The 576,716-nt window shown below is 41.4% G+C and overlaps 4 protein-coding genes and 1 pseudogene across 8 annotated transcripts; 1 reads left to right on the plus strand and 4 right to left on the minus strand.

Annotated features, from left to right (window-relative positions):
* Positions 1–78,102: 78,102 nt before the first annotated feature.
* Positions 78,103–345,702, minus strand: GLIS3 (GLIS family zinc finger 3). The gene is made up of 11 exons (XM_073345244.1): positions 345,176–345,702; positions 333,541–334,020; positions 287,988–288,195; positions 280,995–282,120; positions 168,256–168,417; positions 164,055–164,165; positions 139,425–139,566; positions 117,740–117,908; positions 94,237–94,418; positions 80,774–80,956; positions 78,103–79,016 (listed from the first exon to the last, which is right to left on the minus strand). The coding sequence occupies exons 2-11, from the start codon at positions 333,923–333,925 to the stop codon at positions 78,880–78,882; spliced, it is 2,805 nt and encodes a 934-aa protein (XP_073201345.1). The 5' UTR covers positions 333,926–334,020; positions 345,176–345,702; the 3' UTR covers positions 78,103–78,879.
* Positions 345,703–422,969: 77,267 nt separating this feature from the next.
* On the minus strand, positions 422,970–569,864 carry SPATA6L (spermatogenesis associated 6 like). Of its 4 annotated transcripts, XM_073345251.1 has the most exons (14): positions 569,637–569,864; positions 568,318–568,455; positions 565,936–565,984; positions 565,720–565,761; positions 561,473–561,597; positions 555,234–555,311; positions 553,825–554,100; positions 551,960–552,071; positions 549,193–549,236; positions 545,437–545,630; positions 539,050–539,143; positions 536,470–536,586; positions 496,285–496,389; positions 486,773–487,062 (listed from the first exon to the last, which is right to left on the minus strand). In XM_073345251.1, the coding sequence occupies exons 1-12, from the start codon at positions 569,826–569,828 to the stop codon at positions 536,488–536,490; spliced, it is 1,443 nt and encodes a 480-aa protein (XP_073201352.1). In that variant the 5' UTR covers positions 569,829–569,864; the 3' UTR covers positions 486,773–487,062; positions 496,285–496,389; positions 536,470–536,487. The 4 variants fall into 4 exon arrangements, with proteins under 4 accessions (XP_073201349.1, XP_073201352.1, XP_073201350.1 ...); XM_073345248.1 differs by lacking the exons at positions 486,773–487,062; positions 496,285–496,389 and adding an exon at positions 422,970–423,013 and having other exon boundaries at positions 569,637–569,853; XM_073345249.1 differs by lacking the exons at positions 486,773–487,062; positions 496,285–496,389 and adding an exon at positions 492,561–493,027 and having other exon boundaries at positions 569,637–569,853.
* On the plus strand, positions 433,843–508,762 carry SLC1A1 (solute carrier family 1 member 1). Of its 2 annotated transcripts, XM_073345246.1 has the most exons (12): positions 433,843–434,052; positions 464,355–464,495; positions 482,550–482,642; positions 484,359–484,473; positions 486,859–486,901; positions 488,384–488,491; positions 490,181–490,365; positions 491,632–491,739; positions 497,159–497,281; positions 497,868–498,062; positions 498,811–498,945; positions 506,669–508,762. In XM_073345246.1, exons 1-12 carry the CDS (start codon positions 433,962–433,964, stop codon positions 506,913–506,915), a joined length of 1,584 nt encoding a protein of 527 aa, XP_073201347.1. In that variant the 5' UTR covers positions 433,843–433,961; the 3' UTR covers positions 506,916–508,762. The 2 variants fall into 2 exon arrangements, with proteins under 2 accessions (XP_073201347.1, XP_073201348.1); XM_073345247.1 differs by lacking the exon at positions 482,550–482,642.
* LOC140912099 (uncharacterized) lies at positions 448,098–449,891 on the minus strand. Its single transcript, XM_073346254.1, has 2 exons — positions 449,244–449,891; positions 448,098–448,657 (listed from the first exon to the last, which is right to left on the minus strand). Exons 1-2 carry the CDS (start codon positions 449,824–449,826, stop codon positions 448,137–448,139), a joined length of 1,104 nt encoding a protein of 367 aa, XP_073202355.1. The 5' UTR covers positions 449,827–449,891; the 3' UTR covers positions 448,098–448,136.
* Positions 569,865–570,094: 230 nt separating the features above from the next.
* LOC140911953 (interferon beta-like) lies at positions 570,095–570,727 on the minus strand (annotated as a pseudogene).
* Positions 570,728–576,716: the final 5,989 nt, after the last annotated feature.

Raw genomic sequence — 576,716 nt, forward strand, 5'->3', positions numbered from 1 at the left:
AAATGGACAAAAATCGGACATCAGGAACGGTAACATACAAAAGCCAGTAGGAGAACAATCTTCCTGGACATTCTATAACAGATTTAAAAGTAGCTATACTTGAACAAAAAACCTTCAGAAACAGACTTCAAAGAGAAACAGCAGAACTAAAATTAATTTGCAAATTTAACACCATTAATTTGGGCTTGAATAGGGACTGGGAGTGGCTGGCTCATTACAAAAGCAGCTTTGCTTCTCTGGAATTGACACCTCCTCATCTACTATTGGGAGTGGACTACATCCACTTGATTGAATTGGCCCTGTGAACACTGGACTTCCACTCGTGAGGTAACGCCCTTCTCTTCACGTGTCATTATATAATGCCTGCATGGGTAATTTTCACTCCATGCATCTGAAGAAGTGGTTTTTAACCCATGAAAGCTTATGCACAAATAAATCTGTTAGTCTTTAAGGTGCCACCGGACTCCTTGTTGTTTTTGTGGATACAGACTAACATGGCTACCTCCTCATTCTTTTAACTGTATCTTTTAACTGTGTCTTTAGTGCATCTTACAGAGACTGATGGAATGCAGGCTGGCAGATCATCCCCTGTCAAAATGGTAGCTGTTAGAATAGTGCGGAGAACAGGGAAGTCAGCTCCTAACTATTCAATAAAGTCTTCATTGGGAGTTTTATCATCCTGTGAAGTCTGTACTTTAGGGATCTGAGTGGAGCTTTCAGAGATGAGAGAGTGTGATGGAGTTCCTTCCTTCATAAAGGCAAATCATACTAAATGTAAAACTCCCTAAGCTTTTAAAGTAGTCCCAGGACCTTTGCTCTAAAGAAATTCCATTGTTATAGATCTTCTTTGGAGGCACTGGTCAAGTTTATAATGAAAATATCTTACATATTCATTTCAACCTCAAGGATCCTAAAGTACTTTTATATGTATTCATACATGTGTTCAGTGCATAAAAATAACACACAAGAGTTAGGAAAGGAAGTAAAGAATACTGAACACAATTGAAACTGCAAGGGCAGAATAAGTAAACATTATGCAGTTATCAAGATTGGAATCTGGCCAAAACACCAACAGCAATTCTTGCAAGAAATGCCCACAGGATCTTTAATGAGATGTGATAAAGAATTATTTTACATCCTGGCCAAAAACATGCTGCCTCCAGCAGTACAGTGCCTCCCTAACATAAAGGTTTTTTCGTTTTGCATTACCAATTTAAAGTTTGCACACTAATTTGTAGCCTTGGGTGATGAGTCTTTAGATGAAAATTCTATTTGCATCGTTCATATCTTGACTCACACTCAGCATGCATATAACCAGTAAGGAATACCAATCTGCCATCTCTGCTTGTCATTACAGAAATCCCTTGCTAGCCTGGGGTGAAGAAGGTAGCACTTTCAAGAGTTATTGCAATTAACATTTCACTGCTGGAGAGAGTATTTAAATCATGTTTGATTACAAGCTTTCAGACCTTCTAGGTTCTAATGGAATATTTGCCTATGTAAGCTTTTTGGGGCAGGGACTGTGTCTTCTGTCAACCTAGCTGTGTCTACACAAGGAGTTAGGTCAGCATTGCTATGGAGCTCAGGGAAGTGGATTTTTCACACTCCTGAGCACCGTAAGTTATGTCGACATGAGTTTTAAATGTAGACCAGGCCTCAAACATTTATAACTTTAAGCATGGGAATAATTCCACTGAAGACAATTGAATGATTACTGTTCTTAAAATCAAATACATGCATGTTTGCAGGATCAAGGCCTGTAAGTCTTTTTATTGTTGATGACTCATTGTTTAATCCTTTATCTCTCTTGAAAGAATGGCAGCTAAAAAGCCCCCAGGTACATTGGCTTGCTGGCAAAAATGAGATCAGGCATTACATTCTCACCTCTGCTACAATTTCCCCACTAAAACCTTCATCAGCTCACCAGGTTGGTCCCTCATTTGTGTCAAACAAAAACAAACAACAAAAGAAAAATGCAAAAAGGGAAAAGTAAAATTAGATTTAAAAAATTCTTTCAATTTTAATGATAAATAGCATACCTGACAGTATTCCTCTAATTGCTAGGTATCTATAAAATAACCTGGGCTTGATCCTGCAAACACTTATTGGATTGCTAGGCATAGTGCTATACTTAGTAGAAGAGTTTGCAGAACTGGGCATTTGGACTGGTTAAAGTCATGCTTCAAATGGCTTCAAATGGAACCAACCCAAAATGAGCTTAAATATGAGAAAGATAATTTAATGTTTTAATAGTCCACTGCAATCGTGTGCGTGTCTATAAGATACTGAATATTGGGAAACACTCCTCTGAATGAAAATCCTTAGCAATGCCTCTGGAGAATTCATGCTTCAACCCCTCATGCATTCCTTTGGACTAAGGTTCATGCTTAAAGGACAGTTGTAATTGTTGTGTGCTTTGGTACAAATAGCCTACACATAGAAACCCTAAGCTGATTGTGCACTCTGTACATGTACTTTGTGCTTTGATTGGGACAGACCTATATTTTCCTTCCTAGAGTATAGCGAGGTCTAACCTAAATCATACCTGAGCCTCAGTAGGCACTGTCTGTTTAGATCAAATCTACTCTTATCTGCTTTCTCCCTCTTCCTAGTTATGCTCATTAACACCTGGGTGAGTTACTTTTGCCTCAGTTATAGCTCTCCTGAGCAGCATTGCCACTTACCCACACAGTACCCTTTTTATAAAAATGGATCAGATGTTTCTAACTCCTCAGATGCATCTGCAAGAGGAGGTGAAACCATATGGGACCCTGTCCCCCATAAGTAGTATGGCTTTCAGGAGTCTCCTCAGCATTTTGGAGGGATAAGGCCTAACATCATGGTCTAAAAATAAACAGATGGTCTCATTATTAGTACAGGTTATTTCTTAACCAGAAAAGAGTTTTATACGTTTGCTTAGCACTTTTGGAAAATAATTAGGGCTGTTGATTATTCGCAGTGAACTCACGCGATTAACTAAAAAATAATAATCGCAATTAAAAAAATTAATTGCAATTAATTGTAGTTTTAATCACACTGTTAAACAATAAAAGAATGCCAATTGAAATTTATTAAATATTTTTGGATGTTTTTGTACATTTTCAAATATATTGATTTCAATTACAACACAGAATAAAAAGTGTAAGTGCTCACTTTTTATTATTTTTATTGCAAATATTTGCACTGTAAAAATGATAAAGAAATTTACCACATACAAGTACTGTAGTGCAATCTCTTTATCATGAAAGTGCAACATACAAATGTAGATTTTTTTTATGTAACTGCACTCAAAAACAAAGTAAAACTTTAGAGCCTACAAGTCCACTCAGTCCTACTTTTTTGCTAAGACAAACAAGTTTGTTTACATTTAAAGGAGATAATGCTGCCCGCTTTTTATTTACAATGTCACCTGAAAGTGAGAACAAGCATTGCAAGATATTTACGTGCCAGATATGCTAAACATTTTTGTGCCCCTTCATACTTTCAGGTGTCTTAAAAAAGCAACACTCTGATGCGGAAACTACAGAACCCAAACTGCCAAAAAGGAAAATCAACCTTCTGCTTTTGGCATCTGACTCAGATGATGAAAATGAACATGTATCGGTCTGCACTGCTTTGGATTATTATTGATCAGAACCCATCATCAGTATGGATGCATGTCCTCTGGAATGGTGGTTGAAGCATGAAGGGACATATGCATCTTTTAGAGCATCTGGTATGTAAATATCTTGCAATGCTGGCTACAACAGTGCCATGTGAATGCCTGTTCTCACTTTCAGCTGACATTGTAAACAAGAAGCAGGCAGCATTATCTCCTGCAAATGTAAACAAATTGATTTGTCTGAGCGAATGGCTGAACAAGAAGTAGGACTGAGTGGACTTGTAAACTCTAAAGTTTTACATTGTTTTATTTTTGAATGCAGTTATTTTTATACATAATTCTACATTTGTAACTTCAACTTTCTTTTGTTTTTTACAGTGCAAATATTTGTAATCAAAATAAATGTAAAGTAAGAACTGTATACTTTGTATTCCATGTTGTAATTGAAATCAATATATTTGAAAATGTAGAAAACATTCAAAAATATTTTAAAAAATGATATTCTATTATTGTTTAATATCATGATTAATCACGATTAATTTTTTTAATCACTTGACATCCCTAAAAATAATTTCAAAGTTTAAACTTTTATTCTAGCTCCTCATGGGAATAATTTAGGCCTGATCTTCACTTAAAACTTTGGTTGACATAGCTACAGTACAGAGAGGTGTGGATTTTTCACACCTGAGTGCTGTAGCTATGCTGACCTAACCGCCAATGTAGACCTAGCTAAAACAAAGGAAGAACTCCTTCCGGAGCTGTAGCATGTGTCTACACTACAGGGTTATGTCACTATAATCCTCATAGTGTAAATGTGCCCTTAGTTCCTTTACTGTGGGCTAGATTTTGCCATGCTCACTCTCGCTGAGTAACACCATCCCCCTTCAAGTACTACCACTGAAATCACTGGAATTGCTTGCAGAGTGTGGTACTACTCATTGTAAGGAAGGGTGATACACTCCACCTTATATTAGCATGGGGCATTGAGATTTAACAAACATAGGGAAAACAGATAAAAACACAGTAAATTCATGGTGCAAATTAATGATTAGATATGAAACAAAACTGAAATCCACTGAAGAATTGCTGACATCTCATGGAATACACAGTACTAAAAACAAGAGTTTCCCCTTATTTTTTTATTTAAAGAAAGCAGAATTTTTGTTTCTGTCTGCTCAGTTACTTATTCCTTTATTTAATATTATAATTTTTCATTTGTGATATCACAAATAAAGGTGCTGCTGGGGAGGCAGCCATGATGTGACCAATGGATTTAAGGTGAAATACTGTTCCTAGCTTCTGTCTTGCAAGAATGATGTTCAATGAGAGTGTTCTCACTGACTTACACAGGAACAGTGTATGAACTTGGGAACTGTGACTTCAGGTGAATTATAAGCAGCAACAAGAGTGTATCAATTCATAAGAAACAAAGCTTCTGAATTCATGCAAATACCCTGAATAATTAAAAACTTTCTCCTCTTGAGTTTTGCTGAATGAGGCATTCTAAAAGGGCACAAACTATCACCGGACAACTTTAACTCTATGTCAACAAAGTTTTTTGCTATTCAATTATACTGATCTTGATCCTGCATTCCTTGCATACTCAAAACTCCCATGAAAGGAAGGCAAGTCAATAGCAGTTTGGGGTATGTAAAGAACACAGAACCAGGCCTTAGCATTTTAAATGAAATGTAACAGTTCCTTTATAACAATTTAAAAATGATTTTTGCCAAGAAACCAGTTCTTCAAGTGAAAGTTGGCTATTGAACAATTGTGAATGAAAAAACTCCAAACATTTTCCCATCTGCTTTTCTAGATGCTTAAATGACAATAACAAATCTAAATGGGAATGGAAATGTTATTTAATACAATGCTGAAGCGTACAACCAACATTTTAGGAATTGTTAGGTGAAAATTCTTTTTTTACCCCAAAATAATTTTCCTTGCTTTCCATCACAACTCTCTTCTGTCCCCCATTACATGATATATCTGGTGGAAGGACAGCCTGAATGAGTGGTCTTAATATTTCCACTGAGCCTGACTGTGCCTTAGTATTTATAACTAGGCTATTAAGGTTCCCCATCTAGTCTACTGTGTCCCATTCGTACCAAATGAACTTGCTGGGGCTGTGTATAGCAGAATTGGCATACACAAAATGGATTTTGTATGCTCTTGTGACAGGGTGAATGAACTCAATATTACTGTTTGTCTTTGACCTGAATAAGACTTCCCCAGCTCTGCTGTTTAACTTAGTCATTCCAGAGTGTCCGCCCTTCATATATCCTTTCCAACACTGGCTTCCAATCAATGTGGGAACTCCTATTTTTTAATCTTTCATAAGTATGCCTAAAATTGCTGAAAGCTCATTGTATATTGGGAATCCACAGATCAGAAGTGTTGATTCCTCCATCCACTACCTACAGCTTGTAATGTTTTTCCATCCTTAGCTATTCCCTCCTCCTATCTCATCCCATACGTTTGGTGACGCAACACATGATGCTTGCCCCCCATTCACGTGTACTACCTGACAGACTGTTTTAGAAACTATTCAGAAAGAGTGATACTTGCAGTTACCATAATATCAGCTGAAGTCAAGCACATTAAAACCATGTTTGCAAGTCATGGACTCCGAAGGCCTGCAATAATTGATTCTAGCTCCCTAAGCTACTATTTGCTCTCCCTGAGCCTTTTTCTAGTTGTCTGAATCACCCTCTCATCTTTTTCTATTATGTGTTTGAGTTTTTCAAATCAGCTGGCTGTTTGTTTCCTGTGTGTGACATGCAGAGCAATCAATGGGTATTGCTGGTGCATGAGTGGTTTAACTGTGCCTCCTGTCTGAACCAGGCACCAGGCATAACTAACTTAGGAGCACCTGGCAGAATGTTTGGGCTGCTGAATGCTTTTGAAAAGGTCATTTGAGTGCTCAGCTCCTCTCCAGGCCCTGACACTGCCATCTTGAAGGGCTTAGCATCCAGAGCACTCAGAGAACAGTACATCTGCAAACCAGTTCTGAAAAGCTGCAGAATGCCTACACATGTGCTGGGCTCCATTTGGAGTATGCAACAGGCTACTTGGGCTGTGCGAACATTTAGAAATTTCACCAATAGTGTGTGGAGCAGAAAAACCAAGCTCAAAGATTGGGCTCATTGTTTTCACAGTCATTTCCCATAAGATGTCTTTAGAATGTTTTTCGAATGAAAAGAAAAAAATGATTGAAATCAACCCAGAAGTCTTAACAAGAGAGTGGATCATATTAGCTGACAGTGCATCACGTTTGTTAAACATACATTATACTTGGCCTCGCCTGATGCTGAAAGCAACCAAAACAAATCCGCTCCAGAAAAGCTGCTTTTCTGACTTTTTGCCTTTGCTCTTTCTGCTTCTGAGCTGATTGTTGTTGATTGCTGCCAACCTCTACATTGTTTAATGGTAATTCTCATTAGTGTGCTGCCTTACACACTTTCTATCATCTTAATACCAAGAGCCAAAACTTGCTATGATCAGGGAGACAAGGAAATCTAGGGCTAATACTCCGTAGCTAGGACAATATATAGTACATTAGCACAAGTGCATTGCTCACCTGTCTTCCCCTGCTGTTGACTGCAGGGCTACTGCCATCTCCCCTGCAAAGTGGGGATCTTCTGATCTATACTACACCTTCTGGTTTTTCCTACACTAGATTTTTTTGAGTCTCTGTTCCTGCTCTGAACACATATGCTGCTTTTAGTTTTTGTCCACTAATTTGATGAATTCCAACGTTCTAGTGCGTGACTGGAGTCAGTCCCCCTCTGGGGCTAACATCATTAACCTTGCTTTGTGTGCTTTGCTGTGCAGCAGCCAGCAGTATGGACTGAGTGTTCCATGTCTTTTGTATGGCTCTCCACATTAACATGCATTATACCAAAATAAACTGAATTTTGTTTACCATGTTTCAGATGCCTGAGCAGATGAATGGTACTCTAAGAATATATGTTCAACCTTGCATATTCACAGTCTATTTAACATTGGCCATACTTCTCACAAAGGCTTTCAGATACCATCTGTTGTCACATGATTGTGTGTGCCAGGTCCTTATAAGAAATGTATTTGATCACCCAGCTTCTAATTGCTTCTTTAGAAATGGTAGAATAAATAAGGTACTAGCAGGTTTCAGATAAAAGGAATTACGTGTATATCCAGTATAGTAAATTAAAATGGCATTCTAAGCATATTTCCACTCATCCTGGCCATAATGGGCCACTCTGCACCCCTGATCATGGGAGTGACCAGATTTCTCATTTCTATGGACTTAATCCAGAGTTGTTCAGACTGTGACTAGCTGACTCAACTATGTTTTAATACAAAAAAATCTTACCTAACATTTTCCTACAGTTCTGCCAGTGCTAAACACCATCGGCCCCAGTGTCTGCCGTTGGGATATCATATTGTCTCTGAAATAAAGAACTCTGCTCAGTGCTGCATCAAGAAAGGCCGATTCAGGGAGCAGCTGTGAAGATGTAACAATGTTACCAGCTGTCATGATTTTATCATGAGTCTCATGATATTTGGGGTTCTCGGTGAAGTTCCAGCACATGGAGTCATGTGATTATCTCAGCTTTCATTTACAAAAACGTCTGGAATTTGTGGTTGCAGAGAAAAGCTTGAAAACATGACCCCTCAAAACTCAAGGGGAAAATAAAAAGAAACAAAAACGTAATATTTAAAAAAAATCTTTTTAAGCCAATCTCATGATTCTGGCGGCTTCACTCAAGCTGCTTGAACGCTTGGGGTTGGCACTACTACTAGAACAGCACCGAAAGAACAAACTGGTAATCTACCTTTCTGAGTTGCTGTTTTTTAAAGTAGTACTGGGGAAGGAGAAGAAACATTGTGGGGGAGAAGGGAAAAGGACATATAAAATATTCAGAATGAGACCAGCGTTACTTTCTACTTGCCTCACAAAAACCCAAGTGTACTTGTTCTGCTACAGTACACAGAAAATCAAGTCAGGGTTAATTATTTATTGATTTTAATTAAAATGGCCACTACACCTATAGCAAATCTAAACAACAGGGTGTTTTGCCTGTCACGTGAAAGCAACTGAATCATTATTACTTTGGCATGGATTGAGTACTAAAATGAAACATTTGCAAAGTAAGAGAAGCTTTCTTGGGATAAAAGAAAAGGAGTACTTGTGGCACCTTAGAGACTAACCAATTTATTTGAGCATGAGCTTTCGTGAGCTACAGCTCACTTCATCGGCATCCGATGCTTTCTTATGCTTTCCTTTTCTTTTTGCGAATACAGACTAACACGGCGGCTACTCTGAAACCTTTCTTGGGATAGTTAAACAAGGCAATAAAATAAAGAAAGGTTTGATAGTCACAAAGAAATGTATAGCAGTGTACCACTTGCACTTTGTAAATGTTTATCTTGTTTACTTCCTTTACCTTAGGTCAGTGGTCCTAAAAGTTTTCCATACCAGGACCCTCTTCCCATTTAGCCAGGAGCTAATTAGGACCCACACTCATTTCAAAAAATATGGGAAAGACAGCATAGTTGCTACCATGTGACACCTGGGGTCATGATCCCCTGATTTAACTAAATAGTAGTAGTATCTAGAGGGACTGCTGTTATATGTTATATGAAAAAAATAAATAGCACTTTATGAAGTCATTCACATCCATAAAGATGTACTTCACATATGTTAATGTTGAAGATGATGGAAAAATGTGTTTACATCAGTGTACCCTTTTTAGTCCATGCATGAGTAATATGGCACAGCCCTGCACTATGTAAGATGCCCTAGAATCATGTATATCACTTTAAAATAGTACCATTTGTCTCTAATTTAAAAAAAGTAAAAGCAGCTTGTGCGGACAAACACTGTCAATTCTGTGTTTTCTTCTTCTCCTGGCTTGTGCACTTACAACATGATGTAACAACTGCATTATTGAATGTTCATGTTTTATTATGACCTTCTGCTGGCTGGGGAGTTAGAATGGGCTGTCAGAGTGAGCACATGTAACTGAATGATCTTTCAGCATAGAAACTTATATCAGCCCTGCTGAGGGAATCGCAGCTCCACCTGCCGACTCTATGTCTGCCTGCTCTGAAAGAATGAAATGCATAAATAAGTCACATGGCAGTGGTTTCTAGTATTATTTCTCAGTGGAAGTGCAGTTTTCAAAATATTGATCAGAATCAGATCCGCACCAGCTTTAAAGCTGAAATTGCACTAGTTGGTTTAAACAGTGTGTATGTGTTTGTGGTGGCTAAAACATCTAAGTAATTAGTTCAGATTCATGAATTGTTAAAAACACAACTCTCTGGGAATAGTGCACTTTCTAAAAATAGCACCTTTATACCATACATTCCTATACTGTTACTGACCTAAGAGTTTGATTTTAAATAGTGCCTTGTTGTATCCAGAGTCAGAAAGTTGTGTCAAGTCACCCATTCACCTCTGAGGAAGCTAGTGAAGTTCAACTCTCCACAGAAGAATTCAAAGCAATCCTAGGAAGCTCCATTACTTCAGACATTTAAAACCAGATAAAGCAGTGGGAAATGTATAGCAGAGAAGAATCCTGCATTTTCAAGAGCATGGACCTTTCCATCTCTTAGTCTATAGTGTAGATTTTATTTAATTTCCTAATGCATGCAGATACAGAAGCAGTGTTGCACTAATACCACAAATGAGTCAGGTAAAGTGCTATTTCTTTAAATTTCTGACCCCTTTCTCTTCATCTTAGCTGCTTCTAAAGCACTCAATCTGTAGTCACAACTATTTCCTACTGTGTAACATTGTTATGTGTCAAGACTTATATGTCGTGGTGGCATGAATGCAGCATTTGCCCTTCTGTTTACTGTTCTGCGGTAAAGAATAGTGTATTAGGATAAAATGGTGTGCATTATTCTTATTTGTGCCTAATTCTTCATTGAGAGACTCACCTTCAATTCCTATTAACTTCATTGGGAGTTTTCTATATTTCTCTGAGGATGGAATTTGTTTACATTTTGCTTTCCATTTGACTAGACGTAGGCATAAAACTTTGGGTTTACTTTATAGCAGTCTACGTTGTAAATGCTCATATATTTTTCATTAGAAGCTAGTCATCACCCAGCATACTGTCTCTTACAAAGGAATTTTCCCAGAGGCTAAGGAGCTGTAGAATTTATTCTTAGTACAACACCACTGAATTTAGAGCTTCAGATTATATGCATACATTTCTCGAGAGGATACACAAAGACTGGGGCTGAATCCTAGTCACATTGAAATGAATGGCAAAATTTCCATTGACTTCAAGAGGATCAGAATCTGCCCCTGGTTTCTAGAAATAAATAAATAACTACCAGGTAAACTTTTAGTGCCATGTGTGCAAGACTTGAATTGGAGCAGCTCACAAAGGGGTGGGGGTGGGGCTACTGCTGTCTGCTTGAGGAACTGCAAGTGTGCAGCATGAGAGGCAGTACGTGAGAAGTGAAGGGAAGTTTGTTGTGGAGGTGAAGAATCTGTGAGTGGGTGTTGGTGCTGTGATGTTTGGGTGGGAAGATAAGTGGACTAAGTTGATCTGAATATTAATACAGCCGTAACTAGTGATGGCCTGATTTCTACTGATTGACTGGATAGGAAATGCACTTGAGCCAACAGTAACTAAGTTTTTGTAGATAAACATATATGGTTCTCACTTCCAGCTATTGGACCTACTTCTGTAACCCTTACTTACATAAAATTGCAATCAGTGGAACTCTTTTTGAATGGTCTACTTATAATATAACCCCTTCATTACTCCTTTCTCCTCCCATTGACTTGTTTCTCTGTCTTTTCTGTTCTTGAGGTCCAAGGAACCTATGTTTAACAGAAAGAGGGCAGGAATAAGAGTGAAATATTTGTACAGTTACGTGTTTTGTCCATTGGATCAAACAGATTTCTGCTTCCGAGAAACCAGAGGTTTTGTAATCTTAAAGATTTTAGAAAGACGTTCTCTGAAGTTCATAGGAGGAACCTCGCAGACTCAACAGGAAAGGTGAGAAAATATCTACTGAAAAGCCGACAAGGGCCACTTGACAGGTATGCAATGGTAACTACAGGCTTTGCTCTCAGACCAGGGACGGAGTTTTCAAGTACAAATAACTAAAGGAGAACACAATTTAAAAAGTATAAGTGGCAGATGTTATTAATAGACTGGTTTAGATTAGTTAATTAGCAAAACCCTGACACTCCGTTACTGTCAGTCCCTATTGATACTCTGCTGTACTTTAGAAAATTTGCAAAACTTTAGGCCAGATCTTTAGCTGTAGCGCAAAGCTGTCCTAACCCTAGCTGATCTAGCCATTGCTAGATTCCTAGTTTAAGAGCTAATCTTGGCTGAGACTCATTGGAAGAACACTTTCCTTGGCGCACACAGACCACCGTGAAATACCTATTACAGAAACCAATATGAATGAACAATCCTTGCATTCTTTCAGTTGTATATTACATTTGGTTTTGCATTCATTTCAGTATAGTTTTAAAAATTTTAAGTTAAAATACTGATAATTTAAAAACAAAAACAAAACAACTAGATGTGCCATATTGAGTTAAAAATACATATCTTTCTTTCCCAGAAACTCTTCAGGTGAAAATCCCATACTTTAATAAGGCTTTTATGAATGCATTCACCTCGGGTGAAATTCACTCCTGTTCAAAGGGCCAGCCAAGGCCTTTACGCCACTGGAATTTGCCCCTTGTGTGCCTCTTTCTGTAGATAGCAGCATTGATGGCAAAGCCTTGACTGGTCCCTCTAAGACATACTGCTTATTTACAGTAGATTGCTATTCTGCATTAACATGCAGTTTCTAATGACATACACTGTGTATGACAAACCAGAAATACTATCATTTTTCACTCACTACTGCTTTGATTGTAAAAGGATTAAACAGACTCTCTTAGCACCAACAACTGTGTTGTAAATATTATGTGGCATAAACAACAGATTTAGCATGTGAAGTTGTCTGTGTACTGCATGGGGCTTCTGGTGGAAAAAAGCAAAGCCCTAAAGTCCCTAACTTCTCAGAGAAAATGGTAGGAGACTATTAAGAGTCTCCCTTACACTCCCAATGCGGGTTGCCACACAGCATTACTTTTGTCCTCTGTCTAGGCCTCTTTACCTTTAATATTTGTTCCCTCTCTGTGATTAATTAGCAACCTGTTCCTCACCTCCTTGGACTCTCTTCTGATTGCTCTAATCCTGCACAGGCTTGCTTAGTCCCCTGCATCTAGCCTCTCTTTCAGTCTCTTTCCTTCCCCCAGCCTCGACTCTCTTCCCTGAAATCACCAGCCTCTGGGAACACAAGCACTGACTTCCAGGCTGCTGCAGTCCTGGATGCCTCTGTACAAGTAGTGATAAGCACACCCCAACCCCCAGATCTGCCAAGCATTCCCCATAGCATTCCCCATAGTCCAGCCCCTTAGCCACTGAACACTCACAGAATTACCAGGTCTGCTGTTCCGAAAGGAACAGTACTCCACAGCTTGCTAGTTATACCTCAGAACACACCTCTACTGAACACACAGCAATTAGATATATTTATAGTGATAGTGCAAACAAGAATAAGTTTATTATCAAAGAACAGAGATTCAAGCGATAGTGAGTAAGAATATTGGAAACAAATGGTTACATATAAAACAAAATCATAACTTGCTTTCTAGATACTAAACGTAACTAGCAAATTATCCTCCTGTCTAAAGAAGCTTATCTCACCAGAAGTTCTCTCCAGCATTTTCAACCAAGTCTGGCTGAGAACCTTTTGTTCATGAAGCAACTTGCTGTCCATTTACTTCCTAGGTAAAGCATGCCAGGATATGTCTTTGCACCTCAAAATATGCCAACACGTGCCTTTGATACGCACCCTGAGATAGGGCCCCCTGCTGTTTACCCCTTCCTGTTACTTTTCTCTCTTTCAAGATTTCACAATCCTTCGTTAGCATTTAGCTCAGACTGGTGAACGGAGGCCCACTGTGACCCATACAATCCTTAATTTACATGTAAACAGACAGATGGATCAATGTTTTTGGCCTGAAAGAAAACATTTTTCACCTTTGTTGATGACCAGTCCCTAGGCACAGACTTTAAGAATATAATTTTCAGTGTATATACATAACTCCTTACATAACCAGTGTGGCACAGGCTTGTATTAGAGACCTCACGTGACGCCTTTTGGTGAACACACGGGATCCCTGGTACCTCTGTGCCCTCTGTCAGCTGGCATCAAGGGGTCCTTGAGTCACAGCTACCCAATAAATAATTTCTCAAGGCAATGTAAGGTTAAGAAAATTTTGTACAGATTGCCTATAACTTAATGTAAAAGCTAATTATCCTGCGTTTCATTTTCAAAACTGTTGAAAGTAGCAACCCTAACCACAACATTCCTCTATTATCTTTTTGGACGATCTATATTATTTTTCTTGACTGTGCCTCTCACCTTATTTTGACTTCTACTTGGTCTACTTTTGCTCTCTACAGGTTCTGTAATTTCCTCTAACTTTAGCCTGTGCCAAACATTCACCTCCTTAGGAGATTTTTCTCCCTTTGGTGCTTTATTTTCTTAATTCCATTGTCCTTATTTAGACTTTTTGGCTCTAAAACCTCCCTTAGAATCCAGTGGTTTGCTGGTTTACTAGCTACCTATTCTTCAGTTACTGCCCTGGCTGTTGTGTATCCCCTTTCCTCAGTTTCTAGAACTTCTCTCAAGTGGTGTAAATGCTAGTCATTCCCCTCTGATGCTCAGACTTTTCTTAGATAGCTTCTGCTCTCTTTTTTCTTTGGGTTACTGCCTCAACTTTGCTGTACTTCCAGGGCCAGCTCCAGGCACCAGCGAAACAAGCAGGTGCCTGGGGCGGCAAATGTAAAGAGGCAGCAGGACATCGGGCTCTGGCAGCAATCCACCCTCGGTGGCGGCGGCAATTCAGCGGCCACTCCGTCACAGCGCGTTTTGCACTCGGCAGCAATTCGGCGGCGGGGACGCAACTCTTCTTCGGTCGCCAGCAGCAATTCAGCGGCCGCACCATCACTCTACCTCCGTGTTCGGTGGGCAGGATTCTGCCTCCCCGTTCGGCGGCAAGATTTTTTTGGGGGGGGGAGGGGGGGCTTGGGGCGGCAAAAACACTGGAGCCAGCCCTGTTTACTTCTATTTTCTCCAACTCTGCAGCAAGATTGTTTTTATGCTGCCGCTAAACCCAATGGGAAAACAGAGGTTTTCACCAACATAGAAATACTTATACCTTGGAACACCACCTTACAAGCCTCATAGCCTTCAGAGCACAAAATAAAAATGTTTTCTTTGGTGGAGGAATGTACTCCTACTCTATGTCTTACTTTGCCTTTTTGGAGAACTTCTGACAAGTTCTTGGTTAGCTGTGGATGAATCTTGAGCTTTCCTTGCAACTGGTGACCTACCCAGAAAACAGATGAATCACATCTCCCAGCTGTTAGTCTATCTAATTTTTATTATGAATATCTGTCATGCTCTTATGTTGAACAAAGTGATTTAGATGTGCAAAACATTGTCTGCAGTGGAGTTCAAAGTAGATTTAGCTCTTCATCTGCTCAGAACCCTGTATAGTCCGAAGCATTCGTCACCTAAATTGTACAAGAGAAGGTTCTGTTAGCCCAAGACTGTGCATTGTTCAAAAGACTAGCCAGAGATAACTGTTCAGAAAACAACGATGGGTATCTAGACTGCACTGAGAGGAGAAATTTATTTGAACCCAGATGACAGGAAAAACTACCTGTTTCATCTTTACAGAAAAAAATGGATTTTAATCATGAGCTTAGTATTTGTTAAAATTGGCAGCTTATTTAGGGAAATTTTTAATTGAATTTATTACAATTAGTCCCTTCTTGTTTTCTTCCCCACTCTAAGATTTATTATTGAGGTTTCAAGGATGAGCCACATGCAAGTAAAAAGGCCTAAACCGAGAAACATCTTTAATAAGACTAGGTTGAAGTAAAACTTTATTATATAATCAAACTACACTTGTATTGATTTAATTGAGTTTATTTTACTATCTTAAGTTTTAAACTGAATTGATAAACATTGAGTTATTCTTAATTCTTGAGTTAGATTTCACCACTGGTGGAATCCAAAAGAAAATAAATCAAGACTCTAAAGTGGGTTAATATTCTTTCTTCCGGGGAGCAGGAACTGGACTTGTACTGTGTGTGTAGTATTCTTGTAGGACGATAGTTCAAAGAATCAAGGTTTGTATTTTGCTTTGAAAGAACTGAGGTTCTTGATCATCCTGATCTTTCCTAGAGCAAGTTCCAGCATCTTGGACCGGTTTCTGAGAAACCTCCATACCCTACACATGGGTTTCACTCTTGAGGTTGACAGTTCCACTGGAACACAGATGTCATGGGAAGTGTAGCGGGGTGGATACCCGCTCGGGCCCAGAGGGGTTTAAGATAGCCTTGGGAGAGGGCTGGGGCAGGGGAAGAGCTGGGCTGATTGGCAGAGCAGCCACAGCTGGGGGACATGCCCCAAACAGACCCAGTGGGCCTTATAAAAGCCAGGGAAGCCAGGAGCAGAAGAGACACTCTCTCTAGTTTCTGAGAGGGAGGGACCTGGCTGCAGGGACCTAAGCAGAGTACCTAGATTGGAGCAGGGCTGGGGAAGGGCCTGAGGAGCTGGGGAGCTCCAGCCAGGAAAGTCCCAGGCTGCGGCCTAGCATTAGGCCCAACAGGTACTGGGGTTGCAGGGGGCAGCCCAAGGTTAGACAGAGGCAGCAGGTCCAAACCCAACCTTGCCTGTGATGAGTGGCTCATACTGCAGTCTGCCCCAGGGCGCAAGGGCTAGCTGGTGACTGGCAGGAGCCTACGACTGAGGTGAGGTACGGATAATGGGTGGGGGGTTCCCCTGGGAGGGGAAGACCCAGAGCTGTGGGGTACTTCCAGGGGGCAGCACCCAGTGAAAGGGGCACCGGGGTCCTGGAAGGGACACAGGAGCCAGCAGCAAGGCGAGACACCAGCCTGAAGAGGGTGCTCCAGAGGCTGGAAAGCTAATTCCCAAGGATGACCAGCAGGAGGCGCTGCCAGTGAGTCTGTGCCCGGTTACAGGAAGTCATGATCTCACAGGGCAACATAATCCTTCTGGTAACTTGGACTAGTCCCGTGGCAAGCTTCGAAGAGAGTACTGAAACCTTGGATTTGATCCAGGATTCAATGAATAGCCTGTGAAGAGAGGGAGGTACCAGTCTGACTTGCTCTTGGTGACCTGTATTGCTAAATAGACAGGCTGCCATGTTTTTAAAAAAATGGTGGTTTTACACTGATAATGGCAAATATCAAGCTTGGAAGTCACAAATACATACAATACCTGTTCTCCCATTGTCACAGCACAGCAATGCTGCTACTGCTCTTGAAAATGGACAACATTGCTGACATCTTTATAATAAAGGTGTGGCAGCACTTATAAGGTGAGCACGAAAGCCCCAAGATGAACAGTTTTGGGCTAGTCATTTCCTAGGTGTAAAATGCAGGGGCAAGGAGAAAGAGCTATGTGGTAAGCAGTCAGGTAGGCTTTATGATTCAGTGTAAGATCATGGAAAGAGACAGAGAGAGAAAGGCAAGACAGCTGCTTCTGGGGACAGAGTAATGGCATGTTGCCCAAGGTTTCTGAAGGAAGGAGTTGCCCATTACCTCCTCTATTGAAGGAAATAGAACTTGTGTACATTTTGTAAATACACAAACTATATTAAGAAAATACCTAATGCTGTGTCACCAATTTCTGTTCCAACTAGGAAACTGACCTTCAAGGCCCCAAAAATCTCTTACTGCATGACTGAAGGGCAATCGTATGAGCATGTGGGTGAGAAAATTCCATCTTCACAAACTTTGAACACAAGAGATTAATGTTATGCCTGTTACATGTGATGCAACATCTCACATTCCTCATCCATTCTATTTCTGCAGCAGAGCTCTCTTCCCATCCTTAATGCCCTCCTCTATTTGTTCATCCTTACCATTTTCTCTTCTCTCTTACTAAAGAGTATCATTTTAAGAACTTGAGCTTTGCTGGTGATTCTGCTTTTCTCTCATTCTGAAATCAGAGTATAAAATAGCTCCAGTTTCTGTAGGCTCACTGGCACATAGAAAGTAATGCCAAAAAGGAAAGAAGGAGACATTGCTGAAGATCACTGTAAAAATAAGGACCAAATTCTAATCTCAATCATACCAGTACAAATCCACAAACTTCAGCAGGGTTGAACAGAGAGCAGAATTTGACCTCTAATCATTTTGTTGAGTCACTGATATATAAAGCAGTGGTTCTCAAACTTATTTGATCACGCCCCCCTTCTTTGTGTCTATAGCAGTTTATGCGCCCCCCCACTCTCCTCACACAAGTACATATTACCAATAAAAATGCAACTCATTAAATATTAAAAACAGTAAGGCATTGATTCAAACAGAGCTATTCAAGTATATAGCAATGTAAATTTTATGTGAGATACTACTTACTGGCATCACGTTGTTAGTGTGATGGGTGCACCTGTTTTTTGGAGAAGAGAAATTCCACAAATTGCACAAATGAGCTAATTATCCATTGTAATAAGAGCAAAAGCAAAACCATGATTGTGGTCAATGCTTACAATTAAATGTACACGCTGTCGTAGCAAACTGATTAACCTACAGATGGCAACAACTTCGTATAATGCTATACAAGCTTAACAGAAATGCATCAAAATGTACAGTGCCATCTGAGGACCTGATATGTCTGGAGGAATCATGTTTTCTAGTTATTCATTGCTGTAGGTAAAATGTGTGCAGTAAGTTTTTCCCCTAAAGATTCTCAGCAACCTCTTCCCTCCTCCCCCACCGAATACATTCTGTGCCCTCCCAGTTTGAGAACCTCTGATATAAAGGGCAAACTCTGCATATCAAACTCCCATTGTAGCCAATGGGAGTTTGGAGTAGACAGGGAATGTAGACTCAAGCTCTACAGTATGTTAACATTCCATAGATTATTAAATTGACTCTCAAATTGTTGGTATAAAATATGGTATATACTTTTTCATAATTCAATTTTTCTGTGCTCTTATTTAAGGAGAAAACAACAAAACAAAAACAGAGACACAGTCACATAGATAGGATGGATTTAGGTTCATTTTATATTATGTTTCTACTTTGCCAGACCTCAGTTTCCTGAAAATCTTTTTAACCTTTTATACGCAGTTAAACTTTATCAATAATATTTTAGATTTCACCCATCATCAATAAGAATGAAAAACATTCGCCTCATCTGAAATTATATTTTAAATGAATGACAGACTCTCACATTCTTGAGATTCTGCTCCACCATGTTTATTTAAAATCCCATATTATTTCAATCATTTTCTATTTTGTTTCCTTGTTTTATTTTCTTTCCTTCTTGCATGTAAAATTGTTGGTTGTTGCCATGGTAATTCTAATTGATTTCTTTCTCCTGTTTTTGCAGGCTTTTACAAGACTTATACAATGAGTCCTTCATATGGTTATTTTTATCTCTGAAGATTTATAATAGTCTCTAAAAAAAAATGCTGTTTAGCAAAAGCATCAGATATTGCCATTCCCAAATTTAGGAGTTCCTCTCATTAAAAGTGAATGAGTCTGTCTAAATCTTTTCCCAGAATTGGGCTGGGATTTCATGAGGCTGTAGAATTGCCTTCTGTTGACCACTATACCATTTATGCACTTCACACTGTTTCAGGTATACTCTCTGTTGGCATTCATGCCTGGCCAGAAAATACATTCCTGGATCATCTCAAACATGCCTCCACCCAGGTGTGAAGAATGTATCCATCTCATGAGGTCAGCTCTAAAATTTCCTGGGATTACTGCTTGGTTCCCCATAAATAAAATAATTTCTTACACATCCAACTCATCCACAGGAGATTACCTCCTACTACCGGATGAGGGAACTTTCTCCTTTTGATCTGACCCAACCCTAGAAGTCTGAATCATTTTACTGCCTGCAGCACCCCATCCTGTTCGGTGTTTTGTTGGATTGCCTGGAGCCTCCCATGAGAGATGCACAGGTATTGTAACACGTTGACAGACTTTCTCGTGTTCCACAGAGCCATCTGTGTATATGCCTCCAGCTGTGACTTTGCTGGGCTGTACCTTATCCTCACCTCATGGCACTGGAGCCTCAATAGCATGTGTTGCACTCAGGTGCACCCAACAGTGACTTCTTCATGATACTTTCGAATGTCTTATGATCAGACTGCAGGTCTACCTTGTGCTCAAAGGTTAATTGATGGAATCATTCCAAAGAGCACAGCCAGTAGCTCCTTTTCTTTCTGAGAAAATCCCCTTTCTGTGTCTGTTGGAGGGTCTACTAGCAAATGCTATGGGCTGCTGGCTTTGCATCAATGCTGCTCCTAGGCTTCCTTCTGAAGCATCACAATATAGTTGTAGCTGCTCTGCAGGGTAGTAGTAATTTAGGACTGGTCTCATGTTTATGATTTCCTTTACTCTTTCAAATGCCTGCTCTTCTGACAATCTACACACTGCAACATTGTGTGTTAACTGTCTCAAAGATTTCTGATAGGCATACACAGGGTTCACAGGTTTCTCATAGGCATATGCAGAATCTGGAAAGATAGTCATCTGTCCCTATAAATCGCTGGACTCCCTTTGCAGCCTTTAGTCTGGGCATTTCCTTATTGTCTCTCAGTTTCTCAGGGTCTGGCTGTAGTCTTTCAGAAGTGAACAGATGTCCAGTTTGACCTCATCTTCAATGTGTCTGCATTTAGATGCATTTTCCACTCCTGGCAACTGTTTACAAGTTGTCACAGCTTGGTGTCATGGTCTTGGATTGCCTTTTCCTTGGTATCTTATCTCCTACAATAAGAACGTCATCAGCTACAATCTTGACACCTGGGAGTCGCTCTAGCGCCTAATTCAGTTTACACCGGAACAGCTCTGGGGCTGGGTTAATGCCCACAGGTACTCATACCCAGCAGTACCTGCCAAAAGGTATGGCAGGTGTTGTCAAGTGACTGGATGGCTCATTGAGCTCAATATGCTCCAACCCATCCTTGACATCACAAAGAACAAATACTTTTGCCCTGAATAGATGAGGTAGTATATCCTCAATCACTGGTAGAGGATAGAGACTTCTTTTCGATGCTCTGTTAAATGGTTTTGGCTCACTGGAGATCCTCAGTTAACTGAAGGTTCTCTTACCACTGCTGATCCACTCTGTGCAAGTTTCAACAGATGTAACGATGCCACCTCTTTGCAGGCTTGCCAGCTCCTTCTTCTATTGCTCAAAGAGGGCTAACGGAACTCTGTGTTTCAGAAGTCTCACAGGCTATACATGGGGGTTTATTTCTAACTTCAGCTTGGCCTCAAGGTGTCTATCTCCTTGAAATATATTCTTATATTCTGTTAGACTGCTGGACAGAGCCCATGGTGACTGTTCTCCGTCCTGTCTCGCATCAAGGATATTCTGGTTTTGTACTGCGATCATATCCATGGCTTGCACTGCTCTGCTGTCCAGCAGTAGGTGGTACTCTGGCATGTCAACTACTATAAACTCCAAACAATAATGTCTCTTGTTTCATGGGTTTCTTATCAACAGCCTGTATTTACCCACTGGCCACAGAATCGTTTATTGTACATCACCAGCATTTGGTCACATTTTTCCAGTCTAATATTGCTGTTTATCAGAGTTGCTGGGATTACATTGCAGATGGCTCTGAAATCCAGCTGGACTTGAATTGGTTGTTGATCCAAAAATATAACTGCAAATATGGCAGTTGAATAGCTGGTAACCTTCTTTGGAAGTGCATGTATATTAAGAGTCTTTGGTCCTGCTAAAGTCACCCCGCAGACATCTTCCTTTTCATTGGAAATCTGGACATTCTTAACCACTTAATGTACTACTGCTTTTTAATTCTTGAGGTACCTGTTGGTTTAGGTCATCAAGTGGCTCTGTTTCACACACCTTGTGTACTGCTGCCCATAGGCTGGGCATTTTTCTTTCTGGCTTCCCTGCTGCTTTCTACAGTATGTACATTGGACCATGATGCCTGCATTCTTCGTCAGTCTGTCTATGCTTCCTGGGTTTCTTTAATACTGTGTACTTTTGTGTCACTAATGGCTGTCACTGTTTTTATCCTTTTCCTGGACAGTTCAACTGCCCTTGCTATTTGGAGGCATTTCTCTAGGGTTAGAACTGTTTCTCTCAACACGTAAGCTTCAATCACTTGTCTCACAAACAATTCTGTCTCATAGAATCGTAGACTAAGGTCAGAAGCGACCATTATGATTGTCTAGTCTGACCTCCTGCACTACGCAGGCCACAGAATCTCACCCACCCACTCCTATAACAAACTCTAACCTTTGTCTGAGCTATTGAAGTCCTCAAATTGTGGTTTAAAGACTTTGAGGTGCAGAGAATCCTCCAGCAAGTGACCCATGCCCCATGCTGCAGAGGAAGGCGAAAAACCCCCAGGGCCTCTGCCAATCTGCCCTGGAGGAAAATTCCTTCCCGACCCCAAATATGGCAATCAGCTAAACTCTGAACATGTGGGCAAGACTCACCAGCCAGCCACCCAGGAAAGAATTCTCTGTAGTAACTCAGATCCCACCGCATCTAACATCCCATCTCAGGCCATTGGGCATATCTACCGCTAATAGTTGAAGATCAATTAATTGCCAAAATTAGGCTATCCCATCATATCATCCCTTCCATAAACTTATCAAGCTTAGTCTTGAAGCCAGATATGCCTTTTGCCCCCACTGCTTCCCTTGGAAGGCTGTTTCAGAACTTCACTCCTCTGATGGTTAGAAACCTTCATCTAATTTCAAGTCTAAACTTCCCGATGGCCAGTTTATATCCATGTGTTCTTGTGTCCACATTGGTACTGAACTTAAATAATTCTTCTCCTTCCGTGGTATTTATCCCTCTGATATATTTATAGAGAGCAATCATATCTCCCCTCAGCCTTCTTTTGGTTAGGCTAAACAAGCCAAGCTCTTTGAGTCTCCTTTCATAGGACAGGTTTTCCATTCCTCGGATTATCCCTAGTAGTCCTTCTCTGTACCTGTTCCAGTTTGAATTAATCTTTCTTAAACATGGGAGACCAGAACTGCACACAATATTTCAGATGAGGTCTCACCAGTGCCTTGTATAACAGTACTAACACCTCCTCATCTCTACTGGAAATACCTCGCCTGATGCATCCCAAGACCATATTAGCTTTTTTCATGGTTATATCACATTGGCGGCTCATAGTCATCCTGTGATCAACCAATACTCTGAGGTCCTTCTCCTCGTCTGTTACTTCCAAGTGATGCATCCCTGGTTTATAACTAAAATTCTTATTATTAACCCCTAAATGCATGACCTTGCACTTCTCACTATTAAATTTCATCCTATTACAATTACTCCAGTTTACAAGGTCATCTAGATCTTCCTGTATGATATCCCGGTCCTTCTCTGTATTGGCAATACCTCCCAGCTTCATGTCATCCGCAAACTTTATTAGCACATTCCCTCTTTTTGTGCCAAGGTCAGTAATAAAAAGATTAAATAAGATTGGTCCCAAAACTGTTCCCTGAGGAACTCCACTAGTAACCTCCTTCCAGCCTGACAGTTCACCTTTCAGTGTGACCCGTTGTAGTCTCCCCTTTAACCAATTCCTTATCCACCTTTCAATTTTCATATTGAACCCCATCTTTTCCAATTTAGCTAATTCCCTATGTGGAACTGTATCAAATGCCTTACTGAAATCAAGGTAAATTAGATCCACTGCATTTCCTTTGTCTAAAAAATCTGTTACCTTCTCAAAGAAGGAGATCAGGTTGGTTTGACACGATCTACCTTTTGTAAAACCATGTTGTATTTTGTCCCAATTACCATTGACCTCAATGTCCTTAAGTACTTTCTCCTTCAAAATTTTTTCCAAGACGTTGCATACTACAGATGTCAAACTAACATGCCTGTAGTTAACTGGATCACTTTTTTCCCCCTTCTTAAAAATAGGAACTATGTTAGCAATTTTCCAGTCATACGGGTCAACCCCTGAGTATACAGATTCATTAAAAATTCTTGCTAATGGGCTTGCAATTTCATGTGCCAGTTCCTTTAATATTCTTGAAGGAAGATTATCTGGGCCCCCCAATTTAGTCCCATTAAGCTGTTCAAGTTTGGCTTCTACCTCAGATGTGGTAATATCTACCTCCATATGCTCGTTCCCATTTGTCATCCTACCATTATCCCTAAGCTTCTCATTACCTTATTAAAGACTGAGGCAAAGTATTTGTTTAGATATTGGGCCATGCCTAGATTATCCTTAACCTCCACTCCATCCTCAGTGTTTAGCAGTCCCACTTCTTCTTTCTTTGTTTTCTTCTTATTTATATGGCTATAGAACCTTTTACTATTGGTTTTAAATCCCTTTGCAAGGTCCAACTCTACATGGGTTTTGGCCCCTCTCACTTTATTGCTACATGTTCTGACCTCAATAAGGTAGCTTTCCTTGCTAATCCCTCCCATCTTCCATTTCTTATAGGCTTTCTGCTTTTTCTTAATCACCTCTCTAAGGTGCTTGCTCATCCAGCTTGGTCTACAACTCTTGCATCTGAATTTTTCCTTCTTTCTTGGGATGCAGGCTTCTGATAGTTTCTGCGACTTTGACTTGAAGTAATTCCAGGCCTCCTCCGCCTTTAGATCCACAAGTTCTTCAGTCCAATCCACTTCCCTAACTAATTTCCTTAATTTTTTAAAGTTAGCTCTTTTGAAATCAAAAACCCTAGTCACAAATCTATTTTTGTTTATCCTTCCATCTAGTTTGAACTGAATTAGCTCATGATCGCTCAAACCAAGGTTGTCCCCTACTACCATTTCTTCTATGAGGTCCTCACTATTCACCAAAAGCAAATCTAAAATGGCATCCCCTCTTGTTGGATCATCAGCTACTTGGTGAAGGAATCCATCAGCTATCGCATCCAGGAAGATCTGAGCCCTATTATTATTACTAGCACTCGTCCTCCAGTCTATATCTGGGAAGTTAAAGTCTCCCACGATCACACAATTCCCATTAGTATATACTTATTTAAAAACATTAAAGAGGTCTATCCATATCCAAATCAGATCCTGGCAGTCTATAGCACACCCCAAGCACTAACCCAGGGGAGGTTCCTAGTAGCTTTCTTCCCCAATGTGATTTTTGCCCAGACAGACTGTCATATCCATTCCATTCCTTCTTGTTTCTTTACAGTCTACCTCATCATTGATATACAATGCTACTCCACCACCTTTGCCTTTATTTCTGTCTTTCCTAAACAGCACATACCCTTCAATAGCTGTAGTCCAGTCATGACGACTATTCCACCATGTTTCTGTTATCCCTATATCTGGTTTCACTTCCTGCACCAGTAGCTCTAGTTCCTCCATTTTATTACCTAGGCTCCTCACATTAGTGTACAAACATCTTAATTTTTGCTGTTTGGCCTCACTCACATTCTTTACCCGATTAGGCACGGTCATTCTACCGCCAGTATCACCTATTAGACTGGTATGTACATTACCGTTCCTCCTTATGTCCATTCTTCTACCCATGGCTGTATCCTTTCTTACTTCGTTTTCTTTCCTCTCAATGTTAAAATCCAGCATGGAGATTACCTGAACATCTCCCAACCATCTCCCCCAGATTCCTAGTTTAAAGCTCTCTTGATCAGTTGTGCCTTCCTCCATCCTAGAAGTCTATTTTCCTCCTTACTCAGATGAAGTCCATCCTGAGAGAACAGTCCTCTGTCCATGAATGCTTCCCAGTGGCCATACATCCCAAAGCCCTCCTTATAGCACCGCTGCCTTAGCCATCTGTTAAGCATCATAATCTTGTGACACCTTTGTTGCCCTTCTCTAGGAACGGGCTGAATCCCACTGAAGATCACCTGAGCCTCGATTTCCTTAAGCGTCTTCCCCAGCCTTGCATAGTTTCCCTTGATACATTCCAGCAAGAATCTAGCCGTATCATTTGTTCCACATGAAGGACAATCAGTGGATTCTTTCCTGCTCCTGGAAAAGAATGGTGTAGTCTCCATTAACTCTTGCCCTTTTCCTATAGGACTAGCTGCTCTTCTCTTCTTCCTTGCCCTCTCACTTTCAGTGACCACTCGCTGTGCCCCTTCTTCATTTTCCAACTCCGCAGACCTGTTCCTGAGCTCTGTTTCTCCTTCACTAGCCTGTCTTTTTCTCTGCGCCACATGCTTCCACTGTCCACTTTCCTCACCCAGCAGTATCCCCTCAGAGTTCTTTGGTCCTGCTTCCATCTGCAAGTCTGAGCTTTTCTCTTCAGCCTCCTAATATCTTTGCTTCATCATCTGCTTGAACTCCCTTCTAAACTCGACCAGAGTTTCCACCTGCATCTCCAATCCTCGGATCTTTTCTTCCATCAGCTTTATCAGGCGGTACTTCATGCAGACTAAACTCTTTTCAGGTACCCCCTCCAGGATCATGTACATGCCTCAGCTTCTACATCCCGTCATCTTCATTGTGTCTTCCACTACTTGGGTCACTACTTGCCTCTGTATCTGTCATTGCCTTCTCACCTAAGTCCTGTTAGTCAGGGAAACACAAACCAATCTACATATCAGAGTCATTGCAGTTATACTTCTGTGACCATAGCTCCTACCCCTAAATTACAGTTCTTTTCCTTTTCTGCACAACAGCAGAGTGATAATTTGACACCGGGTAAGAAGGGGGTCTGTTTGGCTCCCTTGTGAAACGATTCCTGATGCTTGTCAAATGATGCCTATTGTAAATTATTGAGAACACTGAAGAGCAACATGGCTTCCATCACCCTCCACATTCTTCACTGAAGGTGAGCCTCCCCCACCATGTGGCATTTGGGGGTTTGCTATCTGAAAGCCTGAGATACCATTTCCTTCAGAGAACACATCTCCCAGTTGTGCCACTGTTGCACTCCATGCCCCCAGTCACTGTAGGGGCTGTTTTACAAAATGAAATGATGAAATTTTGGCTCCGTCAGTCACATTACTGTTCAATATTTGAGGACAATTCATTTTAGCTTCACAAAAGTTAGCAATGGGCTTTTCTAAATAGAGCTTGAACATCTTAAAAATAAATCTGAGGATTTAATGCTCTGTAATTATCTTGTCTATTATCTCATCTGCTGCTTAATCTTTCATTCCTTCCCTTGATCTTTTAACTATATGGGGGGTTGCCATTTTTGCATATCTCCTGAAGCAAATTGAGTATTTTCAACGGTTTTTTCCCCTACTGAATCTACCAGTGCTTCATAATATTCACTTTAAGGAAATTAACTCTTGAAGTTTTATATAGAGGAGATGGCTGGATATTTTAATCTTGAAAAAGGTACTTAATTATGTTGTTTCATCACAGTATGTGAATACAAGGGGAAAATATTTTGTAATGTGCTTAGAGGATGAATGATAACACTACTGCTTTATTATATAATCTTATGGACCACGGTACAGCAGAACTAAAATTATTTCAGGAGATAATGACTTTATAAATATACCTGGGGAGAGAAGGGACTTAGGATACATCTACACTTTGAACTGGAGGCATAATTCCCAGCTCAAGGAGACATACCTGTGCTAGCTCTGATTGAGTTAGAGCACTAAAAATAGAGGGTTTTGGCAGTGGCAGGAGCAGCAGGGCTGGGAGAAGAAGCAGGGGCACTTGTCACCCTGAGTAGGTGCCTACTATCTTGGATGGGTATGTATACAGTGGCTAGTCTGTCCCGCAGCTTGTGTTCCCATGGCTACACTCTTATTTTTTGTTCTTCTTATCTTATACCTCTCTATTCCACACAGAGCATAAGGTCTTCACCACTGCCTTCTATTTTTGACAGTCTCCTGCTGCAGTCTTTGCTTCTTTCCATGTAATTTTAATAGCTTTCAAGTCTGCTTCTATTGTGAATTACCATAGTAGCCTTGGTCTACCTTGTTGCCTCTTGCCCTGGGTGTTCCAAGTCCTGTGCCTGTTTTGTTATGTTATTCAGGTCTTTCCTCCATATTGGTCATAGCCATCTCCATTTTAATTCCTTAATTTTCTGTCCTATCAGTTTCTGTTTTATCTTCCTCCAAAGTTCTTTTTCTGATTTTTTTTTCTGGTCATCTGAAATTGAGGATGTGTCTAAGGCAGCTGTTTATCAAAACTTGGAGTTAAGCTACTCAGGTCTTTAACTCTCCAAATTTCAGCACCCTTTTGTAAGACTAACTTTACAATGGTGTTAAATATTTAAAGTTTAATTTGAAGGGCAAGATTTCTGTTTCTCCAGATCAGCTTCAGAGTTACAAATGCATGTGTGGCTTTTGCTATTCTGCCTTTCATGTCTTCATCTGTTCCACCTGTTGTACTTATAATGCTACCATGATATGTGAAATATCAGATTTCTTGTGTGTCAGTCCCAGAAAGTATTATTGGTGTCTCTTTTTGTGTGTTGATTCTCATGGTTTTAGTTTTCTCAGTGTTGATTTTCAGCCCTACTAATTGTGCATAGGAGATAATTTGTTTTGGTTTGCATGTCTGTGTAGGTATGGGATAGCAAGTTGAAGTCATCTGTAAAGTAAAGGTCATCTGACTTCTGTGTAAGTCTATTGTATGCCCCTTGGTTGTTCTGTGGTCTCTCCCATTACCCAGTCCACTACCAGTAAAAGGATCATAGGCGAGAAGACATCCTTGTCTGATGTCCATAGTAACCTCAAATGGCTGAGTCAGTTTATTATATATTTCTTGGCATGTCATGTTTTCATAGAAGCTCTTAATTATGTTCACAAATTCTGGAGGGATTCCATAGTGGTGTAGCAACTTCCATAAAACTGTCCTAGCCACTGTATGAAAGACATTTTGGAAATCTATAAATTCATATAAAGCAGTGACTGCTGTTCAATTGACAGTTCTATGATGATACGTTGGGTTACTATTTGATATACACCTGATTTCTCCTGTCTGAATCCTGCCTGTTCTTAGCATAATCTTAAATCTACTACCTTCTCTATTCTGTCTAGAATAAAGCATTTAAATACCTTACTTGCAATAGAAAGCAATTGAATGCTCCTCCAGTTTTTACACTAGTTGAGGTCCCCTTTCTTTGGTTGCTTTACTATATGATCCTTTTCCACTTGTTTGGTATTTTTATTCTTCCCATATCTTTCATAAGAGGCCTAACAAAATGTCTACTGTGTTCTTCAAGTCTCCCTTAAGAATCTCCCTTGGAATGTTACCTGGACCTGGAGCCTTTCCACTTTTTAACCAATTGATTGCCCTCTCTTTCCAAAACTAGTGACCATTTTATCAGGCTTTTGGCTGCCCTCCTTGAAAGTATCAGACCCATATCTCTGTGAACATTTGGTAGTCCAGAATGTAGCAGGATGTGTTCAGTTGACAACGTAATTTGTCTTGCTTTCACTTAAGCCTAGAATATATCTGTCCATTTCTTTTGTTACTTGGATTATTTTACCAGGTTCATATAGCATCTTCACATTTCATGTAACAATTTTGTTAATGTACTTAGGAGAGAGCAAATTCCTCAGTAGCTTTCTTGTGGGTTTGCCCACGGCATCATCTCTCTTCTAGGTCTATTTGAATTGAGTTGAGTTGGATTGAGTTTGTTGAACTGAGCAGTAGCGTAGTGCCAAAGAGTGGCTGGCCCCTGTGATGAAAATAGGTCCAGCTCCCCAGTACCAGAGAACATGCTCCCAAATGAGCCAATTAAGGGGAAAGGGGCCTGGGAATGGCACCTGTGCTATAAGGGGCCTGGGAATGGCCTGCCAAAGCAGGAAGGTTTGGGAGGAAGAGAAACCATTATTTGTGTAGATTATGGATGGACTTTAAAATTTTATTTTGAATGTTTGATAATTTAATAAAGTGTAATCTCCGAGGGGTGGGTATGGATAAAAGTATTTTTTCAGTTTCTTGAATAGTCCAAAAGGGGAAAGTGAGGCAGGCTACTTGTAGCATGAAGCTAGGCCACAAGGGGGCATACAGGAAGCAGCCAACCCAGTTACATGTAGGTTTCCCTAACGACTTTGCTATTTTTTTTAAACAGGTGCAGGTCATCATTATCCCAATCCCCTACCAGAGAGGGCCTACCCTTCAACATATCTAGTGTAGGTGACCTTACCAGGAGTTATGCACCCACCAGCATAGCTCTTGGAGTTATGGGGGCACACTAGCCTTCCCACCACATCAAGGCATGTCTGTGGAGGATGAGTGCTAGTAATAATAATAGGGCTCAGATTTTCCTAGATGCGATAGCTGATGGATTCCTTCAACAAGTAGTTGCTGAACCGACTAGAGGGGATGCCATTTTAGATTTGGTCTTGGCGAGTAATGAGGATCTCATAGAGGAAATGGTTGTAGGGGATAATCTTGGCTCAAGTGATCATGAGCTAATTCAGTTCAAACTGAATGGAAGGATTAACAAAAATAAATCTGCAACTAGGGTTTTTGATTTCAAAAGGGCTGACTTTCAAAAATTAAGGAAATTAGTTAGGGAAGTGGATTGGACTGAAGAATTTATGGGTTTAAAGGTAGAGGAGGCCTGGGATTATTTTAAATTAAAGCTGCAGAAGCTATCGGAAGCCTGCATCCCAAGAAAGGGGAAAAAATTCATAGGAGTTGTAGACCAAGCTGGATGAGCAAGCATCTTAGAGAGGTAATTAAGAAAAAGCAGAAAGCATATAGGGAGTGGAAGAAGGGAGGGATCAGTAAGGAAAGCTACCTTATTGAGGTCAGAATATGTAGGGATAAAGTGAGACAGGCTAAAAGTCAAGTAGAGTTGGACCTTGCAAAGGGAATTAAAACCAATAGTAAAAGGTTCTATAGTCATATAAATAGGAAGAAAACAAAGAAAGAAGAAGTGGGACCGCTAAAAACTGAGGATGGAGTGGAGGTCAAGGATAATCTAGGCATGGCCCAATATCTAAACAAATACTTTGCCTCAGTCTTTAATAAGACTAAAGAGGATCTTAGGGATAATGGTAGCATGATAAATGGGAATGAGGATATGGAGGTAGACATCACCATATCTGAGGTAGAAGCGAAACTCAAACAGCTTAATGGGGCTAAATCGGGGGGCCCAGATAATCTTCATCCAAGAATATTAAAAGAATTGGCACAAGAAATTGCAAGCCCATTAGCAAGAATTTTTAATGAATCTGTAAATTCAGGGGTTGTACCATATGATTGGAGAATTGCTAACATAGTTCCTATTTTTAAGAAAGGGAAAAAAAGTGATCCAAGTAATTATAGGCCTGTTAGTTTGACATCTGTAGTATGCAAGGTCTTGGAAAAAATTTTGAAGGAGAAGGTAGTTAAGGACATTGAAGTCAATGGTAAATGGGACAAAATACAACATGGTTTTACAAAAGGTAGATCGTGCCAAACCAACCTGATTTCCTTCTTTGAGAGAGTAACAGATCTTTTAGATAAAGGAAACGCAGTGGATCTAATTTACTTAGATTTTAGTAAGGCGTTTGATACTGTGCCACATGGGGAATTATTAGTTAAATTGGATAAGATGGGCATCAATAGGAAAATTGAAAGGTGGATAGGGAATTGGTTAAAGGGGAGACTACAACGGGTCCTACTGAAAGGTGAACTGTCAAGTTGGAGGGAGGTTACCAGTGGAGTTCCTCAAGGATCAGTTTTGGGACCAATCTTATTTAATCTTTTTATTACTGACCTGGGCACAAAAAGTGGGAGTGTGCTAATAAAGTTTGCAGATGATACAAAGCTGGGAGGTATTGCTAATTTAGAGAAGGACAGGGATACCCTACAGGAGGATCTGGATGACCTTGTAAACTGGAGTAATAGGAATAGGATGAAATTTAATAGTGAGAAGTGTAAGGTCATGCATTTAGGGATTAATAACAAGAATTTTAGTTATAAGCTAGGGACGCATCAACTAGAAGTAACGGAGGAGGAAAAGGACCTTGGAGTATTGGTTGATCATAGGTTGACTATGAGCTGCCAATGTGATATGGCTGTGAAAAAAGCTAATGTCGTCTTGGGATGCATCAGGAGAGGTATTTCCAGTAGGGATAAGGAGGTTTTAGTACCGTTATATAAGGCACTGGTGAGACCTCACCTGGAATACTGTGTGCAGTTCTGGTCTCCCATGTTTAAGAAGGATGAATTCAAACTGGAACAGGTACAGAGAAGGGCTACTAGGATGATCCGAGGAATGGAAAACTTGTCTTATGAAAGGAGACTCAGGGAGCTTGGCTTGTTTAGCCTAACTAAAAGAAGGTTGAGGGGAGATATGATTGCTCTCTATAAATATATCAGAGGGATAAATACCAGAGAGGGAGAGGAATTATTTAAACTCAATACCAATGTGGACACAAGAACAAATGGATATAAACTGGCCACTAGGAAATTTAGATTAGAAATTAGACGAAGGTTTCTAACCATCAGAGGAGTGAAGTTTTGGAATAGCCTTCCGAGGGAAGTAGTGGGGGCAAAAGATCTATCTTGCTTTAAGATTAAACTCGATAAGTTTATGGAGGAGATGGTATGATGGGATAACATGGTTTTGGTAATTAAATATTCGTGGTAAATAGGCCCAATGGCCTGTGATGGGTTTTTAGATGGGGTAAGATCCAAGTTACCCGGGAAAGAATTTTCTGTAGTATCTGGCTGATGAATCTTGCCCATATGCTCAGGGTTTAGCTGATCGCCATATTTGGGGTCGGGAAGGAATTTTCCTCCAGGGCAGATTGGAAGGCCCTGGAGGTTTTTCGCCTTCCTCTGTAGCATGGGGCACGGGTCACTTGCTGGAGGATTCTCTGCTCCTTGAGGTCTTCAAACTACAATTTGAGGACTTCAATAGCACAGATATAGGTGTGAGGTCTTTTTTAGGAGTGGTGGGTGAAATTCTGTGGCCTGCATTGTGCAGGAGGTCGGACTAGATGATCATAATGGTCCCTTCTGACCTAAATATCTATGAATCTATGAATCTATGAAAGGCACAGTCCATGGGGAATGATTTTTTCTTTTCCTCTATAACTAATAGCCAAAATGGATTTCCTCGAACAAATCAGGTCTAATCAACATAATTCCCACCTTTGACAGGGTTACTGACCTACTGGATGAGGGGAAGCAGTAGATTTGATATCTTGATATTAGTAAGGCTTTTGACACAGTCCCACATGAGATTCTCCTAAGCAAACTAGGGAAATATGGTCTAGATTAAATCAGATTTGCACCCATATTATAGTAATTTTTAAGACCATATTCAGAGTGTAGTTATCAATGGTTTGCCATCGAAATCAGAGGATGTGTCTAGTGGGGTTCTACAGAGATCTGTCCTGGGTCCAATACTAGTCAATACTTTCATTAATGACTTAGATAATGAAGCATAGAGTATGCTTGTAGAATTTATGGATGACACCAATCTGGAAGTTGCTACCACTTTGGAGGACAGGATTAGAATTCAAAGGACCTTGATATATTGGAGAATTGGTCTGAAATCAGGAAGATGAAATTCAATAAAGACAAATACAAAGTACTCTGCTTAGAAAGAAAAAAAAATCAAATGCACAACTACAAAATGGGAAATAACTGGCTAGATGGTAGTACTGCTGAAAAGGATCTGGGGGTTATAGTGGGTCATAAAACTGAATGAAAGTCAACAATGTGATGCAGCTGCTAAAAAGGCTAATATCATTTTGAGGTGGATTAATAAGACTGTTGTATGTAAAACATGGGGGATAATTGTAATGTTCTACTTGGCACTGGTGAGGCCTCAGCTGAAATACTGGGTCCAGTTCTTGGCACCACACTTCAGAAAAGACACTAAAAAATTGGAGCGAGACCACAAGAGAACAACAAATTATAAAAGGTTTAGAAAACCTGACTTATGAGGAAAGGTTTTAAGAACTGGGCAAGTTTAATCTTAAGAAAAGAAGACTGGGGGGATGACCTAATAACACTCTTCAAATGTGTTATAGACTGTTATAAGGAGGACCATGATCAATTATTCTTCATGTCCACTGAAGGTAGGCAAGAAGTAATGGCCTTAATCTGTAGCAAAGGAGACTTAGGTTAGATATTCAGAAAATTTGTCCAGCTATAAGGATAGTAAGCCCTAGAAAAGGTTTCTAAGAGATATTGTGGAATCCCTGTCATTGGGCGGTATTTAAGAAGAGGCTAGACAAACACCAGTCAGAGATGGTCTAGGGTGACTTGGTCCTGCCTTAGCACAGGAGGATGGACTAGATGACTTCCAAAGGTCCCTAATTTCTATGATTCTGTTTTTAGCAAGCTAGCACGGGTTTTTCTCCTCAAGCTGTAAATCACCCCCGGCTCAACGTGTAGTCATACCTTAATAGTGCAGGTCATGCAGAGGACTGGGCATTATGATAGCCTTTGATCTCTGGGTCACTGGTTTGGAGTCAACTGAAAGTCTTCACCACTCAATGACAATGGTGCTGGAGCTTTATGTGCTGGGGGTGCTGCCATACCCCCTGGCTCTAAGTAGTAAAAACAAACGCCAAATACATGGGTTCCTTGATTTCCATCAGCAGCACCCCACTTATAAAAATTGTTGCAGCACCCCTGCTCAGTTGTTACCCAAGGACCAGCCCTGGTGGCTTCACTCCAGTTTTTAGTGGATGGTTTTCTACATCACCAAATCAATCAAATGCACAAAACACAGTTTGGAGAGATGTGCTTAACTCTTTGCATTCAGAATCTGTCCTATTCAGATACAGGGCCTGTGTGCATGGGGGTACTTAGATGAGGGAGTAGGGGTGAAAGGCCTCCCTTCTGCTGTCATCTTTTCTCCTCCTGGAAGCTAGAAGTGGGAGCACTGAAACAAGAGGAGATGATGATGATGATTAATTGTACAAACACATAACAGAGACAGGTTTTCCAAACTTCTAACAGTCCTTGCTCCAAAATGCTAACAGTCTAAAATGAGACAGTAAATGGATACAAACAGATGGGGGAGCATGAGCAAACCATGAGATGGCACAGATCAGCTTGTAAAGAGTAGATGAAGGGACAACAGGAAGATAGGCAATATTGAAAGAGATGAGATGGTGGTCAAAAATGGTCTTTCCCCACTCAGGAGCCCAGGGAACTAGACATTATATTCTCCTTTTCCCCACAGTCCAAAGGATGAAGAGCTGCGGGTGAAGATTGTGTGCCCCTGCTGAGTATCTGGATACTAAAGAATTAACCGTGTTTTACTACTCTCTTGTAACATGAGCCCTGACTCAGAGAAAGGCTTTATCTTCATCTAACCGAGCCTTGACTAGGATCAGGCAACAATAAATCAGTCACTGGACCCTCAGACTGCCCAGTCATTTCTGAGCTATAAGCACTGCACCCCTCCCCCACACCATTCGAAACAGAGGCTAGATGATTCCCCCCCCCCACTTTTCCTTTATAGTGGTTTAGAAGAAGGAGAGTGGCTGGCTGCAACACAAATGCCACTGGGTCTTTTGATATGGGGTGGGAGAAACTCACTGATCTGTGCTCCTATTCTAAGAAAAACTGTCACTAACCACAGCAGGCCTCATGCCAACTGCTTTTCCAAATCTAAATAGCAGGGATAGTATCTATTTGAACTCTAATATTTGTGATATACAGCACCTGACACCTGGCACTCTTGTTAGCAGTCTCAGTAAAGAAGACAGCAATTAAATTACCCTCCCGGCTCGATCAGGGCTGAGGCACATTGGCAGGGCAATGTGTGGGAAAGCTTTCACTGGTGCCTATTCTTGTGTATCTGATCTGCGTATAAACAGAATACAAGTTTCCAGAGCTGTCAGTCTAGTGGAGACAAATCATAGGTAATTTTTACCTCAGCTAATCAAAGTCAGCTCCAGGAGGGGGATATAGAGTTGACCTTGAGTATCTACACTGAAGTCAAAACTACCCATGACTTACTTACACTAGGGTTTTGCATCAAGACAGCTAACTTGAGTTAGCTTTCCTCTCACTCCCCTCCTCCAGTTAAGACATAGTCTGAGAGGATGCTGTGACTTCAGGCAGCACAGAACTGTAACAACTAGGACCAGTCAAAAAAATTTCCATTAAAACTTTTCAGGGGAAAATTAGGGTTTTGACAAAATATTAAAGAAAGCAGATACTTACCATACAACTTTCTTTTTTTACATCAGAAAACTGAAATCAATTTTTTTTGGCTGTAAGCTTTTTTTTTTTTTTTTTTTTAAGAAAAGTCAAGAATTTATTGCATGAAAAAAACCCATTTTCCTAACAGCTCTAGTAATGACCTACATGCTCAGCTTTGAGCCAGACACAGATGTGCACTCACAGTTTAGATTCCCCCAATCTACAGTGATGGCAGGCTTCCTCTACCTGCACCTTTTATGCAAAGTGTATCATTATTATACATCAGTGAGACAGGTGAAGTATATTTATGGGGTCTGAGTCATCCTACTGTGTGTGGACCTTGGAATGGGAGTGAATTACTGGCCAATTCTACCATACATTTGATAAGCTCACTATAAGTTTCATAAAAACATAATGCGAATGGCAGCAACTGGAGAAAAGTAAACACAATATGACTATTTTCCCAAGTATTGTTCCATTTGATGAATGAAGAATTTATGCTGCTTAAGGGTATGCCTAGATATTTGGTTAATTAATTTATTATTATTATTATTATTAAATAACAAACTTCCATCTGGAGATGTGGTCTCCAACCCTGGAACGTTTTAGCTAAAAGAAAGAGAGTCATATTTTGAGTTTAGGTTTTTTTTAAGGATTTATTTCATCTCTGGAGTCCTGGGTTAAAATTTGACATGTCATATGAAAATATGAATTTGGTGAACTTTTTCTGTGCTCATACGATAAAAACCCCAGAGTCCAACGCCATTGTTCTAGAGATGTTTCAGGTCCAGATAAAGATGTATCGGTAGAACTGTGGTTTCATTTCAGGAAAGCATTCCTCTTTAGGACAGCACTTAAGCATGCGCTCAACTCTTACTGAACTGAATCTGAGTCACAACCTGCTTTCCAGCCTGGTCCTGGGCAGAGTAGCAACATGACCACCCCAAAAAAAAAAAGTTTGACAATAGTTTGGCTGTGGATGTGCTGGGACTGCTGCCTATCATGCTGACCAGAACTGTCATTTTTTCTTGTACTCCCCCCGTCTCTCTGTCCGTATCAATCTGTTATCTCTTATCGTATACTTAGTTTGTAAATTCTTTGGGGTAGGGACTGTTTCTTTGTTCTATGGGGTCTGAGTCATCCTACAGCACCTAGCACAGGTTTCAGGGTCCATGACTAGGGTGCTAAGGTAATGCATACAACAGCAATGACTGAGCCCAAAGTGATCATTTTCCTATCATGGTGTCCTGAACTTTTAAAATTCCATTGATCATCTGTCACATTTAGGTTTTGTAAAAAAATTAATAATAATAATAATTAAGGGGTATATTAACTAGATATCTAGCCAATTTATTAATTTTTAAGAATGTAAAGTAACTTCAGGCTCTACAAGCTGCCCCTGAGTCCCCCAGCCACTTTTTGTGATTTTACAACCACAGTTTCCTATATTTTAAAGTTGTTCTTCTTTCCCCTCACAAGACCCACACAATGAAGGGGAAACTAACTGACTCACTGTACAGGGAAAAAACATGAAACTGACTATACACAAATGCTGAGTAGGCACACATGCTTCTGTGATGGGCTGTAGGCAGACAGAAATACACACAGGAAGCAAACTGAAAAGACAAAGAAAGATGGTTTGTTCTCTAACTCTCAGCGTAAGAATATTTAGCATAACTTGTAACAAAAATAGATAAACAATTTCAGAAAGAAGTGCCATTTTAAAATTGATAGTGTCCCTGTAATGAAAATATTTTAATGATTTTTTCAAACAATTCATTTACAACAAATGATTTTTTAAAAAAAAATTAAACATTTTTCTGTCAAGGGTTACAAGTCAAACTCCACAATGTTGTGCTAGTACATATGAAACAGATTGCGAAACTGAATACGAACAAAAGTGAAATTGCTTAGTCTATTTTCATTGTCCAAGATGAATGAAATACAAGAAGGAAATACTCAGCATAAATAATGCAAAACAATTTCATTTTTCATACTGCAAAATATTCTAAAGGATTTTTTAAAATCTGATTTCTAACCTGACCTTGTCCCTTTCAGTTTGTGAGTTGAGGCAATAACTTCACACGCCTACACATCCTTATAAATAGACATCAGCAAAAATTAACCTGCCCCTTCAGGGTGGTAATTGGTAAGATAAGTAGATATCATTTGCAAAAATAATGGTTTCCCAAATTTGATTCTATAGGAGATGCTGAGACAGAATGTCTGTAGCTCTGGAATATAATAAACTTTGCATTTCTTTACTACATAGGACACTTCTATGTAAAACAAGAAACAAAAGAAACATTTTTTGTATAGTGTGCTATAAAAAGTGTTAAACTGAAACCAGTCTACCTTTTTGGTGAAGAGGTACATATAAAGATGAATCTTGATTTACTTTATCCATAAGCCAACTGTCCAACTATATAAAAATGCTTCCTAGCTGTTTGCCAGATCCAATGCCCACAAAGGTTAATGGAAGTTGGATTGTGCCCTATCATACCAACATTCATAGCAACAAATTGTTTTAAAGTCTCATTGAAAACATGAAGTTCTCAGTGCGTACACGTGTACGGTTAAAATGTGTTTGTTGTATGAAATAATACTGGGCACTAATATGGGTGTTTATATTTTTCTATAGACATAAGTTTTAAAAACTTATCCATACTATATCATTTTACTTTATGGGGGTGGAGTGGTTCTGTGGTGCCTCAGTTCTCCACAGGAAAGTTGAGACAAGCTGTATTAACTCACCAGAGCATTCCTGGCAAGGTTGTAGATGGGACCCAGCTCAGATCCCTCAGCCTCAACAACTCTTGCCCTCTTCTTGCATGTGTGGATCTTGGAGGCCATGAAGAGCTTTCTATTGGGTTCTGGAAAAGGGGAGGACAGTGCTCTGGGAGGAGGATATTCTCTACATGCAGTGTTAGAGGAGTGACAAGGTCCTAGATCCTCAACAGTTAAAATGGCATTCTCAGATGAGACAAATTGCTCATTCATCACAGATTTATGTAAATCGAACAACTGGCCAACATTTTCTCATAGGGCAGCATGAGATGCACCTGCATCTGAAGTTATTAACCAGCTACGAAGACACTGGTGCCAAACTGATTTATACAGCATGCCACTGTCTCAGATATCTGAATTGTCTCTGTCAAGTCAATATAGTATAGCTAGATAAAATAGGCAGAGTAGCTGGAGAGAGATGAGCTGACTCCATATTTGAATTTGTCAAAAATTAGCATTAAATCCAAACATCAATAGCAGTTCAGATACAAATTTATATCCAGCACTTGTACCAATTTGGCAGAAATCTGGGATTTCTACATGCCCTAACATCCTCCTCCTTGAGTCCCCATTCATGTTTACTTTCCTCTGACAAGGTAGGCCCACAGGCATTCAACACATGCTTGGGCTCTTCAGGAAATGTGGTCTGACCACTCCCCCCACCTACCTTTTTAGAGTGAGGAACGGGATACTACTATGCAAGGACAACACCCCTTTTCATTCAGCATTGTCACTTGGAGGGGAGGGGATGGTAGCAGACCCAATCCCCCTCGAGTGCAGACATGGGAGATGGGAGTGACACAGCTCGCTCCCCACTGTTACTAGAACTACAAGCTGAACACAAAATCTGACTGTACGAATCCTGCTCTTCAAATTTCATAGCCTCTAAGCCACTAAACAACTTTCCTTCAAAATTGGTTTATTCCTTAGAACTCAATGAGATTTACAAAACGATCTAAGTTTGATGAAAATTTGTTCAGCCATTGCTGAATTGTGCACAAGATTTTAGATTTAAACCTATGGGAGTAAAAAGTTAAGAAAGAATATCACATAGAAAATGGCTACACAGACTTTGGCCAAAAATTAAAGATGGAAATTTTTAGCCAAGAGGATTTTGAGAAAATTATGTGCTATTGAAGAGCTATGTTCCTGCTATAAAATATTTGGCAATTAAAATGTGGCACTTACCTAAAATTCTCCCTGCTTTTCCAATGCGATAAGGTGTTCTTCACTTCCACTTTCACATTGTTCAGTAGTAATGCTGTGCGCTGTTATACAGGTGCCAGATTTCACTATAGAATGACTTTATTTCGGCAGTGGTTGAGGGATCTGAGACAGTCAGGGTCCAGACAATCCAAGGGCAAGACAGGGGGTCTGAATCCCAAAGAATAAGCAGTTGATTCAGCTGATTGTATGTAATGTTATTGTATATGAAAATATGCTGAATAAGGTCTTTTATGAAAGCTTGCAATGTTCTGAACTTGATGATTAGGACATGTGTATAAGGCTGTGGTTTGAATTTATGTATATAGAAAACTGTGCTCATAACCTGTACTACAATTTTACATACACCTCACAGTGGGGTGGGGTGGTGGTGGTTCTCAAACCAGGTGTTTACACAAAACCAGATGCATTGTACAACCCAGGAAAAGGCAACAATGGGCCATTAAAGTTAATGGGACGACACTGAGACAACTGGGGATTTCTCAACTTTGCATATCTATAGTGACTAAAGGAAAAAACAAACAAACCCTAAAAAACCCTTTAAAAAATGTAAGGGATTTGACATGAAAGGCATCCATATACTGAGGTACAGTTGCTTGGTGGGTGCCATCCATGAAATGCTGGATCTTTTCTATGGCAAGGGGTATGCTGGAAATCTGTTCAGAGCCAATAGGTTACTTTTATTAAAAAAGGGAGTCTATCTAATTTGAAAGTGTAAAGCCTGAGGTTGCATCTGTTTATTTTCTGTGTTGCTTGTGAATGTTTGCTGGTCCTTACTATTTTATCTTTGAATCTGCGATTTTTCTATTAAATAAACCTTTTTTCTATTTTTATCCCAAGCAGGTAACTGTTGCACAAACGGTGTGGAGTGTGTGTGCTTAAAATAAGCTGGTGTTGGGGGAATGGGTTTTATGCCTTCATGAGTGATGAACAAGAGGGGAAAAGTCCAAGTGTCTCATATTTAAGAATCCGGGGCAGATGGATGGGGAGGCTCAGGACTGGAAGTGCTGTTGGTGTCACCCTCCAAGGAGTAACTAGCATGTGGAAGCCAGGGTGAGACCTTGTGATTGTGGGCAGACTATTGGTGTCAAGCATCTGAACCAAAGCTACACAGCATAAAGGCACCCAAGGTTACAGGGTAGGCAGTGACAGAGCCCCTTACTGGTTTGGGTAATCCCCAAAACATCATGGGTCCCTGTACATAATCTGTATAGGATATTACTTTGCTAAGTTTGGGGTCTTTTTGGAATGAAAAGCACTACATAAATGGGAAAGATTATTTATCTTAAACATAGGACAGTACTAATTATTACATATATAAGTAAGGCCAAATCAGACCTCTTTGAATTTAGCACATAATTGTATTCTTATGATTAGTATGAGTAATACTCATGCATAGATAGATTCCTACCACCCTTGATCTCCTCTCCAAAAGTTAAAATAATTTATTTCTCATTCATAACCTGATAAAATCCACACTGATGAGGATAGCTTACTACTGCCATACACAGTGTAGTCTATGTACACATCAATGTACAAGATGCAACCTTTTAAAAAGGCTTTTTTATTTTATTTTATAGATAAGATACAGTAGGAGTCTGCACAAAAGGAATTTTGATTCACGAGGAGCCAAAGGCAAAATGATCAAGCCTGTAACTTTAAATTTTAGGTAAATAAGGTTAACTCTTCCATGAAACAGGACTTGAGACATAGATAATCTAACTGAGGCCACAGCATCAGGATTTACCATCTCTAATACTCCATGTAATTGCTGTATGGATTAAACTTTTTTGTTTGAGGGTCATAAGAGACATATGATATATTTGCACTGTAAACTAATTTTTCCCCCAACAAGCTTGCCCAGTTTGTATTACAAGGATATAGGAATGTAGAATTTCATTATCTGAAAATCTGCTTAGATTGCCTAAAAACTTGTACTGTAAGCTCTGATAGTACTCCAGCTGCAGAAAGCCTATTTTCTTTGGCACGCCAGCTATGTATTTTTTAAAAAAGAACAATATTTCTTTGTTATTTGACTATTGTGAGAATTGCGTGGACTGTGCTTCAAATACAATTTTTAGCTAGCATTTCAATGCAGTGCTTAGTTTATTCACCAGGGGTCATCAAAGGTCTGAATTTTCTTTGTCTACTTGTTGACTCTTAGATGTATTGAATGTTGAAATTGCACAGCTTTCTTTAGGATCTGGCTTTTGGAAATGTTTTTTTCCCCTCCACTGCTGAGATTGTGGTAACGGTACAATGCTCTTGGAAGACTTATTTCAGATATTTACACCACAAGGGTTATTTTGGCAGACAGTTGAATCTGAAAGTTTTTTTTTTTTTCCAAGAGAACTGTTCTTTTTCTGTTAGAGAATCTGGGTGTTTCTTTTTGTCTTGTTTAAAAGAGAATTAATGAATGCTGAGGCAATGGTGCCTGGTTGTTCCTTGTGTATGTTTGTAAAATAAAGATAGGACTCAACAGCAAAGTTTGCTTCTGAAGCTAGAGCCAATCTTCCTCAATATTCCAGAATGTTTTCATGACACAGAGGTAGATGCCAGACCCTTTCCACCCTACAGCTTCCAGCAATGGTTCAGAAAAACACTTGCAAACTTTCCTAGTGTAGCACCAGAGGTAACTAAATCTCAGTGCTGGATAGAATGGACCCTGTGTAAAATTTCCGTATCAGTTTGGGATTAAAGGTGCAATATAAATACGTTATTATCTTTAGGGATATGGCCACTCAGGTAGCATGTGAGGCAGGCATCACCCCACACACAACATATCATCATAAAGCTACCTCTACACTGGGAGCAGCTTGAGTAGACAGACATACTTGTGCTAGCTTTTATGGAGGTAGAATGCTAAAAATAGCAGCGTAGCTGCAGCAGCACAGTTAGCAGAGAGTGGCAGCACAGGGCCACCGTAAGTACAAGTCTGCCTAGACCCCATGGTTACATAGACAGCACAGCTATTCTGTGTCACTGCTGCCCACGGTACCATGACTATGCTACTGGTTTTAAGGGCCTTAGCTCAATGAGAGAGAGCATGAGTATGTCTTTGTGACAAAGGCGATGTGTCGGGTGGAGGGGGGAGGCAGGGTCAAGCTCCCTGCAGCAGCTGGCCTGGGTGGAGAAGAGAAGGGGCATGACCAGAGCCGGAGTAGAAGGGGCAGGGTCAGAGCCTCTTCCCACCACAGGGATGATGCTGCCTGCTTCAGCGTGGCAGCTGCCTTGGAAAGCACCTTGCTGTGGCCGCGGCGGTCTGTTCCTCTGCCCAGGCTCAGCTTCTGGGGACAGCAGCCGAGTGAGCCGGCATGCTCAGCCCCTATCACGGGAAGCAGAGCCTGGGCAGGGAGTCAGCCGCTGCAGCCCTTCCCCAGCCAGGCTCTCACTCAGGCAGCTGGCTACGCTGCATAGAGCAGCGACTGGGAGCGGCTTCGTTCCGCTCCCCGCTTGGGCTCAGCTGCGAGGGAGAGCGGCCTAATGTGTTGGGGGTGGGGGAGCCAGTGCAGTGGGAAAACAGAGCCTCTCCCCGCTGCAGCTAAGGTGGGGCGAGGAGAGCGCAGGGGCCCCAGGCGGGGAGCAGAGCATGGGGGGTGGGCACGGAGACACATGGGGTGGTCAAGTGTCTTCCCCTTTAGCTTGTGTCCCCCCAGTATGGGGAGGCACCAGTCATCTATTCCTAATATCTTTCACTCTTACCAACATTTAGATCGCAATTTGGGGGTAATAAAACTGATATAATGTACAGTGTCCATTAAGTGCACCAAATAGCCTCATCTTTAACATGGGAGAGGAAGGATTGTCCTGTGGTTAGGGCACTTAGGGGGGAGACAGGTTCAAGTCCCTGCTCTACCGCAGACTTCCTGTGTGAAGAAAAACATTTCCCCGACTGTCTTGGGCAAGTCACTTAGCCCATCTGTGAAGTGGGACTAATAGCACTTTCCTACTTTACAGGAGTAGTGTGAGAGTAAATATAAGCTGCATGTGAAGTACTATGGTGCACAGTTCTCTAAAAACATCCACTCAATGTGCAGCAGCAGTCAAACAAGCTAACAGAATGTTGGGAATAACCAAGAAAGGGAGAGATAATAAGAGAAAATATCATATTGCCTCTATATAAATCCATAGTATGCCCACATCTTGAACACTGTGTGCAGATGTGGTCGCCCCATCTCAAAAAAGATATATCAGAATTGGAAAATGTTCAAAAAAGGGCAACAAAAATTATTAGGGGTATGGAACAGCTTCCATCTGAGGAGAGATTAATAAGTCTGGGACTTTTCAGTTTGCCAAAGAGATGACTAAGGGAGGATCTGACTGGATAAAATCATGACTGGTGCGGAGAAAGTAAATAAGGAAGTGTTATTTACTCCTTCTCATAACACAAGAACCAGGTCACCAAATGAAATTAATATGTAGCAGGTTTAAAACAAAGAAAAGGAAGTATTTCTTCACACAACACACAGTCAACTCAACTTGTGGAAGTCTTTGCCAGGGGATGTTGTGAAGGCCAAGGGTTCAAAAAAAACCCCCAAACCTAGATAAATTCATGGAGGATAGATCCATCAATGACTATTAGCCAGGATGCACAGGGATGGTGTCCCTAGTCTCTGTTTGCCAGAAGCTGGGAATGGGTGACAGGGCATGGATCACCTGATGATTACCTGTTCTGTTCATTCTCTCTGAAGCACCTGGTATTGGCCACTGTCGAAAGACAGGATACTGAGGTAGATGGACCTTTGGTCTGACCCAGTATGTCCGCTCTTATGTTCTTATTGACAACCATATAAGAACCTCAGGTGCATAGATAGCATTTAATATGAAAAATTCCTGATATTGAGCTTAGGACCCTAATAAATCCCTTCATATTCCCCCACCATAGCCAGAGGTGGCATTACCTCATGGATACGCATTTCCACTGCTTCCCCTTATGAGAGAATTCAGCAGCAGTCTAACATATTTAGATGCAGCTTATGGATACTAGTTTTCTCAGTCTCTCTACCCCTACCAGAGCATTCCCAGCAATCCATCAGGGGACTCCAGCCCCTCTCACATCTTCCTCCCATTTAAAAAGATAATAAATCCCACTGTTTATTTTGTTACTGCCACTCCCAGTACCAGGACGTTGGTGTCAGGGAGATGCCTTAAGCAAGGGGCAGCCAGGGTGGCTGCAATGTTTGCACAGCTCTAGGATCAGCTTTGAAAAGATTCCAGCTATTTAAAAAATGCCATTTCACTGTTACAGGCATAAAACAGATTAGGCCTTAGATTTTTGCCTATTTTTTTTGTTCATTCCTGTGGGAGAACTTTTCTACACTTATCTTTCATCCTACAAGGAGGGCACTCTGAGACAGCACTACTCTCCATTTAATATAATAATGACAATTGTCCAAGGAATACTAGTCAGCTTTTCCTTATGTTTCTATTTTTATCTAGCTACTTATATACCCTCCCTCACCATCATATCGAAGTGTCTTTATAGTGAGAAGTCCAACACTGCAGCCAAGGAAAATCTAACGGAACACTTGACAGTATTATATTAAATAATGAGGTCAGATGGTCATATTTAAAGGAACACAAAGTCTGTTGAGAAATTTCCACCCCACAAAGGTCCTTATTTTATATCTAATTATGATATATTCTGTCCATTTCTTCAGTTTCAAAAATGTAAAGGTATCCCATATCTGCAGAACTGATTGCCATAACAGACCCATTATTGTTTGCAGTGTTTTTGTAGCCATGTTGGTCCCAGGATATCAGAGAAACAAGGTGAGTGAAGTAATATATTTTATTGGACTAGCTTCTGTTGTTGAAAGAGAGAAGCTTTCAAGCTCCGCAGAGCTCTTTTTCTGTTCTGGGGAGCTCGAAAGCATGTCTCTTTCACCAACAGAAACTGATTCAGTAAAAGTACCTCACTCACTTTGTCTCTCTCGTAACAGATCCAAGGCAGCCAAATAGAATTTGAGAAGGAAAAATAGAGCCCTGCAAATCCAAGGATGCCCCCTGCATATCTGCACATGCGGATATGTGCAGACCATTTTTGTGGATCAGATGCAAATACAACCACACAGAGCTCTACTCACGGGTGGTGCCTGGCCAGTGTCTGGCTTGGGCAGCCTGGAGGCCGCAGCATGCTCAGGACTGGTGGCAGCAGCCAGTGGCTGGGGGGGCAGGTCGGAGTTGGGGCTGTTCAGCACCTGCTTGCTACACTGCTTCCTGTCCAGCAGCTCAGGCCCCTCAGGCAGCGCCAGCGTCCCCGCCATGGCCTGACCCGGCAGCACTGGCTGTGCTCCCAGTCCCTACTGCCCAGGAGCCGGCAGGCTGGGCCACAGGGATTGGAGCAGGTGGGCCCACGGCGATGCAACACACACTGCCGCTGCCATGTGCTGTCGCTTGTGAGCCCCTCGGAGTAGCACATGATGCGACTCCCCTTCCTCCCAGACCCTCCTCCGTGCTGTCCCTTCTCCTTGAGACCCTGCACTACCTCTTACCCCCAGTCCCCACCCTTGCACTGCCTCTCCCCTGCAAGTCCCTGCCTCCCCCACGTTCCCCCTCCCCCCTTGCTAACCCTTGTGAGATGGCATGCGGGTGCAAATGCAGGTAAAAGACGGCTAGTGGATTGTGGGTCGATCCTGGCAGATGCAGATTGGATGTGGACCCACCTTTTTGTGTCTGCACAGGGCTCTAAGGATAACTGACTTAAAACTTTAAACAAGGAGCTAAATGACTGGCTCCTCAATCAACTAACTAGTCTTAGGCCTGCTTCATAATCATTATTTATTACTGGTTTCCAGTAACACCCACAATGTGCGAGGCACTTTTCAAACAGGCACAATTCCTGCTCAGAATCGGACATGAACATACAGAGAGCAAAAGAATGGATATACAATATAAGTAAAGTCCTTGTCATGGAACTGCTGTACCTTCCTATTGAGATTCACCACTGTGCCTCAGTTTCCAATCCTCTTCCAGCTGATGGGCCATCATCCCCCTCTGGCAGGCAATTCAAAGATTGAGTGATTAGCCCTCTGGCCAATCCTAAATTAAAACCCACCCTCTTTATATGAATTCTTAATACATTTTATATATACGTGTGTGTGTGCACGCATGTACATATTATAGGTGGTGCAGAGCTTGCAGTTTAGATGGCCCAACACTTTCTATTACGAAACTGGGGTTTCAGGTGCTTAAAACTTTTCCAAACTTTAGCTGTTTGGATGACATTTCCCATGTTGGGTGTCTACATGAAGCTGAATATTTTGAAAAGTTTCTGCTAAAACACTAAAGCTGTTTCAGAGAATTTGATTAGGGGAATATACATTGTTTTACCCATGTTAAAAAAAAAATCTTACAACTGTTTCATTGAGAAATTCTAGCACCTAATGCTTTGGAGGAGGGACTTGAAATTTGATAGTGATGTCACCTTGTGAGAGTTGTGCCTTTTACCATCCCTGTGAAAATTTGCCCATGTTATAAGCCTTTGAAAAAAATCTCAGTTTGTGCATGCTCAGTAGAGACTTGTTAAGAGTGTGGTAGCTAAATTCTTTGAAAACTCTATCTGCGCTGAGCATTTTCACTCCCCCCATGGTTCCTGGACTGCACATGGACCCCATCCTTACAGAGGGACTGAGCATGCTGCAGCTCAGGGTTGCAGGGGCTGAGCAGGACTTTCCTACTATTGCAGCTCCTGAGCTGCCTTAGTGCTTGGCTCAGAAACCGAGAGCAGGCAGATGGTTCCTCTTTTGCCCTTAGTGCTTCCTCTGCTTGTGCCTGTACCATGATCTGTGGTACTGGAGTCAAAGGGCTCATGTTTCCTGGAGGGACTGTGAGTGAAAGAACACTGGGGAAACAGAGAATATGGGTAGTTAGGGTGGAAGCAACTGAGCCAAGTGGACAGAGCAGTGCAGGGGGTTTAATAAAGTTCCACTTACTCAACTTAACAGGCATTCAGCTTCCCTCCTTGTGAATGAAACATGGTGGCAGCTGCTGAACTGTGAGTTTTCTGCAGTGCAAACCATGAAACTCACTCTGAATTCCCCTGGAGCCCTGGGTTTTGCACACACAAACCTAGCCCAGTGATGGCCCGATGAATGGAGTTCAAGCTGTACACAGAACTGGGCATGCAGCTGCATGATAACAACGGGGAAGTAAATCTATTATTTTACCTTATTGGGGAACAAGGCAAAGAGGTCTTCTGTACACCAAAGCTCACCATTGCTTGAAGCTTTCCAGCAGAGGAGCCAAGGGGGTCTATTGCTCCCAAAGCAGAACAAAATTGTGGAGTGACACTGGTTTTTCACTAGAGACCAATCTGAAGGGGTGGGGATGGACCCCCCCATTACAGCCTTGCACACACTGCCCGGGCTTTATCAATAACACAACATAAATCCCAGCCTATATTTTCTCAGGGAATTCAGCTGCTTTCCTAGCTTCTTCTAGCCCAGATTGAGACTCCCTCACCCATTATTTCCTGGCTGGAGCTACTGGTAATTAGACTCACCTGCCCTGAATTTTAATGTAAGTTTGCAGCATCACAGCCTAAGGGACAAGACAAATCCTGAATTTCTTTGTAGGATCCTTGGGTCTGCCACTCTAAAATTTCACCTCCCAGTTCAACCTTTTCGGGGCTAGGAATGGAGAAGCGAGTTGCAAATTGTAACTGATGTTAGCCAACACCCCAAAACATAACTTATTCCTCACAAAGTCTGCAGTAATTTAAACATTCAATTGTGTTCTGTTATGCTTTAGAAAGTAGCTAGATACTATGTATCTACCTAATTCCACCCCTTTCCCTGCAAACATGTCCCTTTGTTAATGTTCACTTAACCTGCATGTTCAAATCTGTATAGTATTGATTATAATCATTTATAGAGAGGTAGGGCATGCAGCAGAGGTAATGGTACTTTAAATGAATTTTGGAGTTTGGTATTCAGAGACTTCTGCCTGTTAAGTACTATAGCAAACGCACCATGAACAATTCTTTGAAAACTTTTTCCTAAAAAAACAGAAAAGGAAAATCAGTTAAAGAATTTGAAATACAGAGTATTAAATAAGGCTTTCACTTTAACACTATCCTTTGTTCCCTTTAGCTGTAGTGAGCTTTTATAAGGGGAAAAAAACCCTCTTTGACAGTCTTTTAGACTCTATTGAAGATGCTAATAAGTGTCCTTTTTGGGGAAAAGAGAAGTTAGTTAGTCTGGAGCTACTGTTGTTGCTCTTGTTAAAGCCCAATATGGCTTCCTGTAAGACAAAACAAGACAAACACACAAAAGCGGAAGAAAAAAGAACAGCAAAGATAGAAAATGTAGCTTCTGTCTCTGGTGTTGACCCACTTGCAGCCTCACTGTGAGAGAAACACAGGCACAACACAGGGTTTTAGCGGCTACTCTGAGATCTGGCAAATTTGTACTAGTGTTGGGCTGTTTTGGATTAGTCTACCACTTTGGTCACAGGCTTGTAACAATGTTACAACATACACAGTCTTGGCTGGCTAAGCCAGTCTTATTCAACAGAGGGCAAAATGGTATGTGAAGGGGTGGGGTGCTAAAAGCTGTTGAACAAAACTGTAAAACTTTTGGTTGCTATTATTACTTCAAGCCATGGGCTGCTGCTGCACCCCTACTTCCAGCACGCCTTCCTGTTCTGTCTTTCAGTCAGCCAGCATTTGCCCCAAAGTCTCTTTTTTAAGGACCCTGAAAGATGGATGATGGGAGAAACAATCCACCTTCTCATTATCTTGTTCACCAGTTAGGCCTATTGTCCAACACACCAGGTTTGTCCATGAACTTGTAGTCCCACTCTTTTTATTTTCCAGGTATGTTTGAATCATATCAGTAAGAATTTTTTTTGGAGCTAATTCAATCTCTCCCTTTTGCATCTATTATTATATGTTATGGGACGATTTTATAAACTTTTAACCACTTTCCCAAAGTTAGACTCACAACTGGGATAGGGCTACTAGGCCCCAATTATCACTACAGAATACAATCTGAATTAGATAAGTTTACATGAATAAGATTTAAGAACATTGCAGGGGGAAGGTAGAAGGGAGGAGTGCATTAATAAAATAAGAGAGAACATTTTTCATTTCTTTTCCTTTATCTAGGATTTGCTACTTATTGTCTTACTACTTAATTTTTTAGAACAAAAATATATTATGGAACAGGTGTTAATATCATGCACATTATGAGTCACTGAGGTAGAAGCACCCAGGATGAAACTCCTCATAGAAACAGTTGAAGTTAACCATGCAGTAGTCTCATCCAGACTGCTGTTGAAAGGGGCTGTATGGGTTAAAGAACTCTCTGATTGGCAGTTAAACCCTTTCTGGTATCCCTATGTGTTGCAAAGAAGCCAAAAGGAGCATTAATGTCATTTCCACACTATGTGGTCTTAAGCGAGCAACTTTGGGTAAGGTGGTTTCCCAAGTCAAGCCCAGCGGTTGAGGCAGGATCAGGAAACAACGATTAAGCTGTGGGTTTCCAGGAAAGACAGAGGCAGGGCTGGGTCCAGGCACCAGCTTTCCAAGCAGGTGCTTGGGGCGGCATTGAGAATGGGGCGGCAGTCCGTGTCCCGCAGTGGCAATTCGGTGGCAGCTCTGCCGCTCTTCCATCCAGACATGGCGGCAATTGGGCAGCGACTGCTTGGGGCGGCAAAATTGGTAGAGCCGCCCCTGGACAGAGGCCAAAGATAATGGCCTTTAGGATAAGGGCATGGTGCGTTAGCTGAGGTTTCTGAGTTTAAGGTCAGAAGGGATCATCAGAGCATATAGCCTGACCGCCTGTTCACACAGTGCACCAACACCAAGCAGCATCTGCACACTAAACTGAACCTCGATCAAAGTATTACAGTCCACATCATAAGTATTACAGTCCACATCCAGCACATTCCTGTTGCAGGAATCAGGACTTTTGTACAGTGTATGAATAAACAAACTACACTGAGAAAGTCCCTTGACTCTGCATCACACATTTATTTTCTAATGGAAAACTGAGCTGAAAGGTCCCAAAAGCTGCTATCGCTTGTTCAACAGGCAACAGTATTTTTCATGGTCAGAAGCAGGATAGGCAGTGGGGAGGCCCGAAACAGACAGAAAACAACCTAGAAAGGAAGATGGATCTGAAGAGAGGATTGATCTGAAGATGCATACCTGATGGAAGACAAAAGATTGATTGTAGAGTGTTAGATAAGTAATGAGGCCAACTGAAGCCTCACATATATGCTAACATAGTTGGTGTAGACAGGATGGCAGAATTTGGCTGCAGTTTTCAAGTCAGTATTTGTGTTTGTGCCCTTTAATAACCTACTGCAGCCTTTTTTGTCAGAGCCCAAGTTAGGCCCTAATTAAGGTATTGATTCTGAGTCTGCTGTTTTCCTTGATTGCTTTCAAAACACAGCTGGTTTAAAATCAATTGTGATTACAAGGCCATTGTTTTGATTTAGGGAACAGTAAGACCACTGGGTAACCCAAAGAATTAGGGCCAAAAACAGCCTCTAATTTTATTCTGCAATGCTGTACATATTAATAGGATAGATAAACACCTTCAGGTTTCTGCATGCGCAAAAATTGCAAACACAGATTCAGAAACCAAGTTATGGCCTCAGAATATTTTATCCTAAGCGTAAATAAATTATTTTAGAAAATAATGAATTTATCCTCATAAATTAATAAAATTCTACCAAATATACAGGCACAAAAATCAAGAACTTTTAGCAATCATTATCTTGTGGCATTGCGGTCAGAAGTACAATCCACAACTTTATTGCCTGTCTAGGGGAGATTAGCAATCCATAGCACAACTTCTAAATTAATAACATTATCTAACAAACATTCAAAAACTTGTACATTTGTTTTTATGTTACTTGCATGAAGACTATTAATACTTCATGAGGTTGTAGGAAGGATTTGTACTACACAGTTCATATTTACATTCAGAGTGAAAGATGTTGGTATTCTGTTATCTGTGTACCTCACCTTGAAATGTCAGTCTTTTTGCTATGTGGTCAAATACCATTTTATTGTGTGTTTTGCTTGAAATACAGAGAATTACAGAAGTAGTCACTGCGCTGGATCCTCTGGTCCAGCCAAACTGTACTTGGCAAGAGTCTGTGTACGCATGCACGTGCATGTGTGTGAGGAGGAGGGGAAACAAAACAAAGCAAAGTAGTGCCAATGGGCTGTTTGGTCAGTGATCTGAATCTGAGTCCTTTCTGAGCTATCAAACATCCCTTAGGGCACAAACAAGACTTTGTCATCCCTGTGTATACCGGGTCACTCTTGGAACATCCTCTATGTTAAGTTCCATTAGTTTTCCCCCTCTGAGCAGTTTTCAGAGGGATTCTTTCAGATGGCCCCTTTTATGTGTTCCTCCAGCTGCCCAATGGCACACCTGCAGTGGCAAATGCTCTGGCTCATTCTTAACACGTCTCAAATATTTCTATCTTCTTTTCTGGGTAACTTTAGAGATAAAGGCCTGTTGAACTCTCTGACAAATCTTGGCATTTGTTATAAATTAATTACATTTTATACCTAGTGTTTGCCCGAGGCATTTGTTTTTGAAGGTATTTAGACATCTGTCTGTACCTGTGGTGGATTTCCAGCTTTTACATTGATATGTTATAGTGGAAATAACATTTGAGTTAAGGTTTTATAGGTTGCTCTTCAAACTGTAGATGCTCAGTGACCAAATCTTGTTTAAGCTGGTGAATGCAGCCATTGCTTTGCCAATTCGTGATATTATTTCTTTTTGGATAATCCTATTGGTTTATACTTTACTGCCAAGGTATATAAACTGACTCACCCCTTGCATTCCTTTTCTTTTAATGTAATGTCTTCAGTTGGGAGTTGCTGGTGTTCTGCTTAATTTGTTTCTTGTAACTAATTATTAGCCTGCTCTTTTTTTTTGTAATGCTGGACAGTCTTTTGGGCTTTACTTGTTTGTTGGGGGTTGATTTTATTGTCCTTGAGTGCCTTCCACTTCACAAGCAGATGTACTCAGCCCTTTTCCTCCCACCCCCAGCACACTTAGAAGAGCTATGTTATCAGCAAAATCCAAATCTCCTAGTATACTGTCATTAAGCCATGTGATCCCTGTGTTGTATCTGTCTACACTTTTTCTCATAATAAGAAAAAGGCAGTGCCAAACAGGAGAGATGAGAGAATGCATCCTTGTTTGACACCAGTGTCTATACTGAACCATTCGCTTAACTCTGCCTTTATTTTACTGTGTAATCTGAATTTTGATAATGCTCATTTTTGCTGGCCTAACACTTCAAGATTTTCCAGACTGAATCACAATAGAGGCTGTTGAATGCTTTCTTAAAATCTATGAAGTTTATTATGAATGGTTATTGCCATTCAATGCGCTCTTTGATGATTATTCTCCGGTGAAAATCTGGTGAACACATGATCTTCTGGGTTGAAATCCAGCCTGCTCTTCCCTTAGCTTTGCCTCAACCACTTCCTTTATTTTGCTTAAAATGATATTTCAGAAGATTTTGCCTATTGCTGAAAGGAGGGTAACACATCACCAGTTATTGCAATCGGTGAGTTGCCTTTCTTTGGTTCTTTGACTATAAAGCCATTTTTTCCCATTGTTCTGGAGGCTTTTCCTGGTGCTATACTTTTTAGAAGAGTTTGTTAATTTTATTGGTGGTCTCGTCATCACAAGTTTTTAACATTTCTCCCCTGACTTGATCTTCACCTGCAGGTTTCCCAGATTTTAACTTTTTTATTGCATCTTTCACTTCTTTGTGTGTGATGTGAGTTGTTATGATGTCTAATCTGGGTGCTTAAATTCTGTATCAAAATCAATAGATCTTGTGGTATTGGTCTAACACCTCTTGAAATTGTTCTGTCCACAGCTCTCTTTGCTCTTTTTCTGTTGAGGTCTTTCTTTGTTTGTCCTCAACAGGCGGTATGGCTGGTGTAAACTTGCCAGTTACAACCTTGTTGAGTTGGTAAAGTGTTTTACTATCACCTTTTTCAGCAGTTGCTTCAGCTTCTTTGGCAGTGTTATCCACTGGTCAGTGATATGGGGAGGATGTGAATATCCCTCCAGGAGGGTGGTCAATGTGAGTTGCATAAGGAGGAGAGAAGGACTGGATTTAGAAAACATTTATCTAAAGACTCAAGAATCGGATGCTCCAGAGAACACTGAGGAAGGGAAGAATTCCCTAGGCATCTCTGAGTAGGGGAAGAAATTAAACTAAATTGGGCCTTCTGGAGGTTGAGATTGAAAACTGTGTCTCTTTACTTAGTTCCATCTGTCAGCAACCCAGAGACAAAGCTGGGAAAGGAATTCCCTGAAGGGAAACTTCAGAGGGAGCTGGAGCATTTTTAATTGTCTCAACATTGTCATCTGGTTTGGTCTCATGGAAGGACAGGGAAATCCACAGCATCAACTAACTATCTGGCAGCTCACACAGACTGCAATTGGCATCTACACCAGCGTGTGCTGCTTGCACTGTGCAAGGGAAATTGTGTTCATGAGAGCTGTCACAACTAACTCTTTTCAGTTTACCTGAGAATGATGGTCCTTTTTTAATAGCTGATGGGTCTGATTCTTATCTCACGTAGACCAGTTTTGAACTGGTTTAATCCAAGTGATTTCAACAGACTTATTTCTGATTTACAATGATAGGAGAGCAGAATCAAGCTCAATGAGTTTTTATTTCTTCTTTTTATTGAGCCTTTGTGCCATTCTTGGAAGATATAACTAGAAGTTTTCAGCTTGCAAACCATCTCCCCCTCCCCAAAAAACACCTCCAAACCAAAACAAAAACAAGGCCATTTTTGAGGCCGGTTACATTCTTTCTGGAGTTCTTTCCACAGTGAACAATGCGATCTGCATCAGTGGGTTTTGGAATCTTAACCACAGACCAAACTACAAGGCTTGGTTGCCCTGCAAGACATAAAGTCATGTTAAAATTACTGGAAAAACAGCAAATATGTATTATATGAAAGTTTTATTGCTTTTGCTTATTTTTCTCTTTCTGTGTGATGTCAGCAAATAACAAAAATGCCAGTATCTTTTTCATGGATTACTAACCAGCTTCTTGAGTAACCATTGTTGTGTTGTAACCTTCTGGCAAGAACTAAAAATTCCTTGGAAGTGATACTGAAGGGGAATTTTTTATATTTATATATCTTAATACTAAATAGTTTAGGAATCTAAAACCTCTGCATTAATCTTTTCTTCACTGCAGTTTTTCCTCAAAAGTGGTAGGACTCGGATTTTTATTTTAATCTCTTCCTTTTCCTTCCCTCACATAACTTTTGTCCTCTTTCTCAGAGGTAATCCGAGCAGTCTGGCAACATGAAATGACTCAGTGAGATCAGGCTGGTAAATGGTTTAGAAGAACTGCACAAAGGGGAGAGTAAAGACCTGATCCAAAGCCCATAAAAATCAATAGAAAGAATCCCACTTAGTCAATGGGTTCTGGATCTAACCCAAAATGAGGGACGATTTGGGGTTTTTTAACCAATAAGAACAGATCTACCATGGAGAAAAAAATGTACTTGATGAAATTATATAAAAATAATTTTATTGGCAAAGTGTACATACAACTAGAATAGCGTAACAAACATAATATAAAATGGTTATTAGTAGAGATAGTCCATAAAAGTGGTGTTGGGATCTAGATGTAGTTTAGGCTACGATTCATGCTTCAGGCCTAGACAGAACTAGGGTTTAGGTTCTGCGCCAACAGTGCCAAAGTCTTACAAGCAGTTCTCATGATATTTCTAGCACTGGATAAGGAGAGAGTCTCTCAACATTATCTGAAAGAATATGGTTGTTTTTTGTGTTTGGGAAAAAAACATGATAATGCTGGTTAGTTAGCCAGACAGATTTCACTATGAAAGTATGAATATGAACAGCTGAAATCTGACAGCATGTGCTCTGAATGAAATGAAAATTATCTAGGTTCTAGTAGGAAACCTACATGCTTCATTGTTCTGTACTAGTAAATAGAAGTAGGCTAAACTTCAAATTTAATGTGACCTTATAGTTCTTGGTTTTTGTCAGATTCCCAAATCTGGTAAAAGCCTGATTTCTGGCTCCTGTCTAGATGTGGTTGATTCTAGCCCATGACAGACACAAGAATAGATGATTTCATCACTATTCAGAATGATTGTCATCTTGGGAGATTTTTGCTTTATGCACATTCCTCTCCAATCATAGTCATAATACAATATCTGTAGACAGTTTAGGTGTTTTACAATGCAAACCATTTGGAGATGGATTTTCAAAGTATTGGTTGGAAGTTAGCCTTAGTATTTGTTGCTCAGGTTATATCTAAACAGCAACTAGACACCCGTGGCTAGCACATGCCAGCTGACTCAGGCTTGTGGGCTGTTTCATTCCTGTGTAGATTTCTGAGCTTGGTCTGGAGCCCAGGCTCTAGGACCCTGCTAGGTGGGAGGGTCCCAGAGGTTGGGCTTAAACCCAAGCCCGGAAGTCTACACTGCAATGACACAGTCCCACAGCCCAAGCCCTGCGAACCTGAGTTGGCTGGTTCTAAAGGGCTAAATTCTGTCCTCAAATACACCTCTAATGGAGAATTTGGCCCACACAGTCACTCAGATTCTCAAATAATTGAAAATAGCCCCTTTTCAAATTATCTGTAGAAAATTTTGCTTAAAATCTTTACAATAAGTGGAAGGTATTCAAGGATAAGATTCAAGAGGTTACTGTTGAACTGCACACTGCAGCCACATTACTATTGAATAAGTTCCTTATGAATAATGTTATTACCATACAATGAAAATCAAATAGCTTTAATGATTAGCCACTATTTGTAAAGTGCTGCCAAACTTTCTTCTGGTTGTTACTTTATAAAGCCATTTTCTATTCAGCGTGACATTATAGAACAGGAACAAATATAAAGTAAGGGAGCATGACTAATAAAAAAATAGCCAATAAGACAAATCTTGATTTGTGGGGAAAAATTATTGCCTGTAATTGTTTCTGCAGTATCTCTCAATTGAGTCTTAGAACCATATAATGACCTCAATCCAGCTTGCAGTTTCCATGGGCGTTTCTCTATGAAAGTCAATCTCCATTTATCTAGACTGTAAGCTCATTGGGACAGGGACTTTCTTATTATGTGTGTATAGTGGCCAGCAGAATGGGTCCCTAATTAAGTCTTCTGTGCCCTATCGTATTACAAATAACAATAATTGAGATGTAAGACTGTAAACTCCATTGTTTCCTTTGACTATAAAGGGTCAATGATTGGGACGCGGGCAGTCAAACCCAGTGGTTAAAACAGGTGTTGATAGCCAAGAGTTAGAGTCCCGAGTCAAACGTGGAGTTAGAGACCAGATGCCAGAGCCTAGGTTCAGAGTCAGAATCAGGAATCAGAGACCAGGGTCAGACCCAGGTTACCTGGCGTGAGCTGGGGCTGGAACAAGACTGGGAACAAACAGGCACAGGTGCTATCACAGCTGAGGACAAATGCTTTGAGCCACCACAGAACTGCACCCGCTGTGGGGCTCAGAGCAAGTCTGCTGACTCTTCCAGCCAATCAGGCGGTGTAGCCAGTTTGGCAGCCTACTATTGGCCATCTGCGCTCATTAAGTTGCCTGGAGACTGGCTTTGCCTCAGGCCCTGGTTCCTGACACAAAGTACCTAGTTCTCATTTATGCTAAGGCCCCTTAACACCACTCAGGCTGTTTGGAACAGGACGACATCAACAGGCACTATGGAACTTTTAGTGTGGTGTAGCAGTGTCCATGTGGGATGTAACTGTGTGGCAAGCTGGTGCGCTGTAGTGTCACACCTTGGCTTGCCATGCAGTAATGGCCCATGTAGACAAGCTCTTTGTTTCTACACCTTCGTGGAGGGCTCAGGGAAACAGAGAGCATCAAATCTCCAGTACCATGCATTTCTGGGTATCTGCCTGCAGCCAAATTGAGGAGGTACCATAGTATTCTCCCAGATGCTTCCATACCACCACTGAGAAAAATTCTCAGAAAAATAGACAAATATGGACAGCCATTTTAAAGGACCAGGGACATCCAAATATTTGTATAATGGAAGAATATTCTTTTCAGTCACATAGCTCAACAAGAGCTGATTTTGCTCAAATTTTCTCGGGTAATTTTCTATGTAGGCCCGATTCAAATCCTGCTAAGGCTGATTTTACACCCAACTAACTCAATTGACTTCAGTAGAATTTCTCCTGATTTACACTGGTGTGACATTTGAACGACGAACCAAGTTTGGAAAGTATGAGCCCAAAAGGTAATATATTCAGGAAGTGCTGAGCAAACACGAATAAGATTTTATAATGTCTTCTCATCCTTAACTATAGCATCATCAGCACTACTCTGAGCAGTTTCACTTTAAGGGAGGAAGTGAACAGATGTTTCAAACTAATATTACACATGGGCCTCTTAGATCTCCAGATCTTTTTGTTTGAACAACCTTTGGAATATCAATAAGGCACATTACACGTTTCCACACAAATGTAGCATTCTTTTTAAGAGAGTTAGTCTGAGTCTGTTCTCACTTTTACCACTGTATGTGTAGTCATCAGCTCAAGCTCAGTATGGCTACAACAGAGCTCCTAATCTTCCCCAACAAACCATCCTTGCTACCTCATTTCTCTGTCATTGTGGACACCACCATCCTCTTGCCTGTCACTCAGGCCCATAACCTAGCTATCAACTTTGACTTGGACTTCTTTCTAGAGCCTCATATCCTGTATACATCCAAATTTTGCCAATTCTTTGTGCATCTCAAAGATACAGCTTTTCCTATCCATCTATACAGCTACAGCTGTCATTCAAGCTCTTATTATCTCACATCTTCATTACTGCCACATCCGGTTTTCTGGCCTTGACAAATGCAATCTTCGTCGAATTGAAAAAATAATTTTCCTAGCCCGCTTCTTTGACCATGTCACCCCTTTCTTTGCATCCTTCCCTATCTCATCAAACAAATTTCTTGTCTTCACCTTCAAGGACCTTGATGGTCTAGTCCCACTCTACCTACCATCTCTCATTCACTACTGAGATGTTGCCTCTTGCCTATGATCGTCCCATGATGCCGGCCTCCATTGCCCACTTGTTACATTTTCCAACAAGCACATTTGTGCTGTCTCCTGTGCTGCGCCTCACACTTGGACGAAGGCCCCTTAAATATCTGCAGAACAAATGCATTATCCCCCTGCAAAACCCTCCTCAAGAAACTCTCCTTTTTTGTGCTTCTACAAAATTCTTGACAACTTTTTGGCTGGTGGCGTGCTGAGACCTCTGCCACTAAGGCTGATCAATATTGTCTCACTGTTTCCTTGTGCTCTGCCATCTGTTTATATCCACCTTTTGTCTCTTGTCTTTTCCTTAAGATTATATACTCTCTGGGGCAGGGGCTGTCTTTTTTTGTTCTGTGTTTGTACAGTACTTAGCACAGTGGAGTCCTGTTCCATTACTAGTACTGCACGATGCCATGATAATAAATAAATAATAATAATAATAATGTAAAAAGAGGAGTAACTCCATTGAAACCAGTGGAATTACACACAGATAAAATGAGTGTGAAATCAAAATCAGGACCGAAAAGCGTAAAGAGAGAGGAAGAGAGCAAACAAAATTAGCATTGTTGAGAAGTATTCAGGCTGTAGAAGTTCAGCCAATTTAGACAAAGATTACATACCAATTATGTGAGATGTATGAACAGTTTCAAGAATGATAGCTCAGTTTCTTGGAATCCTGTGACTCAGCAAGTTTATTTGGGTTTGTAGGGAATTTTGGTTTTTTTTGTATATCTTTTCATGCATTAGGCAACTACTGTATATGGTACTGGTGATGTCACTGTAAAATGTATAACTACCATGCACTGGACTTTGCTGATGCACACACCTTTTCTTTTCTTTTTCTTTCTCTCTCTCTTTCCGATAAGTAATAAAACTTCTTCAACAGAAGTAACAAATGGATGAAAGTTTGCAGTTCGTCTGCTGCTGGAGATGTGCCTGTTGCTAGTCTCATTGTTTGTTTACAGGATGCTCTTGATGTAACCTAGCAGCCAGTATCAGCTCTGAATTGGTTTTTCTGTTTTGTTTTAAAAAATGTAGTTTTCAAAACAAAGATTAAGACAGTTTGTGGATTTTAAAACCAATGGAGGGTACTTTCACAGCCTTTCCCAAACAGTATTATAAAAACATTACTCCTTGTGGACATGCAGTTAGTTCTACCAACTGCTGTAAAAATGAGGTTAACTCCAGTCCTCACTGTCACAGTTCAGGACAACTGCACCTGTATTTCCCCTTCCTAGTTCATCAAGGGCATCCACTGTAGGCTCTTGGCTCCTCAGCCATCACCTCTCTCTCTCCCCCACCCCTTACCAGGGTTTTTCCAGGCTGCAAATTTCCCTGCTTACATTGTGATATTCACAGCAAGCCAGACTGCCTGAACAAGCCAGCATCTGCATTTTGCTTCCTTTCCAGAGGCCCTGAACAGCATAAATTGCCATAGCCACAATTTACCACCCCGCTCTTTCTAAGCAAGCACATTTATTCTTAAATATATAAAACATATAAAAATAATAAAAGAACGTACATGCATGCTAACAAGTTTACCAGAGGTTACCCCAACTCTAATCTTGGACTCCGGTAGGTGTCAGTACTTCAAAACCCCCAACTCTGTTTTCTCCATGGTTACAAATTTTGAATCTGAAATAGTAATGAACCAGAACCACCAGGTTGGGCCTTTGATCTTGGCCTCATGTTCCAGGTGATTCAGCAGCGAAAAGGCCCTTTCTTTAGGATATAGCTTGAAAAGGCTGGGTTTCTGCAGAATCAGAGATGGGGAATTCACATACATCTCCACCTAGATATTTCCCAGGAAATCCACTGCACATGTATCGTCTCAAAAAGCCATTCTTGTCTGCCACATGGCTCAATAGTGTCCTTTGATCATCCAGGCCTTGCAATAATACACAAACTTTACACTCAATACAATGAACTCCAAAGATACTTGAAAAAATACCTTATCGAATTAAGTTTAAGGTCATTGCAGGAAATTGCCATATCTGTAACATTCACCACTGGCCCAGTCATGTTCACCTTACTCATGCAAGCAGTCCTATTGGCAGTAACAGGAGCCATATCTCATATTATTTGTGTAGTTCCCAAATGTGTACAAACACTTTACAAATCACAGAAGGAGTCAAATTCAGCATTGCTCCAACCGTGCATTGTCATTTACACCAATGCAACCTAAGGGTAAGATGCTACCATTCTAATCTGGTAGTGCTTTATATCCACTTTCTGTTGGGGCAAATGACTACACAAGGTGCAGTGTAACAGTGAATTGGGCCCAAGGGATTGTAGTTTCACACCAGCGTATTTGAGGAGTAACTTCACTGAGGTGAATGGAGTTACTCCAGTGTAGGATTGGTGTAAGTGAGATCAGAATCAGGCCTGAGGTCCCTGCCCTAAAGAACTTATAATCTATCAGAAATATATGATATACAAGAAAATAGTTAAAGTAAGGAATAATGAGGAGGTATTGGAAGGGACCAGCAAAAGAAAGGTTTGCCAAGGAAGTGGATTTTGGAGAGGGATTTGAAAGAAGGAGAAGCTGGGTGCCTGGCTTGTAGGAAGAAGCAGGTTATCCCAAGTGCAACTGAGGGTGGGAGGAGACATAAGAAACATGTATGAGATGGAATGTGAAAAGAGCAGGATGGAAATTTGGGGTGAAATAACAGGAGTTGTAGGGAGGGCAGAGTTCTGAGGAGAGGATGAGGAACTGAAGCATAAATGTGCTTTCTATTCTTAATACTCACGATAAGCTCAGTTTTTGCAAGTAGGCAAGGGGCCTCTGCACCCAGCTAGTTTTAAACTTGAAAAAGCCACTCAATAACTGCAAGATTAGGCCTTGTCCTTGAAAAATCTCTTTACAGCCCTGATTCTGTGGAGTGTTGAGGGCCACCACATCCTGTAGCTTTTACTAGAAATAGAGAGTGCTCAGCACTGCAGTATCACCCCCTAAGAAATTAAATGCACATACCTGTAGGCTCAAATCCTTGGCTGTAGCATTAAGCCACCTTTGTGCTTCCTCAGCTCCGGGCCAGGTGAACATTTCTAACTTTCACTAGGTGCCTGTGGCCACCAAGGGGCTTTTATGGCAGTTAGAAGTTGCCAGAGCTTCCCCCTCTCCAGCTACAGCTAAGAGTCTGGAGTGGAAGGTGTCACAGTTCAGGGGAACTGAAGCTATATTCCCCCTCCATGGTCTACCAAGGGCACCCACTTAAAGGTTTCTGGCTCTTGCCCTTATCTCTCTTGGGTAGAGACCTGCATCTTCCTCCTGACCGGAGTTTTTCAGGCTGCACAGCGCTATGCCGTACATTGTGATATTCCTATCAAGCCAGACTGCCTATATAGGCCAGCATCTGCTCTGCTTTCTCTTTGGAGGCTATGAACAGTGTAATTGTCCACAGTTACAAATCACCACCCAGCAGTTTCTAACCAAGCACATTTATACTTAAGGTGAGACTATTACAGAGAAAACATTAAAACAATAGACGTTCCTATACACATGCGAACAGTGTATGAGGTTCTTAGGGGGGTCTGGTAGGTCCTTCCAACCCTTCCACCAGGATTGGAGCCCTCTCTTGGACAGAAGGTCCCGTTCATTTGTTGAATCAGAAAGAAGGTCCAGAGTCAATTTACATTTAGGCTGTTTTTCCAAAAGTCTGTTCTTTGTCTGTTGATCTCTGGAGGTTCCAGTTTGAAGTAGTATCTATGAGCCTCTCCAGCCTCTCCACCTCTCTGGAGGTGTTACAACCTGAGTGAATTTACCTAATCACCCCCTACTGTTCTTAGGTGGGAGTACCCTTCCCCATGGAATTACATGCGATCCTTGGCCCACCATAATACATAAGTTTTGCATTTAATACAATGGACCCCAAAGATAGTTAAATTTAAATCAATAAGGTCTCCCAAGGATATGTAGGAAATTGCCATATCTGTCACAGAAGCCAGTATGCCAGCTCTAGGGCATGGAAGTTATGCTACTATATAATTCTGTTTATTTACAAAGAATATGTATATAAAGGCCTCTTTCCCTGAATACTGTAGGATTCAAACAACAGGAGATAGTTTCTTTGCTCACCATTCCAAACCTCTTTTTAGCACTTTACCCAAAAGTGCTCTCAGCTTTTTCGCAGAGACACACTACAAGTATGTCTCTACTTGTCTCTGGGGGTTCCTTGCTGCCTTCTGTGTTGTGTGGTGTTTCTCCCCTTTCTCTCACACGTACAGGGCTTGAATCTGATTCCAGCCTTGCATACGGCTTGTGTTTTGGGCAGTGACTCTAATTGTTTCAGCTATCTATTTAATAAAGGAGTGTAGTTGCTTTTTACAATCAAATCATGAATGAAGAGAAGCTGTTGCACCCAACCCCAGTATAACATGAGGATGATCCTCCCATGGCCAGCTCTGTTCTCTTTGGGGTTGCTTTTTGCTGGTGGTTTGGTGTAAAGCAGCCTGAACATAGTGGATAAAATTGGCTTTCATCTATTGTTTATTGGTTTATTTGCCCATGTGTGCTTACTTATTTAATGCAAACCCACAACGGGAAGACGTCTTCATTCTTAATCAGTTTTGGAGAACAAGCCTTTCTGCTTTACAAATCACTTCCCCTCCCATGGCATGCATATATATCCAGAGGCCATAACATTTAAATTATGCAAGGAGTTCAGTAAAGAATGTGACCTTTGGGGAGGTACAGTCCACTGTCATTTTTTTTAGTGGCCTTATACATAGATAAATTGTGTCACTGTTGAAAGCTGCATGCTTGGAATTCCTGGGCGCAATTTTCATGATTAATTATTGGAGGTACTAAGGCAACCCAGTGGAGCAAAGAGCCTGATGATCTTTTGCATGTAAAATACGCATCAGCAAGATACGTTTGCTCAGGATGAAAGGTGTGCAAACAGGAGACACACTTCTGACCTTGATTGCTTCCATTTTCATAGCATTTCCTCCACCACTAGGGGAAAACCTTTCTGAAAATGAAAGCTCATTCCAGGATCTCATGAAACTCTTGTGCATGGAGGGCTTATATTATCCAAGACAGCTGAGTGAATTATTAACATGGCATTGAGTCAGGTGTTCATTGTCCCCTTTCTCTCTCTCTCTCACTCCTGATAATTAGTTGGAACTTGGTATTCAATAACACAGTCTTTGTTAAATGCTTGCAGGATGAGGTAAGACTGTAGGACTAAGGCCAACATTTCTATAGTTACACACGCTCCACAGCTTTGGCAGGCAGACATTTGAGGCAAAGCAAAGTTTATTACACACTTTTTCTCTCCTGCCCACCCAAAAATAAGAATAGAAAGCTTAGATTAACTTTTGCTGCAGCATTTAACAGGCCTGATTTGGGTTTCACATTAGTTTTACACTGGTTTAACTCCTTTGATTTTAGTGGGGTTACTCCTGATTTACACCAGGACAGGTGAGATCAGAATTTGGACCAATCTCTTTATGCTTCAGAATGAATAGCAAGGCCAACACTCTTCTAGTATACTTTTCTTCGCTTCTTTTCTTTCATTAGTCAAAGCTCAGACAATGGGTCTAAAAACCAGAGGATTAAGGAAGAAAGTGCCAAAACTCTTGGCAAATATGTAAATAAAGTCTTTTCTAGATACAAAATATGTCTGTAAATAGGGAAGCAGAGGGCCTGCCTTTATTTTAAGATAGGGGGCTAATGACAGATTGGCAGGTTGTTGGGAAGGCAAATTCTTGTTTTCCAAAATGTGGGCTGACAGAGAGCATAAAGAGTGACAAGTAACGGGGATTTTGAAAGTTCTTCCAGTTTTAACTCTCTGGAGGGAAATTTTCAGAGGCACAAATGGGAGTTAGGTACCCAACTGCTATTCACGTTCAATGCCTTGAAAACCTCCCCACCAAGCTGTGTGGAAGTAACAGAGGGTCAGATCACTTTCCCCAGGGAAACCTACAGGAAATGGACTGTGGACATTTTCTCCTGATCATTACTTTAAGGGACCGAATCGGGTGAGGTTTGCCCTCTTTCCCTGCAGAATGAGTTTGGGGATTTGACACCTACCCTGAATTTGTGTGTATCTGGGGGTATCCATGGGTGGCCAGGGCCATATACAGAGACCTTTTGCCTCTGGGGCAGCTCTAGAGCTCCTTCATGAGTGGGAGACAAAGAAAAGGATGAGTCAAGTGAGAGGACAGAGTAGAACAAAGAGCATGAGAAGACTGGGGCCCAGATACTCCATTACTGTACATCTTGTGCAGTCATTTACACATTTACATGTGCAGGGCAAAGTAGCAGTACCCACTCAGAATGGCAAAGTGACTGCAATGACTTCATGGCATGCAGGGCAGTGGAGAATCAGGCCCAAGACGTTAGCATTTTTCCAGCCTCCATCTATCTGGAGCCAGGGAGGTCAAGTCAAGGAGACTGATCTATGTTCAGAAGCTGACAGATAACGAGGGGTCCTTTTTGTAATTTTGTACATATTCCGACAAGCAATAATTGCCGCCTTTGGTGACAATTGACAATCATTTGGCTTGAGCTAAGATGAAGGTGTACAGGCAACTCACTGATATTTTGTGAGTTGCTATACAGTAAACCAACTTCAGATTGTCAGTTAGTGGCTTCATTCATTAATGTTTGTAGTCTGCCTCGAGAGCCTTTAAATAAAGGAGCTAATCTCAGTTCCTGGTTTCCCTGCCCATACTTTATACTGTTGCTTTATTATTCTTCTGGCCACCTTCTTTCCCAGAAACAAGTCACTATCACGAATCTTTTGGACCAAGTTTTACAACTTGTTTCCAGGGCCAGCTCTACCGTTTTTACCACCCAAAGCAATGAAAAAAAACCCAGTCGCTGCCGAATCGCTGTTGCAGACAGCGGAACGGAGAAGCTGCCGCCGAATTGCTGCCGCCGCAGAAACTCCTGCTTGGAACGCTGGGGCCTGGAGCCGGCCCTGCTTGTTTCAAATGTCTTCCCCTGTAACATATTCCATTGATCAGTCTTTACCTCTTGCATTAAATACTTCCACCCGAGTTCCCAGTTTAAACCTAGTTTTTAAAATATGGCCCTTTACGAACTTCTTACAGCAAACTGAGCTCTGTTAGCTTTTTTCATCATCTCCCTTAATAACGTTGTCACCTTTACTGCCCTAGGCTGCCTCCTTTACAGAGCGGTAATATTCCTTCTAGCCTATACTATACACAGTATTCTAGATGGGAGACAAAACTGCCCTTTTCCCATCCCTGGGGCCAGATAAATGTTGATAGGGAGGATAAGAAGAGTATGAAGCGTGCTAGATCTAGCATGACATAAACATAACACCAGGAATTAATTTGCCCCAGTTGTGTTGTGGTTATTAAGAAAAACAACTCTTCAATTTCTTCCAAACACAACTGACCATAGAATATCAGGGTTGGAAGGGACCTCAGGAGGTCATCTAGTCCAACCCCCTGCTCAAAGCAGGACCAATGCCCAATTTTTGCCCAAATGGCCCCCTCAAGGCTTGAACTCACAACCCTGGGTTTAGCAGGCCAATGCTCAAACCACTGAGCTACTCCTCCTCCACAGAACTATGGCTCAGTTCATTGGCATGCCCCAGATGGTCTTTGCTGTTCCATAGCAGCCTAAATCCATCTTAACCAGCCATTTGAGGACCCCAAGTGTAGGGGAATCCTCAGGTAGCTCAGGACTGTCATAACAGCTCATACATCAACCCCACTTCCTCGTGGCTGGTGCTAGGGATGCAGCCAGGGAGAAACCAGGAGTGACTACTAGGCCATTCCTGTTCCACATTGATCTATGTCTGCCATAATAGCCATTTGGCCTTCAGGTTGCTCTAACTTGTGCTGGATATCAGACCAGTCCCAGGATCAGGGGAACAAAGATGGCTGAAAGCCACCTTTCCCTCTTGCCCCCATGTTTTTTGTGCTGCGAGCAGGTTGGGTGAATGAGAGAATCTGGCCCTATGTTTTAAATTGAACAATGACTCCACAAAACCATAATTCATACAAGAAAAGTACAGTGCTTCACTGCTTCATTCAGAAAAGGCAAGAAAGACTAAATGCGCCAATCAATTTGGTTTCAGCTTGTTCTCATCTGATAAATGTCCTGTTGGAGGTCACACAATCATGTGAAAATGAAATGAGGAACAATGGGATTGGAGCACACACTGCTTTTCTCTTTGAATCAGCGAGCATGGTGTCTGCTTCCTTGACTATAATGTATAGGTTAGGGATCAAAAGAAGGAACTAAATCATTTTTCTATAAATGCAGTAGAGCACCTATTAGCTAGATTTTTTTATCTTAAAAAATTCCTGTTATCAAAATGTGGGTTTTGCTCACCACTCTGTGTTTTTTACATGAAAAACTCTTCAAGAGCAAGACGGTTTATCAGCACAAATTACATATCCAACCATCTATTCTGATAAATAGGGCTCTCCTGTAATTGAGATCTTGCTATTTTTAGAGGGGGAAAAGGTTAGCAATAAGTAATTGGTTTCATAGTGGGCTAGTGCACTGACCTTTCTGTTCTGGAGATGTGGATCCAAACCCTAAACGATGTTTCATGTGAGTTTGGTAGTCTCAAACTAGTCATTGGTCCATAATGCAGCATGTCTGGCAATGTCTAATACAGATAGATCCAGGCCTTGATGAACAGAGATGTTGCTGGTCAAACCTGAGGAGTGTTGACAAGGCAGATTGATATGGGTGGCTTCAGGGCTTGCTAATGGAATAGAGAGTCTTTCATCTTTGCCTTGTCTTCAGTGGGGTGGGGGGGAAAGGTGTATTCTGACATAGTGTTAGCTAACCATAGATTCAACATGAGGTAAAATCCTAGATAAGACAAGGCAGTTTGTAGTTTTAACATGTTAACGGATTTTAACGTAAACCAGAGGCTCTTCACTTAGATTTGAACTCTACCTGCCAACTTGTGTGAAAACTACAAACTGCCTTGTCTTTACTAGGATTTTACTTCATATTAGTTACCATGTGCTAGCTAACACATGGTAAGAACACCTTTCTCCCAGTGAAGATGCACCAGGAGACAGTGATTCAGATTCAGCCAGGTTGGTAGTAATAGAAAGTAGTGGCATTTGTTAATAGCATTTTAGTGGGCCACCTGAAACAATTTTGGTCATTTCAATCCAGGTTCCATTCAATAGGTGTCCATATCACAGAGTAACTACCACATTTTGCACTGTTGTTGACAGTCTTGGCAGAGACACCAAGGAGAAAGTTGACATGGAGACAACTACTCTCACCCCTGGAGAAGGGCATGGATACAGGGTTGAGGCACATGAGCACAATAGCATGATGAAGCTTACTTTGTTGCTGCTACTGTTCTGCATCTAGAGGACTTTGTGGCTTAATATTCAAAGCACTCAGAGCTCCCACCGATGTCAATGGGTGGTGAGTACCTTTGAAAATCAGAACATCAATATCTAGGGGTTTCATTCCAGAATTAAGGTGTGGGGAGGGGATGACAAAGAGAACTACAAGGGAAATTGGCTACTTCACTCCCTTAGAGTCCTCTCAAAACCCCAGCATAAATTCATTTAAATAATTAGAACAAAATACTGTTGCTCCTAAGACTGTCACAAGGTTGCCACCCCACCCTGTCACCACCTGGCTGGTTTTGGTGCTGCAACAACTTTTGCCTCAGTTTCCCCTGCAGTCCTTCAGCCTACTCCAGGCATAGGAGTGACCTGGCCATTCAGCCAAACCACTTTATGAAGTCCAGCCCCTTCTGGGGCCAGCGTCCTTTACAAAAGTCCAACAAAAATACTCAAAACAACTGAATCTGCAGCCCAGCCAGGCTCTGCTGGCTGCCTCTTCCTCACAAAGGCACTTTGACCACTACAGTTTGTCCCCAAGCCTAGTCCCAGGCTCCTGTGCCTCAAAGAACCCCACAGTCCAGGGGCTAGCATGCTCCTCCCCCCGTGCAGGGGTTCAGAAAGGATGCTACTCTCAGGGTTCCTGCCTCCAATCAAACCTTCCAGCAAACCTTGGGAGTAGCCTGTCTGCTTTTCTCCTTCTCAACCTTCCTTCAGGCTGCTTCTCAGAGCCAGGAGACTTCCCACCTCCTCTCCTCTGGCTTTCCCCTTCCAACTGGCCTTACCCAGCTCTTTTTGAGAATCGTCAGCTCTTCCCAAGCTCTGTCTAATAACTGAGTTAAGCCATCTGATCTCTAGCCAATCAGGATAAACTGGGGAGTGGGAGGGCAGAGGGGGAGTTGATCCATCACAGGCTGAGCCCTTAAGGGCCAGCCAGCCTGTGACAAAGATGTATGTATTATTGCACCCACTATGCTTACAGCATTGTACTTCTTAGGCCTAGTCTATACACAACCCTGACCAAAACAATTACATGTGTACAAAAACTGATTTTTTTTACCACTACAATTAGATCGTTACAACTGCTGTAGCAATAATACCAGTATAAAGTTGCCTTTTGTCAGGATAGTTTATTCCCCATCCCATACAAGAATACGCTATAGCAGCGTAAGAGCTTTTATACTAGTGTAACTGTGTCCACACTACAGGGGTTGTGCCACTCGTCCCAGGATAGTTAAAGCAGTACATCTTGTGTGTTTAGACAAGACGATAGTGTGCAAAAATGGATTCTCACAGACTGGGAGGTTGGACTAGGTTGTGTGTCAAAAATATATACAATATTGAGGGTAAAAATATTTCCCTCTGCCTATCTGGGATGTACTTGTAGCACTTTATCCTGTGTACACAGTTGCAACCATGCATGAGGTTGGCATTTGCTAGTTATTTCAAAGGTATGCTGGAACTTTTAACAAGGAACACAGAAAGGAGTTCTTTGTTACAGTTCACTAAACCAGCCCATCTCCTTTGTGAATCATTAATGATACTGACTGCCAGGTAAATTTACTTTAGCTGTAAATCTATAAATGACATGGGAAGATGTGGTAGAATGATTTTCATATCTAACTTTGAAATAAGAACAGTTTCGTTTCCAGGGGGATAGAGGAGAGATATAAATTAAGAATCTGGGAGATTAGACAGTGGGGAATTTAAAAAGCAAGTATTTCTCTTAGTGTGGTGGTAACTTTACTCACACTATTTCCTGTTCTTACTGTATATATTGCAGTAAGGAGGACATACTTTGCTATGGAAAGTGTTTACTTTAAGGCTGCCTACTGAAGTAGAAACCTTTTTAGCTGATGTTGAGGAAGCTCAATAACAGTGTTTTCTAGAGAGAGTTTAAAATTCTGTTTGTGCCAAAGGTGATTCAAAGTGAGTTTGAAGTTGTTTGCAGTGATAAAAGTAAAGGGAGTCAAGTTAGAACATGGCAAGATCTCTGAACATGGTGGAGTATCAGGGGTATTTCCCTGATAATCCTAGCCCAGGAAAGTAGACGGTTGTGCTTTTGTACAGACCTAGTCCCTCTAAAAATCACATACAACATAGCATTTTAATAGGTGTCTCCTATGATGCCCCTGCAATCATGCGACTCCCATGATGCACCATGCCACTCAGTCGGAGGGGAGACTGCCCTGCATCATAGAAGGTGTAGACCAGCTAGGGAGCCCAGTCCATAGGAGAGCACTGGGGCTTCAGGAATCCAAACTACGATTTCCTTGAGACAACTAGAACTTCCATAGGAAAACGCAGTTGAATGCTGAACGGATTAAACAAAAAGTTTCAGGTCAGTTAAACAAACCAAGCTAAATAGATTTTGGAGCAATTCAGCCCAAAACAAAATATTTCATTTTGATTTTCCTGAAAGAAGTATCAAAAATTTCAGCAGAAGCAGAAGTTTTCCCACTGAACATTTTGATTTTGCAGAAACTACATTTTCTATTGAAAAATCATTTGGATGGAGCATTTCTGATCACACATAAGAATGGCCATACTGGGTCAGACCAAAGGTCCATCCAGCCCAGTATCCTGTTTACCGACAGTGGCCAATGCCAGGTGCCCCAGAGGGAGTGAACCTAACAGGTAATGATCAAGTGATCTCTCTCCTGCCATCCATCTCCACCCTCTGACATACAGAGGCTAGGGACACCATTTCATACCCATCCTGGCTAATAGCCATTAATGGACTTAACCTCCATGAATTTATCCAGTTCTCTTTTAATCCCTGTTAGAGTCCTAGCCTTCACAACCTCCTCAGGCAAGGAGTTCCACAGGTTGACTGTGCACTGAGTGAAGAAGAACTTCCTTTTCTTTGTTTTAAATCTGCTACCCATAATTTCATTTGGTGGCCCCTAGTTCTTATATTATGGGAACAAGTAAATGACTTTTCCTTATTCACTTTCTCCACACTATTCACGAGATTATATCTACACCTCTATCATATCCCCCCTTAGTCTCCTCTTTTCCAAACTGAAAAGTCCTAGCCTCTTTAATCTCTCCTCATATGTGACCTGTTCCAAACCCCTAATCATTTTAGTTGCCCTTTTCTGAACCTTTTCTAATGCTAGTATATCTTTTTTAAGATGAGGGGACCACATGTGTACGCAGTATTCAAGATGTGGGCATCTTGGATTTATATAAGGGCAATAAGATATTCTCCATCTTATTCACACACCCCAAGAACAGCCAGAAATCTAGAAACCACTGCCTGCTTATCCCCCAACTGGATGGCCCTCTGTGTAAACTCCCACCATATGTCCTCCAAAGGACTCACCCAAAACACAAGAGCCGTAGGTGGAGGACCAGCCAAAGGGACTTGGGGGGGAGGGGCAGGAGCAGCTAGGCACTCAGCAGACCCTTGGAAAGCTCTCTTGGAGATGGGGATGCACTCACCTAGGAGTCTGTCATATTTGAGTGGTGGCTGCAAAAACACACCAGCAGTGGGTCACAAAGCAAGGTGGGAAGGAGCTGTGGTCCTGAATGGGCATGTCGTCCAGAGCAATCCTTTCCAAGCATCTCACTAAGAAATCAAGATAGGTAGCGTAGAAACAATGTCTTCTACTTGTAAGAAAAATCCCTGGATGTTTGGGGCTTGAAAAGGATGAGGTGGCGGATGTACTAACCTTAGTGGCACCCAAGCTGCTTAGTAAAGCAGGGATGGGGAACACCACTGAGCCACTTACGAACTTCAAGGAAAGGAGGGGCGGCTGGACAGAAGGTGCAGCCGCCATTGAACATTCACTGATGAATGGAAGGGATGGAGGCTGCTATTTGCCTCACAGATGGCAGGGGAAAGCAGAGTGAGGTGAAGGTGTGCTGCCCTCACCAAAACGCTCCTTGCCTGCCTATGAGGTAAGATGTCTCTTATGAGTTCTTTTAACATGCAATATTTGCAATATTCTGCAAGACTACGAACTGCAGTAGTTGAAGTCTCAGCTGTTTCCCCTTGTTCCTGGCACCTCGTATTAAACTGGCCCTTTCATATATAATATTCGGTCTGCCTGTGAAATGAACATCAAGCCTCCTTCATTCTGGAGTATTCTTTCTTTTCCTTAGCGGAAAGGGGTAGGGTACATAGGATATCATCAGCAGTATCACCCATGGCAAATATCAGGGCATTTACCTGGTATTCTTGTGTTCTGTTGAGTCAGAAGCCATCTGGAATTGCTCAAATCTATGGATCCAGCAAGGCCAGTTGTCTGGGTTGCCAAAAATCAAACTTCTCAAACTGATCCATTTGTGCTATAGACTCCATTGCTGTGCTGAGACTGTGCACTGCCTCCTTCTTGCTGCAGCTTTCACAGGTCTTCTGCCTGCTTTTCCATTTTCCCCACTCACTCACCACTCTGGCAGGTCTCAGTTTTTTCTTTTGCTCCTTCTGTAACTCGCTTATGACACCATGTAGCGTGAGGACCAAAGAGCCATGCTTTAAGCAGCAACTAGAGAACTTCCTAACCAGGAAGATCCTATGTATATTACCCTGCTGCAACACATCCCATTCCTCTCTGTGGAGGGCCAGGAACTCTATAACCACTCCACAGCTTCTATTCAAGGCACAGTCCAATGACTCAGCCCTTTTCAGCCTCCTGCTACAAGTTCTCCAGCTCAGGAGAGTTGGCAAACTAGCCCCTTTGCTGGTCTCTTAGCCCTTTTCAGCTTCCTGGCACTGCCTGTCCAGCTCAGGAAGGTCAGCAGGCCAGCTCCTTTCCTGGCTGACTCTCAGGGAGATGTCACCTGCCCCTTTCATTACGTTTTCAGTCTGTCCTCTCCTGCCTCTTCCTACCAGCCCTTTACAAGGCCCAGGTGCCTTCTTTTAACCCCAACTGGGAAGCAGCTAATCAGTCACATGTGCACTAGACCCTGCTCCCTCTTAAAGGGACTGTTCTATGGCTGCAGACCATGAAGTTGTGCTGGGCAGAGATGGGAAGCAAATGGCCACCCACTTCCTCTGTGTGTTGGGTGAGGGGAGGGAATGCTGTGTCTGGCTGGCAGAAGCGTGTGTCCTTGTTATCCCCTTTTCTCATTCCTGGCAAGAGCAGCCTGGCTCCCCTGCCAAGGAACTAGAGCAAGAACTGCCATGCTGTACGTTCAAAATCTATTTGACATCTTTTTTCCAGAAGTCTCATCCCACGGTCTCCACTGGATGGTTACTGTACCTGCCTCGTAGTGCTGGGGCCATCAGACAGATGAGCATTAACTGCAAAAATCTTGCAGCTCAATCATGTTACATTACTTCAAAGTGGCTCACAGCAGTCAGACAGTATTTGATAAACCAACTGGTGAGTTTCCTTTAGTAATTGAAGGTCAAGCCCAACAAAGTATCGGGCAAATTTAATTCCTGGTGTAACTCCACTGAAGTTTGCAGTTATTTCAGGGGTGGGGGTGTGAATTTGACCCATTAATTTTGGTCCTGCTCCCACTGGACTCAATGGCAATTTTGCCATTGACTTTAATGGGAGTAGAATCAGGCCCATCATTTTAGGAGCTTTATGCACAAATATCTCAAAATGGCTTATTAATTATTTATAGCTTGAGCTCCTATCTGCCATTTCCCTGACAAGTTTAACTGGCATTAGAGACGATCAGGTTTTGAAGCATACTCCCTTTGTGATGTCTTTTCATACTGGATTCATTTCTTGGTTTAGAATTTCTGCTTGATTTAAAAACAATTATGGCATGTCTGCTGTTATAACATGAGGTTGGGTAAGAGATAACCAGCTGCTTTCCAAAGCACACTGGACTTTCCAGCACAAATGTTGTACAGGATGGACAGTGATAGAGGGTTAGATTGTGCTTCGGTCTTGGCCCGTATTTTCCCTCGCACAACATAGTGAAAAGAAGCAAGGATCTATTTTAGTGCGTTCAGAACTTATCTCAGAGAGCTGAACTCCATGGGCATATTAAAAATATGATGTATCAAACGTAACAACAAAAAATCCCAGTGCATATTTGCTCAGAGAAGGCCATGAATAGGAAAAACAATACAAATTAAAATGTGAGTGTTTTAATTAAACAAAACTTCATGTTTTATTTATGCATCATCCTAACAAGTAAAACACACGTTAAGACAACCATTTTTTTCTGCAGTTCCTCATCCCCTTATATATTATTAAATCCAGACTTAAACTCTGGTTCCAAAGCCGGAAGAATTTTTAGAACAAACTTCTGAGATTTATTTCCCTATATCTGTTTCTAATTTCATTAACTAGTCCAAAGTCTAAGTAGCCTGATGGTGAAAAACAATGACTAAAGCAATCTTGTTTTAAGGCATTCCACCAGTCATGTCAGTGTGTTATAAATTTCCAGTTTTATTTTGTATCATATGCACAAACCCTTCATTTTACCTTTTACATAAAAAAGACTTCTCGAAACAAGACAAAATAACTTATGATTATATGAAACATAACTGTAACAAATCACAAAACTGTACATATTAATTGAAAAAAAGGTAGAGCTAATTCTTGAAAAGATTCTGCCTTGCAATGTGCAGCAGATGTGCTAGTACAATAAAATCAGCCAGAGATACAGTGTGGAATATGGAGTCCCAATCTCTCTCTCTATGAGCACATATAAATATGTACAAGAGTCTGTAAGGCTTACAGAAAACATATTTTCACTCCCTCTCCTCTCCAAAGTGCTTTGTGTAAAAATATTACACAAGATACTCTGCTTTCTGTACACAGTAAAAAGTTAAAACACACAATTTTAAACGTGTGGTTTTTTGCTTTATCTGGTCCAAGAAAAAAACAAAACTAGAAAAATTCAAACAACAAAAAGTGCTGTTTACAAAAATGCTGCTATAAAATTACACAGCCAAAGCGGGTAATGAACACACTTAATGCCGGTTTATACAAAGTCATTCACAATGTTTCAAGAAAATCTGAAAGTACAATATCATGTGACAGACAGCATTAACATTGCAACACTTCAGCAACTGGTATTAGTAAACTAGGATGTCTTTATTTTTTGATACAAAAAGCTATTTGAAACTACATTTTAATTCCAGTGTAGACCCCTTTCTCCTGTAGATATAAATACACCATTTGAATATGAGGACAAAGAATAATATAAAAAGAATTATTGTAAATTATTTCATTATAATATTGTTTAATGTCCACTTTCTAAAATAAAAACATTTTAGATTTAATCCCTTTAGAAAGTTAATATTTTCCAGCAATCTAAAACAATAACAAAATCTTGAGGAACATGTATTGCATGTCATTCAGTAACTTGCGTTAAGCTGTGTATGTTTTTACAAGCACCAGTTTTTCTTTGTGATGGGACAAGCAATTCGCTATTTAAATATTCAAGAAAACAATCACATAAGAATTTTTTTTGTTAAGTATCCAGCTGATGCAAGATGATCTCCTGAAGTTTATGAGAATGAGAATGAAATAATTGTGAAGTCTCTCTCTCTCTCTCTCTCTCTCGATATATAAATAAACATGCATACCCTTTTTGCAGAATGGTAGCCCATCTCTATGTGCTTCTGGAGTCAGCATTTTAACTATTTTGCTTTAAGTTTAAAGCACTTTACAAGCTGTGCACAGTAAAAAATGTGATCGACTTACAGGACTATTTTTTTTCAAACTTATCTGACAAAAAGGAAAACTCTTGACATCCTTTTTTGTTTTGTCTTCTTTCTTCTACCACTTCTGCCATGTCTTTCTTTATAAGCCCTCCTCACTGGATAGTTTGTATGTTCAGAGATTAGAAAAAGTAGCTTCCAAGGCCAAAAAGGTATATATCTGAACTCTGCAGTTATTTTTCGCTTTTCATACACAGTGAGTGACAGACAAATCATGGACAACCATGTCAGGGTTGCAGTAAGGAGGAAAACGTAACTGATTTGATGGTCCAGAGTCACAAGGGGCCCAATCCTGCTCCCATTGACTTCAGTGGTGTAAAATAGAGCCCTGTGAGCCTGAAATTACAACTTTAAGCATGCCTACAACTCCTGCTGAAGCCAAAGGGAGTTATGTTTCTGCAATGACCATAGAGGTGGCCTTAATATAGGATAAAATGAAATCTCCAGCAAAGGCTAAAACTCAGGGTTAACTTGTTGGGCAAGATGTTCAGCTGATGAAAATAGGGCGTATCTCCAACTGTGCTGCACTTTAGCTCAGTGCAGATGCTTTAAATGAGTGTGCAACATCATTTACCATTGCAAACAGGATGATATGATGTCTAGGCACAATGATGTGAGTTAAGACAAAGGGCCAAATTCATCCCTGGTGTCAAAGTTCGAATACAAGAGGGATTAATTTTACACAGAATTTCCAGATTTAGGCCATACCCTTATTGTTATTTTTGTATAGTTTGTGTGTGTAAGTACTTAATTTTGTTTAAACATTGTATAGTTTTTATTGATAGACTAGAGGAAACTCTCCCAATTAAGTGTATATGTGCAGATGTGATAGAATATAGAGCAGGGGTGGGCAAACTGTGGCTTGGGGGCCGGATCCGGCCTGCCAGCTGTTTTAATCCAGCCCTTGAGCTTCCACTGAGGAGCAGGGTCTGGGCTTGCCCCACTCCGGAGCTCCAGCTGGGGAATAGGGATGGGGCCACTCCACGCGGCTCCCAGAAGCAGCGGTATGGCCCCCCCTCAGGCTCCTACACATAGGAGCAGCCAGGGGGCTCTGCTCTGCATGCTGCCCCTGCCCCAAGCACCGCCCCCGCAGCTCCCATTGGATGGATCCCCCTCCTGTCCTCCAAACCCCTCGATCCTAGCCCGGAGAACCCTCCTGCACCCCAAACCTCTCATCCCCAACCCCACCCCAGAGTCTGCACCCCCAGCCAGAGCCCTCACCCCCCCCACCCCAAAGCCCTGCCCCAGCCCTGATCCCCCTCCCGCCCTCCGAACCCCTCAGTCTCAGCCTGGAGAACCCTCCTGCACCCCAAACCTCTCATCCCGAGCCCCACCCCAGAGCCCACACCCCCAGCTGGAGCCCTCACCCCCCCACCCAACCCTTCCACCCCAGCCAGGAGCCCCCTCCCACACCCTGAACACCTCATTTCTGGTTCCACCCCCAACCAGAGCCCACACACACACCCCGCACCCCAACCCCAATTTTGTGAGTATTCGTGGCCTGCCATACAATTTCTATTTCCAGCTCTGGCCCTCCAGCCAAAAAGTTTGCCCACCCCTGATTTAGAAGGTCCTCTGAGGCCTGGTGTTTTGCCAAATTCATCCCTGGTGCAACTCCAGCAAAGTCAGTGCAGTTAAATGAGGAATGAATTTACTTGACGGATCATAACAGCATCTCATTATAAGCAGATATTTGGACAATTTTTTAAAATGTATCTTTCTAAACTAATGGAAAAGTTTTGGTCTATTCTGTGAATAATCCTTTGACATGCATGCAAACTTGCTGGTCTGCAAAAACTTCTTTGGACCTTAGTCCTTCATATTTTGTCAGGCCATAATATGAAGCCATCATGATATTAATAAGCAAATTAAGAAGTCCCAAAAGCTTTTATTCACAATATGGATGAATAATTTTAAAATAAAGTTTTAAATAAGTGATAAGAAAAGCTGCTCTCCAATTACACGGGTGCACAGCACTGACAAAATCCACATCTCTACTGCGTAACTTCATTCCCTGCCCTGCCTAAACACTTGTGGCTTTTAAGATGACCTAACTGATTTGCTTTCAGCCCAAGCTAAAACTTGCAGGCCAGCCAAAGGTTAAAAAACCCAAAACGTAACAACTCAGTTGTAGTCCCTGAATAACCTAGCACAAACATCAACAAACCCTTAAATATAGCAGCCCTTATGGAAAAGGCCCATAGACTTATATAAGGATGAAGCCAATAGGAATCAATATAAATTTAATAAGGTTTCATACAAATTGCTTAAAAAAGCTACAGAATTTAATGGAGAATGATATCTTTTCTACAGGTTATTTTTAACCTTCCTATAGCATTTTACAGCAGGAATATAATTCTCTTTTAAATTGCATAGTATGGTTAAAAATTCTATTGAAAGTTTATCATTATTTATTAAATTCTCCACAGCAGTACTAATAAGGGCTGCTCAGATATAAAGGAAATCCTAGTGCCTTTTTAGTTAAACTCTTTTTATTCATTGTATAAAATGTTAAAATGGAAGTAACAGTGAAAAAGATAGCAATAGCCATTCTGGAAGGCTTATATTCTAGTGGAATGGATCAGGAAACCAAAACAAGGATGGCAGGAAATCCAGTACCAGCTCTTTGGCTCCAAGAAGCCCCAATAATGCTTCTAGCTGGTGGTGCCATGATGCATCTCAGATTGTTTTCCCTTTTTTGTCTTTGTGTGTCTCTAGCTCTGTAAGCACCACAGACGAATACGTTGTGCAAGAAGCTGAGCCTTTTAAAATTTTTGTAGTGTTCTCTGGATTTAGTTCTTACAATCCCCCCCCCCCCCCGCAAAACTGCAGTCTTAAACGATGTCGCCGATTCGGCGTGAAAAGATGACAGCCAGCAGCAGGGTTCTTATTCAGTATTTGAATTCCCTTTGAAAAAAAAAAAGGAGTGCTGCCATGCCGCAGATCAAAAGAAAAGTAACACTTGCTAAAGTTTTGGCAAAGTTTTCTTGTTTTACCCACATTTTCCCCTTTGATTGGCTGTTTCTGTGAGGTTGAGTGTCTGATGGTTGCATTTCCTCCTCTTGCTGAAACCTACAGACAGACAGCAGTCTTACGGAGGAATGATATTTGTAACATTTGTTCCTGACCATCAAAAAGGAAAGATGATATGCACTAGAGTATTTGTGATTCTAATTAGATTATTTTAGCCTTCTGTATAGACCGAGGAAAGCTGGCTAGGACAACGATCCACTGCGTTTATCTGAAGGAAACTGGCGTCCTCAGACCCATTGCGCAACGAATCACCAAAGATACCTGTTGACCCTGATGGAAGATCATAAACTGGAAAAGAATACAGAAATCATGAATTAACACTGACCAACTGTCTGTAATAGTTACACAGAAAACAGCTGTAAATAGCTTTTTAAATAATACATGGGAACTTAAAGGTTCAGATAAATTGCTTACTATGAGGGAAAACCTATCCCCATTGAAATCAATGGTAAAACTCCAACTGACTTCAATAGGACTAGGATGTCACCCACTGTATGTATAAACACACATTATATACACACACACAAATAATTATATGCGCTGTGTGTGTGCGTGAATATAGGGATGGACAGATCCTGCAGCTGCTCTGTATAACTGTGCAGTATAGCTGAGTTCCTTTTATTTTATAAATCTGCCTTCTGCCCTTGGTTATAGGATTTCTACACATGCAATATAAGATAAAAAACAACAAACTATTGCAGGATTATTCTGCAGTGCAGAGGACCCTATCCTGCAAACACCAAATTTCAATGGGACTGTGTGCAGCATTAGGTGTGTATACTGGAGAATAACTGCAGAGCAGTGTCCTTATTTTGGATTTTTAAATGCTTGTGTAGATGGCTGCCATGAATCTTAAAATTGGCAGTTAGGTATATAATTGGGCTTTTAAGCACCTCACACCGGGATTTAGATGTGTAGCACATTTTAAGTGCAGAGGGATGGCACATAGCCTAGGCATTACTTATTAAGTCCCACTTAGGCCCTCAGGCGGTGTATCTACACTGCAATAAAACAACTGCGGCTGGCCCATGTGAGCTGACTCAGCCTTGCGGGACTTGGGCTGTGGGGCTATAAAATTGCAGTGTAGATGAGCCAAAGCCCAGGCAGGGCTGGCTCCAGGCACCAGCGAACCAAGCAGGTGCCTGGGGCAGCACATGTAAAGGGGCGGCAGGACATCGGGCTCTGGGGCGGCAATCCGCCCTTGGCAATTCGGCGGCCGCACCATCACTCCACCTCCCCGTTCGGCGGCAAGTTGTTCTTTTTTTTGCCGCTTGGGGCAGCAAAAACGCTGCAGCCAGCCCTGGCTCTGGGACCCTGTGAGTGGGGAGGGACCCAAAGCTCCAGCACGAGCCTGGATGTCTATACTGCAACTTTATAGCCCCATGAGCCCTAGTCAGCTGACACGGGGCAGGCGCAGGTGTTGTATTACAGTGTCCACATACCCAGAATAGACCATGGGCCTTTTGCAGGTCCTCTGCACAGGTGTAAATTTGACCTTTTCAGGGTAGCACGCAAATCTTTATAGGGAGCTGAGAGTAAATGAGCAAATTACATCTTGATAGAATTGGTGTGCACCACGGCCTATTATTGTCATGCACATCTAGACAAATGAATTCCTTGACTAAGAAAATTATCTTGGGCAAAAAGGTATAAAGCAAAACTAATGGGTTGAGTCATCCTGATTAGATGCGACAATGCTTCTAGGAGACTGCAGGAGCAGAAAGACTTCATAAGGCTCAGAGGACAGTATTTCAGCGTGAATACATGAGCTGGTGCATGACTGACCCTCTACAGGAATTCAGAATCTAGAGAAACATACAGCTAACACACAGTCTGTATGCATGCCAGATGTTATAGAGATATGCCCAAACCAGATCTCCATAGCTAACACCCTGCAAAGTTCTGATACACATCAGATTTTCGAGGGGGGGGGAGGAAATCAAGCCCATCATCTCTAGTTGTAACTGAGAAGTCAGCAAAGCCTGGTAACATTTACAACTGGAATGTAGGTGTATAGGTATTTCTAGTTCACAACAGTCACTTACCTGTAATACCAGAATGTGCTGAAAAAGCTCTGTGGAAAACATCAAACCCCGCCTGGCCCATTGATGTGGGAACTAGACAGTCTTCAAAAGGAGGGACCATATTACAAGAGCCACCATGTTGTATGTTCCTCTGAGCATCAGTATAATGTGGAGGACAGAAAGTCTGTAGCTGCCCATAAAAGCCTAAAACAAAGAGACGAGATAAGACATTAAGATACCTTGATATTTTGTCTGGATGGCTCAGATAGAGAGACAAAGAACAATAACAATGACAAGCACAGTGATGTGCTGTCCACACTGATGTCAATGGCAAAATATCCCATTTATTGCAATTGTTTTTCTGCCTTAATATCCGATTCACTATAATGTTCTCTGCAGTAATGCTTCCTTCATTAGATTTTGTCACCTTTGGCTCCTAACTACTTTAAATCCATCTTTGAACCATCCTGGTTCTAATGCCACCTTTGTGGAGGCAGCAGTTGATCAGGAGTCATTATAGGGAGACTGATGTTTTCATGAAAACACTCCCTTTCTTCTGCAGTCCTGTTCAAAGATCTGACATCCTGCATATGTCACTTAGCTTCAAGTTCAGGAAAAACTTTCATTAAAGGAAAGATTTGCCCGAATAAGGACTGCATAAATCCCTAGGATTTGGCTCTGGGTTTAAGGCGACAGATTAAATCCTATCCAAGTGCTTGAAATTGACTCAAACTGTTGGAGATGGTGGAGACTGATGTACAAGGCTTTGAATGATGGGGCTACACTCACAACATATATACACTCCCCCTTAACTATTCCCGCATGTAGACATCAGGTCAGATTCTCAGCTGGTGCAAATCAACACATCGCCATTGACTTCAACGAACCTATACTGATTTGCACCAGTTGAGAATCTGGTCCATTATGTCTAAATCACTTGAAAACTCCTCAGAGGTTATTTAAAAAGAAGCCTAGTTTTATGTTCTTTATTGACATTTTAAGACTATAACGGGCATACAAATATCTGGCGAGTTAATGTTCTACAAATATGGGTATCAAGTAACCGAGAGGAAACAATCTAGTACAGAGTGGGTGAGATGGCAGTTCTTAGCGGGCAACACACAGGGCAAACCTAAGGCCATACAATTTAGTAAGGTATACAACAGAACGAGCTATCCCATGGAATCATGCTCCTCCCACCCACTTACAGATTTGCACGTTAGGTCGAGGTAACAGGCTTATTTGCTGGAGATCTGAACAGCTAAGACATTTACTTCAGGTTTCTAAAATGTGCTCATCACAAGTTTTAAAGCATGTGGCAAACATAAAACCCCATTGGATCAAAAATATTTACAAATTGGCTCAATACCAACCAAAGGCTTTTTCCCACTGTTAGATGCAAGACCTCTCTTTCCACTCCCTCCCTCCCCTAGAAAAACAGATAGGGCTTATAGCATGCTCTGACGGTAATCAATTTAGGCTCTGGCAGACTCAGAGAGGAGAGGATGGAAGAAAATATCAAAGCTGAGACCCCTACATAAAAACACCCATTATCACCCCTCTCTCATTTGTACCAACACATTACTAGCTTGAGTGCTTTGCCTGATCTGAAATGCTGAAGAATCAAAAAGGAGAAGAGGAGTTTGAAAGGTAAACCCACTGAGGGCTTTATAGTCTAAATCCAGTATCTTTAAACTTCACCCAGAAAGTGTGCATGACTATCTCCTTTCCCATTAAAAGACAAGCCCAGGAGCAATACAACCTCAGAAGATTTTGTAAGCAAACAGTCCATTGTCTAGGGGTCGGTGTGCCATTTCTCATGCTGAAGAATATGTAACAGTAAGTCATACCAAAAAGCCACTGCAATGAAAAATCACCCCCATCTCAAAAAGCACCTTAAGGAATTTCCTGTATCTCAAGTTTCTTCCACAGATGTTGCTATCACCAGAAATGCTGACGTGCGAGGCTGACTCCTCTAACTAGTACAGTGAACTAACCGTCATATGATACAGCCCCCCTAGAGTAATTTTCTTTTAACTTTATAGAGCAAATTTTTTTTCCCCTACTGGCACTAAAATCAGAAAAAGCCCATCTCTTGACATAGCTGCAGTAAATAAAGTGATCGCTGCAGGTTTGGGGCTATGAATCAAACTTGGATGACAAATCTCTTCTCAAGCCAGAAGAAAAAAAATCAGTAGCAAACTAGTTAATTGTAGTGTGGATGAGATGTTAAAGTTAAGACAACTTTGCCAGCTTGTGGTCATTAAAAATCCCTGCAGCTTTTCCTTAGAATAGGATAGCAAAAGGTATTATAAGGGAGCGTTAAATCTGGTGTGATGGACAAATCTTAGTTTGGGTACTTACCAGGGACAGGCAAGTCAAATACATTAGCCCAATAGTGCAAACTTCAGTGCTGTTCAGCAGCCTAATATTGCACAAATATAATTCAGACACTGCTAGTCTCAGTCATAGCCAAACCGAATACTTATAAATGTGTATTCATGATAATAGAGAATATTCAGTACCCATCTCTGGCCTCTGCTGATGTCAAGGAACCATAGCAGACTCTGAATTTCCTGGAAGTTAGTTAGTCCTGGCAGGTCTATGGATTGTCTACCCCCTAAACAGTAGCCATCTTGATTGCTTGAGTGGTTAAGAGAAGATGCGAGGGCCTGTTGCTGACCCCCCAATAACTAAGAAATGAACAGCCAGCTACCTGATGACATGGAAGAAGGTAGAAGACCACCTAAAGACAGCTGAAAGTAAAGGGAGTAGCCCTTTATAGGATGGCATTGTCTCATGCAGGGTTGGATGGCTGATGTTCATTCTCATGATATTTATATTTGGGAGGGGTGTGTCTAAATATCATTCAAATTATAGGTCACTTGAATCTGAATATCAGTCAATTTGTCCATTATTAATGATTAAAGAGTTCCCAACCTGAGTCATCCAGCACTAACTCATTTATAAAGAATCATTTAAAAAAATAAATACTCAATGCATTTCTAAAGCTGCAGAGACTATTTAAAAATAAAACACTTCTGATCTAGGATTGCTTTACAGAAGGGATACTTTTCACTTTGATAGCACCCTACATGAGCTCAAAGCACTCTACAAAACTGTTGTAGTCTAACTACGATCCAAATATATTTTTATTACCTTTCCTAGGAAAATGTCTATAAAGGACATGTGCTAAGTGTTTATGCACAGATAATGTATTTCATAAATATTAGTGGGTAAAGCAGCAGAGAGGGTACACTGGAAAACGTGCTGTATCACTTTGTGTGATACAATTGATTTCCTGCCAAGCAGAAGAAAAGATTTGCAATTTAGGAACTTTATGATTCTAATTATTTTTCCTTTGAGACTACTATCCTGTGGGCTCATTGAGGAAATATACCAATCTTGGCATGTGTAGCGTGTACATGTTCAAAATGGAAAATTTAATACTTAAGTGGATGTATATGGGCCAGTATTAAGGATGGGGAAAGCAGTCTGACCCTTCACTTAGAATTCAGAAGAGGAGCTATTTGTCAGTTTGTAAAAGCAGCGAGGAGTTTGATAAGAAACTTAGGTTCGCCCACATTGAGATAACCAACCAATCTGTGTGCATGCATTATACACACACACACACACAATTTTGTCCATGTAAAAGGTTACATGGGAAAAAAGCCAGCAAATACAGTTTTATAAGTTGCTTTAAAGTTTTACTCTCAAATTATTTTCTTTGGGAGCAGAAGGGACACTGGCTCACCCTGAAAGAAGCAGAAAAACAATGCACAAATCTGACCCTTCCCTTAAAGCAGACAGCAAATGTGTGCTATAGGCAGTGGTAACATACTGTGGGCTCCATCCCAAGAGAGGCTGAACACTCCAAACTCCCACTGACTTTAGTAGGACTTGTGGGTTCTTAGCAACTCTTAGGTCTGGGCTCAGTGTTTTGAATACTTTTGTATTTAAAAAGTTTAATTGGAACAGAAATGAGTCAGCTTCCAAAGCATGTTAGCTATTTACAATACATCTCCCCATTGCACAGCGCTGACATTTAAGAAAAAAACTGTAGTAAAATAAAAAAGGAAAAACAATACTTTCCAAAACTCAATTTAGACCATTACTATTGACAAACCTAAAAAGTGCTCTTAAAAACAACTGCTGTCTCAATCAGCATTGGGCCACATTGTGAAAGTTTACTGTTGAGTCAGACCAGTTACCAGAAATACAATCATTTCAATCTACAGTAGTCAGAGCCAGCTGGCAGGGCCCAGTAAGACACATGCTGAAAATGTTCTTTCATTGCTCTGAACTCATTCTTTATTTGTGCCTTTTCACAGCATCCCAGTCTTAATGCAGAACAGTCTGGCAATAACATTGACTATTGCAAATTATAGCCTGGTGCAATCACTAACTGAGCCCCAAAGTAAGCACAACGAGCCAAGTCCTCCTGTCCCTCCTCACTCATTGCTGAGGCAAAATAATTTTGTCTGAGAAAGCATTGTACCTTTTGGCCCAATGTAAAGAGAACTGCTGTTTTCTGCAGACATAATGGATAAAAAAAATAGAGAAAGCACACAAAGCATTTAATTAATTAACAAATTCATCAATCATTTTTAAGCTGGAAAGAGAGAAAAATATGCTGTATTCTACTGGTTCAATGAATATGCATCCATTGCACATTCAGGTTATGAATACCAACTTATAGTATGGAGAATCAAACCGACAATAGCAGAACATTAGGGAATAATGTACACACACACTATTTAGAAGCATTCAAAATATCTTGGAATGCCTGTAGATAGTAAACACTGTAATGTTAAAAAAGACTTAATGAAATCTTCAAATACTCAAATGTATGTATTTATATGAACACTTTATGTCTCCAGCTTACACCCAGCTATTTTAGACCCAACCCAGCTCCATGGAAATCATTGGGTATACATCAGGGTTGAACTTGTCCAAACTGGTTTAGGTGGAAAAAAAAGAAAAATCATGTTATTACAGATAGGAGATATATTGTGGGAGAACAGCAAAGTGAAAAATGACAAAAAAGACTTTTTGGTTTGTTTTAGCAAATGTAGTGCTAGTAAGAAAAAAAAAGTGTGAGATGAACACAACCTTGCAGATTGTAGGTCCAGCAGCAATATACCTCAGACAAGAAGGCAATTCAATCCCTTACCATTCTTGGCCTCACAGCTGGACCTGCCCACAAGGGAGCTAAACTGTGGTAGTGGTTTCTGTGCTGTGATGCAACGTCTTTAACAGAATGTCTAAGAGACAGGTTTAATGACGTTCCAGTCGCAGAATCACTCTTTAGGTCTATGATTGTAGACGCTATTATTTAAACTGCAACAAAATTATTACACGCCTCAGTTTAGTGAGGGATACTGGTGATGAGGCATCAGACTGGAAGAAACCAGTTGGACTTTCCAAATCCAGCTGGAGTTTGCAGGATTGACAATTAGGAAAAACATCTTTTTATATACTGAGCAAGTTAATGTGTAAGTCACTGAAGAACAGTAAGCACAGAACCCACTATGCCTTTTTTATAACTAAACAGAATGAGAGTAGTAGTGCAATTTAAGTTGGAATCTGGAGCTAACAACTAATAGTTTATTTTTATTTCTAGCCATTCCTCCAAGTTCTCAAGACAAGCTGATAAAACAGCAAGCACAGAAACAAATAAGACTCATGTTAAAATAACTCTGTCTGATCTACATACAAATGAACATCTAATTCATATCCTATCACAGCACACAAAGGAACCATGTACTGTAAACGCTGATTAAGAATGGACCCAAAGCATTACCTTTGACGATACCAGGGAAAGCTGAAGAGACAGCTGATTTACTGCTCCCAGTAGACACTCAAGAATGTAATAAAATACATATGATAAGATAAAAAGCAAATGCAATTCCTGTCAAACCATTGTAACATTCCAAATGTTTATAGCAAAGGTTCAGACTGTGGCACTGTGCCCCAGATGGTGTGGTGGGTCCAGGCCAAGTCAGCCTCATTTTGTTTTGTTTTATTTGTTTAACACACCAACCTCGTTATCAGATGTTTCTGAGTTTTGTGTTTTATTTTAAATAACCACCACCTCCCTCTATTCCAATGTATTCAATACTATTAATTACCCATCCACTTGACATGGCAAATCCAAGCTGTAAACATTGGAATTATAGAACATAGTGTGTCATTAATACCTCCAGGCATGGCGGTTCAACATAAGGATTGAAAATATATATATATATATATATACACACACACACACCCAGGTATGGTTATTTCAATTGTTTTTCCTTTCTTTTAAGTGCTGTAGTCGAAGTTTGATAACTTTTGGACACAAAAACAGTTATTTTCTGGCATGATAATTTTCCTGAGGAAAATTTTCCTGAGGAAAATGAAATGCTTGTCAATAGAATAGAAGTAATAGCTGTATACTTTAAACAGGTCTTCTAACAAAACGTTAAAATCTTGTACCAAGCTGAGGGGCTGACCCTGAGAGGTGCTGAGCTCCTCCCACGTACTGAGCACATCTAAAGTTCCAGGGTGAAATGCTGACTCCATCGGCACCCATGGTGCAACTCCCATTGAATTCAATGCAGTTAGGATTTAACCCCATGCCTTGTAATAAGCAGTGATGGGGTGGTGTGCGGGGAGGGGTCCTGTGACCTCAGTATAAGTGGAGATCTCTGGGATTGCAGGGACCAGAGGAGCCCCGGAAGGCCAATGTCTCCTCATCGCAGACACTCCAGAGACCCGGATTTGGTCACTGTGAAAAGGAAATACATATGCGTGCCCTGTAGAAAATGGAGATATCTGATCTTTTTGCACACAAGCACAGTGAGGACTGTTTTCCTGAAAGTTTCAGAAGACAGTGGAGTTCCCTCTGTGAGAAACCCTATTTTGCAATGCAGATTTCATCAGCTCTCTGCAGAATCTCACAAAGCCTATCCCGATCACATTCTCTGAAGGACATCACTGTAACTGAGACACAGTGGGTGAAGTATTATCTTTTATTGGACCAACTTCTGTAGGTGAGAGAGACCATCTGTCAAGCTACACCGAGCTCTTCTTCAGGTCTGGGAAATGTATAGGTCAGATATAGCGATTGCTTTGTAAAACACGTTCACCCACAGGTGATGTGGTGTTTTTGTCTTTTATCATTTTCCTGTGTGAGTTGATTTGAGAGTGCTGGGTGAACACTTTTCACAATGCGATCACTCTATATCTGACCTATCAATCCTCATCCTCAAAGGAAACCTGCACCCCATCTTGTGGTGCTGTAAAATGGTGTTTCTTGGTGCATATTTCTACTATTTCCATTAGACCATGCAGGCTATCAGACTAAAGTGAAATGACAATTTAGTGATGTTTATGCTATTTAAAAAAAGAGAAGTGGGTCACATTCTGTATTGCCAGAAGGACTCCTAGTTGTGACAGATGTTTTAAGATGGTTACTTTACTAAATTAACTATTTAAATTACTTTTGTAGCAATTAAATTTATTTTCTTTAAAAATCTGATGGTTCCCAAGACAAATAAAGAATGCATAATTGTTACTTTGGTAGCTGATTGTATACTTCATGGCAGGCAATATTTGGGCTTGTCTACATGGTGCGGTAGTATGCATCAGTGGAGTGTGAATTCCAATGTGCATCAATGTGTCACACACTAACTGGCCCACATAGAACCTGCTGGCTTGCACTGAAAGTTTCCCAGTGAGCACTAACTTAGTCCCATTTCAAACAGTGCTACGCTGACATGCAAGAGGGACTGTTCAGTGCATGCCAGCAGGATCTACACAGATCAGTTAATGCACAACATGTTAGCATGAAACAATTCAGACACCACGGCTGCACACTGCCACACTGTGTAGACAAGCCCGTTGTTGCACTGTTGGCAATTTTCTCCACTGAATTATAATCACAAGTCATCTTCTTCTTTCATTATTCAGCCAGCTCTAGTTACCACCATAAACCACAAATAGGTAACAAGTATGGTCCAGACTTAAAGTGTAACCAGGTTCTTATTGCAGAAATGACCAAAATGATAGCAGCAGCAGCAGCAAATATCATTGTACAGCGTTAGCTAGCTCTCCTCCCCAGTGGACTTTGGCTAACTGGATATTGTAAGCACAACAAGATCCTTTTACTACAAAGACATGGCTTTTCATTATGGCTAGCTCCTGTCCCTCATTGCCCCCACCTCATTTGTTAGTTTCTTTAATCTATTATGTCTGGTCTTAAACTAAGACCCCTGTCCTGCAACTGCCCCTGGGCTAATGGAACTTTGTGGGTATGACTACACAGCAAAGAAAAACCCACAACTGACTCAGGCTCAGGCTATGGGGTTATTTCATTGCTGTGTAGACTTCCAGGCTCAGGCTAGAGCTTGAGCACTGTGACCATCCCACCCCACAGGGTCCTAGAGCTTGGGGTCCAGCCTGAGCCTGGAAGTCTAAACAGCCCCACAGCCCAAGCCCTGTGAGCCCAATTGGCTCGCGTGGGCTGACTGTGGGTGTCTAGTTGCTGTGTAGACATACCCTTTGTCTACAATAGCCCCATTGGCTTCAAGAGGGTTCCATTGGGTACAGAGATTCACAGAGCAGAACTAGCCACAGGATCAGGGCCTATAACTGCAGGTTCTCAAGTGTCAGGACTGTCTTTACAACACCTAGCACAATGGGGCCCTAACCAAGTTGTGGGGTATCTCGGTGCTATCAATAGTAAACAAATAATTTCTGTGTCACAAGCATTATGCTTCATGTGCACAGTTTTGCTGTATAGAGTAATCTTAAAAAAAGAGAGGTGATCAAAGGGAAAAATATACTTTCTCAGCTCAATACATTGCCTAAACACCATGTAGGCACTTCCAAACCCACATGCAGTACGCAATTCTACCCATTTTTTATTTCACAAGAGAAAGTCTTCATATACGACTATCTTTCCTGTGGAAGGAAAGGGAACATTTACTCCCTCGAAGAATATTCCTTGAAGAAAAGCTCTGTAGTGTTCTGATGTTGGATATCCCCAGAAACAAGGCATGAGATCTCAACAGCTGCCAATGTTCTTCCAAGAAACAGCAGTACCACAATGCAAGAAGTTGATAGAGTATATAAGATTAGTCAATCTTGGACCTGTCACATCATTTCTTTTTTAAGTGTTAGCACTCGGAGATTTCCATGAGCTTGTAAGATGTTCAAGTTTTCAGCAAAGGAAACCATTTACAACTTGTTTTGTTAAAGAGGCTTGTTGGCAATGAAGTCCTTTCTTCCTTGGTACAGGCAATTTAAACTGAGCTGACAAGTTTAAGACTACATATTAAGACAGAAAAATGTCACCATTGTTTGGTAGCAGATTGAGCTGAAAGTTCAGTGGCTATAGTTACCGCCATCTAAATCATGAAAAGGCAGGTTATGAACTGCAGAAAGCCGAGGCTAGCAGAGCTTCCCATAGCCACCTGATATATACCAAATAGCCCAGGCTGATGAAGTAGCTCCATGGTATTCTTCTAATACATTATAATGACGTGACTTAGGAAGATTGAAATCCTTGTGTTGCTACAGGGAAACTTAGCTATGAACTCCTGAAAATTTTTTTTTTAAGTGCCAAAGGGAAAATTTAGTCCAGTAGATCAGACTTACAGGATAAAGCTTTCAGTGTAGTGCTGGGAGTGTGATATAACTATGTATAACTCTTGCTGAAGTGAGAGGGAGCACCCAGCTAACAGCATCCCATGTCAAAAGACAGACTGTGACAAAAAGTTACTTAACATGTGAAATAAAAACAATTTACATTTGTAACGTTGTTACTGTAACTTACAGTTTCTCTTGAATATATAGCTTATGAAATCACACACACATCTCATTGATACCTGCTTTAAGTGCGAGGCTCAGCACGATCTCAAATATGAGTTGCTATTGATTCCTACATGAAACCCACTGACAAATTAAAATTTTCAACACACACAAACTTTACTGAGCAAGGCCAAAAGTATATAGTAAACAACAGAGGTGGGTCTGAAAAAGATCTGGAAACATGTCCTGGCCTCCAAAACTTGGGGGTGTCTAGATCAGGGGGTTTGGTCCAGCCCATGAGAAAGAGAGAGCTAGAGAGAGAAGAAAGCTGCACAGTGTGGATCCTGAGTTGGATTCAAACTCACAAACCCAAAGTTCCTCCATATGCTGGATGTTTCAAAAGTGGGATTTTGGCTCAGGCCCATCTCTAATAAACAATGCATGTAATGGACTAGGTCTCTGCTCTCTCTTAAATGCTCTTTGTGCTGTTGGAGAGGTGCAATGAGGATTTGATGCTATAAGGCAGCTGCTGAGGATTTCCCTACCACAGGAGAATGCTGAGCTGGTTTCAGGCCCCTAAAGCCATAAAGGGTATTCCAGGATGAGCTGGGAGTTTGCCAAAATCAGGGCCTCTTGGAGACCATTATCCACTAATGCCAGTTATTGTGGTGACAGCCTTGTTAGCCCCTGGAAGCTCCCAGAGTCCTGGGGGTTGGAGGAGTTAGAACAGGGGTGGGCAAACTACGGCCCCTGGGCTGGATCTGGCCTGCCAGCCATTTTAATCCGGCCTTCAAGCTCTGGCTGGGGAGCGGGGTCTGGGACTTGCCCCGCTCCGGCGCTCTGGCCAGGGTGCAGGGTTGGGGGCCACTCCACGCAGCTCCTGGAAACAGCAGCATGGTCCCGCTCCAGCTCCTACATGTAGGGGCAGCCAAAGGCTCTGCACTGCATGCTGCCCCTGCCCCAAGCACTGCCCCCACAGCTCCCATTGGCCGGGAACCGCAGCCAATGGGAGCTGCAGGGGTGGTGCCTGCAGACAGGGCAGAGCGCAGCAGAGCTGCCTGGCTGCGCGTCCACGTAGAAGCCAGAGCGGGGACATGCCACTGCTTCCGGGAGCCACTTTAGGTAAGCACTGCCGGGAGCCTGGACCCCTGAGCCTCCCCCTGCACCCAACCTCCTGCCCCAGCCCTGATCCCCCTCCCACCCGCCAAACCCTTCGATCCCACCCTAGAGCACCCTCCTGCACCGCAAACCCATCATCCCCAGCCCCACCCCAGAGCCCACACCCCCAGCCGGAGCCCTCATCCCCCGGTGCCCCAATCCCCTGCCCCAGCCCTGATCCCTCTCCCACCATCTGAACCCCTTGGTCCCAGCTCAGAGCCCCCTCCGACACTCCAAGCTCCTCATCCCCAGCCCCAACCCAGAGCCCTCACCCCCTCCCACACCCCAACCCCAATTTTGTGAGCATTCATGGCCCACCATACAATTTCTATACCTAGATGTGGCTCTCGGGCCAAAAAGTTTGCCCACCCCTGAGTTAGAAAAGTGGAGTAAAGCCATCTGTACACTCCAAGTCCACTGAGAGTCCCTTTTCTTGCAAGAGAAGTGCTAGACTCTCCATCTCTTGACATCTTCAAATCAAGACTGCAGATCTCTCTGGAAGATACACGTTATTGGGCCACATATACAGATAACTGGATGAAACATAATGGCCTGTCACATACAGAAGGTCAGACTAGATGATCTATTTATTCCTTAAATGCTATGAATTTATGACAGCTGCTTTGGCATACCTGGGTATCTAGTGGAATAACTAGTCCATTTCTCTTATAACAATGAATACATTTTGTACTGGATAGGCCATAAATGAAGCTAATTAATATTAGCTAATGAAGAACACCCAACAATAAGCTGATGACATCCACCTGTATACCTCATAGTCCACAGATGTAACCAGCACTATTACAATTATGTCACAACGCCTACAAGAGATTAGCTCCTGGGAGAAGAGAAAGCCAGCTCAGATTGAACCCATATAAGATCACGGTGATGCTGGTCAGAAAGGGTAAATGCTTCAAAGAACTAGACTGGACTTTGTCTTTCCTTTTCACTGAAGGCATCCGTCCATCAAATCAGTAAAATGCCTTGGGGTTTTGTCTGAGTCATCACCAAGCCCAGACAATCAGGTGCCATCAGTGGCAAATAAAATAAAAAAAAGGAAGAAGGAGAAGTAGCAGCCATTGCCCCCTTGTTCCTTCTGCAGCACGCTAAGAAGATTTTGTTATTTCTATTGTGATGATTTGCCAAGAGATCCTGATCGAGGAGCTGGGCCCCATTGTGTAAGGCGCTGTACGGCCTATAAAAAGGTACTTCCTTCCTCACCTTTTCCTCCCTGATAAGAATGTTGATGATGATCCATGCAGTGTTGTTGTAGCTGTGTCAGTCCCAGGATATTAGAGAGACAAGGTGGGTGAGGTACTATCTATTATTGGACCAATTTCAGAAGCTGATTCAATAAAAGATATTACTTCATGCACCTTGTCTCTCTCACGATGATCCGGGGGTTTATTTCCTCCAGACTGGATTACTTTAACTTGTTGTATCTGGCACCAGATATGAAAGCATTACAGAGGCGCTATATGCAGAACATGGTGGCCCACCTTCTCAACAGGATGGGCTGATATGAACTCTAGAGTGAGCACTGGCTCCCAGATTGCCTTATTGTTAGTTTAAAACCTTGGTTCTGATCTTCAAAAAGATCAGCTGTCCAGGCCCCAGCTGCATCAGTGACTTCATCTCCACTTAGAAACTGCCACAGTGCAGCTTTCAAAGCCCAGAATGAAGCTGGAGACAGAGTATTTCCAGTTAAAAGAAATCTGTCTGTGAAATGAGATTCCAGAGTAGATCAGGCTAATCCAGAGTCTGACCACCTTCTTGGCAAGCAACAAGGCCCTGCTCTTGGAGAGTAATGGTCAGGAGATTGTAAATACTGTACTCCTGTTCAAACAAAAGTCTTTGTTCATGTGCACATGCAGGCCATTTGCTAAACAGTCAGGTGAAGAGAGCATGAATGCTCATGAATGACAAAGGGCACGAAAGTGGGTGAATTATATGGATGTTCTGAACAGATGTTTGCAAATACTGTTCTACATCATGTGATTAGCTCTAGCAATGACAGACCACAGAACAGTTAGTGTGACATTTAAAAAAACCCAACCCAATATGCTCCCAATTTGTGCATGCAAAAATGAGAAATTGCATGTTTTACTTAGAGGAAATAGAGCTGTCCATATCAACATATTTTCAACATGTTAAGGTATTTACCATTCTGACTCAACATCAGTAAAAATTTATTTTCAGCTGCTATTGATTTTCTTCTTGGTTACAAAGGCTTATGTTTGAACAAAGAGGGAGAAAGAAGCTGTTAACATAGTGCAAATGAGAACACAAACTTGAAGGAACATGTATGTTAATAAGCAAGATGGCCTTCATCACTCCACAACTGCAAGGGAGAAAAAATGTCTGATTTCTTGAAAACCTGATGACAGGCTTGGTGTGCCGTTGGGAAGACAATCAGGAGCATAAAAATGGGTATGTACAACACAGAATTATTTTCAGCCATCCTTCATTTACAGCTTTATGAGTAAATAGTGACATGAAAACAGCTTCTAAATTCAAGATGACTTTCTTACCTTGGACGTGGATGCTGTTTGGTTGAAAAGAGGGGTTTGTTATTGGCTGGTATGTCTTTAGATGTGTTCCCATAGTCTGCTGGAGATGGGGAGTCTGGGGTGTCCGTCTCTGCATCATGGGAGGGGGAACTGGAATTCTCCTGGGGCTGATATGGTGGGGAGACGGAGCAGGAGCTGCAAACCTGAAAATCATGAAACAGATTGAAGTATGAAGCCCCCCAAAAATAAGAGCAAAAGATCGTTTTAAATTATTTAAATCACCAAAGTGCTTTAACAATGGGCACTGATACAGATTTCTAAAAGAATAGAGTGCAGTCCTAAACACTCCATCATGATCCAGTTTCTCAAATTAGATGGATAAATTACACCTGATAAACAACAATGAAAACCCAGTCTGAAGCTTCTACCAGGCAAACTCCTCAACTTCCAGGGAAGAACCTCAGGCAGAACATGTGTTCTGTTTGACAGTCCGGTGATGAGGGTCATATAGATACTTAGATGGGATACCTGACATCAGGGCCGCTGCTAAATTGCAGGACTGTATTGTGGGGAGGCAATGTGATGCCAGTTGACAAATGACAGTCCTTCCTTTTTAGAAGGGCTGTAACCAGTCAATTCCAGTGCTTCTAAGGGGCACAGAGAGTGGTTGATGGGGGGTGGGGCATTGCCTAAAGGAAGAAATGCTGGGCAGAAGCAGTGTAGGATGAGTCCCAAGTCCTTTTATTAAGTATTGTTTTCTGTTGCATATGATGCTCTAACAGCTCTTGGAAATTTTTCCACTTTATATTCAAGTATTTTGAAATAATTGATCTTAAACCAATATAAAATAGACAACATCAGTTTTCATGAAGATCTTGCAGTGTTAAATGATTTCAAATGGAGATGAGCCTGAGCTTATCAAAATTTGGATCTGGATCCAGTTTATGAACTTCCAAACCTTGGGCATTTCCTGAGCTAAGGCTTTGGTTCAGCTGGGAAAAGGACTGCAACACTCCAGAAGATAGGGCCTAAAACATATGATTACTTCTGCTACTATAAGGGGATGGGTTATTTACCTGGATGTATTTATGGGCTTCCTGGAAGGGTTTGAGCCATGTTAACAACAACCCCTTTGAATTGTACATCTTAAGCTCTTTACAAAGTAGGTAAGTAATATTCCCATTGAAGATGGGAAGCCGAGGTGTAGAGAGGTTACAAGGCTTGGCTTCCTTGACTCACATGACCACTCTCAATCCACATTGCCTACCCAGCAACAAATAGTATTTTCTAGGCAACAATGGAAGAAGGCTATAGTCTCACAAATAATACAGTAGGAGCTATAATTATAGTAATCTTACCACAGAATACGCCTGCATCACATGGGAAAGCATATTTAAATCCAAGACACCTGAGTTCTTCTGATTTAACAGAGAAGAGATTTCTATCAAACATCTTCTGCATGACTTGGACCTTATATGGAACCCATTTACTAATTTTTGGCTGATCCATAGCTCATGTTAACATTATAGCAAATTTCATAGTGAACCATGTATGCTTTACTGCTTGTTCTATTTGCTTTCATTGAGTAGTCCTTTTGTTTCTTATTAGTTACAGTTTAGTTTGTCTCTGTATTGCTTCTACATTTACATACAAACTCAAATTTATTCCTAAAAAGATGTGTCTGTACAGGAAAAACTATAGAAATACAACCAGTAATGGGATAAATTATGAAGTGCTTACTGAACCCTGGTCTACACTACGGGGTTAGGTTGAATTTAGCCGCGTTAGGTCGATTTTAAAATGAATGCGTCTACACAACCAACCCCGTTCTGTCGACCTAAAGGGCTCTTAAAATCAACTTCTGTGCTCCTCTCCGGCAAGGGGAGTAGTGCTAAAATTGACCTTGCTGGGTTGAATTTGGGGTAATGCGGATGCAATTCGATGGTATTGACCTCCGGGAGCTATCCCAGAATGCTCCAATGTGACCACTCTGGACAGCACTTTGAACTCCGATGCACTAGCCAGGTACACAGGAAAAGCCCTGGGAAATTTTGAATTTCATTTCCTGTTTGGTCAGTGTGGCGAGCTCAGCAGCACAGGTGACCATGCAGTCCTCCCAGAATCGCAAACGAGCTCCAGCATGGACCGAAATGGAGACACTGGATCTGATTGCTGAATGGGGAGAAGAATCTGTGCAGGCTGAATTCTGATCAAAAAGAAGAAATGCTAATTTGTATGCCAAAATCGCACAGGGCATGGTGGAGAAAAGCTACAACAGCGACACACAGCAGTGCCGCGTGAAAGTTAAGGAGCTCAGGCAAGCCTACCAAAACACAAAGGAGGCAAACAGTCGCTCCGGGTCAGAGCCCCATACATGCCGCTTCTATGATCAGCTGCATGGCATTCGGGGGTGGGGGGGGACCCTACCACTACTCCACCACTGTCCGTGGACACCTGCAAGGGGGGAGTCTCATGCAACAGAGAGGAGGATTTTGTGGATGAGGAAGAGGAGGAGGAGAATGCGCAGCAGGCAAGAGGTGAATCAGTTCTCCCCGGCAGCCAGAACCTTTTCATCACCCTGGAGCCAATACCCTCCCAAGGCGGGATCCCCTACCCTGAAGCCAGAGAAGGCAGCTCTGATGAGTGCACATTTTTAACTACAGTGCAGGGTTTAAAAGCAATAGTGTTTAATGTTTGATTTGTCCTGAAGAATTGGGATGCATTCGTGGCCAGTACAGCTCCTGGAAAAGTCATAGAATCATAGAATATCAGGGTTGGAAGGGACCTCAGGAGGTCATCTAGTCCAACCCCCTGCTCAAAGCAGGACGAATCCCCAACTAAATCATCCCAGCCAGGGCTCTGTCAAGCCTGACCTTAAAAACTTCTAAGGAAGGAGATTCTACCACCTCCCTAGGTAACGCATTCCAGTGTTTCACCACCCTCCTAGTGAAAAAGTTTTTCCTAATATCCAACCTAAACCTCCCCCACTGCAACTTGAGACCATTACTCCTTGTCCTGTCATCTTCTACCACTGAGAATAGTCTAGAACCATCCTCTTTGGAACCACCTCTGAGGTAGTTGAAAGCAGCTATCAAATCCCCCCTCATTCTTCTCTTTTGCAGACTAAACAATCCCAGTTCCCTCAGCCTCTCCTCATAAGTCATGTGTTCCAGACCCCTAATCATTTTTGTTGCCCTTCACTGGACTCTCTCCAATTTTTCCACATCCTTCTTGTAGTGTGGGGCCCAAAACTGGACACAGTACTCCAGATGAGGCCTCACCAATGTCGAATAGAGGGGAACGATCACGTCCCTCGATCTGCTGGCTATGCCCCTACTTATACATCCCAAAATGCCATTGGCCTTCTTGGCAACAAGGGCACACTGTTGACTCATATCCAGCTTCTCGTCCACTGTCACCCCTAGGTCCTTTTCCACAGAACTGCTGCCTAGCCATTCGGTCCCTAGTCTGTAGCGGTGCATTGGATTCTTCCGACCTAAGTGCAGGACCCTGCACTTATCCTTGTTGAACCTCATCAGATTTCTTTTGGCCCAATCCTCCAATTTGTCTAGGTCCCTCTGTATCCTATCCCTACCTGCCACCGTATCTACCACTCCTCCTAGTTTAGTATCATCCACAAATTTGCTGAGAGTGCAATCCACACCATCCTCCAGATCATTTATGAAGATATTGAACAAAACCGGCCTCAGGACCGACCCTTGGGGCACTCCACTTGATACCGGCTGCCATCTAGACATGGAGGCATTGATCACTACCCGTTGAGCCCGACAATCTAGCCAACTTTCTACCCACCTTATAATGCATTCATCCAGCCCATACTTCTTTAACTTGCTGACAAGAATACTGTGGGAGACCGTGTCAAAAGCTTTGCTAAAGTCAAGAAACAATACATCCACTGCTTTCCCTTCATCCACAGAACCAGTAATCTCATCATAGAAGGCGATTAGATTAGTCAGGCATGACCTTCCCTTGGTGAACCCATGCTGACTGTTCCTGATCACTTTCCTCTTGTGTAAGTGCTTCAGGATTGATTCCTTGAGGACCTGCTCCATGATTTTTCTGGGGACTGAGGTGAGGCTGACTGGCCTGTAGTTCCCAGGATCCTCCTTCTTCCCTTTTTTAAAGATGGGCACTACATTAGCCTTTTTCCAATCGTCCGGGACTTCCCCCGATCCCCATGAGTTTTCAAAGATAATGGCCAATGGCTATGCAATCACAGCCGCCAACTCTTTTAGCACTCTCGGATGCAACGCATCCGGCCCCACGGACTTGTGCACGTCCAGCTTTTCTAAATAGTCCCTAACCACGTCTTTCTCCACAGAGGGCTGGCCACCTACTCCCCATTCTGTGTTGCCCAGTGCAGCAGTCTGGGATCTGACCTTGTTTGTGAAGACAGAGGCAAAAAGAGCATTGAGTACATTAGCTTTTTCCACATCCTCTGTCACTAGGTTGCCTCCCTCATTCAGTAAGGGTCCCACACTTTCCTTGGCTTTCTTCTTGTTGCGAACATACCTGAAGAAACCCTTCTTGTTACTCTTAACATCTCTTGCTAGCTGCAGCTCCAGGTGCGATTTGGCCCTCCTGATTTCATTCCTACATGCCCGAGCAACATTTTTATACTCTTCCCTGGTCATTTGTCCAATCTTCCACTTCTTGTAAGCTTCTTTTTTATGTTTAAGGTCCGCAAGGATTTCACTGTTAAGCCAAGCTGGTCGCCTGCCATATTTACTATACTTTCGACACATCGGGATGGTTTGTCCCTGTAACCTCAATAAGGATTCTTTGAAATACAGCCAGCTCTCCTGGACTCCTTTCCCCTTCATGTTAGTCCACCAGGGGATCCTACCCATCAGTTCCCTGAGGGAGTCCAAGTCTGCTTTCCTGAAGTCCAGGGTCCGTATTCTGCTGCTTACCTTTCTTCCCTATGTCAGGATCCTGAACTCAACCAGCTCATGGTCACAGCCTCCCAGATTCCCATCCACTTTTGCTTCACCTACTAATTCTTCCCGGTTTGTGAGCAGCAGGTCAAGAAAAGCTCTCCCCCTAGTTGGCTCCTCCAGCACTTGCACCAGGAAATTGTTCCCTACATTTTCCAAAAACTTCCTAGATTGTCTGTGCACCGCTGTAGTGCTCTCCCAGCAGATATCAGGATGATTAAAGTCACCCATGAGAACCAGGGCATGCGATCTAGCAGCTTCTGCGAGTTGCTGGAAGGGAGCCTCATCCACCTCATCCCCCTGGTCCGGTGGTCTATAGCAGACTCCCACCACTACATCACTCTTGTTGCTCACACTTCTAAACTTAATCCAGAGACACTCAGGTTTTTCTGCAGTTTCATACCGGAGCTCTGAGCAGTCATACTGCTCCCTTACATACAGTGCTACTCCCCCACCTTTTCTGCCCTGCCTGTCCTTCCTGAACAGTTTATAACCATCCATGACAGTACTCCAGTCATGTGAGTTATCCCACCAAGTCTCTGTTATTCCAATCACGTCATAATTCCTTGACTTCACCAGGACCTCCAGTTCTCCCTGCTTGTTTCCAAGGCTTTGTGCATTTGTATATAGGCACTTGAGATAACCTGCTGATCGCCCCTCATTCTCAGTATGAGGTAGGAGCCCTCCCCTCACAGACGTTCCTGCCTGTGCTTCCTTCCGGTATCCTGCTTGCCCACTTACCTCAGGGCTTTGGTCTCCTTCCCCCGGTGAACCTAGTTTAAAGCCCTCCTCACTAGGTTAGCCAGCCTGCTCGCAAAGATGCTCTTCCCTCTCTTCATTAGGTGGAGCCCGTCTCTGCCCAGCACTCCTCCTTCATGGAACACCATCCCATGGTCAAAGAATCCAAAGCCTTCTCTCCGACACCACCTGCGTAGCCATTCGTTGACTTCCACGATTCGACGGTCCCTACCCCGGCCTTTTCCTTCCATGGGGACGATGGACGAGAACACCACTTGCATTTCAAACTCCTTTATCCTTCTTCCCAGAGCCACGTAGTCCGCAGTGATCCGCTCAAGTATCATTGGTGCCCACGTGGAGAAGCAGGAAGGGGTATTGATCCAAGCGCTTGATGAGTCTCGGCAGTCTCTCCATCACATCGCAAATCTTAGCCCCTGGCAAGCAGCAGACTTCTCTGTTTTCCTGGTCAGGGTGGCAGATAGATGACTCAGTCCCCCTGAGGAGAGAGTCCCCGACCACCACCACCTGCCTCCTTCTCTTGGGAGTGGTGGTCGTGGAACCCCCAACCTCAGGACATTGCATCTCATGCCTTCCAACCAGCGGAGTCTCCTGCTTTCCCCCCTCCCCCAGACGTATCATCTGGTCCACTCTCCGCAATGGTACCTGTGGAGAGAACATGAAAACGGTTACTTACCTGTGTCTGCGTTGCTGGTACCCGAACATTCCCCCTTCTTCTTCTGGAGGTCACATGTTGCAAAGCTTCTTCACTGGCCTCTTGGCTCCGCTGTCTGTTAACATGTCTCGGGATGGAGCGGGAATCCTCCAGAGACATCTCTATGAAGCTCTCCTGGAGGTACTCTGAAAGCCTTTGCAGAAGATTTCTGGAGAGGGCTGCCTTATTTCGTCCTCCACAGTAGGACACTTTACCACACCAAGCCAGTAGCAAGTAGTCTGGAATCATTGCAGCACAAAGCATGGCAGCACAAAGCACATGGCCCTGGGTTTTGGTCGCATTCAAGCAACATTTGGTCTTTATCTTTCTGTGTTAGCCTCAGGACAGTGATATCATTCATGGTCACCTGGTTGAAATAGGGGAATTTTTGTAAGGGAACAGTAAAAGGACCCCGTTCATGCTGCATTGTTTGTGCATGGCTAAAAGGGATCATCCCGGAGAATAGCCATGTGGTGGGGTGGGCGGAGGTGTGTGCTGCACATCCACCCGAAAACGACAGCCCCTCCTTTTAAATGTGAAACCCAGTCGGCATTGCTTGCTATGGGAAAGGATGGCGCTACAGTTTGAAACCATTCCCACATGTTATGAAGGCGTAAGAAGCCAACCCCACGTACCAAAAGGCTTACCATGGCTGCCTGGAAACCAAATTCTGTTGCCCAGCCGTGTGTGATGTGTCACCATACCAGCAGGCGCTCAATATAAAAGGCAAAATGCGACATTGTACCTAAAGCAAATATGCTGTCTGCTGTGAATTGCTTGATTCACTGTGAAAGAGTCTCCCTTTTGTTCTCAGAAATGTATCATCTTAAATTTTACTCTCCCTTTTTATCTCCCCTCAGGTGCAAATGTTTCTATGCTCCCCCTATCATCTCTGTCCCTGAGGTTATCGCAGATTAGAAGACGAAAAAAACCACACTCACGATGACATGTTTTCCGAGCTCATGCAGTCCTCCTGCATTGATAGGGCACAGCTTAATGCATGGAGGCTTTCAGTGGCGGAGGCCAGGAAAGCCTTAAGTGAGCGCAAAGAGCGGAGGCAGGAGGCGATGCTGAGGCTAATGGGGGAGCAAACGGACATGATGAAGCGTCTGTTAGAGCTGCAGGAAAGCCAACAAGAGCACAGCCCCCCGCTGCATCCATTGTATAACCGCCTGCCCTCCTCCCTAAGTTCCATATCCTCCTCACCCAGATGCCCAAGAAAGCGAGGGGGTGGGGGGGGGGGGAAGAGGATGGCCCAAGCAACAGAAGGCTGTCATTCAAACAGTTCTGATTTGTAGTGTGGCTACAACAAGCAATGTGGCCTTGTTCTTCCCTCCTCCCGCACCCCACCCCACCAGGGCTACCTTGTCAGTTATCTCACTTTTTTTTGAATTAATAAAGAAAGAATGCATGGTTTCAAAACAATAGTTACTTTATTTCCTTTGCCAGCTATGATCGAAGGGGGGAGGGTGGTTGGCCTACAGGGAATTAAAATCAACAAAGGGGGCGGGTTTGCAGCAAGGAGAAACACACACAACTGTCACACCGTAGCCTGCCCAGTCATGAAACTGCTTTTCAAAGCCTCTCTGATGCGCAGCACGCCTAGCTGTGCTTTTCTAATCGCCCTGGTGTCTGGTAGCTCAAAATTGGCCGCCAAGTGATTTGCCTCAACCTCCCACCCCGCCATAAATGTCTCCCCCTTACGTTCACAGATATTATGGAGCACACAGCAAGCAGCAATAACAATGGGAATCTTGGTTGCACTGAGGTCTAACCTAGTCAGCAAACAGCACCAGCGAGCTTTTAAATGTCCAAAGGCACATTCTACCATCATTCTGCACTTGCTCAGCATATAGTTGAACTGCTCCTTACTACTGTCCAGGCTGCCTGTGTATGGCTTCATGAGCCATGGGAGCAAGGGGTAGGCTGGGTCCCCAAGGATAACTACTGGCATTTCAACATCTCTAACGGTAATGGGGATTGGAAGTAAGTCCCTTCTTGCAACTGCTTGAACAGCCCGGAGTTCCTAAAGATGCGAGCATCATGCACCTTCCTGGCCATCCCACATTGATGTCGGTGAAATGTCCCTTGTGATCCACCAGTGCTTGAAGCACAGTTGAGAAGTACCCCGTGCAGTTTACGAACTGGTTGGCAAGATAGGGATATGCATTCCATTTATCGCCCCACCACAGTTAGGGAACCCCATTGCAGCAAAGCCATCCAGTATGACCTGCACATTTCCTAGAGTCACTACCCTTGATAGCAGAACGTCAGTGATTGCACTGGCTACTTGGATCACAGCAGTCCCCACAGTAGACTTGCCCACTCCAAATTGATTCCTGACTGACCAGTAGCAGTCAGGCATTGCAAGCTTCCACAGGGCTATCACCACTCACTTCTCAACTGTCAGGGCAGCTCTCATCTTGGTATTCCTGTGCTTCAGGGCGGGGGAAAACAACTCACAAAGTTCAAGGAAAGTGGCCTTACGCATGTGAAAGTTTCGCAGCCACTGTGAATCATCCCATACCTGCAACACTATGAGGTCCCACCAGTCTGTGCTTGTTTGCCAGGCCCAGAATTGGTGTTCCACTGTATCAACCAGCCCCACGGCCACCATGATGTCTCAATTGCCACAGCCCAGGCTTTCAGGAACGTCTGTGTCCATGACCTCATCACAATCATCCTGATGCTGGCGTCTCTTAGCCCAGTTCTGCACATACTGCAGCATAATGCGCGAGGTGTTTACAATGCTCCCAACAGCAGTGGTGAGTTGAGCGGGCTCCATGCTTGCCGTGCTATGGTGTCTGCACGGGTAACCCAGGAAAAAAGGCGCGAAGCGATTGTCTGTCATTGCTTTCACAGAGGGAAGGAGGGCAGGGCAACTGACAACATGTACCCAAAACCACCCGCAACAATGTTTTTCTTCCATCAGGCATTGAGAGCTTAACCCGGAATTCCAGTGGGCAGCGGAGACTGCAGGAACTGTGGGATAACTACCCACAGTGCACTGCTCCGTAAGTCGATGCTAGCCACAGTATTGAGGACACATTCCACTGACTTAATGCGCTTAGTGGAGACATACACAATCGACTGTATAAAATCGATTTCTAAAAATCGACTTCTATAAAATCAACCTAATTTTGTAGTGTAGACATGAGTAACTCAGTCTATAGCACGTCACATATTTTTGCTGCTGCAGGTAACTTCTGCACTATACATTTAAAATACATGCAAAGGAATGTGGGGATGAGGTATGTGTATTTTGCAGTAACAATTGAGGCTAACAAAAGAAGAAATATACAGTAAGTGTTTATAAAAGAAAATATAAGAGGGCTTTAAAAAAGTGCTACAACTGCAGGATTACAGATTTCCCAAGAAAGAGGAAAGACTGGGGTTAGTTTTCTGGATAGCACTCACATAGAAAGATTATTGATTTGCTGCCAGAGATCAGCAACAATGCACACATTGGTCTTTTTTTACATTATTATTTAAAGAATTGTGGGATATCATCCTCTGTGTTTTCAAAATTCATTTGTGAAAACTAATCAATGAAAAATGGCTTTAACCGTCAGCCAACAACAGGGAAAAAATCCTTTTCAAAGACTTAAAATGAAAAGCACAGTTTTAAAGATTTCACATTTGATTTCACATCTAAAAAACCTCCCAAAGATAATACACCACTTTGTATAGCTAGACAGGGATCCTTTTTAGTAGACTTTAGTAGTCTTTATAATGATTTATGAATCACTTCATGAATTCCTGGCTTACTCATATGAGTGACTATAGTATCTACTTATACTTCCCTTCTGCTTCACAAAAGAGAAACTTGGACCTGTTTCAATCCAGATTTGTCCCCGAATAAATCACAGTGTGTTACTGGGGGAACTGCAAATTTAATTTTCTTTCTAAAACAATCAGGACCAGCTTGTAACTGCTAGGAAACTGCCATCCTGAACTGTGGCCATGCCCTGCAGCCCATGCAAACAGGAGTAGCCAAATTTGTAGAGAGGTGCCTTCCTCCATGCTGTCTGGGGTCTTCAAAAATAGAACTAGCATATTCTAGGAACCATTACACAGTATGCCATTCCTCAGTGGGAGCTAGGAAAGGTGTCCTGTAAATGAATGATTAGATTTGAAATGGTTTCAAGATTTGATAGGGGGAACCAAGATGATTACGTTTTCAAAGCTTAACTGACCAGATTAATTTACACAATGTGACATGCATAGATGATTTCTAATTCGTCAATATGGATCACCGCTAAATGAAATAAATGTCATGGTAAGTGTTGGCTGGACCTGTACATAATGTAAATTAAGAGTACAGTATGAGCAAACTCCTAGCAAGCATCAATAGAAAAAACCAAACCAAACCAAACCACTACCACTATCACCAAGAAACCATGTTTGGTATTAGTAGTTTTTTGCTAAGTGACATGCAGGGCCCAGCACACTGAAAATGATTATTTGGAGGTGGTGGTGATGAGTGGGAAGTTTTTATATGTTTGGAAAAAGAATTCGTACAAGTGTTTTGAGATTCTTGGCCAGAGAATTGACTGTTGCTAAATTGTTTGTGCTTCACAGACTCTAAGAAGTGATTTGGAGGGGAAAATCCTCATTCTTGCAATTCCACACAAAACAGAACTTCCATTGTTAATCCAGGCTGCTGGATTCCCTTCACAGAACCCGATGTCAGTATTATGACTGCGGTATCAATTGACTGTCCTTATTCAAGCTGGTTAGAATCAAACAAAGCAGAAAGAAAATTACCATTCAGGGTAAACCTGACCTCTTAAAGGTTTTTTGATGGTGCTCCACTTCTTCATAGAAGTATTCGAAAGACTTTCAAAGAGTTGTCACCTTGGAATTCTCTTTGCTAGTGCTCTTTTTGGCCAGCATTCCTTTATCTGATTTCACACTGCCAGTCTCAATGGGGACATGGAAATACATGACTGGCCTAGTAATATTCGACAGTGTGCTTAAACTGAACTCTCTCACTGAGTTTGCCTCACCTTCACTGCCTGATCTTCTTGGAGTTGTCATGTCTACTGAACTCCCTTCCATGAATCCCCCTTCTTCTTCTGGTTCTGTTTTCTCTGTGTGAATCTTCTACAACAGTGAACTGGTTTCAGACCAATTAATCTCTGAGCTAGTGGCCATGCACTGACAAGCATCTGACTGCTTATGCATTCAAATAAGGTCACAGGCATTCCCTTTGTTTCAACCAGAAAAGGGAACAAAGCAAATAGCAGTTGTGCACTTTTACACAGTTTGTAGTCTAAGGGAGTCAACTGTATCCCCTGAAGTGTGCACAAAAGTTGCATGGATTCAGGGCAAATGGATGCCAGAACAGACTTCAAATATTGTTAGGCTGGAAGGTATTAATGGTTGCCATTGGCCATGTCTGATCTCTAGGCTACCACAGATCTGGTTAAAAGTGATGAGCGTGCTACCCACCCTTCATTCAGGCTACATGGCAGAAGCAATTAAGCTACTTTAATGGACTAAGATACCTGGAGACAATGGAAGCCTCTGTCCAAGGCACTAGCCATATGCAAGGCTGACGAGACACTAAACCCTGCTGGCTGAGAGTTTTTTTCCTGGGGACGGATTGCAAACACAGAGGCTGGGTCTTTGATTCGTTGCAGAGAGCTGAAAGCAACCAAAAAGAAAGAGAAAGGCAGCAAAAAGCCACAGAAGCAGTGGTGAGCATGGCCCTGCTCCATGAGGCACAGGACTGGCTGGAAAGGCAGGTTTGGAAATTGTGTTTGTTTCAACTGTGTTCGGGGAACCAGGACTTTGTGTACTTTGTAAATAAACAGGATTGCACCAAAGAATGACCTGATTCATAATCAATATTTCCTCCTAATGGAAACAACCCAGCAAGGCTCTGAATATTGGCTAACTATTCAGGCCAAGAGGTAACAAATGCTAGCTACTTACTGATCCTGGCACTACCACTTCTCACTCCCTACTATTTTTCTGAACTCTTCTCTTCTGGTGCTAGTTCAGAGCTGGGAGATAAAAATGGATTTTCAAGGCCAAGAAAATGATAATCAATCCTAACCAGCTCGTAAACTTCTGCCTTTCACCCTGCCCAGCAATTAGCTTCCCTCAAGAAGAGTTTACTGTTTGAAATACACAATTCCACTTATTCTGCACTGTGGAAATCTTGTGGGGGATTAAAAGAGATGACAAATCAAGAATAAATTCCTGTAAAATAATAGTAATAATATCTAGCTTTTATATATCATGTTTCATCAGTAAATCTCAAAGTGCTTTACAAAGGGGATAAGCATCACTACCCCTATTTCAAAGATGGGGAAACTGACACATGAGCTATTACCAGCAGGATACTGAGTTTGTGAGTGTGGTTTTTGGGAGGGGGGTGAGGGGGTGAGAGAACCTGGATTTGTGCAGGAAATGGCCTAACTTTATTATCATGCACATTGTGTAAAGAGTTGTCACTTTGGATGGGCTATCACCAGCAGGAGAGTGAATTTGTGTGGGAGGGTGGAGGGTGAGAAAACCTGGATTTGTGCTGGAAATGGCCCACCTGATGATCACTTTAGATAAGCTATTACCAGCTGGACAATGGGGTAGGAGGAGGTATGTTTTCATATTCTCTGTGTATATATAAAGTCTGCTGCAGTTTCCACGGCATACATCCGATGAAGTGAGCTGTAGCTCACGAAAGCTCATGCTCAAATAAATTGGTTAGTCTCTAAGGTGCCACAAGTACTCCTTTTCTTTTTGCGAATACAGACTAACACGGCTGTTACTCTGAAACAAAATAGTATGGTGACTTGCCCGGGGTCATCCAGCACGCCAGGGGCCAACTAGTGCTCTAGCCACTAGGGAACACTTTCATTGAGTGGCCACAAAAAAGTATTTTTGTTAAAACAAATTAGTTGAAAGGGAAGGCAAGCATGCCTATTTGTAACTATTAAATTGGAGGGGAAAAAATGGTTCAACAATGGTATATCCATGTGAAAGTATGACATGTCATGTTACCAGTGACCACTAGTGGAGATGTAGTCTATGTTGGAAGTCACTTTATCTTGACTGCCTACTTTTCTCAACATAGCAATAAAATTTAGGAGGTGTGTAGCTAGCTTGTGCACAGCCAAATATCTTTGTTTACTCTGAGAATAAGTGACCCAGCAACTGACACACTGGATGTGCAACAGCAACGGGTAAACCTCTATAAAGATTGAAGATTCAGCTGTACAACCAATATTTCCAATGCTTTTCTGAACATAACAAAATGTCTTTGAGCTGGTATGGTCATAAGATCAGGCTCTTATTAGATTTCCTGAACTTCCTTCTTTTTGACTGTGTTGGGGAAAAAATGTAAGCTGCATGGGGCAAGCTGTTGTCTACCTCAGTGCTCTGTGTAGTGCTCAGCACACAATAATCAGGAACAGACTTTTTCTACATATGTTAGTATTTCTAGTCAAAGCCAGGAAGTTTTGGGCGAAGTTCCAAGGCAGTTCTCATATAAAAATAAAAATCCCCATGACGCCTTACATTCTGGCTTTCACCAACTCTCCACATTTTGCCGTTGTGGACGAGTAAAAAGTCCTGTTAGCTCACAGTCTACTATACCCCAGTGAAATGCACCAGAATGCCAGGTGTCTACCAGATCTGTGACATAAAAAACCTTCTGTTTAAAAACATGTTTAAAGAACAATGTGATTTGTTGCAAAACAGAATTGTGTGAAACTCAATGTTTTCCTAACAACGTCATGAATACACATGGTTTGCCTAAGGTTTTACAAAGACAAAAATAGCACAATTTTGCAGCTGTGACACAAGACTCCTCACCCCCAGAAGATGGGCAAACCAAAGCTAGATTTTCCACTGAGCACACACACGTCTGTCATCCGAAGGTGGCTGAGCGTTTCCCTTACCTCCACGCCTGCTACTGTCACCAACTCCACTGGCAGCGTCGCTGAGCTGCTGCGGGAACATTGATTTGTTCTGCTAGCTGTTCCAACTTGGTTGGCTCAGCAGGCTGCATTTGCACCACTGGAGGGCAAACCCTCTTTCTTGTAACCTCCAGGGATGAGGAGACAAATTCCCCGGCAGTATCTTTTCTATCTGACTGGGGAGAGAAGACCCTTAGGGTAGTTTTGTCTCCCTGAAAGTGAGGCAAACGTGTTCCTGAAACCCAGGATTGACCCAGGTTCCTGAGCCCGTCCCAATGTCCCCGATGGTTAGACAAAAGGTCCCAGGATTTTGTCCCAGTTTTTGTGTGCACCACAGGCAGACTCTGGCCGCCTGAAGGAAATGTCAGTCAGCTGAGCTAGTGAAATTGCCATCAGAATGGATAAGCATGTGTGCACCTATAGCTGCAAATACCACAGCGATGAGCTTGGTATAAACACCTAGGTAGATTATCCCACCAGGCCCATCACTTGTTGACACCTTTTCCTCATAAGGTTTCCAGTTAAGCCAGTTTTCTGCATGAGTCCTTGTCACCCATCCTGATTTTCATGGTGCACTCCCATAAAACAGGGAGTGTCCCAATTCTGAGTGACAGGAGTCCTGCCAAGTTTCAGGGCCCTGCTGTGTACATAAGGGCTGGGGCAGGCTCAAGTGGCCATTGAGCAATTGAGGAAGGCTCCCTGATTTGTGTCAGCAGCAATGTTGTTGATCTGGCTGCAATATTCCCAAGCACAAAGGTTCAAAAGCCAGGGTCAGATCCCCCAAAACCATGAAGTTTTTTTTTTTTTTACAAAAAAAAAAGATTATACAGTGTTTTGGGCCTGACTTTTGATTTCCGAACTGCCCCACCCACACCCAGTGCATGTGTGAGACACTTAGTGTTGCCAACACGCCCAGATTTATTGAGGTGATTTTTGGCCCCTGCTGCAGGAACCCTGACCTCTACATCTGTTCATCCCCCCCCCACCCACCAATTAATTGTGCCTCCACATCAGTTCTGCCCCTTCCAGCCTCAACTGCATCCCTCCTGGGGCTCTTCACCCCCTCTCCCAGACCTGGGAGGCTGCAGCAGGGTCCCCTCTCCCACTTCTATCTGGGGGTACAGGGGAGGGAGTGGCTTCAGCCTTCAGTGGTTCTTCACTCTACCTTCTGCCCCTCCCAGGCCAGGTGGTACAGGGAGGGAGAGTGGAAGAGGGAGCAGCAGGGGAACTGTCCCTGTTGCTCATAGGAAAGGAGGGATAGAGGCCTGAGCTGCTGGGCTTTTAGCTGCTCCCTCTTTCCCCCTCCCCTCCTGTGAGGATGGTGTCGGCCCCTGAGGGGAGTGGGAAAAAGCTCTGCCTGCCTCCTGCAGCAGATCTGATTGGCTGCTCTTCCTCAGGAGGTGGGGCAGTGGGGAAGGCAGCCAGCTGGAAGGTGTTTCCTCCTCACCCACATGCAGGTCTGAAACTGGTGCTGGTGCTTCTCGTGACATGATCCGACGGGTTCCAGCCCTGGCTGAAATCCCATGACGCATGAAAAAATCAGGAGAGCTGGCAGTTGCCAAGCCACTAGGAAAGCTGCCTCCACTACCCCACAAGTGAGAGGGGTTGGGAGAAGTGTCTCCTCCCCAGCCTGTTCATCTGAGCCCCTGTGAGGGGCAGGGGCCAATGAGGGGACAGAGGCCAGAAGGGAACTCAGATTGGTCCAGTTCCAGCTCCAACATCACAAACTTACACACACACACTTTACACTTACTCAGCAGAAAGGCCATAAATTGCACTGGCTATGGAGATTGAACGAGCCTTGCTACACGTAAAGGAAATCCCCTTCCCCTCATATCAGGTGTGAAGCATGCCAGTGCATGAGAAGCTTGCCCTGATGCATGCTTTATTTGTAGTTACACAGAAAACTTCATTCAGCAGCATTGTCAAGCTCATGTCTTCACCAACACTAAATCCATGCATTTTTTTTTTTTGTTAAAGCTGCAGTTTACGGTTATGTGCAAATTATTTGACTTTTTGCTTACATGTAACAGCACGCAAGTGTTTCTACATTTTTCCTTCCAAAAAAAGCTGGCAGCCATAGTCTTTCCAAATATAGAAAGGAGACTGTTGCTTGGTTAAGAATTAGGAGGCATTGTTGCTAAGACCAACCTACCTTGGTATGAGGACGTGTGCCCAGAACAGTCAATGGCACACTTCTACTCCTGCCCCCAGGACTGGGGTCTCAGTTTGTCACAGAAAATGTAGTCACTCTAGACTCAGGAGTGAAGATTCACCCTTGACTGACTCTACTCATCAGCAGGTGAAGAGCCTTTTCTTACTGCCAGTGGCTACTCTGATATGATAACGGCCACCTTGACCAACACAGTGGGAATTGAACAGAGGATCTCCAGGACTAGAAGTATAATCTGCTACATCTTGAGCTAGAGCTCCTTAACTGTGGCTGTAACAACTCGTATCCTTTGTGGGTCAGCACAGAGGGGGACCTGTAACACAATGATTGGTGGGTTACATCTATGCTTGAGAATTAAGCTGTTGGTAAAGGCAAGTGAGGGCGGATAACCTCTCTAAAAAAGAGACAAAGCATGGAAACAGACTAGAGAAAAATATCAAGCTTTGCTAGCTTGGCTAAGGCAGGGCCCAAGGTTTGATCAGTTGCTCACCTCCATCCTTCAGAGTCTGTCATTGTTAACAGGCAGACATTTCCTCACTAGCAGAAAAGATACAGCCTCTTAGCAGACAAATCTCCAGCTGTCCAAACCATGGGAGGAAATTATGTACTGATTTCAGAACAACATTGTTATGTGCTTTAAGTGGAATCTTTCTTAGAGCCAGCCTGTTTCATACCACAGACAAGAAGCTTTGTAATATGTAAGCATTAGCTGCCCTGACTCTTCAGTTAGAACCACTTGGGGGCTTTTGCTTTTGGAGGTCTGGCTGGGAATTACTTGCTGTTTTATAGTGAAGCCATAAAAAGAATATAACCACATACTCAAATAAGCAAATAAAAGCACTGCTCCAACTCTTATTATAGCACTGCAGTAATAAAGTTGAATACTTCAATTCTAAATCCTTCTATTCAGCCATTAATAACAGCCTAAAAAATTCCTTTCAAGCTAAAATTTCTCATGCTTTAGGAATACAGGAATTGCTATACCAGGTCCATCTAGCTCAACATCTATCTGTCTCAGATAGTGGCTAGTATTAGAAGCTTCAGAGGAACATGAGAGATCCCTCACAGTGGAGAATTACAGAACAGCCTGCCCATAGGGGAAATGTCTTCCCAAACCCAGTCAGTTATTGGGTCATTTATGTCCAGAAACATGCCTTAAGAAGCAAAATGTAACTGCAGATATTATTATCTGTAAATACAACTAATCCCTTTAAACTGGGCATTTGGGCAACAATGATCTTGTGGCAGTGGGTTCCACAAGTTAATTAAGTATCATGTAAACAAGTATTCATTTTATTGTTTTTAAGTTTGCTGCTTTTTTGATTTAATTGAATGTTCCCTTGTTCTTGTATTCAAAAGTGGATGAACAGTAGGTCGCATTTACCTTCCCTCTACCATACAATATTTTGTATACCTTTATCATACCCTCTCTTAATTAAACAGTCAAAATCTTTTCAAATTTGGTGAGCATTAAAAAAAATAAAAACAAAACAATTAGAAAAAATGAATTTTATGGTAGAGATTAGATTTGAATTCCAGTTTTATCCTAACTTTGCTTCCACCACCTGAATTTTAGAGAATTTGGATATGAAAACCTGCCCCCAAACCAATCTTGGTGCTTTGACTTTTGGCATGGAACCAAACTTGCACAAGATGTGTGCATTATTTTTCAATTCCCCTTCCCACAACTGCGAGGCTCAGGTTCACAGGGCTTCGTCAGCTTCTCTACAGCCTCCTTCCCATTTTCCAAAGGAAGAGAAAGTTGAAGAGAAGCCTCTGATTCCTCCACGTTTTCTCCTTCTTATTGTCCATGGGAGTGAAAGGAATGAGAGTCACTATGGCTTCCCTAGAATCCTGAGCCTGCTGCCCAAATGTAAGGGTCGAAGAGGAGTCTCCTTGTCCAGGGAAACCATCACTCAGACAGAGGAGAAAAAAGTGTGTAGGAGGGGAGCTTAATGTTGAAACAACGCAGACTTGTGTGCATGTGAATGGGTCAGTAGATTCTACATTGAATGACATACCATTACCTATAATGGGACATTTCACCTTGGGAGATGATGGATGTGAGTATTTCTGCAGCTGGAAAACAAGCGACAGCCTTGTTCTGTTATAGCGGTAGAGAAATTTCTGCTGGTGGGTGTGGAATTAGGTAGTAGCAGCCTCCGTTTTTTGTTGTTTTTCCTTTAAAATTTTAATTTTTGTAATTGAATATTAAAAGCAAGAACTATGTTAATGCAACATTAAGGTTGAGAAGTTAATTATTCAAAATGCAGAGAATCCAGTAGTTAAGGTTCTCAGGGTAATACTGTAGAACCTCAGAGTTACGAACTGACCAGTCAACCAGACACCTCATTTGGATCCAGAAGTATGCAAGCAAGAAGCACCAGAAACAAAAACAAACAAACAAAAAAAGCAAATACAGTAGAGTACTGTGTTAAATGTGAACTACTAAAAAAATAAAAGGAAAGCTTAAAAAAAAAGATTTGACAAAGTAAAGAAACTGTTTCTGTGCTTGTTTCATTCAAATTAAGATGATTCAAAGCTGAATTTTTCTTCTGCATAGTAATGTTTTGAAGCTGTATTAAGTCAATTTTCAGTTGTAAACTTTTGAAAGAACCATAACGTTTTGTTCAGCGTTACGAACATTTCAGAGTTACGAACAATCTCCATTCCCAAGGTGTTCATAACTCTCAGGTTCCACTGTGTTAGCGGAGCCACATTGCTCATACAGAATATACAGCACCTCATGCACTACATGGCACAGTGGCCACAAAGCCTGCGGTAAGAACTCCTAAATTCTGTGGCAATATTAATTTCTTGTATCTCCGTGTATGAATTTATTGTATCTCCGGGAAATATCCTGCATTCTCACCCCTTCCACAACCAAACACACGACTATGACTCGTAATGGGCTGTACAATTTACCAATGATTATTCTCAACCATACTTTGTACACTACGCGCCCAGCTCCAAGGGCCTCAGCAGTTACAACATTGCCTAGGTGGTCCAGGACAGATTATCCTTCCCCTTCCTCATGTGTGCCATGAAAGAGGGGAGGCAGAGCTTGTGGTCTGCTTCCCGAGTTCATCATCTCAGCTCCCCAAGCCCCTTGGCAGCATAGTTGTCCAGCCTGCCCTTCTGCCTCCCCCTTCTCCCTACCTGCAACCTGGACTTGAGCATTGGCACCAGCCCTCCTCGCTCCTGCCTTGTTCTATAAAACAGTGATGTGAGCATGCACTGTAGTCCAATTAACTTCCCCTTGTGCAGAACGGTCCAGAGCAAGAGACAGCTGCAGGCAGGTCCCAGCAGGCCAGGGAGACAAAGCAAAATGCTGGGCTCTTGGCTGCAGCTAAATAATTAATTTTGTATGCAGAATTCTGTGTTCTCTTGGAAAAAATGGCACATTTCACGCTTGCATAATCACTAAGGCCATGTCTACACTATGGGTGCGACATTGGCAATGGTGCCATAGCTATGCCATTATAACCCTGTAGTGTAGATGCAGATAACAGCAAAGGAAGAGGTTTTTCCATTGCTGTGGGAACTCCACCTCCCTGAGTAACAGTAGCTAGGTTGACCGAAACATTCTTCCATTGACCTAGCTGTGTCTGCACTGGGAGTTATGTCAGCATAGCTGCAGCATGCAGATGTGACTGTTTTTCATACTCCTGAACAAGATAGTTATGTCAACCTAAATTTTAAGTTTAGACCAGGTTTAAGTCGGTGGGTCCCAGAGTGAGATGGCTGAGGCAGTTCACACTGCTCAGAACCATTATTTCAGGCTCTTTGCACACTCAAACAAGTTTATACTTAGTTCACATTTTCAAGATTATCGTCACAACCATGAAGGCTTGACATTTAATTTTTTTTAAATGGAAATAGAGATTCTGCAGCAAGGGGTGAATTCTGTGGAAAATTCCATGATGGCAGAATACACAGTGTCTTGGCTATATGTAGTGTTTTGTATTATTTCTCCTGTTAAATATTTGCCTAAATATATATAGGTGCCCTGTGACCAAGTTATCACTGCTGTGGTAATCTTCACTCTCCTGCATTTAAATGCTTCCTCTTAACATTGCATTAATGTAGTTATTGGCACTTCCTCAGTCTTGAATCCAAAGAAGCCCCAAACATAGACGGGGAGTAACTATGAAACAGTTTATGAAAATGTGTATATGGTTAGTGTAAGGGGGAAAAAAGGCTTGTAAGGAAGGAGTGTATCAGACCAGAACTTCATTATTATTCATTATTGTCAGTATCATCATAGTGTCCTGAGGTCCCAAACAGGATCAGGGCCCCAATGAGGTAGAAACTATTTATACACATCACTATTAAAGTGCTTCAACAGTGGTCTCCCAACAGTAATCTTCTCAGAAATGTGCTAATAAGAGGATCTGGACTTGTTTTTTAAACAGTGATTTCAATGCTTGTAATAAATACTGGACTGACCCTGCTAGTGGTCTAGCAACAAAAGGCAGCAGAAACTTCCCAATAGCATTTGCCAATATCCCTCAACTCCGACTGAAAGGAACCACTTCTACAGGGAAGAGGAGTCTATATATCATTCACTCCTTGGCCCTTCTCCTAACAAGGATACTAACAATTAGCAGCAATGATGATTGTATTTATGATGAGGCACCTCCACTAGAAGTGGACTGATACTGCCCCCATACAGCAGATGGTTCTAACCCCTTTCAGCCATGACTGAACTAATTGAACTCAAAGTAGCAACCTAGACATGAAAGACACCTTAGCCCAATCGTGCAAGCCATCCCATTCTTCCATCTTCAAGATAAAAGGCAGAGCTGTAGTACTGTTTTCATTATGGGGGAATTAGGTCCATTTATCAGCAACTGAAATCCAGGAATGTTCTTTTGAGGTTTATAATTGGATTTTTTGTGCTTTCCTAATTACTGATATTTCTATTCCTCAAGAAAATTAAACACCTTGCGATACATTAGTGAAATATAGAAGTGTGTATTTTAGTGTGTTGAAAATTATGTAAAATCAGCAAAACTATATTTAAAAATGTCCATAGATATATAGTAAGAATAGAATATTTATATTAAAATTAAAGTGTAATATGTGTACCATTGAATTTATATCAGAAATATGTTTCTACTGAAAAACTATTTACCTAGGTCTCATGCACTATAGTCAGAATTTTGATTTAATATACTAAGTGGAAACCATTAACATCATGCAATATCTGATCAATAATCATTTAGGTAATATTTAAAGATGAAAACTGGATCCCTTTCAGAGGATTTGCTTTTATATCACTGAAATATCTAAAGTAATAGAAACCATAAAGATGGGAGATCTTGTCCCTAACCAGCAATGAATGACTTCTGACTATGACTCATAGTCCTTTGCTACTAAATTAGAAGTCAAGTCCAGTCATTGCACACTAGTTTCACAATATAGAAGATATCAGCTTCCTGCAAAAATATGAGCTTATTTCGGTCGAGAAAGCAACTTTAGTTTTCACCAGAGTTTTCAAAGCGGCAAATGTCAATTAACATGCAAATCAGGGTCCCAGTCCTTCAAGGTGCTGATCTGCTCCTAAGAGGTGCAAAGTGACCTGAACTCTACAAATTCACTGTGTTTGAGGGGCATTTATAAGTTCACTGGAGGCATGCAGCATCTTGCAAGTTCAGCCTGCAAATTTTCATGATTAAATAACTTCCTCCTACTAAACATGCTGAAAACAAATACAAACACATGCAATAGGAGTTCAACCCATATGTATTACACTTCTCAAAAGCAAAGTCAGTCAGCAATAATCAAACTGACAACCTGCCCACTTCAACATGTTGGCAAGTAGGACAAGAATATAAATGCTAGTGAGGCTCTAATAATCATGGCTCCCAAGCCACTTACACAGAGTAACTCAATAATTAGCATTTTCATTCTTATTAAGAAAGCTTCTCCATCTCTCCTCCAACTTCTCTTTTCTCCTTCAATGCAATTTTAAATTGGAGAGACACTATCCTTATTCACAGGCTTGGCAAAATTCCATTATTTTTATTTTTTTGTAATTTCAATCAATAATAGCAATGTTTACTTTAAAACTTTTTTTTAAGATGATCAGTTTAACTTTTCATGGTTGTGCAGAAATTACAGGATTTAAGCATTTTAAAAATTGTATCTATTTAAATTTTTACAATTGCAGGTAATTATTGGGGGTCAGACAATAATTGTTGACAGTAGACATCGAGATTCAAAAGTTAAAGGTTTCTAATGGTCAAAACACAAATTGTCAGCATCAAATGTCGAAAAACACAAAGTAAATATCCCTAAATTAAACTCTAATAAGTTCTCACACAACATTGTGCATACTTTGCTTCTCTGTAAATTTTGATAATCATTGATGGAAATATATTTTTGTTGGTTTGTGTATGTAAAGTGAAATTGATGTTTATTGACTTTAACCAATGAAAATCTAATCCTTCCAAGCCTACTTATTGTTTATAGTTTTCATATAATGGACTTGTGGATAGGACACTTGACTAGCAGTCTGGAGACCTGAGGTTCTGTTACAGTTCTACCACTGATCTACTGAGTGACCTTGGGCAAGTCACTTCATCCCTGTTTCCCCTCCTACTATTTGTCTTGTTTATTTACAGTATAAGCTCTTCTAGGCAGGGACTGTGCCTTATGATGTGTTAGCACCTAACACAACAGGACTCCAGTCTTGGTTGGAGCCTCTGGGCACTACTATAGTACAAATAATACATTTTTAAAAAAGTAAGAATCTCTCTCAAACTACCAGTGAATATAGCAAGGTAAATCCCAGAGGCACAAGTATATACTCTGAGATTAACTTAGAATAGTGGTCACTTACTCTACATTTGTGCACTAACACAAAATATATGTTGAAGTATCATCATAATCCGGCTGTGCTGTTAACAACATTCTAAACAAACAAGAGTAACAATAAAACTACTACTAAACTTAGTAATGTTCAGAGTCAATTGCTTCTCATTTTTAAAATGAATAAAGATAGTCTTACCTCTCAGTGCTGGAGTCGACAGCTGAGAGAGGAGGTAACTGAGATGGTGGGTTGCAGGGACTACCCTGTACATTATGCCCTGGAGAAGGGTGACTGACAGGATGTGATGGTGGACCACCCCCAGCAGCTGTTCCACTCCGACTTGAATGAGTACTGGAGAACATTGTAGCTGAAATCAGAGGGAGAGCAATATTCAGTATCATGGTAGGCACAACATGATTTCAATGATCAGTCAGTACTACCAGATAAGTGATCACCCTTTCTATGAATCATAGAATCATAGAATATCAGGGTTGGAAGGGACCTCAGGAGGTCATCTAGTCCAACCCCCTGCTCAAAAGCAGGACCCATACCCAATTAAATCATCCCAGCCAGGGCTTTGTCAAGCCTGACCTTAAAAACTTCTAAGGAAGGAGATTCCACCACCTCCCTAGGCAACGCATTCCAGTGTTTCACCACCCTCCTAGTGAAAAAGTTTTTCCTAATATCCAACCTAAACCTCCCCCACTGCAACTTGAGACCATTACTCCTTGTCCTGTCCTCTTCCACCACTGAGAATAGTCTAGAACCATCCTCTCTGGAACTACCTCTCAGGTAGTTGAAAGCAGCTATCAAATCCCCCCTCATTCTTCTCTTCTGCAGGCTAAACAATCCCAGTTCCCTCAGCCTCTCCTCATAAGTCATGTGTTCCAGACCCCTAATCATTTTTGTTGCCCTTCACTGGACTCTCTCCAATTTATCCACATCCTTCTTGTAGTGTGGGGCCCAAAACTGGACACAGTACTCCAGATGAGGCCTCACCAATGTCGCATAGAGGGGGACGATCACGTCCCTCGATCTGCTGGCTATGCCCCTACTTATACATCCCAAAATGCCATTGGCCTTCTTGGTAACAAGGGCACACTGCTGGCTCATATCCAGCTTCTCGTCCACTGTCACCCCTAGGTCCTTTTCCGCAGAACTGCTGCCTAGCCATTCGGTCCCTAGTCTGTAGCTGTGCATTGGGTTCTTCCGTCCTAAGTGCAGGACCCTGCACTTATCCTTATTGAACCTCATCAGATTTCTTTTGGCCCAATCCTCCAATTTGTCTAGGTCCCTCTGTATCCTATCCCTGCCCTCCAGCATATCTAACACTCCTCCCAGTTTAGTATCATCAGCAAATTTGCTGAGAGTGGAATCCACACCATCCTCCAGATCATTTATGAAGATATTGAACAAAACCGGCCCCAGGACCGACCCCTGGGGCACTCCACTTGACACCGGCTGCCAACTAGACATGGAGCCATTGATCACTACCCGTTGAGCCCGACAATCTAGCCAACTTTCTACCCACCTTATAGTGCATTCATCCAGCCCATACTTTCTTAACTTGCTGACAAGAATACCTTGGGAGACCGTGTCAAAAGCTTTGCTAAAGTCAAGATACAATACATCCACTGCTTTCCCTTCATCCACAGAACCAGTAATCTCATCATAGAAGGCGATTAGATTAGTCAGGCATGACCTTCCCTTGGTGAATCCATGCTGACTGTTCCTGATCACTTTCCTCTCGTGTAAGAGCTTCAGGATTGATTCCTTGAGGACCTGCTCCATGATTTTTCTGGGGACTGAGGTGAGGCTAACTGGCCTGTAGTTCCCAGGATCCTCCTTCTTCCCTTTTTTAAAGATGGGCACTACATTAGCCTTTTTCCAATCATCCGGGACTTCCCCCGGTCCCCATGAGTTTTCAAAGATAATGGCCAATGGCTCTGCAATCACAGCTGCCAACTCTTTTAGCACTCTCGGATGCAATGCATCTGGCCCCATGGACTTGTGCATGTCCAGCTTTTCTAAATAGTCCCTAACCACGTCTTTCTCCACAGAGGGCTGGCCACCTACTCCCCATTCTGTGTTGCCCAGCACAGCAGTCTGGGATCTGACCTTGTTTGTGAAGACAGAGGCAAAAAGAGCATTGAGTACATTAGCTTTTTCCACATCCTCTGTCACTAGGTTGCCTCCCTCATTCAGTAAGGGTCCCACACTTTCCTTGGCTTTCTTCTTGTTGCGAACATACCTGAAGAAACCCTTCTTGTTACTCTTAACATCTCTTGCTAGCTGCAGCTCCAGGTGCGATTTGGCCCTCCTGATTTCATTCCTACATGCCCGAGCAACATTTTTATACTCTTCCCTGGTCATTTGTCCAATCTTCCACTTCTTGTAAGCTTCTTTTTTATGTTTAAGGTCCGCAAGGATTTCACTGTTAAGCCAAGCTGGTCGCCTGCCATATTTACTATTCTTTCGACACATCGGGATGGTTTGTCCCTGTACCCTCAATAAGGATTCTTTGAAATACAGCCAGCTCTCCTAGACTCCTTTCCCCCTCATGTTATTCCCCCAGGGGATCCTACTCATCAGTTCTCTGAGGGAGTCCAAGTCTGCTTTCCTGAAGTCCAGGGTCCGTATTCTGCTGCTTACCTTTCTTCCCTGTGTCAGGATCCTGCACTCAACCAACTCATGGTCACAGCCTCCCAGATTCCCATCCACTTTTGCTTCACCTACTAATTCTTCCCGGTTTGTGAGCAGCAGGTCAAGAAAAGCTCTCTCCCTAGTTGGCTCCTCCAGCACTTGCACCAGGAAATTGTTCCCTACATTTTCCAAAAACTTCCTAGATTGTCTGTGCACCGCTGTAGTGCACTCCCAGCAGATACCAGGATGATTAAAGTAACCCATGAGAACCAGGGCATGCGATCTAGCAGCTTCTGCGAGTTGCCGGAAGAAAGCCTCATCCACCTCATCCCCCTGGTCCGGTGGTCTATAGCAGACTCCCACCACTACATCACTCTTGTTGCTCACACTTCTAAACTTAATCCAGAGACACTCAGGTTTTTCTGCAGTTTCATACCGGAGCTCTGAGCAGTCATACTGCTCCCTTACATACAGTGCTACTCCCCCACCTTTTCTGCCCTGCCTGTCCTTCCTGAACAGTTTATAACCATCCATGACAGTACTCCAGTCATGTGAGTTATCCCACCAAGTTTCTGTTATTCCAATCACGTCATAATTCCTTGACGTCACCAGGACCTCCAGTTCTCCCTGCTTGTTTCCAAGGCTTTGTGCATTCGTATATAAGCACTTGAGATAACCTGCTGATCGCCCCTCATTCTCAGTATGAGGCAGGAGCCCTCCCCTCACAGACATTCCTGCCTGTGCTTCCTTCCGGTATCCCGCTTTCCCACTTATCTTAGGGCTTTGGTCTCCTTCCCCCGGTGAGCCTAGTTTAAAGCCCTCCTCACTAGGTTAGTCAGCCTGCTCGCAAAGATGCTCTTCCCTCTCTTCGTAAGGTGGAGCCCGTCTCTGCCCAGCACTCCTCCTTCATGGAACACCATCCCATGGTCAAAGAATCCAAAGCCTTCTCTCCGACACCACCTGCGTAGCCATTTGTTGACTTCCACTATTCGACGGTCCCTACCCAGGCCTTTTCCTTCCACGGGGAGGATGGACGAGAACACCACCTGCGCCTCAAACTCCTTTATCCTTCTTCCCAGAGCCACGTAGTCCGCAGTGATCCGCTCAAGGTCATTCTTGGCAGTATCATTGGTGCATACGTGGAGAAGCAGGAAGGGGTAGCGATCCGAGGGCTTGATGAGTCTCGGCAGTCTCTCTGTCACATCGCGAATCTTAGCCCCCGGCAAGCAGCAGACTTCTCGGTTTTCCCGGTCAGGGCGGCAGATAGATGACTCAGTCCCCCGGAGTAGAAAGTCCCTGACCACCACCACCCGCCTCCTTCTCTTGGGAGTGGTGGTCGTGGAACCCCCCATCTCAGGACAGTGCATCTCATGCCTTCCAACCAGCGGAGTCTCCTTCTGCTTTCTCCCCCCAGACATAGACATAGAATGATTTAATGCTAATTCTTAGAAACCAACTTTTTTTCAAATCTTGCTTTCCGTGTGAAAAAATGTCACTGGTCCATAAAAAACAACCCAAATTATGTTATAATGAAAGAAACACTGATTGAGTTTTGAAGATATGCATGTGATTGGACAGTTCACAATGGAGAATTGTCTAAAATCAAAAAGGACAACACTATGGACCCAGTCCTGGGAGTTTTGCTTGAAAAAATACTGCAAATCTGGAGTCTATCATTGTTTCATATTGCAGAACAAGTTGTAAAGCTATAAAGCATAGTTCTTAGAGCTGATCTAAAAACTGATATAAAATATCACAATTAAAAACAAATGTTTACTACTTTTTGAAAATTTGAATACTTTCATAATTTTTCAACAAATAAAAAAACTAGTCACATGCTGAATGATTAACTTAAAATCATTATAGAAATTCCTCCCTCCATGCTAATGAGATGACCTAAAGATCAGTAGCTTCATTTTCAGAGATGCTATAAATGAGGACGCCAGCATTTAGCAACTGTGTGAGGACTGTAGACAATCCTTGTTGTTTTGCAAATTGTCTCAGAGGCAAAGAGTTTCCTTTCAAATGTAAAGCACAGATGTTTTTACTTTTGGCAAAGCAAAGAAACAGTAAACAGGGAGAGGGACACATTAACTTGGTCCCTGACTAACTTAGGTGCTTTTTACCGACATCCGTGTCACGTCATGCAGATGATTTTGAGTGAAAACATAGATACTTAATCTTCATCAAAAAGATAAAGAACAAAAAGTGTATGGCTTAGCTAAACAAAAAGGAGAGGTAAGTCTTCCAAGTTTCTGAGCAGAGGAATTGTGTAGGATAACACAAGATATATGACAGAGAAATTAGATGAAATTAAGAATATTAAAATGTAGGCTGCATATTAAGAAAAATTACCTAAAGGTGAGATCAATTAAACTGGAGAATAGTTTCCAAGGGAACTGATAGAAGCCACATTGCTTGGGACAAAGCTAAATTGGAGAAAGTACTGTAGGGAACAAGCATGCACTGACAGGCATCATAGAGTGACCTAAGAGGTCTTTTCCATCTCCAACATCTATGTTTCTATTTAGAGACCTTAATCTGCTGACAAAGAAAAAAATCTGCTTGTTTTCATCTGAGTAATGTAGGGATGTATAATGTCCCCTTAGCACACATATAAAGAGCTCCCATAACTGTTAGTGTGCCAAATTCTGCTTTTGGATGTACACATACACAACTCTTATCAATTAACAATTAGCCATTGACATATAGATGGACCAAGTCCTGACCCACACACGTAGTGCAGATGTTGACAAGTAAGTTCTATGTTCCCTCCGGAGCTTTCCACAGATCTGGTCTTTCTCTCTCTCTCTCTGTCCTTCCCTATTTATTGCAATAGTGGTGTTTTCTTTGCCCTAAATGGGTTCTGCATTCCACCCCTGCTCTGTCTTCCCTGTTTCTTGATCGTCCAAAAGGAATCCACCCCTTCTTTCCCCACACAGAGTAAGGGAAGCCTGCTGAATACAGAGCCCTTCGCTAATCTCAGCTGTCAATGTCTGGGTGCAGTGGAGTTATGGACTCCAAAAGTGGGCAGAAGAAGGGCTTGGTTGGCTTTATGGATGCTATGGAGCACTGTTTCCATCAGCATCCATGGAAGACAGCAGCCTCCAAGTCATGCCATGTTATGTCACACAGCCTTGACAGCCTCAATGCTACAGGAAAGCTGGGGGCCAGCATTTGGAGCTATGATTTCAGATGCATATCAATAAGAAGATATTTACGTGCATTTCTAGAGCACTCATGGCTGTAGTATCTACACGTATGTCTACACAGCAGCTGGGTGGTGTATTCCCAGGTTGGGTAGACATACAGTACAACTCCGTCTGAGGTCCTAGGTATGTACTCGGATGGCTATTCCAAGCTAACACCCATGCCACCACAGCCATGCTGCTATTTTTAGCATGCTAGCTTGATCAGAGCTAGTGCAAGTATGTCTACATGAGCTATGAATTACACCTTTCAGCTCTTGTGTAGATGTACCCTTAGATCTGAATCTCTAATTTTTCAATATACTGTACAGTATGATAGTAACTTCCAAATTACTTGGAGGGTCCTTAGCATCATTATTTGAGAAAGCAAATCTTTCTGCTGTCAGTTTCTCTTAAGTAATTGCCTTTTGCTGCCTGATCTAAGTTAAGCACATAGTTTGAACAGCATAAAACCTAGTAAACATCTGTGACAACAAACATTCTTCTTATCTCCAATTTACCATAAGCTAGATCTGCATAGAAACATTATGAAAAAGGGCTTTTTTTAACAAAGCGTTCCTCGGTAAAAAAGTATTTTCCTGTTTCTTCAATAAATATGAAACTCAATAGTTTGTATAATACTCCAACATAAATAAAACCCATCAAAAGAAATTCCCAGGAATAAATGTCATGAAAAAGCTGTTGTTCCGCCATGATCCTTAAGAAGCTCAGGTTACGGCATAGTTTCAGATAGATAGTCTTTTGGACTTGAATGTGAACCTAAGATTGAGTTACACCTTTTTAGGTCATCTAATTTTGATAATTATATAGGAAAAATTCAAGCTGCCATTTTCGAGGTCTCATCACAGAAGGATTTACCAACACAAAGATTATCCAACAGGCATCTCTCTTCCTACAGATTTTCTCTGTGTGGAGCTGCATTCTTATGTATTCTATTGACATGCAATAAAAATGAAGTGGATGGAGGGAAAAAGAAACTTGATTCACAAGTAAGAAAAAAGAGAAATAGCATTTTAAAATATTAAAGAATTTATACTTTAAAAAATTCAATTTCTTCTCTTAATGGAGCAAGAACCCTGTAATTTAAAGAAACATGTTTAAAATGCAGAATTACCACCTTTCTTCTCGCAAACTACCAACTATGGTGTAATTTATTACCATGGATTTATTACTGTCAAATCAGTGTTCTGTCAATCTATTTCTGCCCCCAAAATGTCTCTCCTCCTACCCATGCCCACAAAGATTTTGAGGCAGGGTTGAAAATACTTTCCACCTAGAAAAGACAGCATAAGCCTTTTGTTTGTGGTTCAGCTTCAATTAAAGTTGCACATTTGCTAGCATGTTTTTTACTTTTAAATCACTGTATTTAACATTCGATTTGTATATGGAATAATTATATCATCCTTGTGAACAGGATATTTGGCATCAGAAGAGAAAAACAGACATGCCCACCTGGCTGCATTCAGGCCATGTTTCTCCCTTCCCCATGCCTATCTCCCTCCTTTCAGCTCCCCCTTTTGTGTTTCCATGTTCAAAGGCCCAAATCCTCCTCAAAGGTATTTAGATGCCTAATTCCCATTTTATTTCAGTGGGAATTAGGTGCCTAAATATGTTTGAAGACCTGGATCAAAGTCCTTTACAAACATTAATCTTCACAACCTGGGAGTTTGGAGATAATGATACTTACTAACCTTTTTACAGCTAGGGAAACTAGGCAGAGAAGCTTAAGTAACTTTTCCAAAGCCACAGAGGAAGTCATTGGCAGAAGTGGAGTGAGAACTCAGGGCTTCCAAAAACCACTAGACAATATCAAGGAAATCAAATAACAGCTAGCAACATGAACTGAGATTTACAAACCTAGCTTTCTGAGACTTTTTGGCTTTATTCTGACGCTTGTGCCTGGCATTTCTTCACTAAAGATCTTAACACTCACCAGAAATTTGCAGGTTTCAGAGTAACAGCCGTGTTAGTCTGTATTCGCAAAAAGAAAAGGAGTACTTGTGGCACCTTAGAGACTAACCAATTTATTTGAGCATGAGCTTTCGTGAGCTACAGCTCACTTCATCGGATGCATATCGTGGAAACTGCAGCAGACTTTATATATACACAGAGAATATGAAACAATACTTCCTCCCACCCCACTGTCCTGCTGGTAATAGCTTATCTAAAGTGATCATCAGGTTGGGCCATTTCCAGCACAAATCCAGGTTTTCGCACCCTCCACCCCCCCCCCACAAATTCACTCTCCTGCAGGTAATAGCCCATCCAAAGTGACAACTCTTTACACAATGTGCATGACAATCAAGTTGGGCCATTTCCTGCACAAATCCAGGTTTTCTCACATCCCCCCCACCCCCATACACACACAAACTCACTCTCCTGCTGGTAATAGCTCATCCAAACTGACCACTCTCCAAGTTTAAATCCAAGTTAAACCAGAACATCTGGGGGGAGGGGGGTAGGAAAAAACAAGAGGAAATAGGCTACTTTGCATAATGACTTAGCCACTCCCAGTCTCTATTTAAGCCTAAATTAATAGTATCCAATTTGCAAATGAATTCCAATTCAGCAGTTTCTCGCTGGAGTCTGGATTTGAAGTTTATTTGTTTTAAGATAGCGACCTTCATGTCTGTGATTGCGTGACCAGAGAGATTGAAGTGTTCTCCGACTGGTTTATGAATGTTATAATTCTTGACATCTGATTTGTGTCCATTTATTCTTTTACGTAGAGACTGTCCAGTTTGACCAATGTACATGGCAGAGGGGCATTGCTGGCACATGATGGCATATATCACATTGGTGGATGTGCAGGTGAACGAGCCTCTGATAGTGTGGCTGATGTTATTAGGCCCTGTGATGGTGTCCCCTGAATAGATATGTGGGCACAATTGGCAACGGGCTTCGTTGCAAGGATAAGTTCCTGGGTTAGTGGTTCTGTTGTGTGGTATGTGGTTGTTGGTGAGTATTTGCTTCAGGTTGCGGGGCTGTCTGTAGGCAAGGACTGGCCTGTCTCCCAAGATTTGTGAGAGTGTTGGGTCATCCTTTAGGATAGGTTGTAGATCCTTAATAATGCGTTGGAGGGGTTTTAGTTGGGGGCTGAAGGTGACGGCTAGTGGCGTTCTGTTATTTTCTTTGTTAGGCCTGTCCTGTAGTAGGTAACTTCTGGGAACTCTTCTGGCTCTATCAATCTGTTTCTTTACTTCTGCAGGTGGGTATTGTAGTTGTAAAAAAGCTTGACAGAGATCTTGTAGGTGTTTGTCTCTGTCTGAGGGGTTGCGGCAAATGCGGTTGTATCGCAGTCCACAAGCTGAAAATGAAGCCATACCTCCTTCTTTATTAATGATACTCCAGATCACCTGACCAGATGATCTAGCACATTTTAATATTTGGCTCTGAGGTAGCAGCCCGCTGCAGAGTGTTAACTCTATCTTCACTTTGGAGGTGTGGGAAGAGATAAAATGGCAGAAACTCTTCCCAACACCATAGAAAAGCCAACTTGATGTTTCAGTGTGTTACAGCAAGTTACTGGAGAAGGATGCTAGTTGCCAAAAAAGGTCCCCAGGGTTTGAAACCTAGGGCAGGAGGCAGCCTTCAGATTCTGAGCATCAGCCTGAGCCTGAAGTCTATACTGCTATTTGTAATGCCATACTGAGAGCCCAAGTCTGTAGACGTGGGCTCTGAGACTTGCTGCCATGGGTTTCTGCTTTCCGTGTACACATAATATGAGTAGCAAAATAAAATCTGTCCAGTACGTACTGCAATAACTATGAGCCTGCTGTGATACAATATGTAATATGTCAGGGACGTCTGAGGAGAGGTTAAAGTTCACTGTCTAGACCCTTCAGTGTTAGCAAAGGGTCACAGCTGGTTTGTTGGCTGGGAGGCATTTGTTAAGTCCACAGTACTTTCTGATATTGCCAGTGATTGGCAGCTGGAACAATTGATTAAGCACAGCAGTTGAACATATTGGAAATTCTTATTACTTTTGTGATTAAGAGATGGTGAAATCCCCAAAGCAATAAAGTTTGTGATCTGGATTAAAACCTGAGGTTCTTGCTTCAACTGAAGGTCATTATATCATATCCTTGCCTGACTCTTACTTGTTCAGTAGATTGTAGTTTCTTTTCACTTAGGTTTTCTCTTAGCATGAAGAAGGGAAATAGAAATAACACAGTTGTCACTTGTTACTTTGCAATGGTAATGCTAATTCACCAATACACATAAGCTTTCCTTCTCTCAGAAGCTGAATGAAAATCATTACCATAAAAAGAAAAGGAGGACTTGTGGCACCTTAGAGACTAACAAATTTATTTGAGCATAAGCTTTTGTGAGCTACAGCTCACTTCATCGGATGCATGCATGCAATTCACATAGCACCAGCAAACTGCATCCAAGTGGAAATAGCTACCTTAAAGCTACACTAAGAACTAAACTTCTAAAATTCAAAACTAAAGCTGGGGAAGTAAGGGACAAATCTGCACGAAATGTCTGCATTCTGCATAAAATATGTAAGATATTAAAGTTAGTGAGTCCTTGTAAAGTATATGTACAAAATGGGCCTGATCCTGACAATAAAGTTCATTTAATGAGAACCTTAGGTGTTTGACAAATTCAGAACTGGACCTCAAAAAATGTTATTCGACGCCAAGGATAAGGGTCAAATGTAGTATTAGGCCCAAATTTTCTGTAAACATTTAAGCACATGCCTAATTTTATACCCAGGAGTAGTGCACTGACTTTAAACGGAATACTCACCTGCTTAAATATAAGCACAATCATAAGTGTTTGCACGATCCTGGCCTTACCAGAATATTTCAGCTAGATCACACTAAATAGTAACAATAGTAAACAATCCTGATTTGTGAATATATAGCAATGAATAAACACAGCAAGTTTGGTTTTGCTACCATTAATGGCTCACATTATTCATAATTTGAAAGTATTTGGACAACTGCAGGGTATTCATGAAAATGTTTGTGAATATGAAATATTAGCAGGAATTCTTGACTATTGTAATCTCCTAATTCCCAACTTTGACAAATCCCATTTTGCCCCACGTTAAACCCATTCAAAATGCCGCCTATGAAAAGCTTCAGAACAGAAAAGAATGAAATGTCATATTTGAAGAGGTAAAGATGATGTTGAATTTGGCAGGCCCTGGATGTGACCCACCTTTTTGTTCTCTCCTGTAATGCCTCTAGGGTTGGTTAAGTGTGCTCCATTCCCTGCCTCTTCAATAGTAGGTCACAAAAGATAGCAGGTCCTACAAACACAGTGTTTCTTCTTGATTGTAATTAAAAGGTAACAACTGACTTGTTGCCCTGACTACATCATCCCTATCTTTTCATCCCTCTGCTGGCTCCCCCCTTTCCATTGCACAAACACAAACTACTTGTATTCACTTTGATAGCCCTTCACAGCTTAACCACACCACACTTGCCATCTTTTAATTGGCATTGAGCTATTGCTCCCACCTCTGCTATGCCAACATGTCAGCCTTTATCACTCAGAAGGCCAGTTTTCCTACCAACACCTTCATGCTTTCTCCCATATTGCCTTTTATCCACAAAGTCACTATATTGATTTCCTTCTAACTCCTCCTTTGTCATGATGATTAGGCCACTGATGTGCTGTGACAGCTGTGTATGCTTATAATAATAATTGTCTCAGAGTTACCTAGTGCTCCCCTTACCTGTGTGTTGTATCCACCAGTTGCCTCAGATGCCTATTAGCTGTTTGTGGCATCTGTTTGTTATATGTGTGTACAGCATCTAGCACAATGACCCCTGATTGGAGCACCCAGGCACTCTACATTTCAAATAATAATAATAAACCAACACTGAAGCACATGTGTAACATTACTCACATGTATAAGCTAAACAATGTTAGGAACCATTAAGAAAGGGATAGGTAAGAAGACAGAAAATATCATAATGCCATTATATAAATCCATGGTACACTCAGACCTTGAATACTGTGTACAGTTCTAGTCACCCCATTTCAAAAAAGATGTATTAGAATTGGAAAAGGTACAGAGAAGGGCAACAGAAATTATTAGAGATTGGAACCACTTCCATGTGAGGAGAGACTAAAAACACTGGGACTTTTCAGCTTAGAAAAGAGATGACTAATAGGCAGGGCCGTCCCTATGGAGGTGCGGGGCCTAGGGAGCAAATGACGAATCCATCACTTCCAGGACCGACTGTGCCTGAGGCCAGCCAGTTGCACCAGCAGCCCATGGGACCCCCCAAAGTGCAGGGCCCAGAGCAGTCACCCCAATTCACCATACTGAGGGGATGGCTCTGGTAATAGGGGATATGATAGAAATCTATAAAATCATGAATGGTGTGGAGAAAGTGAATAAGGAAGAGTTGTTTACTCCTTCACATAACACAAGAACCAGTGGTCACCCAATGAAATTAACAGGCAACAGGTTTAAAACAAACAAAAGGAAGTATTTCTTCACACAACACGCAGTCAACCTGTGGAACTCATTGCCAGGGATGTTGTGAAGGCCAAGACTATAACCGGGTTCAAAAAAGAACTAGATAAATTCATGGTGGATGGGTCCATCAATAGCTATTTGCCAGGATGGGCTGGGATTCAACCACAAGCTCAAGGTGTTCCTAAGCCTCTAACAGCCAGAAGCTGGGACTGGATGACAAGGGATGGATCACTCAATAATTGCTGTATTCTGTTCATTTCCTCTGAAGAATCTGGCATTGGTCACTGTTCAAAGACAGGATACTGGGCTAGATGGACCATTGGTCTGACCCAGTATGGCCATTCTTACGTTCCTAAGTTAAGCATGTATGAAAGTATTTGTAGGATTGGGCCCTATAATATTACTTAGAACAGTGGTTCACAACACTGTCTTCAGGGCAATGTTGCAAAAATATTCTGCAGAATCTAAAAACTCTTATTACAACAATTCTGTCTTTCCGGTGCAAAGAAAAACTTGCAAATGTGAACAGCTGCAGTAATTAGCTTGCTTCATTTTAGAGCATTGGAGAATGTGCAATTCATGACATTTTCAGAGAGAATTTATAAATTATACATTTTGGTTTATTTTAAAATGTGAAACTGTTGAATTTTTGCCACATATGGCACAATAAACTTAAAAACTAAAAAAAATTCTATATTACAGCATTTAGGATTTTTTAGCATAAGAAATTCTAGGAGATGGGGCACAAAATATTTTAAGATATAGGGATGTAGTAGAAAATACATCATTTATAAATTCTGACTGAAAATTTCATGATACTATAATACTGAATAAACCAGAATGACTAGGATTTTTTTAAATGACAACATAGGGCTAGATCCGTAAAGGGGTACTTACACTGAGCATTGCAACATCTAATATGTAGGCACTCTGCTGCCCACCTGATTCCATAGCTGCAATTTAGGCACCCAGGTTCCTTATACAATGTGTGGGGAGAGCTAGGAACCTAAGAATGGGATTCACAAAAGCCAGTAAGCTGAGTGGGGAGCTGGCTAAGCTAGCCAGTAGGAAATGCAGAAGAAAGTGGTGGAGCCTAAGCCCTGTTTCTCAAAGGGAATTAGGTGCCTAACTCTGATCCAGAAGGAGATGCCTCCCTCCACCTGTGATTCTCAATCATGAATACTCTCCTGGAGTTAGGTGCTTAAGCTGGGCCAGCCTTTTGTCACAAAAAAATTGTAAAAAAAAAAAAATGAGGAGGAGATAGTGATGGTGCCACCCTTATGCCCAAAAACCCAGTGTGCTCACCTAGTATGTGGGAAACCCAGGTTCAAATCCCTACTCTGCCTGATTCAGAGCAAGAATTTGAACCCAGGTCTCTAACCCCACAGGTGAGTGCCCGCACCACTAGGGTGGGTCTCTCTCAGTCTCTCCTGTTGAAGCTGTTCTACTTTGTATAAAATACTTACATACTCATTAGAGCAGGGACTGGAACCTGGGTCTCCCAGGTGCATACCCTAACCATGGGGTTATAGGCTGAGTCTCACTCTCACTCTGGTCCAAGGAATATTTAAGTAACACTCCTGCAAATACATATGCACATGCCTAAATTTACACCTATGAGTAGTCCCATCAACCTCAATGGAACTACTCACATGAGTAAAGTTTTGGACTTGCTTAAGTGTTTGCAGGCTCAGGCCCTCAATTATTCTGAGTCAAAGTCTACTCTGCCTTGCACCAGTGCAACACAGATCAGAATTTAGACCAAGAATTAAATATATACCTAGTGGTGAGGTTAGTCCTAACCATGCAATTCATATAGAAAACAGTAAAAATAACAAGTTTTTCTAAAATCTAGAAGGTTTATAAAAATACATTAAATCTTTACATTTTAATAATTTCTCAAATATTATAGCTTATGAAAAAACATTGTTATAATTATATATTTTATACTATTGTTATTATAACTGTTTTTCTAATCTATAATGCTCATTTTATTTTTTGGATCTGTTTTCACCTTTTTTTGGTAATAAAAGATCCATAAGTGTACTCCACTGTATTATTAGGATGATTATTCTATATTTAAACTTCTTATATCACAAGTCAGAATAGGTTTCATTTTAGGCCTTGATACTGCAAATTTTTATGCATGTGCCTAACTGTAAGTATGAGTAATTTCAGTGAAATCAAAGGGACCACACACACTTAAAGTTAAACACACATTTGTACATGTTTGCTGAATCAGGCTCTTCAAAGGAAAGGGCTTTTCTACACAAAAACATAGTGCACAGCAAGCTGAGGTGTGTGCTATGAAACTTTTAGTGCACGGTAGCAGGGTCCACATGGCCAGTAGTGCATGGAAAACTAGTGCACTGTAGATTCATACAATGGCTTCCCTTGCACTAAGTGTCTATAGAGACAAGCCCTAAGTCACTTTTATGCATGATTATACTTTAAGCCATAAAAATGTGTTAGTCTCAAAGTTTTTCATTTTTGCCATTTCTTAAAAGAAAGAAAAAAATAAAAGAAATGGTCTTGTACAGTTTTCTGAATTAAAAAAAAGACTAATGACTTTACTAGTGCACTACGATGAACCACAAAACTACAGTGGTTTTTTTAAATAAAAAATCCTTTTATCCCATTTTCTAAAGCTAATTAAATGTAGGGCTACTTAGGACCTTTAAATATGCAGGTTAGCTTTACAATTCACGTCTAAATTAATGTTTAGTGGACTAATGGCCTGATTTTCAGAGGTGCTAAGCACCTGAAATCACTGAGAGCTATGGATATCCAGCTCCTCTGAAAGCTAGCTCAGAGCTTTAAAGGGACACCCTCAACATGGAGTTTTTAAATTGACTTATTTGAAATGCTTCCAGTTTCTGACAAAAAACCCTTTAAATATTACATTCTGAATGTAAAATTAAAACATATAAGTGTTTTTTCTGCTCCTTCTGTTGATGGTTATAAATATCTTTTCAGAATGGAAGAAATTGTATATACAGGAGAAAAGTGAAAATGGCTACATACATCGTGCTTTCAAATGCACAAAGTAAACTGGGAAAAATAGAGAAAAAATATATTTCCACTCATTTCTTTCAGTTATAGTTTTCTAAGGCAATACTTGTAACTTGAGTGGGTACAACAGTTCCAAAGAGAGAAGTGTGATTTTTCAAGTTGACAGTATCCCTTCAAGTATATATTTTGTGCATCCCTTAGACGAAAAATAATTTAAAAAATTTCTTGCTTTTAAATATGTATAAACTATTAAAATATCTCCAATTGGTAAAAAGTTTGATGAAGGCCACTGGTAACAGAGACATCTGCTCATGTCTATAATCGGAAAACAGCACAGTCACAGTTCAGGTGATAGGTGATAAACTGTGTAACAGGTTTCAGAGTAACAGCCGTGTTGGGTTTTCTCACATCTGGATTTGTGCAGGAAATGGCCCAACTTGATTGTCATGCACATTGTGTAAAGAGTTGTCACTTTGGATGGGCTATCACCAGCAGGAGAGTGAATTTGTGGGGGGGGGGGGGGTGGAGGGTGAGAAAACCTGGATTTGTGCTGGAAATGGCCCACCTGATGATCACTTTAGATAAGCTATTACCAGCAGGACAGTGGGGTGGGAGGAGGTATTGTTTCATATTCTCTGTGTATATATAAAGTCTGCTGCAGTTTCCACGGTATGCATCCGATGAAGTGAGCTGTAGCTCACGAAAGCTTATGCTCAAATAAATTGGTTAGTCTCTAAACTGTGTAACAGTTTACAGTAAAAGTGAGTATCATCTATTTTCTGCTTCAGATTGTGTCGACCCTTTTTCTCCTCAACTTGAGTGTGGGATCATTTTTGCTGCTTCCATTTGTCAACTGGAACAGTCGCTTCTCTAGGACACCACAGCCAACTTTATATTGCTTTTCCATTCTCTGCAGCATGAATAATTTTAATATTGCCATTCCCTAAAAATCCAGTCTCTCCTTTATTATTTCACTTTTTCATTATCCAGTAGCCCAGATAAGTAGTTAATGAAATAATTTCTTCCAAATGGATTGGGAGGTTGTCAGAATGAAATGACATGGCTTTGTCTATCCCTGACATAAAATCCCCAGCTAATTGATGGGAAACAATACTACCTGTCTTCTGTGCACCAAGAAAAAAGCAAATAAATGTGTCAACTGATTGATAGATGCAGCAATAAATAAATAAATGCGTTAGAGAAACCAGTCTATTAACTAATGAGAAATTACAGCTCATAAAAGCATGATGATTAACTCTTAGTTTACAAGAATTGCTGTTCAGTAGGAAGCAGAGACAAATAGTGAGAAATGAAAAATTACCGATTTCCTCCAGGAATCCAAACAGTCATGCAATATTGCCAACCCCAAGCAAAAATCATGAATCAGACTGTAAAATATCAAGAAATAGGATTGGAAATCAAGCTATTAAAATACATTTATTTTCTTCACTACCCTTTATTTTTTTTTAAAGCCTTAAGGGAGAAGCTACCTGCCCCAAAAGATCTCAGGTTCAAAATTCAAACTTAAATGCACACACAGAAAAATTGCCAGCTTGCAGGGGACTCCACTTTACCGCTCAATCTGGTTTAGCATTGACTCATTACTTATCCTTTTACTTTCTCCCCTCCTGACTCCCTCCACAGTCCCAAGTCCCCTAACTGCTCTCCATTCCCCCCCTCATGTTCTTCTATCCCTCATACACATCTCTTCCTCTATTCCCCATCCACCTCGTCAGTCTCCTCTCATATTTCGCACATCCCTGTTCCTCTTGTGATTATTTCCTGCATCTAGATTCTCATCTCCCTCCTCTTCACTCTACATTACCATCCTGCACCTATGCTCTCCTCTCTTGCCTCCTCACAATCTCCCCAGTCTGCCCCTGGCTCCTCACATCCACACCCTCTCAGCCCACTCCCTGACCCTCAGATCCTCTACCACTTCTCTTCCCTGCCTCCCAAACAGAATCATAGGGTTGGAAGGGACCTCGAGAGGTCTTCTAGTCCAGTCCCCTGCACTCAAGGATAAATATTATCTAGACCATCGCTGACAGGTGTTTGTCTAACCTGCTCTTAAAAATCTCCAGTGATGGAGATTCCACAAACTCCCTAGGCAATTTATTTCAGTGCTTAACCACCCTGGCAGTTAGGAAGTTTTCCCTAATGTCCAACCTAAACCTCCCTTGCTGCAATTTAAGCCCTTTGCTTCTTGTCCTACCCTCAGAGGTTAGAGAGAACAATGTTTCTCCTTCCTCCTTGTAACAACTTTGTACATACTTGAAAACTGTTATCATGTCTCCTCTCAATCTTCTCTTCTCCAGACTAACCAACCCAATTTTTTCAAGCTTCCCACATAGGTCATGTTTTCCAGACCTTTAATCATTTTTGTTGCTCTTCTCTGGGACTTTCTCCAATTTGTCCACATCTTTCCTGAAATGTGGCACCCAGAACTGGACACAATACTACAGCTGAGGCCTAATCAGTGCAAAGTAGAGTGGAAGAATTACTTCTCAGGCCTTGCTTACCATACTTCTGCTAATACAACCTAGAATGATGTTTGCTTTTTTTGCAACAGTGTTATACTCTTGATTCATATTTAGCTTCTGATTTACTATGACTCCCAGGTACGTTTCTGTAATACTCCTTCTGAGGCAGTCGTTTCCCATTTTGTATTTTGTATGTGTGCAACTGATTGTTCCTTCCTAAGTGGAGTACTTTGCATTTGTCCTTACTGAATTTCATCCTATTTACTTCAGACCATTTCTCCAGTTTGTCCAGATTATTTTGAATTTTAATCCTATCCTCCAGAGCACTTGCAACCCTTCCCAGATTGGTATCATCTGCAAACTTTACAAGTGTACTCTCTATGCCATTATCTAAATCACTGATGAAGATATTGAACAGAGCTGGACCCAGGACTGATCCCTGCGGGACCCCACTTGATATGCCCTTCAAACTTGCCTGTGAACCACTGATAAGTACTCTCTGGGAATGGTTTTCCAACCAGTTATGCACGCACCTTATAGTAGCTCCATCAAGTTTATATTTCCTTAGCTTGTTTATGAGAAGGTCATGAGAAACAGTATCAAAAGCCTTACTGAAGTCAAGATCTCCCACATCTACCACTTCCCCCCATCCATAAGACTTATTACACTGTCAAAGATAGCTATTACGTTGGTTTTATACTATTGGTTCTTGACAAATCCGTGAAGACTGTTACTTATCTTATTATCTTCTAAGTGTCTGCAAATTGATTACTTAATTATTTGCGCCATAATTTTTCCACGCACTGAAGTTAAACTGACTGGTCTGTAGTTCCCAGGTTGTCCTTATTCCACTTTTTATAGATGGGAAGTATATTTTCCCTTTTCCAGTCCTCTGGAATCTCACCTGTCTTTCATGATTTTTCGAAGATAATTGCTAATGGCTCAGCTATCTCCTCAGTCAGCTCCTTGAGTATTCTAGGATGTATTTAATTGGCCCTGGTGACTTGAAGAAATAACTTGTCTAAGTAATTTTTAACTTGTTATTTTCCTATTTTAGCCTCTGATCCTACCTCATTTTCACTGGCATTCATTAAGTGATATGTCCAACTGCTACTAAACTTTTTGGTGAAAACTGGAACAAAAAAGTCATTTAGCACTTCTGCCATTTCCACATTTTTCTGTTATTGTTCCCCCCCCGGCCAAATTAAGTAATGGACATACCCTGTCCTTGGTCTTTCTCTTGCTTCTAATGTATCCCTCCATCCCCCTCACAGTTTCCCAGTGACAGAGTAGAGTGGGTGGCCATATTGCCTCCCCGCAGCCTGGATTCAATCATATTGGAAACACTGGGGCACTTTAACTTTCTTTTTTAACTTTTTGGCAGCCCTTCTTACACATGCAGATACTGTAGGGGAAAGGCAGTCATCTTGATTAAGAACAACCTGTGCCTTCAGTGCTATTGACAATAAAGGGAGATGGCAGCCACTGACAATAGGGGCAAAAATTTATGATGAGAAAGCAGCAGAGGATCATAAAAAGCTAAAACCCTCATCCTGAATAGCAAAAAAAACCCTTGATAAAAATCACAAGATTTGGCAACACTAAGTTTCTTGCCTAGCAGCTTTCCTCCTGAGCTTCCAGTTTCTGCACTGGGGCCTGATCTAAAGTCTGTTGATACCAGTGGCCTTTGGATCAGGCCTTAGTGGCCCAGTTGCATTTCAAACTTGTATTTCAGCATAAAACCAATGCATTACTGGAATTTAAATGAAAATAAACTGATTTGCATATAAAATGTCCTGAGCTGAAAACCTACTAAAGTTTATAACTAGTCAGTAATTTCTTGTGTCAAAGAGCTCAACTGGGGGATTTATTCAAATCACCACAGTTACTTTAAAGGTTTGAGATTCAATATGGATAAAAGTACAAAAGTTTGGATGCTTATGCAAACCTCATCCAAACTTCCTGAGTCTATAAAACTTAGCTAGAAATTAATGAGATTTCTAATATTTCTTGATTTGAATAAGTCTAGAAATATTAATTCTCACAGTATATGGTCACTTTTGCTCCCTATAGGACCATGCAGAAATGAAAAATAAACAAAAAATCTAGTGAAAGATGCTGGAGTCAGAGGCCATCTATTTATCCACTAGTAAAGCACGTGTAGGGGAACTACTAGCTCTATTCTGTGTCACTAGCATCCTAAAACACCAGTTGCAAGCGAGGGGGGAGTTCAGTTTTCCATGCTTATTTGGTCCTTGATCTCTCTGCTGAGACTGACAAAGAGAGTGCTAAATTGTATCATTTATAGAGTGGACAACTGTTGACTAAGAACTGGACTGAGCTCATTAATTCTTTTGGCCTAGAAACTTCTGGTCCTTCCCAGCCTGTGCTGGATTTGAATCAGCAACCTAGAACGGAAAAGTTCAACAGCACATATAAGCCAGATATGTAAAATATCTCAGCAGCTCCCACTGAGACATTTTTGTGAGAACATGCTGAGGTCTTCTGGAACTCTGGCCCTGTCTGTCCCCAAGTCAGTAAGTCACCAATGAAAGATATTTTTTTTTTTTGGGGTGGAGGGGGGGGAGGAGGGGGGAATAACCAACCTTTTTCTTTCCTGAAAAAAGTTTTAAGTTTTTGTTCAGATGAATGAAGGTCCAGCACATCAAGTATTTTATTCAAACTTCTTCAGTACCCATCCCCTCCTCAAAGGGCAATAAAAGAGAATCAGAAGTACACAAACCTATGTTAGTAAAGTAATTATGATAGTTACACAAATGTAACTTTGAATTTTGACATTTCCCTCAACACTCAGATTGAAAGAAATTGAATAGACTACGTGGATTAAGGCATTAAAAATTAACATAATATGCAGTAAGGCAAAACAGTTCTTATATGAAAAAGGCCTGAGTTGTAGTCACTGTGAGAACCACAACTTTCAATTTCCTGACTTTTCTTTGTGTAAATCTCAATCATAACATTACACATCAAACACAAATGAGAAAAACGACATTAAAAGTACTATATAGTTCAATGACAGCCTTGGGAAAAACAAATTGAGAACAGGCATGTCTTACAGCAAAATGAAACTACTATATAGTGTGTACACACACACACACACTCACACATATAACAACCTTCATTCTCACTTAGCTGAGAGTCTAATTGAAAACCTCACTAGCAAGTCAAAGAGTTAGCTGAATCTTACAATGAGGAGTAGAACATTATTTAAAATAGCCACTTTATATTGTTCTCCTCCTCATTGTAAGATTCAGCTAACTCTTTGACTTGCCAATGAGGTTTTCGATTAGACTCTCAGCTAAGAGAGAATGAAGACTGTTGGGAGATGCAACAATATTCTAGCAAATAATGAAAAATAGGTGTTTTTGCAGTTATCTAGATATTTCATACTAAATGCTGAAATGTCATCCACTGCATGTTACAGATGATCTTGAACTTTGGAAAATATTGTCACTTTTAGTTTCTTAATATTTCAATATTTTCTTAAATTTGAACAGCTATAACCACTGCAAACCAACATCAGTCATTATTTGAGAGTGAAATTCCCAAACACTTAATTGAAACTATAAAAAAGGCTTGTTATGTAAACAATATATAAATGTTTATTGGTGGATTTATATTTACCTATAGGACAAGGGTTTATTATACTTTCTAACAAAATGCCACATTTAACCTAATTTATATACCTTTATTAAAAAAATTATAGATGAATAGTAAAGAGGGAAACATTCCCTTTCAGTTCTAAATCGAATTTAATGAACTTAAGGAGCCTAGAAGGAATGGGTGAATTGAACCTCTGGCAAGAGTCCAATTCCCATAGAGCAAACATATTCCTTATTGTGGTATGTCTTTTCATGGGCAAAATGAGACCTGCTAAAAAAAGACTTAAATATCAGATAGAGACATACCTTTCTAATATACTGTACATTGTTCTGTCCTTCTCAGGAGTAGTTTAGGAAGAAAAAGAGTGGATTTTAGAGAGTTTTTCACACATTAAAAATCCCAGAAGTATACATCAATCATACCTAACTTTAAATGTTCTGGGATCATTTCCTGTCTTTTTACTATACCTGTGTAGATGTCATGAACAGGCCCTGGCGATCGTCCCATGGTATTGTCTGCAGCATCATGTGGTGAAGGGGCTGGTTGGAGAGGCTGAATAGTGAGGCAATCGTTGAGGATGTCCTGGTCAAGCTCTGAGCTTGATCGCAACTGAAGCACAAGAGATAAGAAGGAAAAACCATCATCACAGGAAAATGATCACCAAGATATTGGGCAGTGATAATGAAGAAAGACTGAAGGGTTAGAAGAGGAAACTGAGAGAGAAAGATTCTTCTATATACAATCCTGATAAATGACTGTTCTGTTACAGCTGTGGTTCTCAAAATATGGGCCACAAAACATCCTGATGTCCCACAGAAGGAAATATTTTGAGAACCAAGGGAGGGGGACGGAGTGCGGGAACGGTGAGCAAAAGAAATCCAAGAAAGATGCTCTCTTCTTTGCACAGTGCTCCACAGAATTGAAATATTGGCTTGACTGCTGCACATTAGAGAAACTATCAAATGGGACCAACATTTCCTTTATGAGCAGGGAAGTGATGTGTACAGTATAAACATTTGTAAGACGTCTTAAAATAGTGATCTCAGCCTGTAGCTCTAAAGACACATGTAAGGTTTTGTTATCCTCATATACAGCTCATCTGGAGTTTATGGGCCTCATTCTCATTTACACTAAGACCACTTTGGCAATATAAAGTAGACATAAAGAGTTATAGTTGCAGAGCTGTAGCTGTAAAATGGCCCTAATGTAAATGAGAATGAGGCCCTATTGATCTAATTGGAGCATCTTTCACTTTGCCTGGTCTCATGAGAGGCCATACAGAGAGTGCTAAGTAAGTGGGCTATAGAAATCCAGGATCTAACCCAATTCCTCCAACAATCCAGTGGAGGAAGATAGGGAGAGAATAAGCAAGAGAGGAAAAGAGAAACATCCCTATTCCCACATTCAGGAATGGGGAACCAGGGAAAGAGGCAACAATGTTGAATAGAATTATGGAAAGCCACAAAATAGTCAGGTGATTGATGCTGATATTAATTTGTGAATTCATCATGTTGCACTACTACGTGATGACAGTGAGTAACTGACATAACATGAAGGTCAGGCAACATCAGGATTTCGTGCTGGGATTGATCTGTTGGTGGCTTCATGCAATGAATCTAGGGTTTCCCCAGCTCTTCAAGGATAAGCTTCATTGTTTCAAAGCCTTAAAAACACATTGAATCATTCCCCACTCTGTTAGACCAGCTTTAAGCTGCATGACTCTTACTTTACATTGGTATGACTTATTGACTTCACTGGATTTACAATGGTGTAAAACTGGGGTAATGGAGTGGAGAATCAGGCCCATATATTCAAAGCAGTGTGACTACATTAACTATAACAGAGACAAATAACATTGAAATAATAAATGAGGACTGTGATTAGTTAAAATAATTTGCTCAGCCCATGTATACTGTACATTATTTTTCTCTTTGAAACAAAAAAATTATGCAACAGTTGTGCTTAATATTCCTAAGGGTAAAAGATGTTTGAAAGGTATATTTGTATGTATGTATGTTTGTTTTTCGGGAGTTTATCTAAAGCCCAAAGCATAGAAAAATTCAAAGAAAAAATCAAGTTTAATATGAGTTCTGGAAATCAGTTCTTATTTATCTCCCATATTTACAATCTGCTCAAGGGCCCAGATGTTTTTTCTACTGTAGCCAGGGACTCCTGTCTGCTTTCTATTACTTACTGGTTCTTATGCCTTTACTGATACCAGCAGTAATATGGCCTTTTATGAAATTAAGTGCATGTGTACTCCTGGGGCCAAACATATTCACATTCTTTTTATCTATATTTTTCTTAACATAAGAAGCAGAAGTGGTGCTAATTTCTATCAAACCTGATTCATCATCATCATAATATAAAATTAAATAATAATACAACAAAGACAACCATCCTTTTTGAAGAAAGATTTCAAATAAATGTTTACACAGAGTGAAGATTTCCAGAGGTTCCTGTGTAAAATTGCTTGTCTGAAATTAATTGGTCCTTTTTACTTCATAGCATGGAACTGATCACCTTTTTCTTTAGGAAGCACAGGCAGGTACAATTAAGGGAAAAGTATGTTAACAGAACCGAGAGAAAAGTAGTTTGGGTATTTGCACATTAGATATGCGTGTTAAACAGAAATGTCAACCAAATATACACAAAGTACATGACACACATTTCTCTCTATTTTGCTTTGTTTGTGACATGTGTTTTCTATCTGGCACTGGGAATGATTCCCTCAGGACAATCAGTGCTAACACAAAATTTTCTGACCTGCCCAGCCATCAGGGATAATTCTCATAAAAAACTCTGGAAGAAAGCTGTGCTCTGGTTGTCTGTCTGCAGAGGGTTCTGAACCCATGTAATTATCTCCCAGAAAGACCACACTGCAATTCAGTACATTCAGCTCACATTTGGAAGGGTTTCTTCACAACTATGAGGACTAAAAACATTTATTTTTAAAATGAAAGCTTAGATTCTGGAGAAAGAGGTGGATTCTGCAGTCAGTTGCACAACTGCAAAACAAAAACTATAAAAAGGTCAGTCATGAGACATACTACACACCCTTGCAAGGGAATAATGGTGTTAGGCGCACCCTTTCTTCTCCATATAGCCTACACTGTGAGGGGTGAGTGGGAAAAGAGAAACAGCTGCCCCTGGTCTGCTATTTCCCTTCCTGCAAAGATGGTGCTAGGAAACCACTAAGAATGTCTGGGCAGCCTAGTCTCCACCCCACTAATGCATCAGGCAGTGCACCGGAACCATTGCAGAGGGGGGAAGTTATCTGTGCCAGTGAAAGGGCAAGCACAAACTATATACTCCCTGGAGAAAAAGAGATGGTGACTCTCGGCATCATAGTTTCAGCTGGTTAAAAAGATGTATTTTATTTCTTGCAAACATTTTTAAAAAATTAATCAGAAATTTCCATAGAAATTTTCAGGTTTTCACTGAAAGCCTGAAAACTAATTTTTTGGTTTACATTGTCAAAAACTAAAATTGGTTTTTGGAGTTATTTTTTCCTGATTAAGCCCCCCCCCCCCCAATTGTTGATAAAAACAAATTCTCTCATGAAAATTTCTGTTTTTTGTCAACCAGCCTGTTTTCATAGAAAAAAGTTAAGAAAAAATGCTGACCCGCTCTATGTTGACAATCTAATTTCCGCTTTGCTTCTGTGAGAGCATAGTTACATGTGCCCCTTACTCAGGCTGGGTTATAGGGATATCATCTGTTCTTAAAGTACTTTCTGAAATAACCAGACTTTGATTTGACTATGCAATGTGGCTCACTTCAAACTTGCAAATCAAATATACTGTATTCCTGGCTGTGACATAGTCCATCTCATATGAGCATCCAGCTAGTCACCAGTGCAATTTCGTTGTGACTTAAAACATGCCAATCATTCTACCCTTGAGCAGAGAGGCAAAGGTACTATCTGTAGCAAGTTACCTTGCCGAGTGATGGAATCAATGACAGACATTCTGAACACACTGAGCACAGAGGTTTCTGGTGTGCCATTTCTTGGCCTGAATTCATGGCTGGCCCAGGTGCAAGTAAACAACCCAGCTCCTGAGCTGCTGCACAACCTTCCTTCATGAAATATTTGTTCCAAATGATAGATTTTCATCTTTAATAATTAAATCACCCATAAGGGGGAGGGATAGCTCAGTGGTCTGAGCATTGGACTGCTAAACCCAGGGTTGTGAGTTCAATCCTTGAGGGGGCCATTTAGGGATCTGGGGAAAAAATTGGGGATTGGTCCCGCTTTCAGCAGGGGTTGGACTAGATGACCTCCTGAGGTCCCTTCCAACCTTGATATTCTATGATTCTATTCTATGATTCTAAGCCTTGACAAGCTCTGTCCTTAGAAACTTGAGCTGCTTCCATCACAATATGGGGATTTCTTTTAATATATAAAAACAAGGCACTGTTAACAGCGATTTACATTTGTTTTTTTCCCCATGACAGATCTGCTAATGTTTATAAGCTCTCAGAACAAGAGATGGAAATTCTACTCCCATCATTTTCTCATTTCAGGTATGATTGAATAATCACCCAAGATTAAGTGAGTCAAGTGGAAGTAATTAGGAGGGAATAAGGGCCAGATTCCTCAATTTTCAATTTCATTATATTTGAGTCTAAAAGCAGAGGCATTACGTTAGTTTGATGCATGACATATTTCCAAAGAAAACGACTAAGAATCAAAGACCTTTTGTTTTGCATTTCTCTAACCAATGTGTTTTATCTGGGTTGTGCGTGTTTCTGCATAACATTGGTAGGTTCTTCTTCTTGTTCAACAGGAATCAGATGCTACAAAAATGTGTGTTTATGAAGAGTCTTGGCCAAGAGAAAAGTAGTTTAAGATTTTTCAAATAGCATTAGTTTTTACCAAACCATTTAAAATAAGATCATAGTAACTTCAAAACCCTGCCTGGTATTCAATATTACTGTAGCATTTTAACATCAGTGCTTCTTCACAAAGACTGGGCCTCTCTCACCACAAAAAATTACCAGCTATATAATTTATATCCAAGAATTTTCAATCTAATTATTCCGAAAGCAACTTGTATGGGCTGTATGTACACTTGTGTGCATAACAGAAGATCTCCATACATAGGGTCAAGTACCAATAACAAATGTGTCCACTTGTCTTTGGTACTTGTCAGATCTACTGTGGCTGCTGTGTCTTAAATGGCAAAATAAAACTGAATATCAATTTTTTAACGGGGGGAATTCTTTACACTAAAATGTCATAGCATTATAAAACTATTTTTCTATGTATAGATATAAAGTGAGTTGCATAATTTATGAATCAATAACAATAACAGCCGCAGCTGACGAGGACTGAATAAGGCTTAGTGGTGGTCAAGTATGCCTATCACTGTCTGCCTGGAAGATGGTAGTGATGGAAGTAAAGCACGATCCTCTGTCTTTGCCTCCACACATTTTCTGAATTTGTCTAGGAGAGTATCCAGAAGTTAATATTTGCCTGCACTATTGCAGAGCCAAATTTAATCCCTGCTAGCCTAATGGCACTGATAGAGTACACCAATCTGACCACTGGAAAAATAAAAATTAAACATGAAGCCAAAGCTATGTAAGAGTGTTTATTCATGCTATATGTTTGTATGGTAGATCACATGCTGCTTATACAGAACAACTTCATCAAGGTCTAATGCTCCCATGCACAGGACTAAATCATGCTGACAGTGGAAATTCTGCAAGTTTGTACTTCCCAAGTTTTCTCCTTATTCCTTCACCCAGAAGTAACAGAGAGCTGGGAAACAATATAGAAGGAAGGGGTCTCTGTCCTGATGCTCTTCGCCTCTATTTAATCACCTGAAATCTGTGCAGCTTTAACAGATAAATACATGCTCTGTTTTAAACAGCTTTCATCATCTGTTGTAATTAAAACACTTGACCAGTAAATAGAATGGAAGTTAACAAATAAGACTGGTCTATCATCCACTGAGATTAGCATTCATTTCAATATAAAAATAAAATAAAAAAACACATTATATTTGCTACTCTCGCCCCATAACTCATACTGAAGAGCACAACAGGTAGAATGCTATGATAAAATATAATTCATTTTTGTGATCTTTCCTAAATCAAGAAAAAACATCCTAGATACTTCTTAAAGATAAATCTAAAAATTAAAAAAACATCTGGTACCTGTGCACTAAGTTATCATTGGCTACTAGAAGATTTTTTTTTTAAGGTAACAAAATACTTTGGCTTTGGAATAGCGGTGCAAGATAAGAAACATGGCTTTCTCAAAACTAAAGAATGTTGTGAAGGAGAAAGACTGAACTGAATTCTACTATTACTGTGTATATAAAACACTGCTTTCTTATAGATCAATATATTCAAAAACTGCCATTGAGCAACTCACATTCTTTCTTGTCAGAAAATGATATAGACGCAAGAACGCCATTTGAAGGAAGAAATTTCAGCTGGAACAGACCCTGTGCAACTTTCCAAAAATCAGAAAGTAACACTAACACTTTGCTTTTTGAGAAGTCAATTAGAAATCCAGTGAAATCTGTCTTAATTAACCATTTACTGGCTCAACCAAAATTGCTTGCTTAACAGCGGTTGTCATCTAATAAAGGTTGATCAGAATTCTACTACAGAGACTTGGGGATCCTTTGGGGTAGTCTTTTAAGACAGGAGGTTATCTATTAAGGTGGTCTCTTGTGTAACTTTCACTATATTATTGAAGCTCACATTTTCATAAAGGAAGATTCCTTTCCTCTACAGTCTAGTCATAGGCATGAAAACTAAGAGAGAAACACACACAGCTTCTTACAGAGCTAATGTCTGATAGTTAAACCCATTCATATTGCCACCATCTTATGTAAAACACTGCCTACAATATGTACGATCCCTCCCATTCAAGCTGCTTTTCTTTGCGATTCAGAAAGGTTCCTGGTCTTTGTTCATAGTGACCAGCAATCTAGCAGTGGAGCCCATGCCATTTTAAAAAATCATCTTATACTATTCTGTGCCAGATTGACTTGGAAATATATATAGCTCCTGTATGTTATTGTCTAACAGCTAGTTCCTCTCGATGAATGCAACCTGACAAAGAGCCCAGTTATGCTGAATAATTGCTCTCCTCCTTTGAAAAGAGATGTGCTTGGCAGATCTCTCTTTTCATCTGAGTGGAGTATCTTCTAAGTAGAGTAATGAACAAATGCTACATCCATCTGGGGCTCCATTGAGAGTGAACCCATCTTTTTTCCTTTGTTATCTGTGAAAAGTTGGTATGAAAATCTGTATACAAAATAAAGAATGTTCTTAGTAACAGAAACACAGACGGGGTCAAACCAAAACCCAGATCTAATCACTTCTAAACTTTGGGAAATTTCATGGCCAGATCCAAATTTTACAGTGTCCCCTCTTTCTAGATTAATCTGAACCAAAACCCGTGTATCCGAATCCTCACTCCCCAACTTTGGGAGGTTTGCACTAGGATCTAAATTTGATGTTTGGGCCAATTTCTAATAGTAAACAGTTGGAGTTGGACAAAACCTGGCAGTTTTGTTTAGGAGAGGGATCCCCTAAACCTTTTATAAATTTTGGGTTCATGGGTTTGTAACCCTGTGAAACATGTGGGTAATATATGTATTCATGGTAAGAATGATATATGTGTGTGTGTGTGTGTGTGTTTGGTGGTTATTGTGTTGCTGGCTAATATGTAACAAAGGGTTAAATCACTCATAGGTTGCTGTGGCCTTGAGGAATCCAAAGACTAGGTCACAATGGCTGTAGACAGAGCCGGATTGCTAGTACTCAAATGGACAGTAGAGGTGTTAGAGGTCTTTGAAGCTCACCTCCATTAATGTGGAATCAGGATCTGGCTGAATCCCAGGATGTGAGTGGGGACAGGAGAGGGGAGGGTTTTAGCTGGAGGCTTTGGGGGGAAGCGGGAAGTCTTTAACAAAGGACTTGGAAACTGTATTAAAAAGCAGCCTGATGAAGGGAGGCAGTCTGCAGAGAAACAGACTGTAACATGGCCCCTGATGCTGGGGCACCACAGATAAGTGGAGGGCCACTTAAACTTTCAAAGAATGGTTTCAAAGCTTAGCTAAGACAATAAGAATATAGGCTGCTGTTGTTTTAAGACTTTCATCTCTGTTTCTATGGATAAATAATGCTTTGCTTTGAACAAGTTGTTCTCTGTTACTGCACTTTCATATTGGTGATAAGGCTACGATTTAGTCATGGGTATTTTTTGTAAAAGTCATGGACAGGTCACAGGCAACATAGGCGCCAAGTTCTCCTGCTGCCGGTGGGTGCTCGCACCCCCCCCGGCCCCGCCCTGACTCCACCCCTGATCCTGACCCTCCCCCATTCCAACCACTTCCCCAAAGTCTCCACCCCAACTCCGCCCCCTCCCTGCCCCTATTGGACTCCTTCCCCAAATCCCCACCCCAGCCCCGCCTCTTCCCCGCCTCCTCCCCTGAGCGCGCCATGTTCCCGCTCCTCCCCCCTCCCTCCCACAGTTTGTTACACCATGAAACAGCTGTTTCACGGCAGCAAGCCTGGGAGGAGAAGCAGAGACGCCGCGCGTTTAGGGGAGGAGGCGAAAGCGGAGATGAGCTGGGGAAGGGCGGGTGGAGTGGGGAGCTTGGCTGCAAGTGGGTGCAGAGCACTCACCAATTTTTCCCCATGGGTGCTCCAGCCATGGAGCACCCATGGAGTCAGCACCTATGATGGGCAATATACAAAAATTCATGGCCCATGACCTATCCATGACCTACACTAAAAACACCTGTGATTAAATCGGGGGGGGGGGACACTGGGGGAATGTGGGGGGGCTGTTACTGGGGAGGGGGGAGCCAGCAGCACCAGATGCTGGGGGCCAGAGGACTGTGGCTGTTCCAGCTGGCTGGCTGGCTGGGGACTGCGGCTGCTCTGGCTGCTGGCCCAGGGACCGCTTCCAGGACCAGTGGAGCAGTGGTGTGTGTGGCTGTCCCCAGGGCCGCTCCAGCAGCAGCTAGTGTGGCTGTCCTGGGGGCCTCCCAAGTAAAGCCCCCTCACACTTCCTCCTGCAGAAGTCATGGAGGTTGTGGAAAGTAATGGAATCCATGACTTCTGCAACCTCTGTGACAGACACGGAGCCCTAGTCATAAGATCCCAGAGGGAAGCCTAAGCATGGGCCAGAAGCCAGTTGGACTTGGGATACAGCTGGTGAACAGGGCGGGGGGAGTGGTTTTACTTGGGGATCCAGTGTAAAAATGGGGTGAATCACAGAAGGGACCTCAGGAGGTCATCTAGTCCAACCCCCTGCTCAAAGCAGGACCAATCCCCAGTTTTTGCCCCAGATCCCTAAATGGCCCCCTCAAGGATTGAACTCACAACCCTGGGTTTAGCAGTCCAATGCTCAAACCACTGAGCTATCACTCCTCCCCACCCCCATAAATCAGGAGATTCCATCCTGAGAGAAGCACAGATATGGGCCTGTTGCTTCAAAATGTGTCCATAGAGAGACAGAGTGAGGGGTCAAAGGTACAGTTCACCCTTTAACCATAACACCCCCACCCACCCACACACATTCTGCTATGAGTTTCAGGTTCTAACAAACTCACATCTCAACCTACAACACAGCCAAACCCCCTGAGTCTTACTGAAACTGTAAATCAGTCTGGGGACTCTCAAACAGGGCCAGCTTTTCCCAAAATTTCACAAGCCTCAGTGAAGCTGTCCAAGTTTTGGTTTTCTAAGAAAAAACATTAAGCCTCAATGCTCCCTTTACTCAAATTGCTCTTGAAAACTCACTACTTCCACAAAGCCTAAAGTGAGTCGATTATATTCTTTATCTATAATTATCTTAATCATCCTTACTTTACATGCATGAAAAAAACCAGAAACCCAAAGATGTGCACATGCCTTGAGAAGGCTCAAAGCAGGTGAAAGTCAGTCTGTTATCGAAAAGTGCAATTCTAGTCTGAAAAGTGATTAAGTAAAATAGTACCTTTGCCCTCAACAGAGCTGCTCGATGTGTGCATTCAGTCAGGTCTGCTTTCTTTAAGGACAAAAATATATTTCATTTTTAACTCATGTTAGCCTGTATAGCCAACCCAATTAAGAAAGTGAGAGCTGAATTCTATTCTTCAATAGAATTGTTGACTTAGTTCCAATCAGTTACACTTGTGTGAAACCACTGAAGGCAAAAGGACTGCACAGCTAACACCAAGGACCTAATGTGGCCTGCAGAACCTTTATCACACATAGTCTGTGAGACTGTATATGGCACTAATACAGCAGTGATCATCAGGTTCTATAGCTTAAGGATACAGGATTTCAGTGGGAAGAGTTTGATATCTGCTTATATATTTTATACACACAGTTGCTGAACTATTTACTGACAAGTCTTTGCGACAGTGTCACAGGAATATGCATAAAAGTAGAAGGAAACAATCTCATAAAAATCCTGAAGGGAGAGGTGAGAGGCATGAATGAAAAGGGGCATAGTTTGATAACAAAAGTAGAATACAGGCATAACAAACATTGCTTCACTTGTCAAATAAGGGATATTTTGGTTGTGTTTTGATTCAGTTTCTTTTTGGTTTGTTTTCTGGCCCTGTGACAATATATTTATTTCTTCAAGTGTGATGCTAGCTCTTCCTCCTTGAACATGTACCACTACTCCATATCGCCAAAGCCTATAGCAGCACAAAGAAAACCTCAGACTGAAAGCAGTGATGGACAAATGTAGTAGAAAGCAGACTATCTGTAAATATTAATGGCACAGTGCTTTGCTAATCTCCTGATTATAACAACTGCAGCAACCCCAGTAGCAAGATGAAAAATGCAGGTTGCTTTATTGTTTCTGTTTCCTAGAGATCAGAAGAGTCCTCTATACACCACCATTAAAATACCACCCCCATCTTGGAGCCTTCTCAGTGGGCACACCAAGTACATTCCATGGTTTCTTAAGTCACAGCAACTGCTGCAATGATGTAACAACAACAACAACAAATGGGGGTGTCAGCCAGAGCCAGCCCTCTAATCACTTTCAAAGTATGTTTTGTTGTTTTTCATTGGCCAGGCTCAAAAGAACTGGTCACTCGTAGTCTCAAAAGTTTTACAACAAATTGTGTGATTAAATTCCTTAAACACTTCTGCCCATTACTAATCCTTTTCTCGCCAACGTCCCTTTCAGGAAAAATTGCTGCACTCCATGGTGCCTGATTTATATTTCATTTTGAGAACAGGAAGTAAAGGGATTAAAGTTGAGGATTAAAACACTTACTCTTTACCACATTTTTTGTGCAGAATAGTTTCTTAGTTGCCATGGGCACTGCTCACTGACCCTTACCCTCTGAATGCACTTCTGTTTGCATTAATGACATATTTTAAATGGACTCCATAGAAAACAAGTGGGGGAAAAATATCCTTAAATTCATCTGCTCTCACAGCATGGAAATAGATTCCTCCCCCCTCACCCCTTTACTCAATTCTCTCCCTGTTGCAGTATTAACAGTGAAATCTGAACTAAGAGTTTGAACAAGAGCAACTTAAAACTGAAAGACAGACTCAGAATTATACAGGGCTGGTACTTTAGGAGCTGGAGAAAAGCTGTTTGCCCTGCTTCTGAACACCCGCCTTGTTGTGAACAGTTTCTCCAGATACATTTAGGCTAATAATCTACAACATTGCTGTTTGCTGTCACTAACACAACACACTAATAACTGCTGAATATCAATAGAATAAAGTTTCAGCCCTTCATGGCTCCTGCTTTTGTTGGCAATCATTCCGAGTGACAGAGAGAGGGAAAAAAAGAATGAGTTTATTTGCTGCATTTGTAAGGCATTCAGCAAAAAGGCACTAACATTGTTTCCACAGGCAAACAGATCCTTTTAAAATACTGGGGAAAGGATTAAAAAGACTAAGGCAAGAGAATGAAAAAACTAACTGAAGACAATTCTGTAGATTCCAAAGATTTCAGCAAAAGAAAAACCCTGGACACCGTGCTCTATCTGTGCTCTCCACTAAACCCAAACACTGGCATGAAACTCCATTTACTCAAAAAGAAAAGGAGTACTTGTGGCACCTTAGAGACTAACCAATTTATTAGAGCATAAGCTTTCGTGAGCTAGAGACAAACACCTACAAGATCTCTGTCAAGCTTTCTTACAACTACAATACCCACCTGCAGAAGTAAAGAAACAGATTGATAGAGCCAGAAGAGTTCCCAGAAGTTACCTACTACAGGACAGGCCTAACAAAGAAAATAACAGAACGCCACTAGCCGTCACCTTCAGCCCCCAACTAAAACCCCTCCAACGCATTATTAAGGATCTACAACCTATCCTAAAGGATGACCCAACACTCTCACAAATCTTGGGAGACAGGCCAGTCCTTGCCTACAGACAGCCCCGCAACCTGAAGCAAATACTCACCAACAACCACATACCACACAACAGAACCACTAACCCAGGAACTTATCCTTGCAACAAAGCCCGTTGCCAATTGTGCCCACATATCTATTCAGGGGACACCATCACAGGGCCTAATAACATCAGCCACACTATCAGAGGCTCGTTCACCTGCACATCCACCAATGTGATATATGCCATCATGTGCCAGCAATGCCCCTCTGCCATATACATTGGTCAAACTGGACAGTCTCTACGTAAAAGAATAAATGGACACAAATCAGATGTCAAGAATTATAACATTCATAAACCAGTCGGAGAACACTTCAATCTCTCTGGTCACGCAATCACAGACATGAAGGTCGCTATCTTAAAACAAAAAAACTTCAAATCCAGACTCCAGCGAGAAACTGCTGAATTGGAATTCATTTGCAAATTGGATACTATTAATTTAGGCTTAAATAGAGACTGGGAGTGGCTAAGTCATTATGCAAGGTAGCCTGTTTCCTCTTGTTTTTTCCTAACCCCTCCCCCAGATGTTCTGGTTTAACATGGATTTAAACTTGAAGAGTGGTCAGTTTGGATGAGCTATTACCAGCAGGAGAGTGAGTTTGTGTGTGTATGGGGGTGGGGGGGATGTGAGAAAACCTGGATTTGTGCAGGAAATAGCCCAACTTGATTGTCATGCACATTGTGTAAAGAGTTGTCACTTTGGATGGGCTATCACCAGCAGGAGAGTGAATTTGTGTGGGGGGGTGGAGGGTGAGAAAACCTGGATTTGTGCTGGAAATGGCCCACCTGATGATCACTTTAGATAAGCTATTACCAGCAGGACAGTGGGGTGGGAGGAGGTATTGGTTCATATTCTCTGTGTATATATAAAGCCTGCTGCAGTTTCCACGATATGCATCTGAGGAAGTGAGCTGTAGCTCACGAAAGCTTATGCTCTAATAAATTGGTTAGTCTCTAAGGTGCCACAAGTACTCCTTTTCTTTTTGCGAATACAGACTAACACGGCTGTTACTCTGAAACCTGTCATTTACTCAAAGTCTATGCAAACAAACAGGTAACTTCAGCCATACTGGGGTGAAATCAACATATACTCATAAAAGTTAAACAGAGAACTTGGTCCTATTGTAAAACAGTGTAAACAATGAACAATCAAGATGACATTACACAGCATTATATGCTGCCCATATTTATAAAACTGGATCTATATTATTTGTGGGAGAAGGATGTATTTGTCAAAGCATCCCATAGCAGACAATAAAAGTAAACTATCTGTCAAGCCTTTTTAGATGTTATTAATTACAGACTGGAACTCAGGCTGCAGGGGATGCTACAAACCCTTGGCGTGAAGCGGTTTCCATTATATACAGGGATTACAGCTTGGTTCAATGGCTCTCAGCATTCCCACTATAAAAATTGTTCCAGTGCTCCATTACAGGCTAATGTAGAACTATCATTGCCTGAGAAAATATTGCTCAGAAAAGGAGTGTCTTTTGGCTCCCCTTTTCCCTTTTTTTATTCTACCTATTTTGCTTGTTTTTTCATATTTTAGGACAGACAGCCTTATATATTTGAGTAAGTCAGACATAAAGGGGAAAAAAGGCAACCTGCTAGGGGATACAGAGCTTATCAGGATGGCCAAGGTCCAGAGGCATAACAGTGATCCAGATTCCTCCCTGACGGTGAAATTGACCTATGGTGCACAAATTAGGCACTGCATCACTTATATCATTTGTACTAGGAATGCATTGTGGGGGAAGAGGTTTGGCTGTGGGATGATGTAGCTGGGAAGTGCCTCTTTGCAAAATCTAGGGGCTACAGAAGGGGTCTCTTTACCCAATGCCAGCACAGACTAGCAAGGAGGGCAATGGTTGGAATAAGCCAGGGAGTGGCCACATAATTCTTGTTGATGCAACTCTTATGGCCCCAACACATAAGGATTGTGGAAGGGTTGTGGCTACTATTTCAGCCCACATGAATAGCAGACACAGGTAGGTTGCAATGCAGCCCCTGTGTCTTGATCTCAGGGTTGGAAGGGTGGATTTCACCTCTTCTGCCCTTCACCTGCATAGAGCCTAGATACTTGGAGTTTATACAGGGTTTTAGCCAAAGTGAATTGCCTCAAATCCTAGTGACAGTGGGCCAAATTCAGAAGTGATGTGAATGGCAGTATAAGTAAGAAATCGCCTTTCACTCACTGAGGCTATGTACACCTGCTTTACTGATCTGTAAGGAAGACTGAATTGGGGTAATTTATTCAACAAGGAACTGGAAGATCATGTAGAAAGGTGTGAGTCAGTAGCTCCTACCCCACTTTAACTTAAACATTCCTACCCCATGCAACCCAGGGGAATTACACATGTATAGAAACAGTGTAAGTGAGAGGGGAACAGGGCCCCAAACCTCTGTAGACTCAACATTTCCCTTCCAGATATTCTGCGTCACACAAGTCCACCTTTGCTACCTCTGTTCTTCATGGTCATCTGCAGTATTTATCTAAACATTCTAGGCTTCCTGCAGATCTGAAGGAAGTTGTCTTTTCTGATTATACAATTATCAGCCATATTGAAAAATGCTATTGATCCCTGAGCCACTACATTTCAGTCTTGTTTATCTTCTTCCTGTTTGTTCTCAGGCTCCCTTATAACAGTGTTTATATCTCAGAGCATTAGTTTCACGAAGAACACACTCTCAATAACCTGGAGATTTAAAAAAACCCACTTAATTCAGATTTACCAATGTCAGGCTAAGCTTGTTTACTCCTCAATAAAAATCAAGGTAGAAGCTTAGAGGAGACAAGGACACTATGTACACAACTAGAATAAATAAAAAAATGGAAAACATTTAATGAAAAACTTTGAAGTCATATTTATTCTGAAGATTTTGAAAAGGAACAGTTTTTCATGTTTGTGACATTTTTATCGTAGATTTTCATTGTAAATATTTGATTTTGAAAATTTTCATTTTCAAAGTTTTTAATTTTTCATTTCCCGCCATGTTTTTCAGTTTTCTTGTTCTTCCTCCCTTTGTTACAATTTGCCACTGAAAAAAACAGTAAACCAAGAAAGACTAAATTTTTCATTTCCCAGGTTTGTTAAAAATATTGAAAAAATTTAAAAGCTAAAATTTTAAGATGGAAATGCCTACTTTTGAAAAAGGCCATTCTTTCAATGACAAAAAATTTCATTTGAAAAATTTCCAACCAATGCTAGCCCGAGATACCATTCAAACAACTAAAATGCATCTTTGAGAGAGTCAGGACAGGAAACCCTGCATTGAGTCCAGCCAAAACTTCCTCCTTCCGGTTTTTTTAAACGCCAGAAAACAGGCTGAACGACTGCTCTTCTCCCTCCCCAACTCATTTACTTCCACAATTTGACAGAGCCAATCAGAGAAACTCAGAAAGCCTCTTCATGGACTTCATAGAAACAACAGTGTCTGAAGTGTTTTTTCCCCTGGGCTGTTTGGTTTATGAGCTCACCGAGAGCAGCTGTGCAAAGCCCCCAGTTTTCATGTTGCCAATTTTGGTACCAAAAAGGGAGAATTTTCAGGAAAAACTGAACCATGTTTGTAGCAAACTTGGCGAATGTTTGTATAGTCAGTCCTTCCCCAGATCCAACTCCTGTGACAAATAAGATGTTCTACCTCCCTAGCATCCTAATAGTGACATTTGGGAGACCTCTGACTCTTTGGTGAAATAGAAAGTCAGGTGTTTTGCAACATCCATAAGGCTAATATACAAATCCAATAAACTAACTGCAACTAACTTCTAAAAACATTTGAACAATTTTTTGAAGTGTCATGTCAGATGCTGACTGTATGGAGTCAGTGGAGAAGCAATAAACAGCCTTAAAATGGAGAAAGAAGAGATAGTAAACACATAGCACAATTGTTGGGGAAGAGGGCTATGATAGACACAAGAATGTATAAATAAATAAATAAATAAATAAATAAATAGCTGCACAACGATATCATTGTTTCATTGAAGTTCACATTCCGCACTAGTGACACTGTTAGGGTGACCAGATGTCCCGATTTTATAGGCACAGTCCCAATTTTTGGGTCTTTCTCTCACATAGGCACCTATTACCCCCCACCTCCTGTCCCGAATTTTGACACTTGCTATCTGGTCAGCCTAGACACTAGGGTGACCAGATGTCCCGATTTTATAGGGACAGTCCCAGTTTTTGGGTCTTTTTCTTATACAGGCTCCTATAACCCCACACCCCCTGTCCCAATTTTTCACACTTGCTGTCTTGTCACCCTACTAGACACTGTTGTTCTAATCTTTAGCTGCTCAGCTGAATGACATTGTATATAACAGTGGAGTACCCAGAGCAGCAAAGGTGGCAGTCTTTCAAACCTGCATTTAGTAATGTTACAGAACCAGTAAAGATGATAAATTACCTGGCAAAATTAATCCAGGTTTGGTTTCTTTAAGAGCAATTTGAACAAGCTAAAATGATGCAGAAACAGCTCCATAAGAGAGAGTCCTGTTTAGTATCAGTGCAATGAAGTGGTCAATTTCTCAAAGACTGCCTTATAATAAATCTGAACTAGAACATCTAATGTTCAAAATAGTACAGTTTGCAAATAAGGAACTATTAAAAGACATGGCATCTATATAAATAGCTAAGGACTAGATGTTTGATCAAGATAAATAAGACAGTATTAGATCTAACTTGGCTCTCACTTTTCACTTCAGACTCTCACATGTGGATTTATGAACCCCGAGAGAGGTTCTAAATTCATCTTAGGTGGTCTTGTTTACTTTAACTATTTAAATGACTACCAGGGCTGTTTTACTGATATCACAACATAGGCAAACTTAACCTAACTTTATTTGTTTCTCTGCTAACAACCTTTCAATATTTCTTGCAGAAATATGTTACATCACTGTCTTAGCTAAATAAAAGTGTCATGAATAACATTTGTCCATCGGTATAATTATAAATACATTGGAAATTGTAATTAAAAGTACAGCCACTGCAGGAAATGAAGTTTATATCTTGGAATTATAAGGCTGACATTGTCAACTAGGCTATCTTGTCCCTGCTTAATATTTATGGAAATTTAGAGGTACTATTTTGGCCACTGGAGGGCTCCAATAGGTTTTCCTTAATGTAACAGAAATATATTTAAAAAGACTAAAAAAAACACAATACAAAAGCTTTGAAGTTGAAAGTGGATTTCTTGGTTCATGCCATGATCCACACCCACACACACACACACACACCCACACACACACACACACATTGAAGAAGCCCAGACTCCATTTATTGCATGGGTTGCTTTTTCAAAAAAAAAGTGGGAACAATAAAAATGAACAAGAATTATCACACGTTTTACAAATACACTTTCCTTAAGCAGGGCTCCTGGTGAAATAGTGTATCATATCTTAGAGTATGTCTATATGTCAGCTTCCCCAACAAATCTGTCATATAAAGAAATAATGATAATATTCATTTTCTAACTTGGCTTTGAGTCAATGGTGGGTTAACAGCATGAGCTGTGGATTTTGTTACTGATTTAGTTTTGTCATTTCCCAAAAGTAACTTCAGCACAGGAGTCTAATAAAGAAAAGAGCTATAGAATGGTCATGCTCAAGCACAACATCATCAAACAAACAGATGTAAGAAATTTCTGTGCAGAACCTTCCTTTGAAAATGTTAAGCTTACTGACTGCAAAAAAACAACCACCCCCCTTACTCATGTTGAGTAGTACCTTACTTCTTTAGTAATCTCACTGGCTTCAGGGAACTAATAGAGGAATAAAGAACTACTCAATATGAGCAAAGGTATCAGCTACTGGCCCTTAATCATAAATTTCAGACAGGATTTTCCCAGAATAAGGACCACAGGATTTGGTCCTTAGACATCAGAGGGATTTACCTCTAACTAATATAGATGAACGGATATAAAAATTATCAGATGCAACAGTTCATACTTTTCAGATTGCAGTGTAATAGAACAATGTCATAATCATAATCTATAATGTCATAGAAATGGTTGCCAGATTTCAAGAAATGTAAGGTAAAAACAAATATTATGAGTATTATCTGCAGCAAATATCCTGCACTTTCTATCCTCCTACTTTTCTACCTCCCATTTCGTCAATATTTGCATGAATCCTCATCTCACCCACTATGTATTTGTCAGAAGAAATGAAATAACAATTACAGTAATTGTTTCTTCCTTCTACCTAGGGTTGCCAACTTTCTACTTGCACAAAATCCAACACGCTTGCTCCTCCCCTGCCCCACCCCTCCTCTGAGGCCCTGCCCCTGCCTCGCCCCTTCTCCGAGGCCCTGCCCCTACTCACTCCATTCCCCCTCTCTCTGTCGCTTGCTCTTCCCACTCTCACTCACTCACTCACTCATTTTCACTGAACTGGCTCAGGGAGGTGTGGGAGGGGGTGAAGGCTCCAGCTGGGGGTGCAGGCTTTGGGGTGGGGCCAGGAATGAGGGGTTTGGAGTAGGGGAGGGGCTGAGGCAGGGGGTTGGGGTGTGGGAGGGGGTATGGACTCATGGCTGGGAGTGTGGGTTCCGGGGTGGGCCAGAAATGAGGGGTTCAGGATGCAGGAGGGGGGCTCTGGGCTGGGTCAGGGGGTTGATGTGCAGGGAAGGAGGGGGAGGGCTCTGTCTGGAGGTGTGGGCTTGGGGTGTAGGAGGGGGCTCCAGGCTGGGACCGAGGGATTCGGAAAGCGGGAGGGGAATCAGGTCTGGAGCAGGGGGTTGGGGCATGGGGGCGTGCAGACTCCGGCTGGGGGTGCAGGCTCTGGGGTGGGGTTGGGGATGAGGGGTTTGGGGTGTAGGAGCATGCTCTGGCTGGGACTGAGGGGTTCAGCGGGTGGGATGGGGATCAGGGCTGGGACAGGGGGTTGGGGCAAAGAAGGGGGTCAGGAGTGCAGGATCCAGGTAGTGCTTACCTCAAGCAGCTCCCGGAAGCAGCAGCATGTCCTCCTCTGGCTCCTATGTGGAGGTGCGGCCAGGGGGCTCTGCAGCGTGCTGTCCCATCCACAGATGCTGCCCCTGCAGCTCCCATTGTCCATGGCATAGGAGCTGGAGGGGGAACATGCTGCTGCTCTGGGAGCTGCATGGAGCCATGGCAGGCAGGGAGCCTACCTTAGCCCCACTACGCCGCTGACTGTACTTTTAACGACCCGGTCAGCAGTGGTGACCGGAGCCACCAGGGTCCCTTTTCAATCAGGCATTCCGGTCAAAAACTGGACACCTGGCAACCCTACTTCTATCCCCAAATGCAGAATTTTCCCTGCAAAACTCACACAGTCCTGAGGTCGAAACTGGGCAATATTCAGCCCTAGGCCAGTCACAGTCTTTCTTTACATAAAAATCTGTTACTTCATGACACTGCAGGGCTAGAAACTGGAGCTTCATTCCTTTGGGATGGAGGGATTCCCAACTTCCCAACAGAAAGCACAACACTTGCTTCTGGCCCTAGAAGTATTGGATATTGAAGCTGGGACATATTTATGTATAGAAAGCAGATTTTATGTCATTTTTGGAGCTTTCACCTTTAAAAGGCCAGAATCTCATCATTTGTGTAGGTGCACTGAAGTCAAGATGCCACAGGATTGTTATATAATCATGAACGGGAGACTAAATGATCCATGTGACTCTGTATTAATATGTTATCCATACTACAAAATGATAAGCAAAAACGTTAAATGTGAAACATTTAGTTGCTTTAGCATATACATTTCTGAAGAAACAGTTCAGATACAGAATGTGTATGGTGACAGAGGAAGGGTAAAAGTAAGGGAGGAGAGAAGAGAAAAGCAGAGTCTATTAAAGAGACAGAAACAAAGATAGAATGATACTGGGACTAATTTTACTATAGCATATGCACCACAACCTCCCATTACAGTTTTGGTTGCATATCTTAAAAAAAAATCATACCTAGTGAAAGTGGGAGATAGAATGAGAAGGGACATGGAAAGCGAGAACAGGAGAAAAGGAATAAAGATGGAATGGGGGAAAGGAAAAAGCAAGAAAACACAGATTGGAGAATTACTTTTTTGTTCATTCATTTAGAATTAAATTATTTTTTGTTACTCCATTTAGAACTATTCACATTGCTGAATTAGATCAGGCCCAAGATCCACCTAGTCCTATGCTGTCTGCAACAGTGGCTTGGACCAGATACTTCAAAGGAATGTGCAAGAAACCCCAAGGGACCAGTTATGGAGTAACCAAGGTTCTTTCTAATCTCATTACTATGATGTTGACTTCTGTCCTGAAGCATGAGGATTTATATCCCTTACAAATCTGGGGATTTTTAAAAATCTTAATGAATGTATTGTGGATACATCATCCATATAAATATCCAGTACTTTTTTGAAACCTGCTAAGCTCTTGACCTCTATGGTACCTTATGGAACTCATTGCCACAGGATAATTGCACATTGTGTAAAAAAGTGTTTTAAAATTTGTTGTCTTTCAGATTCACTACACTGCATTTCCCTGGCATAAAAGGAAGTGTTTAAAGGAGGGGATAACTCAGAAGTGGGGATATCTTACAGCTGATTATAGGTCAGAGGTATTATAAACCAGTATTCAATCCTCTCCCAATCTGAGTACTGTCTGTACTTACATATTACTGACTTCCATAGGCCATGCTTAGGGATAGTTGCACTAACCCGTTTTTAGGGAGATGGACTCCAACCATGGAGGCTGCATTTTTAATTTGTTTAAATTAAAAAATGGGTTATTTTTTGTCTCCAATTAAACATGTAGAAAGAAAATACTTTGTGTTGTTATTGTCTACAGTTTTCTATGCATGACTGAAAGTCATTAGAGACCTTTTAAATAGAAAATTATCTGGATAGCATTTTAGACTTCTTTGATCAGAAGATTTGATCAGATATTTGACATTTCTGGCTTTGCATTCACTCTCTGTTCTGATTCCCCTTCCCCTCCCGCACCCTTTCTGATGTCATGTGGGGAATTTCTTAGAAATTTCACACGGTGAAAAACTAGAAGTTGCTCAACTTTTGGGTTTTATTTTCAATACTGTATTTAAAAATAAATTACAAACTCTTGCTCACATTTGTTGAGCTGCATACATTATACATAGTTTTGCCACTGACTTCAATGGGTCAGGAATTCATTCCCTTAATAGGAAAGACTTCCATTTACATCAATAGGGGTTTTGCCTGCAAAAGAACTGCAGAATCAGGCACTTTGCCTTGCACAATAGAGCACAAAACCACATCAGTGAAAAGTTAGTACATGATAGATAGATAGATAGATAGATAGATAGATAGATAGATAGATAGATAGATAATCCATTTTGATTCTCACTGCAACATCTCTCTGTTCTACATTACACAGCAGAGGGAGGGGCAAGGAGCTTTGAGGATGGATTATGAAAAGTTGTGTGGAAGAATCAGCGTAACTTCAGATTGACATGGTGAGTACAGTACTTTATTCCAGGGCATCTCCATTGCCACAGATACATTTCCCCTGCTATTTAAAATCTGTGTAACATGAAGAGCATATTTTAGTGTGCAATCTTGGAGAGCTAGCAACTTAAGACACCAAAATAATGTCATTTAGTGTGCAGGGGGAGGTTAAAATGAGGATTACAGGCAGTCAGGCAGGATATATTAAATGAATCCATGACTAACAGGGTGTGACAGCAAAGGGTTTCATTCTTTTCAACAGAACAGTTCCCTAGGGCTGGAACTATTACTCCACTGTGCCTTTATCACCTTGGAATTTTTATGGTTATTTTTGATGAATTCACATTTTTTGTAAAGGCTTTTTTGACATTAAGCCAATTTTCATTTTTAATTAAAGTCGTAAATAATCTTAATACTGCCTTAAAAGGTTTATTGTTTCTTACTTTTTATTATTATTATTATTACTGCCAGGAAATATTTCAAATACCAAAGCATGATGCAAGTTAGCAATTATAAGTTCTCAAAGGTCCAGTAACTACGCTGTACCTTGTAAATATTATACACTGCAACCTCAGTGCATGTTTTTAAACATTTGGCTTGATTGATGCCACATTTCTTCCTTTGTTTTTTTGCTGGGTTGACTTATTTCCACTTCCACATATTAACCCATCTCAGATAAATAAATCCTTATCAAATGGACTGGATGAAAAACTAAACAACTTTAAGTTAAATTCTAAAAAAAATGACCATGTGAGGAGTTAAAAGGGCCAGCTTTAAACTGTTATAACAGAAGAACTGAAAATGAACAAAAACATATGGGAAATGCCATCCTAAGAATAAAGAAAAGGAGTACTTGTGGCACCTTAGAGACTAACCAATTTATTTGAGCATGAGCTTTCGTGAGCTACAGCTCACTTCATCGGATGCATACCGTGGAAACTGCAGCAGACTTTATATACACACAGAGAATATGAAACAATACCTCCTCCCACCCCACTGTCCTGCTGGTAATAGCTTATCTAAAGTGATCATCAAGTTGGGCCACCTTGATTACCATGCACATTGTAGGGAGAGTGGTCACTTTGGATGAGCTATTACCAGCAGGAGAGTGAGTTTGTGTGTGTATGGGGGTGGGGGGGTGAGAAAACCTGAATTTGTGCTGGAAATGGCCCACCTTGATTATCATGCACATTGTAGGGAGAGTGGTCACTTTGGATGAGCTATTACCAGCAGGATAGTGAGTTTGTCTGTGTGTTCTTTGGAGGGGGGTGAGAGAACCTGGATTTGTGCAGGAAATGGCCCAACTTGATTATCATGCACATTGTGTAGAGAGTTGTCACTTTGGATGGGCTATTACCAGCAGGAGAGTGAATTTGTGTGGGGGGGTGGAGGGTGAGAAAACCTGGATTTGTGCTGGAAATGGCCCAACTTGATAATCACTTTAGATAAGCTATTACCAGCAGGACAGTGGGGTGGGAGGAGGTATTGTTTCATATTCTCTGTGTGTATATAAAGTCTGCTGCAGTTTCCACAGTATGCATCCGATGAAGTGAGCTGTAGCTCACGAAAGCTCATGCTCAAATAAATTGGTTAGTCTCTAAGGTGCCACAAGTACTCCTTTTCTTTTTGCGAATACAGACTAACACGGCTGTTACTCTGCATCCTAAGAATGGAACCCTCCCATGCTCCTGCAATTTGACACAACCATGTACAGAGCATACCATATTATTTTACATTCAATTATGTAATGTTACCTAAGAGTTTAATATCCTCTGTTCAGATACATTATCCAAGTTTTATTTGATGTGTCATATGTAAATTTGACAGAACATTCAGGCATGACCACCGCTTGCCTCATAAGTTGACACAAGGGAGTAAGTGGGGGGCATATAACACCCCTTTGCTGCTCTCTATGGGCTATCTGTCCTATGGTTCACAGTGCAGCCAGGAAACCAGTTTGCACAGGACCACCACCAGCCCTCCTCCACACATGGGCAAGAAGAGGGCAGGTAGGGGTGGGTCAAGGTGCCAGCCAGCACAGTAATGACCACTAGGAGATTACTTTTCCCCTGACACAAGGGGGATTCAGGAAGGAAACTATAATTCCCAAGAATTAAAATTCTTTCCCTGGTCTCTGGGAGCAGCACAGCTACATGCTCAGGGCAAACAGTTAAATCACAATCTAGCCCTACATTTTGCAGTTTGTAAGACTATACTTTAGTGTTTCAGACACTGACTAAACAAAAATTGTTACCATTCAAATCAAGGGCAATCCATGCTGTCACTCAAGTTAAATATAGCCCCTTCTGTAGGTGTTATGACTCTAGGGTTTTAACTTTCCCTACATTATTCTAAGACCATGTCTACACTTACTGGGGATTGAAGCTGCTGCAATTGATGCAGCGGGGGTAGATTTACAGGGTCTAGTAAACACCCACTAATTTGACCACAGAGCACTCTCTGGTTGACTCCGGTACCACACCGGAAAAAGAGGAGTAAGGTAAGTTGACGGGAGAGAGTCTCCTGTAGACACCGCAGTAAATCGTCCTAAGCTATGTTGACTCCAACTATGTTATTCGTGTAGCTGGAGTAGCATAACTTACCCCAGTAGTGCAGATAAGGCCATCTCCATCATCATTTTTTTAAATGAAAGCATTGCACTTATCCTCATTGGTCTAAAACAGTATATCATGGATTATAGTAAAAATGGGCTTGAGATGTAGGGAAAAAATCAGATCATGTCCTCAGATAACCTTTTTTCCCATGGGACTGAGAAACCTGGGACTCAGCATTGTGAAATAGCTTGATGTTTGAAAATGGCTGGGGTGTATGAAAATATAATTTATAATTTCTATACAAGTCAGTTTGAACAACCATCCATCAATCCTCAACATACATCTATCTATCTCAGGTTGGCAGCGTAAACTGGATGTTGCATCACAATATACTTGTGTGGTGAAAGAATTTTACAAATAAAATCTTCCTTCTCAAAATTATTCTTCCGTATGCTAAGTTACATATTCGTTATGATTAATCATTAAACCAACAGATGATAATCTTTGCTGGACTTCTAGTAAAACAGTCAGCCTTATTGTATCAAAACTGAAAATATCATCTATACACACACTGGATTTACCATTTGTTCATGGATGGTTTCTTTAATCAAGCAGTCCTAGACCATGGCTTTACAGTTTCACAAGTGCTGGTACTTAAGATGTCTCAATGCTTCTAGTGTTACAACTTTAATATAATTCCTATGCAGAACAAACCTCTTGGACAGTTACCTTTTTCCTGGCCTGTTGGTCTTTGGAAGAATGTGCCTTTACATGCTTTCTCAGAGAGCTTGGGTCTGTGTACCGTTTAGTACATCCTGAAATCTGACATGCATAAGGTTTCTAAAACAAAAACAAATAAAAAAAGCACAAAGAAAAATCGGTTAAACCACATATTATTTTGCTCGGGGAAAATCCATCTGAAGTCTTACTATTGATTGGATATACCGAGAAGTACCAAAGGTAGAATGCCCAGTAACTTTATGGCATGGTAAAGAGGAAAGGAAGGCTTGCAAGCAAGAGAAAGTAAAAGAATCTTTTCTGATGTTTAAATGCCTATTTTTAATTTTACCAGGCCATATTTCCTTTTACCTCATCATTGTTTTTATCATTATGAATGAGTATCTCCAGCAGTACTTACAATTATGTCACCCTCACAGCAGTCTTTGACTTAGTCAGAAATTACATTCTTTAGTAAGTCAGGTAAAGAAACTGTAGTAAAGTCCTGGACAGACTGCTTAAGAGTTATAGAGGAAACCTGCTTCAGAAAGACAGAGAATAAGAGAACAGGTTAGTCTACTACATGACAAAGAGAGGAAACAACAACAAAGCAACCTTTAAACACTACCTTTAAACATTCTAAAACACTGAAGGCAATAAAAAGGAATATGCAAAGAATATGTATTTTTATGTAAAGGACAAGACAATTTTTGTCATCTCTTAATTGCCAATCACAAATATACAATATTGCTAACATATACGGTCCTGAAATGACCATGTACGGTTTTTTTAGGTTCACTAAAAGTCATATCTACTTGGTCTAACTTGCCTGCTCTCTGACACCCCTTGAGGTATTTCCAGAATTGTAGTTGCACCACCATATGGAATGTCAATAATATGTAAATATTAGAACTGGTGCAACTATTTGTTGCAAATAATTATTTGATAAATTTAACTCTTTACTTTGTTCACAGAATATATGCAAACACATCACATTTTTAATGAAATTGTGAACTGTCTGTACTGAATATTCTGTTCATTATTTGAAATTTGCTATTTAAGTTATGTGACTGGTCAGCTAAGTCACATGCTATTATTTCTTTTTCCTGATGGTATGTCTTTTGTAAACTCTGTCTGCTTCTGCTTAAAACTAAATTTTATTTTGTTGTAAAACAAATTTTGTTTATTAAATAAACCTTGGCTAAAAACCCATAATTCACAAACAATATTTTGGTTGCTGTTAGGATATAGATATTCAGGCCTGTCTGTAAAGGCCTATACTCTAAGAATTTAGGTGTATTCTTATCACTTGGCTAGTTATAGAGGTATAAAAGAAAGAATCAAAATCACTGTCTGCTGGTGTAAGAGCCTTCTCTTACTGTGACAGTCTGAGGCCCTGTTCTTAGGCTAAGGCCTTTGGCTAAGCAGCAGAGGCAGCCATAAGCTGGGAAGCGAACGGTCACATCCTCACATTCCAAACTAGTCACATTGAAAGAAGGTGCTATTGGGCTCTTAGGAATACAATCCTGTCCTGATAGTGTCTATTGCCTCCAGAGAAAGGGAAGTGCCTAGAAAATGTAAAAGGAAACTTAGTTTGATAGCATCCTGTCTGGCAAGAACTCACTTATAAATAGCTGGGATGTGAAATCCTCACTTCTGTATTGTTTTGTCATTATAGCTCCCACTTTGCTATTGTTTATTGGCATGGTCTCTGTCTGGTTCTGTGATTGTTTCTGTCTGCTGTATAATTAATTTTGCTGGGTGTAAACTAATTAAGGTGGTGGGATATAATTGGTTAGCTAATCATGTTACAATATGTTAGGATTGGTTAGTTAAATTTCAGTAGAATGATTGGTTAAGGTATAGCTAAGAATATTACTATATAAATTAGGGGCAAACAGGAAGTAAGTTGGGATTCGAAAATAAGGAAAAAGGAACTTGTATTTAAGCTTGCTGAAAGTTCACCCCAATAAACATCGAATTGTTTGCACCTTGGGACTTCGGGTATTGTTGCTCTCTGTTCATGCGAGAAGGACCAGGAAAGTGGGAGAGTGAAGGAATAAGCTCTCTAACAGTTGCATAACATTTTATTTTATTTTATTTCTTGCTAATGGAGTTTTGCCCTTAACTTCCTGATAGGTACTCTCAATCTTAACTTTATCTTAGTAAAACTTTTATCTAGTGATAACTATATATTATTATTGATGTTTGTGATTATTGGAGTCTTGAGGATTGTAGAAGAGGGGGGACATTTACTCCCTCAAGCACAGGCAGGTTGTGCGGCTGCAGCTTAGCTCCTTGTAACTACCTATCTGGCTTATGTATGCATATTTATCACTTTAAGGTGACACATTTATTCTGTTTATTATCTTGAAGCACTATGTTCTAGATATTTATTTTTTTCTAAGCAGCATTTTAACTGGCTTTCAGAAATTACAGGCTCTTTGCAGTGAAAAAAAAATCCATTTCTGCTGAGAAGAATGGTTCCTTCCCACAGAAAGCATTTCAGAGTGAAGGCTACTTGAAAACGGATCTCTCCAGCCATTCTCCTTCCTGCAACTATTGAACTGATGCAGGAAGACCTAAAAATGTCCGTTCACTAAACGAGAAACTACGTAGTTTTGTAAAATTGAATCTAGTTGAATGTTCTGCTTTCTGGTAATGTTCTCAGCAGTCTTTCATTGCACATTCATTATATGTTGTGACATGGAATAACTTATTATCTACAGAACCTGCAATACCACATAATGAATACCTATGTGTCTTAAAATAGAGCAGAACTTCATAGTAAATAGTAACCATTAAGGGCCACATTCAAAACCCAATGGAGCCAATGGAAAGATTCCTGTTGACTTTACTAGGCTTTGAATCAGGCCTAAGTCAATTGCTTATAACATACCATTTTTTAAAAAGTAGCATGCCACATTTGCACTGATCACTAATCTACCAGTAATAAGAGTTAAGAGCCCAAATAAGGCTCACCTTTCCCAAGTGAATAGTCAGGCTGAAGTTAATGAAGTAGTGTGTCTAAAATAGACAGGTCTTTGTCCTTAATGTATTCTGTATTTTGGGATATATTCTTGTGGAAGATACATTTTGATTTTCCAGAATCTTGCTCCTATCTGAATGGGTTTTATTATGCACTAAGGTATCTCTGGAGGCAAAGGCTAATACGTTCATCATCAGACCATTCTGTTATGGCCAAGGCATTCATGCCTTAATTCCAACTTCAAATTGTACTGACTGGAGATAGCCCTGATCCGAAACGTCACATCTGGAAATCTCCAAACTTCAGAATCAAACCTGGATCCAAATTCCATAATGATCCATTATCATGTTTCCAAACACTCCAGAATTTTGTGATATTCAAAATCTGAATCCAAATCTGAATTTTGTAATCTTGGCCCTTCTCCACTACTTACCTTTATATACCTCAGTCAGTAACCAGAGCTTCCTCAGAACATATAGGCCAGCAGACTGTTTCTGTCACAGTCAGTCCCAGTGTTATTAAATGCAAAGGAAATGGAGAAAACTGAACACAACTTGGTAACTGTCCTAACTGAGACTGACTATGTCAGGGATGGATAAATTTAATGACCCTCCAAGTCACATACGACAGTCTTCAGAAGTTTGAGACTGAGAGCACACCTGCTGGGAGCCAGGGCTTGGGACTTCAACCCCACTCCTGCTGAAGTCCCAAGCACTGGCAGATGCGCCCCGCAGGGCTGAAGCCCCGAGACCCTCCTTCCCGCTGGATAGAAACTCCTACCTCTGCAAGGCAGAGGTCCTGAGTCCCCCTCCCACCCCCAGCTGGGGGGGATTGCAAGCTGCACTTTAATGGTAAAAGAGCCACATGTGGCTCGCAAGCAGGGCCGGCTCCAGGCACCAGCTATCCAAGCAGGTGCTTGGACAGCATTCAGAATGGGGCGGCAGTCCGTGTCCCTCGGCAGCAGCTCCGCCGCTCTTCCGGGCATGGCGGCAATTCGGCGGCGACTGCTTGGGGTGGCAAAATTGGTAGAGCCGCCCCTGCTTGCAAGCCAGAGTTTGTCCACCCCTGGACTATGTCATCTCTGCCACAGCTCAAACTCTATTAACTGACATCTCTTCCTATCCTCCCATCTCCAATTATATACAGTATTTGATGCAATCAGCTAAGAGAAAAAGGATTTAACAGGTTAACAAGAAATCAAATTTGAGATCTTTTATTTCTTACAGTGTCCAAGTGTGTCCTCTGATGCTTGGCTCGATCGCTGGAGTTACTGAATGCTTTCTGACAACCTGGATGCTGACAAAGGTAGGGCTTTTCTCCTGTGTGGCTCCGTAAATGAATCTTGAGATTTTCTAGTCTGGAAAAGGCCTTCTTGCAGCCCTCAAACTGTACAAAAGAAAAGATTTTTTTTCTTTAAAGAAACCCACATTTGAATGCCTTCATCTTTTAAAATCCAAGTGTAATTTTTACTTTGTAATTTAAAAATATTCAGTTACTAAATTAAGCATTTGTCTCAAAATGTACTGAGAGGGATTTTCCAAAGCACTCAGCACTGACCTACCTTCCTCCACTGAAGTCAATGGAATTTTTTCCATAGACTTCAATGAGAACAGAGTAAGGCCAACACTAACCACTTATGAAAATCCTGTCCCACTGTTTTGTTTTTTCTCATAGAGATGGGTCTGAACCAAACTTCCAAGCTGAACACCCTCACATTTTGAGAGAGTTCATGTCTGTACTTCATAGCTCTGGCCATTTCATTTCTGCTTACATTAGAGACTACGATGTGTCTTTACCTCTATTTAGACATTAAAGCTCTGGGAAACGGAGCTGGAATTTATCTCACAACCCTGGGTTTAGCAGGCCAATGCTCAAACCACTGAGCTATTCCTCCCGCATGGCATGGCAGTGTGCACGAAAGAGGTGTAATTTCTAATGCACACCAGCATGTTTTGCACTAACTGGACCACGTAGACCCTGTTGATGTGAACTAAAAGTTTCCTAGTGCTCATTAACATAGTACTGTTTGTTAGTAGGCCAGTTAGTACACAACATAGTGATGTGCTTTAGAAAATCACATCCTTCTAACACCCATTGCTATGCCGACAAGCCCTTATGTACTTATATTACCCTTATGACTACTGTATCTGAGCAACTCAGAATCTTTTAACGTATCTATTTTCATATCACAGTGTGAGGTCAGAAACCACAATTATTCCCATTTTGCAGCTGGGGAACTGAGGCACAGACAGTGTAAGTGATTAACATAAGAACAGCCGTACTGGGTCAGACCAAAGGAAGCATAGTAGGGAGTGAACCTCAGTTGCCCTCGTTCTAGGTTAGCACCCTAACCACTGGGCCATCTTTCCTCACAGGTTTTTTCCAGCTTGCATATCCATCAGGAGAATTGAATAACAAAAAAACCCCTCTCCAAAACAAAACAAAAAAACCCGTACAAACCACACCCTGCGAAACCCTAACCTCCACTGCCTTGCTAGTGTTTTTTTATTAAAAAAACAAAAACTAAGCTATAATGATCGTGCAAATATTTGCTTGATTAGAGATCATTGATCCTCAGTGGCATTAAAATAACCTTTAAGATATTATTTTACCTTTCTATTACAGGTTTTTGTATAAGGTATAAAAAATAAAGAGTTCATCATTAGACTCCATCAAAACAGGATTTAATCTATACGGGTAACCAATAATGGAATACTGTTCCTTTCCCTAATCAGCTACTTAATCTACTCAAAACAGAAGTGCACCTCCCAAGTGCTAACACAAGTTCTTTCCTGATCAGGCTTCCACAGTATCTCTAATGTTAGGGAAACTAAAAACAAGGATTTCTGTGACATCAAGCATTTTTATACATATATTTGATTTCAATTAGACTCCATCAGTCAAGAGCAATTAATGCAATTAATCATAGCTGCTGTGTGTTTCATTGCACAGTATTAGAACCTGTCTCCTGAATGACATGCTAGTTTGCTGTTCTTGTACATTTGCAAAGATAAAAATGTACTAGCATAAATGTCAAGCATTTATAATATTGCAGATATAATTAGCTATTTCCAGAGTTCCTCTTATAATTCATTTCATCTAGTCTACAAGCAATAACTAGAATAGGGGCAACTTTTAACTTACTCTAGAGTACCATAAATAACATTTGTTATATTTTATTTACTGTATGAATGCTTGCAAAAGTAAAGATAGATGAAACATCAAAATGACTGATCATAATTTGCATTGGGTTGTCATTAATTAGAACTAATGTGAGAAAAAGAGAAAAATAGGAATTCCAACTTTTAATTCTTGGAATAATGAGTAAAGGATCAGGTAAAATCCACAGAATGAAGACGCATAGGGAAAGGATGGAGAAAGGAAACAAAGAACTAGAATGTGGTGAATCTCAGGGCCTTGCTTCACAATTTTTTTTTGAACTGTAGAAAAGAAAAAACTGACTACACATTGCCCAGGCAAACTTAGGAGATGGGACAAGATATATAACTCTGATTTTTAAATGCTACAGTATAAGAAGAGGCATACTCATTAGGGATGAGTGAGCCAACCCAAACCTTCACCTTAAACTCAATCACAATGCGATTTTTTTTCAGAGTCAGAGAAATTCAGAAATCTTTCCAAACCATGCCTTTGCTTCCTTGATTTACAGAACCAGAGATGCTAGTGATGAAATACTGAAATGAGAGGCTTTATTCAATGGTATTTGTGGCCCAGTTCAAACACAAAGTCAGAAGTCTTTGAAGTCTCAGAAAAACAAGTTTTTGCAACACTTCTAACCCAACTCTGACAACCCAATGGTTCAGAACATTTTTTTTGTGTGGGGGAGCAGCAGGTTATCTAGATTTTGGGGTTCTTATCCAAACCAAACCTCCAAAGCTTTTGAGGCTCTCCAGTCACAAACCATCATCCAGAAATTCAACTGTGCTTGTAGAGGGAGAGGAGAGAAGCAAAAATATTGATTGTTCTATGTCAATGAAATCTTGAGAGCAAAAGTCAAAACTGAAGTAAAAAATGTAAAACATAATCTTCTTCTATAGCACTTCATTACTGTGAAATATTTTAAGATAGACTCACGAGAAATCAGACAATCATGTACCATGGAATTTCCCTTACATTTATTCCATCCACTGTAACAAAATTTTGAGAGAAAAATGAATGAGAAAGGAAAACATAAGGATGACAGGATTGGTATGAAAGAATAGCCAGTATTTTGAAAAAGAAAAAATCACTCGAGAACAGGTAGGTGGTAGCAACAGCGAAAATCACTGACAGTAGAAATTATATTATTTTGGCAGGTTGCGAGTGGTTCCAAGAGGAAAGTTTAGAATAGAACAAATTTCCATTCAAATGACATGGATTAAACTGTATATAGCTGTAATATAAATTCCATTTTCTCAAGTATCTTTCAATCTTATAGGGTGAAATTCACCCCACTACAGAGATTCCAAAGAAGACCCTCTGTACTGCGTCAGCTCTGTGTTAATGACTTAGGCCTTGATCCTGTAGATAATTACGCAAAGTTAAGTATGTGTACAAGCGTCTATAGGATTGGGGAATTAACACAGAGTTTATTTCAGATTATGTGGTTAATTGAGAAATGAGGTGAATTTCACCCTAAAAGATATAGACATTAACATTTTTAAGAACTCTGCGCTGTTGAGGAGAACTTGAAAACAATGAAAATATATTGAAGCTTTTCCCCCCCATAGTACCTTAATTCATGCATATGACATTCACAACTCTAGATATTGTGAATTCTTCTTTATCTTTTACTAGGTAATTAAGCCTGAAATGTTGGAAAATCCTTTTTCAGACAATAAAGTATAAATGTTAATGCTGAAAAAAAAATCTGAAATTTAGGCAATCTCTCATGCTTTAAAAGACAAAAAGCTTTGAGAAGGATATTCTTTAAAACTATATATAATATGGACTATTCCTTGCAAATAAGATTTCTGTTAAATTATTCCACAGAAGCCATGATAACCTGAAGGAACAAAAAGTCAAGTAGACTGTAGTTGTATTTTCAAATGGAAATCTTCATAGTTTCCAAGTTATTAAGTGTGGTTGTAGAAGAGGATGTAACACCTTTACCGCAATTAGTCAGTTTAGTAGGTGCCATGCATTCGACATTCTAAAACTGAATAACACTCCTAAACATAATCCTGATTCAGCCAGATTTTCTGGAAGTATTAAAGTTTTGTGGAATTAATAAAAAAGCCCTTTGTAATGTTTTCCTAATCTGCAATAAAAGAATCATAGTTACTGTGTTTTTCTTTTTACTGTTCCATGCAAATTGAAACCATTAACCAGCTCATAAAGACAATTTCCTGGCTCAGCATGCTTCTTAATTTTGACCTAGAGTTTTCTTTAAAACAAATTCATTGGACTGTCCATTTATTTATATATGCAATTGTTTAGTTTCTCTTTACACAGACATTGTATATTAGTTATCAAAATTAGAAGTTTATAAACACTGTGTATCTAAAAATAATGGTAAAGCATATTAATAAAACATTGAGTGGATTGTGACTTCTTTATGACATCTACACGGATTTAATAAGAAATTTACATACCCACATACAGAGGCCCCATCCCCTCTATTTACTGTATGTCTGTACGCATACATAAAAAACAAAAGTTTAAAAGAACATTACATTTTCAAAGGGAAGCACCCAGAAATCAGGTCCCTATGTCACCTTAACTCTTCTCCCAGTGCATATGCATTATAAAGTTGGGCTTGATTCTCAATTACACTCAGACCCTTTTACACTAATCCAGCAGTGTAAAGAGGCCTTAAAGTGAGTGTAAGTGTAATTTATGCCCCCTTTTGTACCCCTTTACCCTGCCACAACAGTACATAAAGGCTTCTGTGTAATTAGGAATCAGATCAATGGTCGTTAACTTATATGATCAAATACTACTTTCCACAGGTGCCAACTCCTTCTTTTAAGATTTGTGTATACAAGTTATCCAGTCCTGCTGATTTTAAAATGTTTTACATCCTGCCTAAGAAATGTAAATAGAAATAGAAGACATGAGTGGAAACAACAGCTTTTCTCTTTTTCCCATTCCAGACTATAGGGTAAATAGCTTGGTTAGTTTGGCTTCTTATAGATGTTGAATGATATGAGGGCAAGAAGTGAGTCTTGTGGGACTCTGAAAATGAGGGCTTTGGACATGGAGGAACAGATGCTCATGGAACGTGTTTGGTCTGAGGGGAAGAACCTTTCATCTCATCAGCCTCTTGGAGGCAGGGCAAGATTATCTGGTGATAACATGCACCAACGGCTGCAGCAGTGAGGTCCAGGAGGATAGGCGTGGAAGTACTTTGCTGCCAGTGGACAAGCGGAGATCATCCACCAAAGGAACATGTCCTGTCTTTATAGCTTGTGCTGGCTTGAAGTTGGCCTGAGGATATAGGCAAAAGCAAGATGTTCCTGGAGACTGTTTTTGCTTGATTCTTGTTTAGCTTGCTTTGAAAAGGGCAGGGGACTTCGATACTAGGCAATAATTTGTTCTTAGGCTCACCACAGACATGGAAGTCTTTTGTAGATGTTTCCAGTGTAGATTTTTGGAAAAGTTATAAGCATCTGAGAAAGGCTTAAGATTGCAAATACAGGCACTGCTATAATACATACACACAGGGTGCATATAATATAGAGGCATATAAAAAGGAGATATACATATATGTATTTATAAACACAATACCATACACATGAGGCTCTGAGATTGTCTTGGAATTGTCCCATGGTAACATATTTTTTAAAAAAGCTTCCTTTGCAGCAGATAAAGGAGTAATTAATGAATCCAACAACGTTAAAAATCAATCTGCCATTAGTATTTTAGGTAATAGGATACACTGCCCAACCATGCTCTTCTGTGTAACTACTGAAGCGAGTGGCACGAAAGGAATTAAAGATTTCCCCCTCTCCCCCTTTTTTAGAGCATGGAGGGAACAGATGTAGAAACTGCTCCTAAATTGCTTTCAAACAATGGTGATGCATTTTAAACATTAATTAAAAGCCTTTTAAAAAGCATTTCCCTTCGCCCATAGCATTAGCAGAGTGCTGCTCTATAAAACGCATGAGGGCTTTTAAAAAATTGAGAGTAAGACCTCATATCAAAACCTTTTAAATAGTTTTTTATTCCCCCTGAGTCTCTTGCCTGGCAATCCTGTGAGTGACACATAATTAGTGTCAGGCATCACTCAAAACGCTGACATCAGGTGCTCACCAACAAGGACACTGCATGCCACAGCTGAGGTTTGAAAGTCTGGGTTCATTTTATGTAAAATGTCTGGTATGATTTTAACCCTTAGAGTAGATAGATGGGGAAAATATAACATCCAAAGCTACACTTCATTGCAGAGGAAATATTTCCATCAGAGTGGAAGCACATTTTATGACATGGTGCTTGTTTGTTTTTTTGTATGCACAGTGCTTGTATAGGACTATATTTTCAAACAGTGCATAGGCTGGGAGATTTCCTCCCTTTCAAGTTAGGCTCTGAAATCACAAAGAGCCATGGCTCCTGGAATTCATCAATTCCAGTAAATAACAGTGGGCTATATGTACACTTACTGTAGATGACTACAGTTGGTGTTTGCCAGACAATTCACTAAGTTCCTGATCCAAAGTTTGTTGAAGTCAATGGGCATTTTTTGTTGACATCAAGGGGTTTCGGATCAGCCCTTGAAATGGCTGATAAATTCTGTTATCTCTGCTGCAGAAATAAGCTGCAAATTCCATCTTCAGACATATTCAGAATTTGGAGACCCTGAATACGTGAGCATATATACGAAGAGAAAAAAGTTACAGACCACAGGAAAGCTTGGAGTAAATCATAGTTAAGTTTCACTGTGGTGTTAACAATTCTGGAAGGAAAAACAGAAAAAGGGGAGCAAGGATCCACATCAATGGAAGTGCAGTACCTGTAGAGGGCTGTTACCACACCACAAATTTCTCTTTGCATGAGAGCTCTCTCTACTGACAACCCTTTATACTTAGTATGTTTCCAATACAAAATCAAACATGAAATTGCAAATCTCTTCTTTCATACTTCATATATTCCAGAGATCTTCATATTTCTCTCTTAGTAATGGCGCCCTCCTCCATATTCACACTTGAAGACAAGCACTGCACTTACGGGGAACCCCAAGGATATAAAATATGCTCAACTGAAGCAAAGTACTGTATATCGGATGTTATTTATCCCACAAAATGTAGGTGTCACAGACTCATCCACCATGGAAATGGCTCTTGTTTTCATTCATTTTAATAAGCCTGGCCATTTCAGCCCTGGAAGACATTCCTGTTGTTGCAGAGTAAGTAAATATTATGACAAGTTTCTTGGAAAGAATCTACTACTGAACACATCATCTGGTAATAATTCAAAAGACATGGATTGGAAACCAATAGAGGAAGAATGAACTTCGGAATTGGTTTATTGCTTCCCTGTGTGTAGACAGTGTCTCTAGTCTTTTTTGTTTGATACTCTTCTCCCATTCTCACTTTCAGTAGTTTCCAACATGCTGTCCTTGGTATTGCTCACATATAATCTTTGTCTCTAAAACCCTTTTATAACAGAGGTTGTCCTGTGTATTCATACAGCTTCCCCTACCAAAAATCTTCTCCCTTTGTTTAAACCTGTTCACTATTGCAGCTAATATTGCTGTTGCTAAGCTCTGGAGATGTCATACAGAATTGGGAGCACTTCTTCCTGACAATAGATGGGATCAGAGAAGGGAAGAGTAAGATTCAAAGGAAAAGGAAAAGACATGATATAGTCAAGGAAAGGAAAGGAGAAGTGAACATAACATTCACTCGCTAACATCTACAATGATTTACAAAACACATGCAGCCTGAATGCTTTCTAGCTTCTCATTAAAGATTCATACACATTAGAGATGTAACTAGGCAGTGTAGTTCAGAGCTGAATGTGGATCCAAAGTTAAGTCCTGGTTTGGCCCAACAGAGTGTATCCAAGAAAGAGATGGGTTCAAGACTTCAAATCCAGATGGATTTTCACTGAAGTTCAGGTGGCAATGGGGCTTGAACATGGTGTTCATGTTGGGGAACTTCTCTGTATTACAGTATTTTGACAAAGTGAGCCTCATGAAGAGCTCAGTTCCGATCTCCATTACCTGGTGTAAAACTAAAGTAACTCCGCTGAACCTGAACTGCACCTGAACTGAAAATACAAAAGAAAAGAAAAGAAAAGAAAAGAAAAGAAAAGAAAAGAAAAGAAAAGAAAAGAAAAGAAAAGAAAGCTAGCTTTCCTGTAAATATTATTAAAGTAGTTTGAAACTACAGCTAATTAAAATATAGGGCTCTGTTGTGGCTTGTTGAAGATTTTAAAGCCAGAAGGGACCATTATGATTATCTAGTCTGATCTCCTGCATAACACAGGCCAAAGAACTTCACCTGGTAAAATCTGCATCAAGTCCATAACTTCAGTTTAAGCTTTGAAAGTCACAGTCTGCCTCCCTCCTCAAAGCCAGATCACAGAGGCACTCTTGCTGCCTCAGTCATGCATTCGTTAGTAGGAGGCAGCATGTGTTTTCCCTCCCCTCTAGTCCTGTGCATCAATCCTGATGTCCAAGAGCTAGTCAGTGGTGGGGAGAGCAGAACCATGGCTGTGGCTGGGGCTCCATGGGTGGACTCTCATGTTGCTGGCAGTGTTTTGACTCCCCAAACTGCTCAGCACTGTGTACAGCAAGAACTGAGACTGTGGCAGCCTTTTGCACAATTGCACAAGGTGTGTGTGTGTGAGGGGAAGGCTCTTTCCACCCTCCATATGTCTATACAGAGCTAGCTGCAGTCTGGTCCTACTCTATTAGTGAACTCTTGTTATGATTCACAGAGTCACTGTTTATTTTTCTTAAGGAAATAATTTTTTTTTAATTAAAAAAATCCATTATGGATCAGAGCCAAGAACAAAATGAAAGCAGTGAGTGCTCCTTTTGATCTCTCAAGAGCATAGTATTTGCTTAAAGAAAATATGCTGGAATAAAGTAAAACATGTCCATAACACCAGCTTTGTGACCAGGAAATGTATGTACTTAAGAAAAATAGATGTGTTTCTATGGTTCCAATTTTTTTTGGCAAGCTGACTGATTTTAATTAAAGGGTCTGGTTAAAGAGTTCTTATTAAAACAATTACATTAGGCACAGTATAATTGGCCATTTGGTTATGTACATTGATGTTAAACTTGACATGCTTGAGATAGAAAAGCACAATATGCACAGGACGGGGTATCTATATGAGAAAGAAATATACCTGGTCAAACCTCAACCTTTACTTAGAGATTCAAGTTTAGCTGGGAAAATGCACTAAATTAGACAATGAAATTAGGCGTGTTTCCTCATTTTAAAATAACTATTTCCACTGCTGTTGCACTGGCACTTATTTCCCCTTCATGAACCTGAGAGGACAAAGGATGTTTCCTTACCTGAGCCTAATTTTAATCTATACATATAAAGCCATTTCTTTAAATACTAAATCTTAAATTGTGGTTCTACTCTGGATGGTAACTGTGCAATAATGGCCACTTTTTACTGAACAAGTCTGCTTGTCTAGGAATATGCAGAAGCATATTTCCCACTTTCCGTGACAAAAATAAATTTCACATTGTCCCTTATGCAGGAATAATCTCAGTAAAACAGGAAAGCTTGCAAGTTTCAAACACTGGAATTTCTTTAGAATTCTTCCATCAGTAGGTAAGGTTTGCCCAGGGCTGGCCCACAGCATTTTGGCACCTGGGGTACGGAGCTCAAATGTTGCCCCCATGCCTCCTCGCTTGGGCCAAAACTTTGAAAGGCCTCAATTCTGCCTTCTTCCTGTTCTACTCCTCTCATGGTACTGCTCTGCTACCTACCCCAATAAAGGAGAACTAACAACTTAAAAAGCCTTGTTCAAAAATTTTAAGTAACACTTAACTTTCAAACCCCTAAACAGCAAATGTAACTTTTCTTGTCTGCATCGTAAACGCTGGCATTTTTATCTGTTTGAATAATCAAAGTGGTGCTTTCCGTGCCTTCTTGGTTGCAAAGATTTGAACTGCTTCTTGAAGGTCCACAGTCTGGGCCAGCTCATGCTCTATTGAGATGGTTGCAAGGCCGACCAGCCTCTCCTGTGTCATTGTGGAGTATAGATGTGTTTTTATTAACTTCAGCTTGGAGACGCTGCATTCTCCACTGGCAGCTGTTACAGGAAGTGTTAGGAGTATGGGCAGAGCAACAAAATCATTTGGAAAGAGGTTGGTCATCTTATTTGTGCACATATATTGCATGGGACAAAAAAAAGCTCGAGGGTTTAACTCTCGGATCTGTGTCTGCACTCCTCTATTCTTTCTTCTCATGTTGGCACCATTATCATAGCCCTGACCTCTCATGTCAGCTATCGCAATTCCCGTATCTTCCAGCTTTTTAAGAAGCACATTTGTCATACCAGCTCCTGTAGTATCATCAATGTCAATAAATTCTAGAAAATGCTCTGACAGTCACCATTCCAGGGACATTTTCACTAGCTTCTGTTGTTGTTCCAAAACTCACCATTAAAGTCATTTGTTCCGTATGGCTGATGTCAGGTGTGCAGTCCAGAATAACAGAGGAATATCCTGCTGACTTCACATCTGCCACAATCTTCTGTTTGACTTTTGTTGTCAGTAACTGTATGATCTCATTTTGAATGGTTTTTCCAAGGTAGCGGTGCGTGTACATTTCTTGTGTGGTGACTATTAAATGCTCCTGAAGTACAGCATCAAACTCAGCCGTCAGCTCCACAGCTTTACAGAAGTTTCCATTGTTTGGCACATACAGCTGATCTGAAGTGCCACGCAGTGCTAGGTTTTGGGTAGCAAGCATTCTCACAATGGCAACGAGCCTTTTCAGAACATTTTGGCAGTAAAGGGACTCTGATGCAATCTTCTCTTAATGCTGATCATCTATGGTGGCCTTTAACCTTAGTCTCATCTCAAGCTCTTTCCACCTATGGAATGCTCTCTGATGATTTGCTGCCTTCTCATGGCATGCCAGATTTCTAGCCAGATTTTTCCAGTCCTTTGTTCCTGTAGAACCCAGTGTGGCTGGAACATTAGACTGGAAGAGTTTGCAACAAAAACAGTATGGGCCAGTATGCAGAATTCTGGGTTTTTGAATACATAAGCCATGGCCTCTCTACTTTGTCACCACTGGGGATTTCACACCAATAATGTGTTGGATGGAAACTTCTATTTTCATTGTCTTTGGGGAACGTGAAGTTTTTCACTTGCTGTGGCCCATGCAGTACAAGGAAGTCCCTCAGGCTACTGCTCAAGTGGGGGTCCACAGTCCTGGATCATCTAGACTTAAGGAACTAAACTCAGCAGCAGCTGTTTCTTGAGCCTCTACCACACTCTTCTCGGATCTACACTTTTCTTCAGGAATGTGCATCGTTACATCCATTTGAGATGGAGATATGGATGCTGCAGTAGCTGCCAGGTCACCTGCACTCTGACTAACTGGAAGATCAGGCATCTCCTCACCACTCACATCCTCACTGGGGCTGGAAGGCTCACCATGAACATTTGTGTCTATGTATCTCAGGAGTGCTCCTTCCTGCTTAGATAGAAAAGCTTCCTTTGCTTTCTCTTTCTTTCATTCTTTTTCTGAATGCTGCCCCAGAGGGATGTTTTCTTCTTTCACTCACGACTGCTGTTCTGGGCCAGCTATAGTGGCTTTCAACACTCAATTGAAGGGGACAAATAAGCAGGCTGGTAGCAGGGCCTAAGTGAGGGAAGATATCAGTGTCTTAAGGGCCTAACTGGCTCCTACTACTTCAGTTGACTGCTTGTTCTCCTCTAGTGGGTTCAGGGAAGCAGCAGGAAACAGGAAGCTCCCTGAGAAGCTGGTGTTAATCAGTCCAGGCTCCTGGGGGTGCTAGAGAAGTACATAAGAGGATCCTCCTCCTCTCTCTCCCTGCAGCTCCTGCTGCTTTCTGTTATTCCCTCTCACCTTTTCTCCCGCCTGTCTGTTATGCCCTCCTTCCTCCAGCACAGCACTCCACCACCACTTCTGTGCATCTAGAGCAGAGAGAATACACATGCACCAGCAGCAGACACAATTTTCTCCACTTTGGGTCCTAGTGGCACCCCCCGCACAGTCTGGCACCTGAGGCGGCCGTCTCATTTCGCCTCATGGTAAGGCCAGCCCTGGGTTTGCCCACCTCCTACACCCTTGATGAAGTAGTTAGGAGTTTCACCCTCTTCTCCCATGGTTCTCTTATAATCCACACAGACCATAATGTTGAAATAAATGCTTTTATTATCTTGTGCATGAGAATAGAGCCAATGAAGGTTAAAAAATGTGATGAATCCTTTATGGATAATAATTCTTTGTATTTCTTTATCACCTTCTCATCTGAAGCTCATTTATAACCTTTAGCCCAATGATTTGGGCACTCACCCAGGATGTAGGAGACCCCAGTTCAATTCCCCCTTCTGCCTGATGTGGAGTAGGGATTTGAAGAGGGATCTCCCACCTCTCAGGTGACTGCCCTAACCACTGGACTATGGGATATTCGAGGGTGGGTCTCTCTTAATCTCTTCTGTTGAAGCTGCTCCCCTGTGTATAAATAAATAAATATACATTTGGCCAGAGAGAGTGAAAGAATTATTGAGTGAATCAAGTGGTTAGGCATAAAGCAAAGCTGTAGCATACTGGCCAGTTAATCTGGGTTACAGCTGTTGGCATCACCATGGTGGTGCAAAGCAGCCCGAAAGTACACCTTAGTTTCCTGCTCCCTCCAGTCTTCCACATTCCCTTGCACACCTCCCCACAAATTCCCCATATCTTTCAACCTGCCAACACCCAAATGTATGACAAAGATCCAAAGTGAGGGGGACAGACAAAAATTAATCATGTGGGAAACTGAAAATGCAGTGGGATTGCTTCCTCTTTGTATAACCTCAGCTTCATGATTCTTTATTTCTGATGTAAGCAATGTTCAGCGGTGAAAGTGAGGGGATGCCAAATTTGTATGGAACATAGGGAACTTTGGGGCTAAAATGAGTGCTGCCCCACAAAACAAAATATAGGTTCTGAGAGGTTTGTCCCTTCTGCCTGTAACTCCTCCAGGCCCTGTACACACCTCTTTAGTTTCTTCTTTCTCCCCTTTCTGCTGAGTACCTCTAGTGCAACAGACAGTTTTTTAAAATAAAGTTTTAGGATTAATAGTCATTTCCCACCATTATTCTTCTTAAGTGAAAATGTCTTCTTCCAGCGATGCTGGCACATGAGCTCTCCTCCGCAGAAACACATCAAGAATTGCCCTGTTCCAGCGTTGCTCATTTTTCTTAGCCAGACTGAGGCTGCAAGCTGCCCTCAGTTAAGGTAGCGTTCTCAAAATGGCCACCACTTTCTGGTAATTCACACAACTGAAAGTGAGTCCTGTAAAATCTTGGCACCCAGTGCCAGACCTTTTTGATCTCAAATGTTCTCTCCCCAGATACTGGCTATCCAATCACAATTCACCTCTTACAATTTTTTGTGTTGATAGGGTGCCCTCTGAGCCTGGGATATAATCAGTGCAGATGGAATTTTAGAAGATATCAGCAGCCTCTAATGACCATGTGCAAACAGTGATTTTCACAGGTATGAAATTCAGCCAAACAAGGGTGAACTTTTGCAAAAACAGTGAAAAACACTTTCCAGAAACCAACGCTATAATCCTAACAATGTTCAAATTCTTTATTCAGACCACAGAGCTCTTCAAAGAAACAGTTGGGGGTGTCATAAATATAAAGGGAAGGGTAAACCCCTTTGAAATCCCTCCTGGCCAGGGGAAAGCTCCTCTCACCTGTAAAGGGTTAAGAAGCTAAAGGTAACCTCGCTGGCACCTGACCAAAATGACCAATGAGGAGACAAGATACTTTCAAAAGCTGGGAGGAGGGAGAGAAACAAAGGGTCTGTGTGTCTGTCTATATGCTGGTCTTTGTCGGGGATAGACCAGGAATGGAGTCTTAGAACTTTTAGTAAGTAATCTAGCTAGGTATGTGTTAGATTATGATTTCTTTAAATGGCTGAGAAAAGAATTGTGCTGAATAGAATAACTATTTCTGTCTGTGTATCTTTTTTGTAACTTAAGGTTTTGCCTAGAGGGGTTCTCTATGTTTTTGAATCTAATTACCCTGTAAGATATCTACCATCCTGATTTTACAGGGGGGATTTCTTCATTTCTATTTACTTCTATTTTTATTAAAAGTCTTCTTGTAAGAAACTGAATGCTTTTTTCATTGTTCTCAGATCCAAGGGTTTGGGTCTGTGGTCACCTATGCAAATTGGTGAGGCTTTTTATCCAACATTTCCCAGGAAAGCAGGGGTTCAAGTGTTGGGAGGATTGTTCATTGTTCTTAAGATCCAAGGGTCTGGGTCTGTAGTCACCTAGGCAAATTGGTGAGGCTTTTTACCAAACCTTGTCCAGGAAGTGGGGTGCAAGGTTTTGGGAAGTATTTTGGGGGGAAGGACGCGTCCAAACAGCTCTTCCCCAGTAACCAGTATTAGTTTGGTGGTGGTAGCGGCCAGTCCAAGGACAACGGGTGGAATATTTTGTACCTTGGGGAAGTTTTGACCTAAGCTGGTAAAGATAAGCTTAGGAGGTTTTTCATGCAGGTCCCCACATCTGTACCCTAGAGTTCAGAGTGGGGGAGGAACCTTGACAGGGGGAAAAATTAATATTAGCCAAGCTGCTTACTTTTCCCTATCCTCATCCTTGAAAATGACTGAATTGTTTTCACTGAGACATTAAAATAAAATCAATCCAAGGAAGAGAGCAAGCATGAAGAATTTCAGACTGAATAGTTAAAGTTTCGCAAAATTATAAGCAACTGAAAACAGTGGTTTATCATGCAAAGAGTTAGGCAACTTTAGCTCTGGTCCATATTGTTGCCAGCTCATATTATAATGATTCTGTCATAACAGGGCCCAATTCTACATTTTTTGGTACATGCAACATTTCCACTTAAGTCAATGGGAATTTAGGATAAACAGGGAATGTCAAATCAGTCCCTTAATACATTTTTCTTTTTAGGTCAGAATCCACGATAACTATGGTGCCACGTCACAAAAGAACATTGCATACTGAACAAGACTGCAGTGCCTACCAGGTGCTAATTGTGGGATGCTAGTTATTTATTAAGATATCATATCAGTATCTTGCCTCTATGCTCTTATCTGTAACAACTTAATTAAATTAAACAACCTAAGACTTGGTGTGAAGTATGTTATGAGTTCGATATTAAATACAGTCTTAGCTACATTCAGTTGTCTCTGGTTAAAGGGGAACCAGAGTGTGGTTCCAATGTGACCTAGTGTTTAAAATCCAAACAAATTTCCTCCTATTCTGGACACAGCTACTTTTCTTGCTCTAGTCTTCTTTTGCAAAGTGCAAGTGCTCTTCTTTTTCATTATTCTTTATTCTTTTATTATGCTTATTCATCCTGTTTGTTAAGAGAAAATGAAAGCAGAAAAGAACAGTTGGAGAAAACAAGGCAAAGGACGGTATTCTAGTAGGTGGGAATCCATCACAATAACAAACAGGCTAAGGATGTTTCTTTTTTGCCCCATAAGTAATCCATATGCAAATTTCCTGCAACATTCAATGTGCACTTCCCAGCTCAAGAAACGTTTTCTATTGTTTGCTGCTTAGCTCCTTCAGCTTTTTCCAATTAGGCCCTGTTTATTTAGAAAAAAAAAGTCTAAAGAAAGGATTAAGCTGTGTATTTTATGGAGAAAGAACATATATTAGAAATTCTTTTAGAATCTAGAGTATGCATTCTTTATTCTTCTACCCTGCTGGGAAGTGTAATAAGAATAAAAGAGGAAAAAAAGCTTTTTTGCTTCATTTGATTTGCTCAGCTGAAAACATGCTTTTGACTATCTGGAACTAAATCCAAAATTCATGACAATTCAGATAATAGTCCCACATGTTATAAGCCTCTGAGTAAAAAGCAGAGTTGTGAAAGCTTAAAGGAACCCACCTGGTGAGCAAACTCTCCAGACTTGTGAGTGCAAAGAAGAGAGGCCAGAAAATGTGAGGACATGAAGCAGGACTTCTATTGTGGGAGAGTGGGAAGAGATTTTGGGTGCTGGTGTCAGCAGTTCTGCAGACGTGTATGGCCCTGGAAAGACAATAACTTTTAAAATACCCAACAAATCTGACTATCAGATACACATCTGTAGGGTAAGAGGCATGATCCAGGGAGGACAAGACACCCAGGGACAGGATTTGGGAGAGACCCCATTGACTACTGTATACTTTTTCTTTGTTGAATGATGAACTGAAATTTGATGGTCACGCTGCCAGCTTGACATTAAAATAAGGAACATTTGTGTGAAAAAAGGGAGCCACTAGAGAGTGCAACAAGTAGACACAGGGGTGTTTTACTTTGTTTAAATGAAAAGTAAACTGACCTGGTTGAAGCTCAAAGGGCTTGATTCTCTTCTCACACTGATGTACACAAGACAGAATCAGGACTATAGAGAGTTATGGTTGACAGCAAGAGGCACTCTAAAAAAGTCACTTTCCCAGTTTTTGGTGGGAGTTTGAGAAATCTAATCTGATCTGCAGAGACAATATCTGAGTTCACAGAGGAGGAAACATACACAAAAGGAAAGAGAACTGCAATCAGTTTTTTCTTAGAGTTCTTACACTAGGGGAACATGAGGGAAGGAGTATGAGCTTTGGATGGTGGCTCAGGTTCTTACCAGAGAGTACATTTTCCTATGAGACTCCATTTAGTGGCACCATGCGGACAGCTGGATGCATTGGTTTTCAATAAGTGGCTTGTTTGGGTTATATTACCTTAGTCCCAGATCATTCACAACTCGGCAGCCTCCGCAGATGCCATGCTACCAAAAACTCTCCTCCACTTTGCTTGCCTGCTGGGGTCCAAAGCAGCTGTGGAGGCACAAAGCTTCTGGGTAAATGGCCCCAGGGACCCATAGCTTGGTCTGGGCCCACTATCTGTACCCGGAGGTTGTGGGGGGAAGAAGGGGAATAGGGAAGTGAACTCTGTCCTACAGTGAAATTATCAAGGAGAAGGAACTCACAAGGGGATACCCTGGCAAACCTCATCCCACAGGAGAAGATGATCTGGCCTCTCTTTTAGAGAAAATGTGTGGTTCTGTTTTGCATTAAGTATCTAAAAGAAAATTTCTCTCAGTCAGTTTGATAAATTTAAGTCACTTTAATGTTTTCAGTTCCAACTTATTGAGTGTCCAACTTGGAGCAAAAACCAAAATGCAAATCAAAAGTCAGGTCAAAGATCTGCCAGCTATTGCAGGGTTGGCTATGAAAACATTTTAACCAACCAGCACTAGGTTTGAAAGCTCAATAGCTACCCCATGACTTTATTCAGCAGAAGTGTCCTGTGCGCAGTAGCCTACAAATGGCTATGGAAGTGGCTTGGATACCATTTTGACTAATTCAGCAGAAATTTTGTTCCCCTATGGAACCATTTTTTACCATTTTCACAACAGCCATTTACAGAGAGCCAAAGGAGGCTGAGACACTATTTGACAGCTCATCCATCCTTGCAGAACCCTAGTGTGATGCTTCCCAGAATGAGAAAGTCTTGTCTGTGCCTTCTGTGGAACAGCTCCCTGACTCCACCAGCTACTGGCACCACAAGCATTGCCTTGCAGGCCTCGTGCTCTCTGTACAGGTTAGCAATAGGAACACACCAACCCCCAAGTCCTCTGAGCATCCCTCTGAAGTGCTCAGCCCCTACTTCCCTGGATAGTCACAGAACTCTCAGATTCACTGCTCCCAATGGAATAGTGCACACCAGTTCACTAGAGTCACCTCAAGATCGCCACTCTGCTTAACACATAGCACCTAGATATATGTATAGCGAAACCAAGAGTCTGTTTATTACCAAAGAACCGCTCAGATGGTAGTAAGAATATAGGGAACAAATGGTTACATGTAAAACAAAATCATAACATACTTTCTAGAGCCAAAATTTTACTCCCAAGACAGTCCCCTGTTTCCTACAGGACACCTTACCCCAAGTCCTTTTCCCTGCATTTTCGGCTGGGTTGGCTGAGATCGCCCTTTCATAAGATTAAGCCTACTGGTGGCTTGTCCTCACAGACTGAAGGATGCCAGGGTGTCTCTCTGCACTCTCAGATGTATCAGACTAGACCCCTGATGTTCACCTGAAAATAGGGTTCCTCCCCCACCGCTTACTTCTTCTTGTTAATTTCCTTCTGAAGTCTCTGCAAGCTCTTCATTGGCATTTGACTCAGTATGCTATTAAACTTCTATTGTAAGACACAATACATGATGATCCACAAGGGAAATAAGTGTTTCCCTCCTCCTGTCTGGAGAAGTTTGTCTCAGGATAAGCTACCTCTGAGTCACCTACCTTTAACTACAAGGCCCAGATAACATAAATTTTAAGTGTATATATCTAACTCCTCACATATTTTTTGTGCTCACATCTCGTAATGATTATGATGACTTGTGTGCCACAGGCTTTCATTAGAGACCTTACATGACATTTTTTTGATGAACCCAGGGGATCCCTGTACTTATAACCCAGGGGATCCCTATATATCCCAGTTCCCTTTGCCAGTTGACAACAAGAGGTTTTTGGGTCACACCTAGCCATGCTTCATTAGAACTAAAGCCTTTTTTTTTTTTGGTACATTCTCATTTTTCACCTTAGCAACAAAATGCAAAACACAGACAATAATGAATTCTTACATCTAGCACTTAGCTTCTGCACCCGTAGGTGCCTTGGAAATACCTAACACAGAGAGATGGCTCAATAAGAAAAGTACAAACTGATCCTGTGTAAGCCATAGTGCAATGCAGACAGCAGTTTAAGAACATTGTGTCCGTCTATATAGATTACTGGTGCTTCTGGGAAAAGTAGCACCATAATGGGTGTGCAAACCTAATTACAAATCGATATATTGGAATAAATATTCATGGTGCTTAAAAGAGAAATAAAAACAACCAGAACTGCCTTCCTCTGCAGCATGGGGCACAAGTCACTTGCAGGTTTAAACTTGTGTAAAGGGTGGATTCTCTGTAACTTGAAGTCATTAAATCATGATTTAAAGACTTCAGTAACCTAGCCAGAGGTTAGCGATCTATTACAGCAATGGGTAGGTGAGGTTCTGTGGCCTGCAATGTGCAGGAGATCAGACTAGATGATCGTGATGGCCCCTTCTGGCCTTACACTCTATGAGAATACCTGCCCTAGAACTCAGATCCTGCAATGGATTCTTTAGAAGCTGCACCATGAGGAGGAATTCATTGTCTGCTGATCAGCTGTTAAACGAGGACAAGACCAGAGGCCTAAGCTGGATAAAGAGTGACTCACATCCAGCTAAAAGCAGTTAGGAACTTGTGATCCCAGAAAACTCCCTCAGTGGGGTCTGAAGGACTGTTCATTGGCCAGAGCCCTTGTTGGGGTTGGGGTGATCTCTGGTAAGCTTATTAGCATGCGTGCAGGTTGTTGTTTTTTTTTTAAATATTTTTACTCTGCTATGCTTTTACCTGAATAATAAATGCATTTGCTTAAAAGGAGTTGTGCAGTAATTTATAACTGTGGCAATTACACTGTTCATAGCCGTCAAAGAGAATGAAAGGCAGAGCAGGCATCCTTAGGTAGTCTGACTTTGCTGGAAGAAAAGGAGTACTTGTGGCACCTTAGAGACTAACCAATTTATTTGAGCATGAGCTTTCGTGAGCTACAGCTCACTTCATCGGATGCATGCCGTGGAAACTGTAGCAGACTTTATATATACACAGAGAATATGAAAATATACCTCCTCCCACCCCACTGTCCAGCTGGTAATAGCTTATCTAAAGTGATCATCAGGTGGGCCATTTCCAGCACAAATCCAGGTTTTCTCACCCTCCACCCCCCCACACAAATTCACTCTCCTGCTGGTGATAGCCCATCCAAAGTGACCATTCTCCCTACAATGTGCATAATTAAGGTGGGCCATTTCCAGCACAAATCCAGGTTCTCTCACACACCCCCCACCCCCATACACACACAAACTCACTCTCCTGCTGGTAAAACCCCTTCAAAACTGACCACTCTCCAAGTTTAAATCCAAGTTAAACCAGAACATCGGGGGGGGGGGGGTAGGAAAAAACAAGAGGAAATAGGCTACCTTGCATAATGACTTAGCCACTCCCAGTCTCTATTTAAGCCTAAATTAATAGTATCCAATTTGCAAATGAATTCCAATTCAGCAGTTTCTCGCTGGAGTCTGGATTTGAAGTTTATTTGTTTTAAGATAGCGACCTTCATGTCTGTGATTTCAATCTCTCTGGTCACGCAATCACAGACATGAAGGTCGCTATCTTAAAACAAAAAAAACTTCAAATCCAGACTCCAGCGAGAAACTGCTGAATTGGAATTCATTTGCAAATTGGATACTATTAATTTAGGCTTAAATAGAGACTGGGAGTGGCTAAGTCATTATGCAAGGTAGCCTATTTCCTCTTGTTTTTTCCTACCCCCCCCCCCAGATGTTCTGGTTTAACTTGGATTTAAACTTGGAGAGTGGTCAGTTTTGAAGGGGTTTTACCAGCAGGAGAGTGAGTTTGTGTGTGTATGGGGGTGGGGGGGATGTGAGAAAACCTGGATTTGTGCTGGAAATGGCCCACCTTAATTATGCACATTGTAGGGAGAATGATCACTTTGGATGAGCTATTACCAGCAGGATAGTGAGTTTGTGTGTGTGGTTTTTGGGAGGGGGGTGAGGGGGTGAGAGAACCTGGATTTGTGCAGGAAATGGCCCAACTTTATTATCATGCACATTGTGTAAAGAGTTGTCACTTTGGATGGGCTATTACCAGCAGGAGAGTGAATTTGTGTGGGGGGGTGGAGGGTGAGAAAACCTGGATTTGTGCTGGAAAAGGCCCACCTGATGATCACTTTAGATAAGCTATTACCAGCTGGACAGTGGGGTGGGAGGAGGTATTTTTTCATATTCTCTGTGTATATATAAAGTCTGCTACAGTTTCCACGGCATGCATCCGATGAAGTGAGCTGTAGCTCACGAAAGCTCATGCTCAAATAAATTGGTTAGTCTCTAAGGTGCCACAAGTACTCCTTTTCTTTTTGCGAATACAGACTAACACGGCTGTTACTCTGAAACCTGACTTTGCTGGGGAATTCACAGTAGGTAGGGAACTGCGCAGCCTGGGAATACCCCCAATCAGTGGGAGACAAATGCAGATCTGTGCCCAAGAGAGATGACAGCTAGAAAGCCAGAAGCCTGAAAGTGGATGCCTTGCTGGACCATAGAGGGGGAATTCAGGTGCAGTTGCCCTGAACTATGACAAAGGTAACAAATTCATGTTGTTAGTATGGAAGTCACAAATCATGAAGGGTCTACGAATTTTGTTTATACCTTGTGAGAGACACTGAACCTTTGAGGGGAGCTGAAAGAGGCTTTGTAGGCTTCATAGAAGGAGTAACATTTGGAAAAAGACTTAAAGAAGAGAAGATTGAGTCACAGTAGACGACATCAGGAAAGCATTCTCGGCAAAGGATGCCAGATGGAACAAGGCACAGACACGTAAGTGGGAGGAGAAATGGGGCTGGTTGGGTAAAGAGAAGGGAGTACATCTGACAGAATATTGTCACTCAAGTAAGATACTTGACAATTATTTATACTATAGATCCAACAGTAGTGTAGCTGGGGGTGAGGGAGCGGGGCTGCGGCCGCTTCCCCACCGAGCAGAAGTGGCTCCTTTTTAATTCTTTGGAACCTTTTAAATTTTTACTCACCCGGCAGCGCTCCGGGTCTTTGGTGGCGGGTCAGCTCTAGGTCTTCAGCAGCATTTCGGCATCAGGCCCTTCACTCACTCCTGACACTGAAGCGCTACTGAAGGCCCGGAGTGCTGCCGGGTGAGTACTAGAGGGTGGTGCCTTTTTTTATCTCCGCTCCCCCTGTTTTCTCCACCTGGCTATGCCACTGAGATCCAGCTCTATGACTGGTTGAATATTATCCTTAGAACAAATAATATCCTGTCTTACTAGATGAACCACATCTAGGAGACAAGGGATAACAAAGGAAACAAGGTCAGATGTGTAGATAGGGGTTAAGTTATGCAGATCCTTGAAGGAGATGATAAGGAATTGGAACACAGAGTGGAACAGAGTGAATTAATGGATGGCTCAATAAGTCAACTGACTATAAAATGAGTCTCCAGTCTGTGAAGTTATGATTTATTTTTTACTTTTATCCACATGGAACATTTCCCTCAGCGTGTCTCTCCTAAACTAGGTAACTGCATGTAGATCCACTGTGAATATTCCCAGCATTCAACAGTCCTTGAAATATATCATTTCTTTCTGTGGAGGAGTGTTCTAGGGAAGATACAATAAGATGCAGAACTACTTTTACACAGTTTGCAAGGCAGATTTGTATGTCATCTATTAATTTACAATATATACTTAATTCTATTTTAATGATTCACACCTTTAAAATGAGACAAGGTGAGATTATAAAGATTCTTCTGATATAATTATAAGAGTACCACACACAATCTAATTAAAGATGAATGGGGAAGAAGCTCACATGAGGGAATAAAGACAGAAGATGAGCTCTGAACCTGGATTTTTGCCCACATGGTGATCAAATACACTGCCAACAAGCCTAACAGGTGAAAATACACCTGTAGAGTCTCATCCTCATTGCAGCTGTGTCTTTCTGGAGTCACTCTATGGAAATGACTCTGAGTTTACGCATTTATGAAAGAGATCAGTATCTGGCCTGGTAGAATTGAGTGGCTGAGTGAGAACGCCTTTGTATCTATATTAACACATTCATTTCAGGGTATACTTATCTAATAGGTATTGGTCACTAACAGTAGTATACACAGAGGTGATCATCTCCCTATGAAAATTTCTCTCTATCTTATGCATTAACTTCGACAAAGGTTGTGTGTGCATAAGTGAGGGGCAAATCTGAAGGGTCTGTAGGGGTTTCTTTTTGGGGGGGGTGGGAGGGAAGGGAATCAGCACCCAAGAGTTTAGATCCTCCCTTGAACTCTCTCAGTCTCCTCAGTCCACTAAAACCAAGCTTGAATTCACATGAATCTGGGCTCTCTCGTTAGATTTTCTGTCCTTCTTACTTCCATTTGGGCTAGTGATGTTGCAAGAGTAATTTAACTACAGCATTTAAACACCTTCCACTTTCCCCTTTGCATACCAGCTACTACCAGGGAGTGCAAAGAGCCACAATAATTAAATTAATTTTAAAAGAGTTAACTGAATTTCAAGCCTCAAAAAAGATTCAGATTGGGTTCAATGGGGTTTTTTGGTATCACTCCAGGTCCATTCTTATTTTAGCTAAACAAGCTGATGATAGCACACTGTGCAATTCAGGACGTTTTCAGAAAGGATGACCTGTTTTGTCCCACATAACACTATAAATGCTTATCCAAAGCAAGAGATACTGATGAGAAAGAGATCACCAGGAGTCCAGGAGGTACTATACCCATTACAGTACTCCCTTAATACTGTGTATCCTGTGGAGCCCATCAACATGACTCACATGACTGATAAGGAACACCCATCTCTTCACCAATATTAGGACAATTTATAGCACTGTTTCTATTTTTTTTTTAAACCTTGAGACAATAACAATGCCTGGGCAGTGGCCTTATGCTGCTACAATGTTGCAGACAGTCTAAATGGTACAGCTGGTCCAACAGATATGACTCTGGACTGGGAGAACTCCTGGGTTCTATTCCCTCCTCTGCCATTGACCTGATGTGTGACCGTAGCCAAGTACCGCTCTGTGCCTCAATTTCCCCAACATTAAAACTAGGAGAATGTTTCTACATTTGTAAAGAACTCTGAGATCCATAGATGAAATAAAAAATGCTGTAAGTGCTAAGTATTATTTATTTATAAATAATTTAATTGTAATTACATAGTTTGCAGGCTTAATAAACATCTGTAAAAGTCTGCTATGATCATTTTTTATATAGAGGAGGGAGGCAGAAATAAGAGGAAGAGACAGGGTCAGAATTAGGGCCTCTCCCTTTTAAGAAAACTCTCCTAAAATGTTCCACGTCTGGTGTATGCTCATTCCAAGATCCCTAATCCAAAGTGCTAACACCTCTGTCACCGTCATCTTTTTGTCCAATTCATTTTCTCTCCCTTTCCAAGCTTGCTTATATACTCTGCAGTCTCAAATACATCTGCTATAACTGGCTGAGGTTAGGACTATTTTCAATATCTATTTTGTCACCACGATGTGTGCCATGTATAGACCAGGCATTAACAGTATCAGGTAAGTGCATACCAGCTGTTACCGTTTTATATACGTGATCTCTATTATTTTACTCTAGTTGCTTTGTTATATAGTCTGAAAACCTGGATAAAATCTGAAAGATAAAAAAGGCTTGCATATAAATGTCTCAAAACACACACACTTTACCTGAAACACTCTAGCTTACTACAGTCAGTGTAGTTCTAAAGGGCTCTTACAAAAGATTTCCCTTTGCTTTGTTCCTGAGTTTATAATATGAACATTGCTTGAAAAGCCCAATTGTTTCCTTTGATGTCCTGATGTCCCGCCAAACAAAATTGAATTGATTGAAATACAGCCTGTTGATGCTTTTGTAAGACTGTAGAAGCTGATGGCAACCTTCCACTCCTTTTGCTGAATGGTGTAATTGGCCTGCCAGAGAGGATTTGGGATTTTTAACACATTCCCTGTTTGGCTGAGCTAGCCAATTATTCTGCCGTTGCTATCAAGGCTGCAGACTTTTCTTCCTTGGGGTCATTAAGCTTGTCAAAACTAATTTGTCACCACAACTGCTGACCCTCATTGCCTCTGACAGCAGCACAAGTATCACACTAAACAGGACCTTGCATTACAAGAAAGTAAATGACTGATCAGAGCCCACCATGTGTTCCAACTGTACAGCATGCAGTGGCCTTTTGACCTCACAAGAGGTGGAAACAGTATCAGTCAAATGGCACAGGTCACACAAGCCATGTACTAATCATTTTGTAAAATAAGTAAACAAACAAACAAAATGAATACAGACTTGGAGACTGAATCTGATCTGCAGCGATGTTATTAAGGTCCTATTTCTAAAAAAAGTCACCAATATTCGGAACGTTTTCATATCCTGAGGAATTGGCGACTATGAAACCAATTGTACAAAAAGGTATTTAAGAAATTAATTGCTCTAAATAATAGTTTTGGAAAGCTATTTAGTCATGATAGGTTTCAGTGGAAGATATGGGCCTAACCCTGCAGTTCTTTGCATATTCTTTACAATGGGAATTTTGCCTTGATAAAGAGCTGCAGATAGTAAGTATGATAAACAAAGAACCTATTAAAAATATTTGCCAAGAGTTTTCCACGGTGGTGCAAATTCTGCCTCAGTTACACTGGTATCAATCTGTTACACTGGTGTAAACCTGGGTTTAGCCCCACTGAATTAAGTGAAGGTGCACCATATTTTCAGCTGTGTCAGCAAGAGAACCCGGCCCTTTACATTATCTTAATGGCTTTAGTAGTTCAGGGCCTGATTTCCAATCTTACTTACAGTAATATAAGGTCACTGACTTCAGTAGAAAACCTTCTGGTTTCCAATCATGAGGAATTAGAATCAGGCCCTCAGTTACTGTATAGTATATAGTTTGGAAAAGTGATTTTGCACAGACAGTAGAATGTTTTCAAAATGTCTTCTTAAACTGCATTTCTAATGGTTTGCAATCGTTAGTGTTGAAACATTTTAGCTGTTAAAATGCATGGTCTGCCTATCTGAGCTAGATCAAGACAGCAGTTTTACAACCTTAGGCCCTGATCCTGGAAGAATTTATGTATACGCTTAAGCTCACACACGGTGAGTAGTGAGCAATCCTTTTGATTTCAATGGGATGATTGCAGTGCCTTAAATTAATCATGTGAGTAAATCTTTGCAGGATTAGGGCAACTGAGACAAGTTCTGCAAACACAGGGATGAGGAGAATTGCGTGGTCTCCCATATGAAAGTCTCCTCAGTTTTATTTATTTATTTATTTTATTTAGCAATATTTTCTTCCTCAGTCTTCGGGAAGACATCTCTTTACTGAAAATAGTCAGGGGCAAAACACCACTGCAAACAGGACCCAGTCTTAAGAGACAAAGCCTGCCTTTTGCCTGTTGGAATTACATTTATTCACACAAGTTTGAATGACTTACAGTTCATCACTGATGTAATGACTTTGAACAGCAGTATTTTTATTTAAGAAATGGTTGTAGAATAAAAGAGGAAGAGGAGAAGAGACAAAGAAGAAAGAAACGGAGGGCAGTGCTGCATAGGAGCCTAGCATTTTGTTGAGTCCTAATGATGTCATTCAGCATTTAATCTCTGGTGACAAGGAGGCTTTTTCCCTTCTTTCAGCAAAAGTACCGCTAAAATCTTGGCAAAGCCCATGTTAACAAAGCCCTGCATTAGAAGCCAAGGTCTGGATGTGAATTTTAAGTTGTTCCCCTGCCACCTCCCCCCACTTCCCGCCCCGTGACATATGAGAGCAGCCACAATCAAAAAATTATGTTTAAAAAGCCACATCATTATTTTAAGTTGTTTTTAACTGACATCTGGGATAGTGTCTTTCAAAACGTCTATTACCGTCACTAGCTGAAAAATAAATAAGGGCAAGGGTAACTGTGGTATGAATAATGGGAGAATTGCCAAATATTGCAACTTGCCAAACACCACAAACAAAAGCTTTAAAAAATGTGTGTTCTTTGAATAACGTCTCTTGCTGTTAAAAACGGGCCTGCGTGAACCAATTTGGGGGTGGGGAGAGGTGACAGAGCCTCTTTGCCCCTGAATTCTGCCCACTTCTAAAACTGAATCAATTATTTTGGAAATTTGATGAACTTTTTCTCTCTTTTTTAATTTTTATTCAATAAAATTGAAGTTGGGACTTGATGATGCCATAATACAATGAGGATACAGGAATTTCTGTCCCAAGCAGAAGGAAGAAGTATTAGAAATCTCATGATAACTAGTTCTCATGAGATTTACAGACAAATTTTGGAGAGTCAGAAGGTCTGGATGGTTCTTATAAGTATCCAGAATTATTTGTCCATGTTTACATTAACCAAAACCTGAATTCTGAACCTTTGGTGTTTGTCTATCACTATTTATAAAGATGGGTTTTTTGGATGGGATTAACATCTAAGCAACAACAGTTAATGGGCTTACTATCAGGCCCCAACTCAAGGAAGCATTTTTGCACATACTTAACCTTAGGCATGTGCTTAAAAGTGCTGTCCTGAAGTGGGGACAAAAGTTTTCCCATTCCTACCTACTAGAATGCTACTTGTACAGCTCAAAATTCTCAAAACGGAGAACAAAATCACTAAATATAGCTAATTCCCACATCAGTGTTGATTTACTTTACATCCATAATAGATGTTCAGGTTAATTTTGCAAAATATTTTAACTACAAAAAGAGAGAAATGTCTGAATATATCTATTATACATATTACAGAAAAATATGTGTAGCCTCAATGAAGCTAGTTACTCCACTTAGCTGCTGTAGAATCATGCAAAACTTAGGGTATGTCTTCACTGCAGAGTTAACTAGCGTTCTTATTCAGGTGTTGTCCCTAGCCCAGCTCCCGTCCATGCACAAAAGCCTCGGACCTGAGTGTGCTAATGCTTTACATCCAGGCTAGCTGTCCTGGCTGGACATATAAGCTAAAGCCAGAGGGCTGCTGTCACTCAGGCTACTACGCACTTTGCGGTGAGGATGCAAGCTAAACCAGTTGAGTGCCGATAGTCCTCCAGTGCTTTCCCAAAATACCCCCAGTGTGCCCAGGACAGACATTTTCTCCTGAAATTCACTGGGAAAGAATCACACAGTGGCTCATCTTACTGCAGCTAAGAAACATGGGGTATGTCCCCAGAAGTCCTAGCAGCACACATAGGTGAGTGCAGCATCAGTGAGGACACAGTCACTCAAATATGGTGTTGTAGGGTATGCTGCTCAGATCCAGGCTACACTAACCTGTGTGCTCAGACTTGGATGCCTATCACCTCAATTAACTTGGCAGTGAAGACATACCCTAAAGGTTCAGTTCACATGGGGTTCAATGACTTTCTTTTAGATTTTGGTTTTGTGTTCTTTTAACCACCTGAATTTCACTTTGAGTAAGAGGTTCAAAGAACTGTCACTATCCCTCGTTTGCTATGTGGCAGGTACCCAGCTAGCACAATGATGAGTATGTTAGAAATGTCTGAACAGACAGAAAGAGAAACTCAGCCAAAATTGCAGAGTTCTGAATGATGCTGAAACAAAAGCATAAACACAGCATAGTAAATACTGAAAAAAATCTGATTGTTCACTCAAATGTTGTAAGGAATTCTCTTCGGTCAAGCTTAAATCCCATATGTGTTCACTTTAAACATTTGTTCAGTCAAGTTATATTGGCATAAATGTCTATGGAAAGTCAGTTTCAAATTTGCATGTACGTCTGGGATCAGTAGGGTCTGATTCAACATTGCTCTGCACTTTGTGTAGTCATTTACACCAGTGCAAAATGAGTGCGAAGTAGGTGTAAAGCATTACCAGATCAAAAAAGTAGCATTTTGGACCCACTTTTCATTGGTTGCACTAAAAATGACTGCACTAATTGCAAGGCAATGGAGAATCAGAGCCCTATAGCTGAAAAATCCACAAAAATGTAATCTATTTTTTTCAAATAATAAATACATCTGAGGAAATCATAACCTGCTCATAGATATTCCCAGAAAAGAAAAATGGTTACATTTATGAGATAAATTATTTGATTAGCTCTAGCTATAAACCCAACACTGTATACAGACCTACACTTACCATAATGATCTGACACACCCTTGAACAGTGACATGCATTCAACAGATTTTAAAAACACCTACTGAAGATTTGTATTTATGGTGATGCTGTTCAGCCTTTCAAATACATAAGCACAAATCAGCTGGCTGCAGCCTCTAAACACAATACTTACTTAGTAATTTCAGCTCCCTGAGATTTAGGATTTAAGAGTTCTGTCAAATACGGAGAAAATCAGTGATTTAACTGCTTTTTCTCCTCAAACTTTTGTGGCACTCTTTTTGGATACAAACATGAATGAGATTTGGCTGAAAGTTTACTTATATTTCCAACTGCCAGTAAAAAAAACTCCTAACCCTGTAAACTTACAATTTCAAGGAAAACTTACTCTTGCAAAAGGAAAATATACAGGGCAAAATTCATTCCCAGAGTAGCTCTAATGGCTTAAATGGAGTTAAGTCAGTAATGAATTTGACCTAACGGACAGTGACTAAAATAGAGGAACCCTGGACGGGCAGGTCACCAACTATGGTGGCCATCAAAATAGGACTCAGTTCATCTGCAAATATAAACATTTTAATCAATTTCATATTTTGGGTATTCCATGGTAGTTTTTTTATTATTATACTAGATGTAGTTAAATGTAGTACAGAAAACAGACCAAGACAGATTATAGTGGCTGTTGGGAGGTATAGGCTCAGTCACATTTAAGTTACTGAATATTTCTGAATATTGTCCTTTTCGTAGTGGAGTTTTACTTTCCTAGCTGCTTATGTTTGTCTCTAGGCTCCTGAAGATCATGATGATATGCTCTTTTCTATGTATTTGGACCCTTACTAACAGCCGATGACTACAACAGTGTAGTATCATGCTGTACATTAAATAGTCATTTACAGGGCCAGTAACTACTTTAAGAGCATATTTGCATAGTTTTGAACAATTCATGAATCAAGCACAAGGATACATCTACACAGGGATAAAAGCCCTGAGGCATGGCCACGGCTGGCTCAGGTCAGCTGACTTGGGCTCATGGGGCTCGGGCTCCAGAGCTAAAAATTGTTGTGTAGACAATAGGGCTCGGGCTAGAGCCTGAGACCTGCAACAGTGGAGGGTCCCAGACCTTGGGCTCCCGCCTGAGTCCAACGTTTACCCAGCAATTTTTAGCCCTGCTGCTTGAGCCCTGTAAGCCCGAGTCAACTGACCTGGGCCTGCTGTGGGTTTTTTATCCGAGTGTAGATGTATCCGTACTGCCCAGCAAGTCTAATTGAGAATTACCTCCAAGAAGCCAAAATTTTATATAGCACCCCATCCTTCCTAATTGTAGAAGAGTTCCAAGACAACAACCTGGCACCTGGTGGGTGAAGGTCTTTTTCTAACTATACACTGCAAATATCTAACCCTATACTTTCCAAGAATTGTGTATGCTTTAGCAATCTGGCTCCTATTAGCCTCTTGAGGAGCCCCTGATGCATACTAAAATTATATAGAGCTCTGATTCAAACAGCACACAACTAAAGGGCTATTCACCTGTTACTTGACAGGTGTGCATGCAGGGCCTGATCCAAATCCCAGTGAAATTAAAGGGAGTCTTTACATGGATTTCAATGGGCTTTGACTCACATCCTATATGTCTATAGGACATGAAAGGATAAAACTGAGTGGGACAGCACAAACAGAAATTAGCTGAATGTTGAAAATGTAACCTTTCGGGAACATGTAAAATCCAGCTACAGGTTCGAGTGTGAGAGTTACCAAACTCTCATTATGCAAATGTCTAATAAAAGAATTTCGTCTCACTTGAGGTTGGAACCTGGCACCAGCAATAGAATTTACATGCATGCATACATACTTTTAATACATATTATCACATTTAATACATAATATTTAATTAATACATAGTTTTACCTTCCTGATCACGGAAAGAATCATCACTGAAGTGAGCTTAGTCTCCATCACCAGTATGTTATGTGGTTCTTTCCACACTGTTACAAAGGCATTGCTTTTAGTTTTGATGAGTTAACCATGTTTTGTGACAAAGGTAAGCATCTGACTCATCTTTGCATTGGTTGGCCCCTACATTTTGTCACCAAGAAGAAGTGTAATATAGAAAAATCATTTTATAATAAAATATGTAAATATTTATATTTGCCAATTATGTGGTGTTTTTCATCACTGGTCATAACCTATTTAGGAAGGATTCAGTGGGCAAAACGGAAAGAGTAGCAGCACTCTATGTCGAAAATGGCATGACCTGTTTTCAAGACACTGACCAATCTGAAGCAATGATTTTGAATGCTTATGGATTAAAGTTCTAACGAAGGGGGTACTAACTGGTATCAGTGACAGGCCACCTAATCACACTAGAGAACAGGATGACCTGCTCTTTTCACTCCTATCTACAAAGTATAGGGAAAAAAAGATCATGGGGGGCTTCAATCTGAGGGACACATGCTGGAGAGCCCATGTGGCTAGAACTAAAACATTCTTGGAAATTTTAACATTTGTAGTTGACAACTTCCCAACTCAAAAAATATTGCCTCCAACATAGGGGAATGTGATATTAGATCTCATTTTGACAGATAAAGAGGAATTAGTAGTTGCTGAGGAGCAAGTGATCATGAGTTGATTACATTTGTTATGCGCAAACAAAATAAAGTCCAAACAAGTAATATATCCACTTGGGGCTTTAAAGGGTCATTTTCACAAAGCTGAAAAGACATCAGTGAGACTAGGATTTCACATCAGGTCACTGGCTTCCCAGTCCAGTGCTGTATCCACTGCACCATGCTACCATCCTATGATATGAGATGCCTTCCTCCATGTGATATAGCAATGCCTTTGCTTGACTAAGATATCATTAAACAGTACCAAAAGATAAATAATTTACTAGCATTTGGGGATATATTTTCTTATTTACAATATAAAGCCCTTCTGTGCTAAACTGTCTGCGAGACACAGAAAGTTTCAACCCCAAAGAACTTACAGTCTAAAAAGACAAGAACATGAGCTCTGCTCCCTTCCAAACCTAGTTGTTTTGGACAAGACTTGTAGCATAGGACAAACTGAGCAGCTGAACACTGTGCAACATTATTCTCAGCTATATATCCATAATCTGAAAGTGATGTATCTAGAAAGCTGTTCACAGTTCAGCCATTGTAGTCATAAGTTTGCAGGTATTTTATAGTAACCACATACATTCACACTGTTCCAACTCTAATTTTAGGATATACTTTTTAATTGTGTTGATAACTGATTAATGTGACCAAGATTTACTATGGTTACATTGCAGAGAAGTTTTCTACATCCACTCTCTGTGTTGTATTTAGTCATTAGTCTTGTTTGCTTTCATTAGCAGCCAGGAAACCAAATTTAATTTTAGTTTTCATCTATTTTAAGTGCAAAGAGCTAGCTGTTAAGGTAATTTGAAAATCATTATAATTCTGGCTTCCCATATAAGCACAAACATAACTACTATGGCTTTTGGCATCAGTTCTTCTGTGTAAGTTTAGAGATTTCCTAAAGCTGAGCATGTGTGTGTGTGTGTGTCTCTCATTAGTGTCCATAAGGAAAAGGGGGGAAATAGATGCAAACAAACTCAGTAGTTTGAGCCAAAATCTGAAATATGCCCTAGCTTTAGCATTTATATTATTCATCTGGGAATGGAAACAGACATCAAAATTCTGCACACAAAAAATCTGCAAGATACTTATTTGGCCTATATTATTTGTTGTTTTCTGTAATCATCTTGGTCAAATTAAATGTTTTTAAGAGGGGACATCATTTAAAGACAAAAATTGACCTGAAGGCAGGGTGTGTTGAAGTTAACACACCTAGTAGGAGAGGCAATGGGGACAGTGTAACCGCACTGACATTGCAGGAAAACAGATATTTGGGATGTCAGCTCATTTTCTTTTTATCAACCACAGCCTGAGACAGTGCGCACCCTAGAATGTGATATGCTTCAATGTGACTAATTAACGTGCATAAGGCACATATACCATGTTGGGTATTTTCAATGTTTTCTTTCCTCGATGGGCAGAAGTTCTGCAGAACATCTAGTGTGTCGTGCTAGATTCCAGGTTGATCCAGCCACCATATCCCTCTAGCCCATGAAGCAGCTGAGACTTGATATTCATTATTCTAATCAGCTTGTTAAACACTTCTTTCATCTTGGTACCAGTGCCCTGCTGTAACCCTGGGTCACCTAAGGAATGTATGGTGCTTTCTGCAGCAACATAAGCATCAGTTATATTTCTGTGCATGTGTACATGCCACTCTAGAATAGCTTGCTTTCTAAATAAGCAATGATTGTTTTATTTTAAGAACTCTCATGGAAAATAATTTTTTTTAAAATCCATGCTGTAATTAAGATATATCCACAAATGAAATGATGTGTGTCTGTTGAGATCATAAGTGCCAGGTTGCAAAGCCAAAGTCTAAACATAATAAGCACTAATCAGTGGTGCACACAGTAGCATGATAGGCCTGCAGTTATCTGATTGGCACTCTTTAAATGCTTTATTTGGTATATTTACATTTAAGCCTGTAATAAAAGTACTTTCAAAAGGATTTTCTCATGTGTTTAACAGATTATTCTGCTTCAGCAATTAAACCTATTACACTCTAGATTTCTGAAATGTTTTGCTATCTTCCTGACTATTAAGTTCTGGGGGCTAAAATGAATTCAGTCACCTTTGAATGCTCCTCTTTAGCATGCCAAGTATATACAGGTGCTGACAGGCAGATAAAGTATGTACTTATAAAAAAAATCCCAACTAGACAGCATACCATTTTGAGTGGCACTGCTATGTGACAAAAAGTTGTTGGAGAAATGGATGTACTGCTGTTGCCAGTAAAAGCTTAGCTTCAGGGAACAGCAGTCTCCTACCAGGAATATGTATGCAATAGGTCTTGGGAGCTGAAGAAAGAATTAGAGTGAAATCCTGGCCCTACTGAAGTCAATGGCAAGTAGAGTCAAGATTTCACCCTTAGGATCTATACTCCTCAATCACTGAAATGGTAGACAACACCTGTTCCATGAGGAAGAATCGATGGATCTGTTAATACAGTCATATCCCCAACTAGATCATTGCTTTCCCAGAAAGAGGAAATGACATTCAGGGAACACTTTGAAAATGTTCTGTTTTGAGAAAATGTTACTTCTCAGTAGCCACCGTGAGAATCTACACTCTGTAGCTCCAATGCAATCCCACTGAATTCACTGGATGGCATCGTTATAATAGCGCAGAACTTAACTCTTTCTCTAATTTTCTCTGCAGTACTTGAGAAATTGCATGAAAACCAAATCTTTGTTTCCCAAGAGCTAATCTTCTTTGAAGTCATAATCCTCGGTTTTATTTCCATGACAATCATGGTTTCAAGTGAGATATAATGAGATATAGCAGAGGAACAATTAAGAAATGAAGTTTGTGTTTTAATGCAAGTGTTCTGGTAACAAAGAATGAGGGAGGAGAGAACAAAGAGGAAAAATGGAAGAAGCAAAGCAACAGATCTCAACACCCATGAACTCTGGATCCACGCAATAGCCCTTTGCCCAGTTAAGGTTTCCAAGATGGGTCCTCAAAGCTTTGTGATACAAATAGTACAAGAAAGGTATGCTCTACTGCAAGAGCACAGTAGCTGTAATGATTAACAATAACAAATGTTTACACCTAAAAATAATGGAAAATACATTTTAAAATCATGATGGTATCCATTTAAGAAACTTGCATTTCCTTTGCAAATATATACAAAAATAAGTCCACAGAGAGTTCCAATTCTCTCATTTTTGCTTTTTTTTTAAAAAAAATGTTATAAATATAATGTGTAAAGCTCTTCAAGACCTTTGTTAAATTATAATTCATTAAAACAGATAAAAGGGTTATGGGTTTACTTCACTCTTCTTTTCATAATATTAAAATTTATGAATTAGATTATAAGGGAAGCCAAGAAGGTCTAAAGAAACTTGTGATTTCTACTGCTTTTTCTGAATACCATCTACTGGATACATCAGTAATCTAAATAATACTTGCTCTCTTTTTCTAATCTTATTATCTGAGACTTAAGCCTTCCCATGATGTATACATAATAATAGAAAATGTTGCCTTTATACTCAACAGAAACTGCTGGGTTACCTCATACTCACCTTTTACCATTAACAAGGACTGCCTGTGTCACTAAGGGAATTTGAAAAGAATGCTACTCTGCTCAAAATTCCTATTTACTACCTATTGTTAATGTGGTTGATGCACTTAGTGAAAAATGATATTTCTGTTAGTATGGGCCGATAGCTCTGGCGTATGCTGCTCTCTAAAAGTCAATCAGCACTATTCACACCTTTCTGAAAAGCAATTTTCCAGTAATAGAAAGGCAGGAAAGTTCACAGGGAATTTAGAATGAAACAGTTACAAGTTTAAAAGAATAATCTCAATTTTTTTTTCATATATAAAGTGATAAAAGAGTGTAGATTGCAGTTTGAATAAGAATTTGGAACTCCTTGTTCACAACTTCTCAGTATGACTGAAGCAGAAAAAAAAGAACATGATAGTAAAAGTATGCAATTTATTGAGACAATTTCATCTTCTTACTCTGGGTAAAATTACTACAATCTATCCAATTGGAAGGTACAGTGTGTATTTTCAGGGCTTTTCTAGGTCAAAAGATAGTAGGAGAAGCAAGCATAAAATATGCAGAGTTAACCTTCCAAAAGGAGGATTCAGATATTTTGAAAATATCTTATCCCTCTCCATTTATCTCAGATAAAAAATAACTTTCAAAATGTAGATAGTCATACCATATTGCTGGGTCACAAATCTTCACTATCTTATGTCTGAAAAGTGGTTTAAAGGCAACATAGCATATGTTTGAGGTGGAACTCCCACTAATATTATAGGATGATGCACTATTGCTCAAAGGCAGATTGTGATTCAATCGTTTCAGCTAACAGAAGACTGTATTAAGAGTCAGTGTACACTCTCAATCCATGGGGGAGCTTCCTTTGGTATCAGTGAATATTGATACCTTCATCCATGAACAGATTGTTGAGTTCTGGAAAAGCTTACCTCAGTTTTGGTTCAAATTTGATCTGAGAGCATCCCCCGAGAAGTATCTCTCTTTAAAAATGAACTGAGAAATATGTAATGAAAATTACTTTGACATCCTTTGTAACTTCTGGGATGAACAGCCTAGGCAGAGTTTTCTGCTAACTGTTCCAGAATGCCATGTGTGAGGAAACCAGGGGTGAAAGTAAGTTGAGTGACCTACCAGTACGCTGGGGCCAGCTCTGGCCCCTGGAAGGGGCGGGGCCTAGGGTGGAAGGGGCGGGGCTGAGGGGATCAGAGCCAGACCCAGCCCACCCTGCTGCCACCTCCCCTCCCGCACCGGGGTAGCAGTAGCAGCCCGGGGCTCTGGGGGCTATTTAAAGGGCCCGGGGCTCCCCTACTTCTGCTGCCCCAGTCCTTTAATTAGCTGCTGGAGCCCTGTGGAAACCACAGGGCTCCAGCAGCTATTTAAAGGACCGGGACAGCAGAGGCAGCTGGAGCCCTAGCCCTTTAAATAGCCCCCGGAGCCCCCAGAGCCCTGGGGTCGTGGGGGCTATTTAAAGGGCCTGCGGCTCCCCTGCTTCTACTGCCCCAGTCCTTTAAATAGCCCCGGGAGCCCTGCAGTAGCGGCGGTGGGGCTGCGGTGGCTATTTAAAGGGCCGGAGCGGTAGAAGCAGGGGAGCCCCGGGCCCTTTAAATAGCCGCCGGAGCCCCGCAGCCACTACCCCAGGGCTCCAGCAGCAGGGCTCCGGAGGCAATTTAAAGGGCCTGGGGCTCCAGCCACTGCTGGGAGCCCCAGGCCCTTTAAATTGCCCCCTGGGGAAGCCGGGCTGCCCCTGTACAGTGCACCGGCTCTTGCTGATACGCAGTACCGGGGCGTACCGGCTTACTTTCACCTCTGGAGGAAACATAAGAGAGGAAACTGCTTAGATGTGAGAGAAGGCTGCATGTCATAAGCCTGCCTTTCAAATGTAGTGTCATACAGCGCAAAGGGTGTTCCACACGCCAAAAAAAGTCACACCTCTCGTTTTCTCTTGGAAGCCAGCATTAGAGACAACAGTATAAATCACCATAGCTCCACTGAAGTCTGTCATCAGATAACCCCTCCCCCCAGAGGTGCTGGAACAAGCGATGCTGGGGGTGCTGCCCCACCCCCGGCGTGAAGTGGTTTCCATTATATACAGGGTTTACAGTTTGGTTAAATGGTTCTCAGCACCTGCACTATAAAAACTGTTCCAGCGCCCCTGCATCTCCCCCCGCCCCCCTCAATAAGCCCCTCCCAAAACCAAACCAAACCAAACCAAAAGGTGCAATAAACAACATTTGTTGTGGGTGACATTTTTAGAATTTGTTTTTCCATCATGGAATCCTTATTTGGGGTAGCTGTTAAAATTCTGATGGTTTCCAGCAGAATTTTATGTAGGTTTTAGATTGCAGTTTCCAGTTAGCTAGACTATCAGTGTGCTTTTGGGAAGGATAAATACTCAGAAAGGGTTCTACATGTAGAAGCAAAAATAAGGTCCCTTCAATGAATAAGACACGCTTAATCCTACGGCCAGGTCAGACACTGGTCCAATTTTGACCATAAAGCATACTGCACCTATCAAGATTTTAAAGCTAAAATAGGGATAACACACAGAGACACTGCTGTGAACACTGTCGAAATTCATTAGAGCAGGAGAGCTTTTGGGAGAGACAGAACAAAGGTTATAGATTTTGCTGAAACCCAGGAAATGCATAAGGTTTGGTGATGCTGCCCAATTACATATTGCCACTCCTGGAGGCTGGTTATTGTTGAGTCTGCATGCTGCTGCTGAAAGGAAGGCTGGAGTCAGAGGTGAAAGTAAGCTGGTCCGGTCTGGTACGCCGTGCCGGACCGGACTGGCTTTCCCAGGCTGGCGCTTTTAAAGGGCTTGGGGCTCCCCGCAGCAGCTGGAGCCCCGGGCACTTTAAATCGCCACCTGAGCCCAGCTACCAGAGCCCCAGGGTAGTGGCGGTAGGGCTCCGGCGGTGATTTAAAGGGCCCAGGGCTCCGCTGCGCTAGTAGCAGCTGGAGCTCCAGCCCCTTTAAATCACCCCTGGGCTCCCAGCCACCTCTGCAGCTAGTAGCTCCGGGGGTGATTTAAAGGCCCCAGGGCTCACAGCTGCAGCTGGACTCCCGGGGCCTTTAAATCTTGAGTTAAAGGCCCCGCCTCTTCCGGTTGAGGCCACGCCCCCGCTCAGGAGTCTGGCATACCAGTAAGTCCTCTAAGTTACTTTCACCCCTGGCTGGAGTAGGAAAAGATATTGCTCCTGAGGAGGCCAAAGAAGGGTGCGCTATGGCTGAAGAAATGCTGCTGCTGAAGCTGTGCAGTGGCAGGGAGAGGAGATAATACCCAGAGGTGATGGACTTTCAGGGCTTAGCTGGAGGGCCAAGTCACCTTTGCAACCTGACTTCACAGAAGACAGAGAAGACCTTGGGCAATAAGCTGTCTAACCTCTCTTTAAAGTGTCATTGGTTCACGTAAGATTGCAAAGGAAACCTTCAAAACGTGACATGTAACCATTGCAGACTTCTGCCTGAGCTTTCAGAGAGCCTAGTACAATAGCTCTGAGATGTGAACTGCCCCATTCATCTCTATGGGTGCTAATTCGGCTGCCAACATAGACACTTTAAATGTCACCATTGTTATATAATTTCACTGATCAAAGCATGTAAGAAAGGAGGGAACATTGGGGCCACGCAGTGAGAGGGCAAGAGGGGCAGTTTGCTCCTGTTTGAGAGGGCCTCCAAACCTAGTGCCATTGCGACCTGGTGCACGTGGCTGCAGCTCTGCTCAGGAGTGGCCTGGCCAGCCCTCTGGCATGATGGAGAAGCAGCTAGCCAGACTTGAGTGGCACTGTGCCCCTCACTCAGTTTTGGCCTGGCTGTCCCTCTGTCATGACAGAGGAGCGGCTGGGCCAAAGCTGAATGGCAGTGCAACCCCAAGCAATGGGTCGCAACATGGGAGCCATGGGAGTGGGGAGCCAGGACCAACCCCAAAGCTCAGTGTCCAATCCTCCCCCTCCTCTCCTGGGGCCTCCCTCAGTGATAAAGTTTTGGAAGGGTGAGGGGGCCCATTTCAGATTCTGCCCCAGGTGAGGAAAATATCATGAGACCTACACCAGCACTTTTCAAAGTGTACATGAAGGACTAGCTGGGAGGTGCAGAAGATGCATGATATGGTAATTGCAGAGGTTGTAACTGAGTTCATTGCCCAGACTGGGATAGTAGCGGGGGGGTGGGGGGGCTCAGCTTTCATGAGCATAGGAAACGCTGTACTACCACTATAATCATTACCTAAAAACTCCTCTGATATCTTTGGTCTTCTATCTGCCAGCCTTGCAACCAGTTTGTATTAAAATAAACAATTATCTAGTGGTTTAATTAAAATCCTAAAACATATTAATTTTTAGTGAATTTGTTAGCAACTGCTATGGTTGAGTGATTAATAAATTATTCTCAGGAGATAATAGGGGATTTATTGCATTATTTTTGGCACCCAATGCAGTTTGGCAGCAAATGGCATACCAAACAAATAGACTACACACACAAAGTGTGTATGTGTTTCTATATATAAATACATCAATTCCCAGATAAGAACTACATTAACTGGAGTTAAAGTTGAGTGTTTACATATAACTAACTTATGGGTAGCAAAACATTGGAAGGATTTGCTATTATACCCAAACAAGCATTACAAACCTAGGAAATTCAGAGCTAAGGTTAAAAGAAATCTAAACATGTTGAAGCATGGAAATGCTCAGTTAAGGCACCCAAAAAAGCACACCATACAATATGCATAGAAGTATGATTAGTGCATAGTATTATTTGGAGTCCCAGGTTCAGAGAAACTGATTTTTTAAAGACACATTAGCGGTTTTTGGAGGGTTTTTTTTTTTCATTTTTCTTTTTCTCCTGGTGTATATATATACACACACACTTAGATTACATATAGTAACTCCAACTTTAATTAGATATTGTAACTAAAAATGGTTTAATCAACAGTTGAATAACTTAGTTCAAAGCACAATGAGATGTTAGACTGCGTCAATAGTTCTCTAGTACAATTAAACATTTATGGGGTTTATGAAACATTAACTAAAGCTATTGTACATCGAAAGATTAAAAATATTCCCAATTGAAATGAACAACATTTAGTAAATAAAACTAACTTCTGTGGGACTACTTATGTGAATAAAGGCTTGTAACACCAGGCCCTAATTCCTTTTCTATGGTCCTTCAGTTACCATGCATGCAAAACTCCCATTTACTTCAATGACAGTTATGTAGATTTAAGGGGCTGTGGGATAAAACACTCACATCTAACTGCCTGGAAATGACTGGATACTATTTTCAAGTTCTGTATGCAGAAACAGAAGTACATCAACTTTGCTCCAAGAGAGCAACTTATAGGCTGGAAAAAGAACAGGCATCTCAGGCTAGGTCCATCTACTTAAATGTTGAAATATTTGAAACAGGAAGTTCTCATTGTAAGAGTAATTTCTGATCATTTGGATACCTTATTGCATGTTCATTTCAGGAGTAAACCATGGGAAAGGACTAAGGCCATCGTATTTAAACAACATCTGTGTTTTACTCTCACCTCAGGGGGTAGCAGGAAATGAGACTTGTTTGTTTTAAGAACGTAAGGTATTTTGTTATTACTCCCTCAAACCCACACTGATAACATGTTTTGCATATGAGACCAGAAAAGGGTAGGGGGTAGAGTAAAGGGTCAGTGCATTTATCAGTTTAAAAATGAGCATCATGCTTAAGTAAAATACTGTAATCAAGGGTTTAAAAATGTGCTCATGGAAAATACTAGAGACCGTATCATCTGTCTGAATCACACACACTGTCTGGTTCCGTATTCTTCTGTTTCTTGATTACTTGCTTTCAGGTTTTTATTCTCACTTTCCTGTTTCCAGCTTCCATCACAGCAGCTAATTAAATACCAGCGTGGTGATTACTCTGCATTTCAATGACCATTATGGGTTTTCTATGTGGTCTCTCTCCAGCCCTCCTGTTCAGCCAGCAGACAAGTTGTGCACTGCTCTACTGAATTGAATCAATCTGATTTATTATGGTAGTGCCTAAGGACCAACCAAGAATGGCTCTCCATTGTGCTAGACACTGTACAAACACAGTAGTAGACAGTCCCTGTCTCAAAGAGCTTATAGTCTAAATAGAGAAGACTGGCATAGGTGGAGGAAAAGGTGTAACACACAAACAGAACAAACGATGTGATGGTAGCAAATGGCATGTTAGTTTCATAGTATTGGGAGGGAAGGTTGGGGATGAGTTTAGTTAGCAAGGGATCAGCTAAGTGGAAAGAAAAGTGCAGGGAGAGGTGACACTGAAGGGAAGGGTGCAGCAGGGCCAGGACAGGGGAGATGAAAGTAAGTGGGGCAGGTGTGAAGCTGAGGTGAAGGGACTGTGAAGGAGAGGATTGGAATGAACAGACAATCAGCCCAAGACAGAGGCAGTCCAGTCAGAACTGTAAGAGTTCTCTGAACATCCAAAGATCCTGGCTTTGGCCCTTCTAAGGCTGCTCCTATCAGCTGGAGTCTCTGTCTGGCTCCTTTCTGCAATTTCCCCCCCAGTTCACATGGTGAGAGAGAGGACACCACCTGGGTCCTTGTTTCCCCAAAGTGTGTGTGGGTCTTTCCTGCACAGTTTTGGTCCAGGGATGCTGGGGGGCAGGGGAAGGGTAGCCTCAGCTGGGCCCAATTTTAGCCCCTCCCCACTGGAACATTGATGTTGAAATGTGGGAAGACCCACGGAAAGATGATCTGGTGGATCAGCATAGTCCCTAAAAGTGGCAAAAGAACCTGCTAGTTATTTTGAGTCCCAAACTACCCACAACCTTAACGTCCTTGATATTTTATAAAACATTACAGATTTACACATTATATTAACACTTTAAAGAAACAGATACAATATTAAACAAACAAAAAAACCTAACCAAATTAAATTGACTGTTTTTCTTTTCATAGAATGGGATTTTAGTTTTATTCTTCATCCTTCCTCACACATTTGGCTAAGCAATTCCCCCAGGGTTGAATACACTGATACTGTATGACCAAGGATCTCTCTGTTCACATAGGAACTTGATTTAGTCTTAAGCAAAAGTCAAGGAAATGGTAAGAACTGTTCCAGCCCCTCAAAGATCTTGGGCCAAACCTCATTACTCGACACACAGCTAACAAACTTTCAGGCTTTTTCTATACATAAAATTTGCATACAGTTAAGACTGCCACAAACTAGCACAGATAGCCTTCATATTGTTTTAGCACAGTGGGATCAAATTGTAAGGCAGCTAGAAGGGCCAGATCCAACTGTTTTATTAGCCAATTAACCTCTGAGCCTTTATATTTTGAGTTGATTACAGCAGAAAAAGTAAGACATCCACTGACAATTTGGCTCTTTAGTATCCTCAAGTAGGGACTGAGGAATGAATGATCTTACATCCACAGCCACCAAGTTTTTTGAACATTCAAAAGTGCGGAAATGCCCCCACACTGTTCACTGTTGCAAAGTGAGCATTGGGCTAAGGAGAGTGACAATGCTGCCAGTCAACATCTGCATGGTGCCCTACTGCTACCGCACTCTAAAGGAACTGCGTTCAGGGGAGGTTCCAGGGCTGACTGCACATTTTCAAAACCTCAGGCCTTGGAGTTTCATTTAATCTTGAAATCTCCAACACTCAATTGTACAACTAGGAGTAAAATTTCTTAAAATCTCTAATCAAAAAATGATATGCATCCTTCCAAAAAGTGACTGTAAAAATGACTTTGAGACATGATGGACCTATGCTATGCAACCAAACAACTTGATAATCTGTGGTAAGTGATCATGGGAAACTGATTCTTTAGAGTTAGAATATCATTGTGAGATTCATCCTAATGGACAAGTCTTCATCCCTTGGTCAGAATCTCTCCAAAGGTTTCCTCCATTTTTACTTTTCCCTTTGGGGCCCCACTTCTTAGTCTTCAACCTTCTGGCTGAGGACCAGACAGGGTTTCTTTTGGAGTTCAGCAAATGAGAACTTAATCCTTGAAATTCTTTCCTCTTCTTTGAATCCTAACTAAATAATTTCCTTTTGATTTATTCTTTGGAATGAAGAAGTTAATTTTGACCAGCTTCTCTATCAGGGTTCCCTCCGCACTCTGAACTCTGGGGTACAGATGTGGGGACCTGCATGAAAGACCCCCTAAGCTTATTTCTACCAGCTTAGGTTAAAACTTCCCCAAGGCACAAATCCCTTCTTGTCCTTGGACAGTATTTGCTGCCACTACCAAGTGAGGTAGACAAAGATTCAAGGAAAAGAACCACTTGGAGTTCCTGTTCCCCAAAATATTCCCCCCAAACCCCTTCACCCCACTTTTCTGGGGAGGCTTGAGAATAATATCCTCACCAATTGGCACAGGTGAGCACAGACCAAATCTCTGGGGTTTTAGGACATTAAAATCAATCAGATTCTTTAAAAAAACCCAGAACTTTATTATAAAGAAAAAAAGTAAAAGAAGCACCTCTGTAAAATCAGGATGGAAGGTAATTTTACAGGGTAATCAGATTCAAAACACAGAGGATTCCCCTCTAGGCAAAACTTTAAAGTTACAAAAAACAGGATAAACCTCCCTCTAAGCATAGGGAAAATTCACAAGCTAAAACAAAAGATACTCTAACGCATTTCCTTGCTATTACTTACTATTCCTGTAATTTTAGATGTATCGTTCAGTAGGAGCTGAATTACTTGCTTGGTCTCTCTCTTTGTCTCCCAAGAGAACACACACAGAGCACAAAAACACAGCCTTTCCCCCCTCCCCCCACCAGATTTGAAAGTATCTTCTTTCCCCATTGGTCCTTCTCGTCAGGTGCCATCTAGGTTAACTGAACTGATTAACCCCTTACAGGTAAGGGGATTCTGTACCTCTGGCCAAGAGGGATTTTATATTACTGCATACATAAAGGTTGTTACCCTTCCCTTTATATTTATGACATTGTCAAAATAAGGAGCAATAGAATTACATAACTAATTTTGATACATGCTCTTTGTGGGCAATTTGTCATCCATTTCACACTTGCATTTACTGGTTAAAAAGGAAGCACCAAAGCTCCTGAACGAATTACATAAGGCCACTTAAAAAAATCCTTCAGTGAGACACTCTCTAATATGCCTTATATGGTTCTCATCAATTCTAAATCCATTTGTTGTGTCTTTTGTACCCTTTTGTGTGGAATAACAATGAGTATTGATATTGTGCCTTCCAAAATGTCAAATGCTGCTGTGGAAGCCAAATTATCATGACTGATAACAAGATCTAATTTTCTTTAATGTGTGTTGAAACCTTACTTACAAGAACAACTAGCTTTTATCTCTGCCAGATGTATATTTTCACAAATTATAGTATATTTTCACTACAAGTTCTCCAAAAGTGTATTTTTTTCAAAATCAAGAAGTGATGTTTTAGGTGAATGAGATTCACAAGAAGATATTATTATAGTCACCAATTTCGAGAACTGTACCAGAAAAAAAAAGTACTTTGGCATTTTAAAATACATGTACAGCAGATATCACCACTGTACATAAAAAGCAGGTTGTCGAGGAACTACCACTCACCCTGGTGCCATTATGCCTGTTTTTGTTCTAAAACTCATGTAGTTCACTCATCCATTCAACCAACAACCAGATATTACTAATAATTAGTAGTGCCATACTTAGTCATAATCTTAAATTCTCTGATTTACTCCACCTTCATGGTTTGTCCAGTAAGCAAGTTGTGTTAGATTCCACCCATCTGATGCGTGCAACCTCAACATTAAAGTTCCACAAAGTTGCAATATCTTCCATTGCATCACTGGTATAATAGGAAAGTGAACACATGCCTCCTGGCTGATTTCTGTGTATCAGCATTTCGGAGCATAATTACTGAAGAGAGGAAGTTAAACAGAATCCCAGCATCCCTGTTTTGTTTTGTTTTTTTGGCATATTTAAGAAAAAATATTGTAAAGGAGATCCAGATACCTTGAGTTCATGCAACAAACAGGGTTTTCCAGCCACTTTCCTGGATTGTGAATATAGACTTCTTAACCAGTAAAGGAGGAATGTCAAAATGTTCTGTGTTCAGGTTTGGTTCAAACATCCAAAGGTTTGGGCATCTTACATTAGCAAAACAGCTGAAAATCACATAGGAATAGATTCTCTTCTGCTTTTAGACATGACTGAAATACTGTGAATGAAAACTGATTTTCATAGGGTATCTGCAAAAGCACACAGTGTAGGAACATTTCTAATCCTTACAAAGAGTTTGCTGCTCTAACTCAGAGAGGGGTTCACACAAGAGCTTGAATCTTATTCCACCTGCAATGCAAAGGCTTATTAAAAAAAAATTTAAAAAAAATCCTGGATTGGCCTCTGTGAGCTCATTATGCCTTTACAGAATGGCACATTTAAATTCCTTTGTTTTCTTGCCGTGCTATTGTATTTACTTGCTAATGCAGAGAACAGAAAAGAACACGACATTCCAAAATGCACTCTTTCCCATGATTTATAGTGCCTCTAACAGCATGTGGTAAGTCTCCTTAAGGTTTTAACACAGCTGCATAAATAATAAAATAAAACTGTTTACTAGTATATCTGGTTGAGTAAAAGGGTCTGAATATAAACTACGGTTCCCCTCCAGGAGTATTTTGCGACTGTTCTTGGTAAGTCATGCACACTTGTGGCCAATCAGCAGGACAACTTGCTAGGGCTGAACTGTAGCAACTTGTAAAGGCTTAAATGTTTTGCTACATTTCTGAAACATTTATAGGTCTGTTCCATTCTTTTTTGGTAACAGTGTCTCGTAACAGAACAAAGGAGAGTGTTTCCCTTTGTTTCTTTGGCTGAAGTAGTCTAGGACCTTATGTGACGAAGAAACAAAAGAGATTCTGGAAACAAGAATCAAGGGCAACTCAGATATGAAAAATCAGAACCAGTGGGGTGCTGCCATGAGATGAAGTAACTGGTTGAAGATTTACTGCATATTGCCAATGGAGAGGCATTATACATAGTATGTTGCATACTGTAAATCTGATGACTATACCGGATCTGATCATCCAGCCATTGACTTCAATGGGATCAGGATTGAGTTGACAATATAATCTACAACATCCAAAAGAAGAATATACCCAAAAGGCTACTTAGGTTTATCCAACCAGCAGTGATCACGTGCAAGATGAGTTGTCATCAGCTGAATTTTCCCTTAGAGTTGCTACATGGAAGGTGTCATTTTATTTTATTATTTTAAAATTTTGTAAATAGACACTGCAATGAAAGCAGTTGAAATCATTTTTTTTGTTCAAGCAATTGTCTGTTTAAAAAATACCCCAAACAACCCAGAAATCTTTTACATAAGAGGAAAGATAAAAACTGAGGAGAATGTTACTAAAGATGCCAGGAGCTCTGGTCTTTTGGCACAGAGAGGAAATTGTTCCAAGAATGCAAGATTTATGAATATGTAATATTTTGCTGCAAAAGAAAATGTATTTCAGTTAGGAGCAACATATTGAATCTCATGCAAAGGAACGATACAACAACAGAGTTCTGTACAGTCAAATTTGCTGCTAAATGTTTTCTCTCAGTTCTTTGCCTTTCAGATGCTAATTAGAACTCATATAGTCTATTTTTAATCATTACAATTTAGATTGCACATTTCTTTTTAGTTTCTAACTCTGAGGAAAATTAACATTATGAAAAAGAGGACTAATTCTCTGTCGTCCTGTTCTAATCCTTTACAAAGGAGAAAATAGAATGGTTGCAGGGCTAAAAGACAAATGCCCAGTTTGAAAAAAGGATTAATTTGGGTTTAATCAAAATAATGAGAAATGGGACTTTTCTAAATAAAATAAATATGCTGAGCTACTGTAACACTTGCTTCCTAATTCTAGTTTCCTATACTTCATTAAATATTAGTTGGAATACCCAATAGCCAGGAGTTTAGGGCACTCATCTGGGAACGCAGGAGACCTGGGATCAAGTCCAGATCTGTATCAGGCAGAGAAGAGATTTGAACTTGGGTCATCTAACCACTAGACCAGGACACGCCCACACCAATGTTCACAACCTGCTTGTTCACAGCTATCTTTTGAGAAGGGGTGGAATCCCACTGATGTGCTCTGAGCATGCCTACAGGATTGGGAACCATGGCAGGGAAAATCCAGCTGGGACTCCGAGCAGCTTGAGAGTTGCAGGACAGTGTTAGTGCTTAGGCAGCACTGTGCAGGCCCACCAATGGAAACTTAGGGTACGTAAGCACATTTGGGGTTAGGCAGCAGCTGAATAGTGGTTATGAGGATGTCAGTTGCACCTGAATGTGGGACCTAGGTACATATGAATCTATCCCTTAATTCCTCATTGAGGCACTCTCTGTTTTGCAGGATTGGGCCCTTTGAGTGGGACACTTTTAAGTGATAGTGACAGTGCAAAAAAATTGCTCCAGGACAAAGGGGTACATAAATCTGAGCCTTTCCCAAATCTGGATTCACCTGCTCATTGAGCCCCAAATAAGAAAATGCAGGTACTGGGAAAAAAAACAAAGCCAAAAACAGACGAGAGTTGCTGCCCCTGGGAACATGTTTTATTTCTCCCTTTCTCCCCCTCCCTACCCCCACGTTGATAGCGTAAGGTAAGTATAGGTTAAACATTTGTTAACCAGTGTGATGCCATGTGTGTGTCCCTGTTTAGTTGAAGTGTCAGCTGAAATGATGTGAACTCTCTCTGCAGTTGCCTGGTTGCAGCCTTCTTTTACACAAAATACTCAGAGATAAAAAGGCCAGTGTGGGGGAGGAACCACCTGAATCATGTGGTCTGACTCCATGTAATCTGTGAGAGCACTCATTACATCAGCTTCAACCAGTGATGGTGCCTCTGCTGCTCCCTTACGAGTAGCTGGAACAATTCATACAGCTGGGGTGCTGAGAGCCATTGAACCAAACTGTAAAACCCGTATATGATGGAAACCACTTCAATCCAGGGGATGCTGCAGCATCCCCAGCACCCCTAGTTCCAGGACCTATGCTTACTAGTCTATTCCTCCATCCCAATTATACTTATTATTAATCATTTCCCATACCTCTGCAACTAATGAATCAGTAACATTGAGCAGGGATATGCATGGTTTTTTTTTTTTTTGAGGCTTCTTTATCAAATGTGTCAATAACTTCTCTAAACCTAATCTTTTCAGTGTCAAACTATGCATCTTTTCAGTGTCAGACTATGGAACTGCACATCATGAATATGCCTGCTATAACGTTCCATGAACCATATTTTAACCACAAAGACTAAAGAGCTATTTCAGCAAGGAAATATTTGAATGCCTAATCATCATGGTGAGTTTATTCATTTCCTATTCAGTTTCAGCCATGATTGTAACAAATTCACATGGGATTCATCAAGTGGGTGTCATATAGAGCTTTTTTCTCATAAGTTTATTACCACGAACGGAGAATTCATAACGAATGTACATAAAATAAAGGAGCACTACTAGTATTTTCCATTAAAATATATTTGTTCTGATTGTTTTAACTGTCAGGGTCCCCCCACCCCGTTTTAATGGGAAACTTTAAACCTGATAACTTAGGTGTTTATCAAGCAGGAATGTGGTTTACTAAAGGGAAAACATCAAAGTTCTATTTACTGAGAATCATGTAATGAATATTCAGGGAACACTTCCTGCACAAGGCTGAATATGATCTGATTGACTAATTTAAACTCAAGTATTCAGCATGAGTGATATTCAGTGTTATATTATGACTGTGTGTGAGGCTAAAATGGATATGCACATCAATAAGTGCACATATCTAATACGTGTGCATGGAAAATACTGTAAATGTAATTTGTGTAAGTTAAAAGTAAGTTTAAAAACAATCTTATCACTTTTCTAAAAATTAAAGACACAAAAATAATGTTTAAAATCACATTTCCCAAACAACTATAGACTTTAGTGTCATGTTGATAATGCGTGAGTACAGTGAGCATATACACCAAAAGCATGCCTACCTTTTGCCCTACAATCCATCATATTTCCATGTTGGGTAGTTAGTTTTGCAGTTACCTAGACTTCTGCAACTGGCTCCGCGGGGGCATGCTCTGTGCAGGCAGATCCTGAAAGTTTGGTCCCTAATTTGTGCACACCTATACTCATTTGAAGTGCACTAGATGCCTGCTTACTTTTATGAGCATGCCCATGGCTGAAAACTTGGCATTATGGGCTTGAAACCAAAATCTTTCCTTTGACTTTATAGGACTGTAAATCAGGTACCACTAACAGCCAAAAGATCCCAAAGTACACAGCTGTTTTTTATTGCAAAGAAGCACTTGTTGCTTACAATTGACAGATTGCAGCTGAAATGCACAATGGGTAATTTACAAAGATCAGGGACCACATGTTATATATATCCTGACAGAGTCCTGTGTCAACCATATATGTATCTACCACACAGGGAATAACTCAGCTCCCAAGAGACATCTACAGTTCTTGTATTAAAGAAAAAACTGCACATGAAGTTGAAAAAAATAAGTTACTTTTAAGTATGTAAAGATCAAGAGGTCAGGGTAGAAAACAGTAGGACCGCTACAAGATTGCAAGCATAATTTAATGACTAAGAAGGTAAATATGTAGATTGCTAGAGAATTAAATTAAGTATTAGCCTCAGTGTTAATTTAAGAAAGAGAACAGAGGCCAGAATCAGATATAAGACTTCCCAGAGGAGTAAGAAGAAGTGCTGAAGGAAATTAGAACCATACCAGAACAGATCAAGAAATGTATGGAGAACAGCAGAACTTCAAGATGATCTTATCAGATTAGTCCAGGCCCAAAGGTATAAAAGCAAAATAACTTTTAGCCAATGGGTAATGAGGTTAGTTAGGGAAACTGATAGTTCTGTCAAAAAGCTAATTAGAAATATTATTTCAAAAAGTAGTTAGGGAAGGTCAAAGCAACTATCAAGCTGTATCTGACTTTGGTAGTGGGGGAGATATTGAGAACACTAATAAGAGGAACACATGAAAAAAACATTTTACTTAGCATTGAATCTTAAATGGGCAATCATGCCCAACAAAATTATCACATACACCAAAATTAAATACACAAATTGTTTGAAAATTTCATATCAACCATCCCCAAGCTTCAGACAGAAAAGTACCAGTTCAAACCAGGGATTTAACAGACAAAAAAACAGTACTTTATTTTAGCCTACAGTTTTCATGTTTTTCCATATATTCAACATCTTCCCAACTCTTGTGCTTGATTTCACAATCTTTTGGTATCACTTAAAATAACAAGTTTACCTATTTGCACATATTTTTCATTAAAACTGGCACAATAATTGTTCTAGATTTCTCCTGTTCATATCTGTATCACATGTGGTTGAACTTGTCACCCACCCTATGCTAGTGCATTAGGTCACACAGAGCATAAGATCTACAGTGGCAAGTAGTAAGGCACCTGATCCCCTGCCTGTGAAGCAGTCAGAGAGAATCATGGGACAATATGCAAATGAAATTAGAGTTACACAAGACAGAGGTGGGATTATTCAAACAAGCATCACACACAGACCCTATGGCAGTAGTGCTAGTAAGAGCACATGTGCCCCAGGTACCATAGCCAGCACCAGTTTACTCTGCCAGCCGTGTGCGAACAGAACACAGCAGCCTACATAGGATGTGGTAACTGACCCTCTTAGCACCCTCTTGCAAACAGAAGGACAGGCCCAAGGACAGCACTAGCCATCCCAGGCCACACTGATGAGACAAGCAACTCGCTCAGGGCTGCATTATGGAAGTGAACACAGACTTTTCCAGGGAATACTGGGATCTGTGTAAGCCTCACTGGGTCGTAATGTTGAACCTGCCTCTTTTATATCCTCTTTATGCACACAGGGCAAACTGCCAGGGCATGGTTTTGGAGGTGGCTTGCAGTATTGTGGGGGCAGTCAGCATATTACACTGTCTCCAGTGTGGACTATAACACTCTCAGCAGGATGTAATACTGGGTTATAATCTTGATTTCTATTCTGAATAATTTTAACACCCGTTTAGTCTAAAACTGATCTCATTTCTTAGAAAATAAATGCATTTTAAAATGTATTTTTCAGCTTCCTTTTGTTGGTGGTGTTGGTCTGTTTTTTGTTTTGTTTTTGAAAAAAATCTCAAAAATGGTGAAGGAAGGCAAATGGTGTTCATACAGATTTTATCTGAACTTCAGGGAAGCTCTCCAGGGATACCATAGATACGGCTTGGGAGTAAACTCCTGGGGGATGCCAGCTACATCACAGTACCTCTGCACCCCCTCTAGAGCATGTCTGTTTGCAGATTACTAAATATAGCCCTCAGCTTGGACTTTGTCTGGCTGAAAGGTGGCTCTCTCATTCTGAGATAGGTGAAACGAACTCTATGTCCATAATCAACTAGATTGTATTGACTTGCCCATATTTATCATAGATTACATTATTAGGCCTCTATGGTAGAAACCAGCTCCACCAGTGCCGGTCCCAAGCCCGAATCAAAAAGGAGGAGGGTTGGTCGATGGGGCGGCTTCCCATTACCGTAAAAAAAAAAAAAAAGTTCTAGCTACAGAAACTACTCACATAAACCAAAAATCATGGCATGAGGAGGATGGAAAGCATTCAGATGTGCATATGACAGTGGATGATCAAATCCATCGCGAAGTCACCCACTCAATGGTCCAAATTCACGGCCAAAAAGAGTACATCCATAGCTACCTGGAATGTACAAACTCTAAATACTGCAGGAAAATTAGCACAGGTAATCAAAGAAATGGATAGATATAAAATTGACATCCCAGGACTTTGTGACGTTAGATGGAAAGATAAAGGTATGACGCAAAAGCTGGATGTATTTCATCACAAATGTCAGAGAAGAATATTGGGAATAACATATAGAGATAGGAAGATGAATGAAGAAGTCAGAAAAATTACTGGATAAGGTACCCTCACACAAATAACTTACAAAATAAGACTTCCGTGGCTGGGATATGTGCTGAGAATGGAAAAAGAACGCTTACCAAATACTGCCCTTAAATGGAAGCCAGAAAACGCAAGAAGAAAGAGAGAAAGACTGTGATTAACATGGAAATGAACAGTTCTGAACGACATTAAGCACCTCAGCATGAAATGGGAAGATTTAGAGAGAAGGGCAGTTGACAGGCAAGGATGGCAAATGTGGGTAGCCCAATATGCAACAAAGCACGGGATAGACTAAATTACTAAATTAATGGTAGAAACTGCATCTTCCTCTGTGCTTACCAAGTGCCTAACACAATGGGCCCAGACTCTGATTGGAACCTCTTGTTGCCACTGCTATAGAAAAAATAACAGTAATCATTCATAGACAGTACACATCTTCAGATACAGAGCCCTTTTAATATGTCTACATTTTCTAAATAATCCAAGTATGAGTTCAATAAATTAACCCATTCATTTTTGTTGAACACTTAAGAAATCATCACAGAACGGAAATTGCTTATATAAGATCTGAGGACTACAGCATCTCATAATATGTGGTAACCTGGCTTTTCAGATGTGCCAAACAGGGAGACTTAGACTTGCTGTTCACTGTGAAACATTCAAAAATTCTCACAGGACGAGAAAACTGTTTCCAGCCCAGCTTAGCTGCAGCCTGCACAGCAAAATGCACCTAATCCACAGTAGTTTGATATAAGCTATAATAGATTTTATACTGAATTGCTTGGCTAAATAATATATACTTCTGGCTTCTAACCTCCTTTCCTAAGTCTTACATAATATTGGCTAAACTGTTTGAGCCCTGCAATTGCAGTGACAAAGTGTTAGTTGGCTAATCATACCTACTAGCTGCTCTAGGTTTTGACTGGCAGACAAATGAATAAGAAGCCAGTTCTGGATGGATAATCAGCAGACGGAACCAAATGGTAGACAGACAGCCCCCATCCCTGACTTAACTACAAATCTTTACATGGACATAGGGTGATCAGACGTCCCGATATTAGGAACTTGCCTTTGTCTTATACTCCTCCCCTGCATCCTCCCACCTCTCCCCTGAAAAAAACTGTCCCAATTTTTCACGCTTGCTATATTGTCACCCTATATGGACACAGGTGCAGGCCAAAACACTAACTATATTTGGCAGAAACATGGATATGAGACCCAAACCCCAGCCAGATCTACATGCAGAAACCTATCATAACAGCAGTATACAAAGTACTTTGTGCTGCCCTTACAGTACACAGATATGCACCAATTTTTTCCATTTGTGCAAATTTTGCAAAGAAAGAACTGAATTTCATCCTTTGTTTATGAGTCTTTTTTTAAAATCTGATCAATTACAGACTGATTGGAAGGAATTAAATACATAAAATGAAGGGTGCTATATAAGACACTAAAATAGATAGTGTGAAAAAAGTAAATGTGAAATCCTTTGACAATACCACCTCATCCTATAGAAATGGAATGAAAAATAAAACAGAAAAACACTATAAAACTGACCTGTAAATAAACAAATTCCAAATAAAGAGGGAACACAGTGCTGGCAGTAAGTGTTGCACAAGGTTGCTGATATTGTATTGAATACACTAGAACTTTATACACACACATACATTTAACCCTGGAAATCTCTGCTATTTTGCCCCTGTGAGCCAGAAATCTGCCTGTTAGGTTTGCCATGGAGAACCTGCAGAAACAAGCAACTTCTAGAGCAAGTGGGAAATTCAAACTCTTAAGAATCTTAGTCAATGCAGGGGCCAAAACAAGACATAACTAACATATTCTAAATTATAGATGGGCATGAGCTACAAAGTCATGATCTGCATTCAAATTTCCAAAAGTTCAAAGTTGTTTGTAAACCAGGCTTTTGGTTTAACCCATTAATGGCCCAAATTTGCACTCATTGCTTGAACGTTGTTGACGACTTCTACCCCGAATAAATAGTGCAGGGCTGTGCCAATAATCCACAACTGTTCAGATATATAATTTTTTTTGTCCTGTTGGTGTTAAGTTATTGTACACGCACATTACCAGGGATAATTTAGACCTACAGTTCAGAATACAGTCTATACAAATTAAGTGGAATGACAGATTCTTATAAATCCACACCACAAAAAAAAAATACTTAAAAGCCACACACAGTACTTACCCGCATGTTAATCAAGTGTAGCATATGGCCCAAAGGTAGGGCCAGATCATGCCTCTTATTGGAAAGCCAGAGGTGGGGCAGGAAGACAGAAATAGTCTGTGAGGTTCCTTCAAATTCTTCCCATTGGAGAAGAATCTCCACTGGGAGAAGCAGAGGTGAAGCTCCCAGAGCCGTGGAGGTGAGCACAGATCTCAAGGATCTGCTGGAGACAAGACCATCTGCACAAAGGTGTTGTGCCTCCACCCTTGTTGTTTCAGAGCCCTGTGAGGCTTTTCCCTGATAGCACAGCTTCCAGACAGCCTCCTGCTGTATCAACCTTCCTGTGGAGCTCTCACAGGTTGCCAGGAAAGGCTACTGTGCATTAGCCGCACGCCCATCTCCCTCAGCTTCTCCCTCCTTACCCTGGCACAGGTCTGGGAATGGCTCTGTAGAGGCAGCTAACATGCCCTCTTTTGTGCAGCTGGGGGGAAATCCATGCGTGGAAGACATCCTTGATTTGTGGATCTGCGGGTAACTTTTCACACAGTGACATATGGGAACACTTCACTCAATAGTCTGTAATTTTACCTTTTGACATCATTGCCAGAAAAAGGTCTCACATCATTGCTGACTTTGTTTTCAATGTTCAGTGGTTAATTTATTCAATTTAAATCTTCCTCCTCCATTTAATGTTCCCAACCCAAGTACTGGACTGGATGAGTTGAGCCACACTAGCCTTCCCATAGGGATCAATAAATTTCTAAAAGTGGTCTGTGCTGTGAGGAGATCCTAAAGTCTAAGGGCAAGGCTCCCTCTGCTTTTAAGATTACTGTGCTATAAATTTTTCATAGTCTCCCTTTTGTCAAGCACTGACTCCGTCTATTCTTACAGTTGCACTGTTGTTATGCATACTTTAAGAACTCCTACACATGGCTGTGTTCAATCACTCCTTATTAAGTGAGACATCCAAGAATACTGCCACTCACAATTTGTCATGTTTTCTCAGGTCCTTTGATGACTGCATTGTTGTTCAAAGCTACTACAATCCCATTAACAGATGGCAGATGATAACTACACTGAACACAAACACTTAAACATTGGAAGGAATGATTGGGGTCTCATTGTTGGCCAATGTAGCCCAGGAGATTTTCTGATACATGATCTGTAGCCAAGATTTACAACACATTGTCACATTCAATGTCAAAGAACTCTTATACAATTGGCCACCACAGGCATATTATCTGGTCTTGAGTGCTGGGAAAGAAGTAGATCAGACCCTTCTCTCCTAACACTCTCTTTTAGGAACCAGGAAACCATTCCAGAAATACATTTTTCAGGGTTTGAAAATGGCATATCCTGTTAAAGACACTGTCTGTCTCTGTCTGTCTGTGAGTGTGTGTGTGTGAGAGAGAGACCAACTCATTTCCTTAGGTAATAAGAACACACGTTGTTCTGAGTGGGGACACTATATTTTTAAATGATATCTTATTTGGGATAAATACAGCATTTAACTGTAATGATTGTTAACAAGATAAACAATACAGTATTTTAAAATAGAAAATTCTCAACTCACAAGCTCTATTGTTGATTTTTTTCTTACCAGAAATCCAGTCAGGATGTGTTGTCTAGTGTTTAGAGCATGGGATTGCATGGTATTGGTCAAATCTTAAATTTCTCTCTCGGTAAAATGGGATACTATTTTTTACAGACCCACCTTTCAAAAATGCTTTGAGATCCTTGAATAAAATGTGCTGTATAATGTGTAAAATATTTTAAAATCATTCCTCGGTTAAATCAATGAGTTACAAAGTGATTGTTAGCCCTTTGGGGGGAAAGTTTTTAAAAAAGAAATAATTCTTCCATTGTGGGCTTCACTCTCACTTCCCCATCCTACCTCCTGAAATAATGCTGACATTTAAAGTGCCATCAGGCATTAGTGTTAACTTAATTAACAGCAGGGGGGAGGGAAAATCTGTCCAGTGAATCAGGTGTTTGACAGCACTGGATCAGAGGTTCAAGAAATTGTATGTAAATAGACCTGCTAACGTTTTTCACTCCACAGAAAAGGCAGGGGGAAACAAAGTCCGATAGGTAGACTCCATTGGTCAAACAGTAAACTTAAAAATGAGCAGAAGTCCTTTTTTTTGTAAAAGGATAGCAAGAATAGCATACTACTTAAGAACTTTAAGGCTCTCAGTATAAAAAAAAGTTTACACCAAGTGAGGAACAGCACTCCTCATCTTCTCTAATCCAAGTACTGTTGCATTTATCCCTAGTGTAACAGCAGGATTGCCCAACCAATATTTTCAACACAGCAATTTTTGAAAAAGTTTGTCTCTTGGCTTGTGCTAAACCCTGCATGCCAGAAGTACATGTTAGGGATTGGAAAGTCTATTCATTTATGTTCCCTTTTAAATAAAAATGCTGTCTCATAATCTAGAAGGGAGGCAACACAATTTGGCAAGCTAACTCCTATCACATGCACTTTTAACCAAAGTTTTGATGTTTTCAAATCAACAGCAACCTTTTATCCTTGAACCCAGTACAGTAAATCTAAACCCTGTTCAAGTTATCCTTTTAGTATATCAACCACAGGCTATATCCCTTGTGCACCCAAAGGTTCCATTGACTTAAATGAGAGTTTTGTCACGTAACTTATGCAGGATCAGACCATAGACTTATAAAAGTGTAACCTACTGGTTGATGTGTGTTATGTATAGACCTGGTCATGAGTTTTCCAACAAGCTTTTTATTGAAAAAATGTCAATTAATCAAAATTGGAGCTGTTACAGAAAAGGGTTAGTAGTTTTGATGAATTTCCCACTGTGAAAAAAAACAACTGAAAAAAGTTTGGAAATTGCTAAAATGGGATATTTGAATATTTTGTAAATGAAAAAAATCCATTTTTCACACTGAAACAACTTTGCATTTTGAGATTTGCTAATTAATAGTAAAACTACAAAAAATTAAAAAAGACAAATCAAGGCAAAACATTTTGATTGACCTGATCCAATTTTTTTTCCCAGATTTTTCAGTTTGTGAACATTTTTGAGATTTTTGACTTTTGGTCCAATTCAGGACAGGAAATTGTTTTGAAATATCAAAAATTTTAACAAGATAGAAAAACTATTTCCCAGCCAGCTTTAGTTATGTATCCCTTCTATGCCCAATCCACAGAGGATACAGGTCTGTTACAGCTCTCCGCTTGAAAAGCTGGTGCTTTAGCTCAATCTGTAGCAACACTTTCTTTTTAGTTCTGTGAAGGGTTGGGTCACAGAGACCCCCTTGGGATTGCCACCTGATGTGCTGGGACTACCTCTGAGCCCATTTTCCCTGGCAGCTGGGGACTTCAGTACCCTGCCTTTCTGAGCCAGACACGCTAGCCTGCTACAAACACAGACCCAGGTCTGAACCATGTCCCCCAAAAGCTGCAGGCTTAACTGAAAACAGCTTAAGAAGTGCTCCTGTCTCTAGCACCCAGATACCCAGGTAGCAATGAGGTCCAAACCCCAAATAAATCTGTTTTACTCTGTATAAAGGTTATACAGGGTAAACTCATAAATTGTTTGCCTCTATAACACTGATAGAGAGATATGCACAGCTATTTGCTCCCCCAGGAATTAATGACTTGCTCTGGGTTAATTAAGAAGTAAAAAGTGATTTTATTAAATATAAAAAGTAGGATTTAAGTGGTTCCAAGTACTAACAGACAGAACAAAGTAAGTTACCAAGCGAAATAAAATAAAACACGTACGTCTAAGCCTAATACAGTAGGTAGGTAAATCTCACCCTCAAAGATGTTCCAATAAGCTTCTTTGACCTACTAGACTCCTTCCTAGTTTGGATCCAGCAATCACTCACACCCCCATAGTTACTGTACTTTGTTCCAGTTTCTTTCAGGCATCTCTTTGGGGTGGAGATGCTATCTTTTGAGCCAGCTAAAGACAAAATGGAGGGGTTTCCAGGGCTTTTTATATTCTCTCTCTTGTGAAACATTACAGCCACAAGATGGGGTCTCTAGCCACCTGGGCAAGTCACGTCTATGAAAGATTCAGTGTTTTGCAGGCTGATGCCATTGTTTACATGCTAGTTTGAACGTTCCCAGGAAAGCTCAGATGTGGATTGGCATCTCCCAAAGTCCACTGTCAGTTAAGTACTCCCAAGTACTTGAATAGCCCCTTCACAGCAAGTTGATCAAATCTGTCTTATGTGCTTCCTACAGCAAACACTTTAAATACAAGCATAGAGCCAAAGCTCATAACTTCAGATATAAAAATGATACATGCATACAAATAGGATAAATATATTCAGTGGATCATAACCTTTGTAAAGATATGTTACATGGCATATCTAGCATAAAACATATTCCAGTTATGTCATATTTAAACTCATAAACATATTTCTATAAAGCATTATGGGGTGCAATGTCACAAGGTGCCTGGTTCAGCTGCTGGTGTGTCAGCCAAAATGGCAGCCATCACATAAGGAAGTATCCAGAGAAAGTATGTAACTCATTAGTCAGTGTGAGTTACATGTCTCCTTTGTGCCCAATCCACAGATGATGCGTCACAAAGCCTGGCTTTTTAGCTCAGGCTGTAGAGATGCCTGGGTTTAGCTATAGAGTGCCCCAGGACAATGCTAAGTGTGTCTTCCAAGATGGCAGCCATCATAAAAGCATAAATGCTACCTAAGGAGTTAAAACAATTTAAATCAGGAGCGCTGTGATTCTGTTGTTCTAATTAGTACGACTGCATGTTACAAGTTGGCAAGAGCAGTGAGCCAATAAGCCTGTCATCACATCAGAAAAATAATTGTGATAATGAAAATGTGGATGACAGTTCTCTTTGAGTTAACACATGTGATCACCCACATACACAAAGACATTTAGTCCAGTTTAGATCAGAACTTCTTAGAAAAAACAAGTTCGAGAAAGGATTAAGCACTCTGTGTTCACACACAACTCTCTTGAGGATCCTTTTTCCCCCTTTTTGCTAGTCAATAAGTCTATGGAAAAGACAGAACCATCTACAGGACATCTTACACTGGGCAAGGAAAGCATTGCAGGGACAGATATTTCATGAATTTGTTCAGTGTCTCCATTACCAAAATACATGTAGCAACAGTGCTTCTGACAACCATTTTGGTGATACACAAACACAGAGCTTGTGGAACTGTACATCCGGGACACTTAAAGCACCTAGTTCATGGTGTCCAACATTCTTGTCTATGGCCCTGTCTACAGATTTGTTGCATTGCCCCTGGATGGACAAAAGGCATTGCAACTAACCATTGGTTAGAATTAGGGCTGTCAAGCGATTAAAAAAACATAATAGCGATTAACTGCACAATTAAAAAAATTAATCGCAATTAATCGCGCTGTTAAACAATAATAGAACACCTTCAAATATTTTTGAATGTTTTCTACATTTTCAAATATATTAATTTCAATTACTATACAGAAAACAAAGTGTACAGTGCTCACTTTATATTTATTTTAATGACAAATATTTGCACTGTAAACAACAAAAGAAATAGTATTTTTCAATTCACCTAATACAAGTCCTCTGGAATGATGGCTAAAGCATGATGGGGCATACAAATGTTTAGCATATCTGGCACATAAATACATTGCAATGCCTGTTACAAAAGTGTCATGCAAACACCTGTTTTCACTTTCTGTTGATGTAAATAAGAAGCAGGCAGCATTATCTCCTGCAAATGTAAACAAACTTGTTTGTCTTAGCGAGTAGCTGAACAAGAAGTAGGACTGAGTGGACTTGTAGGCTCTAAAGTTTTACATTGTTTTGTTTTTGAGTGCAGTTATAGAACAAAAAAAAATCTACATTTGTAATTTGCACTCCATCTCACCGTGACGTGCCGTATGTGCAGAAGTTATCCACAAGCCCCATTTCTAAAAACAGCATTGGGCATTATGAGATAAGTAGTGCAGGTGGCACATAATGCACTGATATGGCCACAGTTGTTGGAGGGACTGTATTTGGGTACTTCAGAACCACTGGACAAAATCAGCTCTAAACTGTGCAAGAACAAAAATCACTAGAAGGACAAAAAGGACACACCATTCCTTGCAGTCTACAACCTGGCAATGACTTTTTTATGTAGTGTATACCCAGTCTAAAAATCCTGGGCTTCTAATGACTACAGTTTTTGTATTCTATAGGCAAAAAAAGGTGATAAATAGTTTTTAAGTTCACTAACCTACTGGGAATGGCTCTAGCAGTTAAAAGGTGACAGGTTCATTTACAATAAGTTAATGAGCCCCATGGACTTTTGAAATCACTTCCAATTTATTTTTGCTTGCAGCAGAGAAAGACCAGAGAGTACATATTTTTGTAGTTATAGTATCAATATTTCTATTTCCAAAAGATAGGTTTTTATTCAAAATATGTTTTGAGAGAAATATTTTAAAGCCATTTAAAGTTTGTTTCCTGATACTGTACAAATATATTTCCATATTTGAAACAGCATATGAAGCTTTTACAATGTATTAAATATTTTACAAGGAATGAAACAGGAAAGGTCTAATCCAGTATTGAAATCTATGAACTAATTTTAAGTAATGCTGAAACAGAAATGTTAAGGTAGATAAACATGTTGTGCCCTCTGAATCCCCCTTGTGCCCTTTACCCCATTACATTAAATGTGATATGACCATTTTGGGAAAAAAGCTATTTTTTGTTGTTTTATTCACTTTAATATTTTCAAGACATGCTGTGCAGGAAATTAAACTTCTATAGCCAGATTCTTCTCTCTCTTACACCAGGGTAACTCAATTATTTCAGTGGAGTTAATCCTGATTTACTCCAAAATTGAGAGGAGAATCAGGCTCACTGAATTTTCCCTCTGGTAGTTGATTTTTATGAACGTTATTGTTCATAAGAACATAAGAATGGTCATTCTGGATCAGACCAATGGTCCATCTACTCCAGTATCCTGTCTTCTGAGGGAATGAACAGAGCAGGTCAAATATCATGTGATCCATACCCAGTTCAAGCTTCTGGCAGTCAGAGGTTTAGGGACACTGAGAGCATGAGGTTGTGTCCCATCTTGGCTAATACCCGTTGATGGACCTATCCTCCATTTATTTATCTCATTCTTTTTTTAACCTAGTTATACTTTGGCCTTCACAACATCCCCCAGCAATGAGTTTCACAGGTTGCTCACATGTTGTGTGAAGAAATACTTCCTTATGTTTGTTTTAAACCTGCTGCCTCTCAATTTCATTGGGTGACCCCTGGTTCTTGAGTTATGTGAAGGGATAAATAACTCTTCCTTGTTCTTCACTTTCTCCACACCATTCATGATTTTATAGACCTCGAGGGTCTATAAAACCTTATAGGGTTGCCAAATTTCTAATTTTTGAAAACCTGCCCCCCTCCCTGCCCCTCTTCCCCCAAGGCCCCGTCCCTGCTACGCCTCTTCCTCAAGGGCCTGTCTCTGTTCCACCTCTTCCCCCCAAAAGCCCCACTCCGCTCTGCCTCTTCTCCCCAAGGCCCCACTCTTGGTCAATCCTCCCCCTGATAGCTCGCTGCTCTCCCTTCTCCCCCATCCTCATCGCTTGATCTTCTCCATCTCCCTCCCCTCCAGATGGCTTCCTCTGCTCTGGAGCTGGGACAGGAGCTGCAGCCTGACATGGAGCCTGCTGCCTGCCTACCCACGAGATTCAGGTAGGAGGCAGCCCCCGCTGAGCAGGGGCTGGTGCAGGTTGATGACCTGGCACCTCCCCCGACAACCCACAGTAACAGGACTTTTGGTGTCCAGTCAGCACATCTGACCAGACACTGCCAGGTCCCATTTTTGACTAGACTTTCCAGTCAAAACTGGACACTTGGCAACCCTACCATATTACCACTTGGTCATCTTTTTTCTAAACTGAACAGTCTCAGTCTTTTTAATCTCTCCTCATAGGGAAGCTGTTTCATATCGCTAATAATTTTTGTTGCCCTTCTCTGTACTTTTTTTAATTCTAATGTGTCTTATTTGAATGGCTCAGCTAATGTTGATAGGCCAGTACATTTCAGAGAACATTTGAGAACAGGACAAATTATGTTTCCATTTAAGTTGAACGACTACATAACATGCTGTGTACTATGCTTGTTCCAGGATTCTGATAAGCTCTTACTGAAATCAGTCATTGAGGCAATTTTGCTTGACAACTCATTAGTTTCCTGTTAAATCCAGCCTGTTTCCCAATATTGTCTTTCCAGGAGTCTGAGGTGCTCCCACAGCAGGCTCTTACTAATCAATGTTAACGCTGTGAGATCCTCTCATGAAAGGTGATGTAGACAAGTGCAAGATGCTTTACCAATTTTAAGTAAGCCTCAAATTACAACAGCGTCAGTATTATACTGTATGGTCCAAGACAAACAGAAAGGCTCCTAATATGAGACCAAACTCTCCAGGTTTCTCTTTCCCTAAGGCTTCTTCCTCTAGCGCTGCTGCAGTCCCTTTGCTCTTCGTAACTAAGGGATGCCTCTCTTCAGGTACTCCTGGAAATTCCCTAGCCATGCCCCCCCTTCAAGCATGGTCTCCTTCAGGGTTCCTTTAAGCCAACCTTCACCCCCTGCCTGGTGTACTTTATTGAGACCTCTGGCTGAATCTTTAAGCTTCTTCCCAAGCTTTTTAGCTTCTTACTCCCTTTCCAGCTTCACTCCACTCTGAAGGAAGAGGGCTGCTTATAACTGCCAGCCTCTAATGCCCAGATGTTCCTCTGCACTATACAGGAGCAAGTAAATTGCTGGTCTGTGAGCCTGCTTTCCAAGGCCAGCACCAGGGCCGGCCCACAACATTTTGGCACCTGAGGCGGGGAGCGCAAATGATGCCCCCTCGCTTGGGCCAAAACTTTGAAAGGTCTCAATTCTGCTTTCTTCCTGTTCTACTCCTCTCATGGTACTTCTCTGTTACCTACCCCAATAAAGGAGAACTAACAACTTAAAATGCCTTGTTCAAAAATTTTAAGTAACACTTAACTTCAAATGCCTGAACAGCAAATGTAACTTTTCTTGTCTGCATAGTAAACACTGGCATTTTTATCTGTTTGAATAATCAAAGTGTGCTTTCCGTGCCTTCTTGGTTGCAAAGATTTGAACTGCTTCCTGAAGGTCCACAGTCTGGGCCAGCTCATGCTCTACTGAGATGGCTGCAAGGCCGACCAGCCTCTCCTGTGTCATTGTGGAGCGTAGATGTGTTTTTATTCACTTCAGCTTGGAGAAGCCGCATTCTCCACTGACAACTGTTACAGGAAGTTTTAGAAGTATGTGAAGAGCAACAAAAGCATTTGGAAAGAGGGTGGTCATCTTATCTGTGCACATATATTCCAGAACAGCCTTTGGAGTTGATCCTGCTGAAATGTATCTTGAAAGGGCTTTCAGTTCATCACCTAAATCACTCACAACAATATCATGCATGTCATCATGTGTCAACACTGTCTCTAATGCCCTGCATTACTAGTGTAGGTCTTCTTCAGGTATAGTGAGGAGTTTTGGAATATCATACAACATCCCAAATATACTGCTATGTTCCTTGAGCTGCATAAAATGTTCTTCAACTGACTGTATTGCACAATCTAGCACCTGGTTAAAGAATTCAACTTTGAATTGTTGTTTGGGGTCTCTTATGGGATTATCCCGTGCCTCGTAATCAAAATGTCTTCTTCGGTGACTCTTGTATTCCTGAATGGGTGGGAAAATAGCTTCAGTGTGAAGTTCCTCTGCCAACTTCTGTGCAATCTTCAGACCATTTTGAAATCCATCATCTAATCAAGGAGACTGTAGGTATGACTTTGCTTTGTCCAGTTGTTCCCTTGCGCCAGATATATCAAGGTCAGCACTTTTGGAGTCTCTTGCTTACAACATTTATTTCAAACAGTATGTCATGCTACCCCACATAAATTTGAAGTTATGTATGTTTCTGGTGATTCCATTTTCCTCTGCCACTGTTCACCAATGAACAGTACCTGTCATAGCATTATCCTCCATAATGGCAACTATGGCAACATCTATCTTCCCAATTTGGTGTTTGATAGGCTTTATCACCTCCCATCGACTTTCCCATTGTGTGGCACTCAGTGGTTTCAGGGTCAGAGAGGATGTTCCCAGATATTGCTTCAAAATTTGCCATTGATGAGTTGATGAAGAGAAAAATACATAGAATTATTCATAGATAGAAAAATACATAGATGCTTTGAATTACATTAAAAAATCCAGCAGCCTCACTAGAAGCTGATGCTGCATCACTGACCACCAAGTTCAATGAATGAGAATTGCACGGGACAAAAAAAGCTTGAGGGTTTAACTCTTGGATCTGTGTCTGCACTCCTCTATTCTTTCTTCTCATGTTGGCACCATTATCGTAGCCCTGACCTCTCATGTCAGCTATCGCAATTCCCGTATCTTCCAGCTTTTTAAGAAGCACATTTGTCATACCAGCTCCTGTAGTATCATCAATGTCAATACATTCTAGAAAATGCTCTCTGACAGTCACCATTGCAGGGACATTTTCACTAGGTTCTGCTGTTGTTACAAAACGCACCATTAAAGTCATTTGTTCCATATGGCTGATGTCAGGCGTGCAGTCCAGAATAAGAGAGTAATATCTTGCTGACTTCACATCTGCCACAATCTTCTGTTTGACTTTTGTTGTCAGTAACTATATGATCTCATTTTGAATTGTTTTTCCAAGGTAGTGGAGCATGTACATTTCTTGCATGGTGACTCTTCTTAGATGCTCCTGGAGTACAGCATCAAACTCAGCCATCAGCTCCACAATTTTAAGGAAGTTTCCATTGTTTGGCACATACAGCTGATCTGAAGTGCCACACAGTGCTAGGTTTTGGGTCAAGCATTCTCACAATGGCAATGAGCCTTTTCAGAACATTTTGCCAGTAAAGAGACTCTCATGCAATCTTCTCTTGATGCTGATCATCTATGGTGGCCTTTAACCTTAGTCTCATCTCAAGCTCTTTCCACCTATGGAATCATAGTGTCATAGAATATCAGGGTTGGAAGGGACCTCAGGAGGTCATCTAGTCCAACCCCTTGCTCAAAGCAGGACCAATCCCCAATTTTTGCCCCAGATCCCTAAATGGCCCCCTCAAGGATTGAACTCATAACCCTGGGTTTAGCAGGCCAATGCTCAAACCACTGTGCTATCCCTCCCCCCAGAGAATGCTCTCTGGTGATTTGCTGTCTTCTCATGGCATGCCAGATTTCTAGCCAGATTTTTCCAGTTCTTTGTTCCTGTAGAACGCAATGTGGCTGGAACATTAGACTGGAAGAGTTTGCAACAAAAACAGTGTGCAGCATTCTGGGTTTTTGAGTATATAAGCCATGGCCTCTCCACTTTGTCACCATTGGGGATTTCACACCAATAATGTGTTGGATGGAAACTTCTATTTTCATTGTCTTTGGGGAACATGAAGTTTTTCACTTGCTGTGGCCCATGCAGCAAAAGGAAGTCCTTCAGGCTACTGCTCAAGTGGGTCCACAGTCCTGGATCATCTAGACTTAAGGAAATAAACTCAGCAGCAGCTGTTTCTTGCGCCTCTACCACACTCTTCTCGGATCTACACTTTTCTTCAGGAATGTGCATGGTTACATCCATTTGAGATGGAGATATGGATGCTGCAGTAGCTGCCAGGTCACCTGCACTCTGACTAACTGGAAGAGCAGGTATCTCCTCACTATTCACATCCTCACTGGGGCTGGAAGGCTCACCATGAACTTTTGTGTCTATGTATCTCAGGAGAGCTCCTTCCTGCTTAGATAGAAAAGCTTCCTTTGCTTTCTTTCTTTTTCTGAATGCTGCCCCAGAGGGACGTTTTCTTCTTTCACTCACAACTGCTGTTCTGGGCCAGCTATAGTGGCTCTCAACACGCAATTGAAGGGGACAAATAAGCAGGCTGGTAGCAGGGCCTAAGTGAGGGAAGATATCAGTGTCTTAAGGGTCTAACTGGCTCCTACTACTTCAGTTGACTGCCTGTTCTCCTCTAGTGGATTCAGGGAAGCAGCAGGAAACAGGAAGCTCCCTGAGAAGCTGGTGTTAATCAGTCCAGGCTCCTGGGGGTGCTAGAGAGGTAAATAAGAGGCTCTTCCTCCTCTTCTCTCTCCCTGCAGCTCCTGCTGCTTTCTGTTATTCCCTCTCACCTTTTCTCCTGCCTGTCTGTTATGCCCTCCTTCCTCCAGCACAGCACTCCACCACCACCTCTGTGCATCTAGAGCAGAGAGAATACACATGCACCAGCAGCAGACACAATTTTCTCCACTTTGGGTCCTAGTGGCACCCCCCGCACAGTCTGGCACCTGAGGCGGCCGCCTCAGTTCGTCTCATGGTAAGGCCAGCCCTGGCCAGCACACCCAGTTCTGTGCCCTTCTCACCATCTCTAGGAGAATGCTCAAAAATATAAAAACGTAAACTACTTCAAAATCCCCACGCATAATCATTGTTGTTACTTTCTCTGCTCAAGTCTTCAGGAAAAGCCAGGGCGAATAAATCAGCCATGTAATGCACCCTACAGCATTACTAAGTTGGGCTCTGTCAGACCAATGGAGGAAGAAAACAGAAACGAAGGCCCTCCACAAAGAGTGCCCTGTCCCCAGCCCCCAATGAACATCCCTAGGTGTTTCATTCACTTCAAGTAACCCAGATGCCATGACATTGAGAGAGAGGGTCTCTGAAGTAACCAGCACAAACCATACACGGCTTTATAAATTGAAATCTACACTTTTAAATGAACGTAGAAATAAACTAGAAAACAGTGTAATATACAGAGCACCAGTATATTGGCCTCCAAACATAAACACTGTTAAGTGGGCACTATCTTTGGGAAGTTTCAGTGGTCCACATCCCTGATTCCAAGTGCAGCACATCATAGGAATCTAGTCTTGAGTGGACCCAGGTGTGGATAGTTGGGGTAAAATCTGAATCTAAAAGGAAATAGTGCAACTGCCTTGCTAAGTGAAAAAGAAAGGATTGTAATACAAGATGAGCATACTTTCTCACTCAGAGGATCATCCCATTTTATCTAATTAGTCATACTGCCCCATCGCTGTAGTATCTCAGTGCCTCACAATCGTGCCACCTCTGTGAGGAAGGGAAGCACTATTATAAGCCTTTTACAGATAGTGAACTGAGGTACAGAGAGACTAAGTGACATACAGACAGGTTTCAAAGTCAGACGTTCCTGCTAACTGCTGGAAATGGCCCACCTTGATTATCACTACAAAAGGTTTTCTCCCCCCACTCTCCTGCTGGTAATAGCTCATCTTAAGTGATCACTCTCCTTACAGTGTGTATGATAACACCCATTTTTTTATGTTCTGTGTGTATATAAATCTCCTCACTGTATTTTCCACTGAATGCATCCAATGAAGCGAGCTGTAGCTCATGAAAGCTTATGCTCAAATAAATTGGTTAGTCTCTAAGGTACCACTAGTACTCCTTTTCTTTTTAAGTGACATACAGTCACACTGGATGTTTGTGGCAGAGCAGGAATTGAACTAAGGTCTAGAGAATCTTAGACATGCACCCTAACCACTGAACCATCCTCCTTCCCCTAGCATCTCCTTCAGTAGCTGCCATTATGCGGCAAGCATTGTCTCTGTAGGGAGCCAGGGTGGCTCCCCTCCGAACCAGAGGGTAAAGAGCCACCCTCTGAGCCTGAGTGGGCGGGGCCAGGCCAAGCTTTCGCCAATCCCCGGAAGGGGAAGGGTGGGACAGGAAGTACAAAGGGCGGGGCCCTCTGCCCAGTGAGGAGAGCACCAGGGAGGGAGACAGACACAGGCTGCTCCCTTGTGATCCTGCTGCTGACCCAGGCGAAGCCCTGGGCAAGGAGGAGCCTGACCGGGGGGAAGGCCTGTGGCAACCAGGGCTGCCGGCTGCTGAATACCCAGAGGACCTGGAGGGGCCTGACTGCAGCCCGGGCCAGTGTGAGTCCGATACCGAGGGGGAGCAGGGGTGGCCCGCAGCAGAATACCCGGAGGAACCGGAGCTGCCCGCAGCGGAATACCCGGAGGAGATGGAGGATCTGGAGTTGCCTGCCTGAGAGAGACCGGGTAGGAAGTAGCCCAGGGGCCCAACTATACCATGGGGGACCTTCGCCTCCCGCCACTGTCAGGGCCCTGGGCTGGAATGCAGTGGAGTTGGGTGGGCCTGTGTTCCCCTACCCCGGCGCTCCCCTGCCGGAGGGGCGCGCTACTGACCCTTGCCGGCGCTCCCCTGCCGGAGGGGCGCGCTACTGACCCTTGCCGGCGCTCCCCTGCCGGAGGGGCGCGCTACTGACCCTTGCCGGCGCTCCCCTGCCGGAGGGGCGCGCTACTGACCCTTGCCGGCGCTCCCCTGCCGGAGGGGCGCGCTACTGACCCTTGCCGGCGCTCCCCTGCCGGAGGGGCGCGCTACTGACCCTTGCCGGCGCTCCCCTGCCGGAGGGGCGCGCTACTGACCCTTGCCGGCGCTCCCCTGCCGGAGGGGCGCGCTACTGACCCTTGCCGGCGCTCCCCTGCCGGAGGGGCGCGCTACTGACCCTTGCCGGCGCTCCCCTGCCGGAGGGGCGCGCTACTGACCCTTGCCGGCGCTCCCCTGCCGGAGGGGCGCGCTACTGACCCTTGCCGGCGCTCCCCTGCCGGAGGGGCGCGCTACTGACCCTTGCCGGCGCTCCCCTGCCGGAGGGGCGCGCTACTGACCCTTGCCGGCGCTCCCCTGCCGGAGGGGCGCGCTACTGACCCTTGCCGGCGCTCCCCTGCCGGAGGGGCGCGCTACTGACCCTTGCCGGCGCTCCCCTGCCGGAGGGGCGCGCTACTGACCCTTGCCAGTGCACCTTCCCGCTAATTCCCCAATGCCCGGGAGGTGGGGCCGAGGCCTGCCACGGAGACCATTGCTCTCCGTCGCCCCTAGGGGTTCGGAGGACCAACCGACGCCTGTCACAGTCTCCATTTGGGCTGGATTTAGCTGAAGCCAGCTAGCTCTCATCCAAGTCCTAACTTTGATTGGACACTGGGAAATTAGAGAAACCAGGCCATCTCGGCCCGATGAAAAATTTAGTGAGCAGAGGATCATCTGCCTACTGATGAGACTGCATCCAACTGTGTGTCCTAACAGCCTTGGAGAACAAGAACAGGTGACAGAACAGAACCCAGTGGATTATTTCACAGACAGCTCTTGGAACAGTTGAGCAATTCCCTAATACAAATCACTAGGGTAAGAAGAATTGTCTACTGCACTGTCTCTCAGTCATCCAGACTAGTGACTCCTTATTCAAAGTCAAAAATTTTCACAAGCCCCTTGCATGTCCTATAAAAGAAAGAATAAAAATATATAAATGATAACAATGACAAGCCTATTGTGTGTGTGAGAGAGAGAGTATGTGTGTTGAGAGTTTGACAGAATACTTGACTTTGAAGGTGAGGGTGTATGTGGGGAATGGAGGAGCGATATTTCTTTGCTTTAGATTGTAATAAATTTTTCAATGTCTTGTGTTCCCACTCCCCTCCTCCCCCCAGATTGCTTTCTGTGACTCCCCTCTGGGCCCAAACCCACTGATTGAGAAACACTTGTCTAGTGGATAGGGCAGCAGATGGGGACTCCGGAGACATAGTTTCAATTCCTGGTTCAGACACAGATTTTCCTTGTGCCTCATCTGTAAAATGAGGATAATACTTTCTGATCTCACACAGAAGTGGTGAGGATAAAATCCAATAATAATTGTGAGGCACTTAGATTCTATGGTGATGAGGGATATATAAATACCTAGGTAGGTTATAGTTCAAAAACACTACTCTAAACATACATAGTAGGGAAATGATTGCAGGTCTATTTATACAGTGAGGTACCAAGGGAGAGATACATTTCTCAAAAGCTCACATACCACATTTTTTTCTGGGTTAAACTGTAAATCACCTGTATAAATAGTACATGGTGCTTTTATGAATTAAGCCCTTAACTGGTAATGCTCTGGGGTTTGCAACTCTGAAAGTGAGACTCAATAAATCATGCAGATAGAGGGATCACTTGTTATGTAATTAATCAATGGTTTTATTTTAAGGTGATTAGCATCCAGTCATCTTCCACTTTTGACATTCCAAAAATATTATTCCCTGATTGATTGTTTCTTTTGAAGCTCTGCAGAGAGTTGCACAACTCGTTACCAAGCAATAAAGATCTTTTTGTTGACACGCACAGAAACCTCTAATTATATGAGTCATTGTAGTTTTACAACTGAATAAACTGTTAACTAAATTGGAAAAAATTGTCATAGGAATGATAACGGCTGCTTGGGAGTCTGACACCGAATGCTCCCAACTATTAACTCATTTCTTGTTTAAGTGAAGCACCTGCTTGTAAAGAAATTGATGACTGAAAGACTAAAGGTGAAATGTGATACAGCCCTTGACAAGCTGACTAGATCTGATTAGAAGAAATCATCTGGGTATGTCACTTAATGTGACAGCAGTTCATTGGGCTGCTTTTAGAAAACACTTTCCCAAGCCTGAGCAAAATGTTTGATCATAAAGGGAGCTCCTTATATTTACATACAGAAACTTACAAGTATATTTTAACTGTCTTTGTAGTTCTGCAATCACTGTTACCTTTACACTGAATAGGTTTTTTTTTTAATTTATATCTTCAACCCATGTCTTGGATTTTTCTCTCTTTATGGACCATGCAATCACTGAATTTTAATAATGCAAATTTAGCTCCAAAAGCAAAATAGTTCAAGAAAGTTTCCTGACAAACAGGTCAGTGTTACGTTGTGAATACTAATTTTTCCTCCCAGCAGCAGAAGAAAATGCTTATTTGTTTCCTGTCAAATAACTTTGTGAGAAGCAGATCCATAATTCTGGCTGAAGTTTGTATTTTGAAGCTAATTGCATAAGAGTTTGTTGTTTTTAATCATCAGTAACAATTTTTTATCACGTTCCCTACTTCTCCTTTGTGATCTCGCTGGAGGCCCACTGCCGGCTACTGATTCAGTATTTCACTTCTGTCCAGGGAAGACAGGTATATAGACTCTCCCCTTCCCTGGTACGTTACTTTGCAGCTTCAAACAGTACAGCTGTTTCATCTGATTAGCCAATATGTTACAAGGGCTATGTTTCCCACAAAGGGCCCAATTCAAAAAATCTTATGGCTAAGCTTCAAAAAGCCATACATGGTTCAGAAGCTCAGCGTAATTAATGATGAAGTGAGTCACATTCCTGAGATCAATTCCCCTGTCTATGTTCTCGTATGTCAAAAAATGCAGAGACTTTCTTTTGGAATCAAGCATATAGTTATAAAAATTCCCCATAAAACACATTAAAAGGCTGATCTGGTTGCCTTGTGGTGAGAGATATTCATTACCCTATGAGAGAAACTAGTCTGAGCTGCTGATGGGGGAGTAAAGGCTGCAAGACCCTCAAGGGAGGAAAGAGCTAATCATTCTACAGAAGCAATGCTAAGGTGCTGTGTGGGAGTCACATCCAGGCCCACTTTGCTGAAGCAGAGGAAGCTAGGGAGGAAATTAGAGACCTCCCCTTCAATCAACATCAGCCAAGACATGATTGTCTCATAGTTAGATGCATAAAGACATGCACACTTTGTGCACATAATTACTGGTGATTGCTTGTGCAAACTGGATATGTGCATGCAAAAATGACATTATGCCTCTAACACCTGATTTGCAGGTACAGGCACAGTAACCCGTAATCCCAAATTAGGCATTTTTGTGCACGAAGTTATTTACCTTGGCCAAGATTTTCCAAAGTTACTGGCGAATGTGGATGTCCGAAACCATGATGGGGATGATCAGGCCTAGCGGTCGAAGCCATGGCAGTTGGCCCAAGTGGTCAGAGCCAGAATCTGGAGTCCAGAGCAGGGCTGGAGTGAGGCTGGCCTGAGAGCAAGACTGAAGCAGGACTAGGAACAGGCTGGAGTGATAGCAAGACCGAGGCTGGAGCAGGCTTAGGTTTGGGGAGTCTGTTGCCACCATCATGCAGAAGAGAGTCCTAAACTCTGGAGCGCCGTTAAGCAAACTTTGCTACTGCTTCTACTATGGGGCTTAGATACCTGCCCTCAGTGCCCTGGGTATCACCAGACCATTTTCTGGCTTGTGGATTGGCTGGAAATTAGCCCAGGAGTGACTGATCACCTTACAGATTCTCAGCTTGAGACATTTTAAAGGACCCTCATTTTCAGAAGGTGATGAGCCACCACCCTGTCAAAGTCAGGTCTCCAGTGGGGCACCCGAAAACTTATGCCCCCAAAGTCACAGGTCATTTGGGCCTGATTTTTGGCCCTGATTTTTTTTCAAAATCTGACCCTTACAGTGGAGATGCAGTCAGAAAATTGACTTAGTAAAATAGCTTTGTGATATGATACATACAGTGCTGGCTCTCTAAACAGCTTGAGGATTTCCGAGTCTTATCTGATTAATTTACTGACAAAGGCTTTGCGACAGTGCTGCCAGGTGTGAGAGGGCAGCACAGGTCTCATTTGAAAAGGTAGCTCTGATGATCACATTCAAGATATATTTCTAGACGGATATTATAACCATCCTGAGAAGCCAAATCACCCAGATAGTTGGGGAGGGTTTGCTCCAAGTTGCTACTTTCTTTGGATTAAATATATATTTATAAAGTTCTAGTTTTGATGCCATTGCCACAAATAGCTTTCAGAACCACAACCATCTTTTTGTAAGTGTTCACATTTAACCATTTTACAAGACAGGCAGTTTAGAACGGAAAGTTCTAATGACTCTTTAGAACCTGGTATTATTTACAGTGTAAATTCTTTTTAGCCAGCAGATTATTGACTTGTTAGACCAGATCCAAATGTTAAAATTCCTAATAATTTTAAAAATATATTTACCCCGCAGAACAGTTTTAAAAACCTTTATTCCAGCCGTTTTAACTTTTTTTTAAAAAAATTGGCAAAAGTCCCTGCAGATTTACTGCTACACTGATTTCTTTTTTGTAATCAGAAATCATTTTAAAGGTATGACTATGAGTAGAGGGAACAAAACTCATGGTTAGAGCAGAGTTGTTGAAAAATAAGATTCTTGGGTTCCATCCCTGTGTCCCTCTAGGCAAGCCACTAAACCACTCTGTCCCAATGGACAGATTATTCCACAATTGCTTATTATGGGATTTCTTGCACCTTTCTCTGAAGTATTTGGTACTTGCAAGCTCAGACAGGATAATGTGGATGAAGAGCCATTGTTCTGATCAGGCATGGCAATTTCTATTTTCCCATTCATCTTTAAAATACCTTGTTAAAATACATACAAATTAATGGGCTGCTCACTTAATACAGAGTATATACCAGTGTAATTCACTTGACTAACATGGAGTGATTCCTAATTTACAAGGATGTAACTGAGATCAGAATCTGACTCATGATCCTCATGGACATTCATGGGGCAAGAATCTGCAACCATAGATCTCCTATTGATCAGTGAGAATTCTGTGCTTGTAGGGAAGCAAAATATGAGAATAAAGATGTAACTTGCAGTTCTTGTTACAGTTTGCTCAATTGGGGCCCAACTCTGCGCTGATCCAATGATGTAACCCCAGAGAAACTCCACTTAAACCACCCATGTAAATGAAAGCAGAATTTGGCCCCATATTTTTGCAAAGGTAAGGACTTTGACATAGCCATGCTTTAAATTTTCCCCAAAACACCAAGCCGCCTGAGCCATAGGTAGAGGATGAGTGGTAGAGAATAAAATCTCTCTAGATCAAAAGCAAACTCACGAAGTTTTTTACTTTCAACACTGTTGTTATATTTCTAACAGAGGGAAGCAGTGAGAATCATGTGAGGTCATGAAATGAAGCCACTTAAAAAGGCCAATCTCATAAAAGTACACTCCAGAAAGACTTACTTCTGCTCACATATATAGGAACTTTTAGGGAGAAAAGAGAGAGAGAGAGACCTTTTTAACTATTACAATATATTGGCATAGGGCCTCTGTAGCTCTTCCTCACTGGTGGCATGGCTACAATTAAATAGTCTCTCAAACATAGAAAAAGAAATACCGGTACCTTCTAAAATAAGAAAAATATCATCTGTTTAAATAACCAAAAAGCTTCTTACATACAGACACAGGGATACATTAAGGCAGAGAGACACAGCAACATATGGAGTATTTTTAGATATTATGTAACATACTACATCAGTCTGTTTAAAAAAAAAACTTTAAAAGAGATTAAATATATCAAGGAAATAGCAGCTGCAAAAGAGGGATAAAACTGAAATAAAGTTACAAGACCATAAGAACTTTTTGAACACCCAGTCGTCAGACCACAGTTTGTTTTCACAATGATTTTAAGTTACGTTAGTGGAAGGGAGCCTGTATTTCAGGGGTATAAAAGCTTTCTCAGACCTGTGATCCACAGGTGGCAGTATTTCTTTCAACATCTCACACCTCTGCGTGCCTAGTAAATTGCCCCTTCTCCATACTCACAGATTAATTTCACCATTGTGCATGGCCTACTTTCTTTCTCCTGGGGAACTCTGAAAGTTACAGCTGTAACCACCCACCAAACAGGCAGCTGTACTGCAGGGATGAATATTAAAGAGGCTTATTGCACAAACTTCCTTGCCCAGTACTAGTTTCTTGTTCCCGAACAAAATATGTGGTTGTGTTATCCTTTTAATCAAAATGTTAATGCCACCCTCGAATTGCTTCATTGCATTCTTTCATTGTAAGTAGTCAAACATACACTATGACTTAAGAGTTCACAGACAGGCATTCTAGAACTTTCAAGTGTCAGCATTTAACAGATTGAGCATATGAAGTAAACGTTAAATGTCAAATGACTTGTTTGTTAGTAGGGGATTTTGCTGCATCTTTAGTAAAGAATTGCATCACACACTGATAAAGGGTCAATTTAACTGCTGCACATCATGAGGAGTATGGAATGTTAGGAAACAATAACCTCCAGTTTTGTGCACTATATCACCGACTACAAGTTAAAGTAATTCAGATTGCTACAGAACACAGAGTACCTAAAATCTTAGCACAGATCCTGGAGCATAGGGCCAGCAAACTAGCTGTAAATACTGCAAATTCCTACAAATGACAAAGGCTGCATTTACGTGGCACCTGTTAGCATGTCTATAGTTAAAAGTGTGTCATCATTTTCTTGAAATAGCCAATATTCAGGGACACATGGCACAAATTCTGTCATCCAGCCAAAATGAATGCAAACCTTTGGCTTTTTGGATTAAGTCAGCATGCTAGTCATCTCCTGTTCCATTGACCTAGAAAACCCCCTTGCCCATACTTTCAAGAGAAAATATAAATGTTTGAAATACAGCTGAACTTGACCCCAAACCCTAGATTTAAACACATCCAAAACCACAAGCAAATTTGCATTCAGATCCAAACCTGCTGGCCGTTCCTATCTCTGAGCTAAACCAAAACCCTATTCCAAACAACCCTGAACTTTGGAAAATTCAGACTCAGATTCAAGCTGTGAGATCATGTCATTAAACCTGCTGGAACCAACCAGAGTCTCTTTGCTGAGTATGGTTTGTCTTGGTCTACCCTGACCAGTAATTTGTGATCAGAATCATGTCAGCTAAATGAATTCTTCACAATCCTGTTCAAACATAAGAAGATTTTGTAACGGAGACAAGCTTTAAGACGTCAAAGTTCATCTTAGGGCTTAGCTACTCTTAGGGTTTCTACTTCAAACTGCTCAGACCACACCCTAACTCCTTCTTCCCCAGAGGGTCATTCCTATCTCCCTTATACCCAGTTGAAGAATGAGTCAATGGCTTCTGAGTCACCAGAACCCACTTAGCGCTTTCCCAGTAGGACCAACATTTGCAAACAGCGCCAGCCTTCAGTAAATGGGTTGTTCTGTCGTCTTCCAGTGGGATGCTACAGTGCAACCATGGGAGCGGGTAAATCAGTTTACTTCCTTTTTAAGACTGCCAACCCTCTTCTGTTTGCACATTCACTATTTTGTCACCAAGAAACAGAAAAAAACAGCAGCAGCTAACAGACACTGTTCCAGACACTGTTCTAGCACATTCTTCATAGCCTTACTGGGGATGCTGGACCACAGAGAAGAGAATCACTGGTTGCCATGTTGACTCCTGCTGTACATCCCCCACCCAGAAAATTCATCCCTAGTTTAATTCAAACAATTCAAACAAATGGAGTTACACCAATGACAAATTTGGTCCCAATACATTTAATTAAAAAGAGAGATTTGAATGAGCTTTAACCACAGTTTCCTGGGGTGGAGGGTGATTTAAGTTTTGTATTTATATGTCATGTTCTGTGTATGAAATAACACTGTGAGGGTTAGAATGAAAGATTACAATGTCACCAGTATATGTTTTAAACCAGACTTGGAGAAGGCAGAGCAACCCAACAGTTCTTGGCAAGTAGTACCTAATGAGTTATCAAAAGACTTTAAAAATTAAGAAAAACACAAAAAACCAAAAATCCTCCAAAACAAAAGCAAAACCAAAAATAAACAAAACAAAAACACAATAGCAGGAAAGATGAGATCTCAGCATTCTGGTATTTCCTGAACCCTTTTTTTTTAAATAAAGACCTCATGATATTTTTCATTAACCCTGTTGTTCTGGTCAGGTGCAAATATGGGTAAATTTCTCTTCTAGTTTCACTTTAATACAATGTTACTCTTTGCTTTCTGCCTCACCCTGTGGTATAGTGTTATTGTGTGTTGTTCAGGGATGTGTGAAAGTTATTACTATACTGTATATATGTATGAATATGTATATACACAACCCCACACACAATTTGTTAATCACTTTGAGATCCTTTGGATGAAAGGTGCTTTATAAATATTAGCCATTATCAATTCCTTGCTCTAGCAGAGCCAGAAATTCTGGGAGAAAAGTCACATGCAGTATTTCAGTACTTCTACTTCCAGTCCTGGACAGAATCGGAAACTGCAGAGGCATGCACAAATCAAACTAACATCCCAAACCTCACCATTAAAAACACAAAACAAACAAATCAAACAAATCTACCACCCTTCAAGTTGGGTTGGAGTTTTGGGTCAAATATCCTGCTTTTTTATTGTATCTGAACTAGCTCACCCATGCCCGATAGTGGAAACTGGGCTCAAATGTGCATTAGGCACAGCCTTTAACAGGGAGATATAAGCAGCTGCCCTGTGCTAGAAGAGTTCAAGGAGGGATTGCATCTCACAGAGGCACATTCCCTTCCTCGTTTCTTGGTGGAGGGGGAGAATGCCGTGGCTGCTCCATCCTTTACAATCAGTCAGCTTGCTGCCACCAATACAACTACCCCAGCTAGTGCTGGGACTGCAATTGTTCCTGGCCCTTGCACAGAGTACAAAAAGGCTTTGTGCCCTTCCCATACACATATGGACACCATGCAAGGGTCAAGGACAAACTGGCTTGAAGATTGGTTAGCCTCTTTTGGAATGACAGTATAAAGAATGTTGAATTTCTTAAATATTTGTTCAACTCCATGCCATATCAAAAGGTCTTTGACACATATTGATAAGTTCTATTAACATTGTTTTCCCATTCTGTGAGGTAATTTGTGATGTGGGGGAAGGTACTTTCAGGATGACAGGCTAATGATTTAAGTTCAGGGGGACCTAAAAAATTCTTTAAAAAAAGGACATACATACTGAAATAAAAACATCCAAAAATAATCAAATTACCTAAATTACGCGTTACCAAGAGCTCCCACAGCTGACAGACAACAAATCAGTTGATAACAAGTTTTAATAGCTACATGAAAGAAATATACAATAGTAGGTGTTCTCAGGACAGAGACATGATTAAATAGTCTGTGGAAGAAGCTTACCTGAATTACAATAGCATGCCTTCAGTTTTCTGGGAAAAAGAAATTAACTTTAAAAAAGGCACAGCCTAAACCAATGTAACTTTTATGGTGAAAAACATCCAGCATGGCAGGAAGTGGGAGCGGGAGAAAGCTGCATATCTGCCCCTTTTCTTAACCAGCATTGTGTTGATTATAAGGTATTAATGGAACTTGTTGAATACTATTCCTTGGAAATTATGGTCAGAGGGATGAAACAAAGCCTTTTAGAGTAGAAAGAAAGAAAGAAAGAAAGAAAGAAAGAAAGAAAGAAAGAAAGAAAGAAAGAAAGAAAGAAAGAAAGAAAGAAAGAAAGAAAGAATCTATATTTAGATTTGGTTAAATGATTTGATTCTATTCCAGTGACAGGAAGATTAAAAGGTCAGCAGTGAGGATGTGTAAAAAGGACCCCCTCCCAGGGGCAGGGTGAGAAAGGGGATAGAGTTATAGGTTTGAAAGAGAAGGTTTTAAGTGAAAGTTTGGTTTGGGGGCATAATTATTTTATTTTTACCTAGCTTTATAAACATGGGCAGGTTCTTGATTTGTACTTAGTGCAATGTTGTGCATATTTGGCATTGGCCAATTATTTTTCTGCCTAAGGTACTTCCATGGCCCTGTCACAGTAGTATATGAGTGCCTAACAATCTTTAATATATTTCTTCTTAAAACACCCCTGTGAGGTAGAGAAATTTTATCCCCATTTTACAGACGGGGGAATCAAGCCAGAGAGAGGCTAAGTAACTTGCTTATGGTCATACAGGAAATCTGTGGCAGAGCAGGGAATTGAATGTGGGTCTCCTGAACCTAAGCTAGTGCCCTAACCACTGGACAAGCATGCTTCTATTTTTGTGATCTTTGGATGTATTGCTTGTTTTGCACCTGCTCATTTTTGCTATCAGTACACAGAATAGTTATTTCATAGCTCAGACTGTTCTGGGATGTTTATTTCTTACTCTTCTCTTGGGTGGTGTGTTTTTCTTGCTTTGGCATAAGAGATGGCATGCTGTCAGCCTACATAGCATGTGGGTCTCTCACTCACATGATTTCAAGGGTTCAGCTTCAGTGAATGTAATGAAAAGAAAGGTATTACTGATTTAGTCCCAGATTCTGCCACCCTCATTCATGCTGAGTAGTAAATACTAGGGCTGTCAAGCAATTAAAAAAATTAATTGTGATTAATTGCACTGTTAAACAATAATAGAATACCATTTATTTAAATATTTTAGATATTTTCTATATTTTCATATATATTGATTTCAATTATAAGACAGAATACAAAGTGTACAGTGCTCACTTTATATTTATTTTTATTACAAATATTCGCACTGTAAAAAACAAATGAAATAGTATTTTTCAATTCACCTAATACAAGCACTGTAGTGCAATCTCTTTATCATGAAAGTTGAGCTTACAAATGTAGAATTATGTACAAAAAATAACTGCATTCAAAAATAAAACAATGTGAAACTTTAGAGCCTATAAATCCACGCAGTCCTGATTTCTTGTTCAGCCAGTTTGTTTATATTTTCAGGAGATAATGCTGCCCGCTTCTTGTTCACAATGTCACCTGAAAGTGAGAACACGTGTTCTCATGGCAAAGTTGTTGCCGGCATTGCAAGATATTGTGCCAGATGTGCTAAAGATTCATATGTCCCTTCATGTTTCAACCACCATTCCAGAGGATATGCATCCATGCTGATGAGGGGTTCTGCTCAGTAATAATCCAAAGCAGTGAGGACCAATGCATGTTCATTTTCATCATCTGAGTCAGATTACACCAGCAGAAGGTCGATTTTCTTTTTTGGTTGTTCGGGTTCTGTAGTTTCTGCATCAGAGTGTTGCTCTTTTCAGACTTCTGAAAGCATGCTCCACACCTCACCCCTCTCAGGTTTTGGAAGGCACTTCAGATTCTTAAACCGTGGGTCTAGTGCTCTAGCTATCTTTAGAAATTTCACATTGGTATCTTCTTTGCGTTTTATCAAATCTGCAGCAAAAGTGTTCTTAAAATGAACATGTGCTGGGTCATCATCCGAGACTACTTTAACATGAAATATATGGCAGAATGTGGGTAAAATAGAGCCGGTGACTCTCCCCCAAGGAGTTCAGTCACAAATTTAGTTAACACATTATTTTTTTAACAAGCGTCATCAGCATGTCCTCTGGAATGGTGGCAGAACCATGAAGGGGCATACGAATATTTAGCATTTCTGGCACATACCTTGGCACAAATACCTTGCAATGCCAGCTACAAAGGTTCCATGCCAGCTACAAAGGTCCAAGCCTGTTCTCACTTTCTGGTGACGTAATCAAGAAGCAGGCAGCATTATCTCCTGTAAATGTAAACAAACTTGTTTGTCTCAGCAATTGGCTGAATGAGAAGTAGGACTGAGAAGACTTGTAGGCTCTAAAGTTTTGCATTGTTTTGGTTTTGAGTGCAGTTATGTAACAAAAAAAATCTACATTTGTGAGTTGCACTTTCATGATAGAGATTGCTCTACAGTATTTGTATGAGGTGAATTGAAAAATGCTGTTTCTTTTGTTTATTGTTTTTACACTGCAAATATTTGTAATAAAAATAATAATATAAAGTGAGCAGTGTACACTTCGTATTCTGTATTGTAATTGAAATCAATATATTTGAAAATGTAGAAAAACATCCAAAATATTTAATAAATTTCGATTGGTATTCTATTTTTTAAAAATACAATTAAAACTGCTATTAATCGCAATTAATTTTTTTAATCGCGATTAATATTTTTTAGTTAATCTCGTGAGTTAACTGTGATTAATCAACAACCCTAGTAACTACACACCACCCACACATGAATCTAACCCGACACTCAGCCCTGTCCCTACTCTTTGAGCTTTACACGGGGGTGTTAAAGGGCCTGTATCTTCATATATGTGTAATCAAAATAGTTGATAATAATTGCACCTTTCTGTGCTATCATAAAGTGTAGCCATGGCCTTCTCCAGAAAACTGTACATCTGTTTGGGTAGACAGGACTCATGGGCACTAACATGAAAAGGCATGCATATTGAATGACGAGTTGCTCTCCTTGAAATAGCATGCCACAAAGATCGTGGGTGAAATCTTAGCTCCATTTAAGTGTAATTTTGCAAGACTGTTTAGATTTCCAATATATCATTTTTTTCATTCTAAGAGTTAATTGTAAAAGTATTTCAGAAATGTTCTTATTATTTACCACCTCCTCTTGCTTATTATCTTAACATACAATAACGTAACAGCTCTCTCGTTATACCACCTTTGTTTTGTTCAGGCATGACAATGAGACAACTCAAAAATGTGAAGTAGGAAACAAAACTGATGCTCAGTGGAAAGACAGACAACTGCTAAATACTTTTAAATACTGTAAAATTGCTGCATTTTTAATGTAACTTTTGTATAATATACACATAAGGTGACCAGACAAGAAGTGTCAAAAATCAGGACAGGGGGTAGAGGTAATAGGAGCCTATATAACAAAAAGACCCAAAAATCGGGACTGTCCCTATAACATCGGGACATCTGGTCACCCTATATACACATTACTGAGATAAATACATCTTTTGTTAAGACATTAGTATTCAAAAACATTAAATTTCTGAATCTGCTGACTACACATATTTTATTGTGCATGGCTGAATAGATAAGGCAAGCAAATTAGGCTTAAAGAGGTTTAAGAAATAGCCACTATCAGTTACTTCAATGAGGACAGGAAATGGGTGATTCATAGGTTTTACAGCTAGAAGGGACCACTATGACCATCTTGACTGACCTCCTGCATAACATAGCCTATAGAATTTTTCACCCAGTAATGCCTGCAATGAACAAAATTATTATTCCCTATTGTGTAAGTGAAGGTTATGGAGCCCAGTAACTGTGATTTAACTAGAACATATCTTCTAGAAAAACATCCAATCTGAATGTTGATGCTGGAAATTGTCAGAGAGAAGGGGGAAACTGAATCTCAAATGACTAAATTCACTTGTTTGAGAAGTGAAATTGCAAATCCTCTGAAAGAAATTCTCATGAACTATTTTTCCTTATTTGTTTGCTATCTAATATTTACTCATGGCACTGGATACATGCCATGGCAAAGATGTGAAAGTGTCAGAACTCACTTTCCCACAGTAATGTTTGTTGATGTTGCTTTTGCTATCATTGCAGGTAGGCCTTTAAAAAAAATTGACTGGCCTTGCAAAGCGTACACTTTGGGCTGCTATTGATTTTGGGTGCTGCTTTCAAAATCAAAGGGGACACAGAAGCAGCACCAGATTATGTCCATATAATCTGTTTAACTGTTCCACTGATACTCGGGTAGGAATATATCCCACTATCAAACACACATAACTAGAAATAAAGTTAATGGGCCAAATGCATCCCGGAAGTAAGCAGTGCAAATCTCAGGGGAGTTGCGGGCAAATTAATTGATGATTTAAATGGTGATGTCAATGGGTTGGACGAGAGGTAAAGTAGTGTGACTTGCACCAATTTGGCATTCAGGGACTATGCAAAATGAATGGAATGTACACGCTAAGGAGGCAAAAGAGGGTGTTGCTGGAAAGACCACTAACAGAAGGATGTTAAACTAAGTAGGGAACAATCCCCGAAAGCTGGACTGTGTTGGCTGGAGAGAGGGCAGCTGATGGATTTGCTGATTCAGCAAATCCCATAGGCAGTTTCCGCAGGCTGGGCTCCTGTAGAACACACTGTGAATATTAAACCTGCCTTCCATCAGCAGAAACTCAAGGAAAGGCAGAATCTGATACCACTTCTTGGCTTATGTCAAGTAGTTCCCCTGCCTCTACCAGGGCACAGTAGCTAGTCTGGCAAAAAGAGAATGAATCTGGACTTCGATGTCTTCCTGTGATACTTAATATCTTGAAGAGCCAGGAATTTGTAAAACACAAGTCATGCCAGCTAGTGACATATTCTCCTAACATAGGTCCTCATACCACACTGGTATGATACATTTCTTACAGCCCAATAAAGCAAAAGGTGATGAATGATTTTCACCATAATTCAATCTGCTAATAGTTAGAGAAACTAATAGACAGTGAATAATGAAGGTGAATTAGGTTTACTCAAGATGTCTGGGTTTTGTGACAGCAAAGGACATTTAATTATACGTTGCGCATAAGAAAAGTGTGTGTGTACTTTATAATTATTCATATACCTCTCTATATGGTAGTAATTATCTTAAATAGAGGTTGTGTGACAAATGTGTTGCATATTGTATTCAGGCACTATTAGAAAGCACCCAAGAAAGTAATTCAAAGAACACCTACTGTAACACCACATTATTTTAATTCAACTGCAAAGTAAGCACACCGAGGGCCAAATTCTTCCCTCAGATATGCTGCTGCAACCCCACTGACTTTAATTGATTTGAATATTACAGTGCTTTAAACACAGTATTACCACTCTAGCCAGAACATAATCTGACTGCCAAATTCCACCCTCACACCTGTATAACTCTGACCAAAGTCAGTGGGGTTAGATGTGTGTCAGAGCAGAATTTGGTCCCAGGATGCAAAAGGGCTGTGCAGGGTATTATTTCTTTATTTATATTTATAAACATGTTAAAAGGTGCTTATCTATACACTAGGGCATCCTTGATATAAACTTAAATTGTAAGGGCTCTTACCTCTTTTCCTCTTTATATTTTCTTATTAGCTGAAACTTTTTAATTATTATTTTAAACACAGTTGCAGAATTATCAAGCATCTTTTTGTATTTTTTTTAAACAGTCAATTGCAACCTCATTTTCAGATAAAGGTAAAATGTGCGTCAGAATTAAATGTTTTGTTATCTCCTTTGTGTACTTAACAAATTTTAAAAAAGCATATTCAGGCAAAAGCATTTAACAGGTGTTGCACTATTTTTTAAAAAAAACTCTTGAAAGCAAGAATTCGGAACGTATATATGCTAGTGTGCCCATCACACTAGACTCCTCTTTTTCCCTGAATACTTGAAGACTTACAAGCTTGCTTTTAAAAGGCTGCTGGTCACATACTGTAGCTGGGTGAATCTGTGTAACTACTTAAAACTTAAATATTGTCAACTATCTTGAAGAAATATTCATCTGTACATCTCCATTTGAACACAAATGTATTCAACTTGCAGTACCACATAATATAATTGAATTTTATTTGTTATAACTTGGCCCTTATACCATAAGTAAATTTATGAAATATTTTCATGTGGATAGCTGAGATTTTTATCTAGCGGAGAATGACCTAACAAGAACCCAAGGCTGGAAGCTTAAGCTAGACAAACTTAAATTGGAAATTAGGCACAACTTTTTAACAGTGACAGTGATTAACCATTGGACAAAATTACCAAATCTCTTGATTTCTTTATATCAAGACTGGAAGATATGCCTGAGCCATACGCAAGTTATGCTTTAGTCAAAGACACGTACTGGGCTCAATACAGGGGTAACTTGGTGAAATGTAATAGTCTGAGATATACAGGTGATCAGACTAGATGATCTAACAGTGCCTTCTGGCCTTAAACTCTTTGAGTGTAGGAATATACTCATCTGTTTCATTAAAATGCCTATAGACCAAAGTTGGAACTCTGTTTTGTTTAGTTGCCTTGAAATAATTGCACATTCATTTTACAGTTTTGCTATATCACATCATACCTGTGAATTAAAAGTATGAAACTGGAGACAGCAATTACACTGCCTTTGCAACAGTTTCTGTGCATGAGCTGAAGTTTCAAAATCTGTCAACACTTTTTAGTGGAGTCTTTTTCTCTATGTTTTGATTTTCTCTACCTTTTTGTTGTACATGTTTACAGATATGAATCCATTAATAACATGGACCAGCATAAGTTCTGTATCCTTCCTTGTATGTTTAAATAAGTAAGTAGTTTTAAATGTGGAGGGTAGGGGAACAGGCAGGTTGGTTTCTTTGGTATTCTTAATGTATAAACATTTATTTTTAAACCTGAATTTTTGAAGGTCGCTAGATTGTGATGTAAACTAGTGTCCCTGAGGATTGGGGTAGGTTGGCCAGTATTTGTTCCCTTAAAAAAACAAACAAAAGAAAACTGAGATTTCTTGAGAAATACAGTTCAGCAATCATCTCCTATTTTGTTGGGTCCAGGTATTTCTGGACTCACTGTACCATGTAGTAAATTTCAGATATAAGTTTGAATGTCTTTGATTATCTGTTTAAGTCAGTCCCTTGAAGATACATTTTCAATGTGATATATGATGCCCAATGCACAACTCCTTGCACTGAACATTCACCCCCCCTTTGTATTACCTTAACAGAGTTACCTTGTGGTTTAACATCAGAGACTTAACTTACATTGCATATACCCATATATCTATGTATTCGGGTTTTTGTGTGTGTACAAGTTTACTGATGCATCACTTAGCTTACCCATGAATCTCCTTCAGTCCCATCTACACAAGTGACATTATATGACTGTTTGTTACTGTATATTTTCAGAAACACAGAATCTTGAAATGAACTGCTATGCAAAACTTTTACAAAGCTGCCAGCTCCACACTGCACAGGATTTCCCCTATGATGGGAAACCCTCAGTTAAACAGGCTTTGTGGCCTCTTTGCATAGTCTGAGCTGCATAAAGGGACCACACCATGGGGAGAATTTGGCCCCAAGGACATTAGAATGAAAGTAATTAGAACAAGGGCTTGACTAGGGCTCCAAGGTACTGTGGTAATACAAATAATAGCAACAGAATAATGATAAATATGTGTATGTAAGTTATAGAAAATAGTATGATAATATATTGCATGACAATAGGACCCTTCTTTACAAACTAATTGGGGCTTGACGAGTTCAGAATTTTGAAAAGTTCATAATATTCAATATCTCAAAATCACAGTAGGTGCAGGTGTTGTAGTAGGGTGCATGGCATTGCTTCAAACAACCACAAAGTGATTTCCAAAGCACTGAAGGCACCAGAATGGGAAGGGATGTTGACTTGTTCTTCATCAACACTACTTTCATGAAGTGATTTTTTCCCCCATTGGGAAAACTGGTTTGTATAATTGCTCATCCGTAAATGTGGTGTTTGTAAAATCAAGGTTCTACTGTATTTAAGTAGCATATTGTTAGGTGCCACCAAGTAGTGCTATTGTACATAGTCTTCTAAGTTCTTTTTCCTTAGGGTTTGTGTACGTGGAAAGTTACTACAATGCAATCCAGGATGTGAATCTACAGAGCACCAGCCTGCCACACAGTAACATCCCACGTGGGCCCTGCTACAGTGCAGTGAAAGTCCTGGGGTGTAGCTTAGCTTATTAGACAAGCCCTTAGTGTGTGAGCAAGGTTTGAGCCTTGAAGAAATGCATGTATTATTGTTGGTTTGGCTGCAATGTTTCTATATAGGGCCGTCCTTAGGATTTATTACACTGGTGCCCCTATGCTCCACTGAAGGCGGTCCCCTGCCACCGCCGCTGACCGTGTGTTGAGGGGGCACAGCCATCACCCCTGCCTGCAGACCCCCAGAAACCCTCCCCATTGCTGACACACACTGAGCTTTGTATGCAGCGGACGCTGCGGCAGTGGCTCAAGGCAGGCTTCGCATTGTCACATGGGGACTGCATCTTGCCAGAGCCCACGGCCCTCCTGCAGCCCCTTGCCACTCCTGGCTCACCATGAGCATTCTGACAGGAAGTACCAAGCAGTAACAACAACAACAATAATACAAGTGTGTGTCTGTGTGTGTGTGAGAGAGAGAGTGAGCGCCAGTGTGTGTGAGAGAGACAGAGAGAGAGCCCGTGTGTGTATGTGTGTGTGAGTCTGTGTGACAGTGTGTGTGTTGGGGAGTGTGAGACTGTGTGTGTGTGTGTGACAATCTGTGTTGGGGGACTGTGACTCATGAGAGGCAGAGTGTATGTGGGTGTGAGAGTCAGTCTGTGTGTGAGAGAGACTCTGTGTGTGTGTGTGTGAGGGAAGTATGAGAGACCGTGAATGCACTGTCACTTTAAGTCCCTCTCCCCCACTGACTCAAGTGGAAGTTTCACTTCTCCTGTCCTGGCCCTGGCCCAGCCCCCACTGGAGACCGAGTGGCGCAGGCAGGGTCCAGGGAGGGACTCGTTCCAGGTGGCAGTGGGCCAGGCCACCAGTGACTGGCTGCGCCGCTCCGGGCTCCCCAGGGCTGGGGTGGCACAGCCAGAGGCTGGAGTCCTCAGCCGGCCAGCTGAGGAGGGAGGGAGGGAAGGGTTGGGGGTAGGTTTGGGGGCGGGGAGAAGCCCACTTGCCCAGCACAGGGGAGAGGCCAGAGAAGAGAGGATTCCAGCTGCAGCCAGCGAGGGGAATGGTGCCTCAAATCTTCGGGTGCCCTACGCAGCCGTGTACGCTGCCTAAGGACGGCCGTTTGTAAAGAGGAAGTTCTTGGAGGTAGCAAGATTTCTGGAAGAAGGGATTGCCTGAATGCTGTTTGAGACAGACTCTCTTCCAGGACTGGTGTAAATGTATGAGTAAAGAAAGCTATACTTAGAGTATTCCCAGATTCCACATTACTGTTTTCTCCTCCACTGGGAAGCTGACTTGCAAGGCCCATAGGAGTGACACAGGTGTCAAGGGGCAACAGCGATGATGATGTAATTAAAGACATTATCCAGCGCATGTGCGCAAGGAGATAATGTTAGAGTTCAGAGTAACAGCCGTGTTAGTCTGTATTCGCAAAAAGAAAAGGAGTACTTGTGGCACCTTAGAGACTAACCAATTTATTAGAGCATAAGCTTTCGTGAGCTACAGCTCACTTCCTCAGATGCATATCGTGGAAACTGCAAAGCCTCCTCTAGTGTTTTCTCCTCTAATTTCCTCCTCTAGTGTTTTGTGTGTAATATACACATACATACGTTGGATGTCCTATAATAGAGAGCAGATTATGCCTGAATAGTTTGCAAAGGAGCAAATGTGCTTGGGGGAAAAAGGACACGAGGAGTTTGCCTCTTTCCATCCCCAGGCACAGTTATAGTCCTTGCACTCCTCTGAATGCAGACTGCCCAAGCCTGGGACACATAATGACACTTGGCTTTCCAAAGGGGATGTAGAGGTGGTAGCCATGAACCCACCCCACCGCATTTGGCCTCTTGCAGGAGTATAAGGAAATATGTTGCACCTAGAGGTGAAAGTAAGCTGGTCTGGTCCGGTCCGGTGTACCGGCAAGAGCCAGTACGCCGTGCTGGACCGGACCGGCTTCCCCAGGCTGGTGCTTTAAAGGGCTCAGGACTCCCCACAGCGGCCGGAGCCCTGCTGCTACCCCAGGGGCTCTGGCAGCAGGGCTCAGGGGGCACTTTAAAGGGCCCAGGGCTCCGCTGTGGTAGCGGCGGCCGGAGCCCGGGGCCCTTTAAATCGCCCCAGAGCTCCCAGCCGCCTCTGCAGCTGGTAGCGTTGGGGGGGATTTAAAGGCCCCGGGGCTCCCAGCCGCAGCCGGAGCCCTGGGGCCTTTAAATCTTGATTTAAAGTGCCCGGCCCACCTCTTCCAGTGGAGGCCACTCCCCCTGCTCAGGACTCCGGAGTACCAGTAAGTCCTTTAAGTTACTTTCACCCCTGGTTGCACCCTTTCTTGGGGTGGTGTGCTCCTGGACGCATGGTGCTTGCCTGGGGATAGTTCACTTCTGCCCATATACTATACTGATAAATGCTTTAGAAATCCGAACAGAGATTAGAAATGACACGATAACTTCATGTCTGCTCTACTCACACAGCTGAACCCTATCATTATATCTATATCTCCTGCAGTGCCTGTATGGTATTATATCAGTTAACCAGTTACAGTTATGATGAAACTTCCTAACGCTACACTTAATGAACTATGCTTAACAAAGCAGTCTTTTCTTTTTAGCATCAAAAACCAAGGGAAATATTAATGAAACCCCTAGTTAATAACAATCAATTATATTGATCCTTGCTTCTTAAATAACCTGGCACAAAAACATAATCCCCAAAATGGTTCTGAGCTGCAAAATCTGGATAAGTAGTTGAGTACAAACACCTGTCTAACAGGATTAAAATGTTGCCTATAGATGTGTATCACCAGTGCCGTGGCTCCCACTTACACCAGTAATGAATCTGGACAATTTTGTTATTCTCTGGAAGGATTGCTGTTGCATTACCATAAATTCTAATTTTGATCACTGAATATCAGAGGTGATATCTTGCCAAAATCCAACAAAATAATTACATCTCAGAGTAATGGGTAAGGATTCATAGACAAACGACAATGTCACAGTGTCAATGGTTGTCAGCACCAATTCGCTAGCGTTCTATACATTTTCACAACATTTTCAACACACAGCATGTTTATGAATAACATGAAGATACTGCATAAGTTATCCTTCAAATAAGAGCACTAAAGGGGACTAAAGGAATTCTGTCTTAGAAACAAATTGAACATTGTGACTACTAATAAACACTCACTCCAAGCAGACAAGCCAACAACCCTAAGTCTTCTGAAAAACATCATGCAGAGATATTAGGTTAGTGCTTCTGACCCATGGTCATGCTGTATGCTTCTGATTTATTAGCAAAAATCTTCTGGCAGTCCAGAAATAACGCACTGAGAGACATAATGAATGACTCTTTGCGCTAGAAAAATTCACAGACTTTGATCAGTGTCCCATGAGGCAACAGGTCAAGATGAACCATAAAATCTGATTAGTATCAACTGTCATCAGCCCACATGCTTTAAATATTAGTTTGTCATTTTCCATCTTTCACTACTGAGCTCTGCTAAGCCACCCCTAGGAAAACGTACTACGAAATCAACACTCACTTCTGACAATGTGCACCAGGAATCTAGTCGGACATTTTCTATTTGATAACTGTTACATCTTTCATCTATAAATATGATTTCACAGGAAGACAAGAATGTTTGAGGCCGACATTGCCTGTAATCACAGTGTATTTTGCAAGTCATTTGGAAGACTTGCATGTTAACTGCATGTGCTGTCACCAATTCCATAAGACACTGTAGAGCTGGAATAAAGAAGCCCTTCAACCATTATTTCAAAATACAAGCAGAGAATTTCTCTTTCAAGTTGGGCGGGAGATAATTTTAATATTAAAAGCCTGAAGTTGCCCACTGAAGAGCTAAGTGTGCTATAAGTTCAAGTACAGAATACTTATTTGTTGGTGAATACATTCTGCAATCTTATAAGGATAGGCTTGGATTTAATAGGTCTTTCCCATCTGTGACTTCTGTGAGCCTACAAAATATTGCTAATAATTATAAGGGTTGACGAACCAGTGACAAATTGAACACATCAATTTTTTCCTCAAAAAAAAATAAAATAAAATCCAGTAGTGTCAATTATATTTTGGGCCTGACCCAGCAAGGTGCTGAGTGTTTGCACCTCCCACTGATTTGGTAAGTCACAAATTAAATGTCTAATGCTTACCTTACTTGGCAGTGCACATGGCAGAATTCCTGTACAGCCTCCCGTCTCCCTCAGAACATTGAATAGAAGGGCTAAGAAACCACAACCCTCTTGTGCAAAGTCTGATTCTCATACTTTCTAAACTAGGCCAAATCAAAACCAGTTTTCACTGGAACACTCAAGGGCACTTCTCAATAAATACTATTTCCCTGCCAAATGTCAACTTCTCAGCACCAGCCATTTCAGTTCTGCAGATGATCAAAAAGGTTACAAGATTTTTTTAATAACTGGAAAAATGTATTCCCTACCACACACATGTCCTTATACTCAAAATCAGCTCAGCTGTTTTTGCTCAAATTTACCAAAATGATCACATTTCAGTGGACACCAGGCCTGCAAAATTTCAGCCTGAAACATGAAACTTTTGAAAGTCATGCACAATTGAAAACTGGGAGTTAAAAAGGAAATGCTTAGACAACCTTGGCTATAGCTGTCATTAGTGCTTCAGCTATTGTATGTTTTAACATAAGCAGAAAATGAGGAAAATGCCATATCTGGGTATATTATAGACAGAGCTGCTAGCTCTGCCTTCAGTTAAGGTTGCCCAACACTTGCAATTGTATTACCCTGTTTTCAGTTGCTCATAATTATAACAAACTAACTGTTTGGACTGAAATTTCCTGTCTCATGTGTCTGTCTTAGGCTGAATAATTTTGGAAATGTTCAGCAAAAATGGTTCAGCCATTTCTCAGAACAACATTAGGGCAAATATGTTTTGCTCATGGGAATAAAAATTCTTCCAATCATTTTGTTGACATAATCGAATGCCTATATGCTTTGTAGCAAGCACATTTCTGTTGAAATTTGGCAGAGGGTGGCCTTTGTGCCAGGAATGTGCTTTTTGCTCTTCTCATGAAAACCCACGTATAGTTGGCCAAGTTATTAAAAAAAAAAGTTTGCACATGCTCAATAGAAACCGGTAGCTCACTATAGACTTTAAGCAGGACTATAATCCATCTATTTTATAATTTCATTACTGAATTGAGTTTTCAGATTTGCCACAATAACTCTTCATAGGACAACTGAATTTTGTTAGGGTTTTCCCCCCCAGTAAAAAAAAATTCTCAGGAGTGCAGAATGCTCCTTTCTCCAACTGAAGTCAAGCAGCATGCCAGCACTTCTTTAAAAAAAATGTGTACTGTTTTTATCACATTGTTTTGGGCTCCTCTAGCTAAACAGCCAATAATTGCTACAATCTAGAGCGATAACACCTCAGACACAGGCCACTTTTGAAACTAAAAAGTTAAACACCTAAATCAGAAATACCTAAATGAGTTTCACACAGCTTAACTGATGTAACTGCTCAGAACCATCTGTGCAGTGCCTCTGCTTTGTTGTTTGGTGTTCTGATATTTTTATTTCAGATTAATTTGACATATATGGAAAGAGATACCACAACAAAAGAAAAATCAGATGTCCAGGGTAAATGCACAAGCTGAATGTATCATGGAAATGTACATTCGATTGATTTATATATGTTATGTGGATGTCACTTCAGTAAAGAGCGACATCAAAAAATGTAGCGCTAGATTTACAAACTGATCTCATGGCTCTGCAGAGCTACAAATGGAAGCTTTATCCAACAGTAAAGGGAGATTCTCAAATTCTCAACTGGACCTTGGCAGCACTCATTCTAACTTTGGAAAGACTTATGATATTGGACCTTAAAATTATGGCATTTGTATGTATAGAAACTATTTTAGGTACTTTTTAGGGGGATATTTGGATTCCTTTGAGTATTGCAGAACTGGACTCATAATAACTAAGTCAGGCAAAGGGATACCAAAATTTCCCTCCTTAAATTCTGTATTTAAAACATTTATGATCCTTCATTGTTTATATACAGAGGACAACTTTGCTCTGTGGAAATTGGACATCTGTCATACCATACCCGTGATCTTAAATCACTAGCCATTTGAAATCGATACCTACATTTGCTTCAGTTGACAAGAACCAGAGTAATGGTAGACGTGAAAGTCAAAAACTCAGTTCTTTGAAAAAGAGTGAGAGAAGCTGGAGGAAGAGATAGGAAGAATTGATGAAAGAAAAAGTGTCAGGCAGTTAGAAAGCACTCATCAAATAGTCTGCGTGGAAAAGTAAAAAAATCCCTATGAAAAAGAGAAATCCCCACATAACTTCCACTATAGACACATATTACTGTGCTGAAGGCACTTTGCACCTTTTAATGGAACTTGTTAGTCTCTAAGGTGCCACTAGTACTCCTTTTCTTTTTGCGAATACAGACTAACACGGCTGCTACTCTGAAACCTAAACAAATAACATTAACCAAAAGCAGAGTGATTGAATAAGGAAGTATGTCTTATTAGTTCCATGATCTTTGTGGAGACTTTACTATATGTATTTATTTCACTGGGGAGTAGGGAAAACAGAGGTCTTGTTTGTAAATAATTTCCTGAGTGTAGCATGGGGTTTTTAAACTTGTTTTAAAAAAATGACTTTAAGAAGGGACTAGAAAAAGGAGCATGGAAATTGCTTATTGCAGGGGTTCTCAAACTGGGGGTTGGGACCCCTCAGGGGGTCATGAGGTTATTATATTGGGGGTCGCAAGCTGTCAGCCTCAACCCCAAACCCAGCTTTGCATCCAGCACTTATAATGGTGTTAAATATATTTAAAATTGTTTTTAATTTATAAGGGGGAGGGAGATCGCACTCAAGAGGCTTGCTATGTGAAAGGGGTCACCAGTACAAAAATTTGAGAACTACTGGCTTATTGGATTGGAAATCAGGACTTCTGGGTTCTATCCCTTGTTTTGCCATTGCCCTGCTGTGTGATCTGGCCCAAGTCACATTACTTTTGTGCCTTAGTTTCCCCAAACATAAAACAGGGATAATGGTACTTTCCCCTCATTTATAAAGTGCTTTGAGATGTATAGATGACAACTGCAATATGGGGTCAATTCTTCAAAGCGCGGAGCAGTCCTCTGACATGATGAGTGCCCTTAGAAGGCCACTGAAATCAGCGGGAGTTGAAGGAGGCTTACTGCACTGGTTCACTCCGGATCAGACTCTGTAAGAGCTAAATATTATTACTAGTCCCCAATTTGAAGATTTCAGATTATTCTCTTACCTCACTGCGAATTGCTATTTGCAGGTCTGAATTGTTCAGCTTGAAGGGCACTGTAATTATATTGACATGCTATTCAATGACCTTGGCATATTCTTAATGAGATCTACTTCAGTGACACAACAATTACTGAAAAAGCTAGATGAATGATTCAAACAAAGGAAAACTGCTCACATTTTCCATGATCAAGATCAATATGCATTACAACGCAGAAACAGAATAAAATGCATTATTGGCTAAGTCTCTTTACCTACCACGAAGAGTAACCCATACGTGTATAGTACATCTGGCAACAGAATCAGGTAAACAAATTATTCTGGGAGATTAATTGTTTGTGAACTAAGGCCTTTGCAAAACTTCTTTCAACAGACTGAACACAATGCAGACATGACTTTTATTTTTTTAAAAAAGGTCAGAAATCAATATTGCTAAACGTCCTACTTACTATTCTACATTGGGTCACAAGTTAAAAATCACCCATCCCCCCGCTGTCCTTTTTAGTGATGGCTCCTTGCCTATGTTAAAAAAATTATTTTTGGTATTTAGTAGTACAGACAACATCAGTCTAAGTGATGTGATATTTTCCCCTGTCCACAACGTACTGATAAGCTTTACAAAATTAAATAGTAAAATAAATGTACAAGTTGATGTACTTATAAAATGAACAAGGAAGAAACTTTCTTGCTTGTTTTTATATAGCTGGTGGCAGTTGTAGGTAAGAGAATACAACCTGTCACCTGTTTGATTTAGCAAGACATAAGTAGGTACTCTAAGAACAGCCAGCCAGTGAACTGATTTAGGGCTGAGTGAAGCTAAATTGCCAGGCAATGGCAGCCATTTTCTGGTTAGGTCAGCCAAATGCCATAATAGTACTAAAACCTTTCTAGCATTCTGTTGTTTTGGCTCTGATGCTAGAATTATGCCAAATTAAATTACAATAAAACCTTACTCACTTTGAGCTTGATTCTGCAGTCCTTGGTTATGCAAAACTCCCATTGTTGTCAACTGGAGTTTCTGTATGAGTAAGTTTAGAAGGATCAGACCCTTCATGTGTTTATAACTCTATCATTTAGTTCTAGTTATTCTCAAAGTGTATTGCTTTATTTCCTGTCTGATTTTCCTTCACATATCATTCCTGAGTCATCCAATTTCTCAACAGAATCTACTGTTTCTGTGAAAAAGAATCAGTACCGTATCACTCGATTATTTGCTGTGTCCTGAAAATATATACCTATAGTAACCCTGCAAATTATACACATGTATCTGTATACCACCTAGTATCACTGCTGCATATTATCCAAAAAACAAACACATGAAAAACAGAAATAAGAAGAGAGAATAAAATCTGCTGATTCTCTCTCTCAACATATGGTGACTTTGAAATAACATTATTTAACAGAGGGCAGCCTGACTAAAACTGACAAAGTTTTATTACCATAAGCCATAAAGACCATGTTCTTGTACAAAAGCCAAGATACTGATATTTTGTTGTGAATGATTAGTAAACAGAGCCAACACATTTTAGACTGAAGATATATTATTAAGGTATGTTCTTGGCGAATGAGAAGCAGAACTTTTTGAAATGGTTGTTCTTAGAAATATAAATCTCTGTCTACATATGGCTGGTGAAGCAAAGCAGAGTTTAAAGAGTTTCTTCACATAAAATAATGATTTACACCTAGATGCAAACTTGAAATATATCTTGAACCACAAAGTTACAAACACCTCATGAATGGAAGTTGTTCATAACTCTGAAATGTTTGTAATTCTGAACAAAACGTTATGGCTGTTCCTTCAAAAGTTTACAGCTGAATATTGATTTAATACATCTTTGACTTTACTATGCAGAAGAAAAATGCTGCTTTCCTTTTATTTTTTTAGTAGCTTACGTTTAACACAGTACTGTACCGTGGTGTGGTTTTTGTGTGTGTGGTTTTTTCTTTTCGTTTGGTCTCTGCCTGTTTGTGTACTTCTGGTTCCAAATGAGATGTGTGCTTGAGGGGCAGTTCGTAACTCTGAGGTTCTACTGTACAGCTAATCAAGTCAGACCACACTTTACAGTTCCTGGGGTAGGTTCCTAGTTGAAACACACTGCAAGACCATGTAGGTCACATACTCTACACCTGCGTATTTGGCAGGACTACAACCTAACCTGCTCTTGAATACCTGCAGTGATGGTATCAAAACCTCCACCTGAGCAAATAAATTCCACTGATAAATTGTTCCTGCAGTTAATGACTTTCTTCTCATCTTTTTTTACTTATTTCCTGGTCCAAGCAGTTGTGTAGCAGAAATGGCCACAAAATTCTTCTTTTGCTGTGAAATGAACAGGGCTTCACAGAGAACACCTCTGAAACAGCTTCTCTCTCCTTCTCATAGGGAGAGCTGTGAAATCCTTTGTTTCCCTCTATTTCCACCCCACTTCCTGCCCCAACACTGGCCACAGAGCAGTTAGATGTGATCAGTATTGTGTGTACAGTGAATTTGCAGTGTTGTGGTCGCCATGTCGGTCCCAAGATATTAGAGAAATAAAGTGGGTGAGGTAATATCTTTTATTGGATCAACTTCTCTTGTCTCTTTCACCAACAGAAGTTGATCTAATAAAAGATATTACCTTGCATAGTGAATTGTCATTCCTGTAGCATGAGAGCTAGATATTTTGTAATAGAGGGGTTTTTCAGTAGGATCAAATGCTAGTAACACAACATGCAGTATTGATGGTTATTAATTTTAATATTTAATTAAATAAAACATATGCTTGCACATTTTTTTCCAGCTTATTCCATGTTGCCACAGCAATTGCAACGTGCCCCAGAACTGGCTTGCCAAAGAAACTGGGCTGAAGTGTGAAGATTGCTGGAGAATTTAAATCAGGCTTGCTGCAAAACACATAGGAGCTTGCATAAAATCATGTATCCAGAAGCTCCCTCCCCTCATGTACAATCATATATCAAGCATTTCCCTATCCTCCCAGCTGTACAATCCTGTCTGCAAGCATATCAACAAATTATTTATTGGGGGGGGGGAAGTAAACCACTGCCACTATGCAAATTGCGGCAAGTTCAGTTATTTAAAAACAAGCACACGCCTTTGAATAGTTTGAACATGTGTTTGGACATTTCCGATTATATTTACAGTCAGATAAACATATTTCTATGAACAACAAACTGTTTGCAGACCGAAGCTTGGTATCAGTTTTAAAAAGTAATTAATCATCCCAAAAATAATAAAAAAATCTACCTTCCCTGGTTTAAACAGTCTTCTAGCAGATCTCTGTTTATCTACAGTTCAGTGAAACTAAATGATAGAGGAAAATCTTGAGGTTGTTACTGCCTGTGGTATTACTGGAAACAACAGAAAACAGTACCTCAGTGGAAGGTCTTTTATCTTCAGCCCCAGGCTAATATGGATGAAAATATTCTAGGCCAGCAATTCTCAAATGCAGCTACCAGGGGCTTTTCTTGCGGCCACAACCTCCCGGGTGGTGATTGGGAGGGAGGGGAACAAAGCAGCAATCCTTACCCCAACGCCACCAGCAGGGGCTTGTCCCAGCCCACTTCTGGATCCACAAACACTGTTGGAGCAGGCGATCAGTATGAGTTCTCCACCTTTCTGGGGGTGGTGGGCTTGGGCTTCAGCCCTGGGGTGGTGGGCAGCAGGCTCTGTCCCCCAGCTGCAGGGCTTCGGACTCTGGCTCTGCGCTCATCCCCTCCTCCCACATCACCCATAGCCCCTGTTGCCTCCTCCAGCCCCCCAGCCTCCCTACCCACCTCCCCATCCAGGGCTTAATTTGTCCCCCAGCTTGCCAGGGCTGAGTAACTCTGCTGTGAAAAGGGATATTAACAAATATACAACTATCACTTTTTACTAGCTAGCAAGTCTAAAAAAGGAAATCAACCAAAAAGAGCAAAACATGCAAAGCACCTTATTTGTGTTTCTATGCTGTTTAGGTCATAATTTAGACATGTATATGTGTATATTTATTTGTTTTTCTTAAAGTTAATTAAGTATTTTAGGAAAAATTGTCAGAGCGGCCACTAGTAAGAGATGGTGATCACACTCTGAGGCCACCAAAAAAGTTGCTGTGAGAACCCCTATTCTAGGCAAACAATAAATACAATACACTGTCACTGCCATTAAGGATCTGGGACATGGTGCCTTTCATTTTCTGTTTGTCCTCTCCCTAAATTTTGCTGGCATTTTCTATAGAAATCCAATACTACACAGACTTTCTGTATAATTTTAAGGCCTTGATTTGTCTGACAACATTTTCAAGTGCTAAACATTTGGGGGTGCGGGGGTTATATTAATTATATATGATATTTATTAAGTTATAGCCTTGAATGAATACATTCCCTTGGAGATTTGAAACAAGAAATTATTGGTCTGGGAGTCAGTTCAGGCTATTTTTTTTCCTTGTAAAGATTTGAATGGACTTAAAAAGAAAAGCCTATATCATGTTACTGAATTAGATTTACAGTGTATTAAGTAGAATTATGTGTTTCTCTGTACATTTAACTGCAGAGCTGAATGTTTTCTTCTGGAAGATCTAGTGAATAATCAAGCCAAAATATTGACTGGATTTAAGCAACAGAACAAGAGAGAAAGTAAACTAGGAGAGTATGAGTTGCTTTTTATACATTATGAATAGTAAATTTTACATTTTCATTTCTCAAAAACTTTCAAATTATCTTCAGTAGCCTCTATTTTAATTTCAGAGAAGTCGGCCATTATTTAGCCCCTGTACTTTACATGCATGCATTAATACAGTAGCAATTTTCCTCTATTTTAAGATTTCTTTTAAATCAAAGCTGAGGTGAAGAATCATGCAAAATACAGCACTGCAGGACAAGAATGGATCAAGTAACAGAAAAAGAATGGCAATGAGCCAGATTCTGATCCCTTTGAGACAAATTTAAATCTGGAATAATTCCATAGACTTCACTGGCGTTACTTCAGATTTAAACCAGTATAACTGAGTTCAGAATCTCCTCCACAACTTAAAAAATGTAGTCCTGTTTCTGCCACCCTTATTTATACTGAGTAACATCTTATTCATGTGATTGATTAGTCCCACTAAAATCCATTGGACTACTTAATGAGAGCAATGACTATTCAATGTGAACAAAGTTGGCTTAATCTGACCCTTAAAAAGTTTAAAGTTAAAAATACAGATTTAAAAGGACAGGCATATGCAAAACAAAAAGCCCAGCAAGACATCTCTATGGTGTCTGGAAGCCTGGAGGCTGTCTAATAGGTAGATTCTCCTCTCTGTCTCATGACAGTGTGTATAAATATGCACTACACGTCCCCATGTCGGGGTTCACTGTGACAGGACCACAGGCAGTATTAGCTCCTGCTGGGTTCCAAAAAGGGATGGCAACTTTAATTTCTGCCATCAGCACAGTCTGCAGTACCCCTGGACACAAGTCAGTCCAAGTCATCACTGCCACTTTTCAGCCTGCACTGATCACCTGCAACACCTCTGAAGGGGAGTTTGTGTCTGCCTTACTTTATTGCAACCTTCTCTTTGTGAGCTTTCGACTAGCAGTTGCCCTTGTACCTTGATTTATACCAACAAAACACGGCTTAAATCAGAAGTGTATTTGCCTTTAGTCTTAGTTTTACTAGTGATACTTAATGATGTTTAGACAGCAGGATGATGATCAAGGTATAAAAAAACCTAGACAGAATAAATTTAAGCCAACTATGAGGAGTTCCCGTCTGGCTATCTTCCAGGCCTGGATAGATACATCGCAGGAGCCATTTGCTTTGCAGTATATGGCTACTGTATATCTGGTAGTGAGGAGCATATGAAAGATAAGGGAATTAAACTTGGGGCTAATCGCCAGAGGTGGCTAGATGCTGAGGAGGGAGGGGCACGTTTCTACAGAGATTATCATCCAGCAGTGATTTTTCAAGATGCATGGTGATGCAATCTCACTAGCTGAGATTAAAATTTCACTCAATGACTTTTCACCAACCCTTACCAATACAGATTGGAATTAGCAAACCTCTACATTCAAAGGAAAAGTCAACTCACACAAATTACACATGATACACTTTTTAGCAAATTCCCACAATTAAAATAAATCAATGAAACTGCAGATAGTTGAGGTTTGCTTTTAATTTTGCATTAAATTGCCTGTTGTTTCATTAATATTCTATGCTTTTGACCAATGGGTCACAGAAATTCATTTTCTGAATTTAAGCGTCTGGGAAAGTATTGGTGACTCACGGATATATTTTGATTTATTACCTCTGCAGAACTACTAATTATAATGAATTCTGGAATATCCACTCAACCCGTATGTGTCTTTCCTTGACGTGTTCTGCTATAATGGGCCCATTTCACTGGTCCAAAACAAAATCAGTATCATAACTAGCAGCTCAAATTCTTTTAATTCATACAATAGATTCAGATCTCATTGACCCAGACAGCCAGAAAACACAGCCAGTCCTTGCCAGATGGTCAGAGAGGAACAAGCCTGTGTATCACCACGGGCATGCTTACTAACAGGAGTACTACAGATAAAATTAATAAACCCAACGATCTATTAAGTGCATAAATGTTCCTTAGTTCCATTGATTATGGAGTCACAGGTTTCTATAAACAAACAGTGCAGACCTCATTGTCATACCATATAACAACTTCTGTGCTGGATAGTGCACACAAACACCTTAAACAAGTTTCAACAAGTGAGGCTGAATCACTTGAGGAGAGCTGAAAGATCACAGGACTGAAACTTTGTCATACTGATTATCTAAAGCCACTGGAAAGAAATCCATGCATTTTAGTAAGCAGGCAAAGTAGGCTTTTCACCAAACAAAAGAAACTTTGTCTTTCTATTATGTGACAAATCCTAATTAGAATCAATGATATTTAATTGTTGGCCCAGATAAGGTTTTTTGCATAGTTGCACTTTCTTAAAATACAGATCTGATTGCTACTAGGGAAATATCTCCATCAGCTGTGCTCTACGATCGACCTTGAACAGGAATCGTGGCATTTCAGATGTTTACATCTGATCTCTTTGGGGTAATTTTGAAAGTGTAAACCACTAAAGAACATAGTAAAGAGCCAAAGCAATTTCATTTTGTGGGAATGTATTTATTGAAATGTACCAAAAGTACCCAGGGAGGCCTATTATCATTTTTGTCTTAAGCATGTGCTAGTTCATGACCAAAAGAAAGCATTCCATGAGGGAAAGGAGGGGGAAAGCATTCATAACAACTCTTTATACCAAAAAAGCTGCTTTATGAACAGATGGGGAATATTACATTTCAGTACCACAGGCAGCAAAACAGAACATAGAAAAAGAATTGCTTAGCATGATGACATCTCTCTAAACCATTCACTTGTGAACTTGAACTTTGTCATGATGTGTTAATCCTCTAGAGCTGAGCACTTGTGGGACAAAGTTGCTGTCCATCCTCATAAATGATGGTGGCAGGAATGAAAATGGTGAGCAAAGTACCAAACCAATATTAAAAAGACACTGGAAAATAAGTACTTTAAACAGTTCAAAGAATTATGGCAATCCAGTTGAACCCATTTACAGTGAACTCAGATGTAGTTAACAAAGTTGGCTCTCGGTATGTCAGTTGTCCGTAAGGGAAGGTGGTTTCAGCACCCCCTATCATCATAGCTCCCTACTATCCGCCTCCAATTCATCTTAGCAACTCACCTAGGCCCTAATATGTATCTCCATCACTGCCTCCACCAAAAGGGCACCCTGTTTCCACTCAGTCTTACTCAGAAATACAGAGGACATGTAGACAGCAATTCAATAGAAGAATGACTGTGAGAAATCAGCAGCAGTCTTAATGCTATTATAGCACCCCATTGTAGGAGCCTGCTTAGGACCTATCTACACTATGGTACAACCATGTCAGGGGATCCCATTACAACCTGGTTCCATTTTGTAGGATCGATGATATTTAAACCATGTCCATGAACCATGCTAAAGCCTTGCACAGTCCAAATCCTTTGGAAACATGCTTAAGTTCCCATTTATACTATAAAATGGAAAAGTGTAGTAACTGCATCAGTACTGTAAGCTGCTTTACTGACATGGTTGTGCTTGTTATACAGACAGGCTTTTAGCTTATGCCTAATGCCCACCCCAAATAATGAGACAAAGTATAGTGAAATAGAATGAAAACCACAAATTATTTCAATACTTCAGAATGTGCAAACTGCAACTCAGGTTCTAGAGAAGCTCCTGTTAAAGAGAATTTGTTCTGCACAAAGATAAACAAACAGACAGACAGACGATAGATTTCATTGTTACAGAATTCACTGTTCAGAATACTTTAGACTTGCCTTTTAATTAACAAATATACTGATACTTTAAAAATATCTTGGTCGGGAGGAATAAACAATCCTCTTCCAGAATGCTCCCATTTCCTTTCATTCCCAATTCAGACTGTCTCAAGCATAAAGTATTTAAGAAATTATATACTGGGGAAAGATATCCCCTAAAAGTCTTCTCCCCCAGCATTTTAAATATCACACATTCACCTCTGTGCTACTGCAACATGCAATATAGTTTTCAGAAACAAAAAATAAATATTTCCAGTGAAGGTTATTAGGTTGTTTGCAACATGGTTTTTGTTCCCATTTTTGGTTTTGGTAATAAGAATGTATCTTTTATTTAAATAGGAAAACAAATACCTACATTTTCCAGTCCTTCACTCCTCCACTTTTGTGGGGACCGCCACCTCTGATTCAAAAGGTTTATCACAGTCTGAGGCAGAACTTGTTTGTGGAAGCTTCTTGTTAGGGATTGACAATGCATCACTAAAACAAAGTTTGGGGTTTTGCTTTTGTTGTTTTTACTAATTCTCTTGAAACAGAAAAAAATGTTACCTGTCAGACAGGTAAGGTGGAGAAAGGACCAGAAGAGGTAACCGTAAATCAGAAGCTGTGCATTGGGAGTGCTGCAATCCTTCAATCACAGAGTAGCCCTGGCATGCTACTAAAATGGAGCATCACAATAAAGAAATTAAGGATGGAACAGTCCTCTCTGATAGAAGAGTGGGTGATACATTACATACCATACAAGCTGAAAAATGTAGACACATCAACGTGAGTTAGGGATGCAACGTGATCAGAGAGACCCATTCTGCCCTGAGTTCTGAATTTCCTGGGTGTTATGGATTCTTAACCCCTAGATTTTTTTAATCCATGCATGGAATTACCCACAGGGGCCTCGTATGCAAAGTCTTATGCATGTGCTTAATTTTATGTGCTTGAGTGGTCTCATTTAAATCAACTGAACTAAACAAGTGTGCAACTGATTGCAGATCATGCCCATGAGGAACCCCATTGAAGTCAATGGGACTGTTCATGTACATATAGTGTATTCTTTTAGGAATCTGCAGGATCAATGCCCTCACTTGTATTTCTTTAAACACTATGTTATACACATTCATTTCGCTATTAGCAGAAACAGTCTAAACTAAACTGGAATGCTGAAAAAAAATTTAAGGTTACCTGAACTTTAAATAAGGAGCTGTGATCAAAACCATTCTGAGCAGTTAACTTGCCTTTGGTTTGCAAAATATTTAACTAATGGAAAGTTATTCATGTGCACATACACAAAAAATATGGCAACTGTCCACTTCTTAACTATTCTATACAAACAATCAGATAGCTGTTCTATAAGATTTGATCTTCAACATTAGATTTTAAGACCCATATTCACAACTAAACCTTCATATTTGTCCTTCACTGTGCATACCACTGAATTTCACTCTGAACACTTGGGATAAATCAAAAGTGTCACATGTCTAGAAGGTTCTTTGCAATGGGCTAGAGCATTAATTCTTAATTAAAAGCTTAATCCCTAGCAAATGAGTTGTCAGTACTCTGAGCAGAAGCTGACAATTTTTGTTTGAGCTAAAACTTTAAGAGACGTATTTCACAGTATTATTAACTACTAATTTTTTACGTATTCCTTTTTAAAAAATGCTATCTATATTGTGGGGGGTCGCTTCTGTCTGTTTCTGGTGTAACAAACAGAAGCTGGGGGATACAAGCAGCATATCATAGTTGGGGCTTCAATTTATCCAAATGGCTTTTACTATTTATCTTTCTAGAAATGTATTAGACAGGTCTATCAATAAATGGAAAGCTGAAAAAGCTGTTTGGGGTTATTTTTCATCATTTATTCATGCCACTCCTGATACAACTTCAGCCATGAGCAAGCATTGCTCTCCAAGGGCAAGGTAAAGCTGGCAACCCACATAGAGACTGGAAGTTACAAGGAAATAGAAACCTCATTCCACAAATTCTTACTCACATGACTAGTCCTCAATTCTATCAAGCAGCCCACAGAAGTCAATGGAGCTACTCGCTTAAGTAAGACCTACTCACAAGACGAAGTGTTTGAAGGATTGGGCCCATTATCTGTTTTCATCATAAACTAATGGATACATCTAATTTCATTAAAGCTCCAGCCCAATTTTGTATATTCAGGTGGTTTGGATCCTGTGACAGGACCATAGGCAGTTGGATCCTAACGTTCTGATGCATATTCAGACATACCTCTGAACTGAACCCTCAAATATAAAACCAAATTCAGATAGAATTTGTAGCTCAACCCTAACTCTATAGTGAGCCAAATCCAAACTCCAAATCTAAGTCCTCTGAAATCTGGGAAGGTTTGAGTTTGAATCCAGATTCCAAACCCTATGTTCAGGAGCCATCAGATAACGGGTTTTTGTTTGGTCCATTAGAGAGAGAGACAGAACTTGGAACCAACTCTAGAACCAAATCCATAATTCATGATTTGAAGGTTTGTTTCAAGCTGATTTCTACTTTTATTTGACAAAAGCTTTATTGAAGCATTTGAAAATCAGGAAAACATTCCTCTAAAACACAGCACAAGGGAATGAAAAAACCCAACAACAAATATAAATTGGTGTACTGCTACCCACCCACTTTCTAAAGTGAAGTAATTATTTAAAAATATAGTACTGATGACAGAAAAAGTGTTGTTACTACTTGGAAATTCCATTTACATTTTTAGATACTTTAGATTCATGTTCTGAGTTACAGTGAAACAGAAAAGAAGCCTATTTGGACATGAATTTTCTACAGATTAAAGTCTTTAAAACAGAGAACAGCTTTTCAGGTAAACCGTTTCAAATACCTCCTTATGGGAAATGAAATTTAAAACACCACCAAATGGAAGATTCCTAAAGTGTGTTCTGTGATGTGAAACTGGGTTTCACAAATAACCTCCCTGAAGATGACAGTGCGGCATCTGGGACTTCTTTCTGTATTTTTATATATAGCATGGATAACTATATGTATATACTTTGCGGCTCAAGTCTGGGATTTTTAGATTACTTTAGAGAGTAAGGTGCCTATTGACAATGAATTTGGGCAACTAACTCCCTGGAAGTTCCTTTGAAAATCCCACCAAAACATCTAACACAAGTAATTGGGAGTAGTTGTAGTGTCTTACTAATTGTTCCGCTCTGTGGCTACATTATCTATTTCACAAACAAAACTGTGTTAAAAGAACATTATTTAGATTGCAATGTCAAGCTCCTGGAAGTTAGGAAATGCCAGGTTTACAGTAGCCTGGGCAACCTTAACGGTTGTCCCTTGCATGTCCATCCTGTGTGCTGAATGAGGCAGAGGCCCTGTGGAAAAAACAGTACATGATCGTATAATTGAAAATTGTATCAGTGCATATGCACATGGGGCAGGATTAACATTGCCTGGGCAACCATAAACCTGGCATTTCCGAACTTTCAAATGGTTGACTGTGTAACCTAAATAACGTTCTTTAAACCTTTTTTAATGTATAATTTCCTAATTTTTAAAAGGTATAAACAAACTCTAATATGTATGATTGTAACAAACCCTTCAATGAGGTTTGAATGCTGAAATGTCAGCAATGCAGCACCGACGTCAACCACTTGAACTACAGAACTAACTACATTAGCAGCAGAAGGATGCTATCACAGAGTTGGGGGTGAGCCACTGGCTACATGTGCTAGGTTCCTGGGCAGATCACAGGGAGCCTGAACTGATTCTCTCTCTTCTCCTGGGGAGGTAGGGTAAGCTCCTGCAGGATGTGGTACCCCCAGAGAGGGTATGTACTGCTGTCCATTCACCTTTGGGGAGTGGGCTCCCCGGCATTCCCAGAGCAGTGTCTGCTGTTGCTGTAGCTCCTGTGGCTTTGCTAGCAGCATGAGTCCAACTCTTAACAACATCTGTGTTCAGTTGTTATTTTGGCCCATTGACAACATTTTCCTCAGGAATGCAAGGACGAGACAGAAAAAGCAGTTTTTTAAACAGTTTACATTTCTGCCAAACTTGAACAGAGTTTCATGGGACAAAGAAAAGGAACATCTCTGGCCTGAGGGTTTTCTCCCTGCCAAATTTAAAAGTCCAGTGGAGGTCTTAGAACATCTCAGAAAAGGCTGCAGAAATCTTTTATAATGGAAAGTGTTAGATGACCTCAATATAGGGGCTGCTACCAAGCTCCCCCTATAATATAGATATCGTAGTATACATACTGAATGCATGGTATATGCTGTACATAATGTATATTGTATGCATGTAGGTACATTATTGGATCTCATTAGAAAATGGAAGAATTTCCATAAAGATTTTGCAAAAAATTGTTTCTGATTTTCATCAAAGTTTCATTTTATGGAAATTTTCTGAGCAGCTATTATTCAGACAAATACATAAATACACCATAGAAGAGGTTTCCTTGCATTTCATTTAGTAATCACTCAAGTGTTTTAGGATCTTAGTCTCTCTTCGTTAACATATCAACTGTTTTATGTGTTTGCTAGACTGATGTGTCATGTGATATATTCTGGAAGCCACGATATTTCTGATATTTAACAGATGTTCAGTTGATGTTGTTTCAGACCTGACAGGTGGCTATTACTGTTAATTTTATTTATTTAAATCACATCAAACATATTAGATAAAAAGGAAAATTCAACATTTTTGTAATTATCCTACACTTCAAAAATATTAACAACAGCAATAGCAGCCCATGGGACTATCCAGAAGGAAATAATGTCATGATTTATCAAGATGGCAGCTGTATTTACCAGCTTAAACAAGATTTGGTAATTGAAAAATCTACAATTTAAAGACCAAACTATGAATCATCAACTCAAATGTCACCTCCACCTTACTATATGGATGTGAAAACTGGAAACCCACCAAAAGGCACAGATATCTAAATGCATTCTAAAGCAAATGCCTCAGGAAAATATGAGGTATAAAAACTGAATGAATTTATAACAAATGCCAAGATTTGTCACAGAGTTCAATGACCTCTTATCACCAAAGATTTTCCACAGAAGACAACAAAGTGTCTGGGACAAGTGTTAAGAATGAAGCCAGAGCATCTGTCATGGTAGGCATGCCATTGGGCATCTGGAAAAACTTGAAAAAGGGACTGATTGAAAGAATCCCTCTGTCAAAAACTACTCAGAGAGGGAACACTTGTTGGACTTAACAACACAGAGGACAAAGAGCGATCCAAGACAGATAGGGATGGCAGAGCCTGGTTCATGCCCTTAGCAATGTCTGACAGCACGGGAAAGATTAATTTTCAGAGCAGTAGTGTGCTTGAGGATGGTTCAGGTGTTATTAAAAGCAGAAAGGCTGTATTTTGTTTCAAAGGGGGAGAGCACCTCAACTGTAGCTGTATCAAAATGTGAAGAGAGAGCCTGAAATTTCTAACTGCATACTTCTATTATTACATTAAGGTAAAATATTTAAGCTTATCATTTGCATAACACTGGCAGAAAGTTAATTAAATACCGTGCTTGGCCGCTGAACGTTTAAGTACAAAAAGCATCCACTGTAGGAGAAACACAGGGTACAAAATAAATTCACATGTACAGTAAAAGTCATTAAAAAGTCAGCATTTGCCAAGTGCTATTGTACAGTTACCACAGAACTTGCCTTTTCTAATATCGGAGGAAACTGGAAACCTCAAATACTGCTATGTGGCAACTGTTGGCAAACATTGCTGGGGGTTTTAATGGCAACCACAGGTATAATAGCCATTGGCATGTCAATATCAATTTTTGATTCAGTTGTCTCTCTACCCATCAAACCAGAATTTTTTTTATTCAGAAAAATTATTTTCTCCTAAATAAAAGTGAATAAAAGAGTACACCAGCCAAATTTGAATGTGAAACATTTACGTTTAGATAAAGGCAATCTACTGTCCTAATTGTAATGTCCTGGAAAGATTCTTTTGGTTTCCTAACCAGGTAATTGGCAAGTAACAACAGGAGCCCCTAAAAAATCCATCACAGATTTACATGTTAGGACAAAAAGAAAAGGAGTACTTGTGGCACCTTAGAGACTAACCAATTTATTTGAGCATGAGCTTTCGTGCTCAAATAGAAAGCTCATGCTCAAATAAATTGGTTAGTCTCTAAGGTGCCACAAGTACTCCTTTTCTTTTTGCGAATACAGACTAACACGGCTGTTCCTCTGAAACATGTTAGGACAGAATCCCACGGGAGTTCTAATTAGCCTTTGGAGAACGGAGTGTTAACAAACACTGAATGGAATTCCTTCTCCAAACACAATCAACAGTGGGAAAAATCCCTCCCGTGCATGAAGCATTCTCCAACTTTCAAAAAAAACATGTACTGGGATTTTTAGTAGCACTGAAAAAATGTACCGGAAAGGGACAGCCAACTCCAGTGCCTAATCTGAATGTGCTGTTCTATCAGTAGATCCAGCCAAATCTATACAGGAAGCCTAACTTACTGGGTAGTTCAGACAGGTGCAGAACAACTCACTGTACTGGCAGTAAGTCTAGTCAGGACCAGTCTGCAAGTTTCTTCCACTACACTCTAGTTTCATTGTATGATCACTTCATTATAGTCACACAGGTTTCAAAAAATAACTAGATAAATTCATGGAGGATAGGTCCATCAATGGCTATTAGCCAGGATGGGCAGGAATGGTGTCTTTAGCCTCTGTTTGCCAGAAGCTGGGAATGCGCGACAGGGGATGGATCACTTGATGATTATCTGTTCTGTTCATTCCCTCTGGGGCACCTGGCATTGGCCACTGTTGGAAGACAGGATACTGGGCTAGATGGACGTTTGGTCTGACCCAGCATGGCTGTTCTTATGTTCTTATGTAGACTTCTGTAACTGTTGCTTTCACTGTTTCATGGCTATTAGCTCTTGGTATGATAGTATAATTATATTCTGGGTTCCTGGGAATGAAATTCCCAGTGCATGTCACTAAGTTTGAATCTAACAAACACAATCATTCGCCACTCATCATATCTACTGTCAGCTGGTTGACTCATAGCATACACTACTTTTACTATATCTTTCAGAATCATAGCAGACTGCTTAGTCATAACCAGATGCTATCAGTGGCTACGTCATCTCGTCTTGAGATATGTTACACGCTACTCCAAACCTCTATTTCATCAACATAAAGAAACAAGCTCATCCCTGATATAAATCTATTTAATTCAGTGGAGGATTTTTTTCTTGGCCCTAACCTTACTTATGTAACCTTGTGCACTTAGATGCTTATAATCACTGGAAGATACAATATTGCAGGTTTAGCAGTTCCTTGATTTTTTTTCAGATGTATAACTTAGCATAGAATTATTAAAGGTTATTTGAAGGAAGGAAAACTGAATTCTCTAGTTCATCTTAACCTTAACAATTAATTATGGATCTGAGTCTGCATTAGTTCTGTTAGCACTGGCGTAATATAGCTTAGAAGCATCTTTGACCCTATATTGTGTTGATGGTACATTGAAAAGCAATGTCATTACAATACTAGGAGATTCCGTAAAATAGTCAAATATACCATATATTACATTGACAATGGACTCCAATAGATAGGTGCACAGAATATGGGATGATGAATGTACTGACCATGGCCTTTTCTGACACATGAATAAAAGGAGGATATTTCTCCATTGCAGACAATTGCTTGGTGCTAAGAACCATTATTTCACTGAAATGTTCATGCAGTATGATGTGGTTAGCTTATTGCCTGAGGGTTATTTCATTTCCTTCTCTTACTGTCTCTGGAATGCCCACTCCTTCTCTAAAAGGATCAGACTCATCCACAGCCTCTTCCTACCTCACTCCCTCCAGCACCTGGCACTGACAAAGTGCTGGATCCCTTAGTCTGACATGCCATCTGCAGTTGCCCTCTTTTATGGAGCTCTCTCCTTTTCTCACATTTCCTGCTCTTGCTCAGACCACAGTGGTGGCGTCAGGCTTCTCTTCTTCCATTCTTGGTGCTTCCATTCCCCCCCTTCCTTCCTCTTCCCATTCTTTATTCTCTTTTGAGCAAGACTCCAATTCACTCTTCTCTTCTCTTTTCTCCCTCTCCATGTTGCTGTAATCTACACCCACCAACTCCTCCTCCTCCCTCTGATTTTAGCTCCTGGCTTTCTCTCTTACTCTCCTCACAATCTCCCACACTCAGCTTCAGTGACTTCAGCTTTCATGTTGATGACTTGTGCAACCCATAGCTGCATGTCTCCTCGCCTTCACCTCTTAATTCAACCTGCATCCCAGGTCACCAAAAGGGCCATTCACTTGACTTGATCTTCACCCCACATGGCTCTCTCTCTCTCTGATCTCTCCATTGCTGACTTCCCTTTTTCTGACCATCACCTGGTCTCTTTCAGCATCACCTATCAGTGCCCTGCCCCCACATCGTGTCACTCAACCTTTCTGTGATGTCCAGTTCATCGGTGTTGAAGATTTTTCATCTGCTCTCAGTCCTCTCCTCCCTGCCTTCTCTTCCCTTTCTTCCGTTGTTATGGTTGTTGATTCTCTCCAATCCTCGCTCTCCACCCTTGACTCTTTGGGGTCTGCCGACTCCCAGCCCTGGCTCACCCTCAACACCCACTTCTTCTGTTCCTGCTCTCATGCTGCTGAGCACCTCTGGAAGAAATCCCATGACCAGGTTGACTTCCTCTGCTACAAATTCATTCTCCCCCTTTCAGTTCTGCCATCTTGCTAGTTCAACATCTAGCTTCACTGAATCCCATGCCCATGATTTCAGTCACCTTTTTGACACTTTAGAATCACTCCTCAAACCCTTCCCTCCTGCCTCAACTTCTCTCTCAACACAGGATCTTGTCAATTTATTTCAAGAGAAAATTGACAAAATATGATGTGACCTCCCCCCTCTCCTCAACTCACCTTCCTTTCCCCCTTTCCTCCTCATTGCCTGCACTCCCTCAGCTTTCTGTGGGGGTTCCACAGAGCTCTGTTCCTGGTCCCCCTCACTTTTCCCTCCATGTTTTATTTCTCCACAAACATAAATGTGCTGATGACTCAGAGATCTACCTCTCTACTCCAGGCGTTTCACCTTCTGTCCAAGTTAAAATCTTGGCCTGTCTCTGACATTCCTTGTGGATGTCTAGCCATCAGCTCAAGAGCAACATGACTAAAACAGAGCTCTTACTCTTCCTCCTTTCTTTCCCCCAAACCCTCCACACCACCTCTGTTCTTGGTCACTTCACTCTGGACAACTCTGCTATCCTGCCTTTCACACAGGCCTACAACCTGCCTGTTACCTTTGACCCAGACTTCTCTCTAAGTCTTCATATCCAGGCTATATCTAATCCTTGCAGATTCTTTCCACATAGTGTCTGTTAGCTATGACCTTACTTATCCATCCACACACCTAAAGCTTTCATTTAAGCTCTCATCATCTCAATTCTCAATTGCTGCAACATCCTTTTCTCTAGCCTTGAAAAATGCAATCTTGCCCCACTCACATCCATTCAGGATGCAGCTGCAAAGATCATTTGACTGAGCACAGGAGAACAGCACCTTCTCTATTAACTAAAATAAGTTGAGACATGGTATGTTTGTCTCTAAAATTAATCAGGCATAATTCAAAACACCTGCAATTATACATTAATGCATAGGGCAGAAATCCTGTAAATCGGAAAGCACCAACTTAAAAAAAAAACCCAAAAACATGTCTCCATTTTGCCTACTCTCTTCCGTAAGTGATAACTGTGCTTTGTGTTGCCACATTATATGTCATGCTTCCAGTGACATAGAAGAATATGCTATATACACAGAGTGCTCAGGTTCAGGAACATTTGCTATACACAATCATCTTAAGGTAAAAGAAATGCTATTCATTTTAAGTTTGAAAAAAAATTTCTGCAATGCAGCAAATCCTTCCTGTTGTCCTTTGGGTTACATTGTGCTTGTAAAACATTAATTCATTTTTAGCGTTTCTGATAGGTGTGACATAAATATTGCATCTTTTAGTCACAATGAAAAGTTCAGGCACCTTACAATGACAAAAAAGCACTAACTAGTCTTACAAATGTTTTCATTACACCCTGTAAGGTTTTTACTGGTTTTCACAATGTTAAGTGAAGAATTCCTCTCCACGTATTACAGCCACAAACAATTACTTGGAAGCAGACTGACAATAGCTTCCTTGGATTGATTTATGTTCCACATGATATAGAGAAAACCCAGTAAGTTCCTTCTAGTAGAATACCCATCAGCAGTTATTCCTAGAAAATATATGTTCTTTTGTTGTGAGGTGTTACGCTGGAAGTTGGGAGACACCTCACTGACGCTGGGAGGCATAACAGTTGCCTTCCATGCATGCTAGATGAGGGAAAAATTAACTGTCCTTTTGTTTCAAGATATCTGAAAAATTAGAAGCCACCACCCAAAACATAGGACACACATAAGGCTGCTCAGGAATCTGATCTATGATGTCAGAAGGGTTTCACTGTGGGTTGAATGTAAATACAAGTATGGGGGATTGATTTGCCTGCAGCTGTGTGTCTCTAAGAGGGAGAAGGAGCACACAGAGCAGCACCAAGGTAGCCCCAGACGCAACCCGAAAAGCACTGGTAGAGTGACCCTGCGAAAACCCCTGGAGAGAATGCTTTTTGAGTAGAGTGCCGGCTGAAAGATACGTAGAACTGTCAGGGAAAAAGCTATCTCCTATTGCTTGAGTCCTACTATGTTCAGGGAAACAGGATTTTTGTACATGCTTCATAAACACACAGGATTGCATCAGAGAAATACCTGACTCCATCATCTATTTCTCCCCCTAACAGAAACAACCACCAAGATCTTGCATATTGGCTAACTGCTCATGGAAAAAGTGTTAACCTAAGGCAAGACAATTTAATTACAACCAGTAATAAATATGCCACAGTACTTATCATGCAGGCAAGTTCACACTCTCATGGCATCTACTCCTTGCTTTATGAAAGTCTCATATGTCTTTCTCAGGTTGGATTCAGAAATAATTCAGATAGGCAGAAAAAGTTATTTCTGGTCAAATGTAAAGAGTTGATATTAGAGAACACCTCTCCCTAACTGTGTAGGTGGAAATATGGGCAGTCATTCATTCATTCTAATTTTTTTTAAATTCTGTCCACCAGCAGAAATTAGTGCAGAATTAAACCTTATCTAAACTTTCATAAGCAGTGAACTGTACTTCTACCCGACAGGATCTGTCACTTTAGACTTACCGTGCATTTGTTTGGCTTCTCTCCTGAATGAACTCTCATGTGAATCAGCAGTTTGTAACGGGCATTAAATGGCTTGTATCTTCGAGGGCATCCTGCCCAAAAACAAGTGAAGTCCTCTCCCTTTCTCTGATCTATATGAACCTTTTCTATGTGCCGCACAAGTTCCTCTTGCTGGTCATACAGAGCACTGCAATCTATCCAGCGACAGCAGTGTTTACCATTGAAATCATCTAATTCACCATCCTCATCCAACAGAGGGCCCTGGGCAGAGGAAGGCAAGGCAAGTTGATGGGAATGGTTTATGAGGTCATGCTGATGTCGGTGCTGATGTGCATGGTAAGGGGGTGGTGGACCTTGTGGTGGAGGAGGTGGTAGAGGGGGAGGAGGAGGCATGTCAATTGTGCTGCCTGAAAAATCATCCACACGTTCACTTTTTAACATGCTTATTGGCTGGCTGTCTATCAGAGGTATACCTTGTTGAACCACCATGTTGTTCATGACTGCCGACTGCAAGCTACTTTGTTCCAACTGCTGCATCCGCTGGTATTCCACAGTCCCATTTTCACCATAACCTGGGAGGGTGATGTTGCTGTTAGCCACAAGAAGACCTTTCTGAGTGTTTGGAATAGAGCAAGGCTGGGGAATACAGCTTCCTCTTACTCCCAAGAAATGCCCATAGACCTCAGGCTGTGGGGATATGTTTGCTGGTGATGTTCTTGAACCGTTGATGTAGGCAACCAGAGAGGTTGGGGATGTACGGATGATTGTATTGAAGTCAATCCCAATGCCATCAGACAATGGAGACAAAGAGAGGGCTCTTTTTTTGGAGCGGGCTGAATGAGATCTGTTTGAAGAATGGCGAGGGCTCGGGTAAGGGGAATGGTTATTTTCCATACCAAACAAGTAAGAAGGTAATGAGTTAGATACACTGTTGTTGGACATGGATGTTCCAGGTGGTATACTCAGTATGTCTCCTAGCTCACTGCCATTTTGGGATCCTTGGTTGGAAGGAAGGGAAGGAAGAATCCTGTACCCATGAGACCACTCATGTTTCACACTCAGCGTTGACTGACTTTCTGACAGGCTTAATGTTGTAGAGGCCAGAGACTCACGTGACATGAGGGACCTGGAATAAAGGCAGGAAAAAGAAAGGCAGGGGTTTAGAAAGTCACCTTAAAAGTTCGGTTCATAAATTTATATATTACTAATGTACTGGTTCTTCTATCTTCTCTCTGTAGGCATAGTCTCACAAAGTGTCATAGCAGGGCCAATATTTTAAAAAGTGCTCTCTAATTTTATGTTTTCAAAGGTTTGCCTGCTCAGTTACTACACCTGCAGGCACACACAGTCACTGCATGCATACACTGGGCAGTTGAGAAGCCAACTGAAAATCTGTAAAGCACTTTAAGAGTCTTGGGTGAAAGTTACTCTATACGCCCCTGGATCCTGCACCACTGAAGTCAAAGGAACTTTGTCATTGACTTCAATGGAAGCACAAGCAGGCCCTGAGTGCAAAACATTATGCTTCCACTTCTTATTAAACAGATATTAACTTCTGTTGAGTTGACCTGCCTATCCATCCATTTTGGTGGCAGGTATTGGTGGGAAAAGTTGGAAGCCGATGAATAAGCAGAGAAATAGGTATTAAACTCAAAGGAAATTATAGACTGTAATGGAGGCAAGCTGGTAAATATCATTCTTCTTTAAAGATATAACTCAAAGTTAAAATGCAGATAATATCTAACTGTACAAAATCACAGTAAGTGAATTAAAATAAAGAAGAGCAACAATTTGAGGAGTTTTAGTTTTGTTTTTATGATGTTTCCACAGCTAAGTCAGAAAAAGTGTTTCAGAAATTCTCACCTTCCCAATCTTGTCAAGTAAATTCTTCCCAGAAATATCAGGAAATTTGCTTATACCTGGGATTTCTTAAGTGTAACCCTAACATCTTAAGCCAATAATGGCGCTGGTTTCCTCAAAGAGGCAGGAAGAGGAGAGGCAGGATGGGGCTACAATTCCCAGCTCCAGCACAGACTTCCTGGGTGACTTTAGGCAAGTCACTTAATCTCTCTGGGCTTCGGTTCCCCATCTGTACCATGGGGACAATAGAACTTCTCACTTTGAGGATGTTAGGAGGATAAATTCATTAATATTTGTGAAGTACTCAAAGAGAGATGAGGTGATGGGGGCCTTATAAGTACCTAGACATACAGGCAGATATCATTGGTTAAGATAGTTATAGCATGTGGGTTCAAGTTAAATTGCTGGATTTGTTGCTTTCATTGCACATTTTGTGTTTTTAAGAAGCACAGAGTTTTGATTAAGGCACTGGACCAGTACTCAGGAGATCTGGCTTCTACTCCCAGTTCTGCCACTCACTTCTTGTGTGACTGTGTGCAAGTTACTTAGTCTCTCTGAGTCTCAGTTCCCCCTCTGGAAAATTAGAATAATAGCTTATCTACTGCACAAGGCAGAGGCTAAATTAATTAAAACTTGCAAGGGGAGAGGGGGGGCGTTTACAGGCTGTGATGAACACCATAATAAAACTACTAAATAATTAAAAAAATTGTCAGAGCACTTAGCCCCTGGGATAAGCATTTCTTTCTGTATTTTAATCTAAAGAACTATGCCTACCTGGATGTTATGCACATATACTGCCATAAACAATTGGTTAATATTATTTTACTATGTACTTTTATTGTTCAAAAATTACAGTAAGAAAACAAAAACAAAAAGAGAAATAAACCTCATCTTATATTTGCATATATTCCAGATATTGCTATGGCAGGCAGTACCAGGTGGAGCTATTACACATAGTCTTCCAAGTTCTTGTTCTCAGAGTACAAGCAAGTTTTGACTCTTGGGAAGACATGCTGCGTTGCCGTTCAGTTTGGGTTATGCACAGTCTTTATGTAGATACAGTTTCAAGAGAGAGGGAGCAGTGCAAGCAGCAGGAGAGATTGTTCTCTGCCTTGGTATCTGATTAGAGTCAATTCTTGAGGAAGAGTTCAGCCCTAGGAACCAGGCATTGGTGTTGGGCTGAGATTGCCCTGCATGCTTTTTGACCATCTCATCTCAGAACTGAGGTATGTGTGTAATTAAAGAAAATTACAGTTAGAGTATACCCAGACTCCGCATCTCTGATCTTTCCTCCTCTGGGAAATCAATTTACAAGGCCCCAGAATTCTGCTATTATTTGGTAGAGGTATAACACTAATGTCATAATGGGACAATGGTGTCAGCAGTAGGGGCAACACTCAATACAAAGCCAAAATTCCAGCTTTAGTTGTACCGGTACTGAATGTATGTGAAAAAGATATAGATACAGATATATAGTTCACAGTTTTGCTATCAGTTTTGATTAAGGCCAAATCCTAATCCCATTTAAATCAATAAGATTCTTATCACTGGATTCAGCGTGAGCAAGAGCAGACTCTAAACAATGGCTGGTGTGATATTTCCAGTGAACGAGGTAATGTTTACCAAAGATTACACAAATGATGCAATTGTATGCTGGCTGTCCTTGACATGATTCTCTTTGATACTACAACTTTTCACCTCTGAGATTGGTATAACTTTTGATCAGATTAGTAAAGTTTGAAGAGTGTATGAAACACTAGGCAAGAGAAACATAGATGGCTTTTGACACTCAATTCTACACAGTTATGTGGTTTACAGCTGAAAAATCCTCACTGTGTTTGTTTCTACTGAAACACTCTCCTTAACCCAGGAGGCAGGGCCTATGTGAGTTCTCCTGTTGCTTAACATAACAAGCATTTTACAGTGGTCAGGAGTCAATTGATCAAAAGCATCAGCTAACAGTAATTTGGGCTCATTGAGGGCTATACTATATCACAAGGACAAACCACTCCAGGAGCCTCTCAGGAAAGAAGCAAAAAGAAAAGGAGTATTTGTGGCACCTTAGAGTCTAACCAATTTATTTGAGCATAAGCTTTCGTGAGCTACAGCTCACTTCAGGGAGTCATAATTGCCTCCCTGCTCCAAGGAGATAGTAAATTGCCGCTCCCAGGGACTGTCTTAGCTCTGCTAGCTGATGTGCTTTGTTCGAGTAGGAGGTGGAGCTACCTATTCACAGCCACTCCTCAGCCAGCGGTTCCAGAGTGGGGAGTAAATGGCTGTGCAGCATCCCGAAGTTGCTTCTGCATGCCTGGTCCCAAGGTCCAGTAGTCAGCACACTCATGTAAGGGGAGAACTCTTGCTTTTGTTTAGGCACCTGGAAGGGCAAAAGTTCTAGGCTGCAGTGTGGCCCTGAATACTACTATGCTCTGGCCCTAAACAGAGATGTACTTACCGCTGCAAGTAAAGTGTAATAACATTTGATTTTTACATGGTAGGTTGAGTATTTCTCTAGAAAATAAAATTGGGGATTTTTTAGTTTAATTCATTTGGCATGGCTATTGCTCCTTTACGAACAAACCGAAACATGTGCGTCCGGCTCAGGCTCATTCAGAAAGATATTGAACTGGTTTAAATGCAAGTGGATGCTCCTGCTAATTTTTTTTTTTAAGTTGCACTTTATAAAATTAAACTAGTTGTGGCCAGACTGTCAAGTGTTCAGTGTTCACAATTAGAAGCAGATTGTCAGCAACCAAAATGCTGAACTCATTTGAAAATCTGTCCCACGCTGATGAGTAAATACTTACAGGGGACACTATATGTACTAGTGTAAAGACGGAGGTTCTGACATAGTTATGTAACACAGAGAGCCAGATCCTCAGCTGGTGTAAATTGGCACAGCTTCATTTACTTCAGTTTAGACCAATTGAGGATTTGGATCAGAATCTTTTAAGTTTACCGACAAGGCATTTCTATTTATGAATATAATTACTCATTCTCTCTATAATTTGAAATGCAACAGTGCTGCAATATGAACTGCTGATTTGAACCTTAGAAGTAAACATGAAACAAGTGTGAAAATCTTGTTTTCCTTTACTCATGTATGATCACCTAAGTTCAGCATTCTTTGTTTCCCCTGAAAGAATTCCCTGCACTTCCTAGGTCCCAGTCCTGCTCCCATTGGGAAAATCAAAATGAAACATTTAGTTTTGGACCCTTTCAACATCAATTTGCACCAGGCAGAGCTGCCAGAGTGTACTATGGCATTGTGGGGCATCACAAGGGATATAGGCCAGCCCAACTCATACAGAAGAATGGGGTCACGAGGCCCCCAATTACAACACACACATACGACACTGCCGCAGCTCAGGCAGATGCGGTTTAGTGTTGAACCAACCCAAAATGAAACGTTTCAACTTCTCTGAATTGAAACTTTTTGGAACAAGTTTCAATATTTTGACTTTTCACTCCAATGCAGGACAAAAACAAATGTTAAAATATTGGAATTTCCTGTGGGATCCATTGGTGTTAGTTACTGCCATGTTATTAAAAGGAGAAATACAGGACCTTGAATTCTGACAGGCTGATGATTTCAGTTAATCTTTAGCAAATGTCTCCTTAAAATGAAATCACCCAAGTGAATTACAATTCGGCAAAAGAAGAGCCTAAAAATGGATACGTGGAAGGCACAGCTTAAACTCAATAAAAGTGACACATTTAAATATCTGAGAATATACATATACAACACACATATATGTGGCTTTAACTGTAACTACATTATGACTGCTGTCACACTAATCATGATGGCTTTTGGCTCAGAGGCATGGCCTTGGATATGAATGGCTCACAGTGACACACACTGGATGAGCAGTTAATTTGCAAGTCAGCAAACATATGGAGGCCCTACAGGCACAATCTTCAGTGGTAAAATGATGGAAATCCCCTCTTCACAATATAGCTTACAAATAGACTAAAACAAGGTTTCAGCCTAGCCAAATACTAGTATTGTTTTTAACCATTTCAAGATAACTCCTGAACTTGCAGTGAAGTAATGAGATACAGTACAAGATATTTTAAAAAACAGTAACAGTTGCATTTTGTAAATAAAAAAAAATACATTTCAGCACTGAACACAATGGTTAGACACACTGACAAAAATTCTTAAAAGCACCTAAGTCACTTAGGAGCTTAAGTCTAATTTTCAAAAGTTCCTAAATGACTTGGGTGTTATTGAAAATGGGACAACTTCCTCTGTCACTTAGGCACTTTTGAAAATTCTACCAAGTGTTTATACAACTAGTCTGTCAGGGACATGCTATATTAGTAATAAGGTGGTCTATACAACAGTTCTTTTCTTTCCTTAATGTCTATGATTCTATAATATTTTCATTCGCAATGTCAATAGCCATATTTTAGTTTACAAATTCATGGAGACACTGCACCATGAGTTTGACATTAGTATAATTTGGTAAGCACTGGCACAACATACAAAGCTCTGTACCAGACATAAAATACAGTGAAACCCTGCACCAATAGGATTTATTGTTAGGAGTTTTGCTGTTTTCATCCCACAACTCACCTACTGAGCCATAATTTTTTCATTGTAAAAAAAGTAATTTTTTTGCAGTTATGAAAGTCTTCATCCAGTAAAAGAACGACAAAGCATGGAAGCTTTGGACCAAGTTCTGCTGTTAAGTTTGGTCTATACCTAGAAGCTATATGGGCATAGCTATGTTGGTCTGGAGTGTGAAACAAAACCCACACCCCTGACCAACAAAGATATGCCAACAAAACCCCCAGTACAGATGCAGATATGTTGATGGAGGAGTGCTTCTGTCGACATAGTTAATGTCACTCAGGGAGGCAGGGATCCCACCCCAACAGAAAAATTCCTTCTGTCACTGTAGGCTGCAGCTACACCAGGGGACTATACTGGCAAAGCTATGCCACCATAGACTCTGTAGTGTAGACGTAGCCTTAGTTACAGTGGTGTAAATCCAGACTAGCATCACTGATATAATGGATCAGAGTAACTCCATTTAAACACAACCTGTTCTGATGAGTGTAAGTACTTAAATGACAGAAAAATTAATATGCTCTTTTGTAATACTGAAGAGAAGAAATGTAACTCAGGACCTTGTATCTGATGGAGGTATATTCAGGTTTGAAGCATTCATAGCCCTCTGTAAGCTAGGACTGATCTGGTTGCATGCTGTTGAGACCTGGTTTGCAGGAGGTGATATAGGACCCAGTCGCTGAACCATCATGGGACTGCTGGTGACAACTAGATTGTTGCAGCTGCCTTTTCCAATGGACTTGCCCCGAGGCCCACAGCCAAGACCTCCTAAAAATAAATCAAACAGATTAGTTTTCATGTCCCTTTTACACATGACAAGAACAGAGAATTCACAATTATGTTGCACCCATTTCTATGGTACCAGTGAGGAGAAATTATTGGAACTGAGCATCCTTAATAGGGAAGTAAGATGACTGAGGGCCCTATAATTTTCTGCAAATATATAAAGCGATGTTCTAAAATGGAATCAATTATGCATGCTAATCAAACAAGGACAGAATGAGAACGAACAGGCTTGAATAGCAAGAGGGACCACCTAGGTTCAATATTGGGGAAACCACTTTAAGAACAATCTGGGTAAAGAGCAAGCTTCTGAAGAAGGTTACACAATCACTTTCACAGTGTTATTCAAAGTGAGATAAGACTCCCAGGAATAGCTGAGCCATAATTAGGGAACGGTTTGAGTCCATCCCCGCAGAGCTCTGGGGGTCTGCTCACATGCATACCCTGCATCCATAATCCTGCTGGGAGAGGCACTGCTCCCAGATCTGGAGACCCACTGCACCGCTAGTATCATTAGCTATATGAAAGGACTGGGCATAAAGGCAGACCCATAACTCCTTAGCCCACACAGACAGCAGAGGTGTAGAGGAGAGTGCATGTTGTATTCGCTGCAAAGTGGGACAGACCTGCGGCTGCAGCCTGCAGTCCAATGGAAGTTTGGAGCCCTGAGAGAAATTCTATGAGAGTCAGAGTTTCTCTTAGGGCTCCCACTGTAGAGCAGAACTTCCCAGAGCTCCCTCTTACCACACAGACATAGCTAGTTCTTTAAAAGCCTTTCATCTATATTGCCATGATTCAAATTGATGGACTATTATACAGCAGTATGGGAAACTATCAAGAGTGTAGGCAAGTGGGACATAACCACAAAACATTCAGAATATTTTGTGTCCTAAAGATAATGATTTAAGACTACCGAAGGGAAGTTTAACAGCTCACTTTTGTTCATAGAAGAGAAGATGAATGAGTTTAAATATGTCAAGTACATGAAAGGCAGATGATATAAAGTAAATGATTCCACTGACATTATGGTTAGGTATAAGTACTAAAATTATTTATATCTCTATTTGTTCTTTGTTCCAAATCCTCCCCAAGCCAGAAAGGAGAACACAGGGTGAACACGATGAGAAGTCCCTTACTACTGATTTAAATTATTCTCTACCTTCTGTCTATGAGTTCTAGCTATAACTATGATGTATATTTCTTATTAAGAGTGCTCAGGGGGTTTTGAACTTCACAAAAAGGCATGTTAAGGCATTCATAGCAAAGGCAGGCTTAGGAAAAAAATCCATACCCTTCAATCTCCTCCTGATCAAACTAGATTCCCTTTAAAACTGGGAGGAAATAATCAAAGCAAACTCATTCAAGAAACTCCACATGATGTGGCAAACATTTCAAAAAAGAGTGAGTAAGGTTTATTTATGTCAGTTTCACAGTTCTACACTTCTTTTTAAACTGTTGCCTTTCTCTTTATCTGAGTAATAATGATGGAAATAGCTTACATTTACACAGGGTCTTTTATCCTTAAGGATCCTAATGTGCTGTATAAACCTAAACTAATGCACAAATCTTACATAGTAAGCACATCACCTTCCACCAAAATGCAGAGTGAGTGAGAGAGAAATGTGACAGCCATTTAAGCAGACACACTGTATCAATACTATACTATTTAGAAAGGGAAGTGAAGAATATTGTGTCCCATTGGAACTACAAGGGGAAAGAAATTAGGCAGCCCTTAATAACCCAACCTGAAATTTGACGGGGATATAAGGATTAGTAATACTCTTCTTACAAGAAATAACATGAAATCTTTAACAACTACAAGTTTTTTCATCCCATTGACCATATCCATCAGCACAGCACCCCTGCCACAGAGCTAGAGCATTGGTTCAGTGCTCCTTGCCAACATTACCTATTTTTAGAAGTAACAAAACTACTACAGTGATCAACATTACTACTTGGTCCCCTTACATCGGGAAGCTCCTGGATCTTATCTCCCACTCCATGATACCACCGACTGAATCACCATTTCCAGCAGCACCTGTGTGTGCTCTGTGTATTTCACCAACTGCTGACCTGACTGTGTTGCTTGTGCAACCTGAAAGGGTCAATCCACAAGGCAGCAAGGCTACATATCAATTACAAGCACTGGCAGCTTTCACACTCCCTTTCCATCCCTAATCTAACAGCAGAATGGCAGTAATTTCCTAATGATCTGACTGGCAATAGTTTAATACTCTGCCAAGCTGTTCTCTACAGATCAAGGAAAATGCATTAAAAACCACCTTAATAGTCAAAGAGCATTGAACAGGCCCTGAAATGCTCCAAGTAAAAATGTTAAAATTAACACTGAAGCACAGGAAGCTGTTATACAGTTCTTTATGGGTGGGGATCACATTCATGGAAAGGAGGTTGGAATCCCTGAAAGTGAGTATCTAAAGATAATTCCACATAGCACATCTTAGCGCTACCTATAGAATCATAGAACCATAGGGTTAGAAGGGACAGCAAGGGTCATCTAGTCTAACTCCCTGTGAAGATGCAGGATTTGTTGGATCTAAACTATCCAAGACAGGTGAAAACCTTTGAAAACCTCCAGTGAGGGAGCTTCCATGTATCAAAACAGCAGCTCTCTGGCTGTAAAGGAAAATCATTCCTTACCAATCCATTAGAATTCTTTGAGGGGGGTCAACAAACATGTAGTAAGGGTAATCCAGTGCATACACTGTACATGAACTTTCAGAAAACCTTTGACAAGGTCCCTCTCCAAAGGCTCTTAAGCAAAGTAAGCAGTCATGGGATAAGAAAGAAGGTCCTCTCATGAAGCAGCAACTGATTAAAAGACAGGAAGTCATATAGGAATATATGACCAGTTTTCAGAGTGGAGAGAGGTAAATAGTGGTGTCCCCCAGGGTCCCGTACTGGGACCAGTGCTGTTCAGCATATTCATACATGATCTGAAGAAAGGGGTAAATAGTGAGATGGTAACATTGGCAGATGATACAAAATTAATCAAAATAGTTAAGTCCAAAGCAGAGTTACAATGGGATCTCACAAAACTGGGTGTGTGGGCAACAAAATGGCCAATGAAATTCAGTGTTAATGAAATGCAAAGTGATGCACATTGGAAAACATAATCCCAACTATACATACGAAATAATGAGATCTATGTTGGCTGTTACCACTCAAGAAAGAGATCTTGGAGTCATTGTGGATAGTGCTCCGGAAACTCAATGTGCGCGACAGCCAAAAAAGCTAACAGAATGTTAGGAACCATTAGGAAAGGGATGGATAATAAGACAGTAAATATCATAATGCCACTATGTAAATTCATGGAATGCCCATATCTTGAGTACTGCGTGCATTTCTGGTCACCCTTTCTCAAAAAAGATATATTAGAATTGGAAAAGGTACAGAGAAGAGCAACAAATGTGATTAATGGTATGGAACAGCTTCCATGTAAAAAGAGATTCAAAATACTGGGACTGGTCAGGTTGGAAAAGAAACAACTAAGGGGGGCTATTATAGAGGTCTATAAAATCATGAAAGGTGTGGAGAAAGTGAATAAGGAAGTGTTATTTCCTCAATCACATAACACAAGAATCAGGGCCCACCCAATGAAATTAATCGGCAACAGGTTTAAAACAAACAACAGGAAGTACTTCTTCATGCAATGCACAGTCAACCTGTAGAACCCCTTGCCAGGGGATGCTGTGAAGGCCAAAACTATAACTGAGTTAAAAAAGAATTAGATACGTTCATGGAGGATATGCCCATCAATGGCTATTAACCAAGATGGCCAGGGATGCAATTCTAGGTGTCCCTATCCTCTGACTGACAGAAGCAGCGAGTGGAAGACAGGGATGGATCGCATGATGGTTTCCCTTTTCTGTTCATTCCCTTTGAAGTACCGAGCATTGGCCAATGCCAAAACACAGGATACTGGGCTAGATGGATCATTGGTCTGACCCAGTATGTCCATTCTTATGTTCTTATGTACACCTGCCTCTGGGGGTTACTATGAATTCTTCCCAGGGAGGCTCAACCAAATCCAAAGAAAACAGAGAGGGATTTTTTTTCTTTCTTGGCTAATCATTTGCACTTAGTCCTAAACAAAGAGTAAAGAACTTACTATTTAATAGATGTTCCTATGTTTTGGCTAAGTTCTTACTGGAAACAAGTCAGGAAAATAACATAGGTTGCCCCCTGTCCTCTTGTTAATAATATGCACCTTTTCGCTCCACACCGAAAATAATTCATCAGCTGCTGTCATTTTATAAGGTCTGTCCATCCTGGGGAAGCCCAACGAGTTTTCTGTACCGTAAGAGACAAATGGGTTTCCAAAAAAACAAAAAACAAAAAACCAACACCCTGGAAAAGCATGCTATAGTAACAGAAGAAACCAATTTTTGCTAGTATATCACAACTGTGAATGCTTGACTAGACTCTGTATATAGGAGAAAGAAAAATAGACAAAGTGATTTGTAAAGAAAATGCATAGTTTAGCTCGGTGAACTTGTTTTTTAGCTTTGAAAAGAAGAGCCCTGCCTCAGAAATCTGGCAAATGTGATCTGATATTTTCCTCAGTGCTACACGCCCTATGCCACTCTCTAGAAATGTTAAGAAACAATAACAACATCCACTTTCTTAAATTCAAGGAGAGAGAAGCAGGAAACCAAAGACTATGAGATTATCAGGTTTCTTTTGGGGGACAGGCCATATTTTTGTTTAGCTGGTCAAATGAAAATTTGAAACCATACAATTAGACTGTTGTTTATACATGATTAACCATGAGCTCATTGGAATTTACCTGCCAAAAAAGTCAGAAAGGTGATTGGTGCAAAAAGGAACTGTTAAACAAAGAGACACAAGCCCCACAATACATTACATTTTTCACTTGTGAGTAAAGGGTCTGGTCTTGCAGTCCCTATATGCATGTAACTCCCTTGAAGTTGATGGGAATTAAGAGCATGTAATAACTGCAAGATAAGGTTCAAAATATTCAGTTGGTCTCTGAAAGGGAAAAAAGAGAAAACCTACATTTCAGAGAGAAGTGTTTAGGTAAATTTTAGTGGTGAGACTACACCATAAATATACCTCACTGTTAATGGGAAACTTTTGCCTTTCAATTCCTCTAACTCAGAACTGGAAGGGAGTGAATATTGTCTGTGGTAATTTTTTCATTATGCTTTTGTTTTTATGAAGAAGGGGTGGGGTCACAATCTCTACCATCAAAGAAACATTAGTTATCAACTAGGAATCTGCTATCATCAGCTCTCACTATTTACGTTCCTTTGTTAATGCACAGTGAGTGTACCGGTGGATATAAAATACTACCGAAGCAGAAAGGTAGCATTTTACACTTCCTTTACACAGATGTAAATGATGACACAGGTTCAGTGGAGGTTCAGCCCTGTCCTCTTTACTCCAACTGAAATCAATGGGAGCCTTTCCACTGACTTCAGTGGGTTTTGGATTAGGCCTCAAATTCTAAGGAAAACTACCATTTATAAAATAGTGAATAATATTCATTATTTGAAATGATAAGAGGATCCTATTTCTCCTCTCACTCATACTGGTGTAAAATCAGGAGATACTCCAGTGAAGTCAATGGAATCATACTCGTATAAAACTTGGGAAAGGGCAGAATTGTTCCAGAATTGGCTGAAAGGAATAATTGCAGATAAATAGTGAATAATTTATTCCAAATCAACATACTACAAGTAAATCAAAACAGTTTCCCCATCAATAATTAACATTAATAATTAACGAGTGTAAACAGTAAAAATATTTTATGGAAATATTTTAATCCATCCATTTCCTCATTCCTCAGCCTGACTATTTCCTTCTGTACCCTTTGTATTTGGTTAATAGCTAAGCCTCCCTCATCTCTGACATGCAATAATACACCACTGCAATCTTCCCAAGAATGTGGCCAATATGCACAGAATACAAGAAAATCTAACTGCTGTACTTTGACAAACTGAACTTCAAATAAATAGATCCTCTTGTTTATATCATTCTCATACCATTTTGAGAAGCAAGAGGAAGACCTTTTGTTTAAACATATTTTCTTCTAGCAGGAGATGTTGATGTAAAAGCCAGTTAATTTTTTGTCCAAAAGTCTTGGTATCTGCTAGTTGTGTAATGTAACCCATATCATATCCTCCAACAATGCAACTATTTTATCTTGTTTTTGTAACTGGAAACTATTTTTAAAAATTGACAAATGATAGTACAGCAAAAATGTCCAACTAGGCCAAAACTGTTTTAATGTTCAATATTCTGAATTAGACACCACACCAAAAATCCAAATCAGTCTTCCAATTAAATAAAAGGTGTATTATCTTCAAAATCTTTTTCTAAATTAATTATTCTTGCATTGTCCATTCATCAGTGGTAGATATGCTGGAGGGGAGGGATAGGATACAGAAGGACCTAGACAAATTGGAGGATTGGGCCAAAAGAAATCTGATGAGGTTCAATAAGGATAAGTGCAGGGTCCTGCACTTAGGACGGAAGAACCCAATGCACAGCTACAGACTAGGGACCGAATGGCTAGGCAGCAGTTCTGCGGAAAAGGACCTAGGGGTGACAGTGGACGAGAAGCTGGATATGAGTCAGCAGTGTGCCCTTGTTGCCAAGAAGGCCAATGGCATTTTGGGATGTATAAGTAGGGGCATAGCGAGCAGATCGAGGGACGTGATCGTTCCCCTCTATTCGACATTGGTGAGGCCTCATCTGGAGTACTGTGTCCAGTTTTGGGCCCCACACTTCAAGAAGGATGTGGATAAATTGGAGAGAGTCCAGCGAAGGGCAACAAAAATTATTAGGGGACTGGAACACATGAGTTATGAGGAGAGGCTAAGGGAGCTGGGATTGTTTAGCCTGCAGAAGAGAAGAATGAGGGGGGATTTGATAGCTGCTTTCAACTACCTGAAAGGGGGTTCCAAAGAGGATGGCTCTAGACTGTTCTCAATGGTAGCAGATGACAGAACGAGGAGTAATGGTCTCAAGTTGCAGTGGGGGAGGTTTAGATTGGATATTAGGAAAAACTTTTTCACTAAGAGGGTGGTGAAACACTGGAATGCGTTACCTAGGGAGGTGGTAGAATCTCCTTCCTTAGAGGTTTTTAAGGTCAGGCTTGACAAAGCCCTGGCTGGGATGATTTAACTGGGAATTGGTCCTGCTTTGAGCAGGGGGTTGGACTAGATGACCTTCTGGGGTCCCTTCCAACCCTGATATTCTATGATTCTATGATCACAGAAAACCCAAACAATTCTTATAGTGATGCACTTCTGAGTTATGCAATATTAAGTAAGATGTTCATGTTAATTTAATTGGTCAGTATGAAAATGTATATATTGAAAGGATAGCATCATCTTAAAAACAAAAACAAAAACACTTCAGTCAAATACTTTTACCTAATATTGGTAGAAGTGACTCCTAAGATGACTGCAACAGACAAAAAATCTTTTTTTCTCTATTTCTTCAGTCTCTTTACTTTGTGCACTTGATAACACTTTGTGAATACTCATGTTCACAATTTCCCCCTGTATAGTCAGTCAGTTTTGCATGTTGTTTGTGTGGGTCTTTCCTTCATCAATAAAGGAGGGGAAAACATTTTCCAGAATGAGATTGTAAAACCATAAAAATTGGCGGAATGACTCAGGACCCAGTGTAGTACCTGAAATTATTTGAACACATTTTTTTAATCGGCTACATTTCAAGTAGCCTGACTTATGAGGAGAGGCTGAGGGAACTGGGATTGTTTAGTCTGCGGAAGAGAAGAATGAGGGGGGATTTGATAGCTGCTTTCAACTACCTGAGAGGTAGTTTCAGAGAGGATGGTTCTAGACTATTCTCAGTGGTAGAAGAGGACAGGACAAGGAGTAATGGTCTCAAGTTGCAGTGGGGGAGGTTTAGGTTGGATATTAGGAAAAACTTTTTCACTAGGAGGGTGGTGAAACACTGGAATGCGTTACCTAGGGAGGTGGTAGAATCTCCTTCCTTAGAGGTTTTTAAGGTCAGGCTTGACAAAGCCCTGGCTGGGATGATTTAACTGGGAATTGGTCCTGCTTTGAGCAGGGGGTTGGACTAGATGACCTCCTGGGGTCCCTTCCAACCCTGATATTCTATGATTCTATGATTCTAAGTTAACAGTGCCCCTCTGAACTACCTTCCATCACTCCCACACCACAGCATAGTTCTTCATGGGTTGTATATCTTCTCTAACGCATACACCTTTGCTACAGCTAAACACTGCCTGCAAGGTTCTGTTCATAGGGATCACTCAGAAAGGCCCTGGACCCTTACAATGGTTGCGGCTGGAAAAAACCCTGATGGGTCACTTAGAAGGGGAAAAGACCACTCCCGTGCCTCAAAGCTCCCTACCAACTCCAATCAGGTCCTTCCCCTAGATCCTACAACCCCACCATTGCTGACTTCTGGGGAGTTGGTGACTATCCCCATGCTTCCTCCTTGAGCACAGTGTCCCCCTCCCTGACATTTTCTAGCTGCAGGAGCCACCAGCCTGCCCTCCTCACCCATCAGGCTCTTCAGGGGACAGAAAGCAGCTTGTACCTTCCTCATAAAGCAGAGGAGGAGGAAAGACTCAGCCCACCTCCCCTCCCTGCCCCTCAGAAGACAGCCATGTTAAGACTGGAGTGGTGGTCTCCCTGAGCCTTTTGGGAAGAAGCAGGAGAGGAGGAGGAACCCGAGGACTGTGCCTACTGCATCAATCCAGGTCTGCGAATCTTTGAGAACTTGAGACTGGTTCACAGATAGGGCTAGTGCCCAGAACCGAACCTGACTTCAGGAGGGCTCGGGGTTGTAGCTGAACTACTCTACATTTAGCCAAAATTTCATTTGATCTGATAAACATTTCTGAGATACTTATACTCAAATACTTCAGAGTACAAGTTGGCCACTAACTGCTTTGCCAAGAAACAATTTTACTACATGTCACGTGAACCATGGTGGAGGTTCTCCTAAAGAATCCAGCTCCTGGAGTTATGTGACTATGTCAGAGTCTCTGCTTTTCTATTTTCTTCTCCCATTCACTTTCTAGCCCTCACAGTTACAGAGAAAAGCTTGACATTTAACCCAACTGCATCCGACAGACTCAGAAACCAGAAAACAAATAAAAATAACTGAATTTTTAAAAAATCTCATGATTCTTAATCTGATGGGTTTTTTGAGGCCTTACTCCTGAATTTTGCACACTTAGGATTGGCAACACTGTGTCAGTAAGAAACTTCCTCTGCTACAAGATCACATTTTGTAAATTAGCTTGCATTAATTTCCAAAGTGATTTGCAGTTCAGTTCCATGAGGCAATCAGGCATGTACTTTCAGCAGTGCAAATCTGAGACGAAAGAGACTGACAAAGCATCATGAAGAACAATGTCTCCCTTCAAGTGGAACTGGGGTAAAAAATTATCCAGCACTGACCGGTGCAAACAATACCATGCAGGTAATTAACTTGGCTGGTTCAAAGCAGACAGCAATGAGATCACCTACTTGGAAACAATTTTTAGTGGCTGCGTTTAGACAAATGAAAACACTGGGTTTTCTAATGGCTAAACTAAGAATGTATTATAAAATGTGAACTTTGTGAGGCTTCCAGGAGAAAATGCTTTAGCACAAAGACAATTTGTATGAAACTTTTTTCACTTAGCTCTGGAGTCCGCATATATATATTTATAACATTTCATATTAATTACGTATTGGTATTTACATTAGCAAGACCCACATTGATAAAAAATTATTTTGGAAGTGTTGTTTTGTTTTGGATTTTTTTCTCATTTTGCATAAGGACGAATAAGTTATCGGTTAACTACACGTACCAGTCAACGTTTAACTGAAGGAGTGGTAATCTTTTAATGCTCTTATTTTTCACTATCAGTAAAGCTGCAATGAGTAGCTCTTAATTAATTATCAGCAATATTGGATAAAATGTGCTCTATGCAATATCAGTTTATTTTCTAAACAGATTTGCCAGCTGTTCCTGTTTTTCTGCTTGACATGACATAGTGAACGGAATATCTGTATTCCTCTGTTACGGCAGATCTCTTGCCCTCCATCTCAGTTCCAGGCCATCACCTATTTCACCACTGTATATGTACCCTCTGAGCTTTATAGACAGTAGTCAGTGACTTTATATGCACTCACAACTAACCAAGACATTTTCACGTATAAAGAATTTTTTTCTTGAAAGGTGAATAAACTACTTTCTCCCACCTGTTAATGACATACTCTGTCCAGGCCTGATTTTCTTCTCACATACACCAGTATAAATCAGAATAATTCCACTGAAGTAAAGGGAGTTATACAGGTATTAAAGCAGTGTAAGAACAGAATCAGGCCCTCCATCTCTAGATAGAGTAAAAGTAGGACAATTACAAATCTTCATCTCTTATTACTAGTCTGAACTTTAAAGTTTAGTTGTTACAATATCAACACCAGGAAAACTTTGAATAGCATCAAAATGAAAACAAACACACATGAAAGAACAAGGAAGCGTAATGGAAGTCAGGACAATGGTTCTCATTCCTGACTCTGCTACTGATTTAATGTTTGAAGTTGGGCAAAACAAGTGTACAGTATCAGGGCTCACCTATATGTGCACCATTTTTCATGCAAACTGAACTGCTTGACAGGTTTCAGAGTAGCAGCCATGTTAGTCTGTAACCGCAAAAAGAACAGGAGTACTTGTGGCACCTTAGAAACTAACAAATTTATTTGAGCATAAGCTTTCGTGAGCTACAGCTCATTTCATCAGATGCATGAAGCTTATGCTCAAATAAATTTGTCAGTCTCTAAAGTGCCACAAGTACTCCTTTACTTTAAACTGCTTGAGCGGTTAAATACAACACATATCATGAAAACTTTGGGCTATATTGTATATTGAATAGTACAGCTCAGCGAAACATGTACCAGAAAGTCACTTTGAAATTAAAGAAAGTTGCAGATAGCCACAAAATAAAGCTGGATGTAGCCATGATGTTGTATTGGAAGATGTCACATCAGTGGAATTCATCATAATGTATTGATGCAACATCACCAGGAAGACACTGCAAAGCAATGCTAGGACATTGGACAATGACCATGGGCAGCCTCATTTTTGTAAAGAATTATTTTTGCAAAAAATAGCTTTAATAATTTCAAAGTGAAGCTATGTTATCTTGTACATAAGAACAGCAGACTATGGACATCAACAACAAGCCAAAACTTTACAAAAACAATGTCTTAGACTTCTACACCACTTCACCTCCCACAACACCTCCCTTGCAATATCATTTACCTCTCACTGTACCTTTGTGCTTTTCTTTAGATAAGGGATATATTTTTGCAATATCACGTGAAATTCTTCAGGTTTGTCATTAATCTTATATACAGGCTGATCATATGAGGCAATTTCTGTCATGCCAGCATCCCAATCTTTTAGAAATGGGACACAAGAGCTTTTCCATCTTGGAACAATCACTCTTTTTGTACAGCCACGGGTAACTGGAGTTCACTTTTGAAAGGCTTTGTAGTTTCAGGTAGTGAAAAAACACAGCTCTGACTGTGACAGTAACTTATGATTCCTTGCTCTCTCCAGAGGTCAAGATTGTGCCTAATAAGTACAAACCAGTGTGAGGACAGCCTCCCTGGTGTGCACAGGGAGAGTGCATGTTGCAGCTCCTTTAAAAGAGTGCTGTATGTACTCCCTTCTACAGTCAACTAGCTTAGATGGGCTGTGTGGGGAGGGCATGACCCTGCTTCAGCCACTCTCCCATCAACATAGCGCTGTCCATACCTGTGCTTATGTTGGAGTAATTTATGTCACTCAGAGGAGTGGTTTATTCACACCCCTGAGTGACACAAGTACTGCCAACATCAGCTGTAGGGTAGGCATAGCCTCAGAAGCAGAACTTCAGTGGTCTGTTACAATTTACACCAGCTGAGGATCTACCCCCAAAACACTGCAGGGCTACTGCACATGTGATGCAAAAATAGAGAGGTTCCTAGCACCTCTCTCACTTAGAGCAAGGCCCAGTCTCACTCTTCAAATTTTAGCAAGACAGTCCAATCTTATTCTCACCTTACCAACACAAATCATGTTCATTGCTGTCCTGCTAGACAAAGTGTGCAATGAACAAGCATACAATGAATGATTTGTCAGATTTTAAAATGTGATTGCAATAGAAAATTTCTCGTGAGTCTTTTAGTATAGACCAGAATATTGGAGTATTGTTTCTCAGTAAAGTGTCTCTCTCTCTCTTTTCCCCCAAGAGACTGACATGTACAAGTAGGACAAAACAGGCCAACTGCTACCACATAAGTTGAGAGGATGAACATTTTAACATTAACAGAGTTACAGGAAATGGCAGAGGTGTTATGCAAGCAGGATTGCGTAAATAACTTGACATTACACTAAATCCCTACCTACTTCCCAAGTTAAAGATATTGCCCAAGGATGCTACATTGCTGTAACTTTTAAACCTGGAGTTGAGTTAAATATTCCACATCTGAGTTTGCAGGAAATTTAAGTGGCAATTTCCTCCTCTATGCCAGTAATGCAAACGTGCTGCTGCTCATGTTTGTTCCACGTGGGATCAGATACAGAGCAGGGCATTTTAAAGAGACAGCTTCTCTTTTTTTATAGTTATCACCTATGCAGAACCTCTGCCTAAAGCAAACCAGCATTAAGAGCAAAATTTAATGTTGTTTCTCCTAAAAGATTATATGAGAATGTTATCCTAGATGTCAATTTAACCAGGCAGAAATAATAAGCATGCAGCCCACATAACATATGTATTCTAAGGGCTTTATGCTCAGTTAATTAGTTTAGCTATTGCTTTCATGGTTCATTTACAAGCTTCATGCTTCATTAAATATCAATACATCTCATCGCCTCAAAAAAACTTTTCAGTAAAAATACAATTGTCTTTTCAAGTGATAATCCTGTTAACTGATATATACATTTCAAGCATGTCTATCAGACACTATGAAAGTCTGAATTCTACAGTAGCACTATCTTGAAGCAGTAGGCAAATCTCAGGCTAAAATGGAGGGGGGGGATTTAGAAGTGAACGTCTTTTGTAAAGAAAAATAAAGACATGCATAGTTTTCAATATTAAATAAAGCAATGCCCTGACTGCTACATGCTCTCCTCAAGCCCCTCCATGATACCAGCTTAGCAGTTCTGGCATTCCTGCATGGAGGAAGGATAGTCTTGGCTTTCCTTTCTACAAATCAGAGAGAAGCTCAGTTCCTGCAGAGGTAAGCCCTTTTACACAACATATAATTAGCCTGTGGAATTTGCAGCTGCATGGTATCACTGAGGCCATGAATTTAACAGGATTTAATGAAGCTGTTAATGTGGCCAATCAGAACATTCCCAGTGACATTAGTTAGGATGCACAATTTTTATATAATGGATATAAACCCTTGTGCTTCAGGACATATGCCAGCCTTTGAGTGGTTTAGAAGTAGCTTCACAAATGGGCAAGTTATTTCATAATTGCCAACACTGAGGATTATTGCACCTTCCTTTGAAGCTTGTACTATCGTCCTCACACTCCATGTTGTTTTGTGGTCACTACTGCAGATTATATTAATACAAACAGAAAATGGTCTCATTCTGATAGTCTTAATTACGCTGACTTTTACAGGCCAGCCATTATCAGCATTCTTCAATTTATGGCCTATTTATGTTCCTTAAAAGCTGAAACGTTGCTACACCATGACCCACACAAAACCTTCCACTTGTCTTTCCACTCTTATCCCATCAAGTCACAGGGAGGCAAACCCTGGGAAAATTATACAAACAGCCACAAATATTTAAAACATGCATTGTCCCTACATGCTTCCACTCATCCCAAAGACTTGGGCATTTCTCTTTCAGTTTTATTCTTTCATTAGCCCAAGGCATGCTAATTAACTGCAATTTCCCAGGGCTTTTGTTGTGACAAAAAAAAAAAAAAAAAAGCAAGCTCATTCCTTCATGTTAAAGTGCATCCATCTACCTTCCACAAAGCTAGTGGGAATAAAAGGTAGGATTAAGACCACTTGAATGACTCAGGCCCTGTAAAGACTACTCCAGTTCCTGCCCTCAGTCTTCATTCCTGCCAAAACTGATTTATGGAGAATCACATCTTAACCACAGCTTTTATTTCACCGAGGAGGAGGCTGCTGAGTTTACATTGTTTGGGATCTGAAATTGGCTACTGAATAACATCTAATGTAAAGATGTAGGAAACAATATTGGCATACCAAAGCAACTGTGTGCGTATGTGTATGGGGTGGAGGGTGAACAATCTGAAAGATTACAAGAATTTTTCATGGCTGGAAGTGCATAAAAGCCAGGCGTATGCATGTGTTACACTAGAATAAAACACCTTTGTTGAAAAGACAGAAAGTACTGATGGAGACTGAAATCTTGTAAAGAAGTGCTGTAACCAGTGAGTGTATTGTGGGCAGTCAGAATTTTGTTTCTCTCAACCTTGCCTCTAAAAATAAAGAGCACGAGCAGCTTGAAATAAATTTAATGTAGCCAACTCTGGGTACAATATTCAAATGTACCTAAATAATTTAGGAGCCTAGGTTCCATTTTCAAAAGTGACTTAGGCATGTAGGAGCCTGAGTCTCCTTGGAAGTCAATGGGACTTGGGATCCTAAATCACTTCAGCACATTTGAAAATGCTATCCTATACAGTTATGTGATCATCTTTCATTGTAGGATTTATAGTGCATTTACCATGATATTCTGGCTTGATTTTCATTAATGGTGGACACATACAACTTTCCCTGAAATTAATGGGAGCTGAGGGGGCTCAGCATCTCTCAATATCAGGTCCTGTTAATAATTTTACTATTAATTTATTATTTTATTATCTATAGCACTTGAAATGTGCATAAAGCTTGTCAGCCTGTAAAATATATATAAAAATTGTTTGTTAATTACGGATGATATGCACCCCATTCTACAAGACACAAAACAGAAGTTACCCTTGCCTCTCGGGCAGTTAATTAAACACTGCACATATGTTCACACACATGGCTTTAGCTTTAAGGCTCAAATGAATTTCAATCTATTTCATTCTCCTGGGAAATAAAATTTAAAATGAAAAAAAAAACTGCGTGGAAAAATCATATCTTTGCACATAGGTAAGTCTTGTAGTTATTCACACTGTAGATGCTTTGCATTGTATCTACAGGTGTCTACACTATGAGCAGAGGGTGTGATTCCCAGCTGAGGAGAGATACTCATGCTAGCTCTCAACCAGCTAATGTGCTAAAAATAGAGTGGAGCAGCACAAGTCGGGGGATGGGCTAGCCGACCCCCAAGTATGTGCCTAGGGTCTTGGAAGGGTACCCTATCTTATCTAAATCTATTTACATAGCTATATGTAAACTTTTCATTGTAAATTACGTATTTTAAACAGCAGCATATGGTTGCTAGCACAGTAGCACCATGTCATTAAAAAGACTGGAGGTTGACGAGGGGTTTTAGCACTTGGTTTGGACAGTGCTTTGGAAACTGGGATGTTTGTGAAAAAAGCAAAGGCAGTAACAGGGGGAGTGAGGCGGGGGGGGGGAGATAGCAGGACTACAAAGAGGAAGGAGGTGAGATTGGGATGGAGAAGAAAAGCAGCAGAGGTAAAAGCCTAAGTTGAAACATCCCACTCCCTCTACCTCATTTGACTTCACTGAGTCTGTGAAAGGCCCTTCTCCCCAAAGGAGTTGCTGCATGAGCAGCTCAGACACTGTGTACTCACTGGCAAAGTGCAAGCACTGAACTGGCTAAAGGTTATATACACACTTATCATTCCTATTACAGGCATTGACATATGTCTGTACAGGTGCTATGCAGGCCTGTCTGACATTCACAGTGCATGTATAAATAGAAAAGGAGGACTTGTGGCACCTTAGAGACTAACACATTTCATAGAATCATAGAATCATAGAATATCAGGGTTGGAAGGGACCCCAGAAGGTCATCTAGTCCAACCCCCTGCTCAAAGCAGGACCAATTCCCAGTTAAATCATCCCAGCCAGGGCTTTGTCAAGCCTGACCTTAAAAACCTCTAAGGAAGGAGATTCTACCACCTCCCTAGGTAACGCATTCCAGTGTTTCACCACCCTCTTAGTGAAAAAGTTTTTCCTAATATCCAATCTAAACCTCCCCCACTGCAACTTGAGACCATTACTCCTCGTTCTGTCATCTGCTACCATTGAGAACAGTCTAGAGCCATCCTCTTTGGAACCCCCTTTCAGGTAGTTGAAAGCAGCTATCAAATCCCCCCTCATTCTTCTCTTCTGCAGGCTAAACAATCCCAGCTCCCTCAGCCTCTCCTCATAACTCATGTGTTCCAGTCCCCTAATCATTTTTGTTGCCCTTCGCTGGACTCTCTCCAATTTATCCACATCCTTCTTGAAGTGTGGGGCCCAAAACTGGACACAGTACTCCAGATGAGGCCTCACCAATGTCGAATAGAGGGGAACGATCACGTCCCTCGATCTGCTCGCTATGCCCCTACTTATACATCCCAAAATGCCATTGGCCTTCTTGGCAACAAGGGCACACTGCTGACTCATATCCAGCTTCTCGTCCACTGTCACCCCTAGGTCCTTTTCCGCAGAACTGCTGCCCAGCCATTCGGTCCCTAGTCTGTAGCTGTGCATTGGATTCTTCCGTCCTAAGTGCAGGACCCTGCACTTATCCTTATTGAACCTCATCAGATTCCTTTTGGCCCAATCTTCCAATTGGTCTAGGTCCTTCTGTATCCTATCCCTCCCCTCCAGCGTATCTACCACTCCTCCCAGTTTAGTATCATCCGCAAATTTGCTGAGAGTGCAATCCACACCATCCTCCAGATCATTTATGAAGATATTGAATAAAACCGGCCCCAGGACCGACCCTTGGGGCACTCCACTTGATACCGGCTGCCAACTAGACATGGAGCCATTGATCACTACCCGTTGAGCCCGACAATCTAGCCAGCTTTCTACCCACCTTATAGTGCATTCATCCAGCCCATACTTCCTTAACTTGCTGACAAGAATACTATGGGAGACCATGTCAAAAGCTTTGCTAAAGTCAAGAAACAATACATCCACTGCTTTCCCTTCATCCACAGAACCAGTAATCTCATCATAAAAGGCGATTAGATTAGTCAGGCATGACCTTCCCTTGGTGAATCCTGCTGGCATTTATTAGTCTCTAAGGTGGCACAAGTACTCCTTTTCTTTTTGCGAATACAGACTAACACGGCTGCTACTCTGAAACCTGTATAAATAGAGGTATACTGCAAAGCACTGAATTATCGAACCTTGAATTGAACTAAGCAGGCATGTTCCAGGCAAAAAGAGACATACTGAAGGTATATATCTGGTACTTAAAAGGTATTGCTACAGGCACTGGGCAGTCACTACTAGACAGTAATGTTCCTTGTAGCTGCACATTTTTGGTGAAATAACTATGGACTGGGGGGCACAGAGCATTAACAAACAATGATTGAGTGTCTTGAAGAGCAGGCACTGAGAAATCAGAAAAAAACTAGTAATTCTTAAAAACTGGCAGACAGATCTGAGGAAGATGCATATTTCATATGCTCTTTGTTATTTATGGGGCAAATTTGCCATAATAGGTTCTGTCTTTTAGTACAAAGAGAACAGTTGCTGTGAAGGATCTTGGCTAATCTCAGTCTCTTTTGTGATTGTGTTATCACAAAACATACAGCAGTAAGCAGGGAGTTCAGACACCACAGTGAATATGGCCTTGGAAATGCCACCAGTTAGATAGCTATGGTGAAGATTCATTTGCATTTTGTCAGTCATGTCCACACAAATTTAGACCCTCCACGCAAATCATTACATAAATGGATACTAAGTTGCAATATTTTAAGCAATTAAGATATTCTGTAGGAAAGAGAGGCCAAAATAATTCTTAGGAGGATCAAAAAAAACAGTAAACTCTAGCATACAGGGTTAAGAGCAACAACATACTTACTGCAATAAAAATAATTTAAACTCTATTATCAATAAATCATATTGCACCTTAACATCTGAATAGTTTGCTATTGATGCCACATAAAGCATACATGCTGAGTTTTTCTTTTAATTGTTCATAATAATAACAGTGCCAGAAATTCTAGTAATTAACATACTTCTAACAGAGTTGTCATGTTCCGCTCCAGAATAATCTGGGGCTTTTTGAATGTTCAGAGAATACAGACATCTCCTATATGTTATTTTTCCAACTTCTTTACAAAACTATCTCTGCTTATTTAACATGCCTCTTCTATTTGGCAGTATGTCTCTAAACTGGAAATTAACCTTCTTTCAAACATATTTTTAACACATGAATCTCCATGAAAACGCTCTTATGGAAAAGTCTGAAAATAGAATTTAGTTGGGATAAAATGAACTAGTTTTCCATACAAATTATTCTAAAAACCTAGAGAGTATAATGCAGAATATATGTTTTTAAACCATTTCATAGAATTCTATAGCAAGGATATAATTTTCTTTTAAACTCTATAAAGTGTTTATATTTTCTACTAAGTTCTATAGGACTTTTCCACAAAGACTAAAATGTGAGCTACTTTAATGGAAAACTACAATTTTTTGCTTCATGCTTTAAAGAAAAGCAAACTCAAGATTCCAAGGCCACAAGGGACCATAAATGGTTTATAAACTCTGGAGACACCCTGGCAGCTTCATAGATACTAAGGTCTCAATCCACAAAACATTTACGCACATGCTTAACCTTAAGTATGTGCACAGTCATTCAAGTCAATGGGAATACTTGCATGATTAAAGTTAATGTGCATACATATTTGCCTACACTTGCACTATGAACTGAATTCATACCAGAACTAAAATCCCTCCATTTCACATTTTAATATTTACACTTAGTCTCCAGATTTTAATATGGACCATTTGAATGTTTTGATGGGCAAGAGGAGAGCTCTTTACTCACACTGAGTAGTGTCTTACTCCACTAATAGCCCCATTGCTTTCCATAAGACTATCTTTGATGTAAAGTAATATTCTTCATAAATAATAGATTCACAATCTGGCCCTATAATATGTTCTGGATCAAATATTCACTATCTCTGACAAAGACACCTTTTAAAAACAATGTTTTCCTATGAATTTTTTTCCTATTGTATTTGTTGAAACTTGAATTTTTCAAACTCCTCTAACTAAAGAGCCACAGTCCCTCCAAACTCCAAGTTTCATGCTCTCAGACATTTTCATAACAGTTCAAAGAAGGACGATGTAAAAAATGAACCCTTCTCACAAACTTAAAGTTATTCTCCATATTTACTATAACCTACAATATTGGTTCTCTGCAAGACAAAACTGTCAATTTCTATTTTCTACTTCCATTCTTGGACACTGTCCGCCTGCTTCCTCTCTCATCAGTGCTGTTCGTCACAAGGGCCCTGGTCCCTGGGGAAACAGGCTGGAAGGCAGGGGAAAATCTGTGGGGAGAGATGAGGCTCAGGAAGATATGGGGAGAAGGCCTGTTAGGGACAGGGACAGAGTGGGAAATATCGAAATTGACAGGACTTTCATATTGCCCACCAGACTGCTGTGAGATGAAAGCAGCTTTCTGTCACTACCAAACTGGGCTAGATTTGGATCAGCAATAGAAGTTAAAGATTTTACAACTCCTTATTAGATTCATGATCCATCTAGTCCCCTTTGTCTTTTAAACATTTTCTGGGGCTGACTCAAAAAAATGTTCCACATTTCAAGTAGCAATGAAAATGCTCATAATAGTCTGAAATGTTGAGATATTCAACAAGCCAGCCCTATTTAATTTAATTTCTCTATAGGACATGCCATGAGGTAAATGAAAGTCTCCGTTTAACAGCTTCCATATTTAGTAAGAAAACAATTTTTTTTAAATGAGAGAGGAATTCAAAATAGTCAGAGGAAAAAATGTAACGAACTAATGGCATTAGACTCTGCGTAAGACTCCAGTTACAGTGAGCTGTTAAATATACAAAATTATGTTCTGAAACAGCTAATTCCCTCCCCCCCATCAGTAGCTAATACATGGCCCGATCCAAAGTCCATCAAAGACAATAGTGACTTAATTGAGCTTTGTATTAGGCCTAAAGTTTGTATGATCACACCATCTTTACAAATGAATAGAGAAATGTTGCACCCATTTGCTACTTATGCTCATAGAAATAGTCTGTTTAGCAACTGTTATAAATATAAAATGCATAAAAATACATATACATAAAAATGAACACACACACACAAAAAGAGGCCACATCTCTTCCTTCTGCATTTTTAAAGGTTTGCATACAATCAGGAATCTTTTATTAAGATTTCATCTGCTCCTACCAATGACTATCCCTCACTTACAAACATCCTGTTGATGACATCATAATAATTTCTATACGAACCAATTATGATATCATAAAAAACATTGTTAGACAAAATCTACTCAGATACATGCATGCAGCTTCCCTTAATTTCAGTGAGAACATCATGCTTGTGTAAGGGGACTGTTGCCCCCTTACTAACATTCAGTGGGGGTGTTTTAGTTGCTAGCTTCCAGTACTAAAAACGGGGAAGGGTCTATGGGGAATCAGGACCCTCAGACTGCCAGCCCCCAGGAACAATGAGGAGAGGCCAATGCTCCAGGTCAGCCTGAATGACAGGGTGGGCAGGCTAATCAGGGAGTCAGGAGGCCAGGGAGGTCCCGTCCTCCGTGTGAGCTGGATTTGCCTGGGTCAGACAGAGCGGGGCCGAGCTAAGGAGAAAGCAGGGGCCCAAGCTGAGCTGGGGAGCAGAGCTATGCCAGATCCAGAGAGAGCAGACCCTGTCCCGGGAGCAGAGCTGCAGCCCCAAAGCCAGAGGCACAGCCCAGAGAGAGCAGACTTGCCCTGGGAAGAAAGCTGCAGCAATCAGAGCCAGAGGGGCCAGAAAAGCAGCTCAGGAAGCAGGTGAGTGCTGGGAGCAGAGTGACAGAAGCAGCCTGCAGAGCAGACCTGTCCTGGGAGCAGAGCTGCAGCAACCAGAGGCAGAAGGGCCAACGAAGCAGCCCAGGGAGCTGGAGGCAGAGCAGCAGCAGTGCTGAGACAGAGTGGTGGAGCTGGGGCTGGAGCAGTCCGGCGCTGGGTGTGGTGAGCAGCTGGAGAGAGCGAGGGGGACCCTGGGCAGCGGGCCCAGCACAGGGAGACGTCTCAGCCAAGAGGCTCTGCAGGCCAGGCTTGGATCGTAACCCTGACAGGGCGGGGGCGACACTGGAAAGAAGGGTCCTACCACTTAGAGCCTGAGAGCGTTTGGCCACCACCAGAACAAGTGTCCAACCCACAGCATCCCTGCAGCACAGCCAGGGCCTGAGAAGAAGGCCTGGGACTTACAAGGAACAGACTCTGAACTGCCCTGACATTCCAGAGACACTGTTTGTGAAGTTCCCTGCCACAGAGCGGGTTGATGTGTTTCCTTTAACCTTTCTCATTTTCCCTTATTCTTTTTAAAATTAATTGTTGATTAAATAACTTGCATTTGCTTTAACTTGTATGTAATGGTCAGTGGGTCAGAGAAGTGCCCAGTGCAGAGAGAGTACCCCGGAGTGGGGACACCCTAGCCCCTGTCCTAGGTGACCACAGCAGGGTTGGAGGTCGAGCCCCGCAGGAATCCTGGGCCCAGCCTTGTTGGGGTTACGAGGACTCTGCCAGACAGGAGAGTGGAAGGGGAGTCCTCAAGGGCAGGGAGGCCACTAGGTAAAGGAAGTGGGAGCGAGGACTCAGATCCTTTCGCTAGCCCACTTCACTGGGGTAGTACAGAAGCCAAGAAAGTTCCCCACAATAGCGGAACTATTCCTCTGCTTACACTTACATCTGAAGACAGAATTTATCCTGGAGACTTCAGATGAGGGGCTAAGCAGCAGAAGTAGACGAACACTTAAATATACCAAAGGTACCTTTTTTATGCAATTGTTAGAATGAAACAAGAGAAAAGAACTATTGAAAATATACAGCATACAGCTATCTCTATATTTACATACGTCTTTACATTTTTAGGATAATAATCTAAACTGATTCAGACTACACTAATAGTTAGACATGAAAGTGTAATATTGTCTTTACAATGCATGTTTTACTCCTGCTAACATTAGTGTTAATAGAGGGTATGAGTTGACCTCTCTGATATCGATATGGCAAGGGATAAGGAACTCTGCATTCTTCTCTGCCTAAAACTTCCTCCCGACACTCATGAAAATGGGTTGGAAAGAGGTTCTGAAGCTGGGAAGAGGCTTCTGAGCCATTTCTCTACAGGCCGGAGCAGGGGGTTAGTGAAGCTGGAATTTCAATCCAGGTCAAATCAAGTGACATGGTCTGACTAAATGCTCCACATCTCCTCTATTACACAGAAAAAGTTCCTCCTTTTCTTCCATCCTATTGAAACTTACACTCCAATATTTTCATCCACAGAGCCACTATCTCCAGACAGACTGCAGTATCCTGATTGTGGGAGGATTTGGGGATAACTCTTCACCTACCCACCCTGCCTCGCCCCGGCACTGTCCACTTTCACAATCACAGAATGTGCACGTATGACAAGTAATGCTCTTGCTTCCACCACTATCCAGCAGCATGCCAGAAAAGGAACTCCTTCATGCAAACAGTCCTCTTGCTACATACACTGAGCTCCCAGTGAAAGCAGAATTTCTCCTACATTACAACAGTTTTTAATTTATTTACTAATAGAAATCTTATAAAACTTGTTTTACAACTTAAATAGAGAGAAGCTTAATATATACACAATACAAAATTATGAATTGGCCTATGGACATTCCCACTGCTGTAGTGATGAGACCTACTATCAGACACTTTCTTCAACTTTGCGTTATTGATCACATATTGTGGTCATGTTTTTCTATTCTTCCTCTTCTGTCTTGTCAGTTGGTAGTGCTGGTTAAAATCTTTCAATATCTCATGTTTAGGTCCAAACTTCTGGGTTTTTTTACATTTAGATTCATAACCTGTCACTTCTCTTCCACCACCTCGCTATGCTAATTCTACCAGCCACTAGGAGATGAGTGATGAGTTCCTTCATTGCTTACATAAAATGCAGAGTTTACAAGACAATTTAACAAAAATACTAAGGAATTATCTTGACAGCTGACTCCCTACTATCTGATTTTGGGGCATTTTCATCATACATGGAGAAATCCTCCCATTTCATTACATTCTCTCCAGCATTTGCCTGTCCCTGTACGCTAAATTGTTTAATTTTAAGGGCAATTAGGTGCCACTGATAAATAATTTTAACACAATTTTCTTTTATTGTGTTTATTAAAGTTGAGGAGCATTGTCCCATATTTTCTCCCATTTCTCAATTTTGGTGTCTATGTCTCCATCAACTTTCCATCTTTTCCTGAACATAGTTATTTCTTCTAAGTATACGCTTCCCTGATGTAGTAGTTTTTCAAATTCTGTCAATTTTCCAAAGGTTTGCCTTTTTGAGGCGGTGGGTGGAAGAATGTAGGTTCTGATATATTGGAATACTGGGGTCTTTTTTGAGTTGTTGGATTTCTTATAGTGATCTAAATGTATTGTCTCTAAACAGCTGTCCAAATTGTAATATACCTATAAAAATTCCCAAATGTCCAAATTTCCCAAGCTTTTATTTGGGTTAAATTCTTAATTGTCTGCACTGGGCAATAGAGGTGATGGGTATGGGCTCAGTTTTCTAAATAAATTATTCCAAATTTCTTTTTTTGCTTTCAGAAAATGTTGGTTTATATACTAATTCGGGCCTATGGGTTTTCTTTGTCCAGGGGATCACATGGAGTTGATAGCACAACAATCTTGTTCTATCTGTACCCACTCTATGGGTTAGTGTTATTCGGTACATCAGGTTTCTGATCTGACAAGCCTGATAATAGAGCTTAATGTTTGGTAAAGCCAATCAGCCCTTTTGCCATGGTCTTTTTAAAGTAGGGGCAAGTCTACACTGCAAAAAATCCCCGCAGTGCCAAGTGTCAGAGCCCAGGTCAATTGTGGCTTTGGGCTAAAGGGTTAAAAATAGCAGTGTAGATGTTCCTGCTTGGGATGGAGCCCAGGCTCTGAGACCCTCTCCCTTGCTGAGTTTCAGAGTCCAGGCTCCAGCCTGAGCAGGAACATCTACACTGCTATTTTTAGTCCTGCAGGCTGAGCCCTGTGAGCCCATGTCAGTTGACCTGGGCTCTGAGATTTGACATAGTGGACATTTCTTTGCCGTGTAGGCATACCCTAGATTGCTCAACCCTGGGTTTTTTATTTAACCAAATGAATTCAGGTATCATGGATTGTCATTGATCTCAGAGACTTCCTGGGAGCGTTTGGAAAAGAGAATCAATTTAGGGTAATATATTCATTTAAGCTGCCATAGTTCTGCATAAAGTTTCATATTTGGACCAATTTCCCAGATCTGTTTTGATTTTCTTAAACCAAAGGAGTGTGATTAATTGTACATAAGCCTTGCCATCTTTTAAAAATGTATATTCCCATGGCTCTTATTGAAGTAGTTACCCATTTGTATTTATCTTTTATATCATTCTGCAGATCAGAAAGCACACTTATAAATCAGGAGTTCTGACTTGTAGCTTATTTTAAATCCTGACACTTTGCCAGACTTTGCGATTTTGTCTTGCAATTTGGGTAATGTGTGCTGGACTTGTAACAAATGTCATGACATCATCTGCGTATAAAACTAACTTGTGTCCCTGTTTCCTATTGTAATTCCATTTATATGAGGATTATTTCTGATCTATTGGGTGAATGACGGCATTACCACAAAGGAAAAAAAAAGACATTAAAATTGGTACCATTGATATGTCTCTCTAAGAAGGGGGAGTTTTTTTGATCAATATCCGTTTACTCTCACAATAGTGGGTGGCTTGGACGGTAAGACGAAAATCCAAATTTGGGCCTAAACCAAAGGTATCTACAGTAATTTGAAGAACTGCCAGGTCACTCTATCAAAAGCTCTGCTTCTAGTGATAAAAACAGATGGGACTCATTGATAGAGTCTGCAAAGAGGATCAGGTCTAAAATTCTGAACATTATCTGTTAACTGCCTGTTTAATACAAATCCTGTCTGGTCTCTGCTAATATAGCTAGGTAATATGCTTCAGTCCTAGCAAATAGACTGAAGAACATTAAGTTTTTGCATCTTGATTAGATTTTTAAAACATCTTTCCTGTTCTTTGGAAGCTAGGTGACCTTCATGCTATGCACTTTAAACAAATACCCGCAAGTCCTCTCGGTGCTGCCAAAAGTGGTCAAAGGTTAACAAGTAACACTTCAGATCTTATTAAACTGAACCAATGCTAATTAAAGACACGAGTGCTAAGCTGATTTTTTTAAAAGCACTATATGTTCTGAGAATGCTGATTAATGAGAGAATAGTTATAATTGATTAGCTGTAATTTTCAATGCAACTGCAGATTTATTAATACATGTTCCAACAGTAATCTTCAATAAATATATACTGTAGATCAGTTACATTGCAGCTGAACGGTTCTTAGAAACCAGGCTTTAGAGATGTCATAATAGGATATAACAAAGTATACTTTGATATGGCTATTCACTATTCTTGGCTGCCAAAGTAAATTTCCTATTGTTAATGTCAGAGAGTGGAGAAGACTATCCTGCACTGTTATTCAATACAACATGAACATAGGTGAATGCTCAAAGATCATTCTGGCTTCTTTAAAATGTCTCCATGGTCAGAATATCGACTTCTTTTCCATCCTTGTAAGTAAAACCTTTAAGATGAACTAATACAGTCTTTGATTTATTTTCAGTTTTCTACATCATATGTTTAAATAAAAGTATTTAAAAGGACACTGTTGAGCCAGGAGGTAAAAATGTTGAAAGCACTAAAGTCCTTTAGGTGCCAAAATCCCATTGAAAGCCACCTAGAGGCTTCTGAAAATCTTACCCGTAGTCTACAGAAAAGGTTTACCTTGAAAAATGTATATTGTAAAGTTGCATGGGTGGACTTTTCAAAGCACTCAGAGTAGGCCTGACTCTGCACCTACTGAAGTCAGTGTTAAAAATATTAACTTCAGTGGAAGCAGAGTTAGCCCAATGTTGAGTGTTTTTGGAAATCTCACCCTGTAGATACTTTGTGTGTCACCTTAACAGCTATTTTAAAAATTCATTGTTCCACATAGAATAAATATAAAATAAAATATGGCTTTTGTCTCAAGCTTGTGCATAAACAAAGTTGTAGTTTACACTATGGAATTGTTGCTCCTTTCTTGCTAGTGTAAAATCAGTGGTAATTTAGGCCTACAGCTAAAACTTAGGTCGACCAAGCTATACCGTTCAGGACTATGTTTCCCACCTTGTGTGACGCAGTTAGGTCGACCTAACCCCCGCACTGTAGCTGTAGCTAGGTCGATGGAAGAATTCTACTTCCACTTTCCTGAATCTAGGCAAAGCCACTCAAATTAATGGAAAAATTAATCTGTGATCAATTCGGCTCTCTGGATGTATTAGTTTTAGTTCATTTAGTGTTTTAATCCATTCAGGGGCCAATTTCTTTTTAAAATTACTGTCGTGCAATTCTTGTAACCAGGAGGTTGCCTCCAAAAGCAGAATTTAGCCCCAGCAGTGTATCTTTTAGGATCAGGAAGAAAAGGAGGATATGCATTTCCTGATTGTCTCAATATGAGGAAAAAATGTCAGGGAGGAAATGAAAAGTTCCTGAGACTTCGACAAAAAAACATGGAATTCTATTGTGCTACATTTCTAATTTAAGCCTGTATGTTTTATTATTTTAACTTTGTATTTGTGGGACTGATTTAGAATGTTGCAGCCTTTATTTCTAATTGACATTTGTAATTCACTGTGATAGTATGAGTTGCAGGGAAAATTTTCAGCGATTTTGTGGCATCTAGATCGAAAGAGGTGTGGGGAGGGAGCTGGTGCTGTTGGTGAGCTGGGTGTACTGCTGAGTTGCACAGTACTTGGATCTGGAAATTGGAAGATGCTGCTCGGAGGCCTAGAGAAGGCAAGTCCACAGCACCTCAAAGTGTGGGAATGGTGGGAATTATAAGCCCATCTGCATTAGGTGGAGGGGGGAAAGGGAAGGGGCAAAGAGAGCCGGGCAACAAGGAAGGAGAGGTTAAACAGCAAGATACTCGTACCGCCTCCTGCCCTGGCCTCTAAGTGAGTTGTAGTGCGCCCGGGATGTTGAAGCTCTGAGCTGGTGTGTGGCTCCTTATGACACAACATGCATTTGGGTCATAAACTTCCAGTTGCTAAGAACGGTTACTCTAGCTAGAGGAAGTGAAAGCTTTCTCTTACGATAAAGATCCCAATTCAGATTCTGTCTGGTCACTCCAACAGATATAGCACAATAGAGGAAATTAGTGTTTAAAGGCTCTTTTCTCCTGAATTTGCAGAAAATCCATCCCTGCTTGGCCTAACCATTTGACACACTAATAGCCTGAAACAGAATATGGGTCAATTTTACCACTGCTGCCTTTTCACAAAAAAAGGCACTTTTGAAAGCCTTTATGACAAGATGATCAGAGAGAAAAATTTCTTACAGGAGCAATTTCCCAATTCTGTGTTGGGATTTGTTCCATTTAACTTTTGTCATGAACTAGGATGTGTGTTGAAGCAGAACCAGTATTTGGACAGTTAGGACACTGGAAAAAGCATCACTAATTGGGTGTCTTAGAAATTATTTTCTCTCTTGGATGTGTATCATTTAGCTTTAAGGAAATAAACAAGAGTACCACAATAGGTTTCTATTCACTGCACACTATAAATGTTTGAAATTGACAAACATTACATGTGATTAACCTACTTGTCTAAAAGAAAGCTAATGTACCTGACTGTTTTAGTGACACTCCTTAGTTGAGGTTCAATTAATTAAACAAACAGCTACCCAGGTGTGTGTTTGGTTATCGGGCACTCTATGAGCTGGATTCCATCATCCTTAGTCACAGTGAGTCATACCTTACTCTTTCAGTGGTTCCATTGATGATGAAGTCCTATCTTTTTACACTATAATTTTGGAGATAGGGAGTGCCTTCCTATATGTCTGTTCCGTGATTGGGTCTAAACAGTAAAGGAGAATTTTTCAAAACTTGAGGTCTATGGTTCACCCACAAAAAAATGTATATGCACAGCCACACAGCTGTTTGCATGTATAAACAAGCTGATTGCATATGTTGCACAAGTACACAGTTGATTGAGAGTGCATATACGGACAGTATATAAATATCTTTTCACATTCAAGTACTTTCCGTATGCTTATGCAAACTTGTTACTTATGTGCATGGGCATTTTTTATAATTGAAACGTATGACCAGAATTTTGAATATTTCTCCCTAAATTTTATCTTATCTGAGCCTGCAGTGCAATCTTTTGGGCCTATAGGACAATCAATGAAGATGGCAGTGCTGGGAGGGTCGGGGAGGTTATGTCTATCAGTTAACCAAATAGCAGTAAGATACAATGGTTCTGTCTTCCCTAAGCACTGCAAATGATTATTATGACCGTGAGCATAGAAGTGTCTATCTTCACAAACACCAGCTGGACTCCTGCCATTGTCTCTTTTCCTTCAAATACACTGTTGTTTATAACAGATACAAAGGATGAGGATGAGAGTGTCATAATTCCCTTACTTACATTTTGATAAACAAAGACTTCTTCCTCCTGTACAGTGTTGTCATAGCCATGCTGGTCCCAGGCTACTAGAGAGACAAGATGGGTGGGGTAATATCTTTTAATGGATAACTTCTGTTGGTGAGAGAGACAAACTTTTGAGCTTACATAGAAGAAGAGCTCTGTATAAGCTCAAAAGTTTGCCTCTCTCACCAACAGAAGTTGACCATTAAAAGATATTACCCCACCCACGTTGTACCTCTTCCTCCTGGCATTTTTGTGCATTAAGTTAATTTACAATGAACCAGAGATTTTGTTTGCTGGCAAGAACACAGATATGAAATCAGTAGAAAAGAAGCAGTGTTCACAACTTTTATTGTTAGGAAAACAACTATCCAGGCAAGTTTGCTGTCTTGAAGGTCCTGGGCTATATCGTGGCATGAGAAGCAGAAATAAATAGGTAGATTTTATGTGAATCTGTCTTTATTCCTGACAGCAAAGAGGAGAAAATAAATGGTAGCTCATCTTTCCACATAATTTCATACAAAACACAGTGGACCTAGATGAGTGGGGCTTAAGAGTTAGTACAAACTGGAGCTGCATATTAGCTTTTTGAAGGTTTCCAAGTTCCTCAAGGAAAAATGTGTAACTTTCATGTATATGTCCCGACTCCACTCCACTTCATTGTACAGATCACCGTGTACTGTATTTTTAATCGTTGCCTATGCATATGCAGAGGCTAATTTTCTAAGTATATGCACCAATATATGTTGCATATTGATTGAATAAATGACGGCCTCACACATTTGTCCTCTTTAGGAATATCTGGACTTCACTTCAGTAAAGAAAAGAGGATTTGCAATATTACTGTAAAATATGGTCAAAGGCAAAGTGGGCAACAAGGACATCATCTGGAGCAGTCTTGCCCATGGTCCAGGGGTAGGAGAGGGCGAATCAAAACTTAGACGCCTTAAAAATGCCATCGCAGAGAAGTATCACAGTTTCATCACATGCTAGCAATTTTGCACATAAAAGTGTCAAAACTTGAGAACATTTTTGTCGTCATTATATTTGTCCAACAAATACAACAATGGAGATAAAATATATCAAATGCGTTTTGCTCCTGCAATTCATTTTTCAGCACAGTTAAGGGAATATGCTAACCAGAACATAACTTTGTATTTGAAACCTTAATTTTTTACAGCAGTTGTAAAACTTTTGCTCATTGTACAAAATAAAATAAGCTTCTGATTTAATTTACTATAAGCATTTGCATCACACCCATCACCATATTATTTATATAACACTACAGTCTACAGGCCATAACTGAAGTCAAAGCCCATTGTGCTAGGAACTGTACCATCATTAGTAAATGATATGCTGCCCCAAAGAGCCTACATATTTTCTTCAGTCATTGAGTAAAATCAGATTATGGAAGTGATCAGGACAAAGAAACAGATTTAGTTCCACGGTCAACAGATGAAGTTTTCTCTATAGTGATGTAGAACTACTCAGAACAGAAGCAAAAGGTTTGGTTCTCTTTGAGAAGACTTTAAAACACAGGGGCAGAGGTGGGTGTTTGTGGAGGCACAAAGAGGTAAAACGACTTGCTGAAGGGCACACAGCAAGTCAGTAGGGAGTCCAGCAACAGAAACCAAGGATGAAATCCAGGCACCACTGAAGTCAATGGGAGTTGTGTCATGGACTTCAGTGGGGCCAGATTTTCATACCAAGTCCCAGTAGCCAATCCACTAGACCTCACTGCCTTGCTGGTATCTGTACTATCACTGAGAAGGTGTATGTTTTCTTTTAAGTGCTTAAAAAAAGCTTGCTCATTAAAACAAAACATAGAAAGGTACTAATTGCAGTAGAAAGCATACCATTCTAGTTCATTTTGAAAATAGGGTGCTTTGTAGATTATGGCATATACAACTCCAAACAGCATATACAGCTGGGATGGGACTTTAGGTGCAACCCCTAGAGAGGGTAAAAGCCACATGGTCCAGAAATGTAGGTGCTAACATACCATGAGAAAGGCCATGCTTGCACTATCCAGTGCACTAAGAAAGAGGACACACCGGAAATCTCACAAGACAGTTATTATCCAAGGCAAACAGAATCCCAAATATTTCAACATGGTGTTTTAAAAATGAGTCACAAGACCCTGACCCTGACCCCATTGAAGTCCATGGCTCCCTAGCAAATTCAACTGGAGCGGGAGCGGGCATATACTGAATAGAGAATGTACCTCTTAGTCTATCAGGACTGCCCATATTTTTGGACCAAATTTTGTTCTCATTTGCACTGCTACAATCTGAATGATTTCACATACATGAGAGCTCTGGAAGGCCATATTTGCACTCCAAGCACAGAGCAGCTGTAGCAGGAATGGCTCCTCTTTACTTCCTATTAAGAGCAGCTGAAGCAAAGGCAATAGCTGGGAAACCTGGGATTTCTTCCCTCTGTCTTCTCCAAACATGGTAGTGACAATGAGGACCAAATAAAGCACTGAGATACGATGGTGAAGAACATGGTATAATACAGCTAAATAAATTGAAATTGTCCAAGGAAGGCACAATACAAGTGGCTTCCAAAAACCTGGATTTGCACACATGCCTGGGTAACTGTGCACAAAATTGCCTAGTGGACACTCAGTTACTCAGTTGGGATACACACATGCCTAATTATGCATTTTTTGCATGTTACTCCTGGGGGAATTATGCGCCACTGCACATGCACAGAATTTGTGTCTCCTGCAGATTTCTTTGCTTCCCCGCAGAAAAATGACTTTCTGACGGGGAAGCAAAGGGAAACTACAAGAGCGATTACATGACCCTTCCCAGCAGTATTTTTCAGGGGCCTAGGGCAGCCTGTAGAGAGGTAAATCACTGTGGGACAAGAGGCAGAACTGGGGAAGACCTGGTGAGTGACTCCTACCCTGTGCTGGGCTCAGCTGCTAGTCCTCACTGGGTTAGGGAGGAAAGGACTTCCTCTTCCCCTGCACAGCATCCAGGGCTGGGTCAGACCCACCCCCAGATTTTTCCCCAGCTGCAGGAAGACCTACAAAGTATCCCCCCCCCGTCCCCACCCCACACACTCCTGCTTCCTGCACCCATCGCTCCTCAGCTGCAGGGGGAGGGATCCCTGTACAGGGGAGCTGCTCCCCCATCCGCCCAACCCCCATGCATCCAGATCCCCTCATACCCAGACCCTCCCACCAAGCCTCACCACCCATGCTCAGAACCTCCCTGTTGAGCCCCACTCCCTCTGCACCTGGACCACCCCAATGAGCCACCCGCACCTGGATCCCCACCCCACTGAGCCCCACTTCCCCAGTATCTGGACCCCCACACCCAGACCCCCCTGCTGAGCTCTATCCCCCCCATAACCAGCCCCCCCCCACTGAGCCCCATCCATCTTCACCTGCCCCCCCCGAGTCCCATTACTGTTGCACCCAGAACCTCCCCAACAAGATCCTGTGCATCCAGATCTCCCCGTACCCAGATCCCCCACTGAACCGCCTGCACCCACATTGCCCCACACAAAAAACACTCAACCCACACCTGGATCCCCCCATACTAAGCCCCTCCACACTTGGATCCTGCCTTGCTGAGCCTGCCTGCCCACACCTGGTGCACCTGGCACAGATGGGCAAGGCCCTGGGGTGTTTCTAGGGCAGGCCTGGTCCTTGAGCTGTGTCAGGGTTGGGTGCACCCTCACCGCTGAGTCCATGACCCGGAGGGAGCTGCACAGTGATCTCCCATCTCTATGCAGCCAGTGGCCTGTGCTCCCCAATGCCATGCTGGAGCCTCCACATTTATTTCACAAATAAAATTTGCAGAATTTTAAAATATTGTGTGCAGAATTTTTATTTTTTTGGCACAGAATTTTTAATTATTTGCCAGAGGATGTCCTCAGCAGTAGCATGTACACCTATTTCCCTTTCCTGTGAAAATGCAGCCCTGAAATGTACTTAATACTGTGTGTTAATAGAATGTTTTTCATCCAAAGATCTCAAAGTGCTTTTAAAATGTGTAGGAGTCATATTATCCCCAATTGATAAATGAGGAAACTGAGGCACGGAGATGTTAAGTTACTTACCCAGATTACACAGCAAGCCTCTAGCAGAGCAGGGAATAGGACACACATTGGAGTCCTTGTCTGGTGCCCTCTACATTAGACCTTGCTACTTTCTAGGTAGATATTATAGTGATTTCAAGAATTTGCTGATACACCAGTTCTAAATTTCAGCCAGTGGAAGGGCAGTTAAAATGTGTACCTTGTACCTCCGGTATGAACACAGACATTGGTGTTGCACCTATTGGAGAGAAAGCAGAACTGAAGGTCTCTTGCTAATGTGCAGATTCTCAAATAAGGCTAATGAAACAACATAAATAGTAGGCTGAGCGTTTTGTTTGTTAGTTGTTGTTTGGTGCGTTTTTATCTGGGTTTTAAAAAAAAAGTTTAAAGTTAAGGAGCCAATTTTTCCTCTCTGTCACACTAGTGTAAATCCAGTGAGCTTGAGTCACCCTTTGTAGTGTAGAGGGATGTAAAATGCACACACACCCATCCACACCCCTGCACCAGTGAGAGCTGCTGCCCCAGGAGAGAGCAGCTGGCATCTGCATTGTCATCATTCTCCAGAGATTATACTGGGGAGGGCATTGCTAATTTACAACCAGTGCTCTTTAAGAACCCCACCACTGAGAGCTACCTACAGAATTTGTTGAATCAGCATATCATTCCCCCTTGGAGCCTGCTCATGCCTCTGCCATAGCCAGTAATGCCAACTTTGGGGGCCTCATTAGCCAGCTGCAGGCCTCCTGCAGATCAGAGTCCTCAGGTACTTTTCACTGCTGTAACCTGCCCATAGGGTGAACCACAAAGTGGCATAGAACAGTGCTGAACAACACCCTCTGCCTTCAGTTGGTTGCACCACTGTAACAGAGGAGAATTTGGCCTCAGAAGTTTGCAGATATGTGTTTTGTTTGACTGGACTTTTCTGTTATGCTTTATTTGGGATACATGTGATTTATCTAAAAAAAACCCAACCCTAATTGCCATAACCTACAAAGCACTGGAAAAAAAGGTGAGGGATTGAATATAACAGGAGTTAAATTAAATTCTAACATAGAATGGATAAGTGCTGGAATTATGCCTAATACTCTTGAGGGATTTTAGAGTTCCAATATAAAAGTAGATCCATTTGGGCACAAGGCCTAATATTCTTGAGGGACGTCTGTAAATTGCCTGGGGCCTTTTGGATGAGTGTCTGTGTGTTTGCTAGTTTCCTTGTCTGTTCACATTTTCTTTAATTTAAAACAAACAACAACAAAAAGAACCAGAAGTTCATGCTTGAGATCATTTCTTTTAGACTCCTCATAAATGACTCCTGGGATTCACATGGGTATTGTGTGACAGTATACTTGAAAAACTGCACATCAAATACATATTTTATGCTTAAGGAGGCTTAATAGTTGAATTACATTTGAAGCATGACAAATGCTAAACAAATTGCATTCTGAAACATCCTCTGCCAAAGGAACCTCTTGCAACAATAATGTACCTACCAGAGCTTAAATGGAAATCAGGGAAAATATACCTCAAATATACTCTATCTGCAGTATGCCAAGCCCCAGAGTGAATTTTTCCCTCACCTTATATTTTTTCCAGCATCTTTACCAATCCATACAAATACTATTGTATGGGTTGTTGTAATTAAGTTCTGGGAGTTTCATGCACTAAATTGTGTTCTTTTGGCAAAAACCAAATCTGGTTGAAGAATTCACCCAGGCCTCTTTCTGTTGTCTTCAAATGCATCTCCCAGCCAATTGCCAGAAGTCCCCATTTGTGATCTCCTTGTGATCAAGTCTTGTTTTGTTTTTTTAACCATGTCAAGTCTGCTGAAGTATGTGGATACAAACTAGGGTCAGTATCATTTAATCACTTCACTGCTGCTTAAACATTGTCAATAATCAGGCTTATAAACTGTTGAAAACTGATTAAAGAGAATAACTGGAAAAAAAGTAAGACAGCATTAAGCTTTCCGTGTAAGGAGCTCTACAGCATACTGATGAACTTCTTTTTCAGATTGTGCCAACACACACATAAAAACAACAGTACTAAAGAGCAAAATAACTCTGTAAAAGATTTTGAATGTGGCTCAAGCTGCTTACTGATTAATACTTTTGCACATAACACTCCTCTCAAACCTGTGCGGTTATTGTTCCTGGTAAAACAAGCCTTTGTTGACAGCTAGGGGCAAATGATCCTTGCTGACCAAGTTCACAGTTCTCACACAACTTAACAGTTTGAGAGCTGCTCCTTTTTCCACAGCTAGTCCAAAAACCTTGGCATGATTGACAATTTTTTTTCTTTCTTTCTTTTTTTTTTTTTTTTTTTTTACAGTGTGGAAGAGTCTTAGGGCTTGTCTGCATGAACAATTAGTCTGCAGTAAACTAGGGGGTAAATCTATCCCACAACAGCCTGCCACAGTCTAACGGTTCACGTGCCCTTTGCTGACACATATTAACAGTTCGTTCGAGTGTTATGAGCTGGTCACAGAATGACAATATCCTGGATAAACCTGATGGAATTAAGTTAAACCGTACTGAATTAGATGTAATAACTAGATGTAATAATTAGATGTAATAACATTGTATTAAAAATGCAATTGGTTATGTAGTATTTTGAGATTGTATGTAACTTTGGGTGCTAATGTAATTCCTTCGGCTATCAGCTGTAAACTTGTGACCTCAGAAGAGACCCCTTTGGTGGGGTTTGAATGACTAATCACCTGCCAGAGCCCATGTTGAAGTTGGGGTGATCTCTGGTGAGCTTATTAGTATGTGCGTACATGCTTTCATTGTTTTTAATATGTTGTCTCTGTACTGCTCGTATAGGAAATGCCATGTGATAACTTATAACTGTTAGTTATCTCTCTTACTAGTCTCTGAAAAGCAAGCCTGTTTAGGAAGCCTGTCTTTTGTTGGGAATAACACAGTAAAGGCAGGGAACCGTTCAACCTGGAGATAATCCAATCTGAGGAGAGAGAAGGTCTGCACACAAGAAAGGCAACAGCCGGGGAGCCAAAAGCCTGAGAATGGCTGCCCTTGCTGAACCACTGAGGGGAAATATAGATGCAGTTGCCCTGAATTGTGACAGACTAGATCAAAGTACCCTCATGAACTGTTACCATGCGTCAGCAGAAAGAACAGAGCCAGTTAGACCACAGCAGGCTAGTATGGGGCAGATTCGCATCCTAGCTTGTCGTGGTCTAATCGTTCATGTAAACAATCCCTTCATGATCTCATATCAAGCACGTCCCACTTTATTGCACACTGTTTTCAGCAAAACTACAACAGAAATCAAACCCACAGCTGTCAGATGTGTCAAGCTTAGAACTTGTTGGAATCACAGGAATTAGAGATGGAAGAGACCTTTGCTGGAGGTTATGTGGCTGTGTAAATTAAAGCACAACTTGTTCTATGTACTCTGGAGAAGGAGGGTTTTTTTGTTTGTTTGTTTTTAAATGGCTCCCGTTTGGTAGTTTTACTAACAAGTGTACTTGGATGATTTTTTATAACGTACGTCAAATATTTCCAAAGTCTCACTCTAAAGGCCAGATTCAAGCTTCAATTACCTCCCAGTACTTCAACTACATTGATTTCTACAGAGGTTTTTTTGGTGTGATTGAAGGCCAGATTTGATTCCAAAGCACTGATTCTCCACTACATTCAATGTGGTGGCCACAAGAACCTGGTTGCAACTCCCTGATTCAGACATTCTCCGCACTTGTGCAAGGTATTGCTGCACAGGGCAGCTCAAACTTATACCGCTGGCCTAAGATCCCTAGAGGATTGGATGTAGTAGATTAGACCACCACTCTGATACCCTCCCTCCCCTTCTGGTCCTGCCCATGCCATGCCCCTTGTGCACCCCCCCTTTCCTCTGAAATTGGGCGTAGGAGGGGAGGATGGTGTCGCAGCAGAACATCAACTGTATGCCAGCAAAGAGCTTCCCTAGCTGGGGGGAATTCTCCATTAGCCATCTTTTGCTGCTTTAAGGCCACTTTGTGCTGGCCTGACTGGACTGGAAAATCCAGCCCTAAGTTTGTAATCGGCAAAGTTTTCACCAGCATTGCAGGAAAAACTGCAAAGTCATAGACCCTTTCTTTAAATACTCATCATTTTCAGAGCGATTTTTTGTACCATGTGCTATCTGAGTGCATCAATGCGCAAATTCATGATTAAGAAGATTTCTGTCTCACCTGCACATCTTCTCAATAATTTTATTGAGGCATTGTTGAGTTTGAGTACTTGTGGGATTGTTGCTTGGAACATGAAACGATGAGACTATCCCCTTAGAGACACAGGTCCGTTTACCAGGCCAGAATAGGGCTCATTCTGACGACTGTAAGCCCAGTGAGACTCCAAGAACAGGAGGTTCCATGCATGGAACTTATGGACATTGAACTCCCTCTAGCAGCCGTGTACAACTAGTTCTTTTACTTGTTTGTCCCACAATGAAGCACTGTTTTGTGCCCTAAATGCTGCTTTCAGTGAGCTGGGAGTGACTCTTGGTTTTCAGAGCTGCTGAAAGTCTTAGCCATGACTACATCATCCATTTATTAGTAAAAGTAAGATGCTGTTGGAGTTTAAAGACAGAGGGCTCAGTACTGTGCTTCCATTAAGATAAGGGGCAGTTTCATCATTGTCTTCAGTGGGGCAGGCCCTGGGTTTGCCCAAGTTAACAACAAAAATTAAGTTTCTAGTTGAGATTTTCAAAGCTGGCCAGCAGTTAATTCTAATAGAAGATGCATAAATTAAATCCCCTCACTGTTTTGAATATTTTGACTCCTGTTTCTCATCATCTAACCAAGTTCATTGGGGAGCATTTTCAAAAACACTCAGTGTTGGCCTAACTCTGTTTTTATTAGTCAATGGGAGTTTTACCATTCAGTGGCATTAGAGATAGCCCTGAAAGCTGAACCCTTTTGAAAATCCTGCCCAGAATAGACCTTTATTTCACTTTATTCTTCAGACTCATTCGACTCTAATAAAATTCTCTGACAAAAAATGATAAAAATTGTCAGACCAAAGAAAACCGTGAGGCTATTCAGAGCAGTAGTGGTATGACCACATTCTTTGTGTCCCTTCTGAGTTATTTTATTAGTGTCTTGATGGTGCTTTGAATTGGGCTGGTGATAAACTATGTGTATATGTCCTTCTAGTTCAAAAACTGTCACTACAATAAAAACACTACGGGCTTTATCCAAAGCCCACTGAAGTCAATGGGCTTTGGTTCAGACCCTAACATGCACCTTTAGGAGCTACTATCATACAAACATGCAACAAAGAGGCAGTTCCTACCCTGAAGAGTTTGCAAGACTACAGACAAAAGGTGGATAAATAAAACAGAAGTGGGGAGCACAAGGAAACAATGGGCTTGGCTACACTTGAGAGTTAGAGCACATTAAAAGGAGCCCCAGGTGCACTAGCTCACTACCCATCCACACTGGCAAGGCACGTAGAGCGCTCTGACTCCGCAGCTACAGTGCTCCTGGTACTCCACCTCGACGAGGGGGAATAACATTTTGTGCGCCCCAGCTGGAGCGCCACGGCGCCAGTGTGGACCCCAGCTCTGTTAGTGCACTGTGATCGGCCTCCAGAAGTTTCCCACAATGCCTGTTCTAGCCACTCTGGTCATCACTTTGAACTCCACTGCCCTGCCCTCTGGTGACCAACCGTCAGACCCGCCCTTTAAATTCTCTGGGAATTTTGAAAATCCCCTTCCTGTTTGCTCAGCCAGGCGTGGAGTGCTCTCAGCGAATCTTTCCAGGTGACCATGCCCCCATGCGCCAGGAGATCCCCAGTATGCAGCAATGGGAAGGTGCTGGACCTCATCAGTGTTTGGGAGGAGGAAGCTGTCCAGTCCCAACTGCGCTCCAGCTGCAGGAATTACAGTACCTTCGGGCAGATATCAAGGAACATGATGGAAAGGGGCCATAACCGGGACGCACTGCAGTGCAGGGTTAAAGTAAAGGAGCTGCGGAATGCCTACTGCAAAGCCTGCGAGGCAAACAGATGCTTCAGTGCTGCCCCTGCAACCTGCCGTTTCTACAAAGAGCTGGACGTGATACTTGGGGGTGACCCCATCTCCACTCCGAGTACAACCATGGACACTTCAGAGCCCAGTTCAACAAGGCAGGAGCAGGAGGAAAATGGGAGCAAGGGTGCTGAGGAGGAGGGAGACACCCTGGTATCCCTAGATACATGCAGCCAGGAGCTGTTCTCAAGCCAGGAGGTAGGTAGCCAGTTGTGGCGGCTGGTGCTTGGGGAAGGACAAACACCAGAGAAGGTTCCCAGTAAGCAGCTCTTATTTTGGGAAGGAAGTTATTCGGTGTGGGCTCTTGGGGCAAGGAGGGTTAGGGCTGCATGCATACCTAGATGCGGAATAGGGCACTGATTGCTCTCTCACATCGCGGTAATTGGCCTCAGTGATCTTTTCAAAGGTCTCATCCAGAACTTGGGCAATGCGCTTGGGCAGGTTTCTTGAGAGAACCACTGTGGTCCTTGTCCCAGTAAGGCTAACTTGTCCGTGCCACTGTGCCGTGAGGGGTGGGGGGACCATTGCTGCACACAGGCAAGCTGCATATGGGCCAGGGCAGAAGCCACATTGTATTAGAAGACCCTCCCTTGCTTCCCAGGTCACCCTCAGCAGTGAGATATCTTCCAGGATGAACTCCTGTGGAAAATGTGGGGACAGTGTTCAGTAGAGGGGCCCCCTGCTGCTGTTGGCTCTCCCCAAGGCACAGAAACCCAGAGGACAGTAAAGCCGTGAAATGGTCAGTCACGCTTGACCCTGTGCTTACTCACCATTTTGGGGCTCCGTGGGTTATGTGCTCTTGCTTTGGGATGGGCAAATTATGTGTAGACTGTTTTTGCTCTTAAGTATGGGGGAACCATTGCGCTGTCTGGTATGAGCAATGCTGCCTCTGTTAAGTGTTCCATTTTGCCTTTACAGATGCAGCCTTGAGATCTCAGCCGTCTGTGTTATCACCAGCCGAAAGACTCCAAAGAATCAGAAAGAGGCCATGTAGAAGCAAGGAAGACATGTTGCATGAAGTAATGCAGCATTCAAGTAATGAAAATCAAAAAGTGCAGGAGTGGCGGGACAGTGACAGGAGGATCCGCCAGCAGAATGAGGAGCGGCGGCACAAAAGCGCGGTGCTCCGGCAGCGAAGCACGGATCAGCTGATAAGCATAATGGAGCGCCAAGCGGACTCGATCCAGGTGCTCGTAGCCATGCAGGTGGAGCACTACCAAGCTGCCCCCCGCCCCCCCCCCCCGGCAGCCCTTGTCCGAGAACGCTTTCCCTTGTGCCCCCATGTCACCTCCAACCCGCTTTCCCCAACATCCAGGTTCTTATCGCCACCCGCTGCCTCCAACACCTGTAGCTTCTCCACCCAGCCCTGAAAACTACGACCCTTACCCACTGCACTCAACCCCCATCACCATGCACTGTAGCCATCCTGAAGTGCAGCACTCATTGCACAGCACTCCAGACAGGAAGGCTGAGTATGATAACAGGACCGTTCACAAATCTGTGATTGTACCATTCCCCACCCCACCTCCTTGCCCTTTCTGTTTCCCAAGCAGTTGTGTTTCTTTTCAATAAATGAATTTTTTGGCTTTGAAAACATTATTGCATAAAGTAAAAGATACCTTAGCCCAGGAAAGCAACAGGCACTGCAAGTCAGCGCAGATTCCTACTAACATTGGAACCACTGCACTTCACTCCCGTGCAGGGCACCAGAAATTACTGGTGGCTTTCAGCCTCGAATTGCTCCCTCAAGGCATTCCTAATCCTTGCAGCCCCGCACTGGGCCCCTCTAATAGCCCTGCTCTCTGGCTGTTCAAATTCAGCCTCCAGGTGTTGAGCCTCCAAGTTCCATGCCTGAGTGAATCGTTCACCCTTCCCTTCACAAATGTTATGGAGGGTACAGCATGCCCATATAACCGCAGGGATGCTGTCATCGGCCAGGTCCAGGTTCCCATACAGAGAGCACCAGCAGCCCTTTAAACGGCCAAAAACACACTCTATAGTCATTCTGCACTGGCTCAGCCTGTTGTTGAACTGCTCCCTGCTGCTGTCAAGGCTCCCTGTGTAGGGTTTCCTGAGCCACGGCATTAAAGGGTAAATGGGGTCTCGAAGGATCACAATGGACATTTTGATTTCCCCTACGGTGATCTTCTGGTCTGGGAAAAAAAGTCCTGGCTTGCAGCTTCCCTGAACAGGCCAGTGTTCTGAAAGATGTGTGCGTCATGCACCTTTCTGGGCCAGCCTGCGTTCATGTCAATGAAACACCCATGGTGAACCACAAGCACCTGGAGAACCATAGAAAAATACCCCTTCCGATTAATGTACTCAGAGGCTAGGTAGGCTGGTGCCAGAATTGGAATATGTGTGCCATCTATCGCCCCTCTGCAGTTAGGAAAACCCATTTGTGCAAAGCCAGCCACAATGTCATGCACTTTACCCAGAGTCACGGTTCTTCTGAGCAGGATGCGATTAATGGCCCTGCAAACTTGCATCAACATGATTCCAATGGTCGACTTTCCTACTCCAAACTCGTTAGCGACCGATCGGTAGCTGTCTCAAGTTGCCAGCTTCCAAATTGCAATAGCCACCTGCTTCTCCACCATCAGGGCAGCTCTCAATCTCGTGTCCTTGTGCCGCAGGGTGAGGGTGAGCTCCTCACACAGTCCCTTGAAAGTGGCTTTTCTCATCCGAAAGTTCTGCAGCCACTGCTCGTCATCCCAGACTTGCATGACGATGTGACCCGCCACTCAGTGCTTGTTTCCTGAGCCCAAAAGTGGCGTTCCATGGTGGTGAGCATGTCTGTGAATGCCACAAGCAAACTTGTGTCATGCGTTACTCGAGTCTATATCATCATCGGAGCCCTCACTGTTACTTTGGATCATAAGGAATAACTCGACTGCCAAATGGGACGTGCTGGCGAGACTCGTCAGCATACTCCTCAGCAGTTCGGGCTCCATTCCCACAGACAGAAAGGGAAGACAGAGTGCGCAGTACAAGAAACGTTGAAAGATAGCACCAAATTGGACAGAAGCACAAGGATTGCTGGGATGCGAACCGATGCATCACAGGGTGTTGGGACAGGACCCAAAATGCCCCGCCCCTCTCTGCCCCCTTCCCACAAGCCACAGCACCAAGATGGGTAGAGGTGCAGTGTGGGATAGCTGCCCATAATGCACCACTCCCAATGCCTCTGCAAGTGCCTCAAATGTGGCCACGCCACTGTGCTTGCAGCTGTCAGTGTGGACAGACTGCAGCGCTTTCCCTGCTGCACTCTCCGAAGCCAGGTTTAACTCAAAGCACTCTACATCTGCAAGTTTAGCCATGCCCAACGAGTTGACACTGTCCAGCATGACAACAGTGGTCACAGCAAATCAGCTGCCTAACCATTATCAAGATTTTTGGAGGCATCACTGAAAAGCATAGTTTTAAGGAGGGATTTGAAGGAGGATAATGAAGTGTCTTTTTCAGTATTTACAATGAGCTCCCCCCATGCATTAGGGGAAGTATGGGTGAAAGCATGGAGGTGCTTGTACGAATATTATAAAAACAGGCAGTCAAGACTGGCATCATTAGTGGAATGACAGTTAATATCTCAATACTAAGAGACAATAGGTGGGTTGGGGCTATAGACCTCAAAAGTGCAGACAAGTAGTTTGTGCTTGTTGCAATGGAGAAGAGGCAGCCCATGGAGGGCTGCAAGGAAGGGGGTGAGATGGACATAGAGATGTTCCAGGAGAATGATCTTTGCAGCAGCATTTTGAACATCCACAAACAGTGCCATAGGCATATATGATGCTTTACCAATAGAATAAAGATAGCTCCTTCTCCAAGAAGGTTACAGAGTAGATGTAAGGGCATTAATTACATTTCTGATACAGAGGTTTCTAGACAGGAGTTTACATGCAGAATGTGAAATTAACACACAACATAAGGGGCAGAACTGAAGCATAAAAATAGTCTCCCTATTCCCAAATAGAAGTTTTCTACTAAGATTTTACCCTGAAAATCCTACTATGTTACAGTTAGCTGTTGAGGTAATTCCTCCTCAAATAGAGGGCACAGCATTCTGTCGCCAATTATTGGCTAATCTTGCAGTATGGTTATATGCTGAGAAGTAACTCTAAAAACAGCATTGTGGGTTTCAGGATTATGGTCACACAATGATTTCAAGATCAACTTTATGACATTTCCAAATTGAAAGGTTTTTTTCTAAGTTCCAGTGTTAGAATCTCACCATGGGATATAAAAGTCACGCTTGTTTATTTTTGGTTCTTGCATTGTTACCATTCACAGAGAGTCTGCAACTTAGTTAACAGTTCTGCAGCTGATGTACAGGCCAGAACATCATCCAGGTTATTTTCACATAACTGTTGACTATGTAAATGTAGGGATAAGAGGAGTAAAAATATAGAAAATATTTATTTTTGCCAGAAAAGTAAAAAGCAATCAACTGAAAGAGACATAGGGAGCAGATATGTTACGTAATGGCATCCCATTTATACAGAGTCATTTTTCTGAGCATAACTACACTTTAAAGGGATGAGGTCAACTTGATTATGTGAAAATGGTACATTTTTAAAATTTACTTTCCCGAGAGAACTCCCTTTAAAGAATATATCCTGGAGTTTTGGTAATTATTATTTATTTTAATAATAAGACTTTTCTACTCCCTGTTGATATTTCAAAGGATCTTTTAGGCAGGCCTCAAAGCAATACCAAACAGGCCCAGACCCACTTCTCTTCCCTTCTGCCCTAATCCCTTTTCTCTCAGCCCACTCCTGCCTGCTGCCTCTTAAGTGTCACTTTCAGCTTTGCTGATGCTGTTTCTAGTGAATATCCTTTTGCAGAGCCTGGGTAGATTAAAAAAAAAAAAAAAACAGTGAAACTGATTGTTCACAAAGTGCTGTTAAATACACACATATCTAACAATAAATTCTGTCTATTTTGTAATATTTTATGTACTGAAAAATCCCATGATGTCCAATATTTTCTTTATTAGATGCTTTAACACTGTACTTGTAGCCATGTTATGCAATCAGTGCCACAAATGAAGTAAGGTAATACTTAACTAAAGTAAGAGACATACAATAGTGCCTGTTCAGACTTGCCTTTCTTATCCAGAGAATAAGAAAAAAAAACCCACTGTATGTTATGGAGTCTTACAATACACAAATGCATTACAAAACATTACTCTTAATAGGACAGAAGGTGAGTACCATTTTGAACAACATTTCCTTTTGAACTTTTTCAACATAGTTACAGAATATAAATGTATCCTTTATAGAACTACTAGTATCTTGAGCAAGCATCTTTTAATGTAGATTGTTACCATTTTCTTTTCTTGATTTCAGCACCAATACCTATATAACTTTATTAAAAGCAATTCACATAGCTCAGTGGTTTGAGCATTGGCCTGCCAAACCCAGGGTTGTAAGTTCAATCCTTGAGGGGGCCATTTAGGGATCTGGGGCAAAAATTGGTAGGGGACAGGGATAGCTCAGTGGTGTGAGCATTGGCCTGTTAAACCCAGGGTTGTGAGTTCAATCCTCAAGGGGGCCATTTAGGGATTTGGGCCAAAAATTGGGGCTTGGTCCTGCTTTGAGCAGGGGGTTGGACTAGATGATCTCCTGAGGTCCCTTCCAACCCTGAGATTCTATGATTCTAAGTTCTCTATGATTCCTGGGTAGCCCAAAATTTTCTGCTTTTCCTTCCATGCCAAAGAAAAGATCCTGACTTTTCAACCCACTTTATCCCTTACTGTAAAAGAACAGGGAAAGTTTTCCAAAAAATCCAGTATGCCCAATATGCCTGTTATGAGCAGATGTAGACATGGCATATTCATTATAGTCAAGAAAAGCCTCAAATACTGCAGCCACATACTTAGAGTAAAGTTGTGAAAAGCAAGAGACAGCTGAAGCAACCCACTTGGAATAAATAGGATACCCCACCCCACCCCCTCTCAACCCAAAAACTTTTCCTGATGTTTGGAAAAGTGTAACTTTTTTATTTCATTCAATCTGGAATTCTCTCAACTTCCAGGACAGGAAGGGAAGGTGCCAAAATACCTAAAATGGTGATCACTATTTCCAACCTGAAACAAACCCCCCAGTTCAAGCCTTGTTTTGCAGGCTCCAGAGCTTCATGTAGTTCAGATAAGCCTCTGAAGTAGCAAATGCCTATCCAAATAGAACTGAACTCCACACCTTGTGAGGTTTGCGTCACTAGTTAGGATGACGCATACAATGGTTCCCAATCAGTAAGTCATGGTTGAAGGGTGCTCAGTGGCCAGCAGCCCTTCAAAGTATCTAAAGAGTTTTACATACTGTGCAGTACACTCACTTCAAAAACATCGACAACACTGCTGCTTCCATCAATGAGCATCCACTACAGAATTTTTCCTGTAGCACTTGCACAGCTCTGCCACAAAAGCAAATAAAATTCCCCACTGCACCATACAACAATTCTGGGCAATCACTAGATGTTGCAAATCCTGGGGTAATAATCAAACTATGAACGATTTACATTTTTAGCCAATACTGTTAAGCATGAGATAGCAGCAAAGGAAGGATCATAATTAGAAAAATTGCTCCTACCTTTAATTGTGCTTGGGCAGAAGATGTTCCCAAACTCCTGCTGCTTTGGTTTTAAAGACTGTGGTGCTGGCAGCCCTGGAGGCTGTGGGACTTGGAATAAAGGCTTCCCATTTGTAACCACTTGTCTCCTGGGACTTAAAGCAGGGAGGTGGATGGTACTTTCAGTGACGTTGCTCTGAGGAGCTACCCCTCCTCCAAGGGGCATCTTTAAATGGAGGCTGGTAGACAAGTTTCCAATAGCTGGCCTTGGGGTGCTGCTATTTGAAGATGGGCAGGGTGTTCCTGCATGAACTCTTATAGGCGGAATTTGCTGTCCGTTGATCATCCCGGGACCATGGGGAGTACCTGAGGTCCGGTGGTTCATACTGCATGACCTCCCATTCATTGTCAAGTAGTTGCAATGATCAAAATGTGTTATACAAATCCACAGGTATCAATGACATCAGGCTAAGGTCAGTATGTTATCCATAGTGATTAAGCCTGTTAAAAATACATAAATAAAAATATTTTACATTGTAGTAAATAATATATGATGACAGGGCTGTTCACAATATTTAACTATATGAAAAAATATTGATTATGATCAGCAAAGTGTGAGCAATATACAGGCAATCAAAGAGAGAGGACAAAGCTAAATGATGACTCAGAATTGTAATAAGAAAGCCTGCCCCTTCAAAAGCAGAAGTTTACAATAGGGTCAGCTGTCTTCATACTAGATAAACTAGCCATGAAAGGGAGTGAATACTGAGCAAGTCAAGGAAGTCAGCCTGGAGTGAAAAGCAGGGGCTGAGTGGAAATCAACACCAGGATGAGCACCACTATCCCATTCTGCCAGCTCTTCAGTCTGTTGATTAAAAAGGTGCTGAAAACCAAAAACACAGCAGCCAAGCAATATTCAGACACATACAAGACATTAAAGAGATGCCAGTTGACATTCTAAAGGTCAGAAATACAGCAGAACAGATTGCAGAGGGTTTTTTCTTTACTACACAGCATGGGACTCACTAGAAAAAAATCCTGTAAGAGTGCTCTACTGTGCTAATTTCATAAAAAATAATTGCAATCATTGCAAAGGTGGATCAAGATGTAAATCTTATAGATTCGGATTGTTTTTAATGTCCTAATAAAGCATAGGGCCAAAATTTTCAAAGGCAGCCTTTTAATTGTACAAGTCCAAGTTTTTCCAGAGTATTTTTCCACTTACATTTTTATGAATGTTCACATATACACACACGCAAACAGATCTGTGAACAGAAGCAGCATTTGTGGATGTAAATCAGGTGGTTAAAGATATCACACAAATGGGATAATTTGGGTCCCAGTTCAGCAAAACACTTAAGCACATGCTTAATTTTAACAACCAGATTCAGGTGTTTAAATTTAAGAATATGCTTAAGTGTTCTACTGATTAAGGACTTAGATACCTAGCTAACTGTTTTGCACAATTGCAGTTTTCACACACAAAACTGAGGCTCAAATTACACACGTTTATATTCAGACACACAGGATTCTATCTTGCAAATGACTAAGAACCCTGGCCTTGATCCAGCAAAACACTTAAACACATGAGTAGCCCCACTGAAATCAAAGGACACTGGGCTAGATGGTTCATGATTGAAGTCCATAGGACTATGTGACACAGAGGACACTTTGCAAAGGGCCCCCTTTTCTTTGCAAACAACTCTCATCTCATACCTGACAAACTCACTACACCAAACACATGTCTTTCAGGGTATTTATCCATAAAGTGAAGTATCTAGAGAAAACTCATAACTTGTGAAGACTCATTATCATTGCAAGATGTATGTACAGGTAATATTTAAGGAATAATGTAACTATATTGAAAATATGCTTTATGGTCTTGCAGAAAAAATTAGTCGCCATGGAATAATATTTTTTTGGTGATGACCCATTGGAGTCCTCACCACTCTTTGGTTAGCTGGTGCTGTAATGCAAGACTAATTGTCTAGCCTTACTCCATCCCAAGACTACCAATGGAAAGGCATCAGAGACAACCGGAAACAATCAAAACCAGCTAGAAGTGTTAAAAAAACAAAACAAAAAGGAATGTTTCGATAGATAGGGAATCTGCCAGAGACAAAAGACTGTTTCAGTATATCAGAGAGTGGGGAGAGACACTCTGAATTCATTCACTGAGGAAATATCTTGTGAAGAAAGGGTGTTTTCATGAATGTTTGGATCCTGTTTCTGTAAAGTCAACCATCTCTGCAGCAGACTGAACTTTCAAGAGAAAACTACTTTATTAGGTAGGAAACGTAACTGTTAGTAAGGGTAGACCCAGGTTCGTGTTTTAGGATTTTGTTTTGTATTGTAACCATTTGTTTCTACCACTCTGTATTGTTTCTAGTTGAATCTCTACTCTTTCTAAAATAAAGCTATTTTTGTTTTAGTATAAGTGCTCATATGTGAGGTGTGTTATACAGGAGTGGTGATTTAAAGTCTGACTAGTAAACTGGGGCATATTGCTCCTTAGGGGCAGAGGCTCTGGGGTTTCTGTGAGTAGCCAGCGTCAGGAGCTAGATATCACAGGGGAACACTTCAAGGGGACTCGGGTGCATCTCTTGTTAACCTGTGAGACAGAGACGGGGTGGCATAGGCCACAGAAGAGTGTTTGAGTAGCTGAAAGGCTGGTGATGTCAGGGAGCTAACACCCAGTTACTACTATCAAGACTCCCTCATGCTGGAGGCAGGGGTAACAAGGTGACTCTCAGTGCCAGGTACCCAGAGAGCCATCGCTGACTACTCTACTCACATGCTTAGAGTTAAGAACTTCAGTCCTACAAGGTCTAAGCACTATGGCCCTGATCTACCCAAGAAAAGCATACACTTAACTTCTTTGGTGAATTGGGATCCTAGGTCTCAGTTCCATGAAGATCAAGCGTGTGTGCGTGCGCATGTGTATTTTATATATATACCGTTTAATATATATCAATTAGACACACACATATACACACATGCACACACATATTTCAGTTTGTTATTCGATAACAAAGGGTCTAATCTAATCCTATTCCCTTATTTTTCATTGTTATTTTTTATATTACAAGAATATAAATTAGAAAACATATTGGTTAAAAAGCAATATCATTTATTTTCATGCATGGCTGCAGCATAAATCACATTTTCCAACTCAACCAAGGACAGACAGAGCTGAATGTTCTTAGATTCCCAAGGTTCATTTTAGTAAGCAGAATGTACTTTGCCCTAACACAGGTGACTGGCTCTTTAGAAAAGAACTTATAAACAAAAAGCTGTCATGCTGTTGGCAAGGCTATACACTACAGCAGTATAAATCGGCAGCAAGTCAAAATCATTCTTGTCTATAATTTTTAACTACATTAGAAAAGTACAAACATAATAAAGAAGAGATTATACATGACAGGTTTATTAGTTTTGTTCAGCAACAGTGTATTTAGATTAATTGACGGAAGAATATTTCTACACAATATATATACACACACCTAAAGGGCCCTATCAAATCCAGGGCAATATATTCCATGTGTTTTTAATACTCTGATTTCCTTGTTATTTTTTATGTAATACTGTATGCTACAATAAACCGCAATACTCGGGTTTGTTTTTGTTGTACTTTTATCATCTGTTACTGTTTTTCACACTTACAGAAAAAATTTACTATACATCATTGGATTTCAAGCTAACCATTGTACCAATATAATTCATTAATTTCAATTATACTTAAGTTGATGTTCTTCTTTTGATAGTCATGTGTAACTTCTTTTAGTACTGATTGAGATTTATGTGCATGGAAGAAAACACACCCATTAGTCAACAATATTAAAGGGACACTGTCAAAATAAGTATATATTTTAAAATATAATTATGTGTGCTCCTAAAAACACCTTAAATTTTCAAAAATAAGCCAATTTAAAAAAATCTAATTTAATTTTCACCATCTCTGCCTCTGTTTCCTTTTTCATACATATACATAAGTTATATTTTGAACTGCAGCAAATTTACAGCACCTGCAGAGGTCCCCAATATCCTCTGTGGAGAAGGCAATTGCAGATAAGTCATTTCGCTTCTCTGCAATTTCTTCCTTAGTTTCCCCATATTTCTGTTACAGGTACTTACCTGCCCCCCACAACCATAGTATCTGACTGCCTCACAATCTTTAATGTATTTGTCCTCACAACATCCCTGTGAGATAGGAAAGTGCTATTATTCACATTTGACACATGGGGAATTGACGCACAGAAAGACTAACTGATTTGCCCAAGGTTACAAAGAAAATATTTGGCAGAGCAGGAAACTGAAGATGGGTCTCCTGAGTCCCAGGCTAGTACCCTTTCTCCCCTTTACTCCCAGCTAGCCTAGCAGACCCACTGATTCTCTCATAGGTTTCCTGATTTTGATATACTTTGAGAATGTTTTAATGTCTTTGGCTATTTGCTATTTAAATTCCCTCTTCACCCTCATTTCCATCTTACACTTTACCTGGCATAGTTTATGCTGCATTCTATTGGCTTCCCCTGGGGCTGGATTTCTGTTTTCTGCAGAATACCTGTTTGGTTTAAATAATCTCCTGAACTATGCCATTTAACCCTGGTGGGGGTTTTGTTGTTGTTGTTTGTTTTTTCCTCCAGCCCATCCTATTTCCTTTTTTGGTTAATGGTGTACATGACTTCTGTGACTGTTTACATACAATTTTGTAGCCTACATGCCAAACATAAGGATTTTAATTTCTGTACTTTTTACTGTAGGGTATTTTTAAATTCCCTTCCTCATTGGTAAATCCACTGGTCTAGATTTTGTTATGACTTCTCTCTGAGCGATGGTGAAATTAATTTTATTGGGGTCATTATCACATAATCAGTCAACAAGTGTTACATCTTAGACCAACTCTTGTGTGTCACTTCAGGCTAATTTGGAGAAGGACACTTGTGTGCACTCAAATCAGTGTTCCAGGAAGCCACCATTTATGCAGCTGAGAAATTGCTTCTCTAAACCTTGCCCCATTGTGACATTTGACCAATTTATATCTGTAGTAGTTGAAGTCACCCTTTGCTAGTTCTATTACATTTAGTGCTTGTGTACATGGCAAATTAAATCAATGAAGCTATATCAGTCATAAGTCTTTGTGTGCACACTCTCTTATTTCAGTGTCTTTACATTGATTTTGTTAAACTGATAAGGAAACAACTTAAGTTATATTGCTATAAAAGCACTGTTATACAAAAATAAGAGAGAATGTCCACACAGAGACTTAAACCGAAATAACTAAGGATGTAAAGTACAACAGATATTGCTATTTTGGTTCCATTAACCATATAGATAATACCTTAATTGCTCTTTGATCTCCCTCAACATTGTGTGTACAGTATCCCTCTTCTGATCAGGAAGCCTCTGAGGAAAAGATAAAAAAAACTGGGCGGGTTTAGTCTTGAAAAAAGACGACTGAGGGTGGGACCTCATAACTGTCTTCAAATATTGAAAAGAGGAGAGTGATCCATTGTTCTCCACATCCAGTGAAGGTAGGACAAGAAGGAATGGGTTTAATCTGCAGCAAGGGAGAATTAGCTTAGATATTAGGAAAAACTTTCTAACTATAAATGTTGTCAAGCTCTGGAATAGGCTTCCAAGCAAAGGTGTGGTATCCCTGTCACTGGAGGTTTTTAAGAACAGGTTGGGCAAACACCTGTCAGGGATGATCTAGATTTACTTGGTCCTGACTCAGTACAGGAGGTTGGACTTGATGACTTTTCAAGGTCCCTTTTAGGCCTACATTTCTATGATTGCATAACCCTGCTATTATTTGTGTGTGGCTTCAGATTTATATCCATATGCATTCTACTGTATGGTCTTTACCACGTAGAAATATTATCTGACTAGATGCTATGGAATCTTTTATATACAGTTTAGTCTGTTCATCCAGATAGATTATAGCCAAGTATTATAATATGTCACTGATTTTTATCATTTCATGATGTTTCAGTCATATCTATTATTCACACAGGGACCAGTTCAGAAGAGCATTTAAGTGTATGCTTAAGACCGTCCCTACTCAGCAAAGCACTAAAACATGTGCTTAACTACAAGTCAATGGGACTTAAGCACATGCTGAAAGTTAAGTGCATGCTTAAATGTTTTGCTGAATAGTAACTGACCGTTGAATCAGATCCATAACCACCCGCAACATGGTTTAAAAAAAAAAATCCTTCTGACCATACTAATCATGAAAAATGTAAGTACATCGCATCAAAGAAATCATGGAATACAAAATTATAACTGAAACATGTAAATACAAATGTATTAAATGTAATATCTTCAATCAACTAGACTTACCAGTTCAGAATTTAGAAACACAAAAATATTACTAATAAAATTAAAACTGTCCTGAGATTGTATTAATTTATTGGACAGATTTTACTTTACTGTAACATCAGATATGTGATATAAACATGAGCATTTTATTTTGTTTATAGTTTGAAAATAACATTTAAAAATGGGTAAAGTCCATTCTCGGGTCTATCCTTCCTCCCACTGATGTCTGCAGAAACATGATTAGGCCCACTATTTTTAAAACTGTATTTTATTTAGCTGACATCATTGTTACTAACAACATGACAACAGTTACTCAAAATCCACATGTCTGACTCATGAGTCTACTCTCAGTAAACCACATAGTAGGAGTTTAATTCAAGCTGCAGGACTGGAAAAACTGAATCAATTCCTTCATAAAGAGAAACAAAAGATGAATTCACAAATATCTGTGCCTCTACTACAGTATGCATACGCAATATAAATACATTGAGGGTAGTCCTATCGGAAGATAAAACTCATTGACTTCAACAGAAGTAGAGTTAGACCCTTGCTGAGTGTCTGAAAATCTCACCTGTACAATTTGATCCTATAATTCCTATTTAGAAAAAAATTCCCAACAAAGTCAATAGTAGTTTTGCTTGAGTGAGAAGTGCAAGACTGGGTCCCTATAAGAGAATAGGTCAATAATATTTGATGGGTCTAACTTAAATTATCAGAAATATTGAACATTCAGGGTTCATATTCTTATGCTATTTGACTCATTCTGTTGCAGCTCTTATGGTACCCCATTCATTGTTTGGAAGATACTCAGAAAAAAGACTGATCCTTTCTTCTCTCTAGAGATATTCAGACTTTTAATCTTATGTTATGCATTTTTTGCAGTGCATCTCAACAAACCAGGATAAGAAGTATTATGAACCAAAGATTTTCTGACAAAAGTATTAATATACAAAACCACTACATAATGTGTGAGTTTATATTGCTCTGCACATAACATTACCTAACACAAAGCCACGAAAGCAAGAAGACTGGAAGTGAAGGCATCTAACAGTCCCTATTCTCTACTCCTCCACCCAGAGACACACATCTCACCACTGGCACAACCAACATATACCTCAGATAACACCCACAACCATAAAATTCTGCCCTTGTAGGAATGCAGCCTTCCAGCACCCCTTCCCTGAGCTCCTCATCAACACTCACAAACCAGACTTCCTCCAGACTCTCTCCTTGCTATCTTTTTTGCACAGGTCTTTAAAAAAACCCAACACCACTCACTTACGTTCGGGTAAGGGGGTGTTGGAAGGGGACAGAGCTGTCATGATAGCCACTCAAATTGGTTAGCAAAGCTCCCCCTCTGACAAGAACACTGTTCTTCACCCTGCAGGCTTCCCTATTTGCTTCTTGACTATCCGTTTTAGCTTGAAGTTGTCAGCCATAAGAGATCTTCAGGTAATATGGCCTCAGTCTTTCACAGTCAGTCAGTCAGAAACCCATACATATTACCCCCATTGAAATGGTGAAAAGTCATTACCCTCCTTCACATCATCTCCAAGGCCTGATAAGTCACTTGGTTAGAATCCTGAACTCACCCTGAACAGGAGAGAGATTGGATGCCAGTAAGTGCTACATGTCTGCCTCCAATTTTTGGTTTCTTCCTCTGAAGCAGCAGAAGCTTCAGAGTCCAAGAGGTCCTTGCGGGCTCCTGCAGTTTCTGTGTCACAGGTGCTGCTGGGGACAAGATTTAGCTGAGAGTAGGCCCAAACTTAGAAGCTGATTTTCCTTAATATATGAGGATGTGTGTTGTGAATTGGAGGTCAGGATAAAGCCCTTTCTAGGGTTATCTGGCTCTAGTTCAAGGATCACACAATAGTATTGCTATTAGGTCACTATTAAAGGCTGAAATCCACATTTTTCCTCCTTAAATGGCTGGAACGTACCCATTACAAGTGACTTTTAAACCATGTTAATTCACTGAAGTATTAATTTGAATAAAAATTATTTTAAATCACCCAGAACAGAATTCTCTCATTCACACTAGTATGAATCTGAAATAACTCAAGAGTCTGTCCCTGGAGTAAATTTACACTGATGTACCTAAGAATAAAATCTGTTCTCTTAACTTTCAGACTCCATCTAAATGGATATAATCATTACAAGAAAAGAAAACAAAGTACTGAAGAGAGTACAGGAACCCACAGAGTGTATTATTCTCTAAAGCCCTTTTCACATTAGAGCACACATTGTGCTAATTATAGCCACTTGTCTGAAAACTCATCAAGTCAGTTTTAAGCAGAACTATGTCTGATACCTAATTCCAAACACACTTGTAGTGAGCAGACTGTGGATCTCTGATGTGGAGAGGTCAACAGCCACAGACCCAGTCTTGCAAATCCATGCTCATGTGAAAAGTCTATACTCCCCATTCACAGTCCCATTAGCTTGTCTACACTAGTGCCTCCCACCCCAGTCTTCCATTGCCAACCATCAGAGCTAGCTATGGTGAGCTCCAGTGCAGAAAGGACAACAGCAGCTGTGTATGGTTTTGCCACCCAGGTTATCTACCCAACTCAGAACAGGCTTAGATGACAAGGTGATAGAATCACAGGCACCACTGGCAACTCCTCTACACTGGATCTCCCACTGCGGCTAATGCAATGGTGAGAAATATTAAGAAAAGCAGCAGTGGGGATATTGGTCTGTGCTCACCTTGTTTGCTCTCAAGCCTCCCCAGGAAAGGGGGTGAAGGGGTTGGGTGGGGGGATATTTTGGGGAACAGGAACTTCAAGTGATCCTTTTCTTGAATGTTTGGCTAACTCACTTGGTGGTGGCAGCGATATAGTTCCAAGGACAAGGAAGAATGTGCACCTTGGGGAAGTTTTTAACCTAAGCTGGTAAAAATAAGCTTAGGGGGTCTTTCATGCAGGTCCCCACATCTGTACCCTAGAGTTCAGAGTGGGGAGGGAACTCTAAGACAGCTGCTCTCACTTTCACTTTCCAAAGCTTTTCATTAAAGAGTTAACAGTTTCCAACAAGGTCAGAAACTATCTTAGTGTCTCAGGGGAGAAGAAAAAAAATATCCATTTGAAGCCTGGAACAGAAATGACAACTTAGCGAAGTTTAACAAAGAGAAATTACCAGTGACACAAAAAGGCCTGAAGATTAAGCTGTCACTTTGGGGAGCATTAAACGGCTCTCTGGCATTTCTTTGACGTGAGTGACACTTGTGGTTGCATCTGGACTACAGAAAGTGCAGGGCTGTTGTTTTATTTTGTTTTTAAAGGGGAAGATTTCTATCATCTGGAAGGGACAGAATTTGGCTCTAAGGAGAGATGGGAGAAGCTTTTCAAGATTTTGACAACATTTTTTCAGGAGAGCATTCACAAAAGCTCCCAAAGAAACCTGTCCGTCTATTTTGACCAGCTGCAGCCCCCTTCCTTTCCTAAAATCATTGGTGCAATGGTGTGCCTGTTCACCCTTTGGCTCTGGTTTGCAGCTGAAATACCAGCACCAACCCTGGCTGCAGTGAGTGAGACCCTTCCCCAGCTCCCACTCCTCCCTGCCGGAGGGGGACAGGAACGCCCTGGCTCCCCCTGCCTCCTGCTTCGCCCATTCCACTGTCCCCTGCTGGAGGGGAAGGGCAGTGCCCCCGGCTAATGGCTGGGTGCGGGGACTATCCCCAGCTCCCAAGACTGCAGCAGGGAGGGTACAAGCAGAGCGGCAGCCACGCTGCCTCTGGTCAGCCCCCCACCCGCGGCCCCCTAGCAGCAGCGCTGGCTACCGAGCGAGCGCACCAGCTACCTGGGCTCAGCCTTGAACTCGCTTCTGAGGCTGGCTTAGAGGAGGGAGGGCGCCCTGGTAAACTGACATGACCTCTCAGGTGGATTGCACACCGCTGGGGGCACCACGGGGCTTCTCAACCAGGCTGCGAGCGTCCAGGTCTCCTGTCCTCTCTGCGGGGCTCTGAATACGGCACTTCAGTACAGCACACGCTGACGTGCTTAGAGCAAATTAGCCGATCCCTGCCAACGTGTGTACTAATCTATTAAATGCACCATCTATATCGAAATCAGACAGGTACCGGCCAGCTGCCAAAGGGGAAATGAGGGACACTTCCAGTGTCAAGGTGCCACAAGTACTCCTTTTCTTTTCGCGACTATCAACCAAGTGCTTTACTCTATTCTCTGCCCACAAAAGAAACGCAGGGGAGAGCATCAAACAGTCATGTTCTTTCCAGAGTTAATACCTTGAGGAGGAAATTATGAAATCTTGGCTTAATCATCGACCCGATGACAAATCCCGCGGAGTCAGAGAATGCTTGTCCCGACGTTCCAGACATTGCTATTTCTCTATCGCTACAGCAGACTTTTCATTAAAGTGAGTAACTTCGAAGTAACTTCACCACAAGATTTAAGCAAACAAACAAACATTGAAGCCTGCGAGAAGATTGCTGCAGACTCATGCTTTCCAAAGCAGTCTCGGCAGTTTGCAGAAAAACACCAGATAATTTATAGGACTGGAGCTGAGAAGCAGGATATAGTCCCTTACAGTGGGAATGAGACATGGGAATAATATTTGACACTAGGCATGAATAAAATGTAAAAGCATATGTTTGCTGGAGAGCTGACAAAAACGGAGCGGTGAAGGGTCTTACATGTAATTGTTGGATGTGTATACATACCCCAACTCCAGCATTTATATTTACACACACACTCTGTAAAACAATGAATCTATATTACAACTACACTTTAAAATAAACTATAACTACTGAAGACTTAACTGTCTGCATATACATATACAGCATTCCTCACGTCATTCATTCACCCGGTTCTTACTCTTCTCTAAAAAATCTCTTTCGGTCTAAAGTTTACACTAGTTACTAGTTGACAAACTACCAAGCCTTTGCTTTGCCTGTAAGATTCATGAGCCTCATCTCTTGTCAATTAACCCTTCGCCTCCTCCTGCAAATAAATCTCACACCCACCTATGGTCAGATTAAAACAGCCACCGCCCCTTTCATTTTTACACATTGTCGTTCTACGATACATACAGCCATGGGCTACATTTCAGATTCCTTGTGGGAAGCTGTACTCTGTCCACCTCCCAGCTGATCAGTAAAGCACACTCTACCTTTCCCTCTCACACACACTTCCCCCTGAAGAAGGAGAGGGGGAAAGTGTGTATACAAAACAGTTTAGACTCCACAGGATTGCGGCTGCTGCCGTGGTGTTTTTGCTAATGTGCGTCTCTTAGCTTGGTTTGAGGATAGGTCAGCTTTTACTTTTGTGTGCTTGCGCCTGCAAGCAAAGTTCCTATGGCAGCATCCACTTACCAGGTAACCAGGTTTTCCACAACAAAGCCCAAGGTGCATATTCCTTCTCCAGGCAGAGCCTCTCTCTCCTCTAAACAAGAATGACAGCAACTACTTGCAAGCAGAGAGCTGAATAAAGAAATGCAACTTTGGTTCCCTTCAAACACACTTGAGAGAGGCTATCCACTTGAGCATGAACAGTTTCCATCAGGGCTCGGGAAGAGACATACAAAGAGAGGAGTGGGGAAAGTTGCTTTTTCTTTTCTTGTGGGGAAATCTGGTTTTACAAAACTTGAGGGGCTCGCCTCTCACTGCCGTGTCCCGCAATCAGTGTCCGTAGGGGAGGAAGATGAAGTTGACTTGTTTGGTGACCTTGCTAGCTCACTGCTGTAATTTTGTTCCTGTGATAGGAGAGGTGCTGTCTGTCCAGGCTTGTCTGGGGAAGAAGGGGGTCCGGGGTGCAAGCGCCAGGAATTGGGCTGCCCGTGCTCTCCGCTGGTTGTATCAATGCTGTGTGGACAGGGGGATTGCAGTACAGGGAAGGAGGGTGAATGCTTAAGGGCCGCCAGCCAGCAGCCTCCCGAGTGCCAGAGCCTAGGAGGGGAGGGAGGGGGCAAGGGGGCGGGTAACTCCTGGTCAGCCGGTTGGCTAATTCAAAGGCAGAGTGTGTCTCTCCCCCTCGGCACTCACTCTGACTCACACACACGGGGAGACTGGGAAAGAGAAACTAGGCGACTGACAGGCTGGTGACACTTCCCTGCCTCCCTGGGCATTCTTTATGGTTGTACTTGATTTGGTGTGAATAAGGGTAGATCTGTTTCCATGTAATCCCCCTGCACTGCTTCCTGGTTCTGGAAACATTGACAGAGAACATGGAAAGCCCAGTAATCCCACAGAAAGGACCAGAAAAATACTTAGGCTGGTTTCTGACCACCCCTCCCAAAAGAGTTCAGGGGTATTTGCTCAGGGTTATGGTTCAGCCCATTAAAGAACTAGATCCAGCTGTAAAATTTGATTCTGGTTCAGATTCTCAGTGTAGCCAGGGTATTGGAGCAAATCCTCTTCATCTTATACTGCATACCCACAGCCACACACTGTGCTTGATTCTCTTCTAGGATTCGCCAGTGGAACCAGGCAGCTGGGTACTGTGGAAGGCAGAGCAGGCAAGCGCATCTTAGGACATGGACAAAGCCAGCTGCGTGCGTGTGTGTGTAGTGTCAGTCTATACTAGGGCCTGCCTACACAAGGATAAAAGGCATACTAACACATCAGCATGAACATATGCTGCTAACACCTGTTAAAATGCAAGTTGCCTTGTCTTCACTAGGCTTTTAGAACCTGTTAGCTAATGTGTTTTTTTTAAAAACACACGTTTTATCCTGTATGGGTAGCCCCTTAGAGAAGCATGAAATCAGCTTCTGTGGATCCTGGGGGCAGTACATCAGAGCAGAAGCCCAGGGATAACCATCATGCATTCTTAGTGATGGGATCTGCTCTAAATATAATCCCCAAGAAAGGGTAGCTGTGGTACTGTGGATGCAGCTGCCGCCACAGACAATGGAGGTTTTAAATTCTGTACCTACAAGGGTGAATCAAGCCCACTAATGTGCAAAGAACTACAGAGCCATGTGATAAATTGCATTTGTGCAATTTATGGTCTCCTCCTATGTACGATGCCCACTAAATATATCACCACCAGCACACTGCCCCCTACTCCATCTTCACCAGGGCTACTTCTAACATTCCAAACTGCTGAGCAGCTGCCAACACCTACCTTCAAAAAAAAAAAAAAATCATGGAGAAATGTTTCTCCCCCCCGCCAAATTTGGAGTTTTCCTCCAGAATTACACTGGCTTGAGGCCCCAGACAAGCAATGTACAATCTTGTACCAGAGATAGTTTAAGATTTAATATATCACAACGTTTCATAGATAGAAAGAAGAGTATTAAGCTTTTGGAAAGAGGAGATGGCCTGATTTCCAATGGGACACACAATATTTGCTTGGAGTCCTAGAAGTTCCAGAGATATCGGACCTTAGCAGCACAGCATAACTATGTATGAAAACACTAATTCAGGAATTTTAAAAGAGGTTTGGTTTTTTAAAATGCATGTTCTAATTTTTATGTCTTAGGCCTAGAGAGGCAATTGGAATAATGGGGGTGAAATCCATGCTCCATTGACTTCAGTGGGGCTAGGGTTTCACCGATGGTAACTAAAGGCTGGATCCTACACCCACTGAAGGCAGTGGGAGTGCTGCTATTGACATCAGGGGGTGTAGGATTGGGACCTAACACAGCCTGGATTTAGAAGCAAAGGTTTTAAGAAAAACAGTGTAAGAGTAGCCACTGGAGTCTGTATTCTTCTCAGCAAGTTAAGGAAGTATGGGCTGGATGAATGCACTATAAGGTGGGTAGAAAGCTGGCTAGATTGTCGGGCTCAACGGGTAGTGATCAATGGCTCCATGTCTAGTTGGCAGCCGGTATCAAGTGGAGTGCCCCAAGGGTCGGTCCTGGGGCCGGTTTTGTTCAATATCTTCATAAATGATCTGGAGGATGGTGTGGATTGCACTCTCAGCAAATTTGCGGATGATACTAAACTGGGAGGAGTGGTAGATACGCTGGAGGGGAGGGATAGGATACAGAAGGACCTAGACAAATTGGAGGATTGGGCCAAAAGAAATCTGATGAGGTTCAATAAGGATAAGTGCAGGGTCCTGCACTTAGGACGGAAGAACCCAATGCACAGCTACAGACTAGGGACCGAATGGCTAGGCAGCAGTTCTGCGGAAAAGGACCTAGGGGTGACAGTGGACGAGAAGCTGGATATGAGTCAGCAGTGTGCCCTTGTTGCCAAGAAGGCCAATGGCATTTTGGGATGTATAAGTAGGGGCATAGCGAGCAGATCGAGGGACGTGATCGTTCCCCTCTATTCGACATTGGTGAGGCCTCATCTGGAGTACTGTGTCCAGTTTTGGGCCCCACACTACAAGAAGGATGTGGATAAATTGGAGAGAGTCCAGCGAAGGGCAACAAAAATGATTAGGGGACTGGAACACATGAGTTATGAGGAGAGGCTGAGGGAGCTGGGATTGTTTAGCCTGCAGAAGAGAAGAATGAGGGGGGATTTGATAGCTGCTTTCAACTACCTGAAAGGGGGTTCCAAAGAGGATGGCTCTAGACTGTTCTCAATGGTAGCAGATGACAGAACGAGGAGTAATGGTCTCAAGTTGCAGTGGGGGAGGTTTAGATTGGATATTAGGAAAAACTTTTTCACTAAGAGGGTGGTGAAACACTGGAATGCGTTACCTAGGGAGGTGGTAGAATCTCCTTCCTTAGAGGTTTTTAAGGTCAGGCTTGACAAAGCCCTGGCTGGGATGATTTAACTGGGAATTGGTCCTGCTTCGAGCAGGGGGTTGGACTAGATGACCTTCTGGGGTCCCTTCCAACCCTGATATTCTATGATTCTATGATAAAGATCCTGTCACCTGATGGGGAAATTAACTGTTTATAACCCTGATGTGAATGAGACTAGGAAAGTTCAGTCTCTTTAGCCAGCACTCCTAAGCCTCACTCCCTTTTCACCTTTTAATGGCCATGGAAGAGCCCTATAGTAACTCCCACGGACTGTGTGCCTGTGGGAGGGCAGACGGACTCTCCTGAAAACCAGGAATAGCCCTGCATAAAAGACTTGAGTTCCCTAGAGGTAGCTCTGCCACTCATTCCCTAAGGGGACAGAATGGAGGGGATGTTAAAACACTTTAGTATCTGGACAAACTTACCCCTGAGCCAGTGTTGATCTCCTTCTGGGGCTTGCTCAGCAGGAAGTCATGCATAGTTTGTATTGGGAAGTGCTCTGCAAGAGTCCTGTGTGCTACTGCTTTTATGTACTGTGCACTCATCACCTTATATTATCACTGACGTGATAGCATAGCATAGGAACAGGGCCCCAGGAGGAGCAGCTTCATGCTCATGTCATGCGGTGGAGTTGCCTTCATCCAACCTTGAGCCTATGGCTTCTGAGACCTAATTAGAGCTAACACTCTTTTTCCATTAGCCTGGCCTCATTTTTACTTCTGTATTTTATTTTAAAGAAGCCTGGAAATGTACAAGAGGAGATGTACTTTTCCATACAATTTTCTTTAAGCTTTCTGGGTCCAGTAAATTTGCATGAAGATATTAATGCATCAAGAGTTCCCATAATCTTACATTGTTATCCAGTCTACTTATTGCTAAGTATATGGATGCCCCAGCAGTGAGTGGATTAGATCTTAAGTGTAACTGCCATATAGGACATTTGTAGTTTTATGCAGAAAGTATGTGTAAGTTATGGATATGACCCTTGACACTGAAGCAGAGTTTGGGGAAGGCCAAAAGAGCATCTGAGTGCTTTCACAAACCCAGGATTGGAGCTTCCATTAGAAGGAAGGAGGAAGCCCCTCTTCAACTATTCCCTGTTGCTGTTGGGTAGCAACTTGTCGTAACCCATCAGAGCGCGTAAGACCAGGTATTTTTAGTGTAGACCCTTTTGTCATATATCTCTTACACACCAGCCTCCAGGAGAGTTGTGCCCTCGGGAGAAGCACCTGGTAAGAAGGAACAAGAGGAGGAAGTGAATTATTTTTGTTGAATTCTTTTGTCCAAACTGACCATTTTATTTTTGGACTTCTGTTACCCTGGAAAGGGCAGCACTTAGTTTAGCCAGAGGGAAACTAGCAATGGGGAAATGGAGAAAGTGGCTACATCACCAGAGGACCAGGTAAAAGATATGTGTGATAGATGGTTTAGGTTTAGCTGGCTTTTCATGCCTGTGTGCTGTTCTTACAGTGTAATATGGGGTAAAGTCTGAGCATTCAGCACTCAAAGCTGGAAAAAACTTTGCTTATTCTTTCAGATGTTTGTGGCACCTTGACCAAAAAAAAAAAAAAAAAATCTTGCTAGCTGATTCAAAAGTCTAATTCTTGAATTTTATCTCTGATCTTACCTTCTGTTTCAATAGTAGTAGTAGTAGTAGTAGTAATGTAACTGATACAATTTACATTAACTAAGGTGAAATGATAAAAGACTGAAGTGCACCCTATGTAAAATAAGGAATAGCACGTACCCAGGATTAAAGTTAAATCCATTCCAAAATGCTGGGGTTATATTCCCCCGTTTTCAATGTGAAAGCAAGTCTTGTGTCTCACCACAGGAAACAGACTGAAACGCTTGAGAGGAGCATATATGCACATGCATTTTTCGCCCCATTGTTTGTCGCTCCAGCAGCCCTCAGCTAGAAACCTCTTCCTGTTCCTTGAACTTAGATGTTTAACACCTAGATGTGGCAGGACTAGAGGGAACCAAAGCTCTTTATTCAACCTGACTGTGGTAAGTTTTCAGCTAATAGCTAGTCCTACAAATGGGGCACACTTAGATGTGAGTTCTTGGGTCAAGGTCTTGTTCTTCAGCTTGATAAGTACTAGCCAAAGCCTGTAGCTCTGACTCAGTCCTTATGTTAAATCAATGAGAGTTTCCCCATGAATAATTACAGAGTAAGGGCTACAGAATTTGGATTGCTAATTTTATTCTCCATCTACCTGGCCCAATTTTACAAACAAAACCATCAGAAAGAGTCTTATTTGCTATGTAACCATCAACATCTCCCTCACTCCCTTTATTTCAGAATACCTCTGGACGATTTCTGAAATTCCTATCACCAACAAAGCCAGCCTCTTCTCCCTTCCACTCCTGTGCAAACCTAAATAAGTCACCAAAACAACAGAACACACCAGTGGAAGCTAAGACATATGCATTTAGAACCCAACATGAGAGAAAGCTGTGTTAGAAAACAAATGAAAAAGCACCACACATTTTTATAGCACTTTCATCTTGAAGCACAAAGTACTTGACAAATTATGAGCCTGATTTTGCAGTGTTCTTATTCAGAAAACACTCCTGCTAACACATAGCAATCAGAGCATTAAAATTCAGGCCTATTATCTATTATACACAAACATACAGAGGAATCTTTTCAACAAAATGCAATTGCCTTTGGGGAAAAAACACAACAGCTGCTTAACAGTATACAGTGACCCTATGAGACCTTTTAGGGACAGGAAGTTAAGAAAACTGTACCCAACGGAAATTGCAGGGGATTTTTAGATTCATAGAAGATACTTAGATAAACTGGAATTGAGACATGACATTGGCATGAACACCTCAGTTCCTACAAAAGTTTGATCAGATCTCTAATGACCATGAGTGTCAATCATTTCAGTTATACATCTCATATAAAGACACAGGAACAGCAAAATACAGTTGACGGGATAGCTAATGCAATACTCTTTGGGGGACCAAAAGTTAATTTTTAATACACAAGCTTTCAGAACTCAAGGTATGAGCATCAAGTGTATTTTCAAATAGGAGAAAGAAGACAGGGGGACCAAAATTTCGCCTAGACTCTCAATCTGTATGTCTGAACATAAGTAGGGTTAGGCCTAGTCTACACTAGAAAGTTTGGTTGACATAAGCCGCCTTGCATCGACTTAATTATGCATGTGTCTATACTTAAAATTTGTCTCTCCCCAATGTAAGAACCTCACTGTGGTGACGCAGTAACACCCCCTACCCAAACAGCAATGAGCTATGGTTGATGTACTGAGGTCAATGCAGTCCAAGTGTAGACACTGCATTACCTATGTCGACCCTAACCATCCTTCAGCAGCTGTTCCACAATGCCTGACACTGACTCCTCTGTTTACAGTCATGAACTTCACTTCCATGGGGTCACAGAGACCACAAGCCCATCTCCCCCCCCCCCCCCCCCTTTAAAACCCTGTGAATTTTTGAAATGGCTTTTCCTGATTGCCCAGCTTGGTGAGCACATTAGCAGCTCTCCATTGCTGTGTGCAACTGGCCAGCCAACAATGCCAACTACATGCTCTAAATGCACTCTGGGCTGGAGTAGACAGGAGATATTGGATCTCCTGGGCCTGTGGGGAGAAGAGGCTGTGCAGTAACAGCTATGGATCAGCCATAGGAATATGGACATCTATGAGCAGATTACATGGGAGAAGCAGGATAGGGGGTATGAGAGGGACCAGCAGCAGCGCTGCATGAGAGCAAAGGAACTGCAGCAGGCTACCAGAAGGCCAGGGAGGCCAACAGTCCCACCACTTTTACAAAGAGCTGCATGCCATACTTGGCAGGGACCCCACTACCACTCCACACACCACCCTAGATACTTCTGAGGAGCCTGAGTCACAGGCCCCTGCCATGAATAGCGAGGAGGAGGATGTGAGATGTGGAGCTTGGGGGGTCTAGCTATGCCATAAGCCAGGACCTGTTTTAGACTCCATCACAATCCTAGCAGTTAAATACAGGCAAGCCTGATTCAGGGGAAGGAAGCTCAGGTAAGTGTGTAAATGTATTTCCCCTTACAATGATGCAAACAGCTAGAAGAGATAGAAGTACAACAAAGACAGGTAAGTTATCTGCTTTTCATTCCCCTGCAGAGTTAGGCAGGGGAGCATGGGGAGCAGTTTATGTACAGAGATGGTACGCATTGAATCCTTGCAAATCTTAATGAAATTTTCATGGAGGTACTCTGCAATCCTCTCCCAAAGGATCCTAGGGATGGTGGCCTTATTTCTTCCACTGCAGTAGAACACTTTCTCACACCACTCCATGGTGACTTTGGCAGGCACCATTGCTGTGAACAGGCTAAGGGCATACAGGCCTGGTCAACTTTGGGATGTCAGCATTAGCTGTGCTCTGTGCCTTTGTTACCCTCAGAAGTGAGATATCAGTAAAATCATCCCTGGCTATGGAAAATGGTGCCAGTATTCAGTACCATTGCCCTAGATTCAGTTTCATGTAACTGAGCAATTCCCTCATTTCCCTTACCCCTATGGGCCATACTCACCATGGCTGGTGCTGTGCACAAGTACTCCAAAGCAGAAGTGTCTTAAACATGTCTGGTTTAAAACTTTGGGGAGCAAGGGAAGGGAGTTCAGAACCTTAATTTTTGCTTTCCATTGTGACTGTTCTGACAATGGTACCTCTGTGTGTCTTATTTGTAGTTGCAGGCTTGAGGGGTTCTCCCTCCTCACCCATGGAATGCCTGAGCCAGATAAGGAGGAGAAAGAGGGGGAGAACCTGGGATGAGATGTTCAGCGTGAGCCTGCAAGCCAGTGCTGCATCAGACCATAAGCAGAGGGCCTGGAGGGTGAATCTTTCAAGCTGCTTGGAGAAGGAAAGAGGGGACAGGAGAAAGGCCCAGGAGTCCCAGCAGGAAAAGGAGAGGAAGATGCACTAGGGGGCTTCTCTGGCAGTAAACACAGATGCTGCACATTTTTGTGGACCTATAGGTCCACAAATCATAGGCTTGTCTCCCTTTGCATTCCATGGAGCTCTCCACTTTAGCGCCTTCAAACCCTCCCCTACCCCTACATTCCTCCTGGCACCAGAGGCTGCATCCTTACCCCTACCACTCCACAGCAGAAGACAGTAAGAACAACCACAGATTCACATACACTAACTTGAGAGCACCACTGTTGCTGTAAGTGTAGTCAAAACGGATATGAATGTTCTTTCCCTTTGTCAATTACTACTGGATCAGAACTTAAGTTTTGAATGCATTTGTTGTTAAATTCCATGGATTTTTTCCACTGGTTTTGTTACTCCATAAAATTCTACTCTTTGGAACATAATTCATCTTTATTAGATCACAATGTATGCTGCAGAATGCCTAGCAGTGCTGAAAGCACTCACTTACTTGTTTTTGTACTGTGTGACAGTACTCATAGGATTAGTGACAAACAGTGTAATAGTTATAAACATACAGCAAGGACCAGAAAATGAATAGATGCGCTGACAGTGTTATAGACAGAGGTGCACACCAAGTGCCATATAATTCCTAACAAGCCCCAAAACTGCAAGGCCAGGTACAGCACACAGTTCCCAACCTATTACTGTGGCTCACTGTTAACATACTCTTTCAAAGCCTTCCTCAGCCATATAGCTCTGTGCTGAGCTCTTCTAGCAGCCTTTGTGTCTGGCTGTTCAAACTTGGCAGGACAACCTCCCCACCTCCACCCCAGCAGTAACATTCCCCCTTTGCCTCACAGATATTACACAGGACACAGCAGGCTGCTATAATCATTTGAGAAAAATATCCCAGAGATCTAATCTTATGAGTACACAATGTCATTGTCCCTTCAAGCTACCAAAAGGACAGTCAACTGTCATCCTGCACTGGCTGAGCCTGTAGTTGAATCTTCCCTTGATGCTGTCATGGTGGCCTGTGCACAGTTTCATGAGCCAAGAGAGCAAGGAATAGGTAGGTCCCCCAGGATCTCTATTGGCATTTCAACATTCTTTCTTAACCGGCGGATTACCACGGGCAAAGTCCCTGCTTGAGGTTTTCTAAACATTCTTGTGTTCTTAGAGACACAAGTGTCATGCATCTTCCCTGACCAGCCAACACTGATGTCAGCAGAGCATCCCTGTTGGTCCTCCAGCAGTTGCAGAACCGTGGAAAAGTAGCCTTTTCTGTTAGATGCTCTGAGGCAAGGTGGGCTGGTGCGTAGGATACGCATGCCATCCATCACACCACCACAGTTCAGGAATCCAATTGCTGCAAATCCCTCCACTATGTCCTGCACTTTGCTGAGAGTCAGAGTCTTGTATAGCAGGAGACGATTAATGGCCCTGCACGCTTACAAGACAACAGCCCCCACAGTGGACTTTCCAACTCCAGAATGATTTCCCGCGTACTGGTAGCAATCCAGCATTGCAAGTTTTCACAGTGTGAATGCCACTTATCTAACCACTGCCAGTGTTGCTCTCATTCTAGTGTCCCTGCACAAGGGCTAGGGCGAGCTCGGCACACAGATCCATGAATGTGGTCTCTCTCAGGCAAAAGTTGTGCATCTACTGCTCATCCTACCAAACCTGCATTATTATGTGATCCTACCAATCAGTGGTGGTTTCTCGAGCCCAGAAGCAGTGCTCCGCCATCTGCATCTTCTCCATGAACTCCACCATCAACCTTAAATTGGTTTTTGCTGTACCCCACATCTATCTGTCCTCCATGAAACTGTCCTCTTCCCCACTGATGCAGTTCTTCTTGCAGCACTGCAAATGCTGGAAGATAATGCAGCCTGTTCTTGAAATGCTCATGACAATAGTGCAGAGCTGTGCAGCATCAAGCCTTCTGTCAGAGATGGCAGACAGAGGACACCATGCAGGTTCATGGGATTTATTTTTTAAAGGTACAAAAAAGTTATGGGATATGGTTGACTTTATAGTCTGGAGAAAGTTGCATGTCAGGAACTTTGCACCTTTCTCCCAGTCACCCCTGTTTCTGCCACACCATGCATTGACAAAACTTCCTGAAAGACAGTGCACTGGATGGTGGTGAGCTGTACGCTGGAATACCAACCTATGGGGCACCACACTGTGCACGCATTCCTGGTGAGTACCCGCAGAACTGACACAAGGAGCCAAGCATGCACATGCACAAGCGATATACCAAGTACAATAGATTTATGCCAACACAAATTGTGTTGGCTAAAGTTTATTGCGTAGACATGCCCTTAGGCTTTGATCTGAGATGGCAAAACTTATGGAAAATTTATACTCTGCCATACATGCCTAATTACCATCCAAAGGGTTTGTATGTCCTGATTTCAATATCAGGAGCTGGCATGAACTCATCCTACCCCGTAGTATATGCTGTCTTGACACTACATATAGTACAGTGATTACAACTTTAAGAAGAAACAAGGAAAGTAATTTCCCCACTGCCCACACAGAAACATTAGAAGGAAATGCTGAGATAAAGTGGAACCACCATTTGTTTGTCCTATACTAAGATCCTCTGATATTAATAATTATTTCTTGTGTAAGCCACAGCAACCTGAGATTGTTTGTCTGATAAAAGCAATACTGAAACTCACTTTTCTTGTTTGCGAGCACCAGCATTTTTCTAATCACCTCTGTGGCACGCACATGGTTAGTCTTCTGTTTTCTCTTGTTTCTATTCCTTCAGATTTTAACCATACTTTCTGGAGTTCAAATTCTTTTTCATAGTCTATTATAGATATATATACACATACATAGCCCATTCCTGGAAATCAATGGAAGTTTTGCCTAAGGAAGCACTAAGGTCCAGAAAATGCATGTTAAAGGACAAAAAAAAAAAAAAAAAAAAATCCTAGAGCGACCGGGGGGAACTCAACTCCCTACCATGCAGTTGTCCAGAGATCTGCATGGATCTTGGTACACCCATAAAGGGCAGGACCACCCATGCAGAGGCCAGTGCCTCTGCCCAGACAATCACTTTTGCATGGAACACTGCTCTCGCAGGAGTTGTATTCCCACTGGCCAATCACCTTGTGCAAAACCCTCAGCTCCAAACGGCATGCAGATGTGGTGCTTAGGCACAGATATTGCGTTGGCTCTCTGCCACCTCTGGAAGGAAACATGTTGATCGATGGGTGGTGGCTGCTCCTCAGCGCTACCATCACCAGCGTCCAGACCCCAATTCCTAGAGCTCCCACTTTTGTTTTTGGCAGGGGAGGGGGTGGGACAGAGAGCAGGGAATAATGCTGCAAAATTGGTACCTCCCTTTCATATTCCACATCCACTTCAGATGTACCCAATCTGGCTCAATGCAAGGTATCATTGTGGACAATCAGGTCCAGAGTAAGGAGAGCAAGATGGGCCCATCACTTTAAATAGGTTGATTTCCAGTGTAATAGTTGATGTCTAGTGTAATGGTTGGAAGATAATGACATCTAATCAGTCCAGAAAATTCTTTTGCATTAACTTTTCACGAAATCAGGATGCACACACTATGCAGCCAGCTACAATTTCCAAAGCTTCATGGCCTGGGCCATTACATGAGAATTAAAATCCTTTTAAAAGCTGTAAATTATGGTGGGGGGACTGATCTTGATTTTAACTAAATATCACTCAGACTTGTCCGAACAATATTAGAATCAGATCATAGAAGTCTAATACACATTGACTGTTCCTTCTATCATTCCTTTAGAAAAGATTCTATCTAGCTTCTGCAAGTATGTGCCCATCACTGTGGTATCTAGACAGCATCTACAAGTTAAAAGCCATGCATCCAAAATAATGTTGTGCAGCTCTTAATTATTTGATTTTGTAGGCAATTATTTCTAGTAGACTAAATGTCTTGTTTATTCCTAGGATTATTTGCTCAATTTGAGGTTTATGTCTTTTGTTCCTACACAGTTACGTCTATTTCCTAGAAAGGTCCCACTCCTCTTGAAGTTAGTGACAAAACTCCTGTTAATTTCACTGAATACAAGCTCAGGTCCCAGGCTGGAGCTGCTCACACACTAAGTCTATGTTTGCACATATCTGAAGAAAGAAAGATGATAAACAGGTATCAAAATGTTATTTTTCTTCCGACATTGCTTTTGGGTCTACATACAAGCATGCGCACATTTCTGAACCACGAGAAGTTTGTCTCATGGTGGGTGCAGTGGTTTGGAAGTTTGTATTCCTGCATTTGCACTTTACCCTCTGACTTTTGTCAAGTCACTATTAAAAAAATCTCTGTGCTTCAGTTTACTCATCTGTAGAATGGGCATAATAATAGCTACTTCAGTGAAGGGTTGTGAAACTTAACCCATTCACGTTTATATAAAAAGTGCCCCAAGCTCCATATATAAACATTACAATAATTGTAAAATACATTAACAATATGATATGGTACCTATCAATAATTCTTTACATTAGTATCTTTATTCCTCTTAAAATAGGGCTCTAAGTATAGGAACAGTAGAAACAGTTCAGGTTATAAACTCTTGATCAGGCACATGATGTGGAATGTGAATGACTAAAGAATGTATGGATACAGCTAAATAAGTAATGAATCATATAATGCCACTTTAGCAAGTTCCGTGCTTTTATTAAATTTTGCACCATGGTACTCCGGACTGCAGATATGCAAAAGTTCAGATACTGTAAAAACAGTAACAGGTCTATCATCAGTGAAAAGTGTCTTCCTGACATAATTAAATATATTTAAAAACACTGTAAAAACTATTGTAATGATATTTTGTGAATGATTTATCTAGAAAGTTTCCATGCTGCCCCCTGCTCCCTCGAGAAATACTCCATCCCAATATTGCAGGCAATTTCTGTTACAATAGCTATAGATCAAATCCTCCTGTCTGAATTTAAAACTCCTGAGTTCATGTTGAAAATACAACTCTGATTGGCCCTGATGGAATACACTTTTTAGGACTTCCAGAAAATGGCACTGAACTAAAAGTTGGCTCAGTGAGTATGACACATTTCTTTAAGTCATCTTAGTCATTTTAGCTTGCAAATGCTCCCTCACTGACTTGGCTCAATGTATTTCCTTTTGCTACACCAAATTCTGCCCTCTGATGTGCACTTGCAATTCATTGACTTCAATGGGAATGGGAGTACAAATTTTAAGGGATAATTTGGCCCTATGCATGTCTAGGTGTTCTCCCTCCATTGCTAGAAGTGTATTCTCGTCCCTGCTCACTGCAGTTTTCCCTCATTTAATTCACTCTATTAAAGACAGTTAAAGCCCCTTTTAAAATTTCTAAGCCTATAGTTTGGCTGTAAAAGAAATTCTTAATTAATCCACTATTCACTATAGCTGGAGAAGTTTGCATTTCCGCAAAAACCACTGGCATTCAGAGTTTCAGCTGAGAATGTGCTTGGATGAGTACCACTCTTCAAAGTTTCAGAGTAACAGCCGTGTTAGTCTGTATTCGCAAAAAGAAAAGGAGTACTTGTGGCACCTTAGAGACTAACCAATTTATTTGAGCATGAGCTTTCGTGAGCTACAGCTCACTCAAAGTGTTCAATTACATTAACATTACAGTAGCAAGCCCGTTAAAGGTTACCTTTAGAAAAAGCCTGCTAATGCTCTTGAGCAATAGGTTGAGATCCTGCCCTAGTGATTTCATGAGGTCTCCTTGCCCCCAAGTACACCAATATAGAGGGGAATGACTATCCTAATCTTTTTAAATGCTCTCCTACAGTGATAAATGATTCTTGGGAAGCTGTATCCAAAAAAAAAAAACTCTGTTGTTGCTGGGGTTGTATACAAAAGGGGTGTTTGCTAGAGCACCCCTTTTGTGTGCCAAATCGGATTGCTTATTTTTGCGTAATCCAGAGATATGCAATTTATTTTAGAAAAATAGAGCACAGAGATTCAGATCTTTTATGAATAGGAAATTGAAAAATCTGAATAACTGATAGGTACATGGCATTGTTTCCTTCTGTTAAAGTAATTTACTTAGCAAGGAATAAATGTTGTTAACTTATCAGCACCCAAATACCTTTGTGAGCCTTGACACAAACTAACGTATTTTCAAGAGAAGCAATATGTCTCAAACTGTAGAAAGGGAATATGCATGTACACACACACAAAATAGCCCCATCTACCACCCACCCAACTTATACAATCAAAATGTTGTCAGTACAGGATTCTAACTACTCAAGATTAAAAAACAAACCCTTTATGCTTCATGGAGTTTTTGGACTTGCTAAAAAAAGGTTATTTATTTAGCTGCTGAAAGAATGGAATCACCTTTACTATATAAAATTATATTACTATATAAAACAAAAGGTATGTTTACCCTTGAAAACAAAACACAAACCAATGCCATAATGTTTTATGTTAAGTAGCAACTGCTAGTGTGTACAGTTACTGCTATTGATTTTTTATTTCCAGCTCTGCCATTTTACAGCTCAATACATAGCTTTTACAATGAAACGTTTATAAGGCCTGCATAAGTAGTCAAAGTAGTTTGACTTCAATGAAATACTCAAATACTTAAAGCTAAGCATGCGCTTAATCATTCTGGAAGTCAGTTGGCTCTTCAGTTTTTGAGGGTTTTTTAAAATCATAAACTACTAACTAGTAATTTAAATGGCATGGAAAAAAATGCCACCTCCGCCTAGGGTTACTACCTCGCAGTTATCATTCCTAAGTGCTTTTGTGTTACGTGTCATATTGAGATCAGTAAATGATTTCTTAGGTTCCTCTAATTATTCAGCTCAAGACAGAGCAACTATTGTAACATCAGCTCCATTTTGAGATTAGTTTGCTTCATGCTATATACTGCCTTCGATACATGGATAATGAGAGAGACTGATTAGCTCAAATAACAGCCATAAAAATCAATGGATTAAATTTTCTGCCTAATAGTCAAGCATGACATACACTCTGGATTGACCTTTTGCTGTTATAAAATGGCTTTATGTAAATATCTTACAGAAGTTTTTAACGTATAGTTATGCATATACGGAGACATATTTATATAATAAAAATGTAAGTGTCTTGGAATCATCAAAGTATACACATTGCCAGTTTATGTAACCCACCTGTTCGTATTGCTGTTACTCATCTTCCTTTCTCCATTCCTCCCATGATGTTTGTTACGTCCATTTGATGTCTTAACTGATTCAGACTTCTGGGCACTCCTACAACACAAACAAATCAATAATGATACGCTGTTGTGCAAATAAAAATGGTGCTACAATAACATTTGAAGCCAGCTGATTTTGCTAGCCCAGTGGCAGAGCTCTGCAGTAAGGCAGAGAAGACCTGAATTTCATTCCTGACATGAGTTTTTGGCTTCCTAGAATGGTAGATGCTTAGAGTGCTGTAGATAGAGCATCTTTAAGCTCTGAGGTGGGAAGTCGTTCATGCCACAAGTAGTAGTTCACAAACACCTCTGGACTTGTAAGAAAATATGTGGATAGGCTCCAAAGGGAATCCATCCTAATCCTCTTCCACAAAAGTGATGTGGGCTTTGGTCTTGAGAGTGGAGAGTGTAATACAGAGATACGGGTCTAGAAAGGAGATAGAGGACCCCAAGGGGGGGAAAAAACAACATATTTCTTCCCGCTTTGGACGGACTTGCACTCCTTGCACTACCACGTCCAGGCTTCACCTGAGCTATTTTTAAAGGTGCCTTTCACTGACTTCCAAAATTATCCTAGCACTCTTGGATCGATTCCGCTCTCAGGCGGTCGCTATTAGCATGGGTAGAACTCTTCTTGGCAGGCTGGAGTGCACTGTAGAGCTCGTTTTGCTGTTTGTCTGAGAAGATGCAAAATGCACGCAGCTAATAATCTGGGAGGCTGGAAAAGGACCCTTATATGGAAACCTGTGCAATAAGGAGGATGATCTGGTACTTAAGGCACTGGCATGGAACTCAGGAACTCTGGATTCAACTCCCAGCTCTGCTACAGACTTCTTATATGTCCTGGGCAAGTCATTTAAATTGGTAAGTTCCCCATCTGTAAAATGGGAATAATATTTCCATTGTCTACCTTATCTATATAGACTGCAAGGCCCAGATTTTTAAAAGGTATTTAGGCATTGCTGCACTCACCATTGCAACACCTCACTGATTTAAGAGCCTAAGTCTCATTTCAAAAGGGATCGAGGCACTTAGTTGCCAAAATCCCATTGACCAGAACAGTGTTTTACTATAGATTTGTCTAGGGTCTAACACAGTGAGGCCTCAAGTTGCTACTATAATACAAATTTTAAAATAACGTAGGGTGCAGATAGGATCATTAACCATCTCTTCTAGTGCTTGAGTACTAGAGGAGGATTGTGTCCCACTTGTTTCAAAAGAAAGAGGTTCCTTACATTCCTTATCCCCCTTTGTACTCCAATACAGCAGATAAGCCCTTTAAATACATTTGGAAAATAAATCCATGAATAAAAGTAATCACAGATTCCTGTTAAGGTGGAGCTGTTTGGTGTACCTCATTTGGTCTAACTGAGCACTCAGCTACTACTGGTGAAGCCAGGCTGGCTTTGTAATTTTTTTTTTAAACCATTATGTGCACACTTTTGAACATGATTTAAGTACAATGAAAATTATTTGCCAACCACCTTTGCCAATACATAGAAAGCTATGATGTTGTTTCTATGGAAATTGCAGATCCACCTTAAAATGGAGGAAAATGCAAGGTAGATGTGAGAATTTTATTCTCATTTAGAGATCAGGGTTAAACTATAAAATGCATGGTGCTAACATCACGTTTTCTTCCTTGGAAAAACCAAGTTGAAAATTTAACTTTTGTTAATGCCCTCCTCTCTGGTACAGTAGGACTTATTTATGAGGAGTAAAAGTCATTTTCATTTGTCACTCTACAAACATGCATGAGGCATAAACATTGCTTAGAGACAGATAAGGAGTCTTCAGCCTACATTTAGTATTAACATTGATTCTATTGTGAAACACAATGTTGCCTCTTCTTCACAAGTGAGTTTGCAGTGACCTCTATAGGATAGACCTAAAATAGATGCACTTGTGTTCCAAGCTAGGATACATGAAATAATAATCATGCTGAACCAGTTTGTGCCCCCACAGGTCCACATACAGTGGAAACCCTCCACACACAGATCTTCCCATCTCTGTGTGGGAGGAGGAGGAGGATCACCAACCTTGGTATCAAGATGCACCCAGTCACAAGGAACCTGCTGAGATGTAATACCTGTGGCTGCATTGAAGTTTCTAAAGAAAACTTCTGCTCTGGGAAACCCTTTTTTGGGATGGGTTGCAGGGACAGCAGCAGGTGGAGAAGTCAAGTGGAGCACAGGTTTCAGTGGAGCACCACGACCAGACTGAAAAGTGCAGGGCAGAAGGCCTGATCCTGTAAGCACCTGTGAGGTGCTGAGCACAGGTATAATGCGCGGGGTGGGGGGGCAGAACTTGGCTGGAATTTCCACAGTCCAGCTTCTGGAGGATGTTCAATTCAATTTACACCCTGGGTGGAGAGCAGTGGAACTGAATGATATCCCACTGTGCGGCAGGCACTCTTCATGTAGAGACAAGAGACAGGAGCTAATTTAATTTCCTTGGACTGTTTTGACTGAGCAATAATAGAATGTAGTTCTTCAAATCAGAGATCATGGAGAGGAGCAAAGGTACATAAACACAGACCCCAATCACTATAGATTTCCAGTTCCATTTCTAAACCAGATAGATAAAGTCAACTGCAAATGCACATTCATACTTGGGGATGCCTATCTGACTCTTTTGAACTTTGTGCTCATCACTAATCCAGACAAACAATGGTGAATGGTTCCTACAAAAGACTTCACCAAAAGCCACATAGCTGAACCTCATGCTTTCACTGCTGTCTAGAACAAATAAACCATGCATTAATTATTAGGGCCAGATCCTTAGAGGAGAAATCCTTCATAGGCAGAGGATATCCGCTTTATATTGTGAAAAAACCCACACTTTAGACACTATTAATTTTGAAACCAAAAGTATCCAAAAGCAATACAGCTGCATGTCTCCCAGTCATACGTTCATATGCAGCCACTGATTTTGGTTGAAGACAACACTAAGATACAGTAAAAGCTGTGTTATGCGGCACTTTACCAACCCGAAAGCACTATAAACCAGCATTTCTGATCTTCATTGAATGTCTGGTTTATAGTCCAGTTGGCATGGGGCCAGCTAGCTGCCTACCTGGCTCCACATGACTCCCCGCAAGTGCCAATGTGTCCCTGCTGCTCCTAGGCGGAGGTGCAGCTAGGTGGCTCTGCAGCTCCCATTGGCTGGGAATTGCGGCTAATGGGAGCTGTGGGGGCAGTGCCTGTGGGTGGAGGCAGTGCGTAGAGCTGCCTAGCTGCGCCTCCGCCTAGGAGCAGCAGGGACACATCACTGCTTGTGGGGAGCCACCTGAGATGTGCACCACCCAAATCTGGCACCACCCCATCCTGTGCCCCAACCCCTAGCCCTGAGCCCCCTCCCACACCCAAACTCCCTCCCTCTTAGTTAACCAGAATTTTTGACTTATCGGCACTCCTCCATGCTGGAGAACAACAGCATATCTGTTCTGAGCTCAGTCTGTTCAGGCAAAGCTTGTGGTAGCTTTTCGGACTTTACTGTATATTGAACTGAGAAGTGCATATTGATCTTGAATCTGATGGTTAGTATTTACCTTGAAAGATAGTCTCAGTGTTGAAGAAAAACAAGCATTAATATGTACTTCAGTACTTTTCATGTTCAGTTCACTTTAATGTTAGGCAGTGCTTAATTTGTGTCAGGGCTGAGCCCTGGCACCTCTATGCTTGGCAGTTCATAGCCCCAGCAACTCTGGGCTTGCTGCATCAGTTATGAATGTAAAAAAATTGCTTGCGCCCCAGCACCCAAATTGCTTGACTCCCGGCACCTCTGTCATTACAAATTAAACACTGATGTTAGATAGTAATAATAGTGGTGGGGCAATTTATAGATCTCAGAACAGAACAGTTAGTTACAGTGCTTAATTTGTGTCAGGGCTTGCCAGGGCTGAGTGCTGGCACCTCTGGGCTTGCCACTTCAGTTATGAAAGTCAAGAAATTGCTTGAGCCCTAGCACCTCTTTCATTACTAATTAAGCACTCGTTAGTTCCTTGTCTAAGGACTAAGAGGAGATTAGCACCAGAGCACACAAAACTATAGTTCATTCTCTTCTATACTTATTCCTTTCGTTTATCTGCATACAGAAATCCTCTTGATTTTTTTTAAAAGTAATTGATTTCAAAGGACTATATTTACAAAAATCCTTGCATTTTACCAATACAAGATTGCACTGCACGTCTGGACTAGAATCCTGAACTTCAGGCTGCTAGTTCTGTGGTTGATCGAGCAGTGGTACCAAGGCATCATCTTATGGTGACTGAATTAGGACAAAAGGGAACGAAAGCTACTAGTTCCCCCCCCCACCCCACTTCCCCTTCGAATGCCCTGCAAGTAAGAGTTCTTTACAATCAGGTTCTGAGTTCACTTCTATTAGAAGGCATTCTTCATAGCATATGCCTCATGTGCCTCATTGGGCACATGACCAGAATTCCTCACCGAATTTGGTCTGCTGATTGGATCATTAGCTTCTCCAGCTTGGGCCAAGTACTGACGAGGAGTTCGATGGGAACGGTGATTCATGTCCTCCATTAGAATGCATTGGGAAATGCCTTATTCACAGTTAATATGTGGGGATAATGGCTCAGCTGTGTGGCTTTATAGCCTGATTTTGAGGCACTGTCTCCTTTAGTTAGACTTTAATGCTTAGAGCGACTGACACCTCACAGCAGGGCTTAACAATTGGGGTACACCGGAGGCACAGCCCCGCTCAGATAAATGAAGAAACATTTTTTAAATGACAGCTGATGAAAGGTGCTAGACTGATGACCCAGGATACTGAGGTCCTGCCATTATCATCCATACAGAGCCTACTTGTGCATGCCTTCTTCAGGCAGAGCACCCACTGAACTCTGTGTAAGTCAGAAAAGCCACCACAAGCTTTGCCTGAACAGACTGAGCTCAGAACAGATATGCTGTTGCTGCCCAAGCTGTACAATTTCCCCCACACTGCTTCACTCATGTGCCTCATCCCCACCCAGGAGAGGTCACTTCTAAGAGTGAAAGAGATGTTCACTTTCATTGTCCATTTTTTCCCACTGGCTACTCTAATGTTGTTGCCAAGGGCATTAACAGGTGATGAGCACGGTAGCATATAATGATTTTTAAAATTAGTGTGTGTCAGGTCAACCTAGGGTTACCAGACAGCAAATGTGAAAAATCGGGAGGGGGGGGGGGAGAAGAGTGGTAATAGGACCATTTATATAAAAAGAGTCCCAAAAACTGGTACCGTCCCTATAAAAATCAGGGCATCTGGTCATCCTAGGTCAACCTCAGAGTAAAATAAATTTACTTCACCTTAATTCTATAAGCACAGCAACCTGGGCCAGATTTAGAGGCAGGTCACCCAGGCGACCGCTTGGTGTGCTGGTTTTGTTGTTAGCGACAAAAGGGAAAATAGAATGTTTGAAGTAAAGTGTTTCAGGTATTCCACATGTGGATTTGTTTTTCCACTAACCTCCTAGAATGTTCTGGAGGTTTGTAGAATCTCAAGGAACCTTCCAGACTTTCTGAGAACTACATTTTCCTTGAACCTCCTAGAATGCTGTCAGCCATGCCCTTGTAGGTATATAAGTGACAGGGCACTGCCAGTCAATCAGGGAGATTGGGAACAAAGTGAAGTGAGAGCCCAGCTGCGACATTGTGAACCTTGTTATATTGTTTCAGAGTAGCAGCCCTGTTAGTCTGTATCTGCAAAAAGAAAAGGAGGACTTGTGGCACCTTAGAAACTAAAATTTATTTGAGCATGAGCTTTCGTGAACTACAGCTCACTTCATCGGATACATTATATTGTGTAATTGTGAAAGTGTACTTGTGTTTTAAGATTTGACGAGTGTAAGCAATGACTAATAAAGGACATATTTAATGAGACGTGCTTCAGTTCGCAAGAGCAAAGGGGAGAAAAGTGACCTTTTGAACTAAAGGACAAGGATTAACATTGTAAAACTGTCACCAACTGTAACGCTATTTAATACTGGTCCAAGCAATGTTGGTGCACAATTCAATTTCTTGAAGTTAATACATTTCAGTTATTCTTAAAATTAAAAAGTCTATAAGCTTAGAGGAAACTAATTTTTATTTGCTTTTATATGGCATGATTAAATACAGATTTACAGATCCTAGCATGCAAATTTATCTTTCATGACAGGGATAAATCACGCATGCAAATTATGCAAAGTTGTGAAATGGGCTACAAATGCAATCAAAAATACAATATTCAAAAATTTAAACAAATGTGGGGGAGGGGGGCTTCCAAAGACACTCCTCAGAGTGCCATTTGGTCTAGGCCCGGCCTTGACAGCAATTAATGCTGATGAGGATCCTTGTGGCACACTTGTTCTAGTATCTACAGTGTATAGCATGCATTTTGGTAAAGAGGCTCCAGTACAGCTGCAGGATATCAATGAATAGCTTGTCAGCCACAAAATAGCATGGAAAGGCATTTTCAAAAAAGTGTACTTAATTAAGGAGCCTCTGTAGAGCTCAGACAAGTTACAATGCCCCACCTTCAATCAGACTCTCTACAGGGACAAAACAATTTGGGTGGGGAAGTTTTGATAGCAGAAGCCAGTTGATGCTCTGGACTTGAGTTACTGACCTCTGGCCAGTCAATAGGGAGTCAGAAAAACTTTACTGTAATATTGCAGTGTTCATGCTGCAATCCTGCTGAAGGTGCTGCTGCTGTCACTTATTAAACTCACTCCAGAAAACTCTGGATTGGTTATATGACCTTTTAGTCGACAGTCCTAGGAGCTAGCAAATGTTTGAAATGCCTAACAGTCTCTAACACGAGATATTTATCTTGTGCTAGTCCAATTTGTATCAGCCTTCCACAACAAATGAACACAATTGTTCTTTTGGGTATCCATTATTTTTTGGATGCTACCTTTTAAGAGTGTTAGCATGAAGCTCATAACATGTATAACACAAAGCTAGTTAACAATGCAACATACACTACAATGTATTCTTTGTGCTGTACGATCCTGCCATTGCCGGGCCTGAATTTGTAACCCACTTTCCCTCATTTATCCTGTGAATGAGAAAATATGAGTATTTTAAGAGTACCCTGGATAGAAAAAAAAAAACCTGGTTGGAGGAGCTAGTGTAAATGGATTCTACTGGTATCAGGACACCAGAGAGCCTGTGGGCTATTCTTCCCAGGAACGTTTACTGGCAGAACTGTAGCAGTATATAATTATGGCAGCATAGCTTCACATGTGGACACTCTATTCCAGAACAAAAAAGTGACTTTATTCTGGTGTAATTATTGTACTTCCAAAGGAGTAAACAGAGTAATTACTCCAGAATAAAAGAGTGACCTTATGCTGGTATAGTGTGGCATAGCTATAGTACTACCAGCCAGTTCCCTTGTGTAGATAAGCCCTTCCAGTACTGGAATCCCAGAATAACTCTACTGAAGTCAATGAATGTACACTGGTGTAACAGAGATCAGAATCTGATCTCTGGGCAGCAGCAAGGAAGCTTGCAGTAAGGAAGTTGAAGACTCCAAAGACCATGTAACTACATGGCCTTTGTCCTTGAGCAACAGAACTGGTGGCAAATGAAGCAGCTAAAGGCTTGGGGAGTGGGGGAGGGAGGGTATAACCCAGAATTGCTATTTGAAAGTGGATTAAGTAAAAATGGTACAAAGGCACTGTAGCTCCCCATGTGGGCACTTCTGATCCATGCTAAGCATGGAATGGCTATTGCGCTTTAAATTTACACCCTAGCTGATTTTGCAATGGCTTCCTCACAATGTCAAGTCCTAACATTTTTCAAAGGTGTTAAACCCTGACTACGCTAGGTGCTAAACTGAAAATCCTGGTCCCACTGAAGTCAATAGGAGTTTTGCCACTGACTTCAACGGGGCTAGGATTTGTTCTGTAAAATGTATAAATCTTCTTATCTCACATTAAAACAACACCTTTTTGTTAGTCTAGAGAAGGCCTATGTTCCTTGAAAAGCTCGATCAGATTTGGAGAGAGGGAGTTTATACTGAAGCCCTGGCAGGAGTGCAGCTAACAGCTATGCTAGGAAGTCTGCACACTGCACCAGAGATCCATTAGTGAATTGCCAGCATATCACCTTTCCACTCTGTGTGCCATGCTTCCAGGAGGAACAGCCCAGTGAGAGGAAGAGCACCCTCGGGATTCTGGGCTGCTCTAATTTACAGCAGCCTGCAGAGGTCTGTTTCACAGCCTGATGCAGCCCACAATCCCCATCATACACTATAGATCCACCAGCAACCCACACCCAGCACCTAAACTTATACCAGGGGCAGCATAGGGCCAACCTAAAACAGTGTTTGTGCCTGGAAAATGTCCCATGGCTCCTTGCAGGCTGAGTGGAGAGAGAGGGCTGAATCCCTCCCAAGCTCTGATAACTCTCCATATTTAAAGTCATGGACATTCATGCATTAGATCTGACCTAGAGGAGCCCAGGGTGGGGATAAGCTTCATATGGCTCTGTCCTATCTACCATTCTTTTCCCCCTAACTCTGGACAAAACAGTTAGACTTTTGCAGCTTTGACACTACCTTCAATTTCAGGGTGCTTCAACCCTTATTCAAATGACTTCATATTGCATACACTCTACTCTAGCCTATCAAGTTTCAGGCTGATCTGTCTCCACCTGTAGAGTTTAGAGGTGATGGAAAATTCACCTTCACCAGAATCTCAGCTGCAACCTTCAGAGAGGAGTGTCTGGGTGCTGCTTCACAATAGCAGAGAGTCACCCTGCACTGAGAGGATCTTGAAGAGGTATAGAAGGAAAAGACACTTCAGGTAGTTGGGTCTATCCTTTCAAAAGTAGAGGATACGAAGAAAGAACAACAGGAGAATATCCAGCTGTATCTGTAGTTGTAGTGTCACACTCACCATAGCATCAGCATGTTTTAAGCAACGTTAATTCTAAACTTAATTTGTAGAAAATATCTTGCCTTCAACTGTAAAAAAACAACAACCTTAAAATAAATGAAGCATTCAAAAAAATGGGAAAGAGGGAAGATTGTTACCCATTCAGCCTAAACAGCGAATGAAGGGAGAATAAGGGCACATCCAAATGCCAGTCAGATAGTGATGTCTCAGTAAAAGAGAAAGAATGACTTTTTTTGTTCTAATTTCCATACAAATTAATAAGGAATCAGTTATATCGTCCCATGTGGAAAACTTGGTACCCATATGTGAGTTGAGAAAGTCTAGGCAAGGCAAGAGACCTTTGTATAATAGAGACCTCAGAGCATTTCCCTTCTGTGGAATTTATTCAGAGGAATGAAGAGCCATTTATCACGACAGCTATAGCATTTGGTGCTGTGACCTTACCAGATCTCACAAGCTAAGCAGGGCTGGATCTGGAAATGAGCAGCCTTTCAATGGGACAAGATTAGATACACCCAAAATACTACAGGAAGTGTGCTGGTGGATCCAGCAGATGACACTCTTCTCTTCTGAATCAGTATTTAATCAGTGCGCCAGCATGTTGTTAAACAGCACTGTGGTTGGGGTATCTGACTAAGTATTCATATCATGCTGATCACCATACTAGCTGAGAACTTGATTTTGCAGGGCACTAATGAATGTAAGGGAGAGACGGTTATGCTGATATAGGCTAAGGTGTGAATTTAAAATATTCTAGTTATGCCATTATAATCTCTAGCACAGACACTCATTTTGACATACATGCCTTTTTGGTTTAGCATGTATCACTTGGGAAAGGGTTTAAACTAATAAAAAGTCACTTATATCAGAACAGAGTATCCACATGGGGAGTTACCAGTGTAACCATGTAGACAAGGTCTTAAATGGGCAGGACCACATTTTTCCTCTTTTCCACACTGCTAAATAGGCCTCCCATCTCCACTAGCTCACAACACACTTCTGACCAATCCAGTTTGCCACAAACTATCAGATGAACTGCGTGAAGCCTCCTTGCCTACTTATGAGCCAGAGCAGCCTCTGGCAAGACCCTCTAAATGGATGCTACTAACAAGGGATCAAGGCCAGGTCTATACTACAGATTTTTGCCAGAGTTGCTGGCCAGGGCTGATTTGTGACCAACATAACTGTGCCGGGAAGAGCCTTTAGTGTAGATGCAGTTATAGTCAGTCACCAAACAAACTTCCAAAGTATCATTGGCGGAAATGATGCTGGAACAAGTTAGTTGATAGCTTAGAACAATGTTGCAGACAGATTACAATACACTGAACCACAAAGCTGAGTAGTCATGGACAAACTCTTGATTATTGGACCATAGAACCAAATGAAGAATGGAAAAAAAGGAAAAAAGTACAATGGCTGAGTCATCACCCGGTTAAACAAGGGCCATGGTCGCTGCTCAGAAACCAAGGCAGGAGTGAAAAGTATGTGATCTGAACAAATAAAAACAACATGCAGAACAGGGAATTACATGATGTACTTGAAAGATAAGAAATTATTCCTCAACATAGAACATAACATTATACTAGGCTAGAGCACTTGCAGTAATGATGCAAGTGAAAAGATATGAGTGTGAAATCGTCTATGCAAAATGATATGGGAAGGCAATGGAGAATTCTATCATGATGACCACAGGATATTGAAAAAACAAGCAGTCCTTGTGGCAACTTAGAGACTAACAAATTTATTTGGGCATAAGCTTTTGTGGTCTAGAACCCACTTCATCAGACGCATGGAGTGGAAAATACAGGAGCAGGTATAAATGCATAAAAGGATGTGAGTTGCCTTACCAAGTGTGAGGTCAGTCTAACGAGACAATTCAATGACTCAACCACTCCCAGTCTTTATTCAGGCCTAATCTGATGGTGTCCAGTTTGCAAATTAATTCCAGTTCTGCAGTTTCACATTGGAATCTGTTTTTGAAGTTTTTGTTGAAGAATTGCCACTTTTAGGTCTGTTATTGAGTGACCAGGGAGATTGAAGTGTTCTCCTATTGGTTTTTGAATGTTATAATTCCTGATGTCATATTTGTGTCCATTTATTCTTTTGCGTAGAGACTGTCCGGTTTGGCCAATGTACATGGCAGAGGGGCATTGCTGGCACATATCACATTGGTAGATGTGCAGGTGAATGAGCCCCTGATGGTGTGGCTGATGTGGTTAAGTCCTATGATGGTGTCCCTTGAATAGATATACGGACAGAGTTGGCACCGTGGTTTGTTGCAAGATTTGGTTCCTGGGTTGGTGTTTTTGTTGTGTGGTGTTTCGTTGCTGGTGAGTATTTGCTTCAGGTTGGGGGGCTGTCTGTAAATGAAGACTGGCCTATCTCCCAAGGTCTGTGAGAGTGAGGGATTGTCCTTCAGGATAGGTTGTAGATCCTCGATGATGCATTGGAGAGGTTTTAGTTGGGGGCTGTAAGTGACAGCTACTGGTGTTCTGTTACTTTCTTTGTTGCGCCTGTCTTGTAGTAGGTGACTTCTGGGTACCCTTCTGGCTCTGTCAATCTGTTTCTTTACTTCACCAGATGAGAACTGTAGTTTTAAGAACACTTGATAGAGATCCTGTAGGTATTTGTCTCTGTCTGAGGGATCGGAGCAAATGCGGTTGTATCTTAGAGCTTGGCTGTAGACAATGGATCGTGTGGTGTGGCCTGGATGAAAGCTGGAGGCATGTAGGTAAGTATAGCAGTCAGTAGGTTTCTGGTATAGGGTGGTGTTTATGTGACCATCGCTTATTAGCACCGTAGTGTCCAGGAAATGGATCTCTTGTGTGGACTGGTCCAGGCTGAGGTTGATGGTGGGGTGGAAATTAGAGAAGATGGTGGATATCAAGGTGGAGTTGCATTGGTGCTGAAGCTAAAGGCAAGCCTGACTCTCAAGGCATTTAACCCGATATCTCTTTGTATGCTGAAGAGGAGATTCAGAAACAAATCCTGTGCTGTTACACTTGTATTATTGTATGTGCTGACCTCAGCAGCGCCCAAGGAAGAAACTGCTGAATTTTTAGAATGATCCACAGGAGAGAGAAAGACGACATACATGGAAGTACAGCTTGCAAAGAAACAAGTGTTTAGACCAGGACAGGTTTCAGAGTAACAGCCGTGTTAGTCTGTATTCGCAAAAAGAAAAGGAGTACTTGTGGCACCTTAGAGACTAACCAATTTATTTGAGCATGAGCTTTCGTGAGCTACAGCTCACTTCATCGGATGCATCGGATGTACAATAGATCTATTATTTGTGATAAGACAAATAGAGAAGTATATAGAACACAACCAAACCTATTACAACAACTCTACAGACTTTAGAGGCTTTAATAGCATTTGGCAGAAAGGCTTATGGCAAGTTTTGAGAAGGTATGGCATCCCTGAAAAATTGATCAAGCTACTAGAAAACAAGTTGGTCAGGGTAGACAAGAAGCTGATGGAATTGTGCAGGACAACCATAGGAATGAAACAAGGATGCACACTATTGCCAGATTCGTTCAGCTTGGCTGTAGAATGGAGAGATAAAATGGATGGAGTCATGTTATGTGGCAGGACAGTGCATAACCTTAGATTCACAGACAATATTAACCAAGGAGGATTTACAGAGAGTGACTCACAAGGTAGACTGGAAAAGCAGAAGACTCTGATTTGAAGATCAGCACAGAGAAGACAAATTATGGCAATTGGAAGACAAAAGAAAGAGATAAAGATCAAACTGGAGAAACAAAGAACTAGAACGAGAGGAAATATTTGTGCACCTTGGAGGATTAGTACTGAAGAATGGGAATGGTGAAGATGATGTAAAATGAACTAACTAGCTGCTACTGCATTCAGAGAACTCAGAGATCTGAAAGGCTAAAGACATTTTGATTTAAAAAACAAAAATCACTGCATATGAGAACGGCACCGTTACTACTGCTGATGTTATATTCGTAATAATAAAGCAATGGAGAGGGATTCACACATTAATGCTTTGTTTATTTCTCACTGAAAGGTGCTCAGAAACCAAGGTGATGAGTGCAGTGTAAAAAACATGAATTGTTTTGCAATTGTAGCCTGGGGCATGTCTGCGAAGTTGAAACCTCCTCTCTTTCTCCTGGCTCAGATTTGGGATTTATTTCTTTGCTTAGGTGAAAGCTAGGTTAGGATTGCTGAGCTGTGTAGCTATACTGGTAAAATACTCACTAGGTTTAGCATGCCAGATGAGGCAAAGTCACGGCAGTGTGTGGCACTGTTGTGCTGTTTGGAGCCTCTTCTGAGAGTAAGTTGCCTGGACCAACTGCAAGAGAACCATCATGTGTGCATGCAGCCGTCTACTGTGCAGAGGTATTCTTTGGAGCTCCGACCATGCACTCCTACTCCTCCACTCAAACTAGTGTGCTAAAAATAGCAGTTTGGCATGCTCCCAGCTGCTGTGCAGGTATACGCTCCATAGACTGATGGATCTGGCTTACTCTGCTGGTTTCCTATGGTGTTTCTGCTATTCATGACCAAGGAGGGAACCAAACAGTTTTGTTTAAATATAGAAATAGAATACATTTCCCCAGCCTCTCAGCCATTTTCTTTGTTGTACATGCACCCTGGTGCATGAGGTTGAAATACAGGTCACAGGGAATACTGGTGGGTCAAAATATTGGCAGCATCTTACTGTATCTATATCATGCATGGGACAGCAAGGCTAGCTCCCTAACATTTATGATCCCCTAATTCTGATTATTACATATTTTTTTCTTCCATCCTGAAGTTTCATTTAGCCAGATCTCTTCAGTTAGGAGTGTTTGTTTCCTCAAGCTGTGAGTTATGAATTTTCTGACACAGGCTACTCGTAATAGCAACTGCTTTTTTCTTTCTCGGGCGAGAGAGCGAAATTTCTTTTGGCACATAGCGGAACAAACAAAGCAACAACAAGACTGGGAAAATATTAGCATGAAACACAGTGGACACAAGTACATTTTCCTAGAAACTGAAATAGTTAACAATTTACAAGCAACCAGAATGACAAAGGCTTTACCAATACTCAAGGGCAAATCCGCAGCTGTTGCAAATGGCTATAGCGGAGGATTTGTCCCTTGGAGTTTTTTGCTAGCATTTCCCACTGTTGCTACCAATGGCAGCAGCAGAGAGCGCTCTAGTCTAGACAGAGCATCAGGTGTCGACTGGCATTTTAAACATGTGGGATAGCCTTGGCAGAAATCAGTGTTTTGTAACTATATATTCTTGATTTTTTTTAAATCCATTTAAATGTTCACAATTGTGGGAAATACAGGGCAGACACAAATTGTCAACATTGCAGGTCAAAACGTACAAAATAGTCTTAAGTCAAATTCTAAAGTTCAAGCAGCTTTTTTCCTTGCTTTGCCTGTTAATTTTGATCATTGGAAACACTGTCATTTTGTGCATGTACAGTGAAATTGATGTTTACCAAAATTTACTGATAAAAATTAGGGCTGTCAAATGATTAAAAAATAATCACAGTTAATCAGGAGATTAAAACTGTGATGAATTGCAACTTTTTTTTTTAAATTGCACTGTAAAGCAATAGAATACCTACTAAAAATTATAAATATTTTTTACATTTTCAAATATATGGATTTCAGTTACACAGAATACAAAGTGTACAGTGCTCAATTATTAGATTATCTTTTTTACAGTGCAAATATTTGTAAACAAAAGAAAGGAGATGAACTGAAAAATAGTATTTTTTGCTTTTTTAGTGCAAATATTTGTAATAAAAATATGAAGTGAGCACTGTACACTTTGTATTCTGTATTGTAATTGAAATCAATATATTTGAAAATGTAGAAAAACATCTAAAATATTTTTAATAAATTTTAATAGGTATTCTATTATGGTTTGACAGTGTGATTAAATGGCTATTAATCATGTCTTCTTTAAAAAAAAGCTAGTTAATTTGTTGTGTTAATCGCATGCATTAACTGCGATTAACTAACAGATCTAATAAAAATCTAATCCTTCAAAGCCTAGCTATGGGTTGTTTTTTCCAAGATGTTCAGTGTCAATTTAAAACTATTCTCCCACTCAAGTCAGCAGTAGAATTTGTAAGGACTTCAATGGGAGCAGAGTTAATCATTGCTGAGCCCTTCTAAATATTCCTCCCTATGCTGTATAAGACAGTGCATAATATGCCAGCAACCACCAGAACCATGTCTCCATTTGCACTTCTATGAAGAAAGCCAAGGAATGTGTGGGCCCCTTACTGAATGAGGGAGGCAACCTAGTGACAGAGGATGTGGAAAAAGCTAATGTACTCAATGCTTTTTTTTGCCTCTGTTTTCACTAACAAGGTCAGCTCCCAGACTGCTGCGCTGGGCATCACAAAATGCGGAAGAGATGGCCAGCCCTCTGTGGAGATAGAGGCGGTTAGGGACTATTTAGAAAAGCTGGACGTGCACAAGTCCATGGGGCCGGACGAGTTGCATCCGAGAGTGCTGAAGGAATTGGCGGCTGTGATTGCAGAGCCACTGGCCATTATCTTTGAAAACTCGTGGCGAACCGGGGAAGTCCCGGATGACTGGAAAAAGGCTAATGTAGTGCCAATCTTTAAAAAAGGGAAGAAGGAAGATCCTGGGAACTACAGGCCAGTCAGCCTCACCTCAGTCCCTGGAAAAATCATGGAGCAGGTCCTCAAAGAATCAATCCTGAAGCACTTGCATGAGAGGAAAGTGATCAGGAACAGCCAGCATGGATTCACCAAGGGAAGGTCATGCCTGACTAATCTAATCGCCTTTTATGATGAGATTACTGGTTCTGTGGATGAAGGGAAAGCAGTGGATGTATTGTTTCTTGACTTTAGCAAAGCTTTTGACACGGTCTCCCATAGTATTCTTGTCAGCAAGTTAAGGAAGTATGGGCTGGATGAATGCACCATAAGGTGGGTAGAAAGCTGGCTAAATTGTCGGGCTCAACGGGTAGTGATCAATGGCTCCATGTCTAGTTGGCAGCCGGTATCAAGTGGAGTGCCCCAGGGGTCGGTCCTGGGGCCGGTTTTATTCAATATCTTCATAAATGATCTGGAGGATGGTGTGGATTGCACTCTCAGCAAATTTGCGGATGATACTAAACTGGGAGGAGTGGTAGATACGCTGGAGGGGAGGGATAGGATACAGAAGGACCTAGACCAATTGGAAGATTGGGCCAAAAGGAATCTGATGAGGTTCAATAAGGATAAGTGCAGGGTCCTGCACTTCGGACGGAAGAACCCAATGCACAGCTACAGACTAGGGACCGAATGGCTAGGCAGCAGTTCTGCAGAAAAGGACCTAGGGGTGACAGTGGACGAGAAGCTGGATATGAGTCAGCAGTGTGCCCTTGTTGCCAAGAAGGCCAATGGCATTTTGGGATGTATAAGTAGGGGCATAGCGAGCAGATCGAGGGACGTGATCGTTCCCCTCTATTCGACATTGGTGAGGCCTCATCTGGAGTACTGTGTCCAGTTTTGGGCCCCACACTTCAAGAAGGATGTGGATAAATTGGAGAGAGTCCAGCGAAGGGCAACAAAAATGATTAGGGGACTGGAACACATGAGTTATGAGGAGAGGCTGAGGGAGCTGGGATTGTTTAGCCTGCAGAAGAGAAGAATGAGGGGGGATTTGATAGCTGCTTTCAACTACCTGAAAGGGGGTTCCAAAGAGGATGGCTCTAGACTGTTCTCAATGGTAGCAGATGACAGAACGAGGAGTAATGGTCTCAAGTTGCAGTGGGGGAGGTTTAGATTGGATATTAGGAAAAACTTTTTCACTAAGAGGGTGGTGAAACACTGGAATGCGTTACCTAGGGAGGTGGTAGAATCTCCTTCCTTAGAGGTTTTTAAGGTCAGGCTTGACAAAGCCCTGGCTGGGATGATTTAACTGGGAATTGGTCCTGCTTTGAGCAGGGGGTTGGACTAGATGACCTTCTGGGGTCCCTTCCAACCCTGATATTCTATGATTCTATGATTCTATGACTGCAGTCACTGATGAAGATGAACCAGTGGTAGCAACAGCAAAAAAACAAGACAAAAAAACCCACCATAGTCTTACTGTATTAAATGCTTATAAGAAGATTGAGTAGAAGACATGGCTTTAAAAAAAGAAAAAAACAAAAAACAAACAAAAAAACCTCCTAAGGTTTTGTGAAGTCTCAGAAGATATCACACTTTCACTATTTGTTAGAAATATTTTGCTGTCATTTTGTGGTCACTCCCCATGCCACTGTTCTAAGCAGTTATGCATACACTCAAAAGAAGTGGTATGGTTGCCTCTATTGGGATTTACAGTGTATCATACTCAGAGCTCAGGACCAGAGCTGGTCAAAAACTCAGAATTTCCATTCTGCTGGAAATTCTGGCACATAAAAAGAAATGGCTCCAAATTCAAAAGAAGAGTTCAAATTCTGAAATGTCCTGCAAAATGAATTTGGTAAAAAAATAATTTTGGCTCAATCAAAACATTGTTTGACTAAAATTGAAAGGTTTTGTTTCAGTGATGATTTTTTAAATATTTTGTTTAATTTTACATTTTAAAATTAGGGCTTAATAATTGTTAATATAAAAGCAAATTTAATAAAAATAAAACCCAAACACATTTATAAACAAACAAAAACAAAAAGCGTTCCATATTTCTCAAAAACAAAGTGTTCCATACATTCAACATTTTTGTTTCTAATTATTTTTAAATGAAATTTCATAAAAAAAAAATCACATTTCTGGAGAAAGTTTAGATTTCAACAAAATGGGTTTTTTCCCCCAAAGGCAAAAAATATTCTGCTGGAAAATTCTGACCAGCTCTTTTCACTACTAAGGACGCAAGGGCTCAAATCCTCAACCTGCTGAGCTTCTTCTGCAAGTGCTGAGCACCCTTGTTTCCCCAGAGCTCAGCAAGAAGATCTTGGTATGAAATTACCAGGGAGAAAATAAAGAAGGGTTGGGTAAAGGTGTTGCCAAGAAAGGACTGTGACCAGCGACACACATGCTAGTGACAGGAGAAGTAATGAGGAAACGTTGTTAAACAATAAAGGTTCAGAGGAAGGGAGGTCCTGGAAATAGAAACTCAAGATGATGTAAATACAGGGAAGGTAAATTGTTGCATTGTTTACAGGCCTGATGATAATGTACTATAGGTGGAAGTGTTTCGGTAGAAAGCAAACTGTAAAGTTCAGACCAGGAACTGGAAGAGGAGCAGGTTCCAGAGGCATCTCCTGCTGGGCACATCCACCTACAACACAGCCCTCCCACAAGCCAAAATTTATTTTAAAAATCAGAAGACTTGTCAGTGCACAGAAGCATCAGCTATTTTGTTTGCAGTCTGTACAGAGGGGAGGTGCGTGTGCGCACACACACACACAGCACGCGCCCTATGATGGAGACTTTATTTGTTCTTCCTTATTGTTGCTTTTCTCAATCTAAAATAAGTATGTGAAATTGTTGTTCTTCATAAATGCAAATATACCAGTGAGTGATTGTGGCTGTTCTCACAAGATCCTCTTGGGTCACATCCATGCCAGATCTAGAAAAAAAAAATCTATTTTAGGATGCCATTTAGACCCAGAGCCATAGGATCAGATAGAGAGTTGAGGATTTGAATTGGAACGACACTTGAAATTCAAGGGGTAAAGCAGAATGCCCTTGCCTTTACTCTGGGAGAGAACAAGTTAAAAATGGAGAGCCTTATTGAATAGGGTTCATGTAGTTGCTGGCAGAATTCAGGCAAGAGTTTTTAAACAAGAATTGAGATCAAGGGATACAAATGAAATTTGGAAGGGGGGGAGCAAAAAAAAAAAAGTGACAAAACGTATAGCTAGGGGCCGGATTTACCAGTTCATTATACTAGTTGTATTCCAGTTTACCTTTACTGAATCAGTGGAGTTTCCTCCCATGTAAAGTTCGTGTTATGGGGTGATGAGTGATACCCTTGATATTTACTACTGAACTGTTTTATTAGTGTGTAAGAATTCAGACTACCACTTCAAAATAAGAAAGGAGACATGGGAAAATCCTGGGATAGCTACAGACTATTTACTTCCAGTTAGACTAACTTACCACAAGATGTCACCAACGCCTAATAAAAGTTTAGGAAATAAAAATTAGGTTTCTTTCAGCACAATTTTTGCAAAGTGATTTAAAAAATATGCACACTGTTCTTTGGACAAAGCTCACCATTGCCATAAAACTGGGCCCTTCTGTTCGAGATCAACCATTTCCCAATTCATAGTTTACTTGTGACACATGGCTTTATATATCTGCAGTATTGTTGTTGTTTAAGAGGTCTTCTACAATATGCGAGACCCCCATTATGCTTAACAATCTGTCCCAATATGTATGTAGCTTAGACACTCTGGTTACCTTCCCCAGATTGGAAGAAGAGCTGTATGAAGCTCAAAAGCTTGTCCCTTCCACCAACAGAAGTTGGTCCAGTAAAAGATATTGCCTCACCCAGCTTGTCTAACAAGGCTACATAATCATTCATAAATGCACACAAATCAGTGCCCCAGTTTGCTATGCAGCTCCCTAACACAACAATTTATAGTAAAGGTGGAGTCACTGTGCATTAGTGGTGCCTGACCCTGGGAAGCAATGCCTTGGGACAATTCCAGTGTTGTTCTAACTAGAGTAACTGATCATTAAATATGGGCCTTGGTTCTGTAGAAACCCAAAAACAACATGCGAGATTTTCAAAGGGACAAACAGGAGCTTACTTTCAATGGGAGTTGGGAACCTAACTCCCCTTTGTGCCTGGAGTGGGGTGTGAGGGGGAAAGAGAAGGAACCACACACACCAGGTTCCAAGGGCTGAAATAAAGAGCTGTTTGTTAACATTAATTTTGTTAAGAAAAAGTTTTCACAAAAGGATGATGCATCTGATTTGTTTTCCTTCAAAAAGTACACTTTGGGGCATGCCCTTAAGACTCTGTTCACTGACCCTACTCTTTTTAACACAGGCTATTGTGTAGAAGTTTCCAGCCCTGGCTGTGCATTATTTTACTCAGGTGTTTACAGCTGCTCAGTACAGTCGGTAAAGATATCTGGAATCAAAGAGAGGTGAAGTGACTCGACCAGTTCCTGGTGCTCAGCACTTCTGTAGACTAGGCTCAAGAAGTCTGGAGTCGGGCACCTAAAAATTAAGATGCCCACAATCAAATGCCACCTCGGACTCTTTTGGGACTGGATTAGCTGGGTCATTCAAATGTCATACAGCAGAGGGAACACATAGGTACCTCCTTTGATCTCTGCCTCATCGGTCCTAGGATATTTTTTGTTGTTTAAAATAGAACTACTAAAATCACTAAGCAGATGCTGGGGTTAGCTGAGCTGTGGAGAGCACAGGCCAGATAGTGCAAAGGGGGATTAAACTCATCACCACAATTTTACTCCCTGGACTGCTGCTCTGTGAAGGGTCAGTTCCCCTCCACTGTGTTACAGCAGTTGTCCCCAACATTAACTCTAGCAGTTACAGGGGGGAAAAACACACATCTGAACATCAGCATAACCAGGAGTATCACAGCTCCCTTTTCCCCTCTGTTACAGTGGCATCAAGGGGTGAGTGTCACTTTACAGTGTAAGAATGATGTCTTGTGGTGGTGTAGTGATCTTCCCTGAGCTGATTAAACTATCTTTAGTGACAGATTGCCTAGGCAGAGTGGCGTAAAATGAGTATACCACACACCAGATTCTGACCAATTACACTTACATCATTTAAAAACAATGTGGGGGGTGAGATGTGAGAAAAATCTCAACGCCCCGGGAGGCTGATTATTGTGTAATAATGTATTCTTGGCTATTGTTTCATCATGTCCTACCTCCAGCATGCCATTATTGTACAATAACACAGGCCTTATGGCATCTTGTTGCTTAGGTAACAGATAGCAGGGTCCAGACGGATACATGATTACAGAGAGCAGGACCAGGTCATTTGCACTAAACCCTAGTGGAAAATAAGTTAACAAAACTTGTGTGCACTTCTGCAGCCCACTGACATTAGAAAAGAGAGTTATTCCACGTGGTACTAGTGAATTAAGGGATGAAAAGAGAGGATGCCCAGTTTAAGTTAAAATGTTTTTACCAAAAGATTTTTGAATAAATCCAACAGTTGCTACTCTGTGCCAATAAGAAATACACCAAATCTGGTTGTTCAGTCCTGCAGTTCTTATTTGGGTGAAATTTTTCTTGAAGCCAGTGAAGGTGTTTCTATAAGGGTTTGGGAGAAAACTCTTACACATGGCTCAACAGCTTGAAGTTAGTAGAGCTATATATGCAGTGAAGGAGGTAAAGATACAAAATGCCAGCTTTACTTAAAAATAGTACTAACTAAACATCCACATTCAAGATGGGTCTGAGCCACATAGTTGTGAAAAGGGGTCAAACCCTGTCTTTTCAAGATCCAGGCCCAGATTGCCGTCTTGGGCTCACCTCTAAACTATACTGGGTAAAATTCATCCCAGGAAGAGAGCCAGCACAAAGCCTATGCATCACTTAAACCCCCCAGAGATCAAACTATTCATCTAAGCTCTCTGACATGGAAGCTAAGTTTTCCATTCCCCCAGCCCACTGCATTTCAGTTGGCTTCCAACTGCTATAGCTCTAGGACAAGACCCCAGCCCAACCACCTGTAGGCTATGTCTACACCAGCACTTGCTGTGGTATAATTTATGTTGCTCAAGGGTGTGAAACCCGCCCAAGTGATGCAAGTTATGCTGACTTAAGCGCTGGTGTGAACAGAAACTCTCTCACCGACATTACTCCAGACCTGCGAGTGGCAATAACTGTTAAGCTGACGAGAGAGCTCTCTCCCATTAGAGAGCTTACAGTGGCTCGGCTGCATCGCTGCAACTCCGCCGCTGTAAACACTAAAGTAGCCGTAGCCTAAATCAAGTCCTTTTGTAAATACATGTGTGTTCTGTCAGTAAGAATCCCTACTCTCATATAGCTTCCACCATGCCATTCTGGGTGTTTTGCAACTGGGTTGCCTCCACCCTTAGGCCCTGGTCCAGCAAGGCAAGTTAGCACAAGCCTCACAACACTGCTGTAAGGTAAACAGGTAAGTAATATTATTCCCATTGTAAAGCCAGTTTCCCCTTCATAAGGGAAGGGAGGGGAGGGGGGGATATCTGCCAAGCTCAGTGATGGAGTCAGGAAGAGAACCAGGACCCCACATCTCCTGCTCCCCTGCCTCAACAAACCATGCCCTCCCTTAGATGTCTGCAAGACCCTGTGGGTCACCAACCTCTCTGTCTCCTTCCTGCTCACTCTTAACAGGGAACTTGTTCACAAAATGAACTACCAGAAAATACTGTAAGTTGAATAGGTCTTAGTTGCACACATGCCCTGAGCCTGGACCTTCTTTCCATTACTTTGTGGGTAAAATACTGTATTAAATAAGCTCCGTGACACAAGATGGGTTTACCCCCCTTACTTGTATTATAGTGGTTTCTGCACTAGTTGCCAAGATCTTGCCTAAGAGTTTTATGTCAATCGCTAAAACTATTAAATCAGCACGTCAGGGCTGCAGCAGTCGCATTTTCCTTAGTTTATACCTGAGAATGATGGAGGCTAATTGAGGGAATCTGGCAGCCTGTTTCTGAATGCTGATTTATACAGGTTATGGTGGCTCTGGTGTATTAAGAGGTAAGTCTGCCTTCACATGGGGCATTTCCCTCAATGGTTAAAATAGACCAAAACAGAGCAATTCACTTCTCATCATGGTTGTTGATATTGTGAAGAAAAAAGTGTCAATGCATCATTTGGGATGGGTTATGTCACAGGAAAAAGAAAATAAATGTACCTGATAGGAGAGTCCATGTCCCCAGCCAGGTCCACACTCAGCCTAGTAAGTGTATTGGGGAGTGCATTCAAAAGGTGAATATGGAACTGTGATGGGGAACATCCCATCCACACACCCCACTAGGGATTGCCAAGAAGGGAGAGGGAACTGACAGAGCCATGCTGTTTCCCCTGGTATCTGATAAGGGAGGGGAAGCCAGGGGCATGGTCTTCCTTTTCCCCTGGAAAAAGGAGTGATGGCTAGAGGGGGCAGGCTATCCCTCTCTGACCCCTGGAGGGGAGGGGGAACCAGCAGATGCTCTGTCCATCTTCCTCCTTTCTTCTCCAGGAAGATAGGGAACAATTATATTGAATTCTTCTTCTTCTTCTTCTTCTCTCTCTCCCCCTCCCCCGAGATGAGGGAGCTGTTTCACTTACTGGTGCAAAGGCTTGAAACTCAAGGAAGTTGGAGCTCAAGGAAATCCCCAGCCCGGCACCAGCTCTTCCTACTTCACACTCTCCCAACTGCCGAGTCCAAATTTCCCCACTTAGTGAAGATGCAAAAAGAAGGAGCATTCGAGGAGAGCTAAGCTCTCCAAGCACACACAAGTAAGAGGAACAAGGACTATCCTGCTTTAGGTAGAGGAGTGGAGCTGCACTCATATAGCCACTGCTCAGCATCACGAATTTGTTGGGCTGATAACCCCCCCTGTGAGCTTGTTGATTCAGCACTTCTAGGTTGCTGGCCAGTTTACAAGCCTCTGAGGTCACTGGATTAGTACCTCTAAACTTGCTGGGTTTATGTCAAGGAACAGGTTTTTGTGGGGTTACTGGCTCCTCAGATCTAGTTTCCTGGGCTTATGGCAAGGGACCGGCCTCTCAGAGGTCACTGTCTCAGCCCTTCTAGTTCTCTGGTATGATGTCAAGTTGCAGGTCTTTGTAAGTTCAGTGACTCAGCAACTCTGATTTGCTGGTCTGATATAAAGGGACACGTCTTTGTGAGGTTACTTGCTCAGCACTTCTAGCTTGAGGGGATGATGCCAAGGCCCAGATCTTTATTAGTTCATGGGCTGAGCACTATTAGCTTACCAGCATGATGTTGAGGGATTGGCCTATGTGAGGTTACTGGCTCAGCAGCTCTAGCTGGCTGGTCTGATGTCAAGACAAGACTTTGATGCTATTGGCTCAGCACTCCTAGCTTGCTGGGCTGAAGTGAAAGCATGTGCGTGAGGCTATGGAGAGGAGACAGCAGTGCCAACCTCCCCCTAGTTATTGTGTTCACTTTACTTGTTGCTATAAGTTTTCCTTTTCCACAGGAAATATAGCTTTGGAGCCACATAGTCCAGTTTATAGCAGCCAGACTGGAGATATTGCTTAGAATAAATTGCACAATCTTTCAAAATGTTGTGTTGCAGTATAACCTTCATGTAAGAAGGTGATTACATTCGTCTCATTTGATATACTGGTACTCTTTGCTTGATTTCAAAAATGAGTTGTTCTACCATTTTGATGTCTGTCTAATCCAGTTCTCTTATTGTCATTTACATTTTGGCTCCAATGCAGACTTTATTTTCCAGCATTGTGACTTTTATCAGTGACTTTGTTTTTGGCACTGGGGGAGAGGTTCTTAGATCATGTAGGATAACTTCCAAAGCCATTTCAGAGCATGGAAAATTGCCTTCTTGCTTTTTTTTTTTTTTTTTTTTAAAAACAAAATATGATATATGTCATCTCCTTAGATATTGGCATATATGTGCCTGGCTCTCCACTGCCTTGTCCATATGTCCCTATGCAAGCTAATTGTAAAGTGTTTCCATGCTGAGCTGGTAGCTTTTTACACCTACTTAGTACCGGTATTAGTGACTTCACACAGTGCAAGACAGTGAAGAATCAGATCCATCATTTTTGGAATTTATGGGACTAATTCTCCTCTCAGACTGGCGAGAATCAGAACTCCAGTGAAGTCAACTGAGTAAGGGTGATATAAAACCACTCAGAAGCAAATCATGCCCCTGGATTTCAGTTCTGGAAATGCAGAGTTGTTGGCCCCGATACGTCACTGAGGGAAGTATCACTTCCTCAGGTCAGCTAGTTACAAGTGGAAGGGGGACGGGGGAATGGCAGGCTTTTATTAGGAACTGCCCTACGAATCAGACCCAAGGCCCATCTAGTCCAGTAGCCTGTTCCCAACAGTGCCCAGTACCAGATGCTTCAGAAGAAGGTGTAAGAAACCTTCCTCAGTAGGCAAATGTGAGAGCAGATTATGCCACCTTCGGTCTCAGACTCTAGTAGTTAGAAATTAGTTTAAACCCTGATGCATAAGATTTAACATCCCTCCCAAAATATGTTAGCACGAATTACGGTTACAAGACTACCCATGGTTATCTGTATGACTGTCCAATCCCTGTTTGAATCTTGCTAAACTCTTGACCTCAACATTTTGTGGAAGTAATTTGAACAGCTAATTTCAGTCTAATTGTTTGAAAAAGCATTTTCTTGTGCCAGTTTTAAATTGACCACCTTTTAATTTCATTGAATGTTGCCTTACTTTTGTGTTATGGCACAGGGACAATAGAAGTCGCAGATTGCTTTTTTTTCTAAAACATTTAATTTTAGACTTTTATTGTTTCTCCTCTTGTCATCTTTCAAAGTTAACAATCCCATTCTTTTCAATCACTGTTCATCTGTGATTTTTTTCTATCCCCTTGATCATGCTTGTCATCTTTCTCTGAACCCTCTCCAGTTCTGCAATATCTATTTTGAGGTGGGGTAACCACGAACTCCACACAGTATTTCAGATGAAGCTGCACCATCCATTTATGTGAAGGCATTTCAGAGATTTTCTGCAGCTGTGTGTCCCCCTCATGCTTTGAGCATGGAGCCAGTTTCTTGAAGCTTTATCACTCCAGTGTGTTAACTATGGGACACAGTCCAATACAGTCAATTTGGGGACACCAGATAAGTATTAGTTAGCTACCGTACCATGTTAATGATAGATGGAGCAGCACTGTCCTTTGGGCAATTTTAAATTAACACTGTTAATGTGTTGCAGAAGTGGAAAGAAAGGCATTCAACTATGACAGCTGTTAACTCACAATATCACACATGTGCTGTATATAGAAGAGTGTTTAGCAAACAGAAAGCTGTACAAGTGACAAGTACTGCTGCTGCCTGTCACTCTTTAAAACACAAACCTCAAAAGTTTCTCATTAACAAGCTTGTAATCCTTTTATAAATTAATCCTTTCTGTTGTATTTGTTCTGGTAGTTTTTTTTGTACTCCAACATTAACGTCTCAATTTTTGGAAAAAAACAAAACCCATACTTGCTTGTTTCCCCATTACTTCGGTTTTTGTATTTTTATTTTTGTTTGTTAAGCCTAACAGAGGCTTTCCCCTTCTCTGCTCCTCTCCTTGCATCTATGCTGTAAAGTATGTCCCTCTTGTTTCCCTCCACATCAAGCATAGAACTTCTCCTCCAGCATAATATTCATATTCATTCTAGGCCTGATTCTACCTTCAGGTAGATGAATCAACTCACCGCTAGGCATGACACAGCAACCTTTTCTCCTCTAGTGCCCCCCTATGGACAGCAGTTCCAGCCCTGCCATGGCCTGTGTCTTCTCATGACTCAGCTTTCCAGCCAGATCATGTTTAGTCCCACCCCTCCTGGGGTAACAGCAAATCCAACAATCCTACCATCTGGTCTGCCACTCTCAATTCTATACCCACTGGTCTGTATGCCCTTTTCTCAGAGCTTCCCATAGCCCATGTCCCCTTCTCAGCAGCTTCATACCACCTTACCAGTGGGTGGTAGGGGGAAATCTAGGCTTCCCTCTCCACTGGGTTCCTAGTCCAGGGACCCCCAGAAAGGCAGTCAAGGTTTACTCCACAGATTCCTTGCTGCCACCGTGGATTTCTTGCTGTTATCTCTTTCCTAGATGCTCTCCTCACCCTAGAAGTGCCTTCCTGTTTCCCACATCTCTTCACTCAGTCTCCCAGTAGCAAGGACAGAGTTATTCCCTACAGCCCCTTCTACTCCAAACTTCCTGTTTATAGAACCATGCAGTCCCTACCCAGCTAGGTTTCATTTACAGGTGCAACCAAGTGGGCAAACTGAGCTCTAAGACTCCTGTTAACTCTTTGTTCACCTATCTGGGGTAAACACCCCATCACACTCCCTTACTGACATTGAGTAGAATCTTACTCAGCAAGTAGTCACACTGATTTTAAATGGCATTCCTTGAAGAGTAAGGTACTACTTTAGGGGAGTAAGAATGATAAAATATGGCCCTCTATTTGCTCTGCCTTCTTTCAGCAGTCATGTTTTTCAAGTTAGGTTCTGAATAAGTTATTAGAGCTGAATCACTACGTTAATTCTCTTAAAAAGGAAAGTATCATGCCACTAGAGCAGGAGTTTCTCAATCCAAACCCCCTGGGTATTAGTGAATGTTTAACCCATTGTAATTCATCTGTTTAACTAGCACTATTAAAATTGGATTCAGGAATACCATATTGTGAATGGCTGGCTAAAACAGTCCTCTTAGCATACAATTAGTGACCATATCATCAAAGTCCGCATTAAGGATCAGTCCTCATCACCACTCTAGCGCCAATTTCTTGCATACATTGCTGATTGAAGCCAAGATGGATAGTCTCAGGGTTTGTCTATGGAGCTAGTTAGCGCGCAGCCAGCAGGAATGTGAACATACAGTGCTTTGCACTAATGGGCCATATGAGCCTTGCCACCATGCAATAAAAAAGTGCACTACAGAAATTATACATTTCAAATGGAAGTTTCAAGCCTTCAGTGACAGTCTCATATTGGGCAGAGGGAAGGGCCCCACTGCCTTAAGGAGAGCACTGGGAGGTCTTACTTGCCAGAAATTTAGTAAGGCCACAGCCAATGCTCTACTCCACTGTCCAACCCCCCTGCTCCCCACCCCCTTACCATGCTGCTCTGAGCACCAGGACTGGCAGCCATGTTGCCTGGCAGGAGCTCACCGCCCAGAGTGCTGGTGGCACAGCGAGCAGAGGCTGTGGGGGAAGGGGAAGCGCGTGGGAGGGGCCAGGGGCTAGCACTAGAGCCTCCCAAGAGACAGCCACACCCTGGCTATGTCTAATCTTGGAGCTAGGGGTGCAATTCCCAGCTCACAGACACACTCACACTAGCTGTCATTGAGCTAGCATAGCTGAGGTAGCACAGTCCGTGGCAACACAGACTAACTGCCCCAATACATACCCATGGGGCCCAGGTGGGTTTGTACTCTGAGTGGCTAGCCTGTGCTACCATTCAACACTGCCCATGCTACCATGGTTATAGGACTATTTTTAGCATGCTAGCTAGATGAGAGCTAACAAGTATGTCTACACAAGCTGGGAATCACACTCCTACCTCCAAGTGTAGCTGTATCCCATAACTATTAATGGTGGTATGCTTATTATTATTTTAAATCTATGTTGTAACTCCATGTTAGAAGCCCTGCCTGCTGCTAGCATGGACCATTATGTACTTTCAGTGAGCCAACTGTAAGAACCATACAGCATCAGCTAGAAGGACTGGCAAAGGCTCCAAGCCTCCATTCCCACACACACTATCTCATCCCTGTTGAAATAAATGTAACTGAGTAGAATTTGGCCCTGAGTCTACTAAGATAGTACATTTGCCCCAAACAGATGAGAAAGCTACTGGCATATTCTCTTATATTAATCACCTTCCTAATTATGAGCATTCCACTGAACTTGAGGGCAGATAGTAAGGGTGATGAGCATTCTAATACACTACAGAGCATGCTTTATATCATTAATGTGAAAGATGGTATTGCTTAGCGAACAGGAAGTATGCTTGTGCAATATTTATTGCAACTCTAGCTGAATTTCCACAAGAAAATTTTCCAGCATTTAATCCTTCTATTTAAAACTGACACTTTCCCCTCTTAGTTGAGCTACAGTATCTACACCAGCCAATACATTAATTCATGGGTTGTGTTTACATGGCAATCACAGATTAGGTTCATGGACTACATGCAGTCATTTTCAAGTGGAATAGTTGGCCCAGTCTAATAAAACACCACAGGAAGCTCTTTTTTTAAAAGTCTACTTCCTAAATGATTTGCTACCAGAGGGCCAAATTTCACTCCCAGGTACACACACATATATATATCTGGAGTAACTCCAATACAGTTACTCCAGAGTTTAGAATCTTCTCTTTAATTTTTTACACTTTGGAATTTGAAAGAAATGGTAGAAATGGCCAGTTATGAAAGAACTGATTAAAAGCATAAGAAAATTAATAGCTTCATCATTAAATATAGAACTTTCACCTGGTTATTTCACTATGTCTGATGGCATAATAGGTCTTGTGATTTCCAATTAGATCAGAAATTTAACTAGCATAAGCTCAATCCTTCAGTCCTTGGGCAAAACTCCCATTGACTGCAAGAACTGCTGGACAACGTTTTGGCTGAGATTGGCTAAGTTACAATTTTCTGATAAGGAATAAGAAAGTTTGACTGGAGGAAGAAAGCCTTAGTGTACACTTAGGAGGCTAATACCATAGGCTGCTGTCTATGAAAAAATCTTAAGGCTCCTTTTGATAAACACCACTTCTTCATTACCCCTTTCAAAAACAGGGCAATGGCCTAACCCAAGTCCCCCTGAAGTCAATAGAACAACTCGCATTGACTTCAGCAGCAGTTGGATCAGGCCTCTCATGACTTTGACTTTGCCACAAGCCCCTTACTTAGGACAGTGCATACTTATAGATGTGTTGCCCCAGGAGCAGTCCAGGAGTCAGACTGCGGCTCCACAATCACAATTTGGTTCCTGGTTTCTTACACTTGCTTCAGGGGAGAAGTCATTGGAATTAGCCCTATGCTTGGCACACATCACTTCCCGCTGTGGTGGCCAAAATATTTCAGGGTGGGAAGGAAGCCAAGGCGCCACCCACTTACTTCCTATACATGGACAGAAATGTAGAGGAGCAGCCCTACAGAGGCTACTCTCACTGCTACCGGAAATGCCCACACAAAGGAGTAAGGGGACATCTTACATCCCCCCCCATAGGCATGCAAATGGGCTCACAAGTTAGTGCAAAGATTGTCTATGCTTTATTCTCCTCTCACTTATACTAGTCAATAGAGCTGTAGTGTAAAACTTCAGTGGAGTTACTTCTGAATTACCCTAGTGGGAAAGAGAATCAGTTATATGAGGAACTCTTAAGGAAATGAAACGGAGATAGGACATTAGTCCTGTGTTCTCCAGTTGGGCATGTATACTATTAAAATCACATTTAACTGCTTAATCAGCAGTATAAGAGTAAGCACATTTATGATGTGCATCAGGCTCTTACAAACTTTTAGTTAAACAGCCAATTGTCTGAGCAGCCCTTTCAATATGCAGCTCTGTTTAAACAATAAATGGCTCTTGCCAACCCTTAGGCATCATACAGTTTGGTACAATATAATAATTACACAAAAAACTGTCAAAACAACATTAAGGTTGAAAAGTTAAGTCATGCCAGTTTAAGACTGCCTATGCAACCTTAATTCAGCTTCTGTGTGCATGTGCAAGTGTGCGCACATTGATACAATCCAATAATCATATGCTATTTGTCACAGGACGCCTGGCTCATTCAGTGCCCAGGATGGATGTTGCTCATAGAGTGAGCAGCTGTCATAAATATAAAGGGAAGGGTAAACCCCTTTGAAATCCCTCCTGGCCAGGGGAAAGCTCCTCTCACCTGTAAAGGGTTAAGAAGCTAAAGGTAACCTCGCTGGCACCTGACCAAAATGACCAATGAGGAGACAAGATACTTTCAAAAGCTGGGAGGAGGGAGAGAAACAAAGGGTCTGGGTCTGTCTGTATGCATGCTGCTTTTGCCAGGGACAGAACAGGAATGGAGTCTTAGAACTTTTAGTAAGTAATCTAGCTAGGTATGTGTTAGATTATGATTTCTTTAAATGGCTGAGAAAAGAATTGTGCTGAATAGAATAACTATTTCTGTCTGTGTATCTTTTTTGTAACTTAAGGTTTTGCCTAGAGGGGTTCTCTATGTTTTTGAATCTAATTACCCTGTAAGATATCTACCATCCTGATTTTACAGGGGGGATTTCTTTATTTCTTTTACTTCTATTTTTATTAAAAGTCTTCTTGTAAAAAAACTGAATGCTTTTTCATTGTTCTCAGATCTAAGGGTTTGGGTCTGTGGTCACCTATGCAAATTGGTGAGGCTTTTTATCCAACATTTCCCAGGAAAGCGGGGGTGCAAGTGTTGGGAGGATTGTTCATTGTTCTTAAGATCCAAGGGTCTGGGTCTGTAGTCACCTAGGCAAACTGGTGAGGCTTTTTACCAAACCTTGTCCCGAAAGTGGGGTGCAAGGTTTTGGGAAATATTTTGGGGGGAAGGACGCGTCCAAACAGCTCTTCCCCAGTAACCAGTATTAGTTTGGTGGTGGTAGCGGCCAGTCCAAGGACAACGGGTGTAATATTTTGTACCTTGGGGAAGTTTTGACCTAAGCTGGTAAAGATAAGCTTAGGAGGTTTTTCATGCAGGTCCCCACATCTGTACCCTAGAGTTCAGAGTGGGGGAGGAACCTTGACAGCAGCTATTCAATATTTTGTTTTCTCTTCACTGTTCAATGTTTGGCCCTAGTGCTTTATTTATTACATAGTATTCAAAACCCTTTCCGAAGGTAGATTTATTGATTTCCTCATTGCTTTCTGTATTGTGCTCGCGCATCATTGTAGTAGCTGAGTATTTCAAAAAAATTAACCTTATTTTCACAACACCTCTGGGAGATGAAGGTATTAACCACCATTTTACAGGTGGGGAATGGAGAGACAGAGATTAAAGTCACAAGGGACCGCTAATTTTGGGTGCCCAATCTGAGAAATTTAGGGCCTGGTTGTTCAGAGTACATAGCATTATATTGCACTTTATATGGTCAAAGTACAGTGCTCATTTGCTTCAGTTGCAGCAGTGAGTGCTCAGCACTTCTGCAAATCAGATCCCAAGTCTCAAGCGGGCACTTAGAAAATGAGGCTCACACATGGCCACTTCTGAAAAGTCTGCTTGAAGTGACTTGCCTAGTCTCACATAGGAACTCTGGGGCAGAGGCACAGCTCTCCCAGGCAGCACTCAACGGCCTTAGCCAGGAGACCATGCTTTCTTCTGCTGCAGTTCCCTGCTTCATTTAGTGAACACCTTCCAATTTCAAAAACAATGGTCTCCTTCCCTGAACAACTCTAACTTATCCCCAAAGCAGGACCATCCTGTGCACTGAATGAGTCCGGGCTCCTGCGGAAAAAATAATATGTAATCATTTAATTAAAGACTTTCATAAGGTCTATGCACAAGAGGGTTGAATCAGGTTGCACAGGCAGCCTTAATTGTGGCATGTCCTAACCTTTGAGTGCTTTGACTTTGCAACCTTAGTGTGACACAGGCCCATTGGCGGTTCACTACTCTGTGTCAGCAACTCTTGTCAGGCCTGACATACTCACTACACCTAACACACTGTTGTCATGATATATATCCAAAAGGTGGCATGTAATATATCATGGGAAAACAAATAACTCACTGGATCATTAATACCCTTGGATGATGCATGTACAGGGTATGTGCAAGGAGTTACGGATATCTACTAGAATTATGTTTTAAGATCTGCTTGGCAAGCAATTCATAAGCACAGTCTGCCCTCAACAAAGGTATGTGTATGTGTCTGTCCAGCCTGGTCATCAGGCAGACACAATGAAGGTCCACTTACATATAAGGTAACAAAGCTAACAAGTGGGAGAGAAGACAGCCTGGTGTCTACACTCCAGCAGGAGAGAGAAGCTTTATCTGGGCTATAAATACAGGGGTCTGAAACTCAAATGATAAGCAATCAAATCAACTGCATGCATACAATATTACTGTATTATAAAAGTGCATCAACTAAGATCTTTTACGAAAGCTAATGACACACTGGACTAATATAATTGTGAAATGTATGTATTAATACCATGAGGACTTACAAATACTCAGTGATATCATGCTTTGAAGTCTGACTAAACAGGGAGAAACAGGTTCCCTCCCAGATAGGAGGGAAAGAAATTATCTGTCTCCAATGAAATTAAGCAAGGTGTGACCAAAACAGTGGAAGCTCCATTTACACATGAATCAGCAGGGTGATGGGAAGTTCACAGGAAGGAAGGAACAGCATGAAGTCATTCTGAATCTAGGGACAAAGCAGTGAGTTTGGAAAAAATATAAGGAGAGAGAAGAAGCCATCTTGGCACCCATCATTAGACATACATAAGAAGCTAGAGATCTTGCAAGCTGAGAAAGATGTGTCCTTCCACCAGGGGGACAGAAAACTACCTTGAACAAAGATCGATACAGAAGGACCTAGACAAATAGGGATAGGATACAGAAGGACCTAGACAAATTGGAGGATTGGGCCAAAAGAAATCTGATGAGGTTCAATAAGGATAAGTGCAGGGTCCTGCACTTAGGATGGAAGAATCCAATGCACCGCTACAGACTAGGGACCGAATGGCTAGGCAGCAGTTCTGCAGAAAAGGACCTAGGGGTGACAGTGGACGAGAAGCTGGATATGAGTCAGCAGTGTGCCCTTGTTGCCAAGAAGGCCAATGGCATTTTGGGATGTATAAGTAGGGGCATAGCGAGCAGATCAAGGGACGTGATTGTTCCCCTCTATTCGACATTGGTGAGGCCTCATCTGGAGTACTGTGTCCAGTTTTGGGCCCCACACTACAAGAAGGATGTGGATAAATTGGAGAGAGTCCAGCAAAGGGCAACAAAAATGATTAGGGGTCTAGAACACATGACTTATGAGGAGAGGCTGAGGGAGCTGGGATTGTTTAGCCTGCAGAAGAGAAGAATGAGGGGGGATTTGATAGCTGCTTTCAACTACCTGAAAGGGGGTTCCAAAGAGGATGGCTCTAGACTGTTCTCAATGGTAGCAGATGACAGAACGAGGAGTAATGGTCTCAAGTTGCAGTGGGGGAAGTTTAGATTGGATATTAGGAAAAACTTTTTCACTAAGAGGGTGGTGAAACACTGGAATGCGTTACCTAGGGAGGTGGTAGAATCTCCTTCCTTAGAGGTTTTTAAGGTCAGGCTTGACAAAGCCCTGGCTGGGATGATTTAACTGGGAATTGGTCCTGCTTCAAGCAGGGGGGACTAGATGACTTTCTGAGGTCCCTTCCAACCCTAATATTCTATGATTCTATGATCGTAAGTTGCTGAAGTTGGTCTTAGCCATTAGAAAGCATATTTACTGTTTGTAAGCCTTTGTAACTTCATTACTTCTAGTTGGTATCCCTTAACCCATCTCCTTTTGTTAATAACCTTGTTTTACTTTTAATCTAAAGCAACCCAATGCTGCATTTGAATTAAAGTGATTGTTGACTCCAGTTAATGTGGCAAACTGCTGGGTATTGTCTCTTTAAAATTAGCAAACAAACCTTACTACTTCTCTGAGTAGCTCAAGAGAGGGCTGGATCCTCCAGGGTAGAGGATTTGGGGAAAATTTAGGACTGAGAGTGTGTTGATCACTTGGCTAGTAGTAACCAAAGCTGGTGGAGACCAGGCTGTGGTGTAACAAGCTGGCTGTTTGAGTCAGAGTTGCTGGACTAGGGCTGTTTAAACACAGACACTCGGTGCATGCTGGCTGCGAGTGTTCAGTATGGGAACTACAGCAGCAGAGCATTTAAAGCATGCCAGGGTTGCAGGGTAGGCAGTGACGTAACTCCTTACTGGTCTGGATTACATCCCAAAACATTACACTTAGCATTCCTCTTTCTTTGCCATGTCTCGTACTGGGCAGTATTTGGAACAATCTATCGTTAAAAAAAATTGCTGTTCACAAATACTTTGTCTTGTACTTCAGTAAAGGAGAAGAGAATGACAGAAGCGGTCAACTGTGCTTTGAAAAGGTCAATATGGCATGACCCCAATATCCTATATGTCCTGACAGTCCATTTACAATTTGCTTTTTCCCTTTGAAATTAAGCATCACAGAAGGATTTTGATGCCAGCTGTTATTCCTTTGCCCTGCTGTGTTCCAATGAAAGCCCATTTATCCAGTACCTGTGGTGACAAGCAGGGACCAGTGGCTAGGCTATATATCACCAGGTTAGGAGACAGACCTCTCACTGTTTTCAAAGTTGACATTAACAAAACATTTACATTGTTTGTTGCTGGTGCAGGAGAATACACCTTGACTGGCACACAGGAGTCCACACACAATTCTCTCCCCCTCCATCATCAATGCATGGAGCCATTTCTCAAAGTGGGAGGAGGCTTGGAAAAAGAAGCCAGTTCAGGGCTGGAGGGAGGGTTCTCCTATGCATGGCATAGAAAGGTGTCAGTTCTTGGAAAAGAGGCCAGTTTGGGGGTTGAGGAATCCCCCTCTCCCAGTACATTAAGCCAGATCCAGGAATAGGATTGGGAGCAAATGCTGGCTCAAGAGCACTGCCCCGCATCTGTCACTAGCAGAGAGAGTTGAGTGACATGCTGGGAGAAGGGCAATACTTACACTGTGAACTAGTTTCACTGGCCTATTGTGATTATAGATGTAGCCTTATCTTTTTTCCCCCTCCAATGTGTTACTATAATTTAAACTGCTGGCTAAGCATATCCAGTCACTTCTAGGAACACTGTACAAAATTGCACAGCCTTCCTTGTCTGAAATTCAGCCCCTCTTAGCTCTTCTAGGAGCAGTGATACAAAAGAACATTTTAGCTAGTGCAGAAAGACATGGAAGAAAGATCTAGGCATAGAAGGAGCCATCAATTTCTCTGGGAACAAGTGGTATCATACTTGTACTTTCATAAGCACTGTCATTTGGGGTGCCTGGGCCACAGCCAGAAGCAACAATAAATGTGGGACAACTTCCTGTGGTCAAAAGGCAGAGAGATAAAGGACAAGTGATTTTTCATAATGTTTCCATTTTCTTTTTGATTTCCTATGATGGGTCTCTAATCACTCAGAAACAGCATCCAATGCCTTCTCACGCATATCTGTGGTTTTGTCTATCAGCTGAGGGTAGTGCCACTAGCCTAGGCAGCTTACATGGCTTGGGAGCAAGTTTTTACTTCCCACTCATTAGAACGAGCTAGTCAGAAGGGGATGACATTTTAGCCTACGGCCAGAGTAACAAATGGGGTTAATCCGCCACTGACAAAAAGTACAAGCATCTCATTAAAAAGGTATGTAAAAAATACAGCCAGGGCTGTATGTTCCCTTGCAGCATCTCTCATGCAAGTGAAGTAAAAGAGGTCACATTCAACTAACTATAACTTTGTTACAACGTCCTTACAAGCCCTATGGCCAAATGCTCCAGAGGAGAAAAGACTCTCCACTGCCTCTATGGGTGAAAAGGGAAAAATTCTGCCATAGTAGAGCTTCATTTGCTTAAGTTACCTACCCTCTGTTTCTCTAGCAACACTCTTGGGGACACACCATAATTTACATGATCTTGGACTGGGGTGGGTAGTGGGCTCCCATCAAGGGGAAAGCACTCTTACCTTGTGACAAAGAGCTCCCTTCTGTGCAGCCAGGCCACTGTTCGGGGTCCTAATGCTCTTGCTTACCTTTCACAGGGAATGTGGAATGAGGAGTCTGCTGCAAGAGCAATCACAGAGAACAACAACAAGGGAGCCAAGTGGACTCCGGTGAGATCCTATCTACCCAGTACTCTAACAAAGCTGAATCACCAAGCTGGGCTAGGGAGGGTGCCTCCCGGCAAGCAGCTCCCTTTGAACTAGAGACAGACCTACACAGAGACACAAGGGCTATTGCTACTCACTGATCCCAATCAGAGTGGTGTTTGGTGGGTGAGTGAGATGATATGGCCAAGAGACTGTCACCTGTGGGACAGTCTCACCAGGGCACAGGAATGGAGTTAGATGCTGCCAAAATTACTGGAAGGAGGGTATTTTACTCTTTATTCGCATACATTTTCTGTTGCTGTGTTTTCCCAATTTTATAACTGCATTCCCTTTCCCCAATCAATATTCCTTGTTTGTACAGCCTTGGCTTGCTTGTGAGCGAGAACATTCTGCCTGTTAAAGGCCTCCAGGGAGGGTGTATTTAGTTTTCCCAGGTTTCTGGATGGGATTCATGAGATGCAAATATCAGGCATTGGTTGCTATAGAAGGCTCTCATTAAGCAGATTAATTATTTTCATGAGTGCAAACAGAGGTGGTGCTAGCCCATTGGGGGCCCTCAGCAGTAATATTTTTGTCATCCCCCCCCCCCCCAATAATAATAAAAAGCAAATAGGCAGGACCCTGGGCATTGCTTAGTCTGCTTATGCCTAGTGCCAGCTCTGAGTGCAAAACATTTAGTTCTGTGCCTGCACTAAATATTCAACAAACAGCTAATCCAGATTTTAAAAATTCTGGCACATACCTTTCCTACATTTTTACTACAGTGCTACATGTTCTTGGATGTTCATTGGAGAAAACAGAAAAATGTATTCAGTTCAGGTAACGTTTACATTTTCTTAATGGCCTGGTTTAAATTCACAAACTCTGTGAATAATAAGAATCTGACAAAATGCACATGAGTTAAAATAATGTTAACAACTAAACAAAAAGGAAGTCTGGAAATACAATGCTCATTCACCTCTAACTGGACAATAAGTCTACAATATGACTGATTTTCCATTGTGTGTCACTATTTAGTTCTTGGGGTACCCTCATTTCAACCCATGTAATGGGCAGATATGTCAGCTCTGTTTAGATTATACTCTCTTGATCCTGCAATCATATCATCTTTCTTGGGTTGTAACTTCATCAGAATCATCAACTAAGCATTTTGGCCTCAGTTTGTAATGGGATGGGACACCCCTAAGCAGGGGTGCTGGGCACCTCCTGGCTTGAAGTAATAATAGCATGCATGGCTTCCATCATACATAGAGTTTACAGTTTTGTTCAACGGCTTTCAGCACCAGCCCTATAAAAGTTGTTCCAGCATCCCCGTCCCAAAAGGAAAACCTAGGTGTTATAGGAAATGTTGTTAACTCAATAGAGGCCACGCTTGCTTCTGAATTAAGATGATAGATCACCACATACTGTGTGAAAAGTGGCAGATCACTAGCATCTGATCAAATTCCTGATCAGATACCTATATTATGCCTAAATAAGGGCCCGATTCTGTAATCTTCATTTAGGCAAAATTCCCATTTAAGGCATAGACTGAGTAAGTAAGATTTGGCCTCTACTAAATGCCCCCACAGTGTCTATTAGATAGTTAGTAAGTACCTTCATCTCTAAAACACTAGGCCAAATCCAGAAGTTCTTATTCAGACCTTATAAAGCAAAAATCCTGTTTAAGTGAGTAGGAATTTTGCCTGAATAAGAATTGCAGCATAGGAATCACTGCTCTCTTATGCTCCCGGTACAGAATGGCTATTACATTTCTATTCTACATTCCAATGGTGATCTGTACATAAACAGTCTAATTCAGTTCTTATCCTCCAGAGCACGTGGAATAGGCTCACCCAGTGAAAGAAAGAAAGAAAAAATATAATGTGACGAAATCCAACTAACCCAGCTCAAAAAGACACTATAAAAGACTATCAAAATTTTCACTGACTTCCAAATAGCAGGGGGGAAAATGTCATGCCCAACTTGGAAAAATGTGGGTGATATGACAAATTTTGCAGAGAACACTGCATTCTTGGAAAGGCAGATTACAGAATGATTTTAATTTCAAATAAAATGTCTCACAGCTGTAGTGTCTATTTAGAAATATTGACAGCCTCAAGCTTATTTCCATGGTAACAGTAAGTAATCAGCAATGAACATTTTCTTTCATACATAAATGGAAAGAAGGTTGAACACAAAATGAAATACAAACTGTAGCAGGGCCAACATGCCATGAGACAAACATGCTTTTGGAGAATTCTGCGAACCAAATTCTGCTCTCAGATACACAAGCACATGGAGCAACTCTCTCGGGTTCAGTGGAGTTACTTCACGTTTGCACCTGTGTAAATGACAGAAGAATAAGGGCTTTACAAGTTGATACTGCAGAATGGCCCAATACATTTTTTTTGTTTGTTTGGGCAACTACATTTATTTTGGTGAAAGTGAACAAGAGCCAGAATTGTACTAAAAAATGTCTAAAGCAAGAGCCTGCCCACAAAAACAGAACTTGGAAAAAAATGTCACATCACCCCATAAGAGCGCAGAGTTCTCCACATTTGGTGGTAGGCTGGAGGCATGGCTCTATAGACACCTCACTTATCAATCTACTGATTCAATAAATCTCTGTGAGAACTCTTAGACAGTGGACAATATCAGAAAGTGGACAATGGGGTGTGTGATAGGTTAGGCCTCTGCAACATGCCTCCATGGCCAGCCACTTACCCTGCCTCATGGTCTTCAGGGGTCAGCCCTCACCTCCCATGAGGTCCAATGCAGTGGTGCTATAGCTCTCCAACTAATGCACTCTTCATTTCCACCAGTGCTGAGATATTAAAGTCCGAAAATAAGATAAACCAGGAACTCAAAATGTTGTTGTCCCATAAGTCCACAGCAGCACTCCAGGCCTATCTTCAAACAACCACTCATTTGGTTATCTTGAGGACCCAGTCATCCAATCCACAAGGAATCATCCAACCAGCGAACTGTCTCAGACTCCTGGCTGCAACCTGGCTTCTTTCACAGAAGGGGAAGCAGAGTTATACTTTCCTTCCTAGTCAGACATCCACTGACTAGTTTTCTTCTTTAAATCCTCTCTCCCCAAGTGCAATCTGTTACAGGTGTAACAGAGCAGGGCTAATTGGATCCACAGGCTCTCATTAACCCCCTTCTTGCTAATATGCTGCCCGTATGCCCCATCAACAAGGGAATAGGGCTGATAATGGAATATCCCACAATAAAAAAAAAGGTTAGTTTATTTATAGGCAATTCTCTGGTACTTAACAAAATAAGCTTTTATTTATAGATGTTTGGCTCAAATCCAGCCCAGGTTAGTTCTAAAAAAGAGTTGTTGCCCTTTGGTACCTGTTTGGTGGTCTCACACCAACTGCTAGTGAAAGAGGGTCCACATCACAAACCTCACAACAAGCACCCTTGTTAGCAAGTCACAGCAAGGAGGACAAGGACCTGGAAACTGAACTCCCCTCTCACCCACAACAGGTTAGGGCTCAGCAACATTGTCAGGGTATTACAGAGATGCTTGCACTCCTTCTATTTGTTCTGGAGTTTTAATGTGGATAAAGAGAGCTTCACACTCCAGAGCTGTCAGTCAGACATACTTCACGAGCACTACATTTAGTTGAAAAGAATTAAAACTTGCCTGAGTGAAGGGCAAAACTGAATTGCTCACCACTTGAATGACAACTGCTGAATGGCGGATTGACACTGAACAGGAACCTTGAAGGTGTGGAAAATGAAACTCAAAGATACTCAAGTGGAGGAGGTAATTATATTAAGAGCAGCAATTACAAAACACACCTACTCCCAAAGACAAACTCAGTTGCCAAAAAACCAGGCCTGTTCTCAGAACTTGCTAGATATTGAGATACAGGTTCATGGCCAAAAAATATTGTGCCCCACAGCTCAGCGGGATTCAAAGAAGGATTGGATATTAGTCAGTATAACAAGAACTTCCAGAGTAGTAATAAAGGATTTTTTTAAAAAAGAGAGAAAGAAGGGTGTGTTTTGAAAGGGATATAAACTCACATGCTGCAGGATATAAGCCAACTTTTAAATCAGTGGTTCCCAAACTTTTTACTAAGACAACCCATCAACTGCTCTCTGCCCCGATGCTGCAACCTTAGTCCTGGCCACATGCAGAGGGGAGGCTTCAGGAGGTTGGGACTGGAGAGCGAGCCCACCCCACAGACACCTCGCAGCAGCAGCTCCTGTCCCAGAGTCCTGCTTCAGGCTTTGTGAGCTGATGCACAGGGCTGCAGCATCACGCAGATTTGGTCTGGATGCCTTTTCATCTTGATGAAGGTGCAGTAAGACCAAATTTGAGTGAGTAGCTCTGCAAACCCATCCGCCAGGTTGGAACACCCAAAGTTGCCCCAGCCCTGTGGGACAGACTGAGTATGGAAGGGCTCATTCTCCAACCCCCCACAGCCTGGGCCTCGCCTCTGCCCTTGGCAGGGAGAAGCATATATTTGCCTACGGCCCAGTGACAGGTTAATATAACCCTGGATGTGGCAACCCAAACAGAAATTTCCCATAATCCACTGGTGGGTTGGGATCCACTGCTCTAAATAATGGGTATGAGGCTGAAACTTTCCCTTGAGACAGGTTATCCCATAACTGCCTACTGCAGGTTTTCTTGTACCTTTCCTGAAGCATGTGGTACGGACCACTATCAGAGACAAGATAGTGGACTAGATGGAACTTGGGTCTGATCTAGTCTGGAAATCCCTGTCTTCCCATGGTACCAAAGTCAGAACTATCTTGGCTTTTATGGAAGAATTGCTAGCAAAGCTACTGGGAATCAATACTAAGGAGGACTCTGTGTATATAGAAAATAGTTAAAGGATGCTTGGCATGCTTGTCCATAAATCAGGGCTGTGAAGGCAATCATAATGGAAGATTTACAAGAACACGAGAGACAGACACAGATGCTCAGCTACTATACTGAGAACGGAATGTCTATTTTTCCAAATCTGAGCCCTGTTACTGAATCTTGATGGAAAGACAGCTACTGATTAGAAGATAGATTAGCCATACAAGCTTCAAGTCTTTTCTCAAGGTAAGAGAAAAATAATGTGTATCTTTTGGGACACAGCCATAGCTAACCAGTAACTTACATGTTCAGCAGGAACTTCAACACTGCAATTTCAGCTATATATATTAAGTGTCAGTTCCTATTCCCCGTGAAGTCTATGAGAAGTTTGCCAGGGACTTCAGGGAGATCAGTATTGGGCTGTGAGATGACACATGATGGTTCAGTTACCTTACTTTTTAATTGGCTATGTAGGATCAGTTTGCTTACTGTAATTGGTTATAGGCTGGAATGTTTTGGTCATTTATTGGTTGTATTACATATTTAGGAGAAAAATGTGTTTTGTTTTACAGATGTCATTCCCAGGCATTTTCCTTACTAAAGGAATCTCAGGCACAGTGGCTCAGATCCTGATCTCCAGCACAGGGGAACACAGTGGAGGTCATGGCAGGAGGGGTGCAAAGGTGGCTTTTGTGCTCATCCAGTCCTGGACCTACTGTATGACAGTCCATCCCTGTGACATAAATTAGTGCACCCCAATAATTGATCTAAGTTACTGCCAGCAATGAACAGTCCCAATGGACCAATATAGCATCTGGGGGACAGGAGGGTGCTAGGATCCTCTGACTACAACCCCTTCTTGCTGGCCATATTCCCAACATGGGCAGCAGAGAGGGAGGCATACAAGCCTCTAAGCTAACTATATGCCACTAAGGGCTCTCTGTCCACTGGAGTGAGCCTCTCGCAGCTAGTTATGTTGGCTGTATGGACAGAATGATCTTGTGATGTAGTGTAAAGCAGCCATACCAGACCCCAAGATCAGTGCCAGTGTGCCTCCCATTAAAGCAAAGTGCTTAGCTTCATTCTCACTGAGTTTTATTTTCCTTACTCAGGCTTTTATATACTGGGCTAAATTCCGCCTGAGTTATATCCTAGTCTCAACCCTGCATTCATTGTGCACCTAAAACTCTAGATGTCTTCACTCTGAGTTGAGTGTGCCAGGATTGCAGGATTGTTCCCACATGCAGCTTTATTGACTTCCACAAGTTGTTAGGGCAAAATTCAACGTGCAGTGTAATAATTATGGACCAGATTCTGTTCTCAGTTGTGTTCCCAATCCCCATTGACTTAAATGGGATTTGTGTGACCCTAACAAAGTGCAGAATGGGGCCCTATAGATGGCTTACACTTGATGGACCTATAGATGGTTTACAATTTTAGCTGTGTATTAACATGTGTTAATTAACATAATTCTAAATTCTAGCATAGATACTGCACAAACATTTGTTCCAGATAAAGCTGAGCAAAATTGGGATGGAAATATCAGATTTTCACAATGTTTTTGTCCTGAATCAGTACAAATTGAAGCATGGATTTTTCATGGAATGACATGTTCCAAAAAAATTTGATTCAGAAATGCCAAAACGTTCCATTTTTAGTCAGTTCAGTAGTAAAGAAACTATATTTACCTGTGGTGGCTCATTGCCTCATGGGAGCTGTAGTATGGGTTCAATGCCCCTATTCTTCCCTATGGGCCAGGCACCCTGGCTGGAATACATCTTCCACAATGCATCTGCAGCCATATGACTCCCATGATGCACAATGTTTCTCTGTCAGCAGTAAGCCTTATTGCATCATGGGAGATGTAGATCAGGCCTCCAAACTACAGGTCCCATGAGGCAATGTATCAAAACAGGAAAATTCAGTTAAACACTGAACTGACCTGAAATGGAATATTTTGTTAAATTTTTCTCATGAGAAAATTCAAACATTTTGGCGAAATTGAAGTTTTCCCATGGAAGTTCTCAATTTTGTTGTGGAAACGACATTTTCTGTTGAAAAAAATTTCTAACAGAAAATTCCCGACTAGATCTCATTGCAAGCCTGATTTTCCACTGAAAAACAGAAATAATTTCACTGAGGTCAATCAATGGAATTATTGTTTGAGAGAGAAGAATCAGGCTCACAGTTTGGTACTTATCAGCACCTAAAAGTTGTCATGTTATTCCAAATATCTGTGGCCAAGAAAAGCTGGAAATCTCAAAGATGCAAGAGTTATGATTAATTTTCTAAGCTCCCCTGCTTCTGTTAGGATTGGAAATATGATTAAGGATATCCTCTCTCATAATGGAGAGGATGAGGGCAGAAAGAGTCAAGCTTGATGGGGGAAAGGGCAGAAGAGTCTGTACACACTAGAGAACACTCCCTTCCCAAGCCTGGAATGGAACCCAAGATTCCTGAATCTCACCATTCCTTTGCTGTCAGCAAATATTTGTGAAACCCACAAGCAAAGCGTGTGTTCCCCCTCTTGCTCTAGTGCTGGTCCACACAGAGGATGACAATTACTGCTATCAGTTACTCCATTATCAGTTATAATAACTGATATAACTAACAGTTATCAGTTACTCCATTAGCTCACGTGGAAATATGCACACTTAAAACACATGCTAAACTATATTGTTAGGGTTGTAAAGTCAAGCACCTAAAGTTGGGAAATGCCAGAATTAAGGTTGCCTGTGCAACCTTAACTGGGTTCCTTTGTGTATATGCTTCATAAGACTCTTTAATTACATGTTTACATACTATTTTTTCCCACAGGACCTCTGCCTTGCTCAGTGTACTGGATGATCCAAAAACATACATGACTGGAAATGGGAACGGAGGGTGGGACATAAGCCCTAAATGGGGCATGGAAACCTGTCAAAATGTATATGATGATGAATACTATTGAGGTTATACTACTTTCATAGAATCATAGGACTGGAAGGGACCTCAAGAAGTCATCTAGTCCAGTCCCCTGCACTCATGGCAGGACTAGCTATTATCTAGACCATCCCTGACAGCTATTTGTCTAACCTTCCCTTAAAAATGTCCAGTGATGGAGATTCTACAGGAAATTTATTCCAGTGCTTAACCACCCTGACAGTTAGGAAGTTTCTCCTAATGTCTAACCTAAACCTCCCTTGCTACACTTTAAGTCCATTGCTTCTTGTCCTATCCTCAGAAGTTAAGAAGAACAATTCTTCTCCCTCCTCCTTGTAACAACCTTTTATGTATTTGAAAACTATCATGTCCCCTCTCAGTCTCCTGTTTTCCAGACGAAGCAAACCCAATTTTTTTCAATCTTCCCTCATAGGTAATGTTTTCTACATCTTTAATCATTTTTGTTGCTCTTCTCTGGACTTTCTCCAATTTGTCCACATCTTTCCAGAAATGTGGCGCCCAGAACTGGACACAATACTCCAGTTGAGCCCTAATCAGCACAGAGTAGAGCAGAAGAATTACTTCTCATGTCTTGCTTATAACACTCCTGCTGATACATCCCAGAATGATGTTGCCTTTGTTTGAAACAGTGTTACACCATTGACTCATATTTAGCTTGTGGTCTGCTATGACTCCCAGATCCCTTTTCTGCAGTACTCCTTTCCCATTTTGTATGTGTGCAACTGATTGTTCCTTCCTAAATGGAGTACTTTGCATTTGTCCTCATTGAATATCATCCTATAAACTTCAGACCCTTTCTCCAATTTGTCCAGATCATTTTGAATTTTAATCCTGTCCTCCAAAGCACTTGCAACCCCTCCAGCTTGGTATCTTCCACAAACTTTATAAGTGTACTGTCTATGCTATGATGAAGATACTGAACAGAACAGAACCCAGAACTGATCCCTGTGGGACCCCACTCATTTTGCCCTTCCTGCATAACTGTGAACCACTGATAACTACTCTCTGGGAACAGTTTTTCAACCACTTATGCACCCACCTTATAGTAGCTCCATCTGGGTTGCATTTCAGATACACTGCTGTTTCCCTGGGCTACTTCCTATCTATTAGCCACTTTTGCTACTTTCCTGCATGTACATAACATAGGTCTACTATGGTTCCCAGGGCTCTGGCTTCTCCCTAGGTTCTCCCAGCTCCTTCTTTCTCTTGCTGGAACTCCAACCCATCAGGACAGCCCCTTTGTGCCCTACACCAGACATGCCAAACCTGCAAAAAAACAAACAAACAAACAAACAGAAATTGGGCTTGGTTTTGGCTTAGTTGGCTTGTGAGTTGCTTTTTGGCTTGTAGCTTGTTGCTTCTTTTTTTTTGATCAGCTCCCGGCAAACAGGGCCAAGGGGTAAGCAGGGGCAAGGGGGGAGAGAGTCAGCGGTGCACAGTGGGCCCACCACAGTCCCAGAATGCATGCCGGAGGGATCTAGTCACATAGAGTGTTGGGGTTCTTAGGGATTGGCTTGTTTTGGCCTTGTTTTGAAATGGAATTAGCTTGATTTTTGGCTTATTGTGGAAGTCAGGATGCTCATTTACCACATGAAAGTTGGCAACTGTGCCCTACACCCTTCCCTTCTTCAGTCTACCTTCCTAGAAAGCAGGAACTCCCTTCCTCTTCTCTCCTGGACCTCCTCCTTCACTTCCTTCTTTTATGAAGACCCAGCTCCTTCCCCACTGAGTCTAATAAAAAATCAAACCTGAAGCACCCTCCAGGTGAAGCAAGGTGGGCTGATCTCTCAGACTCCTTGTTCCCATATTCTGTTCGGTAGACACCCCATCACACGGGGGTGCTGTGAAAATTAATTAATTAATATTGGTGAACCACTTGGATACTACAGTGATGAGCACTACAGAAAAGCCCATGAAAAAAATAGTACTTCTCTCTTCAGAGAAGGCTTTGAATAGTGTGTGATAAATAAGGCATAGGGCCACACATTAAACAATGAGGAAAAAACTAAATATTGAATAGCTGCTCATTAAGTGAGCGCTGTCCAGGCTGTGCACTGAATGAGGCAGGAGTTTGTGGAAAAAATTGCATGGGACCATGTAGTTAAAAACTATGGCATAACGTATACACACAAGGGAGCTGATTTAAGGTTTCACAGGCAATATTAATACTGGCATTTCCTTACTTTTTAGTGCTTAATTTAGCAACCTTAATAATGTTTCTAAATGCAGTTTTTGTGTGCAATAATTTCTGTACACTGTAATAGACATCTTGGGAATAAATATATCAGGATTTATATTTTAAATATTTGGACAGTGTTGGTTTTTCAAATCAAATTTACAGAAACTATAATTTTTCTTGTTGGTCTCACATGTACACCTGACCTTGCCATCATTTACAGACTGTTATAGGAATCAAAAAATGATCCCCTGTCCCTGATCCACCCTGTAAACTCACACTCTTCATGCCACAACTGTTTTTCAATTATTTATCATCCCTCTGGATTATCTAATCACAGCCTGAAGTCAGCAGTGGATTATCTTGTTATACTAAATCTTGTTTGAGAGGAATCCCATCTGTGTGGCAAGCTCTTTAATGGTTCTTCTTTAAGAGGATTGGGATGCATCCATTCCTGACTGTATCCTAATTACATGTTGAACATTGCCTATAGTTACAGCTTTGGTTTCTTGGCATGACAATGGGCATATTCCTCTGAAGTCAAATATTTACTAGAATGAAGAATCCTTGATTCATGCCTCAGGTTATAATTCACCCCCAGATAATCAAGTGTTCATACTCTGTGGTAGTTGTTAGGGTTGCATAACAATTCATTCTAGTGAAGTAGAATGAAAACTACCCAATTTGTTACCCAATTTGCTCTGCTCCTCCTCATTTCCTTTAACTTCTGCTTACATATTTTCATTTTCCCCTTTATTAAGCTGTCTTCTTAAAGTGCTTTTCTCAACACAAAGCTACGCAGATTGCTGTTAACTTCAAATTAATGCAAAACAAATTATTCCCTCCCTCCACAATAACCACATGATGCACTCTGAAGATTCTCAGATTACAGTTGCTTATTACAAATTACTAGACATCATGGAGGCCATTCAGCCAGCAGTTTCCTTGACTAAGTCTTCACTACACAGATCACCCAAGGGATTAATACCTGGGTATGAGCACCCCAGGTAGCCTTGAGCAGCTGAGAGCATCCCCACTGCGAAGTTTTACCCATGTTACAGCGTACTTGCTGTTTCTCCACTCACCCATGTTTGTCTGGGGGCACGTCCCATTGTTTGTTATGTTGAGACACTCAAACTTTCTTTCCCAGTCAGTGGTGCCAATTGCAGGAGAACTTGTTTATCCACCAGTGGGAATTGTGGGAAAGAAACTGGAGGACTATCAGCACTCAGGTGATGTTGCCTGTGTCCTCACGGCACAGTTGGTGGGTTCTAGCCTGAATTAAACTGAAGCCCAGGTTCTAATCTTCACCCCCATCTGGGTAAACTAGCCTAGGCTTAAAGCACCTCCAGACTGAAGTCAGAGGTTTTTCCTGTTTGGATGGTTGGGGGGATTGAGCTAAGAGCCTGAGTTAACTGTGCCATGAAGACAGACCCTTTAAGGGTCATCCCCTTCTCCTCCATCACTACCAGTTTCTCTAGTCCAGTTGCCCTGACACCTTTCTGTATATTTTCCCGCTCCTCACCTAACGGAACATGAAGATGCACTGAACAAAGATGACTGTTTTAATTCAGATAATTGTATCCTACCTTTCACTATAGCTCTTTCGGATTTGTTTGGAGAATAGCTGTTATCTTCATAAGGAATGATTTGCACTATTCAGTATTATTTGGAAAAACATATGGCTAGTTACTAAAAAGAAATCCAGCCACAGAGGATGTTGTTTCTACCTTTGCATCCTGACTTCAACAAATAGATTAGTACCCTTACACGAGTACTGATGCAATATATTTCAGCAAAACCAAGGGTTTGGTCTTTGTATGTATGACAAGTCATCTTCATTTCTATTCTTCAAAGGGTTTGCCACTTTATGCTGTTTGTATAATAAATTAATTATTTTCTTTTTCAATAAAATTGCCTAGATTCTTAGGAAATCCAGATATCTGTGGACACAAACATCTTCACAACATGTTCCATGCTATTTCTTGTGCATTGACCACCCACCATGAACTGATCTGTATAACCACTATTCTCTTCTCGAGACCCACATTTGCTGAAATGCTTGTGAGAAAAATGCCTGTTAAAGATGGCTTGAGGAACAGGCGGGGATACCTTCATCTTTATAGGTTTTTTTTAAAGTGTCATGTATTTAATTCTATCTCTCTCCCCTCATTCTTCATATGTCACTTGTCTTCTGTCCAGGAAAGGGACCATGTTTTGACATGTATTTGTATAGCACTTAGCTCACAATGGGGCCCCAGTCTTGGCCCTTTGAACACCACAACAATCTAAGTATCATTAAATAATGCCCATCATTACCTGGCACCTAAAACATGTGTTGGGTCTAGTTAGTGAAATCTCTTGAAAAATGACTTTGTTGGGCTAGACCAAATATTTCCTCACGAATAAACAGCACACTGATTACAGGAAGAAAAAACTAGAGGAGAGAAAGAAGAAATATATATATTTGTAACTGTGTACTGTATGTTGTCCTATCACATAACCTTTTAAGTAACTGATACATGGCATATAATGCAGGGAGAAGCAGCAGCAGTCGCATTGGAACACATACTTCTATAAATAAGGTAATGTCCCTGCAGCGAATAGACTATCAGATTACCAGTGTGCTGTAATGAACCTATAAATGCCATGCTTCATGTATCAGTGATGATAGCAACATGAAAAGTACTCTAGTCAAAATCACAATTCCTTCCAAGTCTTTCTTCTCCTTCCCTGATAGGACACTCTGCCCCCCACATACCCCTTTTCTACCAAAATCAGATGCCCCTCTTTTACAAACGTTATGAGTTATTATCTGGGAGCTCATACACCATCAGATTCTCCTCCCTGTTTCACAGTTATCTTGGTATGGAAAATAAACAAGCAGAAACATTAAAGTATTCATTGATCTGTGAGAATAATTTCCTAATTTGGTACTATATTTTAGTTTATTTCTGCCACAACCAACACCTCCTGCATTTCCTTAAGTAACAAAACTGGCATATGGCTTACGCTGCAGATGGAACATTAGAGGCATGTACCATATCTTCCAAGATAAAGAGAAAGAGTTCCACAAGACTCTGAAGGTCTTCTGGAAATTAGAAGCATAACATCCCTCTAGCTGTCTTGAGCTGCTAAATACATAGGTAAAAATAGAGTACCAATAATATCAGAGCTCAATCCAGCTCACTGAAGTCAATGGGAGTTTTGCCACTCATTTCAAAGAAAGCATGATCAGAGTCATTATACGACAATCTTTTCTTAGAGGAATTCAGAAGAAATACCAATAACTCCTCTCTCTCTATCTCTCGCTCACTCTCATTTTTTTAAGCTAAATGTCTATCCACTTATTTCTTAGAACAGCTTTGTAACTGTGATAGCCAGGATAAACTCTGGTGGCATGCACTGTAATCATATGTCTACACTACGAAATTTGGTCGATTTTATAGAAGTCGATTTTTAGAATTTGATTTTATACAGTTGATTGCGTATGTCCACACTAAGCGCATTAAGTCAGTGGACTGTGTTCTCACTACCATGGCTAGCATCGACTTACAGAGCGGTGCACTGTGGGTAGCTATCCCACAGTTCCCGCAGTCTCCGCTGCCCATTGGAATTCTGGGTTAAGCTCCCAATGCCTGATGGGGTAAAAACTGTGTCGCGGGTGGCTTTGGGTAAATGTCACCAGGCCCCCCTCCCTCCTTCCCTCCGTGAAAGCAGTGGCAGACAATCGTTTCGCGCCTTTTTTCTGGGGTCCTGTCCGCCAGCCCTGCTCAGCCCACTGCCTGCCTGGATGATCGGGTTTATGTAACGTGTGGTTGTGTATTATTAATAGTTTGGTGTGTCTTGGGGCTTCTCTTTTTTTGCCACAGACTTTGCCAAATGTACAGGATTGTTTTCTCTAGCTACAGAAGCTACTTAATGCAATGTCTATATCTATGGCCTTCCTGCTCACAATGCGGTCATGCCTCCGCCCAAGGCTGACACAGCGCGGAGTGCATGTGACACGGCAACCTGGCTTGGGCAGGATCGCTAGTGAGGCATGATACTTTTGCTGTTAAGCAAACACAGCAATTCTTTCCTGGCCTCTGCCACTGAATGCCTCCATGCATTAAGCTGTGCCCTATCAGTGCGGGAGGACTGCATGAGCTTGGAAAACATGTCAACACGAGTGCATTTTTTTCGCCTTCTAATCTGCGATAACCTCAGGGACGGAGATGATGGGGGAGTGTAGAAACATTCTACGCTGTACGATTCTGAGGAGACTGCATGGTCACCCGTGTTGCCGAGTGCTGCTGAGTTCACCACACTGGCCAAACAGAAAATGAAATTCAAAAGTTCCCGGGGCTTTTCCTGTGTACCTGGCTAGTGCATCTGAGTTCAAAGTGCTGTCCAGAGCGATCACAATGGAGCACTCTGGGATAGCTCCTGGAGGCCAATACCGTCGAATTGCGTCCACACTACCCGGTGAAAGTAAGTAGAGTGACTTACCAGTACGCTGGGGCCAGCTCTGGCCCCTGGAAGGGGTGGGGCTGAGGGAGTCAGAGCCAGCCCCAGCCAACCCTGTAAGGTAAGTGCCTCCTACACTCCTCCCCCACCAGGGTAGCAGCATCAGTCCAGGGCTCCGGGGGCTATTTAAAGGGCCCAGGGTTCCCCAGCTTCTACTGCCCTGGCCCTTTAAATAGCTGTCGGAGTCCTGGGGAAGCGGTGGCTATTTAAAGGACCGGGGCAGCAGAGGCAGCTGAAGCCAAGGGCCCTTTAAATAGCCCCTGGAGCCCCTGCTACCTAACAGATGCAGGCCAACATTTTCAAAAGGAACCAGTGATTTTGGGTGCTCAGCCTGAGACACCTTAGGCCTGATTTTCAAAGTGCTGAACATCAACAACTGTAGGGAGCTGCAGGTGCAAGATGTCTGACAAATCAGGCCCAAGGCGTCTGATGTTAGGGAGCCAAAAAGTGGAGCAGATTTAACATTTTTAATATTTGACCCTTAGCCTTGTAGAATCTCAAGAACTGAATTATTTGACAGGTTTCAGAGTAACAGGCGTGTTAGTCTGTATTCGCAAAAAGAAAAGGAGTACTTGTGGCACCTTAGAGACTAACCAATTTATTTGAGCATGAGCTTTCGTTTCGTGGAAACTGGCAGTATGCATCCGATGAAGTGAGCTGTAGCTCACGAAAGCTCATGCTCAAATAAATTGGTTAGTCTCTAAGGTGCCACAAGTCCTCCTTTTCTTTTTGTGAATTATTTGATTAGCTCATTTTGCATGCAGTGATACCAAAACTATGAATACTACAGTATCACACACACTATTAGAAGTAGTCACTTTCTTTAAAGATGTCTTATATTCATGAGGAACAGCACAATGCTAATCCTATTCATTCATAAAATATTACAATTATAAAGTGTATGGGCAACACAGAAAAAGTCATAATAATATTACATAAACACTTGTATATAAATGGCATGGGGGAACAACTGGCTGAGAAATACCTCTTGTATCAAGCTGTAAACCACACAGGGACTGATTTTGCAAACCCTATTCACACTGAGTAGAATTTACTAGCCCACTGAAAGGAATGAGACCATGCAGCATGTGAGAAAGTAGTATTCAGAGTAATAAGGATTACAAGAATTAGGCCCATAGCATTAATTAAGGTATTATAATAAAGTAGAACAAAATTTATATTAATATATGTCCTGTAATAATACTCTATAATTATAACAGGAGGGTTAATATTTTTAACTGGACACCTGCTCAGTGGGTCTTTTCTCTCGCTAAGAAACCAACAAAGGAAAAGTAGCTAAGACAGTCTGTCAGCAGCCGGGAGGGCTCAGAGGTAAGTCCCCTTCTGTCTCATTTTGTGTGAGATCTTTAATCTTCCTGTTTTCCATCTTTTATTGCCCTTTAACTCTACTCTTCCTACGGAGCCCCTGTGTCAGGCTCTGCTACCTCCTGGCTCAGGACTGCTCTGGTTTATGGCATTAGGCAAGTAGAAGGTGCGAGTGCAGGAAATGGTCTGAGATGATAATCTATGCAATGGTAGGGTGCCAGCTGCAAGCTCTGCCTGATTGAACAGAAAAGTTGCTAAGCTTGTCAGGAAAGTTAGTGATATGGTTATGGAACTCACATGTCAATCTGTGACTGAGTGGCCTCAACAAAACTTGGGACACATCTGTTAATACAGTGATCTGTGTATCATTATAGGCTTGCTTCACTTGTCAATTAGTAACATTAGTAACTAGTGGGTTGGAGTGGCTTGGGTTGAAGGTGGGAAGATGTATTTTTCCAGATATTTCTCATTAATGGTTTTTGAAGAAAACCTGAAAAGTGATCTACTTCCTGCGAAGAGTTACTAGAAGGCAGGCTTAAACAGGTTTCTATAGAACTAGTCTTCTAGGACTACTGTAAACAGAGATGGGTCTATGCCATGATGGTTCTGTGGTCATCCAGATCTAAACTTCCCTACAATGTGAGGTAAATTGGACCAAATGTTCTAGTTTGAACTCATATTTAATGAAAAGGTATTTTTCCATGAATGTTTTCCCTATTTGTAATTTAATTTTTAGTTTGAACATCTGTAGGAGCTTGCAATTTATTTCTGTTTTGAAACAATGATTCACTGATTATCATTCTCTCACCCTTATCCAGAAGGATGGCCCACACCTTTATTTCTTTCTTTCCTTTCTGCACCCCCCCTGCACAAAATATATTTCTTGCCTGGTAAAAAGTCCCAAACATGGAGACCTAACCATAAACAATCCATACCTTTGGGGAATGGTGAAATCTACCCTCTAGCTGGGTGGAAAGTAAAGAGCAAGCAGGGTGAATCAAAGTGCAGTGGCCCAAGATCAGCAGGTCTTGTCCCCATGGATCTTGGACCATTTACTTGCAGCCATGCACTCCCTGGTCCTGACTTCAGCAACAGCACAACTCACAAGGCTGCTATTGACTGCCTCAACACCCACCTGCCATTGCACTTATCCCTTCCCTTACAGAATTTGGAAGAAATACAGCAGCAAACTTCCCGGACATCTTACTCATAGATAATGTAACCTGCCACAGTAATCTGCAAAGCACTTTTTAAACCACTCCATTTCAAAGCTTTCTCACTGAATAGTAGCATCTGCTGGTGATTTACTTGTTGCATTTTTCTGGCAAGGAAAAACATTACAACCAGAAAACAGCCTAAGTATGGATCTTTACTTTATTCAAGTTAATGTCAAGATTTCATAAAAGAGAGAGTTCTTGCAAAGTGCCTAATTAGGGTAATTTCCCTGGTAAGACTGGCACATAGAAGATCTTCAGAACTTAACTGATACCCTTAGCTCAATGCAGTTTATACATTTGAAATCTCATGTTCTGAGATTTTTCTGCAGCTTCCTCCAAGTTAAATTCTCTGCAGCTTCCTGCACCTTTTATCTTTGTGCAGTGCTACAAACTATAAACTAAGTGACCATGGCCTCGGTGAAAGTCATTTGACAGAACAAATCTCTCCTCACATATCTTATAATTTCTTCTTTACATCTCTGTAATATTTGAAGTGACATAACAAGCTAATAGAAGGAAACTATCAGCAATGAATTATGCACATATTCGTTTATCACAAAAGGAGGAACTGTTTTATGGCAATCCTTAATGTACATTATATCTCTTTCTCTACCACGTAAATGGATACAGCTGATTCACTGACTTGTCCTTGACATAGTGTCACACAGCAGAGCTGATAATAAGTCATTCACGACCACATTGCTAACACACCCAGAAAATCTAGACATATGCAATACTGCAAAGACCAATATCCTGAACTATTTCCATTTGTAATGCAGGATGTATTTTTAATTTAAATCACTTCAGTGGTCTGAGACCTAAATGTAGGTCTTCAGTCCTAATCAGGGTGGAGTCAGATTACATAATTAGTAACGATATATGTCACAATTTAACTGGCTCACCCATGCTATAAAATAAAGTGATCTTCCTGCATGTCATATTATGTTCAAGAGGAACACCATAATACTAGACCTGTCCCTGATAAAAGGCATGTTTTGCCTTTCTCTGCGGGTTCATATCACACGGTCATAGAATGTGGACGAGAACTACAGTGGACATATCCTCATGCAGTCACAGATCTGTGAAACGGGGTTTGGTTTTCTCATTGAGGACATCTCTATTTGTCCTTCTAAAATGTTTAACCAGTCCCTATTAGTTTGAAATGGGCACAGCACTTGAAGTTCTACTGCACATTTTGAGCCAGATTCATTATTGCCCTTCAGCCCCTTTGTGGTAGCACAGCTGGTGGAAAGAGACACAGGGCAGGCAGAAGCCCTCCCCCGCACCCCACCCACCCTGTGAATAGCACCAGCAGAGGGCCTCTGTGCCAAATACAGAGGCAGCTCTGCTCTGCTCCCTCAGTAGCTTCTGTTGCTGGGGGCATTCCAAAGTCATCCATGGGCATACTGGAGGTCAGCTGGAGTTGGAGGTGTGGCTGGAGTGGTCCTGTGCCCTGAAAATTCCCTGCTGCCAAAAGCCACAGGGAGATAATGGCAATGCAGAGTCTGTTCATATCCTATGCCAGGGCTGAACTGGCCTCACAGTCCCTGAACAGTGGTGCAAGCCATCTGCACTCAATTCCCGCACTGGCACAGGGATGGACTCAGATGTTCATATTTTAGTCTTTTGGTTACTTTCCTAAGCGACAAAAGCAAATACTGTACTAGGAACAGGGATCACACTCAAGGTATTATGCCTCCTAAGGGAGTCCTGTCATTAGCTTTTTCTTCTGTTATCTGCGGTGTTTTATTTTTACAAAGACTATTTTATCAGTTCAGAGTTTTAGAAAGATTTGTTTATTCTCACAAAGCATTTCAAGTCAGGACTGTGAAAATATGATAAACCTGTAGTCAATAAAGTTAATTATAAACCTATCAGAATGCTCAGGTTGAAGTCCTGATTTCCTATTGATAACTGCCAGTCTTTATCTGCTATGAAAAGATAACTGCTATAAATCAAGCAGTGAATCTATGACAACATGCTATTGTACAGCTCAAATTTTAACCTTTCAAGAGATACAAAGGTAATTACATTAATTGTCTTTATATTTTTATACTTCACATTTTAATGCCCTTCAGGTCAGGGACTTCTCAGTAGTTAATTATCAGATGGATTAAGGCCCTGAGGCAAAGCCAAGGGACTTCAAATTTTCCACCCTCTGGCCACTAATAAATAAATAATAAAGTAGTTACACTTAGTACTTGTACAGCACTTTTCATCTGTAAATCTCAGAGAGCTTTACCAAGGTAAATAAGTACCATCATCCCCATTTTGCAGATAGTGAAACAGAGGTGCAAAGAGGTGAAGTGATTTCCCCAAGATTATATAGTGAATCACTGGCTAGAGAGGGAACACTAGTGATGCCTATGTCTCTTGTGAGTGAATATAAACAATCCCACTGAGATAACTACTTGTATAATTTCCACTAATATATAGGCTTTTGTATACTAACAGCTGTGTGAAAGATTTACTTACCACACTGACTGAGCATTCACCAGGCTACATCGTACTACACTACATTTATTTCTGTACCTTCCCTTATCCCCAGTAGACACTCTGTGGAGCAATTGCACTGGGACGGTTCCTCAGCTGTGCCGGTCTTTATCTCCTACGTCCTGGTCTACACTGCGGAGCTGGAGTACAGGAGTCGACAGGAGGGTGCTCGGGAGTCGATTTATCACGTCTAGATTAAGATAATGGAGCTGCACTGGTTTACACTGGCTGGGAATCTGGAGCTTGTACACACTAGCGCTTACTTCAGTATAACTTACGTCGCTCAGGGACATGGAAAAGTCACACCCCTGGGCGATGTAAGTTTCACAGACTTAAGTGACAGTGCTATGCTGGCGGAAGAAGTTCTCCCATTGACATAGCTACTGCCGCTCAGGAAGCTGGAGTAATTGTGCTGACAGGAGAGCGCTCTCCCGTCAGCATAGAGCATCTGCACGAGCCGTGCTACAGCAGCACAGATACCTTGGTACAGCTGAGCCACCGCTGTGATTCTAGTGTGACTAGCCCTGGGCCGTTTGCTTCTGGTCAGTAGGAACCAATCCCTATGTTCTGACTGCCAGGGTTTGCACCAAGCGTCATTGTTATCTCATCTCCTTTACCATAGGAAACTTTCCAAATGCCAGTGATCCTTCCAGATTCACCAGCCCCTGCTTCTCAGCACTAAGGATGGAATTTGACATGGCCTATACGTTCATCCCTCTTAAAGTTGTGCAGGGGTATCCTCTGCCTATGGGGCATTTCTTCGAACAGCCAACTACTGTCTCTGTGATTTGCTCCAATATAATTCATGAGGAGATTCTTACTATGGAACACATAATGGACTGCTCCTAAATATTCGCCACCAGCTGAGGCTGTGGCATCTCCAGTACTGACAACCAGTTTTCTCTCCAATTGCCAGTGCTTTCAGACAAAGATAAATCTGTGTAGAAAACCTGCATAGAGGTAATGAAAATCACAGAATTTCAATTTGCAGAGTTTTTCCAGAGCATCATGCAGTTAAACAGGCAGGGGCAAGACCCACTAAATTCATGGATGTCCTGAGATGTCTGGAGAAATCCCACAGTTCTCAGGACACCTGTGGAAAGCTGAGGCAGTTGCATAGAAGACCAATGCAACCATAGGGTACTCAAGTACATCGTGTTCCCCATAGCATCAGCCTGGCCGCTATGAACTCCCAGCTGCAGACTCTCCCCCAGAAATCCATTTTTAAGAGCAATTTCAAAGCATAGAGGGGAATATACATCCAAATTGCTGTCTGTGTCAACATTATCTTCCATAGTGCACAATGTAACATCTAATGTATATTGGCCTAAACATCATCTAAAAATAGCTGGTAACAAGAGTGTTTTCCATGAGGAAATATTAGGCAAACAAATCCCAATCAGATCATCCTACTACATTTCCCTCCAGCAGCAAAAGAGCCTTTTAATTCTGTTTATACATATCTCGATAAGGGAAGGAGACTGTCAATAGTTCTTCTCTGACTTGAGCTGCCTGATAAGGTTTTAATCTTTTTCATTGTCTAACTAATCCTTTTTGGAAATATCACATTTTGCAATCTCTTTAAGAAGTAGGCAAACAAGTATATGATTCAAAACTACCTCTCCCAAGTCACTTACTATATTCTGCTAATCATAATTTTCACAAACGCATTCCATCTCCACTGCCACGGGCAGCATTGAGCATTCAGTATGCAGCAGGTATTGTCAGAACCTAATTACATGACCAGTGCAACCATTCCCAAATTGTATCAGCTTCTGTCAGTTGAGAATGAGCCATTTCAAATACTTGTCTTTGTAGATATTCACCAGAAAAATCACTCTGTGATTAATTAAAATGGGTTATGCAGCACAAGCTGAAAACCTGGCCCTCGCCCAAATCAATTCAGCATCATTTTTCTTCTCTTGCTCCCCATTTCTCTCCTCCCACCCCATTTTTATTCCCAGACTTCCCTACCTCTGCTATTAGTCAGCACTCATCTGTACAGTCCTTTACTTCTTAATAGTAAAGAAAGTCACACAACTTCTGCCAATGCTTCAGCCTTCTCCCTCTGCCAGAGACTGAGTACATCACCTCTTTAAGATACTCAGCCTTTGTCAAGAAAAAAGTGGAAGAGTCATGTTCACATCTCCTACATAGCTGAGCCGTTAGCATCCCAGAGAATTACAAGGCACTGCTACCCACAAAACAATATGGAGTTGCATGCTTTTTTTAATCCTCGCTGCAGACACCACTCAAAGTTAGTCATGTTGGGCATCAACACCAGTGCAAATTTATTTCCCCTTTATTTATCTATATTGTGGTAATGGCTTGGAGTCCCAGTTATGGTCCAGGACCCCATTGTGCTAGCCAATGTAAAAGCACAAAAAAAAAGAGATGGGCCCTGCCCCAAAGAGCTTACAAACAACAAAATAAAGCTTTCTCTGTAAGGATGTGTTTATTAAAATATTGCCAACGCCAAATGTTAACAAAACCATGAGTTAGTCCCTAAAGAACAATAAGGCTATCTTAAAAACCATGAGATTACTAAAACATACTAAATTTTGAGTTCTTTTTATTGGCCTTCTGGTTTTCCAGTCTTTAAGGTGCACTGGGGTTACATTTTTAAACTTTTCTCTACAGTCATAAGAGCTAAAACTTACTTTTTTAAAAAATGGAAGCTGAGATTCTCATGTATTCATGCAACTCCAAGACCTCAGGCTTTAAGAAAAACACCAAATATTGCGAGACTTATGATAAAAATCATGAAAGTTGGCTACAAAATCATTGCTTAGCTATGCCCAGCATGAATTTTATGGGCACTGGCCAGTACTGAAAATAAATTGAAAGTTTGGCCACATGGCTGTAATTATCTTTAGTATGCTTCGCAGTCCAGAATTTTTGAAAGCTTTCCCCATTTTGGCCTCTAGATCTTTTGGGAGTGTGAGTTAACCTGTTTTGTCAAACTTGCTCAGCACAGTACAGATTAATGTTCACCCACTCATCCATTTCTATGTGTTACTGAGTGATTTAAGCTTTAAAACCCTCTTGTCATTCGCTATCATTATCTTCTGCAGGAAAAGCATTCTGCTTCATTACATTATGTCTTCATTAAAATAAACCTTCAAATAGCATGTGGGTGAACAAAGCCCTCCAGTTCCATCTACGCCATTTGTAAAGAGTGGCAAAGAGCCCATTGCCTGCACAAATCAGTAATAATACAATTATATTAAAGTAGCTACATGTATGACACATCAATATTATATAATGAGTCATTCTGCAAAAGTGCAGGAGTGGCAATAAAATATTATACTGTCCTTCACTCTTCATTTATCATTATTGTTAATGCACATTTCACACTATGGAAAAGAAAAAATGCCAACCTGATTCGGCAACATAACAGCATAATCTTTTTAGTGGAACAATTTGCTATTCCATGAGCAAAACAATATTTGCTTAACACATTATTATTTCTCAGTTTCTCGGAAGGAAAGAATTTAGAGCAAGCGTAAGCAGGACCAAATTTTCTGTTTGTTCCTGGAGCTTAAACACCATTGCTATTATTAAACAACACTTGCTCTGAGCTGGAAGAGCATTCCCTGCGCTCAGACAGGAACAAGTATAACTAGGCCATCTCTGATAGGTGTTTTTTCAACCTCTTCTTAAAAACTTCCAGTAGTGTGGATTCCACAACCTCCCTCAGAAACCTATTCCAGAGCTTAATTATCCTTATAGTTGGAAAGATTTTTGTAATATCTAACCTGGATCTTCTTGCTGCAGATTAAAGCCATTACTTCTTATTCTACCTTCAGTGGACATGGAGAACAATTGACCACCATCCTCTTTATAACAGGCCTTAACATATTTGAAGACAATTATCGGGTCCTTCTTCAGTGTTCTTTTTTCAAGACTAAACATGCTGAGCTGTTTCTTTAACATTTCCTCACAGGCCAGGTTTCTAAACCGTTTATCACTTTTGTTGCTCTCCTGTGGACTCTCTTCAACTTGTTTGCATCTTTCCTAAAGTGTGGCACCCAGAGCTGAACACAGTACTCCAGTTGAGGCCTCACCAATGCTAGTAGAGTGGGACAGTTACCTCCTGTGTCTTACATATGACACTCCTGTTAATACATTCCAGAATGATATTAGCCTTTTTTGCAACTGCATCACATAGTTGATTCATATTCAACTTGTGATCTACTATAACTCCCAGATCCTTTTCAGCAGTACTGCAACCTAGCCAGTTATACCCCATTTTGTAGTTGTGCAATTGATTTTTCTTTCCTAAGTATAGTACTTTGCACTTGTCTTTACTGAATTTCATCTTGTTGATTTCAGACCAATTCTCCAATTTATCAAGGGCATTTTGAATTTTAATTCTGTCCTCCAGAGGGCTTGCAACTCCTCTCAGCTTGGCATCATCCACAAATTTTATAAGCATATCCTCCACTCTGTTATCCAAGTCATTAATGAAAATATTGAATCATATCAGACCCAGGACAAACCCCTGTTGGACCATACTAGATAGGCCCAATGCAAAAAGTCTGTATCCAGGTAATCCCACAAGCAGCACGTACAATTTTTTTACCACTTAAATTAGGAAATAAAAATTTCAACATATTTCCTCTGTTGGAAATTATTTTAATTATTATACAGCTAGGACCTGTTCTAGTTCCCATTGAAATATATGGTAATACTCCTATTAGCATCAATGCCAGCAGGAACAGGCCTTAATAAAAGTTATGAGAGATTTGGAGTGATTTTTAAGATATAGTAGAGTCATTAGTAATGAGGGTTTTTTTAAACAATATGTAAATTAATTATTCTGGGTTTTTTTAATAAGAGATAAGGAGTTGGCACTTTTGTGACATGGCTCTCAAAGGGAAGAAGCTGTTATGATGTGGCCAGTTAGTTTACGCGGAAGTGGCATGGGTTTGGTAGAGAAAAGCTATCCAGCAGAAGCTGTCACCACCAGGCGATACACTTGCAACTTAAAAGATAAATACCCTAGAATAAATTAATATATAGGGCCAAATGTATCTCGACTATAACCCTATTGGCTTCAGTGGAGTTGAACGAGGATGGATTTGGCTCATAATGTTTTATCATAGCCTTATTAATTTGGCATGACTTTTATAAAAATATTATTTAGCCTTTCACTGCTGATTGCAGGCCAAATCCTGCTGTTTTGATTCATGTTGAAACACATGCTGATCAGCCAATCTATTTTGAACAAACTCAGCTGTGGAAGATACAGAGAAGGGTTATTAAGCTGATACGGGTATGGACGGTCTTTGCTAAAACAGCAGATGAAGCTATGCAATCTGGAGGAGAGGTCCTTACAGGGAATCTTACTGCAGTATACAATTACCTAAAAGGGGATCACAAAAATCAAATAAGGATCTCTGTGTGAATTTAGAAGCAACAGGAAAATACATAGACAATCCTATAAAATTAAAAAAGAATATAGATTAAATACACAGGATACTGAAGATGCAACTCATATTGATTTAAATGGGAACTCAATATGCAGATAAGCTGTAGTTTTAGGGTCTTTTCCCCCCCATCAAAAGGTAATAATCAGCATTTGGGTAATCTCTGCCCCTGGAGGTAATGGTAGACTCTACCCAAGATTTTTTTTAAAAATATAGGCAATGTGACACTAAAGTTATCTTGAGGGTTTAAACTGGATTATGTCATTAATTATGCTGATTGTCAAATTTGAGGTCATGTCATGAGAGGATCAGGTCCACACCAATTGGGTCAGATCTGAGAGCTGCAGGTGCCCAGCATCTATCGGGGTCCCAATTCAGGGAATGCTTATGTGCATTCCTGAAATGGGGCCGGGATCAGGCCTTTTATTTCCACTGCCTGTTTTCTGTTGGAAAGATAAGAGTAGAGCCAATGCAAGGCTATTTTGAGGAAAGCTAAATTCTGTAATTTTTAGAATAAAATATTGTGTTTAATAGGCTCATTTTTAGATAATTCTACAAAAGATTGCAGCTTTCCTCTTACCATGCTCCATAGCCAAAAAATATCATCAGTCACTTTCGTGAGAAGAGTAACCAGTGCAGCAAGCTGGACTCATGCCAAGCGATGACAACTGGAAATGTTTTGAGTACTTACAAATGCCATAATTTTTATTAAATTATATTTTCTGAAGATTTGCTATATTAGGCAGAAGTGAAATTACCTGATAATTTGAAATTTCCTAGAGGTTGCCAGGCTTCGTGATAAGAATAATTGATGCAACATTCCCATTTAACGGACTTTCCATTAATAAAAAGGCAGAATAAATCATTCTGTCAATGGCTCATGTAGGATATTAGCAACTATTTTTGGCAATTTTTTTCAAATGCTTTAGTTGCATCAATGTATTTCAACAAATTTAATATTTACAGTGGAAGAATTCTCCTTGAATTCAGCACTGCCCTGAGACAGCTGTTCATATCCAGCCCTGGTCAGTAATGACTAAACGCCATTCCATCTGATGGTGCTTTGGTGACTTGCAGTATGTGAAATGACTTTGGTGGTCTCTGTCCAGTTCTGAGAAGACATGTCTCCATCACAAAAGTGATCTCAGCTGGTAACGACTGGCAAACCTGGCAGAGAGAGTACAAGGACTGAATTAGCAAGAAGACTCCATTGTTCTTTCTCCCCTAAAGATGATGCCTTCAGGTCAGTTTTGAGGCACACTGGTGGGAAAGGTTGTGATACCTGTTCTATGGCTCAGCAGAGGATTTAAATCTCCAGTGCCATCTATCTTAGCTACTTGTATATCTCCTATCATTGCAGTACCTGAGCACATCACAACCCTTAAGGCATTTATCTTCACAACACCCCTGTGAGGTAAAGAAGTATTATTATCTCCATTTTACCGATGGTGAACTGAGGTTCAGAGAAGATAAGTGACTTGCACAAGATCACACAGGAAGTATGCTTTTGCAAACAGGGACTGCTAACAGGGAGTTTCGAGAGGGAGTTCTCCAGGTGAAGGAGGAGCAAATACGGGACCCTTGGGGTAAGTGGCTGTCTGTAGTGTGTGTTTGTGTTTGGGGGTTACTTGCTGTGTGCTGAGCTTGTGTTTGTTTGTTTGTTTGTTTTGTTCGTTTGAAGGACTGTGTGCTGTGGCTGGCAGTTGGAAGCTGTGAGCTTCTAAACAAGGTTTGAAATCTAGAAGCCTTCGTTCATTGGCTGAGCCTTAGTCGGGGGTGGGGCTATCAAGAAGGCCAGGGCTTTATAAAGTAGTGAGCAAGTGACCAGGGAGCTTTGCGACCAGGGACTGCTAACAGAGAGTTTTGAGAGGGAATTTGGAAAGGGGGCAAGGTACACTTGCCATTCTTTAAAACCCTTAAACTAAACTAAATCAAAACTTCTTGATTTAAACAAAAACCCTATCATTAACCTAGGTAGTTGTAGGAGAGAATGCAGGCAGAAGCCCAGCAGCAGAGTGGGGGCTATCCTGTTTATTGCACTCAGTGTTACATGTATGATTACCTGCCCTGTGGACGGGTGGCGTATGTGTGCATTCGGTGCAAGGAGATCCTGGCCCTCAGAGACTGTGTACGGGCTTTGGAGGCCAGGGTGGCGGAACTGGAGGAGCTAAGGGAGGCAGAGAGGTATGCTGATGAGGCTTTCTGGGACACTGTAGATTTGTCCCATTTCCGGTGGGACAGCCCCTGTGCTGTTAAGGAGGATGAAAAGCCCAGAGAAGGAGAGCAGTCAACGGGAACAGAGGGAAACCTTCCCATAGTTGGGACCCTCCTTCCAGATGATGTTGGGAGTACCCTGTCACACTGAAGTTACCTCTCCAGGGGAGGGAACTCCAGTCATTAGGAAAAGGCAGGTGTTAGTAATGGGAGATTAGATCACTGGAAACATAAATAGATGGGTTTCTGATGAATGAAGTGATGTGATGAAGTGAGCTGTAGCATCCGATGAAGTGAGCTGTAGCTCACGAAAGCTTATGCTCAAATAAATTGGTTAGTCTCTAAGGTGCCACAAGTACTCCTTTTCTTTTTGCGAATACAGACTAACACGGCTGCTACTCTGAAACCTAAAATGATTAGGGGGTTGGAACAGGTTCCATATGAGGGGAGATTAAAGAGGCTAGGACTTTTCAGCTTGGAAAAGAGGAGACTAAGGGGGGGATATGATAGAGGTATATAAAATCATGAGTGGTATGAAGTAAGTGAATAAGGAAAAGTTATTTACTTTTTCCCATAATTTAAGAACTAGGGGCCACCAAATGAAATTAATGGATAGCAGGTTTAAAACAAATAAAAGGAAGTTCTTCTTCACACAGTGCACAGTCAACCTGTGGAACTCCTTGCCTGAGGAGGTTGTGAAGGCTAGGACTCTAACAGGGTTTAAAAGAGAACTGGATAAATTCATGGAGGTTAAGTCAATTAATGGCTATTAGCCAGGATGGGTAAGGAATGGTGTCCCTAGCCTCTGTTTGTCAGAGGGTGAGATGGATGGCAGGAGAGAGATCACTTGATCATTTACCTGTTAGGTTCACTCCCTCTGGGGCATCTGGCATTGGCCACTGTCGATAGACAGGATACTGGGCTGGATGGACCTTTGGTCTGCCCCAGTGTGGCCATTCTTATGTTCTCATGTGGCAGAGCTGGGAGCTGAATCTGAGTCCCAGGTTAGCATTCTAACAACCAGGACTCATGTCTGTGAACCTTTCATAGAATCATAGAAACTATAGAAATGTAGGGCTGAAAATGACCTCAAGAGGTCATCTACTTCAGTGTTTCTGAACCTTTTTGATACCAGGGACCAGACTGTTGCCTTCCTAAACTGTGTCATGGAAATCTCAGGGACTGGTGCTCGTCCACGGACCGATCCTTGAGAAACATTGTTCAAGTCCACTCCCATACTGAGGAAGGATTAAGGTCATCCCTGACAAGTGTTTGTCTAACCTGTTCTTTAAAACATTCAGTGAGGGGGATTTCAAAACCTCCGAAGGTAACCTGTTCCAGTGTTTAACTACCTTTATAGTTAGAAAGCTTTTTCCTAATATCCAATCTAAATCTTCCTTGCTACAAACTAAATCAATTACTTTTTGTCCTATCCTTGCTTGATATGGAGAACGATTGATCGCCTTTCTCCTTGTAACAACTTTTTACATATTTGAAGATTCATTATGTGTCCCGTCCTCCCACCAGTCTTCTCTGATTTAGACTAAATTAGCCCAATTATTTCAACATTTCCTCATAGGTCCTGTTTACTAAGCCTCATATTTTTGTTCCTGTCCTCTGGACTTTCTCCAATTTGTCCATTTTTTCATGAGCATAAACAAAAAAGTAATGGCACTTTTACATGATCTGATTTGTTTTTGTGTGTGTGACACTAAGCACCCCTGTATTCATACCCTGTGCACTTTCATAATAATCTTTGTATAAAATATGCCTTTTAAGGTATCATTTGAAAATTAACTCACTGATCATTAATATTCTTTCACGATGTATATATGTGGTGAATTTTAAGATTTATGGATATATGGTAGAATTATGACTAACGTGTGTTTAAACACACATGTCAGGGGAGTTGATAAACCGGTCTGCCTTAGACAATGGAAAGGATATTTGATTCTCCAACCAGCCCAATCTTCAGGCAAAGACAATGAAGGTCCCTTTACAAATTAGGTAAACAAAACTATTAAGCTTATAAATGGGGGAAGAAAGAGCATGGAGCTTCCTTCACCACTAGACTCCATGTCACCTTCCTCACAGCTTGAATAAACTTTAGTTTGAGGGGTTTACTGGTCTATAAAGATAACGGCTCTGAACCTCAACTGATAAGCAATTGAGTCAATTTATACAATTGTATTGTATTATGAAAGTGTACAGACTGAGGTCTTTTCTGTAAGCTAAAGACACAATGGTGATTAATATAATTGTGAAATGTATGTAATATATATGAGGAAATATGGATACTTAATTATATTATGCTTGAAAATCTGTGGCCAAATGGGGAGAAACAGATATCCTTCCAGATAGGAGAGAAGGCAGCTATCTACCTGTCTCCAGTGAGATTAAGCAGGGTGTGAGGCTGGCAGACCAGGTGCCAGCATAGGTGCTGGAACTAGGTGTCTTGGGGGTGCTACCGCACCCCCTGGTTTGAGATGGTTTCCATCATATAAAGGGTTTACAGCAGTGGTGGGCAGCCTGTGGCCCGTGGGCTGCATGCGGCCCATCAGGATAATCCCCTGGAGGGTTGCCAGACAATTTGTTTACATTTCCACAGCTACCCGCAGCTCCCAGTGGCCATGGTTCGCCGTGCTCAGCCAATGGGAGCTATGGAAAGTGGCGTGGGCCTTTTGTTTTATTTTTTAAGTTATTTTATTTTTACTTTATTTCAGTGTTGTGTTTGAAGGGAAGAGTGTATTTACCCCAGTATTAATAAGCTGTGATGTGTTCTGTGTCATTAAAGGAAAAAAACTAACATTATTTCTCTGAACTGTCCAGGAGAGGGTTGAACATTCTAGAGCACATGGTTTGGGGAAAATTCAGGACTGGAGGTGTGTTGGGGTCACCTTGCTGATTGTAAACAAGAGTGGTGGAAGCCAGAGTGGGGCTGTGGGGCTGTAGACAGGCTGCGGAGCTCAGAGCTGCTAAACCAGGGTAGTCTAGCACACAGCCACTTCAGTGTCTGACATGTATGCTTGTAGGCTAGTTGTGAGCATCCCAGGCTGGGAGCTACAGCAGCAAAGCACTCTAAGGCACCCAGGGTTGCAGGGCAAGTGGTGACAAAACCCCTCACTGGTCTGGATTGCTCCTCAAACCTAGTCATAATCTGGTACTTCTGGAGATCTTTATAGGTATGAACATTTTCCCCAAAAGACAGGCTTGAATGAAATAACTATTAGAGAGATCTACAATTTCCCTATTGTCTCTCTATATTAAACATATTGAAAATTTCATCAAAGTCTTCCACACAACATTTAATAGTTATTCCAGAATGTCTTAATGTCACACAAAATTCAAAGTGTCTTATTTAAATAACATACAGCCTTTTGTTTTGCTCAGCAAGTGTGATCACTGGGTACACTAGCTATATGGTTGATAACCACCCAAATTATTGGGGAAGGGATGTTGGTCATTTTCCATAGTTGTGCTCATTTTTCAAATAACTTCAGTATCTCAGGAGTGATCTATGAGCCTGTAATTCTTTTCCATTTTATTGGGATACTTTTATTACAGATTCTTTTCTAGCTCCCCATACAGAAACTGCCAAGTTGAATCTACATCCAAGATCATAGAATCAGAGAACTGTAGGACTGGAAGGGACCTCGAGAGGTCATCTAGTCCAGTCCCCTGCACTTATGGCAGGGCTAAGTATTATCTAGACGATCCCTCACAGGTGTTTGTGGAATATCCATCATTGGAGATTTTTAAGAGCAGGTTAGACAATCTCCCTAGGCAATTTATTCCAGTGCTTAACTACCCTAACTACAGAGCCAATTTCTGTCATTCTATAATAATAAGATCAATTTTTTAAAAGCCTGTTCATTAGAAAGTTTAAAACATCTCTATTTCACCTGCATAAGTCTCTTTTTAAATGATTCCTTAATTTTGTATGGATGCAGTAAGTTATCCACATTGTGTTCTTAAGTTCATGACCACTGAAGTACAGTTGATGAAGGATGCAAAATATCTACTGTTTTAGGGTAGCAGGGTTCTATCCTGGCTTGATTAAATCTTGGTAGGAACAGAAAACTAGCAGAATGGAGCAGAAGCAGTGTCCTACAATGGTAAATAAGAGATGCATGGATCTATTCAGTATGATCAAATAGGAATATTTGACATCTCACCAGAAAGTAAAACAGTGAAGAATATTTTATGTTTATATGGCACATTTCTTTCTGAAAGATCCCAAAGCATTCACACATTGTATAGTGTAACGGTTTAGATAATTATAAAGCTGTACAGCACCACTGGAATGCAGCTGCTTCCCAGGTGGCAAAGAATAGCCAATCACCACACTGCCCAGTACTGAGGACAAGCGCACTGGGGTAAATCCCTATTTCTCACCTCCAAAAAAGTGCTATGAAATCTTACCTCCAATAAAGTGCTATGAAATGTCCACACAGAGAAGCAGACAGGATGTTGTTTTTAAGAAAAAACAACAAGGAGGGCTTGTGGCACCTTAAAGACTAACAAATTTATTCAGGCATAAGCTTTCATGGGCTAAAACCCAAGAAAGATACTCATACACAGAGAAGACTGTGACGTTACACTCCATATTCTTCATAGAAATATGGTTATGATATGACTATGGCCTAACTAAGATATATTTTATGCAAGATGGATCTTTTAAGGTATTGGAAAGGTTATGATTTATTGAATGTGATTATCCAATTTGTATGCATGTGTCATTTCTGTATATAAAGTTAAGAATATTGATTATGTAACAATTACAGCTGTGTGTGTATTTGGGAAACACCCACCAGACAACCGGTCATCACAGCCTTGATGGGTCTTTAGGAAGAAACAGTAAGACTGTGAAGATACTAATCTCTCTCCTTCCTGAGAGGGGTCCTGGGACATTGCTGTGACAAGATCACCTGATACAAAGTGCCATTTTGGACACTGCTGGTACTTTTCCTTGGTAGGGGGATGGGGATCAAACAAAGGTTTCCTGCCTTTTAATCTGGACTCTCTTCCATTGCCTACCCAAGAAGAAGGGCTGCTGCAATTACCTGAAGGGACAAAGGAATCAACCTGAGGGGAAAGGCAGGGGTGAGTCCAGACTGAGACAGGGGGTCCAGTCTGTAAGAAGAAATAACTGGAACTCTAAACTACAGAAACTGTGCAACTCGCCTAAGATAACATTTAGGGTGAGAAATTACTTCTTGAAACCAGTCTCTTTAAGATCTTAAGCTTAGTATGCATGTTTTGTTTTATTTGCTCAGTAATCTGCTTTGTTCTGCTTGATATCCCTTATAATAATTTAAAATCTGCCTTTTATAGTTAATAAATTTGTTTTGTTTATTATCAAACCCAGTTTGTGCAATTTCTAACTGGGGAGGTTGGGGCAAGAAGTTGTGCATATCTCTCTTCACATTGAGGGAGAGGGTGAATTTTTATGAGTTTGCACTTTCAAGATCTTTCTATACAGCGCAAGACAATATACCTTTGGGTCTGCACTTCAAGGGAGGTGGGCACCTAAGTGCTGGGGCAAGTCCCTTAAGCTTAGTCTTCCCAGAGCTGATCTCAGTGTCTGTGTCTTTCTGCAGCTGGGTATGACCCTCCCTGTGTGTGTGCTAGAGGAGACCTAAGAGCCTGGCTCAGCAAGACAAGGTAAAGGGGGCCAGGCTGGCAGAACAGGAGGGGCTCAGTGAAACCCCAGAACAGCAGGTGGCATCCCAGAATGGGGGTCCAACCTGTCACAGTGGCATAGTCAAGCAGGATAGTGTGCACAGCTTATTGCCCTGAAACACCGGTGGTGGTTTTAAGTGTGTTGGCTAGAGAACAGACAAAGTGGTTACTGGTTTGTTATTTTCTTTTTGATTATTTCGGGTAAGGGAAGTAGAGGCAGAAAATCAGCAAGATGAGTGAAAACAGTACAATGAGTCTGGGGACATTGCTGAATGTTTCATCACCTTTGAGAGGCTGTGTATGCTCCATGCAATTCCTGAGGATCAACAGATGACCACTTTGGTTGCAAAGTTGACTGGGAGAGCTCTGGACATATTCAATAAGATGCCAATTGGTGATGCTTCCAATTATGGTAAATTTAAGGAATTGGTTTTAAAACCGTTTCGCATTACACCTGAGATTTATGGAGTAAAATTTAGAAGCCTTAAGAGAGGGGCTGGATTAAGTAATGTGGCTTATGTGAACCACCTGAGAGATCTACTGGACAAGTGGGCAAAGGGAAAAGGTATTACAAGCTTTGAAGCTATGTGTGATTTGGTTGCTCAGGAACAGTTCCTGAATATGTCTCATGATGATGTAAAACCGTGTTTATGAGATAAAAAGGTAGAGATGGTCGAAGAACTTGCAACTTTTGCAGATAAATTTGAACAATCCCAAGCACCTATTAGGAATAAATCACAGGCAGAGGCGTTTAAGTTTGGTGGGAAGCAAGGTCCCTGTTTTACCCCTGGGAAGAAGGAGGGTATATGGGAGGCTGGACACTCACTGCCCCAAGTTCACTCCTCCAGTCATCATCACACTGAGGGAGAGGACAAATTTTTATGAGCTTGTGCTGTGCAAATATTTTTTTTTCAGTGCAATACAATATAACTTTGAGTCTGCACTTCAAGGGAGGTGGGCACCTGAGTGCTGGGGCAAGTCCCTTAAGCTAAGCCTTCCCAGAGCTGATCTCAGTGTCTGTGTCTTTCTGCAACTGGGTGTGGCCCTGCCTATGTGTGTGCTAGAGGAGGTTTAAGAGCCTGGCTCAGCACGACAGGGTACAGGGAGTCCAGGCTGGCAGAACAGGTGGGCTCAGTGGTATCCCAGTACATCAGGTGGCACCTTAAAGTGGGGCAAACTGTCACAGAGACATAATGGATCAATTTATTTTCCTCAGAACTGGGAGTTAGCTCTACCAAAATTTAAATGTTTGATTTCAGGAAGCATAGTACAGTATTCTAAATGAAAACAGCTATTTCCTCCAGCTCGAAGGAAGATTAGTGGAATATAGATCAAATAGCCATGCATAGAGAAAAGGTACATAAACAGAAAGGCTTGCTTCCTTTTTCTGACTCTTGGTAACCTTGAGGCTGGTTTAGTCAATACCCCTGTGCAAAGTGGGTGCAAAATTCAATCAAATCCCACTCCTTCATTCACTGATGGTGGAGATAGTGTACATCCATGGTGTACAAGGATAAACTGTCAATGCAAGGTGGAAGACAGTGGCAAACCAGGGCCAGAGTTTCAATGTTCTGCATGGACCTACTCCTCTTGAAGCCAATGGGAGTAAGTTCAGGCCCCATGTGTCTTTTTCTTTTAGGGCAAAAGTCTACATTACAGCGCTACATCAGTGTAGCTGCACCGATACAGCTGTAGCGTGTCTGGTGAAGACACACTATGCCGATAGGAGAGCGCTCTCCCGTCAGGATAATTACTCCACCTCAGCAAGAAGCAGAAGCTATTTTGGCTGGAGAGCATCTCCCACCGACAGTACTGGTATGGACAGCGCAAAACTTGCATCGCTTGGGGGGAGGGGCTTTTTCACACCCTTGAGTGAAATAAATTAGATCAACTTAAGAGGTAATGATGACCTGCCCTCAGTCTTTTCTTTTATGTCAAATCGCACTATATAGTACATGCTTATAGCAAAAACTATAAATTAGTTAGTGTCTTCATCCTTTACTTAACTATTTTTTGTTCCAAATTGTATTTGTTTTGCTCCTTCTTTGTTTTTATAACACAAGTATTCTGCCAGCTTTCATTTTAAATTGTCTATAAACTTTTTTATTTTTAATTAAACTAACATGATACTTATTCATCTATTTCGTTTTGAATGATGAACCTGCAATAAAGTTAGTTGCGAAATTTCCATCTAAATTAAATAGATGATAAAACAGATTTCCCCCCAAAAAACCCTAAGTTTTCTGCCTTCCAACTAGTTCTCCCACATAATCATTAATCTGTTCTGCCTGGGAGTAGCAAATCTTCCAAAATTTATACTGGAAAAGTTTGTAAGTTACAATGTCTAATTTAAACAAATAACAAGAATAGTAGTAATTTGCCACCTCACATTCTGCACCACTACAGTTGAATCATTAGAAGATTCGGCTTGATGGTAGCATCCACCGTCTTTCCTATACTTGCCAACTGACTTAAACAAAATTGGAAAAACAAGCCAGAACCAATATATTTACAAACATATATTAGAGGAAGCCTTCCCATAGTCCCACTAGACATGTGATCGTATTAGTACATGCAATAATCATGCTTACAACACAGAATATTTTGCCCTTTTTTCTATTACAGTGTCAACATATCACATGAGAAAGTGAATAATATTTCTTCAGACTTCTAATTTTTAAACTTACTAGGATAAAATCCCAGTAGAAAGTCCTATGGCTCTTTCTTTTCCCTTCTCTTCTCCCCAACTTTTTCTGACACAAATGATGGAGCAGAGTATTTCACCACATTTGGAAAGCTTCCTTACTTAGTGAAGCATTCCATAGGTAAGAACAAGTTACACCAGGAGTGAAGGTAAAGGAAAACCCGCACCCATTGTAAAGGAAAACCCCCACCCACTCAAAGACTGCTCATATTTTGCATGTCCAGTATACACAATAACTTTGCGTGGGTGTGGCACACTCCTCTCTCTGCCGCCAGTGCCTCCACTGCAGACAACTGCAGGCAGGAGTTGCTAGAGCTAAGCTTGCCATTGGTAATGGAGTGCAATATATAAATACGAGCAGTCTTTGAGTGGGTGGGGGTTTTCCTTTACCTTCACTCCTGGTGTAACTGATTGTTCCCTATGGATGGATGTAGTAGTACTGCACTTTGTTGACCACTTGGTCACCAGAAGTGCTCTACAGCCAACACTCACGTAATCACTGTGTGTCACTAGGCTGGGTCAGACTCTTGGGTTATATCTACACTGCAATTAGACACCCATGGCTGGCCCATGCTTTAATTACAGTGTAGAGTTAGGGCTTGGGCTGGAGTCCGAGCTCTGGGACCATCCCAGGATCCTAAAGTCCAGGCTCCTGAACATCTACACGGCAATTAAACAGCTCCTTAGCCCAGTGCCAGGAGCTGGAGTCAACAGTCAGCTGGCAAAGGCCAGCACATGTGACTAATGGCAGTGCAGACCTATCCTTAGACAGGACAAGCCAGCTTTAGGAAAATGTTTACTATTTTCCCCTAGTCCAGCTCACTGACATGGCCTTTAAGACATGTCCCTATTTTTCTTCCCCAGAAAGCCAATGCAGGTGTAAAGGCCAGGGGTGGAAGGGGGTTGAGAGGTCTGGAAGGGGTGGGGGAAGAGACGTGGAGAGATTTGTGAGCAGAGGAGGAGAGGCTGGGGGGATGGGACACCAGAGAACTTCCCTGGGTGCCCCCAACTTCTCCGGCCAGTCTGTATAACTTACAGCAGGCAGCTGTCCCAGAGGCGGAGGGGCTGTCCCCGGTGGGCGCTTGGGCTGTGTGACCTTGGGCAGGCCCCCCAGTTTGCCCCTCGGGGGAGAATGACACAGGGCCTCCTTTGCCAGCAGCTGGGAGAGGCGCAGGCTGCGTCGGAGCGAGGAGCGCCCCCCGGCGGGAGAGGCAGCAGAGCCTCCGCGCCCAGTAGCCTCCCCGCCTCCTGCCAGGGGGCGCCTGCGTGCAGGGCTGGCGAGGCGGGAGCGCGGCCAGGTGTGTCTGTCTCTTGCCTCCGCCCCACGCTCCCTCCGCCCGCGCCGGGGAGTCGCAGAGCGCGGCCGCAGCGGCAGCAGCCACGCGGGCGGAGCGGCAGCGGCAGCGGCAGGAGGAGGCGGCGCCGAGCTCCCAGCGCAGCAGCTCGCCCAGTGCAGCCGCCGCCGAGCCCCGCGCAGCGCGCACACCCCGCCGCAGCTCAGCCGGTGCCGCCGCGATGGCGAGGAAAGGCAGGAGGGGCTGCGACCGCCAGCGCTTCCTGAGGAACAACTGGCTGCTGCTCAGCACGGTCTGCGCCGTGGTGCTGGGTGAGTGGGGCCGGGCAGCCGGGGCTGGGGGAGCTGCGGCATCCTCCGGGGCTGGGACAGGGAGGATGCTGCTCCCAGCCGGGCGGGCAGGCAGCAGGGTGATTTCCGCGGCCCAGCAGCAGGGACCCCAGCCCCACCTCTCCCTCCATCTAGTCCTCCTCTGTCTCGTGGCTCAGGCCTGCTCTTAATCGTGGTCTTCCAAATTTGGGGTGGCGGATAAAGAGCCGCTCTGTCTAACAATCCCCCATCCACGCAGCCATCCGATTCCTCTCCCCCCGCCCCAAGTGTCTCCCTTTGGGGCTTTCTGGAGCATGTCTCCGTGGAAACAGCAGCAGGAGAATCAGCATCCTAGTTTAGCCAGGCAGCGGCACGTTTGTGATGATGGTGATGAATGTTACCATCTCGCAGCGCAGCAATCCGATTACCGTATTTTACGTTCACACGGGGAGTGTGTGTGGGCGGGCCGGTGCTGGAATGCCGGTAATGACAAGGATGCATTTCTATAGCGCTGCCTACCAAGGGGCCCTATCCTGCGTTCCTTATGCACCAGAAAGCTACTAGTAAAATCAAGGGAGCTGTGGGTACACAAGGAATGGAAGATCAAGGCTCTAAAAGTCCCCCTGAATGTCTGGCATCGACACATTTGTGCTTTAATTCGCCATCCTGACATATATCAGGGATAATGTCCCCCCCACCCCCTTCTCCAAGATGGAGAGTTCTTTCACTGTAATTATTTACAGGGGCAGACACTTCAATCTCATGTAGGCAGGCTCTCTTTCAGCTGCGACTTGCCTCACTGTAAAATAAATAAATAGAAGACCCTCAGTGGTTTTTTCCTGCCGGGATTTGCTAAATAATTAATTTGCCATCTCATTTACTTGACAGACTGTATGGTGGATTGTTAGAAGTGTAAATTACTCTTATGTAGCCAATGCACTTCTAATAAAATATTAACACCTATTAATGCCAGAAACTTAAAATAATAATAATTTGAGACAAATTGATGTTAGACTGAATAAACATTTTTCTGTTCCTACATATTGGCTTTCTTATTGGTTAAACTGGTTTTCAGTGTTAATGACAGAATATAATCATTACACTATAAAATAAAACCACAGCTTGAACTTTGCTGTTCTGCTTGTTAAAAATAGAAGTTTTATGCAAATTAAATAAACCAATTGCTGTTATAGCCACAATTAGAAATAGAATTGTGGGGGAGAAGTAGTATTATGGACAGTCCTAATTTGATAGCATACTTATCTCCCTTCCCCCCCACAGCCTTTTCTGTTACTTCATCACAGTCTCCAATATTTATGCCACAAACTTTGAATAAAAATATAATTAATAATAGGCCTCTGAATTTTTTTCAATCTGACAGGAAAAATCTGCAGACTTCTGTATCAATGGGGGTTTAAAATATCATGGGACTGTAATGCTCATTAGTGGTATCAGACTGATAAACCCTACAAAATTGAAGTCATTTGTGTATCCACACCACAGGTGCAACACACTGCAAGCAGCTTCAGCATACAGACTTGTCAGCTTGCCTCAAATCTGACAAGAGAGACCTCCTATAGATAAAGAGGGGAGTTCATTCTCAATGGCCATTCAGTGTTAGGCCTGTAGGCGGAGGCTGTCAACAAAGATGCAGTGGTGGTGTTTTTTGTATTTGGACATCTGCCTATCCAGGTTACAGGCCACTGAACTTTTGGTAATCTCTGATGCTTAGTTTGTGCCAACATCCTGCAGTAAAAAATTCTGCTTTTTGTTACCAATCCAATGTGCCATCTAGTGCCCTGTAAAGTGGTTTCAAATGGATTTCAATATTTTAGGGATGGATAATAATTTTTTTTCCCCCTGAGGAAAAATGGCACAAATTTCTGCAAATCAGAGAATGTGACCAGAGTGGCTGAAAGGGTGGTTATTCAAGTTTTGGATGACACATTTAAAGATATTTTTGCATGAAATATAATATTTGTCACTGGCATATCTCCTGCCTGTTTTCTTCTGGTTATTATTTTATGACTTTTTAGATGAGGACAGCATCCTTTACTTTTTTGCTCCTACACGGATATGTTGCTTCCATTGTTTTGTTACTTACATTTGCCTTTAGACATTTTTTGTTTTTTTCAGATTAATTACTAAATGATTTGAAGTGTGTGTGTGTGTGTGTGTTTTGGGGGGGGAGATGATTATTATTATTTTGTAACTCTCCCCATACTATAATCTGGAAGTAAAATCAGTTTATGTCCTCATGCATATTTGTGTGTGTGTGTGTGTGTTGTCATCTAAGGGCTAGATTTTCAAAATAGCTGTGCTCAGTTAGGCATCACAATAAATGGCCAGATTTTGAAAAGAGGTCATTACACTGGATGCTGAGCTCTTTTGAAAATCTGGCCCTCAAGGACTACATACACCACCACTATTTATTATTTTTATTATTATCCATACACAGTTGTTGTTCTCAGATGTGTTTTTCATGAACTGGACTTGTTATTTCCTAACTATAGAAATGCTACCGAACAATATTCAGGTTTCAGAATAGCAGCTGTTTTAGTCTGTATTCGCAAAAAGAAAAGTAGTACTTGTGGCACCTTAGAGACTAACCAATTTATTTGAGCATAAGCTTTCATGAGCCATAGCTCACTTCATTCAGTGGAAATGCATCCGATGAAGTGAGCTGTAGCTCACGAAAGCTTATGCTCAAATAAATTTGTTAAACAATATTCATTTTCACATTAGCTTCAACAAACAGAACTGAAATTTATGGCCTGACTGCAACCCTAGGTAAGCAAAATGCCTGCTAACTCCAAGGGGAGTTATACAGTGCAAGAGTTGAATGGGGTGCCAAAACATTGAGGTTGAGTGACGTCGGAATTATGGGGAAGACTTTCAAATTACAAATAGAGGATGGGAATGCAAGTGCCCTATGTGCCTTTGAAAATCAACAAACTGGAACCTTAGTATGTTTTTTTGATTAGTTACAAAATGACACAATATTAACAGAGTAAATCAGCTTGAGATAAAGCTATCTTAATCTTCAGGAACAAAGTTGCCTATTGCAACAAGCTGCATGTTATCTCCTATATTTCTACTGTTTCTCAGTGGTGGTATAACTTATATACCACAACATCAATAAAACCTTTTTCAGAACAATTTAATTTAATTACATGTCGAAATAAAATGTCATTTCCTTATTACAGCCTGAGAAGTGTTTGCAATATACCAGTGGTTCTCAAACTTTTTTTACTGGTGATTCATTTCACATAGCAAGCCTCTGAGTGCAACCCTCCTAATAAATTAAAAACACATTTTTATATATTTAACACCATTATAAATGCTGGAGGCAAAGCAGGGTTTGGGGGTGAAGGCTGACAGCTCGCAACCCTCCCCCCCAAGTAATAATCTCATGGCCCCCTCAGGGGTCCCGACCCCCAGTTTGAGAACCTCTGCAATATACCAAAACTCCATAAGTCTCAGAATTGTAAGCCCTTCTTAATTAAATTAGCATACATACTGATTTTGTGCATTCTAGAGCACACAATTTAGTTAGGAAATAGCTTTTTTCTTTATGAAGATGGTTAGTTTGTAGGAGGAGTATAACATCCCATAGAGAGGAAGAGAATATAATTCAGAGATCATTCTGATGATTGAAAAAATACCCGGCTTTTATAGAAAACTATATATATGGTAAGGGATGGATACGAAGAATACTGCAAATTACTCAAAAGAATGTTTAAATTGTTAAACTATTTGGGGAAGGCTCAGATGCTCTAGCATTTATGGTGGTTTGATATAGCTTTTGCCCATCATAACTAAGGAAGATAAGTAAGCTAGAGAACAATATCATACTCATCTCTGGAGATTAAAAACAAAAACAAGAAAGGTTCAAGATTCTGGTGGGATTTTCTTCTGCACACTTGTAATATAATATGGGAAGCATTTAATTATGTGCCTGAGCTATTCATCTTTTCATATGAATAACATTTTTCATTTTTAAGAACCCATCTTATGTACTTTGGAATTTTTTTTAAATTTTTTTTACAATCTGAAAACAGATTTATGATCTGTGGTTTAAGATTTATGCAAAAAGTATTTTGTAAGCCTGATGTTGTTTTGTGTGTGGGTACATCCATCTGCATTAACTGAAGAGTAAGAATAAGGATTTTTTTAAAAAAGGATTTCTGTTCAGAACTGTTTGTTCTTAGTTTCTTAGAAATACTGTGTGCATTCAGTGAAATAACATGGACAACATGCTGTAATTTTTCAGATATTTCAAGTAGAAGAACTTTTTGGAACAATTTTGGTTGGATTTTTTATGTTTTAGTTTTTATTTGAAAATGACCCTTTGAATTAAAACAACAGACTGAAGTGATTATTTAGAAAGAATACATTTTCTGGACTGGCTTACAGCTTTACAATCCAGACTGAGCAAAGGGCAAGAGCAGAGAAGGGACTGAACTGTCTCTCTGAGTGTCATGCTTGTGACTTTGAAATTTCCTTTCAACAAAAATTTGTGTGTGTAAAATGCAAATGTTCAAGGAAAGAGCACAAGACTGGCCAAAGTGAATTCATTTATAAATTCAAAAGAAAGTTCACAGAAATTTTTAGTTTGTTTCTGTAGGTGAACCAAAGAGTTAATGCAGGTCAGATATCCTCTCTCCATTTTAGCATTTCATATTTCTTTGCCAGGGTAAGCAGTTGTCAATAGTGCAACCTCATGGTCATTTGTGTTGTCTAATTGCAAGGCTACACAAAGATGTAGGTAAGCAAGTTAACCTAGAACACTACAATTTTATTTATAGAAAGAAAAGGAGTACTTGTGGCACCTTAGAGACTAACCAATTTATTTGAGCATGAGCTTTTGTGAGCTACAGCTCACTTGTGTTTGGGCACCTGACATTATATATTTAGTTATTTAACTAACCAAGAAAAAAAGGCAATCTGTTCTAATTCACTCCTGAACTTGAGAGTGAAAAACAGCCCTTCCCCTCCACCCCCACCATCTCCTGCAACATACACTAAATAAAGAGAGGCACCAAGCATATTAACTAAAGAGAATGCAGTCATTTTGTTTGGAGGACTTTTAAACAAGCAACTGTCCCACTCACCCCCTCCAAATTGTACATCTGCTTAAGAATCAAAGCAACATTGACAGGTCAAATTTGTCCCAAATGTAGATTTTGTAAATAAGATTTTACAGAACTGAAGGCCAATAGCGAAAGAACCTATAAAAGAAAATGACCAGACTATTTTCATTCTCTAACCCTAGAGAAAATCAAAAGTAAACAAAGAGCATCCATGATGGAAGTCACTGTTAAAAATCCTTTCACTTCTCAAACTGTAACATTATATGGAACATGGCCAAGCAGATTTTTAAAATATGATCACTATATTGACAGTGCTGCCTGTCGACGGGACTGTGGATGGCAAGATTCCCTTTCCATGGTCAGTGTGCTATCCCATTTACCAAAATGACTGTAACCACTGCATTTGTAAGAGGTGGGGAATAGTGTTTCTGTACTCTGCCATTAACTCCCTTCTTTTCTCCAGGCTACATCTGCCTATTCACTTAGACTACTTCCTGAATTCCCAAACAGAACTCAGACTACAGTGATGGCCACTAAATAGTTAACATTTTCTTACTGTCACCACATGTGAGGAAAGGTGATGATCAAAGAAGGCCAAAACACATGGCAGGGGTTAAAGAAGAGCTGGGAATGGGGTGTGGTAGGGTTTAGGGAAGTAACAGGAGCTGTCCATGGTGGCTAGGGAGGCACAGCAATGGGAAAGAGACAGAAAATGGGAAGGGGAAGCGGGACAAGAGTTGAGGAAGCGGAGGAGGGGAAGGCAGCATGATAAGGGAGAATATAATTGATGGGGAGAGAAGGTTGAGTCAATCGCCATGGGAGCAGGGACGAGTGCAGAGAGAAGAAGACATGCTTCTCTGCAGAGCACTTGTTAGCCAGAACCATGGAATCCTGTCAGAGGGGAAAAAACAAAGAAAACTAGATTGAGAATCCTTAGTTCATGTAGCCTGAAAGGCGTCTCCATGCTGGAGGCAGGAGAGAAATGAGCTCATTGAAGGCCTGATCCTGCACCATTGAAGCTAATGGGAATTTGGTCATTGATTTCAATGAGCATGAGATCAGAGTCTTAGCTTGTCCAATCTCTTTATGGGAAGCATTACATCACTAGTGCCATGTCTGTTTTCCCACCTTCATCTCCTGGGAGGAGGGTATGTGCTAGGAGAAGAGACATTGGAGTAAATAAAAACAATCTAATTAATGAATTGCAGAGCTATAATTCCTGCTCAGGATTTAAATTATTATACAAACTACAGGAGCCCCATTTCTGTTTTTTACAGTATCACTTCAGTAGTATCATAGGCCCAAATTCACCATTTCCCACTATTTAGTCTAAAATTAAAATATGATTATTTTATATTTCATAGTACTGACATATGTCTGTCTGATATAGTACAAAAATACAATAAAAGAACAGTAAGGCTGAAAAATCAAGCACTCAGCAATTAGGAAGTGCCAGAAGTAAAGCTGCTTGTGCAACTTTAATTTGGCCTCCTTGTGTGTATGCATTGTGCTACAGTCTTTAATTACACAATAACTTATTACTATTTCCCCTGGACCCCTGTCTCATTCAGTGCACAGGATGGATGGTAAGTTCTTAATGAGTAGAGAGTCAATATGTTATTGTCTTTTCATTGAATAATGTCTGACCCCTTCGCTTATTTACAGTACATACTTATTTACAGTACATACTTATTTACAGTATTCAAACCCTGCTCTGAAGGCAGAATTAATAATTTTCTCATGGGTTATTCCATAGCGCTGATTGTAGTATCTCAGTGTTTCACAGACATTACTTTATTTTCACACCGCAATGAGATAAGGGGTGATATTATCCCAATTTTACAGATGGACAACTGATGCACGGAGGTTAAATTGTGGGTGCTCAATTTAAGAACCTTAGGACTCAGTTTTGCAGAGTACTTAGCATTATATAGCACTTTGTATAATCAAAGCATAGCTCCCATTGTCTTCAGTTGCAGAAGTGAGTCCTCAGCTACCTGACATGGAAAATTACAACATTAACAGTTAAAATTTGGCAAAGTTATAAGCAACTGAAAATAGGGCCTTATACTGAGAAGTGTCAGGAACCCTTAATAACAGACAGAGTCAGACAAGGGATAATCTGTGGGATAATGATGATGATGAGACCTCATCTTTCAGGGATAAGATTACTAAATAGATGGTGTGGTTTCACATCACTTATTAAACCTCCATTTTCCGTTGGCCAATTAGTCACTCTTTGTAGGCATACATATTTTGTCCTGAGATCTTCCTGACACAGTTTAGGAAGGCAGCAAGGCAGTCCCTGGTATCAAAAAGGTCGAGAAACGCTGTATCTAATAAAGGAAGGAAGTATTACAATGAGGAAGTTTACTTTTAGAGTAGCTGTGTAACTTCACCAACTCATTTATGAGTATGGCTCTGTGTCTGTCACAGAGGTCATGGATTCCACGACTTTCCATGACCTCTGTGACTTCTGCAGCAGCCAGTGCAGCTGGCACCGGGGCTGCCCAAGCAGATGAGGCAGCCCCTGAGCCAGTTGCACCAGCTACTGCTGGGGCAGTTTGGGTATGGGAGGAGGTTCAGGGCTGGGGGTTGGGGTGCAGGGCAGTGCTTACCCTGCAGCTCCTAGGCAGAGGGGCCAGGGGGCTCTGCATGCTGCCCCTGCCTGGAGGCACCACCTCCACAGCTCCCATTGGCTGTGGTTCATTGCAAATGGGAGCTGTGGGGCCGGAACTCATGGCAGGGGCAGCGTGTGGAGCCCCCCGGCCTTCCCTCCCCCACCCCACCAGGAGCTGCAGGGACATGCCGGCCGCCAGTTGCGCGGAGCCCAGTAGGAAGCCTGCCAGCCCTGCTAACCTTCCTCCACCCCCAGTAGGGGGTCCTGGACTGTGCGCCACCACCCACCTCCTCCCCAAAACCAGCAGGGGTCCCGGGACACCCCCCCACAGCACCTCCAGACTTACCCCCCACAGCACCGGTGGCCCCCCCATCCCAAGTTTTAGTTAGGGATATATAGTATATAAGTCATGGACAGGTTGTGGGCTGTGAATTTTCGTTTACTGCCTGTGACCTGTCCATTGCTTTTACTAAAAATACCTGTGGCTAAAACGTAGCCTTATTTATGAGATAGGAAGCACAAAAATTCCACTTTGATTTGGGAAGGGTTAAAGGTAAAAAGAAAATTAACCCCTCTGTAGCTGCAAGTGATGGGGGGTGTCTAGCCAGTCAGCAAGACTCTCCTCAACCTCAGTCCTTTAAGATGATAATGTGTCAACAGGCACTTGAGAATGCGTACAACTTCTGATTATTTCTTTATAGAGCAACCTTTACTTTGCTGTTATCAATATTTTTATCATTTATTTTTACTACCGTTGTGCCCAGAGCTCCCAAGCAAGATCAGGGTCTCAGTGTGCTGGGTGCTGTATATACACATGGTAGAAGATCTTTCCAGTCCTGAAAAGTTTTCAACCTAGACAAGACAGACAAATGGGTGGAGAAAGGAAACACTATTATTCCCATATTACATATTGGGAACAGAGGCACAAATAGATTAGGGACCTAACCCAGAGCCCACTGAAGTATAAGGGAGATTTTTCATTGACTTCAATGAGCTACAGATCAGACTTTCAGGTTACACAAGGAGTCTATGGCAGATCTGAGAAATGAACCCAGATTTCCTGAGTCCCCATTAAAAGGGGGGAAATCTTGTTAAACAGATGCTGGAGGGGAAAAAAGTGTTTACCTAAGGTTTTGAGGAGAAACACAGCCTTTCTTCAAAGTAAAAACACTAGTTTGGCAATCTTCCATGGGACATGTTCAGTTAAGAAAACACAGTGTGAAAATCTCATTGCCAAGGGCATGAGACTGTGCCTCTGGGTGTAATTGTATCTACTAGGTTTTCTTACAAATGCCACTAATTAAATAGAGAGACAAGATGGGTGAGATGTAGTACCTTTTATTGGATCAACTTCTGTTGGCAAGAAAGACAAGCTTTCAAGCTACACAGAGCTCTTCTTCAAAATTTAGTAGGAGTGCTACGTATTTAATCATTGAAGGGCCTGCTGCAGTAAAATATAACCATGGCTTTATGAGTTGAGCAAGCCCAGAAGGCCATAGATGCTGAATTAGTGGCAGGCCACCTAGGTAGGAAGGGGAGCAATCGACTATGAAGAAATAGCCTTTTATGTTTGGGCCCCAGAGCCCCATCCAGGGAAAGGATCATTCTGCCATGAATGCTTCCTACACCTGGAGTAAACTCACTGCCTGACCTGATGCTGGGGGTGGAGCTACAGGCAAGTTAAAGCTAAGTCATCTGTTTTCTTTATTTAAAAAACATTTTAAAGCTCTATGTGTGTGTTTTTGAATATGGGGAGCATGGGTTTGTCCCAGCCACTGCCGTCTTGGTGGATGGGAAAAATCCTTTCTGCTCCATCCCTGCTCAATCTCTCGTGTTTTATTTTTAAAGGTGGGTGAGACTTTTGTCTGTTGTCAGCATCTGTTTAACAAGATTCCCCTCCCACCCCCCCCACCCCCATTTTCCTCCTTCTTTCCAGCTAACAGGAATTGAACTGTTAGCTTGGAATATCTTCATATATTTGGACCCTTTAAAGTTGAGTTGTTCTCTGAAAATTGACTGTAAAAATGGCACAGGGAGATCCATGTCTACATTGCAAACTGGAAAAAAAAAAGTGTGTTCTTAATTTGTGTTAAAATAGCAGTGTTGCCATGTCTTCACTGCTTTTAACTTAGGTTAGTAGTTTGAGTTCAACCTCAGGCTCCCCTACAGGCTTTAACTCGAGCTGCTAACCTGAGTTAAAAGCAGTGAAGACATGGCAACACTGCTATTTTAACCAAGATAAGAACACCTTTTTTTTTCTTTTTTTTTTCAGTGTAGACATACACCTGGACTTGTACTTTGGCACTAGTAGTAAAATTCTACAGTCCAAAATCTGACCTCCATGACACCTGTACAAAGCACATTGCCTTCACTGGGGTTGCAAAAAAATAAGAATTTGGACCCGCAGCGGGAACTTAATTGGCAGTTCTCTTGATGATGCATAAGAACAGATAGACTCCATCATACTTTCTCTTAACTGTATTGACTCTGCAGGGTTAACAAGAATAAAAAATACTTCAAATTTATTTTTACTACTCAAGTGAGCAGAGATGACTGAATGTGTACAGGAAGCAAATGAGTTGAGAAATAAGATGACTTTTTCACAGTTACATGTCAAAGCAAGCAGCATACAACTGGAGAAATGCTGAACACACTTGGGGATCCCACTGGTGTAGTTCCTATGAGAGTAACTGCAACATGGGGGAAGAGACAGCAGCAGAACACTTAACATGACATCCCTCTTTTGATAGACACTTGGTATTTCCCCTCGAAATGGAAGATAGCCTTCATGTCTGCAATCCCAGGGAGCATACTGGACTCCTTTGGGCAGGCAGCTTCAGATGTAAATTTGGCCTGGAATCTCTGACACAATTTGCAATTTGTAAAGTATTTAGGCTTGGCTTGAGAAACTTTTCTGCTTCAGAGAGATGTAAGGGAAACAAAACAAAACACTATTCTGAAAAAATATTAAGACCTCAGTGTTTCCTATTTCCATTTCCTTGTTCCGTCATCTCTGGGTTCCCCTTTTCTTGGCTGTGGCTCTTTTCTCCTGAACCATTTCTGTGCACTTGCAAAACACAGCATGAAGCACATAAAAAATGAAAAAGGATGAACCATCTTTGGAAACACATTTGTGAAAACTGAACTGTTCCTATTTTTGTCATGAGGACAAAACAAAGAGATTATGATAAAGCAAGTGAATTACTGTCTGATAGGTTCATGGTAATGTTGGTTCTCCATTAAACATCTGATATTCACTTCCGTTCTTTAAATCTTCAATTACATCTTTTATTAATTTGGAATTTTTAATGAATGCAAACCAGACATCCTGAGTCAACGATTAGTCTGGAAATTTAATGAGAGGTTTCAGTTTCTTCCTGCTGTGATACTAAGTGTCACACACGCAGTAGTACCTCTTTAAACAGCTGTGATGCTTGTCTCCTTTTCCTTCTCCAAAACTCCATACAATTCAATCCAATTCATTTATACGTAGTAGCACAGAAAGACAGAATCCGTGTTGTGAGTTACAAGACACAGCATCTCTAAAAGAGACTCTGGATTGACTATTAAGACACAAAACAGACTGTGGATGGCTTTATTTCTAAGAGTATGTCTACACTACGGAATAAGGTCGAATTTATAGAAGTCGCTTTTTTAGAAATCGGTTTTATATATTCGAGTGTGTGTGTCCCCACAGAAAATGCTCTAAGTGCATTAAGTGCATTAACTCGGCGGAGTGCTTCCACAGTACCGAGGCTAGAGTCGACTTCTGGAGCATTGCACTGTGGATAGCTATCCCGCAGTCTCCGCTGCCCATTGGAATTCTGGGTTGAGATCCCAAAGCCTGATGGGGCTAAAACATTGTCGCGGGTGGTTCTGGGTACATATCGTCAGGCCCCCGTTCCCTCCCTCCCTCCGTGAAAGCAAGGGCAGACAATCATTTCGCGCCTTTTTTCTTGAGTTACCTGTGCAGACGCCATACCACGGCAAGCATGGAGCCTGCTCAGGTAACCGTCACCCTATGTCTCCTGGGTGCTGGCAGACGCGGTACAGCATTGCTACACAGTAGCAGCAACCCCTTGCCTTGTGGCAGCAGATGGTACAGTACGACTGGTAGCCGTCATCGTCATGTCCGAGGTGCTCCTGGCCACGTCGGCTGGGAGCGCCTGGACAGACATGGGCGCAGGGACTAAATTTGGAGTGACTTGACCAGGTCATTCTCTTTAGTCCTGCAGTCAGTCCTATTGAACCGTCTTATGGTGAGCAGGCAGGCGATACGGATTTCTAGCAGTCATACTGTACCATCTTCTGCCGGGCAGGCAAGAGATGAGGATGGCTAGCAGTCGTATTGTATCATCTTCTGCCGAGCAGCCATGAGATGTGGATGGCATGCAGTCCTTCTGCACCGTCTGCTGCCAGCCAAAGATGTAAAAGATAGATGGAGTGGATCAAAACAAGAAATAGACCAGATTTGTTCTGTATTCATTTGCTTCCCCTCTCCCCCGTCTAGGGGGACTCATTCCTCTAGGTCACACTGCAGTCACTCACAGAGAAGGTGCAGCGAGGTAAATCTAGCCATGTATCAATCAGAGGCCAGGCTAACCTCCTTGTTCTAATAAGAACAATAACTTAGGTTTACCATTTCTTATTGGAACCCTCCGTGAAGTCCTGCCTGAAATACTCCTTGATGTAAAGACACCCCCTTTGTTGATTTTTAGCTCCCTGAAGCCAACCCTGTAAGCTGTGTCGTCAGTCGCCCCTCCCTCCGTCAGAGCAACGGCAGACAATCATTCCGCGCCTTTTTTCTGTGCGGACGCCATACCAAGGCAAGCATGGAGGCCGCTCACCTCACTTTGGCAATTAGGAGCACATTAAACACCACATGCATTATCCACCAGTATATGCAGCACCAGAACCTGGCAAAGCGATACCAGGCGAGGAGGCGACGTCAGCGCAGTCACGTGAGTGATCAGGACATGGACACAGATTTCTCTGAAAGCATGGGCCCTGCCAATGCATGCATCATGGTGCTAATGGGGCAGGTTCATGCTGTGGAACGCCAATTCTGGGCTCGGGAAACAAGCACAGACTGGTGGGACCGCATAGTGTTGCAGGTCTGGGACGATTCCCAGTGGCTGCGAAACTTTCGCATGTGTAAGGGCACTTTCATGGAACTTTGTGACTTGCTTTCCCCTGCCCTGAGGCGCATGAATACCAAGATGAGAGCAGCCCTCACAGTTGAGAAGCAAGTGGCGATAGCCCTGTGGAAGCTTGCAACGCCAGACAGCTACCGGTCAGTTGGGAATCAATTTGGAGTGGGCAAATCTACTGTTGTTGGGGCTGCTGTGATGAAAGTAGCCCACGCAATCAAAGATCTGCTGATATCAAGGGTAGTGACCCTGGGAAATGTGGATGGTCATAGTGGATGGCTTTGCTGCAATGGGATTCCCTAACTGTGGTGGGGCCATAGACGGAACCCATATCCCTATCTTGGCACCGGAGCACCAAGCCGCCGAGTACATAAACCGCAAGGGGTACTTTTCAATAGTGCTGCAAGCTCTGGTGGATCACAAGGGACGTTTCACCAACATCAACGTGGGATGGCCAGGAAAGGTACATGAAGCTCGCATCTTCAGGAACTCTGGTCTGTTTCAAAAGCTGCAGGAAGGGACTTTATTCCCAGACCAGAAAATAACTGTTGGGGATGTTGAAATGCCTATATGTATCCTTGGGGACCCAGCCTACCCCTTAATGCCATGGCTCATGAAGCCGTACACAGGCAGCCTGGACAGTAGTCAGGAGCTGTTCAACTACAGGCTGAGCAAGTGCAGAATGGTGGTAGAATGTGCATTTGGACGTTTAAAGGCGCGCTGGCGCAGTTTAGTGACTCGCTTAGACCTCAGCTAAACCAATATTCCCACTGTTATTACTGCTTGCTGTGTGCTCCACAATATCTGTGAGAGTAAGGGGGAGACGTTTATGGCGGGGTGGGAGGTTGAGGCAAATCGCCTGGCTGCTGGTTACACGCAGCCAGACACCAGGGCGGTTAGAAGAGCACAGGAGGGCACGGTACACATTAGAGAAGCTTTGAAAACCAGTTTCATGACTGGCCAGGCTACGGTGTGAAAGTTCTGTTTGTTTCTCCTTGATGAAACCCTCCGCCCCTTGGTTCACTCTACTTCCCTGTAAGCTAACCACCCTCCCCTCCTCCCTTCGATCACCACTTGCAGAGGCAATAAAGTCATTGTTGCTTCACATTCATGCATTCTTTATTCATTCATCACACAAATAGGGGGATGACTACCAAGGTAGCCCAGGAGGGGTGGTGGAGGAGGGAAGGAAAATGCCACACAGCACTTTAAAAGTTTACAACTTTAAAATTTATTGAATGCCAGCCTTCTTTTTTTTGGGCAATCCTCTGTGGTGGAGTAGCTGGTTGGCCGGAGGCCCCCCCACCGCGTTCTTGGGCGTCTGGGTGTGGAGGCTATGGAACTTGGGGAGGAGGGCGGTTGGCTACACAGGGGCTGTAGTGGCAGTCTGTGCTCCAGCTGCCTTTGCTGCAGCTCAACCATACACTGCAGCATACTGGTTTGGTCCTCCAGCAGCCTCAGCATTGAATCCTGCCTCCTCTCATCACGCTGCCGCCACATTTGAGCTTCAGCCCTGTCTTCAGCCCGCCACTTACTCTCTTCAGCCCGCCACCTCTCCTCCCGGTCATTTTGTGCTTTCCTGCACTCTGACATTATTTGCCTCCACGCATTCGTCTGTGCTCTGTCAGTGTGGGTGGACAGCATGAGCTCGGAGAACATTTCATCGCGAGTGCGTTTTTTTTTCTTTCTAAGCTTCACTAGCCTCTGGGAAGGAGAAGATCCTGTGATCATTGAAACACATGCAGCTGGTGGAGAAAAAAAAAGGGACAGCAGTATTTAAAAAGACACATTTTATAAAACAGTGGCTACACTCTTTCAGGATAAACCTTGCTGTTAACATTACGTACATAGCACATGTGCTTTCGTTCCAAGGTCGCATTTTGCCTCCCCCCACCGCGTGGCTACCCCCTCAATCTTCCCCCCTCCCTGTGGCTAACAGCGGGGAACATTTCTGTTTAGCCACAGGCAAACAGCCCAGCAGGAATGGGCTCTTCTGAGTGTCCTCTGAAGAAAAGCACTCTGTTTCAACCAGGTGACCATGAATTATATCTCACTCTCCTGAGGATAACACAGAGAGATAAAGAACGGTGTTGTTTGAATGCCAGCAAACATACACTGCAATGCTTTGTTGTACAGTGATTCCCGAGTACGTGTTACTGGCCTGGAGTGGTAAAGTGTGCTACCATGAAGGATGCAATAAGGCTGCCCTCCCCAGAAACCTTTTGCAAAGGCTTTGGGAGTACATCCAGGAGAACCGCGAATGCCAGGGAAAGTAATCCTTTCACATGCTTGCTTTTAAACCACGTATAGTATTTCAAAAGGTATACTCACCAGAGGTCCCTTCTCCGCCTGCTGGGTCCAGGAGGCAGCCTTGGGTGGATTCGGGGGGTACTGGCTCCAGGTCCAGGGTGAGAAACAGTTCCTGGCTGTCGGGAAAACCGGTTTCTCCGCTTGCTTGCTGTGAGCTATCTACAACCTCATCATCATCATCATCTTCTTCATCCCCAAAACCTGCTTCCGTATTGCCTCCATCTCCATTGAAGGAGTCAAACAACACGGCTGGGGTAGTGGTGGCTGAACCCCCTAAAATGGCATGCAGCTCATCATAGAAGCGGCATGTTTGGGGCTCTGACCCGGAGCGGCCATTCGCCTCTCTGGTTTTCTGGTAGGTTTGCCTCAGCTCCTTCAGTTTCATGTGGCACTGCTTCGGGTCCCTGTTATGGCCTCTGTCCTTCATGCCCTGGGAGATTTTGACAAAGGTTTTGGCATTTCGAAAACTGGAATGGAGTTCTGATAGCACGGATTCCTCTCCCCAAACAGCGATCAGATCCCGTACCTCCCGTTCGGTCCATGCTGGAGCTCTTTTGTGATTCTGGGACTCCATCATGGTCACCTCTGCTGATGAGCTCTGCATGGTCACCTGCAGCTTGCCACGCTGGCCAAACAGGAAATGAGATTCAAAAGTTCGCGGTTCTTTTCCTGTCTACCTGGCCAGTGCATCTGAGTTGAGAGCGCTGTCCAGAGCGGTCACAATGGAGCACTCTGGGATAGCTCCCGGAGGCCAATACCATCGAATTGTGTCCACAGTACCCCAAATTCGAGCCGGCAAGGCCGATTTAAGCACTAATCCACTTGTCAGGGGTGGAGTAAGGAAATCGATTTTAAGAGCCCTTTAAGTCGAAACAAAAGGGCTTCATCGTGTGGACGGGTGCAGGTTTACATCGATTTAATGCTGCTAAATTAGACCTAAAGTCCTAGTGTAGACCAGGGCTAAATTTCACACTAGTGTTGAGGTTTGACAAGCATCCTCAGACTAGAAATATATCTACAGAACAAAAGCAAAGATAATTGAAGTTAAACTCAGTTCCTTTGCTGTCTGACAGCAAGTTCTGAAACTTTTTTTTCAAAGCAAGATTTGTTCATTCATTTGACAAAACGTTTCCCCGCCTCTCATGTAAACTGGTTTTGAATTAGGGATGTCAAGCGTTAATCTTAATTAATCGCACAATTCAAAAAATTAATCACGTGATTAATCGCACTGTTAAATAATAATAGAATACTAGGGCTGTCAAGTGATTAAAAAAGTTAATCGCAATTAATCACACTGTTAATAAGAGAATACCATTTATTTAAATATTTTAGATGTTTTCTACATTTTCAAATATATTGATTTCAATTACAACACAGAATACAAAGTGTACAGTGCTCACTTTATATTTATTTTTGATTACAAATATTTCCAAGTAAAAAATAAGAAATAGTATATTTTAATTCACCTAATACAAGTACTGTAGTGCAATCTCTTTTTTATGAAAGTTGAACTTACAAATGTAGAATTATATACAAAAAAAACCCTGCATTCAAAACTAAAACAATATAAAACTTTAGAGCCACTCAGTCCTACTTCAGCCAATTGTTCAGACAAACAAGTTTGTTTACATTTGCAGGAGATAATGCTGCCCACTTCTTGTTAACAATGTCATCTGAAAGTGGGAACAGGAGTTCGCACGGCATTGTTGTCACCGGTGTCGCAAGATATTTATGTGCTAGATGCGCTAAAGATTCATATGTCCCTTTATGTTTCAACAACCATTCCAGAGGACATGCATCCATGCTGATGATGGGTTCTGCTCGATAACGATCCAAACAGAGTTGACTAATGCATGTTCATTTTCATCATTTGAATCAGATGCCACTAGCAGAAGGCTGATTTTCTTTTTTGGTGGTTCAGGTCCTATAGTTTCCGCATTGAAATATTGCTCTCTTAAGACTTCTGAAAGCACGCCCCACACCTTGTCCCTCTCAGATTTTAGAAGGCACTTCAGATTCTTAAATCTTGGGTTGAGTGCTGTAGCTATTTTTAGAAATCTCACATTGGTGCATTTTTTGTGTTTTGGCAAATCTGCAGTGACAGTGTTGATAAATCAAACAACATGTGCTGGGTCATCATCCAAGATTGCTATAACATGAAATATATGTCAGACTGCAAGTAAAACAGAACAGGAGACATACAATTCTCCCCCAAGGAGTTCAGTCACAAATTTAATTAATGCATTATTTTTTTAACGAAAATCATCAGCATGGAAGCATGTCCTCCGGAATGGTGGTAGAAGCATGAAGGGGCATACAAATGTTTAGCATATCTGGCATGTAAATACCTTGCAGTGCCAGCTACAAAAGTGCCATGCAAATGTCTGTTCTCACTTTCTGGTGATATTGTAAATAAGAAGCAGGAAGCAGTATCTCCCGTAAATGTAAACAAAGCTGTTTGTCTTAGCGATTGGCTGAACATGAAGTAGGACTGCTTGGACCTGTAGGCTCTAAAGTTTTACATTGTTTTGTTTTTGAGTGCAGTTATGTAACAAAAAAAAATCTACATTTCTAAGTTACTTTTTCACAATAGGGATTGCACTACAGTACTTGTATGAGGTAAATTGAAAAATACTTTCTTTTGTATATCATTTTTACAGTGCAAATATTTGTAATAAAAACTAATATAAAGTGAGCACTGTACACTTTGTATTCTGTGTTGTAATTGAAATCAATATATTTGAAAATGTAGAAAACATCCAAAAATATTTAATAAATTTCAGTTGGTATTCTGTTGTTTAACAGTGTGATTAATCGTGATTAATTTTTTTAATCACCATTAATTTTTTGGGTTAATCACGTGAGTTAACTGCAATTAATTGACAGCCCTATTTTGTACATGAAACTTCAGGCCTAGACCAACGTGCACAGTTCAAACTGATGGGGAATTTGGACATATAGATTAAGAACTTTATAAGGATTTTTCAATAGAGGGAGATTTGAAAGGAATGACTGTTAGGTGCCTTTCCATGCCATAAAACCCAAAATGGAATAAAGCCACTGAAATTGATGGAACATTCCTGCCCCACCTGAAAAGCAATAAGACCATCAGTAAAATATTTCCTACCACTGATTTCCCACTGACTGTCTAAAACAACCTCTGTAGGACTCCTTGTGCTATTTTCCCATTCCACAAAAATATAAAGACACCTTCTGTCCATATGCCCCAGTAAACACAGATAATGCACCAATTGAGGCTAATCACAGATACTGTATTTGCATTGTTAATCTACTGTCAAGGTTCCTTCCCCACTCTGAACGCTAGGGTACAGATGTGGGGACCTGCATGAAAGACCCCCTAAGCTTATTCTTACCAGCTTAGGTTAAAAACTTCCCCAAGGTACAAACTTTGCCTTGTCCTTGAACCCTATGCTGCCACCACCAAGCGTGTTAAACAAAGAACAGGGAAAGAGCCCACTTGGAGATGTCTTCCCCCAGAATATCCCCTCAAGCCCTCCACCCCTTTTCCTGGGGAAGGCTTGATAAAAATCCTCACCAATTTGTACAGGTGACCACAGACCCAAACCCTTGGATCTTAAGAACAATGAAAAATCAATCAGGTTCTTAAAAGAAGAATTTTAATTAAAGAAAAGGTAAAAGAATCACCTCTGTAAAATCAGGATGGTAAATACCTTACAGGGTAATCAGATTCAAAACATAAAGAATCCCTCTAGGCAAAACCTTAAGTTACAAAAAGACACAAAAACAAGAATATACATTCCATTCAGCACAACTTATTTTACCAGACATTGAACAAAAGGAAATCTAATGCATTTCTAGCTAGATTACTTACTAATTTACAGAAGTTCTCAGTCTGCATTCCTGATCTGTTCCTGGCAAAAGCATCACACAGACAGACAGACGCCTTTTGTTCCTCCGCATATTCCAGCTTTGAAAGTATCTTTTCTCCTCTTTGGTCATTTTGGTCAGGTGCCAGTGAGGTTATCTTAGCTTCTAAACTCTTTACAGGTGAAAGGGTTCTGCCTCTGGCCAGGAGGGATTTTATTGCACTGTATACAGAAAGGTGTTTACCTGTCCTTTTATTTTTATGACATCTACCTCTTCCTTTTCCAGAAACACTGTAGCATCTGTAGCATTCTTGCATCTGACCCTTGCAAGCAATACCACATCTGATGAATACATATGTTCCCATGCCTTTAATTGCTTTCTAATGCTGAAGGGCAGAACTATAACACAGATAAAAAATTTGCAGAGTCTAATTCATTTTTTTTAAAATTGTTCCTCTTTCCAAGTGTTTCACATTCCATGCTTACTTGTTAGCTTCTTGAGAGACAGAGTGCAACACATCATGTCCATTTACAAAGATTACAAATTATTCAACCCTAACACTTTCACAATATATTGCAAAACAAACTTTTCTCAGACCTCCACACGTTTTAGGAATCACAAGCAACCTGACCCTGCTTAATCAGAACTCCATTTCTAGGTCATCTCTTTGATTTCTCAACGTTGTTGTCTTGATTAGTTGCAGAGTAATAGTTTCTCTACACGTCACTATCTTGTATCTTCAGTTTCTCACTAAACAGCCTTTCCAATCTCAACTATTATAGCCAGAATAAAGGTTTAAAAAAAACAGTTCAGGGTCAAATGAAACATTTTGTTTTGATTTTGAGCGTTGAATGTTTGAATTGTTTTTTCATGACATTAAAGATTTCTAAATAAGAAGCCATTTCCAGGTGAAAAATTAAAACAGCTTATTTAGAACTTGTCAGAAAGAAAATGTTTTTATTTTGTGGGAGAGGTGTTTTTTTAATTTTTTTAAGAAACACAGACAATTTGGTGAAACCCATATGAATTCACAAAATGTTTTGGTGTCACCAAATCTGCATTTTACACTGAAAAATGGTTCGGTCAAAGATTTTTGCCCTGCTGTACTTAGGAGAGGGCAAGTAGATTTGCTTAAAAAAAAAAAATAGTGGATAAGTAGCAGTTGAAGCCATGTGAGTGGAGGAGATTCTCGAAAGAAAGGCTGTAAAGTGAGATGGGAAGAAGACTAAGAACAGACAGATGGTGAGTAACTCAAAGCTGATAAGCTCGTCTCCTGCAGACTGGAACCTGGAATAAATATTATGTCTTGAGAAGACCCAGGTTTATAATTTATCAGCTATGTAGTCCTAGTAATCAAGAATAATGACCAAAATAAATTTTAAAAATATCACAGTGAATGACATCAGATTTTTAGAACAACAAAAATAGAGGTCTGAAACCAAGAGGTCACTAGAGTTGTTATCTTGAGCCATCCAAATTAACTCATTATGGGAAGCGAGGAGATCTGATTGTTGAGAAATAAGCATGTTTTTCAGATTATATTTGAAATTATTTTGTAATAAAAACAAAATGTTTATTATTTTGTGGCTATAGATATTTTACTTATAGGGCTTCATTTGTTTTGTTCTATTTTCAGGTTGTGTTTGATCTATACAAAGAGTGAAAATGTAAGTCATTGACTTCAGTGGAGGTACATCATGAATGAACTTGGTCCTGGGCAGTGTTCCCATTAATTTTTCCCTCCCATGTGTGGAATTAATTTTGTTATGTGCACCAATATGGAGGTGATATGTGGGGGTTGGGGTGCAGGGGCTCTGGGGTGGGGCTGGGGATGAGGGGTTTGGGTGTGGGAAGGGGCACCAGGGCTACGGTGAGGAGAGAGGACTCCCCCCAGCTCTCTCTTCCCACAGCAATACCTGGGCTGTGAGAGAGAGGCGCCTCTCCGCACCATGGCAGCTCCGGGGTTGGGGCTGCAGGATAGGCACCGCTTCCCTGGCCCCAGCAGATCCAGGCCGGGGCTGGGCTCTGGCCAGGGGAGGGGCGCTCCAGCTGCACCTGGGTCCGGGCTGGGCCGGGCTGCCCTGGCCGCGTCTGGGGCTCGACCCGGCCAAGCTGCCCAGGGAGCACCTGGGGCTGGGCCAGGCCACTCCAGTTGCACCTGGGTCCACGCTGCCCTGGCTGCGGCTAGGGCCAGGCTCCGGTCGCACCTGGGTCCATGCTGCCCCAGCCGCACCTGGGTCTGGGCTGGGCCGCTCTGTCTGTACTTGGGTCTGGTCCAGGCCGGGCCACTCCTGGGTCTGTGCCACCCCGAGCTACGCCTGAGTCCAGGCCGTGGCTGGGGCCGGGCTGGGCTGGGCCACCCTGCCAGGACCGGGCACCCCGGCCATGGCAGGTTGGGGGCCTGGCTAGGTTGGGGCCGGGGGAGGGGCGCCCCTCCCCTGGCCAATCCCCGGCCACAGTAGGTCCCCAGGTGGGTTCCCTGAACACCTGCACAGCGCTAAATATGCTGCTGCATGGCCGCGCCACTTACAGGAAACTTAAGTCCTGGGGTCAGTTTTGTTCAACATCTTCATTAATGATCTGGATGATGGGATGGATTGTACCCTCAGCAAGTTTGCGGATGACAGTAAGCTGGGGGAGAGGTAGCTATGCTGGAGGGTAGGGATAGGGTCCAGAGTGACCTAGACAAATTGGAGGATTGGGCCAAAAGAAATCTGATGAGGCTCAACAAGGACAAGTGCAGAGTCCTGCACTTAGGAAGGAAGAATCCCATGCACTGCTACAGGCTGGGGACTGACGGGCTAAGCGGCAGTTCTGCAGAAAAGGACCTGGGGATTACAGTGGATGAGAAGCTGGATATGAGTCAACAGTGTGCCCTTGTTGTCAAGAAGACTAATGGCATATTGGGCTGCGTTAGGAGAAGCACTGCCAGCAGATCAAGGGAAGTGATTATTCCCGTCTATTCGGCACTGGTGAAGCCACATCTGGAGTATTGTGTGGCCGGGAGGCAGGGCATGGGGGAGTGGATCTCTGGGGACCTGGGGCGGGTGCTGGGCTGTGAGGGAGCGGGGAAGATCTGTATGTTGAGGCACTAGGGAGTGGGGGTTCTGTGTGCAGTACTGGGCAGTTGTGGTGGGGCTGTGGGCAGGGGGGCACCGGACAGGGGTGGTGGCGTGCAGGGCACTGTGCATTAGTGGCAGGGTCTGGGGGAGGGGCGCTGAGCATAGCGGGTCCAAGGGGGCTCTGGCCATAGGGAATGTGGGGGGGAAGGCTGTTCTGTTGTTAGGTGGGTGGGATGTGTGGCATGGCATGACCCGCCCCACGAGGGAAAGGGGCATGCTGGCAGCCCTCGTAAAACCCAACTGTTGTCTTTGTGCTTGGAAGAAGTGCAGGGGCTGTTTCCTCCATGCAACCCTGAGGCCCTGGCCCTGCTTTGTTGCACCAGGAGAGCTAGCTGTGACTGGCTGTGGAGTTATGAAGGCACATGGCTGCAGTGATGCAGCTCCACAAAGGCCCCCCCATGTGCTAGTGCTTAATCAGCAAAGCTGAGTCCTGAGGAAGCAGGAGCTTGTTGACAAGGCACCTATTTTATTTTTTTAATAATTCCTAAATTTCTGTCATTTGCCAGATAACACCATGGTTAAAGGGAAGAAGCACTGTAAGTGTAGTTCTCTCCCTGCAAATGTTATGCACCAGTCCTAGCGAATGTTTCAAAAACAATAGCTATAAATAATAAGATGCAGAGACATACTTTACAGGTGAGTCAGATTATGCCAAACAAACAGGTGAACGCCTACATGATGCCCCAAATGAGACAGACACATCTAAGTACTTGGTTTGCAGCTGTACCATTTAGAGGGTTCCCTAATCACAGTTTACCTAGTCTCTGAGGTTCATGCCCGCACAGAGCAGGCAGGTACTATCACCTACTTAGAGAGCTCCCATGCCTCCTGGATTTTGAGAGGCCTCAGATTTGATAGAAGTAGCTCTGCAGTGTAGCTAACTCTAGATGCTATCATTTCACATCATTTCCTGCTTCCTCTCCATTAGGCAGAGCTATAGGAGAAGCACAGGGTTCCCTCTTCAAGAGCCAGGACACTGTACAACTTTCTGTGGTGGAGACTCGTTTGTGATGAATTGATGGGTAGTTACCCTCTCCTATCACACCGACTGCTATTAGGGGTCGGTAAATAATTGATTTTTTTTTTTGTTTGCTGGCAGTTCCAAAAATATTGGGGGGGAAATTGATTCTGGTTGAACCCAATCCAGAAATTTAAAAAAAAAAATCAGTAAATCAAAAAAGTCTATTTTGGGTTGAATGAAATGTGCTGTGCCTGTGCATTTTTAAAGGGCTTGAGTCACAAAAGGGGGAGGGGAGGAGCCCATCATATAACCATTAGCCAACTAGTTAGGGTGCTCACCTGGGTTGTGGGAGATCTTGCTTCAGTTCTTTCTTCTGCCTGATGTGGAATGGGGATTTGAACTTCGGTCTCCTACCTCACAGGAGCGTGCCTAGGGTTGCCAATTTTGGCTGGACATATTCCTGAAGGTTTCATCACATGACGTAATCCTTTCATTCTTGGAGACTCCAACTCAACCCTGGAGGGTTGGAAACCCTAAGTGTGCCTGAATCATTGGCCTATAGGGTATTTTGGGGAAGAGGTGTTGAAGCTGTTCCATTTTTATTTAAAAAATTAAGTGGAGCAAGGAATTGAACCAAGAGCTCCCACATCCCTGGTGAGTGCCCTAAGAACCAGGCTATCGAGCAGTTTTCATGCCCTCTTGTCCAATGATTATTCAAGTATTTTATAGAAAGTGGAACCACTCCAGGAGAAATGGAATAACAAGAAGGGCGAGAAGAAGAAAATAACAGATTGAAACTTTGTCTACACGAGAGAGTTTCTACTGTTCCTAATATTGGTTCACTTTCAAAGATGGTAGCAACAGCAATAACATGGACATTTTTAACTGTGTCCTCTAAATTGCTCAGAACAGGTCTAATCAGCATAGTGTTAAAACACTGGTGCGTACAGGAATCTGTTCTACACTAGACTACATTTCCTATATTGCATTACATTTCCCAAGGATAAAATTCCACAGTCAGAAAAGAGGTACTGACATAATTGATGCTGATGACAGCTCAGAAAGGAATGGAACCTATGATTCACAAATTCCAATACATAGGCAAATGTGCTGCCTACCAAAATTCCCCCATTACTTCAATTGAATAAAATATTCTTCTCACTTCCTGTCCTAAATTCTAGTGTAGCATTTCTAGCTCCATTTTTAGTGGCTGTCCTATTTTAACTCCACAGTGCTTTGAGGTGCTACACAAGTCATTAAGAATTAATTGCTGTTTACTTGTCAGAATGTAGACTGAATAGGGAAGTGGCAGCACCGCTGTTTCAAAATATTGCTGAGAGAGGTAAGCCTCTTCTGTGGCACTGTCTGAGATTCCAAAGCAAACAAACAAATTACATGGGTGAGAGTCTGAGGAAACCCCACCCCCATCTTAAAAATTTGAAAAAATGGCATGTAGAAGTGGTACCTAAAAAAGTGGAGAGGGTAACAGAAGATCAGGGAAAACAACTTACGAATGGTGACCCATTCCACTTTCCAGTAACCTTATTAAATACAGTGCAAGGAAATCAAAAGGTGTATATAATCATTTCATGAGTAAGTCACCATCTGGAATAATTAAAAAGACACTGTTCAAAGACATTTTTGTCACTGTTGTTACAAGTAACACCTAAGATGACTGGAACTGAAAGAGATTAAGGGAAAATATTTTTCAACTTGCCTGCCATGTGCCTCTGACAGCTCTTTGGGTATAATCTGTTCCCTTTCCCACCGTCTAGTCAACTAGACCCAATCCTGGAGAAAGAACCCACTGGCTGGGCCCTGTGCAGAACCTGATTGAAGTCAGTGGGGCTGTGTGTGAGTGCAGAGGTCAACCTGCACTATTGTCTTTGCAGAGCAAAGGCCTTAATCAGTTTTCCTGTTTGTCTTGGTCTTTTATGCAGCAATGTGGGAGAGAAACACATTTTTAAAAATAGGAAAATGTGCTTTTGAAACCGCAAAAATTGTCCGAGAGGCGCAAGAGCAAGTCTAGCACCCAAAGCTACTTTGAACTCTGTTTTTTGAAACTGACTAGATTTTAAGTAGATGTTATCTCTAACATTCCCTTCTCCCCAATCCCATGCTGCCAACTACTCTCCGTTCTTAATGTTCCATTTGCTCTCTCACCTAAATATTGCATACTTAGCAACACTGAACGTTTCCCTGGCAGAAGTGATGGGTTCTCTTCAGCTCGTGACTCAGCCTGACATCAGTTCCTACTCCCTAGCTAGCACCTCTTTATCCTTACAGTGGGAGATTGGTAGCTAATGGTTCCTTTTCCCATCTCTCCCCTTGAAGGCATTTTGGAAAAGTTAGCCACATTTGTCCTCTAGCCAGAGCTCCTGCCTAGAGTAAAGGAAATAAGAAGCAGACTGTTAAATAGCAAGACTTTTTCCCTAAGCTTTTCAGAATTATTTTTAAAGACCAACCTTGCTCTGAGACTGTACCTGTTCCATTCTGTATTAACAAGTATTTGTATATATGGTGGAACTGTACTTTATATACATTACAACACTTTATTTTAAATGTAAACTCCAGTCCTGAAAACACTTATAAATGTGCTTAACTTTAGGCATGTGAGTAATTCCATTGAAAACACTGGGATCTAAATTTAAACATGTACATAGGAGTTTGCAAGATCAGGGCCTTAGTGACTTAGCTTGATAAGTACACATTCAGTAATTTTTTTTACATTTAGGGCTTTAAGAGCCTTCTTTAGAATTAACATAGAACTCAGACTAATTCTTTTCCAACACATTTCATTTAGGCACTTAGATAAACAGCAGAGAGTTTTGTGTCTCTCCTTCCACTGATGAAGGACACTTGCATAATATTGCAAATATCTTGAAGGCGGATAAGATTCAGGGTGTTGCAGGAAGGTTAAACTGTCTGTGCTCACTGACAGAAATTAATCAGGAATAGCTTTTTAGTTGCTTGGGATTTGGCTGAAAGGTTAACTTGCACATTAGTAGAAGCAATACAAACGAGGTAGAAGTTCATAAAGTTCCCATGCCTAGTTGCTGCTGTTCTGTTTGGAGTGAAGAAAAGATGGTTTATCATCACACTTGAGGGAGGTAAATTTTATGGTACTTACAAAGAGCACACAGACATGCAGACACTTAAAGGGTGGAAGATAGCATTTGAACTAGTGAACAACACAACAAAAGGAATTTTTGGGTGGTGATACATGTGCAAATCCTTAGTTTACATAAAGCACCATGAGATTCTAGTCTCCATGTGGAGCACACAAGATCTAAGTATTTAAGGTCTCATATGAAAGACCCCATATAGCAAGACTGTGGTACTCAGTTTATCTGCACTGGAAGAACGAAGAGCTGAGACAAGCTTAAGTGGATGTGAACCTGAAGTTTCTGGGGCCATAAAAGATCCTTAGCCAGCTAGGGAAAAATTATTCAGGTGCAAACACTGTGTAGGGATGCCATAGAGAAGGATAGAGAATGTGCTCGGAAGAGGCCAAGATGTTCTGAAGATCCAGGAGTCCCCACAGTGCCCATGCTCCGCTGCTGTGGCTGCCTGGGTACCCCATAGGCATACCCCAGGGGATGCTGCCATAAAGTAGAGCAATTCCTTCTTGCTGTACTTAACACACCACGTGCCACACTGGCTCCCAGAGCAGACAGGAATAGGGAGAGGTTGAAGCTGGCTCAAAGCTGTGCCTTTCTGTGCTGCCCCCCCCCCCCATCCTCTCCCAAAAGACACAGAACACCAGCTGAGGCATTTTAAATCTGGTGCTTAGATCAGAAAGTCCTCACTGTAATTTTCAAAGAGCTTGGTCATATATTCATGCAGTAGCCCAGAACAGAGCTTGCAACTGCCAAAGCAAGGGAAACCCCAATAAGCAGCAACATTTTAAAAATATGTTCTTAATGTTTTACGTATTTATAGCTGGCTTTTTTCATTTCCCCCCTCTTCTTCCTCAGAACCGCTCCCACCGTTTCATCCCATAACCTACCATTTTGCTCTCAAAGAAATGTGATAACTTTGGAAACAAACCTTCTGAGAATCAAGGAAATACCTTGTACACAATTTTTGTCAACTGATTAATCTTGATTTACTTACTGCTGTCACAGAAGCAGCAGAGTCCCAAACCAAATAAGGCCCCTATCCTGCAAGTATCCATTTACTTCAATGGGCTTTACATCAGTCTCTTAGACCTGGTCTACACCTAAAACTTAGGTTGACCTACCTATGTCACTCTGGGATGTGAAAAATTCACACTCCTGAGAGATGTATTTCAGCTGACCTAAGCCCCAGTATAGACGCTGCTAGGTCAACAAAAGAATTCTTCCATCAATCTAGCTACCACCTCTCAAGGAGGTGGATTAATGACAGCGATGAACAAATCTCTTCCATCACTAAATGGCTACTATGCTACACTAGTATAGCTGCAGCTGTGCTGCTGCTGAGCTTGTAGTTTTAGATATACACTAGGCCTAGATTTTTAAAGTTATTTATTGCACCACCTACCTGACTTAGGCCAAGGCTACACTTAAAACTCTGCATTGGCGCAGCTTAGGGTGACTACACAGCAAGTGTGAAAAATTAGAATACTTTTTTTTTTCAGGGTGGGGGTGTAGCTGCATATATCAGACAAAGCCCCTAATATTTGGATGGTCCCAATAATAACGGGACATTTGGTCACTGTGATGCAGCTGCGCTGCTGTAACACTTTAATGAAGATGCTGTAAGCTGACGGGAGTCAGCTCTCCCGCTGGCGTAGTTAATCCACCTCCCCAAGAGGCGGTAGCTGTGTTGACATGACACTGTCCACCACGGGGGGGTTAGGCTGGTATAACTGCATCGCTCAGAGGTGTGGATTTTTCACAGCCATGAGCAACGTAGTTATACCAATATAGGTCTGTAGAGTAGACCTCATGAGCCTAAAAGTGACTTGGGGGACGGGAGGGAGGGGAATCGATCTAAGTTATGCAACTTCAGCTATGTGAATAACGTAGCTGAAGTCGACATACTTAGATTGACTTACCGTGGTGTGTTCACCACGGTGAGTCGACTGCTGCCACTCCCCCATCGACTCTGCCTGCGCCTCTCGCAGCACTGGAGTACAGGAGTCGACAGGAGAGCGCTCGGGGATCGATTTATCGCATCTAGATTAGACACAATAAATCGATCCCCGCTGGATCGATCGCTGCCTGCCAATCCGGTGGGTAGTGAAGACATACCGACATTTCAGAGCCTAAACTTTCAAGGAGTCTTAGGAGCCTAAGGCCTGGTCTACACTAGAAAATTAGGTCGGTTTAACTAAGTCAGTCACGAATGTGAAAAATCCACACCCCTAGATCAGCACAGTTAAGCCAACCTAAATCCCCTTGTAGACAGCACTTGGTCAATGGAAGAATACTCCTATCAGTTTGGCTACCACCTATCAGGAAGGTGGATTACCTATGTTGATTGGAGAACCCCTCCCATCCACGTTGGTAGTGTCTATGCTGAAGCACTACAGTGGCACAGCTGTACTGCTGTAGCATTTTAAGTGTAGACAAGTCACTTTTGAAAATGAGACTTAGGCTCCTAAGTCAGTTAGGTGTTGCAACACTGAGTAGAGCAATACCAGAATACCTTTAAAAATCAGGGCCTAGTCTAACTTTAATGTGGCAACTAACATTAGTAAGAGTTTGCCGGATTGGGCCAGTCCTGCATGCTGAACTGAACCCAGTTGGAGATTAGGGCTCTTGACACTTTGCATGACCAGGACCTGAATGTGCAGAGTGATTGCAAAGTTGTTGCCTTATACAACTATTCCCTTTAAAATAAAAACTACGGTGGAGGGAGGGTATGGAAAGGTGAGGAGAAAAAAATAAAAAAATATTTACCATTTTTATTAAATTGCATAAAATACAGACTGGGAAATATAAAAAGAAAGGATCAATGATAACCCAACTAAATATAACTGCAATATCAAACACCCATCAAGTCATAGTTAAACACAAATTATTGATTAGAAAAATAGTATCCAATATCTCAAACCACACGCATCTATGTGAAAAGATCTGCTCTACAAATTATTTTGGGGAAGTTCTATGGCCTGTGTAATACAGGAGGTCAGACTGATCACAATGGTCCCTTCTGGCTTTGGAATCTATGATTCTATAATTATTTAGGGAAACAAGAGCTAAATAGCTGTCAAAACATTGGTAAACGTGTCTTAGCCCACTGATGTTTATTTCTTAGATTAGGTTAAAATTGAAAATAAAGGGTTTGTTCAGCCAGAGTGGAGGGATTAACTCTCCTGGACCAGGATTTGTTTTCAGTAATATTTATTATCTTTTACCTCATTCCTTTAAACAGAGTAATCACCTAATTTGTTTAAGAGAAAGATAAGAATAAATATCAATGTGTCTGATAATTTCTTTTTAGCCATTGATTATACTCACTGGCTGATGTTTTCTGGGTGGCTCAAATGGAGTAATACAAGCATAATTTGATTTGAATAGTGGTTTAGGTTAATTGAATACTTGGTGATTATTAAACAAATGTAGCAACTACAATGATGCGGTCTGATTTTTCACATGATGTTTTTCTTTCTAATGACATGGAGTGTATGATGTAAAAATATTGCTAGTTTACATATATTTTAGTTGATATGGATCAACCAAATCAGAAAATTCCTTACATATCAATCATCTTAGTTTCTTTTTTAATATACCAGTAGAATTAACTGTGATAAATGTTTTAAGTTTTTTAAAATTCCATTTGCAAACCCTCCTGATAGATGTAAATAGAGTAAGTTGTACAAAGTCCTGCTGGCCTTGTGGTTAAGGGCTGAGCCTCAGAAGACCTACGCTAAGTTTTCTCAAAACAGATGCTTAAAGTTAGGCTCTTGTGTCCTTATTTGGTTGCCTAAATTACTGGTCCTCACAACTCAGACATTTTATTCTATTATTTATTGTATTAATTAGTTACCTGACGGTAATATGCCAAGAGAAAAGACTGAGGTGTATGTATCTCTGTTGCTACATGGTGTCATTTTAAAAGTCACCTTACTTTGGAAAAAATAAAATTGGTAGTCAGTTTTGTTTTACCCATTTTTTAATACTTGTGTTTTCTTCTCCTCCACCTCTATGTATTTATGACAACCTACTGCATAATCCTGAATATGTGTTATGTTTTTAATGTACCTTCTAGGTATTGGGGTAGGAGTTCTAGTACGAGAGTATGGCAAGCTCTCCAACCTGGACAAGTTCTACTTTGCATTTCCTGGAGAGGTTCTGATGAGAATGCTCAAACTCATCATTCTACCCTTGATCGTATCAAGCATGATTACAGGTATGACTAAAAATATGCTGTTTATGATGTTCCTTCAACTGCTGTTTGGTTTTTCTTCTCCTTTTTTGTGAAAATAAATTGTAAGAATATTTTATTAAACTCTTATCTGCAATCCTAGATTATAAAAATTCTATTTATGTGAAATGTTTCTATATAGAATGTGAATGGAAATAGAAGATTAAGTCAGAATGTGATAGATAATGCTGCTAAAAACCAGATGTATGATAAAACTCTCCCACGATCATTTGCAGGTCTTGTAAATCATCTCTCCCACACCATTCTTGATGGTGGATTAAGTGCTTCCCAATTATGGGTCCAAATCTGCAAATACTAACTCTGTGTACTCTCTATGAATGCACAGTAGTAAGTACTACAACTAGTAGTAAAATATTTGCAGGATCAAGCTTTAAATGCAGAAGGTGGCAGAACTGGCTGTCAAATATGCTCTAACTACAAGTTTGTTGTGGTATTTTTTTCATTTGTTTGTTTTTTATTCTCTCACTTTTTGTTCAGGAAACAAAAGCTCAAGTAGTCTTCCTTTAACACTCCATAATAAACCCACCCATGTTTGCCAAAGTGCTCTACTCTGTCATCTCCATGCAGTCTTTGCTTTTGGCTTGTGTTCAATATGCCCTTTGTCGTTTGGCTGGGTTATCATGGAAAGGGCTACAGGATTTGACTGAGGAGAGGGAGATCACCTTGTGGTTGGAGAGTGAGTGAGAGAATGCTGAGCATAGGGATGGCATGAAAGAAGGGTTGAAGACAAGATTGGTAGGAAGGAATAAAAGCAGCAGTCAGAGGCATGTACGCTGTAAGGGACTCAATCCTGAGTTTACTGAAGTCCATGGCAAAGATCCCATTGATTTCCATGATGCAGGATCAAATGCTATGCGGCAATTGCCAGAAAATGAGTGCAGCAATAGAGGCAGGAGTGGAGCTGGCCAAGCCTTGGAGGCATGATTCTGGTGTAAAGGTGAGAGGAAGCCAGTGAAGGAATTTGAGATGAGGAGAAACAAGAGCAGCAGCAGCAGCAAAGTTTTTGTTGGGGTTTTTTTTGGCGCCATTATTTTGGATACGTGAAAGGGAGTTGCAAGAAGGAAGTTGCAAAAATCAAGATGAGAAGTGGCCACAACATAGACAAGGTTTTTATCAGAAGTGATTAATATGAAAGAGGAGATTTTAGAGATTTCCCAACAGCCAGGATGTGGGGGGAAGAAAAAGAGGAGAAAAAATACCCTAAATTTTAAATGATGGAGAGAGCGGTGGCTATTTTATGGTGCTGGAGATGGGAGGGAGAAGGAAGGAAAGAGGAGTTCTATTTTTTATCATGTTGAATTTGAGTCAGTGACAAGAGTTCCAGGAAAAGCTATCAAGAGGAAATAAGGCCTTTTCTCTTTTCAAACAAGCTGTGAAATAGGCTCACTCCTTTGAGTGGTGGATGAAACTGGACCTGGATTTTCAAAATAAGTGATATAATCCAGTTAATTTGTACAGGCTTCAGAGGATCCAAATTCATTATTCATGAATAAGGCTATGATTTAATCGTGAGTGTTTTTAGTAAAAGTCATGGACAGGTCATGGGCAAAAAACAAAAAATCACGGCCCTATGACCTGTCCATGACTTTTATTAAAAATATTCATGATTCAATCTTGGGGGGGGGCCGCACTGCAGGGGGAAAGCTGGGGGCCCGCTGTGCGGGAAGAATCCCAGGGGGCCTGCTGCTGCTCCGGCCCTGGCAAAGGGGGAGTCCCAGAGGGCCCGCCACTGCTCCAGCAGCAGCTGGGAGGGGGGAGCCCTGAGGCCAGCTGCATTGGCCGGTGCAGCTGGCTGTGAGACTGCCCAAGTAGATGGCTGCAGAGCTGCTCCAGCAGTGGTCGGTGTGGCTGTTCCCAGTGTTGCCTAAGCAGCTGGCTCTGGTGCCAGCTGCTTGGAAGGCCCTAGGGTCAGCCACACTGGCCACTGCAGAAGTTGCGGACGTCGCAGGAAGTCACGGTATCCATGACTTCCGTGACCTCCATGGCAGACACAGAACCCTATTCATGAAACAAGTTCCTGTCCAACATTTCTGTTAGTGACATAATTTTCCCCCCACATAATATGCTTACCACCTACCATTTCCCCCAAAAATATCAGTAATCTGTGTTTGTAACTACTATTGGGAACTCAGAATTCACTGTCTATAGACTGCAAGGCCTAAATTCATAAAAAGAGACCCGTGTGAGCTGTTTTGCTGTTGCCTTGGCAGATTTGGTTTCCGTTGAACACAAGTGCATATTTGTCATACAAATGTGGCAGTTTCTTGGCACAGAACTCAAACAGCTTTTGCTAAAGAAGAAAAGACCAGACAGTGTCATTGCCTGGGCAATCAACATTCCAATTCTGTTCAGTAATTTATGTATTGCTTTAAGTTCTGTAACTCCTGGAGATATTGACAATAACTTCCAGTATCCAGATAGCTATGAAGTGCTTGCTAAGAAAACAGAACAGGCATGTCCATGCAAGGTAGTCATTTACACTGCTATCACTATTTTCCTTCATCCTGCTGTGCAAGACATTGAGTGGATACTGCTTTTGCCACATGGAAAGTACAATAGGATAGTATTGAGGAACTGTCGCAGACTGAGGTGTCATTAGAGGAGGTTTTGGAACAAATTGATAAACTAAACAATAATAAGTTACCAGGACCAAATGGTATTCAAGAGTTCTGAAGAACTCAGGTGTGAAATTGCAGAACTACTATTATTGAAATCAGCTTCTGTCCCAAATGAGTGGTGGATAGCTAATGTGGTGCCAATTTTTAAAAAGGGCTCCAAAGGTGATCCCAGCAATTACAGGCTGGTAAGCCTGACTTCAGTACCAGGCAAACTGATTGAAATTATAGTAAAGAACAAAATTATCAGACATATAGATGAACATAATTTGTTGAGGAAGAGTCAACATGGTTTTTGTAAAGGGAAATCATGCCTTGCCAATCTACTAGCTCAGTGAATGTAGTAGATGCCAATCTACTAGCTCAGTGGTTTGAGCATTGGCTTGCTAAACCCAGGGTTGTGAGTTCAATCCTTGAGGAGGCCATTTAGGGATCTGGGGCAAAAATGGGGGATTGGTCCTGCTTTGAGCAGGGGTTGGACTAGATGACCTCCTGAGGTCCCTTCCAACCTTGATATTCTATGATTCTAATACTCCTTGCTACGGAGTCATTTTCCATTTGTGCAGTGAGTGTTCCTTCCTCAGTGAAGTACTTTGCATTTGTCCTTATTGAATTTCATGCTATTTACTTCAGTTTGTCCTGTTCATTTCTAATTTTAATCCTATCCACCAAAGGACTTGCAACCCCTCCTAGCTTTGTATAGGCCACAAACTTTATAAATGTACTTTCTATGCCATTATGTAAATCATTTATGGTCTGGTCTCTTGATTTTCCCTTGATACAGGATACACTTTAAAATAAATTGACCATGATGGGGAAAATCTTAGCCCCAATGAAGTAAATAGCAAAACTCCCAATGATTTCTTCCGTGAGGCAAGGATTTTACCTGATGCATTTTCAACACTGGGAAGCAAAATCCCCCCTCTCTTGTGTAAATGGAGAGCTTGGCAAGAGATAATTTTCCTCTGCTGTCTTGGTTTCCCACGCTGTAAAGGAGAGATGATAATACTTGCATGGCTACCTCACAGAGGTATTGTGAGGATGAAGGGCCTGCTCCTGTGGAAGCTAGTGGGAGTTTAGCCTTTGATCTTATGGGAGCAGGACTAGGCCCTAGTAACTAGTCAATGTAAGTGCTAGGTGGAAATATTATTTGTGACGTCTCCCCATCTCCCCTGATAAAGCTTTAGAAAATCTTATTAAAATATGAGAAATGTGGTTATTATGCTGTCAAGAGCTCTGGGAATATAGGAGATTCAGTATAATACAGTGTTCTTTTTAATTAATTTTAGTTTACCGCAGAGACCAAGTTGTAATTATTCACATCTCCCCATACCTAATTTTATTGGCTAGCAGATATTGGGGGCTTGGTTTACTAGAATTTAAAAAAAGTTTCAGAAGGTATACAGATGCAGGGCATCTATTAAACATGTTTCTAAATAGAGCTCATCTAATTAGTTTCAGCTTCCATTCTTCACAGACTTAAATTTACAAAGTGGTTGTTTCACAGTCTAACTCTAGTAAATGTGAAAGCTGCTGATGAATACTGCAAATGCATGAATAATGTTTAGTGACTGCCAAACATCAGTGCATAGAATCATCTGACTCCATATGCCTTAAGAGAAAGGAAGTGGTAGGAAACAAATGCTTGAGTGAAGTAATGAAAACAGGTCATTCTTCTGAAGCAAAATGTAAATATTGTCAGCTTTGTGCTGATTCACCTAATCAAAATTTATCTTTCCTTGTAAGTGTGTAAACCCCAATTACCACAACAGGTGCAAACCCCAGCTTGTCCTTGTTTGCAGGTCAGCATCAGTGCAGCGGCAATGATTGCTGACCATTGATGACTGAATTGGGACTATTCCAAGTGCAGACTAGACCTGAGTAAAAATCCTTTTCTCCTTACACTTGCTCAACTTTCACTGTTTGTTGTGATGATTTTACTAGCTCTGAAGTCAGCACAGATTGCTCCAGAACAAATAAGACCTGCATTTCTATGTGGAAAAAAATCAAAAACTTTTTAAAAAATATGTAAAATTGTTTATACCTTCTTTGTAAATCATAAAGGAGCAATAAATAAATAAAAGGCACAAGCCAATTTTTATTTCCTGTAGTGTTTGGGAATTAGATAGTATCCCTTTAAATAGTTTTGACCCTTTAGTGGCCCTCACAGTCTTCTGTAGTTCAGAAGCCACTAGAGCCCTGCAGAGCAGCAGTGTGTATATGAAGCTAGGCTATACATATATATCATTAGCAAACACTGTTATTTGGACCCCACTGTGCCGGGTGGTTACTTTACATCATGTCTATTGTGTAAAGAGCAAAAAGACACATTTCCCTTGCAAGTCACCTTTACGTTTTGGGCTGAAGGATGCCAAAGGCAAACACCCCATGGTGTTCAGTGTTACTGAGGCAGAGAGAACTGCAGTGTCTTGGGCTATTAATAGACAAGGATTTGCTTCCATTCTCTTAAGACTGTACAGCCAGTCCTGTCCCATCAATATTGGTTGCCATCATGAAACATAGGCAGTCTCTGCATTATTTAAGGTTTTTAATTATAATAAAATTTTGAAGTGCTGTTCTGGTTCACAGAGCATGATCACCACCAACTCACAAGGGCAAAGAGTCTAAAGAAAGCATGCTGCAGTATCTGTAGCCTTCAATCTCTTTCTGACTCATGTCACTGAGGATCTATTGTTTGTGGCAATCTGATCAAACCAAAAGTTAAAGTAATTCACTGTGCTGTACTGACTTTCTTTATGTGCCATGAGCTACCCTCTTCCTTTCCTGTATTTCTTTATATGTAGTAACATTAATGCCACGAGCCGTTAAAATACTTACTGTCTTAGCGTTTCCTTTGTAGGAGCTGTAAGCTAATAATTGCCCATCTGTTCCTTTGACTGCTGGTAATACCTGGCTAAATAAAGCATTTTCAGGGTGTGCCTCGTTAACAGTATTCACATCATATTTTATGTGCAGTAATTGGGGATTGGGTGTCTACTGTATCCATTAACTACCTCTACGTTTTCCTGTGAAATCAGTTAGCCTTTTTGTTTGGCAGTGATGTGTTATCCTCCCTCTAATTTAGACTTTTAGTCCATCCCACATTCTAGGTTCACATCATGGATTCAGAGCCGTGTAAAATCTGGTTTTGTTTAATGTATTCCTTACGTTTTGTGTGAGCTAAGTACTATACTAAGAGTTTTGTTAAACATTAAAATGTACTGGGGAATGATCCCATATAACAATGTGGGAATTAATACTACAGGTAACCAGGTCACTAGCTGTGATGAAATAGTCTATTTTGGAATATGTCTGTTGCCAGTAAAGCAGTAAGTATATCTCTTTTTGTGGAGCATAGGAGGTATCAAAGACTTTTTACTTAACTTAGTTATTGTGTCCCTTCAAGGGACAATAGTCATTAACTTGGACTTATCTAGCCTCCAAGACCTGATTAAAAGTCCCTGAAAGTGTGCTCGTTTTTTCTCTTTTTTCTTCTAAAGTTGGATTCTGTCTATGTTTTTGTTTTATGTTTTATTATCGAAATGACAACTTACTGAAATTTTGCAGCAAGTGTTTTGGCATTCAAAGCAATTACTTTCCATCCATCCATATGAAGTTTGAAAGTTGGTGAATTTGCATATTTGGTGTGCAATGGTATTTTTGTGTATTCAACACATATTAAACTGCTGATTTCTAATTAGCCTCTCATATCTTTCAGGTGTGGAAAAAGTTATTTGAAATGCTATATACTTATCTCTTTCTAATAATTATGATCACTTTTTCTATTGTCTGTTTTTAATTCATTTGTGTCTTTTATTCTGAAAATGTTCAGTAGATTAGCAAGTGAGTTTAGCTTTCTATGAGTTGTCAGAGCAAATGACAAACATTCAAGTGTCTTCTTTATACTCTATCAAAACTATTTCTTGCCGCTTGGTTATAACTGACAGCATTCTTCCATTCTGTTTTAAAAAAAAAAAGCTAGGTAGTGCATTTTTGATTGGACAGCTAGAATGGGTCTCATTCTTGGGTCTAATTCTAGAACAAGCAGAAACCAATATGTGATGACTGTATAATCCTTACCTATGCATTTATTTGTCAGCAGCACTGCAGTTGAGATCCCATTCACTGTCAGATATGCCAAAAACCCTTCATCAGCATCTTAGTGCAAATTTCTCAGCCCACATTATATGCAGAGGCACACTACCTTTTTCCTAGTTATTTGGTGGTGAGGGGTTAAACTAAGGACTGAAACAATCCCCAAACTTCCATTATTATTCATTGAATAGTAAGCAGTCCTATACAGAGAACATCAAGTGCCAGGATTTTCAGTAATGCTAGGTTAGATTCCTAAGCCCATATTTAAATTCCTAACAGAGTGGACTGATTTTGAAAAGTGCTGAGCACCCAATAGCTTCCATTAACTACACCTCTACATTCACTTCATGAATGCTGCCAGAATGAGATCTCAAGCCAAAAGCATAACAATTAAACTACTAGTTGCACTCCAAAACTCAGTTTACAACCTCTTTTTTTTTTTTTTAAGTTCATCCACTCTGAGTTTGTGAAAGGAGACAGGATGAGTTTCAGTATAACTGCAAAACTGAATACTTTATCATGCTCCTTGTAGATTCAGATGCACTAATTTTAAAGAAACGAACACTACCAATTGTTAAGCCAACTATATACAGGGAATCCTTTTCTCAGGCTGCTTCTTCATCTCAGCTTATCCTGGCCATATCTAGATATTGCAGGAATCTTTTAATTGTGTGTGAGCTTGAACAGCCTTTATGGTGCAATAGTTAAACACATCAGAAAGGAGACTGCAATTGTAGAGCCAGGCACAGGGAGCACCAGTGGGGATGCATCAGCCCTGCAGCATGCTCACCCATTTCCTTCTGACCCATTGGGGATGTTTTGAGGGGTTCTGTGAGGTTCAGATTCTGCATATGGGGGGAAGGCTGATTTTGTGTAACAAGAATACTATACAATGTGTAGCATTATTACCATGCCAAACTTCAGCACCTGGAATGGCAAGACAATCGCTACTACAGTAAAAGTTATGCACTCTGATGTGAATGATATGATATTTGAAATATACATATTATACAAAATCTGTTATGGTGCTTGTGTGAGTTCCAGGGTTCCCTTAGCTCCGTGCACTCTAGGGAATCTCTCAGCCCCATAGGTTAAGGGCCAGTATACACTGCAGTCAGCGGCATTTCTGCTCCCCACTGGAGCAGGATGACAAAGTTATACTGCTAGACTGAGGGTTTGGACAGAAATAGGTTTACCAGCTATCCCTCTGAGATATTGGGTGGGAAAAGCAAGGCAATGGGCAGCTAATGAAGAAACACTAGGGAGGAGCAGGCCAGTCATCTACCCCTGAAAATATGAGGTGAGTGGGTTCCCTTCCTCTCAAGGAGAAGGAGAATCTGGGGCCTGTTCCAGGAGGAGTATTCTAGAGTCAGCAGAGACTTCTCCCAGACCTGGGCATCTGAAGGAGTTGGTGCTTGGGCAGCGCACGGAGACCACCTCCCCAGGGGCTGGCAGGGACGTGTCGGCCACTTCCAGGAGCAGTACCGAGCAGCGGAGTGAGGATGGGCAAATGCCCCCTTGACACCTCCCCCACCCCACCCCAATCAGCGGGCCTGAGGCCTGGGATTATTTGTTCCCACTGATGATCATGAGGAGGGGGAAGTGCCCAGGCCATGCATAGAGGGCCTGCTGATGTCAGCAGCAGACTAGATGGGTGAAAAAATATTTGTGTTATTTGTAATGTAACATTTGATTCACCCATTCTTTATTGTCAGGGCAGGTGAATACAACGTTCACCCCTACTTAGATACAGTGGTATTGTTCATAAAATGGCTTTGAGTTCATCCTGCTCTACTCAGTCATAAAGGAGACCACATGCATGATAACATGCAAGCTGAATGCACGTTTTGCTTGAGAGCTGAATTTGAGATCATAGACCTTTCAAGAAATTGCAGAATAGTGTAAAAGACCCTCTCCACGTGAAACGATATTTGCATCTGTAGCCTGATGTAATGTCTGATAGCATGAATTACATGAAAACATAGTAGAAACAATGCCTGCAGAGTCTAATATTAAATTTGCCAAATTTCACGGCAGCCAACATCCATATAAATTTGTTACTACTGATTAGCATTAATGTCCCATGGAAGATGAATATAAACTTAAATTCTTTTATATAATAAAAGGAGGAAGAGTATATGTAATAAGACTCCAACACTAGACATAGAACCCTGGATTTTCAGTTCTTAGAGATAAAGGAGTAACTCTCATAGCTGATAGCAGTAGTAAATGTTGATCCTTATTAGACTAGCCACTAGAGGAGGACACAACAGTCAACAAGTTACAAATAGGCAGAATATCTTTCCTTAGATTTGATTATTTTATATTCTCATTAAATTCAGATTAAAATTTGGATAAAAGTGAGGAACAGCCCCTGGATTTGAGTGTTTACAGGGCTTTTGTGTGTGGGTAGTTCCAGTGGTCACCCTTAAAAATTTACTAATCTCTTTAGATAAATTTTCAAAGCTAATTAATAATTTCAAGTTCCTCAATTTTAGGGTAACCACTTGAAATGCCTTGAAGGACAGGGTCAGCCTCGGGGGTGATCAGGGTGTTTGCCCTAGTCATCACCATCCAGTGGCACCATATTCTCTGTGTATATATAAAGTCTGCTGCAGTTTCCACGGTATGCATCCGATGAAGTGAGCTGTAGCTCACGAAAGCTCATGCTCCAATAAATTGGTTAGTCTCTAAGGTGCCACAAGCCCTCCTTTTCTTTTTAATCAATATCCAGGCACACTGCCTGGCTGCTCTGCCATTTTTTGTTTTTGTGTTTTGGCTCAGTTGCTCAGGGGGTGCCAGAAACTTTTCCCACCATGGATAGCAAAACACGTAGTACCAGCTCTGTTAAAGAGACCTGATTTTCAGAAGTGCTGAGCACCCATAGTGTAGATGGAAAGACAGTGAAACAAATTATTGAAGAATCATTTGTAAGCCCCTAGAGGATAATGGAGGTATAAGGTATAGCCAGTATGGATTTGTTAAGAATAAATCATGCCAGCCCAACTTAATTTCCTCCTTTGACAGAGTTACTGACCTAAAGGATAGAGAGGAAGCAGTAGATGTGATACACCTTGATTTTTAGTCGGGCTCTTGACACAGTCCCACATGACATTCTCATAAGCAAACTAGGGAAATGTGGTCTAGATTAAATTACTTAGGTTCACAGCTGGTTGAAAGACTGTACTCAAACAGTAGTTATCAATGGTTCACTGTCAAAACAGGAGGACATATCGAGAGGAGTCCCATAGGGATCAGTCATGGGTCCAGAACTATTCAATATTTTCATTAATGAGTTGGATCATGGCGTGAAGAGGATGCTTATAAAATTTGCGGATGACACCAAGCTGGGAGGTGTTGCAAACTTGACAAATTGGAAAACTGGTCTGAAATCAAGATGAAATTCAGTAGAGACAGTACAAAATACTACACTTTGGAAGGAAAAATCAAATGCACAACTACAAAATGGGGAATAGGTGGGTAGGTGGGAGTACTGCTGGAAAGGATCTGGGGGTTAAAGTGGATCACAATTTGAATATGAGTCAACAAGGTGAAACATTTGCAAAAAAGGCTAATATAATTTTGGGGTGTATTAACAGGAATGTCGTATGTAAGACATGGGAGGTAACTGTCCCATTGTACTGGGCCCTGATGAAGCCTAATGGGAGTGTTGTATCCAATTCTTGGTGCCACGCTTTAGAAAAGATGTGAACAAATTGGAGAGAGACCAGAGGAGAGCAACAAAAATTATAAAAGGTTTAAAATATCTGAACTATGAGGAAAGTTTTAAAAAAACTGGGCATGTTTAGTCTTGAGAAAAGAAGACTGAGGGTGGACTTGATAACTAGTCTTCGAATATGTTAAGGGCTGTTATAACAAGGACTATAATCAATTGTTCTCCATGTCCACCAGCAGTAGGATAATAAGTAATGAGCTTAATTTGCAGTAAAGGAGATTTAGGTTCCTTATTAGGAAAACTTCCTAATTATAAGAATAGTGAAGGACTGGAATAGGCTTCAAAGGGAGGTTGTGGTTTTTAAGAACAGGTTTTAAAGAACAGGTTGGTCAAACACCTATCAGAGATGGTCTATGTTTACCTGGTCCTGCCTCAGTGCAGGGGGCTGGACTTGATGCATTCTCGATGTCCCTTCCAACCCTATAGTTCTATGATTCTATGCCCATACTAACAAAACAACACTACATTTTTGTTACTGTTATTGCCTGTTGAAAAGCACTAACTGTAGCTTGAGATGTCTTATGTATTTCCTCCCATTCATGCTTCTGTTCTGACAGCCTATAAATAAAATTAAAAACATATGGTTTTGTTTACATAGGATGTCCATGGTGGCATTTCCAAGGCTTAGCATTTGGAGGTGGCAGTGGGAATGGCTAAAATAAATAAATAAATAAAATAAAGCAGCAGCAAGCAGCAGTAGTACTGGTATGAGCTGAACAATGTTCTAATGGTTCCCTGAGCTGCTGCAGAAATTTCTCATTTCAAGCAGTGAAGCTGATGCAATTTGGTGCAGTTTTAAACTGCATTTTGTCTATGGATCAGCCTCTGAATTACTATGCAAATATGGATAATAGGGGCATGAACAAAGTGGGACAAGCAGAGGCATGGGCCCTGAGGCCACAGCGGGGGCACAGAGCTCCTCCGGCCCCAGAACCATGGTGGGGGCACAGGGGTCCTGTGGCCCCGGGGCCGTGGTGGGGAGAATGAGCTCCTCCAGCCCCGGGGCCTCAGTGGGAGCTGACAGCTCCTCCGCCCCGGCCGGGGCACAGAACGTGCCTCTCCAAAAGCAGTTAAATTTAAATTCCTGTGCGCACTCCTCATAATAGACATGATGCAAACAGATGCAATAGCTCGTTCTGCCCCTCAAGGGGCCTTGCTCTTATTTGTTATCTTTCACAATGGAAAATTAGGAAGGGAGGTAGCTGCCCCCTATGATGCCCCAGTGGGCATGTCTGTAAATGTCAATTATTTCCCTGCAGCAGTGTGATTTGATTTCTCTACAGACCAAATACAAATACCATGTAGGATTTTGGGTGGCTGGTGGTTGTTGGCCAGGCAGTAAACACCATAATCTTTTCATTAAAATAATAAAGGAAGTGGGATGGTCCTTTGATTAAGTCTTTTGTCTCAGCAGTCAATTCCACACAGAGCTCAACCACTTGCTGGCTGGCTGGCTGGGAACTGGCCAAGTCAGCAGTATGAAAGTCTCGGTGTAGAGAGAGTTTAAGTATTGGTCATCAAATGTGGCACCACTGAAAAACGCAGTTAAACAGTCTGCCTTTTGCTGATTCTACTTAATGGACAATTTATTGTGTGGGCTAAGTGGGATGGTGGAAGAAATGGATTCTGTCAGTTTCCACTAATCTTAAGTTGACTTGTTTCAGTCTTGCTAAGAGAACTGATGAGAAATGCTGCAGATATGCATTTGATGATGACTTTCCCTATTTCTAGAGCAGGGGTGGGCAGACTTTTTGGCCTGAGGGCCACATCTGGATATGGAAATTGTATGGCGGGCCATGAATGCCTGGTGGGGGAGGGGGACTCTGTGGGGTGTAGCATGGAAGGGCTCTATAAGGGATACTACCAAGTGGGGGCAGGGAGGACTCATGGGGTGTGGCGCAGGGAAGAGAGCTCTACAGGGGCGGTACCGGGGACTCCTAGGGGTCTTGCTGGCAGTGACACCAAGGCAGCCGTACCAGGCACCACCATGGGCGGAGGCACCCTAGCTGGGACGAGTGTGGCCCTGGGCAGATTTGAGGCTCTCGAGGGTGGGGCCGTAGGAGACCGGGAGGGGACTGGGTGCGCAGCAGCATGGGGGGGCGCTGCCACGTAAGGGTGGGCTTCTGATCCTGGAAACAGCACGGTGAAGTCGTGCCTGCACAGTATGGCTCTGCGTGCTGGAAGATGGTGCTCATCAAGGGAATTATGAGTTGGGGACTGGGGAGCACCGGGCGGGGCAAGCCCCTGACCCTGCTCCCCAGCGGGAGGAGCGGGACAAGCCCCCGACCCCACTCCCCAGTGGGAGCTCGAGGGCCAGATAAAAACATCTGCTGGGCCGGAAGTGGCCCGCAGGCTGTAGTTTGCCCACCCCTCTCCTAGAGTCAGAAAAAAAGTTGTTGTACTCGATGTGAGACGTGGTCTTGGACTGGGACCACTACAAAAGCAGTTGCATTAACATGGACATCGTCTGTAAGGGGCAATGGAAAAAGAAGTCTCAAGAATTTAGCCCCTTGCTCTCAAACAGAATAGCTCCTGAGACAGGTGAAAGGAATGAGAAACATGCCAGGACAGAGCTGCTCAGACCTTAAATATCCCTATTATATAGCTCCACCCTGTTTACTTCCAAATCTCTAGGGACTTTTGAATTAACTAAGTAGAGTCCTAATAAAGCAGAGTTATACAAATTTGGCATGGCAGTATAATGAATGAGTGGCAAAGTTTAGGAAATAATAAAGTTATAGAACTATTCAGAAGCCTAGAGGAAAGGAGAACAGGTGGAGTTCATTGGTGATTGGACAGAGTGAGCCTTGTGTAAGTGGTAGGGGCAAAGTGTTGTCTGTCATTGGAAGAAGAAAAGAGGGGAGTGCATGTCGCTGAAAATAATAAGGGATTATTATTTAGAAACTTCTGAAAGTTGGATCAAGCAGCAAGACAGAAAAGACTGGTGCCCGTCTCAAAAAGTGTAAAAAAAACTGGTGTCTCCTGATTCTTCAAGATCAAATGTACTACTGGATGAAACTTTGTCTATTGAAATGGAAGAGCAAAACAGTAATGATCCTGCAAAATATACCAGCAATGAAATGTTAAAAGTTTTCAAGTAGCTCTTACACATCAGCTTCATTCAGGAACAATCTCAGATCCTCTTGGTACCAAAAGAATGGCAAAGATTACTCAGGATTATTCCCTGAAGTAAAATGCAATGCAAAAATTTGACTTTGAGGAAACTAAAAGTTTCTTTTATACTAACGCATCTCATTCAAAGTAGCACAAACTGAGCATCTGAAAGAAACGATTGATGCCCCAGCTTCTCAATAACTCTTGGTGGCACTCTAAGGAACATTGTGTTTCTGCATTTGCATTCAACTTTGCACTGGGCAAAAGGAAGATTTTAATCAGAACACATCATTCATTTTATACAACAAGGGTTTTCAGGAGCAGCAGTAATTTAATAAAAGAAAATAAAAAAGTTTTGGGGAGATTTGAGAGATTACAGGTGACTGATGCTAGTGTCCAGTGTAAGTGGAAATTTGGCTTGATGTAATTAACAAAGAACTGGTATCACACAAATGCAAAATTTTAAAAATGGGCCAGAGAAGCTATGAATCTTTTCCATTACTTAGCCAGCATCACTGATCCCAAATGCAAAAGTCAGAGATTGAACCCCAAAAGGAAGAAACATGGCAATTGTCAATGTTGTCAATTCTCATGATTTTATTGCAAGTCTTGCCATATTTGGATTTTTTCTTAAAGACCCAGCTCCTGAATTCTTGTAATAATGTAAGAATCTCACTTTTTTAAAGTTAAGTTTCTAGCTCTCACAACTGAGGAGAAAAGTTAGAAAAAGTCACCTCCCCTAAAAGCTCAAAAACTAGAAGGTAAATAAAAAAGTTCAAACTTTATTTTTTTTTATTTCAATCTTATTATTTTTGAACTATTATAATACTGATATACTATAAACTAAAATTCTTTCCTTCTCTTCTAAAATTGAAGATCCATATTTCTACACTAAATTTATGTTTGCAAAGAACTTTGTGTTTTAGTCCATTATGCCAATATGGTGACAAATTGTGGAAGTAAAATCCCAGAAGATAGGACAATTGATTTCAGAATGTTGAAGGGACCATTGTGATCATCTAGTCTGACGTCCTGCTTAACACAGGCCATAGAACTTCCAGGAATTAATTCCTGTTTCAAGTCCAGTAGCTGTGGTTGAACTAGAGCATATCTTTAGGAAAACATCCAATCTTGATTTAAAGACTTCCCAGTGACTGAGAATCTACCACAACCATTTTCCTCTGTACAGTACATTTACACTCTGCTCCAGTACATTTGGATGGTTTGGTCAAAACTTAAAAGTAGATAAAACTGCTAAAGAGGTATGGTAAAAATGTATGGTATTTAAGGGCAGATACAAAAGCATGGTAGGGCTAATTATTGTATTCTCATATTTTACTTACAGAATTGCAAGCTTTATGTTTTTGATAATGTGTTTGCCACATTTGAGCAATAAATATGCTTATGAACTGAATCATGTAGTGTGTTTTCTGTGTTTCATTTTATAAAACCTCCATGACTCTCTTCAATTTTTTTCACTGGGATTTTTGAGTGGTCTTTTTTCCAGAAAAAAAGTTTTTTTATTTGGGGGAGGGAGAGAGGGAGTACAACACCCTTGTGCTATATCAGTATGGTGAATTACTCAGTCACTCCTTGCTAATGAGGGACTAATGCATTTACGTGAGATTGTTTTCTACTTTTTAAAAATAAAGTGTACACTTGCGTTTTTCTACGTGAAACAAATCCCAGCAAAGGAAAAGTGCACATTTTTAAAGTCAGCCTGAAGTACGGTATAGATCTGTCTCTAGACGATTCTGTGGGAGTTGTCATGAAATACTGCTTCGCTCTCGAGGTTGGTGGTATAATCATAAAATCTGAAGAAAATCCATTTTTCTGTAAGTACTTTTTTAAAAGAACAGCTCTTCTCTGAAAAATGACTGCATGAGAATGGCATGTTCTTACTCAGAGCAGCTAACCATTACCTCAGCTTATGTTACTGGCAAATATATTTTTGGACTGCTTTTTAGGTTTAGACTACTTTTTACTGCTATTAACACAGCACACCTAACATTGCAATGGGAGAGCAAGCTGAATTCTAGCATGGGCTTGCTCATCAGCAACAGAATTGTTAAATGAGTGAAAAATGCAGGGCCATATTTTGCCTTAAGTTACACCACTCTAACTCCATTGAACACAATGGGATTGCATAGGAACATCATTTTGGAGCCAGTAGAATTGCTGTGACAGGAACTTATCTTAATTATAGAATCTTTATTATTAAATACATGAGGGAAATAACATAGTTTTATTTTCAGCTCTCTGGTTGAGTTAGCAAGGGGGGCAGATTGAAGAGAATCTTAAATCAGAGCCTTGTTTTTAAGAAACCCCATCCCTTTTAGTGTTTATGGTAGGATTTATATTTTACCACTGCTGGAGCCACACTTGGAGGCCAGTACTGATACTCAATGTGACATCTGATGAAGTGAGCTGTAGCTCAGGAAAGCTCATGCTCAAATAAATGTGTTAGTCTCTAAGGTGCCACAAGTACTCCTTTTCTTTTTGCGAATACAGACTAACACGGCTGCTATTCTGAAACCTGACAAAATACATAGTCTTCTAAACTTTGAGTATTTTCTACCAAAGTATGATTTGTCTTTTAGCAGAAATCTATCCATTTGCTTTTTAAAACATGGTTTAAAATCTTGTAAGTGAATTTATCGTTTGTGGGAGGTGTGGGATTGACAACCCGCGAAACCAAACTCCTTCTATTATACATAAAGCAAGTATAGAATTAATTATCACACATATCTCAAGAGCACTTATCACCATAATATCCAAGCATGGACAGAGGCAGTGCAAACTCTCCACTCTATCCTATGTATTGGACCAACTTCCTGACATAAAAAGTGAAAAATCATAGTCTGGTTTCCATGCACATTTGTTTCTTTGGTGGGATTGCTACCACAAAGATGCAATCAGCACTCATTGTGGTGCTGGTTTTTCTGCAGATGACCTGAGAATGCTGGGAAATGGGTTCTGCCCATTTGAGATCCTATATATATATGACTGTGCCCAGGGGGTTTGTTTCAAGTCTTACTGTACATACCCTGGTTCTTCTCTGTTAGGTCTTGTAATACCATGAAAGTCCAAGTAGTCAAATAGTTATGGGTCTATTACAGGAGTGGGTGGGTGAGGTTCTGTGGTCTGCACTGTGCAGGAGGTCAGAATAGATGATCATGATGGTCCCTACTGGCCTTAAAGTCTATGAGAAGAAGACAACATACTAAGAGACTCTCCATACTTTTTTAAATTGTTGTTTATACATATTGTGGAAAAGAGTTGATCACTACTATCAGGGTATTATCTAAGCAGCTGATGCTCAAGCTATTATTAGCATGTGCATAAAGTACATTTGCCACAATCTTTGCTGTGGTTAGGGGTCCATATGTAAGATTTTTGACAGATTTTTGTCTTTGAAAATATTTAAACTTACACCCACTCACTTTTCTGAGGTTAAACATCTTAAGTAAGTCGTTTCTTTTCTCATCTGAAGGGAAGCCAACCAACCTCTGAGAACCTGACTACATATACTGATCAGTGCAAACATAAGGGGATCTCTGAGGTATAACAAATAGATAGTAGTGAGCTGTGGTTATAGATTATTGAGTTTCAGAACCTGTTTTGGTGCTTGTTTTACAATTGTACCCTGGTTATTGAACTTGAGATATGTTGGCATGACTGTAAATCTTTGAAATAGTTAAATCTTCAGTGCAGAATTCCTTTGAACGTAAGAGAACCCCTCTCAAAAGGCTGGTATTTGATATATTAGTGCCAGAGGTTAACATTTCTTAAAGCTAATTTCAAATACAACCACCACATCAGAATTCCTGCTTGACTCCTGCACCAACAAAAGCTGTTCTCTCTTACTGGCAGTGGCAGATCTAAGCACAGTGGTAGAAGCAGCTCTCCTCACTCCTCCCCTTTTCAGAAGAATTTAAGTTTTCATTTTTAAACAGAAAATAAGTTTCTTACTTTTCTGGTTACAAAGAAAAACCTTCCATGGCAGAACCAATGCATTGTTTTTTGCCTGAGTATGCAGCCAAGCAGACTGAAACAATAGCTCTGTGCATGAACTGCCCTTGTGCTTTTCAGTGGGTGCTAATTCTGAAGCCAAGTGGCAACTTACAAATCTGAGGTCTTTTAAAAGTAAATATTCAAACAGCTTGGGGGGAAAATCCATTATATCCAGATAGGGGAAATAAGTCACTTGCTTCAACAAGTCAGCAAAACACTTAAGGCTTTCCCTGCAAGGTCCACACATGTGACAGGGTGTAGTGTCTCAAGCAAACACTGTAATCCTGTTACAGAAAGTTTTCCAGGATATTATTAGTATTGGCTGTTTGCTAGTTGTTTAGGAAGATTTAGGATGATGAACTATTTCCTTCATAGAAATAAGTCACTTTATATACACAATACGTTTAGTCTTTAAAATCAGTTAATTTCTTTTTTTTCGCCCAGGTGTTGCTGCTTTGGACTCCAGTGTTTCTGGGAAGATTGGTTTGCGTGCCGTTGTATATTATTTCTGCACTACAGTCATAGCTGTAATTCTAGGTAATATCCTACACTGTAGCCTTTAGAAACCTTAAAATATTATGTAACTAGAAGTTTACAGCATCATGCAAATACTGAATTTTCACTGCTAACATGGAGATTGAGTCGATTCTCAGTGGTCCAACATCTAAAGTTGGGTAAGATCTTTCTATGGGGCCTGTGACAAACCTGTAATGAATATGGGGATTTCAAGAAAGAATCTAAAGGCCTGATCCTATACCTCTGAAATAAGTGGAAGTTTTGCTATGGATTTCAGTTCCGGGACACTCTGCCCAGGTAAAGTTTAATTATCAGCATGATGTAATTGACTAAACAGCATTCTGCCTTTTTGCAGGCCAGACAAAAATGCAGATAGAATCTTCTTCAACCAGAGTCCAAAAAGCAAAGTTATAAATTGAGACTTGTTTCAGCCACAGTCCTAGAAGCACAAATACATAGTGTGACTCACCTCCCCAGGGAGTGAGAAACCCTGCTGTTTCCCTTCTCAGCTCCTTCCCTCTTCCCAGAGCGTTTCCTGCTCTCTCCTTCTCACTGCCAGGTTCCACTCCTGCCTTCCTGCAGCACAGCCCTCTTGTAGTCCACTAGTTCTATACAGCAGCTCAGCCCAGCCACCTTGCAATTCCCTGCACTCAGGGAAGGCAGCAGTAGCCCTTCTTCTTGATCCAGGGGAGAGAATTAATCCCCTATATGCCAACTTCTCTGTAGAGTCAAACACAAGATCAAATTATGGGCCCAGATATCTCCCATTTATGGGAATAGTGTAAATTCATGTAAAGGCAGAATTTTGCTCCAAGAATGACCCATTTGCACATGAAAAAGCTACTTAACAGTTGGAAAAAACGGGAGTGTAGATGCATGAGCCTGATTCATCCCTAGCAAAACTTCACTGATGTCAAATACCAGGATAAATTTGGCCTGTGACTTGCACAGCTTAGGATAATACTTTATTTAGTTTAAATATGTGTGTGAGGAACTTTCAATGAATAAATGCAAACCAATATTAAATACAGAATAAGTTGAGAGTTGCCAGCTCCTGCTTTAGAATTTCTATTTCTGAGGGGAGTTTACACAAAGTTAGTTCTGCCTGTATCAATAAAAGTAATTCATTGACAGGGGTGTTGAGGGATCACAGACCTACAATTTGATTTATTTTTGTTCATTTATTTTGAACAATAAGGAATACCATGACAAGGGCTTAGCTTTTCTTATATCACAGTAACAATGCCTGATCCTGATCTCACTGAAGTCAATGGAAGTTTGTCATTGACTTCACTGTGAGCAAGACCAGGCCCTATGTTTACAGCATGTTTACAGATATTTTTTGTTCTGTCTGTTTCTGAAACCTAATCTTGTGTGAACCTAATGCTCTAGGCTATCTTTACAAAAGTAAATTCAGCTCTGTGGATTCATGGAATGAGGCAACCCTATTATCATCTGAAAGCTAGTCATGAAAACTAGCTGTGCGAAGAAAAATTAGACCAGTTCTTGAAAACATCGAACAGGAAAAAGCAACCATTTCCTCTTAAAGTAATTGCTCTTGATGAACATTTTATATATATAATTGTTTTGAATAGATAATATACACAAGAAGAATGTCAGAAGGGTCTAACTCTATCAGTAGCATCATAGAACTGCCACTGACCAGACAAGTCTCTATTCTATTGGGAGAACCTACTCTTTAAGGATTCCAACTACGTGTATTTCTCTTGATTACAGGGATTGTGCTAGTTGTGACCATCAAACCTGGGGTATCTCAGAAAGTTGATGAAATCGACAGAACGGGCAGCACCCCTGAAGTCACGACAGTAGATGCCATGCTAGATCTGATTAGGTGAGTTTTTCAGCTTCCCTACTCTTGCTTCAAAAGGCTAAAGATAAATGCAATGATTAAAGTGCATAACATACAAATGCTTCACAATATCATTTGGAAGAGTAAGGATACAGAAAAAACCCTATGTTCCCAAAGGTTGGATAAATGATCACATAGCTTAAGATGGATTCATAGAAAACAGTTTTGTAAAATACCCTTTTGCCAACACTAGCACCTGCCTGGGTTGCTTTTGCAAATAAGGTTGTGTACATGAGACACTTCCGATAGTAACTCACCCAAGGTTCCAGCATCAACATTGCCCCTGCAGTTTATTTCCTCTGCCTCCAATGCAAACAATGTTACACTTATTGTCTTAGTATGCGAAGGGTATCCAAAAAAGACAGGTCAAAAGGCTAGTTGCCCCATGGCAACTCTGGAATTCTGTTTCCTAGAGCACAGAAGACTGCATAGTGTAGCTGTGCTGTGCTTTCTCTTCTCAATAAAGGAAGGAAGGTAACAGATACACTGCATGTATATTTCCTCTGCTTGCCTAGTCTACTGGTTTGCTGTGTCATCTGGTTTCAAAGCAATCTGGTTACTTCCCTTCCCTGATCAACTGACAATGATGGATAAATGAAGTGGTTAGGAAAAAACCAGCAAGGTGAAGTATGTACAAAAGACCTAAGCTACTGGGCTCCCCAATAAAATTTTTCATCCCTGGCATCAGCTGAATAATATGTAATTTGTTGAGAGGAATGCAGACATCAAACCAATGGGCTTCTTTCCCAGTAATGGCTCAGTAATTATAAAAATGTTTTATGACTTCCCACCTCACCCCCACAATTACAGTTAGTCCTTGCTCAAAATCACTTATATCTGTGGACGCTTTTCTTTCTATGGCATTTTTGCTTAATTGCTAATGTAAAAATCAACAGCTGAACAGCTAAGATAGGTGTTCTCATCACATTTCACTACCAAAGAAACCAAAAACTGGCTGATGATTACAGCAAATCTTTATTGGCATGATATTCATAAAATATCTGTCCCTCCCCCACCATCCTCACAGCTCACAAGGAGGCCTGTGTGATACCAACATCACCATAGTTCATACTGGTGCCTCTGGTTCCCCACCCCAGAGCCTCTGACATTCCCACTCTCTGTTCCCCTTCACTTTGCAAAGCAGGAGCAGCAGGTGGCTGGGAAAAAACCTCTCTCCCTGTTGCAGCATAGCTGCCGTGGAAGCTCTCAGCTAGGCTCCACCCACTCAGCCAGGCTGGAAAACTTAAGGTGGCCTGTTGCTCGCCACTTCGGCAATGTATGTGATCATGTAGGCCCGGCATGGACAGTGATTCTGTGAATGCACAAGAGGAACATATGCAGGTTTAGAAAAAGTAATTGAATTACTTTTATTTTAGATAATTGTCCAGTTTTAGTCTCAAGCTCATGACTACCCTTCTCATAAACCACCATGATATAAAAGTTATGATGGTGATCTAAAATTCTGCTACTATGAATTATAGCAACTTTTGCATCTCAACTGGTTTTAAGGGCCAAATCCTGATGTCCTGGTTCTGGTTTCACCCAGTCCACACTTGTGCAGACTGCCCAAGGCTTCAAAGGAATTTTGCCTGACTAAGAATCTGAAAAATAAAGAGAGAATTTTAAGGATGATTTGGAAGGGATATAAACCCTCATGCTTCAGGGCACGGGTCAACCTCTACATAATGGGGTTAGGAAGAAACTTTCCATCAGGGCAGGTTATCCCATAATTGCTCACTACAAAGTTTCTTGCCACTTCCTTTGACGCATCTGGCACTGGCCACTGTCTGAGACAAGCAACTGGATTACATTGACCTCTGGTTTGGTCCAGCATCGTGATTTCTGTGTTCCTAATTTTTTCATTAAATGAAAATGGTTCTTGATGTTGGAACATGTGGGAATCTTTCAACAGCCAAGATTCATTTCGGAATCCAGGCTTATAACAAAAAACCTGTTCCCCCCACCACAATGTTAATAAACATCATTCCTCTTCCTGCACATCTCTGCCCTATACATGGTGAACTATATAAAAATGAGTTTAGACTCATTACTGTACTCCTCCTGCAAATGAGGGAGATAGCACAGCATAGAAGAAGGATCCTGTATCTGTTCATCAATTTAAATGTCAAATACTGAAATGTGACCCTGGAATTCCACATTAAACAGCCACCTGAACATTATAAATCCTGAAGCTTTGTCTTGGCCAGTGCTTCAAAGCTGACAGTGATACATTCGCCACTGTTTGGGAAGAGTGATTGTGTACAGCAGCAATACACCCCATTCTGTTTTTTGACTAGCTGGTTATTTTATTTTGGAAAATAGATTGTTTTCAGTATGTCATAACATTGTAAAGCCTTTATTTAACAGGAATATGTTCCCAGAAAACCTCGTCCAGGCTTGTTTTCAACAGGTAAGGTCAAATATTTTTTGTTGTTGTTGTTGCAGTTTTTATTCCCACCTATGCAGTTCTTCTTATTTCCAAGTCCCAAGGACGTTCCCTTGCGTTGCAATGTGGTAGGAATTAGTTATGAAAAATCAGGGTGGCTCTTGCGCAGCATTGAGACAAATGGTCTAGTGGAAAACATTATATTGTTAAAAAATCTCATTTTCCTTTCCACTGAAATAGACTTTATATTGCTAGCTCAAAAAAATGTATTCATCCTTCCCAAGGCCCACTGCTTTGGGAAATAGAAGAAGAACCAAAGCAATATGTGAGCATAAAGTTTGCTCTTCAGAGATAATGGATAGGTAGAGGTGTGATAATTTTGTAATGATCTGATTGCCTTGTTCTTACAGTTCCATTGAGAAAATCTTTAGACTCTTCCTCTGTCTGATGAAATCTGCATGCACACACCCCTAACTCGTCCCCTACACACCCCAAACATCTCTCTCAAATCTGCTATAGATGGTTGGAACTGATGTCTGGGTGTCTACTCTGCATGATAAACACAGATTATAGCTGAAAGATCTCTCTTGAAAAAGAATGAGACCTAGAAGAGTTAAGGTTTTTATTGGTGCTACAGCAGAGATAAAAAGATCCATCCACCCAACAGTCTTGTTCCTGATTCATTCACATCTAAAACTGGGGAAAAGACCTTTGAAGAAATTCACAAATATATTTGTTGTACCTCATGATGTCATCTGCTTCCCTTTTTTTGCCTTCCTCAACAGTTGCCTACCAGAGTTATTGCGGGGCAATAAAACTCACCTAATACAGACCTAAACTTTTCCCAAGAAAAGATGTTAATCTTTCTCTACAAAATAGTGTGTGTTCCGTATGTTTAAGTGTTTACAGCAGTAGTAAATTTGTATATATATTTTAAAGGACAAATCCTGCTCCTTGCACCAGTCTTGCGAAAGGCTTCCCTGCAGGACTAGGGGGGAAGGAACCCATCTTTGTACCCTCACGGCTACAGCATCTCCCCCATGGAGTATATGTTCTCCACCAGCGAATGGGGAATAGCTGGTGGAGCTACAGAGTTGCTCTGGATCCATCTTCACCACCAACCTCTCAACAGTGACTCTCAGAAATTCCTCTTTGAACATCTGCTCCACTACACCCGCATATTGCAGCTCTCTTGTGCTGGGTTCAGGAATCCTGCTCTGTCCCCACAGAACTGCACAAGTTCCACACGGTGCACCAGAAGGGTGGGGAGCAGAATTTGCATGATAGTATCTGTGTATGAGTGAGCCCCTTTTCAGTGGTTCAGATGGAGAAATTCAGTCACTCAAAGTCATTTGAGAGCTTTACATGTTTGTGTGTAAGTGCTGGCCAAAAATTTTATGAAAGTCAGAACTGTACCTTTTCCTCAGAATTACTGGATAGATTTGCCATTGTTAATTTTCCGAGTGTTCCCAAATAAATGTTATCATTTCCTCCCACAAATTTCAGTATAAAACCAAACGTGAAGAAGTGAAACTTACAAATGAACTGGAAAAAAACAGCACTGCGGTTACAGAAGAGCCTGTCACAATTGTCATGACAACAGAGGCTTTGGAGGTGCAGTTTTTATTATTATATTCTGTGTTACAAAGAGAGGTAAAAGAAATAGGGAGGGATTTGTACACCGATATGTGGTTTGTTCAATAGATTAATGATCTGGAGGAGGAAGTAAACAGCAAGTTGGTGACATTTATCTTGGACAAAAATAAGTTAATACACAATGGGGGAAAATAATCTAAAGGTCTTATGTGATGAACTCTAAACTTGCTGATTCACTGAAGGAAATAGTCATTATGGATGGCTTGCTCAAGCTATATGCCTAATGTGCAATAGAGATTAAATAAATAAATAAAATACCTATGGGTATTACAAAAAGAAAGGAAAAGAAAAGAATGTGACCACATGATGGCATTCTGATAAATGGTAGTAGTTAAATGTTCTTGAGTTTTGGTAGTTCCTCAAGAAAAATATAGTAGAGAATGAAAAATAAAGAAGAGATTTAACAAATATGAACAGAGGTATGGAAAGACTTACATATGACAACAGCTTGCAAAGACTAGGGTTAGCCTGGAGAAGAGAAAAGAGTAAGAAAGCATTTAATAGATGAACACAGAATTATGAGCAGAACAGTATAATTAATATTGATCAGATGCTCTTTTTTTTTAAACTGCCGTCTCATAATATAAGAGCAAGGGGAGATTTACCTAACTTAAATGCTAAAGTGGAAGGCAGTGGAGAATCAGGCCCTGTGTCTATTTAACTTTTTCCTCTTACAATTATACTGCACTTGAGACCCATAAGTAGTTGAACAATACACCTTAGGTCTTCCACTGAAATATCATGCATCAGATTCTACCCTCATTATACTCATGTTGCCGGCACCCAGTGCCGAGAGGCTGAACAACAGCTTGAGTGGTTCGTTACCTGGTGTGCTACACCCAATACTCACAACGGGGTGGAGAAGCAGAAAAGTTTATTTGCAGCTGCAAAAAAGGTACAGGGTCTTCCATCCCCTTGAGTTACCTAGTGGCCATGCCCCAGTGTTCCCAACACTCATGCAAATCCACTAACTTCAGTTGAATTATATTCATGTAACTAAGGGCAAAACTGGATACCTTAAACATGATTCTCAATTGCACTAAGGCCCCTTTACAGTGATCTGGATATTGGCCCCTGCACAGAGGACCTCCCTGTCTGGCACAGAGTTGGCATAAGGGCTGTACATCAGCCCTGCTCTCAATCCCCAGTGCAGGAAGTGGATCATGTTCATGTTGGGGGTATGGCTAAAGCACACTATGCTATAGTTATTTTCTGCTTCCCAGGGACCTGGGAAACAGTGTGCAAATTAGAGCAGCCCTAGGGCCACTGTAACTTACCCTACAGTATGGACAGGTCCTTGAATTCATAGGTGCTGGAACTAGGGGTGCTGGAGGTGCAGCAGCACCCGCTGGCTTGAAGTAGTTTCCATCATATACAGGATTTATAGTTTGGTTCGATGGCTCTCGGCACCGATATTATACAGATTGTTCCAGCACCCCTGCTTGCATAACCTTAGGGTCGTAAAGGCATCTTAAAGCCACCTTAATCGTCCCACACACGCATACTCCCTGCTGTAAGTGTGAGACCAGAGAATCAGGCGCCTTGTTTTTTCAGTAAAAGATCTAAGATGTGTTTTCATTTTAGGACTCATTTAAACTAAATATACTGTTCCTGTTCAATAACGCTCTTCTTGGTTTCAATCTACAGAACAAAACCAAAGAATACAAAATAGTGGGCATGTATTCCGATGGCATTAATGTGCTGGGCTTGATTGTCTTTTGTATTGTCTTTGGAATTGTTATTGGGAAAATGGGAGAAAAGGGACAAGTTCTGGTGGACTTTTTCAATGCACTGAACGATGCTACAATGAAAATAGTTCAGATAATCATGTGGTGAGTACAATGATATCCTGATATTTTCTATTACCTCCTTTAAGCAAGTTTTGCCATTAACTTTAATGGAAGCAGGATCACGCTCTGTGTTTATTTTTTTATATCGCTTCTTACAGCAAACTACTTTAAAAGAAAAGTAAGTCTAATAAATGGCTTGCAAATTCAAAATAAGAAACAATACCATGAGCCAGTTTAGAATTTGAACTCTCATTTATTCGGTCTTCATAAATACAAAGTGGTCATGTAATTTAAAACTTCAGCATCATTAACCTAATATTATTAGCAGTAATATTAGCAGTATTAGCAGTATTAGCAATAATATTATTAGGTTTTGTGAGATTATACTACATACACTTTGGACAGGGAAACCAGATTACAAACCCAGGTCTTCATCTTGAAATTGGAATAAAATTCTGCAGCCTGACCACACAGCTGTTCAGTACTCCATTATCTGTAATAGGCCTTTGTGGAAATCAGATTGCAGGATCAGGGCCATAATTTTCACCCAGGCCTTTATAGGGTTTGACCCTGAAAATACTTGATAATTAGAGTGTGGTGTTTACTACTGTGACCTGAAAAAGCACCACCGCTCCTGGCAGTGTGCACTATACACCCTAATAAGAGTTTATAGGATCGGGCTGTACGCATGTGAGATCACATGTGAACAGAACCAGACGTAATCTGGTTGTAAAGCAATAACTTTTGCCTTAATTAAATGGTAGTTCTGTTCTCTGTGACACAAAGCGAAGACAAATGCATTGTCCTGATATATTAAAATGTATATCCTTATATAAAGATATAGCCCCCTGATTCTGCACTGCAATCCATGTGAGAAGGGAACTTTCTTTGCAGGGTAAGGTTATAGGCCCCAATCATGCAAACTCTTACATATGTGAGTAAAGTTATGCACATTCAAAGGTTCTGCAGGATTGCGGCATAGTTTGTAATCCCTCACCCATCTCTCCAACCTCTGTTAATATGTCTTTACTCATTACATGTAGGACTGTGGTTATTGCTATATTTACTCTGACACCTAAACATGCAAACACTAATGTTTTAATATTAAAAATAACTTCTAATGTAGTACCTTTTGAAAGTGAGTAAATTCAGCTATATTGCAGAATCCTACCCCAAATTCTCCTTTATTTTTACAGTGATGAAAATAAATCTCTCTTCTTGCAGAAGGAAAATGTTGTGCCAGATCTGTGTAGCAACATCAGCTTTGCAAAAGGATGCATTTTTAATTAAGCTGTTTGTGCACCCTAGGTATATGCCACTTGGCATTTTGTTCTTGATTGCTGGGAAGATAATAGAAGTTGAGGACTGGGAAATCTTTCGCAAACTGGGTCTTTATATGGCTACAGTACTAAGCGGGTATGTTGTTCCTTGAAGGTAAAATGAAAACGTATGATTTGATTGGACCACACTTTATTAGGTTTTAATTATCTACAACAAACCAGCCTCTGCTATACTCAGACAGAGAATGATATAAAAATAAGATCTGAGAAAAGATCCCCTGTCTATAAAGTCATTTGAGGATAGTTTGCACTAGAAGTGCACCCTTTACTTTAAACTGTCAGCTGCCTTCTACCCAGAGGTGCTGGAACAATTTTTATTTTGGGGGCTTGCTGATGATGGAAACCCTGGTGTTTGGTCTTACTGCTTCAATCCAGCACCCCTAGTTCCAGCACCAGTGCTTGCAGCATAAAATGAAAAGGTGCATATGGAACTCAGCGCTTTCTCTCTCTCTCTCAGCTGGCTGCTCAGTAGGTCATGTTGCTTTAGAAAATAGGGTGATGCCTCCACTAAACACAGGAAGGATGGGGCTGGGAAGGAAGTCTCCTGGCATGAAGAACCCTGCTGCTCCCACCAACTTATTGTTGGCGGCCTGGGTTTGCCAACCTATTGACAAGGTTGTGTTGCCCTCCTCAAATCTGGTAGCTCCCTGGGGATCATTGGGAGGTGAGAGTGATCTGCACCGAGGACCTGTGCCCCTACACCAGCAGTAGCCTCTGCCCAGCTCCACTGTATGGGAGAGGGAAAGGAAATGGTGCCAGAGAGGAAGTTGTGCCCCGTTTTCACACAGAGCAGGCAGTTTGCATCTAGAGAGTCTACTCTGTGAATTGATTTGGAGGTATGATCTGAGACATTGGTTCTTCAAGACAAGAGTAGCTGACAAAGCCACAAAAGCAGCATTTACTCTCTAGTTTTAATCCAGAGCAACTCTTAAAGGAAAAAAAAATCTATTTTAGACCCCATGACTCTGCAAAGTGCTTCTCGTGTGTGGACACTTACACTGCACTAATCCCTTTGCAGGTCTGGGGCCTTAGCAAGGACAGTTTGATAGTTGTAAGCAATTTATCTTATAGCAATAGATAATCCACATCTCTGAGGAATATCCCACAAGGAATGCTGTTAGAAAGATAAATACATGCTTACAGTACAATTAAGTTAGGTGCATTTAAATGTCTGTTTCCAAGGCACTGAAGCATAGCATCCAGATTGTGCTGGTTCGTTGCCTTAAGCTTCAGCTCTACAAAATTTCTTCAGCATACTGAGGATTTATTCATGTTTTGTTTAGAGGCCAGATCCAAAGCAGCTTCAGAGCTTCTGCCCCCTTTGTATACAGGCACACACTATTCTTCAAAAGCATTTCTGAAAACTGAGCAGAGGGGAGGGTAATATAAATGGGTTTAACACAAGCCGCTCTAAAAAGTAATGGAAAGATCTGATCTTTATTTTTTGTGAATCTTTCAAAAGTTTTTTTTTTTTTAAATTGTGTACACTTTCATGTTGGGACAAGCAAGAAATAATTTTAAACTTCAAATAGTGAAATGTAATGACTATATAAATTAAGATTTATTACAGATTCAGAAATGGAATATTTGATTCTGATAATATTTCAAAATATTACACTGAAGAAGAGTGTGTCGGTTACATACAAGTGTAACATACAATGTTTTAAACTTCTTTAAATTTCCATTTTAGTTGTGGAAACATTTTCTGTCAGTTTTACAGAGAAGGCAGAAATTGATGATTGCCAATAATTAGTTAATTCAAATCTAATTCTTCTGATCTTAATTATAAATCAAACCATGAGCAGAAATTAGGCAGGAACATATGGAAAGAACAGGGTAAGTCTAGCAGTCTTGTATATTAATAACTCCAGATAGCCCAGAGAAGGTATTCACTAGCTGGACTATTACTGCCCTTTGACTTCAGTTTTATCAAGGACACTAAATATTATTATTTGTTATGTGGTAGCACCCTAAGGCCCCCAATCAGGCCCTTGTCTTCCTGGGTGCTGTACAAACACATAGGTAGACACACTCCCTGCCCTGGAGTACTTACACTGTAAATGAAGTATTGTTACACATACTATCTTTCTGTTTAGATAGCAGCCAGATGCCCCAGGAGCATAACAATTTGTAAATAAGTTCCCAAGTGCTCCCTCAAAGGTCACCCCCATCAAGAGCTCCCAGCTTTTCAGCTTTGCAGAGAATAGGCTCTTGCTCTGCAAGGCCCAGTGACGCCCTCTCCTTGACTATGCAGGAGCTTACGGGAAGCTCTGCAGAGAGCTGTGCTCTAGCTGCCATGGGGAAAGGCAAAGGGCAGCACATTCTCTGCAACTCTAAACAGAAGGGAGAGAGTTTTATGACCAGATTCACAGAAGTGAGGGTGGTAATGTATGTAATGGGCATTAGGTAGCAGGGGTGAGGGAAAGGTCCCTGTTCTTCCTTCTCCCATCTTTAGGCAGCTAAATGCCTAGCTCCCCTTTACGATGTAGGAGAGCAAGGTAGTTGTCCCTCCCCATCCTCATTACTACATTTTCCCCTAGACCCAGCCTGGGTTTTTATTATTAATCTCTTCCATTTTGACCTCCTTTCTTGTTCTTCTCTGTCTTTATATTTTGGCCTCCTCTTTCTCTGCAGCTTTCTGTTCTGAATTTTCTGCAACCATCTTTTCTTTTTTTTCCTATGCCTCTCTTTGGATTTTATCCATATGTGATGCAGAACACCCTCAACTTCCATTGCGTTCGCCCTTTATCCCTGTCTTTTACACTCCTTTTACTCCATCCTCTTTTTCCCTCTCCTGTCTCCAGCTCCAATCTCCTATCTCATATCTTCCCAGATTTTTCTTCTGTCCTTCCACTTTTTAATGTGTTCCTCAATCACTCCATAGTGTCTCTTTCTCTCTCTCTATTCCACTACCCTAAATCCCAATATAATTTCTCTCAGATCCCCAAATGTCTTCATGTGTTTCTGAACCCCATTATGTGTCACTCTCTGATTGATTGTAGTGCATCTCACCCCCAATGTCTCTCCTTCAAGTCCACCAAGGGTATGTTGCTCCCAGCATCTCCCATGCCCAAACCCTAATTGGTTCGAATGTCTCCCTCCTCCCAATGTCTCCCTCCCTCCCTGCCTTCCCCAGTATCTCTCTACTCAAGTGTGTACTTCTCCATCTCACTGAATGGGGACACTTTATCAGCCTAAAGAAAGAGGAATTGACCTAAAATGCACCATGAGCAGGCCAGAGAAACCAGGGCCCAAAGAAAAGCTGGGGAGGAGAGGACAGGGGACTAAGTGGTGTCCCTGTAATCTACTCCTTCTCTTCCTTTAAAAAGCAAGGAACTGCTTAAATCTTGGTGTTTATCTGTGTTCTTGGGCAACAGGCTTCTATCTCAGGAAGTACTCTATTTCCCAGGACTTCCCTTCTCGCTGCTGATAGGCATTTTTTTTTTACTGTAAAAATTTTAATCAACTGAGAGAGGAAGTTTTATGAAAATAAATTTTCATAAATAGTAAAGCAAGATATGACTAAATTACTGGGATGAGTGCTGAGATGAGCACAAACATATTTACTTGGGATAATTCTGTTTAATTACTGATTCTAACAATACCTAAGAATACAATTTTCAAAAGTGCCTAAAGTCAGTTGGGAGTGAAGCCCTAAGTCACTTAGGCCCTATAGAAAATTTTACCTTTAGTAACTTTTTTAAAAGAGGTCTCAACGCCAGCACATAACCTTCTTTCCATTCTCCCTTTATTCACTTGTTGTGTTGGATCTAAAATATCTTTCTGCACATCATCATAAAGAACTTGATTTCTTTTTGGTTAAACACATGGTTCAGACTTTTTAGAGACAACCATTCTGTCCAAATTTGGCTTAAATGGTTAGATATATACTATAGTTTTGTTTTTCACACTTACGGTTTTACCAGCTCCCTAAAATTCTGCTTTCATTTGAGCTGTTGCCAATTATGTCCTATTTATAGGCTGATGATAATTATACTTGCTTTTACCAGAATGGTGAAAAAGTTCCTTTTTCCAATATTAGCCCCCAGAATCTCTCAACACTTCCATTCTGCTTGCTGGACCAAGCACTCACATTACAGATGAAAAACTACAAAGTCCAATAGTGTAAAACAGATCTCTCTTCCTACAGTCTGATAACTTGCCCATTTTATGTGCCACTGTAAATTTTTGTTCTGTAGGTAGCTATTGCCGTGATAATTGCCTGATTCTGGCAAAACAGGTGGTCTCAGACTTTCTCAATATCTTTATCAGCTGCTATGAGATCATTAAATGGTGTTGCAAACACACTCATGCTCCCAAAAACATCCTGTGACGGTACTATAGGAGTTCCAAGATTGTACATGCCACATATATGGTGTATGCCTTTTCCAGGCTCTGACGATTCCTATCTATGACAAATTGCTGTTGCTGTGATGGCATGTGACCTTGGATTGCAGGAAGTATTTCACAGACCTTTCATAAACATTTCACTTCAAATATACTTAACATAAGCTATATACCTTCAGCCTCAATGCCCATAAAGGAGCTACAGCATATACATTCATGAACTCTATGTTCAAATTAACAGATGTGTGCTAGGCAAGTATAGTAATTAACTCACCCAGGGCCAAATTCTTCCGTCAGATACATGCCCACAAGTCCAATTAACTTCAGCAAGAGTTGCTCACATACATCTGAGGGGAGAATTTTGTTGTTCTTCTCCTATCTATACAAATAAAAGTGAGCTAAGTAACCGTGTTAAATGATAATCCTTCAGCATCTAACAACATTCAGTACTGTAGGGCCCATATACGTCTCATTTACACCAGTGTAAATCAGGAATAACTCAATTGAATTTAATCGAGATTTACACTAATTTAACAGAGTAGAATTTGAACCAAATTTACATATGCAATTTCCCACAGTACAAAAATGGGCTTTTGAGATGGATGGAATCAAAGCCATTATGAAAACCGATCTGTAAACCAAATTTCCCTTTAACCCCAATCAGAAAATATTTCCAAAAGGTGATATAATACTTTTTAATAACGCTAACCCATTTTTTAGCTCTAGGCTTAGTGATAAGAATATTTTGGACTTTCATTTTTTTCAGCACTGCCAACATTTTTTTCAACACAGAAGAACAGGTTCTGTTTAAATATTCTCATTTATTTTATTTGTTTTAACGTCTTCAGTTTGACTTTGATCCTAATATATTAATTAGTTCAACTGATTTCATATTGTACATTGAAAACAGAGACATATAATGCCTCCCCCCAAAAAAATTTGTTCAGGAGAAGTGCATCTGTCCCAAAATTAACAACATAAATTTGGGCATAATTTGCCCTGGAATACATGCATGTAATCATCACTGAAGTGAATCTGAGTTGCACACAGGTATCTGAGGGCAGAATTGGACACTGGTTAACACCTCCTCATTAAGACCATGAGATCAGATAGATCTAAGTATATGAACAGACTGTTTTCTTTTGCAGACTTGCAATCCATTCCGTTGTAGTTCTGCCACTGATCTACTTAATAACAGTAAGGAAAAACCCTTTTCGGTTTGCCATAGGGATGGCTCAGGCACTTCTGACAGCCCTCATGGTCTCCTCCAGGTAATCAAAACCATTTTTTTCTCCTCTAGCGTTAATATACTTTGTAATCATCATCTCTTTAGTTTATGTGTTGCTCTGATTTTATTGATGCCTGTGTTTCTCATCCTGATGTCACATGAACCATTCATTGTAAATCCATTGGGTGTAAACCTAGAGTAAGTATTACTCTTATAATTATTATATATATAGCACCCAAAAGTGTGCCGTTGGCTAGAATGGAGTTATCCTGGATTTATACCAATGCTTTTGAGATTAGTGTCTAGCCTCTTGAGTGTAAGTCCAGGAAATAGTGCTGTAAATTATTTCATTGCTCACAAAATATCTGAAGCTAAATTGTTTCACTGCTTTATTGTGTTAAGGATAGTTAAAACTTTCAGTTATTGTTCCAGGAACGAGAAGAGATGGGAATTACCATTTCATTCCGAAGGACAAACTGCACTATCGTTGTATGTGCACAACTCTCCTGCGCACCCCAGGGCAGAATTTGACGGCAGTTGGGCTTTTTTTAAAAAAAGCACATCAGATTAATAAAAGAACAGGTATTCTAGTAGTGTGCTGCTTATTTGTTTGTTTATTTATGACCCAGTTCAGCAACTTTGCCTGTCACCTTTCGCTGTGCAGAAGAAAAAAACCATGTCGACAAAAGGATTACCAGATTTGTTTTACCAGTCGGAGCTACAATCAACATGGATGGAACAGCACTCTATGAAGCCGTGGCAGCTGTGTTTATTGCACAGCTTAATGACTTAGATTTGGATGTTGGCAAAATAATTACCATTAGGTGAGGGTGATACCATAACATGAATTGTGTTGTTATTTTTGTTACTGAATTGTGGATTTAATTCAGGCACCCTAATGGAATCTTGCTGATTTCACTTCCGTCATTCACACCACTAAGCAATAAGGCTCAATTTTTCACTTCTTCCACAAACCCTCAGTAAATAAGCCTTGCACAGAGGACCTATGTAGGAATTTGGGGTGGGGAATGAGGTAGCAGGGCATGGGGCCACAGTGTCTGGAAGCTGTAGTTACAGTAACAGCTGAGGCTTGCAGTACATGCCCAACCTGGACATTTTGTCCAGTGGATCTGCATATTTTGCAATCCCATTGGCCATGCCCCCCACCCCTCCCAAGTTCCTCCTCAGTACTGCTGTTTAGACCGCTCCAAAGCATGCTGGGGGGTATATGTACTTGCCCTGTGCAGCAGAACCATGGCAGCTCCATAGCCTGTACACCTTGTTTGCCTGCCCAAGGACAGGCCAGGATCTACCCCTAAATGTGATCAGCCACTATGTCAACAACAATGCTGATAAAAACATCTGCAAATGATAGAAACCCACTGGGGCCCTGGATCCCACATGCCTCTATGCAGGTATAACTCCAAGTGAAGTATGGGATTGTCATGAAGAAGGATTTGTAAAAATTAATTTTATATTTCCATGAACACACAATTCTGAATGTAGCAGAGAAATCCATTCAGGAGGAGGACATTTTCAAACTGTCTTTTTATTGATTTGTCTGGAATTAAGTGTCACAGCGACTGCAGCCAGCATCGGAGCTGCAGGGGTCCCCCAGGCTGGACTAGTCACCATGGTGGTTGTGCTGAGTGCAGTTGGGCTACCTGCTGAAGATGTTACGCTTATCATAGCAGTTGACTGGCTTCTGTAAGTTTAATATATTCAGCATTTACTTATTTCAGTAATGTATTTTATACATGGTGCATGAACATCTGTGACTGGACTTTTAACCCTGAATTTATTTCTCCTTCTAACTGGGCTGTTCAATAATATATGTTTAAAAATTAACTAGAAAAAAAGTTTGTTAGAGATAACACTGCCACACATCTGATCTGTAATACAATTATATAAAGAATTACCTGTTTTGATTAACAAGGATACAATCTTATCAGATCTGGGCCCTTTTTATTATTCTTTTATGTGAAGATGACATACAAGGCCAGATTTTGATAAAAACAAGGTCCAAGACCTGTACACACTATACATACAAAAATACTCACACCAATTACTACAACTGCATATATACTTCCTGCTTATGCTTAAATACCTGTTTATACACCGATGTGCCCTGATTCAGCAATGCAGTTATGGTAACTGCATATACAGAGTACACAAGAAAATGGCCTCAGTTCATGAAAATCTAACTGAAAATATACAGACTACAAAATGTAACTAAGAAAAGAACTGTAAGCAAAAATATCCTTTTCAATCAGAGGTATTTGTAAAATAATGGTATGGTAGTTGCATAATTTATTTGCAGTAATCAGGTGCAAGCCACAAACATAACATTCCAGCTAATTTTCACAAAGCGAACAGTTTACTTCTGTGATTTTTGTTTTGTTTTAGAGGGGAAAAGTTCTAAGCATGTGTCCAGTGTGCAGTCGCACAGGGCTTCTGCAGTGGCAAGTTCTTTTCTGCGTGAGCTGCTCTCCACTCTGAAAGATCAACATGGACATGCCCCCCCACTCCCCCCCCCACCTTGATTCCCCCTTTCCAGTTCATCAAAACTTTCCTGATCCTGTTAAGCCATTTTTCCAGAGGAGAGATAAAGATCTCCTGGGGGCTTGTCATGTGCCTTTTCCACTGATTCTAGAGGTTTGTTTATTCACAGACCTCTCTCCAGGAAGAAAGGTCTCAAAAGTTTTGGTCTTGCCCACTTGGTTATTTTGGGGTACCCCTAATGGCCCCAGGTGCTGGACTGATGGAGGAGAAAATATCCTCTGATTAAGGACGGGACACCCAAGCCCCAGGGAAGCAACATGATGAGGTGCTGGAGTAGGAGACTGGAGTATGATCCTGGGTCCTGACTGTGATGGATGTACAGTGTTACTTGGAGCAGAGCAGCCGCTCTGTGCCTCAGTTTCCCTATCTGTCATATGGAGATAGTGGTGCTACCCACTTTGCAAGAGGCTTAAAGACCTATAGGTGAAAAGTTTGACTATTACTCTTAAAAAAAGAAAACCATGGCAGGAAAAATCTCTGATCTGTGAGCCATCCACTTTGTACAGCCATCCGTTCCTCCTGTGTGTCATGGTCAGACAGCTGATGGCTGTCAGAGTTACAACAGGATGAGCATTTCTATTCCTGTATTCCCAAAACAGACAGACAAAGTCTCTCCAGGGTCTTATTCGCTGTCAGCTGCCTTAATGTTGCCCAAGACTCTCTGAAGTTGTATATCAGTATCTGCAAAGTGGGCTAACAGATGGGGGAACAGTGAAATCCCCTCCATAAGGCCTTGTCTAGACTAGGAAAGTAGTATAATTTAAAAACACAACTTAGCTCATGTTTTTATACACAATCTATGTCCTAGTCTAGACATAGGCATACAAGTGAGGAAGAACCACTGATGGTCTATGCCATCTTCATTGAGCCACAGAAAACAAATGAACAGGGCAGTCCGATTGTAATTTGGTTTTTTTATTATGTACGTTTCTGAAGTGTCAGGGTCACATTAAATTAAATGTAGACATACAAAGCTCCCCTCAATGAACAAAACTCTCATCCCCTCACCAATTGACTGATGCCATTTCCTTGTTGATGTATCTCCTAGACCTCCCAACAGGGGACGCTCTTTCTTAGAGGAAGGTTTATCAAAAAGTACAAGTCTCACACATTTTCAAAAGGTCACAGGACTCCATTTCAGCCTGGCCTCTGAAGAAGTGAATTCCACAGTTAAGGGCCCACCAACTAAGAACATTGACTCCCCCACATGATAGAACCTGGTCTCTGTCATCTTCAGTGCTTGCCATAGAGGGGTATGGAGAGAGTGGCAGGTTCTTGGATAATAAGAGCCCTAGCCTATTTAGGGTTTTACTGATAAGGTCCAGAACAATGAAACGGATCTAGTATTAAGCAAGTAGCTCGGATAGCATGTGGAGCATAGAATGGATATGCTCGTGTCAGCGTAGCAGGCAAGCCACTGCATGTTGAACCAGCTGTAGCTTCTGGATGGCCTTCAGGGTCAGTCCAAGGTACAGCATGTTGAAATCATCAAGTCTTGTGATGATAAAATTATGGGCCCCTGTGGCTGTCTCCTCATTCAAAAGGTAAGTGCAAAGTCTCCTAGCCAGATGAAGATGTAAAACCAGCACTTCTGGTTACTGCTGTTTGGGTGTTCATAAGCAACAACAAGTCAAAAAGGGCTTTGTGGTCAGGCACCGCCTTGACAATTTGAGAACAAATGCCTTCTCTTGTGTGAGTGTGAGATATCTCCTGCTAGATTCACAAGGCTATGAACACCAACTCTGTCCTTTGTGGACTGATCTTGGGGTGATGCAATGTTCTTTCTTTTCCCCAAATGTCCCAAGAAGGGAGCAGAATCTCCAGGAAGTGACCAAGTAACGGAATCTATTAATCTGAGTGACAACAGCTCTGAATCAGAAACGGAAGAGTGGATGAGGGAGGCTGTGGCATCCTCTTCCTCTTACCTGATGACTCATGGCCATCTCTTTATCCTCTCTCCCTGATGGCTGTAAATTCGGTGTGGGAGTTTAGTCAGTGTCATGAGGATACTCATGCAGTGTCAAAATGATCAGTAAAGCTCAGTCATATACCATGCTATTGAGTTTCAGTGCCTTGATTTTAAAAGCTCCAAGGAACTTGGCACATAATTGAAACGTTTGGTGACTGATCTTCTCCAGGGGAGACAACAAGGAAGACTCAAGGGCCAGAAAACACTGAGGTTAAGATATGTCTGAACTCTTTCTGAGAACAGTGTAGAATGTTCCATCGTCCATTGTCTCACGTTGGGTGGTGCTCTTGGTGCCAGATATTGGGACTTTCTCAATAAATGCAAACAAACAAAGTCAAATCTTCCTGCGGACAGCTCTAATCTAATGACAAAACAAATGCCACTCTTGGGGAACTGGAGGACACAAGAACCACTGCTAGGTAACTTGGATTTTCCCAGTTTTCATATAGGTAAAAGACAACGGCATCGACTAGGCTGTGACTCTGGGCTCTCTGCCCACCAGAAGTGAATTGTGCAACAGGCTCAAAGGGAAGCACTGGGAAGCAATACTGTTTAGCTCTTTAGCCCTTTCATCATTTTTGGCTTCCAAGCAGCCATGCTGATATTTTCCTTGGAAGTTCTCATCCAGTACTTTTAGGGGGTGAAAGCAGTTTCTTCCACCTCTACCTGCAGTTAGGGACCACCTTTCTTTTTTATCTCAATATGGCAATTCATCAAGTCAGACTGATGTTACTCAGAAATTATAGGGAAAGGATGCACAGAGTTACAGCATCTCGGCAAGTTTTTGTCTTCGTCATGCTACTCAGTCTTTTCTTTGATATACTGTTCTCTCAGTCTACCCTTTATCTGATGATAGGGACAGATGCATCCAACCCACAATGGGGAGCCAATCTAGGACAACTCACACAACCCACCTTTGTTTACATGAAAAATGTTTGGAAGAGGTCAGAATGCTTTTACCAGAAAACCCTCCTATAGGAAGTGCCATGCCCTTAAATAGAAAGATTTTTCAGTGCTAAAGATGCTCTTTAGATGTCTGTCCATAGCAGTAATGTGACCAGTCCCAAACTCAGGAACCATAAAACCTGTATAGTACTACATACCATACATTTCATAGGGCAGATTTTCAATACCATACCTTCGTACTCTGAAATCCCCGAAAGAAGTTTGTTGTTGCCATAGTTGTTAAACCAGGACCTGTGATTTTCTAGTTAACATCAGCAATGTGAAATTACTTGAAAGGAAGCGACTCTAAAGGAGAGAGCATCATGCACAAGAAAAGATGGGCTGTTCCTAAGGATTCAGTATAATCACAAAAGTGCTTTTAACCTGTGTGCTGATATTTACAGCCAGTTAACTTTACCGCACAGTGCCTGTAAACTGGTAATATTCCACCTCTTTTTAAATTACTGTTGTGTGTCTTATGCAGGTTTTTTCCTCCCTTGAACTTTGGATTCTGAAATCTGACATTTTTATGCACTGAAATTTGATTTCTTAACACTCTTGAGCAACAGTCAGTTTTAGTACAAATAACAGCCACAAAACTGTATCCATCAAGTAAAAGCCCTTTATCAGCAAAGCTCTAATGATAATGACTAATGATTGCACCTGCATAGCAGAGAAGAGGCAGCTGCTTCTGCAGTACCTAGCTCTGCAATGAGTCTGTGCCAGACAAAATATTTGTGATTCAATCATCTTAAACAGATTAATTCATTTTTAAAAATGTAATTAACGTCAGGCTGATTTTTCCACTAGTGTGTTCAGATGGGGTTCAGCATGGGTTTACTGCAGGACAGGGCTTGGGGAGCGTTCCTGTGCAGAAGGCAGCCAGAATTTTCCAGGTGTGCTCCCCAAGTGGAGAGTTGCTAGCCAGCTGGCAGCAAAGGGCTGTGTTTCTGAGTGGATTGAGTTAGCAGCCAGGCCCCCCCACACCACCTCACCTGGAAGGATTTACTGCGGGAGCACATGCTATAGGTCACAGCCTCAGCTGGTGTATATCGCATAACTCTACTGACTTTGGTGCTATGCTATCTTACACCAGCTGAGGACCTGAGCCTGTCTTTCAAAAGCTAATGCTCTTCAGTGTGCTCCCCCATTTCCCAGAAGCATTCCACCTACACTATGTTAGCGTAATGCCTTCAGCTACCACTGCTCCTCTCCCTTCCTGCTCCCAGCACAGCTCCACCTCTAGGGATACATCTTCACTGCAGGGTTAACTCAGGCGCTTCGTCATGTGATACATGCTATACAAGAGAATTTAAGTAAAACATTGATACACTTTCCTGGTGTTTGCAATCCCTTTGTATTTGGGAACATTTGAGTGACTTTTTATTTGCAAGAATAAGCACAAAACCACCATGAATAAACATTTGTGCAGGTATTACCACCAGAGGCACTATCGTGGCCATTTTGAAAAGCTTCTTGCCTCCACCCCAGGCACTGGCATCAACATCCCTCAAAGCCTCAGCCATGCAGAGGTTACATGGAAGGAAAGTCTTCAGTCTCCAAGGGCTGGCAGCATGGGGAACAAACAACAGACACACTAGTTTTCACATTGTCTGTCCCAGTTCCATGCCAATTTACATCTGGCCCCAAATTTCAAACTACGCTACATGGCAAAGTATTGTCACTCCTCTGCCAAGTGGTAGCATTATTATTTATTTATTTAGCAAATTTGGGGCTGTCAAGGTTCCTCCCCCACTCTGAACTCTAGGGTACAGATGTGGGGACCTGCATGAAAAACCTCCTAAGCTTATCTTTACCAGCTTAGGTCAAAACTTCCTCAAGGTACAAAATATTCCACCCGTTGTCCTTGGATTGGCTGCTACCACCACCAAACTAATACTGGTTACTGGGGAAGAGCTGTTTGGACGCGTCTTTCCCCCCAAAATACTTCCCAAAACCTGGCACCCCACTTCCTGGACAAGGTTTGGTAAAAAGCCTCACCAATTTGCCTAGGTGACTACAGACCCAGACCCTTGGATCTTAAGAACAATGAACAATCCTCCCAACACTTGCACCCCCCCTTTCCTGGGAAATGTTGGATAAAAAGCCTCACCAATTTGCATAGGTGACCACAGACCCAAACCCTTGGATCTGAGAACAATGAAAAAGCATTCAGTTTTCTTACAAGAAGACTTTTAATAAAAATAGAAGTAAATAGAAATAAAGAAATTCCCCCTGTAAAATCAGGATGGTAGATATCTTATAGGGTAATTAGATTAAAAAACATAGAGAACCCCTCTAGGCAAAACCTTAAGTTACAAAAAAGATACACAGACAGAAATAGTTATTCTATTCAGCACAATTCTTTTCTCAGCCATTTAAAGAAATCATAATCTAACACATACCTAGCTAGATTACTTACTAAAAGTTCTAAGACTCCATTCCTGGTCTATCCCCGGCAGAAACCAGCATATAGACAGACACACAGACCCTTTGTTTCTCTCCCTCCTCCCAGCTTTTGAAAGTATCTTGTCTCCTCATTGGTCATTTTGGTCAGGTGCCAGCGAGGTTACCTTTAGCTTCTTAACCCTTTACAGGTGAGAGGAGCTTTCCCCTGGCCAGGAGGGATTTCAAAGGGGTTTATCCTTCCCTTTATATTTATGACAGGGGCCTTTCTGGTCAGTTTCCCATTGGAGGGGAAACCAGTGACCTGGTGTCCAGCTATTTCTTCGTGTAGTTTGTTTTATGTACACTTCAGACACCTGTTTTTAGACAGAGATAGACAAACAGCACACAGGCAATCCCCTCTTTCTGGAATCTCAGCCAAAATACCAATGCCCACTTCCCAGGGAGCAACTCTGCAATGAAAATTGATTCCAGTTGGAATGATTAAAGCAGAGAGCAAACTCTCCAGCTAGTTGCCACAGCTTCCTTCATAATAAAACAAGCAACAGCGTAGCATTCCTTCAAAGACTGGACAGTGCTCACATGAAAAAGAACTTGTAAGTAGAGCTGGGCAAAACATTTTGGAGGAATAGTTTCCCCCCCAAAAAACCACAGTTTTGGCCAACCACAAACTGTGTCAATTCACTAAATAGTACTGACCACTCTCCCCACAAAAAGACTTTTCAGGACTCTGGTGCATTGCAGCAGTGGCTTCTCTTATAACTTTTAGCCCGGTTGGTAGGGCACTCACCTGGGATTTGAGAGGCCTGGTTAAAACTCCCCCCTTGGCCTAAGGTCACCCAAACCGCAAGATAGTGTCCTGGCCCTTAGATAAAGGGATCTCTCCTGATGAAACTGTTCTACTGTTTATAAACAGTCATTGGAGCAGGGACTTCAACTTCGGTCTCCCACATTCTAGTAGCATTCTAACCAGGTATAGAGGCATTCTCACTCACTTTCCCTGCCCCACTGCCTTTTCATTGTCAATATGAGAGACAGTGGACTTTTTCAATTTGCCAAAATGTTTCACAATATTTATATGTAGTTTGACCTGAACTGATCTTCTTTTCTTTTCTTTTTTTTGGGGGGGTTGGGGGGAGGGGCAGGGGTGGAAACAGGACAGAGAATAAAAAAAAAATCACTTATTTGCCCAGCTCTGTTGGTAAAATTACATGTAACATCACCACCCGATAACTTCTGCCATAACAGACATGTAATGTTACTGTTTCTAAAAAATCCCTTTTTAGTACCAATAATTCCATGTTTTTACAAATAATATTGCCTAGAGGAAAGAGTGAAAAAATTCTGCTCTGAGTTCCTACACCAGTGAAAATCCAGAGTAAACCCACTAGAATGACACGGGTATAGCATCTGGCTCAGTGTCTACAGTATAGTTTAATTTTAAACTGATTACTAAAAAATATTTTTTTTAAATAACATACGGTTTCTAAGAAAGCACAATGGAACCAGAAATCCTGGCCTGTCTAACACAACATTTTTACTCCATAGGGACCGGTTCAGAACAATGATAAACGTCCTTGGAGATGCTTTTGGTGCAGGGATTGTGGAGAAGCTCTCCAAAAGAGAGCTAGAGCAAATGGATGTCTCTTCTGAAGTCAACATAGTCAATCCTTTTGCCTTGGAAACAACAATACTCGATAATGATGAACCGGAGACCAAGAAATCCTACGTCAATGGAGGTTTTGCCGTAGATAAATCTGACACCATATCATTCACCCAGACATCACAGTTCTGAAGCCTACAGTTCCACTGACACTGAAGGATAATTAAGAAAAAGCTAATAACAAACTTGAGTATATTTAATACACAGACTTCAGTTTCCCGCCCCCCCACCCCCCCACTGTTTGGATTCGCAGCATTTGGTCCCTGTGGACAAGTTGATGAGAAGGCATTAAGACAAGTTGTAAAATATGTCATTTTTTAATCATGTAAGATGGATGAGGCTTTGGAATGCCTGTTTGGAATCATCTAGCTCATAAACTGGATGTTAGAACCAGGCCAGTGAAATGAAGCAAATGTGCTTCTCTCGGGCAAACTGCAGTGTTTCACACCTCTCTTCCATTCTACCACTCAGTGTATGGAATTCTTGTTAATATTTTTGCCTTTCACATTTTTACAAATGACACTGCATATAAAACACCTACTGTAACTTGATAATGTGCCAAATTGTTCATTTCTGCAGCTAGGTTGAACAACACATGGGGCAAACAGTTTTAGAAAGAAAACAGGCCTTAAGGGTTCTGCAATAAGTGTTTTAACGTTTATGAGGTTTTACGTTGCTTTTACTTTAATCATTATGGATGTTGGACGTTATTGGTCAAGAAAAAGCTTCTAATGTTATGTAGTTGATTTTCCCCGCCCCATGAATTCCACCAGAGAGCAGAACTGAACTCTGTGGATAAAGCAAATTGCTACAGGTTTGCTCTTCTTATACTTGAATAAATTATTGCAAAGTGAAACTCTCTGCCAACTTAGGTCCACTTTGATAGTTTATTAAAACATCTCCATTGGAAGTAGCAAGAAGACAGCTTTGGTATTGTCCATTTTTTATTTTAGCCTAGTATTTCTCAGCTGCAGGGCAGGCGGAGATCAGGAAGATGAAAATAGCTACTCATAGGGTGACTTCCAAATCTTTTCTGTTCGGAAAAAGGACATAATATCAAGTGTAGATGAGGTTGGTTTGTTTGCTCCTTGGTTTAATGTATTGGTTGAGCATGTGTAATTTTGCAGCTGCAAAAGCCCTAGGCCCCACCATTTCAGTGCCAAGCCCTATCTTATCAAAGTATCTGGACTAAGGAACCCATATGTTCTAGTGACTTGTTATACAAAGTGACAACATTACCATAGGCTTCTTCATAAACACATTCCATAATGTCAAGCATTCTATACAATGCTGGATATGATATTTCCATGGTGCAACATCATTCCCCGGAGGAAGGAATCGCTGTTAAGAACAAACTGTTTGCCTTGCACATCTATGTCGTGTCAACCATCTGACTTGCAAGGCAAATTGAAATTTATACCCAAGAGTCTCTTTTTCTTAAATAAGCTTATAGTAAACATAAAATTGCATTTACATGCTGTCAAAAATATTCAGGTTCCTGGATTGTTAGATAGTAAATTCAATACTACCCTTTTGTAGTTACGTAAACCGGGAAATGTGCCAAAGAGAACTGAGAAGAAAATAATCCTTACGGTAGGTTTTGATAAATTGCACCTTAAATTAAATCAACGAGACATAATCCTGTATGTATTTAAAATAAACATTGTAAACTACGACACAGTGTGACTCTAAAGTAAAAATACTGATATGTTTATACAAAATAAAGGAGTGTACAAATTAAGTAAATCAATGCTTTACCGTGTGCAGAACTAGTATATAAAATCTTCATTTGTACAGCTTTGTTAACAGAAGAAAAAACCCCACCAGTTTCCACAGTTGTCTATTGTGTGCTTTGGTTTTTTTTTATTTTATTTTATTTTAAAGTCTTTTTAGTAACCAGCTTCTTATAAGGCACTATGGATACTGTTCCCATTGTGATCTAAATAAATATTTATTTATTTCATTCTTTCTCTATCCTACCATCCTCTCTTCATCCCTCTGTGGAATTCTGTATTTCTCCTGTTATGGCAGGAAAAAACAGATGAACTGCTAATACACTACTAAATCGCTTTTGCTGATGACACATTTGTAGTTTTACTATGTGTGGATTGCCCTTTTCAATAAGGAAAGCAGACTGCTCCCTCAGGGGCCAATCTTAAGACAGCAAGCAAAGCCTTTACCTACAGAGGGACTAGGGGAAAGGATCCTCCTATCCAACACATGCTTTAGCACTAAGGATCCCGTGCAGCCAACCTGCAATTGATACTGCTAGGTATGAGAAGCTGCAGCACCAGACAATCTACCCATATTCTGAAGATATTGTTAAGTCCAGGGATGCCTGTCCTCATGTAATTTTGGCCACACAGCTTCTTAGTATGTGAACCACCAAGTGTGAGTCAAGCGCTTGCCTTCTCCCCTCACATTATCCTGCAGAGATTTCACAGCAGAAATCATTTCCCTTGCGTGCTGGTGTGGATTCCTTCTTCCAGGATTCTCCACAGATCTGGCCCCCCACACAAGAGGAACAGAATGTTACTGCTGCCGTAGGCCCTTATGCAGCTTCGCAAGCAACCTCAGGATTGGACCCAACATTCTTTAAGTGGCACACATGGTTTTAGCCATGCTGTTTCTACTGAAATCAGTGGGAGTCACGTGTTCAAAATCATGCACAACTCTTAAAACCCTTCAGGCTGGATTGTCCAAATTTAGTGACACTAGAGGTCTCAATGGAAACCTTTCTAGGAACAAGGGACTGCACCTAGTTAGCATATATGATACATTTATGTAAATTTTAGAAGATAAAAATGAAGCCACACAAACATGACATGTGCTATTTGCCTATACCTGTATCTTCCTTGAGAAGAACAGAAATCGCTTGTTGTTTAAGTGCACCAGCAAAAAACCCCAAACTAACAGCTTTATCCTTCCTCTGGGTTACAGGGGTTCAGGCCACACTGGACCACCAGATTGCACCTGGACACCCTCCTTTAGAACGCTCTGTGTGTGTGTGCACATGGGTGCATGTACGCACACCACCAATGCCTAACCAGTTCTGCTGAGGGGAAGGGGCCATGTTCCTAATGTTACTTTGTAAAGGCTAATGCTAGCTCTACCATGGAGCAGTGGTTCTCTGTCCCTCCTACATTGCAGCTGGTACCTGAGCAGGTATGCAAAGGGGTGGTCTGGCTTAGGGATGTAAATATGAGTTTAAAAAGTTAACCAGTTAAACAATTAAAATTATATCGTTGAACCGGTTAAGCATTAACTGTTGTCGCTCTGGTGGTAGGCCAGCGCAGAGGGGCAGGGACTGGGAACCCGCTGAGGTTGGGGCCACTCCAGCCTGCCTGGCCTGGCACAACCAGGACAACTCCAGCTCACCGGCGTGGCCAGGGCTGGGGTCCTGCCGGCCCACCCAGCGGGGGCCACTCCAGCCCGGCGGGGCCCTGGCCATGGTCCTGCTGGCTGGCCCAGTGTGGCCAGCCATAGGGGTTAATGGTTAAGGTCCGGTTAACAGTAAGTCTCATGCTTACCGGCTAACCTTCTACATCCCTAGTCTGGATGTGGAGTAGAGGGGAGAAAAGCTCTTGGCACCCTCCCTCCATGTGCACCTGTGAAGGGCCAACCACAATGAGCATGGAAAGTGGAGTGATAACCTAGAGAGCACTGAGTTAGTAAACACAGTATTACTGCAAAATTTCTACAGCCTGGCCATCATTATCACCACTTTCAACAACATCAAAATGGTGCCCATGCATGCTTTGTTTTATTTTAATAATAGAAAGAAAATACAAATATATTTTAAATAATAAAGAAAGAAGAATGGTGGCTATTATGGATTTTCCTATAACCAATTCCTGGCCCCACTGAAGTCAAAGGAATAACTCCCACCAGCTTCTCTGCAACCCAGCAATTACCATCTAAAGAACCATATTTTGCCCTCCATTTTCACACAGAAGTTCCCATTGAAACTGAGTTGTGCCTAAAAGCAGGTCAGAATGTGAAGCAAGCGGAATTTCCTCATCCCATTTAGCCTTGACAACTAAAAGGAAGTGGCAAATACCATTCTAAACAAAGCCTTTTTCTCTCTTCCAAGCCTGCTTCTTCTCTCATCTCCACCACTTTTACTCCTACATTGCCGTACGGTGGTGTAAGTCAGGAGGAAAATCAGGTCCACAGACTTTCACACAGTAACACACACACACAATCTGTGCACTGCTGCCTGAGAATACGTCTCCAGGGTACACAGAGAAGGGTGGCAGAGGGAGAAGCACAGTGGAACTAGAGCATAGAGCATTTCAGTCTAATCCTAAATTGTAAGTGTATCACCACATAACCAGTTGTGGTCTCCCTCTGTATCAAGCACTTGATTTGTTACTGTAGTTACAACATGCTGAGAGCAATTATTAAATGAAAAGAGAAAGTCAGAGTAACTCTGTGTCCAGTCTCTTTTTCTTAGCAAACAGGTGTCATTCTTTAAATTATGCTCCCACTTACAGCGGGTAAATCCATGGCAATTTCATTATGATGGCGGAAAAGGTTTTACTGTTACTGTCTATTATTTGTATTAAGGTTGCACCTAGGAACCCCAGTCAAAGATCTGGGCCCAGCACCTTACAGATGAATACTTTAAACTCCACCCACGTCATCGCTTCAGTTGATAGCATGGACTTTGAGCATTTTACAACTCTCCGTTCCGCTTGCTCATTGTTTTCCTTCTGCAATAGCAGGGATTTTTTCCCCACCTGTAGTTGTAGTATATTAACTAGAAGTAAAGCTAGGGTTCTCTTTCTGAGCTTGGAGTGCTAACAGGGCCGTCCCTAGGAGGGTGTGGGGCTCAGGGCAGAAGTGATGGATCCATCTCTTCCAGGACCAACTGTGCCTGCCAATCGCACCTGCCTGCAGGGCCCCCCAAAGCACAGGGCCCGGAGCAGTCGCCCCAATTTGCCCCACCCAAGGGACGGCTCTGAGTGCTAATGAATACAAAAGTCACAAAATGGCATCCTACATCCTTAAAAAAAAAGGATTTGTCATGCAAGGAAAACCATGATTATTTGTTACAATTTACTAAGCACCAGGGGATGGATTCCTAAAAAGTATAGGCACTTGTGGATGGCTTGATCCTGAAATCCTCTCTCGTGTGAGTAACAGTAACAGGGTTAGGCCACTGGTCTTTATAAAATGATAAGGCAGCAGCTCAGAGCGACACATCTGCAGTCAGATGCGTAAACTAGTTATCCTACATATGTGTTATTGTGGTCTCTAATGTGATTCAGCAGGGCCAGAGGGCAGCAAGAGAGCGATAGATGGGAGGTATATAAGCCCCAGGATGATCAGGGCCTTATTCCCTGTCGACTGAGGATAGGATACGATAGGTTAATTGGAGCACTTGGAGCCAATTAAGGCCCTGCCAGAGACCTATTTAAAAAAACCTGCCTCAGTCACTACCGGAGCCATCGATGCCCAAGAATAGGGGCAAGGGGCAGCTCCCTGACCATCACACCAAGGAAAACCTCGGGCACCACCACAGTGGCGTTGGCTATTTGCCACACTAGGCACATCACCTATTAAAAGCCATCAACCTACATGGCTCACACAGGACAGGAATAATAGCCATGCTATCGGCCACAGCAACCCGCAGGGGACAAACCGCCCAAGGGCCCGATCCTGCATTTCTTGTGCAGCCCAAACAATAATTGAAGTGGGCAAATGGTGGATTGGGCTCTGACAATTCCTAGTGTTCTGAACTTAGGCATGAGAATCCTGAAAGCAGTGTTGAGATCAGTGGTTGAGGAGTCATTTCAACAGCAGCTTTAGTTTTCTGCTGTCACCAAATGGCTCATACAGTGAGTGGCAAATGAGCTAGAAAGCAATGGTGGTATTCATTAGATGAAACTCTGAGCAACCCACGCAGGCGAGAAAGAGTTAGGGCAGATCCCCAGCTGGGGTAAATGTTCATAGGATCTGCCCCTAGTCTCCACACATTATCCATAATGTAACGGTGGGGACAGTACATCCTTAGGAAAGACGAGCCAGATGAATTATTCATTGACACACAGCCACTTTTTACACAGCACTTGAAGGTAGTAAGTCTCATCTTCAAAGAGCTTGCAGTGAATACTCTTATAAAGTATTTTACTTGGCACCCAGCCTATGCTCTTGCTGCTTGACAATTACTTAGGACTTAATCTATAGATCCTTCCTCTGCCAAGTATTCTAGGAGTGGGGTCATGGCTGCTGAAGGAAAGGAAACACTGACAGCTTGGAGGCACTTGTGCCAATCTGGGACCTGAACTCCTGTAGAATTAATTGACCAAGAAAGCCATTTGGGAAAAGCTCTCTCATCAAGGCAACTCCAGTTTGAGCAAAACCTCTTATGTATACTAACAGAGGGTTTTGGTTTCCCATCTAGCTTTTGGGGCAAGCAGCAAAACTCTGTAGAACCTAGATCTCCAAGGCACTATCTGTTGGCATTTCAGAGATCAGGAATCAAGTGTGGGTTGCTGTCCAGTCTATGCACGATACAGAAAAAGAATAAGAATGGACAAGTGCAGGAATGGGAACATAGGGAAACAGAGGTGCTACGTTGTGGGGTGAGGAATGTATCAGGCCGGTATACAGAGCCTGCTCCAGTTCAAAAGCTGCCTGTTTGGAGCATGTTGGATACATTTAAGCAAATCAGCGTTCCTGGGGTGCACACTTCAATGTCCATGCTCAATGTTCAGTGCTTTTCCAGCTCATGTTTGAGCTAAGAAAACAAATGAGGGGACAGACTTGCTTTGGGAAACACAGGACCTCAGTTTTTCTCTCACAAGAGTGAGAATGAGGAGTGTCCCCTCTGCCGTCAGTGGAGGTATACCAGTATAAAGCCATGCGTAAGCAAACCCAGGCCTAGGGCGTTTTCTTCTGGGCCTACTGCTAGGAAAGCAGCGCATATTAATGCAATCCTAACCCACACACACCCAGTAGAAGTACCATTAATAAACACTTTCTTTTGTATTAACGTTTTTGTGGCAGACCATCTCCCCATCCCTCATTGTCCAACTGCCTTCTCAGTAGCAGGTATGTGTTTATACAGCCAATTTTTTTTTTAATCAGATGATGATCAGAATAAAATGTCAAGGGACTGCCAAGGTAATTCCTTGTCTTTGTTGCCAACATTTTATGTTGTCTGTTCCAGTACAGAAGGGTGTTAGACAAAACCGAAGCAGGACAGCAAGGGAAACCAGACATGGACTTTCATTTACCCCAAAAGCATAAGCAAATCCTTTATCCCAAATGCAATGACTGTTTCTTTTTGGAGACTACAGGCTTTCAACTATAACAGAAAGTCCCAGGAACACTGTTACAAGGTATTCCAAGTAATAAAAAGTAGATGTGATAAACATCTTCTATTTATCTCTTAGCATTACGATTTGTGATCAATAAACCATGAAACCGTAATGTCACCCACCACAATACTCAAAGACAAATCCAGGAGAGTAGAGAGTAACCCAGTTCAAATTAGAACATTTGAAAACATATGGTCAGATGCTTAGCTGCTGCACATTGGCACAGCCAAATATTTGGCCCTTAAAAGATACCAGAAAATGTCACTTGCTTTCTTCAACAGCAAAAAAGAAATGTAGGCTACTAGCCCTGGAGTCAGATAAGACAGCGTAAGGCTTGATATGACAGCAAGTTACAGCCTAACAGTTCTGTAACATGACATAGAAAATCAGGGTTGGAAGGGACCTCAGGAGGTCATCTAGTCCAACCCCCTGCTCAAAGCAGGACCAATCCCCAATTTTTGCCGCAGAACCCTAAATGGCACCCTCAAGGATTGAGCTCACAATGCTGGGTTTAGCAGGCCAATGTTCGAACCACTGAGCTATCCCTCCCCCCATTATGTAGAAAGAGTAGTTCAACAATACCAGTGACGTCTGTTGGCCTGTTTGCGTCTTAAAATGTGTGCTTGTGGCGATGGGAAATTCAATACAGATTTATAAACTTGTTTAGTTACAGTGTGAGAATGACAAAGTGTGGAAAACTGTACAATAGTTACTGGAAAAATTATGCAGTGTAAACATTTACCATAATACACTGTAAATCTGACTTTATCATACATTATTTTTCCATTTTTTATTTGAAGGCACTAGTTTTGTACACAGTATTTTGAACCATGTCTAAGGAACTAAGAGTTCATTTGCACTGTTAGTTATGATGTTCGAGGAAGCAATAAAACAACATGAACCTGGTACAGTGAACATTAGGCATATATGAAATATTTAATCTTTCTTGCAGCAGGTGGAGGAAATAGCTTTGCTCTCCAAATTTAATAGCGTTGCTGCTTTAATTCATCCTTGAGAATGAACCATAAAACAAATCTACAGTTTCACATGCAGGATTCAGACACAATGCAGCCAGAAAAGTAATACCTGGATACTCTTTTAGTCTAAGATGATTTACTTAGAGCCTTGGTCATAGTTTACTTTTTAAAAATGAGGAAGGGGGCATACAAAGGGCATAGAATCATAGAACTGGAAATGACCTTGAGAGGCAGCTAGTCCAGTCCCCTGCACTCAAGGCAGGACTATGTATTATCTAGACCATCCCTGACAGGTGTTTGTCCAACCTGCTCTTAAAAATCCCCAATTATGGAGATTCCACAACCTTCCTAGGCAATTTATTCCAGTGCTTAACCATCCTCACAGTTGGGAAGTTTTTCCTAATTGTGACAAAGCTCTGTCCTTGCCTCCATGGGTCCCGTGTTTCCTGGCAGATTTTTGCTAGCCTCAGAGGCTCACTGTGACCCTCCACATAACCCTTCTCTCTCTGGAGACAAGGGTCAAGTCTACTGAGCCATTTTCATCAGAAGCCAGCGAGGGATGTGAGGAGAAGTTATCCTTCCTTGCACAGTCTCTGTTGTCTCCCAGTCTCAGTGATTAATCAAGGGGCAAAGGTTGGGGGGAGCCTGGGCCCACCCTCTACTCCGGGCTCCAGACCAGGGACCCTAATAGTATCAGCTATGGTAGCTGACCTTTTAGAAACATGACATGTACAATTCCCTAGGCTACTTCCCCCACAGCAGCCCTCATTTCCTCAAGCTCCACTTCACCCTTACCTCAGGGCCTCCTTCCTTGTGCCTGATATGGTGTGTACTACTCAGCCTCTCCAACAGCGCAACTTCCTCCCACAGCTCCTAACATGCACACCCACCTGACTAACTGGGAGGCTTTTAACTAGTTTCAGCCAGCCCCTGATTGGCTTCAGGTATCCCAATCAACCCAGCCTTCTCCCTGCCTTCTGGAAAGTTCTTAATTGACCCCAGGTGTCTTAATTGACCTGAAGAAGCTGCCATTTCACTTATCCTGGTACCAGGGATTTGTTTAGCCTGGAGCTAATATATTTATCTCCCACTACTTTTCTATAGACATATGGCCTTGCCCCGTCACATAATGTACAACCTAAACCACCCTTGTTGAAATTTAAGCCCATTGCTTCTTGTCCTATCCTCAGAGGTTAAGAAGAACAATTTTTCTCCCTCCTCCTTGTAATAACCTTTTATGTACTTGAAAACTGTTATTATGTCCCCCCCCCCCCCCTCAGTCTTCTCTTCTCCAGATGAAACAACGCCAATTTTTTCAATCTTCCCTCATAGGTCATGTTTTCTAGACCTTTAATCATTTTTGTTGCTCTTCTCTGAATTCTTTCCAATTTGTCCACATCTTTCCTGAAATGTGGACACAATACTCCAGTTGAAGCCTAATCAGCACGAAGTAGAGCAGAAGAATTACTTCTCATGGCTTGCTTACAAGTCTCCTGCTAATACATCCCAAAATGATGTTTGCTTTTTTTGCAACATTGTTACACTGTTGACTCTCATTTAGCTTGTGATCCACTATGACCCCCAGATCCCTTTCCGCAGTACTCCTTCCTAGGCAGTCATTTCCCATTTTGTATGTGTGCAACTGATTGTTCCTAAGTGGAGTACTTTGCATTTGTCCTTATTGAATTTCATCCTATTTACTTCAGACCATTTCTCCAATTTGTCCAGATCATTTTGAATTTTAATCCTATCCCCCAAAGCACTTGCAACCCCTCCCAGCTTAGTATCGTTCACAAACTTTATAAGTGTATTTTCTATGCCATTATCTAAATCATCGATGACGATATTGAACAGAACTGGACCCAGAACTGATCCCTGTGGGACCCCACTCATTATGCCCTTCCAGCATGACTGTGAACCACTGATAACTACTCTCTTGGAATGATTTTCCAACCAGTTATGCACCCACCTTATAGTAGCTCCATCTAGGTTGTATTTCCCTAGTTTGTTTATGAGAAGGTCATGCAAGACAGTACCAAAAGCCTTACTAAAGTCAAGATATACCACATTTACCACTCCCCCACCATCCACAAGGCTTGTTACCCTGTCAAAGAAAGCTATCAGGTTGGTTTGACACAATCTGTTCTTGACAAATCCATGCTGACTGTTACTTATCACCTCATTATCTTCTAGGTGTTTGCAAATTGATTTCTTAATTATTTGCTTCATTATCTTTCCAGGTACAGAAGTTAAGCTGACTGGTCTATAATTCCCCAGGTCATCCTTATTTCCCTTTTTATAGATGGGCACTACATTTGCCCTTTTCCAGTTTTCTGGAATGTCTCCCATCTTCCATGACTTTTCAAAGATAATCGCTAATGGCTCAGATATCTCTTCCTTGAGTATTCCAGGATGTATTTCATCAGGCTCCAGTGATTTGAAGACATCTAACTTGTCTAAGTAATTTTTGACTTGTTCTTTCCCTATTTCAGGCTCTGATCCTACCTCATGTTCACTGGCATTCACTATGTTAGATGTTCAATCGCCACCAACTTCATGGTGGAAACCGAAACAAAGAAGTCATTAAGCACCTCTGCCATTTCCACCTTTTCTGTTATTGTCTTTAACCCTTTAGAGTTCCTGTTTTTTCAGACTGCATATCAGCATCTGTTTCTATACCCTTTACACAGAGAGATAAGAATTCTTTACAATAGGTCTAATCTGTATCACTGCACCCTGTAAACTGTTCCAGTCCTTTCCTCTTCCAGATATTGCATCCAACTGGAATTTTCATGTTAAATATTCTTAACTGACAGACAGGAGAAAAATATTTGAAATGCTGTGGCAGACTTATTCAGAAAATATGGGAGTGGAGAGAAACGGCTGCTTACTTTTCCTGCTATGTGGGATTTTACTCCTTCCAAGGGTAAGTGACACCACTGATCAAAATGAATTGAAAACTACAGTCCTGTGGCTGTGCACCGTGAAGTATTGAAGTGGAAATAAAGAGTTCTGCCATTGCTTTTCATTTCTATAAATCACTTCCTACAAGGTGCTGATCATGGACAAACATTTAAAGCAGCAATTTTTAAAGAAGATTACTTTGATCTTCTTCCAACTGATCAAACATGAAGTAAAAGTTATGATTCCTTTGAAAGAAAACGTTAGGATATTCCAAGGTCATCTTATTTTATCTTTGCAAAAAGCACCAAAAAGCCAAAACCAAAGTTAATCTGATTCTATTGCTGAAGATAACTTTCTCCCTCTGCCCAAATGAAGTCCTAGGACACCAATGAAGTAGTCAAGTCTTAGCCTGCAAGGTTTATTTAGGAAAGAGTTTTCCCTATTATTTTGTAATGGCCGCTCTTATGACTGAAAGCAGAGGCAGCCAATAACAGGAGAGAGAGAAAGCGCTTGCTAAAACCCGATCTCTTGTAGAGATCCATACAAAAGGGACTAAAGAGGTGCTTGCTCACACTGACTGATTCAGATGGCCAACAACTGAGAATAAACAAAGGAGTATTAATACTGCATAAGCTACAAGCAAACCCAATAGGCTTCAGAGTCGATGAGGTAACATATGGCGTAAAAATATCAGTGTCATGGATTTGCCATGTCACACTAGAGATTCAGAGAAGTCCTGTGGCCTGTGCTATGCAGGAAGTCAGACTAGATGATCACAATGGTCCCTTCTGGCCTTAAATCCTATGAATCTATGAGGCTGACGGAATGTACGTTTTCCAGACCATATTAGCACTGGGTTTTATGCCCTTGCCTAGCTGAGGTGGTTTCAATGCTTTTCTTTGGGGTTTTTTTGTTTGAACAGTATCACATTTAAATGCAACTATAATGGGGTTATTTGGGGGATACACCTGCCGTCTGCACATCCCTGGGAATGAATGCATCTCTGCTCTTGGGAGCAAGAAAAGAAAGCAGGTTGCCCAAAAATAACAACTTCATGAACAGAGACTCGGACAGAGCTTTGGTCTCATTCCTGAGAGGAGACACTGTCAGCACATGGAGGTCAGTGGTGATATAAAGGAAGCCCTACAATCTCAGTGAGTTCTGGTGTGACCTACTCTAACAGGTGCCTATGTACATTTGACTGACATGCAACATGCCTGTCATGCAACATGTCAGTACTGCAGCCTCCCTGTGTGATCTGTATTAGCTGTTATAAATTCCTGTCCTCTGCTCCATCTCCTTACTCACTCCCCCATAACTTGCAATGTCTGAAAACCAGCCTCTCGACTATAAGGAGACCCATTCTGTGTGCAAGAGAAATGCAGGGAGAAGAAATCTCCCTTGGTGATGAATATCACCCTCTTTAGAGGGTGTTTTAGTTTTAACCCAAATAACAAGGTCATCTCTGCACCAAGATGGGAAGAATCCATCTTGGGATGCAAGGAGATACATAAATCTGATCTGTGATAAATAATCTCAGAAAATGACAGTTTGGAGACAGTTTTCCTGACTCAGAGAGACAGATAACGATGAAATGGAAGTGAATGGCCTTTGAAATTTGCCTGCTTTAAGAGGAGAGATGAGACAAAATTCCAAACTTTTTTTGCTTCTCATTAGGTGGAGACTTATCTCAGGAGTTCAGCTCCACATGGAATATGGAAACAGCATATCTGAAGTAAGAGCCTAGATCCCTCTGAAAAAGTGAGACTCCAGGAGACTCAGTTAATTATCTTCAGTTGCTGTCACCAGTTTTTCCAAAGTGTGATGAGTGACTGCAGATTACTTCAGGGATGTTGAGAACTGACATATAAAAAAAAAAAACTTTAGGGAATGGGAAACTGCAGTTTCTCAAGCAGGGCAAAATTATGATTGGCCCCTCTCTTTACAATGTCCTTGCAGTACCATAATTCTGAACTATACTTTGTAATTGAATGGCTTCTCAATCATTTTTTTTTTTAAGGCCACAATTGACTGTCCTTAGAGGAATGTCATCCGATGAAGTATCGCAGGCAGCTGTTTAAATATTGAAAACATGAGCTTGATTCTGCTCTCCATCACTGTTACATAGGTGTGACCCCATTACTCCTGAGTTATACCAGTGTAAGATCAAACACAGACCAACTAACATTTAAAAAATAATCGTTTTGAGTCTTTAGCGACTCCAGCCAAACAATGCCAAGGAACCAAGCATTAACTGGAAACTATTAATGCATATTTCGTAATATGTACAAGGTACCGGCTTGGATTTGCCTTGTTTTAAGCAATATCAATGCAAGGAGTGAAACAGACTGACAGTGTCTTTTAAAAAAGTTATGGCTAAATCCTGTGCAAACAGGCAAGTGGTAAGACGTGACTTCTTTTTTTCTTCTGAACTGTTTGTTTTTCTGTTCCCTAATCCTCCCAGCTTATCCCTATCCAGTTTGTCCTGTCTGGTGTTTATATAGTGAGCTTTCTGGGGCACAGACAGTCTTCCTTGATACTTGTGGTGCACACACCAGCACAACAGAGCCTGATCCTTGATTGGCGTTCCTAGTTATTACTCTAAATAAATAGTAATAACAGCAAGAGTCACATGTTCCTGCAGATGATTCTATATTCAATTACAGTAGAACAAACAACATTGCTATGGCACCTACCCTCATTTAGAAGAAAGAATTAATAGCCCTAATACAACTAACATGCAAATACCTTATCCCTGTACAATAAGTACTAGATCTGGCAAATAACATTTGAACAATTTATTCCAATAATTTTCACATAATTATTCAGATTTCTCTAGCAATCACTCTAGCACGTATTTATATAGACAATGATCACATTACTTCTGTGCATAGCTAGTCTTAGGTCCGGGGCCTCTAACATACAGTAGAAGAGAATCTAAGTAATTTGCAACAAAACTTACACCCTGCTGGAAACTAGCCTGAAGCATACCTTGACAGGTCAGGTTTATATACACAGTTTTATATGCTCTCAGCCTTCACTACTAGACTGTGAATCAGTTATTTTAGAACACTCTTGAAATATGCTAAGATGAAATAGCCAGCATCTACAGTAGTAAGTCTCAGTATATGTGGTTTATTTTAATACTGGGTATATAAAGCGGTCACACCCTAGTTAATGAGCCACAAGCAATATTCATATTAGGGGTCCAATGGTCTGACAAAGGCAGCCATGGTGACAAAGCCATCACCCCTGAAGAAGAGAAAGCTCAAGGAGGGGGAAAGTCACTGAAGGGTAACCCCAAAAGATTATCCTAATGATGTAACATCTCTTCCCTAAAGCCCAATAAGGGAAACAGGAAGCACACTGAAGAGCTGGGTCTTCCAGTCTCCTGCCCACAACATTACAGAGTGAGACTTGGGCACTTGCTTACCTGAAGAAACTTCTTTCCTATTTAGCTCTCCTCTGGATCCAAGAGCACACTAGAAGACCAGCTGTGCTTGCTCACTGTTGGGAAATGCCATTTTGGCATCAGGTGAGAGAGGACCCCATGCCAGTGTTGCTAATTTATAACCTCAGATAGCTCCACATGGTGGGAGAAATGTAGTAGTGCAGAGTCCTATTGAGATGAATGGGAAGTTGCAAAAGCCCTGCTTTTGTTTATTTTTCTTTCCTTTGACTTGTCATTTCATGGGTGAATGGTTTTGGTTTCCCTTTACTTCCACCTGATCAGAGAAGACTGGGATATTGTGTCAATAGTGTCACAAAACCAAACATACGCACACACACAAAGCTAATGTGATGGAGGGGATGAAGTTAGAAGCTCAAAGCCATTCTCCTTCCTCAAAGTGAAGCAGATCAGGACAGATGTATTGCAGGCCAGAACTATGCAAGGCACAGAGTTTCTTAGCAAAACACGGATGTGTTGTAAGAGGTAATTCTTTCCTGAATTGCTATAGTGTGGTTCAATTCATTCAGTGATGAATATTTAAATGAAAATACACGATTCTTTTTATGATAGAGCAGAACCGTGACTTGTTTGCATCCTTCCTGCCCCCACTAAGGTGAGTTTGCAACCCCCAATTTCCATGCTATGGGCCAGATCCTCTGCCCTACCAAGATCTCTGTGCAGTCAGCGAAGCAAAGCAAGGATTGTCCTGGTGTGGGGGACTCCAGGACTGGGGGAAGGCTTGCTATGTTGCTCTGACACCAGCCTCTGTTGGTACACACATGCCCACTGCCACACAGGGTGGGCAGGGGGAGAGGAGCCGGGGTGTTGTGCCTGGCTGCAGGTGGAAGGGAGCAGGGCCTCAGAGTGATGCTCTCAGCCTCTCCCCAAATAAAGGAATGGTCCCTAGGGAATTGCTCTACACAGTGTCAATAAGGGCAGCTCCAGGACCGGGGAGGCATAAGCCATCTTTGCCTTCCCTCACTTAACTACACCCAGCACGTGCTCAGTGCAAGTGAGGCTCAGCAATCTCTTTTTAATAACAATGTTTGGCGGGGCATGCTGCCTCAACTCTGCAAGATCAATCTGCGTTACCTCTACCAATAACCTCTAAGGGCTTACCCTCACTCAGGATACACATCAATATGGATTACTGAGATTTGTACATGCTCTTGAGTTTTGCACCAATGTCAAAACTGGTCCCCAGTGTTGTGAGTTCCTGCCTTAGCTACGATACATCGTGAAGAGAAACTTGCCGCTCGGATTCAGAATGCTAACTTTCCACATTTATTGTATCCCTTACACGTTTTTACTAGAGCGAATCCAAAGCACACTTCATCATAAGAAATAATAAATTAGTTGTTGCCAGATTAAGACACCTGAACAAGAAACAACACCCCAGAACCAGACGCCAATCAGAATATAAAACTATGATTTAAAATATTTTGCTGTAATATTCTGTCATATCTCATTTACAAAGGTAAAACATATGCTTATGAATCTTAAGTGAACTGACTTCAGAGCCAGGAAGGGTCTTAAAGACTAATTTTAGAACTCTTTAGGTTCTAAAACAGTCAGGAAACTGTTTCCTGCCAGTTAAATTGACTACTGATTTAAAGATATACATTTTGAAACACAATAAACCTGCAACATCTCACTGCTGTTTTTATCATTTATCTGTATTGTTTCAAAATATGCAGATCACTCATTCAGTTTACCATAAGAACATAAGAAAGGCCCTACTGGGTCAGACCAAAGGTCCATCTAGCTCAGTATCCTGTCTTTCGACAGTGGCCCATGCCAGTGCCCCAGAGGGAATGAACAGAACAGGTAATCATCAAGTGATCCATCCTCTGTCGCACATTCCCAGCTTCTGGCAAAAAGATTTCATCTGGAATCTGAGAGACAAGCTGGGTTTTTGTTGTTGTTGGGAAGAGGTGTTTTTTTGTTTGCTTGGGGGGGTAGAGAGGACTTGTACATTATCCAGTGTAACAAATTGTGCCAACCTAATTCTGCTCTTGATTACACACATACAACCACACTGAAGACACTGAGTTTGCACAGGAATAAGGGAAGGCGGAATCTGGCCCTGCAGCTAAAATATCATTAATAAACCTGTTGATTATGTGACAGACAGAAAATAATCCAGCTCATTCACCCATAGTTGTGCTGGCTCTGCAATACACAGAGAATGAAAAGTAATAAAAATATATATTTTCCCACTGAAGTAAGCATCTATTATCATGAATATACACAAGGAGTAGATCTAATGATTTTGAAGTAATTTTTTTTTAGAATAAAATTGCATCTTAAGGACAAAATACTTGAAGGTGTTTCAACCATCCTTCAAATTTGCATACTTGTATTTTGGTGCTTACTTTTTAGATAGTGCAAAATGTGAACAAGGGTGCACAAAGTGTTTGCATGCACAGAGTGAGTAGCTGGGGTATCACTGAGCACCCTTCATTTCCATTCACTTCAAAAGGAGTTGAAAGAACTCAGAACCCAGCACCTAACTCACCAATCTACCCGCTTTGTATGTGCAAATACATTTGTGTACCCACAATGGAATTTTTCCCACCTGAGAATTAAAAGGCAAAAAGTAAGTGCATAAAAAACATCAGCACCCAAATCCAGAGGCCATTTCAAATAGCTGGCCCCAAATGAAGGAAAACTAAAGCCAACATTTGGTTTCTGTTGCAGTACTTGTGTTAATCTTATTTTTACAATGTTCAGAACATCAACAAGGTTGGAAAACCCATTAGATAGAGGATGGGTCTAATGCTGCCACATGGGAAGCTAGAATTTTAACTGGGGAATAGTCTTAAAGAAAGTCAGACAAACTCCATTTTAAACAAGACTGAACCACTACTAGCACTGCCAAAATATAGAAAACATCCCCGAAGGAGCAACCCTAAACTGGCAGCAGGATGGAATGGATGACCTGTCTTTCTCCAGGTTTGCTTGCTGTGGTTCTGTGACTCTTGGGTTCAGGCTAAACTTACTTCTGCTGGCGAAGGGAATCCAGAGTGGGGATTCAACCTGGAGAAGGGCACTCAGCGGAAGTGAGTTCTTCCACGGAAGGGCTGCTTTAATCTCCATGCAGATATTACACAAGCCCTGCAGGTGGAAGCTGCAGTGGAGATGTGCTGCATAAACTTCTTTGGGCATGTTCTTTCCCTAGCCGGCATCAATCACTCTGGGGGCTTAGCTGTCTGGCTGCATGGCCCTCAGCAGAGAGGAGACTATGAGCACATCATGCCTTCCACAACCTCCCACACGGCCGACTTTCTGCTGCAGGGGGCCCTTCTCCGAGTCTGCATGTGTGCAGATCCTATGTCAATCTGGCCCTCGGTTTCTGGACTAGCCAGGGCCAGCACTACTACAGAGTTCCTGGGGCAGGGTGTCCCTCATGTCACTTACAGTAGCTGAGAGAGAGACAACAGGTTTTGCTGATTTGGTCCTCAGGGGTGTAACAGAATCCTTACTAGAGAATGCAGGTGGTAAGTGAGACATTATATGGGAGAGACAAGACACCATGAGTGTGGGAATGATGGGGACTGCAGGACACTCATCAATTCTAGTCTTGGTCAGGCAGGGTCAAACCTACAGGGGTCATAGTTGGAAAAGATTTATCAGACTTCTAGTCCCTCCCTCAGCCAGTACCAGACTTAGCGTCTGACTGCTAAAAATAATATGCAAAACTTTTACATTTCAAATAAGGGAGTGCTGGTAAGGAAACAGCTGTGTGTTGGTTATTACCAGCAGCTGACATGGGACTGAGCTCATTTCTATAGATATGAGATCATTACCCAGACTTTTCTTTAACTCCTCATTAATTCATGAATGGCTTTTCTATTTCTGAAAAGCATTTCATGGACCGCAAAGAAAAAGCCTTCAAAACCAAAGAGAAGTCAGCAATGTGCGGTTTGGATGAATACCACACAGCAGCTGAACAGCCTAAACAAAGTGCATGTTGAAATCGGCAAATGACGTGATCCTTAACACTTCTCTACATCAGCAGTCTATAAAATGCCTCCAGTGAGAATCTGGAAGGCTTTAAAATAGTTTTTGTTTTTTCCTACTTTACTATTCCGATTGCACTCCTGAGGATTGGATGAGCATAACTGTGAGTGTAATCCTGCTAACCCTTACTCACATGAGCAGTCCTAGGATGCAACAATCCAGCCCTGAGCAAGAGGTAGTCTACAGGGAACAGATAATGAAGCATTATCTCAGTCACTTATTCTAATTATAATAAAGTCTAATATGGATGCCTAAAGGCAGGATGCATATTACAGAGCTGGTTCCTTCCATCCTTCTACCCACTGTCTTGCAGGGAAACTCAAGCACTTACTTTCCTTGGGAAACTACTGTCCTAGCAGTCTGACCCTGGACCTTAGAAGAAGGCAGCAGTGCTCTCACATGTGGGGGATCCCCTTGGGAGTGCTGCTGATTTACGCCTTCACACAGCTTCCCATGGTAGCAGATGTAGTACAGTATTGCAGACTATCATTCAGATGAATGGGAAACTGAAAATGGTCTTTTTCTGTATTTATTTATTCTGTTCTCATGTCTGGATGGTGTCATTTGCCCTTTACCAACTCTTTGTCAGTCTATGGTTTAAAACTCTCACACAAACCCATGGGGCTGATAGACTGAAGCCAAAGGGAGCCATCAGTCGAGGGCAACAAAGCTGGTTCCCAGAGACCAGACAAGGCAGTTCATATTACAACTCTGAAAAAGCCAGATCTCACCAACAAAAGTCGGCTTCTTGAAAAGGTTCAGTTATTATCTGAAATGGGCGTGCTTCTCAATGGAATATTACATAACATGGATTTTGTTATAGAACAGACTCCTGACTGGGCTCAGCTCATTCTCTCCTTCCTAAACGAAGCTAAGCTTCGTTTAGGATCCTATGTGCAGCTATAGAATAACCAGGCTTGCTGCATTCAATGAGGCTACCTGCATGAAATGCAGGCTGCTAAATGTTTGCATTGGAAAGACTGCCACCACCTTTAGCAGACTAACTAAAAGAGCATGGAACAACCAAAATGCTTGTGTACCAAGCTTGTGTCCTCAGCACTCTCATGTATGGTGTGGGAACATGGACAACTTATGCACAGCAGGAGAAAAGGTTAAACAGTTTCCACCTATGTCGTTTATGCCGCATACTCAACACCAAATGGCAGGATAAAGTCACCAATACAGAGGCTCTTCAAAGGGCAAATTTACCAACTGTGACAGCCCTGCTCAAGCAAAGATGACTGCGCTGGCTGGGCCATCTGAGTAGACTGGAAGATGCATGCACACACAAGGACATGCTATACGGGAAGCTATCAGAGGGAACAACAAGACGTCCCAAGCTTCGGTATAAAGACATGCAAGTGAGATATGAAGGAATTTGGGATTGATCCTGACCAATGGGAAATCTTGGCAAGTGATCGTAACAAGCGGCACCATCATCTCCATCAGGCTATCAAAGTGCAAGACAGGAGCTGGCTCCTACAGCTTGAAGAGAAAAGAGCCCGTAGGAAGCAAGGAGCTCCCAACCAAGATACATACATTTGCAATAACTGCCAAAGATCATGCAAATCTCGGATTGGACTATTCAGTCACATGAGACATGCAAACCATCTACATCATAGGTTGCAATTCCCACCATCTCTTGCAGACGAAAGGATGCCAACAACCTACCAGCTACATGAGTTAGAATGGTTCATTTAAGGGTTAGCTGGAGGTCAGACTAGATTATCATGATGGTCCTTTAAAGTCTATGAGTCTATGAGGACAGTTGGACTCACAATCTTTAGTTAAAAGAAAAGGAGTACTTGTGGCACCTTAGAGACCAACAAATTTATTTGAGCATCCGAAGAAGTGCGCTGTAGCTCACGAAAGCTTATGCTCAAATAAATTTGTTAGTCTCTAAGGTGCCACAAGTACTCCTTTTCTTTTTGTGGATACAGACTAACACGGCTGCTACTCTGAAACCAGTCTTTAGTTAGGCTCTCATCTTGCAAAGATAGAGCATGTGCTTAGCTTTACTCACTCTGAGCAGCCCCATTCACCGCATAAAGCTAACCATGTGCATAGATCTGGATAGGATCAAGGCATTGGAAGGGATGATGCCACTGTTTTTATTCTGACTCTCTCCAATGCATTTTAGTGGGGCTATAGCAGAACCTCTAGTTTCCCTCCAAAGATCTCTTCTAATTCCTTTCCAATGTTTACATCTATGACTTTTTCTTATTTCTCTGTACCCTCTGTGGGTTTTTTGTTCTTGGTAAACCTCTCACTATAATTCTCTGCTATTATTATGAATAATAATTTAGCATAACACCATAAATGGTGCTTCACCAGACAAGCCTACAGTTAAACATGCAGAAAAGATCCTAGATGCTATCGTCATAATTTTATTACAAACTCATTTTAAATAAAATTATTTTATATAAAGAAATTATTTGAAATATTTTATTAAAAGAAATGTTTCAAGAAAGGATACACATTTAACACAGGTTCATTTTAACTGGTTGTCTGAAAAAATGTATGTCATACAGTAATTCAGTGTTCAAAGGGTCTTTTTTCTCTCTATATAAGTGCACCAATGAGAATGATGTACATATATTGAGAAGAGAACTGACTTCTGACAAAAGTAACTCATTCTAGATAGTCAGTTCTAATGCTGGAACAGTGCCAGTGGTAAAGTAATTCCAAACGTGATACTTGCAGAAAATTCAGCCAACAACCAAGGCCCAAAGATCTGCAGCACCATTATTATTATTTTTAGTCCTTAATGAGCTAATATATGCACACTCTTATGAAAATGATATCTGAGCCACACACTGCAATCATTTAATCAGCTGTGCTTATCCAGCACAACACAGAGTCTCATGTTAAGAAAGAGATTAGACATAACACCACACAGAAAATGAACCCCTGATCAACTCTGAGATGGAGATGTCGGTCTCAACTCTCCAAATTGGAGTACAGCAGGCTCTGAGTTGTCCCTGCTAAAGGAGTTAGAGTGTATATTACAAAATAGCTCCAAGAATTTTTGTTTAAAAAATCATTTCTGAAGTCTGTTTTCCAGGCAAGTAGTTTTTTAGGTTATTGTAAAATTAATCTCGGAGAAATATAATTTTGAAAAACTATTTTAAGTTACAGGACACAAAATTAAGTCCTCTTAATGTACTTACTAATTAACCTCCAGTGAACAATGTTTCCCATACCTAAAGGATAAACAGAGAGAGCATAATTCTGCACTCCTAACTTGGGTGAAACTCCCGCCCAGTCAAATGTGACTTTTGCCTGAGTCAGGTCTGCAGGCTTTGGACCAGGATTATTATCCTTTTGTGCAGATCTTACCTTCCTTCCTAAGAAAGGGATTCAGTCACTCTGTGGCACAGTGCCCATTCTCTACTATGCACATTATCCCCTTCAAAACTGCACAGAGTCAACTGAAAAGATAAGAGAACCTAAGACTTTATTACTTTTTCTGTAGCTTGCCTTTGTGCCATTGACCTCAAAATCCCTGGAAGGGACGTTCAAGAGGGAGTGGCCTGGGAGGGAAACCCTGTTAAAGAGCTTCCATTACAGATGTACTGCCAAGGAGCTCGCTAGGGCACCCAGGACCCTGGAGTCAGTGTGGGGGGCACAGGGTCTATGAATAGATGATCCTGGCTTCCTGTTAGGAATTCTGGGGCTGAACCCTCTGCACACACTCTGCCCATCCTATCTCCCCCAAAATGATTTGGGGAAACTTCCCAGTCTCTCTGGCTCCCACGAATCTTCCATGGAAATGATCCATCTGGCCTCTAGTAATTACCACCAGACCCGTCACAAGGATTTTCTGTTGTAAAATTTAATTACTATGCCGTTAAGTACATGAAATTTACCATCTAAGTACTGACTATATAACCAGTATACATGTAAGCATAAAGACAGCTTACAGAAGATTTGCTGCGTTAAACCGGACATTCAGGAGGCCTACTGCAATGAGTCAATATTTCAAGCGCCTACGAGCTCCTTCAGCCCTTCGATTTTAAGTCAGGGTGTGTAATTCTACCAGCCAAAATAAGCCTTTAGTGCAACTTTGCATTTCTCAAGCAGAAGCACCATCAGCGTTCTGTGAAACTTCTCACTGAGAGAAGCACCTCTAGCCAAGTACAGCCTTGGAGATGGACTCCTGTTAAAAAATTAGATGGGTTCAAACAAGCTATAGGAGAACTTGGTTAGGGTGGAGACTGCGGTAGTTCATTAGTCCATAAACCAGGTAGAGCATAAGCAGTGGCAACGCAAGTGTCACCACAAAGCTCCCCCATGTGACTCACATCTGATCTAGAGGGAACACTTGCAGATTGTGAGAAAGCTGTTCAGTCTCCATGCCCACTCAGCCTTTACCTGCTTAGTTCAGGCAATAAGAAAACCAGCTATTGCCATCTGTGAAAATTACATTTTAAATTATACTTGGCATTTCAGAGACAGTCATAAGCAGCATCCGGTTCAAGAGTGTCATCAATTGTGACAGCAGCCGTACAGAACAGGATCTACATAACGTTTCTTAAAGTCACTGCACACCTTGAAGAGAATGTAGTGCTAGGCTGAGGAGCAGCTGCACGACTAGAACCTATGTTCCTCTACAAATAATCACATAGGCTGAATCGGTGCAAATTAAGCAAGTCGGGAATTTCCACCTTTCTTGCCATCCTTTATGGTCACCCTAGTCTTGCCAGCACTGGTGGCTGCTCACACGGATGCCATGTATAGCAAAGGAGAAAGAACTAGAGGGGCTGCTATCTGCAATTCCACCACGTCAGGAGGTGATCTTGTCAGATGTCATAAGCTAAGAGTGAGACCTTCTCTATATTTGGATGGGAAACCCCCAGCAATGCCCTTATTGCAGCAGGCATCAGTGCCGGTGAAAAGTAGCATTATAAGTAATTTTTGAGGCATTACTAGGGTGACCAGATAGCAAGTGTGAAAAATCAAGACAGGGGTGGGAGTAATAGGTGCCTATATAAGAAAAGGCCTTAGGTATTACTGAACATATGTCCTTGTATAGTGTTGGGGACACTGTGCTATGGGAGAGGAGACCTTTCAGATGAAACATGAAAGATGAGTCCTGACTGCAGGGTGGTCATCAAAGATACTCTGGCTCCTTTTGCAAGAATATGATTGTTGTTAATCCTGGTGTCCCAATCAAATTCCCATTTTAATTACAATAAAACCCTGATTATCCAAAACCTAGTAAAGTAAAACAAGGAGGGTGAGGTAATATCTTTTATTGGATCAACTCCATTACCCAAAGGTTGGAACTATCCGTTTCATTGTATTGCATCCTCAGCTGCAGAGGAAAGTGGAGAAAGGCACTCCCTGAGGGCTTCTATAAATGAATACTTCCTGCAATAGCTTTTCTGCAGTAGCTGCTCCAAGCTTTTCCCCCTTGAAGGTAAGCCTTCAATTATATGTGTGCCTCTCAACTGAAGTTAACAGGGTTGAACTTGTGCATGAGTAACTGAGAGCATGAATTTTCCATTCATAAAAAATGTTAATATCCCATCAAAATGAGTGACATTTAGGTTAAAAGAAAAAAAAAGAAAGAAAGAAAAGCATGTGATGGAAAACAAAATATTTAACATACTCTTTAGGGATCTGCTGATAGGTGTGTTTACTCACAGGATTTGTCCTTTAAAATCCAAATGAACTAAATCACTTTGGGCCAAATTCTGAAGTCCTTAATTGGGCAATGTTCCCCTGGACTTAAATGGGATAAGAACATAAGAATGGCCCTAGTGGGTCAGACCAAAGGTCCAGCTAGCCCAGTATTCTGTCTTCTGACAGTGGCCAGTGACAGGTGCCCAGAGGGAATGAACAGAACAGATAATCATCAAGTGATCCATCCCCTGGCACCCATTCCCAGCTTCTGGCAAAGAGAGGCTAGGCACAGTATTCCTGCCCATCCTGGCTAATAGCCATTGATGGATCTATCCTCCATGAATTTATCTACTTCTTTTTTGAACCCCGTTATGGTCTTGGCCTTCACAACATCATCTGGCAAGGAGTTCCACAGGTTGACTGTGTGTTGTGTGAAGAAATACTTCCTTTCCTTTGTTTTAAACCTGCTGCCTATTCATTTCATTTGGTGACCCCTAGTTCTTGTGTTATGAGAAGCAGTAAACAACATTTCCTTATCTATTTTCTCTATACCAGTCATCATTTTATAGACCTCAATCATATCTCCCCTTAACCGTCTCTTTTCCAAGCTGAAAAGTCCCAGTCTTATAAATCTCTCCTCATACGGAAGCCGTTCCATACCCCTAATAATTTTTGTCGCCCTTTTCTGAACCTTTTCCAATTCCAATATATCTTTTTTCAGATGGGGCGACCACATCTGCACACAGTATTCAAGGTGTGGGTGTACGATGGATTTATATAAAGGCAACATGATATTTTCTGTCCTATTTTCTATCCCCTTCTTAATTATTCCCAGCATTCTGTTCGCTTTCTTGACTGCCGCTGCACACTGAGTGGATGTTTTCAGAGAACTGTCCACAATGACTCCAAGATCTCTTTCTTGAGTGGTAACAGCTAATTTAGACCCCATCATTTTATATGTATAGTAGGGATTATGCTTTTCAGTGTGCATTACTTTGCATTTATCAACATTAAATTTCATCTGCCATTTTGTTGCCCAGTCACCCAGTTTTGAGAGATCCTTTTGTAGCTCTTCACTGTCTGCCTGGGTCTTAATTTTGCCACCTCACTGTTTACCCCTTTTTCCAGATCATTTATGAATATGTTGAATAGCTCTGGTCCCAGAACAGACCCCTGGGGGACATCACTATTTACTTCTCTCCATTCTGAAAACTGATCATTTATACGTACCCTTTGTTTCCTATCTTTTAACCATTACCAACCCATGAGAGCACATTCCCTCTTATCCCATGGCAGTTTACTTTGCGTAAGAGCCTTTGGTGAGGGACCTTTTCAAAGGCTTTCTGAAAATCTAAGAAAAGTATATCCAAGGGATCTCCTTGGTCCACATGCTTGTTGACCCCCTCAAAGAATTCTAGCAGATTGGCGAGGCATGACTTCCCCTTACTAAAACCATGTTGACTCTTCCTCAACAAATTATGTTCATCTATGTCTGACAATATTGTTCTTTATTACAGTTTCAACCCCCAGTTTGCCCGGTACTGAAGTCAGGCTTACAGGCCTGTAATTGTCAGGATCACCTCTGGAGCCCTTTTAAGAAATTGGCGTCACATCAGCTATCCTCCAGTCATTTGGTACAGAAGCTGATTTAAATGACAGGTTACAGACTACAGATAGTAGTTCTACAATTTCCCATTTGAGTTCCTTCAGAATTCTTGGGTGAATACCATCTGGTCCTGGTGATTTATTGCTGTTTAATTTATCAATTTGTTCAAAACCTCCTCTAATTATACCTCAGTTTGGGACAGTCGCCTAAAAAGAATGGCTCAGGTTTGGGAATCTCCCTCACATCCTCAGCCGTGAAGAGCGATGCAAAGAATTCATTTAGTTTCTCCGCAACAGCCTTATTGTCCTTGAGTGCTCCTTTAGCACCTCAATCGTCCAGTGGCCCCACTGGTTGTTTGGCAGGCTTCCTGCTTCTGATGTACTTTAAAAAAAAATTGCTATTACTTTTTGAGTCTTTGGCTAACTGTTCCTCAAATTCTTTTTTGGCCTTCCTAATTGTATTTTTACATTTCATTTGCCAGTGTTTATGCTCCTTTCCATTTTCCTCACTAGGATTTAACTTCCACTTTTTAAAGCATGCCTTTTTGCCTCTCACTGCTTCTTTTACTTTGTTGTTTAGCCATGGTGGCTCTTTTCAGGTTCTCTTACTATGTTTTTTAATTTGGGGTGTACATTTAAGTTGAGCCTCTATTACGGTGTCTTTAAAAAGTTTCCATGCAGCTTGCAGAGATTTCACTTTTGGCACTGTACCCTTTAATATCTAAAAAGAAAAGGAGTACTTGTGGCACCTTAGAGACTAAGAAATTTATCTGAGCATAAGCTGTCGTGAGCTACAGCTCACTTCATTGGATGCGTTCAGTGGAAAATACAGTGGGGAGATTTATACACGTAGAGAACATGAAAGCTTATGCTCAAATAAATTTGTTAGTCTCTAAGGTGCCACAAGTACTCCTTTTCTTTTTGCGAATACAGACTAACATGGCTGCTACTCTGAAACCTTTAATTTCTGTTTAACTAACCTCCTCATTTTTGTGTAGTTCCCCTTTCTGAAATTAAGCGCTGCAGTCTTGGGCTGCTTTGGTGTTTTTCCTGCCACAGGGATATTAAATTTAATTATATTATGGTCACTAGTACCAAGAGGTCCAGCTATAGTCACCTCTTGGACCAGATCCTGTGCTCCACTTAGGACTAAATCAATAATTGCCTCTGCTCTGGTGGGTTCCAGGACCAGCTGCTCCAAGAAGCAGTCATTTAAGGTGTCAAGAAACTTTATCTCTGCATCCCATCCTGAGGTGACATGTACCCAGTCAATATGGGGATAACTGAAATCCCCGATTATTATTATTGAGCTTTTTATTTTAATAGCCTCTCTAATCTCCCTGAGCTTTTCACAATCACTATCACCATCCTCGTCAGGTGGTCAGTAATATATCCCTACTGCTATATTCTTATTAGTAGAGCATGGAATTTCTATCCATAGAGATTCTATGGTACAGTTTGATTCATTTACGATTTTTACTTCATTTGATTCTATGCTTTCTTTCACATATAATGCCACTCCCCCAACAGCACGACCTGTTGTGTCCTTCCGATTTGTTTTGTACCCTGGTATTAATGTATCCCATTGATTATCCTCATTCCACCAAGTTTCTGTGATGCTCATTATATCAATATCCTCATTTAATAGAAACCACTCTAGTTCACCCATTTTATTATTTAAACTTCTAGCACTGGTATATAAGCACTTTAAAAATTTGTCTCCTTTTAGCTGTCTGCCATCACACGATGTAATTGAATGGGACTCTTTTTTATTTGATTGTTTCTGATCAGATCCTGCCTGTATTTTATCATTTTGCATCCCCTCATCTTCATTAGGACATAGAGATTCTTTATTAATAGATACTCCACTAAGGGATGTCCGAACCACGTGCTCCTCCACACCTGTTAGCTTTCCCCCAGCCCTTAGTTTAAAAACTGCTCTATGACCTTTTTAAAGTTAAGTGCCAGCAATCTGGTTCCATTTTGGTTTAGTTGTAGCCCGTCTTTCCTGTATAGGCTCCTCCTTTCCCAAAAGTTTCCTGAGTTCCTAATAAATCTAAACCCCTCCTCCCTACACCATTGTCTAATCCACGCATTGAGACTCTGCAGTTCTGCCTGTCTAACTGGCCCTTTGCGTGGAGCTGGGAGCATCTCAGAGAATGCTACCATGGAGCATTCACTCAATGTAAGGATGATAGAATTTGGCCCTTCATTTGCTGGCTGAGAAATGAAACCACATACTGCTGTTTAACACTGAGTCATTGGATCTAAAATAATGTCTCCAGTGAAGAAAAATGTTTGACAAATAGAAACAAATTAAAGTGTGGTTATGGTCAGAAAAGGGGCTGTGTAAAATTGCCACCTTCTTATTCATCAAATCTGCTCCCTGTATGTATCTTGAGCCATGACACCATACACTAGAGACCTCAGTAATTTTTCCTAATTTTAATAATTGACCAGTTTTTTACTCCTGCTAATAATATAGAGGTAACACATCTAGGGGAGACTGAGCTGGATTCTGTTCTCTCTTATAACAGTGTCTGAGATTCGCAAAAGAGCCTAAAAGAATTAGGCACCCAAATCCCACTGAAATTCAGTGGAAGTTGGGCACCTTAACTTGCCTAGACCCATTTGAAAAACCTAACGAGAACTGTTAAACAAAGTTCCAGCTACAGAATCTTTGCTGCCAGTACTGATGGACTAACCAGAAAGAACCTATCATGACTTTCAGATCCCATTATGATGTTTGCAGCGCTGGCAGCTGGGAAAAGACAGAGAGAGAGAGAAATGTTTTTCATGTAAACTAATGAAATTTGATATGGTATCCTAGAGAGACGACAAACAAGGAAACCCAAAATGCCACTTTTAGAGTCACTGTTTTGGGTATAATGATTCTTAAAGTGACTGGGTAGTTTAAGAACACAAAAAATACAGCTTGCTTTGGCAATTACAAGTAAATTACAGTTGTATAGTCAGGAAATAGGGCTGTTTAGCATACTGTGACAAAGTTCCTCCTCTACCTTGGTGGGTCTTGCACTTATTGGCAGATTCGCTCACCGTGGAGCTTCACAGCAGCCCTCAGCTTGGCTGTTTTTCTGAACCCACAGTCCAGGTCGACTCCTCCTGTGAAGGAGTTGGGAGGATTTGTGGGGAACCCGGGCCCGCCCTCTACTCCAGGTTCCAGGCCAGGGCCCTGTGGAATGCAGCTGTCTAGAGGGCCTCCTGGAACAGCTGTGCGACAGCTACAACTCCCTGGGCTACTTCCCCATGGCCTCCTCCCAACACCTTCTTTATCCTCACCATAGGACCTTCCTCCTGGTGTCTGATAATGCTTGTACACCTCAGTCCTCCAACAGTCCACGTTCTCACTCTCAGCTCCTAGTGCCTCTTGCTCCCAGCTCCTCACACGTGCACCACAAACTGAAGTGAGCTCCTTTTTAAACCCAGGTGCCCTGATTAGCCTGCCTTAATTGATTCTAGCAGCTTCTTGATTGGCTGCAGGTGTTCTAATCAGCCTGTCTTAATTGTCTCCAGAAGGTTCCTGATTGTTCTGGAACCTTCCCTGTTACCTTATCCAGGGAAAAGGGACCTACTTAGCCTGGGGCTAATATATCTGCCTTCTGTTACTCTCCTGTAGCCATCTGGCCCAACCCTGTCACAATACTTTTACAACAGATTCTACTGCAGAAATACTAGAAATTTATAAATTTCCTGGATCCGAAATAATTCCAATAAATCTAAAGGTGAAGAGAAGCATTTAAGCAGCTTACCTTTCTGATGACAACTACTTAGTAATATCTTTGCTCCAATGAGTCATCCTGAGGGGAACTCCTCAAAGAGATGGACCTTCTTTCAAGGACATCATCAATTTCAGAATCAGTGGCTCCCTGAAAAAACCTGTCCGATTAATTTCATTGTTCATCTTCATAAGCACTGCTAATGTACCTAGCCAAAAGCAAACCTATCAGCTGTTTCCAGGGGAGTTAAAACTACTTATTACTATAAGTTCAGGGCAATAAATCTAGGAGATTGTCCTCTATACTTCCCAGCGTTATTGGCTGGAATCATGTCAGTGAGATAGTAGCAAGTAACACCAGCTTCAGTAAACTCACTGGAAATATGTCTCCATATGGAAGTTTTTGAAATTATGCAACAAGAACAGTTCCTGATTGATACAAGGTATAAACTGAAAATAATGGGAAGAGCAGAGACAAAATGACTACAAAAGTTTTATGAGCAGAAAAGAGCTGTAGGTACATGAGTACTTTGAATGTAGGGTTCCAAAGAGGCAGTGTGGCTCAGTGGACTGAAAGGGAAGCTCTATTGCGTTCTACTCCAAGCTCTGTCATTGATTTATTGTGTGGCAAGTCACTTAAACGTTCGGCTCAAAGTCATCTCTGGTGTAACTAAACTAAAGTATATGGAGTTATAGCAGGGATTAATGTGGCCCTGGGAAGTGGATTTGCTCACTAGAGAGTATAAATGTTGGCTCTGTTTGACTTCATGATAAACATTTTTCTAAGTGGAGTCAAGGTCAGTTACACCGGATGGCACTATAGCTATGTCTACACTACACACCGTTTTGCGCGGCATGTGGTGTACATGTAGCTATACTCCACAGTGAAAAGAACACCACGTCCACACTCTGATGTGTAGCTCCATGTGTCAGTGAAAGGCTCTGGCAGAGGCAAGGCAGTGGGGCAGCAGCAGGACGCTACTCTGCTAAAAACAGCAAGTGTAGAAGGAGAGGCACAGCTTGGACATGGAGAGAGCCATGTAGAGTATGTAACTCACATGCACACCCACATCCTTCAGGTGCACCTTTCCTCTACTCACCTAAGCCATGCCTCACTGTTTACATTGCTACTTATAACTATGCTGTAGTGTACATGGGATGTATGCTACAGGCCGCCAAAAGAAGCATGTAGGGCCGATGCACCCTTTGTGACATCAGGGTGTGACAGCAACTGTTTGAATTTTAAGATCCAGAGTTCTTAAATATCCCAGTGAAATGAAAAGCTTGATCCTGCAACCCTTATTCATGCAAGTTCTCCTGTTGACTTCTATCATCCTGTTATGAGTTTGGTATTTATTATTAATCCCATTTTACAGGTGGGTAAAGGGAGACTGAGACAACCAATTTCACCCCTTGTGTAACTTCAGTGGGGATATTGCTATCAGTAAGGATCATATAGTTGGCCTGGGGAGAGGGCATCATGGCTCAGATATACATCCTTTCTCTTTTAGCATCAATGAAATGTATTATGTGCATTTGTTACATTAGAAATAGGCCAAACAGTGTGGAATGCTTTGAGTACCTCTGAACGGGTAGGTATTTGCGCAAGGCAGCCACGGTAAAGCAGGGCTGTGAAGTGCCAATTTATTTATTTAAAATTGCCATGGGATACTAGGCTAGATCCAGGAACGTTGGATCCCCATATTAGCAAAGAGATACCTGTCAATAATGGCATCCAGCTGGCCACTGTGCAGGTTAGGCTCATACATGAACACAAGTACAGTGGCTCACACCTCAAGATAGTTCAGAGTGCTATTCATATGGACTCGCTGCAGAAGAGGTATCAAAAAAGCCTTTGTGCTTCAGCAATTGTACTGAAACCATTTCCTTTTGTTAATTCATCTCTCCATGCATTACGGAGTGTGGGTTCCAACATTATTACACCTCTTTTTATCCTAACTCATCCTTACATTCTCAATCCCTTCTCTGTTACAGACATGGACACCACTGCTGCATTTGTGTAGTGTACAGAAGTGGTGCTGAAGACAGGGGTGAAAGTAACTTAAAGGACTTATCGGTACTCCGGAGTCCTGAGCAGGGCGCGTGGCCTCAACTGGAAGAGGCGGGCCGGGCCCTTTAAATCAAGATTTAAAGGCCCCAGGCTCCGGCTGCAGCTGGGAGCCCCGGGGCCTTTAAATCACTCCCAGAGCTACCAGCTGCAGAGGTGGCTGGGAGCCCCGGGGCTCTGGGGCACTTTAAAGAGCCTGGGGCTCCGGCCGCTGCGGGGAGCCCCAGGCCCTTTAAAGCACCAGCCTGGGGAAGCTGGTCCGGTCCGGCACGGCGTACTAGCTCTTGCCGGTACACCGGACCGAACCGGACAGTCTTACTTTCACCTCTGGGTGAATACCAATGAGACAATATTTAGTCCAGACCTAGCCAGACATCTTTGGGTGAATACTCTGGATGCTGAAAACCCGGCTGTAACATTTATAAGTCACCGGGGGCAGTGGGAGGTTGAGTGGACAGAGAAACCTATAACCTGGGAAGTGCAGATAATTAGGTGACACTGTCACATCGGCACCAGCAGCTCTCAAGTTGTAATATTAATACTCACAAAGGAAAGTCTCTGCTTTGCCTGGTTTGAGGTTAGGAGATTCTGCACTCTCTTGTGGATCTTTTCCCAACTGAAATGAGGATTGGAATATAACCTGCAAAAATGTATCAAAACAGTCACATCCCAAATTCTCCTCTGTCATAAAGACATTTTATTTTTTCCGCCAAGTACCTTATTCATAATTCATAAAGAGGGTGTTTGGCCCTCTTGAAACACAAAATATGTCATGTCATTGAGAATATGACCCACGATTTAAAGGATCCACTTAAGATGGGACTCAGCAATCTTTTGGCTGTGTTTTTCTTAAGTAGATGTGTTAATACTGTACAAATGAAGAAGAGAGGAGAAACTGACATATTCTAATAACGTATCTTAACGGATATTAGTGGCCAAGGCCACAGTTCAGTAAGGCATGTGAGTAGTTCTATTGACTTCAACTCACATATTTAAAGTTAGACACATATTTACATGCCCTGCTGATCAAAGCCCAATAGGTATTTTCTTCCTTCTTCTCATTCTTTCCCGTTTCTGATCTTTCACCCCATCTTTGCCCTTCTGTATCTTTATGAACATTTTCCTCTCTCATTTTCATTTTTGTCTCCCTCACACTTATTATTTTCAAACGTGCAATCGTTTTACCGGCAGCTGGTTTCTCACAGACCACCCACTTACCCCTTCAAGCTATTTTTCTTTTTTTCTGCCATTTCCTTCAGCTTTTTATTATCTCCATTCATCTCTCGCTCACTCACCCTCTCTCCCTGCTCACATTTGGTGATACTTACTGCTCATTCCCACTCCTTCCCTTTAATTATGTTCCATTTTCCTTTTGCTGGCATTTTCTCCTCTCTCCCCCACCCCAGGTTTCCCACCTCATTCTTTCTCTCACGCTCTCCCCATTTTTCCTAACCTTTCCCCCTGTCTCTTCAAATATCTTCCTTTTCCCCACCATTCTTTTTCTCTCCCCTTTGATGCTGTCTTCTGCTCTCTTGGACCATCCCTCCTCCCCTGCACTGCATACAGCAAAATAATCCAAAGAAGTCTTCCCCTCCCCTGCTGGCAGCATTCACTTCCCTGAACAAAGTGCCGTCAATCAACTATAACATCTTTAAAAGGCTGCATTATAGATGGTTCTGCCATGTAACTAAATGCATAAATTAACATTATCACTGAAGCCTCCAGGCAATTTCGACATTCAGTTTAAGTCATGCCTAGTACGGTCTGCAGTGCAGGATTTGTACTCTCTTGGGCAGGACCAGTGCATTGATAACAAGTAGGAAATGACTAAGCAAAGTAAAATTTGCAGGCAATGTCAAAAGGTTAGAACAGAAGGCCAAACCTCTGGGTTCTAGCCTGCTCTGCCACTCCGTTACTTTCAGGTGAAGATACTTAACCACTGTATGCCTCAGGTACCCACTTGGTAACATGGCCTAATGCTGTTTTCCTAACTCACAGAAGAGGTGTGAGGATTAATCAATGTGCTTTAACATTACTGAGAAGTAGCGCAGCTACACCTGCTTTGACTATTATAAGCAAAGGCCAGACTGCTCCTTTATTCCTTGGGATATAAAGTCCAGGATAAAGATGAATTTTTCTTTTGTCCAAAACCTCACGTTAAAGTAAATGAACATGAAAAGCACCACAATGATTCTTCTTATAGCCAATAAACATCAACCGCCAAGGAACAACACGTATCCGTCAGCAAAGTGCAGCTCTCAGCACCATACTTCCATTATGTGCAGCAATTCAGAGAGTAACTGTGCTTTGCAACTCCAGTAAAAGAAAACAGTATTTTACAGCGCTGATCCACAAAGTGCAGAGCCAACATAGTGTCTGCAGGGCTGCACATAATGATAATGAACAGAAAGAATCCAGTTCTTTAAGTGCAGTCCACATGATCGCCAATGTTACTCTGATACCATTGTCTCAGTTTAGCCCTGCAGTATATAGCACCACAAAACTATCTCCCCAAGCTGCCATTTCATAAGTTGCCAGAAAATCACAACTTTCCAACAACAACAAAAAACACCCTTAGATTTAATGAGTTAAACTTTTCAAAATCCTATTCTGAAAAAGCTGCCTAATTCGTTTGTTTGCTCACAGAGATAACCAATCTCAGGCACAAACCATGCATGTACCAATAACGTTCACGCTGCTGCGTATAATGGGACAAGTTTTCAAAACATGGCCTCTACACACACAATTTTTTTTTTTTGCACATTGGCATCTGCAAGTGATTTCCTAATGGAAGCTCTGTCTGCATGTGCAAAATGGGCATAAAATACACTTACATTGGGTTTGAACATATAAATGATATCACTTGACACATCCAAGAGATCATGCACACACAAAAATCACATGTGCAGGCAACTGTGTGCACAAAAAGAAGCCACTTTGAAAATTTGGCCCCACAAGTTCATCTTACCCTTGTGGCCATAATCAAGAGTTTCATGCGAGATTTGGAGATTTGGACTTTGCTGAGTTGGTGAAGAAGGCTTCTTCCACAAAACAATCCCGCTACTACACTGTGAAATAAGGGGCTGTCATTTTTCTAAGTTCCCACCCAACCAGGCTGCCCTGAAGGTATCAATGATTTTAGTCAGATATTTAGGCAGTTGTCTGCCCAGAAAGAGAGGGTAGGATAGGGGCTTGAGCAGAGAACTGGTCATGCCAGAAAACCATTAGAGCAGCACGAAGGAAGGAAAGCTCTTTATTAAAGAAATAGCATGTAAAAGGATGCTTTATTCATCAAAAACACCACAGCTATTTTCGTACCTGTTGGGTTGTATAACTAAAGGGATTGGATACTTAACTTTTTGAACTTTAGGCATCTGAATATGAAAGTTTAGCCCTAATCGTCCATTTATAGTATAGTTAAAATTGTTTGAGCACCTCATCACAATCCTTTGCAATACAATTTGTCCCATCTACACAGACAAACATATTAGAGGAACCCTCTTACAACCCTGTGTTTTTCTGTTGTTGATGATCTCCTGAAGATAAAGAGTCACCAGTGCTTTATTTTCACATGGCATGCAATAGAGGGGAATTTAGCCAACTTAAACCATCCTAAGTTTGAGGCTAGTCAGCACCTCTTTTTTCACACAGAAGCACCTATTTTCCCATCCGTTACACAGACCTATAAACAGAAAGTAAATGGAACATTATCTTTCTGGACTCTTCAGCCTATATACTACATAGAACCTAGCAGTTAGAGAATCAGTGAAAACTAGACAAGGAATACTCAGCAACGAACCATTCCTGACAAAGACCCTGATCCAGCAAAGCACTGAAGCATGTGCTTAACGAAAAGCGTATGAGTATTCCCAGTGACTTTATTGTAGCAAAACTGAGACTACACACATGCTGAAAGTTAGCTACATGCTTAAGTGCTTTGCTGGATTGATGCCTAATGGGAAAATGATTTAAAAGTTATTTTGATTGATATCCAAAATATTCTGTGTACGGAGGGCTGTGGGGGAGTGGGAGGAAGGTGGTATTATCAATTATTCGGAAAGACCCAACCAGAGACACAACTGTTCCTTAGATTTTAAGATCTTGGGGCAGGGACTGTCTTTTTGTTCTGTGTTTGTACAGCACCTAACACAACAAGGGTCTGGTTCAATACAAATAAACAAACAAGAAGATATGTTCTTGACAATTTGTCTCAGAAAAAAGACCATTTTTTCTGTCCTGTTAAGTTTCCCATGTGCTCTCTGAAGTGTAGAGCTTTTTCCTTTTCTTCTCCAAAATAATACCGAACTAGCTGCAGCCTCCTCCGATGCAACATGTGGCTGCCAACAAACTGTTCTAACCTCTGACCTGCATGTTCTGCAATGCAGGACCAGTGGACACCAAAGAAATCATTCTTCTTGTACTTTTGGCAACAAATTTCCCCTTTCAGCCAAGGCAATCAACAGCCCTTAACATATTTCAGGGTGATAGGCGGACTGAACTCAGCAATGATATCAGACAACTTCTGACTATCAGGTTAAAGTAAGACTCAGACTCTATTTATAGATCGATATATTAAAGAAAGAGCAAGTTAAAGAAGTATGGATTGGATGAATGGATTATAAAGTGGTGTGACAAAGTTCCTCCTCTGCGTTGGTGGGTCCTGCGCTTATTGGCGGATTTACTCGCCTCAGAGGTTCACAGCAGCCCTCAGTTTGGCCACTTTCGTGGCTCAAATCTGCTGTTCACTCAGTTAGCCTCATCACTGGCCAGCATGGGGAAAAGGAAGAAGAACAATCCCCGCAGTCTCCGCTGATCCACTTAGTGGATCAGGGAACAGGCCAGAGACCTTCCCCTCTGGTGGAACCCACAGACCAGGTCAACTCCTCCGGTATCAAGTAGGGAGTTGGGGGGAACCCGGGCCTGCCCTCTACTTCAGGTTCCAGCCCAGGGCCCTGTGGATTGTAGCTGTCTACAGTGGCTTGATTGGCTGCAGGTGTTCTAATTAGCCTGTCTGCCTTAATTGTTTCCAGAAAGTTCCTGATTGTTCTGGAACCTTCCCTGTTACCTTACCCAGGGAAAAGGGACCTACTTAACCTGGGGCTAATATATCTGCACTCTCTTGTAGCCATCTGGCCTGACCCTTTCACAGTGGATAGAAAGCTGGCTAGATTGTCGGGCTCAATGCATAGTGATCAGTGGCTCGATGTCTAGTTGCCAGCTGGTATCAAGCAGAGTGTCCCAGGGGTCGGTCCTGGAGCCGGTTTTGTTCAACATTTTTATTAATGATCTGGATGATGGGATGAATTGCACCCTCAGCAAGTTCGCACTAAGCTGGGGGGAGAGGTAGATACGCTGGAGGGTAGGGATAGTGTCCAGAGTGACCTAGACAAATTGGAGGATTGAGCAAAAAGAAATCTGATGAGGTTCAACAAGGACAAGTGCACAGTCCTGCACTTAGGATGGAAGAATCCCATGCACTGCTACAGGCTGGGAACCGACTGGCTAAGCGGCAGTTCTGCAGAAAAGAACCTGGGGGTTACAGTGGACGAGAAGCTGGATATGAGTCAACAGTGTGCCCTTGTTGTCAAGAGGCCCAACGGCATATTGGGCTGCAGTAATAGGAGCATTGCCAGCTGATCGAGGGAAGTGATTATTCCCCTCTATTTGGCACTGGTGAGGCCACACCTGGAGTATTGCGTCCAGATTTGGGCCCCCCACTACAGAATGGATGTGGACAAATTGGACAGAGTCCAGCAGAGGGCAACAATAATGATTAGGGGGCTGAGGCATATGACTTATGAGGAGAAGCTGCGGGAACTGAGGTCATTTAGTCTGCAGAAGAGAAGAGCGAGGAGGGATTTGATAGCAGCCTTCCACTACCTGAAGGGGGGTTCCAAAGAGGATGGAGCTCAGCTGTTCTCAGTGGTGGCAGATGACAGAACAAGAAGCAATGGTCTCAAGTTGCAGTGGGAGAGGTCTAGGCTGGATATTAGGAAACACTATTTCACAAGGAGGGTGGTGAAGCACTGGAATGGGTTACCTAGGGAGGTGGTGGAATCTCCATCCTGAGAGGTTTTTAAGGGCCAGCTTGACAAAGCCCTAACTGGGATGATTTAGTTGGTGCTGGTCCTGCTTTGAGCAGGGGATTGGACTAGATGACCTCCTGAAGTCTCTTCCAACCCTAATATTCTATGATTCTATGATTGAAAAGATTGGGACTGTTCAGTTTTAAAAGTCAAATACCTTGGGCCATGACAGAGGTATAAAGACTAGTGAATGGTGCAGAGAAGATAAATCCTAGCTACTCTTTCTCACAATATAAGAACAAGGTGGGCAGTCAGTGAAACTTAAAGGCAACAAATTTAAAGCTGATGAAAGTAAATACATTTGTTGTCTGTTTGTTTTTCACACAATGGATTAGTTGTGTGTGGAACTGATTGCTACTAGATATTACTGAGGTCAAAAGTGCATTTTTAAGGCTAATAAGAACATTAGGTATGATTTAAAAGATCTTTACAGTACATAAATCTCAGGTATCAGAACATAAGCCATAACCATTAATTGACTGGGGTTAGGAAGAAACTTTTTCTATTAATGTATTTTTCCCCAATTGTTCATAATGCGGTTCTTGTACCTTCCTCTCAAGTATCTGGTATTAGTCACTGTCAGAGACAGGATATACTAGACTCGAAGAACCACTGGTTTGTTGCTGTATTGCTGTTCCTAAGTTCCCATACTTGTTCTCGCAGGTCTATATCTTTCAATAATCACTCTGAGTACTGTCAAAATGATCCACAGAAACATATCTGAGAGTCACAAACTCAACACCCTTAGAAAGTAGCTTGAATGTGAATGTTTTTGGTCATTCAACATCTCTGCTCCTACTTACAGCACCATGTCACTCAATTACAGATTTTTAGAAAGGATCAATACCTTTGTTGCAGAGGAGAGTGACTCCGAACAGGACTAGGTGATCTGTAATGTGGGGAGGTGGCAAATGATGCTGTGCGGTGAAATGTCAAATCTCCTTGAGTAGGAGAACTGCCAGGGTAATTTACAAGTTCATCTGTTTCAAGAGATGATGAATCATGTTCAGATGTGGTCTGTTCATCCGGTTCCCTGATAACCTGTGGAACAAAGAAACATTTTTCTTTAGTTAGAAAGGACACAGGGAGGAGGAGAAAGGGGGAGAGAGAGAAGGAGAGGAAGGGAGCAAACAGTGACAGTCTGCAGTATTTTGTTGCATTGAAGAGGGGGTGGGGAATATCAGGCTGAAGTTGAAAACTCATAATGCCATATGTATAAAAGGACAGTTTTAAGTATGAGCAAACCCTAGATCTGGACAGGTAAATGGGAACACTTCAAAAATCTGGACCAAACAGAAGCTCTGATTAGTTGTGAGCCACATTTTCTAATAATAAGCAGAATCTATCACGCTGTTGGACAGCTAACCATTAGTCACTAACAAAAGCTAATAAAAGTCAATATTTCAGCCAGTCAGAAACAAGTTTATTTGTGAAAATGTAGCGTAGCGTAGGATCAGATAAGCAAGCTATTTCTACCATAAAGCTCTAAACCTTAATTGTGCTGTATTAGAATGAAGCTCCTTCCCACACAGTCAGTCATCTTAACTTTTGATGTTGCAAGAGATTAAGTAGAAAAACACCACAAAGTGGGGCAGTGAAAAAGGCCTATAAACAACCCGCACCTGCCAGTTGGGAATTTGCCAGTTGGGAGTTTTTTGTAATATCGACTTCAAGGTGCTTGTGATAGGACAACAAAGAGGTCTATCTATAGAGCTTATAATTAAATACAGGGCCAGAGCTTGTGCAACAATGTCACTCCAAGCAAACAACTCCATTCTCTCAGTCCCTGAAGCAGTCCGACTTTGGATACTGCTCTTCAGTTCTCTGGCTAGAACAAAACAGAAACCTTGTAGAATCCAAACCTGTTGCAATGTGGTGTGTCAAATTCTGTCCCAATTATACCCATCCAACACACCTCACTGGAGTAATGACATTGCTGGGTAATAAGGAGAACAGAATTTGGCACACTTTCTCTAGAAGAGCCACATGGGGCACAAGTACCTCATTCAATTGTTTGCCACAAAAATGTACCTGTAAGACACTTTCCCATTTACTGTTCAAACAAGTCAGTGATGAAGCAGTGTAACACAATTCAACGACAGACAGGGTGACTTCCAAATGAGCTCACTCATCAGATATTCTGCTATGGAGAAAGACTCAGGGGCACTGTAAAAGGGCAAAACTTTTACTTCACTCATAATACAGCACAAGCACAACAGATTTTGGTCCAAACTCACCCCATCCCTGGCGTTTGCATTTATTCTTAATTAATGCAAGGGCTGAGGCAAATCTTAGCCCGAGCTCCTTCCTGAGCAGCCTAAGCTTCAGGATCCTCCCTGTAATAGCTCTGGTCAACCCATGTGACTCTCTCTTGGCTCAGAGAACTCCTCCTTAGTCTTTTACATTCCTGAAGTCAAGCTAATGAGCTCCTCCTAGCCTAGCTACCAGGTCAAGTCAGCTCAATCGTTTTGCTCCCCTGCACATGGTCCTGTGTGTTGACACCTGGTCATGGATGCTGATGGATAAGCTAGTCTCTGATCACAGTCTTTTTTATTCTATGGGTAGATTGTAGTGCTAGGAACTAACACTGATAGTGCTATTTTGATTAAGCCAGGTAAATGTGGTGCAACTTTCCATAATGCACCTCAATCCTGATCCAAAATGACCATATCTATTTCAACCCCATACATCTCTTTTGAGCCAAGACTTCTGACTGTGCAAGACAGCCTGGTGTTTTTGTTTTATGGGCAGATGGGAAGCAGGGTGAGAACAACAAACTCATTTCCTCTTGTAATCTAAAGCAGGATTTAAAGCTATCTCTCCAGAGATGAAGGACACATACAGCTAATCCCCTGGACACCTCTCCCTTCTCCCCTTTAGTACAACAGGCAAATTCTCTAAGCTAGCCAGAACACAGCAAGTAAGAGTGCAGCACACTAGTACACCTAGCTGTGGCATGACTATCCAATAGCTAAAATAATTACATTTACATCAGTCACTTGGGACAATAGAAATAAAGTCACTATAACAGAACAGTGTCATAGGATCAGCATCTCCTTTTCTGGAAATAAATAATTTTCCCATGCCTCAACATTCATCTAATAGCAGCAGATCGTTAACCTTTCACCATGTTCTATTCCATTCATATTCTCTTTCAATCATTCTATAAGAACAGGAATGGCTCTGGGTTAGGGATTTTGCAGAATCTTAATCTTCAGCTGTATTATACTCTATCTATACAACATCATTTTGGATCAACGGAGAGCAAGGAGGTGAGGAAGGGTTCTCTGATCTAATATCTGTTATACATCATGAATTATGAGATTGATATTTAGGGAGAAAAACAACCAGCATTTATTAACAATCCACACTTTATTCATATCATAGATCACTTTTCAAGAGCCATTTTATTTAGAGAAGAGTAAAAAGTGAACATTGGAGGGCACTTTTTGACTCCTAGCCTAGAACTCGTAATAGGATATGGAACTTTCCACCTCTCGGTTAATCTGGCTAGCTTGGTGATGACTGACAGTTGTCAGTATCTGATGGCTGTTTGATGGTCTGTGTGACATGATTTGGTCTGATCTTTTGTGAACTAGTGTCAAAATCAGAAAAAAATATAATCACAATGGGCAAAGTAAAATACCTACTACAGTGGCCAATGATTGAATGGGAATGGGAATGGGCAACCTTTTTCCCTCCAATGTGATCTTAGATTTTGGCACATTGGTAGGATTTAAATATTTCAAAGTGAATTTAGTACTGGTGAAAGGTGGTAGATTGGGAGCACCGGAGATGGAGATGTGTATTGCAGAACAGTAATGCAAACCCTCCGATGCTATCCTACCGACGTGCCTGAACCCAGATGTGTAGAGACCATGTAGGAATGAGATAGTTCACATTTATTTCTTGGCCTTTCTGCTAAAGTTGCTGAGAACCATATCAACCAGAGTGGCAGCGGCTTTTTTTATGTGAATACCAGTCCAAACTGAGACTATTAACTAATTTCACAGAGACATACAGTAGCTTACCAAACAGCTATCAGATAGTAATGATTTCCTGTTAATACTGCTCTGAGATTGAATTGAATTGATGACTTCAGGACAAATGGCACCATATTCCATTATTAAAACTGTATGTTTGTCTAGGCTATGACTTCTATTATAATAGATTTCCATGTCGGTTTGTCACAGCCTTGATATCTAAAGTCATGGGTCTTTGTCACCCTGGCCAGATCTCTAGTGCGGTAGATTCTTCTAAGGAGTTTTACAAATTTGGCTCTGTAGATGTCCAGTGTAATGATGTCTGGGTAACTGTCCTGATTTTTAAATAGTTTCAACCTATTTTTACGGCAAAATAAAGATTTTTTTCTGAAAACAATGTGACCTGTAACTTTTTGACATTGTATTCTATACATTTGTGAGTTTTTTTTCTCGCAATAACCAGAGCAGGGCTTTTCTCATAATTTCCCATTACAGATAACCAGACCTAGCCATTACTGTCCCCTGAGCGATCAACTCCCCTCATTTAATTCTCTTTTTAAAATATGTAGATTAAACTACTAACAGAAGAGATGTAATTTTACAGTTATTTTTTAAATTACCTTAACTGAGGCATTTGATGCTTCACAGCTATCAAAAGATAAAGCTAAAAGAAAAAAGACATTTCAATGACTGATTATTAGCAGTTACTCTTACATTACTACTTTCACTGTTCATCCACATATTAGCACTGAACTCAGAACGTAATCACAAGATGACTAAAAATGTTCCTGGTAGAGCATAAGAATATACGAGCTGCCATACTGGGTCAGACCATCTTGCCCGGTACCCTGTCTCTGACAGTAGCCAGTACCAGAGCTTCAAGGGGAATACAGAGGGGCATGGATCAGCGTTCATGTCACACTCCCCGTCAGTACCCAGCCTGGGCCAGGGAAACAAATGATCCAACCAAGCAGACCAAATTTGGTGATGAATCCTGGTCACGTGCACTTGAGGCATGTTGCACATACATTAAGAAGAAGGGGGAGTGTACACAACAGAGCAATTATGGAGTGATCCACACCTGTCTTGCACACCTGACTTCTGGTAGTAAAAGGTTTAGGGTCACACCAAGCATGGTGTTCTATCCCTGACCATCTTGGTTTAAAGCCACAGATGGACCTATCCTCCATGAACTTATCCAGTTCTTTTCTGAATCCAGTTATACTTCTGGCCATCACAACATCCCAAAGCAACGAATCCCATAGTTTAGCTGGTTGCTGTGTGAAAAAGTACTTCCTTTTATTTGCATTATACCTGCTGCCTATTAATTTAATGGGGTGACCCCTGGTTCTTGTATTGTGGTAAAGGGTAAACAAAACACTTCTCTACTGACTTTTTCCACACGCCATAATTTTATAGACCTCTATCATATTCCCCCTTAGTCATCTCTTTTCTAGGCTGAAAAGCGCTAATCTTTTTAGACTCTCCTTATAGGGAAGCCATTCCATACCCTTGATCATCTTTGTGGCCCTACTCTAAACTTTTTCCAGTTCCACTATATCCTGTTTGAGATATGGCAACCAGAACTGGACACAGTATTCAAGGTGGCATTATGGTATTTTCTGGCTTATTTTCTATCCCTTCCTTAATAGTTCCTAACATACTGTCAGCCTTTTTGACTATTGCTGTGCACTGAGAGAAAGTTTTCAGAGAACCACCCATGGTGACTCCAAGTTCTCTTTCTTGGGCGGCAATAGCTAATTTAGAATCCATCACTGTATTTGTAAAGTTGGGATTATTTTTTCCAATATGCATTACTTTTCACTTATCAATGTTGAATTTCATCTGCGATTTTCTTCTCCAGTCACCCATTTTTGTGAGATCCCTCTGTAACTCACTGCCACTGACATTTTCTACAGCCTGATATAACAGTCGTAATTTGAAACCTCCCATTGGTCAAAGGAATTGCAATAGATGACCTAGTCTCTTTAGATCACCAACTGCAGAAGTAATACATAGTGTAGTGGTTCTCAGCCAGGGATCTGGGGACCCCTGGGAGGCTGCGAGCAGGTTTCAGGGGGTCTGCCAAAATAAAGCAGAGAGCAGGGCCAGTGTTAGATTTGCTGGATCCCACAGCAGAAAGCTGAAGCCCGAGTCCCACCACCTGGGGCTGAGGCCAAAGCCCAAGCAACTTAGCTTCATGGACTCAGGCGTGGGGCCTGAGGCAATTGCCCTGCTTGCCACCCACTGACACCAGCTCTGGCTTTTTATCTACGGGATATGCAAAAACCAGTTGTTGTGGCACAGGTGGGTGGTGGAGTTTTTATAGCATGATGTGCGGGGGGGCTCAGAAAAAAAAAAGGTTGAGAACCCCTGACAGTAGATATGTTGAGGTTAATTCAAATGACCAAGAAACTGAAATATTATGGTCCAGCTTCGCTCCTTCTCAAACATCCGTTTGGCACAGAGAGGAGGAGCTGCCAAGATCAGGGAGGGGGATCTGAATGTCAAACTAAGTTCTCTCCATCTTGTGAATTATTACTAATGAGAAAGGCTCTAGCGGCACTTAAGTTTTGCCAGGTGAAATGCATTGGAGGATCATATCCTCAGTCCTACCTGTGATGGCTCTGCAGGGCTAACAGAAGCAAAGAGAACTATAAACATAGCATTGTTAATAAATGCAACAGATATGACTCTCACTACACTAAAGGAAATATCTGAGTAAGAAGGTAGCATGTTTACAAAGTCACTTTTCCAAGTAGAAGTTCACTGCTATCAGTGACTATTTGAAGAAGTTGCCTTTTGAGTATATGGCTTTATTTCTTTGCCCAATGTGCTGATTACTTGATGAATATTCAGCTTGTGACAAGGATCAGAACAAAGAATACGAAAAATTATAGATTTCATGGCCTCAGGGGCCTGATCCAAGGCATGTTGCAGGCAATCAGAGTATTTCTACTGATTTCAATGGCCTTTGGATAAGTCCCTTAGAGAAAAGACTTCCTGACAGTGGTAGCACATAATAATGGAGAAGAAGAGGTAATGTTGGTCTGCGGACAACAACTCTTTCCTTCAAAAGAGCATACTACTAAACAAGAGAGAAATCAGCTCCCACGCTAAACTGTCATGCAGTACTGAGGTGTACTGTAAAACAGCAGCCATGGTCTTCTACCCCAGCAATGGCTGTAATTCAGCTGTGAGCACATTTCTGCATTTCAGGCCAGATTCTGCTCCCCTTACTCACTCCAAGTAGTGCTTCACTCCGCAAACAGCCCCTTTGAAATGTGAGTGGCAGAATGCAGTCCATAGTTTGCAAACATCTTTACAATTAGGATAAATGGTGCTATTACTTCTATAATAAATTTATTAAAAACAAATTTTAAGTACCTTGTTTCAATTGAAATTCAAGCGAATTCCTTGCTGAGCTCACATTTTGTTTTGGATTTCGATAAGGTAACTGTGATGAAGTTTTTTCACCAAATGGGTTAGAACTGTCTACCTAAAATGAAAGATATATAGTATGTGAGGTAATATCTTCTATTGGACCAACTTCTGTTAGTGGAAGGGACAAGCTTTTGAGCTCCACAGAGCTCTTCTTCAGGTCTGGAGAAGGTTAGCAGAGGTCCAAGCTAAATACAAGGTGGGACTGATTGCTAGGTTCACACATGCTGTAGGAAACCACTTAAAATGAAGTAGGCCAATGGAGGGTTATTAGACAGCAGGGTGTGTCACAAACAGTTGTCATGGGCCATAAAACCAGTGTCTCTATTCATATATTCAGCATGTGACAACAATCAGAAACACTGCAAACAACTATCTAAAATGAAGGAATAATATGAAGTTGCTATTTTTATTCTGTGAAAACTAGGACTGGACATGAACATATTTGCAGCTTCTTACAGTCTATAAAGAAAAGAATTAAAAAAAATGTTCTTCCCTCCCTCCCTCCCTCCCTCCCTCCCTCCCTCCCTCTTTCTTTCTTTCTTTCTTTCCTTTCACAACTACAAAAATAAACAAAAGAGGAGAACAATATACACAGCACAGTGCAGACATTTCAGCAAAACCCCCTAGTCTAAAAAACACTGGGAATTCTGACATTACTGATGCTTTTAGAATAAGGAAATGACCAGAATGAAGACACCATCTTGTTATAGAAGAGGTAGTGGATGTGGCACTTGAACTTTTGAGTTTTCTTTTAAATTTGTGGTTAGGACAGTTTTGAAAAATGCTTTCATCTTCATGGGGACTCAAAAAATCTTTCATCTTCATGGAACAGGGAACTCAAACAATATGCCCTTCATGGATTGCAACAGGGTGTCTATAGGAATTTAAAACATTATAAACGACCATTTAAAATAAAGTAAAACTACAAATTGGGGAAAATGATACATAGATAATTTAGTGGATTGGCTGGGGTGTTTAGATAGATCTGTCTGTGTGTCTCTCTCTGCCAGGATCTAATTTAGGCTTCTCTACAATGCACATCATCTTAACATATAAAAATACTGAGATACAGCACTTTTGAATCCCCCCCTCGCCCTTTTCCATATATATACATATATATATATATATATATACACATATACACCTCACATGGGCACTGTAATGCTTAATTGGCTAGTGTTTGTAAAGTACTTTGAGATCTTCAGATGAAAGGCCCCATCAGTTCAAAGCCCAGGGAAATCAATGGAAGTCTTCCCACTGACTTGAATGTTCTCTAGATTCACCATTTAAGAAGTCCAACATAGAAAAAAATGGGGTTTGTTATAACTTGCTACACCATTGGCCCACCTAGTCCTATGTCCTGTCTCTGAGAATGGCCAGCACTGGATGCTTCAGAGGAAGGTGGAAGAAACCTTATGATGAACCATGAAGGAAAAATCTGCCCCAGGAGGACAGTTTCTTCCTAACCCCAGACAGCTAGTGGTTTGTTTATGGCCTAAAGAATGAGGGTTTAAGTCTCTTATAATTTTTATCCCATCTAAATGTAACTTTGGATGTAATTATTAATGATACAAATGTCTAATCTTTTCCTGAATCTGTTAACTAGCTGACCTCAATGCTATTTGGTGGCAGTGAGTTCCACAGATCAATTAAGCATTTCTTTTTACATTTAAAATTTGCTGCTGGTTAATTTCTTTGGGTCTCCTCTTGATCTAGTTTTCTGAGGAAGGATAACAGGAGCACCCAATTTTCTCTAATATCATCACACACACAAAAAAAAACCTCACTACAGTGATTTTAAGACTTACATGTCTAACAACAAATGGCGGCCTGGTTTCAGCATCCAGTTTGTATCCAACAGACCCCAGGCTTAACCTTGACTGCTGCAGTTGGTTTTCTTTGCAGAGCTGACATAGGTGCTTTGTAGCATTTGGAGATGGAGAGCGGGATCTTAATAATCTTGTAAGGCTCTTACAGATCTTATTATCCTTTTTCTTTGTTGTCTTACATCGTGCTGGGGAAATGCTCCTTCGCCTGGGTGATACAGATGCAGATCTTTGTGTCCTCATTCTGTTTCTGCCCTGCTAGATAAATTAATTGTCTCATAAAGTAATTATCCAAGCAGAAACATGGACAAGCTATTTGCAGATCTCTCTGTAAAAGACAACCAGCTGAGCAGGGTTTAAAGTCAACAAGAGGCTCCTACACATCTGAGAGCAGACTATGGCTCTATGTGGCTACAAATTAAAACTGGGGAATCTGTGACTGTGCTGAGAAGTGACAGAAAGTCAATAACAGAAAGAAGGGAGCAGGGACTCATGCCTATCTTTTTTATCCATTTTACCTTTGTTTGACAATTTCTCATCTAGGGCTTGATCCTGTGAAATGTTGATTGCCCTCTGTGTGGTGCTCAGTAATCCCAACTTCTACTGAATTCAACTGGAGTTAAGAGCATCTCTAAAGAAGCATTCAGCAGCTCAAAGGATTGAGACCCAAAATCAAAATCCCGAGGTCATGACTTCAATGAGACCTTGCTTGAGTAAGGACATGAGCATTTGGCTCCAAAGAAGCAGTAATTCTGAATGAGCCAAATTCTGCAACCTTTAATTGAAAAAACTCCCTTGACTTCAGTGAGAACTTTGTTCCAGAAAGGACTGCAAAATTTGGACCATAAAGAATAATTATCTGGTAATGTACTTAACCCTGCTGGTGCAGAGGAACAATGACACTGGAGATTGTGTCTTGGCTAGTTAGTTATAGCACAATCCAGAGAAAACTGAAGCTATGTTGGGGGGGATGGGGGCGAAGCAAGCAGAAGAAACAGCAACCAACAGCATGCAAAAATGAAACACTCACAGCCAGAAGCAAACCATTCTCAGTAAAGGCCCATGGGTCAGGGAAATCCTTCCCACCAGAGATCATGATCACCCCAAGTCTAGCCTCTTTTAGGAGACAATGCAAGCCCCATTTTTTGTGTTGCCCTTTTCCAGAATAATCAGCAACATCCTCCTGACAACAATCACCAAGTAATGAGACCCTTGTCATAGCAGGTGAACTGAGAGAAGAATAAAGAGATTTTGCCTTTCAGTGCAGAATCGGTGTGATTCTTATTTCTGTCTGAGGTACTTAAATGCAACGGTGACGGGTGCACTGTGACAGATTAGATCAAACATTGATGTTTCTGTCCATGTTTGTGTGCTTTAATTAAAATACTTACATAAAACTGCTTTCTGTTTTGAAGTGGAAGCTCAGTAATGGTTGTTCTTGTGGAAAACTCAATTTTTGGTGCAATTCCCTTAAAAATAATAAAGAGGTGAAATCACTAAAAATGTCATGGTGCAGGTGTTACAGCTTTACAGAGATGAGCAACAGCACCTCTAATTCAGTAACATTTCCTCAAGCTTCTTAATCTTTATTTCAGAATCAGAAGTGACTAGAGGAAACACTAAAACCAAAAAGGGGTAATAGCAGACAGCAAAATGAGAATGAACTTGCAATGTAATATGGCAGAAAAAAGAAGCAAAGTGCTCTTAGATTGCATATTCAGGTAACACGATATTGAGCAGGGAGGCAACGGACCCTCTTTATGGACCTAATCTTTGCAAAGTGGGGAAAGATGATGGTTGAGGCCAACAATGTAGAAAAATATGTAAGACATTAACACAATCCCAGAGAGATATCCCATTCCTCAAAGAGCAAGAGCTGGGATGAAATGGGAGAATAATTCTTTTTATAGATTTGAGGAGGCAGGCAGCTCTTTCCTGTTTGTTTAACAGCTGTATTTACTAACACCAGTCTTCCTAAAGGGCCCTTCATACTCCAAACTACACCCTCCAAACAACTGTGAAAACGGAATCTATATTTCAGTTTTCCTTTCAAGGCAGGTGAAAGGGTGACAAATATTGCAGAAAGACAATTATAATCTGTAATTAACAAACACAACCTGTTAACTTGTAATCACTTTGGAATTTGCATTTAATGTAGTTCCGATTTCTTTAAAAGCAGTAACTATGAAGTCACGGTAACTGTACAAACATTAAGGACCAAATTATACCTGCTCCTCCATTTGTGCACTGAGATGGCGAGAGAGGGAGCAGGAAGCCATAAACTTTCTGAAGGTATTAGAAAGTGTAAGGGTAGTACCAGCTAGCAGTGCCTGCTAGGCTCAAAGCCCTAGAGAAAGTGCATCTGCACAGGAGAAAGGCAGGTCAGGGCCCTATCCTGTGGACAGGCAGCAATTGAAAGCAAGGGACCTGTGTGGGAAGCACTGGCTATACCTTTATGAGGACTTCTACGCACTACCACTTATGTCGGTATAACTAATGTCACTCAGGGGTGTGAATAAGCCACTCCCCTGAGCGACATAAGTTACACGGACCTAACCATTGGTGTGGACAGCGCTACCGTCGCAGATGGGGGCTGGAGTAATTAAGTTGACGGGAGAGCACTCTCTCATTGGCTTAGAGCATCTGCACCTCTGTAAGCACCGCTGTAAGCTCTGTAGTGTAGTCAGAGCCTAAATGTGTAGCAGCAAGTTCTGCTGCTCACCACACTTCTCCAAAAGTTCTCCCCCTCCCTCACATCACTCTCACCTCTAAGAGGCACAATTTAGCCCTAGAGGGAGACATTCAACTTCCAATCTAGTCGGTTTCAAAACTGAGTTATGTTATGTCTCCCCAAATCCATTCAGCCCGTCATGACTTTTAGCTTAACTACAACGACTTTAGCTGGATCAGAACAACAAAATTAACAACCAGATAATCAAGTTAGCACAGTGAGCGGCTTCCTTGATTACAAGATGCATTCAGGCACATTTTATTCTTGGGTTCAATCTCCGGTCAACGACACTTGCTACTAACGGCCAACTGAAAACTATTTTGAACTCCTTTAGGGTAGCAAATTTGAAGGGGCAAGAACTTCTGGGACTGTGTTGCCAACACTGCAGAAAAATCAAATGTATCTGCTTGAAGCTGCTATTGAATATTTGGTTGCCAGCAGCCTCACCAGGCTATAGAAATCAGCATTCATATTGTTTCAGTGCTTTTACTCCACATAGTGGCTTAGTGACTAAAGAAGAATCAACCCATTATGACAATGTACTAACTGACTATCTGCTAGGCCACTTTACCCAGGTGCTGAGTGAGGAGGGAAAGGAGAGTTGTTGTCAGTTGTTGTCTCTAAAATTACATTTAAATACTATGAAATTTGCAACAAATGACAGAGTGCAGGAACATTTAACAAAGCTTTTAATCACCAGGCCACCTGCTTTCAGGACATATTGACCTTGATGGAAATACCATTTTCATTGTTCAGTTGCATTACAGTGGGAGAACATGGGTCTTTGTATGAATTTAATTGAACTAAACAAGCCCAGGCACATATAGGCAACAAAGCACATGCCAAGACTTGATGTAGAAACATGTAAATGACTCAAGAGAAGAAGACCTTCCAGTCCCATCAGGCTATTCTGTTCTGGCTTGACAGGGAACATTTACAGATTCAGTCACAGTTATAAAAAGTAGCACTAAGGGAGCACTTCACTTGTCCTACTCTGTATAGCCTGATCCAAAGCTTCTGATGTCAAGGTGTTTCCATTTATTTCAGTGGGCTTTGGATCAGGCCCTACTGTCAGATCTAGATTTCTAGAAGTCCACTTGGACACTTCACTTAATATTATTGATTATTAGAATTTTCTTCTCAGTTTCTAAATGAATTGTTACATACGCTCAGTTCTGATTCATTGTCTCAGACTGTTGGAGGCAGTGGCATTTACATTTATGTTAAAGGAGGGACAAATAAAACACATGACACCAAGTGAGAGTCAGACACACTGAAAATAAGAGAATAAAAATGGGACACCTGGTCACAGCAGCATAAAACTGAACAAGCAGAATGCAGAGAAATGTCTTAGACAACCACAGCAACAACAGTATTTAACTTTAATTTACTTAAGAGAAAGAGATACAGTCCCACAACTGGATCAACCACTTTTTAATTGAAAAGCCAGAGCTGAATTCTTAGGTACCAGTGGACAAGTGACTAGAATTTTTGCCCAACAGGAGGACACTGAAGATGTAATTAATTTCAAGACAATAAACTGGAATCCTAAAAAACTAGTGTTTTACAGAGTCACTTTCCACAGTAAGAAAAGGGGGACTTGTGGCACCTTAGAGACTAACCAATTTATTTGAGCATGAGCTTTCGTGAGCTACAGCTCACTTCCACAGTAGAACAGTTTTTAAGGTTGCATGTTTGGACTTAAGTTTTGCACTTCCAGATTTGAGGGTTTAACTGTGCAACCTTAACGCTGCACTAGCCTAGCTTTACTGCATTTAATCTCTAAATATTACAAACGCTTTATGTCAACTGTAAAAGCATTGAAAAACAGGTATTTTTCTTTATTACACAGTCTGACAGTCTAGGAGTATAAAACTGTAATGTGGTGGCAAGGTTCTTCTGTTGATTCACCCCGTTGGCAGACGGTGGACCCCTCAGGGAGATGCTGCTTGATTCCTGCTAAGTCATTGTGGCAGATGTGGCTCATTAACCCTACACTATATCTGAAGGAGGTGACAGAGGCTTTGAGCATAGGGAGCCTGGGTTTAGGACAGAGAGATCTCTGTAGGGAAATCCTAGGAACAGCTACACTTAGGAAGATGCTTACTTTTACTTCTTGATATTTCAGTTGTCAGTAAATCCAAACCTCACAAAGGGGGTCAACTGGATTAAATGCAGAGTGGACATGATTCTGCTCTCACTTACAATGCTGTAAATCAGGAGTAAATGTGGTGAACTCAATGGATTTACAGCAATGTAACAACAGCATGAGATCAAAATCCCAGGCTCCAGAGATTCTGTTCCGAGAAAGTCCACCTGGCCACACAAATTCCTATGAAGATGGATCACATGAAATGCAGTAAAGGAAGGAAAGGGCACATTCAGGGCCCAATCCTGCATGCCTTACTCATATTAGTGGCTGCAGTTATTTTAATGTGGTTGCTCATATGAGTGAAGTGTTCACATGAGTCAGCCTGCAGGTTGATCCCTTAGGTAACATATAGTATCAATATAAAATTCAAATAATGTACAAAAATAGACTCAAATTATGAACTGAGACTTTCAGTCAGTCAGGATCATAATATGGGACTTAGCAATGTGACCGAAAATTTGGAGAGCCCAGCGCAGTACATTTGACTTTTGACTTTTGCTTTGCTAGGACACAAAGGGTTTACTCATCCAGTTTTGTAAGTCATCAAACCATCCTGTCAAAAATATAAATGGGAGTGAGAGAAGGCCACTGTGTTAGTAGTAAGTCATGAATATAACAGTGAAAATCTAGACTATTGCAGTAAATAATGTCACAATTATAGTAAGAATGCAATGTACTCTGCAGAAAATTATAAACAGCACAAGACTGGACCTGGAAAATCAAGATAGCTAAACTGAAAAATGTATACATTGTTAACAGAAACAATCAGACATGGCAGACACCAAATAAGAGTAGTTAGATAAACCTAGAATGTCACATGGACTAGAACACTGAAAAAATTAAGGATGACAACAAAAGAGATGAATGTGGTATCAAGAATATAGTAATGTATTATAATAATTAACAGAATTAGTCTTAATAAGACAACATTAATCAAAACCTAGCTATTAGCTTCTGTAATCTTAGCTAGTATTACTGGAGCTCCACTTTAGATAATTAAATCTAATGCTGCCTTCTATTTTTTGCCCACATTGAAATCTTAGCATGAAGAAATGCAATGGGCTCTTTTTACACATTCAATCCTTGCAGTCCAAATACTTCTTTATAAATGAAGTTCCAGCACTAGTCCTACAGGGCAGTTGAGAAGATCTGAAGGGCAGCCGTACAACATCAGTACCAGTAGACTTACTAACTGAGACAGTAATGATATAATGAAAAAGAGAATCTGCTGCAATAGTGGGTATTGTTAATATTCTAAGTGATGAGTTAGCTAAATTACCAGGATTTTAGAGTGGATCATAGTTTGACCCTTTCTCCCCTGTGAAAAATATCAGGATGTGCATAGGCAGGTTGGTTAGTAGAAAATAGGTGAGCAGAATTAGACTTGTTTTACTGAATTGCATGATTGAAGTAGATGTCACTTTTGACTCTCTCAACAGACAATCAGAATGACAGAAAGAACAGAACATCATGAAGTAAATGTGTATATGAATTTAAACTCTCAATCAAGGCAATGGTAATTTACTTTCTTTCATCTTAATTACAGGAAACATCAGGAAGCTGAGGTTAATAAAGCCATTCACAGGCTGGTTACCTGAAACACTGACTGCCTTAACATTGAGAAATTATTCTTCTCTCATTACTGTGGCAAGCTAATAAAATATTCAGATTTTCAACACCACATCAAAATACTCAACATGATCATCTCCAGATAATCTGCCCTTGACCTACCTAACACACACGTCGCTGATATTAATTACATTGTTTTATAATATTCCATTCTCATCAAAGAAAACTGGACTAAATGTACACCAGTAACTCAGGTGTTATATATTTATATGGTGCCATTAAACTCTCTCTGTATTAGGCAGAACTTGCCTGGTGAGTAGAAAAATTTTCCTGATATGTGCAAACCTAAGCCAGCAATTTATACAGAATTTAATGTTTTATTTAAAAATAATTACATACCTAGCCCTTATGATATTGAAAATAATTTTCTAAATGTGAACCAATGTAGTTTTGAGTCTGCAGGAAGACTGCTCCAGCAGAATATTGCAGCTCATAGCTTTCCCAAGCAGTAACGGAATGAAATGAACAAAACCTTGGTCAATTTTATTGCTTCTACTGCATAATCCAATCAGCCTCAGTGAAACTGCTGAGAATTCTGTCAGTTTTATTCTTCTGTTTCTGCTTCAGAAAGTTAAGAGCATCAGGAAAGACAGGCACTGGACATATTTACAAGGACAGAAGACCCCCAAAAAAAGATGATTTGGAGAAGAGTAAACTAAGGAAGAGAGAGAGAGAAAGAGAGTGTGTGTGTGTGTGTTAGCATGTGTGTGTACGTGCATGTACGTATGTGTGTGCGTGTGTATAAATGGCTAGGAAAGACAGTGCCCCCAAACACAGTCAATGAGCAGTGCCCTGGAAATTTACCCAACACCCTGCCCTTTCACAGCAGCTGAGGATGGGAGCTTTGCGGCTGAGACCCTTCACCCATCTTTTACATTGGCCTCTGGCTAGTAGATTTAATCTTCAGTCAATTGATGCCTTGTACTTTTTTCAGGACACTACAGAGCCAGACAAGGTACTTGAGCATGTCTCTCTGTTCAAGAGCCGTACAAATTCATGTCTCAGACTGAGATCCTCACAAAGTAGCATGCCCTGTTACACTAGCCAGCTGGGCCAGACCTCTCCCACTTTATTCTTTTCAGCTACCCATGGCAAACACTCATTTGGAGACAACTTACTGGGAAACTAGGAGACGTTTTCATTAGTAACTCTCTCTCCACACCAGGATACACAGGAGTCAGCTTGGGCTCTGGGAAGAGAAAATCTCGAGTATTCTCTTCATAAAAAGCGAGATAGTCTCCCACTGAAAGAGTGAAAAAAGGAAGAACTGGTTCCAAGATGGTTAATATTTTTTTAGAAGTCACACATTCTATAGCAAGCCCTTCGCAGAGTGTGCAAGCCCTACCTGGCTCACCAAGAGACCTGTCCCTCTTTCCACATCAGGAATGACTCAGTCAGAAGTACAGGAGGTCTTTGGGATAGGTGTGCTCCAGCAGGAGTGTCACAGGGAATCCACAAAGGGTGGTATCCCCTGTAGATCTGCTTTGAGATCTGTATGAAGAGGCGCACAAGCCCTTTGGGGCTCGATGTAAGAAGCTTTCAAGACAGCGGCACCTTGCTCCTCTTTGGTATATTGCCCAGCTCCAAATGGTAACTGGGGGACCCTCAGTTTGGGCCCTGAGCAGCCAGTGTAATGAAAACAACAGAAACACTGATAATCAGTGAACACTCTCTGTTCTGCTGTGTGCTCATTTTTAATTTGTGAGAAAGGCTCCAGTAAGGTCAAACTTTTAGTCTCAGGGACTGAGAAAATAACTGCTTTTAAATCAAATGACTTGTTAGTCTCATTTCCATTGCGCTGTCTACTCTGCTTCTGATTAATGTCTCTATCTTGAAAGTGAAATGAAGGAGGCAGAAGGGAGAGAGTCCATTTACACCTCCATCTGTAATGAAAGATTAGGCTTAGCACAGCAACACTGGAGCTTGATGCCATCTTTTACACACAGTTTGTCACCGGTACCCCAAACTATTTTGGGATCGGAATGACTGCATAACCTCAGAGACATACAATCCACATGTATTGTGGGGAATTTCCAAAGCAGTGCAACTTCAGAGAGCACACCAAATTCAAAATCTGTCCTTTGCTTTTCCTTTATTAGGGCCCAAGTTTAGGGGAGCAGAGCACCATCAATCTCACTGATGTGATTAGGAGAAGAAAGCATTCAAGAGTCTGCCTTTACACAGCATGGCCCTTCCAGAATATGCAGAGTCTATCCATATATCTGTCTATCCATACAGGGCCAAATCCTGATCCCACAGATGTACACTGGGAGTTTTCTCAATATCCTTGTAACACTAGGATTTAGCTCATTAGCATTTAGAGAGAGCTTTACTTTTCTGAAGCACTGTACAAACTACTAATTCACCTAATTAATTGTCTATTTAAATAAAATCAAACAAGACATGTTTGTAATGTGCTTATAAAAATCATATTTACATTCTTATGTTTGTTCAGTATAGCTGTCGTCATAAAGTGATTTGCAGTGTTGTTGTAGCCCTGTCGATCCCAGGATATGAGAAAGACAAGGTGGGAGAGGCAATATCTTTTATTGGACCAACTTCTGTTGGTGGAAAGGACAAGCTTTCGAGCTATACTGAACTCCTGTGGTCTGAAGCTGGTAACCAGAGCATCTGAGCTTAACACAAGGTGGGGCAGACTGTTAAGCATAAGTGGGCAATAGAAGGTTAGACTGTTAAGCATAAAGGGTTCACACATGCTGCGGTCTCTTTATGCTTAACAAACTAATCCTTTCTGGCCCACTTCATTTTAAGGGGCTCCTATAGCATGTGTGTACCCCTCCCGCTTAACAACCTGCCCCACTTTGTGTTTATCTTGGACACTTGGTTACCTGCTTCAGATCTAAAGAAGAGCGCTGTGTAGCTTGAAAGCTTGACCCTTTCACCAGAAGAAGTTGGTCCAATAAAAGATACTACTTCATCACAAAGCGATGACAGGAAAAAGAATAGGGGTTACTTACCGAAGTAACTTTTGTTCTTTGAATGTACTCCCTCCAGACAGCCACACTGCAGGAGTCACACACCCAGCCACCCAACCATGGAACCTTTTTGAGTACTGCTGAGTCCAGCATTCCCCTGACTTAGAGTATAAATATCCCCATCTTTCTAACCATCCTGTTGTTCTTCTCTATTTCTAGAAGCCCATGACATTGAGCTCTGAAGCAGAGGGGCAGAGAGCGGGTCAGTGTGGCATTATATAAGGTATATATTCAGAGACAAAGGTCACTTTGGTAAGCAACTCGTTTTTCTCCTTCATCACATTGCTTCCCCAGGATAGCAGACTAACAAGGAGATGGACTGTGACACACCATTTGCTAAACTTTGACTGAGGCACAGCCTTCCTGAAATCTAACTTTGCTGCAGTGTCAAGCAAATACCAGCTCATGAACCCCAAGTAAAAGCCCTGCAAATTTCTCATAAGAACATGTTCTGAATGCCTGCCACAAAAGCTGCTACTCTCCTGCTTGAATGGGTTCTGTGACATTCAGATACAAGGACCCTGGCCCACTCATAATGAGACTAAAGACAAAACCTTATCCACCTAGGGTATATGTCTATACTGCAGTTAGACACCTGTGACTGGCCCATGCCAGCTGACGTGGGATCACGAGGGCTCAGGCTCAGGGGCTGTTGGCCATTCAGACTCAGTCTGAGGCTCTCCCACCTTGCAATGGTCCTAGAGTCTGAGTTCCAGCCCGATCCCAAACATCTACACTACCATTAAGCAGCCCCTTAGTCCGAGCCCTACAAGCCCAAGTCAAATGGCATGGACCAGCCTCACGTTTTTAATTGCAGTGGAGACATACCCTTAGACAACCTTTGAACTAAAACACCTTAAACTTCAGACTTTTCTCCAAAGACAATGTATGGCCTATTGGTTTTGATAAAAGGCTTTGGGACAGATTTTCAAAGACCTTAACTCATAAGTCGGCACATAAATGAAATAGTAAAATTTTCAAAGTGTTCAACGTTTTGAATGACCGCACTGGGAGCTACCGGGTACTGTGCAAGTTTTGAAAATCTGGCCTTTACTTCTGTCTAATGAGCAGCTGCCAGTTCTCACCCTGCAGAATGTGCAATCAGGCTTCTCAGGGAACTTGGTGAAGCTTTGGGAAAAACACAGAGAGATGTATCGCGTCATATGAAAATCATCAACTATTTTTGTTTAAAATTTAGGGTGAGGGATACGCTGCAGTTTATCCTTATGAAAGATACTGCATATTGTAGCAATGGTATATTAGAGCCTGCAGCTCTGATGGTGGCACAACTAAAAGTCAAAAAGAAAGAAAACTTCAGTAAAAGGTAATAAAGAAAGCAAGATTCTTAATCCTTCTCAGCTTGATCCTTTATAGCTGGGTCATTTTTAGGGGCTCTCTAGAGCTCCCTCTTGGGCCTTGCTTACACTAGAAAATAGAAACATGGCAGCAATCAGTTTCACTGCACTGGTGCTGACCCTGATACAAGACAAACTGGAGTCAGTTCTGGTTTCACTAACAAGCATTACATTTGGATTTTTAAAAGTTGAGCAAAGTCCCTTCAGCCATTTTTTGAGTGAAGGAAGAGTGAAAAATATACAAACTTCCCCATTGTAAAAAAAAAATCTAACTACATATTTTTGCAGGGCTACAACAAAAAACAGCTTAACTCTGAAACTTGAAATCATGGCAAATGGAGCTCTACATTATTATTCATGTTACATTTACATATCATCGATGAACAACAATGGTGACAGAGATGAGAAAATGTGGAAAAAGAAATTAAAGTAATTTGAGTATTCCTAACACAGCAACCGGTAACATAAAAATGCATAAAATATATTATATTAGTGGTAGAGCACTACCTATATTTTAGTAATGAAGACTGCCAGTGATTTTACCCTACATACAAATGTTCCATATTTGATTACCTTAAAGAGCAGGATTATTCTGCCACCCTGTGTCCACTTGATTTTTCTAACTTATAAAAAGCACAATAAAAAGTTGTTATTGTGCCAGTGCTAATATCTGCTAAATGGAAACTCTAAATTATTATTCACGTTACATTTAAATATCATTGGTGAACAATAACAGTGAAAGAGAAGAGAAAATTAGGGGAAAGAAATTAGAAAAATTTGAATATTTCTAACAAATCAACCAGTAGGTCACTAGTCAGAAAATGTATCTTATTTTCACTGATAGATGATCAAAGCATATGCAGAGTCGGGGCTGGGGTGGGACAGCAGATGTTTGAAGGCCCCTGGGAGAGAGGAAGAAAGTCGGGAGGCAAGGCTCAAAGTTAACACCCACTGGAATGCTCCTTGTAATGTCTAATTAACCGCTATTTTGTAAAATATTTACTAGCCCATTACCTGAAGATACTAGTTGAAGTAATCCAAACGTTGTTATATTGCCTAAAAGAAGACAAATAAATGATGTCAAGGTGGCTGAAAAATTATGATATATTCAAAATATTCCTGTAGCACAACAATAAAAAATAAGGATAGATAGATAGCTAGATAGATCTGATGCCACTACACTGTCTTCAGTTATACATGCATTCTGAATATTCTTTAAATTATACTTACTTTCAAGCATCTCTGTTACAGCAGCAGGGTCTACAGCACTTTCAAATACCTACAGGAAAGTAATACAGAGTATATTTGTTCTTTATAATACAAAGGGCATTTTTATAATCTAGCATTTATATGAACATTTTTTATATATTCAACAAATATTTCCCTAAGCCATGCTGTGCTGTCATTAAGCAAACAAACAAACAAACCTGTGAAAATACTATATATTTTACTGCGTGTTACATGTTTATTAATCTCAGCTGTAAAGTACTGTAACAATTTGTTTAAAAAGTTGTTAAAGTCTTGAAAATCTTACTTGTTTAAACCTGAAATTTCACACACTGTAGCCTCTGAGTCAGACTTAGAAGTAAGTCTAAAGAGTTTTTCAGAAAATCTCCCACTATTGCACTAACATTAGTATAGTTCTACTATACTAGGAGAAGCAATGGTGGAAGAGCTAGTGTAAAGGGGGCACAGGTTTTTTTGAGAATACAGGGTTCTTGATCAAACCAGGGGCCTCAACCCACAAAGCATCATCAGTGCCCTGGCTGCCATCACTTTGAAGCACAGGACAAGCCCTATATAGACAAGAGAGGAGTTCAAGAATCTAAGGTGACAATCCTATTTGTTATTATGTAATTTTTAAAGACTATACATAAAATCAGAATATTTTATGAACATGAAATAAATATAAATACATTTGACTTGGCTTAATTTCATCCCATTACTCCTAGCCACAATTTGCTGGTCCACCCTAAAAGAGATTCCTCTGCCTTAGGGTGAAATCGTGACCTCTTTGAAGTCAATTTGAGTTTTGCCATTGACTTTAATAGGGCCAGGATTTAACCCTTAGTATTTTACTTCTTTCAAGCAGCTGTGGTCAGCTATATCTCCACTGACTCATCTTTTAACCCAGCCCTTAATAATTTTTGTTGCTTTTCACAGAACCATAGAAATGTAGGGCTGGAAGGGACCTCAGGAGGTCATTTAGCCCATCCCTCCATGCTGATAGGATTAAGGATTTTTTCTGTTTTCCACCCGATTTGTCAACATCTTTCTACCTCTGATAATATTGAAGCTTGCAGGACAGTACTTCAGTGACAGCCTTTTTGGAGAAAGGAAACTCAAAGAGCGCATCTTCGCTAGGAAAAAAGGTATGGTCTTGAATGTCATGTAAGCTAACACACAGTAATAAAAATGAGGTCGTATCTTAGCAAAAACAAGACAATTTGTATTTTTCATACATGTTAGCAGTCAAAGTAAAGACTATGTGGGAGCCTAGGATTTATCTTGACCTAACACTTGTTAAAACTATAACTCCCTTGTCTTCACAGGATTTTATGTCATGTTCATTATTGCGAATTAGCTAACACAAGGTAAGAACACACCTTTTTTCCTAGTGAAGACAAGGCTCAATTCACTGTCAAGTAATCTTCAACTGTCACTCCAGGCCTAGGAAGTGAAAGGCATTTAATCGTATTCCTTAGAAAGTGGAATCTTATGAGAGATGTGGAAAGATTTATTTGTGAAAACAGAGCCACACAGAAAGCTGTTTGCAAAAAGCAGAGATTCTCCTAATAGAGCAGAGCAAGAGCCATTAGGGAAAGAATAATGGTAACAGATGTGCTCTGTACTCTTAAAAAATGTCTACTTATGTATTAAAACTATGTTACCTGTAGTGATTTCAACAAAGTTTTCTTGCCACAGCCAAACTGTGCTGAAACCATTTTTAAAAACCATCATCATGCATACGTCACCATTCATCAATATCATAGCCAATCAGCAGAGAGAGTATTTTTAAAAATCTTTTATGAACATTTTAGAGTTAGCCAAACCATTTACTCCCAAGGAAATTCAGGATGAATTCTTGTGTTCTTGGTTATTTCAGATTTTAATATGGCATGTAAAATGTTGGTTAAAGCATTCATCTGTCATTATCTTTAATTCTATGCCTGCCAGTATCATGAAAATCAGATGATAGTCATCCCACAGCAGAGATGTTATTTTGTTTCCACAGAAATGGGATCGCAACCAAATAAATCCCGAGCAAGAGAACTAACACACTAATGTCCTTCCTAGGATTATATAGGATTGTTTCCCTGGAGCACACTCCAGTCTAACCAGTGATCCACAACCGCCAGTGCTATTGCCATGAATAAAAATTCAGATAGCAAAGTGTTAAATTTTAGAACCTGTTCCCAGTCAAAGATGAAACAGATCTGATTCTTTGCTACCTTGCATGGGAAGCAAGTGTAAAATTATAGTAAATCAAAATCTTCTACTAACTGTACACTGATGGTAGCATTTTACACCCACTTTGCACAGTGTAAATTACTATCCATGGTGAAAGGCAGTAGAGGATCAAGCCCAAAGCATGTAATAAGTGAGAATCACCTTTTCAAACCACATCTTCTCATGAAACAAGAGAGGGAAAATTGGAGGAAGGCATTCTGTCTCCTTGTATTGGCCCATGATGCAGACACTAAGGTAAATGTCATGTTTCTCTGGCAGGACCACACCAGGGCAAGTGACCTTATGAAAGAGAGAAAACAATCATGGTGATCAGAATTCTTTTAGGGCAGCCTTCCCCACTCTGTCCCACCAATGCGCCTGTTGCACAATCTGCAGGGACTACCATTATGGTCAAGTAGGTAGTACAATGTCTGTGCCCTGGGCTTCTCTGTTGACAAGGGTGCAGTTAGGGTCCAGTTCTATCTTCAGTTACACCAGTGGAAGTTACAGCTGTATAACTAAGGGCAGAATTGAGTTTTTGGAGTGGGATTTTCAAAAGTGGCTAAAAGCGTACGTCTACATTGCAGAAAAACACCCACTGCTGGCCTATGTGAGCTGGCCCAGAATGTTTTCTTTAGTTTTGTTCCTTTTATTTAAAAAAGTGTTAATATGTTGTGCATTTGCTGGTTTTATACTTCATATATTTGGGACTTTCTTTTTTCAATAACTGTATCCTTGGTGATGAAATATCATGGATTTTAACATTTTACTGAACAGAAACTAAAATATTTTAATCGGATGCCAGAAGAGGGAATTCAAAGGCTAAGAGATAAGAGAAACATTTAAAAATAACTATTTCGCCTCTGATGAAAAGCACTACACAAAAGGTGGTTATTATCTGCTCTTGCCAGACTCTGAACTGACACAATAATCCTGAAAAAGACTATTACACAATGAATATTGCACACAGTGTTGTAGAACTGAGTCCTGACATTGCCCTAACCTTTACCATTAAGCCCCTTTCCCCCTTCGGTGTAATTCCCATTGTTCCCACGGGATAGGCAGTGTACAGCCTATATGAAAACAGGGCGTGCCCTAGGGCTGAAGGGCTAGGGCCAGGTAAGAGCCATTAGGGCCTTATTTCGTGGTGCTTCACAGAGTACTGATTGTTTCTTTACAAGTTACCGCACAGAATCCTTTAAACACGCAGCTTCCTGTCAGTGCCCCCGCGAAGGGAGGCGACAGCGCTGACCCCGCTGGGATAACACGGAGCAGCAGCCCACGCGCGGCCCGTGGGGACAGCAGGGGCAGCGTGTGGCCCGGGCAGCGGAGTGGTGCTGCACGTCGGGGCCCTGCGCGGCCGCGCGTACCCAGCTGGGAAGGTTGTGCGGTGGGGGCGCGCGGGGAGGGGGGGGGAGCGGCTCTCCCGCCCCTCCCTCGCTCGCTGCCCTTGCTAGTTCGGGCCCCTGCACCCGCCTCACCGCGTGGATCTGCAGCTCCACCACCACCTTCAGCGGCATGCCGGGGCGCGCTGGGGGGCTGCGGGGGGTTCTCGCCGCCTCCGCTCTCAGGCCGGCCGCGGCCCCGGCCCTGGCCCTCTCCGCCCGGATCAGCGCGCTGCTGTCCGGCAGGGGAAGCGTCGCGTTGCCATGGAGACTCAAACGTTCCGGCATTCGCCTTCGGAACGCGGAGGCAGCCCGCGCGCGCCCCCTGGAGTCCCCCTAGCGCACTTCCGCCTCCGTCCCTCCCTCCCCCCACCATGAGCTGTTTCGCAGCATGCAGGAGGCTGGAGGGGAAGGGGGAGGAGCGAGGATGTGACACATTAGGGGGAGGGGCCGGAATGGGGCATGAAGATTGGGGAGGGTAGGGTGGGGGCAGGGCTGTGGCCTTGAGGTAAGGGGTGAAGAGGGGGTGGGACCTAGGTTACAGCTGGTGCTGGTCAAGACCCGCCCCGGGCACAATGGAAAGTCCGCGCCTGTGCATGCAGGAATAGAGCCCTCTGCATGTGGCTCTTACCTGTGCCATGTGGAAGTGTGTCTGGCGTGAGATGAGGTGCTGTGGAATCAGATGCTTTTGCACACCGGCTGTATTGCTTTTCTTTCAGGAAATCATCTGTTGTCTGGAAGTATTGCTTCAGCTTCAGGCTGGTGAGCAGGAGGTTCTCATTTCGTGGATAGGTTATCTCCTTTCCCTTCTCAGCACTCTAACACGTCCCCAGTTTCTCAATCTGCTGGTGAAGACCATTTTGGAAGTCCTTTATGGAAGTCCCATTCCAGGAAGTTTGGGTGAGATTGTTGTTAAAGATATGGAAGAGCTCTTAGAGGATCTGCTGGATGGCTACCTTGGCATTCTCTTGCTGGGATAGTCGGATCTTGAGGATACCTCTGGGCTTGAAAGCTGTCATTTCATTTAGACATTGGAAGGGAAAGTTTCTACCCATTTTCTACAGACGCTGTAAACTCTTGCTGGTCATTCTGGCTTGTAGAACATAAATCCCGTTACAGTCCAGACATGAGATTTCACTGGAGAGGAGCAGCATGAGGCAACACTGCAGCAACCACCTGCTGATCATGATGATGTCTTAGATTCCCTGTGTTTGTGTAGAACTTGAGCAACTGGTGCCTGTTCAAGGTCTTTCGTAGACTTTTGTGTTTTTGACCCCTGTCTCTGAATTTAAGTATTCTGTAGGAAAAGATTTTTCTTTTGTCACTTTCTACTTTTCAAGGTTTTTCCTGCTTGAGGTTTTCACTTTCAGTTTCCTTCTTTTTATTTAGTGGAAGCGAACAAGTCATTAGAAGAACAAAACCACAGTCATTAACTTTTTTAATGTTAAAGAATCCCTACATTTCTTTCCTTAGGCCCCCCCTGCCCTTTTAGATTAAAAAAAATTTAAAGGGTAAGAAGAGTATGATGATTAACAGTGTCATCCAGTTACAGGTTAGAGTAGGGACCTCTCTGTCTACTCCCAAGTTCCTGTAGTTAGCACTGCTAGGCAGGTCTGAATGTCTGTTACACCAGTAAGACTATCCATGTTTTTAAGTGATAACAATGAATTTTGGCAGATGGGCGGGGGTGGGGGGGGGACTACTGCAGAGCTTCTTTTTGCTCTACTCTGCAGATAACAGCAGTGAAGTGATGTGTAAAGCTGCTGTTCCTTCACTTTGCCAGCTGGTGGAAAACTTTCCCTCTCTGGTGTCGCACTCAAAATCAGAAAACCCTGCTATACTCTGGCTGCCTCATTCCCTCCTTCCAACCTAACATTATAAGGACCTCTTAAAATTTGATCAGCATGGAAAAAATTCCTATGAGAGATTGGGGCCAGACAAGTCTCTATTAATCTCACACAATTTCCTGGCCATTTGAAATATGACAGAGGAAAAACCATGTGTGTAGGGAATACCAGAGGATGGACAGAGGTCACTCAGAAACTGGGATGTTTACTTAAAAAACTGATATCAGCTGTGAAACACCCGAGGAACAGATACAGTTGAAGGGTGTGAACATGCTAACTTCTCGGGCACTTCTGAGTAGTTCCCAGTGATGTAGTGTAATGACATGGAAGGGAGTTGTGCAGAAAGATTGTTTTTGTGGTTGATAATAAATATGTTAGAGCGACTGACATAAAGGAATGTCACTTTCAAATGTGTTTGCCTTTTCACCATTCAAGCTTTATTCTTTTCTCAATGTGCATTTCACTGAGCTTGGACATTGAAATTCAAGTGGTCTGATGAATGAAATATGCATCCTGTAGCAAGTTTCACTTTCTCTTTTTCATACCATAGCACTAGGCTGTCATGTTGGAGTTTCCATCAGTGAAGGGGAATGGTTTTCAACCCAAAAATTGAAAAGGAATTTTTTCATATTAATTTTTAAAAAGGAAAAGAAGAAAACATAAACATATGTCTGTTCACGTCACTTCTTTTACATCTCCCTGCCCCATCACCTCAAGCACTTTCTTTAATCATAATCTAGAGTTCTGCCTAAACTATTTGGAAGTGTCACTTTAAAGAATGCAGTATCACTTTAAAGGGACCCAATCATACCAGAGGCTCTGCACCCCAATCTCACATTCACTCGAGTGGGAGTCCTAGCAAGTTGAAGCTTCAGGAGATAATATTTATATGAAAGAGAAATTTTAAAATCTGAATCTTAACAAGAAAAGCTAAAATAAGAAAGCAGTGGAAGTAAAGGCACATAGTCTTGCAGCACATTTGCATCAGCCATTCGCCTGTTTTCTGGGAAAGGTTAGATGCAGACTCAGCTGGGTGAAATATTTGCTTGAATTCGATGAAATACTGCGTATTTAAATTTCAGTGAACATAGGAGGAAATTTTGTTGGAATTTTTTCCTCTGTGTCAGCCAGCTTAACTTGAATGTGAAATAAGAGATTAGTTTCGCCCCTTTTCCTATTTGCAAATAATCTGCAAATTCAGAAGGTGCTAATGTGTTTATTTTAAATGATTTGACAAATGGTTTATACTCATTCCACTCTGATTGCTCGGGACCTCCTCACCACATCTTTTCCCTATGAGTATTTGCTATGCATAATTTGCTACTTGTTCTGTATGATGGTTCACCTGAGTCAATGCTATTGTGTCTGTTCCCGGGCTGGTTGCCTTCAAGTTCAAAACTGCTTTCAAGATATCTGCATGAACTTTTCTGGAGAAAATTCTCTTTAAAATATGTATTTATATGAGTGTTTGTTATACTTTCTCATTACAGAGATGTTCTTTTCTAACAAAAACTCACATGTGTATATATATTTCAGAAAATGCTTACAAAGGGCCAAACATTTTTCATAAATGTTGAATAAGTCTCAAATGTTTAGGCTGTGACTAAAATATGTTGTTGGCAGCGTTACTCTTGACTTATAGCTCTTTGAAACTACTATCCATTTACACCAAACTTGATAGAGAGGTGGATCCTCACTAGATCTGATTCAACTGGCAGGTTTATTACTAGAATTTTAAATGTTGGATTGAGGTTCCATTTCAGCATGTAGCTGTGGATATCCTTTTCCTAAGAAGACAACCAGAGGAAAACTGTACATACTGACTTGCTTGGCTGCAAGGCCAGGGCCTGTGCCGCCTCTGGCCGCAAGTTTGCTAAAGATGTGTTCAGCTATTGAGGATCTAATCCTCCCAGAAGAAATGTATCATTTTCATGGTGTGACGTTCTGTACCTCGTAGGAACACCCTACACCCCCATGTTCATCCTTATGATTGTGTGATATCTAATGCAAAGTTTGTCATGTCGGGTGTCTTCGGAAGGCTCATGCTGCACTGAGCATTGTGGTCATAGTGATGTTATAGTAATTGTTGTTACAGCAATATTAGAGTAATGTTAGAGGTTATAATTTCATGTTGTGAAGGCTAAAAATATGTCGTTTTGGCTTAAAATAAGCCCAAGCGAAAACTCTCCAAGAGCAGAGAGGCAGTTCACACCTCATCAGGGCATGTATGGGACAAACCCAGCCAAGCCTCACAGGAACAAAGGACGCTGGCCTAGGCAGCAACAAAAGAATCTGTCAGACTCTCGAGTCATCCATCCCCCCTTCCTTTGGACAGTTTGGGACTGCGATGAGGTAATGCTCACCTGATTCTGAAGGGGGGGAGGCAAAGCCAAGAGGGAAGAAAGAACATGATAAAAGGGAGAGACGTTTGCCATGCTCTCTCTCTTCCAGCTACATCTACAGACACCACACCAAGAGACTGAAGCACTGATCAAAGGGGAGAGCCTGCCTGAAGAGCAATCCTCCCAGAAGAAATGTAACATTTTCATGGACTCTCATTGTGATTGTGATATGTTTTCACCCAATATTATACACAACTCCACTGGTGAAATGCTGTTTAACTAATATGGAAGTATAATTAGTCCAGATAAAAAGGGCCAAAATTATGATAACCTTTGCTTGTGGGGTACTTCACGGGAAGGCAGGGAGAGCTTGTATTTAACAAGCTATTTGCATTTAAATATAGTGGAACACAGTCACCAGGGCCTGCAGTTATGGTCTGCTGTTCCAGTTCTCGAGATGCAGGATGACCTCTGCTTCTGCAGTTACACCCTCATCCTTATGTAACAATAGCAGCTCCACACAGCATTGTTATTTCTAGTGGCAAATGAGGTGAAAGCAACCCCTTCTCCATAGTCTCTGTAGAGGAAGCAGCCATAATATGTCTGCATATACTAACTGAGACTTGGCCTACACTAAAAATATAGGTCAACATAGCTATGGCAGTGAGGTGTGAAAGAGCTATATCCCTGAGCACTGTAGCTATGCCAACTTAACCCCCAGTGTAACTGCAGCTAGGTCAATAGAAGAATGCTTCTGTCCATCTAGCTACCGTTGCTCAGAGATGGAGTTCCTACAGCAATGGAAAGAAAGAAAAAAAAAACCCTTCTGTTGCGGTAGTCTGTCTACACTACAGACTTACAGTTACAACACCATAACTATGCTGTTGTAGTGCCCATAGTGTAGACGTGGCCTGAGTGCAAGGAAGGTACTGTTGGTATCCATCAGCCCCACGAAAAGGTCATGTGTGGCCGGTGAGTGAAGAGCATGACCATAGGCACACCCCTTATATGCACATGCAGTGGTGGTGGTGGGGGGTGGCTATAACCCTCCAGGCAAGTGTGTGTCGGCCTGCACCAAAGAGAGCATGTATTATTGTTGTTCTGTAGATGTAGCAATTGCCACTTGAGGGGCACTGTGAGAGTATGCTCCCAAGACTAGGAATGCCTTTAGCCTCCACCACTCAGGCAGTGCAACTCCCCCTCCCACTCTTAGAGCCATAACCGAGTACCACATGTATATATTTGTTATAACATTGCATTGGCCAAGAAGCATCACTTTATATTGTACATGCTACACTGCATATGTACATTATACATAAGATCATATTTCTTTTTGTAAAGATGTAAGCACCTTATGTAAAATTGAGCAAAATGCTTAAAACAGTTCAGGCACATTATGTGAGGAAAATATACACACTGCAAATGTGTTACAGTTACTGAAATATTTCCCAGGCCTATCTCCTTCAGACCTGCGTCTCAGGATATAAGACACTCTAGACCGGCTAGAAGCTGTACAAAGGGAGACTGTCTCTACAATGGAAATAGGTGAAGTGGTCTAAGACATACTTGCTTTTCTTGGGCAAGACCTCCTAAGATCAGATGTCATGTCCTTCGATTTTGCTCAGTTTTGCTGTGTAACAGAATGAAAGCCAGGACCTCCTAGAGTAGAAAACCTCCAAACATTTTAGAAACTAATCAACCACTATATTAAGTCACAAGTGCTGCCCTATCCTCTGTTTATATACAAAACCAGAATACAAGCAGAATAGCTGTACTGTACTGAGAGCAGGGTATGTGCTGGGAAGTCTCTATGCCCCTTGGACTCTGTTGTGCCTTTCTTTGCAGCAGAATGGAGGGCTGTGGGTGTAGCCACTAGATAGGTCTGTTCTGCAGTAGGTGACCACCAATGTATGAGGTGTATAGGAACCCCATTTGTCTCTACCAGTAGAGCACCAGTGCAGCTATTCCATGCCAACCCAGCAGGCTAAGGGGCAAAATATTTCACCGAAAGCCAGATTTTTGAGCTTTGATGAGAGGTGGCACCATTTGGCCGCACGTGTTCTGTGTTTCTTGCCTCATTTTCTTGCTAAGGATATTTGCATACCATAATCTTCCCTTTTCTGTGACCTCATAAATTCCATAGCAAGTTGTTTCTAATGTCATAAGCAGTGGTGATATGTGGTAGATAAGCAGCAGTCAATGAACTTAAGATGTACATGTATAGTATGTCCTCAAGCTTAAGGGGAAAAAAAAAGCCCTAGTATTGATTTGTTCTTAATCCTTATTTACAACCTTCTACCAAATTTTTTGAATTTATTTGAACACATTGGATTAGAATGAACAATCCTGGATCCTTGGATAATTAGGGTAGTTTAATGACTAATAGCAATGGAAACCAGGTGCTCCACCTAATAAAAAGCAATAACTCGGGAGTTCTCAGGACTAGGCAGATACAAGGCCAGAATAAGGTGTAGTGATCCTTTCCCCAAGTATGGGGTATCTATCTAGTGCTCAAGATAATGTTAAAAGGTGCAGTCCAGGTACCCCACGCTACTACATTGCCCAAGGAAATGTGGTTCACCGACAAGGGGGCAAAGCTATGCACCAGCTAGTGCATTCCAAATTGCTAATACATACACCTCTACCCCGATATAACACGACCCAATATAACACGGGTTCGCATACAACACAGTAAAGCAGCGCTCTGGGGGGTGGGGCTGCTTTAATAATGGAAATGCTTGAGGCCAAAGCAAGTTCGATATAATGTGGTTTCACCTATAACACAGTAAGATTTTTTGGCTCCTGAGGACAGCATTATATCGGGGTAGAGGTGTAATTGTCATCTTCTGCACAGAAGCACAATGTATGTGCATGGCCCCGAACAAAATGATGCTTGTTTGACAAATGGCAAAATTGTCAATTCCATATCCATGCCATCTTATTTTATCCCTTTGTCTGACCATTTTTCCCTGCCTAACTCTAAAGCA

Source organism: Lepidochelys kempii, chromosome 5 (assembly GCF_965140265.1).
Source record: "Lepidochelys kempii isolate rLepKem1 chromosome 5, rLepKem1.hap2, whole genome shotgun sequence".
Taxonomy (NCBI): domain Eukaryota; kingdom Metazoa; phylum Chordata; order Testudines; family Cheloniidae; genus Lepidochelys; species Lepidochelys kempii.

What these genes read in the sequence shown, in the direction of transcription:
- LOC140912099 (XM_073346254.1), bottom strand. Translation starts at nt 449,826, where the DNA reads ATGCAGAGCTCATCAGCAGAGGTGACCATGATGGAGTCCCAGAATCAC. An exon ending in AGGCGGAGAAGGGACCTCTG is followed by an intron (nt 448,658 to 449,243) that starts GTGAGTATACCT and finishes TTTCTCCACCAG; the next exon opens with CTGCATGTGTTTCAATGATC.
- SPATA6L (XM_073345248.1), bottom strand. Translation starts at nt 569,828, where the DNA reads ATGCCGGAACGTTTGAGTCTCCATGGCAACGCGACGCTTCCCCTGCCG. An exon ending in AGAAGATGTGGTTTGAAAAG is followed by an intron (nt 565,985 to 568,317) that starts GTGATTCTCACT and finishes ACTTTCCTGTAG; the next exon opens with GTATTTGAAAGTGCTGTAGA. An exon ending in CACTCTCCTCTGCAACAAAG is followed by an intron (nt 539,144 to 545,436) that starts GTATTGATCCTT and finishes ACATTTTTGCAG; the next exon opens with GTTATATTCCAATCCTCATT.
- GLIS3 (XM_073345244.1), bottom strand. Translation starts at nt 333,925, where the DNA reads ATGAATGGGAGGTCATGCAGTATGAACCACCGGACCTCAGGTACTCCC. An exon ending in AGAAGCCAAACAAATGCACG is followed by an intron (nt 168,418 to 280,994) that starts GTAAGTCTAAAG and finishes TCTTTTGTACAG; the next exon opens with TTTGAGGGCTGCAAGAAGGC. An exon ending in GTCGACTCCAGCACTGAGAG is followed by an intron (nt 94,419 to 117,739) that starts GTAAGACTATCT and finishes CATGATTTTCAG; the next exon opens with GTTTGCAGCTCCTGCTCCGT.
- SLC1A1 (XM_073345246.1), top strand. Translation starts at nt 433,962, where the DNA reads ATGGCGAGGAAAGGCAGGAGGGGCTGCGACCGCCAGCGCTTCCTGAGG. An exon ending in TGACAACAGAGGCTTTGGAG is followed by an intron (nt 488,492 to 490,180) that starts GTGCAGTTTTTA and finishes TTCAATCTACAG; the next exon opens with AACAAAACCAAAGAATACAA. An exon ending in ATAGTTCAGATAATCATGTG is followed by an intron (nt 490,366 to 491,631) that starts GTGAGTACAATG and finishes TGTGCACCCTAG; the next exon opens with GTATATGCCACTTGGCATTT.